The sequence below is a fragment of the Polyodon spathula genome, chromosome 12 (assembly GCF_017654505.1).
Source record: "Polyodon spathula isolate WHYD16114869_AA chromosome 12, ASM1765450v1, whole genome shotgun sequence".
Lineage (NCBI taxonomy): Eukaryota > Metazoa > Chordata > Actinopteri > Acipenseriformes > Polyodontidae > Polyodon > Polyodon spathula.
The window spans coordinates 21,460,208-21,918,146 of record NC_054545.1 but is presented as its reverse complement, the minus strand read 5'-3'; the positions used below and the strand labels follow the sequence as shown (position 1 = coordinate 21,918,146).

Genomic DNA, 457,939 nt, shown 5'->3' with positions numbered 1-457,939 from the left:
TTGTGGGAGGATCTCATCCGGCCCAGGGCTTTGTTTATTTTAAGAGCTCCTAGTCCCTTTAACACTTCTGCCTCAGTTATGCTAAAGTTATTTAAAACTGGATAGGAACTGGATGATCTGTGGGGCATGTTGTCAGTATCTTCCTTTGTTTTTTTTTAATTGATCTATTAAACCATTTTGGCAATTTAGTTTTTACATTTAGATTTGTCTACTTTAGGGATGTAATTGTTTTGCACCTCTAGTACTACATTTTTGAAGAACAACCATCCTTCTTCTGTGTGTGTTTTTTCTCTATTTTACTCCAATCTACTTCTGTTAGTCTCTGTTTCATACCTTCATAGTTTGCTTTTCTAAAATTGTAAACCTTATTTAGTCATTACTTTTGGGGTTTTAAAGAACACTTCAAATGAGACCATGTTGTGGTCTGAGTTTGTCAGTGGTTCTCTGACCTCTGTTTTAGTTATTCTATCTTCGTTATTTGAAAAGACTAAATCAAGGCATGCCTCCCCTCTAGTGGGTGCCTTCACAAATTGTGTTAGGAAGCAGTCATTTGTCATTTCCACCATTTCTATTTCATCCTTCGCGCTACCCACCGGGTTTTCCCATTTTATTTGGGGGAAGTTGAAATCCCCCATTAGTATGGCTTCTCCTTTGCTACACGCATTTCTAATGTCATTGTATAACAGATTATTTTGCTCACCGTCTGAATCTGGCAGTCTATAGCATGCTCCTATTATTATGCCTTTTGAATTTTTGTCCGTTATTCTGACCCATATTGATTCGGTTTTATTTTCTTTGTCCAGGTTTAACACCTGGGCTTCAAGACTGTTTCTTATGTATAGCGCTACCCCTCCTCCTCTTCTGTCCTGCCTGTCTTTCCTATACAGTGTATACCCACAAATATTATATTCGTCCCCATCACTCTCAGACAGCCAAGTTTCTGTAACACCTATCACATCATAGTTACTTGTTAGTGCAGTAGCTTCAAGTTCTAGAATTTTGTTTCTGATACTTCTAGCATTTAGATAAATACATTTAATGGTTGTCTTACCTGAGTTGTTGTTCTTGTTTTGATGCGGTCTCCCTTCTGTTATTTTGTTGATTTCTCCCCCCTTCCTTTCTAGTTTAAATGCTTCCGAACCTGCTCGAGGATCTTTTCTCCAAGTAGACTGGTTCCCTTGTTATTTAAATGCAGTCCATCCCGTCTATACAGATAGTCCTCGTTGTAGAATGTGGTCCAATGATCAAGATAGGTGAAGCCTTCCCGTGTGCACCACGTCTTCAGCCATGCGTTTTGATTAATTATTTCCAGCTGTCCATATGGTCCTTTGCAAGGTGCGGGTAGTATACCAGAAAATACCACAGTTTTGGTTTTCTCTTTTAATTTCCTTCCTAGCTCTCTGAATTTGTTTTGCAGGGATTTTGGTCTGTCTCTTCCAATGTTGTTTGTACCGATGTGGACGACTACTACCGGGTCGTCTCCTGTTCGTTCTAGGAGCCTGTCCACGTTCTCAGTGATGTGCTTGACCGAGGCTCCCGGAAGGCAGCACACTGTTGTAGTAAGGGGGTCCAAACTGCGAATTGAACTTGCTGTGTTTCTCAATATGGAGTCCCCAACAATCATGACCTCCCTTCTTTTTGCTGTCTGGTCACCACTGTCAATAGGGTCCTGGATGTTGTTCCTTTCATTCTCTTGTTGTTGGTTCTGCTCATCAAAATTCTGAAGTGACTCAAATCTGTTGGTTGTTTTGATTTCTGGTGGTTGTGTTTGACGAAGTTTCTTTTTTTCCCTGCTTCTGCCTACCTGAACCCAGCTGTTCTGACCTTCTATCTCCCTGGTGGCTTTCAGTCTGTTAGGGGTGATGCAGACTTCCATGAATTGTGGGTGTGCCAGTTCCTCAAGATCCTGTTGCTGTCTCACTTCTTCCAGCTCCATTTCTAGCATACTTACTAGTTTATGCAAATCCTGGATCGCGCGGCACTTTACGCACACTTGGTTTAGCTCCGCTGGGTTTTCTCGGATTTCCCACATCAAGCAGGTGTCACAGATTACTGGCTTGAAGACCATGTTGAGGGTTTTTTTTTTTTTTTTTTTGAAGTTTAGTTTCTTCTGCAGCCGTCAACCTGCTTTCAAACTGCTTCTAAACTGCTCTGTACTTTTCCACGCCTGTACTTCTCCCACTCCTGTACTTCTCCACTCGCTGTCGCTGGGAAGACTGCCTCGTTTAACTGCGTTGTTGCGCTGTGCTGTCTGCTCCTCCCCTCGCCCGTGTCTCAAAACGGCGCTGAATTTGAATCAGCTGCTCCGAGTTTCAGCTTGTTTGTTATCAGAAAACACACGCGGCTGTTTGACTTTGAGCTGCTGCTGTGTTTCCCCAATGTCCTCTGTTTTCTGATTAAAGCAATTCAAGATGCAATTTCTCCTTTCTGCTTCTAAACTGCTCTGTACTTTTCCACGCTTGTACTTCTCCCACTCAATTATTGTTCAGCAAAGTTGTACTTGTGAATAGTTGTGTCCCAATTTACTGGCAAAAGCCCGTGCAGCCCCCTGGCAGCTCGTACCACTGTTTCCACATCAGACAGCCAATGGGAAGGCTCCCTGTCTGCTTGCAAGAATCACAGGCTTTCCTATTGGCTGAATGCACAGGATTTGAGGGCACCAGTAAACTATTCACCATCTGCAGGAATACAAAATATAAAAATCTAGGATAATATATAAAAACATATATACTATCCTTGATCTAAGGGAGGCTTTCGGATTTGCCTCAGCCCACATCACCATGGAATGTACTTCTTGACCATCTTGCTATTAGTGTTTCCGGCTTGCTAATCATTATTGTGGCACCTATAGTGACACTGTACAGTGAATAGCTAACTGGCTTTTTTTACCTATTTCCCGACCAGCTAGAACCACAAAACTTTGCATGTGAGATGTACTTGACGTTACCTACATTTCAGTACCATTCATATTGCGGTGCCACCTGTAGGGGCACTGTGGAAAATAGCTAACCAAATAGGTAACTGGAGCTGTGGTCACCTCCCCCTGAAAAGACGAGGCTGACACACCATGAATGAATAATAATAAATAATAATTAACGCACTCCACAGTGGAGCCCTGCCACCTATCCTGCAATGATATTTTAATGAAAATAAGCAGTTGAGATACGGCCCGTCCCCCAGAGCGCGACTGCGCTGTGGGGGAGAGCCCAGCATCTCCAACCAGACTACGCACCCCATAGAACTAAATTCGAACCGCTCAGCACTCAGATAAGGAAAGAAACCCTACTCAAATATTTTTTATTTTTTAGGGGAAACCTCAGGGAATCCATGGCTCTGGGCAGCCCTTCCTTCAGGCTCTAAGTGGCCAACTCCTATTTTGGCCTCCCAGCGCTTGACTGAGCAGCCGAAACAAAAAGAAGCGACATGAAAAAATAACACAGAGCTTTTATGCACTAGTAGATGACGTATTGGTTAGGGGCGGATTCTCCATTGCAAAAAAGCAACCAAGTTTACAAATCTTATCTTTTGAAAAAACACATTCATAATATGTGCAAATATTATCCATTAAATTTGGTAATACTAGTTTTTATATTGTAAAATGTTGGTAATTCGACATTTTGCAGAACACTAATGTATGGATTGTCCCCGGAGTCCTGTATAAAAAAGATTTTTAATGGGAAGAGAAATAGACTGGATTCATACTGAACTGTTCTTAATGAAGAGAAAGAAACTGGATTCATACTTAACCATTCTTAATAGAAAGAGAAAGAGACTGGGTTCATACTGAACTGTTCTTAATAAAAAGAGAAATAGACTGGATTCATACTGAACTGTTCTCAATGGAAAGAGGCTAACATAGACTAGATTCATGCTGAACTGTTCTTAATGGAAAGAGAAAGAAACTGGATTCATTCTTAATGGAAAGAGAAAGAGACTGGATTCACACTAAACTGTTCTTAATGGAAAGAGACTGGATTCATACTTAACCATTCTTAATGGAAAGAGAAAGAGACTGGATTCATACTAAACTGTTCTTAATGGAAAGAGAAAGAGACTGGATTCATACTAAACTGTTCTTAATGGAAAGAGAAAGAGACTGGATTCATAATGGAAAGAGAAAGAGACTGGAACTGTTCTTAATGGAAAGAGAAAGAGACTGGATTCATACTGAACTGTTCTTAATGGAAAGAGGCTAACATAGACTGGATTCATACTGAACTGTTCTGAATGGAAAGAGGCTAACAGAGACTGGATTCATACTGTTCTATTACATCTTAAAAAATGCCCTCGTTTTATATCTTTTAATGCGTCACATCTTATTTAATGGCCCAAGTCCTGTTATTTCAGTTAGAATCAATGCAGCTTATGGGACATGAGCAATATATATATTAATATACATATATATACTCTCTTCTGCTCTGACAATGTTCCCCAACTCTGAGGACTGGTTTTTCCAGCAGGACAATGCTCCATGCCACACAGCCAGGTCAATCAAGGTGAGGATGGAGGACCACAGAGCAAGACCCTGTCATGGCCAGCCCAATCTCCAGACCTGAACCCCATTGAAAACCTTTGGAATGTGATCAAGAGGAAGATGGATGGTCACAAGCCATCAAACAAAGCCGAGCTGCTTGAATTTTTGTGCCAGGAGTGGCATAGTCACCCCACATCAATGTGAATGGTGGAGAGCATGCCAAGACGCATGAAAGCTGTGATTGAAAATCAAGGTTATTCCACCAAATATTGATTTCTGAACTCTTCCTTAAAAACATTAGTATTGTGTTGTTTACAAATGAATATGAAATTATTTTCTTTGCATTATCCAAGGTCTGACACCACGGCATCTTTTTTTTGTTATTTTGACCAGTTGTCATTTTATGCAAATAAATGCTCTAAATGACAATATTTTAATTTGGAATTTGGGAGAAATGTTGTCAGTAGTTTATAGAATAAAACAAAAATGTTCATTTTACCCAAACACATACCTATAAATAGTAAAACCAGAGAAACTGATAATTTTGCAGTGGTCTCTTAATTTTTTCCAGAGCGCTCTCTCTCTCTCTCTCTCTCTCTCTCTCTCTCTCTCTCTCTCTCTCTCTCTCTCTCTCTCTATATATATATATATATATATATATATATATATATATATATATATATATAGATTTCAGAGAGAGAGAGAGAGAGAGAGAGAGAGAGAGAGAGAGAGAGAGATACTATAATTACTGTGTATTTTCTATTAATAGCCATAGCAGTAAAATTATAAAATTATTAATTTTGGAAATTATCCTCTTCACACTTGACTGTATATTAATTCCGTCATTTCTTGCTGATCAGGCTAAAACAGGAGCAGGCCTGAAGGCAATGAAAGGTTTACAGTTGTGTGGATTTCCAGGGAGTGAAATAGCTTCCTATCTTAGCATTACTCTACGCTTTACTAGACACTATATTTTCCACACACTTTCACAATATTGATTTGAATTGTATAACGTGAATAGAAAGTGAATGCTTTAAAGCTACATAAATGGCTATATTTATAAAGCAAGCCTTAGCACACCAGTACATCTCTTTAATTATTGGTAGTTTCCTATCCTCACCTAGATTTAAACGTTATAGCTGAAGATAGATGAAGTATATTGTTGTGTGTGTATATTGATTATGTCCAGTTGATTTGTGAGCACACACTGCTGTTTAAATGTGCATACTGTATATTAAAGGGTACATAAGGACATTTTTATTGTTTTGTTACATTTTCCCATGTCTTACTACAACTGTTTACATAAGGTCTGTGTATTGTTATATTTTTTTTTTCCATTTTGACCTCTTTTTTTAAACTTTTTTGTCACCTTGCCTCAAGAAGATTCCCTCTCAGAACTACATTTCCCACCATCCTCACGACTAAACTGCTTTATATGAACTGCTCCTAATATCCTATGTTGCATTGCGACTCCATTGTCTGTTTAGTGTATTGTATAGCTAAAGACCTCAAAGTTCATAATGACAAAAATCTTTGTTACTTTTTGTGAGTTTATTGGGGGGGGGATGATGTCAAGATTACAAGATGAATTTGAAATGTTAAGATCCTGAGATAGTGTATGTTATGATCTCAACACTGGACATTTGTACTTATTTCTTGCTTAATGAGCCACCGTAGATATTGTTGGAACATAACAGGTTAATAGGATTCGGCGTATTACTGGAGGTGGCTGGCCTAGTCTTTCAGAAAGATAAGGAGTGTAGACTTTTATACTTTATGTTTTAAACTTATTTTTAGTTGTACTGAATCTACAAAATTGTAATAAGAGGTACAAGGGAGTGAGCCTAGCTCAGCAGCCATAGCTACACCGATAAGTGAGGCCCACAGGCTCAACCAAGTTTAACTCCATAGAACTGCCAGGTGTTGTGGCTAATTCAATATAGTTATTGTGAGCAATGACAGATATTGTAAGTTTGGAAATCCTCACGGGCAACCAAGAGACTGTCTGTGTTAGAGTGAGCTTGTATAGTCAGTCAGGGAAAGGAAAGGGTAGAGGTAACATATTGAATGGCAACCCTGCTTTCAACTTCAAGCAAGCAAAGTCAGAAAAAAGGAGCTTGCATATAATATTTTCAACCAACAGCCCTAAACATGAATGAATAAGTCGAGAAAAGGGTGACTGCTTTAAATAACTTGATTGCAAGCTCTGAGAAACATCTAGAAAACACCCAATAATTAATGAAATTGAAGAAAACTCAAAGATTGTTTAAAGGACATTAGCATACAACTACCTGGGACTGAACTGACCTACCAGGAACGGTCACGTTTACTGGAAGAATGTTTGTTTTGTTAAAAAAAAGACTAGCAAAAGCCATGCACGTGTAAACAATGCATTGTTTATATGTATAGTTTAAATAAAATATTGAATGCCAGTGTGTACTAGATATGGTGGGTTTTTGCAGTTGTAAATAAAGTTGAAAAGTTTTTAATTTAAATTTGGCAGGGATGGGGTTAAATTCAACTCTGCCCAATCCATGTGCGGAATGTGGCTGGGGCTTAATTGACTAATTGATGATAAACTAAGCCCAGACACATGGTATAAAAAAAGGGGCTGAAAAGCCCGTTCTTTTGGTCTAGTTTCAGCAAGGCTTAGGGTCATCACTACTGTGAGTGAGTGACGGAGGATTCATTTAGAGGATTCTGATCCCACAACAGTTTATTTTAGTGTGTCACAGAGTAGGTTCCGGAGAGTGACCTCCCTTTTAGTGGGAGCAGCGCTAAGCCAGTGTTTGGCAAATTTTAGTTTTTATTTTTGTTTTGCATTTTTTGAGTTATTTTGATTACACTCTGTCTGTGTATGTCCTCATGCACTAGGGTATGGGTGGCCATCCGGCGTGTCCTGAGCCACATGCGGCTCTTTTGTGGTCAAAATGTGGCTCTTCGAATTTCCCATATATTTCATTACACAATGAATAAGTTCCTTATTTATTATCATTCTTTTTTATATGTGTATTATTTTTACAATAAGTCTCTTTTTTTTTTTTCTCCATCACAAGCTGATCCATTTTTGACCATAGCCAATCAGCAGTGTGGCAGCAACACTTTATTGTTGCATCGCAACTAACTAGCAAATCATATCCACCCTTACTTTACTGTGCATTCAGGACTCGAGTTACAGAAGCTTGGAAACCGTTAACTTTACTTTGAACAGGACCGGCTTTTGTTTTGTTCATAATGGCAGAAAAAAATAGCAAAAAAGAACATAGGAACATAAGAAAGTTTACAAAAGAGAGGAGGCCATTCAGCCCATCTTGCTCGTTTGGTTGTTAGTAGCTTATTGATCCCAGAATCTCATCAAGCAGCTTCTTGAAGGATCCCAGAGTGCCTCCTATTTTCTGTTCTGAATGCCCCTTTGTCTAATCTTCATTTGTGACCCCTAGTCCTCGTTTCTTTTTTCAGGTCGAAAAAGTCCCTTGGGTCGACATTGTCAATACCTTTTTAGAATTTTGCATGTTTGAATTAGGTCACTGCATAGTCTTCTTTGTTCAAGACTGAATAAATTCAGTTCTTGTAGCCTGTCTGCATATGACATGCCTTTTAAACCTGGAATAATTCTGGTTGCTCTTCTTTGCACTCTTTCTAGAGCAGCAATATCCTTTTAATACTGAGGTGACCAGAACTGTGAACAATATTCAAGATGAAGGCTTACTAATGCATTGTACAGTTTTAACATTACTTGCCTTGATTTAAATTCAACACTTTTCACAATATATCCAAGCATCTTGTTGGCCTTTTTTATAGCTTCCCCACATTGTCCAGATGAAGACATTTCTGAGTCAATAAAAACTCCTAGATCTTTTTCATAGATTCCTTCTTCAATTTCAGTATCTCCAATGTAATATTTATAATGCACATTTTTATTCACTGCATCCAGTACCTTACACTTTTCCCTATTAAATGTCATTTGCCATGTGTCTGCCCAGTTCTGAATCTTGTCTAGATCATTTTGAATGACCTTTGCTGCTGCAAAAATGTTTGCCACTCCTATTTTTGTGTCGTCTGCAAATTTAACAAGTTTGCTTACTATACCAGAATCTAAATCATTAATGTAGATCAGGAATAGCAGAGGACCTAATATTGATCCCTGTGGTACCCCACTGGTTACCACACTCCATTCTGAGGTTTCTCCTCTAATCAGTATTTTCTGTTTTCTACTTGTTAGCCATGTACATGTGTTTCCTTTTTGAATGTTCTCTTGCTGTTGTAATATTGGAAAAACATTTTGGAAGTGGTTTTAGACCCCTTAGCAATGTTCATTTCTATTTCTCTCTTGGCCTTTCTAACTTCCTTTATGACTTGCGTTTGCAGTTCTGTGTACTCTTTCTGTGTACTTTGTTTTTGGTCTCTTTTTAATGCTCTGTAAAGTGCCTTTCAAAATAAGCTGATCCCTGGAGCCAGCATTACACTTCAGCCATCAACACCAGACAGAAGTATATCTACATCATCAGATGGAAAGCAACGCAAATGGATGGAGATGCAGATGGATCACATTAGTTTACTGTAAAGCTACATCTTAGTTGGTGTTTATCTTGGCGAGAGCCAAGTTCAAATCAACATTTTAACATCTACTCTCATGCAATGGAAATCTGCATGCATGTTGATATAATTATATTTACTGACTTAAGAATATAATTAGACTTACATAATAGACAATGAATGTATTGCTTTCACTTATTAACATTTCCACTGAGATTGTTCCCAACCAGTAACCCTGAGATTATTGTGCTGATTTATAATATTTAGATTTTAACCTTCTTTCTTGTTTTTGTACTGCATTGCATTTAAAAACTTTTGATAAAAGTGTATAAAACATATAACAGTGTTGCATCTTTTATTGTGCTCCTCCTAATCTTGAGCTCATTTGGGAGATATTTGTAAATAAGAGTGCTAAATTAATTAATTACACATTAATCTATCTAAATAGTGAAATCAGTGAAACAAATGTAACATTTTCAGGAAAACCAGTAATTTGGTACAGCCAAAAAGCAAACATCTTACCAGCCCCTCAGGGAGGGAGCAGCCTTATAACTGTACAATTCTGGAGAGGAGCTAGCAGTTTATAGTGCAGTTACCTGAAAGAGTTAAGACACTAGTGTTAAATCAAGGCAAGGATCTGCTTACGCTGCATTACAGTGACCCGAGTGATGCAGAGCACTGCCTCCCAATCTACGAACAGCCAGCAAATATCTGCTGCCTCATTTTAATTTAGATTAATGGCTCTGTTGGTTATATGTGCCTGTGGAGATTTATACTGTCTGTGTGCTGGTTGTTATAATTCATTGTTGACTATATATCTAACTTGAAATATACAAACTTTCAATAAACGTTGGAGAAGGATTAAGGGGGTATACAACTTACCGAAACCCAGGGGAAGATGAAAAACCAGCACAATAAATACTGTACATGAGCTGAAATGACCCATAAAAAAGAAGTGCTCAGAGATCCTGTCAGCCCAGAACAGAACAGGATCAATACAGAGAGAGATTTAGTATAAAAAACTAGATCAAGGGCTCCCGAGTAGCGCATCCAGCAAAGGTGCTCCACGCAGATGTGCCCTATAGCCTGGGGATCACAGGTTCGAGTCCAGGCTAAGTCACAGCCGACCATGACAGGGAGCTCCCATGGTGTGGCGCACAATTGGTCAAGTACTGTCCGGGTAGGGAGAGCTTAGGTTGGCTGGGGAATCCACGGCTCACCGTGCATCAGCAACCCCTGTGGCCAATAGGGCGCCTGTGGTTCTGCAGGGGAACCTCCAGATCTGTATTGTCCTCCAACACTATAGGTCTGGGGGCCTCGCTGTAGATCTACTGTTCAAAAAATGATGGATTGGCAGGAGCATGTTTCAGAGGACTCATGCTCCAGGCTCCATTCCCAGACCTAGAGTCAGTGAGGGGGGGGGTTGCTAGCTGTAGGTCGAGGATACAGATAACAATTGGGCACACTAAATATGGGAGAAAACAGGGGTAAAAAAAATTGGAGATGACTACATTTATTTTAAAAAAATTTAAAAAAAACTAGATCACATCTGTCCTCAACCGGCTCTCCTGGTGTTTGAACCAAGGAGTAACTACAATGGCCGAGACCTCACTGACAGTCCAATTTGATTACCCAACAGTAGTTTTATGAGGCTGGGCAAAGTTGGCCCGTCAACCCTAGAGTCAATATTTTGAAGCAAACACAAAGGCAGATTTTCTGAGAGGAACATGATTACTAGAATAGCGTAAAGCTAGCAATTACAGGATAAACGTGAAGTTAGTGTTCAGTGCCGTTTGTACCTATTCTTATACTGTTCGAATGGATCAGATGGCTCTGGGACTGATCCCCTGTCACACATATCTGTGCACAGGCTTGCGGTGGCAAGTCTGTGCTGCAGGCATATATAGGTGGTTCCCCTGCATGCAAACAGATCAGCTTGAGCTTTGCAGGTACGGGTTGTATAGTGAGTACTGATAACATTTCTGTGTTTTTTCAGATTTTTAATTCGGAGCCCTGAAATAAGCAATTTGGACAGTTTTCAAAAATGTTATGCCTTATTTTTATTGTTATTATGAAAAACTGAAATATATTATTTCAACAGAACTTAAATAACAAAATAATAATTTGTTTTCAATGGCAGCATTATATAAGTATAAATAACATATTTTCATTTTTTATTGCTGCAATGTAATTCCCCGCGCTCACATTTTACCTGCACATGAAGTGTGTGGAATCCTTGTGCCTAAATACAAATACACATTTTAAACACTTGTTATAGTTATATATTTATATCCTGTGTATTTTATACATAAACACCAACATTAACACACTACATAAAACATAAATACAGTGGCTTGCGAAAGTACTGACCCCCACTTGGCATTTTTCCTATTTTGTTGCCTTACAAGCTGGAATTAAAATGGATTTTTGGGGGGTTTGTATCATTTGATTTACATAACAGAACCCAACGACGGCGGCAACCAATCGTTAGCTGGGTAGCAAAAAGAATTGCCCCTTCCGAAGAGATGGTGACAGTGGGTGTTATAGCATGACTTTGAATGGGTCTGCTTTGGATAAACAAGATCCCTGGTCAAATTATTTAATGGAATGAATAGCATCAGAAATTATGATATAGTGCAGAGAGAACTGGTCTGAAGGAATGAGCAAATGAATACTGCTGATTGACACAGGGGATTGGAAATGTCGATGATAAAGTGCTTGCCTGAAATTTTTCTTGTGGCAACACCGATAAGGTTGATTCGGAATTGAGGGAGCAGGGAAGGGGCCCTCCATGAAGCCTTCTGCTATTTCTGAAGCTATGAGGGAGTCACTGATGTCTGTTTACTTTTGTGCAGATTGTAAATTTTTACAGTGAAAGGAGGATAATGGAATGTATTTAGTTTGGTAGAGAAGCCATTGGAAAGTCCGGAGATGAGGTAGGAATAAGTGGGTCATTTTGATCCATACATTTCATTATGAAAATAAAAGACATATTATCACATACAACTCAAACATTTTATTCATGAACGTCATATCTAACATTTGCATTGCAGAAACACTGTATTTAAATGGAAAATTAAACATAAAAGGCTTTATTTTCAAAATGAGTGCATATACAGCACGACTACAAACAGTGGAAAAATCTAATAAAATATACATTTCAAAAGAAATGGGTATGTACTGTAACAAACAATCAGTGAAATGCCAAGAAAAGATATCAGGAAGGTGGAAGACTGATACCCTGCCTTAGAGTATACAATAAAAACTGATACATTCGTCATTGTTCCCATTTACACAATGGGTTCAGAAAGTCAGATAACCAGGGTTGTGCAGGAATTAGGTGATATAAAACAGCTATCCATCTTTTGTTATAAAAAATTTTAATAGGAAAATAAAAATTTAAAATAAAATTTATAATAAAGAAATAAATATAATAAAATAAAATTAAAAAAATATTTTAAATTTAAATATAAATATAAAAAAATAATTTTAATTAAATACAAATTTTAATATGTTTATTTTTAAAATATTATTAAAATATTTATATAAATGATTTTGTTTATTTATGCAGCTTTATTTTTTTTTATATTTTATAAAAAAAATTAATAACTCTTAAACAATATAACACCACATTTATTTTTAATTTATAACATGCTCAATAATTTTTTTTAACCCGTCTCCCCCCGTTCAGGCTAGTTCGAGATAGTCACCTTCAACTCCCTCACACCCCAATATCAAATTTCTTTAAAAACAATTTCACCATTTTTAACCTTGTGTCCGACCACTCCACCCTTCCCCCCCTGCTAATGACACTCCATCCTCTTTTAAATTTGCTCCCCCCACCCCCCGTGAGGTCACAATACCCCCAATCGGCACGCGTGACGGCCCTCCGCGTGTGCACCTTCCCTCTCTCGCATTAGCTGTGCGCAGACGGGACCTCAGGCGCCGCCGCCCGGTGGGAGAGAAGGTTCTGCGCCGGGGGGGGCTTGTTTTTTTTGTGTGGCCCAGGGCTCAGCGACTAGAGGCGCGCGTGTGTGTATGTGTCGCCTGCGCCCCGGCCACCTCCTTTTTGTTCCGCCCCCGAGTGGTTGCAGTTGCTGGCGCCTGTGTGCTCCCTGCACCGGACCCTTTTTCCTCGTCGTCGCCGTGTAGCTAAGCTCACACGAGGGGGAGCGAGAACTCTATTTTTTTTTAATAAATAATAATTTTAAAAAAATAAAAAATTTATTAAAAAACTGATTACATTAGCATTGTTCCCAGATTTACAAATGGGTTAGAAAGTCAGATAACCAGGGGTGTTGTGCAGGAATTAGGTGATATAAAACCGCTATCCATCTGTGGATAACGCTGCTGATGCACCTCTTGGCTCCAATTATCCACAATCCACTAGCTCGGATAGCACCTTCTGTAAAATGCCTGCCCTGGTGTTTCACTTCTTCGTGGTAATAGCGTACAAGCAAGATAGTGACGTGATTGTGGCTTGGGATAATAAGGGGGTTTGTTTCAGTCCTTTCCAGACCTGACTGTACTATGCGTCCTCCTACACGTAGCAGGCCATCGCTGTCGATGATGGGATGAAGCTTCAGGAGTGGACTCTGTGTGGGAAGATCGCGCTGAGCGGCAATACATTTTAATTCTTTAAGGTAGACTTCACACTGGACGTTCTGAATAATAATGTTCTTAGCCTTTGAAAGCTCAACCTCTGACAGACCTTTCTTGCTGATGTGCCAACCAACACAGCTGCTGTCAGGTGATGGGTGAGTAAAGCGGTGAGCAATATGATGAAGTCTGGTGATTGCTTGTGTGAGAGATTTCCAGTTGGAGAAACGCTCAAAGCGTTTTGACCTCAGCTGATTCTCATAAACTTCAGTGGCAAGGGCTCTCATAAACTTCAGTGGCAAGGGCTCACCTGAGAGCGGATCTCGGTGTCAGGGTCGATGAGGTCAAAAGAAGCTTCTTCAGAGACCTGTCTTGATGAATCATACAGGAATGCTGGTCCTGTTAGCCATGTGGTGCTGGTGAGCTGGCCTGCAGGAACAGACCGTGAGCCGTGGTCAGCAGGATTAAGTTCCGTGGGAACCTAGCTCCATTGTCCTGGCTGGGTGGACTGCCTGATGCGTTGGATTCTATTACTCACATATACGTAAAATCGTCTAGTTTGATTGTAGATATAGCCAAGCACTACTTTGCTGTCAGTATAAAATCTGATGGCATCTGGTTTCAGGTCTATTCAACAATTAGTTTGGCAATCTCAACAGCTAACACAGCGGCGCAGAGCTCCAATCTGGGTACAGTCAGCTCAGGCTATGGAGCTATTTTAGCCTTTCCAAGGACGAAACCAACCTCATGCTTTCCATTTCGATCTGTGACTTTAAGGTAAGCTACCGCAGCAATAGCTTCCACGGAAGCATCTGAGAAGACGTAGAGTTCTACCTGGTGGGCCTTGGAAGGAGAGGTAGTGGTGTAAGTGCGTGGGATGTGCAGGTGCCTTAAATCCTGTAGGGAATCGGGCCACCTCTTCCAATTTTCACGTCTGTTCTCAGAGAGTGGAATGTCCCATTCACTTGCTTCTAAAGAGAGTTCTTGGGGGAGTAATCTTCCTCGTATGGTTACTGGGGCTAGAAACCCGAGGGGGTCGAACAAGCTATTCACCATTGAAAGCACACCTCGGCGTGTGAAAGGCTTTTAGCCGTCTGGGACTTCGAATATAAATGTGTCAAGCATGAGGTTCCACTTCACTCCAAGGCTCCGCTGAGCGGGCAGGTCGTCCGCAGAGAGATCCAGGTCTTGGATGTCTTTGGCCCGGTCCTCTGCAGGAAATGCTTCCACTACTTCTGTTTTGTTCGAAGCTATCTTGTGGAGCCGGAGATTTGATACCTCCAGCATCTCTTGTGCTCATCTTAGAATGTTGATGGCCTCTGCCTCAGAAGGGAAGGATTTCAGTGTGTCGTCCACGTAAAAATCTCTTTCTACGAAACGTCACATGTCAGAGCTGTATTCTTTTTCTTCATCTCTGGCTGCCCTTCTTAGACCATAGATGGCCACTGCTGGAGAAACGTCAAATCATCTGGAGAAACGTCAAATCATCCATAGATGGCGCATTATTGTTGTCATCTTTGGTTTGACAAAAGACTGATTGTCCCAGGTTTTCGTCGCTAGTGGTCGCAGATGAGCTTTGCATGGGAGTTTGTGAGAAGCTTTGTGCTGACCATAGAGACTGAAATTCTCTTTCACTTTGATGTGGTTCTCACACAGGCTAAAAAGACTAGGCGTCCGTTCTCCAAGATACAGGTTTTCATAGTGCTCACCTCCGTAGGTCTGTGGGCACTGCCAAGGCATATGTCACCTATGATCACCCACCCTAAGTCCAGTTTCTGGGCATATGGGGCATTATGAGGGCCATTGAACTGCCTTCTGACTTTGTGCACCCTCAGAATCTCTATTCCTAGTAGCAGAAGAATGTTTGCATCTGGGTCCAAAGGTGGTATCTCATCAGCTATGGCTTTCAAATGACGATGGTGATAGGCAGCCTCAGGAGTGGGAATCTCTGCTCTGTTGTTTGAGACTTGATTGAACTCTATTAGGGTAGGGAGTGAAAGGCTGATCTTCCTATCGGCAGACTCTACTGTGTAACCAATAGCTCTTCTGCCAGCTGTTTCGGCTACCCCAGCACACATTTTCAGGGTGTATGGTACAGTGGTTCCCTTGATGTCGAACATGTTGAAAAACTGTGACCGTGCTAAAGACTTGTTACTGTGATCATCCAGGACAGCATACATTTTCCTGGTTTCCTGGTGGAGGCCATTAGGATAGACATTGACCAGACATATCTTGGTGCATGACCTTGCACTAAAGCCTTCTCCACATATCTCTGTGCATTTGGATGTAACAGCTGGAGGGAACAGATCTTCTTCCTCCCCGCCATGCTCTGAGGGAGGAAGAGGAGGTTTTGAAACCCATGGAGCTGCTCCAGGATGTAGAGCTGCAAGGTGCCTGTCGCTGTTGCACTCAGAGCACGTGACAGTTACTTTGCAGTTTCTTGCTTGGTGTTTGGTTGAACCACAGCAGCGGTAGCAGATAGATCTCTCTTTCAGGAATTGCTTGCGATCTCCTTTTGTTTTTTCTCCATTGTCTGTGTTCTGAGGTGTACATGGAGAAGACACATCGGTTTTGTGGACGGACACAGGCGTGTGCGCATTGCTGTGACTTCTGGGTAACTGCTCTCTCTTACCAGGGGGGGTAGGGGGTGAGGAGAAGTCGAAGCTGGGGTCATTTCGTGCTCTAGCCTCGCTGCTCACAAAACTTGAGAAGAAGGAGAAGGGTGGGAAGGCGACGAGGTGTTCCTGCTTATACCTTGACCCTTGTGTCCTCCACTTTTCCTGTAGGCTATAAGGCAACTTCTCCACAATGGGATTCACTCCTCTGGCTGTGTCCAGATACGTTAGGCCGGGTAGGTACCCATCCTGCTTCATCGCCTCTAGCTCCAGCAACATGTCTCTGAGCTCGCGAAGCTTCTGGTGGTCTTTATTGGATATCTTAGGGAAGTTTTCTATCTTTGTGAACAGGACTTTCTCGATAGCTTCTGGTGAACCGTAAGATTCCTCTAATCTCTCCCAAATCAGCTTCAATCCAGAAGGTGGATATCTAACTTTGACCGATTTAATCCTTCGTGCATGTTCTGACGACTCCTTTCCGAGCCACTTGATGAGCAAGTCGAGCTCTTCTCCCGCAGTCAGCTCCAAACCTTCAATGGCGTTGAGAAAGGATGACTTCCAAGCTTGGCAGTTCTCTGGCTGATCGTCAAATTTGGTAAGCCCTGAAGACACAAGCTGGCACCGAGCTCGATATTTGGCGAGCTCAGATGTGGCTGCATTGTCCCTTAAATGAGCCTGATCGGTAGCTCTGTATGGAGATTGGTCGTTAGGGTAGGGAGAGCTACGCTGCAATTCTGGCTTCACTCTCCAACTGTGCCACGTGGCATCATTTTCTGGATGCGGTGATGATGACGTGGCCTTTCCTAGACTGTCTGGTACATGAGGGAATGTGTTTACCTGTGAGGTGTTGCTTGGATCCCCGTCTCTCTCCTGAGGTGCCTGATTGCTGGTACTAACATCAGGGTGATGCCTAACGTACTCACAGGTGCGCTGTTTTGGGCTCTGTGATGGAAGCTTGAAGACGACTTTATTTTCCTTTCTGCCATTTCAAATTTTGCGGCTGCTGCCTCCATCACCATTGCTTCGACTTGTGCGGCTTCAGCTTCTTTCTCTTGCTGCAATGCTTCCAGAGTTGCTTCAAGGCGAGCCTTCTCTACTTTCATTTCGATCTCTCTTCTAGAATAAGCGGGTCTTGCTCGAGCTGCTGCAGCCTTAGCGTGTGTCATAATTACTTCTGCGCTGGTCCTTGACACAGCTGATGACAGGGATGACTTGGGGGAAACAGAACTAGTTTCTATCTCCTGTTGTGCTTCCGTTTCAGCTGCTTTGTTAACGCCTTCCATCTTAATGGCTAAACTTGACCGGAGGAGCGTGTAGTATTGTCTGTCTGGCATGCTTATCTGAGGATGACGTTATTGGCCTTGGTGTCATAAATGACGTTGCAGCCAGAATCCAACATCTGTTTTGATAGCTCTTGCTCAGAATCTATCTTCTCACTGTACTGGCCTCACTGAATGTAACTCGTATCCAACTATCCAGTCAGCTAAACACTCATTCAAATGATTCTCCAAGAGACAGGGTGTATCTTTAGAGGCTTTACTTAAATAAAAGTGTGAAACTGCAAATACAAATCACAAATGCGTACTCATGTAAATATACATTCTCACAACAATGTAAGTAATATTCACATGACGCTGCCTAAGTGCAGTAAAATAACAGCATGAAAACTACACATAAAACAGATTAGCGTAAGGTAAGTATTGCAGTAGCTACGAATAACTAGTACTAAATAGCTAGCTAGCTAACTAGCTGCTTATCCGATGCAGCTTACATGCTAAATAACATCAATGAAAAGCATCTTAAAAACATGTCAAAAATAATGACTTAATTCAGTAATAATATGTTAATATCAATGATATCTGTGTAAATAATGAACTACAGATATTGCTCTCTTAAGAACTATGCAGGGAGGATGACATAGGATTGTTGCCAAGCATTGCACAACACTAGCCTCATGTATAAACTGTAAGTGTCCAAACCGCTAGGTTCTCACTTCCTATAACCTAACATAACACAGGAAATAGTTTCTTTAATGAAGAATAATGAGAATTACCACTAGGTGGCACTAAACGTAAAGCGAGTCCAGAACAGCTTTCATAATAAAGATCGCCCATTTATTTTTATTAAATCAGTTAAAAAAAAAACTTTACTCCGAAGTGATCGGCAGTTTAAAATGCGAGGATCTAAGTTTCATGCAAAGAATCAGTCCTCCTAAAAACAGGGCACCTCCCTGTCTGACATGTGGGTTGTTGTCATCGTGTAGGCGTGGCACTGATGCAGCCGCAGAGCCTCGTTAGTTGTGCACTAAGTCCGCCCAGCAAATATGTAAATGAGCCATTTTTAAAGCAAAGACTGAATAAAAACCACCCGCTGCCAGTGAAAACATCTGTGAATCACTTAATCCAACCCCTCTATCTCCAAGGCCACAAAAGGTTGGTTAATAATTAAAAAACATATGTTTACATGACACCTAGACCTACCAATCGAGTAATTTTTGTGTTGTCTGTAGGAGGGTATGGTGTTAAAAAAGCACCCCAAATATTTAAATTGAGTTTTTTTTTTATGTTTTCTTGAGGGATTTCTTCTGGACAAAGAGGATTAAAAGGTCAAAGGGTACTATGTACTTTTAAAAAAGTTTTGAGTGTGTACTTGTGGCAAAGTGATGAATACGTGCAGGTGAGTGCAGTGCAGAGTGGATAAATGACACAGACGATGATATACAGGTACAAGGGTGTTTATTAAATGAATTCAATGTCCAGAGCCTTATAGCAAACCTGCAAATAATAATAATGTTGGAAGTGGTACAGCGGTGTGTATCACTTCTGATTATAATCCCACAGGTTTGACCCGTAACCCAAAGCCCAGTTCTTCACCCACACAAAACACAAAACACAGACACAATTCCGACAGTGCGTGATTTTAGTGCTCGTGGTGCAAAGGACAGTTCCTGTAGTGTAAGAGGTGAGTGGTGATATCCGGGTTTTACGCTGACCTGCGGCTGCAGCTTCAGATCGTGCTCAGTATTCTTGGTGAAAACGACGGTGACAGGATTGAAAGGAGTCCCTGTCGTAATTTACCCTCCCGACCACCGGCAGCGCTGTGTAGGGTTGACCGTGATTGGATCAGGAGGCTGAATTCTGACCATGCAGGAAGTTCCGGGTCAGGCGGCCATCTTGGCCCAAGGTAGAACCATGCGGCCGTCGGGTCCCATCATTGCAATCAGCTGTGCTGTTCTTGTTGATTGGCTGACATGGGGCAGCGTGCTGATTGCAGGGGGTGGCACTTGACAGTATTTAAGCAGTATGGTTTTGCCATTCAGTCTCCCTGGGCTGAACTGAAAACACATGCTGTGCTTGTTGTGTTGCTTTTATTCACTGCTGTTATTCACAGAAGCTTGAAAACTCTGGACACTGTGTTAGAACATAAGAACATAAGAAAGTTTACAAACGAGAGGAGGCCATTCGGCCCATCTTGCTCGTTTGGTTGTTAGTAGCTTATTGATCCCAAAATCTCATCAAGCAGCTTCTTGAAGGATCCCAGGGTGTCAGCTTCAACAACATTACTGGGGAGTTGATTCCAGACCCTCACAATTCTCTGTGTAAAAAAGTGTCTCCTATTTTCTGTTCTGAATGCCCCTTTTTCTAAACTCCATTTGTGACCCCTGGTCCTTGTTTCTTTTTTCAGGCTGAAAAAGTCCCTTGCGTTGAAACTGTCAATACCTTTTAGAATTTTGAATGCTTGAATTAGGTCGCCACGTAGTCTTCTTTGTTCAAGACTGAACAGATTCAATTCTTTTAGCCTGTCTGCATATGACATGCCTTTTAAGCCCGGAATAATTCTGGTCGCTCTTCTTTGCACTCTTTCTAGAGCAGCAATATCTTTTTTATAGTGAGGTGACCAGAACTGCACACAATATTCAAGATGAGGTCTTACAAGTGCATTGTACAGTTTTAACATTACTTCCCTTGATTTAAATTCAACACTTTTCACAATGTATCCGAGCATCTTGTTAGCCTTTTTTATAGCTTCCCCACATTGCCTAGATGAAGACATTTCTGAGTCAACAAAAACTCCTAGGTCTTTTTCATAGATTCCTTCTCCAATTTCAATATCTCCCATATGATATTTATAATGTACATTTTTATTTCCTGCGTGCAGTACCTTACACTTTTCTCTATTAAATGTCATTTGCCATGTGTCTGCCCAGTTTTGAATCTTGTCTAGATCATTTTGAATGACCTTTGCTGCTGCAACAGTGTTTGCCACTCCTCCTACTTTTGTGTCGTCTGCAAATTTAACAAGTTTGCTTACTATACCAGAATCTAAATCATTAATGTAGATTAGGAATAGCAGAGGACCTAATACTGATCCCTGTGGTACACCGCTGGTTACCACACTCCATTCTGAGGTTTTTCCTCTAATCAGTACTTTCTGTTTTCTACATGTTAACCACTCCCTAATCCATGTACATGTGTTTCCTTGAATCCCAACTGCGTTCAGTTTGAGAATTAATCTTTTGTGCGGGACTTTGTCAAAAGCTTTCTGGAAATCTAAATAAACCATGTCATATGCTTTGCAATTATCCATTATCGATGTTGCATCCTCAAAAAAATCAAGCAAGTTAGTTAGGCACGATCTCCCTTTCCTAAAACCATGTTGACTGTCTCCCAGGACCCTGTTACCATATAGGTAATTTTCCATTTTGGATCTTATTATAGTTTCCATAAGTTTGCATATAATAGAAGTCAGGCTTACTGGTCTGTAGTTACCTGGTTCAGTTTTGTTTCCCTTTTTGTGGATCGGTATTACGTTTGCAATTTTCCAGTCTGTCGGTACCACCCCTGTGTCAAGAGACTGCTGCATGATCTTGGTTAGCGGTTTGTAAATTACTTCTTTCATTTCTTTGAGTACTACTGGGAGGATCTCATCCGGCCCAGGGGATTTGTTTATTTTAAGAGCTCCTAGTCCCTTTAACACTTCTGCCTCAGTTATGCTAAAGTTATTTAAAACTGGATAGGAACTGGATGACATGTGGGGCATGTTGTCAGTATCTTCCTTTGTAAAAACTTGTGAAAAGTAATCATTTAACATATTTGCTATTTTTTTTTCTTCCTCTATGATTTTGCCATTTGTATCTCTTAAACATTTAATCTCCTCTTTGAATGTTCTCTTGCTGTTGTAATATTGGAAAAACATTTTGGAATTGGTTTTAGCTCCCTTAGCAATGTTCATTTCTATTTCTCTCTTGGCCTTTCTAACTTCCTTTTTGACTTGCATTTGCAGTTCTGTGTACTCTTTCTGTGTACTTTCTTTTTGGTCCTTTTTTAATGCTCTGTAAAGTGCCTTTTTTCGCTGAATATTTTTTTTAATTGATCTATTAAACCATTTTGGCAATTTAGTTTTACATTTAGATTTGTCTACTTTAGGGATGTAATTGTTTTGCGCCTCTAGTACTACATTTTTGAAGAACAACCATCCTTCTTCTGTGGGTGTTTTCTCTATTTTACTCCAATCTACTTCTGTTAGTCTCTGTTTCATGCCTTCATAGTTTGCTTTTCTAAAATTGTAAACCTTAGCTTTAGTCTTTACTTTTGAGGATTTAAAAAAACACTTCAAATGAGACCATGTTGTGGTCTGAGTTTGCCAGTGGTTCTCTGACCTCTGTTTTAGTTATTCTATCTTCGTTATTTGAAAAGACTAAATCAAGGCATGCCTCCCCTCTAGTGGGTGCCTTCACAAATTGTGTTAGGAAGCAGTCATTTGTCATTTCCACCATTTCTATTTCATCCTTCGTGCTACCCACCGGGTTTTCCCATTTTATTTGGGGGAAGTTGAAATCCCCCATTAGTATGGCTTCTCCTTTGCTACACACATTTCTAATGTCATTGTATAACAGATTATTGTGCTCACCGTCTGAATCTGGCGGTCTATAGCATGCTCCTATTATTATGCCTTTTGAATTTTTGTCTGTTATTCTGACCCATATTGATTCGGTTTTATTTTCTTTGTCCAGGTTTAACACCTGGGCTTCAAGACTGTTTCTTATGTATAGCGCTACCCCTCCTCCTCTTCTGTCCTGCCTGTCTTTCCTATACAGTGTATACCCACAAATATTATATTCGTCCCCATCACTCTCAGATAACCACGTTTCTGTAACACCTATCACATCATAGTTACCTGTTAGTGCAGTAGCTTCAAGTTCTAGAATTTTGTTTCTGATACTTCTAGCATTTAGATAAATACATTTAATGGTTGTCTTACCTGAGTTGTTGTTCTTGTTTTGATGCGGTCTCCCTTCTGTTTTTTTGTTGATTTCTCCCCCCTTCCTTTCTAGTTTAAATGCTTCCGAACCTGCTCGAGGATCTTTTCTCCGAGTAGACTGGTTCCCTTGTTATTTAAATGCAGTCCATCCCGTCTATACAGATAGTCCTCGTTGTAGAAAGTGGTCCAATGATCAAGATAGGTGAAGCCTTCCCGTGTGCACCACGTCTTCAGCCATGCGTTTTGATTAATTATTTCCAGCTGTCCATATGGTCCTTTGCAAGGTGCGGGTAGTATACCAGAAAATACCACAGTTTTGGTTTTCTCTTTTAATTTCCTTCCTAGCTCTCTGAATTTGTTTTGCAGGGATTTTGGTCTGTCTCTTCCAATGTTGTTTGTACCGATGTGGACGACTACTACCGGGTCGTCTCCTGTTCGTTCTAGGAGCCTGTCCACGTTTTCAGTGATGTGCTTGACCGAGGCTCCCGGAAGGCAGCACACTGTTGTAGTAAGGGGGTCCAAACTGCGAAACTGAACTTGCTGTGTTTCTCAATATGGAGTCCCCAACAATCATGACCTCCCTTCTTTTTACTGTCTTGTCACCACTGTCAATAGGGTCCTGGATGTTGTTCCTTTCATTCTCTTGTTGTTGGTTCTGCTCATCAAAATTCTGAAGTGACTCAAATCTGTTGGTTGTTTTGATTTCTGGTGGTTGTGTTTGACGAAGTTTCTTTTTTTCCCTGCTTCTGCCTACCTGAACCCAGCTGTTCTGACCTTCTATCTCCCTGGTGGCTTTCAGTCTGTTAGGGGTGATGCAGACTTCCATGAATTGTGGGTGTGCCAGTTCCTCAAGATCCTGTTGCTGTCTCACTTCTTCCAGCTCCATTTCTAGCATGCTTACTAGTTTATGCAAATCCTGGATCGCGCGGCACTTTACACACACTTGGTTTAGCTCCGCTGGGTTTTCTCGGATTTCCCACATCAAGCAGGTGTCACAGATTACTGGCTTGAAGACCATGTTGAGGGTTTTTTTTTTTTTAAGTTTAGTTTCTTCTGCAGCCGTCAACCTGCTTTCAAACTGCTTCGAAACTGCTCTGTACTTTTCCACGCTGTACTTCTCCCACTCGCTGTCGCTTCCACTCGCTGTCGCTGGGAAGACTGCCTCGTTTAACTGCGTTGTTCTGCTGTGCTGTCGGCTCCTCCCCTCGCCCGTGTCTCAAAACGGCGCTGAATTTGAATCAGCTGCTCCGAGTTTCAGCTTGTTTGTTATCAGAAAAACACACGCGGCTGTTTGACTTTGAGCTGCTGCTATGTTTCCCCGATGCCCTCTGATTAAAGCAATTCAAGATGCAATTTCTCCTTTCTGCTTCGAAACTGCTCTGTACTTTTCCACGCCTGTACTTCTCCCACTCGCTGTCGCTTCCACTCGCTGTCGCTGGGAAGACTGCCTCGTTTAACTGCGTTGTTCTGCTGCGCTGTCGGCTCCTCCCCTCGGATTACCGGAGTGAGGAACCGAGGACTGGCCATTAATCTGTGAAAGGGAGCTAAGAAGCGGTGAGAGGAAACCCACTGCAGCACCACAAAGAAACCCAGTGCTTCCTTTGTTGTTATTTATTTTGTAACCATGACATTTTTTTGTTTACTCTTTTTATTTCAAACCTGAGTTTACCATTGCTGGTATTCCAGGTTGTTTTCTTGTTTATTTTTTTGCAATACTGGACTGTTCTATTTTTATTATTTTTGCAAAATAAAACCCTGCCCTGATAACACTGATGGTACAGGGATCTAAGGACTAAACTCCATTTCCGGCTCCTGTGTGCTGTCATTTCTGGTCCTTCCCCAAAAGCTCCACCCACTACCCTCCCACAACGACACACAAGACAAACAGTGTTAATACACAGACAAGCAGAACACTCACGGTTTTTCGTATACATGAGACGGGTTCCTTCTTGGTTATTTGGCTTAACCATATGCAAAGGAACAGATCACAAAGCCACGCCCCCCTATTTATACCCTCGCCCATGACCCCTAGGTTAACGAGTGCATCCGCTCCTCCAATCCTCAGATGCCACGACATTTACCGTCTGGGTCAGTGAGCTTGGGTGCCGTAGCTCTACCCCTTTCCTAAATGGCCGACTTCCACCTACCCTTCGGAATAAATTGTCTTGCCATTTGTTTAAGGTTACTCTGTTCCTTCTTTCTAATGCCCTCACCGGTCGGGAAGGAGATCTAACACCAAGCGTCATTCGAGCTCTGTCACAGTACTATATTGTTCCTTTTGTGGCCAGACCTAAATAAAGAGCGTACCCCCCACCACCCCCCCCCCCCCCCCCCCCATACGCTCATCTTAAAAAAATCACCTGTTATATAATAATAAAATCAACTGCGTTTTTATGGGTGTTTGTGTGCAGTTTGTAATCAAGACTAATGTTAAAATAAAAAAATATATATATCTGTAAATATTTGGATACACGCTATGTATACTTTGAATATGAATATATAGTTATATATTTTGATTCATGATAACTCTGAGGCTATTGAGGAAACAGCAGCGCGGTTGCAGCAGGCAACGGCCCAAGCAGAAACGCAGTGAGAGAACTAAAAGAAACAGAGTTGAATTATAATTACAAGGATGGTGGCATCCCATTATTATTCCGCAGTACCTGTGTGGATTGACTTGAACATGACAAGTGGGGCAGTGTTCTAATTTGACCGAAGGAATCCCGGTGTGTTCACCTATGCTCGTAATTACAACAGAGAAGGAAGTGCAAGCAGTGGTCTTGAGTACTAACGTACCTGAATTTATGTATGTGACACGGTTTTAAGAAGACCATTCTACTTGGGTGAATGTTTTGCTTTACGGATGTAAAGACACCACTGCTTAAATACACCCACTGTTTGTTCTCTGGACTGTTTTAAATACTGCACAGGATATTTTTAATAAAAAATATTTTGTGTTACTGAAACTGCTTATTGGTTTGGAACGAAGTAACCCAGACCTGTTCCTAATGGACTGTGTATTTTAAATAAGGAACAACATCAAAGCAGTAAATAAAGACCCGACACTGATTGTTTTAGTGTTTTATTTTTTAGCCAGGATTAATTTTCAAGTTCACCAGGACACTGCAGCCAAGGCTGGGCTGTAGTTATGTCCCTTCACCAGCAGGGGTCTCTAATATTATTGCCAAGCGAATTAAAAGCAACTTATTCAAGTAAAGGATTGTGTAGCAAGAATTAACCCTGAACTTACCTGTTGATCATGTTTGGACCAGAGGGGCTCCAACATCTCTTATGAAGACAGATCCAAAACCTGGAGATACTTGCATTTCTGAAACGAACAAAACTGCAGTTACTACACAGACAACTGTGGATTACAAAAATATAGGTTATTGCAATACTTACCTTGGGTGGACCTGTACCTGGAGATCTCAGAAGGGTGACCACAGTGGACCAGTGGAAAAGGGGAAAACCTGGAATGGACTCAAACAAGTTCTGTTTAACATTTGTGTTTTCTTGTACTGAGATCAGCTCATGCAAGGCCAAACACAGGGCCCAAATGGGCAGGTTTTCTTTAATTTCTTTTCTTTTTTAAATGACGTAGCACTGTGTGTTTATGTCACAAATATAATAAAAGTGCCCACTTTAATTTGTTTTCTGTCTGACGCCTCCTCCTCTTTCATACTGTCAGTTCAGTGTCCCCTACCAACAAATACACAGATCTTTCACAGTACACATAATACAGATGCTCATGACCCCTTGGTTAACGAGCGTATTCACTTCTCCAATTCGCGGATGCCACGTCTTTTCCCATTTGGGACACTGAGTTCGGGTACCATAGCTCAGTCCCTTTTCTAGCCACCCGACTTCCACCTACCCACAGGAAAAAAAAAGTCATGCCTTTTAGTCCAAGGTACTTTGCTCCCTTTATCTAGTACTCTCTCAGGTCAGGAGGGAGATCTAACCCCAAGCGTCATTCGATCTCTGTCACATATCCCACTGGCTAAATCTACCTTTCCCATTACTTCCCCCTCCCGGGAAAAATAATCTACATTTTGGTGGTCTTTCCCTGCACGGTGTACCATATGGTACATGAAGGGCTGAAATGCAAGATACCACCGAATTATCCAGGTATTGCTATCCTACATTGTGCTTAACCACTTGAGTAGGGTGTGGTCAGTGACACGATCAAATGAGTGCCCCAGCAGGTAGTATCGTAAAGAGTGAGTAGCCTATTTGAATGCCAAACACTCTTTTTCGATGAGTAGTTGCGCTCCTGAGAGAGCATTTGTTTACTTATGTACAAGATGGGATATTCTACTTTGTTTACCATTTGGGACAAGACTGCACTCAAGCTGACATCCGACGCATCGGTGTGGAGGATTAATCTCTTGGTAAAGTCTGGAGTGATGATAGTGGGGGGCCTGGCAAAGTCTCTGCTTAACAATATTAGTTAATGGGAATAAACCTTGCTGTCCCCAGATTTAGATCCTCATCGACCCGAGGCATGGGGTATACATCAAAATTGTCAATAGCATTTACCTTGTGATGGTGCCGTACTTTTTGGCCACTATCACAACTGGACTGCACCACTTGCTCCTGGAAGGCTCAATCACCTCAAGTTCGAGCATGTCCCATACCGCTTTGCGAACGCCACCTTGTCGACTTTCTGGGATCGGATAAGATCTCTCTTGCACCATGATGAGCATGTCCTCAATTAACATACGCAGCTCATGTTGCTGATCAGGAAGTAACTGTTCCCCCATCGAAATGTACTTTGTGCTAGAGGTCTTTAGCTCGGGGCCCAAATCATCCTCTACATTGCCTGGGGCTATAAATAAGGCCTCCCTTGTCTGCCAGGGCTTTAATAAATTTACGTGGAAAATGTATTTTTCAATGCCGCGATCAGGCTGTCTAATTTCGTAATTCACCTTTCCTATAGCCCGAGTCACTTCATATGGCCCCTGCCACTTAGCATATAGTTTGGATTCTGAGGAGGGAAGCAGCAGCGTTACCTTGTCTCCAGGTCTAAAGGTTCGAATCAATGCATTTTTATTATAATGCTGCTGTTGTCGGTGCTGAGCCGATTTAAGATTGTCCTGGGCCAAACGACCAACCAAATTTAGGTGATCTCTAAGTAGGAGCACATGCTGCACTACATTTTTGGATGAGCCTTTGTGCTCCTCCCACACCTCTCTCTCAACAGATCCAGGATGCTGTGAGGCCGTCGGTTGTACAAGAGCTCAAAGGGGTAGAACCCTGTCGAACTGCCTCGTTTAACCCTGTTAAACGAGGCAGTCTTCCCAGCGACAGCGAGTGGAAGCGACAGCGAGTGGGAGAAGTACAGGCGTGGAAAAGTACAGAGCAGTTTCGAAGCAGTTTGAAAGCAGGTTGACAGTTGCAGAAGAAACTAAACTTAAAAAAAAAAAAAAACCTCAACATGGTCTTCAAGCCTGTAATCTGTGACACCTGCTTGATGTGGGAAATCCGAGAAAACCCAGCGGAGCTAAACCAAGTGTGCGTAAAGTGCCGCGCGATCCAGGATTTGCATAAACTAGTAAGTATGCTAGAAATGGAGCTGGAGGAAGTGAGACAGCAACAGGATCTTGAGGAACTGGCACACCCACAATTCATGGAAGTCTGCATCACCCCTAACAGACTGAAAGCCACCAGGGAGATAGAAGGTCAGAACAGCTGGGTTCAGGTAGGCAGAAGCAGGGAAAAAAAGAAACTTCGTCAAACACAACCACCAGAAATCAAAACAACCAACAGATTTGAGTCACTTCAGAATTGTGATGAGCAGAACCAACAACAAGAGAATGAAAGGAACAACATCCAGGACCCCATTGACAGTGGTGACCAGACAGCAAAAAGAAGGGAGGTCATGATTGTTGGGGACTCCATATTGAGAAACACAGCAAGTTCAGTTCGCAGTTTGGACCCCCTTACTACAACAGTGTGCTGCCTTCCGGGAGCCTCGGTCAAGCACATCACTGATAACGTGGACAGGCTCCTGGAACGAACAGGAGACGACCCGGTAGTAGTCGTCCACATCGGTACAAACAACATTGGAAGAGACAGACCAAAATCCCTGCAAAACAAATTCAGAGAGCTAGGAAGGAAATTAAAAGAGAAAACCAAAACTGTGGTATTTTCTGGTATACTACCCGCACCTTGCAAAGGACCATATGGACAGCTGGAAATAATTAATCAAAACGCATGGCTGAAGACGTGGTGCACACGGGAAGGCTTCACCTATCTTGATCATTGGACCACATTCTACAACGAGGACTATCTGTATAGACGGGATGGACTGCATTTAAATAACAAGGGAACTAGTCTACTCGGAGAAAAGATCCTCGAGCAGGTTCAGAAGCATTTAAACTAGAAAGGAAGGGGGGAGAAATCAACAAAAAAACAGAAGGGAGACCGCATCAAAACAAGAACAACAACTCAGGTAAGACAACCATTAAATGTATTTATCTAAATGCTAGAAGTATCAGAAACAAAATTTTAGAACTTGAAGCTACTGCACTAACAGGTAACTATGATGTGATAGGTGTTACAGAAACGTGGTTATCTGAGAGTGATGGGGACGAATATAATATTTGTGGGTATACACTGTATAGGAAAGACAGGCAGGACAGAAGAGGAGGAGGGGTAGCGCTATACATAAGAAACAGTCTTGAAGCCCAGGTGTTAAACCTGGACAAAGAAAATAAAACCGAATCAATATGGGTCAGAATAACAGACAAAAATTCAAAGGGCATAATAATAGGAGCATGCTATAGACCGCCAGATTCAGACGGTGAGCAAAATAATCTGTTATACAATGACATTAGAAATGTGTGTAGCAAAGGAGAAGCCATACTAATGGGGGATTTCAACTTCCCCCAAATAAAATGGGAAAACCCGGTGGGTAGCGCGAAGGATGAAATAGAAATGGTGGAAATGACAAATGACTGCTTCCTAACACAATTTGTGAAGGCACCCACTAGAGGGGAGGCATGCCTTGATTTAGTCTTTTCAAATAACGAAGATAGAATAACTAAAACAGAGGTCAGAGAACCACTGGCAAACTCAGACCATAACATGGTCTCATTTGAAGTGTTTTTTAAATCCCCAAAAGTAAAGACTAAAGTTAAGGTTTACAATTTTAGAAAAGCAAACTATGAAGGTATGAAACAAAGACTAACAGAAGTAGATTGGAGTAACATAGAGAAAACACCCACAGAAGAAGGATGGTTGTTCTTCAAAAATGTAGTACTAGAGGCGCAAAACAATTACATCCCTAAAGTAGACAAATCTAAATGTAAAACTAAATTGCCAAAATGGTTTAATAGATCAATTAAAAAAAATATTCAGCGAAAAAAGGCACTTTACAGAGCATTAAAAAAGGACCAAAAAGAAAGTACGCAGAAAGAGTACACAGAACTGCAAACGCAAGTCAAAAAGGAAGTTAGAAAGGCCAAGAGAGAAATAGAAATGAACATTGCTAAGGGAGCTAAAACCAATTCCAAAATGTTTTTCCAATATTACAACAGCAAGAGAACATTCAAAGAGGAGATTAAATGTTTAAGAGATACAAATGGCAAAATCGTAGGTGGAAGAAAAAAAAATAGCAAATATGTTAAATGATTACTTTTCACAAGTTTTTACAAAGGAAGATACTGACAACATGCCCCACATGTCATCCAGTTCCTATCCAGTTTTAAATAACTTTAGCATAACTGAGGCAGAAGTGTTAAAGGGACTAGGAGCTCTTAAAATAAACAAATCCCCTGGGCCGGACGAGATCCTCCCAGTAGTACTCAAAGAAATGAAAGAAGTAATTTACAAACCGCTAACCAAGATCATGCAGCAGTCTCTTGACACAGGGGTGGTACCGACAGACTGGAAAATTGCAAACGTAATACCGATCCACAAAAAGGGAAACAAAACTGAACCAGGTAACTACAGACCAGTAAGCCTGACTTCTATTATATGCAAACTTATGGAAACTATAATAAGATCCAAAATGGAAAATTACCTATATGGTAACAGGGTACTGGGAGACAGTCAACATGGTTTTAGGAAAGGGAGATCGTGCCTAACTAACTTGCTTGATTTTTTTGAGGATGCAACATCGATAATGGATAATTGCAAAGCATATGACATGGTTTATTTAGATTTCCAGAAAGCTTTTGACAAAGTCCCGCACAAAAGATTAATTCTCAAACTGAACGCAGTTGGGATTCAAGGAAACACATGTACATGGATTAGGGAGTGGTTAACATGTAGAAAACAGAAAGTACTGATTAGAGGAAAAACCTCAGAATGGAGTGTGGTAACCAGCGGTGTACCACAGGGATCAGTATTAGGTCCTCTGCTATTCCTAATCTACATTAATGATTTAGATTCTGGTATAGTAAGCAAACTTGTTAAATTTGCAGACGACACAAAAGTAGGAGGAGTGGCAAACACTGTTGCAGCAGCAAAGGTCATTCAAAATGATCTAGACAAGATTCAGAACTGGGCAGACACATGGCAAATGACATTTAATAGAGAAAAGTGTAAGGTACTGCACGCAGGAAATAAAAATGTACATTATAAATATCATATGGGAGATATTGAAATTGGAGAAGGAATCTATGAAAAAGACCTAGGAGTTTTTGTTGACTCAGAAATGTCTTCATCTAGGCAATGTGGGGAAGCTATAAAAAAGGCTAACAAGATGCTCGGATACATTGTGAAAAGTGTTGAATTTAAATCAGGGGAAGTAATGTTAAAACTGTACAATGCACTTGTAAGACCGCATCTTGAATATTGTGTGCAGTTCTGGTCACCTCGCTATAAAAAAGATATTGCTGCTCTAGAAAGAGTGCAAAGAAGAGCGACCAGAATTATTCCGGGCTTAAAAGGCATGTCATATGCAGACAGGGTAAAAGAATTGAATCTGTTCAGTCTTGAACAAAGAAGACTACGTGGCGACCTAATTCAAGCATTCAAAATTCTAAAAGGTATTGACAGTGTCGACCCAAGGGACTTTTTCAGCCTGAAAAAAGAAACAAGGACCAGGGGTCACAAATGGAGTTTAGAAAAAGGGGCATTCAGAACAGAAAATAGGAGACACTTTTTTACACAGAGAATTGTGAGGGTCTGGAATCAACTCCCCAGTAATGTTGTTGAAGCTGACACCCTGGGATCCTTCAAGAAGCTGCTTGATGAGATTTTGGGATCAATAAGCTAGTAACAACCAAACGAGCAAGATGGGCCGAATGGCCTCCTCTCGTTTGTAAACTTTCTTATGTTCTTATGTTCTTATGAACTCTGCGGTACCTTTCTCACTGCAAAAAGGAGGTAGGGAAGAAATGATGCCCAATGTTTTTGCTCTTGAGTTACAAACTGTCTCAGCATCGATCAAGGTCTGATTAAAGCATTCCACCAAACCATCCACCTGTGGATGATAAACAGATGTCCTGATGGGAAGTATTTTTTGTATTTTGTATACTTGCTGTAACGTATTAGACAAAAAGTTAGTTCCATGATCGGTCAATATGTCCTTGAGGATCCCTACTCTAGCCATAATCTACACTAGTTCATAGCTATTATATGCTAGTGGTACAATTTACAGTTCTCCGTGAAATGCTGGGGTGAAAGTGATGTCCAGGTTAATGCTGGCTTTAGTTACAGCTCCAGATCATGTTATGGTACTCTATAGAGATAAACAACAGTTACAGCCGACATTAACAAACACAAGACAAACACTCACGGTTTTCATATTACACGATATGCCTTCAAGGTCAAATCCAACCATTTGAAAAGGAACAGATTACTTTGCTATGCCCCTATTTTATTCTCTTGCTCATGACCCCTTGGTTAATGAACACAATTGCTTCTCCAATCTGCGGATGCCACGCCGTTTCCCGTTTGGGTCATTGAGTTCGGGTACAGTCAATTTTCTAGCCGGCCAACTTCCACTTATAGTGCTGTGCCCTATATTACCTGGTTGTATAAATCCTTACTGTTGCTTTAAGTATTTGCGATCCCATAGTCCTCTGAAAAACTACAAGGAATTCATGTAGTTGGTGGATTTCCGAGTGCAGAGGTCAAAAGCGGAGTATGGGGCTTGATTGGAAAAAAACGAACTGTAGAGAGAAAAGAACTGTAGGGAGGGGAGATGTGATGACCTGTAACCGCGAGTTGTCGATTAAGTAGTTGCTTTGTCCCATTGTTTTTTTTGTTTTAGTAGTTTTTTTGCCTATAAAGATTGCCGTAGGTTTTGTTCTCTCAAAGAGGAAATGTGAACTGATGATTCGAGTAACTGGAATGCTGTTGCTGTTGCGTTGGTGTCAGAGTTTGAGGGCATCCAGGTGAACCAGACCGGCAAGCATCAAGAGGGTTTGATTCTGAAAAACTACTATTACTATTGCTGGATTTTTTGTTTGGGAAACTTACCATGTAGTTAATCCTGGAATGTGTGCTGCTATCTTGGACGGTGTGGAGATTTATCTGGAAGGCTACTGTGGGGGCCCGGGTTGCAGGAGTTTGGTTTTGTTTTGGCCGAAATAAAGACAGATTCTGGTATAGTTTGGGACGTTTTTTTGTTTTATTTGGCAGAAGAAATAATTAAACGTACTCCTCGCCGCTTGGCAAAGGCTCTTTATTTGTTTATTCTCTCTCTTTTTTTCTGTTATCTGATATTGGGGAAGATAGCTCAAGGAATGCTAACTCGACTTGAAACCATAGATATTTGTCTTTTTAGTATTTTTAAAAAAAAACTGCAATGCATTGCAACTTCCTATGTGCTATATGTTTTTTTTATACATGTATGTATATATATATACATACTTAGTTAAGGGGCCCTTGACCCGTTAGTTGTTCCAATGTGGGATAACTTAGGTAGCTGTAGATAGGTACACTTTAAACAAATTATAAACCGTTGTGAACAGGATGGCTTTGCAGGGGTGACGTCAGACCAGAAATACACTCCACAACAAGGACCGGCGGATAAAAACTGAGACACAATGACTGCACTCAGTGTTTTATTAAATAATAATAATAAACAAAATATTTAAACAAAAACAGCACACAAAAACAGGACAAGGCACTTGCGGCCAAAATAAAAAGGTAAACAAAACGGACAGTACTAAACAAGACAGCTTAGCCATCACGCTGCAGCAATTGCTTATATTTTTAAACTAACTCTCCTCTCTCTCAACCGTTCTCCACTTCCCAAACACACAACCCTGAGTGAGTGAAAACATGCTGCTTTTATGCAGCTGTACCGAGACTCAATTCTAGCCAATCATTCAGTTGGAGTCTCGGTACAACTGCATGTGAAGTAACAAAAGTGCAATTCCCCGTGCTCACATATCACTACATTTTACCTGCGCGTGAAGTGCTGTGCAATCCTCGTGCTAAAATACAAACATACATTTTAAACACTCGTGCCCGTAACCCATATTTATGTCATATTATAAACATAAACACCAACATTAACACAGTACATACAACATAAAACATAAATAAACATAAAGGGGTGGGGCACTTCGCCACACCATATATCATAATGGATTTGCTTTTTTTTCCTTTTTAAGGGTTTGCTAATATGCATTTCAAAGTGTGCAATATTTATTTACTTATGTGCAAATTGATTAACAAATGTGCTTATTAATTGAAGGTGCTGCTATTAATCCTGTGCAATATGCATTCCAAAGTGTGCAATATTTATTTAAATGTTTGCCAATTGAATATTTGATGTGCTTTTAACTGAGTGCAAGATTTATTGGAAAGTGTGCTTATTAATGGAAGGTGCTGCTATTGATCATGTGCAATATATATTTAAATGTGTGCAAATTGAATATTTGAGCTTATGAACTGAATGTCATACTTGTTTAAATGGGTGCAAGTTAATTGAAGGTGCTGCAATATATATTTAACTACTACCTCTGAACAAGTCTAAAGTTGCCTGAATGTGCAATCTTTTTTAAGGGTGTGCAATAACTAGCACTCTTACTAATGGTGTGAAATGTCTATTTAAATACTAAGCAATTATGGAATGGGCTCTTGTTCATTTGTATAATGCTGTCCTTTATTGCTGTTTAAACCCCTGAGCTATTTTTCCCAATATAAAAGCAAATAAATGCTCGGAGTTAGTTCCTCTGTGTTTTCTATTATCTTTTGTTTCCTCTGTTTTTGGTTCTCTTTTCTTTAGTTAATATAATTAACTCAATTTATTTTTCCCTGGATCTATAGTGTAATGGAATTTTCCAGTATGTCTTAGTAGCCAGTTGTAGGTTTACCTGGCACCCCAGAACGTCAGGTGTTATTCACTTACCCACAGGAATAAAGTGTCATGCCTTTTAGTCCAAGGTACTCTGCTCCCTTTATCTAGTACCCTTTTAGGTTGGGAGGGAGATCTAACACCAAGCCTTATTTGAGCTCTGTCACAGGCAGCCATGGATATCTTTGATAGCGGAAGTAGCTGCAGGGGCTGATGAGTGGATAGGGAATGCGGAGGAGAAGCGGTTCTTGAAGCGGTGAGGTGTCTTGGAGCTTGCAATAGCAAATTTGGATGATGAGAAGGCATTGACTTTGGGCAGAGAGATGAAGAGTGGGCGCTGGAAGCACATATACTACAGGTGTCTATGAGAGCATTGTCCAGTGATAGGCGGGATGCTGCTTTGGCTGAGGATGCTTTGTGAAATTAATAAAAAAAGGGATCCTCCGTATCTGACTGACAAGTCAACAATATAGAACATGTATGAGTTCAGTTCTTGCCGGCGGTGGGGGTAAACTTCACATAAAACATCTCTAAATAGAAAAAAAAAAAAAAACTATTACAAATGCACCCAGAGTTAGATTTTTTAGGAGCCGAGGATTCCTGGATAACTGGTAACAGATGGATCACCACAGTCAATGACTTGATGATCTAGAAATTCTGATGTTGCTTTGAGAATTGAAACTAAGTTAACATCTTTACCATCTATAATATTGCGTCTGAGCTGGGGAGAGAGTGTGTGTCGATAAATCAAGGAAACAGAGGAGGGTCCAGGTGTAGCAGCTTAAGCGAGTGTGAAGATTGGCAGATGGACTTCAGGGTAGTGGCGCTGCCAGGGTGACAGGCATGGCTGTCATAGCGGATATGTGGAAGGGCACAGCTGCTGGTTCCAATCAAAAAATCCCGGTTTCAAACATGTTCAGCCATTCTGAGTCTGAAGAAATGTCAGAGTTGAGAGACTAAATGAGTTGCTTGATATCATTCGATATTTGTAGACAAGGAGCCAAGAGTTCTGGTAGAACAGCAGGCGGTGAAAGAGGAGTAGCTTGGGCTGGCTCTGCATAGCTTACAGCAGGGACAGAGCGATCGCTGAAGATCCTGGCTGTGAGCTACCTCTGGATTGCTTACAGCTGGGGTGGAGAGACTGCTGAAGATCCTGGCTGTGAGCTACCTCTGGATTGCTTACAGCAGGGGTGGAGAGACTGCTGAAGATCCTGGCTGTGAGCTACCTCTGGATTGCTTACAGCTGGGGTGGAGAGACTGCTGAAGATCCTGGCTGTGAGCTACCTCTGGATTGCTTACAGCAGGGGTGGAGAGACTGCTGAAGATCCTGGCTGTGAGCTAGCTCTGGATAGCTTACAGTAGGGACAGAGAGACCACTGAAGATCCTTGATCTCTCAGCTGCCGTGTGGGGAGGAAATACAGGCTCTGCTGACATCAATTGGCAGTACAAAGAAAATAGAGAATTTCGATCGCTCCTTGCCAGAAGGCTTGTATAAAACCTCACCACAGAGTGTAGATGCTGTGTGATTTTATTAACCACGAGAGCAGTTGTAGACCAGTGCTGTCCAATAGAAATAGCTGACTAGCCACAGGTGTGGCACTTCAGTAGAGAACATCTTACATACACTTACACAATACAGATAAATGTACTGTACGTCAACACTGTAACACAGTGGTGACAAATATAACACAAACCTGGTGTTCAACCAAGGACAACACAAGTTAGTGGTAAAATTAACAAACAAGTATATGTTTACATGTAAATTTACTGAACAAACATCTGCTGCCATTCAGTGTGAAACTTTGCAGCCTTTCTCTTTCAGCAAAGTTTGGAATTCTGGCATGAATGTATCAGACACAACACATCTTAGTGCAGATTTTAGGTTTGTGTCCAGAAGTTGCGAGCGATACTTTGACTTTGTCAGGGTGATTGCTGAAAATGTTGAGCTGAACATGGAGGCACAGCTTTATGGCTGTAATTATCAAAGCCAGATTTCCACCTCAGTAATGGAATTGTGCTTCATTCTCAGATATCCACCTCAGTAATGGCATTGTGCTTCATTCTCAGATATCCACCTCAGTAATGGCATTGTGCTGCATTCTCAGATATCACCTCAGAAGTGGCATTGTGTTCTCAGATATCCAACTCAGACATAGCATTGTGCTTTATTCTCAGTCACTCAGTCATGTTTCCAGCTCCAAGGTGTTTTCACCTCTATTAAGATGAAGTATTTACACACACGACTTGAGTGAGATGAGCGACATGTAAAGCAAATTGCCTCATGTATTTCAACAATATCTCTTTGCAGCAGTGTCGACACTCATATTGAAATACATGGTCTTGCAGATGCAGTGGTTGTGTAAATCCACCTTTATATGGCATTTCAGCAGATATCCAATAAGCAGTAACCAAGGAAATAAAGAACACACAACAATCAAAACACATTTTAACAAGCTGCTTTTCATCTTACCATCTTACCAACAATGCATAAAAAGGTAAAAATATAAATGCATAAGTTGTACGAATGTAAATAATTTTTTATTTACTATTCAAAAATGCAATTGCCCACATCTAGATTCTCAATTAACCACATGCAGCTAGTGTCTAACGTATTGAACAACCCTGCAGTAGAGAAAAGCTTTACAGACAACAGAGCTCAATTATCTACGAGCGCATGTATGCAAGTCCACAAACCGCTTCTTAGTGCCCGAACTCCAGGGTCTAGTGGGGCTGGTCACCCAGAAAGCCAGCCACGTAGTGCGATTTTTATAATATACAATCTGTAAACTGCAAGTGCAGTGTTCTTTAGGAGGAATTCATTGTAATTGGGATGCATTTTATCAGTCATTGATTAATGCGCAGGGATTATTTTCCTCTTCAGGAAAGGCGCTACTTGGATGATATTAGGAGCCACAGTGCTTGTTTATTTAGAGGCTGCATTAACTGATAAGTGCTTGTGTGTGTGAGGATGGATAGATGCAGTACAAACAACTGTGTGTACTGAAGAATTCTGTACAAAGTGTAAAGTGTTTGAAAATGTAAATTTGTACATAAAAGAGGATTTCAGTGAAACAAAGAAGGATTAATAAATTAGCATTAATAATCTAAATTCTAAATTACAATGAAGGGACTGTGTTCTTTTTAGAGGCCTGCGTATACTGCCATTGCAGTGCAGGAATTCACTAACACTCATCAACAGTAAAATACGTCACTACTTTGACTAACCAGCAGGTGTAGTGCTTGGTCAAGTGTAACTGCACTTTCTCTGGAGAGAGACAAATCTTAATGATTGCAACTACTGTGGCTCAAAAAAAAAGAGGGCACTTCAATTCTAAAGAAGGAAATAAAACTTACCTGGGAAAACCTCTGCATGAAGAAAGCAAATACTGGTCTTGCTCAGCCATACAAAGTACAAACTGAGAACATATATAAAATGGACATTAAAAAAGGGACATATATAAAAGGAACATTAAAAGTGTGTTTTGTTTAAACTGTGAAAAATAAGCACCACCCTCTACTGGCTAACTGGAAAAAAGTTCAGTTCTTTTCAGTTCAGTTATATAACGGCTGTGTTTTATATAAGGGGTGTTAAATGAAAGTGTTCAGTGATGTTTACAATGCACAAGGGGGCTATATAATCTGAAAAGGACGGTGTCTAGCTATTTTTTTTTTTAAATCAATCTATCTAATGTATGTGCAGTGTGGATTGGCAGCTCAATCCAATCCCTCATTGTCCTGCCATGAATTCTCCGGCCATATTTAGTAGATTCTCCCTGCCCCTCCTAGCACTCCCTGAGCAGCAGTTGTGAGCACACCGCCTCCCTGCCAGCCATGCTGACTCCCTCGCTCCTCTCCCTGCCTCTCCCAGCACTTCCTGAGAGGCGGCTGTGAGCAGACCGACTCCCTGCCAGCCGTGCTGCCTCCCTCGCTCCTCTCCCTGCCTCTCCCAGCACTCCCTGAGAGGCGGCTGTGAGCAGAACGCTCCCCTGCCAGCCGTGCTCTGGTACAGGTCACAGTCCTACTTCCGGAGCATTTTCTGGCTCATATAATGAAATAACATGTAATCCAGTAACATATATCCATCCCCTGTCACAGCAGTAAATTCCAAATTAGAGCTATCACTATGATGAAAAAGTTGATGACCATAATATATAACTGTCTGGACAATATAGTATATGATGTGTGTGTTTTTTTTTTTTTTTTTTTTTTAAGGTGGACAGATTTCGTTTTGAGGTTTATTAGACATTTTGTAGAATATATTGTGTCTCTGGAGGGCTCCCGAGTGGCACATCCAGTAAAGGTGCTCTGCACAGAGCACAGGATGTGCCCCATAGCCTGGAGATTACAGGTTCAAATCCAAGCTATGTCACAACTGACCATGACCAGAGGTTCCAAGGGGGCAGCACACAATTGGACCAGCATCACCCAGGTAATAGGGGGCCTGTGGTTCTGCAGTGGAGCCACCAGATCTGTGTTGTCCTCCATAGATATGATGGCCTCGTTGTGGATCCACAGTGCAAAAAAAGTTGAGAGTAAATTTATATAAAAAGAAATGTGTTTCATACAATAAACATTTGTTGTTTTTTGGTTGTGAAAAGTGTCTTAACTTTTTATTTAAAAACAATACCATAAACAACGGTATTGAAACACAGTTATATGATCAAGTAAGTAATGCAGAAGCAATACTGTCCTCAGAATGATTGCAATTCAACATTAAAATAGTATATCTCGTACAATGCATATTTTATTTGCCATTATTAGCTTAGCTCCAGCACTGTTACAGTGTTTTACTGCTTTGCATCTACTTGTTATTCATAGAATCAAGGCAAAGCTTTTAAATGTCATTAATACAAAAGGATCTGTCAGTTACTGGACGATTGTGTTTAACTAAAATCATTGACTTTGGAAAAAGTGTCCCCACAATTCACCTGCCAAATCAGTCTGCACTTTCACAAAACCACACACTCCTGTTTTTAAGGTATATAATATAAAATAGTAATTATTGGGAAGACTGAATCAAGTATGATTTTACAAGGAAAGGAAGCATTTCCATTTGCTATGGGCAATTATTAGATATATAAACTGTACCGATACGGTAGTTGTTGCTATTATTCTTGAGCTTGTGAAAATGGTACATATTTAAAGCTGACCTGCCTTTTCCTTCATCTGTTTTAATATTTTTTAATGTAGATTTTACCTCCAATTTTCTCTTGAATTTAGAATGCCCAATTCCATTCTCTCAGCTCAGCAATTCCCCACTCAGGTCAGGAGAACTGAAGGTCATTGCTATGCGGGACTACCTTTCTTATTATCTATTGGAAATTCTCAGCGTTGTTGTAAGACACTTTGTAGGTGGTCCTCTCTTACTGTACATTTTTAGTGAGAAGGTAAGTGCCTGAGCTGCTATCAGTGATAGTAAGAGATGACTTTTGCTGAGAAAAAATATCTGAAATTTCAAGCAGCCTTCTATAATACAAACTATATCTATCCCTATATGCTGTATTTACCCTATATTTAGTGGTCTAAAAATCTAGCATTTTTTTTTAAGTTTTGCAAATATTTTAGCATATTGTATGCAATCCACTCACAGTCCTTACTTTAGCTTTAGTGAATCTGAAATTTGCCGCAGCATGACTGTGATCTTGTGGTTTGCGATGATCAGGTGTACAGGTGATGCAGGTGCTCCAACAATGACAGACACAAAGTTCATGGTTCAAAACAGTTCTTTATTTTCTTTATTAAATAATAATGCTGGCTGTACACAATGATGTGTATTGCCAGCGTATAAACCACGGGGTTCAGTCCCGAAATAGTAATCCAGAGAACAACACACAACACAGACACGATCACTTCTCCTGACAGTGAGTGCTCTGAGTGCAGGTGCAGTGCAAGGTAATTACAGTGACAGTCGTGCAGTGTAGTCCAGGCTTGATGCTGACTTGTAACGACAGCTCCTGGTTCGTGTTAGCCGCCTAACAGTAACAAACATGGACAGTTACACAAACAAACAAAACACTTAACACTCATGATACGCTTTTGACAGTCCGTTTCCCTTCTCAGCCATTCTCATAACTGCATCAAAGGAACAGATTACATCATCACATCCCCAATTATATCCTTAGTCACGCCCCCTGCAATCGCTAATTCAGCCACCTCTGACTGACACATCGCGTAGCACTTTAAGGCACTGACTTTGGGCATTGTGACTCCGCCCCCTTTCTGGATGGCTGGCTCCCGACTGACCCTGGAATGAATTGCCGGACCACAGTACCTATGAGCTTTTTATGGTAGCAATGTTGCTGTGTTTGGTAGCATACTTTCCAAGCAAAGATGGGAAGTCAAATGGGTTCTGCTTGATATTTTGCTGTGTTCATCATATCTTGGTTCAGGCAGACCAGGTCTTACTGTCAGTAGCCATTTTGCAAGACATCATTGTGTGCAGTAGGATGCCTTCTTTGCACTGGAGTCCATTCAAAGCATGGCACCGGATTTAAATATATTGTTGTGTTTATCTTTGTTTTGTGCACGTTTCATCTTTTCATGGATGTAATGTGTAGTCTCTTACTTGCCGTTTGAACATTAAAAGCATGATATGTCTCTCTTGCATCCAAACACCCCAGTTTTATTTACTATCCTTAACAAACTTTACAGGAAACTGCCGTATTTTCTTCTGACATAATTGGTGCACCAAAAAAGGTCCCCTGGTGAAACTATGTTCTGTCCAGACCAGAGTGACGTGCGCAGCTCTGCAAGAACACATCCTGTCTGACAACAAATACAAGCACTAATATATCACTATTGGAGAACAATGTGTTTCAAGTTTTATTTTAAATAGCACTTTGATGTAGTCATTGTTCTGTGTATATGGTGTAATTTTAACCCTTTGCCGAGAAAACCTTTCAATGGCTGAGTGAGACCGATAGGAGCCGAATGAAGCCGATTAAAAAGGGTGTATCTGAGCAACTACACCCCAGAGATAACACGGACACAAACAAATTAGATAGCTGCTTCCACATCCAGCGCTCAAAGAATATCACAGACATTTGCAGAGCTTTTTGAGATGTTATAGTAATACAATAATGACTTGCATTATTGGGGGGTTTGGTGATAAAACGAGTGATCAGGAGAGGATTTATCAGTATACATGACTATAAAGAGGTATGTGAAAAATAACAGCGCAAGGGGTGGGGCTTGGCTGGAGATGCAGTACTGATGTCCTTTTGCTATGCAGGACCTTTTAAACCTGTTTTACTCTGAAAAAAAAAAAGTTAAACAGCATGTGTAAAATAAACAGCATGTATGAAAATAAATTGGATGTGATGCTCATGACAAGCTCTGAATAAACGGTAAAGGTCATTATTGTGGAGATTTTACTTTTTGTTCCTCACTTATATTGTGGAGTGTGACTTTATGTAGTCTAGAACTTATCCTATTTCTTCAAGTGGTTTACTGTGTGAATATTTTCTTTTTAAATAAATTACTATTTGTGAACACCATTTTTTTTTTTTTTTTTTTGAACAAAAGCTACCAACAGAAGATATGGAGTGCCCAATATATGCACAACCTTCCCATGTAATTTCAGATCAGATAATCAAACCACTAATGTAATTAACTGTCCTCCAGACAAAGGTACTATACTAAAACCTGACCTGAATGAGTAAATGAACATATGCTGCTCTGGTCTTAGCAAGTACACTCTGGATATTCACAGATGATGGGTCTGCTCTCGGATACAGAGTGTTATAAAAGGTGTTCCCCAGGACGCATAACAGACCCTGAGGAACACTTATTTCCAACCAAAACATTATTTTTTTTTCAACAATTTTTTTTTTCTCTTAATATAGCTCCTCCATGTGGCTGATGAGTTAATAATACTGACATCAGCATAAGACCCGTAATGACCTCTTGACTACAGAGCTTGCTCTTCAGTTGAATGATAAGACATTTGTCTTTCAAACACAAGGTTACTGGTGTATGTCCCTTGTCCTTTGTTTCTGCCACTATGCAGTACATTACTGGAATTTATATTTTATTGACTGTGTTTTAAGTTTTCATAACTGGGATAACTATTTAGGCCTGTGTATTTTAATGTTGTAATGTAAATGTTTTTTTGTTTATATATATATATATATATATATATATTGTACTTTGGTCTATGCAATGTTTTATAACAGTAGTTTTGTGTTCTTTATATTTAGACACAAAAAGTGCTTTGCAAGTTGAAGTGTTGTTATTGTTTCACTTCCTGTTGTAGTGTCCGATTGGGTCATAATATTATTCTGTGTATGAAATTAACAGAAAATCGAATATACAGAGGGGGTCCTAAGCCATTCTCTGTGTCTACTTGATTTCTTGTTACTTACCCACTGATAGAGAATGCTTTTAAACAGAGTCATAAACTAACCACTCCACAAAGGGTTTATCTTTACCATCGTTGAATAAATCCAGTGAAGCCAGCAAGATCGTCAAATAGGTAAAACCAGACAATTTTGAATGCTTTGACACCCAAGGACAGAGAACAGGCCACCTCATACATCCAGCCGATAGAGGCAAAACAGCGGACCAATTGAGAACACTGGGACGTCTCGAAACGAGAACAACCAATAGGAAACACCCCACGTGGACTTAGGCACAGCCCAAATATACAATTACAGGGGTGAAGAGAGAATTACAAAAGCACAGGCGCAACTTTCAAACAGGGCTACCCACCCAAGAAACAAGGCTCCTGACACGAAACCCAAGTTTCTTGGCACACAAATAAGTCTGAACTTTGACAATCTGAAGACCCAGCCTGTGACCGGTTGAATAGAGATACCGTTTTCAGAAACACTGATACTAGATAACTACTCAAGTGTTTGCCTTGTTGTGGGAGTCTGCCGCGTAAGACGTCTAAAATCCTAAAAGTACTTGTAATCAAATCTCTTAGCTAGGGTTAGATTAGGGTTAGGGTTAGGGTTAGGCTTGGCTCTGATTTGATCAGAGAGAGTTGGATGAACCTTTGAAGTCGACAGAGATTGAAATATATTCAGTCTTGTTTTAGCTAGCAGTGCTCAAATCTGCAGTGGAATATCCCAGATATACCCGGGCAAAGAGTGCACATTTTGTGGAGGATTTGCTGTTTCAGTGAAATGCCTAAATAGTTAATGACTCTTGTTTTTGCAAAGACATTTCTTTGGTCCCTGGTAAGGAGACACAAAAGCAAAGAAAACAGACCCCGAAACTTGGACTTTCTCTGACAATAGGAAAGCTTTTGAGCACCCGTTTTGTTGAAGACGCTGAAGGAGGAGCGAGTCTGTTAAGTATTCAACACGTAGTGTTTTATCCTATTATGAACTCGAGAATAAGCCAACCTTAAAGTGAAATTAATGTTTTGTTTGAGGTAAAATGTAAGAAAAGTATTATTGCTTTCAATTCATGCTTTGAGTTAATATATAACAATTGTTTGTTGTATTTGATTTATACAAATTTTACAAGGCATTTATCATTCTGCGTTTAAAGCTATAATCCAAATTTAGCTGTCTTGATAGATAATTCTCGTTAGGTTGTCCTGTCGCAAAGAGCATCTTTATCTCGCAAGGGTGAGAATTGCCTTCTGAACCAAAACATATACAGTATATGAGATTGATTTAACAATGCTTTGATTATCAAATATCAATGAAAGTAAATACTTATGTTACTAATGATACCCCTGTTAAGACTAACCTTTGTCTAAATAAATGTCAGGGATGTGGTTGTAACCCTTAAAATGCGATTGCAGCCTGATGTAACTCATTAAAAACTAAAACTGAATTAGAACAGGTTACTAGAAGAAAACTAAAATAAATCTTAGTAAAAATATTTAACTAATGTTTTGACTACCTTCAGTAATAAGTCCATCCATATATCAGGCAACAATTTGTTGGTTCCTGGACTTGCCTCAATAGGGCGTCTTTACTGTATTTCACTGCATGTGAGGAAGGTTTTCACTGGGTGTGAGGAAGGTTTTCACTGGGTGTGAGGAAGGTTTTCACTGGGTGTGAGGAAGGTTTTCACTGGGTGTGAGGAAGGTTTTCACTGCGTGTGAGGAAGGTTTTCACTGGGTGTGAGGAAGGTTTTCACTACTTGTGAGGAAGGTTTTCACTGTGTGAAACTCCCTTTCCTGCCACCTTAATACTGGAGGTCCAATATAACTACAAAGGTGTGGGCCACACTTTAACCTTAAACAATGGGGCCAGGTGGGGTCTTATTACCAGTACCACATTGTAGTATGCAAGGTATATTTGTATTTGGACTAGTTTAAGTTGTAATCATATAGTACCTTATTTCAAATAAAAATCATGTAGAACCCACTGATCTTGAAATAATCAGACTGGACACCGCTTCTAGTGAATATAAAGGACATTTTAGGTAGAAATAAAACTAAATAAATGAAAACAATCTATGGGAGAGTCCCTTAAGAGTAATGTAGTCTTTTGATAGGTTTGGTAGTTAACAGCATGGCTGTCTTATTAGAAAGGTAATTTAACAGTGGTGTGCTGCGTTTGGGACTGCTGATAACAACCTCAAAACTGAATACAGAGGCAGGCTTAATATTGTACAGAATATTGCTGTCATAAGAACATAAGAACATAAGAAAGTTTACAAAAGAGAGGAGGCCATTCGGCCCATCTTGCTCGTTTGGTTGTTAGTAGCTTATTGATCCCAAAAATCTCATCAAGCAGCTTCTTGAAGGATCCCAGGATGTCAGCTTTAACAACATTACTGGGGAGTTGATTCCAGACCCTCACAATTCTCTGTGTAAAAAAGTGCCTCCTATTTTCTGTTCTGAATGCCCCTTTGTCTAATCTCCATTTGTAACCCCTGGTCCTTGTTTCTTTTTTCAGGCTAAAAAAGTCCCTTGGGTCGACACTGTCAATACCTTTTAGAATTTTGAATGCTTGAATTAGGTCGCCACGTAGTCTTCTTTGTCGAAGACTGAACAGATTCAATTCTTTTAGCCTGTCTGCATATGACATGCCTTTTAAGCCCGGAATAATTCTGGTCACTCTTCTTTGCACTCTTTCTAGAGCAGCAATATCTTTTTTATAGTGAGGTGACCAGAACTGCACACAATATTCAAGATGAGGTCTTACAAGTGCATTGTACAGTTTTAACATTACTTCCCTTGATTTAAATTCAACACTTTTCACAATGTATCCGAGCATCTTGTTAGCCTTTTTTATAGCTTCCCCACATTGCCTAGATGAAGACATTTCTGAGTCAACAAAAACTCCTAGGTCTTTTTCATAGATTCCTTCTCCAATTTCAATATCTCCCATATGATATTTATAATGTACATTTTTATTTCCTGCGTGCAGTACCTTACACTTTTCTCTATTAAATGTCATTTGCCATGTGTCTGCCCAGTTCTGAATCTTGTCTAGATCATTTTGAATGACCTTTGCTGCTGCAACAGTGTTTGCCACTCCTCCTACTTTTGTGTCTTCTGCAAATTTAACAAGTTTGCTTACTATACCAGAATCTAAATCATTAATGTAGATTAGGAATAGCAGAGGACCTAATACTGATCCCTGTGGTACACCGCTGGTTACCACACTCCATTCTGAGGTTTTTCCTCTAATCAGTACTTTCTGCTTTCTACATGTTAACCACTCCCTAATCCATGTACATGTGTTTCCTTGAATCCCAACTGCGTTCAGTTTGAGAATTAATCTTTTGTGCGGGACTTTGTCAAAAGCTTTCTGGAAATCTAAATAAACCATGTCATATGCTTTGCAATTATCCATTATCGATGTTGCATCCTCAAAAAAATCAAGCAAGTTAGTTAGACACGATCTCCCTTTCCTAAAACCATGTTGACTGTCTCCCAGGACCCTGTTACCATATAGGTAATTTTCCATTTTGGATCTTATTATAGTTTCCATAAGTTTGCATATAATAGAAGTCAGGTTTACTGGTCTGTAGTTACCTGGTTCAGTTTTGTTTCCCTTTTTGTGGATCGGTATTACATTTGCAATTTTCCAGTCTGTCGGTACCACCCCTGTGTCAAGAGACTGCTGCATGATCTTGGTTAGCGGTTTGTAAATAACTTCTTTCATTTCTTTGAGTACTACTGGGAGGATCTCATCCGGCCCAGGGGATTTGTTTATTTTAAGAGCTCCTAGTCCCTTTAACACTTCTGCCTCAGTTATGCTAAAGTTATTTAAAACTGGATAGGAACTGGATGACATGTGGGGCATGTTGTCCGTATCTTCCTTTGTAAAAACTTGTGAAAAGTAATCATTTAACATATTTGCTATTTTTTTTTCTTCATCTATGATTTTGCTATTTGTATCTCTTAAACATTTAATCTCCTCTTTGAATGTTCGCTTGCTGTTGTAATATTGGAAAAACTTTTTGGAATTGGTTTTAGCTCCCTTAGCAATGTTCATTTCTATTTCTCTCTTGGCCTTTCTAACTTCCTTTTTGACTTGCGTTTGCAGTTCTGTGTACTCTTTCTGCATACTTTCTTTTTGGTCCTTTTTTAATGCTCTGTAAAGTATTGATTCTGTTTTATTTTCTTTGTCCAGGTTAAACACCTGGGCTTCAAGACTGTTTCTTATGTATAGCGCTACCCCTCCTCCTCTTCTGTCCTGCCTGTCTTTCCTATAAAGTGTATTGTGGCAGAGCACAGCTCTGCTCTTTAGAAATTGGCAGGGATGGGGTTAAATTCCCCTACCTGCCTTGGTTCATTGTGTTCAGGTGGCTGGGGTTGATTAGATGATTAGTTTAATTAACAATCAATCAGCACCCAGCCACCTGACATAAAAGGAGGCCTCTGCTTTTCATTTGGGAGGAGAGAGCTGAGGAAGCAGGTTGGTGTTTTGGTGTTTGTGAATGTTTTGAATCCAGTGAAGGCATTGCCCAGCCTGGAAACCTTTATTTTCATGAGTGTATTTTTGCTTTATTTTGTTTATTTTGTGTTTAAATTGCTTTGTTTTGGCCCTTGTGCCCTTTCATTTTTGTGTTTATAATAAAATAGTTATTTTTTTGAACTCCAGACTGTCTCTGGGCCTCTATCCACTCACCAGCCTGCCACATGTTTATATTCGTCCCCATCACTCTCAGACAACCACGTTTCTGTAACACCTATCACATCATAGTTACCTATTAGTGCAGTAGCTTCAAGTTCTAGAATTTTGTTTCTGATACTTCTAGCATTTAGATAAATACATCTAATAGTTGCCTTACCTGAGTTGTTGTTCTTGTTTTGATGCGGTCTCCCTTCTGTTTTTTTATTGATTTCTCTCCCCTTCCTTTCTAGTTTAAATGCTTCTGAGCCTGCTTGAGGATCTTTTCTCAGAGTAGACTGGTTCCCTTGTTATTTAAATGCAGTCCATCCCGTCTATACAGATAGTCCTCGTTGTAGAATGTGGTCCAATGATCAAGATAGGTGAAGCCTTCCCGTGTGCACCACGTCTTCAGCCATGCGTTTTGATTAATTATTTCCAGCTGTCCATATGGTCCTTTGCAAGGTGCCGGTAGTATACAGGTATGTCCACAGGTATGAATCAGAAATCTAAAACGGTGATACTAACTATGAGGTGGCCTTTATACTGAGGCCACCTTCAAGCAGTGTGCTACCCGAGCTCTTTCTTGAGATGCATAAATTATCTTATGTACTGTATTGTGTGCAATTTCACTATCAGATATCTGCTTCATTGTTAACTTATTTCACAAAAAATAAATAATAGTAATAATAATAATAATAATAATAATAATAATAATAATAATAATAATAATAATAATAATAATAATAATCTGTATAACAAAGCAAACATAAAATGTGTATTATGTATTATGCCACCTAGCTCTGCATTATCCATGTGGCTATATTGCCATGGGGACAAAAGTAACTGAAGTGACATCTAGTGGTTCAACTTGAGAACTACACTTTTATAAACAATACACAAAATGCAACAACCATGCAGTGGTGCCAGGAAACGTTCCAAAGAAATTAAATCCATTTCATTTTGTAATACATGTTAAGACCAAGGTAAATTGCATTTCTTTAATTTATAAAGTAAAACATTATATATATATTATAATTATAATATAGATATATATATATATATATATAATATTCCATAGATATATATATATATCCTTATTATATATATTATAGATTATATATATGATTATATATATATAAATTAATAGGAATGAATTAATAAAAATAAGTTCTTATTTACATTCTTTAGATTACTAGCCCCCAAATACTAGTTAACCTTATTTAAATTGACAATGCTGTCAAAGAGTAATTCTTACTGTAGTAAGATTTTAAATGCATAATAAAATAGAACTTGCCCAATTGCCCCTCCTCTGTGTGTCTAATACAAAATGAGAATAGTGTTTTCTGTGCTTTCATGGATTGTAACAGTTAATCCAATATCAATAGTCTGTGAAGCTTTCTGAAAGCGAACATGATTCTTGTGTTTCATGGGCCCACACTGTGTAATCCAGGGACCTTGTAATTGTGTAAATCACATGTTGTTAATTTGTTGGATAGTATAATGGGTTAGATTGTTTGATTGATGTGTTTAATCCTCAAGCCTGAAGCAGGTGACTCCCCCTGGTTAGAGGACTAATCACCCCTTTTATAAAGATTAGGAATCCAGAGGGTAATTTGCAATATGTGAAGGGAAGACACACACACACAGTAATTCTACCAGACTTATTGCAGGTGTTCTCTCTCTATCAAGATTGATAGCATTTGTAGACAGTTTTATTTTCTATTCATAAAGATTGTACAAATGATACACCATGCTAGCAAGCTACCTGGGGCCAATTTGTCCAAAATAACATCAGGTCTAACAGGAGAAACCTGGCACAAGGGTGGTTTGATTTTTATTTTCCAATCCCCTGCAAAGGGGGTGTAGTGGAGGTGTCTGTATGTACATGTGTCACACTTCATATTGTTACTTATATCTGGAGAACCACTTCTCAAATTGTGATAAAACGTGGAATCAGCATTTAGCAGAAGTTATGGAGAGGATACAATTCTGGGAATACATGTCTGCAGTATAGTAGGGTTACAGTCAATTGCAACTCAAAGTCTAAGGAGACAAGGATTCTGTGATAAAAGTGGGGAAGATCTGAGCAAAATCAATTTCCTAGTGTAAAAGTGCTATTGGGATTGAGTGAACTGAAATCAGATTTATCAGCTTCCAGCAGAAGCACATCGAGATCAAATTGATTGACACTGGGACTGTCTGTCAGCCCCAGTTAGGATTGCAGAGGCAGATCAAATCTATTGACATTGGAACTGACTGTCAGGCCCAGTTAGGATTGCAGAGGCAGATCAAATCGATTGACATTGGGACTGACTGTCAGGCCCAGTTAGGATTGCAGAGGCAGATCAAATCGATTGACATTGGGACTGACTGTCAGGCCCAGTTAGGACTGCAGAGGCAGATCAAATCGATTGACATTGGGACTCTGTCTGTCAACCCCAGCCTGGCAGAAAGAGAGAGGCATGTTTTAAACAGTTGTCTGGAGAAACAAACACATAGGCTGAACTTGAAGGCAGTGGATATACAGTGCCTACAGAAAGTCTACACCACCTTGAACTTTTTTCATATTTTGTTGTGTCAGTGCCTCAGAGTTTCATGCATTTAAATGAGGATTTTTTTTTCCACTTAGCTACACACCATACTTCACACTGTTGAGGGGGAAAGGTTTTATTGAGAAAAAAATTATATATTAAAAATACAAAGCTGAAAGATCATAATTGGATAAGTTCCCACCCCCCTGAGTTAATACTTGGTGGAAACACCTTTGGCAGCAATTACAGCTGTGAGTCTGTTGGGATAGGTCTCTACCAATTTGCACACCTAAATTTGACAATATTTGACCATTCTTCTTTACAAAACTGTTCAAACTGTTCTGTACCTTTTTGTTCCTTAGCCACTCCGGTGTAGCTTTGGCTGTGTGCTTTGGGTGGTTGTCATACTGAAAGGTGAACTTCCGTCCCAATTTCAGCTTTCTTGCAGAGGGCAGCAGGTTTTCCTCAAGGACTTCTATGTACTTTGTTCCATTCATTTTCCCTTCTATTCTGACAAGTGGCCCAGTCCCTGCCGATGAGAAACATCCCCATAACATGATGCTGCCACCACCATGCTTCACAGTAGGGATGGTGTTCTCTGGGTGATGCGCTGTGTTGGGTTTGCGCCAAACATATCGCTTTGCATTTAGGCCAAAAAGTTCAATTTTCGTTTTGTTAAATCACAAAACCTTTTGCCACGTGGCTATAGATTCTCCTGAGTGTTTTTTTTTTTTTTTTTTGCATACTTCAAACGGGATTCAAGAAGGCCTTTCTTGAGTAATGACTTCTTTTTTGCCACCCTACCATAAAGGTCAGATTTGTGGAGTGCTTGGGATATTGTTGTCACATGCACACTTTGACCAGTCTTGGCCATAAAAGCCTGTAGCTTTGCAAAGTTGCCATTGGCCTCTTTGGTAGCTTCTCTGATCAGTCTCCTTCTTGCTCGGTCATCCAGTTTGGAGGGATGGCCTGATCTAGGCAGGGTCTTGGTTGTGCCATACACCTTCCACTTCTTAATACTCGTCTTGACCATGCTCCAATGGATATTCAAGGCCTTTGATATTTTTTTATACCAATCCCCTGATCTGTGCCTTTCAACAACTTTGTCCCGGAGTTCCTTTAAAATGCTTTGGTGCTCATGGTTGTGTCTTTGCTTTGAAATGCACTACTCAGCAGAGGGAACCTACAGGAACTGCTAAATTTATCCTGAAAGCATGTGAATCACTACAATTTAACACAAGTGGAGACCACTTAACTTGGTGTGTGATTTTTGAAGGCAATTGGTTACACCTGAGCTAATTTAGGATTACTATTACAAGGGGGTGGACACTTCAACCAAGCTTTTTCAGTTTTTATTTTTAATTAATTTTCTACAAATTTTTTGAATATTTTTTTCACTCGGAAGTTGTTGGGTAGGATGTATAGATAAATGAAAAAAAAACAACTATTTTAATTCCACACTATAAGACAACAAAAGGTGAACAATTGAAAGGGGATGTAGACTTTCTATAGGCACTGTTGTATATTGTCAGGGAAGTGTTTTTCGATCTTATGTTTCGTTTTTGTGTTTTTGGTAAACATGTCAAACTTAATCTCTGTGCTTTCATCTTGTCCTGGTACAGAATGATGATGTGGTAAGGTGCTGGGAAGAACAGGAAGTACCTCCATTTTTAAAAGCATGCTTTTGATAAAAGACTCTTAAAATAGTAAATTCTTGAAGGGGAATGTGGTAGAATTAAAACTGAAAATGTGACACATAAAATTAACGACAAACTCTAATAATGCAAGTAGTTGATGTATTTATGTTTATAAAATGTTTAGGCATGTGATGTGATGTGATGGCTAGCAGGACATGGCCCCTTTAAGAATAAAGGGTCACAGTCATGATACTGCTGCCTAGGTTCTAGAACAGAGCTGCTCAGCTCTGGTCCTGGAGGGCCACTGTCCCTCCTGGTTTTTGCTCCAACTGTACCGTAAATGATTTAATTGGACCAATTAAGTGCTTATTAGAAGCTTAATTTACCAAATTAGTCCATTTAGTGTATAGTTATAACAAAAACCAGGAGGGACAATGGCCCTCCAGGACCAGGGTTGAGTAGACCTGTTCTAGAAGATTCTTTGAGCACTAGTGGTCAGTTCTTGTTAGAGCAGAGCATAGAGAAACTGGGAAAAGCTGATACTGTTCTATCTGCATATTGTGTGCATAGTATGAACACTACGCCTGTACTACTTTGAATAGAAATCTGCATTCCGAAATATTGAGGTGGTCTGGACTGCATTATTTTTCTGCTGGAAACCCTGTCCATGTTACAGCCCTGCTACCTCCTGTATGCACACAAAGCTCCCAGCACATTATTGCAGTGAAAACAGACACGTATTGTCCAGTGTTGAAGGTTTCTGTGATTCAGGCCACCGTAGCACAATACGGTCGTCTGTCGGTTACATTTTTTCATGACAGCAGCATCAGCTGAGCACAAGATTACTAACAACGGTGGCACTCATTGGCTTGTGATAATAAGGCACAGTCTGGATCCAGCAGTGGTAACACATATTGGCATGTGATAAGCCACAGTCTGGATCCAGCAGTGGTAACACATATCGGCTTGTGATAATTCTGCACAGTCTGGAACTAATATGGTACAACTACAATGGATTGCGTTGGCCCTTACAAAGGAACCACTGCTTTGAATATAGCTGAGTGATAAACCAACCCAAGTGGACAGAGGATGTTGGACCCTGTGGGATTGTTTATTAAGCATTTGTGGAAGTGTAAAGAATACATGTTACAGTTTCTGTATAGTGGACAAGACTTTAACTCAGAGTCAACACAGTCAGATAGTTGAAATGCATGGTTTACTTTCAAGTCATGTACCCTTTCTCTATGCCTATGCATTTACATGTTTAATGCTTTCAAAATGAGCACATTTACATGTAATCTTTATGCCTAGGATACAATTATCAATAAATATAAAGTGACCCTAATTTATTTAAAAAAAAAATATATATATATATCACAGATGACTTAAGACTCCAGCAAAATTGATCTTTACAAATGCCATTAAAATAAAAACCAAACAATAAATAATACAATAAATTACAACTAACAGAAAAAAGCATAATAAAGTGCAATTGATACAAAAGACAAATAGCCTTCTTGAAGGAATAATGGAATATAACAAACAAACAAATGCTGTATTCTCATATAAACAGCAAACTACCTAAAGCACTGGATTATATATGGTTGCACATCTGTAATAACAAGAAGGGTCTTCTCAGAATGGAAAGCTGATGATTTACAGTAATAACATGTTATGATTCTTGAATTAGGCTCTGAAGTTCAAAAGCGGCATTCAATAAAACAGAAGCAACTGTAGTGAACTGAAAGACATTTCCCACCAATCATATCCGTCAAGACCTCAAATGCATCAACGGCTTCAAAAAACACCAACATAATCACACCCTAGTTTTTTCTTCATTTTTAAAAATAAACAACTCAGTGAGAGACTCATCAGTAACAGACTCTCTGAATTACCAGGAGTAGTAACAGGACTCCCCCTCCACCCCCCACGTGTGGCTGTAATATATCAAATAAATCAAGGCTATTCCAGGACTCCCCCTTCCTTGTGTGGCTTACTAGTTTGTAGAATTACTTTCAAACTCTGCATCTGCTTAGCAATGCAGTATCATTTTGCACATTGCAATTTACAGGTCATAATGTAGATTCCAAAACGAGATTCAGTAAAAAGAAAAAAAAAAGTACATATTATCAGCTCCACAAATCATCAATCTCTGCAAAATAATAATAATAATAATAATAATAATAATAATAATAATAATAATAATAATAATAATAATAATAATAATAATAAAAAAAATACAATATAAAATAAACAGAACCTTTAGTGGCTGGGAAGGATGGGTTGAGATGAAGAGCTGGGTTAAAAGATACCTTTTAAAAAGAAACTACCTCGTAGGCTTTCTCAGTCATTCATATCCCATGTACTGTGAGCATCAGAGTTCCCTACAAACTCTCTTGTTATAATTGTAACCCAGACTTACTGTAACCCAGGTTGGGAGTTCTCTACAAGCTCTCTGTATTGTAACCCAGGTTGGGAGTTCTCTACAAGCACTCTGTATTGTAACCCAGGTTGGGAGTTCTCTACAAGCACTCTGTATTGTAACCCAGGTTGGGAGTTCTCTACAAGCACTCTGTATTGTAACCCAGGTTGGGAGTTCTCTACAAGCACTCTGTATTGTAACCCAGGTTGGGAGTTCTCTACAAGCACTCTGTATTGTAACCCAGGTTGGGAGTTCTCTACATGCTCTCTGTATTGTAACCCAGGCTGGGAGTTCTCTACAAGCTCTCTGTATTGTAACCCAGGTTGGGAGTTCTCTACAAACTCTCTGTATTGCAACCCAGGTTGGGAGTTCTCTACAAGCTCTCTTGTTATAATTGTGAAGACGGACTCTATTGTACCCCAGGTTGGGTTAAGCTCCAACAACTTGTTAGATTCCTGACATCGTAAACTGTTGGCCTCAACCCTTAGCGGTCCATTTATTCAGCGCTTGTCAGGCGCGTCAGGTCCAATTTATTTTCACATGTGCTGTTTATTTTACACACGCTGTCAATTTTTTTTTTTCCCCAGAGTAAAACAGGTTTAAAAGGCACTGCATAGCAAAATGACACTCAATACTGCATCTCCAGCCAAGCCCCACCCCTTGTTTGCTGTATTTTTCACATACCTCTTCACAGCATACTGATAAATCCTCTCCTGATCACTCGTTTTATCACCAAATTCCTCAATAATGCGATCCAAGTCATTATTTTATTACTATAAACATCTCAAAAATCTCTGCAAATGTCCATGATATTCTTTGAGTGCTGGATGCGGAAGCAGCTATCTTCTTTGTTTGTGTCCGTGTTATCTCTGTGGTGCAGGGGCTATGTTTATTGCTCAGCCATTCAAACGTTTTCTCGGCTTTTTCCAAAGAAAAAACGACTACAGACCTGTGCTTGACGTCTTTTTGATGATGTCGGACAGGGTCTGGAAAGGATACATTGTAATGTCAGACCTGGTCCTACGTAGGAACGCAAAGGGTTAAAGGCCATTACGAGCAGACGTACAGTATGTTTGGGTTAGGGTTAGGGGTTGGGGTTTAAGGGTTATGGTTTAAGAGTTAGGGTTTAAGAGTTATCTGAATACAAGTGTGAGCTTCCCTATCAGCACACCCCTCCCAATCTGAATGCATGTGTGAGCTTCCCTGTGATGACAAACACAATCCATCTCATTAGCAGAAGCAATTAACTTAGCTAGCCCATCTCAATTGTCAGCAAAGGTGCTTGCACAGGTGCAATAAACACATTTGTCTCACTCTTATCTTTTTTCTCACAAAGGTCCTGTGGGAAACCAACAAGAAGCATTTTATAATATTGCAATGAACCATGCTGAATTGGAAATCAAATACCATGAACGACACACACATGAGAAAATGTAGAGGATCTGATCAACCTTAATACCAAATAATGGGTAGCACACACACAACTATCAGCTTTATTCTAAAATAAATACTATTTGAATAAAAAATAATAATAATAATAATTTTAGGTTTTCAACTGCTTTTACGCAAGACAGTTCCAGATCAGAGGTTTGTTTGGTAGGCCTGACTGTTTATCCTGTAATTATATATTTACTCAGTGCTGTTAACACTTTCTTTCTTCACCATGTTGCTACATGGTTAAAAACAAATACATGGATTTAGCCCCATTGCTTTGCAATAATTGTCAAATATAAATCAGTAAATTGTTAATCTTAGTTTGCTGACAACATTCTTGGTGCAGTTAGTGGTGCTTTTCTGTTTCAACTGGTTTTTGTTATTGTTAAAACATCGGTAGCTGTGACACTGCAGTCCTGCTGCTAGCTGATGTGCTGGAAGCAACACAGTATTTTCAGAAAAGAAATAAAGAGAAACAAAAAAGGAATTGTGTCTCTGTGCTGCCAGAAGCCATGCACTGGAAGTAATTACCGTAAATCAAGCACGAATAGAATCAGCTGCAACAGCAAGGAGCAGCCTGGCTGGAAATGTGCATGTGTCCTTGAGCACACAAAGTAACAGTCAATGTGCTTGTATAACACAGACTGGAATGAGTGGAAAGTCATTTATATAAGCACTAAAAAAGAGCCATTTTCCCACATAATACAAAGAGAAGATACATACTGTTTGCAGCTAGGTAACTGTTACACAGTCACCCAGCTGGGGTCTCGTGTCATAGTTCATTGTGCTCATTGTGAACTGAAGCAGGTTTGATGTCAGCGCGGTCTGTGTTCTTTCTAACACTTCTGCTCCACAATCTCATTTTCAGCTTTCCCGTTTATAGAAAGGTGTCCTTGGTTTAGCGAAGGACTTGACTGTGTCTTCCTTAAGTAACTTTCATCATTCTCGTTGCTGAAAAGACTTGCTTCAATTTTGTCCAGATCATCAGTTTGTACCTTCAGTTTAGCCTTCAGGAGGTTAATGTATGTGTCATATCGGCTTTTCTGTGAAGGTAAATTAAAAGAGAGATCACTTAGTTCTATTGGGGGAACAAAGATGCACAAGGTGCAAATTCCCTTGTAATACAGCCTGTGGACAATCACTCACAGGGAACAGAGAGAAACAATAAAAAATAACACAGGAAAGCTGTTCAAATGTACTGGCTAGCAGGGCTGGATTCAGTTTAATGGGGGCCCGGGATGTTCTTGTTTTGGGGGCCCCTCTTTGCATATTCATTTGCTTCCCTTTACTGTTTTACTACTACCACACTCGATTAACATTAATGTCAAATTATTCAGTCTTAGCTGATCCAGATTTACCTGATTCAATGTTTGCATTTGCTCCAGTTTTGAAAATGTGCATTGGCTACAGCATTAGTTACTGGCAGTTTCAAATACCAAATGTGAAATGCAAAGTGCAGACTCTTTTGTCGTAATAGCAAGTTATCTGGAAATGTGTTGTTCTTATCTCTTATGAATATGTACATGTATAATAGGTTTATAATAAATATATATGCAGGCAAAAAAATGTTTAGCAAATAATGCAAGGATAGTACACAGCGCTTTCTTATGTAATGTTTTTTTTTTTTTTATTATTATTATTATTTGTGTCAGCAGAATCAGTAGAGCTGCACACACTGGAACAATGTACTTTTTGTATTTTTTTGGGGTCCAAATGAGGCAGGCTGTGTTTCAAGACATTTCTAAAACCCGGTTTAAGAAAGCTGTACGATAACTCGGGCGCAAACACAGCCTCCGGTATTATAATATGAATTGGTTTATTTGCATTTGGAACGAGAATTTCTCAGTCTAAAAGAAAACTACATGGAAACAGACACAACCCGAATCTACCATCAAAATAGGCTGAGAAAAAGGTAAGACTTATTTAAATTTTTCCATGCAGATTGCCCCACTGTAATCTAGGGTGACCTGTTCACTTCTCTCCAATGCATTTTCTGAAGTACTGGTACCTTTACACACATTTGTTGGTATTGTATGAAAATAGCGTGTAAGCGTTGGTGTTTTTTTTAAAAACATATCTTTCTTGCTTTGACATTTGTGTCAGCTTTTCAGCTTCGCTCTCATACTTCCTCGGTGCTGCTTTGTCAGACATTTACAGGTTCTGATCTGCATCACCTTGAGCCGCAGCACTCCTGATAAAAGTGGCATGTGACTTGATCGCAGGTCCAGTCATATGATCAGGCAGTCCCTGCTCGTCCAAAAGACATGTTGTTCCAATCCATACAGTCACTCGCTACTTATTCAGTTTTTAGATATTGTATTATAAATTATATATATATATTGGGGCCCCTCCGAATCTGAGGCTCTGGGCTGCAGCCCCTAAAGCCTCTGCGTTAATCCGGCCCTGCTGGCTAGTCGGGATTTTAAAGGTCATCTAAAAAGAAATACATACTCTTTTTCTGAATCTGAATTCATAACATCAGCTGCTAATATCCAACCTGTTCAATCAGAAACATTTAACTGGTTCGTGTCTCCTCTCCCAGTCAAGCATTTTGGTTGGTTTACATGTCCTACCTGCTTGCTCTGGCAGGTTCAGACGGGAAGGAACAGGTTTATGAATATGCAGATATGCAGGACGAGCCCATTTAATCCCAACATCCTTTTTACAGACCCCAGCCCGCTTAAATGTGGGTATATGGAGGGCTGTCAGATTGACTCTGTGTCATCTTGAAAAACACTTGTCCAATTGTGTTGAAACTTGACAGACCTTCAGCATTTACTCAGTTCATCATAATCTGAGGGTGTATGGAGACATCTGTATATCTGCTTGTGTATGAAACTGATTAGGTAACTGGACAGTACAATGTGGTTGGGTGCGAGTGACATGGGAACAGCTCTGGAGAATTGAAGCTCAGTGGCCGTCCTCTGATCCCACGACCAAGCCAATTGCCTCTTTACACCCCGTAAAGTCCCAGGTTTTGACTCCTGAATGTAAATAGTGTACACACATCCAAGTAACCTGCAAATCAGCTCCCTGAGTAATGAACTGCATCCCCATTATTCTCATGTTTATACAACAGCAATAACTAAGGCTGTGTAATACAACATGATCTCACCTCAAATGTCAGGTAGTGTTCTCGGAGCCGGTATTCCTCGGTCTCTTTGGATTTGAGGTTTCTATCTGGAGGGTGCAGGCTGTGCTCCTCCACTTCTTCAACGACCTGCTTCAATTTGTTTTCGTGGGATCTCAGCTGTTCCTCCTGAGGAATACAATACTGTCAGAAGCACAAGTGTGCAGAAGTCTACACTACATATAATACTTTTAAATAACCCAGGGAAGTAATTATAGGTGTTGTGAGAGAAAAAACAATGTATATTATATTGTAATATATTAATCCTTCCAAACTAGACTTCTATAAAGTTTAAATCCTTTGACAACCAGAATGCTTATTGCAAAGTCTGCTGTTTACCAAGCGTGTTTACAACCCCCTTATCTGAAGCCACAAATCCTACTTCAAAGCATTCCAAAGAAAACAAACAAAAACTTTACCACTGGCAGACATGATGGCTCTCTGTTTACAGACATACTGGAGACCTGACCAGAGCCATTCATTAAAGGCTTCGTCATAGACGCTTCTGGCACGCCCCTTTTGTGCTATAAGTCATTAGATCCTTTTGCATGGAAGTCCTCTACTGCAAGGGTGTGCGGTTCTTTGATGGACCCAGATTCAGTTCAAATGTGTTTGCCCACTGATGATGGGAATGAAAATGAAGAGATGGGAGCCAGGCTAACAAGAGGCAGAAGTGTTAAAGGGACTAGGAGCTCTTAAAATAAAAATCCCCTGGGCCGGATGAGATCCTCCCAGTAGTACTCAAAGAAATGAAAGAAGTAATTTACAAACCGCTAACCAAGATCATGCAGCAGTCTCTTGACACAGGGGTGGTACCGACAGACTGGAAAATTGCAAACGTAATACCGATCCACAAAAAGGGAAACAAAACTGAACCAGGTAACTACAGACCAGTAAGCCTGACTTCTATTATATGCAAACTTATGGAAACTATAATAAGATCCAAAATGGAAAATTACCTATATGGTAACAGAGTACTGGGAGACAGTCAACATGGTTTTAGGAAAGGGAGATCGTGCCTAACTAACTTGCTTGATTTTTTTGAGGATGCAACATCGATAATGGATAATTGCAAAGCATATGATATGGTTTATTTAGATTTCCAGAAAGCTTTTGACAAAGTCCCGCACAAAAGATTAATTCTCAAACTGAACGCAGTTGGGATTCAAGGAAACGCATGTACATGGATTAGGGAGTGGTTAACATGTAGAAAACAGAAAGTACTGATTAGAGGAAAAACCTCAGAATGGAGTGTGGTAACCAGCGGTGTACCACAGGGATCAGTATTAGGTCCTCTGCTATTCCTAATCTACATTAATGATTTAGATTCTGGTATAGTAAGCAAACTTGTTAAATTTGCAGACGACACAAAAGTAGGAGGAGTGGCAAACACTGTTGCAGCAGCAAAGGTCATTCAAAATGATCTAGACAAGATTCAGAACTGGGCAGACACATGGCAAATGACATTTAATAGAGAAAAGTGTAAGGTACTGCACGCAGGAAATAAAAATGTACATTATAAATATCATATGGGAGATATTGAAATTGGAGAAGGAATCTATGAAAAAGACCTAGGAGTTTTTGTTGACTCAGAAATGTCTTCATCTAGGCAATGTGGGGAAGCTATAAAAAAGGCTAACAAGATACTCGGATACATTGTGAAAAGTGTTGAATTTAAATCAAGGGAAGTAATGTTAAAACTGTACAATGCACTTGTAAGACCTCATCTTGAATATTGTGTTCAGTTCTGGTCACCTCGCTATAAAAAGAATATTGCTGCTCTAGAAAGAGTGCAAAGAAGAGCGACCAGAATTATTCCGGGCTTAAAAGGCATGTCATATGCAGACAGGCTAAAAGAATTGAATCTGTTCAGTCTTGAACAAAGAAGACTACGTGGCGACCTAATTCAAGCATTCAAAATTCTAAAAGGTATTGACAGTGTGGACGCAAGGGACTTTTTCAGCCTGAAAAAAGAAACAAGGACCAGGGGTCACAAATGGAGTTTAGAAAAAGGGGCATTCAGAACAGAAAATAGGAGACACTTTTTTACACAGAGAATTGTGAGGGTCTGGAATCAACTCCCCAGTAATGTTGTTGAAGCTGACATCCTGGGATCCTTCAAGAAGCTGCTTGATGAGATTTTGGGATCAATAAGCTACTAACAACCAAACGAGCAAGATGGGCCGAATGGCCTCCTCTCGTTTGTAAACTTTCTTATGTTCTTATGTTCTAATTGAAGTTTTTTGTAGGTAAGGCTGTTAAAGACTGTCACCCACACCTGTGTTGAACCAAGACTGTCACCTCTGCTGGAAGCAGGCTGATCTTTGGGATACACTGGTAAATCCACCTTACTTACATATGTGAGCAGGAGGATTATGTCCAAATCCTAATTATGAATTACGTCTAAATCCTAAAATTCTAGGTGATGCAAAACTTTTGGTCATAGCTGTATACTGAAAAATACATATTCATCTCAAACAGGATTAAGTTAGTTCAAGAAGTTGTATTTTAGTAACTACAAATAAATTGCAAGAAATATGTAGTGTTTTCTAATCCAATTTCACTATGAAACTGAGTAGTATTGTGTGAAAGGCAGGATTTTTCTATCTAGCTGTATTTATTTAGTTTAGTTTACAATAAGCTTTGTGTATGGTAATTTCTACTGTATGATAAACAGATTTGAGATGTATTATTACATACACCGTGTAACAATCTTTTTTTTTTTTTTGTTCAGGGGTAGTAAGTGTTATTTCCTAATTGCTTATGCCTCAAAAGTATAGAAAATGGCTATTATTCCCCACAAACTTTACTTTTGTGACCAAGACAGTGATATTTTGAAATTTACCTATTTTCAATGAGAAAACGGGCGAATGTGTCTTTTCGTTCACATAAAGTCAGAAAAAAACAACATATGAATCCAAATTAACATGTATTTATACTAAAGTAATACAAAAATGACTACAAAAGATTTAGAAGCGAGTAGTTTTTCGAGATTTCTAGAAATCTAGAATTCAAGACGCAGCTGTTCACTTTTGAGCTCTTCTCCAATCCCTTTGCAGTGGACGTGGACAGTGCCCCAGTGGATATCCAAATGAAATTAATCGAGGTACAATGCAACAGTGCACTCAAGGCCAAGTTCAACTCAGTCGACACTGCCCAGTTTTACCCTTTCGTCCCACATACGCTAGCACAGCTCCGCCTTCAGGCTGCCCGTGTCCTCTCCATGGTTGGAAGCACATACCTATGTGAACAGCTGTTCTCCCTGATGAAGATAAACAAATTCCCTCACAGAACACATCTGAAGGACATGCATCTTCAAACAGTTACCTTCAAACAGCGCAGGATTTTGCCCCCAAGATTGACCAACTTGACTTAAAGGTGCCAGGTGTCAGGTTCCACAAGTAGCAGCAAATAGGCCTAGGTAGGACAGTTTAAATGTCTGGACAGATGTTTTTTATTTATGTTTAAATGCCTGGACATATATTTTTATTTATGTTTTGCAGGGCAAAATATTTACATTTGGCCTGCCAGTTCAATTTGATTTCTCAAAGTGGAATTGAATTTGACAGCCCTGGTTTAGATAATTGTTACTATTAAGGTGTAGTAATATTAATAGATCAGGTAATCACAGCACTTAATTTATCCAAGCCATTTTATAATGAATATTATACCAGTCTTGCAGTCACCACTCAGGAAAATTGTTTTTTGGGTAAACTAGAGAACAAATGCTCCACTCAGTCATTCAGAATTGTCAGCAAATGAATCATATTTAGGGTCCTGTGAGGGTTATGCCCTCACTGTAATACTGAACTGCCTGTTATTGTGATTACTGTTGTGATTGTTATTCTACTGACGATACAGCCGTGGTTTATTATGTATTGTGCATGCTGTTGATCAAGTGTGTTTGATATATGACGGTGTATTGCTGTATTTAGATTAGGGTGCTTCCCTTAATGAAGTTGCTGTAGCTATACATGTGGAACAAGGGTTTTGTTATAGCCATATGTTCGGTAATCTTCCAAGAGAAGGGGTAATGCTGATGTTCAGTCTTTACTGGTAGTAGTTAAGGACTAAAGAACAATAATGACAATGATTATAATAACAAGTAAAGAATATAATATAACAACTGTGTTTGTAAACAAAGATGGTATTCATGCAGGTTAAACAAATACGTATAGATGAGAAGGAACAGGTGTCATGTAAAACATATGAATGTTTTATTGTAAAATTATGACTTAAATAAGAGTTTATTTGTGTATAAAATCATTCCAGGTGTAAGTGTTTATTGAATAATTCATCCTGTTAGGAGTAGGCAGGGCTGGGGATTATAAAATGCCACGTCTTTCTTTACGAGAAGATATTATTAGGTCAGTCGTGATCTTGTTAGTCAGTTGTAATTTGTATGCAAAATAAATATTTATACCTGTGAACACTACCAAGTGACTGTTTCATGCATTGTAAACAGCTCTGTGTTCTTGAGAAAATAATGTGATTGTGTGTGGAGTTAAGCACGGACCATCACCCCGCTACAGTCCCACTGAACTTGAGATGGATTGATCAATAACATCCTTGGCATATTTTTAAAGAGGAGACAATTGTCTACTTAGGAATATGAAGGTATTTACTGAGAAAGTAGTCTGAGTGAAGTTACCAAGCAACAAACTAGCCCCTGATACATATATCTATGGCAAGCAACAAAAACTGAAATGGAAGTCCTTTAACACAGACTTATATAAAAAAAAAAAAAAAAAAAAAAAACACATCTGCTTAAGTGCAATGAGAACCACACAGAATCATAAACAAACATCAGAAAAAGGTAAGGGAGTAGTACATAAATAAACTAAGAAAATACACTTGAAGATTTAAAAATGTATTTTATTTTGTCTCTAAATTATAAAAGCAGGCCCTCTGGCCCTGTATTGATCCAGACGCACTTAGGTTCTGTATTGCCATGGCAACCGAAGCGAAGCCTAGAACCACGATGCAATCACCTCACTGTTCAGAACAAACAGCACCTGCGCCCCAGTGAAACAACCTCTTAATGTTTATCTTTGCCAAGGTCAGATTGTGATGTTTAAAACAAATTGTTTCAAAACAAGTATCTTTTCCAAACTGTTGTAATCTGCTTCAGATTCCAGAGTTCCTGTTTAAATGTGAAAAAAAGCCCTCATATAATTCCTGTTTATATCTGGTGGATATAAAAATGTATCTATAATGCAATGTGTGGCACAGAGCAAACTGGGCAAGTGAAATAAATGTTTTCTCCCCCAAAAAACATTATTTCCAGTATGGAACTTACAAATACAAATGTAAAGGTAAACATTGGCACACCTCTTTATATGTTGCTTCAAAGCTTTGAAAATGAAACTCTTTAAAATCCACTTTTTTGGCATTAGCAAGATTATCAACCCTACCTCTTGTTTTGTTTTTCTTTATTGCAAATAATTTTCACTGCTTCCTGGTTCTTAATCATTTCCTGGGCTGAATGTCACACACACTCTTATGATCTAACTGCAATCAGACCAAAGGATCTGTAACAGTACATAAGAACATAAGAACATAAGAAAGTTTACAAACGAGAGGAGGCCATTCGGCCCATCTTGCTCGTTTGGTTGTTAGTAGCTTATTGATCCTAAAATCTCATCAAGCAGCTTCTTGAAGGATCCCAGGGTGTCAGCTTCAACAACATTACTGGGGAGTTGATTCCAGACCCTCATAATTCTCTCTGTAAAAAAGTGCCTCCTATTTTCTGTTCTGAATGCCCCTTTGTCTAAACTCCATTTGTGACCCCTGGTCCTTGTTTCTTTTTTCAAGTCGAAAAAGTCCCTTGGGTCGACACTGTCAATACCTTTTAGAATTTTGAATGTTTGAATTAGGTCGCCACGTAGTCTTCTTTGTTCAAGACTGAACAGATTCAATTCTTTTAGCCTGACTGCATATGACATGCCTTTTAAGCCCGGAATAATTCTGGTTGCTCTTCTTTGCACTCTTTCTAGAGCAGCAATATCTTTTTTATAGCGAGGTGACCAGAACTGAACACAATATTCAAGATGAGGTCTTACTAGTGCATTGTACAGTTTTAACATTACTTCCCTTGATTTAAATTCAACACTTTTCACAATGTATCCGAGCATCTTGTTGGCCTTTTTTATAGCTTCCCCACATTGTCTAGATGAAGACATTTCTGAGTCAACAAAAACTCCTAGGTCTTTTTCATAGATTCCTTCTCCAATTTCAGTATCTCCCATATGATATTTATAATGTACATTTTTATTTCCTGCGTGCAGTACCTTACACTTTTCTCTATTAAATGTCATTTGCCATGTGTCTGCCCAGTTCTGAATCTTGTCTAGATCATTTTGATTGACCTTTGCTGCTGCAACAGGTCTCTTGCCACAGGGATGGTACCGACAGACTGGAAAATTGCAAATGTTTCCCTTTTTGTGGATTGGTATTACAAATCTGAACCAGGTAACTACAGACCAGTAAGCTTGACTTCTATTATATGCAAACTTATGGAGACTATAATAAGATCCAAAATGGAAAATTACCTTTATGGTAATAGGGTCCTGGGAGACAGTCAACATGGTTTTAGAAAAGGGAGATCGTGTCTAACTAACTTGCTTGATTTTTCTGAGGATGCAACATCGATAATGGATAATTGCAAAGCATATGACATGGTTTATTTAGATTTCCAGAAAGCTTTTGACAAAGTCCCGCACAAAAGATTAATTCTCAAACTGAACGCAGTAGGGATTCAAGGAAACACATGTACATCGATTAAGGAGTGGATAACAGGAAGTACTGATTAGAGGAGAAACCTCAATATGGAGTGTGTTAACCAGTGGAGTACCACAGGGATCAGTATTAGGTCCTCTGCTATTCCTAATCTACATTAATGATTTAGATTCTGGTATAGTAAGCAAACTTTGTTAAATTTGCAGACGACACAAAAGTAGGAGGAGTGGCAAACACTGTTGCAGCAGCAAAGGTCATTCAAAATGATCTAGACAAGATTCAGAACTGGGCAGACACATGGCAAATGACATTTAATAGAGAAAAGTGTAAGGTACTGCATGCAGGAAATAAAAATGTGCACTATAAAATGTGCACTTTTTTTTTTTTTTTACACAGAGAATTGTGAGGGTCCGGAATCAACTCCCCAGTAATGTTGTTGAAGCTGACACTCTGGGATCCTTCAAGAAGCTGCTTGATGAGACTCTGGGATCAATAAGCTACTAACAACCAAACGAGCAAGATGGGCCGAATGGCCTCCTCTCATTTGTAACCTTTCTATGTTTTTATGTTCTTAAGGAAAAAAAAAAAAAATACAGCTTGTGGAATAAAGAGAACTAGTAGTTAAAGTCCTTTAGAAAAATAATTGTGGATGAAACAGACAAAACAAATAAACAAATGATATCCCAGAAGGTCCAAATCAATAAAGTTAAGTTTCCTTTTTCCTAGGAAACTTTTCTTGCTTTAGGTGAAAAGCTCAAATCATCTGCTACATCTCTCTCACTTTCTTGTCTGTGGGAATGGCGACCAGTATTATAGGAGCCCTGGTGCCTCCCATATCCCTCTTAACACTAGAATGACTGTTTATAGGCAGACCTGGAACAACCGTGACCCGTCAATTTGACCGGCGTATTAAAAACATACAGCTTATAATGAAAAGACAAACAACTGAATAGAAGTCGTAGTTTTATTCAGGAATGTCATATAAAGCATCTACACAACTGAAACATTTTAAATAAATTAACATTTCAACAGAAATGTGTTCATATGCAGACATATTACATAAAGCACAACCCCAAAAAACAGTAAAAAATGAAAAACAAATATTTGAAAATAAATGTGTATATACAGGTTTCTCATGTACATACAAAACTGTACAACTGGAACGATATAAAATAAGCATACTTTTTTTTTTTTTTTTTACATCAGTGTTTGTATTGCCTACATAATATATCCAACCGAAGCTATGCGTTTATACACAGACATTACTAAAATCGAAATTACATGAATAAACATTTGAATAGAATGGACTTCATTCACAATTGTTTACAAAGTCGATGTGCTGGCACAAATCACAGATACTAGCTTTTTAAAATACAGTGCACTTATAATAATATCTTTATTTTTATATAGCTCCTTTCATAGTGGACCACCATCACAAAGCACTTTACAGAAGTAGGCTGTGAACTGTGCAGTCATTTACAATAGGACTGATTTACATCTCATCCGCTGGATGGAGCACAAGGAGGTTAAGTGACTTGCTGAGGGTCACAAAGTCTGTCAGTGGCAGAGGTGGGATTTGAATCGCAGATCTTCTGGTTACAAGCCCTGGACCACACTGCCTCCTTACCGCAGACTGTCTTTGTGCATTTGGCACTGCTATCAACAGTAACCCAGGCTTCTGCACCAAATGCTCCACAGGCATCTACTAGTGCAATGAAAGCCTCTAATTCCTCCAAGCGCATTGACCAGGATCATCTTGTAGCTGTTGGTGGGCATCTGCTTCAGTGCAGCGTTGCATGTGGTGAAGCATATGCATGTTAATCAATAGGTGAAAAGCACTCAATTCGCTCTCATCAATGTTGCGTTTTGCATATGCCGTGGGCCCTGGAACTTCCCTCAAAATATCATGTTCACCCATTCTACCTGCATCTTCAACACCAGGATTTAGTGTTCCAAACAGTGTCATCATTACCAGCCTCAAGTGCCAGGTGGTGCTGGCGCTACTGCTGGAGAAGCAGCTGCCTCAGGTGAAGTAGCGGCTGGATCAGGTGCAGGGGCTGCCTCAGGTGACGTGACTGCCATCCTTGCAGGGCGTGTGATCTCCTGCACTTGGTCCTGGCACTTCACTGGCATCCTCCTCATCGTCACTGCTGCTGAAAGATTCATCTACGCAAACCCAGTCTGCTTCAGAGCAAGATTCGTCATTGTCCGTCTCGGCTGCATGAGAATCGTTTGGTAAACTTTGCAGTAATTCCAAAACACTGCTTTGCTGTGCTGCATCTTCAGTGAGCAATTTTCAATGTGTATTGGGGTAACAGTTAATTTCCTAGATAAACAAGTGACTTGTATAGTAACCCAAGTGCAGACAGACAGCCGGAACCGTGAGCTATCAAGGTTGATTGATGGGCTATCAGGAGGCTCATTGAAAAAAAAAAAAGTCAGAAGACCACTCACTGATATAATCAAACTTCAATACATAGTGGCAAGTCCTGACTGATAAATTCAAATAATACCGCAACATATCATTGTTTCAATGTTTATATTTTTCAGTCAATTTGACCGCTCCGGGTTGAAATAGATTGGACATTATTTTATCTCCCTACTTTTTGCGGCTACACGATTCTTTCTTTGTCAGAGTAATTCGTACATATATATTAGGAAAAGTCAGGAAAGCACAGCTCCATATCTTCAACACACGCACAGCAATTTCAATTTAAATTCCAAAAACGGTCAAAATAACCACCTTGGACGTTCTAGTGTTAACCAATAATGATTAATTACATTCACAAACATTTACTTTTCAAAATACATAAAATAAATGATATTTATGTAATATACTCATTATAGAAACACAAGTAGTCCTAGCAGACTAACAGTATGCGCTATGTTTGTGCACCTATGCTATGTGCCTGGTCTGAGATGGAAAGAGGCGAGATGCATTAACATGGCTGCTCCACATCTCTCTGCACAAACCAAATCAAAGAAATGTTTGTTAAGGTAAGTTTTCAGTATTTTAAAATAGACAGATAATAGGTAAGTGGGTATGTTTGCATGGCATGACAAATGCTAATTATGTTTTCCATTCTTTTAAAATATGAGCACGCTTCATATAATCGGAATGTGCACCTTCTGATTCAAGCCAGCAGTTGCATATCCAATGTGATTATACTTGTTGTGAATGGAGAGTAACAAAGTAGTTTAGCTGTGTTATGTTAAACAGGGTGTAGGCAAATGTATTTTGACCCTGTTTTTATTTTATATTCTTGTTATTTCTTTAAATTATGATTCTTAGAAAAATTAGCATAGTGTGCTTGCTGGCTTGTTGTAAACAGGGCCAATTACACCCACCCCCCACCCCCCCCCCTGGATGAAGGCAGGAGTTACCTGAGAAAGTTTTGTTGTGGATGAAGGTAGGAGCGGTCGACAGAATTTTTTCTTGGAGCCAATGGCAGCTGGAAAAGCCGGGGCTGAGAAGAGTGCAGCGACCAGATTGATCCGCAGTATCCAGGACAGCATCTCTTCCTCACTCCTGCAGGGGCGACAGAGAGGACAAGCTCATAACCATCAACTGCACCAGGATCACATGAAAACTCACCTGCAAAGGGCAGCAGGGGACAGATTGACATAGCCTTTGGTTCAAAGTGTGCTTTGCTCTTGTTCTTGCTTTTCTTGCTTTTAGTTCTCATGAAAGTTCAGGGACAATCTCCTCACAGCTCTGATGCAAACTCAATCCTGACCTGAACAGCTCCTGCCTTCCAGTTACTGGCCTCTTCCAAGATGACTGCAAGTTGTTTTAACACGGGTGGTTTTGTACTGTTCTGTCTGCTGCGGGCCAAGCTGAGACCACTAAACTCACCTGTTACCTGAACCAGATTAAAAAATATCACTACTCCTCTTAATATTTTATTAGCAGTAAAGAAAGTACCCCAATATCTATTTCCACTGCAGGTGCATGTAAGACAATGTTGAAGATTTCTCGATTAAATGTGTTCAAATATAATCAAAGGACTACTGCAGTAACTTTCAAATCAAATGAACTGATTTACAGTGGTTTCGGTGAAATATTTTCTGTACACGAAGTATTGTACTTCTAATGAGCGACTGATTCCGTGTGGCTACCATGTTACAGAAAATAGGAGTTCATATTTAGTGAGGGTCTGTGACAAAGTGCCCGCCCCTGTGTATATTATCTGTTATGTGTTGCGTGTGGTGTGTTTAAATGTTGGTGTATAGACATTGGTACACGGGATATAAACAGGTCTGTGTAACACAAGTGTTTAAAAAATGTATATGTGTATTTAGGCACGAGGATTGCACAGCACTTCACGTGCAAGTAAAATGTAGTAACATGTGAGCACGGGGAATTGCACTTTATTAATTCACGTGCTGGGATTCAAGTGAATAATTAATTGGTAATTGAATCCCAGCACAACAGTATATATAGATGCACGTTGTCACATATTCGGGGTTGGGTGTTCGGTGAGTGGAGAACGGGACAGAGGGTAGGAGAAGTACAATTGCTATTGCGTGCTGGTGAGACGGTAAGTTTAGTCTGTTTTTGTTTGTCTTTTTATTTTGGCGTAGAGTGCCGTGTCCTGTGTTTTCATGTTTGTTTAAAACTTTATTTTGTAATAAACCGGCGCCAACAGGCGTCTTCATCATTTCATTTCATCCTGTCTGTTGTGTATTTCATTCCTCTTCCTGGTTCTGATGCCGCCCACTTCGGCCGTCTCTGTGACAGGGTCTTAACAAACCTGTAAATCTGTAAGTCGGCAATCAATGGTCAGTTGTCCGTTGTGAATTTGTGGGTCTTCTGAACTTGTTTGTTTACATCAAATGGGCTCTCAGGGATGGTTGTACATAGAGTACAAACAAACAACCTTAGATGAAATTTGTATTATCAGTAAGGCTGTATTTTGTTCACCGTATTTGCAGATTACATGATTTCTATGAAATGTTGCTATAGCCGTGTAATATGTAGTTCTCCACGAAAATTTCCAGTTCTGAAAGCATACTGCATTTATTTGTAACGATCACTCTGCACAACTGAGAAGCAGTTGTATTGTCTGCCCTAAGATACTACTGGCCCAATATCTACAACTAACACACACACACACACACACACACACACACACACACACACACACACACAACACCGACAGGTAAAAAAGACAAAGGTGAATGAATAATTATAAAGGGAAACCAATTACAAAGACAGTCTTGATGGCAATGGGTGATAAATGAAATTTAGGCCTAACAAGTTCAGTGAAGCAATGCACATGTAATCCAAAGTAACAAAAGAACAAAACCAAAATTAGAGGAACCAAAGTATCAAAGTAAAGTAGAAAAAAAAACAGCAAACAGAAAAGGGATAATCTCACCAACAAATAATGAAGTCCCGAATAGATTCATGTACTGATGATGATGATGATGATGGATGAAGGTTGATGAAAAAATAGCGACCGTAGAAAATGGTGAATCTGTCGAGTAGTACCGGGTTGAATGGTGAACAGCCATTTGGAAAATATCAGGAGGATCAGGAACAAAATGGAGACTGAACACACTAACAAAAACAAACCCTAAACTTACCTTGAACAGCAACTAAATTCAAACAAGTAACAGTGTAAACAAAAAAGAAAAGTTTAGACAAAGTACAAGATTTTTAACAAAAGAGTAAATGAATGCACCTGTATTTATCTAAAATAAAGTTACACTGTAATTAAATAATATGCTTTTGTAACGGGTTCCTCAAGAGAAAAGGGAGTGCTCTCTTGGCCTAGCCAGCCAGCTTTAATATCGATACTGGCTTCCAAGGAGCTCTGAGATTGGAGGAGTGGATATCTCAATGAGACAATGGGGGGAGAGGATGAACAGAGGGTGATAGCAAGGAACTATGGGAAATTGAGTTTTAACCTGGCCAAACTAATGACCCTAATAAAAGGGACAGGTGGGTGAAAATTACACCCACTTTATGGAGCAAGTGATTTGCTACATATTTGTGATCAATTAAAAATAAATACAGCAATCAGTGGCCTTATTGATGCACTACCTGTTACACTGCGTTTAGGAACCTGTCAACCAGTTTAGTTTGCTCCCAGTAAATCACTGAACACATTGCATAAAGATGCACCGTTTCTTTAAAATGTCTTCAACAAAAAAGACACCAGCTTCATCAAAGAAATATTTATTCTGTCCACTACAAGCAGGGGACATTTCACACGTCTGTAGTTTTTATTTTTATTTTTGTTTTTATTTTGTTTGATAATTCACTGACGATAAAAATAGAATGTCTTTAAAAGGTGGAAATATTCTAAAATGTGGTATTTACTGTTTTTCAGATAAGCATTTACATATTTAGGAATGCTAGAGAAAAGGATCAATTGTCAATGTGATGTCAAATATTACGTTTAATCGTGAAGTATCCTGAATACCTTTTTTTCAGACTGTGAAATTAACATTTTTTTACAGTATAAAAAGCCCACCCTTTTTTATCAGAAAATTCATGTTATCAGGAGTCTAAGCCAGATGAATGTTGTCAGTTTGTATTGAAGTTACAGTAACACTGAAATCACTGTTCAATTGCAGAACAATGAACATATTATAAATACATGTACTGTATTGTGCATTTCATTGAAAATACAGTTGTATGTGAACTTTTAAAAAGTACACAGTGCAAATGATCTTCACTTGAAACCTGCAGGTCCCATTCCGATCACAGGCATTTGTAAAGCACAAAAGAAAAGGGTCCTCAACATCAGGGTATTGAGCAAATCAGAAACATAGACGACCTGCACCCACAGGGTGCTGTTCACAGGCCTGTATTACTGTATCCTGGCTTTTCAGAATGGCTGACAAAGTGTTTGTGGGAATGTTCAACGTCTTTCTTTTACTTGTCAGCAGTGCATTATCCACTGCTTTCAACATCTCTAAGGCTAGTGCACCTTTTTGTGCTGCTTCATGTAAATGGCACTGATGTGTTAACACTATGGCAAAGCAAAAACTGTATCTATGGCATCTCAAAATGCATCATAAGATCAGTAGTCCCAAAACAGCACTACAATACAGACAGTAAGAACTTTAAGACTGCTCCGTCTCCTCAAGACCCCCCTGTTTATACTGCTCTTGTAGATCTCTTGATCTACCCATTCTATTGTGCACTGGGCTTGCCTGACCTCAGCACCACTTTACTGAATCCTTTTAACCCTTTGTTGTCCATTTATTCAGCGCCTGTCAGGCACGTCAGGCCCAATTTATTTTCACACATGCTGTTTATTTTACACATGCTGTTTAAAAGTAATTTATTCAAAGTAAAACAGGTTTAAAAGGCACTGCATATCAACAGGACACTCAGTACTGCATCTTCAGCCCCGCCCCACCCCTTGTTCACTATATTTACCTCTTCATAGTAATGCATACTGATAAATCATCTTCTGATCACTCGTTTTAACACCAAACTCCTCAATAATGCGATCCAAGTCATTATTTTATTACTATAACATCTCAAAAATCTCTGGAAATGTCTGTGATAGTCTTTGAGCGCTGGCTGTTGAAGCAGCTACCTTGTTTGTTTTTTTTGTGTCCGTGTTATGTCTGTGGTGCAGGGCCTCTGTGCATTGCTCAGATCCACCCTTTTTTTTCGGCTTCTCTCGGCCCCTATCGGTCTCAATAAGACCGGAAAGGGAAAATTGTAATGTCTGACCTGGTCCCACATAGGACCGCAAAGGTTTAACACCTGTGAGTCATCATATAAAGGTGACGGCCAAATAAATAGATAAATAAAAAATCTAATAAAATCAGTCCTACAGTGAGATAGGTGGCACCAAAAACCTGAAACTCTTAGATTGTGATGACCTTTGACAGTAGATTTCTATATAGAGCATTTTAATAAAATAATAATAATAATAATAATAATAATAATAATAATAATAATAATAATAATAATAATAATAATAATATATAATACTCACGGTGCTTGAAAGAGAAACACTCTCCAGTCAGCTGTCTTGAGTTTCAGCACATTTGGCCGCTTGCTGTAATCTGTGGCTTTTGTAGCTAAGGCATGGTGTATGCGAATGGCATTTTTCAGATCTACTTCCGAAAGGTCTTTGTCAGGCTTGTATTCATCCTATCAAACAAACAAAACAAACAAAACTAAACACGTCTTCTTGGTAAAATATACAGTAAATATACTTCAAATCTGTGCGAGGGTGTGAGCATTGTTGTGTATTTTACCACAGACCACATTTACAAACCTCTTCATAAAATAATCCCCTACTCAAAACAAGGCAAACAATTTTATCGACCTAAATTCTAAATGTAATAGTGCCTGTAAATTTTACTTCTGCAACTTTGCGGTGATCTTCTCATTTTGTCTTGTTCGTCGTGATTTTTTTTTTCTTTTTAGAGAAATTGATTGTCTGTTTCCAGTTTAAGTTTGCAAAAATAAAAAGTATAAACAATGGTAAATGTACCTCTGTTAGACAATAGGTAAACACCCATCAGATATACCAAAATACCAAAATTTGACAACGTACCACTTTCTGACATTACATGGGTCAAGTTTTGGTCTGTGTACTATATTCTGATAATGCACCACTTTCTAACACTAGATGGGTGCTCAGATTGAGATGAGAGACGTGTTGTGTTGCAGTGCTGCAGGAAGAAGCTTGATCTGCACACACTGTGGTCCTGAAATTCTCTTTCTCCAGACGAACGGTCCTGAGTAAATGTTGAGAAATATATTGCCCAGTGGATTTGTCAAAAGAGTCAGCTATATGCTTAAAAATATAACGCTGCAGTATGGACAACACAGGACACAGCAAAAGTTACGTAATGCTTTTGTTGTAAACACTGCAGATTTAGGTGTTTTACCAGAGGCACAACAAGTATGTGCTTTAAATCAAGGGCTTAAAAGTAAGGCGCCGTGTTCCGAAAAATATTGCGTTACACGTCCCCACGTGCTGCTACAGCTTTTTTCAAAATGTCCTATTGTCGGTGCACTGATAGTTTAAGTTATTGCTGTTCCTGCAGTGATTTACAGCATAGATCTCAAACCCCAGTGCACTACAGTGGACATTTTGAAAATAACTTTGAAACATGCTTCAAAGTTATACTTATAAGTGTACAAAGTTGTCAGGATGTTAACAATGAAAAGAAAAAATTAAAGTATAACACTATATTTTTTTGGAAACCCACCACTTACTCTTTAATGCTAACACAAGAGTTGGACCCTTTTGCTAATGGGAACATGGTTCATAAAAGGCTGTGTTTTTTCTTGCCTATCTTCAGAATATTACGGTGAAGACACTCATTTTATAACGTTAAACATTTTTCATGTGGAATGTAGTGCTTGTTCTGGATGTACCGGATCAGAACAAGCACAGCGATTGGAGGCGACAGCGTGGGAGAAGTACAGGCATGGAAAAGTGCAGAGCAGTTTAGAAGCAGTAAGGAGAAATGACATCTTTAATTGCTTTAATCAGTAAACACAGGACATTGGGGAAACACTGCAGCTCAAAGTCAAACAGCCGCGTGTGTTTTTCGGATAACAAACAAGCTGAAACTCGGAGCAGCTGATTCAAATTCAGCGCCGTTCTGAGACACGGGCGAGGGGAGGAGCCAAGAGGCACAGAAGAACAACGCAGCTATAAACAAGGCAGTCTTCCCAGCGACAGCGATTGGAAGCGACAGCGTGGGAGAAGTACAGGCGTGGAAAAGTGCAGAGCAGTTTAGAAGCAGTAAGGAAAAATTACATCTTTAATTGCTTTAATCAGAAAACACAGGACATCAGGGAAACACTGCAGCTTAAAGTCAAACAGCCGCGTGTGTTTTTCTGATAACAAACAAGCTGAAACTCGGAGCAGCTGATTCAAATTCAGCGCCGTTCTGAGACACGGGTGAGGGGAGGAGCCAACAGCACAGCAGAACAACGCAGCTATAAACGAGGCAGTCTTCCCAGCGACAGCGAGTGGAAGCGATAGCGAGTGGGAGAAGTACAGGCGTGGAAAAGTGCAGAGCAGTTTAGAAGCAGTTTGAAAGCAGGTTGACAGCTGCAGAAGAAATAAAACTTAAAAAAAAACTATCAACATGGTCTTCAAGCCTGCATGATGTGGGAAATCCGAGAAAACCCAGCAGAGCTAAACCAAGTGTGCGTAAAGTGCAGCGCGATCCAGGACTTGCATAAACTTGTAACTATGCTAGAAATGAAGCTGGAAGAAATGAGACAGAAACAGAATCTTGAAGAGCTGGCACACCCACAATTCATGGAAGTATGCACCACCCCTAACAGACTGAAAGCCACCAGGGAGCTAGAAGGTCAGAACAGCTGGGTTCAGGTAGGCAGAAGCAGGGAAAAAAAGAAACTTCGTCAAACACAACCACCAGAAATCAAAACAACCAACAAATTTGAGTCATTTTAAAATTTTGATGAGCAAAACCAACAACAAGAGAACAAAAGGAACAACATCCAGGACCCTACTAACAGTGGTGACCAGAGAGCAAAAACAAGGGAGGTCGTGATTGTTGGGGACTCCATATTGAGAAACACAGCAAGTTCAATTCGCAGTTTGGACCCCCTTACTACAACAGTGTGCTGCCTTCCGGGAGCCTCTGTCAAGCACATCACTGAGAACGTGGACAGGCTCCTAGAACGAACAGGAGACGACCCGGTAGTAGTCATCCACATCGGTACAAACAACATTGGAAGAGATAGACCAAAAACAAATTCAGAGAACTAGGAAGGAAATTAAAAGACAAGACCAAGACTGTGGTATTTTCTGGTATAGTCTGGCACCTTCCAAAGGACCATATGGACAGCTGGAAATAATTAATCTTTACGCATGGCTGAAGACGTGGTGCACATGGGAAGGCTTCACCTGTCATGATCATTGGACCACACTCTACAACGAGGACTATCTGTATAGACGGGATGGACTGCACTTAAATAAAAAGGGAACCAGTCTACTTGGAGAAAAGATCCTCGAGCAGGTTCAGAAGTATTTAAACTAGAAAGGAAGGGGGGAGTGTGGCAGAGCAAAGCTCTGCCCTTTAAATTGGCAGGGATGGGGTTAACTTCCCCTACCTGCCTGGGTTTATTATGTTCAGGTGGCTGGGGTTGATTAGTTGATTAGGTTGATTAACGATCAATCAGCGCCCAGCCACCTGATATAAAAGGAGGCCTCTGCTTCTCATTTGGGGAGAAGGGAGCTGAGGAAGCAGGTTGGTGTTTGTTTTGTGGTTTTTTGAATTTTCTAAATCCAGTGAAGGCATTGCCCAGCCTGGAAACTTTATTTTTGTGAGTTTTGTTTTTGCTTTATTTGTGTTTGAGTATCTGTTATTTTGCCCTTGTGCACTTTATTTTTGTTTATTTATAATAAAATAGTTATTTTTTTGAACTGCAGTCTGTCTCTAGGCCTCTATCCACTCGCCAGCCTGCCACAGGGAGAAATCAACAAAAAGACAGAAGGGAGACCGCATCAAAACAGGGACAACTCAGGTAAGACAATAATTAAATGTATTTATCTAAATGCTAGAAGTATCAGAAACAAAATTCTAGAACTTGAAGCTACTGCACTAACAAGTAACTATGATGTGATAGGTGTTACAGAAACTTGGTTGTCTGAGAGTGATGGGGACAAATATAATATTTGTGGGTATACACTGTATAGGAAAGACAGGCAGGACAGAAGAGGTGGAGGGGTAGTGCTATACATAAGAAACAGTCTTGAAGCCTAGGTGTTAAATCTGGATGAAGAAAACAAAGCCGAATCAATATGGGTCAGAATAACAGACAAAAATTCAAAGGGCATAATAATAGGAGCATGCCATAGACCGCCAGATTCAGATGGTGAGCAAAATAATCTGTTATACAATGACATTAGAAATACGTGTAGCAAAAGAGAAGCCATACTAATGGGGGATTTCAACTTCCCCCATATAAAATGGGAAAACCCGGTGGGTAGCACGAAGGAAGAAATAGAAATGGTGGAAATGACAAATGACTGCTTCCTAACACAATTTGTCAAGGCACCGACTAGAGGGTAGGCATGCCTTGATTTAGTCTTTTCAAATAACGAAGACAGAATAACTGAAACAGAGGTCAGAGAACCACTAGCAAACTCAGACCACAACATGGTCTCATTTGAAGTGTTTTTTAAAACCCCAAAAGTAAAGACTAAAGCTAAGGTTTACAATTTTAGAAAAGCAAACTATGAAGGTATGAAACAGAGACTAACAGAAGTAGATTGGAGTAAAATAGAGAAAACACCCACAGAAAAAGGTTGGTTGTTCTTCAAAAATGTGGTACTAGAGGCGCAAAACAATTACATCCCTAAAGTAGACACATCTAAATGTAAAACTAAATGGCCAAAATGGTTTAATACATCAATTAAAAAAAATATTCACTAGTAAGACATCATCTTGAAGATTGTGTTCAGTGCTGGTCACCTCGCTATAAAAAAGATATTGCTGCTCTAGAAAGAGTGCAAAGAAGAGCGACCAGAATTATTCCGGGTTTAAAAGGCATGTCATATGCAGACAGGCTAAAAGAATTGAATCTGTTCAGTCTTGAAAGACAGGCAGGACAGAAGAGGAGGAGGGGTAGCGCTATACATAAGAAACAGTCTTGAAGCCCAGGTGTTAAACCTGGACAAAGAAAATAAAACCGAATCAATATGGGTCAGAATAACAGACAAAAATTCAAAAGGCATAATAATAGGAGCATGCTATAGACCGCCAGATTCAGACGGTGAGCACAATAATCTGTTATACAATGACATTAGAAATGTGTGTAGCAAAGGAGAAGCCATACTAATGGGGGATTTCAACTTCCCCCAAATAAAATGGGAAAACCCGGTGGGTAGCGCGAAGGATGAAATAGAAATGGTGGAAATGACAAATGACTGCTTCCTAACACAATTTGTGAAGGCACCCACTAGAGGGGAGGCATGCCTTGATTTAGTCTTTTCAAATAACGAAGATAGAATAACTAAAACAGAGGTCAGAGAACCACTGGCAAACTCAGACCACAACATGGTCTCATTTGAAGTGTTTTTTAAATCCCCAAAAGTAAAGACTAAAGCTAAGGTTTACAATTTTAGAAAAGCAAACTATGAAGGTATGAAACAGAGACTAACAGAAGTAGATTGGAGTAAAATAGAGAAAACACCCACAGAAGAAGGATGGTTGTTCTTCAAAAATGTAGTACTAGAGGCGCAAAACAATTATATCCCTAAAGTAGACAAATCTAAATGTAAAACTAAATTGCCAAAATGGTTTAATAGATCAATTAAAAAAAATATTCAGCGAAAAAAGGCACTTTACAGAGCATTAAAAAAGGACCAAAAAGAAAGTACGCAGAAAGAGTACACAGAACTGCAAACGCAAGTCAAAAAGGAAGTTAGAAAGGCCAAGAGAGAAATAGAAATAAACATTGCTAAGGGAGCTAAAACCAATTCCAAAATGTTTTTCCAATATTACAACAGCAAGAGAACATTCAAAGAGGAGATTAAATGTTTAAGAGATACAAATGGCAAAATCGTAGAGGAAGAAAAAAAAATAGCAAATATGTTAAATGATTACTTTTCACAAGTTTTTACAAAGGAAGATACTGACAACATGCCCCACATGTCATCCAGTTCCTATCCAGTTTTAAATAACTTTAGCATAACTGAGGCAGAAGTGTTAAAGGGACTAGGAGCTCTTAAAATAAACAAATCCCCTGGGCCGGATGAGATCCTCCCAGTAGTACTCAAAGAAATGAAAGAAGTAATTTACAAACCGCTAACCAAGATCATGCAGCAGTCTCTTGACACAGGGGTGGTACCGACAGACTGGAAAATTGCAAACGTAATACCGATCCACAAAAAGGGAAACAAAACTGAACCAGGTAACTACAGACCAGTAAGCCTGACTTCTATTATATGCAAACTTATGGAAACTATAATAAGATCCAAAATGGAAAATTACCTATATGGTAACAGGGTACTGGGAGACAGTCAACATGGTTTTAGGAAAGGGAGATCGTGTCTAACTAACTTGCTTGATTTTTTTGAGGATGCAACATCCATAATGGATAATTGCAAAGCATATGACATGGTTTATTTAGATTTCCAGAAAGCTTTTGACAAAGTCCCGCACAAAAGATTAATTCTCAAACTGAACGCAGTTGGGATTCAAGGAAACACATGTACATGGATTAGGGAGTGGTTAACATGTAGAAAACAGAAAGTACTGATTAGAGGAAAAAAAACCTCAGAATGGAGTGTGGTAACCAGCGGTGTACCACAGGGATCAGTATTAGGTCCTCTGCTATTCCTAATCTACATTAATGATTTAGATTCTGGTATAGTAAGCAAACTTGTTAAATTTGCAGACGACACAAAAGTAGGAGGAGTGGCAAACACTGTTGCAGCAGCAAAGGTCATTCAAAATGATCTAGACAAGATTCAGAACTGGGCAGACACATGGCAAATGACATTTAATAGAGAAAAGTGTAAGGTACTGCACGCAGGAAATAAAAATGTGCATTATAAATATCATATGGGAGATATTGAAATTGGAGAAGGAATCTATGAAAAAGACCTAGGAGTTTTTGTTGACTGAAATGTCTTCATCTAGACAATGTGGGGAAGCTATAAAAAAGGCTAACAAGATGCTCGGATACATTGTGAAAAGTGTTGAATTTAAATCAAGGGAAGTAATGTTAAAACTGTACAATGCACTAGTAAGACCTCATCTTGAATATTGTGTGCAGTTCTGGTCACCTCGCTATAAAAAAGATATTGCTGCTCTAGAAAGAGTGCAAAGAAGAGCGACCAGAATTATTCCGGGCTTAAAAGGCATGTCATATGCAGACAGGCTAAAAGAATTGAATCTGTTCAGTCTTGAACAAAGAAGACTACGTGGCGACCTAATTCAAGCATTCAAAATTCTAAAAGGTATTGACAGTGTCGACCCAAGGGACTTTTTCAGCCTGAAAAAAGAAACAAGGACCAGGGGTCACAAATGGAGTTTAGAAAAAGGGGCATTCAGAACAGAAAATAGGAGGCACTTTTTTACACAGAGAATCGTGACGGTCTGGAATCAACTCCCCAGTAATGTTGTTGAAGCTGACACCCTGGGATTCTTCAAGAAGCTGCTTAATGAGATTCTGGGATCAATAAGCTACTAACAACCAAACGAGCAAGATGGGCTGAATTGCCTCCTCTCGTTTGTAAACTTTCTTATGTTCTATGTTGTTATGATTAATTCTGTTTCATTTGGAACGCTGTGCTTGTTCTGGATGGCTCGGATCAGGGATGATTAATTCTGTTTCATGTGGAACGCTGTGCTTGTGCTGGATGGCCCAGATCAGGGATGATTAATTCTGTTTCATTTGGAACGCTGTGCTTGATCTGGAAGTACTGGATCAGAGATGATTAATTCTGTTTCATTTGGAACGCTGTGCTTGTTCTGGACAGCTCAGATCAGGGATGATTAATTCTGTTTCATTTGGAACGCTGTGCTTGTTCTGGATGGCCCGGATCAGGGATGATTAATTGTGTTTCATTTGGAACGCTGTGCTTGTTCTGGATGGCTTGGATCAGGGATGATTAATTCTGTTTCATTTGGAACACTGTGCTTGTTCTGGACAGCTCAGATCAGGGATGATTAATTCTGTTTGATTTGGAACGCTGTGTTTGTTCTGGACAGCTCGGATCAGGGATGATTAATTCTGTTTCATTTGGAACGCTGTGCTTGTTCTGGACAGCTCGGATCAGGGATGATTAATTCTGTTTCATTTGGAACGCTGTGCTTGTTCCGGAAGGCCTGGATCAGGGATGATTAATTCTGTTTCATTTGGAACGCTGTGCTTGTTCTGGATGGCTCGGATCAGGGATGACTAATTCTGTTTCATTTGGAACGATGTGCTTGTTCCGGGAGGCCTGGATCGGGGATGATTAATTCTGTTTCATTTGGAACGCTGTGCTTGTTCTGGATGGCCCGGATCAGGGATGATTAATTCTGTTTCATTTGGAACGCTGTGCTTGTTCTGGATGGCTCGGATCAGGGATAATTAATTCTGTTTCATTTGGAACGCTGTGCTTGTTCTGGATGGCCTGGATCAGGGATGATTAATTCTGTTAAATTTCCGAAATGTTTAAACTTTCGGATTAAACATTTCAAACGTTAATACATTTGGAATTTTTTTAATCAATCAAAAAAGTTATTATGAGTCATCCATTTGAGTAATTTTTTATGATGCCTGGCAACATTATAACTTCATGGGCATAACATTTATTTGTACTTGGAAACGACTAACTAAATATTGTTTAAATAACCTTACCTGCACAAACCAAACTAAAACATCATGGTTGTTTTAATGTATGTTTACACAATACAACCTGTCTTATCCATCTCATCAACACTGGCATTGCGTACAATGTGGCATAATGTCCTGACGAAATTCCTATTGAAATTAATGTTGTGACAGCACTGTAACCCGGAACCTGTCTTCTCTGGAATTTGACATAATTTCTAAGTCTTGTCTGTTAAAATCGAAATCAACATAAGACTGTATGTTGCGTAAATACATCCTGCAAATCCTTGCTTACAGAACAGAGAAAGTCAGATTAAAATGAATGAGTGCCTCTATTTGTTTAGTTACAGTATTAAATTTGACAGTACCTGTGAAAGCAGCACACTGTATAATCCAGCACAATGCTTGGGTCCCAAGCGATGCCAGATTAGACAGGTTCAGCTTTCCATTTTAATGTAATTTTCTCTCTTTCCTTCCTCCCTTCATGTCTGATTTCCTCCTGTTCCAAACTGTTAGCTTGGAGGACTCTGACTCACCTCAGTCTCTGATCTGATCAGTCTCTCCAGGGAACTCTCTTTCCTTTCCTTCGACTTTCACCAATATCAAAGTGCAAGACATTCCAAATTCAGAAACACTGATAAAAAGCTCCTTAATCAAGGCATTTTAAACAAAGCCAGTATAAGCAGTAAGCCATGACACCTGTGCTTCATAGAAGTTGCCTTGACCAATTACTCCAATGCTATTATTATTATATTGTCATGATGTACTAATAAATCATTATTGTTTAAACAAACTGAAGAGTTGCTTTTGCAAGCTTGCTTATATGTCAACCTCAGGCCAGAACTAAATCAGGGGTCAATTAATAGCCTACAGTGTGTTATAGCATATAAATCTGATGTGATTTTCAGAGGATACATCACAAAGGATTTATATACTTTAATGAATTCACATTGTTAAAGTCCTTAATAAATTTAAATATACATCCAGCCATCTACCTTGGTGTGTGCATCAAAAACACTAATTATTAAACTACATTTATTTAGTTTACAACCACAACAAACCTAATATTAATGTTTAAAGCTCTACTCACAGCACCTGTGTTTCTCATTTGAATCGTGGGGATGCAATGTTGCAGAGCTGCGTTAAGCTGTGAGTCTGGGTCTTAGCGAGCTGTGTCGGGATGAGTCATATATTTTCTATATTTTAATCCATGTATTGAAATATGGGCTGCAAAACTAAGGGAGAATAGACCCATCTTGTGGTTTATCATATCACAAAACCACTCGATGGAATTATTCTCTTGTAATCCCAGCAACCTATCTATTGTTCTATGTGCTGTATAAATGCCAACATAATACAGTCAAACCAGTGCTAACATTGGTAGATTCTGCAGACACCATCACTCTGGTTGTTTGCAGTATTACCTTTTGCAGATACAGTATCGTCCCTTTCAAAACAGCGTAGAATTTCTTCCACCCTCTCCTGCCTCGGGGAGCTGAAAAAGCACAATGGAAGGTATTACATGGTATTAAAGATGAGAAACAGAATGCATCTCTCAAGAAAACACCTCTCGGAGCAATAGATGTTTCCACTTAGTATTGATGACATGAATATATGTATAATTTACAAAAAACAGACCCCGTTCTCCTATTGTTTTCCATACAGGCCAGCCATGAGTTAGAACTGCTGTTGAAAAACTTCACATGGACTACAATGATTATTTCAGACAAACTAAGGTAAATAAACAAATACCTTTAAAGTTGTATAATAGTGCTAATGGCATTGCTGTGTTCCTTCATAATAATGGAACTCAAGATAAACACTTAACCATTGTTTGCTACATAACAATGGCATCTCCATGTGATACACTAATAAGTCCAAGGCTACAAACATCAATTTTGAAGTGCAAAGACAAAGTCATTTACTCATTTAAAACTGACCCAGGCAGCCAGATTTAGCTTGTACACATTTTAGATTTAGCCAAATGTTCTACTAAATGCTCTGTCTTTATTCTCCTGTAACTTGTTGTAATACTAAAACAAACACAAACAATTCCTTGATGAACGTTTCAACTATGAGTCTTCAACCCAAACTGCTGTTATGAGTTCTGTGTCAAATTCTTTAACTATGGGGTTTGGCGTGGACGCCACCCTCAAATGTACTGGACATTCATGTAGTAGACATCAGCCTGGGGTTGGTTATTTTCTCTCTGCACATAAAAGATGCATTCATTTAGGCCAGATTACAGTATATATGAGTTTAAAAGTGCCTTTTAATCTTACCTGCTCCCTGTATTTAACAGAATGAAGGAATTACTGAAGGATTGACTTTTTTTACCCGTACTGGTGTTCAGAGATTATGACCCCCATGGAATTCACTTAAAACAGAAAACAGTGCCATGTCCAGCATGACTGCAAGTGAATGTGGCTAAGAAACAATCCCTTAATTTCATCTGTTCTGCACTTCCATTAGCTACATATATCTCAAATGTTTTGAAAGAAACGCATGTTAAAGCAAACATGGATTTTCCATTTCTACCATAGAATCTGCTGCTCCATGTTTCTGTGCCTTACTCTCATGATATCAGCAGTGTCTTTGGGGTCAAAGCATGTTTCTGGCCATTGAAGGGGTGGGAAAATGTTCATGGAAAGCAAACAAGTGCAACACTTACTGAAAGCATGGTTTGCAAAAAGATTTCTTTCACCAAGTGTAGTGCCAGATATCAGGTCTTAAAATATCATTACATGTTTACTATAGTTTCCTTCACAACCCAGATGTACAGCTTCCAGAATAATTAGCTACAATAGGTTCGATATCTTGATGGCAGCTTTTTTATATAAAATCTTGTTAACAAACACTTGTTTTAGCACTATGCTGTTACCACAATCTGTTATACTGCTATTAAATCCAATCCAGGCATAAGAGGACATGTCTAAAGCACACCACTGGACTGGAAAAAGGGCCAAACCCTTGATTTAACATGTAAGGCCTAAATTGCTTCAAGATGAAAAGGGATTGAATGTCATCATACACTAAACAACACAGGTGCAGATTTGTGTGTATTTATTTATTTAATAAGAACATAAGAACATAAGAAAGTTTACAAACGAGAGGAGGCCATTCGGCCCATCTTGCTCGTTTGGTTGTTAGTAGCTTATTGATCCCAAAATCTCATCAAGCAGCTTCTTGAAGGATCCCAGGGTGTCAGCTTCAACAACATTACTGGGGAGTTGATTCCAGACCCTCACAATTCTCTGTGTAAAAAAGTGTCTCCTATTTTCTGTTCTGAATGCCCCTTTTTCTAAACTCCATTTGTGACCCCTGGTCCTTGTTTCTTTTTTCAGGCTGAAAAAGTCCCTTGCGTCGACACTGTCAATACCTTTTAGAATTTTGAATGCTTGAATTAGGTCGCCACGTAGTCTTCTTTGTTCAAGACTGAACAGATTCAATTCTTTTAGCCTGTCTGCATATGACATGCCTTTTAAGCCCGGAATAATTCTGGTCGCTCTTCTTTGCACTCTTTCTAGAGCAGCAATATCTTTTTTATAGCGAGGTGACCAGAACTGCACACAATATTCAAGATGAGGTCTTACAAGTGCATTGTACAGTTTTAACATTACTTCCCTTGATTTAAATTCAACACTTTTCACAATGTATCCGAGTATCTTGTTAGCCTTTTTTATAGCTTCCCCACATTGCCTAGATGAAGACATTTCTGAGTCAACAAAAACTCCTAGGTCTTTTTCATAGATTCCTTCTCCAATTTCAATATCTCCCATATGATATTTATAATGTACATTTTTATTTCCTGCGTGCAGTACCTTACACTTTTCTCTATTAAATGTCATTTGCCATGTGTCTGCCCAGTTCTGAATCTTGTCTAGATCATTTTGAATGACCTTTGCTGCTGCAACAGTGTTTGCCACTCCTCCTACTTTTGTGTCGTCTGCAAATTTAACAAGTTTGCTTACTATACCAGAATCTAAATCATTAATGTAGATTAGGAACAGCAGAGGACCTAATACTGATCCCTGTGGTACACCGCTGGTTACCACACTCCATTCTGAGGTTTTTCCTCTAATCAGTACTTTCTGTTTTCTACATGTTAATAAATTCATGCCAGCTAGCTTTAGTAGTACAACACAGCCTTATTATAGCAGTTGTATAATGCCTGATGATGATTGTCTTGCAGTTCCTTTGCAGTTAAAATAAAGTAGCAGTTTTTTATCTGATCTTTGGCACCGGCTATTAATGAAGCAGGTTAAACGGGAGACTTGCTCCATTACTGCAACCCTCACTTCTATGCAGACCCCTTTTTCTCCCACAGTAAATCCATTAGTTACCATTGTATTTAGTACTGCTCAGAAAGGCTACTTTTGCTAAAGTAAGCAATCTGTGGAATCATTTTCATTTAAATATGTTGTGCACCTTTGGCTACAGTAAATTAGTAACATGTATTACCAGTGCGGTGAATTGTAACGCAATGGCAATTGCTTTTCTCATAAGGAGAGCTCTTGGAAATCAACTGTCATGTTGTTTTATATTCATGAAATTCTACAGTATTTAATTAGCCATCTGTAACAGGCTAATTACAAGCTGTCTCTCTGTCTCTTCCAGTGTCAAACGGACACTGGAATTGTTTCTCCTCCTAGCTATACACCAGACCGTGCTGGCCACCTCCCCAACACCCACTCTGCATCTCCAGGGTGGAACAAGGCCTTTGGCTTGGTCGTACGACCGGAGGAGGCCCACCAAACTCCAGTTCTATGGATTCTTATGGATAACTGCTGTATGACAAGAGTATAATTGGACATATTTTAACCTCTCTTTTAGTAAAGTAAAATTTTCTTCATAAGTATCCCCGGGCCGTACATGTTACACCTCCACTGTGTGTGGGTGGGTGTGTGTGTGTGTGTGTGTGTGTGTGTGTGTGTGTGTGTGTGTGGGGTGGGGGGGTGTGGGGGAGAGTCAGTACGTCAGGAGCTGGCTGGTATGAATCCTGGTTGTGCCAAGTTGCTGATTTGGGCTGGGGACCACAGTAAATTTGTATGATAGTTTTGTGCTTTACTTTTACCATAGTTTACCGTGGTTTGAAACGAAATATATTGTACCATAACTCTCTGAGATTTACAATGCTTATCTATGCTTATTACACTTTGCTATGATTTTACTGAGTGGACTCACAGGGAGTTTGTGTTCCTGCTGCTTTAGGACGAGATCGTCGGTCACAGTACACCTGGTTTCTCTTCAGCGCCCCCCAGTGGGGCAGAGGGGACTCACTGGTAGTGATCAGCTCTCTGAACGTTAAGTGGATTGCAACGGGGGTAAAATCTCTAATGAGTATCAGTGCTCTTAGCGCTCTCTAAAACAAGAGTATATTTATTGAATTATTCAAATCTAACCAGCCTCCTCTCATTGTATATACTAATTGTAAAGTAGGGCTGTTCATTCTCATCTGCATTTTCATTCACTTTTATATTTGACACCACCTGCTGGTAATGTTTAAGGCAATAACTGAATAAAACTGATGACATAAAATAAAACTTGTTCCCTTTTCATGAATACAAATTAAAGTTGCATATTGATAAACACTGCATTTGTACAAGGTGATAACATTTTCTCACATTTACCATAAAAAAATAATATATATATATATATATATATATATATATATATATATATATATATATATATATATATATATATATATATATATATATATATATCTTTTTTGTGTCTTTAAATATTGTTTAAATAAACGTGCACAAAATACGATTAGATATTTTGTGTTTCAAGATTTTGCATTTAAAAAGTATAAAGAACTATGAACCTGTCATACAGTGTTCACTTAGTCAGTGATAGAGAATGCATATGAACCTGTCATACAGTTCAAAGCAGTGGATTTTGTTCCCACACCACAGTACGTACTTCGTTTGCCGTCCATGTCTGCATGGCTCTTGCGCGTCAGGACCCCATGCTTGTAGGTAGCTGCGTTGGACGCCAGTGGAATGTGGAGGAAGGGGTTGCTGCTGTACACGATCCTCGTCACCTTCTTCACTCCGCTGTCGGATTTGTCATCGACCAGCTCGGACAGGGACTTCCCCAGCTCCTCCTCATCCCTTCCTCAGGAAACAGAGAGAGCACACACGTATTAGAACACAGAGACACTCAATACTACCCACAGTATCAGAGCACACACGTATTAGAACATAGAGACACTCAATACTGCCCACAGTATCAGAGCACACACGTATTAGAACACAGAGACACTCAATACTGCCCACAGTATCAGAGCACACACGTATTAGAACACAGAGACACTCAATACTGCCCACAGTATCAGAGCACACACGTATTAGAACACAGAGACACTCAATACTGCCTACAGTATCAGAGCACACACGTATTAGAACACAGAGACACTCAATACTTCCTACAGTATCAGAGCACACACGTATTAGAACACAGAGACACTCAATACTGCCTACAGTATCAGAGCACACACGTATTAGAACACAGAGACACTCAATACTTCCCACAGTATCAGAGCACACACGTATTAGAACACAAAGACACTCAATACTGCCTACAGTATCAGAGCACACATGTATTAGAACACAGAGACACTCAATACTTCCTACAGTATCAGAGCACACATGTATTAGAACACAGAGACACTCAATACTTCCTACAGTATCAGAGCACACACGTATTAGAACACAAAGACACTCAATACTTCCTACAGTATCAGAGCACACACGTATTAGAACACAGAGACACTCAATACTGCCCACAGTATCAGAGCACACACGTATTAGAACACAGAGACACTCAATACTGCCTACAACATGATCTTCAGAGTCATTGTAGCTGACAAAATAGTATAATTTTTCTCCACTATGCCCTGCCATTGACTATAGGTCTCAAATGTGCAGTTTTGAAAGAAACACATTGTTTTAGCAAACACCATTTTAGTCTCACTCTTCTCTTTCACTCTCACATTTTTGATGTAAAAGGCAATACTGGAGAACTGCTAGAAGTATTCTGAAGATAATATATTGCTATGAACCATGTTGAGTTCATACTTTTTAAAATAAGTTTCAAGGATATAATGAGAAGCAGAAACAAAACATGAATTAGAAACCAAATACCACGAGTGACACAAATGTATGTACGAAATTGTTATTTTGTTAAATCTTAGTATGTCTCTTTAGGGGGTAAAAACAGGTACTTACATTGCCCATTCTAGCTTTTCATTCTTTATTGAATTGTAGAGAATCTGAAAGAAAGGAAGATGATTTCATTTCAAGCTATTTTTGTTTTATCCAGAATTAAAATTGTGGTATATTTCTGAAGACACTGAGAAAAACTTCTAGTGAAAACATTATGAATTTGAACATTTCTTTAGTATTGCTACTTCACGGGACAGGAGCAAGAGCTTTTAGGAGCACTAAGAGCCTCCTGGGTTTAGACTGCTTGGGACCTGGGAGAGAATGACCAATCTCCCAGAATCTTTTCTAGCGTAAGGCTACAGGAGCCTATTATAGACAACATGGAGCAAATCCAGCTGCTAATATACTGGTATTGTCCCTGTAAGCAATACTTTAAAAAAAACAAAACAAAACAAAAATGTTTTTTTCACTTTAAATAGCCAAAGACATAAGAACAAATAGAAAATCTACAACATTTCCTTGACTTGAAAGAATCGAGAAGATTAGGAGGCTCTCCCCCTGGCTTTCTGTGAACCGTCCTTGTGGAAGTGAGGCTGACTGGGAAACGAGCTTCACTTCCTCCAGGGGGGAGAATAGAACGGATGAAAAGAGAGAGAAAGCACAGGAAAGGAATTGAGAAACGGGTCTATGAAACAACCAATCAATCTTTATTTTATATATCGCCTTTCACAGTGGAATAATGTTACATTAGCATATTGAATTACATACCGCTTTGTAGTTTGCCATATTCTTAACGAAAAGCCAACAGAAATTGAACAATGTGACATTCTGAAATCTAACATAAAATACTGTACAACTATTATGGCTTCCGGTCGACTTTTTGCGATATAATTTTGCAGTTTTGCAGTTTGATTACTGATGTTAAATAAAAGATCTAAATTATGTTAATGGTGTTTGGAATAGCTTGTTGTAATAAAGGTCCACACAAAGTTATATTAAATTTGGACAATCGGTTCGGAAGATATAGGTTACAGTGTAAGTGTGATATAAATATAAGTTCTATTTGTAACTGAAGTTCTAGTTCTATATTGTGTTTCATTTCCCCATAACTGTCAACACATAATTAACCTTGTGATTAACCTGCAAGCACAGCTGCTGAGCACAGCTGGTAACTGCATTAGGAAGGCAATGGAATCTTTGTGTGCTGCATTTCCTCCATTCATAATTCAGGAAATATCAACAGCATTTAGATACAGACACGCCTCAAAGTGAAGAAGCACACAATCTGCACAAACATAGTCCTTTATAAACTTTTACCACATTGAATTTGCTTGCTCATTTTGCAATTTTCCCACGGCTATACAATGTATTTACTATAATTTGCCATGTTTTAAGCATGCTTTTCAATACCTCCCTGGCCTTTGCAATGCTTATCTATGCTTTCAATATGCTATTCTACAATTTGGTTTGGTTTGGGGAATGTTTATAAGGATGTCTCCTGACTTCTACTGTAAATGTAACTGATGTAAACATCTTTATACTGCCTCTCTTTAACTCTACATGGATCCCTATGGTGTCTTACCCTAGTGTTGTATTAATAGGATTGTTACTATTTTAGCAGAAACTGCTTCTACAAAGACTTCCCAAGGCTAAATGAGCATATCAGTGTCGCACAGTCTTAAGTGCACATTACTTCATCTGTAGCTTCAGCCCACTGAGCAACGCTAACATGCTTCCACACTCAACTCAGGAAATCAGGAGGTCTTTTAAGAAGCATGCCCATACTGATCTAAGCAGAAACAGCAATGGATAAAAACAAACTTCAGCTTCAAGAGAAATGAGTTAGACCAGACCTACTTGAAACTTGGTTAGCAAATTGTATTGACTCAGCAAAGCACACAGATGTGTCTGTATGTGAAATAGGAGCTGGATTCTCAGAGCTAGTTACTCCAAACCATCATTAGCATAATTTTACCAGAGAGGAGAAACACACCCAGTAAAGTTACCAAACCAGAGATAAACTACCCAGACATTTCATCTAGGGGGTTCTGAGAAGTCTAAAGTTGTTTGTCTCTAAAAACAAATGCACAAGATATATAAGGCTGGAATCCATTCACATCTTCTGACGATTGCTCTTGTAGTTTATCACGTTACCAGACACCCATGATGGATGATGTTCCTCTATGCAAGTTACACATTTTAAAATGTGTACAGTTTTTAAGTAAATGAAAGCACACTGGCAGTTGAAATTTAAGAAGAGTAAACCCTGGAGATCTCACTCATATTTCCTGTGTTCAAATGAAAAATTTACACTGAGTACTAATGAACTGATTCGGTCCTCTGTACGGTGTCCATTTTAGGACATCCTCAGATCTCACCCCTCCTCAAGTCAATCGTCACCCCTCCTCGAGTCAATCATCACCCACCCTCGAGTCAATCGTCAGACATCAGATCTCACCCCTCCTTGAGTCAATCCTCACTCCTGTTCGAGTCAATCCTCAACCCTCCTTGAGTCAATCGTCATCCCTCCTCAAGTCAATCCTTAACCTTCCTCGAGTCAGTCGTCAGGCATCAGGCATCAGTCCTCAAGTTTCAGGGATAGCGAGGGGTTGGACAGAGTCATCTGAATCACCCATCAAACAAGAGCAAAAAAACTTTCGGTGCTTCCATTGGATGAAACAGATGTCAGTGTAGCTGCTGATTAGTGCATGCTTTTTACCTTTATTTGGCATTTAATATGTATACTGTAAGCGTTTAAAAAATACTTTGAAAGTTACGATGTGCAATGTCATTATTTGAATTTGTTTGGATTTAAACTGTAAGACAAATCTTCTCAGCACACAGCATCAGACATAACTTTTTTTTTTGTTTGTTATTTTTAAACAGTTTCAATGTATTTTTTATTTAATTTAATATTGTTATGTAATCCCACTTTCAGGAATTATTCCCCAAGGACAAATCTACTATAGTTTCATAATAATAGGGGACACTTCATAAGGGGAAATTCTTTTGGGGATTTGATTTTATGTGCTGGGGCAAAAGCCTTGGAACCATTCAGTAATGCAATAGACCTGGTTTATATGTGTACTTCTGTTACATTTTGATGTGTAAAACATGTTTCTTTTAATCCTTCATAATATAAAAAAAGCCCCTACAGAAACACACACTTTATTAAATCAAAAAATGATTAATGACGGGTTTATCAATCAATCAATTTATTTTTATATAGCGCTTTTCACATAAACAAAGCTCTTCACATACAAAATTGAATTAAATAAAAAAAATACATCAAAACTGTTTAAAAAACAAAACAGCTGCCCCGAAAAAAAAAAAAAAATCCTCAAGGACTGATGCCTGATGCCTGACGACTGAATTGAGGAGGGCTGAGGCTTGACTCGAGGAGGGGTGAGGCTCGACTCGAGGAGGGGTGAGGATTGACTCAAGGAGAGGTGAGGACTGACTCGAGGAAGGGTGAGGACTGCCTCGAGGAACAGTGACGATTTATTCGAGGAGTTCTGAGGATTTCCTAAAATGGACACCGTACCTCTGGTGGATTATCAAGCTAATAAATAAAGGGCATAAAGTTGTAGTTTACAGCAGTGGCACAAGAAGTCTCCCCCCTGTATTAACAAGGCTCACTGGAATCCAGATGCATTCATATGCATGTGATGGTCAGTGTGTTGACTAATCAGCAATTATCACTACAGCTTTAATAAGCTTTTTCTGGCATTTGCTTCCTACAAATATTAAACTAATCTAATTTGTGTAGCATTTTCATTTTAAAAGGATTTCAACTTCACCTGGCTAAACCCTGTTTTTTATTAATAAGCAATAAACCCTCCATGCTTAATTCAGGTCTAACGATCCTTTGAGTTTTTTTTATAGTGCTTCCTTGTAAATGATATCAATGAGATGGAATGTCCAGGGACCAGATAGATTGCTTGTATCACATGGCATTAGGCATGTCACAGTACAGATAACAATTAAAGATGAAGGGGAGAATGCCACAATATATATTAAAAAAAAAAAAAAAAAAAAAAAAAAAAAAACAGGAAAGGCCAAATTGGAAGGACGACTGACATGTTAAGTTTTGAAGTTTTGCTTACAGTGGTTGAAGCTAACAAGATAATTCCATAAATCTGATCTGTTATGCACTTTTATTCACTATATGGGTCTCAAATGTGCAGTTTTGAAAGAAACGCATGACATAGCAAAAATGCACAGTATATCCATTTAAAGCATCTGGTACTGCACAACCTTAAAGAAAGCTCTCAGTGTGCTTGCCTTGTCTTCCAGGAAGTCTGTTACTGCTTTACTTCCTAGGTCATTTTCCCTCAACAATATCTTTTGGGTCAAAGCATCGTATTGGCTGCAAAGCATATCAGTTATTAGGGGAAGCAACTGGTTGGCTACTATCACGCAGGAGGACAACTTCACTCGCCAGTTGAAATGACACAGGAAGTACAAGACAAATGGACACGTAAGCACTTCGGAAAAAAATAAAATAAAAATAAAAATCTTTTGTAAAGTTTGATACCTTTCTTAATTTTGAGTGTCCAATTATTTTACCCCCTATTTTTTTCCCTCACTGCAGGAACTCCCCACAACAGCTCAGAAGAACTGAAGGTAAGTGGGTCAAACACCGCTTTACACCCATAAGCTAAGCAGTGGATGCTGGCTAGTTACTGCTGGTTTTTAAGTTCATTGGCATACTTGCAATTTATATCTGTGCTTTCTGTATTTTTATTTATTTTTCTTTGAATATATTTCGCCAGGAATGTTTTACCCAGTCATCATCAGTCAGGCTGTACACTTTTTTCAGACAGCACATTCACAAACAAATTAGGTTAGTGGGAGTTAAATCTTCTTAAAGTTTAGCAATCATTGCGCGGCTGTAAGATTGTATGCGCAGTCCACAGAATGCAAAGTAAATCAGAGCAGTCAGGAAGTAAAATGATGTCTGCAATTAGCAAAAAAGTGTGACTGTCAGGACATCACGCCCTGTCGCATCCCCTGAGCACAGCGCAAGCGGGACTAGCAGCACATCACGCCCTGTCGCATCTTCTGAGCACCACGCAAGCAGGACTAGCAGTACATCACGCCCTGTCGCATCTCCTGAGCACCACGCAAGCGGGACTAGCAGTACATCACGCCCTATCGCATCTCCTGAGCACCGCGCAAGCGGGACTGGCAGCACATCACGCACTGTCGCATCTCCTGAGAACCGCGCAAGCGGGACTGGCAGCACATCACTCCCTGTCGCATCTCCTGAGCACCGCACTCAGCTAGGAATACATTTGTAGAATTAGATTTGATGAGATTTCAGATAGCACATCAATGCACAGGAGCAGAATGAAATGGGAGCAAAGTTTTTTGGAGGAAGCTATTCCCCTTTCATCATCATTGAGAGCTCATAGAACTTAAAGGATTATATTAAGGAATGTATATTTATGTCTGTCTCTCTAATCGTCTGTATGTCACAATCAGTTTGTAGGTGTATATACCCCATTTGAAGGTACTTTACGTTTATCCACTTCTTTTCACAAGGCAGTCCTGTGAAGGTCAAAAAAAGTGGTCAAAATGTAAAAAAATATATATAATTAAAACAATACACACACCTTATGTAAACAGTTGTAACAACACATGGGAACATGTACCACAATAAAATAAAAAGGTTGTTATGTGCCCTTTAAATACTGTTTAAGGTGAGTTATATCATTTTAATTTCTGAAATCGTATTAGCACGATTATTTAATAACGAAATAGGTATAACAACCTCTTGAAAATGCCCAAATTAATGCTGCATACCAATTTGTTGATTAACACTGGAGTTAATCGTTACGACCTTTTGAAAATCCTGCCCAGTGTATCACAGTTTGGCACCCAGATAGAGGACTAAACGGCACGGGGTGTTCAGGTCAGGATTGAGGTTTGCATGCTTTCAGAGCTGTGACGGGTATGTGGTATATATGCTAGGTACAGTTTCTCCTATACCTTGGGCAACACTGTGCACTTGTTAAGGTTGTGACAATAAAGAAAAGCAGCGTGGTCTTCAAAGTGTAACGCTCACTCATTTACATAATTTAGAGGATGATGAAGAGGGGCAGCAAAAACAGTGTGTGCCATCTGCAGAAGCGTGTAATACAACAAACTCATTACAGGTGTGTTGAATTCCCCAACATTTCAGTACATAAAAGAAGCATATTTTTAAAATTACCTTTAACAAATCCTTTGGGAAATCATTTCCCTCGTTCAGACTATCCAGGTTGGTTATAAACTGTTGGCAGGACATTTTCTTCCCTATATTCTGGAATAATAATAAAAAAAAAACAGTGTTACTGTATGTTTTAATGTTTTAAAAAAAAAGAAAAAACATTACAAAGATTTGAATAAAAAAGTCTTAAGTATGTTTGCTTAAACTGCCTGACGTCACTTGAACAGTTTCAGGTGTAGAAATGAAACATACAAGGTACAGTAGCAGCAGGATGTGGAAGAGGATTGTGTGAAGGTAACGACCTTTCAAATGCAAATAAGTCCTAGCGTTGTCATTCACAAACCTGCAAGTACTGTGGATTTGCTGTGCAGTTCCACTGTGGGTAATTATGGTGTCCCAATGATGGGAGCCATTGTGTGTTCCGGTCAGGACAGATGTGCGATTGACTGATCCAGTACCATAAAAACCTTGGGCTTATTGATATTATTGACTTATCAGGGTATAGACAATTTTTAACAAAATGGCCTGTGAGGTTTTTACGTCTTTGTACAGTATGTCAATTATATGTTCAACACAACCCTTTTTTTTATTTGTGATCAATAATATTATTATAAAACACTATTTATAGTTTAAGTTAAATAATGTTCATACCAAGTTTAATGACAACTAGATAAGCGGTTCTCTCGATAGCCTGCACTATAACTCCTTTACTGAGGAGTGATAAATACACTGATTCACAAAAGGATATCTACATCAACAGATGGAAAGAAACGCAAATGGATGGAAATGCAGATGGATCACATTAGTTTACTGTAAAGCTACATCTTAGTTGGTGCTTATCTTGGCGAGAGCCGAGTTTAAATCAGCATGAAGTTTTAATATCTACTCTCACGTAATGGAAATCAGTCAACCCTTTACATGCATTTCTCTATTTGAAGTATTATGGATTTTCTTGTATGCGCCTCTTGCAAAGTGCTTTCTGAATGTGTTTCACTATGAAAGGTGCTATATATTGATTGATTACTTGAAAACATTATAATTCATTACAACACAGAGTTAATATAAATATAGTATACATATGACATTGATTGTTGTGAGTTTTAAATGATTTGCCAAGTTTCAATGTACGTTTTTTGGAAGACCAAAAAAAATCAGAAAACTATTTATTTATTGTTTTAAAATATGAAGGGGGCATGAAAAGAGGGATCATAGCCAGTGCATAATCCAACTGATTTTAACTGTTTCAACCTTTCCCAAAAAGCAGAGTAGTAGTTCATTCCATTTAATTTAATAGATTTAAATTGTACCTGCAAATTCATGAATTACAATCCCGAAATATTTAATACCTTCAGAAGGCCATTTAAGGGTTGATTAGAATAAGCAGTTGGAACAGTTTTGTATAAGGAACAGCTTCAGATTTTGACCAATTGACTCTATAGCCATAAATGTTTCCATATTCTGTAATAATGTTTAGGAGATTGGGCAGAGAGTATTGAGGATTGCTATAAGAGTTTAATCCAAGTGATAAAGTTATTCCCAAACCTCATATAATAAAGAAAATCTCTCTTTTATAAAATATTTTTGATCATTATGAATACACTTATCAATTACATTCTGTAATCTAAAAGTTAGAATTGTACTTAGTATTTTGCAATCAGGTTGAATAAACGAGACGATTGCGATAATCACAGTAATCTAAGAGGTGCTGGTTAGGTTTGAGAATCAGTGTTATTAGTGCTTGCTGTATAGATGGGGGTAAGATATTTCTATTAAAGGTAAAATCTAATTGTGGCAGAGCAAAGCTCTGCCCTTTTTAAATTGGCAGGGATGGGGTTAATTTCCCCTACCTGCCTGGGTTTATTATGTTCAGGTGGCTGGGGTTGATTAGTTGATTAAATGATTAACTTAATTAACGATCAATCAGCGCCCAGCCACCTGACATAAAAGGAGGCCTCTGCTTCTCATTTGGGAGGAGAGAGCTGAGGAAGCACGTTGGTGTTTGTGGTTTTTGTGATTTGTGTGATTTTTGTGATTTGTGAATCCAGTGAAGGCATTGCCCAGCCTGGAAATTGTTGTTTTGTTTTTTTTATTTTTGTTTAAATCCCTTTATTTTGCCCTTGTGCACTTTATTTTTGTGTTTGTTTATAATAAAATCGTTTTTTTTTTTTTTAACTGCAGTCTGTCTCTGGGCCTCTATCCACTCGCCAGCCTGTCACACTAATACTTTCAAAATAAGTGTCAGAGAATCAATAGTAATTTAATAGAACTCTGATGGAAAGCCTCCAGGGGTCTTGCCAGTTGGTAATGAATTGACTTTTTTCTTTATTTCATCTCTTGCAATAGGTTTAATTAGTGTAACTTTATCATCTGTGCTTACATGGTTTACAAGAAGGTCTTTAAAAAAACACATCAGAAAAGCAAAAAAAAAACATGTCATTAATATTAGCAGGGTCTGTGACAACAACTCTAGAATCTCTTTTAATTGCTGGAATTACTTTAGTTTGTTCAAGTCTTCTTAGGTTATGAGCTAACAATTTACCTGAACAGTCTCCTTGTTCGTGATATTTTCTTTTTAATCAACTAGCTACGAATACCTCTTTTTCTAGAAGTAATTATTTAATGCAAATTTTGTTTTAGTTAAGTTCTTGTAATACATTGAAGAAGGATCTTGTCTAAATGTAACTTCTAGTTGTTTAATTCGGTCTTGTAATTTATTAATTTCTTCTGTTCATTATATATTATTATATTCTTGAGTGATTCTGAGCCACCCATGTAGAGAGAGAGAGAGAGAGAGAGAGAGAGAGAGAGAGAGAGAGAGATTATTAATATATACATCTGTCTCTTAGGGAAGCTTTCATTGTTTCCCACAGAGTTTCAGGGGGTACTGAAGGGTTATTATTAAATGTCAGAAATTATTTAATTTGTTTATCAAGAGAGTCTTTAAATTTCATATTAAATTGGATTATACAGTTAAACTTCCAAAGTGTGGTGCTTAAATGTTCCATTCTTGTGCAGTGCAGGGTCTGGTAGTGGAGTGCGTAGCTTCTTCCACTGTTCTGAAGTGTAGGGTCTGGTCGTGAAAATTAACTTTTAGAGTTGCTCGGTATACCAATCCATGACGTAATCCTTGACTTTTCAAAAACCGACGGAATGGTGTGTAGAGTCTCCTTTTCTGTTGAAGTTCGATTGTAAAGTCTGGGTAGATGTTGTTTCTGTTCCTCCTCCTGGCCTGACGTCACAGCAACGCCATTTCCTGCCACAGGCCCGTTTTGTTTAATTCTTTAAGATGAATGGTGGTATTTAAAAAGATTAAATATAACATTTAAATAAAATTGACGGGCGCTCCACAGACTTACGTCATCCTCTCAAACTGCTTCACGTTATTTTATATTTGAACACTTTAACAGTGTGTGTGAGTGTGTATGGATGTACTGTGTTTGTGTGTGCGTGCGTGTGTGTATCTCTGTGGTGTAAAATGCCACGTTTGGTTCTCATTGCATATTTAAAAGCTGATGGTATTTAGATGCTCAACTATTTATTTAGATCAATCGAATTGACCTCAGTCCTCTAGTGTGTGATGTCATACAGTTGGTGCACACTTGAGGTCAAGATTACTTTAGATAAAATACCAATTCTATTACTATTCTAGTAATAATTATATAATTATGAATTATATAACTATAATTCTAAATAATTTTCTTATTACAGAAGAACATAAAGTTTACAAACGAGAGGAAGCCATTCGGCCCATCTTGCTCGTTTGGTTTTTAGTAGCTTATTGATCCCAGAATCTCATCAAGCAGCTTCTTGAAGGATCCCAGGGTGTCAGCTTTCATTAAGATCCTTTCCATATCAATGTCAGAACTTCTTATAGTGTTCTGCATCAGATATGTTCTGTGTCAGTGTTCTAATACTGATTTATTGAAACAATACCTAAACCATTGCATTATTAATATTATTAGCTACATGCACATCATTACTTGTAACTATGTTTTTAGTGTCAGAGTCCTAAATTCCAGCTCTTTATACCCATGGCACAGACAGCTCTGTGGAACAGGTTTGTCCAATAGATTTAGAGCATATTTGTGACCCCGCTCAGTTAATGTATTAGCAAAAAGAAATGGGTAATTAGACAACGCAATACAGAACATTCCTCAGGAAAAGCCCCTGAACAGTATATGCACTACAGATCACTACCCAGGTAGGGCACTGTAGACACATGGTTAGCTCATCTGAATCGGTTGCTGATTATCACATTTCCCCTCCCTTTTCATTAGCACTACATATTTAAACACGTATGTCAGTACCATACACCCCCCATCACGGCTGTGAATTCAAAATCAGAGTCATCAGTCTGACAAAAAAAAGGTCATAACCATTAACAGGAATCTCAACAATATGTACAGAATACTGCAAAATAAGAATTAGCAATGAAATATGTTATCACAAATATATGAACATTGTAAGCATGACACACAGACACTTCTACAACTTCTACTAAACATTAATACAGTGCTCACTCGCTATAAGGTTCTTGGTTATAACGCGTCTTGGATATAATGCTCTGACAGCATGTCCCTCAATTATACTAGTGATTTATGCAATATTTCTGAAGTAAATACAGCACTGATGTTGTTCAAACTTTAAACAACTTCTCAGTCTAACTTCCATTGCTGTCTCTGCCTTTTGATACAGGATCTGAACTGAAGAAAAGCTGCGCTGGCACTTTATAACCTCTTACCTCTTATCCTCTCCTGACCTGCTCTCCTTCTCGCACTTTGTTTGCTTGTCTGTCACTTCAAACTGAACTCCCAGCCTCTGTTTAGCCAGGCTATTTATAGTTTAAAAACTGCTCATTAAAATGATCCATGAGTGGGAATGTTACCTTTTTTTTGTAAAAAATATAGCGTTGATTACATGGTGCTTTATGTATGAATGGGAGTTTGTTTCCCAGGGGCATGCTGTTAACAAAATGGTATGTCTGATCAAATAGTTTGGAAACCTGAAGCACTGATACATCCACAGGTTAAATAAAACAACAACATGGCAGTCAAGTGGTCATTTGCTACTGGACACCTCCTGTAATGAAAATGTACTGAGAGAATCACAGAAGACAAATAGGCACCAACTGTATAGACACTGTCTGAGAGTGGGTGGCATGTATCATTGATATGGTCAGAGAGAATCATCAAATACAGCTGTTTTAACTACTGCATAAAGATGTCTATTCAATTGATCTAATACTGTACCACTGTCATTGAGATGATCAAAATATGAACCATTATATTTATATTGATCTAATATAATATATAATAATTATCTTTATTATATTACTGAACTTGACCGAGAGAATCACCATGTGCCGAGTGTGAAGGAAATATCCCTAAGCAGGAGGTGATTCTCACCTGGAATATTATGACAGCCACCTTAGGTCACAGGTCAAGGTTTTACCAGAAAAATTTCCAAAACAGCGACCATATGAAGAATTTCCAAAACAACGACAATATGAAGAATTTCCAAAACAATGACAATATGAAGAATCGGCAAAACAATGACAATATGAAGTCGGCATCGGTGGTGGGTGGTGGGATTAAAAAAAAAAAAAAAAGGTAATACTGTACATGAAGTGCCTCTAATTACTGTGTAGCTACTTAGTTAAATCATGTGTACTTACACATTATTATAATGTTATGCATGGTTACAATGTATTTGATGTGTAAATCTTTTTACACAAGAAATGCAAGCGCACAATTGTATCAGAAGAGTCAGGGTTAGGGTTAGGTTTACACGTCCCCACATGTTGCTACAGCTGCTTAAATAACGCACCTGTCATTTTTCTTTTCATTGTTAACATCCAAACAACTTTTTACACAGAACTTTAAAGTGTTTCAAAGCTATTTTCAAAATGTCGGCTCTAGTGCACTATTAGTGTACTGATTATTGCCCATATTGTCAAACAGGTAACACAGCAATAACGATCTGTGATGTGGTACGGAACAGAACATGTTTTTTTTTTTGTTTTTTTTTTATTGCTCTTCCTGCAGTGGTTTACAGGACAGATCTCAAACCACAGTGCACTAGAGCGGCAATTTTGAAAAGAGCTTTGAAACAGTCTTGTAAGTGTAAAAAGTCATCAGGATGTTAACAATGAAAAGAAAATGTACAGGTACGTTATTTAAACACATGTAAACAGGCAAAATTTTCCGGAACCCCGCTACTTACTCTTTGAGTACATTGTAACTATGTATAATAATATTGAAAGTATGTGTAAGCATGCACGTATTAACTAAGTAACTACTATGTAACTACACAGTAGTTAGAGACACAATGTCAAGTGATACCAAATAATATTACACAGAAATTATGATGGTTGCTTTTTCTTGACATCATCTGACGCAGATCAACGATCTAAACACAGTAAATGGGTGAGATGGAATGCATTGCTTTTGTAGCGACAAAAGGACACATATTAACACACACCAATTAGAAGAGATACATAGGAGACATAGCTGCACTTACCACCTGAAAGTGGTTAAAAAGAGTAAGGATCCAGGAGCAGGTAGAGATAAAGAGAAGGACAGAAAGTGTTAGTGGCAAGTGCTCACAGCGTCGGCCTGCTTTTCAAAGCTTGTTAAGTGGAGACAATTTCTAAGTCATGGTTTTGTTTTGTTTTTCCAGTACCTAATTATTTAACTAAAATAATAATGATTTTCTCCACAATTAAGAAATTACTTTCCTTCACCACAGCAATGCCCCACACAGCTCAGCGATCTCACACCCAGGAACTCGAGAGCGGATGACCTCCGGAGGACAAAGGCTAGCCCTGCAGGTGTCCGCTTGAGTCCGTTGCATCAGCTCCTGGTCTTATGAACCCACTGGAGCGCTAGAGCCAATGTGATGCTCAATCTGGACAGACAGGACGCAAACATGCACTTCCCTGACTGTATGACTCACCCTGCACTCCACACAGACATTCTTTTACAAGGTGAGCCACTTGGAGACCCCAGAAAAGCTATGTTATGTTGTTTCCGAAAATATGCAAAATTGTGAATTGCATGTGAGTTATCTCAGATTTACCCTAGTTACCAAGCTTTGAAAATCAGACTACTCATTAACCTAAGGATTATTAGTTTGGAATAGTGGACGGGTTAGTACTGCCCCAGGCATTAATGCTGCTCTGCCTGCTACCTACAAAATGCAAAGGAGTGTTTAGAGTGCCATACAGTATACAAACGAGACTACTTTACTTACATGTCCATGAAGATCCGTGTTGAGCAGCATGAGAGCACATGTCAGTGTGTGGACCCCATCTGAAACAACAGAATCAAACAGCTCAGAAAACAAGCTCTGCACTGGGCACAAGTTCTACACTTTCAATTAGCTTGCTACAATACTTACCATTACAACGAACAAAAACAAGGCATGCCCAGGGGCTTAATCAAAGGGGAACATCAGATCAAATGGTTTCAAAAAATTACGTAAAATGGATTTGTGAAAAAAATTAACAATTGTAACAGCTGGTACTTTACAATTTTAGTACTTGTAATATACTTTTAATAATCATTTAACTGACCTAACTGTAGAGATAGTTCAATACATGTAATGGTTGCTAGGAATGGATGAAAGTGCTATGCAATAGGAGTCTTATTTCCATCCTTTGTGTGTGTGGGCATCACGGTTCTTGTGTGTGTCTGTTTGCCTATGTCTCTTCCCTCTTGCTCTTCCTTTCTATATCTTCCCTCTTCTTTCTCTCCGTCTCTCGCTGTCTCCATCTCTCTCTCTCCTTCCCTATCACCTCTCAATCTCTGTCTGTCTCTCTCCCCACCTCCTCTGATCTGCATGTCTGAGGAATATGCAAGCAGCTGGTAAGGGTTGGAGAATGTATCTATTGTGGGATGGGTTTTTGGGTAACATGTGCTTTACAATGTTAAACTCAGGACAGTTAGAAATGCAGGGAAGGGGCTGACACGCACTAACTGTCCAGAGCTAACAGTAAGTATTTTACTTTGTCTGTTACTCTATCAGGGCTAACTCATAAACTCTAGAAGTAGTGCATTTCTCTGTATAATTGTACCTGTATGTTAATAATAAAGCCTGATTACTGTGATTTGAAATTGTTGTCGTGTCTGGTAATTTTTACTCTCCGGTCTCAATAGATATTGAGAAAATATTAGGCCTTGTTTTCTTACGCAACATGGCAGTGAAATGGTTAATATCTCTTCGACACCACCTGTATTGGAACTGTGTTGCGATAACAACAGAACACAAGGGTTCATATAACCCTGAGAATATGAAGTCACTGCTGTAACAGGGTCAACAGTACCACCGTTATCTCTCCCATGTTTGTTTGTCACTTAGATTTTTTTTAGGTTTTATTTGTATAATTGTACACATTGGTTTGATTAGTGCACATTTTACTTTGTTGTCTAACACGTTGTAACTGATTTGTATCACTTTCTAGTAGCTTCTTTACACAGTCCCCTTGATATGCCCTATTGGGTACCAACTAATTGAATTATTGATAGTTGTATGCACCTAAATATAAATAGCCACATCTCTTACTAACGGGATGGCCATCCTGGGGGTTTGTGTCTGTCTGTTCTTTGTCTGTGGTTTTGTTTGTGCAGGAGTGGGAACACAGTTTTGGTGTTTGGAAATGACAGTAACAGAGGAAAGTGAAACGGGCCTGTGAATGGACTTTCCTCATGATAAGTATTCAGCTGACATACAGTAGTATACAGTGGCTTGTGAAAGTATTGACCCCCCTTGGCATTTTTCCTATTTTGTTGCCTTACAACCTGGAATTTAAATTGATTTTTTGGGGGTTTGTATCATTTGATTTACACAACATGCCTACCACTTTGAAGATGCAAAATATTTTTTTTATTGTGAAACAAACAAGAAATAAGACAATTCAAGTTGGATGGGTTCCGCTGGTGTACAGCAATCTTTAAGTCATACCACAGATTCTCAATTGGATTGAGGTCTGGGCTTTGACTAGGCCATTCCAAGACATTTAAATGTTTCCCCTTAAACCACTCGAGTGTTGCTTTAGCAGTATGCTTAGGGTCATTGTTCTGCTGGAAGGTGAACCTCCGTCCCAGTCTCAAATCTCTGGAAGACTGAAACAGGTTTCCCTCAAGAATTTCCCTGTATTTAGCGCCATCCATCATTCCTTCAATTCTGACCAGTTTCCCAGTCCCTGTCGATGAAAAACATCCCCACAGCATGATGCTGCCACCACCATGCTTCACTGTGGGGATCGTGTTCTCGGGGTGATGAGAGGTGTTGGGTTTGTGCCAGACATAGCGTTTTCCTTGATGGCCAAAAAGCTCAATTTTAGTCTCATCTGACCAGAGTACCTTCTTCCATATGTTTGGGGAGTCTCCCATATGCTTTTTGGCGAACACCAAACGTGTTTGCTTATTTTTTTCTTTAAGCAATGGCTTTTTTCTGGCCATTCTTCCGTAAAGCCCAGCTCTGTGGAGTGTACGGCTTAAAGTGGTCCTATGGACATATAATCCAATCTCCGCTGTGGAGCTTTGCAGCTCCTTCAGGGTTATCTTTGGTCTCTTTGTTGCCTCTCTGATTAATGCCCTCCTTGCCTGGTCCGTGAGTTTTGGTGGGCGGCCCTCTATTGCCAGGTTTGTTGTGGTGCCATATTCTTTCCATTTTTTAATAATGGCTTTAATGGTGCTCCGTGGGATGTTCAAAGTTTCGGATATTTTTTTATAACCCAACCCTGATCTGTACTTCTCCACAACTTTGTCCCTGACCTGTTTGGAGAGCTCTTTGTTCTCCATGGTGCCGCTTGCTTGGTGGTGCCCCTTGCTTAGCGGTGTTGCAGACTCTGGGGCCTTTCAGAACAGGTGTATATATACTGAGATCATGTGACAGATCATGTGACACTTAGATTGCGCACAGGTGGACTTTATTTAACTAATTATGTGACTTCTGAAGGTAATTGGTTGCACCAGATCTTATTTAGAAGCGTAATAGCAAAGGGGGTGAATACATATGCATGCACCACTTTTCCGTTATTTATTTTTTAGAATTTTTTGAAACAGGTTATGTTTTTCATTTCACTTCACCAATTTGGACTATTTTGTGTATGTCCATTACATGAAATCCAAATAAAAATCAATTTTAATTCCAGGTTGTAAGGCAACAAAATAGGAAAAATGCCAAGGGGGGGTCAATACTTTCGCAAGCCACTGTACTGGTGTGAAGTCAGTTCAAAGTTTTTAGCCTGTTGGTAGCTCACCTATGGTACGGAAACTAAAGTAAGATGTTGTGATATTGATTTTTCTCTCACTCTGATGTTCCCTACTCTGCACAGACAAAGATTTTACACTGGTGTTTTTACTTTGTGTTATTATTATTATTATTATTATTATTATTATTATTATTATTATTATTATTATTATCTCCTCCATTGCTCTTGCGTTCTTGTTAAGATAAAGAACATTATACCCTTACTAGATGCACTAAGCACTAAGTACTGACTACTTGCTGGTGAATGGAATAGTTATGGTCCTCTATAAGTATCTTGAACAATGTGTTGCTGCTCCTTTTAAACATGCTGTCAAATAAATACATTCCCACTGATTTTGTAAGTATATTATCTATGTGTTGTTCTTGGTGACACTGTTCCCTGTATTTTAGATCTCAACCCGATACATTATTATCTAATATTGTGATATGTGCTTTATCACACTGAAATGTCGTGGTCTGGCTACATATTAAAAAGAACACACCTGTTTCAAAGCTTAGTTTATTTCACCTATTGCAGTAAGCCCTCTGTCTGAGGGGGTTTACACTGGCAGCAGCAAGTTTCTAAAGTAACTAAAGTTTCTAAGAATCATAAATTACAGATGTGTACCCAGTAAGAGGCCACTATTAGGAGCATTAGGAGCTTTAAGATCTGGAAACCAGAAAGTTATATCACTCCAATATGACGGCCAGGTCACAAAGTGAAGGGTACTGTTAGATTTTGCACAAATAGTTTACAAAACACTTAAAGTACAAAACTGGTGGCTGAAATCATGTCTAAGATGCATGCATTTCAATACACAATTGTGTAAAAGGTGAACTGTTCTATGATCCTCAGAGAACAGGAATCCTCCGATCCTTGAAACTATAACCTTATCAGTGCTCGTATCCAGTCATTTCAGCTTGATTCAATTGAATTGAAAAATACATTTTTCCTGCTTGTTTAAACAGGAAATGTGGTCTTTTGGCCCAATACTGTATCTGTCTTTGTACCAGTGCATCATGTTTCAACTTGAACAACTCCTGTCAAAGAGGTTAAGGAAAGACCATCACAGCAGAGCCACAGCAATCAGCAATGTGAATGATAGATAACAGGAGCAATCACGCTGCAAATGGCAGCCTGAGGCTTTCACACAGCTATTACATTAACCTCCTGTTATTACTGGGTTAATTCCCTACATCTAAAATGAGGCCATGCCAGTCAGGTTGAACTTCTCTTCATCAAACACCCTTTTGGCACTCACTGTAAAAACAGTTAAACTGTTCATTTTTCATAAAGGAAAGATGTCTTGAAGCTAGTTATGATAATAAATATTTTTTACACAATCCACAGCCTGACTTGCGATATTATCTTAGATGCTGTCGCACCAATCAAAACTTGGAGAGTGTCTTTTAAAAAAAAATAAGATGAAATATGAGGGTCGTAAAATAAAGTGGAGATGGCGGGAATCTAAACTGCATGTTCACTACACTGCATGGAAGGACCTCCTGGTTAAATATAGGAAGGGTCTGGCATTGCCTAGATCATCACATTATTCTTATTTAATTGAAACAACTACAAATAACCCCATATTTATTTTTACTACCCTAGATAAATTAATTAATCCTTCCCCTAATAGTCGACATTGGCTCCTCTCGCTGCTTCAATGACTTCTTACCTTTTTTTAAAAATAGAATACTAGACATCAGAAATTAGACTCCACAGACAGCTTCTATTAAGGAGGACTCCAGCACAGTTTTACCAACTGCACCTATTAAGGCTACTTTGGGTTTTTTTTCTTTGGTTACCTTGCAGGAACTGACAGAGCTAGTTCAACATATGAGAGCTACTACACGCTCTCTTGACCCTATTCCTACAACACTATTAAAAGATGCTCTTGGTGTTATTAATACCCACATTTTAAAATTATAAATGGTTCACTTTCCTCTGGTATAGCTCCCTCAGCACTTGAGGCAGCTGTGGCAAAGCCTATGCTTAATAAACACAATTTGGACCCTAAAGTCCTTGATAACTTTAGGCCAATCTCCTACCTACCATTCTTAGATAAAGTTCTAGAGAGAGTTGCTGCAATTCAATTACAAATTCTATCAGTATTAATACTTCTTGATCTAAGTGCTGCCTTTGATACTGTAGATCAAAACATCCTAATGAATTGTCTTGAAAGAACAGTGCGACTGTCTGGCCTTGTCCTATCCTGATTCAAATCTTATCTGTCTGATAAGTTTCAGTTCATTTCTATTGGGGAGTAAAATCAGCATTATTGGAAGTTGTCTGTGGTGTCCCACGGGGCTCTATTCTAGGTCCCTTGCTGTTTTCACTATATATGCTACCGTTAGGCGACATTATTCACAGACACGGAGTGAACTTCCATCGCTATGCTGATGATACACAGCTATATTTGTCCCTAAAGCCAGGAATTTCTTCTGCCTGGATGTTATTAGCTACCAGTACTTGACTTATAGACATCAAGCACTGCATGTCACAGAACTTTCTAATGTTGAATTCACATAAACCTTTGATATTGATCTATCATTAGACACTCATATTAGGGAAATTACTAAAGTATCTTTTTACCAGTTGAGAAATATAGCCAAACTTAGAACAATTATTACCGTATTTGATGCTGAGAGACTAATGCATACCTTTGTTTCATCTAGAAGTGATTTTTCTGGTGTCCCAAAAATGTGGTATCCCACTTGCAGCTTGTTCAGAATACCACTGCTAGAATTCTAACTAAAACCAGGAAAAGTGAACATATTACCCTGTTTTGGCCTATTTGCACTGGCTCCCTGTGCAGTATAGAATTGATTTTAAGATTTTGCTGTTAACTTACAAAGCCCTGAATGGATCAGCACCAGCAGTTACTTGAAGGACTTACTGACCCTGTATCTTCCAAACCGCAATCTGAGATCACAGGATGCAGGGTTGCTGGTTATTCCTCGGGTCAACAAAAGCAACAAAGGAGGTAGGGCTTTTTCTTGTAGAGCTCCTAAATTACACCGTGTAACAATTTTTTGGGGTTCCTGGGTAGTAAGTGTTATTTCCTAATTGCTTATGCCTCAAAAGTATAGAAAATGGCTATTATTCCCAACAAACTTTGCTTTTGTGACCAGGACAGTGACATTTTGAAATTTACCTATTTTCCAGAACATTCCAGATAGAGTAAACTTGGAGTAACTTCTAGAACTTTCTAGAACTTTCCAGTAATATAACAACAAATAGTAGTATAAATACAGGGGCCTTAAGCCCACCAGTTCAGTTTAGTTCCAGCTGCCTAAGTGGATACATATCTGCATTTTTCTGAGATGGCATCAAGAGGCTGCAAGCATCCGGCAGACGCATTTTGCTATGTCTGCGGCCAATTTATCAAGACAAGAGCGAAAAAGTACTCCGTGGAAGCATCTGCTTGTAAAAGTTTTTAACTTTAAAATGTTTTATAATTTTCAATGTTATTGAAAAAATGTATCATATATGAAAAATGTTGCGAGAATCTCTTACACATTAGTCATGGGTGAAATAAATGTATTTTTGTAGGATGGTACAGAGGGGAAAAGAGAGCCATGAAGTTCGCTATCCCAAGAATTTGGCGGGAACCCACTGACCACTCAAGCAACTGCTACTTCTGCATGGTGGACCCTTCCAAACGTCGGACTGGCAAGAATGCACCTGCTATCACATATCCGGACCTTCCTTCATCCATCGCCCCGGTACCACACTGCCATGAGCTCCCCGTACCCACTCCTCCGGAGAGAGAGCTGCCGTCTTTAGAAGAGAACAGCAAGTCAGAGAGCGAGGAAGACGTTGTAGATCCAGATGACAATTTCAGAGGTGGAGATGAGGAGAGAAACCCATACTACCCCAACCAAAAAGACCTCAACGACTTGATTAGAGATCTTGGTCTCACCAAGTCCAATGCCAAGCTTTTGACATCTAGGCTCAAGCAGTGGAACTTGTTGGATGAAAGTGTGCAAGTCGCAGATCAGAGGAAGCGTCACCAATCGTTTTCCAGCTTCTTCACCCGTCAAGATGGGCTCTGCTTCTGCCACAATGTGACCAGTCTGTTCGAGGCAATCGGAATCGCCTGTAACCAGAATGAGTGGCGCCTCTCCATTGACAGCTCATCCAGGAGCCTCAAAGCCGTGCTGCTCCATAATGGTAACAAGTACCCGTCTCTTCCCCTGGCTCACTCGGTGCACCTCAAAGAGGATTACAACAGCATCAAGACCTTGCTGGACGCCTTGAAGTATGATGAGTACGGCTGGGAAGTCATAGGAGACTTCAAAATGGTGGCATTCCTGATGGGTCTCCAAGGCGGTTTTACCAAGTTTCCCTGCTATCTTTGCCTTTGGGACAGCAGGGACACCAAGGCACACTACCACAGGCGGGACTGGCCACAGCAGACCTAGTTCTCTGTGGGGAAGAACAACGTCAAGTGGGAGCCACTGGTGGACCCCCGGAAGGTGCTGATGCCACCACTGCACATCAAATTGGGCCTTATGAAACAATTTGTCAGAGCTCTAGATAAGGAGTCGGCAGCATTCAAGTACCTTCAAGACTTCTTCCCTAAGCTGTCTGAGGCAAAGGTCAAAGCAGGTGTCTTCGTCAGACCACAGATAAAGCAATGAATTCCCCAAGAAGCTCACTAGTAAGGCGAAAGTGGCTTGGAACAGCTTGGAATCGCAGTGGTTCGGGGCTTCCTGGGCAATCACAAGGCCAAAAACTATGTGGAGCTGGTTGAGACTCTGGTGAAGAACTACGGCACAATGGGCCGTAGGATGTCCCTCAAAGTCCATATCCTTGATGCTCATCTTGATAAGGAGAACATGGGAGTGTACTCGGAGGAGCAAGGCGAGCGCTTCCACCAGGATATACTGGACTTTGAACGCCGCTACCAAGGACAGTATAACGAGAACATGATGGGAGACTACATTTGGGGGCTGATTCGTGAAAATGTGTTTGCCCACCGATGATGGGAATGAGAATGAAGAGATGGGAGCCACTCTAACAAGACTGAAGTTTTTTGTAGGTAAGGCTATTAAAGACTGTCACCCACACCTGTGGTGGCTTTGACAGACTCACTGAGAGCAGAAACTGAACCAAGACTGTCACCGCTGCTGGAAGCAGGCTGATCTTTGGGATACACTGGTAAATCCATGTTAGTTACATATGTGAGCAGGAGGATTCTAGGTGATGCAAAACTTTTGGTCATAGCTGTATACTGAAAAATACATATTCATCTCAAACAGGATCAAGTTAGTTCAAGAAGTTGTATTTTAGTAACTACAAATAAATTGCAAGAAATATGTAGTGTTTTCTAATCCAATTTCACTATGAAACTGAGTAGTATTGTGTGAAAGGCAGGATTTTTCTATCTAGCTGTATTTATTTAGTTTAGTTTACAATAAGATTTGTGAATGGTAATTTGTACTGTATGATAAACAGATTTGAGATGTATTATCACATACACCGTGCAACAAATTTTTTATTTATTTTTTTGTTCCTGGGTAGTAAGTGTTATTTCCTAATTGCTTATGCCTCAAAAGTATAGAAAATGGCTATTATTCCCCACAAACTTTGCTTTTGTGACCAGGACAGGTAAATTTCAAAATATCACTATTTCCAATGATTGGTACAACCCGAAGGGAGTTGAAAACGCCGTCCTCTCTCTAGATTCCGGAGTCAGGGGTATCTGCCAGTACCCCTTCGTTAAATCCAGTGTCATCATAAAATGAGCTGTGCCTAGATGCTCCAGCAACTCATCTACCCGGGGCATCGGATAAGCGTCAAATTTTGATTTCTCATTGATTCGTCTGAAATCAATGCAAAATCGAGTTGACCCGTCTGGCTTATCGACTAAAATGATCGGACTGTTCCAGTCACTTTGGGACTCTTCTATTACCCCCAGTCTCAGCATTTCATCAATTTCTGCTTTTATTCCCTGTCTTTTACGCTCAGGTATACGGTACAGCCTCTGGCGAACTACCGCCCCCGGCTCAATATCAATGTGATGATGGGCTACTCGAGTCTGCCCCGGGATGGAAGAGAAATCGTCAGGAAACTCCGTCACCAGACCACAAGCCTGACATTTCTGCATTGGTGTCAGATTCTCAGCAATCTGTACCGATCCTTTTCTTGCCAACATAGAAAGATCAGGTCCCAGGTCCGTGACATCATCTGCATGCGCCACTAACAACGCCTCTTGTTGCAACCAAGGCTTTAAGAGGTTGATATGATAAACATGTTTCTCTCTCCGTCGCTCCGGCTGGCAGATCTCATAGTCCATCTTCCCAACCCGGCGCGTAACCTCAAAGGGTCCTTGCCACTTAGCCAAGAGTTTGGACTCAGAACTGGGTAATAAGAGAAGTACCTTATCCCCCAGCTGAAATGTGCGCAACCGGGCTCCTCGGTTATATTGTGTCTCCTGTCTGTGCTGTGCCTGCTGCAAATTGTCATGCGCCCATTTCCCAACAGACTCAAGACGCTTGCGCAGGTCCAACACATACCGGACAGTATTGGTCGAATTGTCCTGCTGCTCCTCCCACATCTCTCTGACCAGATCGAGCACACCTCGGGGTCTCCACCCATACAACAGCTCGAATGGTGAAAACCCCGTAGAAGCATTGGGTACCTCTCTGATCGCAAAGAGAAGGGGAGGAATCAGCTGGTCCCAGTAATGCACATCACTCTGAATAAACCTGCGCAACATGCTCTTAAGGGTCTTATTAAAGCGTTCCACCAGACCGTCGGTCTGAGGATGAAACACCGAGGTCCGAGGTTTAAATTGACGTGTTCCAAATATCGAGGATTTACTATGAACACACATTCACGTGCAGATACAAGGAACAGTTAATCAATTGTAGTATTTTATTAAGTACACAAATAATAAATAGAAATCAGAAAAGTTAGAAAGTAAATCTCTTAGTCTCTAAGCACAAAGACCATTACAAAGGTCCACTGCCCTCACGCTTGACTAGCTGGCAACTGAAATATGACACCGCCTGTCTCCTCATACACCAGCAGCAGCTTCAACAGCAAGCAAGCAAGCAGGCTGTGACGTAGTAGCTTACTATCACACACACACACACACACACACACACACACACACACACACACACACACACACACAATTGAGAGGATGCACACAATCTTACAATATATCACATTAAGCTTATTAATGGTATATAGATTAAGTATATGGCAAGTTTACTTTTAAAGAAATTCATACAACAATATGAGGTAGAGTACTTATAGTTACAAGTTTCACTAAAAGTTATTTCACATGCAAAGTGTGCAAACTAAATAATTTCAATTCCATGTGAATGTGTTACAATAAATTAATTCAGTTCCATGAAAGGAAAATGCAACTGGAATTATAATCAACAGTTCCTTGAAGCTTAGACTTCTGGTCCGCTGGTTTGAAAACTCAATCTGTTGAAGTGTCCAGTACAAAACTCTCCTCTCCACAACAAAGTCTTCAATCCACTTTGGATCAAACTTGGCAACAAAGCTTTCAATTCTCGATAGAATCAACAAATAACTGCAACAAAGTCTTCAGTCCTCGGTCTAGGATTCACAACAGCGCCCGTCCGCTCTGTCCTCTTCGCTGAATCTTTAGCTATGCAGGTAGCAGGGCACAGTTTCTTTTGGATACTGTGGTTTTAGGTGTACAGCAGACCCAGACTGGTTTGTCTGATAAGTTTTATGACAGTCTTCTAGCCGGGCCTCAGTCTCGTTGCTTGTGGTTGTTGACTCACTTGAAGCTTGCTTCTTCATCATGGGTCCGTTTCAGGTCCTGTCTTGATTCTGTTTTTAGGCAGAGTCTGGGAGTTGCAGCTTTGCTTAGCAGAGTGACAGCACCTTAGAACATAAGAACATAAGAACATAAGAAAGTTTACAAACGAGAGGAGGCCATTCGGCCCATCTTGCTCGTTTGGTTGTTAGTAGCTTATTGATCCCAAAATCTCATCAAGCAGCTTCTTGAAGGATCCCAGGGTGTCAGCTTCAACAACATTACTGGGGAGTTGATTCCAGACCCTCACAATTCTCTGTGTAAAAAAGTGTCTCCTATTTTCTGTTCTGAATGCCCCTTTTTCTAAACTCCATTTGTGACCCCTGGTCCTTGTTTCTTTTTTCAGGCTGAAAAAGTCCCTTGCGTCGACACTGTCAATACCTTTTAGAATTTTGAATGCTTGAATTAGGTCGCCACGTAGTCTTCTTTGTTCAAGACTGAACAGATTCAATTCTTTTAGCCTGTCTGCATATGACATGCCTTTTAAGCCCGGAATAATTCTGGTCGCTCTTCTTTGCACTCTTTCTAGAGCAGCAATATCTTTTTTATAGCGAGGTGACCAGAACTGCACACAATATTCAAGATGAGGTCTTACAAGTGCATTGTACAGTTTTAACATTACTTCCCTTGATTTAAATTCAACACTTTTCACAATGTATCCGAGTATCTTGTTAGCCTTTTTTATAGCTTCCCCACATTGCCTAGATGAAGACATTTCTGAGTCAACAAAAACTCCTAGTTTAGCATTCAATGTGGAGCGCCAAATGTTCAATTTCGCTTTGTTTTTTATAGTCTTTTTCACTGTGCTGATCAGCTACTTTCATGGGGTCATTTGTGTATCTTGCCTCTAACTCCAAGTCCTTTGATGTTTTAATGTCCTTTTCCACCGAGACATCGCTAGTTTATGTCTTCCTTACAACAAAAAGATTGCTGTTGCACGTGTGAATTATCTGTATATAATTCAACTGTCCGCTCAGCCTAATCCAGTTCAGGTGCTGGTCCTGTAATCAGTAGGTCACATAGTTCAGTATGAAAGCAAACCAGAGGCCCCCTTCTCAAGACACAGCAGTTTGCCCTTTTCCTCTAGACACACAGTTTCATTAATGAATCCAGTTACGTTTCTAATATACATTCATATATTATCATATTCAGGGAATATGTCCTACAGTGTGGTTACAACCGCCACCAATAAACATATAAATATCACAGTTTCAATGCACTATCAGCAAAGTGTTATTAAACAGTATGCTCACAAACAGAGGCCCCAACATGATCCAATACATGTTTTACTACTGTTACCTCAACTCTCCAGTTCTGTCAGATTGATAGTCCTTCTAGCCTATAACTACATGGGTCACATGGCTGATTGACTGCCAGTACTGACATGTACCACCCTGCTGCAATGCAGTTTCACTTATGAGTGGAGGGCAGGTGCTTGGTTCACTCACTCAATCTTTATTTCTTATACAGCAACTACCTTGTTATTTATTTCTCATTGATATGAGAAGCATACTTTGACACCCACTGTCTGCATTCCATGCTATTGACTATGCCATACAGATGTGGTAGGACCAGGGGGTGTGGTGAGTGGGGGGCAGTTGGAAGGGGTTTGCAGCAGAAGTATGAGTAAGGGATACGCATGTACAGGCTGCACCCACAGGCAGCGTTCTTGGCCATGCTGAGATTCCCGTCTTCTGGGCTTCCGAATAGTGTTTTCAGCAATGTGGGTTTGTTTTATAATCCTTCTGTAAATATGTTTATGTATAATGTAAGGAGTACGGGTCGGAACTACTCAGAACTACTCAGTCTCCTTCATGTTGACACTTATCCAGTTAGCAAGCCGCTACAATATATATATTTTTTAATTTAAGTTATATATTGAATGGCCTATACTATCCTGTTGTCCATTGTTTAATTTCACCATTTAGTAGCTTGTTTATATATTTCTGGGGTGGGCATGTAAATTCGGGGGTGCCAATGCTAACGATTTGCGTTGAGCTTTGATTCTGCATTCCATGTGCAGGTTACATTTGAGTGTAGACTTGTCTGAGGGATATTGGTATGTACTGTACACCTATGATAACTGCCTGGCAGGGTATTGTTAACAGTCCATTGTCGTGTGGTATTCCAATTCTGCGCATTCACGTGTAGCTCTTGTGCATTTCTGCTATATTGGTAATGAATGTGCAGATGGTTTTGCGAGTACAAACACATTTGCAAATTGAGCAAAAAACTGCTATTTTCCAACTGCTTTGTGTCATGCGAGGCACAAATTTTGCAAGGGGATTGCGCATCGCTTTGAATATCTGGGCCTAGTGCAAGGATAGCGCATTAGTTGAGGATCCATTAACATGGTGCGTAGATCAGGGAAGTTAAACACTGTTTATCCACTAGCCAGCAGAGAAAGGAAAACAGTAGCTCATCATAGCATATTTTAATATACTTAACTGTTCCACACTGCCAGCGCAAGTTTAAAAATGCATTGTACACAACACTGACATATCATTTCGATTTCAAGACCACGTCACGAACATACTTTCCATAAAATATTTTCTAAACAAAGTTGTTAAGGTGGGAGAAAGGCAGACAGAAATCAAGCACATCCTATATAGAGTTAATTTCCTAAACTTAAATAAATGACCAACAAAATAATGATATACCGTACCGGCGAAAAGAAAGTGAAAGAGTTTACCTGCGCTGGGGAATATGGCTTTAAATCTCATGAGCAAAAACAACCCTTAGTTTCTAATTGTAATCTCGTTTACAATCCTCCCTGTCTGTAGAGTCTCCAATAGAAATGTAGGAATTTGCTGCCACTCAGTAGTTGGGGTTGGGTTTAAAGTATTCAGAACTAATTAATGCTAGATATAAGTCAGGAAGCGTCTGCACTGGGAAAGGAGTGAAGTCAACGTCCATTAAGTACCCATGTCCAGTGTTTTTCCGGGCTTTATTGGATACACTGATTTCATTATTTTGGTTTCAGGAGTGTTTTATCAGTGTTTATGAGTTAAAACAGAAAAAACACAATATCTGGATCAAAACTGGGTTCAGCCCCCAAGCTTTTCTTTTAGGTATTATGAATTCCAAACAGCCTATTGCAGATAGTTCAAAAACATGCAGCATTGTAAGAGTGCAGGTAAAGCTGCATCGATACGGCTGTATGGACTGTGTGAAGGAACATCTACCTTCTGAGGTCACACCCTCCGCATTGCACTGGCAGTATCTCTGAGAGAAGTGGATGAGAACACGCTCTCTTTCTTGAGTCTCGCCCATTAAAGGAAAGGCTTTCAGAAACATTCTGGAAGTACAAAAGGGAGAAACGGGTTAAAGAAGAGCTATTCCACCAATACAACAAACAGAATAGTAAGAATACAAACGACTACAATTCTATAGATGTGGCATTCCCTTCTGCAGTTGTTTGTGTTTGTGCAGGGTCTGCCAAGGAAAATTAGCTCACAGCTAAATCTGGGTGCAATGCATCTTATGACATGTCATAAATGTTAAAAACTGTACGTCCCTGTCAAATAAATACATTAATAATAATAATAATAATAATAATAATAGCCATGTAACAATATCTACAAAAAAGGGTTATGTACTCAAAGATCTAGTAAATCTAACATGAATGGTAATCATTTGTAGATCTCACATTTTCCTATATCAAAGACGAAGACATTACAGCATTTTTTCAATGGAATTTTTTTCCTTAAGCTATCAGCTTCATGAGCACACTTCAATACTGCATTACCAGTTCACCATATTCTTCGTCATGTGGACAGACAAATGTAAATTACAAACTGTACTTTAAACACAGCCTGGAATTATGATGGACTATACTGTATAACAGAAATGTTTATGTATTATAGCTTACTACTTAGGTTATCTGTAATATTAGCAAATATATCATTTATTTTTATAGCTACTGAATAGAAAATACCACTAAAAATTAGATGCACGTTTCATCTAAATGTCAAAAGAACAGAATAATAACAATACATATTAGGTACAGGAATTGTTTGGTTAGCTCTATGTACTTTAAACAAGACACAATTGGGATTAACTATTTTCAGATATGTGCTGACACCCCAGCTGGTGATTCGGATCCAGTCTGTCTGCATGCTGTGAACTCACCTGAGTGCTCTGTCCAGACTCAGGCCCGTGAAGTCAAAGAAACCCACGTATTCTTCAGCCACCAGCTTGCTAAACTCATTACTATGCACAAAAACATGAGTCATTAGGGGGTGGGTGGATCTCAAACATGCAGAGATAACCAGACCTGTTGTTTTCATGCAGGCAAGAAGATGAGTAATCTCTTCATACATCAGTTCACAATGCTATCTGATAACTGACATTCTGCTGCTTCAACACAGACACTCTGTGGCTAAAGGGAGCTAATAAGGGTAAGGATACCTCTCAACACAATCTTTGCTTCCTTCCATTGCCTAATGAAGGCTGAGGTAATATTATAGGGCTGGCTTCAGGGTCCGTATGTAGGCTACTCACTCCTGATTTATAGCTACTGACTATACCAAAGAAGGGTATAATGTAGTACTTAAACAACAATACATTACTAAATTACTTAAAGACATCAAAAAAGACATCTCGTTGAAACGTTTACGCTTATTTACCAAGTTTCTTTTCAGTACAACAATAGTTGGATCCAGTCAAAAAATACACCACTGCTTTGTGGCCTGCATATTTACCTGCTCTATGGCGCTATTCAATCAAATTATAATAGTGTCAACAATGTATGTAAACATTCCACAGCATATATATGCTGCCCTTCATGACATTTAGATTAATTGGCTCCATAGAATGCAAAATAAGTGAAATCTGGTATTTTTTGATTGAATACCATATTACAGGATCTTTAACGTTATGGATAATGATATAAAAGTTTACAACGGTAAATTTGAAAGCTCTTTTTGCATGGTTATACTTTGCAGTTTTCCATGGTTTGCCATGTTTCATATGTACTGTATATGCTTATCCATTGCCAGGTGAGGTAAAGTAATCTCAGTCTCAGAGGTCAAGCTTACTTCTTGCCAAGGTGGCGTGCAACATCACAGCGCTTGAATCCCTGCAGGTGATAGAGGCGCTTGGCGAGTCTGCGGGCAGCGTCAGTGTCAGCCTTACAGCCGTTTGCCAGTGTGTCCGTGCTGCCCTGCTCCAGATGCTCCACACTGCCCTGCTCCAGCTGCTCCACACTGCCCTGCTCCAGCTGCTCCACACTGCCCATCTCTGAGTCTGAGTCCGATAAGACATCCTTCAAGTTTGCATCGCTGCAATACAACCACAAGAAGAGGAAAAATGAGTCACGGCTGCACTCAGTCATTCTTTTGCCTTTTCGGGAGAAATTGCAAACAGAAAGGCATTGTTTTCAATTACCTGGGAATGCAAGAATATTAAAACCAAATGCACTGCCAGACACTACATGGTGCTGGCTCCTACTAATCTGGATTACATTACATGTGTCTAAAGCTACTTTCACACACAAATGCCGATACTGAGCCGTCTCCGAGACCTTTATATTTAAAATACCCATTCACACAGTCATAACACTTCACACAGCCAAAGGGATCATGTGAGTACAACTTTCAAACCTGTCAGTCAACAGATCGTTTTCATGGCAACGGCGATTCGCCCATAAATTACAGCAACTCTTCTATTAATGATTCACCTCCTCATCAGCCCATAAAATTAACAATTCCTTAACTTATTTAAGACTCTAATTACTACCTGGTTCTTGAACAGCCACTGTATTTGAAAAAAATGAAAGCGTGTAACAAAAAATATCCAACATGTTCGGTATACAGTCACGTGGGATACTGACATTCAATCCACGCCTGCGCTTCAGTGCCGTCATAGCCTTTCATACAGGAGTTAAAGACAGTTCAGTGCCATCTCTGAACCTCCTAGCGAGGTAGTTCACAGATGGCATTAAAATATCACCATGACCTGCATTCACAGTATCTACATAAAACATATTGGGATTTTTTGTAACCAATTAAAAAAAAGCCTTTGAGAAGTCTGCATTAGAGTACTTGATAAACTACAGCATCGATGTGTAAATGGAACAATATTGAATAAATACAGTAACCTTACACTGCACACCTCCTACTGTACAAAGTGTGCAGCTGTTTGACAAGCAAATACTTGACAATGGTTTAGGAAGAATTCTTAGCTCTTTAAAATTCCAACTTTACTCTCAGTAACAACACTCCAAATATAGTGTTTGTTTTTATCAGTCAGCCCCACAAATTTCCTTTTCAGGAAAGTGCAGGGCACATGGAGAAGCCAAGAGCGGTATTGCAATGCTAGATATGTATCAGTGCACAGAGCTGTCTGTTTGATACAAGCACAGAGAGGTACTGCAATGATAGGTATGCATCAGTGGACAGAGCTCCTTGTAACATTAAAATGTTTTTTTTTCATTTGTCCATCTCCATTGCTAGCCTAGAGCTTTAAAAAACGATACTTCTCTATGAAGTGCTCAATCTTCATCTCCAGCTACCCTAGTGTGTCGAGTTTACTTTCTTCACCAATCGCTGCAGGAAAGCAGACAGTCCCTGTGACGTTACTGTAGAGACTTGGCTCAGGATGTGATTTGTACGAATCCACAGCACTCTCCATACATCATAAACCCTGTGCTTACAGATCAGGTTTTAATAAACAAGTACGTCAGTAAAGTACATTTCCCCCACCATGACAGTACAAACTGTAACATTTATCACCATCAACTTCCCCAGAATGTAGGACAGATTGGCTTTTGGAAATGAATTAAGTGCAAACTACGTAAAACCTCTTCAAAACTCTTTTACACACACTGTCACATTGTACTTATTCTCATATGCATTAAGGTAATTCATATAGAAAATAATTACAGTCTAAACAATAATAAACTAATATAAAATTGTACTGCAGCTGTAATACTGTATATTGCTAGAAAGATAGTCTGCTGTTTGGCAGTTACACCATAGTTGTACACCAATTCACCATTTGGTTTCAAATATCGAACTGTTTGCTAATTATAAAATGTTGCAGAGAGTTTCAGTAATAATAAGCAAGACAGAAAGGATAAGGAGAGCTGAAAGGTTGGCAGGTGCTTCCGTATCCTGGAACATCAAGTTAGTGTTTCTGTGATGTGTTTTAGGCTCTGTATAACCCCTGTGGAACAACTCAAGAGTTCAAGCTTCAAAGAGTTTTTCTTATATTTTAATAATGACAGTGCCAAATTTCATACACATACATTTTTAGAGCTTATGAGTAGCAAAGGGGAGGCTATGGAGATGTTGGGTTTCACAATTTCAATCAAATGAAGGAAAACTATTGAAATTAGGCTTTTCCCATAGCCCCCTTTCACAGCTTTCCTTGTTAATCATGGTGAAATGCAGTCTAAAGTCCTGAAACATACCGTAAAACAATACAAAAGCATTGGAAACTGTGGTAAATGCTAGAATAGCCATGGGAAAAACAGGAGAAAACTGCACCATTAACAGCAGTAAACCAGGAAGCTGTTGCCAGCAATGCTATAAAGTTCCTTGATTCAACTTAACATAGACTGATGTTTTCTTTTTTAAAGATTAAATAGATGCGAGGGGCAGCTCTCATGGTGCCGGCCTGCCTGTAAACAGGAGACAGGAGACAGCTTGCCTGTGTGAATCACACTTTGTGCAGGCTCCGTCATACACAGAGGAGTGGCTCCTTATTGTACATGTTGCAACAGTGCTTTAGTCTATGAATGCTGCAGGACCTGTATTCAGTAATAAGTGCACCACTGAAGACAACTTTAGGAATTAAAAGTTTAAAAGAACTCCTATGATATTGACCTATTTAATGTGTGGAACGTAACGACATCCTCCTGAGAATACTCACTGTATTTGCAACAGGTTACAGTCTAAATATATGAACCCCTGGGTGTCTCACACTAAAGCTGTTAATACAACAGGGTGTGTGATGTCATAGAACACTTGCCGCCTTTAGGGCATGATTTTTTTTTTTACTTATAGTCAAAGCTAGGGATAATGGCACAGGCTAATCAAATACAGTCACTGTGAGAGCTTCCTGTCACAACCAGGGTTTGTTGAGTTATGATTTTTTAATTTTAGTTATAGTTATTAGTTTAATTGTAGTTAAGAGTTATTAATACAGTTAACTAAATATAATTGTGGTTATTATTTAGTTATTATTACAGTTAACAGAGTGATAACCTTGAAATCTGTCGAGGTAAAAAATAACCTGGGTAATGCCAGACACTACAGCTCTTCAGTACACTCCTTAGGATATAGTCAACCACAAACATGTATTGAACAGAGATTAGAATTTACTTGCCAAGTCCTGCAGTACAGCCATCCACACTCTTTAATAGATTATGTGTGTTGGAAACAAGCAGTAAAAAGCAGGCTGTTTATTTCAGCTTGATTTTTATTTAACAATTTACAAAAGCTATATTTATTTTATTATTTTTTTTACATTAAACTAACTTGAGGAAAAATAATTAAACCATTTGATTTGCAGTTGTAAATGTTTACGTGGCACCTCAATGCCTGATGAAAACAAGGCATACAGAAGGGTTAAATATATAAGCAACTTGCCTGAATTAATGATACCCATGAAAAAAAAAACAGTGAAAACCATGAAAGAAAATACAAAATAAAATAAAACATTTGCCATTTTCTGTACAATACAAAATGTCCCTGACTCATAGGCTTTCTAAGAGATCTGGAAAAAACATACTGTAGGGCCATATTTATCATTTAACTTTTTTTCCTCAATGGAAACACAAATAAGTTGTAGTGTCAGGTAAGTCTTTCATGCACTTATCTAACAGTCCCCATAGGCAGTTAAAATGCTTACTTCTGATTTTGGGTGAAAATGCTTTATGAATATGGACCGTACTGAAGCAAAAACACATTAAAATGTACATTTTCTACAGGCTTACATTACCATTCCATATTCAGACAACAACTTTGTCGCGAGATACATTTTCAGTCCATACATGTAATATAGCACTCTTTTTGATTAATTTTGAGTAAAGAATTTTCTGGATTTTTTCGATCTTTATTTTTCCACTAAAGCAGAGAATGGGTGAAATCAGCTTTAAAAAAACATATGGTTCCAGACTTTTTATGCCATTGAGAAACATCTCATTTAGTGAAACCCCTTTATCGTATTCAACATGCAACAAAACCATGGTTACAAACATTGAAATAATGTTTGGTCACAGCAGAGTTATATATTAGATAAAGTTCCTATACACATTTAAAAATGGTCTCATATAAACCGCAGAACCCTCAGCATATTAAAGTGTATTATGCAGATTTTTATAGCATAATTTTACAAGTACAAATAATATGCACAGAACAAAACTAGAGATCGTTGAACAGAACAGAACAGAAATTGCACTTACTATTCGTTGTCTGAAGTTCGCCCCTCTCCTGCTTCAGCACAGCTGGACTCAGAGTCACTGGACGGCAAGGCCCTAACCCTAACCCTAACCCTAACCCTAACCCTAACCCCCCCCTGCATATCTTGTTAATGAAGCCTGGACTCTATTAATGCAAACTGTAAAGCAATATAAGTCGCTAATTTTTACCCAGTGACCCACCTTGGATGATGTTTGAAATTTCATGACACATATTTTTTAAACAAATCTCCCAGCAAAAACAACACCAACCTAAAATAACTCCTGTGACTGTTGCTGCTATTACTAGAACTAGTAAGACTGGTGCTGACACTGCTGGAACTGACAATAAATACTATTGCTGCTACTGCTGGAACTGGTAAGACTGGTGCTGACACTGCTGGGACTGGTAAGACTGGTGCTGACACTCTTGGAACTTGTAAGACTGGTGCTGACACTGCTAGGACTGGTAAAACTGGTGCTGCTATTGCTGGGACTGGTAAGACTGGTGCTGCTACAGCTGGGACTGGTAAGACTGGTGCTGACACTGCTGGAACTTGTAAGACTGGTGTTGCTACTGCTAGAACTATTAAGACTGGTGCTGACACTGCTGGACTGGTAAGACTGGTGCTGACACTGCTGGACTGGTAAGACTGGTGCTGACACTGCAGGAACTGGTAGGACTGGCCCTACCACTGCTGGTAAGATTGCTGATACTAGTACTAAGACTGATCGGACTGCTGAGACTGTATGATGCCATGATTAAAAACCCTGATTTAGGCTTTACTTTAAATAGAGATTGCCAATCCTCTGATAACCTCTGATAACCTGATCTATGGAAACGCTGCAACACTTCCTCCTGGGACATGTCTCTGTGGACATATAGCAGGGCAAGGCCATTCAGTCTATTTTCACACAAACTGCTGCGTGAGCAATCAAACATATCGAAGCGATGCACTCAGTTAAACACTCCCTACGTCACGAACAGGGACCCAAGGAATCTGTTTGCTGTGGAAAACACGGATTGTCTCTGTGCTGTCGGAGAGCTGTTAGTTTTACACTTGGAGTGGGGCAAAAACATTTTGCTTTTTTTGTTTGTTTGATAACCAAACCAATACACTTATCCTATATAATAATTAACACAGACAATGTTTCTTTAAATTTACGTAAATATACTTTAAACTGCTTCTGGTGTACAGAGGTCAAGGTTGAACGAGCCGCGCTGCCAGTCATGCTAGAACGTAGCTGCAGTTTACTTCAGTATCCAGTGCGTTTTTACCACTGATCAAGCTGTTTAATGAAATATCAGTTTAGTGGTAAACTGCTTTTCATTACCAATCATTGCACTGTACACTAGCTACTGTTTGCATATCCATCACCCTGGTAATAAGCTTTAGATATAAATCCATTTTGACATGTAGAGAATATAACACATTTCATTCCACAGAAACACATGCAATGGTTAAAATTGCATTATCTAATGCCATATATATATACACTTGCAAAAGTATTCAGACCCCTGACCAATTCTCTCATACTACCGAATTACAAATGGTACATTGAAATTTCGTTCTGTTTGATATTTTATTTTTAAACACTGAAACTCAGAGTCAATTATTGTAAGGTGACATTGGTTTTATGTTGGGAAATATTTTTAAGAAAAATAAAAAACTGAAATATCTTGCTTGCATAAGTATTCAACCCCTGTGCTGTGGAAGCTCCCAGTTTGCACCGATGAAAGAAATTGCCCTAACAAGGACACAATTACCTTACCATTGGCCTCCACCTGTGAACCATTAAAGTTGCTGTCACATTTTCTGGATAAAAACCCCACTGTTGAAGGATCATTAGTAAGGCTGTGAATCTGAAGGAAAATGAAGACCAAAGAGCATTCTACATAAGTTAGAGATAAAGTAATACAAATGCAAATGCGCATAGATTAGGGAAAGGGTACAAAATAATATCCAAGTGTTTGGATATCCCAGTGAGCACAGTTGGATCAATAATCAGGAAGTGGAAGCTGCATCACACCACCCAGGCACTGCCAAGAAAAGGCTGTTCCCGCAAAACTCAGCGCTCAAACAAGAAGACGACTTGTGAGAGAGGCCAACAATCACTTTGAAGGAGCTACAGAGTTCAGTGGCTGGGAGTGCAGTAATGGTGCACCAGTCAACCATATCAAGAGCTCTGCATAACACTGGCCTGTATGGGAGGGCGGCAAGAAAGAGGCTGTTACTCAAAACGTACCATCTGAAAGCACATCTGGAGTTTGCCAGAAAGCATGAAAGTGACTGCGATGTGGGAAAAGGTTTTGTGGTCAGATGAGACCAAGACAGAGCTTTTTGGCCAAAACACAAAGCGCTATGTGTGGTGCAAACCTAACACTCCCCATGCCTCAAGACACACCATCCCTAGAGTGAAGTATGGTGGTGGCAGCATCATGCTGTGAGGATGCTTTTCATCAGCAGGGACTGGGCATCTTGTTACAATTGAAGGAAGAATGGATGGAGCAAAATACAGGAAAATACTGCAAGAGAATCTGCTTCAGTCTGCTAAAAAACTGAAGTTTGGGAGGAAATTCACCTTTTAGCAGGACAATGATCCGAAGCACAAGGCCAAAGCAACACTGAAGTGGCTCAAGAACAAAAAGGTGAATGTCCTACAGGGACCCAGTCAAAGTCCTGATCTAAATCCCACTGAGAATATGTGGCACTATTTGAAAATTGCGGTCCACAAGAGTAGTCCAACCAACCTGAACAACCTGGAGCAAATCTGCCAAGAAGAATGGACCAAAATCACTCCAACAATGTGTGCAAAGCTGGTACATACTTACCCTAAAACACTTAAAGCTGTTATTGCAGCGAAAGGTGGCTCTACCAAATATTAATGTGTAGGGACTGAATACTTATGCAAGCAAGATATTTCAGTTTTTTATTTTTCTTAAAAATATTTCCCAACATAAAACCAATGTCACCTTACAATAATTGATTTTGAGTTTCAGTATTTTAAAATAAAATATCGAACAGAACGAAATTTCAATGTACCATTTGTAATTCAATAATATGAGAGAATTGGTCAGGGGTCTGAATACTTTTGCAAGCCACTGTGTGTGTGTGTGTGTGTGTGTGTGTGTGTGTGTGTGTGTGTGTGTGTGTATATATATATATATATATATATATATATATATTATATATATATATATATATATATATATATATATATATACATAATTTAATGGTAAATTTAATAATAACCAATGTTTTTTTATTTATTTTTTTTTTTTTTTTAAAGATGACCACAAGGGACTCAAACCCTCAGTCTTTTGATTAAAAGTCATGCAGTCTTTCACACTTACAATGTGATACTTAACTCTACATTGAGCGTGTCCTGTTCAATATCTGAATTTCAACTACATATTTACAGATTAATGTGTGCAGTTTTTTTGTTCTATTAATTTGTGGAGGATATTTTACGCTAACATGAAAAATATATCAATAAATAAACACCTACATTATTTACATACATAACCAGATTCAATTAATAAACACATAAATGAATAATTACCCTTCAATGGAGGGCTCCATTATCATATGTTAGTAACCCCACTTGATACAGGTGTTCAATATTGTCAATATTGAAGGCGTTGCCATTGTGCAAGAAAACGTTAACCATTACCGAATGGTAGGAGCCCTCTCTGACCGACAATCACTGAGCATATATAAAAAAGCTGCTCTATCAGGGCCCTGCTGTGAGGAGGAAGTCCCTCACACCTCCTGCTGAAGAGGGAAGTCCTCACAGTAGCATATCGCCATTTTCTTTCGAAAGCGGAGATCAGCTGGGGACATGACCTCAAAGGGTAATGGTTGTCATTCCTTTCAGGGAACCAGGATTATGGTAATAACTTAACATTCCCTTTCAAGTGGAATGACAACCATTACTGAATGGGAAGATGTACCAAAGCTGTCATGGCTCCAGATTACCGAGAGTACAGCCTCACGGCAATAGCCACAGAGCCCTCATGACTACTAAGGGCATGCCGCATGCAACACCCTAGAGTCCAGAGAGGGCCTCGCTCGGTTTGCAACATCGAGGCGGTAAAAACACGCAAATGTCTGACTACCTGTCCATGTAGCAGCATTGCAAAGCTCATCCAAGGAGAGCCCACAAAGTCGCTTGGCCCCTGGTAGAATGGGCCGTAATGTCCCCTGGCAAGGGGAAGTCCATCTGTTCATATGCCAAGTGAAGAGCATTTGCCATCCAGTGAACTAGACATGCTTTCATAGGGCCTGACCTCTAGAGCAGGAGCCATAGCAGACAAACAGCTGGTTGGACTGTCTCCAGGATGCTGTCCTATCCTGGTAACAGCGCAGAGCCCGGAAAGGCAAGTCACAGGATCGTGACAGTCAGCAATGCACCAGTCTTAGAAAACTTTCCATTTATATGAGTACTGCACTCTAGTGCTCGGTGCCCTAGCAGACTGTAGTGTCTCTACAACTACATCTGGCAAACCTCGTCTGGATAGACGGCTCCGTTCAACAGCCAGACCCAGAGTTGGAGCTGGGCTGGGTCGGGTGCCATAATAACCCCTCCACTTGGCTCAGGAGGTCCTTACATAGCGGGAGCTGCCACAGTTGACCCAACATGTTTTAAAACATGTTCTTTAAGAAATGATTTTGAAGAGTGTTTGTAAATATACTTTCAGTTTGTACCGTTCTTTGAAAACTGAGACTAAGCATGTGCATCAAGTGTGGCTACCTGAATCACTTTGGAAAACCCTCCCATAGCCATGTTTTAATTATTACACATGTACTGTACTTGTACAACATGGACGTGTTTATGAAGCATTTTTATATTCAAATGCAGTTTTGATGTCAAAAAAAGCAAAGCTCCCTCAGACAAACAGAGTGGAATGGCTAATGCAATTGTTTGTAAAAAATCTGTCTAATTATAGTAATCCCGAAAGAACCCAAGCAGTACTAAACAGAAACACATTGTTCTGCTATGCTTCTTAGGAGGAGTGTTCAATGCTATGGATGAATGTAGAATGTTAATCTAGTTACCACCAATTTCCATCTGTTTACATTCCATTGACAGCTGATGTCATTTGTTTTGCTAGTGGGGGGGGGGGGGGGGGGGGGGGGGTCGACTCAGGTATTTTAATTCTGAAATATGCTTTGTTTTTTCTTGCACATCCCCTGGAGAACTGCATACCCAATTGTGATATAAAGTATTGATAGGATCAGAATCTAGAGCTGCCTGTCCCTCAGTCTTATATGTTACACATACTTTTACATACAGTATGTATGTAGAGAACTTGTTACCTAATGGGGATGCGACTTGGTTAGGGCATGCTTTAGCACAAGTTGCAGAATCTCTCTGTGCTCATGTTTTATGAACAAAGCTGTAGTTCATACTTTTTCATCATTCATTGATTTAACGTTTTACTTCAGGGTGGCGGAGGCTGTAGGTCACTAACTCAGCCGATTCCAATTTAAAAAATATTCAAATATTCGTCTGCATCCTTAAACTGCATCCTTAGCAAGATGTTGATGCATTTTTATTTTGTCAAGTTCCGTTTCATTTCCTAAACATTTACATGTTTAAACTTTAACATACAATTAATGTATGTAACTCATCAGAAACTCTAGGAAGCCACCCATCACTAATTTACAAATGATTGAGTATAAGAATGTATGTGTACAGCATTAAATTGCATATAGAAAAGACAAAGAAGAAATATTAAATATGAAATAAAATCTCCAGACTTACTTACTATTTAAACACTATGACTAACCTCTATTGTAGACCTACATATTATATATATATATATATATATATATATATATATATATATATATATATATATAAATATGAACTAGAGAGGAGGTCTATAGTGAAAAACTATAGACCTAAGGGAAGACCATTGTTACCGAGGGGGCTATAACGCCCGAAGCTGCAGGCTAAGAGTATTGCACCCTGGAGATAACAATAGTCTTCCTGAGGGGCATTTCATTTTCCACTATGAGCCGAGTCTGCAGTACATACTTAATACATGAGTCAGTCAAAATAATAAGAGAAGCAAGGTTGGATAGCAAACATGACTATATACTGTAAAGCCATAAATATTTGCAAGCCTTTTATTATGCGTTTTTTGCGTATGAAAAAAAAGAATATCTTAATGCTGTACGTTTTATGAAGTAATATACTACTACCAGTGCAACAGGTCGAAAACATTTCTGGTTCAAAATAGGTTTATGCGTGTGATTCGCCAAATATTTTGGTCGCAAATATAATACAGTATTTTGTTTAAAAACAACTGATACAGTATAAGTAAATAAGTAAATAACATAAATAAATAACAGAAGATGTTTTTGAAGTTCACACCGTGAGTTTTTTTCTTTCTTTTGTAGTATGTTTTGTAATTAATTTTCTTTTAAGTCACAGAATCACAATTCAGCAATTTTTGGTGAGCAGTGGTGGTGGAAGGCAGTCCTTTGAAAAGGGGCAGACTGACAGTGATGTGAACCAATCGCAAGACAGACGGACTATTGCCCAGAGGTGTAAGGATGCGAGGGCAATAGTCCAATTTATTTTTGCTCCTATGATGAGGATTTAGTTAATCACAGGCCAAGTACTGATTCATACACTATATGGGCAGCTGGCTCTTATATATATATATATATATATATATATATATATATATATATATATATACACACACACACAGTGCCATGAAAAAGTATTTGCCCCCTGTCTGATTTTCTGCATTTTTGCACATTTTTCACATTTAATTTATTCAGATCTTTTTGTGGGTTGTAGTAGTATATAGAGGGAGTCTGACAGAAAAAAATAACACCAAAGTTTGGTGCTTCTTTCATTTGTTTGGTGTGCAAGGTAATCAAACATGCAATCTCAGGTGTGAAAAAGTTATTGCCATCCTAGTTAACTCAACCCAATTAAAGGGATAATTAGGGTAAGCTGTTTGCATACTCTGGTTAACAATAAGGCCTGATTTGGGCCTGCCCTACCCAATATAAATTTGACTAACTTTGGCCCTTACCATCAGAACTAAGCTGTCAGCACACAGGTTCTAGAGGCACATCACGCCACGATCAAAAGAAATTCCTGAAGACCTCCAGAAAAAAGCTGTTGATGCCTATCAGTCTGGAAAGGGTTACAAAGCCATGTCTAAGGCTCTGGGGCTCCACCAAACCACAGTCAGAGCCATATTGTCCAAATGGAGAAAGTTTGGGACAGTAGTGAATCTTCCCAGGAGTGGCTGTTCTGCCAAAATCTCTCTAAGAGCAAGGCGTAAGATCGTCCAGGAAGTCACAAACAGAACAACATCCAGGGATCTGCAGACCTGTCTTGCCTCGGCTAAGGTCAGTGTGACTTCACCATCAGAAATGAGCAAAAATGAGATTCATGGCAGAGTGGCAAGACGGAAACCACTGCTTACTAAGAAGAACATGAATGCTCGTCTCAAGTTTGCCAAAAAGCACCTGGATGATCCTCAAGAGTTCTGGAACAATGTTCTATGGACATTTGAGTCAAAAGTAGAACTTTTTGGCCAACATGGGCCCCGTTATGTTTACAAACACTGCATTCCACAGTAAGAACCTCATACCAACAGTCAAACATGGTGATAGTAGTGTCATGACGGGGATGCTTTGCTGCATCAGGACCTGGACGACGTGCCATCATTGAAGGAACCATGAATTCGGCTCTGTATCAGAGAATTCTACAGTAGAATGTCAGGCCATCCGTCCGTGAGCTGAAGCTGAAGCACAGCTGGGTCATGCAGCAAGACAATGATCCGAAACACACAAGCAAGTCTACATCAGAATGGTTGAAAAACAAGAAATTTTAAGTTTTGGAATGGCCTAGTCAAAGTCCAGACCTAAACTCCATTGAGATGTTGTGGCAGGACCTGAAACGAGCAGTTTATGCTCGAAAACCCACAAATGTCACTGAGTTGAAGCAGTTCTGCATGAAGAAATGGGGCAAAATTCCTCCACTGCGCTGTGAGAGACTGATCAATAACTACTGGAAGCTTTCGTTGCAGTTATTGCTGCTAAATGTGGCGTAACCAGTTATTAGGTCTAAGGGGGCGATTGCTTTTTCACACGCATTGGGTGTTGCATAACTTTTTTTAATAAATAAATGAAATAAGTATCAAGATTTTGTGTTATTTGTTCACTCAGAGTCCCTTTTATCTAATATTAGATTTTGGTTGAAGATCTGATAACATTTAATGTCAAAAATATGCAAAAATGCAGAAAATCAGACAGGGGGCAAATACTTTTTCACAGTACTGTGCATTACATATATATATATATATATAATTATATCCTTATATATAATTGTATCCTTTTGGCTGACAGCGTTTTGGGGATGCTGTTTGTGCACTGGGAAGATTTTGTTTAGACAAAGAGTTCTAATGAGTAGCTAGATGATATGTAATAAACTATAACATTAATATTATGGGTCAAATATATAAACACATCTCACTATACAGTACAGACCATCGTAAATCAAGGCTGTGTTTATTGTATTTTGCCAGTATTGCAGTACAGTTGTAATGTATCTATTAGAATACAGTGCATTAGCAGTACAGCTATGGCTAAACGTTTTGCATCTCTATAGAATTAAATCATTTTACTTCACACAGTCGAATGAAGCCTGTGGAATAATGCTACGTTAACATACTGAATTACATACCGTTGTGTAGTTTTCCATACAAAAAACTGACATTTAAAAATGTGACATTTCGAAATCGAACATGCCTTAAATATGGCAGCCAAATTATCATTTAGAGATATCTCAAATTACATTTTAAGATATCTTGAAATATTTAGAGATATTGTAGAGATATAATATTATAATATTATAATATAATTATTAAAAAAAAAAAATATAACGAAACATTGAGAGGTCTATAGAACTGAATTCCAGATATCTTTAACTGCTGCAGTTTTTAAGATATCTAAAATTAATTTAAATCTATCTGTAAATCAATCTGAGATATCTAAAAATGAAATAAAGATACCTCAAACTGATTTACAGATATCTTTAAATACTATGTCAACCATATGGATTGTGCTAGCATGGCAATCCAAACAGTCATTTAGAGATATCTTAAAATTAGGGTTTTAAAGATATCTCTAAATTTAAATCTACAAATAACTTCCTGTTCATAAGTAAAATATAAGATAGTAGTTCATTTTCAATTTGCACTGTGTTTGTTGTACGTATTCGGCATTAGGAGACTCAGCTATCACTTGCTTTCTCCTTCAGAATATCTAAATCAGATTGGCTTGATATAGTGGCTCTCAAAAGTTTTATTGTGTTGCAACATTGAATCAGAATTGATTTAATTAGGAGTTTTTGCCACTGATCAACACAAAAAAGTCCATAATGTCAAAGTGAAAAATAAAATCTACAAATTGTTCTAAATTAATTAAAAATACAAAACAGAAAATAATTGATTGCATAAGTATTCACCCCTTTGCTATGACAAACCTAAATAAGTCTTTAGAAGTCTCCAATTGTCTTTAGAAGTCACAATTAGGTGAATGGAGTGCACCTGTGTGCAATTAAGGTGTTTCACATGATTTCAGTTTAAATACACCTGTCTCTTGGAGTCCCACAGTTGGTTAGTACCTTTCTAACAACAACTACATCATGAAAACAAAGCAACATTCAAAGCAAATCCGGAATAAGGTTCTTCAAAAGCACTAAACAGGGGTAGGATATAAGAACATTTCCAAGGCATTGAATATCCCCCGCAGCACAGTAAAGTCCATTATTAAGAAATGAAGAAAATATGACACAACTGTGAATCTGTCTAGAAAAGGCAGTCCTCAAAAACTGAGTATCCGGGCGAGAAGGGCACTAGTCAGGGAGGCCACCAAGAGGCTTATGGCAACTCTAAAGGAATTACAGTCTTCCAATGCTGAGCTGGGAGGCACTGTGCATAAGGCAACAATAGCCTGGGTGCTTCACAAAACTGGCCTTTATGGGAGAATGGCAAAAAGAAAGCCATTGTTGAAAAAAACACATCAAATCTCAGCTAGAATTTGTCAGAAGGCATGTGGGAGACTCGGAGACCAAGTGGAAGAAGATTCTATGGTATGATGAGACCAAAATAGAGCTTTTTGGCTCGTGAAGATACAGGGCAAAATGGATTCAGCAATGTACAGAGAAATCCTGGAGGAAAACCTGCTGAAGTCTGCAAGAGACCCCAAACTTGGGAGAAGATCCATCTTCCAGCAGGACAATGACTCCAAACATACTGCCAAAGCCACAATGGAGTGGTTTAAAAACAAAAAAAGTGGAAAGAGTTGAAAATTGCTGTTCACCAAAGGTTCCCATCCAACTTGACGGAGCTTGAGCAATTTTGCAAAGAAGAATGGGCAAAAACTGCAGTGTCCAGGTGTGCAAAGCTGGAAGAGACTTATCCAAATAGACGCATGGCTGTAATTGCTGCCAAAGGTGCCTCTACCAAATATTGACTCAAGGGAGTAAATACTTATGCAATCAATTATTTTCTGTTTTGAATTTTGTAATTCATTTAGAATAATTAGTAGATTTTATTTTTCATTTTGACATTATGGACTTTTTTTGTGTTGATCAGTGGCAAAAACTCCTAATTAAATCCATTCTGATTCCGTGTTGTAACACAATAAAATGTGGAAAAGTCCAAGGGGGTGTAATTGAGGAAATGTGCTTTGTGGGAGGTACTGCAGCCCCGGGTCCTTTAATTTCTCCAGTTGTGCACATAGAGACAAGTAGCATCCCTGTTCCATGAAGTATGGAACTTTCAAAATTTTCTTGGAGCCATAGATGGGAAGCATGTTGTTATGCATGCCCCTGCTAATGCTGGTTCCACCTATTTTAATTACAAAGCAACCCACAGCATTGTGTTGTATTCAGCCAGGCAGAATAGCAGAGGGAAATGAGCTAGACCGCAATATTATGTCGGACAATGATTAAATACAGGTGGTAACTACAGTTAACAAACAGGACAGATCTAGAATACACAGTCACGGCATGCCGTTTGCACGGCCCGTTAATTAAAAAAATAAATGAAATACAAGATTTCAATTTAACTAAAGGGCAATGTAGCGCAATACGATAGCAGACAGCATATAATATCATGAATGAATTTGTAAATTAGGCATCATTTATGCATGAATCCAAAGCCAAATCAATATGGGTCAGAATAACAGACACAAATTCAAAGGGCATAATAATAGGAGCATGTTATTGACCGCCAGATTCAGATGGTGAGCAAAATAATCTGTTATACAATGACACTAGAAATGCATGTAGCAAAGGAGAAACCATACTAATGGGGGATTTCAACTTCCCCCATATAAAATGGGAAAACCCAGTTGGTAGCACAAAGGATGAAATAGAAATGGTGGAAATGACAAATGACTGCTTCCTAACACAATTTGTGAAGGCACCCACTAGAGGGGAGGCATGCCTTGATTTAATCTTTTCAAATAACGAAGACAGAATAACTAAAACAGAGGTCAGAGAACCACTGGCAAACTCAGACCACAACATGGTCTCATTTGAAGTGTTTTTTAAAACCCTAAAAGTAAAGACTAAAGCTAAGGTTTACAATTTTAGAAAAGCAAACTATGAAGGTATGAAACAGAGACTAACAGAAGTAGACTGAAGTAAAATAGAGAAAACACCCACAGAAGAAGGATGGTTGTTCTTCAAAAATGTAGTACTAGAGGCGCAAAAAAAAGGCACTTTACAGAGCATTAAAAAAGGACCAAAAAGAAAGTACACAGAAAGAGTACATGGAACTGCAAGCGCAAGTCAAAAAGGAAGTTAGAAAGGCCAAGAGAGAAATAGAAATGAACATTGCTAAGGGGGCTAAAACCAATTCCAAAATGTTTTTCCAATATTACAACAGCATGAGAACATTCAAAGAGGAGATTAAATGTTTAAGAGATACAAATGGCAAAATCGTAGATGAAGAAAAAAAATAGCAAATATATTAAATGATTACTTTTCACAAGATTTTACAAAGGAAGATACTGACAACATGCCCCACATGTCATCCAGTTCCTATCCTGTTTTAAATAACTTTAGCATAACTGAGGCAGAAGTGTTAAAGGGACTAGGAGCTCTTAAAATAAACAAATCCTCTGGGCCGGATGAGATCCTCCCAATAGTACTCAAAGAAATGAAAGAAGTAATTTACAAACTGCTAACCAAGATCATGCAGCAGTCTCTTGACACAGGGGTGGTACCGACAGACTGGAAAATTGCAAACGTAATACCGATCCACAAAAAGGGAAACAAAACTGAACCAGGTAACTACAGACCAGTAAGCCTGACTTCTATTATATGCAAACTTATGGAAACTATAATAAGATCTAAAATGGAAAATTACCTATATGGTAACAGGGTCCTGGGAGACAGTCAACATGGTTTTAGGAAAGGGAGATCGTGTCTAACTAACTTGCTTGATTTTTTTGAGGATGCAACATCGATAATGGATAATTGCAAAGCATATGACATGGTTTATTTAGATTTCCAGAAAGCTTTTGACAAAGTCCCACACAAAAGATTAATTCTCAAACTGAATGCAGTTGGGATTCAAGGAAACACATGTACATGGATTAGGGAGTGGTTAACATGTACAAAACAGAAAGTACTGATTAGAGAAAAAACCTCAGAATGGAGTGTGGCAACCAGCGGTGTACCACAGGGATCAGTATTAGGTCCTCTGCTATTCCTAATCTACATTAATGATTTAGATTCTGGTATAGTAAGCAAACATGTTAAATTTGCAGATGACACAAAAATAGGAGGAGTGGCAAACACTGTTGTAGCAGCAAAGGTCATTCAAAATGATCTAGACAAGATTCAAAACTGGGCAGACACATGGCAAATTACATTTAATAGAGAAAAGTGTAAGGTACTGCACACAGGAAATAAAAATGTACATTATAAATACCACATGGGATACTGAAATTGGAGAAGGAATCTATGAAAAAGACCTACGAGTTTTTGTTGACTCAGAAATGTCTTAATCTAGACAATGTGGGGAAGCTACAAAAAAAGGCTAACAAGATGCTCGGATACATTGTGAAAAGTATTGAATTTAAATCAAGGGAAGTAATGTTAAAACTGTACAATGCACTAGTAAGACCTCATCTTGAATATTGTGTGCAGTTCTGGTCACCTCGCTATAAAAAAAGATATTGCTGCTCTAGAAAGAGTGCAAAGAAGAGCGACCAGAATTATTCCGGGCTTAAAGGGCATATCATATGCAGACAGGCTAAAAGAATTGAATCTGTTCAGTCTTGAACAAAGAAGACTACGCGGTGACCTAATTCAAGCATTCAAAATTCTAAAATGTATTGACAATGTCGACCCAAGGGACTTTTTTGACCTGAAAAATGAAACAAGGACCAGGGGTCACAAATGGAGATTATACAAAGGGAGATTCAGAACAGAAAATAGGAGGCACTTTTTTACACAGAGAATTGTGAGGGTCTGGAATCAACTCCCCAGTAATGCTGTTGAAGCTAACACCCTGGGATCCTTCAAGAAGCTGCTTGATCAGATTCTGGGATCAATAAGCTACTAACAACCAAACGAGCAAGATGGGCCGAATGGCTTCCTCTCGTTTGTAAACTTTCTTATGTTCTTATGTAAAGTAAAGAAAGCCTTGACTGGCTGTTGCGTGACTCACTATCAAATTCAATTCCCCATGAAATATGGTTTCCCTTGTTTTCTTAATATAAGTGTCACATTATGGGCAAAGCAGTGTTTATAGGTGATTTTTATTTAGAAAACATAGATATTACATTTCAACATATATATGGGTTGTTTAATTTCGCCGAATCATTAAAAGTGTATGGAGTTTGCGAGCGCTTAACATGAATGACAAGCTTTGCGTGTATCAGCGGAAGATTAAAAATTGCCGGGAACCAGCTTTGATTAAATGAGCAGGGCATGTATTGTGACAAGCAATACGTTGTTTAGCGCACAACAAACAGGGGGAACTGAATCTCATGGGGAACTGAATTTGATACTACACCAGCCTTAACCGTGTACTCATTTGAAACAGTGGTGGCGGCAGAATTTAATTCCTGGCTGGGCCCAAAATTTTCAAGGACGGGCCATTTATGACTTAATGATGTAAACGTAATGATGTAATTATCAACATGCGTACTGAGGACACTATACTTTCATATTCTCCAAGAAAGCACACTCTACTAAAACAGTTGACAGTTGGACATCTGATTTACCACCAACAAATTCCATAACGGTAGCGAGCTGCTAGTCACTACCACATAGAGAAAATGACAAAAGAAAATGTTTCTGATAAAAACTCTCAAATGTATATTCGACTCCCAAAGTGAGCTTAATTTTAAAAATCTCTCATGCAGTGACTAAAAGTGAATGTCAATACTTCCCTTTGAGCTTTAGAAAAGTGTCAGTTATATGGAAACAAAAACAAAACAAGAACAGAGGCATGAGTTGAGCATAACATACACCTCAGCTGCATCAGTCAACTGAATTCAAATTGATAAAATTAAATGTAGGTACTCACATTACTGGTGCATTTGTTGATCATCAGTTTGTTTTCTTTTTACAAAATTTGGACATAGCTAAGCGTAAGACACAAATATAGCTCCGGTTTACGGCAAAGTTGGCCAAAGGTTCTGTATTATTATATTTCGTAGCAGACACCCTTATCCAGGGAAACTTACAATTGTTACAAGATATCACATTATTTGTACATACAATTACCCATTATACAGTACAAATAACTAAACAGCTGCTGCACAAGCTGACTGCTTGCGTGCCTTGCAATGAAAGAAAAGTTCTTGTAGGTCTGCTGCTAACGCGCTTAATTTCGATACTTTTCTATCGAAGACGCAAAATCTCACATCTCAGCCGTCCAATCACCAATCTCTTTTTCATAACCATGACAACGGTACTGGGGTGGGTGGGACAGATATATTTTTTGAACCAGGAGGATGAGCTAGACTCGCCGCAGCGGATTACAGCCTGATACGGTTTGGCATAAAATGTTTTTAATTGTCAATTGCTCCATAACTGGGTAGGCCCAGGCCCCTCAGACCCAATGGTGGCGCCTCCCCTTAAATAGACGAGAGTTGATTTAATTAAATGTTACTGACAGTGGTATTATTGATCTGCCACAAATGTACAGTGTAAATTAACGCTGTAGCACTTGTTAAGTAAATAAAAATAATGTTATTTTCATATTTTTTTTATGATGGACTTGTTGAATTTGAGTTACACAGGAACTTAAATATTCATCGATTTGGTCATACACAATTCCATTTTAAAAGTTGAAAAGTGTTATAAAGCAAGACAAGTGAAATTGCAAACAGCCCAGTTGCATCACATCCAGGTTTTTCTTTTGCTATTTTTTTTTTTTTTTTTTTTAATTTCTTTTTTTTTTTTTAAGTTTGGTTGTTTTGAAAATAACTCTAAGAAATAACAATTGCAACATACATGCCTGGACAAAACACAAAATATGTTGTGCTAAAAATACACTTTTGTACAAACTTAAACTTAAACCATTACGATCTGTATTCACACCTGTTACTATTGTTGGAAAATTAAACAAAAAACCTTTATAAAATATATTCATAACAAAAACGCGATTCCATGCAGGTGCCGTAGTCTACTATTTAAACGCATTGCAAAAAAAGGGTTAACAATAAAACGGAAAAATGCTGAATCGTCCCCCCTTCCCCCCTTGTTCTTTTTTTTTAATGATTAACCTCTTGTCTATAACTTGTTAATATCAAATGAATGTCCATGCAGTGTCATCATAATCGCCATGCCGGTAAAGGTCAAAGAACGGTTGCTCAGAACTACTTTTATGTACGTTACAAAACATAAAAATGCGTTTTCACCTTTAAATCGGAATAATCGACTACAGCCCGAAATTTTAATTTCACAAGAAAGATAAAAAATAAATTACAAGTCTGACGTCTGCATATTAAGCATCAATTTACAGTAGTCTATACACTTAATATAATTACAGTAATGCAACACTGATACTACTACGACGACTACTACGACTACTACTACTAATAATAATAATAATAATAATAATAATAATAATAATAATAATAATAATAATATAATAATAAATACACTTACAGGAGCTCAAGAAGAACGTTAAAATGGATGTCATATTCATCTTTCCACATTGTGACAAGAGGGTTATGGTATCTTCCCTTCCCAAGAAGAAAGTAATAAACTGTGAGCTACTTTCCCGAAAGTTTGACAGCACCATTTTCCCCGGCAATTGCCACTAAGGTCCGGCTATAGCCCGTCATCGTCGGTTTTAAAATATCCAAAATCCAGCGTAACAAATATGTCTTTAGTGCGTAACAGTTGCAATGAAAACGCTGGAGTTTGCCAGCAACAGGCTAAGCAAACACTGATATGTAGTGATGCGTGCAGTCATGCTAAACCAGGAATGAAAAGGAAAGGGGCGGAGTGCCTGGCAATAGTTACATAAACTCAGACCTTGGATTCAAACTTCGCTTTTCACTTAATTGTACGTGTATGTTACCGGTAATTAAAAAGTCAAGCTTGCTTATATATTTCAAAAGAGATCTATAAACTGTATATAACGTCCTTCAATCAGTTTATGTACACTTTAAACTTTACTTATCTCTTTTTTTTTTTTTTTTAATTATTATTATACAATTCCTTTGCAACTGTATGTACAAAGGCATTTACCACATGCACATGCTCTCTCTCTCTCTCTCTCTCTCTCTCTCTCTCTCTCTCTCTCTCTCTCTCTCTCTCTCTCAGGCCATATTGATGTAAAGAATATATTTCTCAAACATATATTTAATAAGTGGCAGGCCAACCTTATATATTCAAATTATATCTAAAATGTAATGAAAATTATTTTCATAGTACTACACATCTATTCATCTATTCAAGTTTGTATCATATTGTGTGGTACAAGGCTTTTCTGAAAAGGCTAGGAATGTTTTAACTCAGACCTGATGTCTTTGGTTTTCCAGTACATATGCTTTCAATTTGCTGGCAAGAAAGACAAGGCCCCATTTCAGATAGCAGGATCTGGCAGTTTCAGTGTACTGAATAAAGAAGGTTATACCTCAAGTTCTAACATGTGTGTAACATACTCCAGTCACATAGCCACCACCACACACCACAGTGTCGTTTCCACAGTACAGCAACTGGCAAGCATAGCTACTACTGGTAGCTGGAACTACAGGTACAACTGGAACATGAATAAACATTAGGAGGAGTACCTTATTGATGATATTCAGGGATCCCCAGATATAATACAATATAATGGCACAGTACATTAAATGAGTCACCTACTGACTGAATGTATGCTCTGTTATACAATATAATGGTGCTTTATATAATATGATGAATGCATTCTGTTACTTTACAAGCCATCTTCACCTTTCCCTATATTTCATTTAGCAAAGAAGGGGTAGAAAGCAGACAAAAAAAGTCAGTCACTGGAGGAGACACACAGAGGAGAATGATGCCCTAGCGCTGCATGTGTTCACACTGTGACACACAGAGGAGAATGATGCCCTAGAGCTGCATGTATTCACACTGGATGAGACACACAGAGGAGAATGATGTCCTAGCGCTGCATGTGTTCACACTGGAGGAGACACACAGAGGAGAATGATGCCCTAGCACAGCATGTATTCACACTGGATGAGGCACACAGAGGAGAATGATGTCCTAGCGCTGCATGTGTTCACACTGGAGGAGACACACAGAGGAGAATGATGCCCTAGCACAGCATGTATTCACACTGGATGAGGCACACAGAGGAGAATGATGTCCTAGCGCTGCATGTGTTCACACTGGAGGAGACACACAGAGGAGAATGATGCCCTAGCACAGCATGTATTCACACTGAATGAGACACACAGAGGAGAATGATGTCCTAGCACTGCATGTGTTCATACTGGAGGAGACACACAGAGGAGAATGATGTCCTAGCACTGCATGTGTTCACACTGGGACACATGTTCTGACAGCAGCAGCAATAGGAAAGGCCAGCATCAATATCTCTTCCTCATTCTACTGCTATTACTAGAGTCAGAATCTCTACAGCACAGTAATGCACCCTGAGAGTTCTACAGCCACATCTGAACACATTAACTGGTTTCCAGCACTCTTTTGATCACTATTTCTCAATAAAACTATTTTCACGTAATATATTTTATATTACCACCATTACCTACGGCTGTTTGCTGCTCAGTGTATGACAAACAGAAATGGCACTCAGACAGGAGAGACAGAGGAGATAAAGAAAGTATGAGCAACTAAAGGCTCAGAATCTGATATTACACGCCTGGGAGGTACATCAGCACCTGTAAAGAGTACACACCTTAGTTAAGTTCAGTAACCATTAGAGAGTAAGTATATTTAAATTGGCTTTGTTTTTTCTTTTTTATATTCCATACCCAGTGCTTAATTTGTAAAGAAAAAGGTACCGGGATGCAGGCATATATTTGAATGGGTATTGTATGTACTAGTGTTAAATTTTACATTGGCTTGCGAAAGTATTGACCCTCTTTGGCATTTTTCCTATTTTGTTGCCTTACAACCTGGAATTAAAATTGATTTTTATTTGGATTTCATGTAATGGACATATACAAATTAGTCCAAATTGGTGAAGTGAAATGAAAAAATAACTTGTTTAAAAAAATTATAAAAATTAAATAATGGAAAAGTGGTGCGTGCATATGTATTCACCCCCTTTGCTATTAAGCCTCTAAATAAGATCTGGTGCAACCAATTATCTTCAGAAGTCACATAGTTAAATAAAGTCCACCTGTGTGCAATCTAAGTGTCACATGATCTGTCACATGATCTCAGTATATATACACCTGTTCTGAAAGGCCCCAGAGTCTGTAACACCACTAAGCAAGGGGCACCACCAAGCAAGTGGCACCATGAAGACCAAGGAGCTCTCCAAACAGGTCAGGGACAAAGTTGTGGAGAAGTACAGATCAGGGTTGGGTTATAAAAAAATATCCGAAACTTTGAACATCCCACGGAGCACCATTAAAGCCATTATTAAAAAATGGAAAGAATATGGCACCACAACAAACCTGGCAAGAGAGGGCCGCCCACCAAAACTCACGGACCAGGCAAGGAGGGCATTAATCAGAGAGGCAACAAAGAGACCAAAGATAACCCTGAAGGAGCTGCAAAGCTCCACAGCAGAGATTGGAGTATCTGTCCATAGGACCACTTTAAGCCGTACACTCCACAGAGCTGGGCTTTACGGAAGAGTGGCCAGAAAAAAGCCACTGCTTAAAGAAAAAAATAAACAAACACGTTTGGTGTTCGCCAAAAGGCATATGGGAGACTCCCCAAACATATGGAAGAAGGTACTCTGGTCAGATGAGACTAAAATTGAGCTTTTTGGCCATCAAGGAAAACGCTATGTCTGGCGCAAACCCAACACCTCTCATCACCCCGAGAACACCATCCCCACAGTGAAGCATGGTGGTGGCAGCATCATGCTGTGGGGATGTTTTTCATCGGCAGGGACTGGGAAACTGGTCAGAATTGAAGGAATGATGGATGGCGCTAAATACAGGGAAATTCTTGAGGGAAACCTGTTTCAGTCTTCCAGAGATTTGAGACTGGGACGGAAGTTCACCTTCCAGCAGAACAATTGCCCTAAGCATACTGCTAAAGCAACAATCGAGTGGTTTAAGGGGAAACATTTAAATGTCTTGGAATGGCCTAGTCAAAGCCCAGACCTCAATTCAATTGAGAATCTGTAATATGACATAAAGATTGCTGTACACCAGCGGAACCCATCCAACTTGAAGGAGCTGGAGCAGTTTTGCCTTGAAAAATGGGCAAAAATCCCAGTAGCTTAGATGTGCCAAGCTTATAGATACATACCCCAAGAGACTTGCGGCTGTAATTGCTGCAAAAGGTGGCTCTACAAAGTATTGACTTTGGGGGGGGGGGGGGGGGGGGTGAATACTTATGCACGCTCAAGTTTTCAGTTTTTTTGTCTTATTTCTTGTTTGTTTCACAATAAAAACTATTTTGCATCTTCAAAGTGGTAGGCATGTTGTGTAAATCAAATGATACAAACCCCAAAAAAATCCATTTTAATTCCAGGTTGTAAGTCAACAAAATAGGAAAAATGCCAAGGGGGGTCAATACTTTCGCAAGCCACTATATAATCATGTATTCTACAACATATACAAAGTAGCAGTATGTGCAGAAAAATAAATTAAAGACAACAGCAGTACCAAATAAAATAAAATAAATCAATATTCCTGTATATACAGGCACGTAACCCATGGGGCAGGGGGGCATGTGCCACCTGCTCTTTGACTACAGAGAGGAGGACTGGGGGAACGCCGACGAGGTATTTTACCCGTCCACTTTTTTTGCTCTGTGTATATGCACTATTATTCTATCTTTTGTTATGGTTTGGCATTTAAATGGTTTAAAATTAAATAAAAATTGGAAAGCCATTCAAATGACTCCAGAAGGCCGACACTGATTTAAAAAAAACAAACAAAAAATGATACACCGCACCCTACACAAACATGGGTTAGACCCATGGTCTAGTACTATACGGTAGTACTATCTAGCTATATCTAAATCTATACAGCGCTGTGAATTCAACAGAACCTGCAGTGTGTGGAGATAGCAAAAAAAGAAAAAAAAATCAATTTAGGCTAGATAGTTGTTGGCTTGGTTTGTTTTTATTCTCTATTAATTAAATTCACGACACTAGGTATGGGATATTCCTGCCCTTCGGGTAGGTATTGCTGAGCTCTCTATACCAGAGCTGCCGTTAGGCCCCTTCCTGGGATGATGCACTCGGTCCCGACCACCAAAGGAATAAAACCATTACCCAAAGGAAGCCATTTCTCTTTTTCCATCGAACCCATGAGGGCGACCAGGGAACTAGGGTTGTGGTAAGTAACCTAATGTTCCATTTCAATTCAAAGACGACCAGCACAACATTAGGTATGGAATAATGTATACCAGAGCCGTTGCGAGGGAGAAGGAACGGCAGCATATGAAGGACGCACAACATTGTCTAACCCAGAGGTAGCCATATGAACTTATACCCTCAAGGACCCTTGTTCCTACAGAAGGCAAGGCAGGGTCTACCACATTAATACAGTAGAACCTGGAGAACGTATGCGGCATAGCTCAGCTAGCCACAGTACAAATATCAGACATCGAGGCACCTTTGAAAAGGGCCCAAGATGTAGCCAACCTTCTAGTGGAGTGTGCAGCTACCCTACCAGGTGGGGGCATTATACGCAGTCAAGAATGTATCCACAAGCCAGTGAGACAGATACTGCTTAGAGAGGAGCTGTCCTAGGGTTTGTGTCCCGTGACAGACAAAGAGCTGGTCAGATTGACGCAGCGTTCTTGTCCTATGTACGTAATGCCCGCACTGGGCAGAGGAAATTCAATCTCTCATCCTCTGTTGAAGCAAATGGAGGTGGATGGAAGGACTCCAGTTCCACAGATTGGTTAATGTGGAAGGCTGTAATCAGGGTTGGTGCGCAGCAGGGTTGGTATAATCGCCACGCGCCTTTAAGAAAACGGGTAGCCAAAAAATGCACACACAGAGACATAGAATCTACGGGAGCATGGCAAGCAGAGATAGCAGCTAAATACACCTTCAAGATGGAAGGTGACCTTCCAGCATCAAGCAGTTCTTGCAGAAACTACAAGATGACTGACATAGGGCAAGATATTGGGTCATAGCCAGACACCAAGCCTGAAAATACTTCCGCTTACAGGTATATAAGGATCTAGTGGAGTCTGCCCTAGCACACTGCATCATACCCACAATCGCATCCGATAGTCCTAGGGCTAGCCAGCTGTCAGCAGTGGCCAGACCCATAGCTGGAACCTGCCCGGTTCCGGGAACCAAAGAGAGCCTTTCGTCTGACTATGGAGATCCAAGCAAAGTGGAATCTCCCAGGTCTGCCATGCAACAGCAGTTGCCACTTTGGGGCTACTAGGAGAACTGACGCTTTCTCTAACCAGACTTTTTCGAGAGAAGCCGGGAGCAGCAGTGTAGGTGGGTAAGCTTACAAAAACGCTTTGGGCCATTCGTGCGCTAGGGCATCTACGCCGAGTGGACCACCTAAGCAGTGGAGGGAGTACCACAGCGGGCAAAGCGTTGTCTCGTCCGCGGCAAAGGGATCGACTTGCACGTTCCCAAACTGTTTTGAAATGTGCTCCACTACCTGCAGGTGGAGTCGCCACTCTAATGGATGCGGGCTGCTCCTGGAGAGGAGGTCCGCTACCCAGTTCACCGCTCCATGAATGTGCATTGCCTGTAGGGACAGCAAGTTCCTCTGAGCCCATATCAACAGCTTGAAAGCCAGGCGATGCAACCCCGGGGACCATAGGACCCGCTGGTGGTTGACATATGCCACCAATTTTGTGTTGTCTGTCCGGATCAACACATGCATACCGCTCAGCACTGGGAGGAAGTGGTGGAGAGCAAGGGATACCGCTGCAACTCCAGCATATTTATGTGCAGGGATGTTCAACGGTCTGGCCAGGATCCGTGTACTCCTCTGCCTTCCGTGACTGCTCTCCAGCCAAGGTTGGACGCGTCTGTCGTCACCACTTGGCGGTTTAGCACGACTCCCATTCGCACACCTTTGTGCAGGTGAGAGGTAATCCTCCACCAGCACAGGGCTGCATAGCACACGTAAGACACAGTCAGCTGACAGTGTCTGTTGTGTTTGGCATTGAGGTGGAACGCACTGAGCTATGCTGATAGCGGGTGCATGCAAAGCAGACCCAGCTGAATGGCCGCTATAGCTGCGGCCAAAAGACCCAATAGTTTCTGGCACAATCTGAGGGTGACCTGTGACCCCTGTTGAAACAGGGAGAGGCATCCCTGGATAGCTACAAGTCTGTCGTCCGACAGGTATGTGCGCATTGTAGTGGAATCCAGCCATAACCCCAGGAATGTGGTGCACTGCACTAGTGTAAGCTGACTGTTTGCATTACTTATGGTGATGCCCAGCCTGACCAGATGCTATGTCACAACCACTGTGTGGGCCAGTGCTGCCTCTCGCGACTGGGAACAGATCAACCAGTCGTCTAGATTATTACTCTGATCCCTTGCAGCTGCACAGGAGCCAGGATAGCATCCATGCCCTTTGAAAACGTATGTGGAGCTAGGGAGAAGCTGAATGGCAACACAGCAAAAGAGAAGCGGAGATACTCTCTGTGCTCTGGCCAAATGGGAACATAAAAGTACGCATCCCTTAAGTCCATGGTAGTGAACCAGTAGCCCGGCCGGACGGACTGGATGATGTGACAATGTGTCAGCATCTGGAACCTCCTTTTTTTAAAGAACCCATTGAGAAGCCTCAGGTCTAAAATGGGGCGAAAGCCAAAATCTTTTTTGGGTACCAGAAAATACCTTGAGTAGTACAACTCTACGTGGGAGATGGGGTCTACGAGATGAATGGCTCATTTGCACAGCAAAGGGGCCACTTCTTTCTGATGTACCAAGGCTTGTAGAGGATCTGTCATGAAAGTATTCGTGATGCCTCAAAAGGGAGGAGGTCCCAAGAGGAACTGAAGTGCATTGCCATTTTGCACGGTGGTGAGCACCCAGAAGTCTGAGGTGCAAGTGCACCAGTATTGCAGCTGTTGTTCCGAAAAGGGGGTCTAAGGCTGCCATCATTTAGGGGCACTGATCAAACTGCTGAGGCTGGGGCTGGGCAGTTTGGGGTGAGTGTTTAGGGCGCTGGCCCTGAAAACGCCTCCTGTGACACTGTTGTGTGGACTGGCCACATCCTTCATTCCCTCTGCCTGCCGGTTGCGCCTGGTTAACTGCTGCTGTGCCCTGTAGGCGATGTCTTAGGTCACCCAGCAGAGCCGTGGGGACTGGAACTGTTCTGGTGACAGTCCGTGTCTGAGGAGCTCACCAACGGCTTGACCTGCCCGATGTGGAGGCACAAGGAGGGAGCAATGCGGCCACCTGACAGGACACCTTGCATTCCTGGTGGGATTTCTGTAATATCTCCCCCACAGTTGGCCCAAAAGTGTGTCCTGGGGATATGGGTGCATCAAGCAGCGTGGCCTTATCTGCATCAGAGACCCTGGCTTGTGTCAGCCACAGCTGTGTATAAGCCACAACCAAGCTGGCTCTGGCCAAGGGCTCGCCCTTGGAGACTGGAGATCTGCAGCAGTGTGCTGGACAGGAGATGCAACTCCGTGGCCACCTGCTCGGGCAGCAGAGCCTTGCACAGTACACCATCCAAATATGTGGTAAGCACACTTGCTGTATTAGCCAAACTGCTGCATAAGCTTGTTTTAAATGCGTCTCCATCACCCTACATTAAGGTTTCGTGCACGCCAGGTCTCTAGCCAAACCACCCACCGGTGAGGCCTTAACCAGTGCCGTGATGGTGGAGTCTACTGGGGGGATCCCCTCCAGGCCAAGCTTATCCACACCTTCTAAGGAGGCAAAAAGTGCAGCCTGTTTTAGTACGTTAAGACCCGAGGCAGGGCGATCCCAGGAGGAGCGTACTTCCTCCATGAAGTCTGGGAAAGCAGGGAACCTCTGAGGGTGAGGAGCCATCACCTGTGTCTGGGAAACGGACCGGCGTGATTCTGCTGCTGGCATCCAGGGGACCTTCAGGAAAGCTGTAGCATGTCCCATGAGTGCCGAGACCGAGCTGGACAATGGAGGGGTACTGGGTTCCACAGCAACGGTCTCATCCACCTACATTTCCGAGTAGAAGGAGGCCCCGTTCCCAGAGCGTGTCCTCCTGTGCCAGCTGAGAAGCCTCATCTTATCTGCCCTGAACTTCCCTGGGGGAGAGGGGATATGGCAATTGGGGCTGCAACGGGGCCTGGACAGAAGCCTGGGCCGTTGGCACTTGTTTAGCAACAGCTCCAGGTCCTGGGCCATCTGGGCCTTTAGGTCCATAATGTCTCGTCTTGCTTTTGGCATTGCAGGCCGTGCAGGGATGGAAACCTAACTTGCCTGACATGGGCCTGGTGTTGTGCATGCACTCAAGAACTAGCGCTGTAGCAAAGGGTACCTAACAGTGTGCACCATGTGCACCGCGTACCGTGCAGCACTGTATGCCCAGCTCAGCAATAAACGATCACCCCACGGATACTGTAATATTACCAGCACTGGAATTAAGAAAACAATCACTCCACTCATTCTGTAATTTACCAGCACTGGAATTAAGAAAACGATCACCCCACTGATACTGTAATATTACCAGCACTGGAATTAAGTACATGCAGCATTTAAACGGCTTCCTACAACATGGTTTAGCTATCTGCTTTACCACATGCAAGCCGTGACATTCCAGTTCCCATGACAACCATTTCATTGCTACCCAGATCAGACTGCCCACAATACAGCAGCTGATCACGAAGCAGAAAATCTGAATGAATCCAGCCACTGTGTAGCTTTAGAATCAAGTCTGAGTGATTTACTGAGTCACGTAATATAATAAATCACAGTGCATTACCCTGCTACAGGTAATAGCATTACCAGCAATGGAAATACAATGGGTTTACACTCATAATACGATATTGATGTGGAACAGTACTGGGGTACTGCAATGTATTGTCATCAGGGTGTGCTGGTTCATATCATTGGAAAAATGTTACAACTCTGGTACTGTTCTATCAACAACAGCCTTAGAACTGTTCTTTCAGCAGCAGCAGGGGATCCAAGAAACATGTTTATGTCTTGCTAGATTTGTTTGCTAGCCCATTTGGCAACTGATTCACAAAAGATGAAACTAAGTGTGTGTTATACAGGGGTGGGTGTTATACAGGGTGTGTGTGCATTATACAAGGGGTGTGTGTTATATAAGTTGTGTGTGTTATACAGGGTGTGTGTGTTATATAAGGGATGTGTGTTATACAAAGTATAAAAACATGTATATTAACAGGTCAGTTAAACATTTAAAAGGCCATTAAAATGTGCTTTATTGTGGTCATTCTGGTATTTTGACAAAAAGCCCCACAGTGAGCTTCAGGATGACACAACATGATGCAGTTTTGTGGTAGAGCTTGAATGAGACACTGGTTACACAGCCAGGGCATTGAAATGCAGACAGCATGCTCTGTCTGCTAAGTATTGACTATTCACTATGGGAACTGTTATACAGTGGCTCGCAAAAGTTTTCACCCCCCTTGGACTTTTCCACATTTTATTGTGCTACAACATGGAATCAAAATTGATTTAATTAGGGTTTTTTGCCACTGATCAACACAAAAAAATTCCATAATGTCCAAGTGAAAAATAAAATCTACAAATTGTTCTAAATTAATTACAAATATAAAACAGAAAATAATTGATTGCATAGATATTCACCCCCTTTGCTATGACACACCTAAATAAGCTCTGGTGCAACTAATTGTCTTTAGAAGTCACATAATTAGTTGAATGGAGTCCATCTGTGTGCAATTAAGGTGTTTGACATGATTTCAAATTAAATACACCTGTCTCTGGGAGGTCCCACAGTTGGTTAGTACATTTCTTAACAAAAACTACATCATGAAGACGAAGGAACATTCAAAGCAAATCCGGAATAAGGTTCTTCAAAAGCACCAATCAGGGGTAGGATATAAGAACATTTCCAAGGCATTGAATATCCCCCGGAGCACAGTAAAGTTAAGAAATGGAGAGAATATGGCACAACTGTGAAAAAAAATAAAATCCACAAATTGTTCTAAATTAATTACAAATACACAACAGAAAATAATTTATTGCATAAGTATTCACCCCCTTGAGTCAATATTTGGTAGAGGCACCTTTGGCAGCAATTACAGCCATGAGTCTATTTGGATAAGTCTCTACCAGCTTTTCACATCTGGACACTGCAATTTGTGCCCATTCTTCTTTGCAAAATTGCTCAAGCTCCATCAAGTTGTAAACTCTTTTCACATATTCTCAATTGGATTGAGGTCTGGGCTTTGACTGGACCACTCGAGGACTTTGACCTTTTTGTTTTTAAACTACTCCAGTGTGGCTTTGGCTGTATGTTTGGGGTCATTGTCCTGCTGGAAGATGAATCTTCTCCCAAGTTCAAGGTCTCATGTAGACTTCAGCAGGTTATCCTCCAGGATTTCTCTGTACTTTTCTGCATCCATTTTGCCCTCTATCTTCACAAGCTTTCCAGGCCCTGATGCAGAGAAGCATCCCCATAGCATGACGCTGCCACCACCATGCTTCACAGTAGGGATGATGTTCTCAAGATGATATGCGGTGTTAGGCTTGCGCCAAACATAGTGCTTAGCGTTGAGGCCAAAAACTTCTATTTTGGTCTCATCAGACCATAGAATCTTCTTTCACTTGGTCTCAGAGTCTCCCACATGCCTTCTGATGTGGGTTTTTTTCAACAATGGCTTTCTTTTTGCCACTCTCCCATAAAGGCCAGTTTTGTGTAGTACCTGGGCTATTGTTGCTATATGCACAGTGTCTCCCAGCTCAGCCATGGAAGACTGTAACTCCTTTAGAGTTGTCCACAGGCCTCTTGGTGGCCTCCCTGACTAGTGCCCTTCTTGCCCGGATACTCAGTTTTTGAGGACGGCCTGATCTAGACAGATTCACAGTTGTGCCATATTCTCTCCATTTCTTAACTTTACTGTGCTCCGGGGGATATTCAATGCCTTGGAAATGTTCTTATATCCTACCCCTGATTGGTGCTTTTGAAGAACGTTATTCTGGATTTGCTTTGAATGTTCCTTCGTCTTCATGATGTAGTTTTCGTTGGGAAATGTACTAACCAACTGTGGGAACTCCCAGAGACAGGTGTATTTAATTTGAAATCATGTCAAACAGCTTAATTGCACACAGAGGTCCTCTTTGTCTGTGCTGTCACATGTAAGAGGTCCTCTTTGTCTGAGCTGTTATGTGTAAGAGGTTCTCTTTGTCTGAGCTGTTATGTGTAAGAGGTTTTCTTTGTCTGAGCTGTCACATGTAAGAGATTCTCTTTCTCCAAGCTTTAATGTGTAAGAGGTTCTCTTTGTCTGAGCTATCATGTGTAAGAGGTCTTGTTTGTCTGAGCTGTCATGTGTAAGAGGTTGTCTTTGTCTTAGATGTCACGTGTAAGAGGTCCTCTTTGTCTGAGCTGTCATGTATAAGAGGTCCTCTTTGTCTGAGCTGTCATGTGTAAGAGGTCCTCTTTGTCTGAACTTTTGTCGGGCACTTTTTAATTTCTTTTTTGTACCTGGCTGGGAACATTAGTCAGTAATATTCTCTAGGTGATATGTGCTGCAATTTTCTGCAGCATATTTTTTTTAAATTGCTAAATCACACTGTACTGAAGACACTGGCTATTCATGTTCGAACGTCTATAATGTGCACGCTATTTGAGGAATTCATTTTTCTGGATCTGTTTTTGTGCTGTCTCTTTGTTTACATCCCACACTGCTCTGTATGTTTTCTTAATTACTTCACTAATTGGGCTGTGGTATCTCTATCTGTAACAGTTTAAGGACAATTTTGTTCTTTATCATACCATAACAATAACCAAAGGATTTCCATCATAATGAAAGGGTGATGCGGTTGTTTACATTCATTTTAATAACTGGATTTGAATTTCCTTGGTTATCACTCCTTTAAGATCTAATACCTCACACATCTATAAATCCAAGCTGTAGTGAAAATGATCCCCTTCAATTATACATGGAATCATCAATATTCTGTTATCTCTGAACAGATAATCCTAAAATGTATAACCCCAAATGATACGATTCAAAGATGAATGACTTACCATTCAATTAAAGATTTATAGTCAAGGGGTAAGTATGTGTCTTTTGCCAATGTTAGTATTATCAAGCTGCTGGGGGTAGATGATTACAAGTTGGTAAGAAGGTACTCTTACACAGCTCAGATTAGTATGAACAGAAAGTTAGACAGGTGGGTGTTAAACAGGCTTCCCGAGACCTTCTGAAAATGAAGGCTCGGTATCTTGAAAGATTGTTGTAGAAGGAGCAAGGCTGGGAGAAGGGAGAATGATTCTGAAGGATTGTTGGAGAAAGAGGCAGGCTGGGAGAAGGGAGAATGATTCTGAAGGATTGTTGGAGAAGGAGTCAGGCTGGGAGAAGGGAGAATGATTCTGAAGGATTGTTGGAGAAGGAGTCAGGCTGGGAGAAGGGAGAATGATTCTGAAGAATTGTTGGAGAAGAAGCCAGGCTGGGAGAAGGGAGAATGATTCAGAAGGATTGTTGGAGAAGGAGTCAGGCTGGGAGAAGGGAGAATGATTCTAAAGGATTGTTGGAGAAGAAGCCAGGCTGGGAGAAGGGAGAATGATTCAGAAGGATTGTTGGAGAAGGAGTCAGGCTGGGAGAAGGGAGAATGATTCTAAAGGATTGTTGGAGAAGGAGCCAGGCTGGGAGAAGGGAGAATGATTCTGAAGGATTGTTGGAGAAGGAGTCAAGCTGAGAGAAGGGAGAATGATTCTGAAGGATTGTTGGAGAAGCATGTCTCACTGGTGGCTGGTATCAGGAATTTATAATTATTGTTTTATATTGTTTTGAATACTCTTTTTGCTGTTGTTTTATTGAAAAAACAATTCAATAAATTATCATAATTTTAAATCAATAAGTTTGGACTTGAATATTATGTATCCTGAAAGAGATAGCTCTGACCATTTTCAAAATGCAAATAATTTTTCATGAACAAGTAAAGGTAATTGGCTAAGATTTGATAGGTAGGTAAATGGTTAAGATCTGGGGAGGGGGGCACTGCAACTGTCTTATTAAAACATTTTTTTAAGAAGGGATGTGTTTTTATACAGGTATATCAAGATATTTATTTGTCAAGGGTTCTGAGTCAGGTAAAACACAACAAACTAGCAAACTGAACATGTGATAACATTATCAGCTGACACGGTCACCTGTTTGCACTTTCTTTAGTTGCCTGTTGCGTCTGAACAAAAATGTTTTCAACTCTGCTTTTGAATACAGAGAACCAAATTTACAAAAGATTAATCACGGTTGAATACAGCTTAAAGGAAAATGAGAAGGGCAAGTCATAATTTTGGAAAACATTTCGATTACATGCTGATGAAAATGGACACACTGTGGCTGGATACGTCACCTGTGTATCTTGCAAGGAGCCTGTGCTTTCAGTAGCCATAAAACAGGTACAGTATATCAAACCACAGCTAGGCTATCCAAATGTGCATTACTTTTTTTTTTTGCATACATGCGCAGGCAAACTGGCCACACACTCATAAAAGAGAGAGTGAGAACAAAGTGACAGACCCAATCATCAGCGGTTGCTCCGTGACAGCTGAACAGACCTCACACACAAACACACTTACACGCTCCCAATATTCCCCTCAATCCCAACACCTGCAGGCTAAATAGATGGAATACTGAGTTTGTGATTCTTCTTTTTCTAAATGTTATGACTATCCACACACACACACATACAGAGACACACCTCCTGAGAAGCACACTGATAAGGGCAGTGGCTGCTGCTGCTGCTGACAGCAGACATGGGATAGCTTAATCCTTTTCATGGTCATTGTTCCTCATTCAAACATATTTTTGCAATTTGTGTATTTTTTCGGATGCAGATGCTTATATCAGGAGGAGTGCGGATCGCCGACTAGATAAATTTACAGTCTCTAGGAAGCGGATACAAATTTTTGAACATGCATGTTCCTCTGTCACTTCACGAGAATACTGTGCACTGACACCTGCATGTTCCTCTGTCACTTCCCTAGAATACTGTGCACCCACACCTGCATGTTCCTCTGTCACTTCCCTAGAATACTGTGCACCCACACCTGCATGTTCCTCTGTCACTTCCCTAGAATACTGTGCACCCACACCTGCATGTTCCTCTGTCACTTCCCTAGAATACTGTGCACCCACACCTGCATGTTCCTCTGTCACTTCCCTAGAATACTGTGCACCCACACCTGCATGTTCCTCTGTCACTTCCCTAGAATACTGTACACCCTCACCTGCATGTTCCTTGCCAGTTCCTTAGAATACTGTGCACCCTCACCTGCATGTTCCTTTGTCACTTCCTGTGGCAAAGTGCCCACCCCCTCTATATATAGTGTATGTGTGCCATTATCATTTATTGTATTATTATTGTTGCACCACCACCATTATGTTTTATTGTTTGTGTGTTTTTAGAACCTTGTGAAGATGCGTGACTGTTTAGCTATTTAGTATTTAATTAGCTGACAGTCGCGTACCATTATTAAACTCTTGCAGACTCTGAGGAACCCCCAGCTCTCTGTTTTAAGCCATTTGCATTTTCTAAACTTTGAAATTCCATTGTTTTCGTTTTTACAGAAATCTTAGTAAATGCTCCTACAGATCAATCAATCAATCACCTGTTTACACCACACTACTGAGCGATTACTGACAGTGACTAGCAACACTCTGACAGCATCAGACAGGATGACAGAGAAAAAGTTCTCTCAGCTGTGTCACCTTGCCAACCATGAAGCGCTGCATAAAAGTGACATCGATGACACAAATAAAAGGTTTATTTTATTGTTCATTACATATGTTGCTATTTACAAAAATGCTGGCTGGTTTGTTGAGTTGGGGGTTACAGCCTGTGAGTGAATTTTAATAACTATGAATTACTACCTAGAATAATGAATGTCCTCAAGTACACACACGGACTTCACTGAAGTCCCAATTTAAAAACAGTACGTAGATAACTACATAGATTTTTTAATTTAAATTAGAAGTGGGAGAAAACCACTTCAGCAAGTACTGTAGAATCTGCCAGAACTGACAGACGCTGACTCTATTAGGTTGGATAGTAATGAGAGCACAAAAAAATGCATAATCATGCATTACCATACACATCACATATTCATTCTGATTCAAAGTGTGCCACAATAAAAATCAGTGTGCACCATAATATGCCCACTGTTTTGCACTATAATGAATACAATTGCAGTAGTAAATACAGAAATAATGAACGTGCACACGAATTGCAATTATGGTGCACTGTAATGGTTCCTGCCATTTTGTATATGAGGCCCTTTATCCCTGAACGCTAGCGCTAGTGTGGCATAATGCAGATTTAAGTCCCGATCACACCTAGAATGATAATAACGACATTGATAATGATAACCATAAATCGATTATGGAGCAGTCAAACCAGAGCGAAAAAGGGCTCTGATATGTTGTACTGCAAATGCCAATCAACTGTTTAGTACACACCCACTTATTTCCAGCAAGATGAGAAACAGTGATGAGAAAAATTAAGAAATACTCATGTTGTATTAGATCTAGGAGACAAAGAAGATAAGTGGGTACACAGAATACTACAGAGTAAAACATAAAATAAGAGCATGGTATTTATTGTTGATTACACCTTATTAAACAATAGATGATAAGCCATAAATTATGTATATATTTATACCAATGATGATGATGATTATTCTAATTTATAACACATAATTTAAAAAAATATAAATTCCTTGATGTATACTAGAACTACTTTTCAAATGCGATGTTCTGTGGTGGAACAGTGGAGGGCAGTCTTCTCTGTAATAAATCATTGCAATGCCTGTGTTTAATGTTTATTGTTTATATAAAATAACACCAGGTAGGTGATGATGTCACATTTAATACAGCCCTGACTGGCCAGAAACATTAATCGTATTGTTGTAGCAGGAAAAAAAATCGCTCTGAAAACGATCGAAATGATAGCTGTTGTTATTGTTTACAATGATAGTTATCCATTCGTTTGAACTGGAATGATTTTTAAAAGTCTTTATTGTTATCGTTCCAGGTGTGACCGGGGCTTTAAGGGAGACTTGCCCAAGAATTGCCCTTAAAATGTATTTCTGGAAACGCTGGTGTTTCTCCACAATTTAAACACCGGTATGTAAGATAAATACAGTTGTGCTATTAAAATGCTACTCTAGTACTGTATTGGTATATGAAAAGGGTGTTTTAAAAAAGTCATTGCAGCTTCAAATCAATTCAGATATGCTGACGATAATGTAAACAACAACACCAAGCTTCAGACAGCAAGTCCCAAACTTTAAGCTTGTTACTGTTGTTTATAGGTAAGAACTCAACTTTATTATTAATACATTGTTATTCTGTTTAAGCAACATATTATGATAATGTTCATTATGGCAATTGTTTGTTTATTATGTTTAAAACGTTTAGTAAAATGTGATCTATTTTTTTTTTAACTTGCGTTAGTGCAGCAGGCCCCCTTTGCTAGTGACATCTTCGGTCATTTTTTTCTTTTGTGGTGGGGGGGTCGCAGCCCAGTATAAATCTCCACATTTATATAAAATGACTTTACACTTACTTCAAAGATGCAATGCATATCAGTAAAATCAAATGCCCATTAAACATCCCGCGCAGAGGTAGAACACAAATGCACAACGCCATTAAGTGGGTTTGGCATTGCAGGGGAGATGAAGGGAGGTTTTTCCGAGTTTTGAGTGTCTGTTTTGTAAGCACTTATTCATCACTGCTACATCCCATTAGAAAATGTACTTTTCCTGCATTGTTTTAACGCAAGAACCTAAGAGAATATCTGTACATGTGTTTTATGCATTACATTTCCTCTTCTTTTTTTGGCTTAGCAATGTTTTTTGAAAATGTAACCTTTTTTTCCAGCAAATTGCGCTACTTATTTAAAAATAAGCAATATCAAATATGTGGTAGAACCCGGTTTGTTTAATTTAGTTAGTTACAGTTCAGGGTTGAGTATGTGCTTTACAGAGAGCATGTATCATATCAATGAAGGCTGCAGGAATAGGTTATTAATATGCAGGTTTATGATTGACCTGGTCATACCTTAGCAGCAGGGTAAGGTTACATGCTTTACACTGACCTCTGTGAAGAATTTTGGAATGTTATGCACAGCTCTGTTTGTCCAGCATTGTGGCCCGCCCTCTAGTGTTTTATTCTTGACGGCACCTCTGGCACACAATGTTTAGTTGCGGTTACACTCTGCATTTTACTTTGTGAGATGTTTCTTCCTCATAACAATATTGTCATTTATTGCTGAAAACAGTTGCAACCCTCACCCCCCTTGGTCCCCCTTTTAGAAAGGCTCTGGCACTATTGCTACCATGTGAACATGACGTGTTTCTGTATTGAATCTCCCTGTTTCACACTGCTGATAAGTGAAGCTCTGTCACATCCAAACAAGCTGAAAATGGCAATCAAGCTGAGAGGAATTTTTAAATGCTTTCCTGAAACCGCAAGCAGGGCAGTTGTAGACTTGATATAAGTGCCTGTGCCCGTGGGCTTTCTGTAAATTAGAGAAGCTGACGAATCCACAAGGGACAGACCAGAGTTTCCATACATTATGGAAGGAATGCTTCTTATACATGCCTACACCAGCCAGCAAAGATATCTGTGACAGTGATTATACATGTTTTATCAAGCAGCTACAGCTATGGCCAAATGTTTAGCATCAACCTACATGTATCTAATTTTGCTTCATAAAGTCGAATGAAGCCTGCTGAATAATGTCACATTAACATATTAAATGACATACCGTTTTCCATATACTTAATGAAAAACTGACAAAAATTTTTAAAAAGTGACACTTCGAAATCTAACATGAAAACACGAGTTCCAAAATACATCACAAATCTTTACACATGTTACTCTATTAGAAGTAATCAAAAGGTGACATTTAGAAGTAATAATGAGTAGATTTAAGCTATATAAGCATGCTTTTTACATAGATATTGTACCTTCAGAGCAAGCCATTGGGACAAGCCATATCTCCTTGAAAGCACGCTCAGCCATCATTGCACTTCATAAGGAAGGTTTTTGCAGTCATCAGATAGTCAACAGAGGTCATGCCAGTCAAAGCATTGTATCTAGGATCACCCACAAAGACTGGAAGCTGTAAAGCTGCCCCCTGGTCTGGACACCCAAAGTCAGCACTTAGGATTGTTACTTTTAGAGATATGACCATTCATGGTAACAGACAGTTGTGTGAAACTGAATGAGATGAGATGAGATTAAAAGCTCTATAGGAACGACTGTAGACGAGCCTGGCCCTGCACAGAGGTTAGGACGCTTGCTTGTGTGCATGGTCCTTGGTTAGTGCCCAGCCTCCGTCCTGTTACACTTGTGCTATTGTGCCCCCGGGCTTGAGAACTAAATTCACAAAGTGACTAGTAATCTTATTAATTTGTATTTTAAGAAATACTTTAAACTGAGCATAAAGTACCATGCACATCACATGTTAAAACCAATAGAAGTCTACAACAATTTCATGAATGTGAAACATTAATTCAGCAATCTATTAGAATCCAGGGGCCTGTTACACAAAGTGATTAAAGAGTTATCTGGATAACTACAAGGTTTAACTATGAAAGTCAGGCTTACTCTATTGCACAAAACAAGATAATAACAACTCAGGTTTAAATCCCTGGTAATTTATTGCGATTAAACTAACCTCCTTAGAGCAGGTTAACAAAGATTAATCCTGACTCTTAAAACTGAAAAAAAGGGAGAGGGTGTTCAGTGATCGCCAGGATCCGATTAATAATCCAGATTCCACCCTGTACAAGTGATACCACTTCTCTAGAGATGGTATCTTGTATCTGACGTATCTCATAAGACCCTCCTAAGAGGAACCAACCTGACAGAGCAGAGCCCTTATTCATATACAGGTACTCTGAATAGGACTTAAGATTTATGGCCTGTGGAACATTTTTGTATACAGTCGGCAATGCCGAAAATCTTAACAAGGCAATGATATGCAGAGCTATAAGGAAAGTGTACCTTGCACTGAAGAAGTTGCTGCCAATCTTCATGAAATTTCCCAGACATGGTCCAGTGAAGCGGAACAAGGAGACGTTCTATGCTATTGCAGGTAATTATTATAATATATATTTAATATATATTTTTGTTCATATAAAAAAAAAATTTCAGTATTATTATTTTTTCATTATTATTAATACACTTTTTAGTTATATGGGGTTTCACAATGTGATTGGTGCGATGGATTGAAATAAAAACACTACTGTCTTTATATTCTTTAGGATGTTATGTCTATAAATTATGACCACACCTAATTTTCTGTTAATCAAAATACAGCGGGCTATAAATATAAATATATACTATAAATAATAAAGTCAGGGGATTTGTGCTTGTGTACTCGGGATGTGACTGTATACTTGCGTGTTAAGCATCAGCTACGGTTTGCCAGGCTGCCACCCTGGCTTTCTTGGCAGTAGCTGCGTTTTTTTTTGTTTGTTTTTTTAAATTATTTAACATTATCATAAGTTGAAACTTAAATGTGTTCCTCAGAAGCAGTAAAAAAGTCACCCTTTCCTTCTTGATTTTCTCAGATGACCATTAATAAAGATTATCTTGACAACAAACTCAAACAGGTCTTTCCACTCGCATGGATAGAAACATTATCTCGGCTTGAGCTATCTAGATTAATTTAGACTCAGTCTACGTTCTTGCAAGAGTTAGCCTGCTAAATTATATCCTGTTAACTCAAACCAGATAACCTAAACGAAACCTGGCTTTGTAAAACCACTTTTGTGCAATAGGCCCCTGGTGGTTAGTCTAAGCCAAGCAGGTTGTGATTTGAGCTATCTTCATACCACCTGTCCTCTAAAGCTAACAGGAAACTCAATAAAAACGTCAACTTAATTTTCAACCAGCCTAGCAATCCAGAGCAAGAAATAACCTAACAAATTCCATAACACAAAAGCATTAATATCCTGTACAGGCCAGAACTGTAAATACTTTACTAAGTGGTTCGTCCTTCAGCATGACATGTTTAACAGTGATTGTAGTAAATGATCTAGCAGGAAATGACAATTGCATTAGTCACTGCTGCAGCTGATAGCAGGATCATGCCTGTTGTTTTCACAATTACATTGCTACATACAGTGCAGTGAAAAAGTATTTGCCCCCTGTCTGATTTTCTGCATTTGTGCACTTTTTTCACATTGAATTTGTTCAGATCTTTTTTGTGGGTTGTAATAGTATATAGAGGGAGTCTGAGAGAAAAAATAACACCAAGGTTTGGTGCTTTTTTCATTTGCTTGGTGTGCAAGGTAATCAAACATGCAATCTTCGGGTGTGAAAAAGTTATTGCCCCCCTAGTTAAGCTCAACCCAATTAAAGGGATAATTAGGGTCAGCTGTTTGAATACTTTTGTTAATCAGGCCTGATTTGGGCCTGCCCTGCCCAATATAAATCTGACTAACTTTGGCCCTTACCATCAGAGTGAAGTTGTCAGCACACAGAATCTACAGGCACATCATGCCATGAGCAAAAGAAATTCCTGAAGACCTACGGAAAAAAAGTTGTTGATGTCTATCAGTCTGGAAAGGCTTACAAAGCCATTTGTAAGGTTCTGGGGCTCCACCAAACCACAGAGGCATATTGTCCAAATGGAGAAAGTTTGAGACAGTAGTGAATCTTCCCAGGAGTGGCCGTCTTGCCAAAATGTCTCCAAGAGCAAGTGTGATGAGTCAAAGGGGTTTCGGTCTGCAATTCAGCCTCCCAACAGTAGAAGGCATCAAACCAACTCGGGATTTCCCTTACCAAGGTCTTGTGACCATGACAAAAGTCATCTTTTTGAGGGGCGGCACCTTGGTGAGGGGCGGAAGTACGAGTATGTAAATTCCAGCCACTGGAGTCAAGTGAAATTAAGGATACCTGTCAGTTTGGGATTGGTGATCCACTGACTACCGGGGCGGGGTTTGCATACTAAAGGGAACGTACTACTGTGTTTGGGGTTGGTCCTAAGGAATAGAGGCGGGGAAAAAAAAAGGCTGGAAGGAAGTACTTGGGAGTTTGGACTGTGTCACGAACGGAGGCCTTACTAACTTGGTTCTTTTCTGTTTTTATTCCTTTTTGTTTTATTTCTGGATTTAAGCAGAACGCGAAGAGGACTAAGAGGCTTCCGTTCCTTTATTTTTGATTACTCCCGCACTCCCTCCCTCACATCCTTCTTTATTATTTTTCTTTTTTTTTTTCGTGTAATATTAAATAAAATTTTAATTGTTACACGTAAATCACTGTCTGGAAAATCCATTTGTACTCACACGCCTCACACGTGGTGTCATTGTGGGAGATGGATCCAGCTACAGTTTTGGCGATGTTTAGGGAGCAGGAGGAGAAGCGAGAGGAGAGGGAAGCACGGCACCAGGAACAACTCGCCCAGTTCTTTGGTCAGCTGGTAGAGAAAATCTCGACACCAGCGGCGGAAACAACGGTTGCCCGGATGTTTTCTTCACAACCAAAGCTACAGAAGATGACTCCGGAAGATGATCCTGAGGCGTTCTTGGTCACCTTTGAGAGAGTGGCAGAAGCAGCAGGGTGGCCCAAGGAACACTGGGCCATGAAATTGGCACCCTGTTTGACAGGACAAGCGCAAGCAGCGTATAGAGCCTTGATGGCCTCGGAGGCCGTGGATTATATAAAAGTAAAAGAAGCCATTCTCCCACGCCTCGGGATCATGGAAGAAACATACCAGCGCCGTTTCCGGGAATACCAGCTGTCCAAGGGGGTGCGGCCCCGGGTTGCGGGACAGTATGTCCTGGATCAGTGCACCCGGTGGCTGCAATCGGAAGAACACACACCCCAAGAACTGGTGCAGAAGATCGCTATAGAGCAGTTCACCTCCATACTACTGCCAGGAAATCGGGAGTGGGTTAAAAGGAATCATCCTGGCAGAGGTTTATGAGGATGCGAAGGAAGGTGCTGCCTCTGACCCCACTCCTGCGCCTAAACTAACCAGGACCAACCCATCAGTGAAGCCCAGAGGAGGTAACCAGACCTTCATACCATGGAGGTCGAGGTTAGCCCCATCTTGGGCGAGAGAAAACCCCCCTAACCTGTCGGTCACCGACTCACAGGACAAGCAAACCCCGTTGGTGCCTTCTACCCCAGTTTCTTACCGATGCAATGAGCCCGGACATATAGCCAGGGATTGTCCAATGATGGAGGTAGACCTGGCAAGAAGATCCTGGTCGGCAGTAACAGGTAAGAACACTGGGGAATGTTGGGAGGGCCCTTATCAATTAAGAGTACAGGTCGGGGATAAGAGTACTAATGCATTTGCAGACTCTGGGTGTGCACAAACATTGATTCGACAAGCTCTTTTGGAGGGGGTAACCTGGGAGCCACAGGGTAAAGTGGCTATCTCATGTATCCACGGAGAAACTCGGGTTTATCCCACCACTAAAGTTAGACTTACTGTTGATGGTGACTCAGCTTACGTTAAAGTGGCTGTAGCGCAATGTTTACCATACCCTGTTCTCCTGGGAAGAGACTGGCCATTTTTTGATCGTATTTTAGGTCGGGAAATGGTCTTAGTTTCTACCAGGGGACAATCTAAGCAACGGGAGAAAACAATTGGCGAGATTTTCCCGTCCTGTTTAACCCTAAAATCCGCCCGAGAAAAACAAAGAGAGAGCGCAGGGTGGAAAAATATGAGGGAACTCTGAGACGACAAGGGGAGGGGTCTGACTCAAAGGTAAACCAATCTTGTAAACGGCAGGGTAAAGGAGTAGGTGTTCAGTGTGACCGGGGCTGCGAGGTTGCTGATGTGGAAGGTCACATAATAAAAGACACTCCTCTCAGCGTACCTAATCATTGGGACCGAGATATTGACCTGGGCTATGAACAACAAAATGATCCCACATTACAGTATGCTTGGAAACAGGTTAGATATGTTGAGGGGAAGGATATGCAGGAAGGACAACCAGTGGTATTTCCGCATTTTTCTGTATCTGGGCACTTATTATATAGAATAACCCGGGCTCCCGGGACGGGACAGCTCGTAAAACAGTTATTGGTTCCTAGGCCTTTTCAGTCAGAAGTCATGAGATTGGCGCATGACATTCCATTTGCAGGTCATTTAGGAACTGAAAAGACTCAGGAACGAATTCTGGCCCGGTTTTTTTGGCCAGGGGTTTATGGTCTTGTGCGGAAGTATGTATCTGAGTGTCCGGAATGTCAATTAGCTGCCCCTAAGTTAGTTCGCCCCGCACCTCTGGTCTCACTGCCAATTATTGGAGTACCGTTTAAGAGGATTGGTGTAGATTTAGTAGGCCCTCTGGAGGGAGCAGAGTCAGGATATCGGTATATTTTGGTAGTAGTGGACTACGCAACACGATATCCAGAAGCTGTTCCCTTACGCTCTATGAGTGCAGAAGTAGTAGCAAATGAATTGGTTAAAATATTTTCTAGGGTGGGAATCCCGAAAGAAATTCTCACTGATCAGGGCACTAATTTTATGTCTGGCTGTATTCAGCAATTATACAAATTATTGAAAATCCGTTCAATTCGAACCTCAGTTTTTCATCCTCAAACGGATGGGCTTGTTGAACGATTTAATCAGACTTTAAAAAGTATGTTGCGCCGCTTTGTAGATCAGGAGAAACGTAATTGGGCTAAACTGCTTCCCTACTTGCTCTTTGCAGTTCGTGAGGTACCACAATCCTCAACGGGGTTCTCTCCGTTTGAGCTCTTGTACGGTCGGCAGCCGCGGGGTATCTTGGATCTCATAAGAGAAGGCTGGGAAGAACAGTCAAAAGACTCTAAAAATATAGTGAAATATGTATTACAGCTACGCGATCGCTTAGAATTAGTCGGTCGATTGGCACATGACAATCTCAAAGTGGCACAGCAGAAGCAGCAGCAAAGCTACAATAAAAATGCAAGAATTAGGAACTTTCGACCTGGAGACAAAGTGTTGTTGTTGCTTCCCTCATCAGAATCTAAGTTGTTTGCTAAATGGCAGGGTCCCTTTGAGGTCATTCGAGCAATTGGAAAAGTTAATTATGAGATCCGACAGCCTGGGCGTCGGAAGGAAAATCAAATTTATCATGTTAATCTCCTCAAACCGTGGAAAGAACGGGAGGTCCATTTTATATCTCCCGAACAGGAGGGAGAGGACTATGGACCCTCAATTGAGCCAGTATCAGCAGCTGGGGTTCCGATGGGGGAACAATTAACTCCTGATCAACGCAAAGAGGTAAGCAATTTAATCAAAATGTTTGGTGATGTGTTTTCTAACGTGCCCGGAAGAACGCATTTGATTGAACATGCTATTATCACTCCGCCAGGTCTGAGAGTTAGACAGAGACCGTATCGCATTCCAGAAAGTCGGAGAGATTCTGTCCGGAGGGAGGTGGAGTGTATGTTGAAACTTGGGATAATTGAACCTTCCCGAAGTGAGTGGTGTAGCCCAATTGTACCAATAGACAAACCAGATGGGTCACTACGGTTATGTATAGACTTTAGGAGGGTGAATGCTATCTCTAAGTTTGATGCATATCCCATGCCTCGGGTAGATGAACTCTTAGACAGGCTGGGGCGAGCTCGGTTTATTTCAACTTTGGATCTGACGAAAGGATACTGGCAAATTCCATTAGCAAAAGCCTCTCGTGAGAAAACGGCATTCTCAACCCCAGATGGTCTTTTTCAATTTTGTACTATGCCGTTCGGACTTCATGGAGCTCCCGCAACTTTCCAGAGACTGATGGACAGGGTATTACAACCTCATCGAGAGTATGCAGCTGCATATATCGATGATGTAGTCATATACAGTTCTTCCTGGAAAGAACATTTGAGTAGATTAAAAGCCGTCCTACAGTCTCTGAGGAAGGCGGGACTCACAGCGAACATGGCAAAGTGCGCTATTGGAAAAGAAGAAACAAAATATTTAGGTTTCATAATGGGTAAGGGTAGAGTGAAACCGTTGGTTTCAAAAGTCCAGGCTTTGTTGGATTCACCGGTACCTACCACGAAAACCCAGGTGAGATCACTGTTAGGGTTGGCTGGTTATTACCGCCGCTTTATTCCACACTTTTCCACTATAGCCGCCCCTCTCACTGATCTCACTAAAAAGAACGCTCCAAATAAAATTAAGTGGAGTGCAGAGTGTCAGACAGCCTTTGAATCTATTAAAACTAATTTGAGTCAGGCCCCAGCATTAGTAAGCCCGGATTTCAGCCGAGAGTTCATCCTTCAGACCGATGCATCACAGACTGGTCTGGGGGCGGTTCTGTCCCAGGAAAAAAATGGTATAGAACACCCGATATTATATATTAGTCGGAAGTTACTGCCGAGAGAACAAAGGTACTCTGTGGTAGAGAAAGAATGCCTGGCAGTAAAATGGGCGGTGGAGTCCTTAAAATACTATCTTCTGGGACGACCCTTTGTACTCATCACAGATCACGCCCCTTTAAAGTGGTTAGACACAATGAAGGATTCAAACGCTAGGATTACGCGGTGGTACCTGGCGCTCCAACCCTTCGCCTTTCAAATAAGGCATCGTGCAGGTAAGTTACATCAAAACGCTGATTTTTTTTCCCGGGAGGGAGGGGAAAAGGAGGGGTTAGAGGTTTCCGAGTGTTCCTTCGGCTCCACTCTGAGGGGTGGGATATGTGATGAGTCAAAAGGGTTTCGGTCTGCAATTCAGCCTCCCAACAGTAGAAGGCATCAAACCAACTCGGGATTTCCCTTACCAAGGTCTTGTGACCATGACAAAAGTCATCTTTTTGAGGGGCGGCACCTTGGTGAGGGGCGGAAGTACGAGTATGTAAATTCCAGCCACTGGAGTCAAGTGAAATTAAGGATACCTGTCAGTTTGGGATTGGTGATCCACTGACTACCAGGGCGGGGTTTGCATACTAAAGGGAACGTGCTACTGTGTTTGGGGTTGGTCCTAAGGAATAGAGGCGGGGAAAAAAAAGGCTGGAGGGAAGTACTTGGGAGTTTGGACTGTGTCACGAACGGAGGCCTTACTAACTTGGTTCTTTTCTGTTTTTATTCCTTTTTGTTTCATTTCTGGATTTAAGCAGAACGCGAAGAGGACTAAGAGGCTTCCGTTCCTTTATTTTTGATTACTCCCGCACTCCCTCCCTCACATCCTTCTTTATTATTTTTCTTTTTTTTTTTCGTGTAATATTAAATAAAATTTTAATTGTTACACGTAAATCACTGTCTGGAAAATCCATTTGTACTCAGACGCCTCACAGCAAGGCATAAAATCGTACAGGAAGTCACAAAGAACCCCAAAACAACATCCAGGGATCTGCAGGCCACTCTCACCTTGGCTAAGGTCAGTGTTCATGACTCCACCATCAGAAAGACGCTGGTCAAAAATGGGATTCATGGCAGACTAGCAAGGCGGAAACCACTGCTCACTAACCTTATACCAACGGTCAAGCAAAGTGGTGGTAGTGTCATGATCTGGGGATACTTTGATGTATCAGGACCTGGACTTGCCATCATTGAAGGAACCATGAATTCTGCTCTGTATCAGAGAATTCTTCAGAAGAATGTCAGGCCACCCGTCCATGAGCTGAAGCAAAAGCACAGCTGGGTCATGCAGCAAGACAATGATCCGAAAAACACAAGCAAGTCTACATCAGAATGGTTGAAGAACAAGAAATGTAATTAGTTTTGGAAATGCCTAGTCAAAGTCCAGTCCTAAAACCCACTGAGATGTTGTGGTAGGATCTGAAATGAGCAGTTTATGCTCGAAAACCCACAAATGTCACTGAGTTGAAACAGTTCTGCATGAAGGAGTGGGCCAAAATTCCTCCACGGCACTGTGAGAGACTGACCAATAACTAAAAGAAGCGTTTGGTTGCAGTTATTGCTGCTAAAGGTGGCGTAACCAGTTATTGAGTGTGAGGGGGCGTTTACTTTTTCACACAGGGCATTGCGTGTTGTATAACTTTCTTCAATAAATAAATGAAATAAGTATCAAAATTGTGTGCTATTTGTTCATTCAGAGACCCTTTTATCTAATATTAGATTCTGGTTGAAGATGTGATAACATTCAGTGTCAAAAATATGCAAAAATGCAGAAAAAAATCAGACAGGGAGCAAATACTTTTTCAAGGCACTGTATATCTGGAGAAGAGCTGGTTCAATAGGGGTGAACCCCAGGTAAGACATGCTTTAACACATGTTATCGATGGTATCCTAATCTGGGAGTATATATGGCTGTGTAAACTATTACAGTATATACAAGAACATGAGAACATATGTGTGGAAGGGTGGTGGGTAATTCACTGACACAGGAGACAGACAGGTATACTTGGAAACACCACACAGGTGCCCAGTTTTATTCACAGGGAGCTTTTTACTTGTTAGCCTGCAGAGGGCGCTGTTGACCGTGGTCTGCCTACCAGTGATGGTAAAAACAGAACCACAGAAATATCACAGGCGATACAGGTCAAGTACGGACGCACTTACAAGTGCTCAAAACAATAATCTAAAAACCAAAGGCGAAAGAAAAAAGGAAAAGAAATCACAGTAATCAAAACTACAAACAAAAGAAGAATGGGCAAAAATTGCAGCGTCCAGATGTGCAAAGCTGGTAGAGACTTATCCAAATAGACTCATGGCTATAATTGCTGCTAAATGCACCTCTACCAAATATTGACTTGAGTGAATACTTATGCAATCAATTATTTTCTGTTGTGTATTTGTAAATAATTTAGAACTCTTTTTGTAATAGGGGGGAGATCTGTGCTGACTCTGCTGGCATGTTCATAGTGCTACAGGAAGAGGACAGCAGTCAGCCAATACCCGCCTGTGGGTCATGGCAGTGATACGGACAGGAGGGAGAGAGGGTGTGTGGCTTTCCCTCTCTCTGAGTGGCTGAGAGGCAGGCCTTGGGGGATTGCTGGACCTATAAAGTTTACTCTCTGTGTTCCCTCGGGCTGCCCCCTCTAAGATGAAATGAGCCAGCTGGTGGAAGCTGGGCTGCCGGACCGAGCACGGCCGGTGAAACAAAAACAAGAGACATCAGGGAATCCTTGGGCAGACCCCGAAACGTGTATAGGTGAAGGGAACACCGTAGTGTAGTACGGAGAACTGGGCAGTGCGGATAGCGACGGTTGGGGTGACGCTGCTGAGTGCAGCATCGTTATTTTATAGAGTTATTACTGTGTTTTATTTTTACTTTTTCTCTCGCTTTTTTGTTTTCATTATTAAGAACATAAGAACATAAGAAAGTTTACAAACGAGAGGAGGCCATTCGGCCCATCTTGCTCGTTTGGTTGTTAGTAGCTTATTGATCCCAAAATCTCATCAAGCAGCTTCTTGAAGGATCCCAGGGTGTCAGCTTCAACAACATTACTGGGGAGTTGATTCCAGACCCTCACAATTCTCTGTGTAAAAAAGTGTCTCTTATTTTCTGTTCTGAATGCCCCTTTTTCTAAACTCCATTTGTGACCCCTGGTCCTTGTTTCTTTTTTCAGGCTGAAAAAGACCCTCGGGTCGACACTGTCAATACCTTTTAGAATTTTGAATGCTTGAATTAGGTCGCCACGTAGTCTTCTTTGTTCAAGACTGAACAGATTCAATTCTTTTAGCCTGTTTGCACATCACATGCCTTTTAAGCCCGGAATAATTCTGGTCGCTCTTCTTTGCACTCTTTCTAGAGCAGCAATATCTTTTTTATAGCGAGGTGACCAGAACTGCACACAATATTCAAGATGAGGTCTTACTCGTGCATTGTACAGTTTTAACATTACTTCCCTTGATTTAAATTCAACACTTTTCACAATGTATCCGAGCATCTTGTTAGCCTTTTTTATAGCTTCCCCACATTGTCTAGATGAAGACATTTCTGAGTCAACAAAAACTCCTAGGTCTTTTTCATAGATTCCTTCTCCAATTTCAATATCTCCCATATGATATTTATAATGTACATTTTTATTTCCTGCATGCAGTACCTTACACTTTTCTCTATTAAATGTCATTTGCCATGTGTCTGCCCAGTTCTGAATCTTGTCTAGATCATTTTGAATGACCTTTGCTGCTGCAACAGTGTTTGCCACTCCTCCTACTTTTGTGTCATCTGCAAATTTAACAAGTTTGCTTACTATACCAGAATCTAAATCATTAATGTAGATTAGGAATAGCAGAGGACCTAATACTGATCCCTGTGGTACACCGCTGGTTACCACACTCCATTCTGAGGTTTTTCCTCTAATCAGTACTTTCTGTTTTCTACATGTTAACCACTCCCTAATCCATGTACATGTGTTTCCTTGAATCCCAACTGCGTTCAGTTTGAGAATTAATCTTTTGTGCGGGACTTTGTCAAAAGCTTTCTGGAAATCTAAATAAACCATGTCATATGCTTTGCAATTATCCATTATCGATGTTGCATCCTCAAAAAAATCAAGCAAGTTAGTTAGGCACGATCTCCCTTTCCTAAAACCATGTTGACTGTCTCCCAGTACCCTGTTACCATATAGGTAATTTTCCATTTTGGATCTTATTATAGTTTCCATAAGTTTGCATATAATAGAAGTCAGGCTTACTGGTCTGTAGTTACCTGGTTCAGTTTTGTTTCCCTTTTTGTGGATCGGTATTACGTTTGCAATTTTCCAGTCTGTCGGTACCACCCCTGTGTCAAGAGACTGCTGCATGATCTTGGTTAGCGGTTTGTAAATTACTTCTTTCATTTCTTTGAGTACTACTGGGAGGATCTCATCCGGCCCAGGGGATTTGTTTATTTTAAGAGCTCCTAGTCCCTTTAACACTTCTGCCTCAGTTATGCTAAAGTTATTTAAAACTGGACAGGAACTGGATGACATGTGGGGCATGTTGTCAGTATCTTCCTTTGTAAAAACTTGTGAAAAGTAATCATTTAACATATTTGCTATTTTTTTTTCTTCCTCTACGATTTTGCCATTTGTATCTCTTAAACATTTAATCTCCTCTTTGAATGTTCTCTTGCTGTTGTAATATTGGAAAAACATTTTGGAATTGGTTTTAGCTCCCTTAGCAATGTTTATTTCTATTTCTCTCTTGGCCTTTCTAACTTCCTTTTTGACTTGCGTTTGCAGTTCTGTGTACTCTTTCTGCGTACTTTCTTTTTGGTCCTTTTTTAATGCTCTGTAAAGTGCCTTTTTTCGCTGAATATTTTTTTTAATTGATCTATTAAACCATTTTGGCAATTTAGTTTTACATTTAGATTTGTCTACTTTAGGGATGTAATTGTTTTGCGCCTCTAGTACTACATTTTTGAAGAACAACCATCCTTCTTCTGTGGGTGTTTTCTCTATTTTACTCCAATCTACTTCTGTTAGTCTCTGTTTCATGCCTTCATAGTTTGCTTTTCTAAAATTGTAAACCTTAGCTTTAGTCTTTACTTTTGGGGATTTAAAAAACACTTCAAATGAGACCATGTTGTGGTCTGAGTTTGCCAGTGGTTCTCTGACCTCTGTTTTAGTTATTCTATCTTCGTTATTTGAAAAGACTAAATCAAGGCATGCCTCCCCTCTAGTGGGTGCCTTCACAAATTGTGTTAGGAAGCAGTCATTTGTCATTTCCACCATTTCTATTTCATCCTTCGCGCTACCCACCGGGTTTTCCCATTTTATTTGGGGGAAGTTGAAATCCCCCATTAGTATGGCTTCTCCTTTGCTACACACATTTCTAATGTCATTGTATAACAGATTATTGTGCTCACCGTCTGAATCTGGCGGTCTATAGCATGCTCCTATTATTATGCCTTTTGAATTTTTGTCTGTTATTCTGACCCATATTGATTCGGTTTTATTTTCTTTGTCCAGGTTTAACACCTGGGCTTCAAGACTGTTTCTTATGTATAGCGCTACCCCTCCTCCTCTTCTGTCCTGCCTGTCTTTCCTATACAGTGTATACCCACAAATATTATATTCGTCCCCATCACTCTCAGATAACCACGTTTCTGTAACACCTATCACATCATAGTTACCTGTTAGTGCAGTAGCTTCAAGTTCTAGAATTTTGTTTCTGATACTTCTAGCATTTAGATAAATACATTTAATGGTTGTCTTACCTGAGTTGTTGTTCTTGTTTTGATGCGGTCTCCCTTCTGTTTTTTTGTTGATTTCTCCCCCCTTCCTTTCTAGTTTAAATGCTTCCGAACCTGCTCGAGGATCTTTTCTCCGAGTAGACTAGTTCCCTTGTTATTTAAATGCAGTCCATCCCGTCTATACAGATAGTCCTCGTTGTAGAATGTGGTCCAATGATCAAGATAGGTGAAGCCTTCCCGTGTGCACCACGTCTTCAGCCATGCGTTTTGATTAATTATTTCCAGCTGTCCATATGGTCCTTTGCAAGGTGCGGGTAGTATATTTCTAGCACTTGCATGTGCACTGGACCCTATACCAGAACTGGTAAATCCGTGTTCCTGTTTACTGTTGGCAGTATTCAGGCCACAGACAACAGCACCCTCTGCGGGTTGGAATAAATTAGTGCGTCTGAGCGGCGTTACAAATAAAGTTCTGTCTCTGTATCAGTGAATTGCCCACCATCCTTCCACATGGTTTGTATCTCAAAATCTAGAGGTACCTGTATATGGAGGCTACCTGTCTGTCTGCCCCTCTCACTGTCACACGTAGGTGTTCCCATCTATCTGTAGAAGTGCTCACTCAGTAGTGATGGAACATGGTTAGGGCATTCTTAGGCACAAGTGATTAAGAGAATTATGATCTGAGAGTACATCTGGCTTACATTTCATGTGCATACAGTGTCTCTACAGGAAATCGTGGTGATTTACTTTTCATGATAGTGATAGCTCTAACAGCCGTGGCAGGGGGTGTATGCCACTAACATCCTGTGTTAGTTATTTTAAAGTTCACTTTACAGTAATTACATTAACTGCAGTTTAAAGGCAAGAACAAAGTCTTGTTCCTGTGAAGCACGTCTTATCTCTCATAAGAATGTTTCCTTATCCACTGTCCATTGATCTGAAAGCCACACCAACTGGTTCAATTGTGAATACATTAGCTACAGACCTTCTTTAACCCAAGTGTATGGAAGCTGTTTGTCTGACTGTAGAGCTAGCATTTACTGGGGTTGGACCAAGAAATACTTTCGTTTAAATGTGATGTCTTTCCCATGAATGGTAAAGCTGTTGTTTTTGTCTGAATATTTGGTGACACCTGGTGGAATAATATTGCAACAAGGCATACATACATATTTTAAAATCAATTTCTGAAAAAATAAATATCAAGTTTGGATTTTAATATCACTAGCTTTTCTTCTACACCTCTGCGGCAGAGCAGGAGCTGTGCACCTGAAGAGGGGGTTGTGTAAATGTATTGTAAATAGCTTGTTTTTACTGTAATTACTGTAAATGATTAGTGAAGTACCTTACACTCCTGGGGGAGCCTGCCTGCTTTGTGTGATTGCCAGCTGTGGATAATAGGTAGGTAGGTGTGTTCTAGCAGGGCGTAAAGGTATAAAGAGATCCAGTTTATTCACCTCAGGGCTGCTGCAACACCAAGGACAACAAGCTGAATATCGTCCACACTACCCGAAAATGGAGACTTGGCTATGTAATCCTCTGACCATCGTGAGCGTGGCTCGGGATCAGAAGATGCCCTTTAATATTAATTAGTCATTTAGCAGATGCTTTTATCCAAAGTGACTTTCAGAGACTAAGGGGTGAACTATGCATTAACAAATGCTGCTGCAGAGTCACTTATAATAGGACCTCGGTTTTGAGTCTCATCCGAAGGACAATAGTACTTTTTGCAGTCAGATAAAAAAAAAAAACCCTGACAACGGCTGACGGAAAAACCTCAAAAGCATTAAAGGTATAGTCTGGTTTTGCTGAAACCCAGTTATGGGGGGGGGGGGGGCTGTGATAATCTGTTGAGTAAAATAGTAATTACCCACAGACCCAATTGACAGCAAATCTGCCAATCAGAACATGAAAAAAAGGGTTCATCGTTTATAAAAAAATAAATATGGTATGATATTGAAGTTACTATCCAGATACGTGGATGCCATTGCTAGATATATGGAAGCTCTTGTGGCACAACTGCCATTGCCCGTTACAACAATGTCAGCCCCCGATGGCAGTCTCTCATTCTTCCTCTTCATTCCTTAGAGACCAATTTTCTCATTAGCATATTATTCGTCTGATTCATAAATCTGTATTGTGGCATTAATTGACCCATACCGGCATCATAACGGTATTTCCAAGAATCATTTCTGCATTTAAGAACATGTATTTAAGTCAATAGTAATAATAAAATAATTGTTTAATTATCCAATAGAGGTAATTTAAGTATTTATTTGAAATGCATACATTAAATTGCATTATTAACTCATCTGAACAGGATAGGCTGCTTACTGGTTGGAAAACATAAAAAATCAGGTTTGTATCATTGTCTAAGTGAAGAAAATGGCAGGCTTCGGTGTGCTTGTGTGGGCTGTACATCAAGATACGTTGGAAGACGATTCCCCCAGGATGACCCCACAGATTCGAGCTGCAAGCCTTGGCGTTGTACACTGCGGTCATTCAATCTCAGCCTAAAGCTTGCCCTTGATGTGCGAGTCTGTTGTTCACTGCAGATGGAACCAGAAGTAGGCAGCCCCAGTTTGTCTCTGAATGAGAGGAGATTGTGTTTTACAGACACAATAGTTTCTTGGTGCAGGTGGAAGATGTGTCTGTTGTTGCCTATTATTTTTATATGGCTGCAATACTTACAGTCAACCCAATTCTCAGTCAGGTTCCTTTAGCAACTGTTGCTGCCCTGCATCAATATTAGCTGCATGTTCTGATGACAGGATAACCCTTGCCAGGGCTTACAGCTGAAAGACTTACACCTGGCTCAAAAGATCAAGGTGAAAAACAATTGCTCTTATGAAATTATACCAGAAAGATGGGTCAAATGATTTCATGTACTGTTCCCTTACCAAATGATCATCAACAATAGAATCTCTACAATGGCAATTACAGGTCATGTCATCTTTATAATGTATTGGTGGCAACTATACATTTGCAGAGAGTATAGATCTGGCACTTGGAATGGCAACGGCAAAATATTTTAAGTATTTAAAACACAACACATTCTATATAAACAAATTCTATAGGTTAATGTCACCTTTGTTCACAGGCCTGATACCACCAAGAAATTTACACTCAACACAATTGGAGGTACTGTAGCCACCTAACACTAAGAAATACAAATGCCATGGGTTTGTGCTGGCACCACAGTGGGAGCATACAGTACATTGATACCAATGGTGAACCAATGAACACTATTGGTCAATCGCAGTACCATCTAACATGACCAGGTCCCATGCTCCAGAGTATCATGACCACTGTATAATCTGTGCTCCAAACCCAAATTGTGTTGCCATTATCTGCTGTTGTCTGCTAATGGTTCTGCTAGGGTTCCTTCAGGGTAATACATTGGTACAGTAGTCTGTCACATATCTGACTGCAGTGGGACCAGAGTAAGGGCGGATACAGTGCCAAGAAAAAGTTTGTGAAGCCCAATGATAATTGTGGAAATTCCATAGTTTTACCATGATAGCCTTCTTAAATATCCAATAGGGTTTATATTAACCAATTTCATGTCTTTTGAAACAAAATGATGTATGAATTAGACAAACAATGAGTAATTAAGATTCAGGGTATGTAAAAAAGTGAACCCCTGGTTTTATCAGCTCAATTAAAGGGATAATTAGAATCAGGTGTTTAAATATAATACCCTATATAAAGATCTGAAACTTTGTGAGTTTGGTCTTCACCATACAGGTCGTGCCACAATCAAAATAAATCTGAGGGCCTCAGAAAACAGTTATTGATGCTCATCAGTTTAGAAAGGGTTACAAAACCATTTCTAAGGATTTGGGGCTCAACCAATCCACTGTCACAGTTCAAGTTCAAGACCACAGTCACTCTACCCAGGAGCAGTCGTCCTACCAAAATCTCTCTAAGAACAAATCAGAAAGTCATCAAGGAAGTCACAGAACCTCAGAGTAACATCCAAGGATCTGCAGGCCACTCACACCTTGGCTAATGTGAGTGTTCACGACTCAACTGTCAGAAAAAGACTGAACAAGAATGGTGTTCATAGAAAGATAGCCAGGAGAAAACCACAGCTCTCTAAAAAGAACACTGCTGCCGACTGAAGTTCACCAAATAGCACATAGATGATCCACAAAGACTTCTGGAATAATGTTCTCTGGACATACGAGTCAAAGGTAGAACTGTTTGGCCTCAATGAGAAACATTATGTTTGATGAAAACCAAACACTGCATTTGAACAGAGGAACCTCATCCCAACCGTCAAGCATGGTAGTGGGAGTGTGATGGTTTGGGGCTGCTTTGCTGCCTCAGGACCTGGACAGCTTGCCATCATTGACCCAACCATGAATTCTGCATTGTATCAGAAGATTCTAGAGGAGAATGTCAGGCCATCCGTCCGTGAGCTGAAGCTGAACCGAAAGTGGGTCATGCAGCAGGACAGTGATCCTAAACATACAAGCAGCTCTACAAAAGAATGGCTACAGATGAAATTCCACATTTTAGAATGACCTAGTCAAAGTCTGGATCTGAACCCCATTGAAATGTTGTGGCAAGACCTGAAGCGAGCTGTCCATGCAAGGAAGCCCTCAAATGTCATGAGTTGAAGCAGTTCTGTAGTAGGAATGGGCCAAAATTCCTCAAAACCAACGTGAGAGACTAACCAACAGTTACAGGAAACGCTTAGTTGAAGTCATTGCTACTCAAGGGGCCACCAGTTACTGAATCTAAAGGTTCACATACTTTTTTCACACATGGATATTGAATGTTGAATCATATGATGTTGAAAAAGTATCATGTTTACTGTTTTAAATAATATTATACATAGCTATAACAATTACTATAGTCACACAATTATTGTTTTGAGATTCAGATTTTATGAGGAAACTCCCCTAAATCCCTTGTTGTCGTTTTCCTCTGGAACGATGCTCTCCTCAATGTAAACAAACCACACTTTTGCTCAGTGCCCATCTGTGTAGCAATGCAATCTCTTCGAGCTGCGTGCAGGCTGCCCGGGCACACCCCCTAGCCAATCAGGACCTCCAGATCCAATTGGTTGCCTAGCAACACGTCTCCTGTTACGCGTCCCAGCTGCTTTCACAAAGGCACACATTCTGCAAGATCCTCCTTGTCACCCATGCTGTATACACGTACATTAGTGTAGGCTAATTTACAGAGCAAAAACATGCAAAGGTTTACACATATTTATTTACTTTTCAATTATAAGCACAACTCGCTTTCCGGTAGCCAATTTGCATTGCTGAAGAGCTTGATCATGGCGAATAAATGGTTAGGGCAGATATGCGATGTGTTACTGTATTAGAATGACCTCCTAATAGACACAGGTGTCTAAGGAAAAACTAAGACAGTTGAAAGGACAAAATAAATAATTCATACTCATGGATGCTGTTACTGTTAACTCTGTAGCCAGATCCTAATTCCCTACCCTTTCCATGGATCATGTGACGTGGTGTGGGCAAGTCCAGCACAACATCCCGCTATTGCAGCAAACAAGCTAACTCTTCATCTTTGTATCAACCTTAAAGCCCCTGAAAATTTAACGTGAGAACAAAAATAAATGTACAGTCTAAATTTAGCAAGGGTTTCTCCCAAATGACTGACAATGAGATGGCATATTCCTCTGACCCACTCCCTCTCGCCAACCAGACTGAGAAACTAGAGCACTGTTGGAAACTAGTTAAGGGGTCAATGAGTAAACACAAGTTAGGTTTTCATATGTTTTCCTTTAACCTTCTTGTGACAGGGTAACGTTGCAGGCCCAGGTGGTATTGGCAGACAAGGAGACTCAGAGGCAAGGAAGCTGCAGTTTAAGCATGGCTGTGTATTTTAATAAACAAAAAAATAAAAGGTTAAACAAAAACAGGTCTTGCACACTGTAAACAAAAACAAAACAACCGGCTCAAGGGCCAAAACAAAGGTCTAAACAAAAAACAAAACTCTTCAGGCTAGGCAGAGCCTCACTGAACTTTATCAACCAAAAATACAGACACTGTCACGCACCAACTCTCTCCACCAAATGAAGGATTTTTTCTCCCCTTGTTATACCATGTGGCTGGAGCCTAATTATCATCAATTATTCAATTAGCTCCAGCCACATTCTCACATGTATTTTAGCAGAGATAGTAAATTAACCCCATCCCTACCAACCACCACCAAAACACCATAAACCAATATTATTCATATGCAGGCCCCTGCCCTGTCACACTTTTCATTGAGTGTTTGCTATATAGAGTGTGGTGCCATGGTAAAGGCACAAGTCTTAAAGCATAGGGGAAGCATGGTAAAATATAGGTAAGCCTTGGAAAGCACAGAGAGGTATTATTATTATTATTATTATTATTATTATTATTATTATTATTATTAGTAGTAGTAGTAGTAGTAGTATTATTATGATTATTATTAGTGTATTATTTATTATTATTATTATTATTATTTCCCTTACCCGGGGTAACTTACAGTTGTATACAAAAATACATATCAAGAATTATGGTACACTTAAGAGCAAGATACAAAATACAATTACTTTAGACCTAATAAGAGCAAATACAAAACACAGTATGATTTGATATCGGGGCAGTTCAAGAGCAGATAACAGTGCTGATAGTTACATCAGTGTTAGATACGAGTGCAGGTGAAATACAAAATACTACAGATTGGGTTAAGTGCAGGATTAAATACAGTAAAATAGGGAGCAGATAAGTGCAAGTTAAAGTGCATTAAAGGCAGAGTGCTATATAGTCCAGAAGGGAAGAGTTTTACAGGTGTTGTCGGAAGGGGTCTGCAAAACATACACAAGCCTTGTAAACCACAGAGAGATATGGTAAATCTTATTTAAAATAACATGGCAAACCATGGAAAACTATGGTAACTGCACAGTACAATCATTAGAAAAGCATGGGAAAATGACCTTTTAGAATAGCCATTCATTTTAGCTGCACCCTGGCTTATTACAGTTTTTTAATACAATTCCTGTTAGTTTAAATATACACTGCTGCAGTGCAGTACAGAGTATGATTGCTCTGCGTGTGTGTGCAGTACAGTAGCTGTACGATTGCTGTGTGTGTGTGTGTGTGAGTGCAGTACAGTAGCTGTGCAATTGCTGTGTGTGCGTGAGTTCAATACAGTGTACGATTGCAATGTGTGTGAGTGCAGTACAATAGCTGTCCAATTGCTGTGTTTGTGTGAGTGCAGTACAGTGTAGTGATGAGATTTTGGGATCAATAAGCTACTAACAACCAAACGAGCAAGATGGGCCGAATGGCCTCCTCTCGTTTGTAAACTTTCTTATGTTCTTATGTTCTTATGTACAATTGCTCTGTGTGTGTGTGTGTGAGTGCAGTACAGTGCACGATTGCTCTGTGTGTGTGTGTGAGTGCAGTACAGTGTACAATTGCTCTGTTTGTGTGTGTGTGTATTTGTGTGAGTGCAGTACAGTAGCTGTACTATTGCTCTGTGTGCGTGTGTGAGTGCATTACAGTGTACGATTGCTTTGTGTGTTTGTGAGTGCAGTACAGTAGCTATTCGATTGGTCTGTGTGTATGAGTGCAGTACAGTAGCTGTATGATTGTTCTGTGTGTGTGAGTGCAGTAGTGTAAGTTTGATCTGTGTGTGTATGTGTGTGAGTGCAGTACGGTAGCTGTACGATTGCTGTGTGCGTGTGTGTGTGAGTGCTGTACAGTGTATGATTTCTCTGTGTGTGTGTGTGTGTGAGTGCTGTACAGTGTATGATTGCTCTGTGTGTGTGTGTCCGAGTGCAGTACAGTAACTACGATTGCTCTGTGTATGTGTGTGAGTGAAGTACAGTAGCTTTACTATTGCTCTTTGTGTTTGTGTGTGAGTGAGTGCAGTACAGTAACTGAACGATTGCTCTGTGTGTGTCTGTGTGAGTGATTGAAGTACAGTAGCTGTACGATTGCTCTGTGTGTGTGAGTGCAGTACAGTAGCTGCACGATTGCTTTGTGTGTGTGTGAGTGCAGTACAGTGTACGATTGCTCTGTGTGTGTGTGTGTGTGTGTGCGCAGTACAGTGTACGATTGCTTTGTGTGTGTGTGAGTGTAGTAAAGTCGATGTATGATTGCTATGTGTGTGTGCGTGAGTGCAGTACAGTAGTTGTACGATTGCTCTGTGTGTGTGTGTGTGTGTGTGCGTGAGTGCAGTACAGTACAGTGACTCTACGATTGCTGTATGTGTGAGTGCTGTACAGTGCATGATTGCGGTGTGTGTGTGTGTGTAAGAGTGCAGTACAGTGTACGATTGCTTTGTGTGTGTGTGAGTGCATTACAGTAGCTGTATGATTGCTCTGTGTGTGTGTGTGTGTGTGTGTGTGTGTGTGAGTGCAGTACAGTGTATGACTGCTCTGTGTGTGGGTGTCTGTGAGTGCAGTACAGTAACTACGATTTCTCTGTGTGTGTGTGTGTGTGTGTGTGTGTGTGTGTGTGTGTGTGTGTGTGTGTGTGTGTGTGTGAGTGCTGTACAGTGTATGACTTGTGTGTGTGTGTGTGTGTGTGTGAGTGCAGTACAGTAGCTGTACGATTGATCTGTGTGTGTGTTTGTGTATGAGTGCTGTACAGTGTATGATTGCTCTGTGTGTGTGTGTATTTGTGTCAGTGCAGTACAGTAGCTACGATTGCTCTGTGTGTGTGTGAGTGGATTGGATTAGTGTGTAGGATTGCTCTGTGTGTGTGTGAGTGCAGTACTGTAGCTCTACGACTGCTCTGTGTGTGTGAGTGCAGTACAGTAGCTGTAGGATTGCTCTGTGTGCGTGTGTGAGGGCATTACAGTGTACGATTGCTTTGTGTGTTTGTGAGTGCAGTACAGTAGCTATTCGATTGGTCTGTGTGTATGAGTGCAGTACAGTAGCTGTACGATTGTTCTGTGTGTGTGAGTGCGGTAGTGTAAGTTTGATCTGTGTGTGTATGTGTGTGAGTGCAGTACGGTAACTGTACGATTGCTGTGTGCGTGTGTGTGTGAGTGCTGTACAGTGTACGACTGCTCTGTGTGTGTGTGTGAGTGAAGTACAGTAGCTTTACTATTGCTCTGTGTGTACGTGCAGTACAGTAGATGTATGATTGCTCTGTGTGTGTGTGTTTGAGTGCAGTACAGTAGCTGCGATTGCTCTGTGTGTGTGCGTGATTGAAGTACAGTAGCTTTACTATTGCTCTGTGTGTTTGTGTGTGTGTGAGTGCAGTACAGTAACTGAACGATTGCTCTGTGTGTGTCTGTGTGTGTGACTGCAGTACTGTAGCTGTACGATTGCTGTGTGTGTGTGAGTGCAGTACAGTGTGTATGATTGCTCTGTGTGTGTGCACGAGTGCAGTACAGTGTGTATGATTGCTGTGTGTGTGAGTGCAGTACAGTAGTACGATTGCTTTGTGTGTGTGTGAGTGTAGTACAGTAGATGTATGATTGCTCTGTGTGTGTGCGTGAGTGCAGTACAGTAGTTGTACGATTGCTCTGTGTGTGTGTGCAGTACAGTGTGCGATTGCTCTGTGTGTGAGTGCAGTACAGTGTATGATTGCTCTGTGTGTGCGTGTGTGAGTGCAGTACAGTGTACGATTGCTTTGTGTGTGTGTGTGTGTGAGTGCAGTACAGTAGCTGTTCGATTGGTCTGTTTGTGAGTGCAGTATAGTAGCTGTATGATTGCTCTGTATGTGTGAGTGTGGTAGTGTAAGTTTGATCTATGTGTGTATGTGTGTGAGTGCAGTACAGTACCTGTACGATTGCTGTGTGCGTGTGTGTGCGAGTGCTGTACAGTGTATGACTGCTCTGTGTGTGTGTGTGAGTGCAGTGCAGTAGAGGACTGCTCTGTGTGTGACTCCACGTTACAGTGACAATATCAAGGATCTGAGTTGTGTGTGTGTGAGTGTGCAGTGTATGATGTGTGTGTGTGTGAGTGCAGTACAGTAGCTGTACGATTGCTCTGTGTGTGTGTGAGTGCAGTACAGTAGCTGTACGATTGCTCTGTGTGTGTGTGTGTGTGAGTGTTGTACAGTGCTGTGTATGATTGCTCTGGGTGTGTGTGTAAGAGTTCAGTACAGTGTACAATTGCTTTGTGTGCGTGTGAGTGCAGTACAGTAGCTGTACGTTTGATCTGTGTGTGTATGAGTGCTGTACAGTGTATGATTGCTCTGTGTGTGTGTGCGAGTGCAGTACAGTAGTTGTATGATTTCTCTGTGTGTGTGTGAGTGCAGTACATTAGCTGTACGATTGCTCTGTGTGTGTGTGTGAGTGCAGTACAGTAGCTGTACGAGTGCAGTACAGTGTGTGTGTGTGTATGAGTGCTGTACAGTGTATGATTGCTCTGTGTGTGTGTGTATTTGCGTCAGTGCAGTAAAGTAGCTGTACGATTACTCTGTGTGTGTGAGCGTGTGAGTGCAGTATAGTAGCTGTACGATTGCTGTGTGCATGTGTGTGTGAGTACTCTACAGTGTATGATTGCTGTGTGTGTGTGTGTGTGTGTGTGTGTGTGTGTGTGTGTGTGTGTGAGTGCGTGCAGTATGTGTGTGGTTGTTCTGTGTGTGTCTGTATGTGTGAGTGCAGTACAGTAGCTGTATATTTGCTCTGTGTGTGTGTGTGAGTGCAGTATAGTAGTTGCAGTACAGTAACTGAACGGTTGCTCTGTGTGTGTCTGTGTGTGTGAGTGCAGTCCATTAGGTGTACGATTGCTCTGTGTGTGTGTATGAGTGCTTGTGGCAGAGCAAAGCTCTGCCCTTTAAATTGGCAGGGATGGGGTTAACTTCCCCTACCTGCCTGGGTTTATTATGTTCAGGTGGCTGGGGTTGATTAGTTGATTAGGTTGATTAACGATCAATCAGCGCCCAGCCACCTGATATAAAAGGAGGCCTCTGCTTCTCATTTGGAGAGGAGGGAGCTGAGGAAGCAGGTTGGTTTTTTTTTTTGGTGTTTGGAAAGTTTGAATCCAGTGAAGGCATTGCCCAGCCTGGAAATTGTTATTTTTTGTAAGTTTTGCTTTTTGTCTTTCTTTGTGTTTAAATTGCTTTGTTTGGGCCCTTGTGCCCTTTCATTTTTGTGTTTATTTATAATAAAATAGTTATTTTTTTGAACTGCAGTCTGTCTCTGGGCCTCTTTCCACTCGCCAGCCTGTCACAGTGCTGTACAGTGTATAATTGCTCTGTGTGTGAGTGCAGTACAGTAGCTGTACGATTGTTCTGTGTGCGTGTGTGAGTGCAGTACAGTGTACGATTGCTTTGTGTGTGAGTGCAGTACAGTAGCTGTCCGATTGCTCTGTGTGTATGAGTGCAGTATAGTAGCTGTATGATTGCTGTGTGTGTGAGTGCTGTGCAGTGTATGATTGCTCTGTGTGTGTGTGTGTGTGTGTGTGTGTGTGAGTGCAGTACAGTAGCTGTACAACTGCTCTGTGAGTGCTGCAGTGTACGATCTGTGTGTGTGTCTGTGAATGCAGTACAGCAGCTGTACGATTGCTCTGTGTGTGTGAGTGTACAGTACAGTGTGCGATTGCTCTGTGTGCGAGTGCAGTACAGTGTATGATTGTTCTGTGTGAGTGCAGTACAGTGTACGATAGCTTTGTGTGTGTGAGTGCAGTACAGTAGATGTATAATTGCTCTGTGTGTGTGTGTGTGTGAGTGCAGTACACTAGCTGTAGGACTGATCTGTTTGTGTGTGTATGAGTGCTGCACAGTGTATGATTGCTCTGTGTGTGTGTGAGTGAGTCCAGTACAGTAGCTGTACGATTGTGCTGTGTGTGAGTGCAGTACAGTGTACGATTGCTTTGTGTGTCTGAGTGCAGTACAGTAGCTGTCCGATTGCTCTGTGTGTATGAGTGCAGTATAGTAGCTGTATGATTGCTGTGTGTGTGAGTGCTGTGCAGTGTATGATTGCTTTGTGTGAGTGTGTGTTTGAGTGCAGTACAGTATCTGTACAACTGCTCTGTGTGTGTGATTGCTGCAGTGTACAATTGATCTGTGTGTGTGTGTGTGTTTGTCTGTGAGTGCAGTTCAGTAACTGTACGATTTCTCTGTGTGTTTGTCTTTGAGTGCATTACGGTAGCTGTACGATTTCTGTGTGTGTGAGTGCAATACAGTAGCTGTACAACTGCTCTGTGTGTGTGAGTGCTGCAGTGTACGATTGATCTGTGTGTGTGTGTGTGTGTATCTGTGAGTGCAGTTCAGTAGTTGTACGATTTCTGTGTGTGTGTGTATCTGTGAGTGCAGTTCAGTAGTTGTACGATTTCTGTGTGTGTGTCTGTGAGTGCAGTACAGCAGCTGTACGCTTGCTGTGTGTGTGAATGCAGTACAGTAGCTGTGCGATTGCTCTGTGTGTGTGAGTGCAGAACATTGTACGATTGCTCTGTGTGCGAGTGCAGTACAGTGTACGATTGCTCTGTGTGTGCGTGAGTGCAGTACAGTGTACGATTGCTTTGTGTGTGTGTGAGTGCAGTACAGTAGCTGTATGATTGCTCTGTGTGTGTGTGAGTGCAATACAGTAGTTGTACGATTGCTCTGAGTGTGTGCGAGTGCAGTACAGTGTACGATAGCTTTGTGTGTGTGTGAGTGCAGTACAGTAGATGTATGATTGCTCTGTGTGTGTGTGTGTGAGTGCAGTACACTAGCTGTAGGACTGATCTGTTTGTGTGTGTATGAGTGCTGCACAGTGTATGATTGCTCTGTGTGTGTCTGTGTGTGTGAGTGCAGTACAGTAGTTGTACGATTGCTCTGTGTGTGTGTCTGTGAGTGCAGTACAGTAGATGTACGATTGCGTTGTGCGTGTGTGCAGTACAGTAGCTTTACAATTGCCGTTTGTGTGTGTGTGTGTGTGTGTGTGTGTGCGTGTGCCTGAGTGCAGTACAGCAGCTGTGCGATTGCTCTGTGTGTGTGTGTGTGTGTGTGTGTGCAGTACATTGTACGATTGCTCTGTGTGTGAGTGCAGTAGCTGTGCGATTGCTGTGTGTGTGTGTGTGTGCAGTACAGTGTGCGATTGCTCAGCGTGAGTGCAGTACAGTGTACGATTGCTCTGTGTGTGTGTGAGTGCAGTACAGTAGCTGTACGATTGCTCTGTGTGTGTGTGCATGAGAGCAGTACAGTAGCTGTTTGATTGCTCTGTGTGTGTGTGTGTGTGTATGAGTGCTTGTGACGGAAAGATGAGTTCTGGTGATGAATCTTCCTCCCGACCTGTGAGGGCGCCAAAGAACGAGAGGAGAAGTATCTGGAAGGGCTGGCCTGACAGTTCATTTCCGGGTCAGGGAAGTGGGTCAGCCTGGAAAGAAGCACGACTTTGTTGTAAGACCGTATTGATTTGAAAGGTAAACGAGAGGCAGCTGCAAGTAATAAGGCAGCTGCAAACGTTTACCTAGATATCATGCGGGATTACATATAGGGGCCAGGGTAACGCTGATCTTTTCCTTCGTTTGGGTTAAACAGTGGGAGAGAGAAGGATTGAGAGAGGAGCTCTCAGTGGAAAGGATTTACGTGTTGTGTGTTTATTTTTGTCTGTGAGTCATTGTCTGTCTTTTTGTCACACTATTAGACAGTTAACGCACACCTCCGGAGCTGTCGAAAGAATATCTACTATCCCGGAGCACCACTGCACAGAGAACAAACCTGAGCCTACACCGAGCACCTGCACGTCTGCACGCACCCAGGACTGGTGACCGCGTCTTGTGTTTTGTTCGGGACTGTGCCCACTTTTGGTTATCTCCGCGCTATACACATTGGTGTGTATAGCCGGGGAGTTATTATTTATCGGTCACCAGACCTGGATTACGAATTAAAACACCTTGTTCACTGAATCACTGTTGTCTGTTCATCACTCCTGCACCGCATCACCGCTACACCTGTTCCCCTTACCAACCACTTTGCCACAGTGCTGTACAGTGTATGATTGCTCTGAATGTGTGTGTGTGTGTGTGTGAGTACAGTACAGTAGCTGTACGATTGCTCTGTGTGTGTGTGTGTGTTTGAGTGCAGTACAGTAGCTGTACGATTGCTCTGTGTGTGTGAGTGCAGTACAGTAGCTGTACGATTGCTCTGTGTGTGTGTGTGTGTGTGTATGAGTGCTGTACAGTGTATGATTGCTCTGTGTGTGTGTGTGAGTGCAGTACAGTAGCTGTACAATTGATCTGTGTGTATGAGTGCAGTACAGTAGCTGTATGATTGCTCTGTGTGTGTGACTGCGGTAGTGTAAGATTGATCTGTGTGTGTACGTGTGTGAGAGCAGTTCAGTAGCTGTACGATTGCTGTGTGTGTGTGTGCGAGTGCTGTACAGTGTATGACTGCTCTGTGTGTGTCTGAGTGCAGTACAGTAACTACAATTTCTCTGTGTGTGTGCAAGTGCATTACAGTAGCTGTACGATTGTGTATGTGAGTGAGTGCAGTACAGTGTATAATTGCGCTGTGTGTGTGTAAGAGTGCAGTACAGTGTACGATTGCTTTGTGTGCGTGTGAGTGCAGTACAGTAGCTGTATGATTGCTCTCTGTGTGTGTGCGTGCAGTACAGTAGTTGTACGTTTGATCTGTGTGTGTGTATGAGTGCTGTACAGTGTATGATTGCTCTGTTTGTGTGTGTATTTGCGTCAGTGCAGTACAGTAGCTGTAAGATTGCTCTGTGTGTGTGAGTGCTCTACAGTGTATTATTGCTTTGTGTGTGTGTGTGTGTGTGTGAGTGCAGTACAGTAGCTGTACAACTGCTCTGTGTGTGTGTGTGTGTGAGTGCTGTACAGTGTTTGATTGCTGTGTGTGTGTGTGTGTGTGTGTGTGTGCGTGTCTGTGAGTGCAGTAACTACGATTTCTCTGTGTGTGTATGTGTGAGTGCATTACAGTAGATGTACAATTGCTCTCTGTGTGTGTGTGAGTGCAGTCCAGTAGCGGTACTATTGCTCCGTGTGTGTGTGTGAGTGCAGTACAGTAACTGAACGATTGTTTTGTGTGTGTCTGTATATGTGAGTTCAGTACAGTAGCTGTACGATTGCTCTGTGTGTGTGAGTGCAGTACAGTAGCTGTACGATTGCTCTGTGTGTGTGTCTGTGTGTGTGTGTGTGTGTGTGTGTGTGTGTGTGTGTGTGTGTGAGTGAGTGCAGTACAGTAGCTGCACGATTGCTCTCTGTGTGTGTCTGTGTGTGTGTGTGAGTGCAGTACAGTGTACGATTGCTCTGTGTGTGCGTGAGTGTTGTGCAGTGCATGATTGCTCTGTGTGTGTGTAAGAGTGCAGTACAATGTACGATTGCTTTGTGTGTGTGTGTGTGAGTGCAGTAGAGTAGCTGTATGATTGCACTGTGTGTGTGTGAGAGTGCAGTACAGCAGCTGTACGATTGCTGTGTGTGAGTGCAGTACAGTAGCTTTGCGATTGCTATGTTTATTTTTGAGTGAGTGCAGTACAGTAGCTGTACGATTGTGTTGTGTGTGTGTGCAGTACAGTAGCTGTACGACTGCTGTGTGTGTGTGTGTGTGTGCAGTACAGTAGCTGTACGATTGCTTTGTGTGTGTGTTTGTGTGTGTGTGTGTGTGTGTGCAGTACAGTAGCTTTACAACTGCTCTCTGTGTGTGTATCATTGTACATTACAGTAGTGTACGATTGTGTGTGTGTGTGTGTGTGCAGTACAGTGTACGATTGCTTTGTGTGTGTGTGAGTGCAGTACAGTAGCTGTATGATTGCTCTGTGTGTGTGTGCAGTACAGTGTTCGATTCCTCTGTGTGTGTGTGGATGTGCAGTACAGTGCTGCTATAGTAGCTGTCATGTACACATACTGAAGCAACACACACACACTGGTGGATGTCATGTACAGTTGCTAACAGAGCTTGTGTGTGTGTGTGTGCAGTACAGTGTACGATTGCTGTGTGTGTGTGTGTACGATTGCTCTGTGTGTGTGTTGTACAGTGTGTGTGTGTGTGTGTGTGAGTGCAGTACAGTAGCTGTGCGATTGCTGTGTGTGTGTGAGTGCAGTACAGTGTTCGATTGCTCTGTTGTTGTGTGAGTGCAGTACAGTGCTGTACGATTGCTCTGTGTGTGTGTGTGCAGTGCAGTACAGTGTATGATTGCTCTGTGTGTGTGTGAGTGCAGTACAGTAGCTGTACGATTGCTCTGTGTGTGTGTGTGTGTGTGTGTGTGTATGTGTTGTGTGTGTGTGTGTGTGAGTGCATTACAGTAGTGTACGATTGCTCTGTTTGTGAGTGCAATACAGTGTACGACTGCTCTGTGTGTGTGTGAGTGTGTGTAGTGTGATTGTCTGTGTGTGTGTGTGTGTAGTGTGAGTGCTGTACACATACTAACGAGACTCCATGTGTGTGAGTGTGTGATGTCACACCCTAACATTGCTCACACGTGAGACACACGATGTCACACTCATGTGATGCAGCACAGTAGCTGTGTGACACGTGTAGGTATACACACTACACGTGTGTCACATTGCTGTGCAGTGTACGTGCAACGTCATACAGATGAGTGCTAACTGTATGATTTCATACACTCAACGTCATGTCATTGTGTCATGAGACAGTACGCTATCACGATTGCTCTGTGTGAGACACACAACACCTGTCGTGTGTGGACTGTGAGTGCAGTACAGTAGCTGTACGATTGTTCTGTGTGTGTGTGCGTGATAAGGAGTACCTGTACACTACTGACGATGTGTGTGTGTGTGTGGTGTGCAGTGCAGTACAGTAGGTGTAAATTTGTGTGGAGCGTGTGACGTTCAGACAGTAGCTGGAATATTGGTCTGTTGTGTGTGTGAGTGCACAGACAGTAGCTGTAGGACTGCTTTTGTGTGTGTGAGTGCATGTGGTGTAGCTGGTAATTACTGGTGTGCGTAGCATTGTCGATGCTATGGTGTGTGAGTGCACTGTGTGTGAGTGCAGTACAGTAGCTGTAGGATTGCTTTGTGTGTGTGTGTGAGTGTGTGAGTGCAGTACAGTAGCTGGAGGATTGGTCTGTATGCGTGTGTGAGTGCAGTACAGTGTACGATTGGTTTGTGTATGTGTGAGTGCAGTACAGTAGCTGTTCGATTGCTCTGTGTGTATGAGTGCAGTACAGTAGGTGTACAACTGCTCTGTGTGTGCGCATGCTGTGCAGTGTATGATTGCTCTGTGTGTGTGTCTGAGTGCAGTACAGTAACTGTATGATTTCTCTGTGTGTGTGAGAGCATTGCAGTAGATGTACGATTGCTCTGTGTGTGTGTGTGAGTGCAGTACAGTAGCTGTACGATTGCTCTGTGTGTGTGTGTGTGTGTGTGTGTAGTGTGTGATTGCTTGTGTGTGTGTGTGAGTGCAGTACAGTAACTGAATGATTGGTCTGTGTGTGTGAGTGCAGTACAGTAGCTGAAGGATTGCTCTGTGTGTGTGTGAGTGCAGTACAGTAGCTGTATGATTACTCTGTGTGTGTGTGAGTGCAGTACAGTAACTGAATGATTGGTCTGTGTGTGTGAGTGCAGTACAGTAGCTGTGGGATTGCTCTGTGTGTGTGTGAGTGCAGTACAGTAGCTGTACGATTGCTCTGTGTGTGTGTGTGTGTGTGTGTGTGTGTGTGTGTGATTGCTCTGTGTGTGTGTGTGTGAGTGCAGTGTGTGTGTGTCGAGTGCTGTACAGTGTATGATTGCTCTGTGTGTGTGTGTGAGTGCAGTACAGTAGATGTACGATTGCTCTGTGTGTGTGATTGCGGTAGTGTAAGATTGATCTCTGTGTGTATGTGTGTGAGTGCATTTCAGTAGCTGTGTGATTGCTCTGTGTGTGAATGCTGTACATTGTACGATTGCTATGTGTGTGAGTGCAGTACAGTAGCTGTGCGATTGCTGTGTGTGCAGTACAGTGTTCAATTCCTCTTTTTGTGAGTGCAGTACAGTGTACGATTGCTCTGTGTGTGTGGGTGTGTGTGTGTGTGTGAGTGCAGTACAGTAGTTGTACGATTACTCTGTGTGTGTGATTGCAGTACAGTAACTGAATCATTGGTCTGTGTGTGAGAGCAGTACAGTAGCTGAAGGATTGCTCTGTGTGTGTGTGTGTGTGAGTGCAGTACAGTGTATGAACGATTGCTCTGTGCTCTGTGTGTGTGTGTGAGTGCAGTACAGTAGATGTACGATTGCTCTGTGTGTGTGATTGCGGTAGTGTAAGATTGATCTCTGTGTGTATGTGTGTGAGTGCATTTCAGTAGCTGTGTGATTGCTCTGTGTGTGAATGCTGTACATTGTACGATTGCTATGTGTGTGAGTGCAGTAGTTGCTGTGTGTGTGTGTGTGCAGTACAGTAGCTGTACGATTGCTCTCTGTGTGTGTGTGTGTGAGTACAGTGTACGATTTGCTCTGTGTGTGTGTGTGTGTGTGTGTGTGTGTGTGAGTGTGATTACTCTGTGTGTGTGTGTGAGTGCATGTAACTGCTCACGTGTGTGTGTATGTGGGACACACACACCACTACCAGCGTTTGTCATCGCATACTAACGAGACACACACAAACTCACGTACATGAATGATGTCTGACTTATCTAACGCAGTACAGTACATACACTGTATCATGTCACGCTCGTGTGTTTGCGAGAGACAAACACTCACGCATACAGTGAGCATAGGAAGGACACATGTGTGTGTGTGTGAGTGCTGTACAGTGTATGATTGCTCTGTGTGTGTGTGTGTGTGCAGTACAGTAGCTGTACGATTACTCTGTGTGTGTGTGTGAGTGCATTACAACTGAATGAAACCCAGACACTAAAGACTCACGTGTCGGCGTTCTCTGTTGGTGAGTGCAGTACGGTAATGATTGATCGACTGTCTGCTGTGTGTGTGTGAGTGCAGTACAGTAGCTGAAGATTGCTCTGTGTGTGTGTGAGTGCAGTACAGTAGCTGTATGATTTCTCTGTGTGTGTGAGTGCGGTAGTGTACGATTGATCTGTGTGTGTATGTGTGTGAGTGCATGTGACGAAGTGCCCGCCCCTGTGTATATTTCTGTTATTATTGTGGTTTGTTAAATGTTGGTGTATAGTCATTGGTACACAGGATATAAATGGGTCTGTGTAACACTAGTGTTTAAAAAAGTATATTTGTATTTAGGCACGAGGATTGCACAGCACTTCACGTGCAAGTAAAAAGAATAATAATATGTGAGCAAGGGGAATTGCACTTTATTAATTCACGTGCAGTTGTACCGAGACTCCAATTGAATGCTTGATTACACCGTGTAACAATTTTTTTTTTTTTTGGTTCCTGGGTAGTAAGTGTTATTTCCTAATTGCTTATGCCTCAAAAGTATAGAAAATGGCTATTATTCCCCACAAACTTTGCTTTTGTGACCAGGACAGTGATATTTTGAAATTTACATATTTCCCAGAACATTCCAGATAGATTCAGTGCTGAGTAAACTTGGAGTAACTTCTAGAACTTTCTAGAACTTTCCAGTAATATAAATAGTAGTATAAATACAGGGGCCTTAAGCCCACCAGTTCAGTTTAGTTCCAGCTGCCTAAGTGGATACATATCTGCATTTTTCTGAGATGGCATCAAGAGGCTGCAAGCATCCGGCAGACGCATTTTGCTATGTCTGCGGCCTATTTATCAAGAAAAGAGTGAAAAAGTGCTCCGTGGAAGCATCTGCTAAGATGTGTGAGGCCTACGAGGCATATTTCGGCATGCGTGTCGGGGATCAAGACAAACCCTGGGCACTTCATTTCACCTACGAGCACTGCAAAAATCTCTGGAAGGTAAGATGGACAATTGTTGCTCGGAATTTTATGTTATAAAATTTGTTAATTTTTAAAATTGTAAAAGTTTTTAATTTTAAAATGTTTTACAATTTTCAATGTTATTGAAAAAAATATATCATATATGAAAAATGTTGCGAGAATCTCTTACACATTAGTCATGGGTGAAATAAATGTATTTTTGTAGGATGGTACAGAGGGGAAAAGAGAGCCATGAAGCTCACTATCCCAAGAATTTGGCAGAAACCCACTGACCACTCAAGCAACTTCTACTTCTGCATGGTGGACCCTTCCAAACGTCGGACTGGCAAGAATGCACCTGCTATCACGTATCCGGACCTTCCTTCATCCATCGCCCCGGTGCCACACTACCATGAGCTCCCCGTACCCACTCCTCCGGAGAGAGAGCAGCCGTCTTTAGAAGAGAGCAGCAAGTCAGAGAGCGAGGAAGACGTTGTAGATCCAGATGACAATTTCAGAGGTGGAGCTGAGGAGAGAAACCCATACTACCCCAACCAAAAAGACCTCAACGACTTGATTAGAGATCCTGGTCTCACCAAGTCCAATGCCGAGCTTTTGATGTCTAGGCTCAAACAGTGGAACTTGCTGGATGAAAGTGTGCAAGTCGCAGATCAGAGGAAGTGTCACCAAACTTTTTCCAGCTTCTTCACCCATCAAGATGGGCTCTGCTTCTGCCACAATGTGACCAGTCTGTTCGAGGCAATCGGAATCGCCTGTAACCAGAATGAGTGGTGCCTCTTCATTGACAGCTCATCCAGGAGCCTCAAAGCCGTGCTGCTCCATAATGGTAACAAGTACCCGTCTCTTCCCCTGGCTCATTCGGTGCACCTCAGAGAGGATTACAACAGCATCAAGACCTTGTTGGACACCTTGAAGTATGATGAGTACAGCTGGGAGGTCATAGGAGACTTCAAAATGGTGGCATTCCTGATGGGTCTCCAAGGCGGTTTTACCAAGTTTCCCTGCTATCTTTGCCTTTGGGACAGAAGGGACACCAAGGCGCACTACCACAGGCGGGACTGGCCACAGCGGACCGAGTTCTCTGTGGGGAGGAACAACGTCAAGTGGGAGCCACTGGTGGACCCCCGGAAGGTGCTGATGCCACCACTGCACATCAAATTGGGCCTTATGAAACAGTTTGTCAGAGCTCTAGATAAGGAGTCGGCAGCATTCAAGTACCTTCAAGACTTCTTCCCTAAGCTGACTGAGGCAAAGGTCAAAGCCGGTGTCTTCGTCGGACCACAGATAAAGAAGATCCTGGAGTGCAATGAATTCCCCAAGAAGCTCACTAGTAAGGAGAATGCGGCTTGGAACAGCTTTTTTGCAGTGGTTCGGGGCTTCCTGGGCAATCACAAGGCCGAAAACTATGTGGAGCTGGTTGAGACTCTGGTGAAGAACTACGGCACAATGGGCTGTAGGATGTCCCTCAAAGTCCATATCCTTGATGCTCATATTGATAAATTCAAGGAAAACATAGGAGCATACTCAGAGGAGCAAGGCAAGCGCTTCCACCAGGATATACAGGACTTTGAACGCCACTACCATAAGAACATAAGAACATAAGAAAGTTTACAAACGAGAGGAGGCCATTCGGCCCATCTTGCTCGTTTGGTTGTTAGTAGCTTATTGATCCCAAAATCTCATCAAGCAGCTTCTTGAAGGATCCCAGGGTGTCAGCTTCAACAACATTTCTGGGGAGTTGATTCCAGACCCTCACAATTCTCTGTGTAAAAAAAAGTGTCTCCTATTTTCTGTTCTGAATGCCCCTTTGTCTAAACTCCACTTGTGACCCCTGGTCCTTGTTTCTTTTTTCAGGCTGAAAAAGTCCCTTGGGACGACACTGTCAATACCTTTTAGAATTTTGAATGCTTGAATTAGGTCGCCACGTAGTCTTCTTTGTTCAAGACTGAACAGATTCAATTCTTTTAGCCTGTCTGCATATGACATGCCTTTTAAGCCCGGAATAATTCTGGTCGCTCTTCTTTGCACTCTTTCTAGAGCAGCAATATCTTTTTTATAGCGAGGTGACCAGAACTGCACACAATATTCAAGATGAGGTCTTACAAGTGCATTGTACAGTTTTAACATTACTTCCCTTGATTTAAATTCAACACTTTTCACAATGTATCCGAGCATCTTGTTAGCCTTTTTTATAGCTTCCCCACATTGTCTTGATGAAGACATTTCTGAGTCAACAAAAACTCCTAGGTCTTTTCCATAGATTCCTTCTCCAATTTCAATATCTCCCATATGATATTTATAATGTACATTTTTATTTCCTGCGTGCAGTACCTTACACTTTTCTCTATTAAATGTCATTTGCCATGTGTCTGCCCAGTTCTGAATCTTGTCTAGATCATTTTGAATGACCTTTGCTGCTGCAACAGTGTTTGCCACTCCTCCTACTTTTGTGTCGTCTGCAAATTTAACAAGTTTGCTTACTATACCAGAATCTAAATCATTAATGTAGATTAGGAATAGCAGAGGACCTAATACTGATCCCTGTGGTACACCACTGGTTACCACACTCCATTCTGAGGTTTTCCTCTAATCAGTACTTTCTGTTTTCTACATGTTAACCACTCCCTAATCCATGTACATGTGTTTCCTTGAATCCCAACTGCGTTCAGTTTGAGAATTAATCTTTTGTGCGGGACTTTGTCAAAAGCTTTCTGGAAATCTAAATAAACCATATCATATGCTTTGCAATTATCCATTATCGATGTTGCATCCTCAAAAAAATCAAGCAAGTTAGTTAGGCACGATCTCCCTTTCCTAAAACCATGTTGACTGTCTCCCAGTACCCTGTTACCATATAGGTAATTTTCCATTTTGGATCTTATTATAGTTTCCATAAGTTTGCATATAATAGAAGTCAGGCTTACTGGTCTGTAGTTACCTGGTTCAGTTTTGTTTCCCTTTTTGTGGATCGGTATTACGTTTGCAATTTTCCAGTCTGTCGGTACCACCTGTCGGTGTCAAGAGACTGCTGCATGATCTTGGTTAGCGGTTTGTAAATTACTTCTTTCATTTCTTTGAGTACTATTGGGAGGATCTCATCCGGCCCAGGGGATTTGTTTATTTTAAGAGCTCCTAGTCCCTTTAACACTTCTGCCTCAGTTATGCTAAAGTTATTTAAAACTGGACAGGAACTGGATGACATGTGGGGCATGTTGTCAGTATCTTCCTTTGTAAAAACTTGTGAAAAGTAATCATTTAACATATTTGCTATTTTTTTTTCTTCCTCTACGATTTTGCCATTTGTATCTCTTAAACATTTAATCTCCTCTTTGAATGTTCTCTTGCTGTTGTAATATTGGAAAAACATTTTGGAATTGGTTTTAGCCCCCTTAGCAATGTTCTATTCTCTCTTGGCCTTTCTAACTTCCTTTTTGACTTGCGTTTCCAGTTCCGTGTACTCTTTCTGTACATTCTTTTTGGTCCCTTTTTAATGCTCTGTAAAGTGCCTTTTTTCGCTGAATATTTTTTTTAATTGATCTATTAAACCATTTTGGCAATTTAGTTTTACATTTAGATTTGTCTACTTTAGGGATATAAAATTGTTTTGCGCCTCTAGTACTACAATTTTGAAGAACAACCATCCTTCTTCTGTGGGTGTTTTCTCTATTTTACTCCAATCTACTTCTGTTAGTCTCTGTTTCATACCTTCATAGTTTGCTTTTCTAAAATTGTAAACCTTAGCTTTAGTCATTACTTTTGGGGTTTTAAAAAACACTTCAAATGAGACCATGTTGTGGTCTGAGTTTGCCAGTGGTTCTCTGACCTCTGTTTTAGTTATTCTATCTTCGTTATTTGAAAAGACTAAATCAAGGCATGCCTCCCCTCTAGTGGGTGCCTTCACAAATTGTGTTAGGAAGCAGTCATTTGTCATTTCCAGCATTTCTATTTCATCCTTCGCGCTACCCACCGGGTTTTCCCATTTTATATGGGGGAAGTTGAAATCCCCCATTAGTATGGCTTCTCCTTTGCTACACACATTTCTAATGTCATTGGATAACAGATTATTGTGCTCACCGTCTGAATCTGGCGGTCTATAGCATGCTCCTATTATTATGCCTTTTGAATTTTTGTCTGTTATTCTGACCCATATTGATTCGGTTTTATTTTCTTTGTCCAGGTTTAACACCTGGGCTTCAAGACTGTTTCTTATGTATAGCGCTACCCCTCCTCCTCTTCTGTCCTGCCTGTCTTTCCTATACAGTGTATACCCACAAATATTATATTCGTCCCCATCACTCTCAGATAACCACGTTTCTGTAACACCTATCACATCATAGTTACCTGTTAGTGCAGTAGCTTCAAGTTCTAGAATTTTGTTTCTGATACTTCTAGCATTTAGATAAATACATTTAATGGTTGTCTTACCTGAGTTGTTGTTCTTGTTTTGATGCGGTCTCCCTTCTGTTTTTTTGTTGATTTCTCCCCCCTTCCTTTCTAGTTTAAATGCTTCCGAACCAAGGACAGTATAACGAGAACATGATGGGAGACTACATTTGGGGGCTGATTCGTGAAAGTGATTTAAAGTATAATCGTAAATCTCGAAAAACTACTCACTTCTAAATCTTTTGTAGTCATTTTTGTATTACTTTAGTATAAACACATTTTAATTCGGATTCATATGCTGTTTTTTTCTGACTTTGTGAACGAAGACACAAATTCGCCAGTTTTCTCATTGGAAATAGGTACATTTCAAAATATCATTGTCCTGGTCACAAAAGCAAAGTTTGTAGGGAATAATAGCCATTTTCTATACTTTTGAGGCATAAGCAATTAGGAAATAACACTTACTACCCAGGAACAAAAATTGTGTTACATAGTGTTAGCAGTCGAGTCTTGGTACAGCTGCATAAAAACAACGTTTTCACCCACTTGCGGTTGGGTGTTCAGCGAGTGGAGAACAAGAGAGTAGGAGAGTTTGAATTTTAATTGCTATTGCGTGCTGGTGGGACCAGCACGATACTTGTTTATTTAACTCACCGTGTTTGTTTGTCAATCTGCTCATCTTATTTTTGTTTAGTATTAGTCCGTTTTTGTTTTTCTGTTTAGTTTGGCTACCAGTGCCGTGTCCTGTTGTTTCTGTTTGTTCAACGGTTTTATTTTACAATAAACCAGCGCAAGCAAGCGCCACCATCATTTCAACTCATCCGTCCTGTCTGGTGTATTCCTTTTCCTGGTTCTGACGTCGCCCACTTCGGTCGTCTCTGTGACAGTGCAGTACAGTAGCTGTATGATTGCTGTGTGTGTGTGTGTGTCTGTGAGTGCAGTACAGTAACTGAACAATTGCTCTGTGTGTGTCTGTGTGTGTGAGTGCAGTACAGTAGCTGTACGATTGCTCTGTGTGTGTGTGAGTGCAGTCCAGTAGCTGTACGATTGCTCTGTGTGTGTGTGTGTATGAGTGCTGTACAGTGTATGATTGCTCTGTGTGTGTGCGAGTGCAGTACAGTAGCTGTACAATTGCTCTGTGTGTATGACTGCAGTACAATAGCTGTATGATTGCTCTGTGTGTGTGTGCTGTAGTGTACGATTGATCTGTGTGTGTGTGTATATGTGTGAGTGCAGTACAGTAGCTGTACGATTGCTGTGTGTGTGTGTGTGTGTGTGTGTGTGTGCGACTGCTATACAGTGTATGATTGCTCTGTGTGTGTGTGTCTGAGTGCAGTACAGTAGCTGTACGATTTCTCTGTGTGTGTGAGCGTATTACAGTAGCTGTACGATTGCTGTGTGTGTGTGAGTGCAGTACAGTAGCTGTACTTTTGCTCTGTGTGTGTGTGTGTGAGTGAGTGCAGTACAGTAGCTGTACGATTGCTGTGTGTGTGAGTGCAGTACAGTAGCTTTGCGATTGCTATGTTTATTTGTGTGTGAGTGCAGTACAGTAGCTGTACAATTGCTTTGTGTGTGTGTGTGTGTGAGTGCAGTACAGTAGCTGTGCGATTGCTCTGTGTGTGAGTGCAGTACAGTGTACGATTGCTCTGTGTGCGAGTGCAGTACAGTGTACGACTGCTTTGTGTGTGTGAGTGCAGTACAGTAGCTGTGCGATTGCTCTGTGTGTGTGAGTGCAGTACAGTGTACGATTGCTCTGTGTGTGAGTGCACTACCGTAGCTGTGCGATTGCTGTGTGTGTGTGTGTGTGTGTGTGCAGTACAGTGTTCGATTCCTCTTTTTGTGAGTGCAGTACAGTGTACAATTGCTCTGTGTGTGTGAGTGCAGTACAGTGTACAACTGCTTTGTGTGTGTGAGTGCTGTACAGTAGCTGTGCGATTGCTCTGTGTGTTTGCGAGAGCAGTACAGTAGCTGTACAATTGCTCCATGTGTGTGACTGAACACCGTCGCTGGGTGTGAGCATCAGCCAAGTACCTGGCAGCATGTTGCCTTCCATCAGCAGAGATGCAGTGAACACATTGTCATACTGTAGCCGAGTTCACATTGAATTAACTAGGCTATTGATTTAGCATAGCAGAAGATTTTTGTTTTATTTGTTTGAAGCAGCTAAGTAACAGGTGATATTGTGTGTCACTTGGATTGCTGGGTAATGAAACAGTATGTGCTGTACAGACCTTGGAAATCAATCCACTCTTGTGGTCTGATGGTTTCCTCCCCTGTTCCTGAATCCTTATCAGCCTTTATTACATTTATTTTGCTAGACATACTTTAAAGTCCTGTGAACTTGTATTTGCCTGTCTGATATTTGTAATACTTTAACACCACTCATAAACCTATTTATCATTCTGTCAGTTTCACTCTAACAGATGCATTAACAAGAACAAATCCTGAAAACCCATTTATAAGTTGACATTGACATTAATAAAGGTTGCCAAATTAGAACTGTATCCCTGTTACTAACCTGGCAAGTACAAGTCAAAAAGGAGACTAACCTGGGAAGAACAAGTCAAATACCAGACTAACCAGGGAAGAACAAGTCAAACACCAGACTAACCTGGGAAGTACCTGTCAGATACCAGTGGAATAGAACAGTGACAGCCAACCTCAGAAACCGGTAGTCGACTAATCGCAATCATCATTTGATTGTGAAGTCATTGTGAAACGCACAGTTTCAGAAGGATAGAAGTACAGTTGAGGTTGCAACCATTAACATATAAATAGGACTTTAACTTTTTGCTTTTAACTGATAATAACCCAAATAACACCCTGTAGCAGGGCGGTAGGAAAGCCCTGCTGTTGTTTAATCGTATTGTTTGTTTATTTTTAGAATGGGGACTCTCCCTCCACCCCTGTGCTATTTTGTATTTGTTTATTGTTTTATATTTGTTTATAGATGTCGGCAAATGCCATGTGTTATTGTTTTGTAGCGTGGATGGGAAGCCCCATCCACATTAAAAACCTCAAGTTAATGTGTGGCTGTTGGCTAGTGCCTTGTTAAACAAGCCGGCAGTCACAAATTAATGAACTGGTGCAGATTGTGGCCGAGGGGTGATAAAATAATTACAAACTAGTTAAACCCCTCGGCCACGGTATTTAAGCCTGCAGCTCTCCCTGCTCGTGGTGGGGTGTTCAGAGGCGGAACGAGCGAGGAGAGAAATCTAAAAGATAGTATAATACAGGATCAGTGACAGTAATCTGCCCAGCCTGACCTGTATGTGTAATTTATTTTGTGTTTGTGATTTGTTCTGTTTATTTGTTTTATTTCTGCTTTTATTTTTTTTTATTTTTGTTTGCTTTAAATAAAACGGCACATGCGCCACTGCACCGTACCTTTGTTTTTATTGTTCCTCCTTCTGGTCTGGGTCACCACAACGCCATTTCCTGCCACACTCCCCCAAAGACCTATTTAGAATTTTCTTTTAAACCAATAAACCCTTTTGTTTTGACAATATATTTTAAATAATATTGCTCATGCACTATTCTCTATCTACATAAAGAAAACAGCTTTCGTAAGGCGGGCAGTGTGCAAAGGAATAGATTTAATAGAATTTAATCTAATTTTTGTCTAAAAAAACCCTGCATATCCTGTATATGTTACGAAGGTGAAAGTTATCGTCTTATAAAGCCTGGAGACTTTACAAACTGCAAAGCAATATATGTCACTAACTCTTTAGCCAGTGACCCACCTTGAATGATGTTTGAAATTTCATGACCCATATTTTTTAAAACAAACTGGCTCCCAGCAAACCACACCAACCTAAAATGACCCTATTCCCACTGTCAGAAATATGTTATATTTAAAGAACAAGAGACAGATACTTATAAATACGAATAAATAGATGGGTTTATACCTTCATTGAAATATCCATTTGGTTTAATACTACTGAAGTTAATGCTGACACTGCTGACACTGGTAAGACTGGTGCTGCTACTGCTGGGACTGGTAAGACTGGTGCTGACACTGCTGGACTGGTAAGACTGGTGCTGACACTGCTGGGACTGACACTGATGGGACTGGTAAGACGTGCTGACACTGCTGGGACTGGTAAGATGTGCTGACACTGCTGGGACTGGTAAGACTGGTGCTGACACTGCTGGGGCTGGTGAGACTGGTGCTGCTACTGCTGGGACTGACACTGATGGAACTGGTAAGACTGGTGCTGACACTACTGGGACTGACACTGATGGGACTGGTAAGACATGATGAGACTGCTGGGACTGGCACTGCTGGGACTGGTAAGACTGGTGCTGACACTGCTGGGACTGGTAAGTGACATTGTAATGACACCACGCGGGGACTACCTGACTGGGACATTCACTGACCGACTGACTGCACGACACTGACCATGGGACGACACTGACTGGACTGGTAAGACTGCTGACGTGACTGACACCTGCTGGGACTGGTGGGACCGACTACTTGTTGCAGACTGACTGACTGGGACTGTTAAGACATGCCCTGACGATTCTGCGACCTGATGACCTGCTGGGACTGGTGATGGGGCAGCTACTGATGACTGACCTGCGGGGCTGACAAATGCCGCTTACTGAACTGTGACAATGGACCTGGACTGGTAAGACTGGTGCTGACACTGCTGGGACTGGTAAGACTGGTGCTGACACTGCTGGACTGGTAAGACTGGTGCTGACACTGCTGGACTGGTAAGACTGGTGCTGACACTGCTGGGACTGGTAAGACTGGTGCTGACACTACTGGGACTGGTGCTGCTACTGCTGGGATTGACACTGATGGCACTGGTAAGACGTGCTGACACTGATGGGACTGGTGAGACTGGTGCTGACACTGCTGGGACTGACACTGATGTAACTGATAAGACTGGTGCTGACACTGCTGGACTGGTAAGACTGGTGCTGAGACTGCTGGACTGGTAAGACTGGTGCTGACACTGCTGACCCTGCTACTGCTACTGATGGGACTGGTACTGCTACTGCTGGGACTGACACTGACGTAACTGGTAAGACTGGTGCTGACAACTGCTGGACTGGTAAGACTGGTACTGACACTGCTGGACTGGTAAAACTGGTGCTGAGACTACTGGACTGGTAAGACTGGTGCTGACTCTGCTGGGGCTGGTCAGACTGGTGCTGACACTGCTGGACTTGTTTTCAGCTCTTAAACAGTTGCATAGTTCAAGATACTTATAAAATGACTGGGGGTTGGGAATCACAGCACTGCATTATTAGATACACTGGTTGAAATGTACTCTTATAATTACTGTTTTAAAATGTTACATTGCTTAAATAAGCATTTATATGGAAAGAAATTAAGGCAATGCTATACATGAAAATCAATGGATTTATTTTTCTAACATTTTACTGTATGCAAATCTTGGTATTAGTTTGGCAAGATGAAAGCGAAACGCTAACCCCTTTTATTATAGTTTACTCGTGATTATCCGAGTAAACATGTTATTTAAAACGTTGCTACATATTTCTTCTTTCCAGTCACAGGGATGTGGTGCTTATTTAGCAGTTTAGTGTCTATTATAAGATCGTGTCAATTTATTTTAAGTAACCTAAAGGCAGAAAAACAGATAATTCACAGCACTTCAGCTCAGCCTGAAGGTAAATGAGGTAGCACATTATGTGACCTAATGACGTGTAAGACGCCCTGTGTCAAAAGAGGTGGCTGTTATCCTGCATTGAGTCAAGATGGTTATTAAAGTTGCGATGAAGTTCGAGAACGTACATGACAATAAACTTGACATTCAGCCATATCAATATGAGCGGCTCGAAAGTACTGCAGAAGATTTACAAATGAAGAGAACTCGTTGCTGTTGCAGCCTGGTTCCAACCAGGTCCGCTCTTTGCCGCCTGTGTGCAACCTGTGTGCTGAGAGAGTGACAGCAGCAAGAGCTAAAACCATTTGCAAGCTTTAACAACGGCACTTATAAGTGCCAATCTAATTCTGCAGTAAACAGCCTTTCTAGCGCCAAAGAAATGTTTTGTTGCAGTGTCTCTTTCTCCTGCTGAACCCATGGCAAGCCGCCGCCACCACAATATTGTAACAGCCAGCTATCAAGCGGGTTCAGCGGGATAAAAAAACATTAAAACTGCTATATGTGTTTTTTTTTTCTTCAATTAATACAATGTCCTACTGATCTTATTTATTTATTTATTTATTTATTTATTTATGATGGTGGTCCCTATGAAAGGTGCTACATAAAATAAACATTGATTTATTTGCTTGAAAGATGCCTTTATCCAGGGCGACAGTGGTAACAAGTTATTACAATACCTTATGGTCTGAAGTGTTTAGACCGAGCTTTTTGAAGTAAGTTTCTACAGAAATGATGCTGCATACATTTATAATTTAAATATCAGAAACTGTAAGGGAGTTAGGCTGATATCGCGAGAGAGGGTTGTGCGGATGCAACAGTTGCATTAGAACATAAGAAAGTTTACAAACGAGAGGAAGCCAATCAATTGTAATCAATTGGTTTATCTGGTTTATCATCAAATACGTTTTTTAGATTTATGAACTCTTTGAATTCACATTGAATCATTGGCAAAAAGCAAAGTAATAAGAACATAAGAACATAAGAAAGTTTACAAACGAGAGGAGGCCATTCGGCCCATCTTGCTCGTTTGGTTGTTAGTAGCTTATTGATCCCAAAATCTCATCAAGCAGCTTCTTGAAGGATCCCAGGGTGTCAGCTTCAACAACATTACTGGGGAGTTGATTCCAGACCCTCACAATTCTCTGTGTAAAAAAGTGTCTCCTATTTTCTGTTCTGAATGCCCCTTTTTCTAAACTCCATTTGTGACCCCTGGTCCTTGTTTCTTTTTTCAGGCTGAAAAAGTCCCTTGGGTCAACACTGTCAATACCTTTTAGAATTTTGAATGCTTGAATTAGGTCGCCACGTAGTCTTCTTTGTTCAAGACTGAACAGATTCAATTCTTTTAGCCTGTCTGCATATGACATGCCTTTTAAGCCCGGAATAATTCTGGTCGCTCTTCTTTGCACTCTTTCTAGAGCAGCAATATCTTTTTTAAAGCGAGGTGACCAGAACTGAACACAATATTCAAGATGAGGTCTTACTAGTGCATTGTATAGTTTTAACATTACTTCCCTTGATTTAAATTCAACACTTTTCACAATGATCCGAGCATCTTGTTAGCCTTTTTTTATAGCTTCCCCACATTGTCTAGATGAAGACATTTCTGAGTAAACAAAAACTCCTAGGTATTTTTCAAAGATTCCTTCTCCAATTTCAGTATCTCCCATATGATATTTATAATGTACATTTTTATTTCCTGCACGCAGTACCTTACACTTTTCTCTATTAAATGTCATTTGCCATGTGTCTGCCCAGTTCTGAATCTTGTCTAGATCATTTTGAATGACCTTTGCTGCTGCAACAGTGTTTGCCACTCCTCCTATTTTTGTGTCGTCTGCAAATTTAACAAGTTTGCTTACTATACCAGAATCTAAATCATTAATGTAGATTAGGAATAGCAGAGGACCTAATACTGATCCCTGTGGTACACCACTGGTTACCACACTCCATTCTGAGGTTTTTCCTCTAATCAGTACTTTCTGTTTTCTACATGTTAACCACTCCCTAATCCATGTACATGCATTTCCTTGAATCCCAACTGCATTCAGTTTGAGAATTAATCTTTTGTGTGGGACTTTGTCAAAAGCTTTCTGGAAATCTAAATAAACCATGTCATATGCTTTGCAATTATCCATTATCGATGTTGCATCCTCAAAAAAATCAAGCAAGTTAGTTAGATACGATCTCCCGTTCCTAAAACCACGTTGACTGTCTCCCAGGACCCTGTTACCATATAGGTAATTTTCCATTTTGGATCTTATTATAGTTTCCATAAGTTTGCATATAATAGAAGTCAGGCTTACTGGTCTGTAGTTACCTGGTTCAGTTTTGTTTCCCTTTTTGTGGATCGGTATTACGTTTGCAATTTTCCAGTCTGTCGGTACCACCCCTGTGTCAAGAGACTGCTGCATGATCTTGGTTAGCGGTTTGTAAATTACTTCTTTCATTTCTTTGAGTACTATTGGGAGGATCTCATCTGGCCCAGGGGATTTGTTTATTTTAAGAGCTCCTAGTCCCTTTAACACTTCTGCCTCGGTTATGCTAAAGTTATTTAAAACTGGATAGGAACTGGATGACATGTGGAACATGTTGTCCGTATCTTCCTTTGTAAAAACTTGTGAAAAGTAATCATTTAATATATTTGCTATTTTTTTTCTTCATCTACAATTTTGCCATTTGTATCTCTTAAACATTTAACCTCCTCTTTGAATGTTCGCTTGCTGTTGTAATATTGGAAAAACATTTTGGAATTGGTTTTAGCTCCCTTAGCAATGTTCATTTCTAATTCTCTCTTGGCCTTTCTAACTTCCTTTTTGACTTGCGTTTGCAGTTCTGTGTACTCTTTCTGTGTACTTTCTTTTTGGTCTTTTTTTAATGCTCTGTAAAGTGTCTTTTTTCGCTGAATATTTTTATTTAATTGATCTACTAAACCATTTTGGCCATTTAGTTTTACATTTAGATTTGTCTACTTTAGGGATGTAATTGTTTTGCGCCTCTAGTACTACATTTTTGAAGAACAACCAACCTTTTTCTGTGGGTGTTTTCTCTATTTTACTCCAATCTACTTCTGTTAGTCTCTGTTTCATACCTTCATAGTTTACTTTTCTAAAATTGTAAACCTTAACTTTAGTCTTTACTTTGGGGGTTTTAAAAAACACTTCAAATGAGACCATGTTGTGGTCTGAGTTTGCCAGTGGTTCTCTGACCTCTGTTTTAGTTATTCATACACCCACTCATACAGACAGCCACAGTGCTCACACAGACACGCACAGCTCAGGTTGAGATTAAAGATAAATAATTAAAATGCACTATCATTAAACAAATATTTGTACGTTTAATTTTATGACCGGAAAAGCATGTACTCACCTCACGGTTTCAACTTTTTACATAAGCCTTTTGCGGCCTTTTGTTCTGCCGACGAGCTGTCATGGGTGACCCCTCCGACACTGATGTGTTTTCAACTTATTTATTTTATTTTGATATGCCAGAAGCGCAGAATATTGTTAATATGGCATCCGGTTTTAAATTATCGTATCCTCTGTGGTAGCCAATTCTAGCCAGATCGTCAGCATGCCTTTCGTAGTAATCATGTTCAAAGTGGTCGGAACATACTCTTCTGTAGTTGCTTGGAGTGAACTTTGTCCGTTTAATTGTTTGGGTCCTAAAAAAAACTAATCCCTGAATCACTTTTGCTTCTATTATCATCCATAAACCACACAACACAACATCATGCCACTGACTTCTCATAATGTAATAAACACTGTGCAGACTCCTCACACTTAAGTCAATGGTAATTGCGACAGGTAGCTTGTGTAGGACTTCTTAAACGTCACACGCCGATGATTCTAAAAAATATGCATATTTGAAGTGCGGCAAAATATCGACAGGTATGCCCAATTTTTCGTCTTTAGGTTACTTTTTTGACACGATGTTATACCAGACCCTAAACTTTACATTTCTCAAAAATGTATCTCTTTTAAATGTATCAAACTTAACTTGAGGTGTAAGTATGTATCAAATTTGGTGAGATGCATTAGAATGGAATCTCTAAAATAGTTAAACTGCGTTCTTACCTGTCTCTTTTTGTAAAACACATACATAACAATGTTTTTTCAATGATCTGAGAGTAGTCTGTCCCTACCTAGCTGCTACTCTAAAAAGACTTAAAAAAAAAAAAAAAACGTATGCTGTACCCGCTATTTGTTTAATCTGGCAGTAGAGTGTAACTGTGGCATGTTCATTTAACCAGGATCGCAAACGATGGCAACAGAGCAATTCAGGTAGAGTTAAAGCCTTTACCCACTGAAAACACAAAAATTTCAGTGAAAACGATGACCGTAATGTTATACCTTTATTACTATAAAATAAGACTGTGGAACGACAATGTCAAGTTTGTTATAAACTAGTGGCGTGCTTTAAAAATAATTGCATTGCACATTTTGTATAATTTATTTTAAGAATAAGAATGCTCGTTGTAAACTGATTCAATTACTGCACGTTTTTCCTCATCCATGGTGCTATTTGGGAGAGAGAATGTTCAATGCTGACAAAGTTCCCTTTCAATTCGAATATGGCCACCAAACATTGTTATGGGATACACTCCTGCCTATTGGTAGATGTCACTGAGCTCCGATAGATGCTGCCGATAGGCTCCCTCCACCCAGTGACCTCCTCGGTTCCGCCTTCCGAGGGTACTTAACTGTCACGCAGGAGGAGGAACATCCTATTTCGATTCTCATGTTGGTAAGACCTCTGTGTTGCATTGAGCCCACTTTTCTTCTATAAAGTGCCGCATAAACTATTGTTCCCCTGCACTTTGTGCTGAAAGCTGGCACTGCCGCTTTTCCCGGAATCAGTAGTTAAAAAATTCGTAGCCTTTTTATTCTATTTCTGACTATCAGCACCTGTGTGCTCCATGTGTCAGGTCGCTTCTTTCTGTCTGTCTGTCTTACTACGGTAAGTATTATTGTTAAGAATTGTATGTGTTTTTCACCCTTTCTTACTTCGGAGAGTACTATTACTCCATGGGACCGGGCTTGCCTTGTCACGTTGTCAAGTTCGCCCACCAGCGGGCTGCGGTTGTGCCTTGTTTTGATTGTAGCTATGCGTTCTCGTACTTGCGTAGAGCGCTAGCCGCTCCGCGGCTGCTTTCATCGAGCCAGCCATATACTCCTCACCGAGGCTTCCCTCGTTGTTGGGTTGAGACGTAAACGGGCTGGTGTAGGTCGCTCAATCTACAGACAAAGAGCTCTCACCCATCTGTCCTGTAATATTGAACTGTTTTTTGTATTTAAAAAACTGTTTTTAATACTGTGTTTGTAAGTCAATCGCCAGCTGCGGCTTCAGCCCTGTCCTCATGTCGTACGGTATGTGCTGCTCAGACGTGTGACCTCGCGGTCAGGGTAGGTACCGTGCACAGCTGCCCCAGTGTTTTTTAATACCGCGGTGCATGAGACTTTGCCCATGATACTTCGGTACCACGGTGCACACGGTGCCCATTGTCGCTTTACCGAAATAGGCTAGCACGCCGGCGCAGCACGGTACTCGGTGCATCTGTGCACGCAGTACTCGGTGAATGTGATGCCGGTGCACGTGGTGCATATTATACCAGTGCTGCACAGTACACACGGTACTCGGTGCACGTGGTGCCTGGAGCAAGCGGTGCGCATGGCGTGCACCAATATTCCACAGGAGGACAGGCACAGCATGTGTGCGCGGTACCTAGGCCCCAACCATGCTGCCTCAGCCCTAAAAGGCGCCTGCAACATCTTCCTGGAAAGAGTCGCCCACATCGGGTCCCTCCCACTCACGCCTCCCGACGCCATCACAGAGCCACTCGGGGGAGATCCCCTGTGCTCAGGCGTTTTGATGCACAGCCGCTCTCTGTCGCCTCTGGCTAGACGGGTGAAGAAGTCCTGGCAGGCGCGGGATACTATGGACATGAAAGCTCAGATCGGTGCAGGATCACAGAGACACACGTCCGTAGAGACTATGTGGCGGGAGCCCAGAATACCCGCCTAGCGAACACGTCCAGCATGCTCACTGCATACCTGGACAGAAGTTTGCGTAATGCCCCGCTACCAGAGCCGGTGGCCACGGAACATTGCTCCAGATCTCCGGCCTGCAGGGTCAGACTGTTGGCCAGAGCCTGCCAGGTCTAGTGGTCGTGCACAGACAGCTGTGGCTGTTGCAGACGCAGGCACTTGACGCTGATAAGGTTGCGCTTTTGAATGCACCCATATCTCCAGGCCACACCTTTGGCCCAGCAGTGGAGGAGATCTTTCAACAGAGCCTTCGGGAATGCAAGGCATCGAGGCAGGTAGCCGCGTTGCTCCCTCCCCTCGCTCCGGCGCGGGTCAGGTCGAGTTGTTGGACTCGGCGCAGCCATGTATGGTCACCCAGACGGTGCCGGTTCCCACAGCACCATCAGGTGACCTTAAGCATCGTCTACAGGCCTCATCTCAGGAAAGAGGCAGGACCCTCCCTCAGCATGGTGGATGTGGCCATAGCCCGCCAATGCAGCAACAACTACAAAGGCAGTTCCAGGGTTTCCGTCCTAGACACCCGTCCATGCTAGCCCCGCCCCAACAGGGCCCCTGAAGACTGGCGGCCTCAGACCCAATTCACGGCACAACAGTTGCACTACTGGCACGCTTGCACCTCCAACGTGTGGGTGATCGCAATCATACAATACGGTTACGTGCTTCAGGGTCTTTTGGGACCCCCTCCTTTTCACGGCATCACAACTACGTTCATGATGGACCTGCTTTAGGCCTCGGTGCTCCAGACCGAAGTAGCAGCCTTGCTGGGCAAGCGCGCCATTTGTCTTGTAGATCCTACCTCTCTCGGAGAGGGGTTCTACTCAAGATACTTTCTGTTACCGAAGCGGGAAGGTGGCTTTCGCCCCATCCTGGACTTGCGGTTTCTAAACTGGTTTCTAAAGCAGAAGGGGTCAACATGCTGACTCATCGTTACATACTCCAGTCTGCCCGGCCTGGCGACTGGTTCACCATGGTGGACTACAAGACGTGTATTTTCACGTTCCCATTCGTCCACAGTAGAGGAAATACCTCTGCTTCGCCTTTCAGGGCAACACGTACAAGTTTTCCGTGCTGCCATTCTGCCTCTCCTAGCTCCTCGTACATTTTCAAAGTGTGTAGACGCTATCCTCGCGTCAGAATGATGAATTACCTCGACAACTGGTTGATCTGTTCTCAGTTGAGGGAGGGAGCGGTGGCCCACACGACGCTAGAGATGGAGCATCTAGTGAGGCTGGGCCTCATCATCAATGATGCCAAGAGTCAGCTGACGCCAGCGCAGTGCATAACGTATGTGGCGCACCGGCTTGACTAAACCACGATGCACTCATACCTGTCGGATGACAGGGTAGCAGCTTTACAACACCACCTCTCCCTGTTTCGGCAGGGATCGAAGGTGTCCCTTGTTTTGTACCAACAACTTCTGGGTCTGATGGCAGCAGCGTTATCAGCCATCGAGCTGGGTTTATTATGCATGCGCCCGCTACAGGCATGGCTCAATGCGTTCAAGCATCCCAAACGCGACAGGCACCGTCGGCTGACAGTGTGTCTCATGTGTATGGCGGCCCTGCGCTGGTGGAGGATTCCCTCTCACCTGTGTCAAGCAGTCCGAATGGGGGCGATTTACACCTGCAGTGTAGTGAGGTAACTCGGGTTGGGGCGCGGTCTGCGAAGGCAGTTACCATACCGTCAAAATTTTATACAGTCACATGTAAGGTGGCAATTTATACCACTGTTTACCGTAAAACCAGTATACCATGACATCCCTACCCTTACATCCCTAATACAGCCTAAGATCACAGTAATGTTACGAAGAAATGGCAAATAAAAATAATAATATAAAAACATGTAGTATGCCACTCTTGAAAATGAAAGTGGGCACGTTATTAAAAATAAATCTTTACATATACAGTAGATGCTGCTTAATAACATTAACCAAAAGTTTCCAATAAGTGAAAAGCCCCCGTTTTCAAGCATATTTATATGGAACAACATAGTAGTTGTAGTTGTAGAAATATGGCACTGAAATACATGTGTTTTAAATGTTACAGTGTTAAAAAATGAACATGAGAAACACGAAATATACAAACATAGAACTGTTTACTTCACGCGTGTGTAAAACAAACAAAAGGAGTAGGCTTAAATAGTGCTACACAACGATGTGCTACAATTGTCCTTACAATGAGTAAAGCAAACATAAAGAATATGTGTTGTACTTACAATCAATTCTAAAGAACACACTTTTAAAATAAGAAACTGTCCAACGTTGTCTGCTTTTACAATGTACCACTTCCAGCTGTAAATCCATCTCAATTTTGCATGCTGCTTCGTAGCCAGTTCAAAGCCAAAATTCCCCCACAAATACAGTTGCGAGGTCAGTGTGTTATAAAAGCTGCAAAGTTTGTACATAAATCATGCAAGTGCCCTCTGTAGCCCAGGCAACTAGTAATAAAGTTGTCAATAAGCGGCGTGTAGTTGCTAATATCAGAATTCCATTAACATTAAAGTCTATGGGATGGGATTGGTTCCTGGGAAAATGCTGTTAATAACCAAAAGTTGTCTTTATCAGGGTTGCTAATAATCGGCATCTACTGTATATTTTTCCTTTTTTTTCTTTTCAATAATGTACCTTACTGATTTTTACCGAGGTGCCCACCACGGCTGCCTCAATGTACGTTACGCCTCTGAGTGAGTTGTGACTGGGGTGGACTGAAAAAACAACAACTCTGCAGTGTGATAGATATGAAAAAAAACACAATCTGTTACTTCTCACAATTCTCGGATACAAACTGCGTCCAGAGTTCTACATTGCAAGAACCCTAAATGTAGACACTTCAATGCAGTAAGTTAACTTTTGTACAGCTATGGCCAAAAGTTTTGCATCACCCTATAGAATTAACTAATTTTGCTTCATAATGTCGAATGAAACCTGCTGAATAATGTTACATTAACATATTGAATTACATACTTTTAGTTTTCCATATACTTAACAAAAAAAAAAAAAAAAAAAATTAAAAATGTGACATTTAGAAATCTAACATGAAATGCTGTACTACTATTATGGCTTCCAGTAGACTTTTGCGATATCATTTAGTAGTTTCTTTGATTACATGATGTTAAATAAAAGATCTAAATGATGTCCTGTAATAATGTATAAGAAAACCCTCACAGAGAGCTGTGATTCCGTTCAACAGTACCGTTATTGTACATGCCAGAACAGTTACTAACCAGAACAAAGTCAAACCCTCACGGAGAGCTGTGATTCCATTCAACAATCCCATTTATGCTCACAGAACTGGACCTCACCTCTGCCTCTCAAGAACAGGACATTCACAAACATTCACAAGAAACAAAGATGCACGACACTACTGTAATAAGAATAAGCAGTTTGTCCCTCATTGTTTTAAGCAAGCAAAGATGAATAGAACCATGTATTTTATGACTCGTACTCCAGGGACAGTTAACAGCTGTTAATTTCTTGAGTGTACATTTCAAAAAGGTGAAATATAATATGACAGCTCTTGCTACCAGTCTCTTTGGGTGGAGGATAATGTTATAATAGCACATAATCAATAACAGTGTAATACATCTGTCAGCACTAATTGAAGAGAGTCAAGAGTAGTTCATTTTTTAATTAGTCTCTGTTTGATAGTCCAGGATACATATTGGACTCTTTTTTTTTTTTTTAATGGTTTATCATTTAAAATTGATAGAAGTCAAGTAAAAATCTAAGAAAATTAGCATTATCTAAAGAAACATAAGTAAAAAACTGGGGAAAAAACATTATGAAAAACAACAATTTTATGAATACATCAATTATACAGTAGAGTTGGGACGATTTACAATAATGTATCAAACAGAAGTCACGATAAAAAAAAAAAAAATTGCATTATTAAAATAATTACACTGTTATCGGAAATGTACGATATTGTATTTATTCTGATGATTGTTAATGACTGAATTTGTTATGCTGTTTTTCATTGAGTTATTCCACAAGCTATTCCAGTATCTGTTCAAGTAATATTGAATTAGTACGTCTTGTAGCTTATTGGAGCAGCCGCCACTTTTGCTCTAACGATGACCCAGTGGCTGAGAGGCTTATGTGAGATTTTGTTGAGAAGAGGGGGTGAGTGAAAGCAGCAGTGAGCACGCTTTCAAAACAGCTTCACAAAAAAGAACAATGCTACAAGTTCAGTACCTATTTGGCTGTTCTTGGAGAAAATGGAGGTACTTCCAAATTCTACAGTAATGTGTACAGAGAAGGCATGATTTATTTTGTGTGTTACTGTTATTATTTACAGTGGCCTATAGGCTGAAGTAAAAAAAAAAAAAAACTGCACTGGGTATTCATTTGATTTTATTGTTTGTATACTGTACAGTCATTCTTAATGTAACGTGTACAAAGAACACAACACTGAAATGGTATTTTAGCGAAAAGCGAAATACATTTTTTAAAAAAGGAGCAGTATAAATGTGCATGCATTTATTTTATTTTTTTCTGGACACTTAATTATCCCAGGTAGCATGTCCTCAGTTTTTTATCCTGCAATTATCATTTCAGAGATTTTCAATATTGTCCCAAGCTTGTTCTACAGTATATCAAAGTGATGCCTCTGCAACAAAGTAAAACATGTACTGGTAACTTGAACATGCTCAAGACATTTCAAATATAAGAATACGGTATATGTGTCAAATTTGATTTAACAATATGGGCCCTGGTCTGGGATTTGTTTGCAAAACTATAACCATTGTAAGGTTCAAGGGGTGCAAATTCACGCCAGTACAGTGTATATGTTTAAAATGACATGGCAGGTCACAAGATACCCTTACTTGTGATTAAACTATAATTGCTTACCTTAAACGGGAGTAATCCGTCTTCAAAGTGCACATCGTACATTGAGTGTGGTGCATTTGCACCCCTTTTCAGCTTCCAATGGTGGCAAACAATATGCATTTTTCACATACCACTATCACAGCTCCTGGTTACTGGCAGAATTGTTGAGATTGTTGAGAGTTGCGGGAGAGCTGGGGGAGATGTAGAAACAGTGTATCGTTTCGAAAATGAATGATTTATACTAAATATGTATTATTTTAGGCAATAGTAACTTTCATCAAACTATGTGTCTGTGTGTATAATCCATTCATTCCAGCAGTGCGACTTCATATTGAAGCACAGGTAGGTGTTGTTTTTACTTGAGTTTACAAATATAATATTGAAAACTTTTTTTTTTTTTGTAATTAATTCATTTTAGTTTAGTGAGCCCAGTTATTTTACCCCCTTCCACCCCCAACCCCCAAATTTAGAATGTCCCATTCCCTCAGTAATTCTCCCCAACAGCTAAGGAGAGCTAAAGGCCAGTGGGTGTCCTCCGATCCCACAACTGTTTCTTTACCCCAAGGATGTCGATGAACTACAGGCCAGCCCTGCGGCTGCTTGAGCCCCGTAAGTGCCTGGCCAAGCCTGGCCAGAACAGTTCTAGTTTTGCCACCCTAACACAAGGAGTGCCAGAACTAATGCGACGCTCCCTGTGGACTCCAACATTCGCTCCTCTGACAGTATGACTCACCCTGCACACTCCCTTGTACCTTATTGGTTGAGCTTTACTCAGATCAGGTCAGAATTTGGTCCATGCCTATTGGTCAACTGTGCTGTCACTCTCACAGCTTTAATAGAGTCAATTGGTTTATCTGGTTTATCATCAAATACGTTTTTTAGATTTATGAACTCTTTGAATTCACATTGAATCATTGGCAAAAAGCAAAGTAATAAGAACATAAGAACATAAGAAAGTTTACAAACGAGAGGAGGCCATTCGGCCCATCTTGCTCGTTTGGTTGTTAGTAGCTTATTGATCCCAAAATCTCATCAAGCAGCTTCTTGAAGGATCCCAGGGTGTCAGCTTCAACAACATTACTGGGGAGTTGATTCCAGACCCTCACAATTCTCTGTGTAAAAAAGTGTCTCCTATTTTCTGTTCTGAATGCCCCTTTTTCTAAACTCCATTTGTGACCCCTGGTCCTTGTTTCTTTTTTCAGGCTGAAAAAGTCCCTTGGGTCGACACTGTCAATACCTTTTAGAATTTTGAATGCTTGAATTAGGTCGCCACGTAGTCTTCTTTGTTCAAGACTGAACAGATTCAATTCTTTTAGCCTGTCTGCATATGACATGCCTTTTAAGCCCGGAATAATTCTGGTCGCTCTTCTTTGCACTCTTTCTAGAGCAGCAATATCTTTTTTATAGCGAGGTGACCAGAACTGCACACAATATTCAAGATGAGGTCTTACAAGTGCATTGTACAGTTTTAACATTACTTCCCTTGATTTAAATTCAACACTTTTCACAATGTATCCGAGTATCTTGTTAGCCTTTTTTATAGCTTCCCCACATTGCCTAGATGAAGACATTTCTGAGTCAACAAAAACTCCTAGGTATTTTTCAAAGATTCCTTCTCCAATTTCAATATCTCCCATATGATATTTATAATGTACATTTTTATTTCCTGCGTGCAGTACCTTACACTTTTCTCTATTAAATGTCATTTGCCATGTATCTGCCCAGTTCTGAATCTTGTCTAGATCATTTTCAATGACCTTTGCTGCTGCAACAGTGTTTGCCACTCCTCCTACTTTTGTGTCGTCTGCAAATTTAACAAGTTTGCTTACTATACCAGAATCTAAATCATTAATGTAGATTAGGAATAGCAGAGGACCTAATACTGATCCCTGTGGTACACCGCTGGTTACCACACTCCATTCTGAGGTTTTTCCTCTAATCAGTACTTTCTGTTTTCTACATGTTAATGGTCATGAATACCTTGTTAAACTGCCTGCTATTAGGAAACGTAGTTTGCCAGTAATTCAGATGATTTCTGCTAGCTACATTTTTACACTAAGAAAAGGTATAACATAAAATTGCAGCAATCGCTGACATTTGTAGCTTGGGAATCACTGATCTACAGTACTGTGCAAAAGTTTTAGGCAGGTTTGAAAAAATGCTGTAAAGTAAGAATGCTTTCAAAAATAGACATGTTAATAGTTTATATTTATCAATTAACAAAATGCAAAGTGAGTGAACAGAAGAAAAATCCACATCAAATCAATATTTGGTGTAACCACCCTTTGACTTCAAAACAGCATCAATTCTTCTAGGTACACTTGCACACAGTTTTTGAAGGAACTCAGCAGGTAGGTTGATGGTAGACTCGATGATGTTGAGATCAGGGCTCTGTGGGGGCCATACCATCACTTCCAGGACTCCTTGTTCTTCTTTACACTGAAGATAGTTCTTAATGAATTTAGCTGTATGTTTGGGGTTATTGTCATGCTGCAGAATAAATTTGGGGCCAATCAGATGCCTCCCTGATGGTATTGCATGATGGATAAGTATCTGCCTGTACTTCTCAGCATTGAGGAGACCATTAATTCTGACCAAATCCCCAACTCCATTTGCAGAAATGCAGCCCCAAACTTGCAAGGAACCTCCACCATGCTTCACTGTTGCCTGCAGACACTCACTCGTGTACCGCTCTCCAGCCCTTCAGGGAGCAAACTGCCTTCTGCTACAGCCAAATATTTCAAATTTTGACTCATCAGTCCAGAGCACCAGCTGCCATTTTCCTGCACCCCAGTTCCTGTGTTTTCGTGCATAGTTGAGTCGCTTGGCCTTGTTTCCACGTCGGAGGTATGGCTTTGTGGCCGCAAGTCTTCCATGAAGGCCACTTTTGACCAGACTTCTCCGGACAGTAGATGGGTGTACCAGGGTCCCACTGTTTTCTGCCAATTCTGAGCTGATGGCATTGCTGGACATCTTTAGATTGTGAAGGGAAGTAAGCATGATGTGTCTTTCATCTGCTGCAGTAAGTTTCCTTGGCCGACCACTGTGTCTACGGTCCTCAACGTTGCCCATTTCTTTGTGCTTCTTCAAAAGAGCTTGGACAGCACATCTGGAAACCCCTGTCTGCCTTGAAATTTCTGCCTGGGAGAGACCTTGCTGATGCAGTATAACTACCTTGTGTCTTGTTGCTGTGCTCAGTCTTGCCATGGTGTATGACTTTTGACAGTAAACTGTCTTCAGCAACCTCACCGTGTTGCCTGAGTTTGGCTGTTCCTCACCCAGTTTTATTTCTCCTACACAGCTGTTTCTGTTTCAGTTAATGATTGTGTTTCAACCTGCATATTGAATTGATGATCATTAGCACCTGTTTGGTATAATTGTTTAATCATACACCTGACTATATGCCTACAAAATCCCTGACTTTGTGCAAGTGTACCTAGAAGAATTGATGCTGTTTTGAAGGCAAAGGGTGGTCACACCAAATATGGATTTGATGTAGATTTTTCTTCTGTTCACTCACTTTGCATTTTGTTAATTGATAAATATAAACTATTAACATGTCTATTTTTGTATATTAACATTCTTACTTTACAGCATTTTTTCACACCTGCCTAAAACAGTACTGTATATAAGAACATAAGAAAGTTTACAAACGAGAGGAGGCCATTCGGCCCATCTTGCTCGTTTGGTTGTTAGTAGCTTATTGATCCCAAAATCTCATCAAGCAGCTTCTTGAAGGATCCCAGGGTGTCAGCTTCAACAACATTACTGGGGAGTTGATTCCAGACCCTCACAATTCTCTGTGTAAAAAAGTGCCTCCTATTTTCTGTTCTGAATGCCCCTTTTTCTAAACTCCATTTGTGACCCCTGGTCCTTGTTTCTTTTTTCAGGATGAAAAAGTCCCTTGGGTCGACACTGTCAATACCTTTTAGAATTTTGAATGCTTGAATTAGGTCGCCACGTAGTCTTCTTTGTTCAAGACTGAACAGATTCAATTCTTTTAGCCTGTCTGCATATGACATGCCTTTTAAGCCCGGAATAATTCTGGTCGCTCTTCTTTGCACTCTTTCTAGAGCAGCAATATCTTTTTTATAGCGAGGTGACCAGAACTGCACACAATATTCAAGATGAGGTCTTACTAGTGCATTGTACAGTTTTAACATTACTTCCCTTGATTTAAATTCAACACTTTTCACAATGTATCCGAGCATCTTGTTAGCCTTTTTTATAGCTTCCCCACATTGCCTAGATGAAGACATTTCTGAGTCAACAAAAACTCCTAGGTCTTTTTCATAGATTCCTTCTCCAATTTCAATATCTCCCATATGATATTTATAATGTACATTTTTATTTCCTGCGTGCAGTACCTTACACTTTTCTCTATTAAATGTCATTTGCCATGTGTCTGCCCAGTTCTGAATCTTGTCTAGATCATTTTGAATGACCTTTGCTGCTGCAACAGTGTTTGCCACTCCTCCTACTTTTGTGTCGTCTGCAAATTTAACAAGTTTGCTTACTATACCAGAATCTAAATCATTAATGTAGATTAGGAATAGCAGAGGACCTAATACTGATCCCTGTGGTACACCGCTGGTTACCACACTCCATTCTGAGGTTTTATTGTTTAACTAATATGAATCTCTGAGGTGTTTACCCAAAGTGCATATTTAATCCACGGTACCTGCTGGAGTTTGCAATCTCGTCGGTATCGATGTGAAACCCGTTGGGGATGGTCTTGAGGGAGGACCTGCTCAGAACGTTCTCAGACCTGCTGCTGGTGATGGTGGAGTGGCGCAGGGGACTCCCGTAGCTCCCCTCGGCACAGTGACTGGTGCCCGGTTCCTGCTCATGCCCCAGGACCTCATGCTGCTTCTCCAGGATCCCATGATGCTGCTCCAGGAGCTCTGGCCCCTCCTTGATCCTCTGCTGGATGAGCGGGGTGAGGGGCGCCTCGAAGCTGACGCAGCTGTCCGTCTCATCGGTCAGGGACAGCACGTCCAGAGAGTCCATGCTGCTGTAGTAGGTGTCTTTCATCAGATGAGACTCCACAATCCTCTCGAATGTGGAGCTGAAGCCATCACGGTTGTCACGTAACTGAACCATCTCTTTCTCAGGGTTCACTTCGGCATGTGCCATCTCTCCCATTGCGTTTCTGAAAAAAACAATGCTGTCAATATGTAGAACCGCACTGGTTACTTTTTACTGGCAAACGATTGAAGACCTAAATTACTGATTGATAGTATAATATAATGGCCTAAAACTTGGAGCAAAATTTAACTGAAACCTCTTCTCCTTTGGATCACTAGACACTCTCCTGACACTGCGGTCGCAAGAATGAATCAGCCTTTACTCTCTCCATACACAGCTGATTTATACAGCTTACCATTTTAATAAGGGGTCTGCTCTCTCTCTCTCGGATATTGGGATTGTGGGTGGGGCTTGAAGAGTTGTAGGGAAGGAGTGGAAGTAGTGTTTTTCTAAGTGTTTGTATTTTGTTTGTGCGTGTGTGTGTTCGTGTTGAAATTTTCAAGGGTGAGCCCCAGCGATGGGGTCTCATTCACCGGGGTTTGGGGGGGATGGGCGTTGGGGTGCGTTGTATGCTGGGTGGTAGCGTGTCCATGGAGGAGTGTGTGTTAGTAGAGGGAAAAGTTGTAGGATGTAATATTTTTTTTTAACCAAGTAGCTCAAGCTGACCAGCTAGTGGAGCAAGGGATTAATGTTCGAGGTTTGTTTTTGGAAGTGTCTCCCTTGGTTTCACTAGTCACTAAGGTGATACTGTCCAACGTTCCCCCATTTTTGAGTAATGGTCCGCTGGAGAATGAATTTTCGAGATACAGGAAGCTCGTATCTGCTATTAAACCCATTCCCCTGGGTTGTAAAGATTCAAATCTTAAACACGTCTTATAGGAGACAGGCATTTATTATTTTGGAAAATCCAGGCGATATAATAAGTTGTAGAATTTTAGTGTAGATGGAGTGAACTGTGTTGTTTTTGTTTCATCAGACACAATGAGGTGTTTTAATTTTGGAAAGCACGGGCATCAGAGAAAAGATTGCCCTGGTAAGAAAGACAAGACTGAGGCAAGACAGGAGAAGGGAGATGCTGGTGGGGGGGTGGCTGAGGATGTCGGAGAGCAGGGGGAGAATGGGCTCCCCGTCCCAGACCCAAGAGCCTTCATAGAATGATGCAGAGCCTGCACCCCAACCTGCTTTTCAAGCTGTGAAGCAAGCTAGTGATTGTACTATTAATGAAGGCCAGTTCACTAAAGTGAACTAAAAAAAGGAATAAAAGTGTGGCTGTGCTGTCAGATATTGTGCTGGAGTGGAGCTCAAGGGCAGGGAGTCGGGAGGTCGCTGAGTCAGATACGGCCACCAGCTCAAAGGTTGTGGAGCGCGGAGGTGTACAGGCATCGTTCGCCGATGGGCCAGAGTCCGGTCCAGCGGCTGTACTGACATGCCTGGAGGAGAAGGGGAAGTCCAGCCTGACAGCGGAAATCCCCATGCCTGACTCGGCAGAGGGGTTTGGAGCAGCTTGTATCAGCGGAAAGGAACGGCGAGGAGCTGAAACAAATTAGGGTGAGTGAAGTTGAAGAAAATGAAGAGATGCACGAGATGGAAGACGGGGAGCTCTCTGATTCCTCTATTTCTTCTGATATCTTTGGCAGCCAACCTGCCAGCAAAAAAAATATATACTCAATAGAGAAAATAGTTTTTTAGATCTTACAAAAAACAAGAAAGGCATAGAAGTTAAACATTATTTCCAAGATTTGAAATTGTTTTTATACTCTGTACAGATAGCTTTTAAAATAGCAATGTTAGATGAATTAAGTCAGCAAAAAAGATTTAGATTAAAGAAAATGGTGCAGAATATGAAGAAAATTGTTGGAAACTGGTTAAAGAAAACTATTTAAAATGGCTGTTTTTTATAGAAATGTATTTGTTATTGTTGTCTTGTTGCTTTTTAACTTTTTAGCTGTAATGGAGAAAACAAATTTTATCTCTTAATGTTAACGGATGTAGACAGGCTTTTAAAAGAGTGCAGCTTTATGATTTTTAAAAATGAAGCGGGCAGGTGTGGCGTTTCTGCAAGAGACCCACTCTGACACAAAGAATGAAGCAGCCTGGCATGCAGAGTGGCAGGGGCAGAATGTGCTGAGTCACGGCTCTAATGCTAGCGCTGGGGTCACTGTGCTTTTTAGCTCTAGGTTAAGTTTAAGCATTTTAGATGTGGTGCAGATAGTTAAAGGGCGTCTTTTAAAGGTGAGTGTTGAAATTGGGGAGATTATTTATGTTTTTATTAATGTATATGCTTCAAATGTAGGAAAGGAAAGAATTTTTTTTTTTTTTTTTATAAACTTAAGGATACTCTTTTAAAATTTAACAGCAATGAGGTTTTCATGGTTGGGGGGGATTTTAATTGCACCGAGGATTTTAATAGAGATAGGAATGGTGAGGAGCTACATCCCCAGTCTGCTAGAGTTTTAATTGAGTTTGGTGACCTGGTTGATGTTTGGAGGTGTCTGCATCCACGCACAGGTCAATATACTTGGTCACAGCACCATAGAACTTGTGTATATAGAGCGCGTTTAGACCAGGTGTTTATTTTAAGAAATCATTTAAACATTATTACAGCAGGATTGATTGTTCCTAATAGTATTTCAGATCACCAGTGCTTGGTAGTTATAGCTGTCTTCCTAAGGGAACCTAGCAGACCTTCATATTGGTGTTTTAATTTAAAATTGTTAGAATATGGTACTTTTAATAATACTTTTAAATATTTTTGGTGTGTGTGGAAGAAGCAAAAATCTAAATACAGAGATTTAAGGGAGTGGTGGGATATTGGGAAGGCACAGATTAAATACTTCTGTCAACAGTACACTTTGGACACAACCAGGTCCCTAAACAATGCAGTTAGAGAGTTGGAGAGAGATATCTTACAGTTGTAAAATGATGAAAACAATACATTTAATGAGCAAACATTCATAAGATTTAAAAGAGAAGAAAGGACTATTGGGCGACCTGCTGAAGGAGAGAGTGAGGGGGCAATGGTGCGATCCCGATTTGTGGAGTGCAGAGATATGGATGCACCCACCAGTTTCTTCTCAGTTTGGAGAAGAGGAGAGCAGAGAAGAACCGGCAGCTGAGGTACGTGCGTATGCCTGATGGCAAGGAGCTGTACAGCCAATAGGAGATCTGTGACACAGCAGTGCAGTTCTATAAGGAATTGTTCTCTAAAGAGCATTGTGACCCAGAGGACACTGAATGGTTGCTTCATGGCCTGCCCAGACTAGGAGAGGAGGAGCAGAAGGACCTGGATACTGCACTGAAGTTTACAGAACTAACTGATTCTGTCTCTCAGTTTTCTAGTGGGAAAGCCCCCGGGGTTGACTGCTTCCCTGTGGAGTTCTACAAACACTTCTGGACTCTGATAGGGGAGTACTTCTTCCAGGTGTTGCAAGTGAGCTTGGAACTTGGTGAACTGCCCCTCAGCTGCCGTAGGGCAGTAATGTAATTAATGTAAAAAGGGAGACCTATGGTTTTTAAAGAACTGGAGACCTGTGGCACTTTTATGTTCCCATTAGAAATTAATTTCAAGATCTTTATCAAATAGACTTAAGAAATGTATTGGACTTATAGTGTACACATATCAAACATACATTTTGGATTATTTATTTTTGATTCTTGATTTTATGTCTTTAAATGAGTTTAGGATTTTAATGAATTTAAATATGGGGTTGGTTTCCCTAGATGAAGAGAAGGCCTTTGACAGGGTTGACCACAACTACCTTTTTAAGGCCTTAGGAGCTTTTGATTTGGGCCTGTTTTTATTAATTTTATAAAACTTTTAAATACAAATACTTTTAGAATTTTAAAGGTTAATAATAGCCTGAGTTGGCCTTTTCCGGTGTGCAGGGGCATTAGACAAGGCTGCTCTCTGTCTGGTATATTGTATTCACTTTCCACAGAGCTGCTGTTGCACCTTCTGAGGGGTAGACTGCTTGGCTGGGAGGTGTCCACTTCACCCTCCCCTGTTACTGTTAAACTGTCAGCCTATGCTGATGACATGAACGTTTTTCTTCGCAGTGATGGGGATGTCCAGGCCCTGAAGGAAACTTTAGAAATGTTCCAGAGAGCATCGTCTACAAGGGTAAACTGGGCAAAATGTGACATCTTCCTGTCGGGCAGCTGGCAGGAGGGGGGTCCCCCAGTGTTGCCTAAGTCTTTGTAGTGGAACAGAGCTGGGATCAAGGTGCTGGGAGTATACTTGGGGTCCCGGCTGTTTATGGAGAAAAATTGTGAGGGCCTGCTGGAAAGGGTGAAGGGGTGACTGCAAAGCTGGCAGGGTTTGCTGGGGCAGCTGTCTTTCAGAGAGAGGGTCCTGGTCATTAATAACTTGGTGGCCTCCATGCTATGGCACAGATTGGTGTGCCTGGATCCTCCCAAGGGCATGGTACAGGAGATCCAGAGGGTGCTCTTGGATTTTTTCTGGAGTGGGAGACACTGGCTGAGTCCAGCAGTGCTGTATCTCCCCACTGATGAAGGGGGGCAAGGCCTGGTGAGTATTGCCAGCAGGGTGGCAGCTTTTAGACTTCAAGCAGTGCAGATGCTGGAGAAGAGGCTCATTGGAGCAGGCTAGCCTGTTTCTTTCTGAACACTGTAGGAGGGCTTGGTCTTGGTAAATCATTTTTTTTAATAGCTACCTCCCAGTTTGATGGAGTGGGTCTCCCCTCATTTTATCAGACCGTGTTGGAGGTGTGGAAGACAGTGAGGGTAGAGAGAGGCGGGGTCACTAACAGGCCAGGCTCTGTTACAGGAGCCTCTCTTCTTCAATACTTTTTTCGAGTTTGTTTCTTTCAGTCTAAGTCGTTGTGTGCTGCTTTTTGCAGAGCAGGTCTGACCCGCCTAGCTCATCTGTTTGAGCCTGGCTCTTCTTGCTGGATAAGTGCAGCTCAGCTAGCTAGGAGGTTAGGCTGGAGTTCAGAAAGGTTGGCTGGGAGGATTTTGAGTGGGCTGAGGGACTCTCTCTCCCTGGTGTTCAAAGAGTCTCTGAGAGAGGGGATGACCAGGAGAGCAGAGCAGGAAAGGGAGCCCATCTTCCCTTCAATACTCATCTCTCCAATTGGAACAATAGAGCCAGAAAACAGCAGCTGTGGTCTGCTGAGTATTGAAAGGGAGAAAGATCAGACTCTCCACAGTATTGAGAGCAAAAAGCTTTATCGCCTCCATGTCAAGACAGTCCATTTCAGGCAGCTGCATGGGCTGACTGACACTAAGTGGAGGGTTCATCTCTCTGTTGATGGAGACTTAAGGCCTATCTGGAGAGTGTTACATAAGTTACCACTGTCTAAGAGAGGTGGGGATCTACAGTGGAGGCTTCTCCACTGTATAGTGAGTACGGGAAGGTTTCTTCACAGAGTTGACCCCAGTATCAGTAGCAAGTGCTGTTTCTGTGGGCAGGAGGAGACAATCTTTCACGCCTACAGTGATTGTGGAAAGGTTGGAGTACATTTACCCATCTGCTGCAGGATCTCCTGCAGTCTCTAGGGGTGGCATTCAGCAAATAGTTGTTTATTTTCGGCATCCCCTACAGTGTCAGAACAAGAGGCAGGAGCCTTTTAATGAATGTTATTGTTGGACAGGCCAAACTGTCCATTTTGAAAACAAGGAAAAATCAAGTAGTAGAGTCAGTAGGGTCCTGGTTGATTTTAACTATTTTAAAATGGTCAGGAATCCGGCAGGTTTCCAAGAGTGATGGTGTGTGGGAGACTCTGTGTGCTCAGTGACTCCAGGGGGGGAGCACATACATCTAGAAAGGGTTACAAAATCATTTCTAAGGATTTCGGGCTTCACCAATCCACTGTCAGGATCTAGAGGCACATTATGCCATGATCAAAAGAAATTCCTGAAGAAAAAAAAGTTGTTGATGCCTATCAGTCTGGAAAAGGTTACAAAGCCATTTTTAAGGCTCTGGGGCTCCACCAAACCACAGTCAGAGCCTGTGGCAAACTGCCCACCCCTGCGTGTATTTTTTGTTATTTATTGTGTGTTAATGTTGGTGTATAGTCATTGGTACAAAGGATATAAACGGGTCTATGTAACACAAGTGTTTAAAATGTATATTTGTATTTAGGCATGAGGATTAGACAGCACTTCACGTGCAAGTAAAAAGTAATAATATGTGAGCACGGGGAATTGCACTTTATTAATTCACGTGCAGTTGTACCACGACTCCAATTGAATGGTTGATTAGCAATCGAGTCACGGTACAGCTGCATAAATGCAGCATGTTTTCACCCACTTGGGGTTGTGTGTTTGGTGAGTGGAGAACGGGATTGGAGACGGAGGTAAAGATAAAAAGAATAGTTAATGTTAAAGTATCAGCTCACCGTGTTTGTCTGTATAGTCCGTTTTGTTTGTCTCTTTTGTTTTGATGAATGTGCCGTGTCCTGTGTTTTTCTTTGTTACGACCTTTTTATTTATTGTTCTGTTAATTCATTAAATGCTGAGCGAGACCATGCGCTCAGCTCCACCAAACTCCACCTCTCTTTCAATTTATTTCCTGGTTCCTGTTTCTGGTCTGACATCCCCCACTCTGGCCGTCTTTGTGACAGAGCCATATTGTCCAAATGGAGAAAGTTTGGGACAGTATTGAACCTTCCCAAGAGTGACTGTCCTGCCAAAATCTCTCCAAGAGCAAGGCGAAAAATCGCCAAGGAAGTTAAAAAGAACCCTAGAACAACATCCAGGGATCTGCAGGCCTCTTTTACCTTGGCTAAGGTCAGTGTTCATGACTTCATCATCAGAAAGACACTGGGCAAAAACGGGATTCATGGCAGATTAGCAAGGCGGAAACCACTGCTCACTAAGAAGAACATGAATGCTCATCTCAAGTTTGCCAAAAAGCACCAGGATGATCCTCAAGAGTTCTGGAACAATGTTCTATGGACAGTGGAACTTAATGGCCAACATGGGCCCCATTATGTCTGGCGAAAACCAAACACTGCATTCCACAGTAAGAACCTCATACGAACGGTCAAGCAGGGTGGTGGTAGTGTCATGACTTGGGTATGCTTTGCTGCATCAGGGCCTGGATGACTTGCCGTCATTGAAGGAACCAGGAATTCTGCTCTGTATCAGAGAATTCTACAGGAGAATTTCAGGCCATCCGTCCGTCAGCTGAAGCTAATGCGCAGCTTGTTCATGCAGCAAGACGGTGATCCAAAACACACAAGCAAGTCTACATCAGAATGGTTGAAGAACAAGAAATTTAAAGTTTTGGAATGGCCTAGTCAAAGTCCAGACCTAAACCCCATTGAGATGTTGTGGCTGGACCTGAAACGAGCAGTTTATGCTCAAAAACCCACAAATGTCACCGAGTTGAAGCAGTTTGCATGAAGGAGTGGGCCAAAATTCTTCCACGGTGCTGTCAGAGACTGATCAATAACTACAGGAAGCGTTTGGTTGCAGTTATTGCTGCTACAGGTGGATTAACCAGTTATTGAGTCTAAGGGAGCGATTACTTTTTCACATGGGTAGCGTTGTTCACTCAGGGTCCCTTTTATCGAATGTTAGATTTTAGTTGACGATCTCATAACATTCAGTGTCAAAAATATTCAAAAATGCAGAAAATCAGACGGGGCAAATACCTTTTCACTGTATGTGCGTGCGTGCAGGCGTGTGTGTGTATATGAGAGGATTAGCCTGGATTAAGATGATGGGTATGTCTCATTACAGAAGAACAACCTACAGTAGTTTTTTATTATAGCCTAATCCCAAATACATTCATTAATGTCAGCTAGGGACAGCACCTGTGATGTTTCTCAGAAAACTGCATGTAAAGAGTGTGCAGTATCAGTATCAGTATCCAGGATAATAAAGCTCCTGGTTTCTGATACAGTGGCTACCACTGAAATGAAATCAAGCAGTCCACATGCCAGCCTGCCTCTTTAGACTCACCAATAAAGCCCTGGTAATTTAAAAGAAAGTCCTCATTAGTAAAGATGTAGCACACTAGAAAATATTATTTGTATTATTTGTAACTGTTCATTGATGCGCTGAAATGTTAATGATATTTAAAATGATATAATGTAAAATAATAATGTGTTACCCTTGCCTTATTATCAGTTTTTGTCTGTGCTTGATTGATCCACAGAATCTTTTAAAGGCAAGTACAATGTTTCCTGCTGTTAAAAGTTCTTAATAATCACAGACATTTGGTCGTATCTGCTGTGACATGGTCTGTCCAGTTCTGCAGTTTCTTGTACCAAGAATGTGGTGATATGGTTACCCATGGCTGTCACTTAATACACTAAGATCCTTTTCTTTTGGAAACTAGACATATTACAGGATCACTAATTGCATTTTATAAATTCAGTTTTGCTGGTGCATTAGGATTAGGAGGTATATTTTGCATTTTTAAAGTAATTGCAGCTAACAAAATGTCATTAATCTTACTCACTTTGCACTTACATTAGCTACATGGCTCTCAAAGGCTCTATTGTTAAGAACCCTCTCCTACCACCCGGACCCTCCAAGAGAAGATTTCCTTGTACATGGGTTGCCGACAGTTCTGAGAAAGTACAGTAAGCAATGTAGAACAACTGCTTAGGTATCAACAGTAGAACAAATGGAAGATAAAGGGATGGCTAGTACTTTGTGGCATAGCATAATTGGCAGCTGACATAACAGCTGACAAAAGAGCCTGCCCATCATTCATCATGCTGCCACTATGAAATGCTTGCAATTCCTGTGGATTTATTGAGTTCTGTTGTGGGTAATGTGTCATACTAAGGATGAACTTTATTGTGGAAACAGATGGCCATCACATTTAAATACATCCATGACAGACAGCGTCCAGTGGTCTGCTATCAGGGAATTGGTCAAAGGAATTTTGCCTTATTTGTTTGTTTTTTTTACATTATCACTGGACCCCATTTCATTGTGCTGCAATTTTTTTGTTTTTCTTCATTTTACTTCAATTGTTGATTCTTTGCTAACTGCTTTTTTTTTTTTTTTTTTTTGCTGTATGCAGGAAACCAGAGATCTTGAGCACAAGAAAAATAGGGAGCAGGGATAATGTTATCCTAGTTCTTATGAGAAGCAGATGGATTAGGCTACCTTATAACTTTTTAAAAGATTTTTAACTTTCATGGTGAAGAATTGGCATCATACTATCACCTGTCTTTCAGATACATTGTATAACAGGAGCCCGGAGCAGGAAGTGTGAGACCAAGGAGAGTCATCTGTGTCATTGCTATCAGCCTGATCTTAATGGGTTTCAGTTATCAACACAAGAGTCAGAGGCAGACAATGAGGATAGATGTGTACTGGAGAGGGATATATAGAGGATCCATCCTGAGCATTCACAGGGTCCTGTAGTTATTCCACAACGAGGATAGCTGTGTACTGGAGAGGGATATATAGAGGATCCATCCTGAGCATTCACAGGGTTCTGTAGTTATTCCACAACGAGGATAGCTGTGTACTGGACAGGGATATATAGAGGATCCACCCTGAGCATTCACAGTCCTGTAGTTATTCCACATTGAGGATAGCTGTGTACTGGACAGGGATATATAGATGATCCACCCTGAGCATTCACAGGGTCATGTAGTTATGCCACAATGAGGATAGCTGTGTACTGGAGAGGGATAACATAGAGGATCCACCCTGAGCATTCATAGAGTTCTGTAGTTATGCCACAATGAGGATACCTGTGTCCGGTACCTGTGATTCAGTGGGTGAATAAAATGTATGTATGCTTTTATTCAGTGTGTAATCACACTGAACTGCTGAGGTCAATCTTAAAATGAAGCTAAACTTTTCTATACAATGTTTACAGCCCTGTATAAACAGTTAACAGTGTGTGCAATCCTACATACACAAGCACTCTATATCACCCTTCTGTCACCCTTTCAATCCTCTCCATGTACAGCAGGTAGTAAGACTTATCTGTCTCTCCTGACAGTAGAAAGCCACTGCTAATGAATGCTTCAAGGAGGAAGGATGCATGTCAGTCTGCAGCTAAAACTACCTTAGGTGACGGAAATGACTGGCAAACCAACAATGTCTGCTGAAGCACACAGAAGGCTAAGTGTGGCAAAGTGGTGAGTGAATACAGGTGAGTGCAGTGCAGAGCAGATCAATCATGCAGACAATTGCTTTCAGGTGAAAGGGTGTTTATTTAATGAATGATAATGTCCAGAGCCCAAAGGCAAACACCAGTAAATAATAAATATTGGAGTAATTGTAATGCCAGGTTTGACCCATAAGAAAAAGTCCAGTTTTTACACACACCAACACAAAACGGTTGTGAAATGCTGGGGAGAAAGTGTTCGGGTTGATGCTGGCTTGCGCTACAGCTCCAGATCGTTTACTGGTAGGCTAGTAGGAAAACAACAGTTACAGCCGACATTAACAAAAACAAAACACTGATGGTTTTTAGTATACACAATATTTTCTTCAAGGTCAAATCCAACCATTTGCAAAGGAACAGATTATTTTGCTACGCTCTTATTTTATACCATCCCTCATGACCCCTTGGTTAACGAGCACATCCTCTTCTCCAATTCACGGATGCCACGCCGTTTCCCATCTGGGTCACTGAGTTTGGGTACCATAGCACCGCCCCTTTTCTAGCCAGCTGACTTCCACCTACCCATGGGAATAAAGTGTCATGCCTTTTAGTCCAGGGTATTCTGTTCCCTTTACTATGTGTCCTCACAGATCAGGAGGGAGATCTAACAACAAGCGTCATTCGATCTCTGTCACATATCCCACCACTCAGAGTGGAGCCGAAGGAACACTCGGCTAAATCTACCTTTCTCATTACTCCTCCCTTCTGGGAAAAATAATCTGTATGTTGGTGGTTTTTCCCCACACGGTGAAGGGCTGCAATGCCAGATACCACCGAGTTATTCGGGCATTGCGGTCCTTCATTGTGCTTAACCACTTCAGTGGGGCATGGTCAGTGACGAGATCAAAAGAGTGCCCCAGCAGGTAGTTTCTCAAAGAGTGAGAAGCCCATTTGATGGCCAAGCACTCTTCCGATGAAGGAGTAGTTGCGCTCCCGAGGGAACATTTTTTTTACTAATGTACAAGATGGGTTGTTCTACTCCATTTACCATTTGGGACAAGACTGCACTCAAGCCAACATCCGACGCATCGGTGTGGAGGAGAATCTCTGGGTCATGAGAGTGGGGGCCTGGCAAAGTATCTGCTTAACAATGTCAAAAAAACCCTGAAATTCCTCTGCCATTCCCCATTATAAATCTCAAATATTGTCTATTTCTTGGCAAACGCACATTTTCTCAAGTTATCTGTCAGCCTGGCTGCCCTTAGAGACTGAAGGACTGCTGTGATCCTAGCCAAATCAATATACGCTGCCACATATTCATGATGTGGATGTAAAACCTGGTCTCTGAAAGGCAGCGGGCGCACCATGTAGCTCAAATGGCATGTTTGTGAAATGAAACAGACCCTCTGGTGTTGAAAACGCGGGTTTCTCTCTAGAACTACGAGGTAACAGGATCTGTCAGTATCCCTTCGTCAGATCCAAAGTGGACATAAACCTTGCCGTTCCCAGTCTATCTAGAAGCTCATCGACCCGAGGCATGGGATAAGAATAAAACTTGGCAATAGCGTTACCTTGCGAAAATCAACGCAGAAGCGGTTGGTGCCGTCCTTTTTGGCCACTATCACAATTGGACTGCACCATTCGCTCCTGGAAGGCTCAATCACCCCAAGTTCAAGCATGTCCCATACCTCTTTATGAACACCACCTCATCGACTTTCTGGGATCCAATAAGAGCTCTCTCGCACTGTGACACCTGGGGGAGAGTCAATGGCATATTCAACAAGATTAGTTCTACTGAGCACGTCAGAAAAAAAACATTGTTGAGTTCCTCGATTAAAATACTAAGCTCATGTTGCTGATCAGAAAATAACTGTTCCCCCATCGAAATGTCCTTTGTGCTAGAGGTCTCTAGCTTGGGGCCCAAATCATATTTTGCATTGCCTGGGGCTATAAATAAGGCCTCCCTTGCCTGCCAGGGCTTTAATAAATTTATGTGATAAATTTCATGCTCATTACGGCGATTGGGCTGTCTAATTTCGTAATTCACTTTTCCTATAGCCCGAATCACTTCATATGGCCCCGGCCACTTAGCATATAGTTTGGATTCTGAGGAGGGAAGCAGAAGCATTACCTTGTCTCCAGGTCAAAAGGTTCGAATTAATGCATTTTTATTGTAATGCTGCTGTTTTCAGTGCTGAGAGATTCCCCTGGGTCTAACGACGACCAAATCTACCGATCTCTAAGTAGGAGCACATGCTGCACTACATTTTTGGATGAGCCTTTGTGCTCCTCCCACCCCTCTCTCAACAGATCGAGGATGCCGCGAGGCTGTCAGCCGTACAAGAGCTCAAAGGGGGAGAGCCCTTTCGAACTCTGTGGCTCCGCTCTCATTGCAAAAAGGAGGTAGGGAAGAAGCGATGCCCAAGTATGCCTCTGGGTCATCCTCCACTGTCATTTTGTGCGTCCTCACTTTCGGGGCCACCATGATGATGGGGTCCGCTGATGCTGTGGGCGGTATCACCAGCCCAACCCTCTCGATCAGTGCACTGTACCTCTTTGTTCCGTCCCTCCTCAGCCTCCCATCTGCTGTCCAGCTGCTCCAGCAGCACCGACAGTGCTGCGTAGTCCATCCCTCTTCTGACAACCATGTGTGGCAAAGTATTGAGTGGATACAGGTGAGTGCAGTGCAGAGCAGATTAATCACCCAGACAACTGCTTTCAGAAGCAAGGGTGTTTTACTTAGTGAATAACAATGTCCAGAGCCTGAAGGCAAACACCAGTAAATAATAAATGTTTCCCCGGGTTTGACCCGCAACCAAAAGTCCAGATTTTACACACACCAACACTAAACACAAAACACATAACAGTGAAGTGATATTACGTGCTAGTAGTACAATTTACAGTTCTCCATGAAATGCTGGGGTGACAGTGATGTCCAGGTTGATGCTGGCTTGGGCTACAGCTCCGGATCGTGTTACTGGTAGTCTAGTGAGGCAAACAAGAGTTACAGCCGACGTTAACAAACACAAAACAAACACCGTTTTTAGTATACACGGTATTTCCTTCAAGGTCAAATGCAACCATTTACAAAGGAACGGATTACTGCTATGCCCCTATTTTATACTCTTGCTCATGACCCCTTGGTTAATGAGCACATCTGCTTCTCCAATTCGCAGATGCCAAGCCGTTTCCTGTCCTGGTCATTGAGTTCGGGTACCGTCTTCCACCTACCCATGGGAATAAAGTGTCATGCTTTTTAGTCCAGGGTACTCTGTTCCCTTTACCTAGTGCCCTCACAAATGGGAAGAGAGATAAAACACCAAGTCTCATTCGATCTCTGTCACACTAAGCTATTGAAGAAATTATTTTCTGTTTTGTATTTGCAATTAATTTAGAACAATTTGTAAATTTGATTTTTCACTTTGACATTATGGACTTTTTTTGTGTTGATCAGTGGCAAAAACTCCTAATTAAATCCATTCTGATTCCATGTTGTAACACAATAAAATTTGAAAAAGTCCAAGGGGGGTGAAAACTTTTGACAGCCACTGTACATGCAGCATTTAAACGGCTTCCTACAGCATGGTTCAGCTGTCTGCTTTACCACATGCAAGCTGTGATATTCCAGTTCCCATGACAACCATTTCATTGCTACCCAGATCAGATTGCCCACAATACAGCCGCTGATCACAAAAGCAAAAAAATCTGAATGAATCCAGCCACTGTATAGCTTTAGAATCAAGTCTGAGTGATTTACTGAATTATGTAATATAATAAATCACAGCGCATTACCCTGCAACAGGTCATAGCATTACCAGCAATGGCAATACAATGGGTTTACACTCCTAATACGATATTTATATGGAACAACGCTGTGGTACTTCAATGGATTATCAGCAGCGTGTGCTGGTTCATATCATTGGAAAAATGTTACAACTCTGGTGCTGTTTTATCAACAACAGCCTTAGAACTGTTCTTTCAGCAGCAGCAGGTGACCCAAGAAACATGTTTATGCCTTGCTAGATTTGTTTGCTAGCCTATTTGGCAACGGATTCACAAAAGATGAAACTAAGTGTGTGTTATACAGGGGTGTGTGTTATACAAGGGGTGTGTGTTACACAGAGAGAGTGTGTTATACAGGCTGTGTGTGTGTGTTATACAGGGTGTGTTTGTTATACAAGGGGTGTGTGTTATACGGGGGGAGGGCTATACGGGGGTGTGTGTTATACAGGTGTGTGTGTTATACAAGGGGTGTGTGTTATAAAAGGAGTGTGTTATACATGGTGTGTTGTTATATAAGGGATGTGTTTTATACAGGGTGTGTGTATGCTATCTAAGGGGTGTGTGTTATACAGGGTGTAGTGTTATACAAAGTATAAAAACATGTATATTAATAGGTCAATTAAACCTGTAAAGGGCCATTAAAATGTGCTTTATTGTGGTCATTCTGGTAGCTCCACAAGGAGTTTCAGGATGACATAACATGATGCGGTTTTGTGGCAGATCTTGAGTGAGACATTGGTTACACAGGCAGGGCATTGAAATGCAGACAGCATGTTCTGTCTGCTAAATATTGACTATTCACTGTGGGAAATGTTATACAAGCTTGCTCAGTGGTATATTCCAGTCTGCTATTATTCTCCAGAATATGTATCTGCAGTATTCTACAGTTTTATAGCTGTTTTGCACATATGAACAACTTCATTCTTGGAGTCAGAAACACCACAATTGTCATACAGTGAAATGACCCAGGAAATCCCCGAAATCATGTTTTAAAAAGGAAATTTGAGACGTATGTAATGAAAGGATGTGCATGGCGGAGAATGTTTATGGAAATACTTTGATAGCTGCAATTACTTTTACAACTCTGAATGTACAACAACACAGTGCAGCCCCCTCCTCCATGCTGGCAGAGCCCCTCCACTGTTCACTATGCAGGACAGGGTGTCCCTGTCAGACACTGTTCACTGTGCAGGACAGGGTGTCCCTGTCAGACACTGTTCACTGTGCAGGACAGGGTGTCCCTGTCAGACACTGTTCACTGTGCAGGACAGGGTCTCCCTGTCAGACACTGTTCACTGTGCAGGACAGGGTGTCTCTATCAGACACTGTTCACTGTGCAGAACAGAGAAAATAGTGACCTGTGTGTCCTTCATTTGCTTGTTCCACAGCTTCAGTACAGAAGCAGGATGGCACAATGTGTTTGTGTAAATTGCTTTCTAATTGACCTGGGTAACGTTTCTAAACTACCCATTTACCATTAGTCCTTACCACCATGTGATTAACACTGTAGGTGCACAATACAGTATATCAGGCTTTATTAACACAGTTTAAACACATTAAATAAATTCATAACTCTCACCACTACCATTCCCTATGTGGGGCTCAAATGTGCAGTTTGGTATGAAACATACTAGGATAAAGAAAACTTCCAAGTGGTCATTCTTCCCACCCCTTCAACATCTGTCATTACCAATCAATTGCTTCCCCACAATGACTGCCATGCTTTCACCCCCTGAGACACAGCTTAGTTAAACCAACACAGGAAGTGCATGTGCAACGGACAACCTGAAATAACGTGTAGCATTTTCTTACATTTTTACAATGTGCTTCTTTCAAAATGGAATATATAGAGGCTTGCATGGCAACATACATGAGAGAAATGTACATTTGCTAGAGCCCCTTTCACTGCTTAAAAGTTATATTTAGAAATCACACAAAAATAAAGACTACAAATGTGGCTCATAAGATTAAAAGGAGCAATACTTAATGTCATTGTAGCAGGGAGAGATCTGTGCTGACTCTGCTGGCGTGTTCACAGTACTGCAGGAAGAGGGCGGCAGTCTTCCAACAACCGCCTGTGAGTCATGGCAGTGACACGGGGAGGTGGGAAGGTAGGTGTGTGGACTTTCCCCCTCTCTGAATGGCTGAGAAGCGAGTCTTGGCAGATTGCTATCCCTATAAAGAAATGCTCTGCTGTTTCCTCAGGTCTGTCCACTTAGACGCAACAAGAGTGCGGAAGCTCTGATCCAGGACCGGGAATCAAGCGAAACAAAGAGTTTCACAGCGAGACAGAGAGAGCGGGGAACCCTTGGGCAGACCCTGGCGTATTGTAAAAGAGCAGGCTAGTTAGCCTACAGAGTAGGATGGTGATCCGGGTCATGCGGGTAGCAGCGACCGGGATAACACTGCCGAGTGCAGCACCTTTTATTTGTAGTTTTATTACTGTTTTATTTTCCATTGTTCTTTTCGCCTTCTGTTTTCATTATTATTTCTTTTGAGCACCTGCGAGTGCACTTGCTGTTCGCGTACCAGCTGTGGTATTTCCGTGGTGCTGTCTATCATGGTTGATAGGCAACCACGGTCAACAGTGCCCCCTGCAGGAAAAAGCAAGAACTGTTCTCAAATAAAACTGGGCACCTGGGTGGTGTTTTCAATTACACCTGTCTGTCTCCTAAGCAGTGAATTACCCACACCCCTTCCACAGTCATATTTCCAGACAAATCATTATTTTAGTTCCCCCTTGACAGCTACAAGTTGTGAGATTAATCTATTCTTCTTTCAGCAGAAAAGCCCATATATCTGATATGAATGCCATCACAAACAACACTCATTCTGAAGGGGATTACCTTTGCTCTCCATTTCATATCTAACCCATCTCATTCCTTTAACATTACCTTGTGGATTCATCTTCTGTCGACTGCTTGCTCGAACCTGCAGCCCTTTCCTTTAGCAGATGTGGAGGGTGTTTGTCCTCCTTGGCTAAGTTAGTAGTCATGCTTTTATTCTCTTTCAACTGGCCATTGATTCCATTGGCATGAGCAGACGTTACACTTCTCTTGCCCTCCATGCTGCCTTGCTGTCCTGACTCTGTTAGCAGGCCATTTGATGTGTTTCTGAAGCTGGAGTTCCCAAAGGATGCACTGCATTCTCTATCTGGCTGCTCCTGCATTCTCCCCACACTCTGCACTTCATTCCTTAATGCTGCTGGCTCTGCTGTTGTTCCCAGATGCTCAGTCCCATTGCTGTTTTGCTGACTCCCGAAGCCCTGGCCCTCATCAATAGCTTTGGGCAGGTCAGCACTTTTCCATGAATTAGCTTCTTTCCTGAGAGCCCCAGCATTGTTGCCATTCAAAGATAGATCCACTGCTTTGAGCCCTGGAGAAGTAGGATTGTCTGTGCTGTCAGTGTAGGAGGCGGAGGGAAAAGGAGAGCTGCTTGTTTCGTTCATGTCAACTCTTTCAGCAGATGAGAGTCTACGTAGTTTCCTTTAGTTAGGGAAAGAGGAGGCCTGGATGCAAGGTCTGGGAAAGATATTATCTGCAGAAGGAAACAGAAATAGCACTTAACCGGCTGTGTTCAAAGTGCTGTACTGTACACAGAGTAGGACAATGAACCAGAAGGGTGTGTTCATGCATTGTGTTAAGGAAACAAATAGTCTAGCACGTTTAATGAAAGCCTTGTATGGGAATATAAGATCTGTACGCTAATTATCTGCTGCAGGCACTTTTGAGCTCAGAAAAGACACCCTCCCAGATTCCTGGAGCGTGTAAAATATGCAATCAAATTAAATGAATCAGACCAGTTTAGTCCTGTCCAGTCTATGTATTTATAATCAGTGTGTGAGATTCCCTTACGGAAAAAAAAGAAATACAGAATTCTATTGGACAATACAATGTAAACTACTGCATGATTCAATTATAATTTATATTGCTATATACTGTGGCGTAGCTTCCCAGGGTGTCTGCCCTGCCACAGTACCTGTACATGTATTGCATGAAGCATGCACAGTATATAATTATCCCATATATTTCACTACTGTATATATTTCACAATAGAGTAAATGAAAAGATTGTGATACAATATAACTATTATAATATATTGTTTTAGTTGTGCAGCTATGATGGTATTAGTAAAATTAACTGAAAAAAGAAAACACCTAAATATATTGTGTGCCTATTATGTACTCGGCTTTCAGATACATAGCTCTAATTGCCAGTAACTTCAAACACGTTGTCTGTTTTCAAAAAGTACTTATTATGTACCTGCACCAATGGATTACATTATCATACACATTTATCTAGGCTCTCATTAGGTGTCAGCATCAAGCACCACTGCTCCCTCTAGCTCCCTCATTCTGTACCTATAATTCTGTAAATTACTTTGTCTGTTGTCCACTTGAATATAGCAGTTTTATAAGCACAATATATTTCTAAGATAGTAAGCATACAATTATTAATTATACTTTAGTGGTTGTGGGCTACTGCAGCTTTAATTCCTTCTCACCATCAAAATTCTCATGTACCAATTACAATTACCAGGTACAATTATGAGTGATTTGTCTCTCTCTGATCACGCTTGTCATAAACTGACATCTGAAAAAAGTAGCAAATAAAGGTGCCCATTAGAGAGTCACATTAGGATGGGATTCCTGCGGACCTTGTGGGATTATTATTTACACAGATATTTTTGATATTAACATATTATTTCTGAATGAAGTCATTATTTTTGACATGTTTATCGTTATTATTTAGCATGTAAGCTGCATCAGTTAAGCAGCTAGTTAGCTAGCTAGCTGTTTAGTACTAGCTACTGTAATACTTACCTTACACTCATTTGTTTTATGTGTAGTTTCATGCTGTTATTTTACTGCACTTAGGCAGCGTCATGTGAATATTACTTACATTGTTGTGAATATGTATTCTTATTTGAGTACGCATTTGTGATTTGTATTTGGAGTTTCACACTTTTACCCAAGTAAAGCCTCTAAAGATACACCTTATCTCTTGGAGAATCATTTGGACGAGTGTTTAGCTGACTGATAGCTGGATAGGAGTTACACTCAGCGAGGCAAGTTTTTTTTTTTTTCTGTTTCTAACAGGTTATGTATAATAAAACAGTTGAAGCGGGTTTGTGTGGTTTGTATTATTCTTGTAATAGGTAATAGGTAATATGGCAGAGTGAATTACATTTGAAAAATTCAACTGGGAACAGGATGATGAGAATGAAAAATACAAGAAAAAAAGGGTAACCCAAAAAATAGCCTGCCTGAAAGGTATGTCATACAGAGAGAGGCTAAAGAAAGCAGTCTTTTCTCTTTCTTAAATATTACGGGACAGGATGGGACAGGGCATTTTTTTACAAGACGGGATGGGACAGGAAAAAAAAAAATATATATATATATATATATATATATATATATATATATATATATATATATATATATATATATACGGAACAGTGGTCACCTTTTTACCTTTTAAGACCAAGCTGTCATACCCTTGTTTGTATGGAATGTTTTTAAAACCTTTTCTTTTCACAGGATGGGATGGGACAGGAACATTTATGATGGGACAATATGGGATGAAACTCAAGTTTCATTCCCATGTCACTCAGTAGTGCTCATCAAGTGGATGCATACTGAGAACACAATGCTCCTTGCAGATATTTTGTATTTCCACTCAACTTCCTAAGGTCACATGATTTAATCAAGTCATCATTGAAAACATGTCAGTCATAGGAAAACCAGTGATTAGTATTCAAATGCGAGGCAATGTATCTAGCTGCTGGGAATTTGAGTTATTTAAAAGAAAAAAGGCAAACATTTAGAATGTTCATTTTTTTAAGTGTTCTTTTTCTGGAGAAATATATATTTAGAAAAATTGCGCTCAGGAAGGGTGATTGTCTAAAAATTCATATGCACCTAAACATTAGTTTAGTTATCTGATATAAACAATCTATAAACATGTGTGACCCTGTGTGTATTTGTATTTTTGTAGTATTAGTATTATCTAAATGCTTTATTGTGTTTGTTTAAAAAAAATGATGTTTTGTTATTATTGTTTTGCAGCACGGATGGGGTTAAAATCCCCCCTCCAGCTAAACTCGTGTGAAACATGCCCATCTCCCTGTTGATTACCAATTTGGAAATGGCCATGTATATAGAAGTGTATGAGTCACTGTGACAAAGTGCCCGCCCCTGTGTATATTATCTGTTATATGTTGCGTGTGGTGTGTTAAATGTTGGCGTATAGTTATTGGTACACGGGATATAAACGGGTCTGTGTAACACAAGTGTTTAAAATGTATATTTGTATTTAGGCACGAGGATGGCACAGCACTTCACGTGCAAGTAAAAAGTAATAATATGTGAGCACGGGAATTGCACTTTATTAATTTACGTGCAGTTGTACCGAGACTCCAATTGAATGATTGATTAGCAATCAAGTCTCGGTACAGCTGCATAAAAGCAGCATGTTTTGACCCACTTGCGGTTGTGTGTTCGGTGAGTGGAGAATGGGATAGGAGACGGAGGTAATCATTGTGATCATAAATAATTTAAGTAAAATATCTGCTCACTGTGTTTTGTTAGTCCGTTTTGTTCGTCTGTTTATTTTGGCGAATGTGCTGTGTCCTTGTGTTTTTGTTTGTTACCACCGTTTATTTTCTGTTCTGTTTATTTATTCAATGCTGAGCGAGACCATTAGCTGAGCTCCACCAAACTCCACCTCTCTCGTTGTTTATTTTCTTGTTTTCTGGTCTGACACCACCCACTCTGGCCGTCTTTGTGACAGTCACTCATAGTGGAGAAGAGCAGAAAAAACAATTTGGACCAAAGAAACAATTTGCAGCAGCACCGTGTTTCAATGCCTGTGCCTGCCTTTCAGGTACGTATTGATTCATTGCATCCTGAAACCAACGCCAGCACAAGCAGATCTTTTTCGATTACCGCGCACGTTGTTTTCATACTCTTAAGTTTGGCTTGAATTATGTAATGTTTATTTACCTTTTAACGGTTTGCCTTTAAGTCTTAAGCTGCTACATTGTAATTATGTGAACAATCTATTAAACTATTTGGAAGGAACAACACAACGAAGCTACCTAGTTCCCAGGCAAGTGCGAGAACGAAATGCAAGTTAAAGTAGCATCTGTGGGTAGCGATTAATGTCATTGCTTGCTCTTGTGTTCGAATAATGAAGGTGAAACTGAATCAGCAAGTCAATCAGGACAAAGGTAAAAAGAAGCGACTTTGTTTAGTAATTAAGTGTAATTAAGATATTGAATCGGCTGAAAACACGGTAAAGTGAACAAAAAATAAACCTAAAACTTCAAGTCCTAGTTCTTTCCGTTTCAAAATGCTATCTGCCTCTTTCTAGTGCCACATTTTTCAACAGTTTTTCTGGTATTTACTGGCTTTACAAGTTTAACTTTAATTCTGTCAGCTCGGGAGGACCTTTTGTTTCTCCATGTGTTCTCTCTTTTTACAAAAGAGCCCAGTTTTACGGATAAAAGGCCACTAAAATGGTTGCCGTATTCCTTTGAATTTAGGACGTATCATTTAAAACCATATTTTTTCTATAACAATAGCCCTGTGTAAGGGTGCTTAATACAGGTTTGAATGCGTTGCTGGGTAAGAGAATTGTGGTCGCTGGTCGCGTTAGACAGGTGGTCGCTTAATACAGTTAAAGAAAAGCACAATTATCATTGGGAGGAATTTAAAATGGTCGCTAAATAAGGGTGGTCGCATGAGCAGGTATACAATTAGGGGCGCCGCCACCAGGGGGGGCGAGTATACAGTTTGGTCCCCTTTTACTCTGAAAAAAAATAAAGCTGTCATTTTATTATTTTTGTCGTCAGTGTACCGACGTGGGGACGTTGTGTATTAACGTATTTGTTTAAATTACAACTCTTTTTCTATGGGAAAGGAAAACAAACGGGAACACGTGACAGGGTAGCCGTGTGGTGACGTCAGGGCAGATGCAGGACGAAAAGCAAAGGGAAAATATTGCGTGTAGAAGGACGCGTCGTGCGCTGTTTTTATTTCTAAATACAAAGAAATGAAATATTAACAAAAAACCCAGTGCTTGCAGAGCAAAATAAATATTAAACACAAACAAACACAGGTCAGGCTGGGCAATCGCTTTCACCAACCCCTATATTTAGTTGGGATTTTATACCGCTACCACTCGGGAAGGCTTCACCTATCTTGATCATTGGACCACTTTCTACAACGAGGACTATCTGTATAGACGGGATGGACTGCATTTAAATAACAAGGGAACTAGTCTACTTGGAGAAAAGATCCTCGAGCAGGTTCGGAAGCATTTAAACTAGAAAGGAAGGGGGGAGAAATCAACAAAAAAACAGAAGGGAGACCGCATCAAAACAAGAACAACAACTCAGGTAAGACAACCATTAAATGTGTTTATCTAAATGCTAGAAGTATCAGAAACAAAATTCTAGAACTTGAAGCTACTGCACTAACAGGTAACTATGATGTGATAGGTGTTACAGAAACGTGGTTATCTGAGAGTGATGGGGACGAATATAATATTTGTGGGTATACACTGTATAGGAAAGACAGGCAGGACAGACGAGGAGGAGGGGTAGCGCTATACATAAGAAACAGTCTTGAAGCCCAGGTGTTAAACCTGGACAAAGAAAATAAAACCGAATCAATATGGGTCAGAATAACAGACAAAAATTCCAAAGGCATAATAATAGGAGCATGCTATAGACCGCCAGATTCAGACGGTGAGCACAATAATCTGTTATACAATGACATTAGAAATGTGTGTAGCAAAGGAGAAGCCACACTAATGGGGGATTTCAACTTCCCCCAAATAAAATGGGAAAACCCGGTGGGTAGCGCGAAGGACGAAATAGAAATGGTGGAAATGACAAATGACTGCTTCCTAACACAATTTGTCAAGGCACCGACTAGAGGGGAGGCATGCCTTGATTTAGTCTTTTCAAATAACGAAGATAGAATAACTAAAACAGAGGTCAGAGAACCACTGGCAAACTCAGACCACAACATGGTCTCATTTGAAGTGTTTTTTAAATCCTCAAAAGTAAAGACTAAAGCTAAGGTTTACAATTTTAGAAAAGCAAACTATGAAGGCATGAAACAGAGACTAACAGAAGTAGATTGGAGTAAAATAGAGAAAACACCCACAGAAGAAGGATGGTTGTTCTTCAAAAATGTAGTACTAGAGGCGCAAAACAATTACATCCCTAAAGTAGACAAATCTAAATGTAAAACTAAATTGCCAAAATGGTTTAATAGATCAATTAAAAAAAATATTCAGCGAAAAAAGGCACTTTACAGAGCATTAAAAAAGGACCAAAAAGAAAGTACACAGAAAGAGTACACAGAACTGCAAATGCAAGTCAAAAAGGAAGTTAGAAAGGCCAAGAGAGAAATAGAAATGAACATTGCTAAGGGAGCTAAAACCAATTCCAAAATGTTTTTCCAATATTACAACAGCAAGAGAACATTCAAAGAGGAGATTAAATGTTTAAGAGATACAAATGGCAAAATCGTAGAGGAAGAAAAAAAAATAGCAAATATGTTAAATGATTACTTTTCACAAGTTTTTACAAAGGAAGATACTGACAACATGCCCCACATGTCATCCAGTTCCTATCCAGTTTTAAATAACTTTAGCATAACTGAGGCAGAAGTGTTAAAGGGACTAGGAGCTCTTAAAATAAACAAATCCCCTGGGCCGGATGAGATCCTCCCAGTAGTACTCAAAGAAATGAAAGAAGTAATTTACAAACCGCTAACCAAGATCATGCAGCAGTCTCTTGACACAGGGGTGGTACCGACAGACTGGAAAATTGCAAACGTAATACCGATCCACAAAAAGGGAAACAAAACTGAACCAGGTAACTACAGACCAGTAAGCCTGACTTCTATTATATGCAAACTTATGGAAACTATAATAAGATCCAAAATGGAAAATTACCTATATGGTAACAGAGTACTGGGAGACAGTCAACATGGTTTTAGGAAAGGGAGATCGTGCCTAACTAACTTGCTTGATTTTTTTGAGGATGCAACATCGATAATGGATAATTGCAAAGCATATGATATGGTTTATTTAGATTTCCAGAAAGCTTTTGACAAAGTCCCGCACAAAAGATTAATTCTCAAACTGAACGCAGTTGGGATTCAAGGAAACACATGTACATGGATTAGGGAGTGGTTAACATGTAGAAAACAGAAAGTACTGATTAGAGGAAAAAACCTCAGAATGGAGTGTGGTAACCAGCGGTGTACCACAGGGATCAGTATTAGGTCCTCTGCTATTCCTAATCTACATTAATGATTTAGATTCTGGTATAGTAAGCAAACTTGTTAAATTTGCAGACGACACAAAAGTAGGAGGAGTGGCAAACACTGTTGCAGCAGCAAAGGTCATTCAAAATGATCTAGACAAGATTCAGAACTGGGCAGACACATGGCAAATGACATTTAATAGAGAAAAGTGTAAGGTACTGCACGCAGGAAATAAAAATGTACATTATAAATATCATATGGGAGATATTGAAATTGGAGAAGGAATCTATGAAAAAGACCTAGGAGTTTTTGTTGACTCAGAAATGTCTTCATCTAGGCAATGTGGGGAAGCTATAAAAAAGGCTAACAAGATACTCGGATACATTGTGAAAAGTGTTGAATTTAAATCAAGGGAAGTAATGTTAAAACTGTACAATGCACTTGTAAGACCTCATCTTGAATATTGTGTGCAGTTCTGGTCACCTCGCTATAAAAAAGATATTGCTGCTCTAGAAAGAGTGCAAAGAAGAGCGACCAGAATTATTCCGGGCTTAAAAGGCATGTCATATGCAGACAGGCTAAAAGAATTGAATCTGTTCAGTCTTGAACAAAGAAGACTACGTGGCGACCTAATTCAAGCATTCAAAATTCTAAAAGGTATTGACAGTGTGGACGCAAGGGACTTTTTCAGCCTGAAAAAAGAAACAAGGACCAGGGGTCACAAATGGAGTTTAGAAAAAGGGGCATTCAGAACAGAAAATAGGAGACACTTTTTTACACAGAGAATTGTGAGGGTCTGGAATCAACTCCCCAGTAATGTTGTTGAAGCTGACACCCTGGGATCCTTCAAGAAGCTGCTTGATGAGATTTTGGGATCAATAAGCTACTAACAACCAAACGAGCAAGATGGGCCGAATGGCCTCCTCTCGTTTGTAAACTTTCTTATGTTCTTATGTTCTTATTCTCGTTTGAACACCCACCCAGAGCAGCGAGAACTGCAGGCTTGTATATTTGTGACCGAGGCAGTAACTAGCTGCCAATTATCTGATAATCCATCAGTCACATTCTGCACGGGTTTTTAATGTGGGTGGGGCTTCCTATCCACGCTGCGAAACAATACAAGTCACGGCTCTTCACCGTCACATTTAATAAAACAATAAAACGACCCTGTTCTAAAATAAATGTGGCTGTTAACAGTCCAGTCTTTGGCTTAAATCAACCGAAATATTAACTAAGACCGTACTCGCTACCTCAAACGTATGGAATGTTCTGCCTAAAAAAAATCAAAGTCCTGTTAGAACATAAGTGTGTTAGCTGGATGTGGTCAGATTGAATCGGCAGTACCGATCTGCGTGACAAAGTGGATACACACCACTTTATTTAATCCGTTTTTTTTCTGTAGACCTTACAGTTCTATAATTAAAATAATTTATATCATTGTGAGAAGCAAATACTAATCGATTCAGATTTAAACAGCGAGAGAAAGTAGCATGTAAGGGTTTGCATGACCACGTTTTTTTTACTGTTAAACAAGCATGTGGTAATCTGTTTATTTAGATACGTGCATGCAGTTTAGTATAAAATGAACCGTTGCACATTTTTTTTCAAAATGACCTACTTTAAGCTATATAAAGTTTGACGTTTTTCTGTTCTCTATTTCCTTTGAAGCAGTAATTAGCATGGTTAAACAATCTCTTATTTCTTAATTACATCAAACATCTGGCAAACGAGCTGGAATTTATCCCTAGCTATACATTAAAAACAAAAATGGTTTACTGTGTTTGCAGAGTATTGATTGGAAATTAAATTGTTTATCAATAGATATGAAATAATCCTGTTTTTTGTATTACTTGGGGGGGGATCACATAGCAACTGACAGTAAAATACACGCGCACATTGTAGCATTCATTGGAAGACGCAGAACAAAAGGGCAGTATTTACGTGTGTGTGTTTCTCCTTACTGTTTTAGTGTTTGAAATATGACAACACAAACTTTGAGTTCAGATATTTTAAGTGTGCAACACATCACTTGCTGGAGTAAAAAAGTCATTAAGTCAATCTGGCTGTTAATCGGTTTAAGTCGGCACAAATGCCATTTAAGGCAGGTCGTTTGGGTAGGAATATACGTCGGTACATATTCCTGCAGATATTATTACAGTTTAAATGAAGAGCATTCCCAGTATAGAATATTTTAAATACAACTTCTTACAGATCCTGTCAAGCTTGACCAGCAGCAGAACAGCAATAGAAAACATGCACTGATCCTACTGAGTGCTTTTAACCCTTTGTTTCTCAGCCAGGTGGTTGAGAAAATGATGCCAGGGTTTAATTGTTTTATTTGGCAAAACATATATTTCTTGCCAAGTTTGGTTTTGTGAATTATCAGCAAGTTGAATAGTTATTTTGTTTCTCAGATGCCTACTTTTGATAAGTGATAGCTATAGGGTTGATGTTTATGGGCATGTTAGTACAGTGGAAGGATATGCAGATTTGTGATTTTACCCTCCTGTATGTCATACCTCAGCTGCAGTAATAGAAGCTTGGGATAAAGTCAGGTGCTTTACATTGACCTCTTTATAGAATGTTACTAGCAGTAAGAGCTGCCCTTGTGTTTGCAACACAAAAAATTAAGGGTTTTTATGCACCGGTCTATTGGTCCAACATTAGTCTGGTGGTCCCACCACTTCTTTTTTAATCTGTGACGGCGCATATAGATATAATACTATACACTACTATACAAATTGCCATTTTTTTTTGGTATTGTTTATAATCACAAGGGATACCTAAACTAAAGTGTTGTGTAGAGTTGTTTTTCCAACCCAAACTCCTAGAAGTATACCATTGAAAATCAAATACACGTTTGGCATAATGTGTGTCTCTTTCATAAAGGAAAATGTAAGCTGTACAAATATTAAATATATATTAAAGTTACTTAAGAATTTAAGATTTGTTAGCTATGTGCACTTTAATTATCCAAGTGAAACCCAGTGTGATTTCCCAGTATTGTATCCAGCTGTGGCTCATACTAACGGTGCACATGTGACCAAATCCACACCTAAGTGTTAATGGTACAGTTTAGCTCACCAAACGTACAACCCCCATTGCCACGACTGCAAACTTGGAAGTACAGCTATAAGCTAACATAGCTTAACCCTAACCACAATCACCCAGTGCTGGAGTGACTGATACGCCCAAGATAGCATAGTTTAACCCTAACCAAAATCACCTGGTGCTGGAGGGACAGATAAGCCCAAGATAGCATTTTTTAACCCTAACCCTGAACATAATTACCCAGTGCTGGAGGAACCAATACTCCCAAGTAGCATAGTTTATCACTAACCATACTCACCCAGTGCTAGAGGGACCGATATACCCAAGATAGCATAGTTTAGGCATGGTGTGAGAACACAAGAACAAAGGAATTCACCAAGATAGCATAGTTTAGTCCGGTAGAATTCATCAGTACATTTTCATTTGTTTCCTGTGCATGGAGACGAGAAGAAATGAACCAACACCAGCAGGCAGTTGGAGGCTGCGTTGGGCGCTGTTCCAGTTGTTTGACTGGAATCAGTACTCGCTGGCCCAAAGGCTCAGTGTTTGGGACAAAAGTGAAAAGCTAGTACGGAGTCCATAAGAAGAAATAGACTGTAATTCTGCCAGCCTGAGCCATCAGCCCTTGATTTATCCATTTCTAAAAATGAGTTGTCAAATGAGATCAAGGTTTTAAATCTCAAGCTGGAAGATATAGCCCCGAGTCAAAGTTTTGGTCTCCAAAGGCTTGCAGGCTCCGACAAGTCCATCTGATCGTACACGCGGTTAGTATTATTCACTTAATGGAAGCAAAAACTATTTTGTCTTAACTCAGAGTTTATGTTTATCAGAGTCTTGATCAAGTATGTTTATATGCACACATTTGTGTACTGGCCGTTAGCTATTTAATTCGTACCATGCAAATATTTACAAATGCTCACAGTTTTTTTTTTTTAATCATGTTGTGAAACTGTACAATTTTACATTCATTGCTATTCTTATACACCAAACAGTTTTGCAAGCTACAAGAACTGGAAGTCTGAGCTTTCCACCCTAGTATTAAACTGTGCGGCTTATTCTTCTTTAAGATTTAAAACAGTGAGCCATTATCCTGATTTCTGCTCTCACCTTGTTTTTGTTTGACACTAACAGAAAAAAGGAATTCGATGAGTTTGGAGAGAGCTTTTATAATAATAATAACCTTTTTTATATAGTGCAGTTTATGTAGCACAGGGGTGTCGAACTCTGTTCCTGGACGGCCACAGTGTCTTCTGTTTTCGTTGCACCCGAGTTCTCGATTACTTTAATTGGTCTAATATTTGATTAAGTGGACACATTTAACACTTCAGGCCTCAATGATTCATAGGCAGTGTACCTTGAATCAAGTGCGTTTTTAAAACCATCAACTGTAAAAGACCTTGAAACATTAAATGTCAAATTCAACAAATAATTAGATCAATTATGTTAATTGCGAGCTTATTTTGCAATGAAAACCATAAGACCCTGGTTAGTCTCAGCATTTAGGATTTATCGATTCTTCTTTAGACAAGCTCAAAGAAGCTGCAAGCCAGGTAAAGGCAGATTTAAAGATTGGTTACCCAATATTGGAACAAAGCAACAGAACCCAGAACCACTCAATGATTGCAAATACCACAGTAAAGTAGCCAATAAACTGACATTGGAAGTGAGTTATCTTTAAGAAAGCTCAAATATGCAATTCACACACCTTCAAACCTTCATTCACCTACACTAGGCAGCTAAGACATCAACTTCCTTCAACATCATAGGCAGTGCAAAGAGACTGCAAGATCTAACTTGAAGACAATTTCCCACTGCCTCCTGAAACAGTGTAGCTTCCAACTGCTGACTTCCCATTTCTCTAAATGCGGTTGAAAGATGTTGATTTTTCACAGAATTGCCTTCCGAGACACTATTTTGACAACTTGCATCTCATCAGTAACTGATGAGCAACATTGGACCTGTCCATGGCAGCACATGCCCTTGAGCCTAATGCCCTGTCCACCTGTTCTTCAGAGGGAGCAGCTACCTGGATTGCTGCAACGTGAAGAGAAGGTACTGAAGTGGGCTATTTCACTATCCTTTCATGGAAGTCTGGTTTGAAACTGTATAGGACATAGTTAGATCAACTGCTATGCATACAATTCATGACTTGCACTTCTGCATGTTCATATAATATACAGGGTGATTCATAATTCGATATGCAAGGGAAACATGTCCATGACAGAAACGCTCCGAGACACACTGTTTGGCCACCAGAGGGCTGTTTAATAAGGTCATCTTTTAAGCAGAATGGAAGACAATGCAAAACAACACTGCATGAATTCTAATTCATCCTGTACACCCTGACCATAAAACTATTGCTCATTTCGCATTCTTTCTGAATGTAAAGTACATTGGTAGTAATGCTCCAATTGATTAACGCAGGATATGTGAATTAAAATGGCTGTTAGGAAAAAGGCAGTTAGATGCACACAGAACACATAGAGGAGTGCTATAGAAGTCACATGGGCACGAGTATCAGGTCCCACAGTATCTTTTTGGTCTGACAGTGAGAAGTTGTGTATCATCAATGTAACAGGGTTGAGGCTGGGTGAGAACCGGCCACCATGCACACTGCTGCGTGCATCCTTCCTGCTATGCACATGTCAGGCTTGAAATATCATCAGCAGGGCTGAGATCTGTAATGGCAGTGCATCCCACACCACTGTCCATCACTGCCCGTTACACCTGCATGTCCCTTCAGTGCTGGTTCACAACTCCAGCTACATATTTCACCCATCAAGATATCTCCTTTTGTTCTAATACACAAGACTTCTGTTACTTTACAAACCTGGTCAGTTTCTGAGTTCTGACCCGGGCTTGTTTTTTGTGCTGAGAGCTGCTAGGCTGTAGAACCTGTTTCTACACTCTCTCACTTTTATATGTCTCGGACCTATTTGTTTGATTTAGATTTTAATAACTAAATTGAATTACAGTGAAATGATTGTCTGTAAAAGACAGGGCCATGAACGTTAATAAAACAATAATGCAATACAAGAGTGTCCAGTTTACTGAACTCTTGGGGTAGTTTACAGTGAGGATGGATGTCAAATGGCATCTGATAATGCTTGCCAAGACTAGAGGCTAGGAATGAAAAGCACTGTAATTGATTCACTGAAGAAGAGCACGCCTTATAAAGGTTTACCACAACATATTTGCTCTGTAATTTTGCAGTTTTCTCAGGCTCTTCCCATTGCTGTGTTTTATTACACTTTGCAGTGCTTTTACTATGGGGAACTTCTATAACAGAATAAGCACCTCAAAATATGAGACTGACAAATTTAGTTTTAAACTGAATCACATCTGCCATTCCTGTACTATACAATATACCCCTCAAATAGGGATGTTAGGCATGGATACATTATCTACACCAACAGGGATCTAGAGGAACACAGAATTGAGAACCCAAAAATAAAACAAATAACGCTGGGTTATATTAGTGTGAAATGAAGCCAATTGTATGTCGGTCTAGATAGGAAATAACACAGGCACATAGGTGGTCCAACCCACTAGAAGATAGCACTGTGACACTACACTGATAATCATATGAGAAGATAAAATATAATTTGATACAGTGTTATTTAGAGGAAAGAATCCAACGAAGTACTGTTACTGATGTTCTAGAAAATGTGTAAACCGGGCAGTTGAGTTGAACTAAAGACCCTGCTGGGGTGAAATGACCAGGGAAGTTAAGCAGTTTCCTGGAAGGCAAACCAAGCAAGCCAATAACTTTCTTTATCCTAGTGTAGCATTAGATGTCATGTTTTAAAATGAAAATGCTTGGTTGCTATAATGTGTGTATTTCTACACTAAACTTATGAGACCTATACAGTAAATGGAAGTGCATGACAGGAAGGATTTATGAATTGACTTTGTTAGATACAATCAAGTTGAGACCATGAAAGGTTAGCCTGCTATGAAGCCCAAAACCCTAACATTTGTAATTAGGTTGAGGTTGAAAGAAACTAAGCCACATTGCACCCCAAAAAGAAAAACATGACGTAATCCCAGATGTTACTTCAGTTTAAGTCTGATTTTAGCATCAGTAGTTCCTAATTAACACAGCCTTCAAACCCCCGACTGTATTAATTAGCACCTCAATCCCAGTCCCAATCACAAGATGCAGAGGATTTAAAGTGGCAAGCTTAGCATGGCAGTGTACCCCCAGGAGTCATGCTGGGGTCAGACATTGACACAAGCAATTTGTACAAGGCTTATGGTCAGAACAATTACTGTGTACTTCCCTATGTCTGCACAGGACTGGGTGGGTGTTCTTTTCAATTGAATTGCAGGACATAAGTAAGCTGCATAGAAAATTCATCAGCAGTATTTTTTTTTAAATAGCAAATACAAAGTATCTGATATGAGGTTTTAACTAAATTGCTTTTTTTCTTGTTTGATACCTAAGGGCGACCTAGAGAATCAAAGAATACAGCTGTGTACTGAACAGGAAGCCAATATTTTAAAGAGTTCATGTCATAAGAATACCGAAATGTGACATGACCACAACATGGAAGCCATATTATGTCATAGGTCTAAATGAACAAATCCGAAATACCTGACATGGCAATGGCAACAGCTATGTAAAATACATTTGCGGTCTTCATTTTTCATGTTTGATGATCAAACCTGACCATCACAGAGTTATGTCTTTGTTAACTGGAAACCAAAGAATCAAATTAGCACAGTATGGGAGCATATCATAAGTCAGAATGAAATGCGCCATTAGATTTTGCCAGAGAGGTTTCTGTGCTATTGAAAATATGAAGTCTCGCATGGTTGAGATATGAGCAGTTGAAGATGCGGGGGTGTCATACATACAAAACACAAACTCCCCTCACAGATGCCTAATGCGACAGTTAATCGGGCAAATGGAGATAGTATTTCTTGCTTGTGTATTTTGAAGTGACTATGAGGTCACTGGTTCAATTCCAGACGCTCTCTGAGGGGATCGATCTGGACCCTGTGTAACAGTAGTATTGTGGTTTCACTGGATTATCAATAGGCTTGCTGCCACTTTAAAAGTCAGACAGTTGTTTCGGCGCAAGCCTTCAGAAAATAGTGGACTGTACCATTGTACTAGTAATGGGTAATACAAATATTGTGAATTGCATCACACAGTGTATTAATCATTTCTACGGAAATAAATGTTTTCTAGCTGGAGTTTAATTATTATAGAGCTGTACGAGTAGTCCGTTTGATTAAAAAGAAAACGGCGGAACAAGGACATTGAGTTATTTTGGTATAGTCCAAATGTAATATAGTACTGAAACACCATTTTTTTTTTCCTGTCTTATGAAGCCTTGGAGGAAAATGGTTGCAGATGTAGTAACCCAGACTGAAATGCAATTTTCAATGAAGAATAAAAACAAAGGCAATACTGAAAATTCATGTCTTTGTGTCATTGTCTTTTAAAAGAAAACACAACACAGAGTACAACAATTAACAGGGTGAACAAAGTAGTCCTGTTAAACCTGCTCTGTTACTGTTATTAGATTGGGGTCAGCAGGCCAGCCAAGCCACTGCTCAAGTTCAGGGGCTTCATCTATCCACTGGTCAGGTCACGGGTCTTCCAAGTCCTTTCGTGCCTGCCCTTGTCCACTGGATCAACATATAGAGTGTTGTTGCTTTGGCAGTGCCTCTGGATCAACAGTGCCCACTAGAATGGAACGTTGAAGGCTGAACTACATCGAAAATTATGGGAAAAGCACAATAATATATAGTAAAGCTTAGTAAAAGCAAAGCGCATCCAAGCATGGTGAATCACAGATCATCACAAACCAGACCTGTTTGGCTGTCCAGTTTAGTTGCATTCGGTAATTTCAGCAGTATGCTACCTTGTTTAAAAAGTCAAATTAAGCTAATTGTAAGTTCAATTAAGGGTTCGATTAAGAATTGAGAGCTTGGTTGGAACAAAAACTAGCAGGGCAAGGGCCCCTCTGGACCAGGATTGTGAACCACTGCTGTAGGTGACTATTTCTGATCTATCTTATGTGTTTCCCCAAACCCCTCGTTATTCTCACAAGATTACTTAAGATGTCACTGATGTTCAAACTATTCCTTGTAAGGCAGCCATGTACATGCACTCAAATAGAGGTCTGCTCGGGCCTAAATTTAAAACCTGATCCGAACCTGACCCGACCAGAGAAAGACCCAACCCGACCTGTCCATCTCCACGTATATTCCTAATATATGCTATTGAAAATAAGTACCTTCAGTGTAGAGTATTTCTGGTTTCCAGTTAAAACATAAAGAAAAAATCACCTTCATTTAATAATATCTCATTCACTTCCTTTCTTAATATCCAACACTGCATGATTTAAAAGAAAATCTTCAAAACTTTGTTACCATAAATAGCCACACAGAAGATGCTCTTGCAAATTCTCATTCTCATCAAATTGCTAAATTAACGTTTAACAACAATTACACCACAGCTATGCTTTTAAAACGGCTACAGAATGAATACATCCCTTTCCAGTGTGCCGCTGCAGAGATGAATTTCCCATCTTTTTGCTGTAATATGTTGAAAGAATTGCATTGTATAATGCCACATAGACTTGTATTATCGCTCAATACAACAATGTCGTAATTTTTCCAAACAGTGGATTTAGACGTACCCTTTCCAGCACCGGAAGGCTCCACTGTTACACATTCTCCTGTTGATAGTTTTTTTTATATCATGATTCAGTGCAGGCATAATTTGTGATATAAAGTGGGTTTCACGTCTGCCTATGACAGCACAAAAAGAGAAAGAAAACTAATGGTGAATTACAGAGCTTTAATACTGTCCATTTAGTCATTCTTTACATTGAAACAAATGCATATAGTTTACTACAGGACAAATACATTTTGTATCATTATCTGGAACGAAACAGTTTGTGTCATTATCTAAAAAGGCATGAATTGTCAACTGAGAGCTATCAATTAGGCATGATGTGTGTGTGTGTGTGTATATGTGTATATATATATATATATATATATATATATATATATATATATATATATATATATATATATATATATACACATTATATATATATATATTTTTTTCTTTTTAAAAAAAAAAAAAATTTTTGAAATTGATAATTCATGACCAACAACAAAAACATGATTTTACATAGAGTAATTCTGGTGGGGTTCGACGTCAAGTGGTCCGAAGTGTGGTTACTTATTCACCACAACACCCTAGATATTAGAGGTCATTTCTCAAGGAACCTATGGTGCATGGCAAGTGGTTTTTAAAAAATCGTGAAGCAGGAATTGAGTTTTAGGAAGCAATTGCACACAAAGTACAAAATACTCATTTGAAATTAAAAACGCCATAGTCCACTCACTGATAACACTAACACGAGCCCGAACCATAATGTACAGGCTACACAGACCCGACCCGAACCCGACACTTATTGTCAGGTCCCATTGGGCTCTGATCGGGTAGCAAGGCTCTACACTCAAGTATGTGTGTGTATGTATGTCTCCCTGATTGTGTAGCAGTATATTATAAATCTTGTGTATATGTCTCATTGTGTAGCAGTATATTTTAAACCTTGTGTATATGTCTCCCTGATGGTGTTGCAGTGCATTAAAAACCTTGTGTATGTCTCCCCAGTGTTTCACTGTCAGCACTTGCATATCCAACTTCAGTGATGGTTAAATGAGTGTCTATTTCATTTTGGCCCATTCCAACCCTTAACTGTTTTTTCAGGGAACACAAAAGAGATACAATATCAAATACATAGCTGAAAAGGCTGTTTTAAAATGAGTAGGCTCCCATTTGATGTACTGTAGTTGGTTTTGCTGGTGCAGTACTGTATTTTCCACAGAAGTATTTTAATTCAGAACAATATAATTCTGAAAAAGACAATGTGGACACATGGACTGTAATAGAGTACATACTTTTAAATCCGGAATGTATTGTAACGACCCAACAGCAAAATGAAATCAAAATGTCACCCATGCACAGAACTGGGTAAAATGTAAATAAAATGCAATTTAGCAAAAGATTAAAAAAACTGCAGTTTCCAGAATTAACAGTATCCAAAGTCAGTCTTTAAAATTGCAGAATATAGTACTTGATAAGACCCTAATGTAACAGTTCACTTGTAAACGAAAATGCACAAAAGCAACTAAAGATCAGATTAAAAAAAAAAAAAAACTTGCATCACAGTATCTAAAACTGTTTAATGATTAACTTACATTACTGTAGCTTGAATCGTTCGCTTTGTTTTTGCTGCATTTTCATCATGTGAAATTGGAGAAAGCATTGTGTAACTGTACAATAGACAGGCTGATTTGGCATGTGAGAAAAAAAGAAAACAAACGCGGGCTGTGATGGATAAACAAGTACATTGTAACAATGAAGAGATGGGCTTTGTATCAGAAAACTAGTGAAGGAGTCGGAAATCATGTGTGATGGGTAAGTGCACTAATTTGTTACATATATATATATATATATATATATATACACAAACACAAATGGGGATTCTTAATAGGGTGGTAAAACATGACTGACATGTGTCCGGGTAACGGATAGCCGAATGCTGACTGTATGTACCTTGTGTATATGTCTCCCTGATTGTGTAGCAGTATATTATAAACCTTGTGTATATGTCTCCCTGATGGTGTATTGTATTATAAACCGCCACAAGCACCTCACAACAACCCCACACCAATCCTGAACTCAAGCAGAACTTCAAGAACACAGAGGTTTGGATAAATGTTGCAGGTTGCAAACATTGTTCTGAAGCTCATAAAATGGCTTTTAGGAAGGTGCCTCTAGACTTAACACAGGATTGATCCCAGCAGCAATAAACTCTGCTGGAGTTGGCAGGTTTGTAATTGATTGCCTGCTGAAAGAGATGCAGAGAAGCGGTTTACTGTAACCGTCTCAGAACAGATTGCTCAGTTTGATAACACCAGAGGATTTTAATAACACATCTCAATAAAACTTCAATACACCTGTGACCTATATACAAACTCCTCCTGCCTGTATTGGGTGTAAAATAAAAACTGCCTGTTGCACATTTAACCACCCAGACCCCTTACTCACTTAGTATGTCTGAATGGATAACCATCTCAAATTCTGGTAAAAGACTTTAATGAGCAAACTGTCATACAAGTGTGCCCCCAAATCATATTCATTTACTACCAATGCAGAATTACTGGTTCCTAATTTTACTAGGTTGTGTAAGGTGACTCATGCAAGATTCTGTGTTTATTCATATGTCCTAACCACCTCGAAGGACAGTGTGTAACACATTTTACAAGATGTTTCTATACACACATCATTAGAACAATGTTCCCTAGCAGAACTCTGCTTATATTTGCGAGAAGCAGAATTATCAATGTAGGTCATGTTAAAATCACTGCAGCCAGAAAGCATCCCACAGGTTTGTCTCCTCCTTCATGCTGATGTTTCATACCTGATAAGAAGCTGACTGCAACGGCTGGTTTGTGCGTGTACAGATGTTACAGGCTATACATTAGCACTGTCAGCATTGATAATCTTATTTGGAGAGATTTTGAAGTCTGCACAGGTTTTTTTATATCATCAATCCTTCAGGGCCAGGCAACCTTGACTTTTCTAATATTTTAATTTTATTAAAAATGTTGCTCACCAGGATTGAGATTTTTTTTTTTTTTTTAAGCCAGACACAATCCAAATCCATCTCTCATACTAAACATTACAAACACATTCACAGTATAAAAGCAGCATACATTTACATTTCACTGTTACAAACACAGTCAGTTTGTAATGGGTGCAGTAAAGTGCTTTTGAGTTGTTTTATCCTCATTTCTTATAACCACTTATAGCTTCTGGTAGACCATTCCACTCATTAGGCACTCCATATGCCAATGCCAGCCTCTCACATCCCTGTCTTACTTTATGTACACTTGAGTTATATTAGATCTCTCAAGTGGAAACTAGAGATAAAGAAAGTTTTACTCTTCCATTAGCTCCATAGATCTGAAATGCAGATTTTTTTTTTTTTTTTTTTTTTTTAAAGAAACACATGCTATAGCACATGCATTTTCATTTTAAAGCATGGTGTTACTGTCATTGTCTATGCCTTTGTTTCTCAGGAAATAAGGCATACAGTACTTGCACTTTCTGGGTCATTTCAACACAGCAACTCAGTTCTCTGGGTCTTAGCATATTACTGGCTGAAAGCATGTCAGTCAATTGGGGAATTAGCTAGTTTGTTAATGACAGGAAAAAAACAATTAAAACAATTAAAGGGCTAATTTTCCCCTCTCGATAAAATAATCAAGCAAGTGTAACGTTATAAGAACATAGTTTACAAACAAGAGGAGGCCATTCGGCCCATCTTGCTCGTTTGGTTGTTAGTAGCTTATTGATCCCAAAATCTCATCAAGCAGCTTCTTGAAGGATCCCAGGGTGTCAGCTTCAACAACATTACTGGGGAGTTGATTCCAGACCCTCACAATTCTCTGTGTAAAAAAGTGTTCCTATTTTCTGTTCTGAATGCCCCTTTTTCTAAACTCCATTTGTGACCCCTGGTCCTTGTTTCTTTTTTCAGGCTGAAAAAGTCCCTCGGGTCGACACTGTCAATACCTTTTAGAATTTTGAATGCTTGAATTAGGTCGCCACGTAGTCTTCTTTGTTCAAGACTGAACAGATTCAATTCTTTTAGCCTGTCTGCATATGACATGCCTTTTAAGCCCGGAATAATTCTGGTCGCTCTTCTTTGCACTCTTTCTAGAGCAGCAATATCTTTTTTATAGCGAGGTGACCAGAACTGCACACAATATTCAAGATGAGGTCTTACTAGTGCATTGTACAGTTTTAACATTACTTCCCTTGATTTAAATTCAACACTTTTCACAATGTATCCGACCAGTTATCTGAAAGCATAGCTTGCAAAAAGTGATCTTTTTAACCATGTGTAGTGCATCATGTTTTAAAATAACAAATGCAATAGTGTTTCTTTAATAATTTGACATTTGAGACATAGATAATTAATAGAGGTGCACAGTAGGAAAGATGCATGGAATTATTTTGTTAGCTACAATCGCTTTATGATAAAAAGCTAGCTGTGTATCTTATATAGATAGACAACTGATCCTATTATTAAGCCTGTTGCTAAATCGTGCCTGAATGCAGTTTCTTTCATTGGGAAAGCATGTCTTTGGTCTGGCATTATAACACATGACTAAGAGCTTAGGTTCCAGTTAATGCAGCTTGATGGCTAATATATTTTAGATACATAAAAATAATTGATTTTCAAAGCTTCTCATGGTTGTGTAATGCAAATGCAATTTTATTCAATAAAACTCCTTCTCTGTCTAAAGGCTACTCTCACATGTCTCAATCAGACTGCTCTAAACCGCATGCCTGGGAGACTGACAGAAAGACAGATTCCATACAGTTTGGATAAAATGACTTGCTTGAAAAGGACATGGCACTGTTAGAGGGTGCCTGGCAAAATAGCATGACCCAGCCTTGGGTCTAACCACTGTACAAAAGGACCCCCTTTCATAACCATGCATGGCTCGATAGTTAACAAAACAGCAGTGTAACTCACTTCCCCTTGCACAGGGGCTGGAGAGAAGATTAGAAACACCCGCCATTGTGAGTAGGGGCAGCCAGGACAGCACTGACTCCACTTCCCAATCTGCAGGAAAGCTGTTTCTCTAGAACAGGCCATAGAATCACCATGTTTATGATTGCATACCATTCTAACCAAGGCAAAACAAGTCATTGGCTTCTGTCTGAAACTCCTTAATTGTACATACCAGTGTACAAAGTAGTCCAGTTAAGAATATAGCAGTAAAAAACAGACAAATGTTCAACTGCATAGAGGCAAACAAAAGAATGCACTAAGCAGTTATTCCATCACCATGCAGGGTACATTCCAAGGACATGAGCTCTCTTGGGAACTGGCCAGGACCTTCCCTTGCAATGTTTCCAGCACACTGAACTTGTGTAGATGAGGACCCATTTTTCAAACTCTGCACTGTCAAATGCTTCCTCTTGGTACATTAATGTAATACATATAGTATGCTTTGTTAGTAACAGCATGCATCTTGGTCCTCACCTACGTGCAGGGCATATACACAGTCGAAGAGCGATTTAAGGGTGTTCTGAAGTGACACTACTTGGATTTGGTCAAATAATTACATTCTCTGTTTTCCGGGTTAATACTGCATTCATAACTATAATACTCTCAATAGGGCTACATTTAGAAATGCTAAAATAAATGTATTAATGTTAAAAGAGAAATGTTAAAATTCCTGTTATCTTTGTGTGATTATTAGGGAATTAACCCAAATCCTCTTTCCCCTTACAGCCAGCCCAGTCCTCTTGCAGAAACCCGACCTTATTATTTATTTTCTATATACTTCTTTTTTTAAAATATTCAACAAGAAGCAGACATACAAGATACGACAAATAACAAATACACCATTCCACTCACCCCCCATGGATGTATACATAAACTAAACCCAAGTATATAGCTTCAGTATGTTTGCATGTATTAGTCTAATCAGCTCATTAAATTGCTTAGGTTAATGCTGCATAGCTAGAAATATAATTGAATTGTTGTTACATGGTTTTCCTGTTTAAGCTTGTGGTGCAGACAGGTCCCCAGTCTAATCCAAAATGAGGTGACATTAATGATCCAAATGTCTGTCAACTGCAATCTCATTGTCTCAGTAGGCAGTCCACCTCTACCAGCTGCATATCCAAGCACCTTTCAACTACTGCAGGATACAACTCTGCACACTGCTGCAGACAAACACTAGGGGCCTCCCTGCAGAACCACACAAGATTCAAGGTATGCGCAATTGATAATATTCAGGTAGCCTTCAGCCAATCCTCTACTTTGATATCTGGATAATTCAAGGAAAGCACTTCATACAGGGATAGCTGTGTACATTCAGAATATGGTAAAAGACGGCTCATCTTTTAAAAATAAATCTTAGAATTTGCTCAGAGAAGACAGAATACATTAAGATGACAGTTAGGGGCTGTGACATAGCGTCCTGAACAAAGCTGGTCGACACCCTTTTAATTGTTAGACCCAGACACAGAGGTGTAGGTTTACTAAAGTGTTGTGCCTGTCACAATAGTCCCAAGCCAGTTTCAAACGAGTCGGAAGTCTTGGGTGAAATGTGCTAAACAAGCGCAATGCTGTTAGTGACTTTTTAGGGACTGCTTTGCGGCAGCAGTGTTTCTTTGCAGTTCAACCTGAATACGTAGATCCGGGTTCTCAAATACTATAATGAGATGTACGAAAGCTGCAGGCAATTGCGACACGTAAAATTGCATCAATTTTTTAAGAACTTTTGAAAGCGTGTTTTAAACAGTCGCAATTGTTGCTGGCATTTCCCAGTCTGCCTTTTCTCGTGCATTACAAGTTGTGCTCAATGCATTTTTGAGATCAACGGTGAAATAACTATTTTTCCCTAAACAGAGGGATCAATAGACTGCACTTCATCTTACTTCTTCTAAACTGCTCTGTACACAAGTACAGAGCAGTTTAGAAGAAGTAAGAAGAAATTGCAACTTGAATTGCTTTAATCAGAAAACAGAGGACATTGGGGAAACACAGCAGCAGCTCAAAGTCAAACAGCCGCGTGTGTTTTTCTGATAACAAACAAGCTGAAACTCGGAGCAGCTGATTCAAATTCAGCGCCGTTCTGAAACACGGGCGAGGGGAGGAGCCAACAGCACAGCAGAACAACGCAGTTAAACGAGGCAGTCTTCCCAGCTACAGCGAGTGGAAGCGACAGCGAGTGGGAGAAGTACAGGCGTGGATAAGTACGGAGCAGTTTCGAAGCAGTTTGAAAGCAGGTTGACGGCTGCAGAAGAAACTAAACTTCAAAAAAAAAAAAAAAAAAAAAAACCTCAACATGGTCTTCAAGCCAGTAATCTGTGACACCTGCTTGATGTGGGAAATCCGAGAAAACCCAGCGGAGCTAAACAAAGTGTGCGTAAAGTGCCGCACGATCCAGGATTTGCATAAACTAGTAGGTATGCTAGAAATGGAGCTGGAAGAAGTGAGACAGCAACAGGATCTTGAGGAACTGGCACACCCACAATTCATGGAAGTCTGCATCACCCCTAACAGACTGAAAGCCACCAGGGAGATAGAAGGTCAGAACAGCTGGGTTCAGGTAGGCAGAAGCAGGGAAAAAAAGAAACTTCGTCAAACACAACCACCAGAAATCAAAACAACCAACAGATTTGAGTCACTTCAGAATTTTGATGAGCAGAACCAACAACAAGAGAATGAAAGGAACAACATCCAGGACCCTATTGACAGTGGTGACCAGACAGCAAAAAGAAGGGAGGTCATGATTGTTGGGGACTCCATATTGAGAAACACAGCAAGTTCAATTTGCAGTTTGGACCCCCTTACTACAACAGTGTGCTGCCTTCCGGGAGCCTCGGTCAAGCACATCACTGAGAACGTGGACAGGCTCCTGGAACGAACAGGAGACGACCCGGTAGTAGTCGTCCACATCGGTACAAACAACATTGGAAGAGACAGACCAAAATCCCTGCAAAACAAATTCAGAGAGCTAGGAAGGAAATTAAAAGAGAAAACCAAAACTGTGGTATTTTCTGGTATACTACCGGCACCTTGCAAAGGACCATATGGACAGCTGGAAATAATTAATCAAACCGCATGGCTGAAGACGTGGTGCACACGGGAAGGCTTCACCTATCTTGATCATTGGACCACATTCTACAACGAGGACTATCTGTATAGACGGGATGGACTGCATTTAAATAACAAGGGAACTAGTCTACTCGGAGAAAAGATCCTCGAGCAGGTTCAGAAGCATTTAAACTAGAAAGGAAGGGGGGAGAAATCAACAAAAAAACAGAAGGGAGACCGCATCAAAACAAGAACAACAACTCAGGTAAGACAACCATTAAATGTATTTATCTAAATGCTAGAAGTATCAGAAACAAAATTCTAGAACTTGAAGCTACTGCACTAACAGGTAACTATGATGTGATAGGTGTTACAGAAACTTGGTTGTCTGAGAGTGATGGGGACGAATATAATATTTGTGGGTATACACTGTATAGGAAAGACAGGCAGGACAGAAGAGGAGGAGGGGTAGCGCTATACATAAGAAACAGTCTTGAAGCCCAGGTGTTAAACCTGGACAAAGAAAATAAAACCGAATCAATATGGGTCAGAATAACAGACAAAAATTCAAAAGGCATAATAATAGGAGCATGCTATAGACCGCCAGAATCAGACGGTGAGCACAATAATCTGTTATACAATGACATTAGAAATGCGTGTAGTAAAGGAGAAGCCATACTAATGGGGGATTTCAACTTCCCCCAAATAAAATGGGAAAACCCGGTGGGTAGCATGAAGGATGAAATAGAAATGGTGGAAATGACAAATGACTGCTTCCTAACACAATTTGTCAAGGCACCAACTAGAGGGGAGGCATGCCTTGATTTAGTCTTTTCAAATAACGAAGATAGAATAACTAAAACAGAGGTCAGAGAACCACTAGCAAACTCAGACCACAACATGGTCTCATTTGAAGTGTTTTTTAAATCCCCAAAAGTAAAGACTAAAGCTAAGGTTTACAATTTTAGAAAAGCAAACTATGAAGGTATGAAACAGAGACTAACAGAAGTAGATTGGAGTAAAATAGAGAAAACACCCACAGAAAAAGGATGGTTGTTCTTCAAAAATGTAGTACTAGAGGCGCAAAACAATTATATCCCTAAAGTAGACAAATCTAAATGTAAAACTAAATTGCCAAAATGGTTTAATAGATCAATTAAAAAAAAATATTCAGCGAAAAAAGGCACTTTACAGAGCATTAAAAAAGGACCAAAAAGAAAGTACGCAGAAAGAGTACACAGAACTGCAAACGCAAGTCAAAAAGGAAGTTAGAAAGGCCAAGAGAAATAGAAATAAACATTGCTAAGGGAGCTAAAACCAATTCCAAAATGTTTTTCCAATATTACAACAGCAAGAGAACATTCAAAGAGGAGATTAAATGTTTAAGAGATACAAATGGCAAAATCGTAGATGAAGAAAAAAAAATAGCAAATATATTAAATGATTACTTTTCACAAGTTTTTACAAAGGAAGATACTGACAACATGCCCCACATGTCATCCAGTTCCTATCCAGTTTTAAATAACTTTAGCATAACTGAGGCAGAAGTGTTAAAGGGACTAGGAGCTCTTAAAATAAACAAATCCCCTGGGCCGGATGAGATCCTCCCAGTAGTACTCAAAGAAATGAAAGAAGTAATTTACAAACCGCTAACCAAGATCATGCAGCAGTCTCTTGACACAGGGGTGGTACCGACAGACTGGAAAATTGCAAACGTAATACCGATCCACAAAAAGGGAAACAAAACTGAACCAGGTAACTACAGACCAGTAAGCCTGACTTCTATTATATGCAAACTTATGGAAACTATAATAAGATCCAAAATGGAAAATTACCTATATGGTAACAGGGTACTGGGAGACAGTCAACATGGTTTTAGGAAAGGGAGATCGTGTCTAACTAACTTGCTTGATTTTTTTGAGGATGCAACATCGATAATGGATAATTGCAAAGCATATGACATGGTTTATTTAGATTTCCAGAAAGCTTTTGACAAAGTCCCGCACAAAAGATTAATTCTCAAACTGAACGCAGTTGGGATTCAAGGAAACACATGTACATGGATTAGGGAGTGGTTAACATGTAGAAAACAGAAAGTACTGATTAGAGGAAAAACCTCAGAATGGAGTGTGGTAACCAGCGGTGTACCACAGGGATCAGTATTAGGTCCTCTGCTATTCCTAATCTACATTAATGATTTAGATTCTGGTATAGTAAGCAAACTTGTTAAATTTGCAGACGACACAAAAGTAGGAGGAGTGGCAAACACTGTTGCAGCAGCAAAGGTCATTCAAAATGATCTAGACAAGATTCAGAACTGGGCAGATACATGGCAAATGACATTTAATAGAGAAAAGTGTAAGGTACTGCACGCAGGAAATAAAAATGTACATTATAAATATCATATGGGAGATAATGAAATTGGAGAAGGAATCTATGAAAAAGACCTATGAGTTTTTGTTGACTCAGAAATGTCTTCATCTAGACGATGTGGGGAAGCTATAAAAAAGGCTAACAAGATGCTCGGATACATTGTGAAAAGTGTTGAATTTAAATCAAGGGAAGTAATGTTAAAACTGTACAATGCACTAGTAAGACCTCATCTTGAATATTGTGTGCAGTTCTGGTCACCTCGCTATAAAAAAGATATTGCTGCTCTAGAAAGAGTGCAAAGAAGAGCGACCAGAATTATTCCGGGCTTAAAAGGCATGTCATATGCAGACAGGCTAAAAGAATTGAATCTGTTCAGTCTTGAACAAAGAAGACTACGTGGCGACCTAATTCAAGCATTCAAAATTCTAAAATGTATTGACAGTGTCGACCCAAGGGACTTTTTCTGCCTGAAAAAAGAAACAAGGACTAGGGGTCACAAATGGAGTTTAGAAAAAGGGGCATTCAGAACAGAAAATAGGAGGCACTTTTTTACACAGAGAATTGTGAGGGTCTGGAATCAACTCCCCAGTAATGTTGTTGAAGCTGACACCCTGGGATCCTTCAAGAAGCTGCTTGATGAGATTTTGGGATCAATAAGCTACTAACAACCAAACGAGCAAGATGGGCCGAATGGCCTCCTCTCGTTTGTAAACTTTCTTATGTTCTCATGATTCAGATTCAGTATTAAAACAGGTAAAATGAAGATGGAACAGAATGCATTGTAAAGATGACATGACATTTACTTTTAACAAAAACAATGTTATTTTGATTCTTGCATGTATAGATGTTATCCTTCAGGCACCACAACTCCCACTATTTATTTGAACAATGTTGCACGACTCATGTATAATGTTAGAGATCTTGCTAAGAAGATGCAACTAATATTGAGTATACTGCGGCAAATCTTCATTAACATATTAGTACATATGACAAAATGTTCTGTTTGTGAATTGTCACAACGAAAATCCAAATTATGGTGCTGTGACTGGCCCACCTTAGTACACCTACCCCAGAAACTTGCATCTTAGCACTTTCTGTGTACTTTTAATAATAACATCACAAAACACACAAACAAATCAAAGGTTTGAGCAAAACACTAGAACACACACACACAAAAAAAAAACTCTTCAAAGTACATAAAAAACCCAACACCCAAGCAAATATCAATGTGCTTTTCTTACTTTCCTATATGGAACAAATATATTCAAATCATACAAGCTTCTTCTGTGTATAATATATTTAACATATATGTGGTGAATGTAACAAACAAGTGTAAACATTGTCACATACAAGGACAAATTCAACATGTAAGGCAGACACATTGGATGTTATATGTTGACTCATATATGACTGCTTAATGTTAGTGTATTAGCACTGCATTCAATAGAACAAAACAATGTAGTTTAACAAAAAAAGGGAATAACTTTTTTGTCCTTTGCTTCTTTTTGGGTTGTCTTTTGTAGCGAAAGAAACAAACACTATGGATTAAATCATTCTTGCCAGCTGCACGCATCCACATTTGATTTTCCTTCAGCCTCCTGCATTGTATAGGTTTACCTTGACCCGCCTTTTTTTCCTAAAATTCCAACCCCCAAATGAAAAAGGAACATTTCTAAAATGTAGAAGCATATTGTGCACATTTGAGACAGGACAGGTTTTTAAATTGGCCCTGAAACTGAAATAAATCAATACGTAAATTGAGCCTGATTCATACATTTCTTCCTTCCAGACTGATGCCTCTGACGTAGTAGGACTGGGACGGATCTCTCCCAGCAGGTAAAGGGTGTGGGACATTTGGTATTATACAGTAGCAGGAAGCTGCTTGCATGAGAGACTCAGAGACCAGGTATACTGTAATCGCGCGTTATCAAAGAATACAATTAACCAAAAGCAAGCTTCTGTGCCCCTCTCTTCCTGTGTGTAGAACCGTCCGCATGCATGCAGTTTTTGTAAAATGTCTCAAACAAACAGTGACTTTTCAGGGGCCCCCCAATTCGGCTGGGGACTCAACACTATAGTGTAATTTGTATATAGGTTAATCCGACCCTCTATATAGTTCTTAAATATCTGATTTCTTAAAATATTATTACCCAAAAAAGACCCTGGATATCCAGGTATTTTTCTACCCGTGTCGAAAGCTAGTTTTAACACATCCCGGACAGTAAACTCCACGTATTTTCATTTCATTCTAATGGAAACACCCACCCCAATTTAATACAAAACAAGGTAAGGTGTCAGGTGACAGGGGTAATGCAAATATCTGAAATCCCATTCTGTTCTGGGAAAGGGGTCCCCCTTACAGTGTCAGTATAATATCTGACACCCCATTCTGTGCTGGGAAAGAGGTCCCTTCCTTACAGTGTCAATATAATATCTGAAACCCCATTCTGTGCTGGTAAAGGGGTCCCCTCCTTACAGTGTCAATATAATATCTGACACCCAATTCTGTGCTGGGAAAGGGGTCCCCTCTTTACAGTGTTACTATTGTAGGCTGGCTTCAATTGTACATGTTGGAAATGAGTGTGTGTCATGTGTGTTTAATAACACATCTCTGAATCCCTTAATTGGAGCAGTGTACTTGAAACAAGGCAAGGGCAACATAGGTTTTGTTCTATGGGAAAAACAATACAGCTTTTGTAGAATAAATTACGGATGATATTTCATGTAGCAGTGTCTGATCTAAACCACATGACAGGGCGAGGGTATCCACAACCATACCCTAACCCCCCTCTTCCGCAAGCATGTCTTATACTGTGTGTGTGGGTGTCCAAAAGTATATTTATTTTTCCTATTTCCATGCAAAGTGATATCACAAGAGCTGATTCGCCAAGTTCTCAAGTCAGAGCTCCCTAATCCGTGGAAAAAAAAAATTGCTTCATTAAATTATAACGGGTAAATGGTAAATTAGGCACGGTATAAACAAAAAAACACAATGGTTCTCTGTGGGTAACTCAAACAATCAATTTGTGAGTAAAGACATAAACAACTCGAGACTATCACCCCCATTATCTTCCCTCACTCATTAATTATTAATGCATTACCCTCTGAGAACCATCCTCTCCGAGTCCCACCGACAGTCTGGCGCAAGTTCTTAGAGCCTGTATTCCAAGCAGCAGTCGCCACGCTAGCATGAATATCAATTACTCAACAGCACAGTTTAATCTCCTTCCAGGGAGCGAGCCGACTGACTGATAACAGAAAGCATTGTGGAAGGCTGATGTATTCAAGCTGATTGAGGAGGGCTTGCAGAGGTTTCAATGAATCTGCTATTAAAGGTGAAGCACTTGGAGCATGTTTCAGACAGAGCCAGGCAGAGGCCGAGAGGACATGTTAAATCCAGATCTGTTTCCCCTTCCCATTAGCTACCCACATGGACTACATGTTTGTGCCGTGGAGGCAGTGAGTTGGGGCATCACTAATAAACCCTAGTGGCTCCATTTCGGCAGCTGTGGCCTGCTTTTGTTTGTTCCTCTTGACTTTGCAAGCGTGGTAATTTACAAGGCATTAACCCCACACATTCGTGAACACAGCACAACTCCGGGGCTAATTAGGTAAGATGAAGCCGATACATCTGTGAATAGCCTCCTTATTGATCTCATGTTTCCAGCCGTATGCATGAAATAATGAAGCATTTGATATTGGTTATAAAGAATTTGTTGATGTTGCTATACTCTACGTATGTCTACTAAACTGATCTAAACAATGGTGGATGTAAATACAGAAACACATTGAATGTACTGTTAGATATCTGATTTTCTTTGGTACACAATCATACTCACAAAGATGGTAAGGAAACAAAAACAAAGACTAAGTATTGTTTTGTCCAGAATATATGCATGGTTGATTAGATACCTGCATGAGTGATTGATTGACCAATAGATAGATAGATTATAAAAAACCTGAAGCGCAAATAGCTTGGACCTTCAAGTATTGTACACATTTGTTTGGTTCTAGTTTTGTCAAAAAAATAAAATGGTTAGTTGTAAATAAATGTTATTTGTTTCAGTATTCTTCCATTGATCTTGATAGAATAGCCTGCCCATCTTCCAGTGCAGAAACACTCACACTCATGAAGCTGTGTCTCTCCACACTGAGGTGTGATGCACTGCTAAATCAGGTCACACTCACACTCATGAAGCTGTGTCTCTCCACACTGAGGTGTGATGCACTGCTAAATCAGGTCACACTCACACTCATGAAGCTGTGTCTCTCCACACTCACTGCTAAATCAGGTCACACTCACACTCATGAAGCTGTGTCTCTCCACACTGAGGTGTGATGCACTACTAAATCAGGTCACACTCTCACTCATGAAGCTGTGTCTCTCCACACTGAGGTGTGATGCACTGCTAAATCAGGTCACGCTCACAAGCTTGTTTGAACTCAACAGATGTTTTACAGAAGCAAATATGTGTATACAATATATTAACCCTTTCCAGTCTAATGTCAGACCCTGTCCAACATCATCAAAGAAGCACTAAAGCACAGGTCTCAAGTCGTTTTTTCTCCAGAAAAAAATGAGAAAACCTTTCAATGGCCGAATGAGACCGAAAAAAGGGCGTATCTCATAGCCCCATCCACCACAGAGATAACACACTGTTGCAGCAGCAAAGGTCATTCAAAATGATCTAGACAAGATTCAGAACTGGGCAGATACATGGCAAATGACATTTAATAGAGAAAAGTGTAAGGTACTGCACGCAGGAAATAAAAATGTACATTATAAATATCATATGGGAGATACTGAAATTGGAGAAGGAATCTATGAAAAAGACCTAGGAGTTTTTGTTGATTCAGAAATGTCTTAATCTAGACAATGTGGAGAAACTATAACAAGGGTCAACAAGATGCTCGGATACATTGTGAAAAGTGTTAAATTTAAATCAAGGGAAGTAATGTTAAAACTGTACAGTGCACTAGTAAGACCTCATCTTGAATATTGTGTGCAGTTCTGGTCACCTCGCTATAAAAAAGATTTTGCTGCTCTAGAAAGAGTGCAAAGAAGAGCGACCAGAATTATTCCAGGCTTAAAACGCATGTCATATGCAGACAGGCTAAAAGAATTGAATCTGTTCAGTCTTGAACAAAGAAGACTTAAATATGGTGTGGCGACCTAATTCAAGCATTCAAAATTCTAAAAGGTATTGACAGTGTCGACCCAAGGGACTTTTTCAGCCTGAAAAAAGAAACAAGGACCAGGGGTCACAAATGGAGATTAGACAAAGGGGCATTCAGAACAGAAAATAGGAGGCACTTTTTTACACAGAGAATTGTGGGGGTCTGGAATCAACTCCCCAGTAATGTTGTTGAAGCTGACACCCTGGGATCCTTCAAGAAGCTGCTTGATGAGATTCTGGGACCAATAAGCTACTAACAACCAAACGAGCAAGATGGGCCGAATGGCCTCCTCTCGTTTGTAAACTTTCTTATGTTCTTTCTTATGGCTTAATGGCCTCCTCTCATTTGTAAACTTTCTTATGTTCTTATGTGCAGAGCTTTTTGGAGATGTTATAGTAATAAAATAATGACTTGGATCGCATTATTGAGGAGTTTGGTAATAAAACGAGTGATCAGGAGAGGATTTATCAGTATGCACGTCTATAAAAGAGGTATGTGAAAAATACAGTGAACAAGGACTGGGGCTTGGCTGTAGATACAGTACTGAGTGTTCTTTTGCGACTCAATGCATTTTAATCATGTTTTACTCTGAAAAAATACTTTAAACAGCACGTGTAAAATAAACAGCGCATTAGAAAATAAATTGGACCTGACGCACCTGACAAACGCTGAATAAATGGACCGCTAAGGGTTAATTGTGTTTTTTGTGTTTGACAGACAAATGGATAGACCTTGTATGCTGGTGCAAATTAAAAAAAAAACCTCAACATATTAATAATAAGATATAACATATTGCGATATTTTAATTAAAAATCACTTTTGGCCAATGTGATGAGTCAAGGGGGTTTGGTCTGTAATTCAGCCACCCGACAGGTAGAGGGCACTGAGCTAATTTAAGGATTATTTTACTAAGATCACGTGACCATGATGCAAGTCATTGCGGTGGGGGGGGGGGCCATCTTGGCAAAAGAGGGCAATGCGAGTACGGCAGCCTGGTGACTCAAGTCAAGTGCTTTAAGAATACTTGTAAAACCATGATTGGTATTCCACTGACTACAGCGGCGTGGTTTGCTGTGCAAAAGGGAGCGTGCTACTCTACTCCTGGTTGGTTCTTGAAACAAAAGGAGAGCTGCGGGAGGGAGAGACAAGCTTGTGAGTTTTAACTTGTGCGATTTTTTTCAGATTAAGAGGAACGAAAGGAAAAGGAAACTAAAGACCACGGACAGCTTTATTCACTGGAAAACCCAGCTCGCAGATTGATGCTGAACACTCCTGTTTGCAGCTATGGTTCATTATTTTCACTGTACACAAAAATAATAAACCATTTTTTTTTGTTTATTTCATTGTTGGATTGTGTTATTTTTACAATTTACATCCCCAATTGCCTTACCCTGGCACAGCCAACTTGTAGCAGTGGGATGTCACAGTAGCGGCTTCACCAAATGCAACGACAATCCATAAAACAAAAATAAATAAAGCAATTAAATCAAAAGTAAAGAGTTAATTACAGGTGGTTCAATAGAAAACACAATGGGCAGAATTTTCAAAAGTTTGTAAATGATAACTCCAGTGCTAATCAACAAATTGTTACGTATCATTCATTTTGGCATTTTCAAGAGATTGTTATGCCTATCTCGTTATTTTAATAACTCAATTTAATTTTAATTATTTAAAATAATCATTCTAATCATGCGATTTTGGAAAGGATGTTGATTTATGAAATAATGTATCTTAACGAGCAGTGCTTCTTGCAACTATTTCTTTTGTGTGCGTGGGAATTTAAAAGTAAATCCATGCTAATTGCCATAATTTATCAGGAGTTAATTTGCACTTGAAAAAGGAGGGTTATAATTAACAAAAGACTATAACTCACCTTGAAGCAGACCGCGGCTGTGATGCTGACGATACAGAGACTACCTTGATAATTCAATATCTGTAGTTATGGAAATATTTTAGACTTTTATATACTTGTGGTTATGAATGAGATTTCTTCACTTGTTTTAACAATTTGTAACCTTAAGCCTGGAAAACACTGCCCGATGACATCACAGGAAGGGATGCATGGATACATAAAGTACTGTACAGTGGCAATGGGATAATCAATAGGCGAAAAGAGAAGGCTATGACAGTGTGGCAAAATGGTTGATAGTGTGCAGGTGATTAAAGAACAGACAGACAATTGCAATCTAGGTGAAAAGGTTTGTTTTATTTATTTTTAAGTCCACTGCCTGACGCCAAAACCAATAGTAAATAATAATGGAGGTAAGTAATACAGCGATGTGTATTACTTAATTTATAATCCTTGTGTCACTCCGCAAATAATAATCCTGTTTTTATTATACACCTACACAAAACACATAAACAAGTCCATTAGTGTGTGAATTAGTGCTAGTGGTGCAAATCCAGTTTTATTTGTGATAGAGGTGTAGTGCTGTTCTAGGTTTGTGCTGGCCTTTGGTGACAGCTCCGGTACATGTTAGCTGTCTAGTGATAACACGTAACAAATAGACAGAACAAAACAAACACTCGATTTTTCAACAACAATACAGGTCCTTCCGGGTTACTTAACACCAACCAAAGCGAAGAAACAGATTACGATTCTCTGTCACACATGACCCATTGGTAAACGAGTGCAACTGCCTCTCCAATCTGTGGCTGCCACCTCATTTCCCTTCCGGGTCAATGTGTTCTTGCAACGGAGTCTTGCCTTCTTCCAGACTGTCTGACTTCCCAACCCTACGAAAAAAATGTCAGACTAGCCCGTCAGAAGAACTCTGTTTTCACTGCGTAGCACCCTCACGGGTCGGGCGGGAGATTTACAATCAAGAATGATTTTATTTCTGTCACAGGCTATGGCAGAGCAGAGCTCTGCCCTTTAGAAATTGACAATTATGGGGTTAAATTCCCCTACCTGCCTGAATTTATTATGTTCAGGTGGCTGGGGTTGATTAGTTGATTAGCATAATTAATGATCAATCAGCACCCAGCCACCTGACATAAAAGGAGGCCTCTGCTTCCCATTGAGAGGAGAGAGCTGATGAAGCAAGTTGGTGTTGGTGTTGGTGTTGGTGTTGGTGTTGGTGTTGGTGTTGGTGTTGGTGTTGTGAATTTTCTCATCCAGTGAAGGCATCGCCCAGCCTGGAAACCTTTATTTTTGTAAGTTTTGCTTTTTGTGTCTTTCTATTTGTGTTTAAATCCCTTTGTTTTAGCCCTTGTGCCCTTTTATTTTGTGTTTTTGTAATAAAAATATAATTTTTTTGAACTGCAGTCTGTCTCTGGGCCTCTATCCACTCGCCAGCCTGTCACACAGGCATTAATAAATATCTATAATTTTGGCTAGAACTTAAGGCAATGTGATTGTGAAAACCACATATGACTGGAGACATGCATGTATTCTCACTCTCTATTAAATACACACACATACACACAGTATTCCATTGGTTTGTATATAATGTCTGTGCTGATTTTTTTTTAAAACAGGACCTCACAGCCCCACAACTTCTTTTGTTTTATTTAGTAGTCGCCAATTAGCTTTTTGTTGTTTTCTCACCAATTTAGTGGTGTCCAACTATTTTGTTTAGCTCAGCTCACCGCTACCACCACTGCACTGACTCGGGAGGGGCGAAGACGAACAAACGCTGTCCTCCGAAGCTTGTGCTGTTAGCCACTCACTTTTTTCCACACTGCAGACTCACCATGCAGCCACCCAGAACTAAAGTGTTGGAGGACAACGCACCCCTGGGCAGCTTACAGGCAAGCCCGCAGGCGCCCGGATAGATCACAGGGGTCGCTGGTGTGCGGTGAGCCGAGGACACTGACTTAACCCTCCTTCACCCCTGGGTGGCACTCAGCCAATTGAGCACTGCCCCATGGGAACTCCCGTCCTTGGTCAGCAAATGAATAGTCTGGACTCGAACTGGCGACGTCCAGACTATAGGGAGTATCCTGCACTCAATGCAAGTGCTTTTACTGGATGTGCCACTCAGGAGCCCCCTACATTGTACTTGTTAACTATTAGGTGAAATATTTACAGAATACTTAAAAACTGCTCCTATAATGATGATTCATTTATTATTAATATCGTTATCTTTAAATTATACCAAAACACGTTTTTTATTGAAGGTAACCTATACTGTGTTGCCCAAATGCTTATAAAGTCAGCAAAAACATGTTTTCCCTTTGTTGTAAATAAAAACGTGATTTGGTAGTTTAATTGTAATGCTATCAATAATAGATAAATCATCCAGCATGTTCCTAATAGCAGTTGTTAAGTATTCTGTAAACATTTTGCCTAACAGTTAAAAAGTGCAATATGGGACCTGCTTTCAAAAGATATCGCCATGGACCTGAATGGAATACCTCATGTGATCAAGATTTGTGATATTGTCAAACTCCCCCCACACTGTAAGTACAGTGTACACTCTCACATTCACATGTCTGTATGCACATATTATAACATCTTCTTATAATACTGTAAGTGTTCGGTGGCTACTTCTAATCATGTTGAGTACATTTATCACGGAGGCGAGCAGAATACCAGAGAAAATGCATGACTGAAGGAATTCACTGAACAATTAACTATAAGCAAACTGTGTGTTGGGTTGGAGAGTCCTATCATAATTTAAAAGCTTAATAATAAACTAACAACTACAAACACAAATGACACTCCAAACATGTTTATTTATAGCCTACAACTGCACATGCTAAAATAAAGACACAAGCCAACATAAGAAAATAAATTCCAACCAATATAGATATCCCCTGCCCCATCCAAAAAATAAATACGTTTTTTTGTTTGTTTTTTTTAAATCTGTGCTGTCCGATTTTTACCCTCCAGATAACCGTAAATCAGCATTGTATATGTGAAGTTATCTAAATACATGTACATTCTGCATGACAAAATGCACAATTTTAAATCAAGTTTACAAATTATACACAAAATAGATATTCCCATTATTTTTTATTTCATTTCCATTTGGCTGCTGCTCATATGTGAGAGAGCCGTCTTGCTGTATTCTAGTAGTTTCCATAACATCAAATTAAGCTTTAATTCATCTCGTTAACATGCATTTTGATTAACGAGTTCCCCTTATTTAGTCTGTAGCAGGGCGGTAAGAGAGCCCTACTGTAAAATGCAGTTGTTTTGTAATGTTAGCTTGTGTAGTTCAGGGGGCGTGCAGCAGGGGGCTTCCAATTTCCTGTCAATTAGTACCTATTTTCTATTTAAAACCTGATCACTTGCACCTTCGATGTCTAGCGTTTCATTTTTGTAGCAAACGCTCAGATGCTGTCTTTTTGTGCTTCACTGCTAATTTACACTTCGTTGCCTTTCACTGGAGGTCAATTTTCTGCGCCGTGCTCCCAAGATATTATCAAATATTTTCCTACCTGCTTTTGTGCTGCTTCTCATCATTCAGCTTCTCCATTTAGCTGCAGCAGCTCCAGCGTTAGTCTTTCCTGCTCTTTCCAGCCTCCAACCCAGCAACAGCACCGTCCAAACCGCAGCTTCATTTCTCAACTCGTCCGCGCCTTTATTAGACAGACTGGCCCTCCACTAAAACCTCTAAAGCTCCTTCAACAAGACATCGACATTCCCGTCGTCAGCGTTTGCCTTGCCATAATTTCTTTTTTTAATCCACCATAAAGATCTGTCAGCTGAACATTCCTTTACTCTTCGCTTGCAATCAAGCGCCCCTCCTCCACTCCCAGAGCCAGCACAATTTACCTTTCCTTCATAAGATACTGCCCTGGATTTCTATTAGCTATGTTCAACATTTTAAAGACCTATCCATTCAATTTCATTCTCCATTTCAACGTGTGGTGGCTTGTGCTTTCGACTGGTCACAACATGCTTCAACAACACTGCCGTACTGCAACTTTTCCACTGGCGCCTCTCAGTCTGTGGCTACCACGGCAATGCCCTCATTGAGCGACTGCGGGGAGTGGTAAGTCGCCATGATGACCAGGCAGCTTCATCCGCCACTGCGGGCTCCGTGCTCCAGTGCTGCAGTCTTCTGGCTTACTGCTGCTGCGCTTTCACAATCTGTGAGGGCTCGTTCAACTCGCCAAATTGTGACATCTAAATATTGTGTTAACGTATTTATATACAGTACTGTGCAAAAGGTTTATGCAGGAGTGAAAAAATGCTGTAAAATAAGAATGCTTTCAAAAATAGACATGTTAATAGTTTATATTTATCAATTAACAAAATGCAAAGTGAGTGAACAGAAGAAAAATCTACATCAAATCAATATTTGGTGTGACCACTCTTTGCCTTCAAAACAGCATCAATTCTTCTAGGTACACTTGCACACAGTTTTTGAAGGAACTCAGGAGGTAGGTTGGCCCAAACATCTTGGAGAACTGACCACAGTTCTTCTGTGGATTTAGGCAGCCTCAGTTGCTTCTCTCTCTTCATGTAATCCCAGACAGACTCAATGATGTTGAGATCAGGGCTCTGTGGGGACCATACCATCACTTCCAGGACTCCTTGTTCTTCTTTACACTGAAGATAGTTCTTAATGACTTTCGCTGTACGTTTGGGATCGTTGTCATGCTGCAGAATAAATTTGGGGCCAACCAGATGCCTCCCTGATGGTATTGCATGGTGGATAAGTATCTGACTGTACTTCTCAGCATTGAGGAGACCATTAATTCTGACCAAATCTCCAACTCCATTTGCAGAAATGCAGCCCCAAACTTGCAAGGAACCTCCACCATCCTTCACTGTTGCCTGCAGACACTCATTCATGTACCACTCTCCAGCCCTTCGGCGAACAAACTGCCTTCTGCTACAGCGAAATATTTCAAATTTTGACTCATCAGTCTAGAGCACCTGCTGCCATTTTTCTGCACCCCAGTTCCTGTGTTTTCATGCATAGTTGAGTTGCTTGGCCTTGTTTCCACGTCGGAGGTATGGCTTTTTGGCCGCAAGTCTTCCATGAAGGCTACTTCTGACCAGACTTCTCCGGACAGTAGATGGGTGTACCAGGGTCCCACTGTTTTCTGCCAATTCTGAGCTGATGGCATTGCTGGACACAGGGAAGTAAGCATGATGTGTCTTTCATCTGCTGCAGTAAGTTTCCTTGGCTGAACACTGCGTCTATGGTCCTCAACATGGCCCGTTTCTTTATGCTTCTTCAAAAGAGCTTGGACAGCACATCTGGAAACCCCTGTCTGCCCTGAAATTTCTACCTGGGAGAGACCTTGCTGATGCAGTATAACTACCTTGTGCCTTGTTGCTGTGCTAAGTCTTGCTATGGTGTATGACTTTTGACAGTAAACTGCCTTCAGCAACCTCACCTTGTTAGCTGAGTTTGGCTGTTCCTCATCCAGTTTTATTCTTCCTACACAGCTGTTTCTGTTTTAGTTAATTATTGTGTTTTAACCTACTTATTGAATTGATGGTCGTTAGCACCTGTTTGGTGTAATTGTTTAATCATACACCTGACTATATGCCTACAAAATCCCTGACTTTGTGTTAGCGTACCTAGAAGAATTTATGCTGTTTTGAAGGCAAAGGGTGGTCACGCCAAATATGGATTTGATTTAGATTTTTCTTCTGTTCACTCACTTTGCATTTAGTTAATTGATAAATATAATCAATTAACATGTCTATTTTTGAAAGCATTCCTACTTTACAGCATTTTTTCACACCTACCTAAAACTTTTGCACAGTACTGTACATGACTAACTGTCCTAAAACATGCAACGAATATATTCAAATCTAAAAGAATACGCAATTGTTGTTCTACACTGACAAGGATTTTAATCACAATAACAAAATATATTCTACCCGGCTTCACTAAAGCCAATGGTTAATTCTAATCATAACTGCTAGATGGCAGTATAACACCACAAATTTTATACAGTCTCTAGCTGGTTTGCTATCACTGTGAAGCACGCACGCTCCAGCTTTTCTATACATTCCTGCAGTTAGTTGTCACTCCGAGGGATTCGCAGGAGTCCCCCTCCTCCTCAACCTTTTGTAGCAACTGACGTTCTCCAATTTCAACTCTTCCCCTCTTCAAGGACCTGGTCATGAAGCAACCTTACTCAGCTGTTTTTGAGATGCTCAGTATCTACCATCATAGTAACGTCCTGCTTCCCTGCATCACGCATCCATTCCTATGACTTATTCCTGTTCTCAGATTTGTGTTTCCTCATCTGGCGCTGCTCCTCCAATCCGACCCTGTCCTACAATTTATCAACGTTCCAGTCAATGTCCTCCTACCCCCAATAGACAATAAACTGCTCCCGACCAATCAATAGGTTTTGCAGACGCCTCGGAGCAACACGTTCTCTGACCTCGTTCGAGACCTCTCTGGTTCTGCAGCGGTCTCAGATCTTTGCAATCTTCATCTCATCACAAAAGCATCCCCATCTCTGGCTCCATCTAAATCGGCCTTAACACTGAAAGACCAATATCTACTGCATTCAGCAGATCCCTACTCTCTGCAGCAGACCACCGCACTCTACCGATGGTAGTCCTCCATTCTCTATTGCAGATCTCTGCTCTCACAGCTGGGCCTCTGCACACTACTGACGGTGCTCCATTGTTTTCTTCCTCAGACCTCTGCTCTGTTCAGCAGATTCCGCCCTCTACTGTTAATCGCTCATCACTACAGCTGATCTCCACTCCCTCTTCAGATCAATGATTTACCCATGGAGATCAGCTGCTTCTCGGCCACCTTCCATGCTTACTCCATCACTTGGCTGCATACCTCAAGACGGATCAAATCAGCATGGTCGGTCCAATCACCCGTCAAGGATCAAGTCCCCTATCTCCCTTTTCAAGGTATCTCCACAGCAGGAACCCCCCCCCCCACCCCTCCTCAGACCATCTGTTCATTGATGCCTCTCACTCCTATCATCACTCGCCTCACCTTCGAGCAGACTTCTCTCCATTCCTCCACCCTCTCCAGAGCAGGCCTCCCTCCTCGCCTCCTCGCATGGCTTCCTCCTCTCCACCCTCGCCTCCAGAACAGGCCTCCCTCCCCGCCTCCTCGCATGGCTCCCTCCTCTCCACCCTCGCCTCCAGCAGGCCTCCCTTCTCGACACCACCCTCGCCTCCGAGCAGGCCTCCCTCCTCTCCACCCTCGCCTCCGAGCAGGCCTCCCTCCTCTCCACCCTCGCCTCCAGAGCAGGCCTCCCTCCTCGACTCTCAAACCTCCCCCCCACCCCTCCTCCCCTTCCCCCCAGCCTGATCACGAATGTGGGGGAGCTGTTCCTCTTCCGCAGTGGATTCCTACATTCATTCATCCTTCCCTGATATAGTTGCTGCTCCTTCTAAAAATGCTAGCATGCCCGGAGTGGGGGCTACCTATCTACCGGGGCCACTAGAGGTTTTCCCCTAATCAGCCTCAAAGGGTTTTTTCCTCTCCACTGAGCAGCAGGTATACACATAGTCATATCCCACTAAATTACTAACCATCCTTCTGTTTGTCCCGTTTGTCCTTCTAGTCTTTTGTTTGTTATGCGCTGGCATGTGCTGTCTTTTGTTTGTCTCACGGTGTGGGAGATTTGGTGAGGAGGCGGGGGTCCATCCTTCTGGGGGGCAAGTGATCTCACTTCCCTGACCTCAGGGCAGGTTTCAGCCTCCCTTGACCCTCAGGGGGGTTCTCACCATGTGAGTCAGAGCGAACCCCCGGCCACACTCTCACTTTCGCAGCTCCTGCGCTTATCTTGCCTCACTGAAGGCTCTGTTCTGTACTCTGTCTCAGTTCGGGATGTGGCTACTCATGTTCGAGTCCCATACTAACCTCTATGCCTTGTTCTTATCTCAGGTCCCAGGCAGCATGAAGTCTCGGCCAATTGGGGGTCTAACGAACGCCCCTTTACAGAAGTCTCAAACACTGGGTACCTCTCCCTCTCTATCTCCTTTCGTGTCCCGGTCTTCTGGGACCGTCTTCCTCTGAGGGGCGGCTCCCCGAGTCATAACCCTCAAATGTGTTCTCGGTCGCTAGGTCCTTTGGCCCTGGGTTGTGTCGGTATCGCCGCCCTCAGTCAGTGACCACTTTCTGTATCCTGTCTTTGGTTGCTGGGTCCTTCGCCCCTGGGCTCGTGTCGGCATTGCTGCCCTCAGTCACTGACCATCCTTCTATCCGGTTTCAGTTGCTGGGTCCTTCGCCCCTGGGTTGTGTCAGCATCGCCGCCCTCAGTCAGTGACCACCTTCTATCCTAGATTCCATGTCCAGCTTTGCTGGTCTGCTACTAGAGTGGGCCTCACTTGCTCTTCTATCCTAGGTCTGGTCCTTTCTAGCCGGCACTCTGTCCTACTTACCGCTCCCTTCTGCTTCTTCTGCCCTATCCCTACCCCCAGCTCACGCCCCGTGAAATATGATTTAAAAATGGGATCTCCTCCTCCTCCTCCTCCTCCTCCTCCTCCTCCGACCCTGTCTAATTTTGTATTTGTTTATTATGACTTATTTCTTTTTTTCTATTTATGACAGTGAAAGCTGTGGTTATTGTTTTTCTATTTAGTGTATTTAAATATAATGGCCTAGCCGCGTTTTGTTTTTATTTAGAAGTGTTTTGGCAGAGTCGAGGTAGTAGGAGATTCTGGGATCAATAATCTACTAACAACCAAACGAGCAAGATGGGCCAAATGGCCTCCTCTCGTTTGTAAACTTTCTTATGTTCTTTTGTTCTTTTATGCAGCTGTGTCAAAATTCAATTGCTAATAATCATTCACTTGAATCTCAGCACAGTCTGCACGTGGACTAATTGTGCACTTCCCGTGCCCCCATACAAACACCCATATTAATCTGCATGTGAAGTGATTGTGCAATCCCTGTGTCTAAATACAATTATACATTTTACATCACCTGTGCTGCATAAGCCCACTCTCTGCGCCACTACAATAACACATATAACACATTATACATAAATAATTCTATTTATAAATCACTTGCTACTAAAGCTCTCGTTACTATACAACAGCTTCATACAATAACACCGGTTTTTGAAAATCCTGCCCAATGGTTCTTCGTGGGTGACTCAAAAATAATCAGGACATCTCTATCGTGCCTCAGTGTTTACATCTTCTCTCACTCATTGATTACATTACCAGCTTAGAATCACCTTGTATCCACTTCTTATCAATCCTTATGGTACTGTGTATATATTCTATACACCATAATAGGAGCATTAGAAATGTGTGTAGCAAAGGAGAAGCCATACTAATGGGGGATTTCAACTTCCCCCAAATAAAATGGGAAAACCCGGTGGGTAGCGCGAAGGATGAAATAGAAATGGTGGAAATGACAAATGACTGCTTCCTAACACAATTTGTGAAGGCACCCACTAGAGGGGAGGCATGCCTTGATTTAGTCTTTTCAAATAACGAAGATAGAATAACTAAAACAGAGGTCAGAGAACCACTGGCAAACTCAGACCACAACATGGTCTCATTTGAAGTGTTTTTTAAATCCTCAAAAGTAAAGACTAAAGCTAAGGTTTACAATTTTAGAAAAGCAAACTATGAAGGCATGAAACAGAGACTAACAGAAGTAGATTGGAGTAAAATAGAGAAAACACCCACAGAAGAAGGATGGTTGTTCTTCAAAAACGTAGTAGTAGAGGCGCAAAACAATTACATCCCTAAAGTAGACAAATCTAAATGTAAAACTAAATTGCCAAAATGGTTTAATAGATCAATTAAAAAAAAATTTCAGCGAAAAAAGGCACTTTACAGAGCATTAAAAAAGGACCAAAAAGAAAGTACGCAGAAAGAGTACACATAACTGCAAATGCAAGTCAAAAAGGAAGTTAGAAAGGCCAAGAGAGAAATAGAAATGAACATTGCTAAGGGAGCTAAAACCAATTCCAAAATGTTTTTCCAATATTACAACAGCAAGAGAACATTCAAAGAGGAGATTAAATGTTTAAGAGATACAAATGGCAAAATCGTAGAGGAAGAAAAAAATAGCAAATATGTTAAATTATTACTTTTCACAAGTTTTTACAAAGGAAGATACTGACAACATGCCCCACATGTCATCCAGTTCCTATCCAGTTTTAAATAACTTTAGCATAACTGAGGCAGAAGTGTTAAAGGGACTAGGAGCTCTTAAAATAAACAAATCCCCTGGGCCGGATGAGATCCTCCCAGTAGTACTCAAAGAAATGAAAGAAGTAATTTACAAACCGCTAACCAAGATCATGCAGCAGTCTCTTGACACAGGGGTGGTACCGACAGACTGGAAAATTGCAAACGTAATACCGATCCACAAAAAGGGAAACAAAACTGAACCAGGTAACTACAGACCAGTAAGCCTGACTTCTATTATATGCAAACTTATGGAAACTATAATAAGATCCAAAATGGAAAATTACCTATATGGTAACAGGGTACTGGGAGACAGTCAACATGGTTTTAGGAAAGGGAGATCGTGCCTAACTAACTTGCTTGATTTTTTTGAGGATGCAACATCGATAATGGATAATTGCAAAGCATATGACATGGTTTATTTAGATTTCCAGAAAGCTTTTGACAAAGTCCCACACAAAAGATTAATTCTCAAACTGAACGCAGTTGGGATTCAAGGAAACACATGTACATGGATTAGGGAGTGGTTAACATGTAGAAAACAGAAAGTACTGATTAGAGGAAAAACCTCAGAATGGAGTGTGGTAACCAGCGGTGTACCACAGGGATCAGTATTAGGTCCTCTGCTATTCCTAATCTACATTAATGATTTAGATTCTGGTATAGTAAGCAAACTTGTTAAATTTGCAGACGACACAAAAATAGGAGGAGTGGCAAACACTGTTGCAGCAGCAAAGGTCATTCAAAATGATCTAGACAAGATTCAGAACTGGGCAGACACATGGCAAATGACATTTAATAGAGAAAAGTGTAAGGTACTGCACGCAGGAAATAAAAATGTACATTATAAATATCATATGGGAGATATTGAAATTGGAGAAGGAATCTATGAAAAAGACCTAGGAGTTTTTGTTGACTCAGAAATGTCTTCATCTAGGCAATGTGGGGAAGCTATAAAAAAGGCTAACAAGATACTCGGATACATTGTGAAAAGTGTTGAATTTAAATCAAGGGAAGTAATGTTAAAACTGTACAAAGCACTTGTAAGACCTCATCTTGAATATTGTGTGCAGTTCTGGTCACCTCGCTATAAAAAAGATATTGCTGCTCTAGAAAGAGTGCAAAGAAGAGCGACCAGAATTATTCCGGGCTTAAAAGGCATGTCATATGCAGACAGGCTAAAAGAATTGAATCTGTTCAGTCTTGAACAAAGAAGACTACGTGGCGACCTAATTCAAGCATTCAAAATTCTAAAAGGTATTGACAGTGTCGACCCAAGGGACTTTTTCAGCCTTAAAAAAGAAACAAGGACCAGGGGTCACAAATGGAGTTTAGAAAAAGGGGCATTCAGAACAGAAAATAGGAGACACTTTTTTACACAGAGAATTGTGAGGGTCTGGAATCAACTCCCCAGTAATGTTGTTGAAGCTGACACCCTGGGATCCTTCAAGAAGCTGCTTGATGAGATTTTGGGATCAATAAGCTACTAACAACCAAACGAGCAAGATGGGCCGAATGGCCTCCTCTCGTTTGTAAACTTTCTTATGTTCTTATGTTCTTATGTTCTTATGATAGTGCAGCTATAGTTGAACTTTTAGTTGAATGTTTCCAGTTAAACTCTGTTTTCACATCTTGGCAATGGCAGGGGGTAGAGTGATGTCCTCTGGAACATAAACACTTTGTGACATTGTCTCTTTAAATCTTTATAGGACAATAATAAATTCAAACTGCAGAATAAAAAATAACCTTAAAGTATAGGAATCACTATAGTACACACCCTGTTCTGGGTTATTGCTTACATAAAAAATACCATAAGAACATAAAAACATAAGAAAGTTTACAAACGAGAGGAAGCCATTTGGCCCATCTTGCTCGTTTGATTGTTAGTGGCTTATTGATCCCAAAATCTCATCAAGCAGCTTCTTGAAGGATCCCAGGGTGTCAGCTTCAACAACATTACTGGGGAGTTGATTCCAGACCCTCACAATTCTCTGTGTAAAAAAGTGTCTCCTATTTTCTGTTCTGAATGCCCCTTTTTCTAAACTCCATTTGTGACCCCTGGTCCTTGTTTCTTTTTTAAGGCTGAAAAAGTCCCTTGGGTCGACACTGTCAATACCTTTTAGAATTTTGAATGCTTGAATTAGGTTGCCACGTAGTCGTCTTTGTCGAAGACTGAACAGATTCAATTCTTTTAGCCTGTCTGCATATGACATGCCTTTTAAACCCGGAATAATTCTGGTCGCTCTTCTTTGCACTCTTTCTAGAGCAGCAATATCTATTTTATAGCGAGGTGACAAGAACTGAACACAATATTCAAGATGAGGTCTTACTAGTGCATTGTACAATTTTAACAATACTTCCCTTGATTTAAATTCAACACTTTTCACAATGTATCTGAGCATCTTGTTAGCCTTTTTTATATCTTCCCCACATTGACTAGATGAAGACATTTCTGAGTCAACAAAAACTCTTAGGTCGTTTTCATAGATTCCTTCTCCAATTTCAGTATCTCTATCTCTATTTATAATGTACATTTTTATTTCCTGCGTGCAGTACCTTACACTTTTCTTTATTAAATGTCATTTGCCATGTGTCTGCCCAGTTCTGAATCTTGTCTAGATCATTTTGAATTTTGAAAATTTTGAAAATTTGAAATTCTGCAAATTTAACAAGTTTGCTTACTATACCAGAATCTAAATCATTAATGTAGATTAGGAATAGCAGAGGACCTAATACTGATCCCTGTGGTACACCACTGGTTACCAAACTCCATTCTGAGGTTTTTCCTCTAATCAGTACTTTCTGCTTTCTACATGTTAAACACTCCCTAATCCATGTACATGCGTTTCCTTGAATCCCAACTGCGTTCAGTTTGAGAATTAATCTTTTGTGCGAGACTTTGTCAAAAGCTTTCTGGAAATCTAAATAAACCATGTCATATGCTTTGCAATTATCCATTATCGATGTTGCATCCTCAAAAAAAATCAAGCAAGTTAGTTAGACACGATCTCTCTTTCCTAAAACCATGTTGACTGTCTCCCAGGACCCTGTTACCATATAGGTAATTTTCCATTTTGGATCTTATTATAGTTTCCATAAGTTTGCATATAATAGAAGTCAGGCTTACTGGTCTGTAGTTACCTGGTTCAGTTTTGTTTCCCTTTTTGTAGATTGGTATTACGTTTGCAATTTTCCAGTCTGTCGGTACCACCCATGTGTCAAAAGACTGTTGCATGATCTTGGTTAGCGGTTTGTAAATTACTTCTTTCATTTCTTTGAGTACTATTGGGAGGATCTCATCCGGCCTAGGGGATTTGTTTATTTTAAGAGCTCCTAGTCCCTTTAACACTTCAGCCTCGGTTATGCTAAAGTTATTTAAAACTGGATAGGAACTGGATGACATGTGGGGCATGTTGTCCGTATCTTCCTTTGTAAAAACTTGTGAAAAGTAATCATTTAATATATTTGTTTTTTTTTTTTTTCTTCATCTACGATTTAGCTATTTGTATCTCTTAAACATTTAACCTCCTCTTTGAATGTTCTCTTGCTGTTGTAATATTGGAAAAACATTTTGGAATTGGTTTTAGCCCCTGTGGCAGGCTGGTGAGTGGATAGAGGTCCAGAGACAGTCTGGAGTTCAAAAAGATAACTATTTTATTATAAACACAAAAATGAAAGGGCACAAGGGCCAAAACAAAACAATTTAAACACAAAATAAACAAAATAAAGCAAAAATACACTCACAAAAGTAAAGGTTTCCAGGCTGGGCAATGCCTTCACTGGATTCAAAACATTCAAAAATCACAAACACCAAAACACCAACCTGCTTCCTCAGCTCCCTCCTCTCCAAATGAAAAGCAGAGGCCTCCTTTTATGTCAGGTGGCTGGGCGCTGATTGATCGTTAATTAAACTAATCATCTAATCAACCCCAGCCACCTGAACACAATGAACCAAGGCAGGTAGGGGAATTTAACCCCATCCCTTGGTTTTAGCTCCCTTAGCAATGTTCATTTCTATTTCTCTCTTGGCCTTTCTAACTTCCTTTTTGACTTGCGTTTGCAGTTCCGTGTACTCTTTCTGCGTACTTTCTTTTTGGTCCTTTTTTAATGCTCTGTAAAGTGCCTTTTTTCGCTGAATATTTTTTTTAATTGATCTATTAAACCATTTTGGCAATTTAGTTTTACATTTAGATTTGTCTACTTTAGGGATGTAATTGTTTTGCGCCTCTAGTACTACATTTTTGAAGAACAACCATCCTTCTTCTGTGGGTGTTTTCTCTATTTTACTCCAGTCTACTTCTGTTAGTCTCTGTTTCATACCTTCATAGTTTGCTTTTCTAAAATTGTAAACCTTAGCTTTAGCATTACTTTTGGGGTTTTAAAAAACACTTCAAATGAGACCATGTTGTGGTCTGAGTTTGCCAGTGGTTCTCTGACCTCTGTTTTAGTTATTCTGTCTTCGTTATTTGAAAAGACTAAATCAAGGCATGCCTCCCCTCTAGTCGGTGCCTTGACAGATTGTGTTAGGAAGCAGTCATTTGTCATTTCCACCATTTCTATTTCATCCTTCATGCTAACCACCGGGTTTTCCCATTTTATATGGGGGAAGTTGAAATCCCCCATTAGTATGGCTTCTCCTTTGCTACATGCATTTCTAATGTCATTGTATAACAGATTATTGTGCTCACCGTCTGAATCTGGCGGTCTATAGCATGCTCCTATTATTATGCCCTTTGAATTTTTGTCCGTTATTCTGACCCATATTGATTCGGCTTTATTTTCTTTGTCCAGGTTTAACCCCTGGGCTTCAAGACTGTTTCTTATGTATAGCGCTACCCCTCCTCCTCTTCTGTCCTGCCTGTCTTTCCTATACAGTGTATACCCACAAATATTATATTCATCCCCATCACTCTCAGACAACCAAGTTTCAGTAACACCTATCACATCATAGTTACCTGTTAGTGCAGTAGCTTCAAGTTCTAGAATTTTGTTTCTGATACTTCTAGCATTTAGATAAATACATTTAATGGTTGTCTTACCTGAGTTGTTGTCCTTGTTTTGATGCGGTCTCCCTTCTGTTTTTTTGTTGATTTCTCCCCCCTTCCTTTCTAGTTTAAATGCTTCTGAACCTGCTCGAGGATCTTTTCTCCAAGTAGACTGGTTCCCTTGTTATTTAATTGCAGTCCGTCCCGTCTATACAGATAGTCCTCGTTGTAGAAAGTGGTCCAATAATCAAGATAGGTGAAGCCTTCCCGTGTGCACCACGTCTTCAGCCATGCGTTTTGATTAATTATTTCCAGCTGTCCACATGGTCCTTTGCAAGGTGCCGGTAGTATACCAGAAAATACCACAGTTTTGGTTTTCTCGTTTAATTTCCTTCCTAGCTCTCTGAATTTGTTTTGCAGGGATTTTGGTCTATCTCTTCCAATGTTGTTTGTACCGATGTGGATGACTACTTCGGGATCATCTCCTATTCGTTATAGGAGCTTGTCCACATTCTCAGTGATGTGCTTGACAGAGGCTCCCGGAAGGCAGCACACTGTTGTAGTAAGGGGGTCCAAACTGCGAATTGAACTTGCTGTGTTTCTCAATATGGAGTCCCCAACAATCATGACCTCCCTTCTTTTTGCTGTCTGGTCACCACTGTCAACAGGGTCCTGGATGTTGTTCCTTTCGTTCTCTTGTATTACTACCGTTTACAAAAGTAAATGAATTAATTACAAGAAATAGTTATGGTTTAAGTTTGAAGCCTCAAGTCAAGGAATTCCTCACAAAAAAAATGACAAATAAATGAACTTCAATGAAGCAGTTTGATTCCACAAGAGTATATGCCAGACCACCCAGAACTCAGCTGCATCCAGGTTAGGTCTTTAGTAGAGCCACTGAGATGTGATGGGCAGGGTATCATTCAATGATAAAGGGAGCAGTGACAATGGAAGAGGTATGAAAATACATTTTAAACCTAGCAATATTAACAATGAAAAGTTCCACTAAACAATGATATGGAGAGAAGTGACAATGTAGTTTCTTTGATTACACAATGTTAAATAAAAGATCTGAATTTTGTTCATATAGGTTTGTTTTTTAAACAAAGTCTCAGTCCTAAAATTGTAGGTGATGCAAAACTTTGTGCATAGCTGTAGTTGAGCATGCAGAATATCACATTCTGGTGACAGCCCACATCTCAAGACCTTTAGCGGTAAAACTTAACATTTACCAGATTCTGACTTTTGAAGTACAATATCCTTCAACACCATTGAGAATTGCACATTTACTAGAATGCTGGATCACGCTATTGTTCAGTACCATGTTGAACTAGTTTAAATTGCTCATTTGTGCATTGCTGCAAGATCAGTATTGATTATTTAGTTAATGGAAAATGTGTATGCAGGAATAAATACATTCTTCGACAACATACCCGTGTTTACCAATAACTGTTAAATGTATGAAAAGCAATCTATTTCTTCATAATTTCAGACATTTACCACCTTGTTTGTTAAATGTTGACATTTACCGATACAAATTAAGATTGCCCTACAAAATTACAAGTATTCTGTGCAGAGGTCTTTGCAATCTGATACAAACCGCTTCAGTGATTTTAGCTGATGGAAGCAGTAGCAGGGAGAATGGCTGATGGATTTACTGTGGAACTGTCATCATTTGGAGAAGGCACAGCACAATAGCTACCTTTCACACTCAGCCTGTGAGAAAAGCAGTAAAATCATGCAAAACACCTTAATAAGCTGCAAGACCCCTGTGACTTTCTAGAATAGCGGCAGTCTCTTCAATAATTTTAATATCCCAGAATAGCACTCAGAATATTAAGATGGAAAGTGTTCTCATAGCTATTTCCAAAATGTTAAGCGGACGAATATTGACGCAAGCCCAGGTTGATTTTCTGAATATTGAATTGTGTTTAATGAAAAGTTCAATTTGTAAATCATAATCCAATTTTAGAAATCGCAGCTAACAAAGTAACTGTACAAATCTGACCTGTTTTGCACTTCCATTCAATATTAATGTCTCAAATGTCCAGTTTTTAAAGAAAGACATTCTATAGCACACATGTACTGATTTTAAAGAAACACATTCTATAGCACGCATGTACTGATTTTAAAGAAACACATTTTATAGCACACATTTACAGATTTTTCTTTTCAAAACAGATCTGGTACTACACTAAGTTTTCAGTTTCTAGCCTTCAAGGAAGTCTGACACTGCTTTACTTCCTTAGTCATTCCAGCAGTGTCTTCTGGGTCAAAGCGTGTTATTGGCTGTAAGCTTGTACAGTAAGTAAATAGGGGGAGAAGCTGATTGGTTATTTACAGGGGGTCCACATCACTCAGTGTTATAAGAATGAAAACCAGAACAAATTTCAACATTGAGAAAGACATCAGACAACAACAACACAGGATATAAGGTGATGGTTTCCTCTGCAAATTTAGGAAAGGTTTCTAATATGAAGCAGAGTGCTACTCATGTGGATTTTGTTGATACTGTTTTTCTGGTTTCCCAAGGAAAACCTTGTGGTTCTTTTGAACCTAATAGATTCATGTCTGACTTTGCATGTAGCCAGGATGCTGATAAAAAGATGGTAAGGGGTTCAGACTTTCAGAGGTCTACATTCCATTTCCATTTCTCTCTTCCTGTAACCTGAGTGAAACTTAATGATCTGCCATAGCAGGAACCACTCCTGCGGGATATGGGGGGGGGGGGGGGGGGGGGAAGTGCGAGACCTGGAAGACTTGAATATCCTGAAACAAAAAGTAAGCTTGAATCCCCTGTAAGAAGCTCTACCCAGTCTAGGGTACCAGATTTGTCCCTGAGTTCTGAAACCCCTCAGCACTTATTGAATATTGCATCTTATCTAGGACAGGTTACTGAGTGCCTTAAAAATAAACTGGAGAACAATCAAGAACCACTTCACACTCCTCCAATTTGCATACACCTCCCAGGAGAGGGGGGGGTGGATGTAATTGACAGAAGTGAAAAAGAGTTGAAGCTTAAAGATTTGCTAGCTAATATTGGTGGAAAGTTTGATCCAAATAAGGTGTCTAGAGCTATCGAAACGCACACTGATCTGGTTTGTGAGTATTTGAAGTTGCATCAGGTTACAAATGAAAAACAGAAAGTTAAACTTTTCCGAATGACTCTTGTTAATGATGCTTTCACTTGGAGTGCTAATTTAACTCAGGAAGATTTGGAAAACTTAGACACTTTCCATAAAGAATTGCGTAGAAAATATGAGCAGTACCTTAATCCACAGGAAGCTGAGTGAGCTGCTTATCAGATAAAGTGTAATAAGCAGGAGAATCCAATGGATTTCTTACCTCAGTTAAAAAAGGCATATTTCCATGGACAAGCTAACCCTGACATTGATGATGAACATTTTCAAAGTTTGTATATAGCTGCTTTGCATAATTCTATGAGCCGTTGTGGGACGGAATGTATTGTCAAAAAGACTGAGAGTATTTGGGAAAAATGTAACTCTAAAAAGGGGTATAGCAAGGATCAGGCCCCAGAAGTATATACTATAAACAGTTCTTCTACAGACAACCAAGCTAAAGCAACTGGAAAAGTCAAATCTCCCACTATGTACAATCATGTTTCTCCTCCTTCCCAACCCAACCACCTCTGAACCAAGGACTGGTAATGGAAAGTATAGGAGGGAGTGGTGTCAAAATACACAGGGGGTTCCAAATAGAGCCAGACAAAACAATGGACCTCCTTGAATATCTAAAAAGCAGATGTATCAGCAAAATCAGGCTATGCATGAGAAAATGGGTGAGATACTCAAGGTGTTAAAGGAAGCCCCCCCCCCCCCCAAACTTTGTGCCTAGTGCTCTTCCCCTGTTGTAGAAAATCTGGTGGGAAATAACCAAAGTGGTTCTAATCAAATCAAGACTGACTTCCTGAAGCAGAGGATACTCCAGGTGTAAATGGTAAAGACCTTTTTGCAATGATTAATGACAATGATAGTTCGGAAATAATTGAAATATCAGAAATAGTGGAGAATTCTGATACAATTGGTGACTGTTCTGAGAAAACTGGTTTTTATGCTGATGAAAGCACTGATATGCCTAGTAAGTTATTTAAAAATAAACCTTACCTAGGACCACTCTTACCAACAGGTAGCGCTGATAGAATGTATTTTAAAGTTAAACTACAGGAAAGCTTGAGTGGACTATTGTTAATTGATTCAGGAGCTGAACTTAGTTATTACCAAAAGTTTGTTTAACAGTTGCTATTGTCTCTAGCACCAGGAAAAAGAATAACCGTCAGTAAAAGTGACACAACTTGCACTGGTTATAATGAAAGTGTACAAGCTTTTCAAGGTAAATGCTGACTGAGAATTCAGTTTGGACCCATGTGTGTAACGCATTCAATTTACATTTTTCCAAAGAGGAGGACAAACTTCTCATTGATAATGACTTATTGATAAGGTTAAAACCAATCATAGATTATCATCATCAAATCAATTCCTTATGGGAAAACTTTTGCACCTGCTTCCATAGAATTACCCACAATTAACAAGAGGGTTCAATTCTGAGATTAAATTTCACACACTCGGTTGTGCCTTCCATATTCGTAATCGGAAATGAAAGAGATCTTCAACAATGGCAGGGAAAAGCTAGTATAGTGTGTATTGATACAATGACAGGAACATTCCAAAGTATAACCACCAAAGCAACCAGAGAACATATCCATCCATTGTTTTCTGTTCAAATCCTATTGTGTGCTGCTGTTTGGGATCTGGGCCCCGCCATCTAGTCAGAAGAAGAGGGAGATGTGGGGGGGGGGGGGGGGGGGGGGGGGGTGCAACTGTGTGTGACTGAATACCGCTATTGCAAAGGAGTGAGCTGGCCTGTACGATTCCTTGCTCCCCCTTCCAGCCTTGATAAGCACCTCAGGGGAAGAGGGAAGGCTCCAGTTGGCTGGTTAGGAAGCAGCAACTGGCGTCAAAGTACAGTTTAGCAAAGCTAGTGAGAGAGCACTTGAAAGAAAGTGGAAATACAGCGAATAGAGTGAAAAACATTGGAAAGTTACAAGTACTAATAAAATGGCAACCAAAAAATGTAAAATAGTGGACAAAAATAGAATATTTAATCCTAAATGGGAGCTGGATTACATATGTACTGAAGTAAACAGAAAACCGATGTGTTTGCTGTGTCAAAGAACCGTGTCTGTGCTGAAGAAAATAAACTTACAACGTCACCACGAAACATGTCACTAAGAGTTTAATCATTCTCATCCACCTGGCAGTAATCTAAGGACAGACAAGGTATGTAACCTCGTTGCAAGTTTTCATGGGCAGCAAAGTCTGTTTCGATCGCAATTAAAAGACAGCGATGTAGTTACTGAAGGTCCATTTAAAATTGCATGGCACCTTGCAAAAAGCAAAAGGCCTTTCACAGAAGGGGAACTGATGAAGCAGTGCTTCCTGGATTCACTCTTCTCAGAATTAAAAAAAACAAGAACGACATAATAAAACAGATCTCAAAACTGCAAGTGTCAGATTCCACAATAGCAAGGCGCGTGGAAAATATTTCTGATGATTTGTTTTCTCAACTCTTCAATGACCTGGAAAATGCTGACTATTTCAATCTGACACTATATGAGTCTACTGATTGCTCTGACACAGCACCGCTTGTATTTTGTGTGCATTTTCACAACAGAGAACAATTTGTGGAGGAAATGCTCACACTACTTTCTCTTATAGGTCAAATGTGTAGAGACGATATCTATCAACAGATGATGATGTTTTTTGAAGGACCTGGTAAAAATATTGACTAAAAGAAACTCGTTTTAGTAACTACAGAGGAGCACCCTCCATGGGGGGAAAAGAAAAGGGGCTGGTGGCGCTGATTAGAAAAAACGCACGCATTCCGGATCTCATATCACTGCAAACTGCACCAGGAACAAACTAAAGAAATGATATCTCGAAACTACAATGGAAAGTGTTGTGAAGATTGTGAACTTTATCACTGGACATGCATTCAAGCACAGGCAATTTCGCTCTTTCATGAAGGAGTATGAGACGCAACACAAGGATTTGTTGATGCATGCAGAAGTTAGATGGCTGAGCCGTGGTCAGATTTTGGCATGTTTCATGGATTTTCTTCCTGCTGTGCGAGATTTCTTGGAAGAAAAAAGATGCTTTGATTTTCTGTCGTTCATTAATGATGAAACATTCCTGATGCTAGTGGCTTTTCTGACTGATATAATACAACATTTGAACATGCTTAACCTCAAGCTTCAAGGAAAGTATACAATCCTACCTACACTGTTGAGTAATGTGTCAGCATTTGAAGCTGAATTGGCTCTTTTTTCAGATCAACTTCTTGAAAAAGACTTAACACACTTCCCAGTCCTGAATTCAGAGGTAACACAATTACACGACCCAGCTGTCTTCTTGTCAGAACCCTACAAAGAATACCTTTCTGAGCTGTCCAGAGAATTCTCTTCTTGTTTTTCTGACATGAAACCCCTAACATCGATACTTTCAGTAGTTGAAAACCCCTTTTATGTTGACATAAAAACTGCTTCAGTTACAGCAGAAAAGTTTACTGTAGAAAAGTCTACTTTTCAAGAAGAATTTATAGAATTGCAGTCCAATAATGTTCTGAAAGCTAAGCATCAAGAAGTAAACTCTGAAGCATTCTGGATGTGCTACGTACTGAAAGAGACATATTCTGCAATTGTTACACGGGCAAGAAAGTCTTAACTTGCTTTGGATCAACCTATGCATGCAAGAGTGCATTTTCAACAATGGGCACGATCAAAAAGAAACATTGCACATGTCTCAGTGATAGACATTTAAATGACTGTCTCCGTGCAGCTACAACAAGGTATCAACCCCACGTAAAGAAGATGGTGAAAGGAATGCAGGCACAATCATCACATTAAGTAAGTACATGTTTTTAATTTTACTTGTTTTTATTTTTTGCACAAATGTGATAATGGTTTGCACAGAGATACTGACAATTTATGGATGTAAGTTGGTTCGTCATTGAATTGAGATATTAGCTTGGTTAATTTTCAGCTTTACAAAAACATGGAAATAACATAAGAAAGATTATAAACGAGAGGAGGTCGTTCAGCCCATCTTGTTCGTTTGGTTGTCAGTAGCTTATTGATCCCAGAATTTCATCAAGCAGCTTCTTGAAGGATCCCAGGGTGTCAGCTTCAACAACGTTACTGGGGAGTTGGTTCCAGATTCCCACAGTTCTTCTGTTTTTTCTTTTCTGAATGTCCCTTTATCTAATCTCCACTTGTGACCCCTGATCCTTGTTTCTTTTTTTAGGTTCAGGTGTGTGTGTGTGTGTGTGTGTGTGTGTGTGTGTGTGTGTGTGTGTGTGTGTGTGTGCTTGTACAATATATCAAGGGCCAAAGTATTTGGGCACTGTTATAAAAAATGTATTGCAACTCCTTTGAAAGCAGTAACACAAGTAGAAATATTATTATCAACAAAAAAGGCAAATATAACTAGATTTGTATTTGCCTTATATTACATGGACATTATGAGGTATTTTTGAAAGTGAAATTGTGTTGCAACCCCCAGCTTCAATGTCACCTTTTCAGGTGGCCCACAGGGCCTTCAAATTTGAGTGCCCTGGCTATAGATTATAAAAATAATTGTTCTTCAGAAGATACAAACATAAGCCTCTCTGAGGGGCTAGAACAGAGCCTGCTCATTGTACAGGATTGCTGATGCTTGCATTGATTAATGGCATAGCATTTCTGAAAGCAGTGTGCTCTTTTTTAAGAGACCAGGGAAAATGATTTTCCTATGTTAACTGCATTGTATAATTTCCTTATATTTTTAACACTAAATATAAAATGGCTTAAATACCTGTATAAAAGTTTACCATAGTAAAACAATAGCAAAGTTTAATAAAGCATAGTGAAAGCATGGTGTAAGCATTGTAACAGCTAGAGAGATATGGTAATGCATACACACATTTTTAAAACCATGGCAGACAATAGTAAACTAGGGTAAATGCGTAGTGTAATCATGTGAAAGCCATGGAGGAACACTGTAAAATTACCATGCAAATGTACTGTGCTAGACTTTCATAAGGGCACGAAGTAACGTGGAAAACGAACCTGAAACTGCTGTTTACAAACTATCAGGCAAGTCTTTCCTGTTATTGTAATTAACAAGAAAGAGACACTCATTCAAAACAGCTGCAGAAGGTTCTGGCAGGAAGTAGAACAGTACTACCTTATTTATAGTAAGTTACAAAATCCAGAACCTTTTACTGCTATTCAGCGTTAGAAAACTTTTGAATTTGTATGTCATTTGCAGTATGTAATATTTTGGCCAGTGATTGCTATAGGAAGGTTCTGGGATGAAGTAGAACTCTGTAAAGCAGCTTAACAGTACAACAAGGGTCCTGTAACCTCATAGAAATGCCAGCGTGTTCTACTCTACAGCAGTGCAAGTGTCCAGTCTGTGTAATGGACAGGAACAGTGAAATAGATCAGTACAGGGCAGCAGAAAGGGAACACGGCTGATTGATTGAAACTCCATTGGTTTGTATTTTAAACACATACTGTAGGTACACTTATTTCTTTTGTATATTCTCGCCTGAGTAACTTCAATTCCTTACAAACCCTAAAAACTAAATCTAAATCTAACAAACAAAAACAATAACACATACTCTTTGTCCTTATTTCTCTTACAGACTTGAAGACAAAGATTATAAGTGCACATGAAGGATGACCTGACTCTGGATCACGAGCACAGCACACAGCTCCCTGACACTAATCAAACTAGGATGTGCAATAAAAAGTTTATTTTTGTTTTTGCTGATAAAACAAAAACAAAAACAAAAAAACCTTGTTAGTCCAGTGGTTAAAGAAAAGGGCTTGATACCAGGAGGTTCCCATTTCAAATCCTGGCTCAGCCACTGCCTCACTGTGTATGACCCTAAGAAAATCATGCAGCATCCTTCAGATGTAAAACTGAAGTCCTATTGTAAGTGACTCTGGAGCAGCAGTTGCTGATGCACAGCTCACCCCCTAGTCGCGTTGGATAAAAGCGTCTGCTAAATTATTCAATAATAATAATATATTTTCTAAATTCCATTAAAGCCACAACTAGGTGCAAATGGAAACAATAACGCTGTATTAATTGTATTATTATTCTCTATTGCAACAGTTTTGGCCCCGAGGTGACAGTAAGATCACCAGCTCACAGATTTCAATATGACAATAGACTTGTACATCTTAACAAGAAAGCTACCAATTCCGCAAGCCCCAAACTGCCACACCAAGGAAGCCGAATCAATATTACAGAAATGCAACAATCTAAAACAAACAAAAAAAACAAACTGTTTAATGATATTCAATTATATAAACAGAGGAACGAAATAGCAAGTATTGATATGTCAGTGAGTTTCTGCTACTAATGCGTTTTGTAAGAACAGCACAGAATAACTGGCTAAATAAGTTACAGTGCTGTTTATAAAGGTATACTGTAGGGTATGGGCATGATATTCATGTGCCCATTTGGGAATAATTTGTCTCAATGGCTTTGGAAAATAAGTTTATCAATCACTGTGTCCCGGGCTAACATCCTGCCAACGTAGGACACTTGGAACTGTACAGTAAGGGGCAAACCCTTACAGTAGTACTGGCTGACACTTTAGCTTGGTAAAGCAATGCATGACAAGGATATAGTTCTGAAATCCTGTTGTAACCTGTAGAAAAGTGGTGAGTGAATACAGGTGAGTGCAGTGCAGAGCAGATTAATCACGCAGACAATTGCTTTCAGGTGCAAGGGTGTTTACTGAAATAATTACAATGTCCAGAGCCTTAAGGCAAACACCTGTAAATAATAAATAATGGAGTGATACAGCGGTGTGTATTGAGACAAACAACAGTTACAGACGATATTAACAAACACAAAAAAACACTCACGGTTTTCAGCAATATGTTTTACTCCTTCAATGTCAAATCCAACCATTTACAAAGGAGCAGATTACTTTGCTACACCCCTATTTTATACCATCCCTCATGACCCCTTGGTTAACGAGCGCATCCACTCCTCCAATTCGCGGATGCCACGCTGTTTCCTGTTTGGGTCATTGAGTTCAGGTACCGTAGCGCATTCCCTTTTCTAGCAGGCCAACCTCCATCTACCCACGGGAATAAAGTGTTATGCCTTTTGGTCCAGGGTATTCTGTTCCCTTTACTTAATGCCCTCTCAGGTCGGGAGGGAGATCTACCACCAAGCTTCACCCGATCTTGTTACATATCCCACCGCTCAGAGTGGAGTGAAAGGAATACTCAGCTAAATCTACTTTTCCCATTACTCCCCCCTCGCAGGAAAAATAATCTGCATTTTGGTGGTCTTTCCCTGCACGGTGTACCATGTGGTACATGAAGGGCTGCAATGCCAGATACCACTGAGTTATTTGGGCATTGCTGTCTTTCATTGTGCTTAACCACTTGAGTTGGGCATGGTCAGTGATGAGATCAAATGAGTGCCCCAGCAGGTAGAAAATCAAAGAGTGAGTAGTCCATTTGATGGCCAAGCACTTTTTTCCGACGACTGAGTAGTTGCACTCCCGAGAGAGCATTTTTTTACTAATGTACAAGATGGGATATTCTGTTCTGTTTACCATTTTGGATAAGACTGCAGCCAAGCTGACATCCGACACATCGGTGTGGAGGATGAATCACTTGGTGAAGTCTGGAGTGATGAGAGTGGGAGCCTGGCAAAGTCTGCTTAACAATACCAATATCATCTTCTGAACTTGGTGCGCTCTTTCTGGTGAGGTCAACTAAGGGATTAACCACTGTGGCATACTCAGGGATAAAGCAGCGGTAATAACCGACTAACCCAGTAGAGACCTCATCTGAGCCTTCGTTTTGGGGATTGCCGCATCCACCAAGGCTTGGACCTTGGTGACAATGGGTTTCACCCTGCCATTCCCCATTATAAATCCCAAAGTATTGTGTCTCTTTCTTGGCAAATGCACATTTTCGCAAGTTAACTGTCAGCCTGGCTGAAGGACAGCTGTGATCCTAGTCAAATGTGCCCGCCAGGTGGAGCTGTAAATAACCACATTGTCGATATACCCTGCTGCATATTCATTATGTGGATGTAAAACCTGGTCCATCAGTCTCTGAAAGACAGCGGGCGCACCATGTAGCCCAAACGGCATGTTTGTGAAATGAAACAGCCCCTCTGGCGTTGAAAATGCGTTTTTCGCTCTAGAACTACAAGTTAACAGGATCTGCCCTTGCCATCCCCAGTCTATCTAGAAGCTTGTCGACCCGAGGCATGGGATATGGGACATATCAAACTTGACAATAGGCTTAATCACGCCAAGTTCGAACATGTCCCATACCTCTTTGCGAACACCACCTTGTTGACTTTCTGATAAGGTCTCTCTTGCACTGTAACACCTGGGGGTGAGATAATAGCATATTCAACATGGTTTGTTCTAACGGGCACGTCAGAAAAAACGTTCAATTTCTCAATTAACATACGCAGCTCATGCTGCTGATCAGGAAGTAAATGTTCCCCCATCGAAATGTACTTTGTGCTAGAGGTCTTTAGTTCGGGGCCCAAATCATCCTCTACATTGCATGGGGCTATAAATAAGGCCTCCCTTGCCTGCCAGGGCTTTAATAAATTTACGTAATTGGGCTGTCTAATTTTGTAATTCACTATAGCCCAAATCACTTCATATGGCCCCTGCCATTTTGCATGTGGTTTGAATTCTGAGGTTTCAGATTTTGGCCCCACACTGTGTCTGCACTTGAGTGCTACAGGTCCGGTATAATGAGAGGGGCAGGAGTAACACCTACTCTTGATGGCCCAGTAACCTCACCCTCTCGGTCACACTGCGTTCCGACCCCATTTGACTGGCGTTTGTTACTATTATAGCACGCTCCCACCAGCCCCCAGCATTGTCTCATTAATGCTCCCTACCATTTCCGCATCCTTCTCTCTTTATTTGTTTATCTTGGGCAGAACAGAGGACAAAATTTCCGTTTGAAAGGGAAAAACATTACCAATCATTTCCCTTTCGTTTTTCTCTGCCACGTTTACATGTGCATTCGAGACTACTATTAATTTCAACAATTCTTTATAATTTGGCCAGTCTCGACCCAGAATAAATGGGTGTGGTAGCCTTTCTGCCACCACAACTAACAGGTGACGTTTTATCGGACCGACCGATAAGTACACTTTGACTATGGGGTATGATGCCATGTCTCCATGGATACAGGAGATAGCCATCCGACCATTTTCCCCTCATTTACCCGCTTCTGATGTCAGCCACATCACACTCCATCGCAGATGGGCACGACTTGGCCTAATGACCGGACTGGCGGCACCTAAAACAGCTAGGGGGAAAGGAGGGCGGAACAGGGGTTAGAAATCTGTCCTGCTGCTGGTAAGGCAACCTAACAGTGGCAGCACCTCTTCCCCAGCTGGGGGACAACCTTGATTTTCAATGGGGGGAGGTATGGTTGCCCATTGGGGCAGGCGATCTAGTAGGTCGTTGACCCGGTCCCGGTGGGGTGGGTGGCAGAGCAAAGAGAGGAGGTGGTGCTTGGATGCTCCACTGTGCAGGAGCAGTGAAAAGCCTGGACTGGGCTGATACCAGGCAGTCCTCGAAGTCCTCAGCGAGTTTCATTGTCTGGTCCAGGGTGTTGGGGTAGTGGCATAGTATCCACGATTGGGTCTGGGCGCTGACCACATGGCAAAACTGCTCAATTACGATGGCTTCACCTATCTGCGAACTTGTTTTTAGAGCAGGGTTGAGCCAGTGTACCACAGATAAAGAGAATCACACAATGTCAGTATGTGTTTGTTGTCCACGCTTGATTGTTTGGAAATCTACAAGGATGCATGTGTCACCCAATAGACAGGAACAAAAGCAAAACACATGCTAGAAACACATTTCAAAGCTGGTATGTTTATTTGGTCCATAGCATGAAAAGTATTCTTTTCATTGTGTGCACTGATGAAGGCACTAGCCAACATGTTTGTCTACTTCACTTTGCTACAAGCGCTACATTATATTTTGACTGAGCCGTTTGAAGTTATGGTTTCTATATTCACAAAGCTTTAAGAACAAAAATAAGTTAGATAATTATGAAACTGTTCTATTAAAGAAGACTACAACAGTTTTGTGAATATAATTTTTATACATAAAAACAGACTTTGAAAAAACATTAGTTACAAACATCTAAGGTAAAGTTAAAGCTTGGTGAATATAACCTAGTGTAAAGAACAGGCTTCCCTTTTTTAAATAAAAGATTATTTATAATAGCTACAGTTCCTTATAAAAGTTTACCACTGAATCATTTTGACAGTACATTTGCAGTGTTCCCATGCGTTTCCCATGGTTACACTGTGCAATTACATTAATTTACTATGTTGCCATGTCAACCTATGCTTTGTCACACTTTGCTGTGATTTTACTGCGGTCAACTTTTCTAAGGGTTTTACGTTATGCATGTAAGTCCATCTTATTTCTTGCAATTTGAGTTTAGACAAGTTTTAAGCCCTATAACATTAGCTATTAATCATTTTCCATCCATTTCACATCAAAACCTTTTTAGAAGCAATGTTAAGCAATTGATCTTTACTGATGAGTATGTGATTATATTGTCTACGGAATCAGTCAAATCCAGAATACTTCCTAAGCTTGTAGGAAGCTGTGCCAAAACATTTGTCTCTCTAATTTTCCCATTAAAATGTAATCACCCTTTTGACAAGGCAAAGCCTTGCTTGTGTAAATAGTGTGTGTGAGAATGTAAGGTTGGTAGGGATGGGGTTCCTGCCAACAATCGCAGGTGTGGGTATTCTGCAATTAGGTTATTGGGTGCTAATTGGAATGGCCACCTGTATAAAAAGGAAGCCAAATCATTTGCGTTTGTTGTGTTGTTGAGTTTTGTGTGTGTGTGGGGGGGGGGTTGTTGTACGGGCCCCCACGTGTCCTCACATCCCACACACACCCCACGTGACTCACATCCTCACATGTCCACACGGACTCACCTCCCCACACGTCCATAGCCCACGCGCCCACACGGGTGTGGGGTCCACACACCACCCCAAACGTATCCCACCCCACACCCCACACGCCCACGGGTGCCCACATGGAGTGCAGGGGTATGGGGGGTTTGCCCAGGGTGTGGGGTGCGCGGGTGTGTCCCCAGTGCAGGGGTGTGTGGGGGGTGTGGGGTGCACACGGCCTGCACGTCCCCAGTGCAGGGGTGTGTGGGGGTTGCACACCCCCACACCCCCACGTGTCCACAAGGTGTGCACGGCTCACGGGTGTGGGGTGCCGGGCGTCGCCCCACCGCGCCCACACGGCGTCACGTGCAGGTGTGCCGCAGTGCAGGGGTGTGTGGGGGTTGCACAGGGTGTGGGGGTGTGGGGGTGTGCTGGAGTGCAGGGGTGTGTGGGGTTTGTGCAGGGTGTGGGGGTGTGCAGGTGTGCCGGAGTGCTCAGGTGTGCCATAGTGCAGGGTGTGGGGGTGTGTGGGTGTGCCGGAGTGCGGAGGTTATGGGGTGTACTGGTGTGTGGGGATGCGTGGGTGTGCCGGAGTGTGGGGGTATGGGGTGTGCCAGTGTGTGGGGATGCGTGGGTTGTCGGTATTCGGGGAATGCCAGAGCACGTGGGTGTGCTGGATGCGGGGGTGTATGGGTGTGTGAGGGTGCCGGAGTGCAGGGGTGTGTGGGTGTGTGCAGGGTATGCTGTTTTACAATGTGTTCGTGAAGGCTAATGACCAGCCTACAAGTGTGTTGTTCTTTTGCTTGAACCTTTTACTTTGGATTTGTGCTATGCTCTGCGTGTTTTGTTTAATAAAGTACACAACATCGCTTTAAAACTGCAGCTTTGTGTCTCTGGGTCGTTCCTACCGGTAACCAGCCTGGGCTGGGATGCTACCCTGTCACATTGCTGATCGTCAAATGATTGTTTAGCATGACCTCCTTGCGTCCCTCTTAAAAACTTTTAGAATATTGTGAAAGATAATGTATAACAGAAGATAGGAACATTCAGTACTGCTAGTTGGAGTAAACTAGGGGTGTAACAATTCAGTGCACCAATGAGCCGTGATACTTTCTTTCAAATATACTGTATTGTAATAGAGGTATGATACAATAATAGAGGTATGTAATAGAGGTATTATGATACTTAATGCAACAGATGTATGTATCATTCCTATTGTAATGGAAGACCAAAATAGCACAACCATAGCTCATTGTAATTCACCAAATAGTTCTTGAATGTATTGAGTTTTTTGTATTTTAGCCAAGCATCATTATATGATCTTTTGCATCAGGAACCATCCCATGTATTGTTATATATATATTGTATTGCAATCTGCATATCAGTGAAATTGGTGTATTGTTACATCCTCAGAGCAAGACTAGAGAACAGCACAAACAGGCCGGTGTGGACTCATAAGAACATAAGAACATAAGAAAGTTTACAAACAACAGGAGGCCATTCGGCCCATCTTGCTCGTTTGGTTGTTAGTAGCTTATTGATCCCAAAATCTCATCAAGCAGCTTCTTGAAGGATCCTAGGGTGTCAGCTTCAACAACATTACTGGGGAGTTGATTCCAGACCCTCACAATTCTCTGTGTAAAAAAGTGCCTCCTATTTTCTGTTCTGAATGCCCCTTTGTCTAATCTCCATTTGTGACCCCTGGTCCTTGTTTCTTTTTTCAGGCTGAAAAAGTCCCTTGGGTTGACACTGTCAATACCTTTTAGAATTTTGAATGCTTGAATTAGGTCGCCACGTAGTCTTCTATGTTCAAGACTGAACAGATTCAATTCTTTTAGCCTATCTGCATATGACATGCCTTTTAAGCCTGGAATAATTCTGGTCGCTCTTCTTTGCACTCTTTCTAGAGCAGCAATATCTTTTTTATAGCGAGGTGACCAGAACTGCACACAGTATTCAAGATGAGGTCTTACTAGTGCATTGTACAGTTTTAACATTACTTCCCTTGATTTAAATTCAACACTTTTCACAATGTATCCGAGCATCTTGTTAGCCTTTTTTATAGCTTCCCCACATTGTCTAGATGAAGACATTTCTGAGACAACAAAAACTCCTAGGTCTTTTTCATAGATTCCTTCTCCAATTTCAGTATCTCCCATATGATATTTATAATGTACATTTTTATTTCCTGCGTGCAGTACGTTACACTTTTCTCTGTTAAATGTCATTTGTCATGTGTCTGCCCAGTTCTGAATCTTGTCTAGATCATTTTGAATGACCTTTGCTGCTGCAACAGTGTTTGCCACTCCTCCTATTTTTGTGTCGTCTGCAAATTTAACAAGTTTGCTTATTTAACCTTGGCTTCTTTGGCTTTGGCTGAATTAAATTTAAAAAAAAATGCAGAGCCTGCTATGAATATTTAAATAATTTACACTACAGAGTTGGGTCTCTACGCATTTAATTGAAGGTTGTATACATGCTCAAGAATCATCTCATGACTGGCTCATAAGTAACGACAGTCCATTTCAATAATGTCCAATTCAGTGAACGTACTGTACAGGCCACTAACTGGAGACATGGCAAGGCCTCAGGATTGGTATTATGGAAGCACAATGGAGTTCTGCCTCAATCGCTCATCACATGTAACCCACTTACCCTTCAGGACATTTACTGAAACTCAAATACAAAGATGCTATGTGGCTAACTCTGCATTAACTCACCTCTTCTTTTTACAGCATCTTTAGGGTGGTTGTGGAACACTCCCACTAACTAGATAGTGGCATCATCTGGAGAGTCTCTCCTGGGGATTTGTAGAAAGCAAGAACACCATAATTCCGCACAGATACTCACAAGGGAATCACCTATATATTATTCTTTTTTTTAGTTCAATTTTTTTTTTTTATTTACAAGTGTAAAAGATTTTACTTATTTTCAGGTTTTCACAGACCCCGATACAAGAATTTGAAGTTTTGAAAGCACTTGCAGGCACATGTATTATGTACAGAAATAATAAGACAATAATCAAAACACAACCAAACTAAATTTTTGGAGCGCTGATTACACTTTTTCTCAGTCCCTAACCAAAACCACACAGGTCTCTTCCCTGTGCCAGCTTCTCTCCTCACATGGACTGGAGACTGCCCCAATCAAACATTGCATCATGTTTAAATACTTGCCTGCTAAATTGCAGGCAGCTGATACTAATGAAACTAAAACAAATGAACAGGTATCAATTCAATTAAATAAACTAATTACACCTGTGGCTGTGTTTGCACAGAAAGACATACAGTGGCACTGGAACAATTTTTAAAGTGGGGGTGCTGAAAGCCATTGAACAAAACGTAACCCCTGTATATAATGGAAGCCATGCAAAGCCAGGGGTTGCTGTCACACCCCCCAGCACCCCTAGATCTAGCACCCTTGCACACACGCCACTCTGCCACATAAGACAAAACATGCCTTTTGGATTTACAACCAGAGATGTATATCTTTACAGACATGCATTAACAGTTTAAAGAAAGAGGCATATTAGATAACCCCAGCTACACACATTACAGACTGTTTCAAATAGGCTACAAGCATCATTCATAAATCAGCATCACAGGTTGTAAAAGGAACCTAAAGCAGCAATAAAACAACACACAGCTGCTTGTTATATCGAACGTCCTCCCAGGCTCGGTCTTCTTTTTTTCGGAATAAAATTGGATTTTTGAATACATAAACAATACATAAATCCCTACAACAAATTTGAATTGTCTACCTTAAAACTCTAAATAAACTGCAATGTCTTTACAATACAATTGAAAATTTAAATAATACCAATATCTATAGCATCTATGACAAGTTATACAGTACATATTGCATTTCAATAAAATCGAAATAAAAAATAAAATAAAATAATACATAAATAAATAAATAAATCCATAGCCTCTTGTGTATTGCATATCAGTATCTGTTAAGTATTTAATTGCATCTGACCAAAGTATTGTATGTTTTCTTTTAATTCCCTCCAAACTGTTGTGTGCTTTTGCTATGAATGACATCCAGTGTTATGGTTTTCCACATTGTAAGTGGTGGTGGTGGTTCCTTTTTTTCTATCATTATACCTCTTTAGCAGTGAGTAACATGCTTAACACTGTTTGGGTTTGAATTATATTTAGCTTGAGGTTTTCTGTAAGACCTAAAAAAGCCAACGTGGGGAGTTTAGTTAAAGAACTACCTAAAATGGTGGATATATATTTGAATATATTTTCCCATATGGAGAAGTGATCCATTCTCTTAATTGTAATGCCAACAACAAATGTATGGATTATTCCATAACCCTGAAGACCCATATAACACTTGACATGAGTTTGTTAAACTTGCTCTCCTTTTAAACCCATGTGAGATTGAGATAATATAGGATGGGATCTATGGAGGTTGGGTGGACATGCATTGCTACATTTAGACGATCCATGAGCTCAATTACATTTTGCTCTTGACAAATCACACCAGAATCTTTGGCATAAGCCGGTGAAAAATAATGCTTTATAACCCTACTTTGACAGGAAAGATGGTACCAATACGTATTTGGTATGTCCACGCCATTGTTTGCGTTGCTATAAAAGAGTTTCTCTAGCTTTCTTTCCAATTCCATAGAAAATGATCAAATAAAGTGTTAATTTGTTTGAAATCGATTTGGGAAGTTTGTAAAGGTATAACTGAACGTGTGTATGCTATACTGGCATTACTGCCATTTTAAGAGGTAATTTATTCCATGTTTACAGTTTTGCTTTTCATTTATTTATCACAGATATAATGTTTAGTTTTGCTGTTTCTGTTTTCCGTTTTTATGAATAACTATGCCTAAATATTTATTTCCATTACTGGGCCAAATAAAGGTATATTGTTTTAATTGTGAAGGAAAACAGGATTTAGATACTGGGACAGCTTTTGATTGTAACCAATTTATAGAATATCCTGACAAATTCCCATATTGTGATATCTTATCGAATATTACTGGTAATTAATCTGACAGACTGTTGATTGTTAACTAGATGTCATTTGCATAAAGCTTTTTTTTTTTTTTTTACAAGAATTAAGGGGCCTATTCCTTGAATTCTCTCTTTTTGCCTAATGCTAGCTGGTAAAGGTTCTTAGCCAATTATAAATAGCAGTGGAGATCAAGGATATCCTTGACAACTAAAATAATTGGATCTCATGTGTCTCCACCAGTAGCAATTCTAGCAAGAGGGTTGTTGTATAATATGTGGATCCATTTCTGAAAACTTGTCACAGAACCAATTTTTCCTAAAGTAGAAATTAAGTAATTCCATTTTAAGTTATCAAAGGCTTCCTCAGCATCTAAAGAAACAGCCATCATAGGAATATTTGATTAAGTTAAAGTTAACAAATTCTGGATATGTTTTGTCAAAAATCTATTTCTCAAAAAATCTACTTGATCTGGATGTATAATATTGTCCATTACATTTTAAGTCAATTTGCTAAGACATTATATTAATTGCACAAAGTCAAATGTTTTTTTTTTTTGTTGTTGCAGAAAACAAATACCATTTGAAAATATTTAAATATACATAAGTTCACAAATAGTTAATGAATAATCAAAAACTAAAACCTAATTATTACCCTAAATGTATAATTATGTACCAAGTCTTGCAATTACCACATGGTGGTTGAGAAGGATTTCTAAAGAAGAAGATGCTAAACATGTTCAATTCAGTAACTTTAAAACAGGCCATTAAACCAGAGGTAAAAGCTATTCCATTGTTTTCAAACATTTACCCACTGAAATGAAATATCAAATATTTCAATTAATTGATTAAATTAAATCAAATTGAAATACAACAGTTTTCAAAAGACAGTTGAGTGGTTAACAAGGACAAGGCTCAACCTGCATAGAATGCAGGATACTAATTAGGCAGCTGTATGTCACAGTTACATATTTATGAAGAGTTTAACGTATTTCAATATATTTCAACTACTTTACTCACATTTAAATAATTGCTTTTCACCACCACATTTAAATATTTTCAAATCATAATTACTTTCTGCAATCTGTATTTACTTATTTTCAAATAATAGTTACTTTCTGCAATCTGTATTTACTTATTTTCAAATAATAGTTACTTTCTGCAATTTGTATTTAATTATTTTCAAATAATAGTTACTTTCTGCAATCTGTATTTAATTATTTTCAAATAATGGTTACTTTTCACAAATCACATTTATAACAATATTTATCCCAGGTCTGCTAGACAGACATACATCTTCCTACCCAGAGACGCTAACCTGTATACTATAACTCACCATTCAACATTGTTCTTATTCAAGAATACAACTGAGAGTGATAGCAAATCTGATTCCTGCATTTTGAGTCTCTCTTTTTCTGTCTGGGGTTTGGGCTAAGGCTGAAACAAAGTGTTGAACATTCCGGGGTTGTCATGGTTGTAAATCACAAAGAACCAATCCCTGACTTTACCAAGGAAGCAAATTACCTGTCCCCGGTGTATGGGACAGCTGAATGATACCAGTTTTGCTTTGCAAGGGGAAATGACTTTGTACGAAGCAGCGCTGAGATCCTAATTGATTCTGTTTGTTTTAATGCAGTTGTTAAAAGCAGTGTGATCAAGGGATGATAATCTTATACCCTGCTGATATGTCCAGCTTTGATTCAGTTAAGAATAATGAACAATCCTGGTGGATTTGATTCATTTTCAAGTCAATGGTTGCAGTCTGTCCTGGGTCCTTCAGTGTCATTGTTCCAAGGGCCACACTTTCAAAGCATTTCCTCCATTCTTTAATTACATTTAAGAAAACACAATGTTAACATTTCCAAATGATAAACATAACACCCTGAGAGTCCCTTAGATAACATGGAATAGATAACTTAGTTGTTTGGTTATACTTTTTTAAAATTAACCTATTTTACCTCTTTCAAAAATGGGAGTTAATTCCAAACTGGAGCAAACTCTTTGAACATGTGTGTTTTAGTTACTTTTCAAAATTAGGTTTTTAATCATTTTAAAGCTAATATTAGAATTTCAGACTGTAAATATCTGAAAACAGCTAAACAAATGGCCTTCAATGGCAATGCAATTGTTTTGTCCAAAGGAACAGTGGTAGCACAAAGCCAGAATGCTACCTTAGAAGTAACATCTTCATATTTTGACATTTGTATCACAATGTTATAAACCAAACACACTGCTGTTAATCAATTTCACTAGCATGGAAACACACTCCATTTCACTAGCATGGAAACACTGCCGGTAATCCATTTCACTACCATGGTGTCATACCTGCACCAGTGTGCTACTGTATCCGGTACCACAATGCTAGTTTTGTTCCAATTTCATTATATTGCCAGTCTGCTGTAGTCTCTTAGATGTAGTCTCATCAAAATATACATGACTTTGACAACACTTTCTGTTACAGGGGAAGAACTGTTAACTACAGTGTACTACATTATGTTTGGTATGTAAGCCCTTAATATTGAATTCTGCTCCAAATGTATTACCGGTAGTTAAGTACTATTTTTTTGCTGTGGGGTACCTGTAGGTATTGTAATTTGCTGCCTGCTCATTAAGAAGAACTATGTTCCGTGATGATACCCTTAAAGCTCACCAGAGACACTGCCACCACACTGAGCTGTGTAATGCACACACACACTCACGCATGCACGTACACGGAGGTACGCATGCACACACTCGCGCGCATGCGAACAGAAGGAACAGCCTACAGGGACCTTGTTAGAAGAATGAAAACTACAGCACCTGCAAAGAGATACCTTCCCACTTCTCATCATTCTCATCTATTTAATAGGCCAAGCAACTACATCAGAGGCAGATGTAGCCAAGAGCTATAATAGCTTCCCCGTTAAATATCATTTAAGTGCATGATGATGCTCTCTTTGTTTCTCTGCAGATCACTGTGGAATGATGTTTTTCTTTACTAAACAATTTTCAAATGAAAAGCAGGTGATGCATAATGAGGATTCTAATGAAGTCTGGCTTAATGCATTTGACTTTGTAAATCCTTAAAAAAAAGTCCTAAAAATCCTAAAAAAAGGTTTGTACACAATGAAGTTTACATGTTTTCCAATGCTACAAGATTATCTCTGGAATACGTTTAATATACAGTTTATGCCTATCTAAAATTACAAGATTGAAACACATTTGTTTATAAATATGATTTGCATAACTCATTGTTGCCTGTAGCAATGTCTTTGTCACTGAAACAACACATTTTGTTGCACCATGGTAATTTTGTAGACTTTTTGTTCCAATTCCATTATATTGCCAGTTTTCCAATGCTCTCCCATGCTCTACTGTTTACCATTGCTTGCCTTGTTTTTTTTTAGGAAAAGACACTGACCTCTTAACTTTTTTGATAAGGTTGTGTTATAATGCTTTCACCTGACTTCATGAGCTGCTCTTAAGTTCTATTTGCTTGCCATAGCAGGGGTGGAAATAAGGGTGGTTCATACTTCTGGCATAGATGAATGTGATACGTCAGGTGCAGACAGCTATAAAAGCTGTGCAGCTTCACTCCGACCATGCAGCAAATGTTGACATTTTTCAACATTGTCCAACCCAATATGATTTCAGGTCGCAGACACGAGAAAAGGCTGTAAGACTTTCCAAAAAAGATGCACATCGGATGACGTCATTCCTACCTGTCGCACATGGTCGGAGATCCTCGACTCTGACCAGAAATGATGTCGGAGTCTAGTATTCACCAACCTTAAGACTCCCATTGCATAGCAGTTTGATTCATTCCTGGTTTTACTATGTGTTTAATAAGATACAACTGACCTTGCCACCACTACACTCTGGCTAATCAAACTCTTTGTAAAATCTGGAATGGATGAAACTGCTATGCATTAGGGGTGTTATTTGCATCCCACATATATATATATATATATATATATATATATATATATATATATATATATATATATATAGACAAGATCAAACAAAGATCAAACTCAGCGACGTCTAGTGATGTGAAACTTTGGATCAGTTTTCCTTTTGTTTTGCTGCTAATTCACTGATGTGCGCCAGATGGTGCTCTCGCGTACCAATATAAATACACTCTATATAATGTAATCTAAATTTCTCTACATGACAAATCTCTACGGCAGATAACTAAAACGAAGAGCAGTTTCAAATTAAGTGTCCATTAGTCTTTTTCCTGCCTTGACACAACCACCTGCTCACCCTATTGACTGACATGCCTTCAGGCAGTAACATGCAGTAACATGCTTTGACCCAGAAGACCCTGTGAGGTGAAACCAAAGAATTTCAAGTGTAATAGATGATTTGAAAACAAGGCATAGAAACTGAGAATTTCTGTCAAAATAAAGCAATCCTAACTGGGATCCTTTAGGACAAACTTTTGATATCAACTGGGTACTAGAAACAGGATGGGCACTGATGGGCTGAACTGCCTCCATTCATTTGTAACTTTTTCTATGCTTCTAATTTGATGTAAAATCCTACCTGTCTAGATTAACCATTCACTATGTAGTACTCACAAAGACAAAAATGCTATAGCAAACAGGGATCTTCTTAAAAAAAAATCTGGTACACTAGCTTGTCTGGTTCCTAGTAGCTGATTGATCTCACCTTTTTACCTATCCCGAACATTTTCTACAGTTGACTTGTTCGGCATGAGCTTCAGGTAATAGCCTTCTTAAATATGCATAGGCTGTTTCTAAACCCTTATGGGACACTGAAATAAGAAGGCAAGCCAGGTCTGCCAGGAGCAATGTGCAAGATAAGCAGTAACCCTCGTGCTGTCAGGCAGTGCTGTCTCTCTGTGCTGGAGAGCAGTTTACAGCCTCCAGACCAGCACATCGTGCACTAAGCTCATCTTTGTCCTCAGGAGTATTATTGAAGTGTCTGGCATTCCGACAGAAGCTAAGTAAATAATAAATGTTGCACTGAACCAGAAGTCTGTATGCATTTTAAGGACTCAAATTGAATGCGGCCATGTGGCAACTGCCGTGGGTGCCCTTCTCAATTGCCTTGGGTGCCCTCCTCAACTGCCGTGGGTGCCCTTCTCAATTGTCGTGGGTGCTCTTCTCAACTGCCGTGGGTGCCCTCCTCAATTGCCTTGGGTGCCCTTCTTAATTGCCTTGGGTGCCCTCCTCAACTGCCGTGGGTGCCCTTCTCAATTGCCGTGGGTGTCCTTCTCAATTGCCATGGGTGTCCTCCTCAACTGCCGTGGGTGCCCTTCTCAATTGCCATGGGTGTCCTCCTCAACTGCCATGGGTGCCCTTCTCAATTGCCGTGGGTGCCCTCCTCAATTGCCTTGGGTGCCCTTCTCAACTGCCGTGGGTGGCCTCCTCAATTGCTGTGGTTGCCGTGGTTGCCCTTCCCAATTGCCCCTCAAAATGTATGTCTATTCACGGCCATTATGACCACAGTGCCCTTTCAGCTACAGCAACTAGAGAGGCGTCTGCATTAGTGTTTGGATCCAAACAATAACATGATTACGTGATTTACGTGGTTAAGTCGCATCAGCAGGAAAAAACAACAACAAACATGTCCCCTTCAAGCACATGGACTTCTACCATGCTTAAAATGCCATCTAAAAAAAAAGACCAGAAAAAACATGGTCATTTTTTTCAAGTCTAGTTTAGAAATGTTTCCGATACTTACAAGTGGGTTTCTTTCAGGTTTTAAAAAATATTTACTGTAAATAACTTCAATATGTTTCAATTGCCATTATCCCCTTATTTTATCTTTACCACAACAAAACCAAAAATGGTATGACATACTATTCTACACTGTATCACAGTGTTTTATTGTCATTACTGGTCCATCTTATAGACACTTTTTTGTTTTCCAGTTCATCCATAAATGTAACACAACAACTATGCAATTTGTATGTTACACACGAGAACAAGATTAGTGAGTTTACTTGATGTTATTATTATTATTATTATTATTATTATTATTATTATTATTATTATTATTATTATTATTAAATTGCATATGAGTGAAACAGTACAACTTAAATAAAATATGAAAAGTTGAAAATTTGGAGGATGCATTAATATATATTCCTTCTTGGTCCATTTTCAGTCCAGCAACAAGTTATAGAGCCAGGTTGGTTATTCGCTAGAATTTAAACAGTAGTCTAGAGAGTAAATACAAAAAAATACACCACATATTTCATTTGACAGTTTACTCTAACTTTCAACCGTTAGCTGGTAGAATGAAAAAAAGTATTAACTTTTAATAATTGTATTACAATTGACATAATTATGACAAGGAGATACACAGGTTGTATGACTAATGACTGATTAATTGCTCCCCTAGATTCTTAGCCAAATGCAAATCTAGGAGAATCTTAAAAGACATTACCCAGTCTTAAATTGCTGGACAAAATGTGACAATAAGAATTAACAATCGATTGAAATGTCTTACAATGATCTTTAGCTGACATTCAGAATTAATTTCAGCAGTGCAGATCCTTTTCATTCTTGATAATTGGCTATAAAATGCTGCTTTAAAGTTGGTATGATAACTTGTACAATAGAGTAAATTATCTGTAACTGCTTTCTTTCTATACACAAATGTATTTAAACTTTTCATGTTTTAATAAAATGTACATCTGGAAAATATAGTGAATTGAGATGATTAGCCAAACGGAATTAAATAGAAGGCACTCCATTACTGATGTATACCCCACATTCTTTCAGTTCTAATGAATTACATGTCCAAATAAAAACACACATTGTCTGTGTATCTGAACTAAATTTTCATATTTACATTATATTATATACATAATCTACTCAATGCAAATCTACTCATCGCAAATCCATCAGTTTTTTAAATGTATAAATATACCTCCTCGAATTAATAACTATTTATGAATACTGCTTCCGCTAATTCTATTAGATATTGAGTTGGTGGAGTTAATCCCTCCCTCCTTTCCAGTGAGTATTGCATAATCTCTGACTCATCACTATAAGGAATACGAGTATACAAGCTCGTAACAGCCATTGAGCATAATGTTACAACCTTTTTATTTACTGTTCTGTTAATTCATTAAATGCTGAGCGAGACCATTCGTTCAGCTCCACCAAACTCCACCTCTCTTTGTTTATTTTCTGGTTCCTGTTTCTGGTCTGACATCCCCCACTGCAGCCATCTTTGTGATAGTGATAGATTATCAATAGTCATGGTTTGGTTCAGAAAATCCATCGTATCCTGAAAGAGGAGGGCAATGATTGTACTAAATCATTAATGTGATAATCAGCCTACTGAAATTCATTTTGTCAACTAATTCCTGCCACTATTGGATGCCCTGGTGGATTTAATAAATCTCCATGTATCTTGGGTAATGTATAGACTGCTGGACATATAGAATTACTTTGTAACAAACCATCAAACTCATCTTTATGTATCCACTTATTCTTCAAACCTTGTCACTATGTAGTGTATGAGATTTCACTGTGTAGTGTATGAGATTTCACTGTGTAGTGTATGAGATTTCACTTTGTAGTGTATGAGATTTCACTGTGTATCGCATGCAGTTTCAGTGTGTAGTATATGAGATTTCATTGTGTACCGCATACAGTTTCAGTGTGTCATGTATAAGTGTCAATTTGAATTAAGTCCCTAATGGCACCTCATGTATAAACACTATCTGTAGTGCAGTGAGAAGTGTGGTGGGATTCCGTGCAAGCATCAGCATGAAGCCGTTCATTATAGATGGCTTGGATAAATGAAACGCCGTGATTGGCTAAACAAGATGATCGTACAGTAAAACTAGGGGAGAATCACCTCTGAAGATCAATCAATTTTGTGGATTAATTTTCTTTAAAATCTCAATATCTCTGTGTCTTTGTCCTCAGTGATGATTCCTATAAAGTCCAGGACTGCAGAATCTAAAACCAGGGTTGAGATTGGTTGCGTTGGATCTTAACAACGAAGGGAAAGCATATAACAAAAACAAAAAAACAGGTTCATATTTTGAAGAAAATACTATAAAAAGTTAAAGAGTTAAATACATTACAGTAGGGGTTCTCAAACTTGGTCCTGGGGACCCCCTGTGGCTGCTGGTTTTCATTCCAACTGAGCTCTCAGTTTCTTAACTAGGCCCTTAATTGAACTGATAATTCACTTAATTAGACCTCTTTACTTGTTTTCAGCTCTTAAACAGTTGCAGATTTCAAGTTAGCGATAACATTTTATAAGTAACTTTGTAATTTAATTAAAATCTAATTAAGCAAATTATTAGTCCAATTAAGGGTTTAGTTAAGTGATTGAGAGCTCAGTTGGAATGAAAACAAGTCACAGGGTGTCCCCAGGAGCAGGGTTGAGAACCCCTGCATTACAGTAATTGCAGACAGCAGTGTGCAGTATAATGCAGTGAGCAGTTTTGTTCAGGTTGACTCATATCAGTGGCATTCTGCATGACTGCCTCCCTGACAGTTTGAGAGGTTACTCAGCAGTAATACATTTTTCCAGCAAATTTGTAGCTTCTAAAGATCTACAGGACCTATTTTGCACTGGCTGAATGATACGTTACATAAAGCTTAATTTAAAGTTGAAATGCTATTGTTCTTATTTATTAATACCCATTAACGCTATTTTTCATTGAAAAGTCATAGCTGCAGAAAATATATTTTTTTCTTGTTCTTATTTTGGGAAATTTTACTGCAGATTTATGTGGGTCCCGTAGATTAGCGATAGAAGCCAATGCCTGGCTTCAGCGCAGGGAGCTGTGTCCTCGCAGGATAAAATCTAAGCTGCTGGTGACAAAAAAAAAGCATTTTCTGAATAAATAAATAGTTATTTAGTTAAACTGTGTTGTTTCTTTATATGGCCAATAATTGGCGTTATATATGAACCCTAAGCAAAATACATGACATCTTATACATTGGCCTTGACTGCTTACTGGCCTTGGTGCCCTCTGCAAATTTACTCAGCTAAAGGCCATTTTGGCTTTGCCCTTTTTGTTGCCAATTTGGAGTCCTGCATTTTTTATCCTGTGTTAAAACTGCCTAGGTGGTGCATCAGCTGAATTCTACCCTTTCACTCTTGCAGGTTTCAATTCAATTACTTGGCTATCTCCATGCCAAGCTGTCCATTCATTATATATCTAGTGTGTACACGTTCAAGATCTGTACAGTGAAAGGAAATGCAGGCAGGTAAGTGTTATTAAAGTTTTTTTTACAAAAAACTATAATCACTCTAACCCTATTAGTGTCAGTGCCAGGAGCCCTATAAAATGATGGTCAGCTCCACATGTCCTCTAGCTTTAGCTATTATGTGACTTTGGGCTTTCCTTTTATAGGGTCCTGGATTTTAATTAGAAACTTAGCTATGTGCTGCTTCCATTGAATCTTTGTGACTATCCCAGTGAAAGAGAAAAAGTCCATTGGTAATTAGTTGTAAAATGCTTCAACAAAGTTTAATAAAATTATGAAAAGCAAAACCAGGCAGAGATCCAGCAGTTTTCAACTGAATAATCTTCACCTTTATCTTTGCTTTAAGAAGCACCAAACAAACCAATACTGTGAGAAAACAAATGTTTTGGGGAAATTTGGACAGTTTTTTAAATAGATACAAGTATCAGGTATATTCCCAGCAATGTGTATAGAATGCTGATCTTACTTGAGTCAATGGATTGAGTGACAGACAGCCAGCAGATAAGAGCAGACTTGGAATGGAACAGGGCAGAGGACAGCACCTATCTGCAGATGGATGTCCTCCATCAGTCACTGAGCACAATGCCCTGCAACTAACACAAGAAGTGCCCAGACCAAGGGGACTGGAAATGGCTATTGATGCCAGTTTGAAACATAGCAGACAAGAGTAATATTCAGAGTGGATTTAAGGTATAAATGGATATTGACCAGTTCTATGGTGCAATTCAACCAAACTCACATGAACACAATAATCATTCTAAGCATTTGACGTGCCCTTAATTAAATACAGATATGTTCCAGCTTTCCAAAAAATGAATGGAAAATATCAGCAGTAGCAGAATCACACTAAATCAAGTAAAACACTTGCGCAGCCCAAATTTCCCACCTTCAACTAGGTGGTGCAGGCTTAAGCAGCTGCAGCTCCTCTCCCTCTGGTGGTGGAGGTAGCTCCAACACCTGTGGTAGTGGAGGTGGGAGCAGCAGGTAGTATCCTATCTCTGGAGACTGATGCTGCTCTCCCTCGGTCACTGGAGACTGGTGCTGCACTCCCTTGGTCACTGGAGACTGGTGCCGCTCTCCCTCTCATGCTGGAGACAGCAGGGCTTCTCCCTCTCAGGCTGGAGATAGCGGGGCTTCCCACTCGTGCCGGGAACTGGTGCTCCTTCCCTTCCTCTTCTTGGAGAATGGGGCAGTTGACCACAAAGTGACCCCACTTCCCGTAGGCAGGGCACATGTTCAAGGCCTCGAGAGCACTGAGCAACGCATCCTAGCTGCCTCTCAGGGGCTTCTGTTTCTTGGTCTCTGGACTCTCGGGCTCCACCCTCTTAGGTGCCGGACGCTCAGGCTCCACCCTCCTGGGAGCTGGATGCTCGGGCTTCTCCCACTTGGGCACTGAACAGAACAGGACTGGGCTCATCCCCCTCCTCATCTGTGTCCCAGTCGACCTCCAGGCAGCCTTCCTCCTCATGCCCATAGTGACAGCAGTAGGAGCACCACTCCTCATCCTCCTCCTCTGCAGTCAAGTACTCTCTTTGTACCAACTGGATGGGGTCCCACAGCTGGATTATAGGGTTCATCTCCACACACACAAAAAAAATTTAAAAAATTAAAAATGTGTACCCGCAGTACCGTCTCACTCCAGGTCTGTGACAATGGCGCTGTATCCCTGGCCTGAGTCTCTGTGGAGGCACTGTTTATCCCAACCAGGACACCACCATGTCACGGATAGCTTGGGTGGTGATGTCAGGCCAGGAAGAGAGACATAGATAGCTCTGGGGTATGAGAGCGCCGCTTGCGCGTTTTAATTATAAATAAAAAGTTTAAACACAACAGAACACTTATACAAAACAAAACGGCAAGTGGGCCAAAACAAACAGACAAAACACAAAATAAAGCAAACACTAAACCAGCACTAACTGTCTCACTTTCTCATTCCACCTCTGAACAATCAACCCCATTCAGCCAAAGGTGCAGGTATTTTTTATTGCGGCCGAGGGGTCAACTGGCTATCAGTTACATAATTTACCCCTCAATCAGAATCGGCACAGGTTTTATCATATGCATGGTTAACAGACAGCTTATCAGTAAGCACTCACTGTTGCCACACATGCTTACGATTTTATCTGAATGGGGCATTCTAACTCTATCCACGCTGTCAAACAATAACAAAACTGTGTGTTTTAAATACAATACGTTTTTAATAATAATATAACAAATAATATGACGCACACAGGGGCGGGGTGTACCCTGTCACACCACTCTATAAAGAATGCTCTGACAGCTTGTATCGTACAAAACACTATAATGTGTGAGACTGGGTTCATAATCCCAGGCTGTATTTGTTTATTGTTTTTAATGAACGTATGATTTGTTGCAGCAACAGTGAACAAGTGCTTCATAGTGAATTAGTTTGCATCGTAGAAACTCGTAAATGCAAATTGTTTAATAAAGACAGAAACGGTAAACTTCAAATTCTAATACAAGGCCAAAACTGGCTCAGGGATGCACATATTTAAAAATAAATCAGAATGAACAAATGTTAATAATAATGTCTTTATTTTTATATAGCGTCTTTCATAGTGGACCAGTCTCACAAAGCACTTTACAGAGGTAGAGTGTGAACTGTGCATTATATGCAGAGTCACTTAAAATAGGACATTGATTTAACATCTCAAGGAGGTTAAGTGACTTGCTCAGGGTCACACAGTGAATAAGTGAGTGGCAGTGTGGGATTTGAACCAGTAACCTGCTGGTTAGAAGCCCTAGACCACTATGCGATGTTGAAAGCACCACCGCCCCCCCAACTCTGTTTCAATAATGTCCCTTCTTTCCAATGCCAATCAGTTGGCCATTAAGCAATTATCTCTGATATGCAGAGATTGCAGAGCTCAATGAGTCTGAGCCAATGGTTTTTTGTCAAGCAAGTCTGTATTTACCTGAAAAGTAATTGCTTATTACTGTAGAACCTTACCTCCCCCACTTTCCCCCAAATCTGCACCCTGAACCTGGGCTGTAATATTCAAAATCTTATCTTGTTCCAATATCAAACTTCTTGCAGCCTACTATGATTCCACCCACTGTTTTATTGAGCTAGTACATTTTGGTGAGGTAGTACACTGGAAGTGAATGTATAGTGTTATCAACCATTGTAAAAATTCACTGCAATCTGCAGTGTAGTAAAAGCATAGTGAACACAGGCTAAAGCATGCAAATTCCAAATAAGTGAGGTGAAGCAAAACAAACCATTGTCAAGTATAAGCATGGGAAAAGTGTTATAAACTACACATTTGAGAGCAAATGCACTGGTGCTATGGAATATTTATAAGAGCAAGAGCAATGTTAAAGTGTGGAAACACTGCGAGATATTTGAAGACTTATGAATGAAAGGCTGGTCCTAACAGAAGGGTCCTTGGGTCTATAGTCAAAAGTGTACCAATCAAAAAAGGTTATGATGAGTTTGTGCAACTCACTAGTAAGATGGCACTTACAATACAGGGTTCAGTTCTGGTCACCCCAATACCAAAGGGACATTGTGGCCTTGGAGACCAATGAAGAGCAACCAGACTAATCTCACAGTTTACAAGACTGAGCTATAAAGATTTAGTGGCACATATTGTTAGTTTGCACTTCCCTCAGAGTATAAATTTGCAATATTCAAATCAGCCAACAATGCTGGTGCTACCATCAGCATATCTGTGTCTTTAGCTGCCCCATGGCTTATTATCTCACTAATCACAGAGAGCAAGAGGTCAAGTCATGTTCAATATAAAGTGATCCATTCAAAATATGTTCATTAAAAGTCATGTTCTACTAAATATTGGAGTGTTTGGCCAGATCTCCTGAATGACTGTGACAGCAAAACTTGAAAATTACAGTTAAACGAGGCAGTCTTCCCAGCGACAGCGAGTGGGAGAAGTACAGGCGTGGAAAAGTACAGAGCAGTTTCGAAGCAGAAAGGAGAAATTGCATCTTGAATTGCTTTAATCAGAAAACAGAGGACATTGGGGAAACACAGCAGCAGCTCAAAGTCAAACAGCCGTGTGTGTTTTTCTGATAACAAACAAGCTGAAACTCGGAGCAGCTGATTCAAATTCAGCGCCGTTTTGAGACACGGGCGAGGGGAGGAGCCAACAGCACAGCAGAACAACGCAGTTAAACGAGGCAGTCTTCCCAGCGACAGCGAGTGGAAGCGACAGCGAGTGGGAGAAGTACAGGCGTGGAAAAGTACAGAGCAGTTTCGAAGCAGAAAGGAGAAATTGCATCTTGAATTGCTTTAATCAGAAAACAGAGGACATTGGGGAAACACAGCAGCAGCTCAAAGTCAAACAGCCGCGTGTGTTTTTCTGATAACAAACAAGCTGAAACTCGGAGCAGCTGATTCAAATTCAGCGCCGTTTTGAGACACGGGCGAGGGGAGGAGCCAACAGCACAGCAGAACAACGCAGTTAAACGAGGCAGTCTTCCCAGCGACAGCGAGTGGAAGCGACAGCGAGTGGGAGAAGTACAGGCGTGGAAAAGTACAGAGCAGTTTCGAAGCAGTTTGAAAGCAGGTTGACGGCTGCAGAAGAAACTAAACTTCAAAAAAAAAACCTCAACATGGTCTTCAAGCCAGTAATCTGTGACACCTGCTTGATGTGGGAAATCCGAGAAAACCCAGCGGAGCTAAACCAAGTGTGCGTAAAGTGCCGCGCGATCCAGGATTTGCATAAACTAGTAAGTATGCTAGAAATGGAGCTGGAAGAAGTTAAATAACTTTAGCATAACTGAGGCAGAAGTGTTAAAGGGACTAGGAGCTCTTAAAATAAACAAATCCCCTGGGCCGGACGAGATCCTCCCAGTAGTACTCAAAGAAATGAAAGAAGTAATTTACAAACCGCTAACCAAGATCATGCAGCAGTCTCTTGACACAGGGGTGGTACCGACAGACTGGAAAATTGCAAACGTAATACCGATCCACAAAAAGGGAAACAAAACTGAACCAGGTAACTACAGACCAGTAAGCCTGACTTCTATTATATGCAAACTTATGGAAACTATAATAAGATCCAAAATGGAAAATTACCTATATGGTAACAGGGTACTGGGAGACAGTCAACATGGTTTTAGGAAAGGGAGATCGTGCCTAACTAACTTGCTTGATTTTTTTGAGGATGCAACATCCATAATGGATAATTGCAAAGCATATGACATGGTTTATTTAGATTTCCAGAAAGCTTTTGACAAAGTCCCGCACAAAAGATTAATTCTCAAACTGAACGCAGTTGGGATTCAAGGAAACACATGTACATGGATTAGGGAGTGGTTAACATGTAGAAAACAGAAAGTACTGATTAGAGGAAAAACCTCAGAATGGAGTGTGGTAACCAGCGGTGTACCACAGGGATCAGTATTAGGTCCTCTGCTATTCCTAATCTACATTAATGATTTAGATTCTGGTATAGTAAGCAAACTTGTTAAATTTGCAGACGACACAAAAGTAGGAGGAGTGGCAAACACTGTTGCAGCAGCAAAGGTCATTCAAAATGATCTAGACAAGATTCAGAACTGGGCAGACACATGGCAAATGACATTTAATAGAGAAAAGTGTAAGGTACTGCACGCAGGAAATAAAAATGTACATTATAAATATCATATGGGAGATATTGAAATTGGAGAAGGAATCTATGAAAAAGACCTAGGAGTTTTTGTTGACTCAGAAATGTCTTCATCTAGGCAATGTGGGGAAGCTATAAAAAAGGCTAACAAGATGCTCGGATACATTGTGAAAAGTGTTGAATTTAAATCAAGGGAAGTAATGTTAAAACTGTACAATGCACTTGTAAGACCTCATCTTGAATATTGTGTGCAGTTCTGGTCACCTCGCTATAAAAAAGATATTGCTGCTCTAGAAAGAGTGCAAAGAAGAGCGACCAGAATTATTCCGGGCTTAAAAGGCATGTCATATGCAGACAGGCTAAAAGAATTGAATCTGTTCAGTCTTGAACAAAGAAGACTACGTGGCGACCTAATTCAAGCATTCAAAATTCTAAAAGGTATTGACAGTGTCGACCCAAGGGACTTTTTCAGCCTGAAAAAAGAAACAAGGACCAGGGGTCACAAATGGAGATTAGACAAAGGGGCATTCAGAACAGAAAATAGGAGACACTTTTTTACACAGAGAATTGTGAGGGTCTGGAATCAACTCCCCAGTAATGTTGTTGAAGCTGACACCCTGGGATCCTTCAAGAAGCTGCTTGATGAGATTTTGGGATCAATAAGCTACTAACAACCAAACGAGCAAGATGGGCCGAATGGCCTCCTCTCGTTTGTAAACTTTCTTATGTTCTTATGTTCTTATGAGACAGCAACAGGATCTTGAGGAACTGGCACACCCACAATTCATGGAAGTCTGCATCACCCCTAACAGACTGAAAGCCACCAGGGAGATAGAAGGTCAGAACAGCTGGGTTCAGGTAGGCAGAAGCAGGGAAAAAAAGAAACTTCGTCAAACACCACCACCAGAAATCAAAACAACCAACAGATTTGAGTCACTTCAGAATTGTGATGAGCAGAACCAACAACAAGAGAATGAAAGGAACAACATCCAGGACCCTATTGACAGTGGTGACCAGACAGCAAAAAGAAGGGAGGTCATGATTGTTGGGGACTCCATATTGAGAAACACAGCAAGTTCAGTTCGCAGTTTGGACCCCCTTACTACAACAGTGTGCTGCCTTCCGGGAGCCTCGGTCAAGCACATCACTGAGAACGTGGACAGGCTCCTAGAACGAACAGGAGACGACCCGGTAGTAGTCGTCCACATCGGTACAAACAACATTGGAAGAGACAGACCAAAATCCCTGCAAAATAAATTCAGAGAGCTAGGAAGGAAATTAAAAGAGAAAACCAAAACTGTGGTATTTTCTGGTATACTACCCGCACCTTGCAAAGGACCATATGGACAGCTGGAAATAATTAATCAAAACGCATGGCTGAAGACGTGGTGCACACGGGAAGGCTTCACCTATCTTGATCATTGGACCACATTCTACAACGAGGACTATCTGTATAGACGGGATGGACTGCATTTAAATAACAAGGGAACCAGTCTACTCGGAGAAAAGATCCTCAAGCAGGTTCAGAAGCATTTAAACTAGAAAGGAAGGGGGGAGAAATCAACAAAAAAACAGAAGGGAGACCGCATCAAAACAAGAACAACAACTCAGGTAAGACAACCATTAAATGTATTTATCTAAATGCTAGAAGTATCAGAAACAAAATTCTAGAACTTGAAGCTACTGCACTAACAGGTAACTATGATGTGATAGGTGTTACAGAAACTTGGTTGTCTGAGAGTGATGGGGACGAATATAATATTTGTGGGTATACACTGTATAGGAAAGACAGGCAGGACAGAAGAGGAGGAGGGGTAGCGCTATACATAAGAAACAGTCTTGAAGCCCAGGTGTTAAACCTGGACAAAGAAAATAAAACCGAATCAATATGGGTCAGAATAACAGACAAAAATTCAAAGGGCATAATAATAGGAGCATGCTATAGACCGCCAGATTCAGACGGTGAGCAAAATAATCTGTTATACAATGACATTAGAAATGTGTGTAGCAAAGGAGAAGCCATACTAATGGGGGATTTCAACTTCCCCCAAATAAAATGGGAAAACCCGGTGGGTAGCGCGAAGGATGAAATAGAAATGGTGGAAATGACAAATGACTGCTTCCTAACACAATTTGTGAAGGCACCCACTAGAGGGGAGGCATGCCTTGATTTAGTCTTTTCAAATAACGAAGATAGAATAACTAAAACAGAGGTCAGAGAACCACTGGCAAACTCAGACCACAACATGGTCTCATTTGAAGTGTTTTTTAAATCCTCAAAAGTAAAGACTAAAGCTAAGGTTTACAATTTTAGAAAAGCAAACTATGAAGGCATGAAACAGAGACTAACAGAAGTAGATTGGAGTAAAATAGAGAAAACACCCACAGAAGAAGGATGGTTGTTCTTCAAAAATGTAGTACTAGAGGCGCAAAACAATTACATCCCTAAAGTAGACAAATCTAAATGTAAAACTAAATTGCCAAAATGGTTTAATAGATCAATTAAAAAAAATATTCAGCGAAAAAAGGCACTTTACAGAGCATTAAAAAAGGACCAAAAAGAAAGTACGCAGAAAGAGTACACGGAACTGCAAACGCAAGTCAAAAAGGAAGTTAGAAAGGCCAAGAGAGAAATAGAAATGAACATTGCTAAGGGAGCTAAAACCAATTCCAAAATGTTTTTCCAATATTACAACAGCAAGAGAACATTCAAAGAGGAGATTAAATGTTTAAGAGATACAAATGGCAAAATCGTAGAGGAAGAAAAAAAAATAGCAAATATGTTAAATGATTACTTTTCACAAGTTTTTACAAAGGAAGATACTGACAACATGCCCCACATGTCATCCAGTTCCTATCCAGTTTTAAATAACTTTAGCATAACTGAGGCAGAAGTGTTAAAGGGACTAGGAGCTCTTAAAATAAACAAATCCCCTGGGCCGGATGAGATCCTCCCAGTAGTACTCAAAGAAATGAAAGAAGTAATTTACAAACCGCTAACCAAGATCATGCAGCAGTCTCTTGACACAGGGGTGGTACCGACAGACTGGAAAATTGCAAACGTAATACCGATCCACAAAAAGGGAAACAAAACTGAACCAGGTAACTACAGACCAGTAAGCCTGACTTCTATTATATGCAAACTTATGGAAACTATAATAAGATCCAAAATGGAAAATTACCTATATGGTAACAGGGTCCTGGGAGACAGTCAGCATGGTTTTAGGAAAGGGAGATCGTGTCTAACTAACTTGCTTGATTTTTTTGAGGATGCAACATCGATAATGGATAATTGCAAAGCATATGACATGGTTTATTTAGATTTCCAGAAAGCTTTTGACAAAGTCCCGCACAAAAGATTAATTCTCAAACTGAACGCAGTTGGGATTCAAGGAAACACATGTACATGGATTAGGGAGTGGTTAACATGTAGAAAACAGAAAGTACTGATTAGAGGAAAAACCTCAAAATGGAGTGTGGTAACCAGTGGTGTACCACAGGGATCAGTATTAGGTCCTCTGCTATTCCTAATCTACATTAATGATTTAGATTCTGGTATAGTAAGCAAACTTGTTAAATTTGCAGACGACACAAAAGTAGGAGGAGTGGCAAACACTGTTGCAGCAGCAAAGGTCATTCAAAATGATCTAGACAAGATTCAGAACTGGGCAGACACATGGCAAATGACATTTAATAGAGAAAAGTGTAAGGTACTGCACGCAGGAAATAAAAATGTACATTATAAATATCATATGGGAGATATTGAAATTGGAGAAGGAATCTATGAAAAAGACCTAGGAGTTTTTGTTGACTCAGAAATGTCTTCATCTAGGCAATGTGGGGAAGCTATAAAAAAGGCTAACAAGATGCTCGGATACATTGTGAAAAGTGTTGAATTTAAATCAAGGGAAGTAATGTTAAAACTGTACAATGCACTTGTAAGACCTCATCTTGAATATTGTGTGCAGTTCTGGTCACCTCGCTATAAAAAAGATATTGCTGCTCTAGAAAGAGTGCAAAGAAGAGCGACCAGAATTATTCCGGGCTTAAAAGGCATGTCATATGCAGACAGGCTAAAAGAATTGAATCTGTTCAGTCTTGAACAAAGAAGACTACGTGGCGACCTAATTCAAGCATTCAAAATTCTAAAAGGTATTGACAGTGTCGACCCAAGGGACTTTTTCAGCCTGAAAAAAGAAACAAGGACCAGGGGTCACAAATGGAGTTTAGAAAAAGGGGCATTCAGAACAGAAAATAGGAGACACTTTTTTACACAGAGAATTGTGAGGGTCTGGAATCAACTCCCCAGTAATGTTGTTGAAGCTGACACCCTGGGATCCTTCAAGAAGCTGCTTGATGAGATTTTGGGATCAATAAGCTACTAACAACCAAACGAGCAAGATGGGCCGAATGGCCTCCTCTCGTTTGTAAACTTTCTTATGTTCTTATGTTCTAAAATAATACTGTGTGGAACCATTCTACCAATGGTAGCCTCATTGCCTCATGGTACTACCATTGCAGCTACCAATGTGTTAGCACTGCCACTGTAATGGCATTGCATTGTGGCTCAGATACAGTATAGGTAAGCATCAGAATGTTAATTGACTTTGCTCTATGGCTTGTAATGTATCCATATATTTTGAATATAATTACATATTTATCATGCTATAATAAATCAATCACTACTAAAAGATTGTCATGTGGCACTTTATTCAACTCCAATGGCAAATCTTTACATTAACTATATGTTTTTTGGTTCAAAATGCCTACAATTTTTTTTACTCGTTGTTCAAGTTCATTTGGTACACTGATTCCGTGCCATGATGTCTGTAATTTCCTTCACCCCACCCCTATCCCCAAGCTTTACTTATCCTTGTTAATGACAAAATAACAACTGTGTTTAAGATTTAAGGTTGTCTAGTCTTTAAATTATTCATCTCCATATGGTGCATTATTTAGGGCAAACACTGCACATTTCAAGTTGTTCAATACTGCAAGCATGATTGAATAAGGCTACAGAGCCAGTATTTAAATACATAAGAACATAAGAAAGTTTACAAATGAGAGGAGGCCATTCGGCCCATCTTGCTCGTTTGGTTGTTAGTAGCTTATTGATCCCAGAATCTCATCAAGCAGCTTCTTGAAGGATCCAAGACAACATTACTAGGGAGTTGATTCCAGACCCTCACGATTCTCTGTGTAAAAAAGTGCCTCCTATTTTCTGTTCTGAATGTCCCTTTGTCTAATCTCCTATCAGTATCCTGCTCTACACTTAAGAAGAAAGACGGAAGAAAATCCACAACGTTGAAACATTTTTTTCACACTGCACAGGCACAAATAGAGTGTCCATTTGGTGCACTTTACCGCACTTTACAGAAAGAAGGTCCAGCTAGTTTACACTCCCTGCTTTATTATAGCTAAGGAAGTAGAACAGAAACTAAAAAGGATGGTCTTTTTCTGAATTTTATCACAGAGGAAACACTTATTGAAGTGATATTTCAAAACTGTAAGGAGCCCTTCCATGCCGTTTAACTGTATTTAAAATGCTTGCATGAGGTCAACTAAATTTGCACAGTGATTTTGCAGCTTTCACTGGTTATACTATGTATTTTCCACAGTTTGGTATGTTATTAATATGCTTCGCTATACCTCTCTGGGATTTACAATGCTTCCCTGTGTCACATTATAGCCAAATGCAATCTGAAATGTATTTAGGAGGCTAGGACTATATGATAAATTGGTACAAAATAAAGAGATATGTTTACCATGTAGATTGTGACAGCAGACACAAAGGATCTCCAAAAAAGAAAAACGGCATTTTTTTATTTTTTTTTATTTTAAAACAAGTAAACATACTGTAAATATACAACATTAGAGCAATAAGCACCACAACCTACCTAGATGTACAAATGCAATTGTGACACAAGTAGATGAAGAACGGCCAACAGGAATCTCCTTATACTTCCAGGCTATCTCATTGTAAACAAGTTTTATTACATTTTGCATCTCTCTAGATCTGTAATACAGTACACCCTCGCTTTAATGAACCTGGTTGGGTCCAAGCCTTTTATTCGTTATGTCGAGGGGATTGTTATAGCAAAAGGACAAACAAAATGAAGATTAAACGGTTAGAGTAAGTTAATGCGATGAGATTGTCAATACACCCACCCTTCGTTATGTCACACTTCGCTATACTGCGGATTCGGATATATCGCGGTCCTGGAGTTAGCTCCGAATTTTTACTAACTGCATATGCCTTAGCTGCAATATACATAGACACTTAGAATTACTGTTCGTTTTATTTCGTACTGCACATCACAAACAACAATATACAAAACAATTAACAACAAAGCATTACTATCGTGCTGTTATTATATACACAAGTATTGCACAATAACACAAAGCAAATTAAATATCTGCTTACTGAAGCATTTTTTATTTTAGCCAACAAGGCGTTCAAGTGTGACAGCAATATACTAGCAGGTCACAAAGCAGTGACGTCAGCTCCCTAGCAACAAGCCTCCCACGATATAGCGGGTTTGTGCATTTGAGAAAGGAGAGGAAGATTCATGAAATTAATTGGAGGCAGAAGTTGATGACGTTAAAAACTAACTGACTTTTTTAAGGAATCTGCGGGTGGAACTATCCTCTCTGTTTATTCGCTTCTCTCTCCTTTTCACAATAACAACACTCCCCCTGTCATTGGTCATTAACCCCTGTTAGTCCCGCCTCCTTCCACTCCACAGCCAGTCACCAGCAAGTCCTGTGGTCCATTCTTGTCGCCCATAGACTGTTCGACCGATGTGAAACACAGCCGCTCCTACTCCAAGCGTTCCTGCACTTCACACTTTGGATGGGCGATACCACTGATTTTCTTTTGAATCCGATACCAAGTAATACCAAGGCTAGTATCCCAATACCAGTACTGATAACGATACTTTTAAAAGTCTTCTTTTGTACATAAAAAGGGGAAGTCTTTGTGATTTCTACAGTGAAAATTGGTAAATGCAGACATCAAAAATTATTTGAAAGCCTTTGCATTAGTATTAAATAAACTACCAATGATCAGACTTCTCTTTTTGTTTTCTGTTTAATAACAACAATTATAAAACACGTTCAATAACGTTCAACAAATGTTCAATTACATTATTACCCTTTTCAGGTGTTATTCTTCACATCACTTTAACTGAAAATTTGGGCTAATCAGATACCCTGAAGTGAAATCAACAACATAAAATAAAAATCTCTTAAGAAGAAAAGAAGAATAAATGCTGCTACATAAATTTAGCTTTATCACATAAATTTAGCTTTATCACATAAATTTAGCTTTATCTTTTAATTTAGCTTTTAATTTTTAACACATAAACTTCTTACAGCACCAGGCAGGATGCACTTGAGGTCAACACTTGAAATGTAGGCTACATAAAGTAATTGTCAACCTCTACCTTGATTCATTCCCCATTTATAGGTTTTTGTTTAGAAACAACAGTATGTTGACATTTTCCCCCTTCAGTCTGTTTCTTCTTTGGCTCACTAACTCTCCTGCCTTTGAAAAAATTATTTTTGAGGGTATGGATGAAGCAATGAATCCCAGGTAATTTGCTGCAAGTCTGCTTAGGGATGGGAATGTTTGCTCATGCTCTTGACACCAATGTAATGGATCCTGGTCCGGGGGAATTAACTTTTCCTCTAAGTAACGGCGCATTTCAATGAGTGCATCAGTACCTAGAGAAAACACCCACAGAAGAAGGATGGTTGTTCTTCAAAAATGTAGTACTAGAGGCGCAAAACAATTACATCCCTAAAGTAGACAAATCTAAATGTAAAACTAAATTGCCAAAATGGTTTAATAGGTCAATTAAAAACAATATTCAGCGAAAAAAGGCACTGTAGTGATGTGAACGTTTATGTATATAATGCAGTTCAAGTTATGCCACTAGAGGTCAGTAGCGCCCTACATACTTACCCTCTACCTAGGATACCGCGGGGTCGAGGAAGTCCTTAGAAAACACTACTGTGTAGGTTTCAACAGAGATTGTTCTAATAAAGACACTGTGATTAAAGTTATACTCTTGCATCTTGGATCTCGGGTTATTACATATGGTGACGAGGAAATCGGGCGACTTGTCTTAGGTCGTTGAAAACGGAGACAACGAAGGAGAAGAGACAAGTGTAGCTGCATAGCTTCGGCCAAACCTGCTAACGTTAGCGGGAGCGCTCACATACAACAGAACATGGCTGCCACGGTAGGAACAACCGCGCGGTTTGATAGTCTACAACAGACGTGGGAGGAATATTGTGAAGTGCTGTTGCATTTTTTTGAAGCAAATGAGATTGACAACGGCAATAAAAAGAGGGCGATTCTCTTAAGTTCGGTAGGAAGCCAAACATATAGTCTGATGAGCCCAATAAGCCAGGGGACAAATCGTTTGACGATTTAGTTGAACTGTTGAAAACGCACTACAACCCAAAGCCCAGCGAAATAGTTCAACGCTTTAAATTTAACTCGAGAAACAAACAGGCAAATGAGAGTGTGACTGAATATGTGGCAGTGCTAAGAGAACTGGCTCAACATTGCAACTATGGAGACAGGCTAAAGGAAATGTTACGGGACAGGCTAGTCTGTGATATAGACGATGATCGTATGCAGCGCAGGCTGTTAGCAGAAACCGAGTTAACATTTGAAAAAGCACTGAAACTTGCTCAGGCATTGGAGACAGCGAACAAAGACGTTCAGGATTTACAATGGCAAAGCAAAGGAAGCAATGGTGCTAACTGGAAACATGCTAGCCAGGCTACAGTGCAAAAGCTAAAAACGTGGAGGGAACCACGAACTGGCGGAACTATGAGGGCATGTTATAGATGCGGTGGTGAGCACATGGCGAATGACTGTCGTTTTCCTAAGGAAATGTGTCACAGATGCGGAAAAAAGGGGCACATCAGGAAAGCGTGCAGGGCGAACTCATCTGTGGAGAAAACCAAACCTAGAGGGGGAGGAAAACAAAAGCAGGGAAAAGTGGAAAAAAAACATGTGGCTCATCACATTAGCGAAAATCCTGAAACAGATGCAAGTGACGGTGAAGACGTGTTCATTATGAATAACGTAACAGAGACAAGCATTCCCAAGGTAGCGCCTATCACATTACAGTTAAAAGTGAACAAGTCGGATGTGCAATTTGAGGTTGACACGGGGTCCAGTGTTACAATTATGAATGAAACAGAGTACTCCAAACTAAGGAATGGGGCAAAAGTACCTGAGCTAAAGACATGTTCCCTGCATCTCAGAACCTATACAGGCGAAAGAGTGAAAACATTGGGTACTGCAAACTTAACTGTACAGTACAGAGAGACTGTTAAACAGCTGCCAGTAGTAGTAGTGTCTGGCAAAGGACCAAACCTACTGGGCCGCGGTTGGATTAAGGAGTTGGAATTAAACTGGGGCACTATAAACCAGATAGGTAGAGACAAAACAACACTCCAGGATGTGTTGAAGAAACATGAGAATGTATTCAAAGAGGAATTGGGGACATTGTGAGGCCCACCGGCTAAAATATATGTTGACAAAGAGGCAACACCAAGGTTGTTTAAGCCAAGACCTGTGCCTTATGCTATGAAACTGAAGGTGGAGGCTGAGCTTAAGGCTTACTTAGGACTGTTGAACTATTACAACAGGTTTTTACCTAACCTGTCAACACTGTTGGCTCCACTGCACAAATTGTTGAGAAAAGACACAAAATGGCAATGGAAAAAAGAGCAGGAAGCTGCTTTTGAGAAATCTAAAAAGCTCAGGCAATCCACAGATATACTTGTGCATTACGACAGTGAGAAAGAGCTGATTTTGTCCTGTGACGCCTCCCCCTACGGGATAGGTGCAGTACTTTCACAACTCATGCCGGATGGGTGGGAGAGACCCATAGGTTTTATGTCAAGAACACTCACATCAGCTGAACGAAACTACTCTCAGCTTGATAAAGAGGGACTAGCTGATTTTCGGGGTGTAACGGTTTCACAAGTATCTCTATGGTAGAAAGTTCATCATATGCACAGATCATAAACCGCTTCTTTCACTCTTCAACGAAACGAAGGCTGTTCCACAGATGGTGTCACTGAGGATCCAGAGGTGGGCTGTGACACTGCGGGCGTATGAGTACGTGATACAAGGCGGGTAAGGACCACAGCAACGCAGAAGCCTTGAGTCGTGTGCCACTGCCGGACACTTCCCAATCCACAGGTCTGGAAGGCAGGGTGCTGATGATGGAAGACATAGCGATGGTGACCGCAGAGGAGGTGAGAGTGTGGACAGGTAAAGATTCCATACTGTCTAGGGTGAGAGAGTACGTTTTAAGGGGGTGGCCACAGCAGGGGGAAGGAACAGATTTTACACCTTATTCTGCTAGGAAGACAGAATTGAGTGTGCAAGATGGTTGTGTCTTGTGGGGGGCATGTGTCATCATCCCACAGCGAGGACGACAGGCTGTGTTGGAACAGCTGCATCAGTGCCATCCAGGGGTTTCGCGCATGAAGGCTCTGGCCAGAAGTTATTTCTGGTGGCCCAAACTAGATGAGGAGATAGAGACACGGGTAAAGGCATGTAGCAAGTGTCAGGAACACCGGAAAGCACCAGCCACAGCCCCGCTACATCCCTGGGAGTGGCCAGACAGACCCTGGAAGCGATTACACCTAGATTATGCAGGACCATTTATGGGGCAGATGTTTTTGATACTCATAGATGCTCATTCCAAATGGATGGATCTTTACCCGGTAACTTCAGCAACATCAGCTGTTACAATTGACTGTTTGCGAAAAAGTTTTAGCAATCAGGGATTACCAGAAATGGTAGTTTCTGATAACGGCACCTGTTTTGTCAGCTCAGAGTTCAAGGAATTCATGAACAAAAATGGCATTGTCCATGTTACATCAGCCCCGTTTCATGCGTCTTCCAACGGTCTCGCAGAATGAGCCGTTCAAATATTCAAGACGATGATGAAGAAAGCGGGAGAAGGAAGTATGTCAACTAAAGTGTCAAGGGTACTATTCAGCTATAGGTTAACACCTCAAACTACCACAGGACTCTCCCCAGCAGAGATGTTACTAGGGAGGAAACTTCGATCTACGCTTGATTTAGTGCTTCCCAATTTAAAGAGAAAAGTGGAACTTAAGCAGAATAAACAAAAGGAACACCACGACAAGCACACAAAGGGGAGCAGTTTTGGAGACGGAGACTCTGTGATGACAAGAAACTTCAGTTACGGTCCCAAGTGGATACCAGGAGTCACTGCAACAGTGACTGGTCCTGTATCTTTCAAGGTAATGCTGGGAGATGGCAGGATAGTACGCAGACACATAGATCAGATCCTGTCTAGACAATATGACAACACCATTGGGTCAGAGGATATTGTGCAGGACACACCTGCAGAGGTTCTACAACCACCAGCTGGAGTAACCATGCCAGATGAACTTGTTCCAAACAATGCGGACAATGTCTCAGAGCAGCTTGCTATGAAACCAGAGGAACAAACTGGGAGTTCCCCAAAGGTGGGCAGCGACAATCAAAGCATGGCACAAGCTGTGCATCGTTCCCAAAGAACTGTCAAAAAGCCTGGTTACCTGAAGGACTTTGACTTGTAAAATTTTTTTTAAAAAAAGTTTGAAATTGAATGTTTACAGTTGAGGATGGACTATTTTGTGTAGTTGTTGTTACAGCAATAGTTCAGAGACATCTAGTGTATTAGTGTTACATTTTGGTTATAACTGTGTTTAAACTGTTTCCAAATTTTAGAGAAGCTGAAATCTTAAAGGGGGGGGAGAATGTAGTAATGTGAGTGTTTATGTATATAATGCAGTTCAAGTTATGCCACTAGAGGTCAGTAGTGCCCTACATACTTACCCTCTACCTAGGATACCGTGGGGTCGAGGAAGTCCTTAGAAAACACTAATGTGTAGGTTTCAACAGAGATTGTTGTAATAAATTTGGATCTTGGGTTATTACAGGCACTTTACAGAGCATCAAAAAAGGACCAAAAAGAAAGTACGCAGAAAGAGTACACAGAACTGCAAACGCAAGTCAAAAAGGAAGTTAGAAAGGCCAAGAGAGAAATAGAAATGAACATCGCTAAGGGAGCTAAAACCAATTTCAAAATGTTTTTCCAATATTACAACAGCAAGCGAACATCCAAAGAGGAGATTAAATGTTTAAGAGATAAAATGGCAAAATCGTAGATGAAGAAAAAAAATAGCAAATATATTAAATGATTACTTTTCACAAGTTTTTACAAAGGAAGATACTGACAACATGCCCCACATGTCATCCAGTTCCTATCCAGTTTTAAATAACTTTAGCATAACTGAGGCAGAAGTGTTAAAGGGTCTAGGAGCTCTTAAAATAAACAAATCCCCTGGGCCGGGTGAGATCCTCCCAGTAGTACTCAAAGAAATGAAAGAAGTAATTTACAAACAGCTAAGATCATGCAGCAGTCTCTTGACACAGAGGTGGTACCGACAGACTGGAAAATTGCAAACGTAATACCGATCCACAAAAAGGGAAACAAAACTGAACCAGGTAACTACAGACCAGTAAGCCTGACTTCTATTATATGCAAACTTATGGAAACTATAATAAGATCCAAAATGGAAAATTACCTATATGGTAAAAGGGTCCTGGGAGACAGTCAACATGGTTTTAGGAAAGGGAGATCGTGTCTAACTAACTTGCTTGATTTTTTTTCAGGATGCAACATCGATAATGGATAATTGCAAAGCATATGACATGGTTTATTTAGATTTCCAGAAAGCTTTTGACAAAGTCCCGCACAAAAGATTAATTCTCAAACTGAACGCAGTTGAGATTCAAGGAAACACATGTACATGGATTAGGGAGTGGTTAATATGTAGAAAACAGAAAGTACTTATTAGAGGAAAAACCTCAGAATGGAGTGGGATCAGTATTAGGTCCTCTGCTATTCCTAATCTACAGTAATGATTTAGATTCTGATATAGTAAGCAAACTTGTTAAATTTGCAGGCGACACAAAAGAAGGAGGAGTGGCAAACACTGTTGCAGCAGCAAAGGTCATTCAAAATGATCTAGACAAGATTCAGAACTGGGCAGACACATGGCAAATGACATTTAATAGAGAAAAGTGTAAGGTACTGCACGCAGGAAATAAAAATGTACATTATAAATATCATATGGGAGATACTGAAATTGGAGAAGGAATCTATGAAAAAGACCTAGGAGTTTTTGTTGACTCAGAAATGTCTTCATCTAGACAATGTGGGAAAGCTATAAAAAAGGCTAACAAGATGCTCGGATACATTGTGAAAAGTGTTGAATTTAAATCAAGGGAAGTAATGTTAAAATTGTACAATGCACTAGTAAGACCTCATCTTGAATATTGTGTGCAGTTCTGGTCACCTCGCTATAAAAAAAGATATTGCTGCTCTAGAAAGAGTGCAAAGAAGAGCGACCAGAATTATTCCGGGCTTAAAAGGCATGTCATATGCAGACAGGCTAAAAGAATTGAATTTGTTCAGTCTTGAACAAAGAAGACTACGTGGCGACCTAATTCAAGCATTCAAAATTCTAAAAGGTATTGACAGTGTTAACCCAAGGGACTTTTTCAGCCTGAAAAAAGAAACAAGGACCAGGGGTCACAAATGGAGATTAGACAAAGGGGCATTCAGAACAGAAAATAGGAGGCACTTTTTTACACAGAGAATTGTGAGGGTCTGGAATCAACTCCCCAATAATGTTGTTGAAGTTGACACCCTGGATCCTTCAAGAAGCTGCTTGATGAGATTCTGGGATCAATAAGCTAGTACAACCAAACGAGCAAGATGGGCCGAATGGCCTCCTCTCGTAAACTTTCTTATGTTCTTATGTTCTTATATCAGATAAAGGTGTTTACATTACTTTTTACATAGCCGGATATTAACCTTAGTCGAGGTATCGGAGTATTAGTGTATATGCACGTGCACACATTGTAATATTATGCTCCTCAAGAAATAAAAAGTATTAACTGATTTCTGTTCAAATGATTAAAATAACCTAATATTATCACTTACATACCTGGATAATGCCTGCCTCTCTGAAAGGCCTGTCACTATCACTAGACGTGGCGGTATTTGTCTGTGTTCTCTCCCCCTCCTCTAATCGCCTCCGCTGCAATTCGTCATGCTCTCATGTGTGACCGATTTTAATGTGTTTTAGAAGGTTTGTGGTATTGCCACAATATCTTACACACTTTTGAAATATGTCACATTTTGCTTCATTGCTGTTTATTGGAGTGAAATGACTCCAAACGATGCTTCGTTTTCTTTCGGACATGAAAGCAGAGCAGCACTGGTAACCGTGTTCACTCTCGTTTATATGAGGAGCGGAGGGAGAGGGCGGAAGGAGAAGTAATTCCTATCCTAAACAACAATGTGCTACATTTAATTTTATTTTATTTTCACTTTTCAATATCTGATACACATTTAGTTTCATAAAAAAAAAAATTAAAAAATCACTGGCTAAAGAAAGCACCTGGTATTGATATTTTTATGTGAGGATCAATCCTCAAAAATGAAACATCAGGATCGGAAGTATCGATACTTTGGATCGATCCGCCCATCCCTACTTCACACAGCTCACATACATTACCATATTATCTTGTTTAGTTTTTATTTTTATTTATATAGGAGTTCATGTTTAATATTTCACACTTTTTTTTTGTTTTCATAACACACATAAAGCTAGTGAAAGATATTCATGTTTTAGAGATATCTAGCCTTTCGCCTCTGGCGCCTGTTTCTAAATAAAGAAAAAAAAAATATTATCACTAGTGCTTCACAGACAGAAAGGCTAACTAAAATCTGTACAGCCTTTCTTTGTAAAGATAAACCAAAACCTCAGTGTTGTATTTTTCCTTGATCTCAGAGCACTGCACAGTATGACAGTCCCATAAAAAATACATAACTCCCATAAAAAAAAAATAATATTTAGACCATCAGTGCACCGTATAGAAAAAAACTGGAAAATGTCAGTCTGTCCAACTACATGGTGGAAACTGCCTTGCTTTTGCACCAGGCTTCACCAAACATTTATCATACACTCGTATACATTTTAGGAGCTCTTTACACTGGTGTCCAATACATTTATCATACACTCCTACACATTTTAGGAGCTCCTTACAGTGGTGTCCAATACATCTATTATACTCTCCTACACATTTTAGGAGCTCCTTACAGTGGTGTCCAATACATTTATCATACACTCCTACACATTTTAGGAGCTCCTTACAGTGGTGTCCAATACATAAGGGCCCGTGCAGGTTACAATTTGCAAAAATGACATTTCATAATTATTTTGCAGTATGTTTCTTCACTGTGTGATTTGAAACTGTGAATGGCTGCGCAGGGGTGTATGTATGTAAATAACTGACTGAGTTGAGTAAAATAAGGATGTCTACCGCTCCACTATTGCAGCCTGGCTCTTGCAAGATCTGCAAGTTCTCATATTAATGGACTGTTCAGCAGGCGTGCCTCAGCTTTGTTTTGTCAACATAGTTCCAGCAGTACGAGAAATATTTTTTTACCAGCTGTGCAGAATGAATGCATTTGAATCATTTAATCTATTACAGGAATCAAAATACAAGATGCAAGTTACGAAAGTTCAAAATTCATGTCGCATTGACCTAAACTATTTCAAAACCTTTCCACCATCACCTCACAATAAAATGTTAAGCTATTCTACAAAGTATGCCCCTAATACTATATATTTTGTGAACTATTTTAGATTGACAGAGACAGACTTGTGGCACAACAAGATGAACAGGATTTTATATAAATGAGTCATTTTGAGGTCTGAGAGTATGTTACAATTCTGTGCCTTAGAAACAGTTCTTTTTAACTACTGATGATAGATAAATGACCCATGTATATATGCAGTGAAGTGGGAGTTCACTGTCTTAACAACCAGACAAAGGTAGATGTGTTGTGGATGCTCTAACTTGTAACCACACATTATTAGTTTTTTTTTTTTTTTTCATTTCAAGAAAACACAAAGTAAACATCAGTAATTTGTCATCAAATAAATTATAATGGATAATGTGTGCCAATATTAATTGTTCTATTCCATACATCAAAGCACTCCCCAGTAAGACTTATACTGCTGCAGTGCAGCCAAAAACAAAGGACAAAACACTCAGCATGCCACCTTGTGCATTTACATGGAAAGAGGCATCGCTCATTGTGTTTTGATATTTCTATTCATATAGAACCATCTAGGTCAATAATGATTTATTTTTTAATAGGACCCTAATTGGGAAAATCTCCTGAATATGTAACAAGAGAGAAAGAAAGAAAGGAGATAAACAGGAAAAGAGAAAGAAAGACAGAAGGAAAGTAAGAAATATGTCACATTGTATTTTTATGTCACATGGGTATACTATGGATATAGTTCATTGTGATCTACCTTTTTATGATGATGATAGCTTTCCTTTTTTATTTCCATCCCAGTGAGGGATGAATGTTACTACATACTGGTTTACTTTCATTCTACATGTGACCATGCATGAATGTGCGATACTGCAGTACCTCAATGTGACTATCAACGGTGTAGTCTCTAGTACCTCTCTAGTCTGTACAGTCTCTACAGTACCTCTCCAGTCTTTACAGTCTCTACAGTACCTCTCCAGTCTGCACAGTCTCTACAGTACTTCTCCAGTCTGTACAGTCTCTACAGTACCTCTCCAGTCTGTACAGTCTCTACAGTACCTCGAGTCTGCAGTCTCTACAGTACCTCTCATCTGCACAGTCTCTACAGTACCTCTCAAGTCTGCAATCTTTGCAGTACCTCTCCAGTCTGCACAGTCTCTACAGTACCTCTCAAGTCTGCACAGTTTTTGCAGTACCTCTCGAGTCTGAACAGTCTCTACAGTACCTCTCAAGTCTGCAATCTTTGCAGTACCTCTCCAGTCTGCACAGTCTCTACAGTACCTCTCAAGTCTGCACAGTTTTTGCAGTACCTCTCATCTGCACAGTCTCTACAGTACCTCTCAAGTCTGCAATCTTTGCAGTACCTCTCCAGTCTGCACAGTCTCTACAGTACCTCTCAAGTCTGTACAGTTTTTGCAGTACCTCTCATCTGCACAGTCTCTACAGTACCTCTCAAGTCTGCAATCTTTGCAGTACCTCTCCAGTCTGCACAGTCTCTACAGTACCTCGAGTCTCTACAGTACCTCTCGAGTCTGCAGTCTCTACAGTACCTCTCGTCTGCACAGTCTCTACAGTACCTCGAGTCTCTACAGTACCTAGCAAGTCTGCAATCTCTACAGTACCTCTCAAGTCTGCACCGTCTTTGCAGTACCTCTCGTCTGCACATTCTCTACAGTACCTCTCAAGTCTGCAGTCTCTACAGTACCTCTCCAGTCTGCACAGTCTCTACAGTACCTTCGCTGGAGGTGGTTCACTGCATGTGCATGGTTCCTTTCCTGCTTTGCTTTCTTATCTTCCATACTGAACTGTTTGTATGGCAAATCAAGGAACGATCCCCATAGTTACCACATCTCTAATCAATAATTCTGTAGACCACCTCACCTCTCTGTCTGTGCATTTAACCACTGCCACTGTCTTAAAAACCATGCCTAGCAGTTAAAAGCCATATCATTAATCATTTCACTGAGTCACATTTATTTCTTCAAGGTCAAACTTTCTAACAGCTTGTGCAATTAAACATTATTGGATTATAAGCACTAGCTGTCATTATATTTAAATATCTCCTTATTCTTCTGTTACGATAAACATAATCACCAACATTACAGTTTACTTGCAAAAAAAAAAAAAAAAAAAGAACATCTGGTAGACCAAGAGTGAACATTTTCTGGTCTGCTGGATTTTTAAAATTGCCTTAATCCCTAAGCAGGGCTGTCTAGCTGTCTGGCAACAATATTAGCAATTTCCGTTACTGTTTCAGACGTTCGCTATTGTATGATTTGTAGGCATGTATTTGAAATAGCTGGCAGACTAACGTCATTGTATGTTCATTGACAGCCCCTGCCTTGATGAGTATCCCACGGAAATAAGCTAGACATTTAAATATTATAATTAAGAAACTAGGAGGGCTGAACAGCTTTTTGTTACGGCGTAACATGCTGCCTCTGCACCTGTTCCAAGAAGTAGTCCAGTCATATATAATGCCCAAAACAGGAGAAACAACACTGATCAACTGTTCCCTTCCACAGGCGGAACGCAGCCGTATTTCAACCGCATAGTGTTGTCACCATGACGACGGTATGATTGGGAGACAGACTGCCAGAGCTGAATTGACCTGCTAATACAGCTGTTGTATTAAGCAGCAGAAACACATTATAAACCCATATTAGGTCACCTATATTATTGTTTTATAAAAGTCCCCTAATAAGAAAAGAACTAATTTAGTTGCCATTTATATTTAATCCCAAAGTAGTAACAAGGTGCATTTGATGCATAAATATATGAATACACATAAACAAACAATAAAGGTCGCATTGCAAACAAAATGCACAAAACCTCCTCATGTACAGCTTCTTCAATAATGCATGTGCATCATTTCGGAGAGATGCTAAACTAAAGTGCTTCTTGCTTTCACCATAAAATACTAATAATGTGTAATACTACAAAACACTATATAGCGAGAGGCAGCGTATAGCTAATATACAGCATATTTCAAAATACATTTTATACAGATAACCTCGAAAATATTTTATCCTGAATATCATTTTATAACCCAGACACCACACCCGTATTTGATTTAATATCGGTACTCACCAAAAAAGAAGCAGAGCTGGATTTTAGTGCAGCAGCTCTCTTTTCTCCTTAACCATCCATGCAATATAATCAGCGTCTGAGTCCACACTTATCCCATCCCCCAATAAACTGGCTGCACCAAGCTCCTCGTTTGGTATAGTGCTGCTTCCCAATTAGAACCGCGCTCCTGTTCCTCGCCTTGTCACCCTAGTGTTGCTACAATACGAAGGACCCTGGATCCGGGATGTTGGTAAGACGGTTGAACGTAAGAGTAATGCAGTTAGTTAAGTGGCTAGGGCAGTAAATATCTTTTGATCACATCAGCGTAGCAGCAAACAGAGCATTATACCACGGGATGTAACCTACCACAAGATCGAAATGGGAGATACAGAGATGTGACTTACTGCTCCCGGGACTTGCTGTCCATGAAAAAAAAATATGTATTGGATTTACAACCTACATCAATTATAAATATATGGATGTAGATATATATATTATATATATATATATATATATATATATATATATATATATATATATATATATATATATATATATATATAATACAGATGTTTCAGACAAAAGCCCTTCTTCAGCTGTGTAGATAAAGTAAACGTAAAAGTTTGTTTCTGGTGCGTAGTATGACCATAGAAAACGAGCTGTAGAACATGTTTGCTATTTAAAATTAGCTACAGTTTATGAAAAAAAAAATCACGTGGTGGCAGCACCCCTGGTAGGAGACATTAACCTTGGACTATCTTTAGCTAAACCCCTCTGGACGTGTGCAGGAGATGGCCATTATAGCGACTGTCTTAATTGCAGTAAAAATATAACCCTAAAGAAATTAGCCTCAGGTAAGCCATCAACACTACTGTGGAATGCAGAGGATTGAGCCCACCAGATCACAGGGGTCTTAGGTGACCCTGTTATTACCTGTCTGTAGGTGACCCTGTTATTACCTGTCTGTAGATAGATAGATAAAAGGAGCGATACCCTGTTGCAATTTCAACCAACACTGGCAACCTGGGGATTGGAACAACTGGATCATTACCCAGCTGGGGTATACAATTCCATCACAGGGTTAAAGGTGTAGGCATGACTGTAGCTAGCACTCACTTAAAGTGATTGTAGCAAACACAGCAATTCGTCTGATTTGTTGTTCATTTCCATTTGTTACACGTATCTGTCTTGGCTGTTACAGGAAACAGTAGTACAGTATTTCATGTTGGATTTCATAATGTCATATTTTTTATTTTTTGGCAGTTTCTTGTTAAGTATATTGAAAACTACAAAGTGGTGTGTAATTCAATATGTTAATGTAACATTATTCTGCAGGTTTCATACGACTTTATGAAGCAAATTGTTGTTAATTGTAAAGGGTAATGCAAAACATTTGGCCATGGCTGTAGTTCTAGTTTCCATCTGCTTTCATCTCAGCTGTACCCTGGCGCTAGAAGCAGCAACGTTCACATGACCACACAATGCACGAGAAGCAGCAACGTTCACATGACCACGCAGTGCGTTAGAAGCAGCAACGTTCACATCACCATGCAGTGCGCCAGAAGCAGCAACGTTCACATGACCACGCAATGCGCCAGAAGCAGCAACGTTCACATGACCATGCAATGTGCAAGAAGCAGCAACATTCACATGACCATCCTTTCATCGGTTCAGGCCCAAATGTTGATCAGAGCAAATGTTCCTTCATCCCTGCTGAAATCTGGCTCATGGTGTGTTTCAATCAGAAATAACAAACAGAATAAACAGAAATGTTCCTTGCAGAAGTGAAATCTTCATGCAGGAGTAGCTGTTTGTTACTTTGTCCGCTTACAAACACCCATCATGCAGTTTGTCTCATTTAACCAGGTTCAAAGTGTGTCGATCCACATCCTGAGGTATGATCCGGGTACGTTGGAAGGAGCTCCAGTGTGAAAGGGGCTATAGAAAACACTCTTCAATACATTCTGTGCAGTCCTTTTCATCATCCTCAACATTATGTAAATTCGTAATGTACGGTATAATGGTGGCAGTCATATGTATATTTCTCCATATAGTGTTCCATATATCTGGAACCCGCTAATCCAATTGTGATTAGACTTGGTATTAGCATTATTTAGCATTAGATTCTGGTGATATTTGGAGGCGTGACATAGACACATGTACAAACAAAGGAATCTCTGGACCTTCGTCTGTATGTCACACTTACATTGTACATGTATCTTGAGAACACAAGAAGTTATTCCGAACATTGTATATGAGTAATTTTATATATGTTACCTCATTTGGTATTTAATGATATTCATGTCCTAAATATTACTGTGGCAGGGCAGTAGGAACGTCCTGCACATAAGGGAGCAGAGCAAAGCCCTGCTAATTTAGAGGTATTGTGTTTATTAGTATTTAAGAGAAAAGTATTGTGTATGTTTATTGAGAACGGATGATTTAATGTATTGTTTTGTGTGTGTATTTAAAGGTAATGGTTTATTGTATTATTATGCCGTTCTGATTGTATGTTTATTGTTTGACAGCAGGGATGGGGAAGCCCCATTCCACAAAATCTTGTTAAGAAGGTGATCATCTCTTGATGTAATGAATTGAGTAATTTGTTGCTAATCAGGAGATGGTCACCAGTATAAAACCCTGCAGCTCTCCCTGTTTTGAGGTGGGTGTTCTGGAGGAGAGAACGGGAGCGAAAGAGGAGAACGAAATGAAACTAAAATACAAAACTATAGGATCAGTGAAGGCTATTGCCCAGCCTGACCGAGGTATTTGTGATTTTTGTTTTTGTTTAAATATTTATTTTTGCTCTGTGAGCAGTTATTTTGTGTTTAAATACTTTATTATTTTTTGTCTTGTTTAATAAAAACAGCGCTGCAGTGCTCTTTACACCCGAGCTCCTGCTTGTGTGTGTGTGTGTGTGTGAGTGTAGTGTCTGTTTCTGGCCTGATTCTGATTTCCTGTTGTATAATAGTCATGGTCATCAACTTGTCATACTAATAGCTTTAATTTAGAATGTGCAGTCGTAGTCACGTTCTCGTTTGTATAGATTTAATTTGTATTATTGAAATGTCAGGAATAATAATAATAAAACACCAATGAATCTAGGAGGGCTGTGTTTAACTGGTCTTCATGTCTTATCCAGTAGACGGGAGCCCTGTTTCTGCTTACTTGTGGTATGGTTCATTGAGCAGTCAGTTTGGAAGAGTGATATCCATTCTACTGTTTTAAAAACAAAAACAAATAGGGATTAAAAATTTGCACTGCAAAAGTAAACAAGGGCTCTATCCCCAAATTTTATTTAGAACAGAAGAACGTGTACGAATGACAGTCCATTTGGCCAATCAACCCTTGTCTGGTTCACACTATCTCTGTATCTAACCACTTAGAGAACAGCACCATGTTCCCTTGGAGGAGTCTCAATGTGCCCCATTTCATCTAAACCATGTAGAGCCCTCACCTGCTGAAATGGAATTGCTTTGCACGCCTCTCAACTCACAGACAGTGGTGTCTGTCTCTGGGGTCTAAACAGCAAGCCCCCACAGTCCTTAGCATTCCATCATCTCTGAGCTGCATCTAATTTAGTCTTCAGTCTGCAGCTGCTCGCTACGAACCACTGCATTTGGAAACAGCGAACGCTGGCATGCTTGAGTGGTCATACCACTGGAGACAGATGGCCTGATCCTGATGTTTCAATGCCTGTGCACTCAAAACACCCTCCAACCCCTGGGTAACAGGAACACTCTGAAATAATAAAATCAAGGGTCCCTGGGGGACTTACCTGGGTCAATTCCACTCAGAAACACCCTGCAACAGTAAAGTCAAGGGCTCTCGGGTAACAGGAACACCCTGGAAGAGTAAAGCCATGGGTTGCTGGGTGGCTCACCTGGTGAAGGCTTGACCACGTAGTGTTCACATTGAGTGTACAGCCATGGAATCATAGGTGAATGTCCTGGCTGTGCATAGTCACCAGTCTGCTGGGCGTGGTTTCAGAGGATGACCACTGACCGTGAGTTCTCCTGAGCTGTTGTGGGGAATTTCTGTATTAAGAGACTGTAATTGGCTATTCTAAATTGGGAAATTCACTCTAAATAAAAAAAGAGAATAACATTGTCTAAAGTTTATAAACTAATTTACTGTTATCATGCTTAAATACCAGAAGGTCTGATGAGTGTATCCTGTGGGCAAAATGAGATCAGCCTCAAAGGAGGTTCACAGAATTTTTTTGAGTTGGTGAGTGTTTTTTTTTTTTTTTAAATCAATTTTCAGTTTTTGTTATACTGTAACGGCGGGTGCAGGTGGACCGGGTTTGTCTGTGGCTGTATAGCACGCTGGAACTGTTTCTGCTGTGTGATTGGACTATGCCAAACTTGCGGGGTTTAATTGCTTGCACAATGCATCAAGGTGTTGAGACTTGACGCTGGATCAGAGAGTCTACATGGGGTCACCAGTTGCTGTTCACGTGAACCCTATGTGGCTGTACAGGACTCTTATAAAGGTCAGTGGTCAGTGATTGGCCAAGCCTCTGGTAACTTGTAACTTTGTGTCTGTGTGTGAGGGGGGATAAAAGAAGGTGTACGACGGTGTGTGGAGTCAGAGGGTGGAGAATCATGTGCTGTGAGCTGTGTTACTCTCTGTGAACCTGCTGCTGCACATCAAGAGCGTGCTGGCTATTGAACCGTGCTATGTTGTCAAGCCTGCCTTCTTTTTTCCCCCTCCCGATAGCAATTTCATGCTGTGCTACAATACATTGTATATACGTCTTACTAATACCTATACAAACGTTAAATTACTGTGTTGAAGTGAGAATGTCCACATTAGAATCACTCTGGATGCATTTCATTTTATGCTCCATTATCCCCCGCATGTCTATTACTGTAATGTTGGGGTTTGGATATGGTTTGAATTCCAGTCTTCCAGTTATATGACTGCAGCTCACATGTTGTACACGTTGTCCAACCTGTCAACCCAACTCACTGCCTAGTTTGTCAATAAAGCTTATTGAATAAAGACCCTTCAATAACTTTATACAAACAATTAAACACCAATACTGCAAAGCAATACTGCAACACAAGCTTAAAGTTAGGAGAGTTAAGCCCTTGTTACACAAGTTAATTTACTAGCAACTCTTATCGCCTGCAACCAGATCCTATGAGGATTGCCCCATGTAACAGCCCTGACAAAGTATTGTCAACCTTCTGGCAACTGCCTGGCAACGCAATTGCTTAAGTGGACAGCAATCCTACTCCAGGCAACAGGTTCCAGGCAATATCCAATCAGAGCACTGATGTGTGTCACGTGATTACGACTGCTACAGTGAAAACTGTTAAATGGACAGGAAAGCCGCAATTACCTGGACTCAGAACAAATAAATGCTTCTCATAGAGATTTATGAAGGTTAGGCAACACATCTTTAATTTGGTAGTATTTTGATAAACAATGCTGGATGAGTTACTTTTAACAAGTTTTTAAAACTACTTAAAATCTTTGGTCCAACTGTCATTAACTATAGGGGAATACAAATGTAGCTGCTGCTCTGCTAAACCGATGTCCATATTTTGTTATTTTGTTACCTTGTTACCTGTTACTCTGCAGCATTGTGATAATATAACAACGAAAGACCATTTTTTATTATGACTGACAAAAAAACTAATCTCTTTCTTCAGTACATCCCTGTGTAATGTGTATACACATAGCATGTCATAAAAAAATTAATATATATACACACACACACATATATATATTGGATTCATGCCAAAGCTGCCCGACTCCAGCCTTGCTGAAGCACCCCCAGATCATCACCGATCCTCCACCACATTTCACAGTGGGTGCGAGAAACACTGTGGCTTGTAGGCCTCTCCAGGTCTCCGTCTAACCATTAGATGACCAGGTGTTGAGCAAAGCTGAAAATTTGACTCATCTGGAGGTGCTTCAGCAAGGCTGGAATCGGGCAGATTTGTCTTTGTGAAGGACGCATGAATCAAGCCAAGTACAAGGTTGTCCTGGAAGAAAACTTGCTTCCTTCTGCTCTGACAATGTTCCCCAACTCTGAGGATTGGTTTTTCCAGCAGGACAATGCTCCATGCCACACAGCCAGGTCAATCAAGGTGTGGATGGAGGAGCACCAGATCAAGACCCTGTCATGTCCAGCCCAATCTCTAGACCTGAACCCCATTGAAAACCTCTGGAATGTGATCAAGAGGAAGATGGATAGTCACAAGCCATCAAACAAAGCCGAGCTGCTTGAATTTTTGAGCCAGGAAAGGCATAAAGTCACCAAACATCAATGTGAAAGACTGGTGGAGAGCATGCCAAGACGCATGAAAGATGTGCTTGAAAATCAGGGTTATTCCACCAAATATTGATTTCTGAACTCTTCCTAAGTTAAAACATTAGTATTGTGTTGTTTAAAAATGAATATGAACTTATTTTCTTTGCATTATTTGAGGTCTGACAACACTGCATCTTTTTTGTTACTTTGACCAGTTGTCATTTTCTGCAAATAAATGCTCTAAATGACAATATTTTTATTTGGAATTTGGGAGAATGTTGTCAGTAGTTTATAGAATAAAACAGAAATGTTCATTTTACCCAAACACATACCTATAAATAGTAAAACCAGAGAAACTAATAATTTTGCAGTGGTCTCTTAATTTTTTCCAAAGCTGTGTGTGTGTGTGTGTATATATATATATATATATATATATATATATATATATATATATATATATTATATATATATATATATATACACACACACACACGCACACACGCACATATATATATATATATATATATATATATATATATATATATATATATATATATATATATATATATATATATATATATAGTTATGCAATTAGCCCCCTTTTGGTAATGTGGCGAGGCTGCTATCCTCACGCAGTTATGTCATTCCCGGTGATTTTCGAGTTGTAGGCAGAGTACTGACACGTAACATGCAGTAAATAATCATTTTATTTATTCAATCCAAAACACGACAATAGGGCGACTGGCCCTTTAAATGCAACTAAGGAAAAAAACAACATGTACAAAATTCAAACAAAAGAAAAACCTAGCTCTCTCTGAGCTCTACCTTGACTTTGGGGATTTCCCTCGTTTAGTCCCTATCTATAAAGGAGGGGGTTAATTCCTGCTCCCCTTCTTAACCAAAAGGTTATAGATTTATATTTTAGTTTTACCTTTCTTGCCAGTTAAGCTACCAAAACCCCTTGTTTCCTTCAGCAGTGTTTATAACCATACCTCATGCTAACACCACCCAGGGCTGTTTGCACTGGTCTTTTATACCAGCCCTTATTATTTAATTGTAACCAGCTTTCTATTTAACTAACTTGTTATACCCAAATATATGGATAAATGGTGCCTGCCAATAAATAAATAAAATATATCGTATTATTGTATATTGTACTTGTTGTCAACTGTATTGTGCTTCACTGTAATCCGATATTTTGTAACATCAGTTAGTTACAAATAATTAGCCTTACCTGTAACTGGTTGTATCGTCGCTTTGAAGCTGTGAAAGTAAACTGTGAAAGCAGCTTTTTCCTGTCGCTGTGTAAAGCCTGTTCTTAACCCAAATGCTCTCGCTGGCTTTTGTGTTTTTCTTCATCTTCTAACAAATTAATTAACAGAAGTGCACTTATGGCACTTTTTTGTTTAATGGCTGCCATTTCAAACTGTTAATTTACTGTTAATTCTAGAATCACGTGATGTTTTTCTTAAATATGATTGGATATTGCTTGGATTAAAGGCAATTTGTATCAAATGTGAGTTGCCTGTTCGTTGTATTGTGTAACAGGTCAAATCCCCTGCGGTGATGTCACTGGCAACACGTTGCTACAATTATGTTGCAAGTCCTTTTGGACAGTTTAACCAATTGACTTATTCATTCGCCTTCCAACATGAAATATTTGTATTTGTTATTTTTCTTCTTTTTTTAATTGTAATACTGATAGAGTTTTGTTAATGTTTAATATTATGCACACATTATTAATTTTGTAAATCTAAATGTTAACCTAACTTTAAAATAATTGCTGGCCCTGGTTTTATTGGTCCTAAACAATAACAAAACTAGACTTACCTCACTATAGAGTTCTTGGTTTTTATCAGCTATCCCAGTCACAAGTCACTCTAGTGTATTCTGTTACAAAGAAGGTCCACAAAAATTATAGACGGTCAGTAGCAATGTCTGCACACTGCCAGCCTTCTGAAAGACATTTTCTGTATGTGAATAAATTACATTATTAAAAATATATTACCGAAACCCAGGTTTATTCATTCAAAAAATGAAAAACTAATTTTCTAAATAGTTCTTCAGGGGTGGTTTTTTTTTGGTCATTATCGGTTATAACCGAAAACTTCAAACCCCACACATACACAAACAAATCACAGTATATCAGAGCTCTCCAACCTTACTCACTCATCAGAGAAATCTATACCTGCTGTACTGTAGATTGTGCTGTATACAAGTGCTGCTGTATATGAGTGCATGAGCTATACCTGCTGTACTGTAGATCGTGCTGTATACAAGTGCTGCTGTATATGAGTGCATGAGCTATCCCTGCTGTACTGTAGATCGTGCTGTATATATGAGTGCATGGGCTATCCCTGCTGTACTGTAAATTGTGCTTTATACAAGTGCATGAGCTATACCTGCTGTACTGTAGATCATGCTGTATAAAAGTGCACGGGCTATCCCTGCTGTACTGTAGATTGTGCTCTATACGAGTGAATGGGCTATCCCTGCTGTACTGTAGATCGTGCTGTATAAAAGTGCGTGGGCTATCCCTGCTGTACTGTAGATTGTGCTGTATATGAGGGCATGAGCTATACCTGCTGTACTGTAGATCGTGCTGTATATATGAGTGCATGGGCTATCCCTGCTGTACTGTACATCGTGCTGTATACGAGTGCATGAGCTATACCTGCTGTACTGTAGATCGTGCTGTATACGAGTGAATGGGCTATCCCTGCTGTACTGTAGATCATGCTGTATGTATACGAGTGCGTGAACTATCCCTGCTGTATAAAAGTGCACGGGCTATCCCTGCTGTACTGTAGATTGTGCTCTATACGAGTGAATGGGCTATCCCTGCTGTACTGTAGATCGTGCTGTATACGAGAGCATGAGCTATACCTGCTGTACTGTAGATTGTGCTTTATACAAGTGCGTGAGCTATCCCTGCTGTACTGTAGATCATGCTGTATAAAAGTGCACAGGCTATCCCTGCTGTACTGTAGATCGTGCTCTATATGAGTGAATGGGCTAACCCTACTGGTCAATTGCCAATGCAGCAATATGGCCAATTCAGTATCCCTGTGGGACCCTGGCATTGTTTAATGGTCTAATTATAATTAGAAGATTGACTCAAAATATCCTTTTTTTTCTGGCAAACATTAAAAAGCAGATTACTACTTTATTTGACATGGTATCATATACTGTATTTGCTACCGGTTACACAAGAGGTACTCGTTATACAAAAGATGCACCCAAGACAACTCATTCTTGCAAGTAATACATATGCATATTATATTCTACAATATACTGTACAAAAAATCATTTAAGAATAATTTAAAACAGACGTGAGACAGAGTCATCATTCAAATAGTGTTGATGTTCTGTAGATTATCTGTTCAGGGAAACCAAGACATTTAGTCCACAGGGGTCTGAGTGGAATAAAATAGATAATGATAGACCCCCAGTCATTTTGCATTTATTCAGCCATCCCAATACGCAGAGTGTAGTGTGGCAAACATTTATAACTATATATATATATTATATTTATATATAATAGATATATATATATATATATATATATATATATAATATATATATATATATCTATATATATATATATATATATATATATATAACATATATATATATATATATATATATATATATATATATATATATATATATATCATGGATATCTACAGGCAGGTCTGAAGCTGAAGGACTCACACAATTCCATTCAGGTTTGATGGAGCCTTTCACGGATGTTGCTTCATATTCAATATCTTCCACCTGCTGTGTCTCTACCCTTCTGTCTGTTTCAGGATTTAAATTTGCTTTGACCTCTTCTGAATCTGACAGGATGACTCTCAATGCGAAGGTGAAGAACATTTCCTTTTTCATTATTTATGAGCAATGTGAGAACCTGCAAATGCATAATCATAGCACGTCAAGAGGGCCAGCTGTAGTTTCATTACCTTTGGCGGTGGGTTGCTGTGGCAAAGTGGTTGGTAGGGGGAACGGGTGTAGCGGTGATGCGGTGCAGGAGTGACAGACAGACACCGATAATCCAGTGAAAAGTGCTTTATTGCTTTTCCAGGTCTGGTGACCGACAAAGAAAACAATCCCTGGCAATACACAATGATGTGTAAAGCTCGGGGATAACAGAAACAGGGCACAGTCCCGAACAAAGATAAACAGACGGTCACCAGTCCTGGGTGAGTGCAGTCATGAGGGTGGGTGGTGAAAACACGGATACGGTGGTGTGCAGGGGTGTTCCGGACAGTGCTGACCCTTTGCGATAGCTCTAGAATAGTGCTTTAACTGTCTACAGTGAAACAAACACAGATGGTTAATAAACAAACACAACACGTATCAAAACACTGCTAGTTCCATTTTCGCTCCTTCTTTCTCTAAGCGTTTTACCCAAACGAAGGAAAAGATCAGCGTTACCCTGGCCCCTATATGTAATCCCGCATTATAGCTAGGTAAACGATTGCAGCTGCCTTATTACTTGCAGCTGCCCCTCATTTACCTTTCAAGTCAATACGGTCTTACAACAGAGTCTCGCTTCTTTCCAGGCTGACCCACTTCCCGGTCCCGGAAACGAACTGTCAGGCCAGCCCTTCCAGATACTTCTCCTCTCATTCTTTAGCGCCCTCATAGGTTGGGAGGGAGACTTATCACCAGAACTCATATTTCTGTCACAGTTGCCTATGAGACTTAAATGGACTGCAGGTTATTTTTTTATTTTTTTTCTCACAGCACTTTAAGTCTGGTTGTATTGCTGTTATGTTGCAGAGTCCTCTTGCAATGTAACACTAAGAATCCTTCATAAGCAAAATTAAATCACATATAATATGTAGCAAAAATGCTGCTTTGAAAATAAATAACTAAAATATTTCTCCCTGTAGCAGGACGAGGAGCCCTGTACATGTATTTGTTTATTTTTAGAACAGGGTCTCCCCCTGTGCCTCATTTGTGTTATTTTGTATTTGTCTTTTATGATTTATTTGAAAAATTATTTATTTATTTATTTATTTTAGAACAGGGTACAACTCTGCCCCTGTGTTTAGTGTGTATTATTTTGTATCGTTTTTGTAGTTAGTTAAAAATATATATGACGCGTAGCCATATATTTGTTATTGTTTTGCAGCGTGGATGGGAAGACCCGTCCACATTAGAGTTTTTCTCCATTGCTTAAACGCAATTTTTGAAACAGTGTTCGCATTTTCAAAGCAGTTAACACAAACCTCAAAACTCCATTTCATTTACAAAACAACACATTTCAACTGCAAATGCCCTTAGGCACTCAAAATATTTAACGCATGTTTCAAAATCAAATAAGCCCACCACACAGCACAACTCTTTCATATACTGGAAAGCTCTCTTTATCAGTGTTTAAACAAACACAAAAAATACCAGTACAAGCATCAATATGATACAGTCAGCCCTGACTGCATGTTCCTCTCCTTACTCTCTAATTGACACGGGTGATCACTGAAACTGCAATTACTGTATAAATAGTGCTGCTGTAAGTAAGGATGTTGCCACACACAAAAGAACAAAACAAAAACATGTTTATTCAGGAGCAAGGTTCCCATTAGTTTTCATTCAGTAAAATGAAATAGATGCAAGTAAGTAAAGCAAAACAATGTTATATTGTAAACAGTAGTGTTACAGTTTATAAATCCAATAAGTCGACAAAGGCAGGTGGTCCAAACTATAGAAGTGTAAAAGAAAACACACTAAGGATCAGTTGTAACATCTCACTGTCCATCCAGTCTCTCCTCTCAGTTAGGCCACAGATTTTCATCCACATCATACCTAATGTTGTCCCTTGCAATGCAACAAGGGAAAAACCTTCTTACATGCTGCAGCCACCCCCTGCAATCTTCTGCCACGATGTCCTCACTACCAGCAACCAGCATCCTTATAATTGATGCAACAGAGGATTGGCTGAAATTAGGCTGCACCCTCTGCCCAGCATCTGTCATTGTCAGGCCATGAATTATGACATGGTCTACAATCGTGGCCCTTATTTCAATCGAAATATTTTGACCCCTTCCTCCAGCTCTTCCAATATGCATACCCCTTATATATATATAGTATATCTATATATATATATTTATAATATATATATATATATATATATATATGTGTTTAAGTATTGATTGTTTATTGAACAATTTAACAGTTACAATTTGCACCTGTGAGATAAGGTTGAAAACATGTGTGATTGGTTGCTTTCAACTGTGAACAAATGAATTCATTTAGTGTAACAAGACTTACTTGATTAATTTTTGTGTCAATTGCAGAGATTTGTATCCATTGATCTGCAAAAATGTACTTGACATTTGCATTTTGTGTGAAAGCAATCATAAATGATAGTGTTTTACAAAACACGCTACTATTGTGGGGTTTGCATTAATTGTTTTGCACATGTAGATAACGTTTCAAGAATTGCGTTGAAGCAATTGAGAAAAACCTTGTGCACAAGGTGGCCATCTCCTGAATTAATTAAGTGATTAATTTGGTCATCTGCGTAAAAACCTTGCAGCTCTCTACACTCCAGGTGGGTGTTGGAAAGGAGGAACAAGAGTAAGCGAGGTGGTTAAAAACTAAACTAATATATATATAGTGGCAAAATGGTGAATACATGCAGGTGAGTGCAGTGCAGAGTGGATAAATGACACAGACAATGATATACAGGTGCAAGGGTGTTTATTAAATGAATTCAATGTCCACAGCAATAGCAAACCTGCAAATAATAATAATGTTGGAAGTGGTACAGCGGCGTGTATCACTTCTAATTTATAATCCCACGGGTTTGACCCGTAACCCAAAGTCCAGTTCTTTCACCCACACAAAACACAAAATACAGACACAGTTCTGACAGTGCGTGATTTTAGTGCTCGTGGTGCAAAGAGGCGGTTCCTGTAGTGGAAAGGTGAGTGGTGATATCTGAGTTTTACGCTGGCCTGCGGCTGCAGCTCTGGATCGTGCTCAGTAGTCTTAGTGAAAAATACAAACAGTGTTAAAACACAAACAAGCAGGACACTCACGCTTTCGGTATACAAACGAGCTCCTTCTGGGTTATTTAGCGTAACCATCTGCAAAGGAACAGATCACAAAGCCACGCACCCCTATTTATACCCTCGCCCATGACCCCTAGGTTAAAGAGTGGATCCGCTCCTCCAATCCTCAGATGCCACGCCGTTTACCGTCCAGGTCAGTGAGCTTGGGTGCTGTAGCTCCTCCGCTTTCCTAAATGGCCGACTTCCACCTACCCTTCGGAATAAATTGTCTTGCCATTTGTTTAAGGTTACTCTGTTCCTTCTTTCTAGTGCCCTCACCGGTCGGGAAGGAAATCTAACACCAAGCGTCATATATATATCACTATATAATATATATATATATATATATATATATATATATATATATATATATATATATATATATATATATACAGTGCCTTGCAAAAGTATTCAGACCCCTGACCAATTCTCTCATATTACTGAATTACAAATGGTACATTGAAATTTCGTTCTGTTCGATATTTTATTTTAAAACACTTAAACTCAAAATCAATTATTGTAAGGTGACATTGGTTTTATGTTGGGAAATATTTTTAAGAAAAATAAAAAACTGAAATATCTTGCTTGTATAAGTATTCAACCCCCACACATTAATATTTGGTAAAGCCACCTTTCGCTGCAATAACAGCTTTAAGTCTTTTGGGGTAAGTATGTACCAGCTTTGCACACAGTGTCGGAGTGATTTTGGCCCATTCTTCTTGGCAGATTTGTTCCAGGTTGTTCAGGTTGGTTGGATGACGGTTGTGGACCGCAATTTTCAAATAGTGCCACAGATTCTCAATGGGAATGAGATCAAAACTTTGACTGGGACACTGTAGGACATTCACTTTTTTGTTCTTGAGCCACTCCAATGTTGCTTTGGCCTTGTGCTTGGGATCATTGTCCTACTGAAAGGTGAATTTCCTTCTAAGCTTCAGTTTTTTAGCGGAATGAAGCAGATTCTCTTGCAGTATTTTCCTGTATTTTGCTCCATCCATTCTTCCTTCAATTGTAACAAATGCCCAGTCCCAGCTGATGAGAAGCATCCTCACAGCATGATGCTGCCACCTCCATACTTCACTACAGGGATGGTGTGTCTTGAGGCATGGGGAGTGTTAGGTTTGCACCACACATAGTGCTTTGTGTTTTAGCCAAAAAGCTCTATCTTGGTCTCAACTGACCACAAAACCTTTTCCCACATCGCAGCTGGGTCACTCTAATGCATTCTGGCAAACTACAGACGTGCTTTCAGATGGTAATTTTTGAGTAACGGCTTCTTTCTTGCCACCCTCCCATACAGGCCAGTGTTATGCAGAGCTCTTGATATGGTTGACTGGTGCACCATTACTTCACTCCCAGCCATTGAACTCTGTAGCTCCTTGTCACAAAGATGGCCGGAGTGGGTGCTGTCAGACCAGAGCCAGGAAATAAGAAACAGAGAGATGGAGTTTGGTGGAGCTGAGCGAATGCTTTCTCTCAGCATTTAATAAATAAACAAACAGACAGAAAATACACAGTTGTAACAATACAAAAACAGGACACGCACATTCTCCAAAATAAATAGACAAACAAAACGGACTAAACAAAACACGGTGAGCTTCTCTTACTTTACGTTATTATTAGTGTTATTCTCTTTACCTCCGTCTCCAATCCCGTTCTCCACTCACCGAACACACAACCCAGAGTGGGTGAAAACATGTTGCTTTTATGTAGCTGTACCATGACTCGACTGCTACTCAATCATTCAGTTGGAGTCGCGTACAACTGTATGTGAATTAATAAAGTGCAATTCCCCTTGCTAACATATTACATTTTACTGGCACGTGAGGTGCTGTGCAATCCTTGTTCTTAAATACAAATATACATTTTAAACACTTGTGCTACACAGACCCGTTTATGTCCCGTGACTATATACCAACATTTAACACACCACACGCAACACATAACAGAAAATAAACACAGGGGCGGGAACTTTGTCACATATACCCCCCCCTGTGCAAAGCACACATGGCCTTATATATATAATATATATATATATATATATATATATATATATATATATATATATATATATAAAAATAACACAGGGCCCCTCTGGGCCCGGGACGAACTAATATTGTTGTGTGGTGTTTTGGTGGTGGTTGGCAGGGATGGGGTTAATTTCCTATCCCTGCCAAAATACATGTGGTAGGATAGCCGGGAGGACAGAGACTTGGAGACAACAAAGTGCAGTGAAAGCGCTACTGCGCTGTATTAATCCACAAAAATGTCAAACAAAACACAAATGTCACACACAATACACTTACAAAATAACTGGCACAAGGGCAAAAACAAAAGTTTAAACAAAACTGTTCAGGCTGGGCAGAACCTTCATTGAACTTCGTAACAAACAAACACAGTAACACTCACCCCAAAACACCTCCACCAAACAAAGTAATTTCCCCCTTTTTATAGCATGTGGGCTGGAGCTAATTAATCAATTATTCAATTAGCTCCAGCCACATTCTCACATGTATTTTGGCAGGGATAGGAAATTAACCCCATCCCTGCCAACCACTACCAAAACACCACACAACAATATTTACAAGCAGGGCCCTGCCATGCCACAGTAATCCAATTTTTTTTTTCCTCAAAAAATGCAGTTCCTGCTCCGGTCTGACGCTTGGAGGCACTGTTATCCCACATCTAACACCACATGTCACAACTTCTGCACAACCAGTCTCACACACCACAGTCTGGTCTCGGTCATTTATCGTTGTCTCTCCACCTCAAACACTCGACTCACCTCGATTCTCGCTTATAGGAGCGAAAAGAACATAAGAACATAAGAAAGTTTACAAATGAGAGGAGGCTATTCGGCCCATCTTGCTCGTTTGGTTGTTAGTAGTTTATTGCTCCCAAAATCTCGTCAAGCATCTTCTTGAAGGATCCCTGGGTGTCAGCTTCAACAACATTACTGGGGAGTTGATTCCAGACCCTCACAATTCTCTGTGTAAAAAGTGCCTCCTATTTTCTGTTCTGAATGCCCCTTTGTCTAAACTCCATTTGTGACCCCTGGTCCTTGTTCCTTTTTTCAGGCTGAAAAAGTCCCTTGGGTCGACACTGTCAATACCTTTTAGAATTTTGAATGCTTGAATTAGGTCGCCACGTAGTCTTCTTTGTTCAAGACTGAACGGATTCAATTCTTTTAGCCTGTCTGCATATGACATGCCTTTTAAGCCTGGAATAATTCTGGTCGCTCTTCTTTGCACTCTTTCTAGAGTAGCAATATCTTTTTTATAGCGAGGTGACCAGAACTGCACACAATATTCAAGATGAGGTCTTACTAATGCATTGTACAGTTTTAACATATACTTCCCTTGATTTAAATTCAACACTTTTCACAATGTATCTGAGCATCTTGTTGGCCTTTTTTTATAGCTTCCCCACATTGTCTAGATTGAAGACATTTCTGAGTCAACAAAAACTCCTAGTTCTTTTTCATAGATTCCTTCTCCAATGTCAGTATCTCCCATATGATATTTATAATGCACATACATTTTTATTTCCTGCGTGCAGTACCTTACACTTTTCTCTATTAAATGTCATTTGCCTTGTGTCTGCCCAGTTCTGAATCTTTTTTAGATCATTTTGAATGACCTTTGCTTTTTTCTGCAACAGTGTTTGGCCACTCCTCCTACTTTTGTGTTTTGTCTGGTTTGTGACACGTTACCCTTTAACCCCCTAAAACTTTTGGGTGAGGAGGAAGTCATACCAGAAGAAAAAAAAATCATTAATGTAGATTAGGAATAGCAACAAGAAAAAAAACTGAAAACGTCCTTCCGACCCTGACACCTCTCTACCGACGGTCCTTGCCTGGAGGACTTCCTCTGGTGGTCTGGAGGACAAGGGCTGGTGTCTTGCCTGAGGGGAGTTTGGGCATCCGGTGGTGCGCTGTCCCTCAACATCCTAGGGGTAAAACAGATGGAATGGGTCAATGTTTCCCGGTCACAATTTTGCATCAACAAACGATATTGATATCATAAACGAGTTCCCTACTCGACAAAGGTTTGTATCGTCAAAGATACGTGTTCTTCTCGGTACGGGTTCAGGGACGTTCAGAACCTCTCGGCGTGACCAAAAAACATCGAAAACTAGATGTCTTTAGAGGAGTGGCGAGGGACTGTAGGGGTCCCACCAGTCCTTGATGAATAGGCGCGGATGGAAACCCGTCTGACCTCACGATTCTCTGTGTAAAAGAGTGTCTCCTGTTTTCTGTTCTGAATGCCCATTTGTCTAATATCCATTTGTGACCCTGGTCCTTGTTTCTTTTTTTGGGTCAAAAGAGTCCCTCTGCCTCGCCACCTCCACCAGCAGTACGTCGTACTCACGAGGCTTAGGCTAGTGTGGAGGTGGACGTACCCCTTCGTCGTCCTCGCCGGAACGGAAAAAGTGGAGGTAAACACGCCCTATACTGTAGAAAATTCGACCTTTTATTAAGCTAGGCCGGTGGAACGTTGAGGCCGTTATCTCGTCGTTATTCCTGACGCTACACTGGTCTTGATTTGTGGTGCAAGGATCTGAAGTCCAGTATGAAGTCGGCCTCGACGGAGAAGGTTATATCATTAGGTGGAGGAAACCGCAGGGGGAGAGCAGCAGGAGCTGCCTCTGCCTCCAACACCTCCACCAGCAGAGGGTGAATGCCAGGAGCTGTCTATCGCTCCGCCAACTCCACCGGCAGGGGGAGAGCAGCAGGAGCTGCCTCTGCCTCCGCCACCTCCACCGGCAGGGGGGAGAGCAGCAGGAGCTGCCTCTGCCTTGTACACCACCAGAGCAGCAGGAGCTGCCTCTGCCTCCGCCACCTCCACCGGCAGGGGGAGAGCAGCAGGAGTTGCCTCTGCCTCCGCCACCTCCACAGGCAGGAGCAGAGCAGGCAGGAGCTGCCTCTGCCTCCCAGCCACCTATATGGATGCACCGGCAGGTTGTTGATTGTTGCAGGAGCTGCCTCTGCCTCAGCCACCTCCACTGGCAGGGGCAGAGCAGCAGGAGCTAGCCTCTGCCTCCGCCACCTCCACCAGCAGGGTGTGAATGCCTGCGAGCTATCACCGCCTCCCCCAAGCAGAGGGTGAATGCCTGCCGGGTCCCTGTCCATTGCGCAGAGGGCCGATGCCTGCTGGTATCGTGTTCCCCCAACATCAGTGTGAATGCCTGCTGGGTCCCGTAGTCCACCAGCAGAGGATGAATGCCTGCTGGGTCCCTGTCCACCAGCAGAGGGTGAATGCCTGCTGGTATCCCTGTCCACCAGCAGAGGGTGAATGCCTGCTGGTATCACTTCCCCCACCAGCATGGGGTGAATGCCTGCTGGGTCCCTTCAAAACCAGCAGAGGGTGAATGCCTGCTGGTATCACTTCCCCCACCATCACGAGGGAGGAGTTGCTTGGTAGCCACTTCCCCCACCAGCCGAGGTGACTGCATGTGGTAGCAACGTCCACCAGCAGAGGTTGAATGCCTGCTGGTATCACTTCCCCCACCATCACGAGGAGAGGAGCTGGAGCTTCCTCTGCCTCCACCTCCATCAGGGGGAGAGGAGCAGGAGCTGCCTCTCCCTGCACCACAAGGGCCAGGACTAGATGCTGGCGGTCCTCAGCAGCCCTTGTATAGGCTGCTGAGGGAAGCACGGGGAAGAACCGCCCGGCCGCAGTGGCCGAAAAGAGGGCCAACACCCGCACCCCAGCTTGTCCTGACTGCCAGCCTCGCTTCGCCCAGGGATGCCAGCCTCGCTTCGCCCAGGGATGCCAGCCTCGCTTCGCCCAGGGATGCCAGCCTCGATTCGGATGCCCAGCCTCGCTTCGCCCAGGGATGCCAGCCTCGCTTCGCCCAGGGATGCCAGCCTCGCTTCGCCCAAGGATGCCAGCCTCGCTTCGCCCAAGGATGCCTCTGCATCGCCTGGGGTTGCCCGCCGCTCTGCATCGCCTGGGGTTGCCCGCCGCTCTGCATCGCCTGGGGTTGCCCGCCGCTCTGCATCGCCTGGGGTTGCCCGCCGCTCTGCATCGCCTGGGGTTGCCCGCCGCTCTGCATCGCCTGGGGTTGCCCGCCGCTCTGCATCGCCTGGGGTTGCCCGCCGCTCCGCATCACAGCCGGAAGTACTGTGGCCGGAACCCCACGAAGGGGAGCTGCTGGCCACGAAGAAGGGGGAGGAGATCTGGAGACCACCAACCCCAGCAGCAGTTTCGCTGCCAGGAGAAGGGGGAGGAGGTCTGGAGACCGCCAACCCCAGCAGCAGTAAGTCGCTGCCAGAGGGAGGGGGAGGAGGTCTGGAGACCGCCAACCCCAGCAGCAGTTTCTCCGCCGGAGATCGTGGGGGAGGTCCGGAGACCTGCTCCCTCTGCAGTTTCTTCCCTGCAGGAAGAACGGTGGTTGAAGCCCCACCAAGGGGAGCTGCCAGCGCCGAAGGAGGGGGAAGGTCAGGAGACCACACCCCAAGCAGCCTTTCCGCTGCTAGGACTACCCTGGCAGGAGAATGCTACCCTGCTGACAGCATTACGACCTGTGGACCCCTGGAAGCCTCTGGTCCTGGCCAAGGACTTTGGGCGGGACTTTTGGGCTTTTAAGGGGGGAGGTGGCCATTGAGGCCATGTGTGCTTTGCACAGGGGGGGTATATGTAACAAAGTGCCCGCCCCTGTGTATATTATCTGTTATGTGTTGCGTGTGGTGTGTTAAATGTTGGTGTATAGACATTGGTACACGGGATATAAACGGGTCTGTAACACGAGTGTTTAAAATGTATATGTGTATTTAGGCACGAGGATTGCACAGCACTTCACGTGCAAGTAAAATGTAGTAATATGTGAGCACGGGGAATTGCACTTTATTAATTCACGTGCTGGGATTCAAGTGAATAATTAAATGCAGTAATTGAATCCCAGCACAACAGTATATATAGATGCACGTTTTCACATACTCGTGGTTGGGTGTTCGGTGAGCGGAGAACGGGATTGGAGACGGAGGAAATAAGCAGCAGCAGCAGTAGTAGTAATGATAAGAGGCTCCGTTGAAAGTATCCGCTCCCCGTGTTTTTGTCTTGTCGTGTCTGTGCCCGTGCACCGTTTTGTTAAGGTTAGTCTGTTTTCGTGTTTGTCCTATTTATTTTGGCCGTAAAGTGGCGCCAACAGGCGTCTTCATGTGTCAGTTTCATCCGTCTGGAGACTGTGTTTTGTGTATTTGGGGGAGGTCCTTACCTTTCCTGTGTTTAGGCCGCGGTTCGTCGCAGAAGTAGTTGAAGTAAAGTAGGCAAGACACAAAAACTCTTTAACGATGGAAGGACAAACTACGTTCTGAAGCCGGCAGGCGACCTGTCTCCCATATGGTATTTATAATCTAGATCATTTTGAATGACCTTCGCTGCAAGTGTTTGCCACTCCTCCTATTTTTGTGTTGTCTGCAAATTTAACAAGTTTGCTTACTATACCAGAATCTAAGTCATTAATGTAGATAAGGAATAGCAGAGGACCTAATACCCCTGTGATCCCTGTGGTACTCCACTGGTTACCTTGCTCCATTTTGAGGTTTCTCCTCTAATCAGTACTTTCTTTTTTCTACATATTAACCACTCCCTAATCCATGTGCATGCATTTCCTTGAATCCCGACTGCATTCAGTTTGAGAATTAATCTTTTATGCAAGACTTTGTCAATTTAAATAAACCATGTCATGTGCTTTGCAACTATCCATTGTCAATGTTGCATCCTCAAAAAAATCAAGCAGGTTAGTTAGACATGATCTCCCTTCCCTAAAACCATGCTGACTGTCTCCCAGTATACCTTTACCATATAGGCAATTTTCCATATTTGATCTTATTATAGTTTCCATAAGTTTACATATAATAGAAGTCAGGCTTATTGGTCTGTAGTTATCTGGTTCGGTTTTGTCTCCCATTTTGTGGATCAGTATAACGTTTGTAATTCTCCAGTTTGTCGTTAAAACCCTTGTGTCAAGAGACTGTTGCATGATCTTGGTTAGTGGTTTGTAAATAACTTCTTTTTATCTCATCCGGTCCAGGGGATTTGTTTATTTTAAGAGCTCCTAGTCCCTTTAACATGTCTGCCTCGGTTATGAAAGTTATGTATAACTGGATAGGAACTTGTCAACATGTGGGGCATGTTGTCCATATCCTCCGTTGTAAAAACTTGTGAAAAGTAATCATTTAATTTATTTGCTATTTTTCCCTTCATCTATGATTTTGCCATTTGTATCTCTTAGATATTTGACATCAATCTTGAATGTTCTTATGCTGTTATAATATTGGAAAAATCTTTTTGGAATTGGTTTTAGCCATGCTCATTTCTGTCTCTCTTGGCTTTTTTAACTTTCTTTTTGACTTGTGTTTGCAGTTTTAATTACTCTTTCTGTGTACTTTGTTCTTGGTCCCTTTTAAATGCTCTGTAAAGTGCCCTTTTTCTCTGAATATTTTTTAAATTAACCTATTAAACCATTTTAGCCATTTTGTTTTAATTGTTTTTGATTTGTCTACTTTTGGGATGTAATTGTTTGTGCCTCCAATTTAAAAAAAAACAAAACAAAAACAGCCATCCTTTCTCTGTGGATGTTTTCTCTATTTTACTCCAATCTACTTCTTTTAGTCTCTGTTTCACACCTTCATAGTTTGCCTTTCTAAAATTGTAAACCTTAGCTTTAGTCATTACATTTTGGGTTTTAAAAAGCACTTAAAGTGAGACCATGTTGTGGTCTTAGTATGCCAGTAGTTCTCTGACCTCTGTTTTAGTTATTCTGTCTTTATTATTTGAAAAGACTAAATCAAGGCATGCCTCCCCTTAGTCGGTGCCTTGACAAATTGTGTTAGGAAGCAGTCATTTGTCATTTCCACCATTTTAATTTCGTCTGTCGTGCTCCCTACTGGGTTTTCCCATTTTATATGGGGGAAGTTGAAATACCCCATTAGTATGGCTTCTCCTTTGCTACATGCATTTCTAATGTCATTGTATAACAGATTATTTTGCTCAGTCTATAGCATACCCCTATTATTATGGCCTTTGAATTTTTGTCCATTATTCTGACCCATATTTCTGCATTGTTTTTTTCTTCCAGATTTAGCACCTGGGCTTCAAAACTATTTTTAATGTATAGCACTACCCCTCCGCCTCTTCTGTCCTGCCTGTCTTTCCTATACAGTGTATACCCACTAATATTATATTTGTCTTCACTACTCTCGGATAACCAAGTTTCTGTAACACCTATCACATCGTAGTTACTTGTTAGTTCATTAGCTTTGAGTTCTAACACTTTGTTTTTGAGACTTCTAGCATTTAAATAAATACCTTTAATGGCTATCTTACCTGAGATGTTGCCCTTGTTTTGATATGTCTCCCTTCTGTTTTTTTGTTGATTTCTCCTACCTTCTTTTGTGCTGTTAAGGTGGGTCATCTCGTAAACCAGGGGTGTAGTTGATGATATATGCAGATAAACAGCACTTACCCACTTTTAATTTGGGCAACATAGTGTTTACCCACTTCTCATATAACGGTTACAGAGTTTATTCACTTCTACTCTCCCGTGATGTGTAAATTCTGAGTTAAAGACAACGGTAAGCGTCTGTGTTGTGTTGCCTCATGCAAGACTCAGAGATCTCAGTCAAAACTGTGGCACGAGCAGTGGGGTGTGGCCACTGAACTGCATGTTCTATGTGTGCGTGTGTATATCTGAGTGTTCAGTTTATGTTCTGTTAACGTTCTGTTGTTAGGCACACTGGACCTGCAGGGCAGTGCTAGTAGCCTTCATCCTAGTCTGTATAAGGATGCTCAGTGAAGCACACCGGTGTAGATATATTATACTAAATGTTTTATTAGAGCACTGCTTTTGAGATTATAAAAACCTGACATGCGTTTGTTGGTCAGTGTGTCCAATTACTCTGACAAATGAGCATTGTGTCAGTCTCAGTGCAAAACAGTTGTTGTTGATTTGCTGAATGCACTGCCATTATGCAGTGGATACTTACAACATGGATTTTATGGATTATCATAATCTGAAAAAGAGTTTAGAACACTTTAGTGTTTATTTTTAAAAGATGGCTTGGTATGATGCACATTTTCACATTACAAAAGGCTTGTTTAGCGTGTGTTGTTAATAAACCATGCCAGTTTGATCATAAATCCTCCAGAAACAGGGCCGGTATACTGAAATAAATCCACCTTAGTAAGAAAACCTGGACGTCTAAGTGGCATTTTCAATTGCATCCCTCTGCCTCTGGTCATTCAGCAGACACCCACAATTGTCATAGCAGGTAGCAACATCCCCTGTACAGTGCTGAATCACAACTATTGGGATGGGGGGCATTGGTTTATTCATTTTTTTGGGAGAGGGCTTCAACTATTTTTTTTAAACAAGGTTTTCCAGAGTTCTGACATTTATATTGTGTGTATTTTGTTTGCATTTTGTGACAGAAATACAATGAACCTTGGTTGTAAATCTCCCTCCAGACCTGTGAGGGCGCTAAGTAAGGACAGTTTTTTGGACGGGCTGGCTTGACAGTTCTTTCTCTGGGTAGGGAAGTTGGTCAATCTGGAAGAAGGTGAGGCTCCATTGCAAGGATGTATTGACCTGGAAGGGAAACGATGCAGCAGCCGCAGATTGTAAAGACAGCTGCACTTGTTTACCAAGGGGTCATGCGTGACAGCATATAAGGGGGTAGAGAATCGTAATCTTTTCCTTCGTTTGTTATTAATAAGTGACATGGAAGGACCTGTATTGGTGTGGTGAATAATCGTGAGTGTTTGTTTTGTTCTGTCTATTGTTGTTTGTAATCACTAGACGGCTAACACGTTCCGGAGCTGTCGTCCGAGTCCAGCACAAACCCGGGACAGCACTTCACTTGTATCACTGTAAACTGTATTGTACCACAATCGCTAATTCATGCACTAAACAGACTTGTGTATGTGTTTTGTGTTTAATGTGAGGATACAATAACAGGACTATTATTTTAGGACCAGCCCAGGGATTATAAATGTAAGTAATACACGCCTCTGTATTACTTACCAGCATTATTATTTGCTGTTTGTTTCATCATCAGGCACTGGACATAAGGAAATAAAATAAACAAACCTTTTTCATCCTGATTACAATTGTCTGTCTGTTCATTGATCACCTGCACCTACACAGTATTAACCACTTTGTCACAGCCTTGTAGACTCTTCTTTAATTTGTGCTGTTTACAAAACCAAAATCATTCTTCAAACAGTGTTGTCACTGTCCCTGTGGAACTGAGTGCCAGAAATGCATTTTAATGGCTTTCATTTTTGCCCCTGTGGTAGAGTCTCCCGCCCCTTTATGTTTATCAGTGTTTTATGTTGGACTACTGTGTTAATGTTGGTGTTTATGCATGGGATATAAAGATGGGTTACGAGCACAAGTGTTTAAAATATACATTTGTATTTAGGCACAAGGATTGCACACATAAAACACTGATAAACATAAAGGGGCGGGACACTCCGCCACAGCCCCCCAAACCCATTTGAAAAAAAAAAAAAGAAAAATGGAAACAATGGTCAACCTAAGTGGGAGTTTACCCACTTTCTTATTTACCACTACACCACTGCTCCTAACATATGATTAACGCATCCCACAGTGAGACTGAGTCTGGGTGGAGTTAGACCCCATTACAGCAGTAAGCGCACAGGTAAGAAGGTGAAACAATGATGAGCAGGTTTATAACCCGACCGTGTTCAACATTTACAGTGTGGCAGACAGACGGGCACTATCGGTGCATTTTTTGAACAATGACCCTAAAAATATATGGTAACACTTTATATTGTGTCTTTTAATTGTTATATATTTATAGAGTTGTTACTTAGTAAATATATGTGTACTGACAAAGTTATTATTCATAGTTTCAATGTATTTAATGTGTACATTTTATGTATGATATAACCCTAAGCCTAACTCTAAACCTAATTCTAAACCTAAAAGTAATCCCTTCCTAACCCTACCTACAGTGTTTCTCAAAAAGTATTCACCCCCCCTTGGACTTTTCCACATTTTATTGTGTTACAACATGGCATCAAAATGGATTTAATTAGGAGATTTTGCCACTGATCAACACAAAAAAAGTCAAAGTGAAAAATAAAATCTTCAAATTGTTTTAAATTAATTACAAATACAAAACAGATTGATTGCATAAGTATTCACCCCTTTGAGTCAATATTTGGTAGAGGCACTTTTGGCAGCAATTACAGCCATGAGTCTATTTGAATAAGTCTCTACCAGCTTTGCACATCTGGACACTACAATTTTTGTCCATTCTTCTTTGTAAAATTGCTCAAGCTCAGTCAAGTTGGATGGGGACCTTTGGTGAACAGCAATTTTCAACTCTTTCCACATATTTTCAATTGGATTGAGGTCAGGTCTTTGACTGGGCCACTCCAGGACATTTACCTTTTTGTTTTTAAGCCACTCTACTTTGGCTATATGTTTGGGGTCATTGTCCTGCTGGAAGATTAATCTTATCCCAAGTACCAGGTCTCTTGCAGACTTCAGCAGGTTTTCCTCCAGATTTCTCTGTACTTTGCTGCATCCATTTTGTATACCTACACAAGCTTTCCAGGCCCTGATGCAGAGAAGCATCCCCATAGCATGATGATGCCGTAACCATGCTTCACGATAGAGATGGTGTTCTCAGGATAATGTGCAGTGTTAGCGCAAACATAGCGCTTAGCGTTGAGGCCAAAAAGCTCTATTTTGGTCTCATCAGACCATATAATTTCTTCCATTTAGAACATAAGAACATAAGAAAGTTTACAAACGAGAGGAGGCCATTTGGCCCATCTTGCTCGTTTGGTTGTTAGTAGCTTATTGATCCCAAAATCTCATCAAGCAGCTTCTTGAAGGATCCCAGGGCGTCAGCTTCAACAACATTACTGGGGAGTTGATTCCAGACCCTCACAATTCTCTGTGTAAAAAAGTGTCTCCTATTTTCTGTTCTGAATGCCCCTTTTTCTAAACTCCATTTGTGACCCCTGGTCCTTGTTTCTTTTTTCAGGCTGAAAAAGTCCCTTGGGTCGACACTGTCAATACCTTTTAGAATTTTGAATGCTTGAATTAGGTCGCCACGTAGTCTTCTTTGTTCAAGACTGAACAGATTCAATTCTTTTAGCCTGTCTGCGTATGACATGCCTTTTAAGCCCGGAATAATTCTGGTCGCTCTTCTTTGCACTCTTTCTAGAGCAGCAATATCTTTTTTATAGCAAGGTGACCAGAACTGAACACAATATTCAAGATGAGGTCTTACTAGTGCATTGTACAGTTTTAACATTACTTCCCTTGATTTAAATTCAACACTTTTCACAATGTATCCGAGCATCTTGTTAGCCTTTTTTATAGCTTCCCCACATTGTCTAGATGAAGACAACAAAAACTCCTAGGTCTTTTTCATAGATTCCTTCTCCAATTTCAATATCTCCCATATGATATTTATAATGTACATTTTTATTTCCTGCGTGCAGTACCTTACACTTTTCTCTATTAAATGTCATTTGCCATGTGTCTGCCCAGTTTTGAATCTTGTCTAGATCATTTTGAATGACCTTTGCTGCTGCAACAGTGTTTGCCACTCCTCCTACTTTTGTGTCGTCTGCAAATTTAACAAGTTTGCTTACTATACCAGAATCTAAATCATTAATGTAGATTAGGAATAGCAGAGGACCTAATACTGATCCCTGTGGTACACCGCTGGTTACCACACTCCATTCTGAGGTTTTTCCTCTAATCAGTACTTTCTGTTTTCTACATGTTAACCACTCCCTAATCCATGTACATGTGTTTCCTTGAATCCCAACTGCGTTCAGTTTGAGAATTAATCTTTTGTGCGGGACTTTGTCAAAAGCTTTCTGGAAATCTAAATAAACCATGTCATATGCTTTGCAATTATCCATTATCGATGTTGCATCCTCAAAAAAATCAAGCAAGTTAGTTAGACACGATCTCCCTTTCCTAAAACCATGTTGACTGTCTCCCAGGACCCTGTTACCATATAGGTAATTTTCCATTTTGGATCTTATTATAGTTTCCATAAGTTTGCATATAATAGAAGTCAGGCTTACTGGTCTGTAGTTACCTGGTTCAGTTTTGTTTCCCTTTTTGTGGATCGGTATTACGTTTGCAATTTTCCAGTCTGTCGGTACAACCCCTGTGTCAAGAGACTGCTGCATGATCTTGGTTAGCGGTTTGTAAATTACTTCTTTCATTTCTTTGAGTACTACTGGGAGGATCTCATCCGGCCCAGGGGATTTGTTTATTTTAAGAGCTCCTAGTCCCTTTAACACTTCTGCCTCAGTTATGCTAAAGTTATTTAAAACTGGATAGGAACTGGATGACATGTGGGGCATGTTGTCAGTATCTTCCTTTGTAAAAACTTGTGAAAAGTAATCATTTAATATATTTGCTATTTTTTTTTCTTCCTCTACGATTTTGCCATTTGTATCTCTTAAACATTTAATCTCCTCTTTGAATGTTCTCTTGCTGTTGTAATATTGGAAAAACATTTTGGAATTGGTTTTAGCTCCCTTAGCAATGTTCATTTCTATTTCTCTCTTGGCCTTTCTAACTTCCTTTTTGACTTGCGTTTGCAGTTCTGTGTACTCTTTCTGCGTACTTTCTTTTTGGTCCTTTTTTAATGCTCTGTAAAGTGCCTTTTTTCGCTGAATATTTTTTTTTAATTGATCTATTAAACCATTTTGGCAATTTAGTTTTACATTTAGATTTGTCTACTTTAGGGATGTAATTGTTTTGCGCCTCTAGTACTACATTTTTGAAGAACAACCATCCTTCTTCTGTGGGTGTTTTCTCTATTTTACTCCAATCTACTTCTGTTAGTCTCTGTTTCATACCTTCATAGTTTGCTTTTCTAAAATTGTAAACCTTAGCTTTAGTCTTTACTTTTGGGGATTTAAAAAACACTTCAAATGAGACCATGTTGTGGTCTGAGTTTGCCAGTGGTTCTCTGACCTCTGTTTTAGTTATTCTATCTTCGTTATTTGAAAAGACTAAATCAAGGCATGCCTCCCCTCTAGTGGGTGCCTTCACAAATTGTGTTAGGAAGCAGTCATTTGTCATTTCCACCATTTCTATTTCATCCTTCGCGCTACCCACCGGGTTTTCCCATTTTATTTGGGGGAAGTTGAAATCCCCCATTAGTATGGCTTCTCCTTTGCTACACACATTTCTAATGTCATTGTATAACAGATTATTGTGCTCACCGTCTGAATCTGGCGGTCTATAGCATGCTCCTATTATTATGCCTTTTGAATTTTTGTCTGTTATTCTGACCCATATTGATTCGGTTTTATTTTCTTTGTCCAGGTTTAACACCTGGGCTTCAAGACTGTTTCTTATGTATAGCGCTACCCCTCCTCCTCTTCTGTCCTGCCTGTCTTTCCTATACAGTGTATACCCACAAATATTATATTCGTCCCCATCACTCTCAGACAACCACGTTTCTGTAACACCTATCACATCATAGTTACCTGTTAGTGCAGTAGCTTCAAGTTCTAGAATTTTGTTTCTGATACTTCTAGCATTTAGATAAATACATTTAATGGTTGTCTTACCTGAGTTGTTGTTCTTGTTTTGATGCGGTCTCCCTTCTGTTTTTTTGTTGATTTCTCCCCCCTTCCTTTCTAGTTTAAATGCTTCTGAACCTGCTCGAGGATCTTTTCTCCAAGTAGACTAGTTCCCTTGTTATTTAAATGCAGTCCATCCCGTCTATACAGATAGTCCTCGTTGTAGAATGTGGTCCAATGATCAAGATAGGTGAAGCCTTCCCGTGTGCACCACGTCTTCAGCCATTCGTTTTGATTAATTATTTCCAGCTGTCCATATGGTCCTTTGCAAGGTGCGGGTAGTATACCAGAAAATACCACAGTTTTGGTTTTCTCTTTTAATTTCCTTCCTAGCTCTCTGAATTTGTTTTGCAGGGATTTTGGTCTGTCTCTTCCAATGTTGTTTGTACCGATGTGGACGACTACTACCGGGTCGTCTCCTGTTCGTTCTAGGAGCCTGTCCACGTTCTCAGTGATGTGCTTGACCGAGGCTCCCGGAAGGCAGCACACTGTTGTAGTAAGGGGGTCCAAACTGCGAATTGAACTTGCTGTGTTTCTCAATATGGAGTCCCCAACAATCATGACCTCCCTTCTTTTTGCTGTCTGGTCACCACTGTCAATAGGGTCCTGGATGTTGTTCCTTTCATTCTCTTGTTGTTGGTTCTGCTCATCAAAATTCTGAAGTGACTCAAATCTGTTGGTTGTTTTGATTTCTGGTGGTTGTGTTTGACGAAGTTTCTTTTTTTCCCTGCTTCTGCCTACCTGAACCCAGCTGTTCTGACCTTCTATCTCCCTGGTGGCTTTCAGTCTGTTAGGGGTGATGCAGACTTCCATGAATTGTGGGTGTGCCAGTTCCTCAAGATCCTGTTGCTGTCTTTCTTCCAGCTCCATTTCTAGCATACTTACTAGTTTATGCAAATCCTGGATCGCTCGGCACTTTACGCACACTTGGTTTAGCTCCGCTGGGTTTTCTCGGATTTCCCACATCAAGCAGGTGTCACAGATTACTGGCTTGAAGACCATGTTGAGGTTTTTTTTTTTTTTTGAAGTTTAGTTTCTTCTGCAGCCGTCAACCTGCTTTCAAACTGCTTCTAAACTGCTCTGTACTTTTCCACGCCTGTACTTCTCCCACTCGCTGTCGCTTCCACTCGCTGTAGCTGGGAAGACTGCCTCATTTAACTGCGTTGTTCTGCTTTCTGCTTCGAAACTGCTCTGTACTTTTCCACGCCTGTACTTCTCCCACTCGCTGTCGCTGGGAAGACTGCCTCGTTTAACTGCCTACTGCCTACTGCCATTTGGTCTCAGACTCTCCCATATGCCTTCTGGAAAACTCTAGCCGAGATTTTGTGTGAGTTTTTTTCAACAATGGCTTTCTTTTTGCCACTCTCCCATAAAGGCCAGTTTTGTAAAGCACCCGGGCTATTGTTGCTATATGCACAGTGTCTCCCAGCTCAGCCATGGAAGACTGTAACTCCTTTAGAGTTTTTCCACAGGCCTCTTGGTGGCCTCCCTGACTAGTGCTCTTCTTGCCTGAATGAATACTCAGTTTCTGAGGACGGCCTGTTCTAGACAGATTCACAATTGTGCCATATTCTCTCCATTTTTTAATAACGTACTTTACTGTGCTCTGGGGGATATTCAATACCTTGTAAATGTTCTTATATCCTACCCCTGATTGGTGCTTTTGAAGAACCTTATTTTGGATTTGCTTTGATTGTTCCTTCGTCTTCATGGTGTAGTTTTTGTTAGGAAATGTACTAGCCAACTGGGGGACCTCCCAGAGACTGGTGTATTTAACCTGAAATCATGTGAAACACCTTAAATGCACATAGGTGGACTCCATTCAACTATTTATCTGACTTCTAAAGACAATTGTTTGCACCAGAGCTTATTTAGGTGTGTCATAGCAAAGGGTGTGAATACTTATGCAATCAATTATTTTCTGTTTTACATTTGTAATTAATTTAGAACAATTTGTAGATTTTATTTTTCACTTTGACATTGTACTTTTTTGTGTTGATCAGTGGCAAAAACTCCTAATTAAATCAATTTTGATTCCATGTTGTAAGACAATAAAATGTGAAAAAGTCCAAGGGGGGTGAATACTTTTGAGAGCCACTGTAACTCTAAACCTAATTCTAAACCTAACCGTAATCCCCTCTTAACCCTAACTCTAAACCTAATTCTAACCCTTAACCCTTTTCTGATACAATTGTATACTAACATATATGGTGCAAGAAGATTTACACATGAAGTGCATTGTAACTATGCATTATAACACTGTAATTATGTAGAAATACACATGTCTTTTCTAAGTAACTACTATGTAAATACATCGTAATTAGAGACACAATGTAAAGTGTCACCAAATATACACAGAAATCCAAATCAACTGTGAGTCTACCTTTGATTCTGCATTACTATCGAACATTAGTAAAAAACAGGCAATTCCATTTGTCAGTGTTTGGCTTCGCTTGTACAGTACAAATCAATCGAAATTATGTCTTGAAATGTATTTATTTATTTTTTGCTCACATGGTTTTATGGGAGCATTCATCAAGGCCAGTTTAAGATGTGATCACAGTCTGGAGAGTACAAAGTGGTCAATGGGCTTTTCCACTGGCAAGATAATGCTTTATATGTTTTAATAGTGCCAGCTCAACTCACTTAATCCTTTTTTTTTTGCAACACAGTCATGCTCTTTATAAAGAACCCAAACCCATACACATGCTTTAGTTGTTTAGAGGGAACAAAAATAGTGTTTACAGATGTCATTCATCTTAATTTAATTTTTCTTCAGACACTTTTTTAAAGTAAAAAAAAAAACTACTTAAATGAAATAACTTCAAAACATAACACATCTTGTTTGGTGGCATTAGGGAAACATTGAACAAATAATTACGTAAAAAAATTCTGAGAGAGAAAAAAGAAAGATTTCAGATAGAATACTCTAATGACACTCCTGTTTGGAACTTTTTTTAAAGCATGCACATTCTGCAGGATCACATGACACTTAAACTGAGTGGAAGTGAAAGAGACAAGCTCTGCATAACCTGAAAGTATTTTGCTACCATTTGACCCCCTCCTGTTCTACTTCACCAGTAACAAATACTAAACATTCAGTAACAAAGTCCCTGGATGAATATTGGGCGAATTCCACTGAAACAACCACAAAATCAACAAAGAAAAATCCCAAAACTAGGAGCACTACTCAACACGAAGAGGGACAAGATGGCGACCACTGTTGTGTACCTGAAGACTTTATCTCGCAGATAGTTCAAGATGTCTCTACACGAATCAAAAGTATACTGGATACAAAGCTTGAACGAATTATCAGTTCAGTCAACGCACTAAAGACAGGGGGGGGGGAGTAAAATTGTAAGATTCATTAGTCTGCCTGAGGGCACGCAGGGTAAATTACTGATACACTTTTTTGAAAAATGGATACCTGAACAACTGGACATTACAGCCAAGCATGCAATGCTCAAAATAGAGAGGGCTCACTGCTCTCTCGCACCCAAGCCTGGAACAGAAAAAAGACCGCAAACCATTATCGTGAGATTCCAAAACTGGAGGGATAGACAAGTCGTATTCCAGGCTGCAAGAAAGAAGGGCGATCTGAGAGTCAACAGGAGGAAAATAATGCTCTACCAGATTTTTTCGTTTGCAGTTCAAAAGAACCGCCAAGAGTTTGATTCAGTATGCAAGCAACTGCGAGATGACAACATTCGATTTCCTTTGCTATACCCTGCCACACTCCGAATATTTCAGGATGGAAACCCAAGATTCTTTAAAACTCCACAATCAGCTCAGGTCTTCCTGGATGAACTGCATGTCTCTGTGGGCCTGTCAAGTGAGACTTTAAACACTGGAATAAGGTAATACATGCCAGTTGAGCTGCATCGCTTTGGTTATGGACTTCACTTTGTTATACAATAGCATTCTCAGGGCAATGTTTTCTTTATTCTTAATAATGTATATTTTTTCTTACGGTGTACTACACTTAGACATTGACAAATACAGTTTTTTTTTTTTTTTCTGTGTATATCGACAGACTGATCTAGAATTAAGAAAAATATATTTATATTTTACATACTGTTAGTAAGTGGCTGGACAATCTGGGAGCATTACATTCCCTAGATGTGCAGAGTATGGATGCCTTCATGTGTTTTACTGTCGGCCTGTTTGCTTTGTCACATACTCTGTTGAACTGCAGCCGTGAGATTGCGTTGTCTTAGAGACTTTACTGTGCTCCGGGGGAGAAGTTTAAACTACTTCTGTTTTTTTTATTTTTTTGTTGTATGACTGGTTGCAACCCCCCCTTTTTGTTTTTCAGAAGATATTGTTGATAGTTCATGTTGTTTATGGCTGTTTACACGTTTTGTTGGTTCTTGTTATAAGAAATTTACAATTTACCATGGTTACGTGTGGCAAATATGTAAAGAGTAGTTTAGGAGAGGGAGATGTTACTGGCTCAGGGCATGTCAGGAACATATGCACTACTGATTTAATGTCTGATATATTATTCGTAATACAAGCTACGCTAACTAACAATGGCCGATATTAAGGGAATTACAATGTGTTCCTGAAATGTGAGGGGGATCAGTCATCCCATCAAAAGGAAAATGATTTTAAATTTTCTTAAGAAGTAACATGTCCACATTGCTTTCCTTCAGAAAGCCATTTAAATGACATTGAACATGAGAAATTTAAAAGGGAATAGATAGGGCAAATCTACTACTCCTCATATACATCTAAAAGTAGAGGAGTGATCATTTTAATGCATAAAAATCTGCTGTTTATCACTGAAGAGTGTAATAGACACACAGGGTAGACACATGTTATATTTGGGGGAGATATTAAACAAGATAGAGCCCATGTAACAGTGAGCCATAGAGGCCCTAGCATAAAAGAGATCTGTAAAGAATTTGAAATAAATAAGTACTAGGGCATCTATAGGAAACATAATATCAGACCATGCACCTATCATACAAACCCTCTAATTATGAGAGCAATGTGTTCTCATGGCGTATCAATTCCCATTTAGTTAAAGACCCTTTGTTTATTTCTTAAATGGAAGATAAAATGAAAATATTTTTAGAGACCAACGACTTGCCTGATACAGACCCATTGTTGCTTTGGGAAACTTTTAAGGCCTGTGCTAAGGGGTTGATAATATCATACTCTTTCTGTAAGGAAAAACAACGGAAAATACAAGAGACAGATTTAGAAAAAATAATAGCTGATTTAGAAAAGAAAATGATAGCGTCTCCTAATAAAAAGATTGCTAGGGAATTAACTGCTGCCCACGCTTCACTGGATTCTTTGCTCACGCAAGAAGCAGGCTCCATGTTATTATATGCAAGACAGCACTTCTATAAATATGGCAATAGACAAGGAAGATATCTTGCCAAATTCTTGCAGGGACATAGAGAGAGTAACTTCACATCATCTATTAAAGATATGTATAAACATAGAAAAATGTTTAAAAAAATATATCAATAATATTTTAAGACGTATTATGCGAGCCTATATAAATCTGATTGTGGAAATTCCACCCATGACATGAGTACATTCCTAGATGAAATCAATATAGCACAGATTTCAGACAGTGAGAGATGTAGCCTGGAGGAGCTCCTATCCAAAACTGAGCTTACAGAAACTATACAATGTTTAAATAATAACAAATCCCTAGGCCCTGATGGATTTGGAAGAGAATTCTATAAAACTTTCTTTCCTCTCCGTAATCAGCCTTTGCTTAATAAGTTTAATGATGCATCTCAGAAAGGTACTCTGCCTCCCTCTCTCAAATCAGCCAATATAGCCTTTATTTTAAAAAAAGGGAAAAGATCCCAAAGACACTTCATCACATAGGCCCATATCCTTATTGACCACAGATGTAAAGGTCCTTGCTAAGGTGCTAGCCCGATGACTTGAGCGCATTTTACCTAATATTATTAACCCAGATCAGACAGGATTCATACAAAACAGACAATCTAAAACAACATGAAATGACTGTTGAATGTAATACAGCACTCACAAAACACCAAAACAGAAAGTGGCCATACTTGTTTGAAGTATTGCAACGTATAGGCCTGGTAGAGAAGTATATTAAACACATTAGAGTTCTGTACCAGAATCCAATGGCTTCTGTAATCACAAATGGTCTGAACAGTTTTCTCTTTGCAGGGGTACAAGACAGGGGTGTCCACTCTTGTTTGCTTTAGTAATTGAACCATTGGCTGAGGCCATAAGGTACAATCCCAATATTCATGGTGTTCAGATTGGTGGAACACAACACCATCTATCTTTGTATGCAGACGATATCATACTTTTTTTGACCAAACCTCATGCTTCAATATCTAGACTTGTGGAGGTGATCGAACCTTTTGGAGCCTTTTCGGGTTACAAGATTAATTTTAGTAAATCAATGATTATGCCAACAAACTTCTCTCTGGCTAACCCCCTGCCTCTGGCGCCTTTTTGGTGGTCTCCAAGAGGCATGACATATTTGGGAATATGGGTATCTCCGTCCTTGGGAAATTTATGTAGGGATAATGTTTCCCAAATAATTAAAGTTCAAAAAGACTTGGAAAGATGGACTTGTCTACCTCTGTCCCTTATGGGTAGAGCCGGAATAATTAAAATAGATGTGCTGCCCAGAATCTTATATGCCCTTCAAATGATATATACCACTTCTGAGCAAGGATTTAAAAAATATACATCGGGCAGTGAGAACATTTCTATGGGCGGGGAAGAAACCAAGATACCAACTCAAAAAATTACAACTACCAATAAAGATGGGTGATCTGGCAATTTCTAATTTTAAATTTTATAATTGGGCTGTACGTTCGAAATTCATCAGAGAATGGTTTGCACACAGTGCAGATTGTACATGGCTGGATATAGAGTCTGACGTAGTAAAACCTGTTAATCTAACATGCTTACTAACAATGAAAGAAAAACAATGGAAAAAGCTGGTCGGGGGAAATGTAGTTCTGAGCAACACATTAAGGGTTTGGCAAGAAATTAAAAGGTATCATAATAAGCAAGGGTTTGGTCAATTATTGGCTGCAATAGTGGGGAACCCAAGTTTTAAACCAGGTCTATCAGATGCTGACTTTAAGCTTTGAGATAAAAGTGGTATAAAGTATATGTGTGACCTTTGGAGGAATAACTGTCTGAAATCCTTTGCCCAGCTGGGAGAGCAATTTAAAATCCCTTTGCAGCATTTTTTTAAGGTATTTGCAAATCAGACACTATGTCACTTCTAATCTAATGAGGAATGCCTTTACCTACATTCTTGCAACTATAGAAAAATTGTTAACTACTGACAAGGTAACTAAACAGTTTATATCAGGATGTTATGATGCTTTGTATTCAGTAACTATACTGGATTGTGGGGTGAGTAGGTTAGGATGGGAACAGGACCTAAACATAACAAGAGATAATGAAACTTAGGAAGAGATCCTCAACCGGATACATTCAAACTTGACAAGTAACCAAAAAACAGAAAGACAATTTAAAATATCCATAGATTGCATTTCACTCCTTATAAATTACATAAATTTAACCCACAAAAGTCAAAAGTATGCACCAGGTGTAAAAAGGCACCTGGGACATGCATACACTGTATTTGGTCCTGTTCTCATCTAAAGCAATTTTGGGATAGAATATGTAGGGAAGTCAAGAATATTTGGCATGCAATTGGAGAATGACCCACTAGTGCTCATTTTAGGAGCTCCCCTGAACGTACATTGTGAAATGGACAAACTCATAGAGGGGACTTCTTGTAATGGCTAGAAAATGCATTATGACAAATTGGATTTCACATTGTTCACCTACAATCCTGCAGTGGTATAAGGCCATCTACAGTATGTTGGTATATGAAAGGTTATGCTTTGTCGAGGCTAACAAGCTAGAACAATTCCATAGAATGTGGGATCCCTTTTTGAAATATATTGGACCTGCTCTCTCACACTTAATATTGAAGGGATGTCTGTGATATTGAATGCAAAATACTGTATAAGGCTGCCTTGATCACAATTACTGTTGTTTTTTTTTTGTTTATTTGTTTTTAACCTATTGTTTTTTCTGCATTTTTTTTTTTTATATAATTTGTATCATTGTATTACAAATAATGTAATTGTATTAAGAAATAATGCTAAAACTGTACAATGCACTAGTAAGACCTCATCTAGAATATTGTGTGCAGTTCTGGTCACCTCGCTACAAAAAGGATTTTGCTGCTCTAGAAAGAGTGCAAAGAAGAGTGACCAGAATTATTCTGGGTTTAAAAGGCATGTCATATGCAGACAGGCTAAAAGAATTGAATCTATTCAGTCTTGAACAAAGAAGACTATGCTGCAATCTGATTCAAGCATTCAAAATCCTAAAAGGTATTGACAATGTCGACCCAAGGGACTTTTTCGACCCAAAAAAAGAAACAAGGACCAGGAGTCACAAATGGAGATTAGACAGAGGGGTATTCAGAACAGAAAATAGGAGGCACTTTTTTACACAAAGAATCGTGGGAGTCTGAAACCAGCTCCCCAGTAATGTTGTTGAAGCTGACACCCTGGGATCCTTCAAGAAGCTGCTTGATGAGATTCTGGGATCAATAAGCTACTAACAACCAAATGAGCAAGATGGGCCAAATGGCCTCCTCTCGTTTGTTCTTATGTTCTTATGTTCTTATACTGTTTGCCACATTGTGAATATGTAAAAACAAAAATAAATACTTAAAAATAAAAAGCAATGCACATTCTCATTGCTATCCAAAATATCAGCATAACTCCTCCTTAATTAGTAAATATTGATGCAGCACTTTGAAGATTGTGGTAGTAGAGGCTCAATTGGATCTTGTTTCAGGAATAACGAAAGTGATATTATAGCGTTCTGCCTCTATTAACATTATAAACATAATATGTGTTTTCCTGGTTTGTTAGCAGTACCAGCACCCACCTGCTTTCAGGAGACTTTTCTTACTGTCCTTTCATTTTGTGATTTTTTTTCCATTTTGTCTTGCCCTAATTTTGTCATTCAAAAACACAGAAGTTGCTGTGGTATGTAGTTAGAATGGAACAACAAGCTGAATTACTGAGTGAAAATGTAGCCACTTGCTTGTGTCTTTTATAATTATACTATTTTTTCACATGGTTGTATATTTACAATGCAATCACACATGCAATTACATTGTTATCAAAGTTACAGATACCTAGTGTAAAGTGTTGGTTTAACAGCTGTGAATGTCCCCAATACAAATATTTATGACACTTGACATTTTTGTTAAAGGCTGGTGAAGGTTTACCTGGTAATTCTATTTGTTGCTCAGTCCTGATCCCAGATGCAGGTTGACATCGCTAGGCACTTTGTCCTCTTACAGTCAAGTAGTAACCACCCGATACAGCTGCATGTTTTCTCTTATCATTTCCAGGCAGTACTTGAGTGAGTTCTCAGTGGTATCCCAGCAGGAAGTACCTGCTTGTGAAGTCTCCAGCTGCACTGGCTCCCATGTCTCTCCTCAGCAGTGGCTGCTTGTCTCTGGCTGCATGGCTCCCATGTCTCTCCTCAGCAGTGGCTGCGTGTCTCTGGCTGCATGGCTCCCATGACTCTCCTCAGCGGTGGCTGCTTGTCTCTGGCTGCATGGCTTCCATGACTCTCCTCAGCGGTGGCTGCTTGTCGTTTTGGAGGTGTTCTCCCCAATGTATGTTCCTATCTTTTGTCACAAAACAAGGGTTAAAGAGAATAAGTAATAATGAGAGACTGACTTGAATGAATCAAAAAGCACTTCTTTTAAGACAAATATATCTGATTTCAACAACTACATTTCAAGTTACAAAAAAGTGACTCTCCAAACTGACTCATATACAAATACCAGACGTTTGCATTGCTGAAACAGTTGAGTGCTTCTAGAGTTCTTAAACAGTCTCCAGTTGACAACTCTCAGGTGTAACACTTTCAAAGAAAAATTCAAAGATGCTGCTTCACTACTGATGGAATGCTTTCAGTCCTTCTTAAACTTTAAGCTCCAAATCCTTATGTTATAACAAACATTAAAATACATTACACAGTAAATATAATATCCTTATATTCTAAGAAAGATTAAAATACTACACAGTAAATACAGTAAATACCGTTAATTGTAAACCAGTTTCCCTTCATCTGTATTTATTTCTCATATCTCATTTTAGTCAAAAGTCATCTTAACAAATACAAATTGATAACACTTAAGATCAATTGTACTTAACTACTGTATATTTTCATAGTAGTTACTTAGTAAATGCAACTGTACTTACACATAATTACAATGTTATTATACAGTTACAATTTACTTAATGTGTAAAAGAATGTGCACGGCATAACCACCCTAACCTTTTCTGATATGATTGTGTACTTGCATATATCGTGCAAAAAGATCTACACATTAATTACATTGTAACTATGCATATTAACACTGTAAGTGTAAGTACACCTGTATTTACTAAGTAACTGCTATGTAGATATACATTAATTAGAGGCACTTCATGTAAAGTGTTACCTAAAAATATAAACAAACAAATAATTTGGTAACACTTTAACTAAACTTAAGTATCTTTAACACTGTACTAGCATATGTGGATACATATTAATTACACTATAAGTACACAACCACTCATGCAAACACATACTAATTTCAATATACGCGAACAACTACCCACATTTAATCATGTTTTTCATTGTAACTACACAACAATGACCAATGTGCTATTAGAGTGTAATGTGGAAAGTGTTACCATTCATTTTAGAAAAACTAAATTGAATGGTAAAATGAATTGTGCAAGGAATACATAATTATGATATAGAATATTTAAATTTACCCCATTGGTATCAACACAAAGGAGATTCAGAAACCCTGAAACCGTGGCTAGCTGTCCTGTGACCTGGTACTACAATGTGAAGCAAACAACTTAAGGCTCAACACTATGAAAAATGTATCTATTTAAATATGTATGGTCATTCATAAAGATGGTCTGTGGTTCTGTAACCTTGTATAATTGGATTGTTGCTGAGATGAAGGTGATTTTATAACCTGTCTGTGCAATGTGGTGGCAACTGTAGCAAAAAGTGTAACATTTTATTCCGACATTTACCTTGAGTTTCGAAATCATAATCCTGAAATGTTCTTGTAAGAGCTCTTACATAAATGTCCCATAGCAAAAGCATAGCAAAGTGCAATAAAGCATAGTGAAATAGTGTTAGTGCACTGGTAAGCACTGCAAAACCCTGTAAAACATATAATATGTGCTTAATATAAAAAAGGGAAAAGTATGGGAAAACTGCTGAAAAAATAGCTGAGCGAATGTAATGTTGTAAAATATTATTCAAATTATCTTGGCTTGTGTTTTTGATTCAAGTTCTATCCGTTTTTATTGTGCCTGAAAAACACAAGTTAGTAGAAACAATTGGGGCAACCTTGAAATGGCTAGGCACTTTTGATAACTTAGTGTTTTTTTCACATTTTCAATTTGTTTTTGTTTCAAATATCACTATTTTTTAACTTAATAGAAAACAGCACACACATTATGTGAATAGCTAAATTGTTCAACCTATATTGAAGCAATGTATTGCCCTTTGGATAGGGTACAGTGCCTTGCAAAAGTATTCAGACTCTTCCTATGGTGTCTCATTTTGTGAAATTACAAAATGACACATACACATTTTTTAAACTTAATATTTTATTCAAAACTTGAATGCTCAAACTGAAGACTTCTAAGGGTAAGATAAGTTACAGTAAATGTCAGTGTCTTCCCAAAGCATGCTTGTCTGTGCCTGTGATGACACCTCTCCCATTCCCTGTTTGTCTTTCTCTCTGTAGTACTGATTGTAAGGATAACCAAGAACACTTCGGTCTGTGTGGAGCACTTTCCTTGGCACATGTGTCTTAGTATTTTTCTTTTGGTTACAACCCAGCTGACAAGCGAATGAGCATTTCAATGTAAAGTGGAGCGACCAAAAAAAGAAGCCAACAATTGTGTGAATGTTGGGCCCCAGCACCTTTCCAATTGTGTCTATTTGCTTGATGCTGACAAGGTTGCCCCAATTGCTTCTCCTAACAGGCTTTTGTGTTTGATATATATATTTCTCTCTCAATTTGAAAAAGCCATCAACTAATGGGTATCTCCGTCAGGTGATAGGATTATGCTGAGCTTAATATAAAAACTGCCTTTGGGCCTCCATAGCTCTGACATCAGCGCCCCGCCCTTCGGGTGATGTATAACTATACAGAGCGTAGGAAGCCCAGCCTCTTTTGCTTTCAGCTGCTGATTGGGATTGAGCGTAATCTATTGGTTGTCTACAACACTCTGATTATTAAAAAATAAAAAATAAAATTCAGTGTTTGTACCCTTCGTTGCCTTAATTGTGCACGGGAAGCTGGCGGCTGCCCCTTCCCCGGGTTTATCTGAAAACCTAGTTACGTTCGTTGATCGCGGGCCGCAATTTACTGGGCACTGCCCCTTAAGCACTCGTTGAGTCGCTTATTCAAGTGTTCTTCTCTTTTCAGCTTGCTGACTCTTTTGGTCTGTCTCGCTTAATATTATTATTTATTACTTTGAGAGCTTATTGTTATTACCTGTATATTTTAATACTTGTACTAACATTTGTTTTTCTTTCTTTCAGAGAGAAACACAAGGTGTGTGTGTGTGTTGGCCCTGGGCCAGATGAAACACAACAGAAGCAATCTTTTTAGATCATAGCCTGCTAGACAACAGCTGCACACATAGTTTTTTCCCTGTGTGTTGGCTTAGAACTTCCCATCTAAATTTTGATCGTGTTTTCTGAGGGATTATTCGCCAAGTGTGTCTCACCACACCCTTGTTGCGACACGCGCACATGTGCACCTGTACACTCCCGTGCCTCGTGCACATCCATGCACAGTTCCCGTGTACACCCATGCCCATGAACCCCGTGCACACCCATGCCCGTGCACACCCATGCACCGTGCCCCATGCACACCCGTGTCCATGCACCCTGTGCATACAAAGCACATCCGTGCCGTGCACTCCGTGCACACCTCTGCTCCGCGCACAGCCGTGCCTGTGCACTCAGTGCCCTGGGCCAGACGGAACACTACAGCAGAGGTCTTTTTAGATCATAGCCTGCTAGACACTCAGCTGCGGTCTTTATTAAACCATAGCGTGCGCCAGACACCAGCCACACAAAGAGATTTTTTTCCCTGTGGGTTGGCTTAGATCAAAATTTAGATTGGGTTTTCTGAGGGATTATTCACCAAGTGTGTCTCACCACACCCTCGTTGCGACACGCGCACATGCACTCCCGTGCCCCGTGCACATCCGTGTATATCCATGCCTGTGAACACCTGTGCACCGTGCCTCGTGTACACCCATGCCCCCCGTGCACACTTGTGCCTGTGCACATCTGTGCACCGTGCCCCTTGCACACCCGTTCCCATGCACATCAGTGCCTGTGCACCCCATGCACACCCATTTTATGGAGGTTGTGATGGGACAACAGTCACTCATGATATTTATGTTGTTGGCCCCTGGCACCACGGCTGCTCCGGTACACCGGCCACCCGTTCCAAGTGTTGAGCATGAGCCTGAGCTTGCGCCTGAGGCCATCTCAGACTACGTCTGGTGACGATGAGCTTGTGCAGGAGGGACCTTCTTGCACCTCGGTAGACGAGCTGCAACAGGAACCGGAGGTATCTCCAGGGCCAGCATTTGAAGCTTTGGTTGTGCGAGCGGCTCAACATCTACGGGTGGAATGGCCCAAAGACAAGGAGCCCCAAGGCTCCTGGTTCCCCTCAGTTAAGCCAGTACAGGACAGGACACTGCCCCCTTTCCCCGACTTTGTCAGGGAGGTCTGGTCATCCTGGTCCAACCCAGGTCAGCACCTAGCATGGTGGCTGGAGCAGGACAAATCCTCTCTCCTGGATGCCCATATCACTCCTGGCCATATGTTTGGCCCCGCAGTACAGGAGATGCTTCAGAGGACTCTGAAGACCAGGGAGGCATCAAGGCAGTATGCTCAGCTGCTTCCACGGAAGCCTGCCTTGCCTGCTAGGGATTCCCCCCAGTGGGGGTGACAGCCTCTGCCCAGGCCAGCTCGTGCTCCTACGGCATGCCTGGCAGCACCAGCCCCGCAGCGTGGTCAGCCTGCAAAGAGCGACCCAAGGGTCCTGTGACTGCACCCCCCGTGCAGCCTAAGGCTCAGCATCCCTGAAGGGCCGCCGCAGCAGCCTTCAACCCCTGTCTACCAGTTACTATACGGGCAAACCAGCACCAATGACAGTTGGGTGCTCAAGACTATGCGGGCTGGTTACAGCTTTCAGTTCCAGTTCAAACCACCCCCCGAAAGGGGGGTGGTAGTAACTGCAGTGAAGGACCCGCTCCAACATGCGTCTCTCAACACAGAAATCCTGGCGCTTCTCTTGAAGCGAGCCATTCGCGAAGTAGATCCCTCCTCTTGCAGGGAGGAGTTCTATTCAAAGTACATCCTAGTGCCCAAGAAGGACGACGGGTTCCGCCCTATCTTGGATCTGAGATCTGAGGTGCTATATTTATATTGACTGTACAAGGGGTGTCAGACACACTGAACAGTTGTTTGTGTGCTATGGTTCTAGGACGCTGAGTCAGGCATTGTCTAAACAGCCTGTCCTATTGGATAGTGGACACCATTGCTCTAGCTTATGAATCTGCTGGCCTTTCCCCTCCGGGGCAATTGAAGGTGTATTCTACCAGTATTTTGGAGCTTCGCTTTTGGCCTCTATTACACCAGTGGAAGAGACCATTTAGTGTTAGTCTGGATTAGACTGCTGTACTCTTTGAGTACGCTCTCCAGCGTTACCCATGTGGTAAGAATATCCCGGTACAATATCGTGCTGTTAGACCCTCTATTCATAGAACAGTGTTAGGACATGTCTTTCGAACCCCACTCTGAGGCGCTGTTCAGTGTATATTTTTTACATGTAGACCGATCCTGTCCTACTGCTGTATGATCTCCCTCATCACTGCTTTTGTACACAGTACCCATTAGTTGATGGCTATTTTCAAATTGAAAGAGAACATAAGGATGCGGATGCAACCCCGGTTCTCTGAAAGAGAAAATAGCCATCAAGCAGCGAGGTCGCTTCAGCAGCCCCTGGGGCCTGAAGCAAAAGAGGCTGAGCTTCCTATGCTCTGCATAGTCATGCAGCATCCAAGGGGCGGGGTGCTGACATCAAAGCTACAGAGGCCTAAAGGCAGCTTTTATATTAAGCTCAGCATAATCCTATCACCTGATGGCGATATTAGTTGATGGCTATATTCTCTTTCACACAACCGGGGTTGCATCTACGATAGAGATCTATCTTATATATATATATATATATATATATATATATATATATAGTAACTGATCCTGCAACTCTCACGGTTCATTGCCCCCTTAAAAACAGGACCCAGGACACGAAAATTGAATTTTATAGAGCTTGCATGCACTTTTAATAAACACAAACAGAAAATAAACAAACACAAAATAACACCTAGCTCTGTTTTGGAGCTCTGACTATACAATAACAAGTCCATGACTACTACACAGGACAGCTAAGCCATTTACCTGTCATAACACAGCACTTACTTTTTGACGGTTGCACACACTCACAACCGGGCTCTTCACACTACAGCCTCGAACACTCTGGCTGCTTTCTTTAAATACCATGCACCTGGCTCTAATTTACAATTAAGGGGGATAACTAATAATGAAACAATTAAACCATTAACAAACAATTAAACACCCAAATGTGCATTCCCACATGTCTTTTGGCAGGGAAAACTTAACCTCTTCCTTGCTGTATTACATATACTCCCCTTGTCTTTTTAAAACAACGGCCATTTAACGGCCACCTCCCACCACCTTTAAAAGACCACCCACCCTCAAGTCCACAAATGTTAATTTTCACCCTCTTCCACGGGTGGGCTTGAGGGTGAGCTGGTCCCTCCACTGCTTCCCGGGAGGGACCGCGAACAGGTGACACGGGACCCCACCAGGATGACTGGAGCAACGGCAGCAACGACCGGGGCACAGGCGGCTGCAGCAGCGGGCAGTGGTCCGCCACTGGGGACTGGTGCCGCAAACTCCAATCACCCAGGGGAAGCGAAGCAGTGACCAGGGGGAGCACAAGCGACGTCTGGGAGAAGCTCAGTGACGTCTTGGTGCTTGGGGAGAGCAGAGATGAGGACCAGAGAAGGAACTGTGGCCAGTGATGCATACTCCTGGCTCCAGGTCTAGTCCAGGGAGGTTCAGGCATACCGGCAGGGTGTCCAGGAGCAAGGGGCAAGGGACCGTCCCTGGCAGTGCTAGACTGGATCACTGGTTGGGGCTGTGGTGGAGGTGGGCTCCTCACCTCTTCCCCCTTACTTGTTGTTTCTCCCTCAGGACACTGGAGACAGCGTGGCTTCTCCCTCAGGACGCTGGAGACAGCGGGGCTTCTCCCTCAGGACGCTGGAGACAGCGGGGCTTCTCCCTCAGGACGCTGAAGACAGCGGGGCTTCTCCCTCAGGACGCTGAAGACAGCGGGGCTTCTCCCTCAAGACGCTGGAGACAGCAGGGCTTCTCCCTCAAGACGCTGGAGACAGCAGGGCTTCTCCCTCAAGACGCTGGAGACAGCGGGGCTTCTCCCTCAGGATGCTGGAGACAGCGGGGCTTCTCCCTCAGGACGCTGGAGACAGCGGGGCTCCTCGTGCCTGCTCCCATTTCTGGAGCAGCAGCTCCAGTACAGTTGGCTCCCGCTCCGGTAGCCCTAGCTCCAATCTCCACTTCTTATTTTGCTCTAACTGAGCAGCGGTGTTCCGGTTGATCCTATCGATTAATGCTTTTAGAGCTTCCATTTCTGGGTCTTTAGGGGCGCCCACACTTTCTGACACCAAATATAAACAGCTGCAACTCACACAGTTCGTTGCCCCCTTAAAATAGGACCCAGGACACAGAAATGTAATTTTATAAACATAAATTTTAACAATTTTATGGAAATAAACAAACACAAAATAACACCTAACACATTATATATATATATATATATATATATATATATACACACACACACACAGTATATATAATTTTTCTAATTAGTTTTTTTTTACATTGACAATGATTTTGTTTTATATATTGTGATGGATTGCCCTCCAATCACACGTTTTCCTTCTTCAAATAAATGCTTTAAACACAGGATGCCAAGAAATGCTGTAGCGTGTGTTTATTGTTTACAATATTAAAAGAAAAATAAAGAAAACAAAACCTAACCCGTTCTCAGGCCCTAACTAAACAGTTCTTTCTCTATTTAAAAACGAGGCAGGCTAAGCCTTTTTCCTCATCATCAAAACCAATTCACAATACAAATCGTAATCCCAAATATCTTTTCCAATAGTTCGTTTTTCCAGTATCACTATAATCTGCTTGCTCTCCAACTCTCTAAAACAAACTCCTACTATCACCCTCACCAAACACACATACACTCACGCACTTTTAAACATTAATTAATCTGCTAATTAGTCAATTAAATAAACCTAGTTGATCCTGACTCCTGTAACCACTACCAGGTCCTAATGCCCCCCTATGTATGGTCTCTACACAATAAGTATTTTAAACCAGATTTAACTACTTTTAATCACCCTTATTTTATACACCTTCATCATTTACCAGGGTATTCATTAACCCACTTTTAGTTTTTAACCCCAAACACTTTATATTAATTACTTTGTTTACCAACCAGTTTGTTTACATTCTTTTAAGTTTTTTTAACTGACTAATCCCTTACTATATATATATATATATATATATATATATATATATATATATATATATATACAGCTGTGCAAAATGTTGCATTTTCCCACTCTGAAGCATTATAGGCATCAACAATTTACTCAAAACCTCCACTAGTGTTTTCTACTATTATAATAACCTTGACTTGCATAAGAAGGAAAGACATTCAGTGAAATACCTTGCATCACTCAATTTTCAACATGTGGTATCCAAAGCATAATCATCAAGTACAGAGAAACATCACCTGTGGACAAAACCAGGACTGGAAGTCTTAAAAAGGCTGTCTAACTAATGATGAGTAATACTTGAAGATAATATCCTTAAGGAATAGAAAGACAACAAGTGTTGAATTTACAAAAGAATTGGCAGAAGTCCATCCATCAACAGTCCAAAGCACCTTTGACAATTGTTCCATGGTCCAATGTCTGTGTCCTTGTGCATATTTTGCCCTTTTAGGGCCTCATGCACTAAACAGTGGTAACGTGTTTTGCATGCAGAAAGCCCCTTTACTGTGTGCTTTGTGCACCTGCTGTATTCACTAACCAGTGGCAGGCAACCTAACGCACAGAAAAAAAGCATGTCGGAAAAAGTACTGTGTTCGAGTCATTTAAATATAATAAATAATATTAATGTGAGTAAATGTATGTAAATCACACCATAAAATACCACAAGGAAGGTATTTGATATGCAAACCATATTCACTTAGGGCATTAACTTTGCTAGGTGCCTCAGCGTGTGTTAAAAGTACCGCTTATTGAAACCAGGTGGTGTCACAGAACCAGCAGAAGAGCTGCACAGGAGTGAGAAGAAGAGTCAGGGAGAGAGTATTTCGGACCAGGCAGACATTACTTGGGCTGTGAGGAGGAGGTAATAACTAAATACAAACTAAGCACAGATCATACTTACTAGCCTCATACTTAGGGCCCTGGAAAATTCACAAATATCACAAAAAATATGCCTACCTACCAAGAACAATATGCATTGTATTTTCCTTACAGTATTTTACATAACTCTTCACCTCCACTGTTCATGTCATATTTTTATCAAGTAGAAGCGATGCTACAGTAGCTGTCTGGCATCAGTGCCGTGAATTTGGTTACTACGCCAATGGGGTCAAACAAATTCCTCATACTGTACAATTTAACATGCAAATTTAACATGTAGAAAACAGAAAGTACTGATTAGAGGAGAAACCTCAAAATGGAGTGAGGTAACCAGTGGTGTACCACAGGGATCAGTATTAGGTCCTCTGCTATTCCAAATCTACATTAATGATTTAGATTCTGATATAGTAAGTAAACTTGTTAAATTCGCAGACGACAAAAAAATAGGAGGAGTGGCAAACACTGTTGCAGCAGCAAAGGTCATTCAAAATGATCTAGACAAGATTCAGAACTGGGCAGACACATGGAAAATGACATTTATTAGAGAAAAGTGTAAGGTACTGCACGCATGAAATAAAAATGTGCATTATAAATATCATATGGAGATACTGAAATTAGAGAAGGAATCTACGAAAAAGACCTAGGAGTTTTCGTTGATTCAGAAATGTCTTAATCTAGACAATGTGGAGAAGCTATAAAAAAGGTCAACAAGATGCTACTATACATTGTGAAAAGTGTTGAATTTAAATCAAGGGAAGCAATGTTAAAACTGTACAATGCATTAGTAAGACCTCATCTTGAATGTTGTGTTCAGTTGTGGTCTTCTCGTAACAAAAAGGATATTGCTGCACTAGAAAGAGTGCAAAGAAGAGCGACCAGTATTACTCTGGGTTTAAAAGGCACTTGATTCAAGCATTTAAAATTTTAAAAGGCATTGACAATGTTGACCCAAGGGACTTTTTCGACCTGAAAAAAGGAACAAGGACCAGGGGTCACAAATGGAGATTAGACAAAGGGGCATTCAGAACAGAAAATAGGAGGCAGTTTTTTACACAGAGAATCGTGAGGGTCTGGGATCAACTCCCCAGTAATGTTGTTGAAGCTGACAGCCTGGGATCCTTCAAGAAGCTGCTTTATGAGATTCTGGGATCAATAAGCTACTAACAACCAAACAAGCAAGAAGGGCCAAATTGCTTCCTCTCATTTGTAAACTTTCTTACGTTCTTATGTTCTTATGAGTCAGAGACAGGAAGTTTAAAATGGTTGTTTAAAAAGTGCTGATTTATTAACTAAATAAGCTAAATTAATTTCAACAGAAGGTTGTGTTCAGAGCTATGAAATGGGGATGCTGCTTGCAGATGGTGGGGTTCTGTTCTGCTCTACTTGTAATGTGTGTCTTTGGACCATCTAAAAAAATGTACTATTGACAAGCATCTTGACAGCGCAGTACACAGAACAACAAGAAAATCAAACTTTCAGTTCAGGCTAAACAATTACTGAACAAGCCAGTCACAATCACAGGAGAAACACATAATGCCAACACATTTAGTGGAAGACTTTGTGACACACTCAGATGAGAATATCTCTCTAATGTGTTTTTTATAAAGAAAAACACAAAAGCTTTGGTTTTGTCATTTCAGCTTTGTAGGTAACGTTGCTCCCGTGTTTAATATTTTGGGATTCAGCAACAAAATAGTCAATGAGAATTGAACAGTCATTATAATTAATGTGTCAACATATGTTTTAAAGGTTTAGAAAACTTGAAAATGTTGCTGAATACGTAATTCAAGGTTATTTTAAAAAATCTATTTTGTCTGCTTGTTAGCTTACTTTTTTTCTTTTTTTGCAGCCAACACAGATCATTATAAACTACTGTTTCCAGCAAAAGTTTGTTTCATTTTTAAAGATGTTTCAATAGCAACTCGAGTTCCGATGTTACAATGTACTCGTACATCCTCAGACAGTCCGGGATTGTGACAAAGTGCCCGCCCCTGTGTATATTTTCTGTTATATGTTGCGTGTTGTCTGTTAATGTTGGTGTATAGTCATTAGTACACGAGATATAAACGGGTCTGTGTAACACGAGTGTTTAAAATGTATATTTGTATTTAGGCACGAGGATTGCACAGCACTTCACATGCAAGTAAAAACTAATAATATGTGAGCACGGGAATTGCACTTTATTAATTCACGTGCAGTTGTACCGAGACTCCAATTGAATGATTGATTAGCAATCGAGTCTCGGTACAGCTGCATAAAAACAGAAATAATAACAAAAGAAATCGTTAAATAGAAGCTCACCGTGTTTGTCTGTCTAGTCCGTTTTGTTTGTCTTTTTTGTTTTGGCGACGTGTCCTGTGTTTTGTGTTTGTTTGTACAACCTTTTTATTTTCTGTTCTGTTTATTAAATGCTGAGCGAAAACATTCGCTCAGCTCCACCAAACCACACCTCTCTGTTGCTTATTTCCTGGCTCTGGTCTGACTCTGCCCACTCTAGCTGTCTTTGTGACAGGGATATATGAAGATTACGAGGAAGGTGTATATGCAACACTTTTGGGTATGTTAATGTTACAAGTCCTCAGTTTCGCAGATTAATTTTTCTGAATATATCAGTTAAGAAAGACAGAGTCAGTGTTGCTGCTTTCACCTCAGTGGTTGGTGACGTTCTGTTTAATTTCGCAATTTAAAATAAAATACGTAACTACAGAAAGAAAACATTGTGTTGCATTAGTACATATTTCGGACAAACATTTAGCTTTCAGTTTTGGTAACAATGTATGCAATATTATTTGTGTTATTTCTATCTACGTTGCACATTAAACACATGGTCATGTAGTCTTGAGAGAGATATATACTCACGGTTACACAGCATTCAATACCTATTTTTATAAGCTTCTTAAGGCACAATTAGACAATAAGATGTTTTGCTTTATAAAAAATATAATAAACATTTCATATACTAACCTGAATATATCAGTTAAAGACAGAGTCGGTGTTTCTGCTTTCACCTCCGTAGTCAGTGACGTTCTGAAGAGCGAGTAACAACACAGATTTATATCTGTCTCTCTCAACCACCAACAGACTGCTTCCTAAACTATAGGACTTTAGTTTACACACACACACACACAAAAAAGCATTTTCCAGATATTACACAGGATTAAACAGGCAAGTATTTTTACTTAAATCTTTTGGGTGCTACATTAATATATTTATATAGTTGCCATGTACTTGTGATAGGCTATTTAAGTAGGCTATGCTTAAACTAGCTTTAAAATACACACAATAAACTGTAAATGACCAATAAATCAATGTACACGGAGTGCGGGTTGATGTGCAGTCATAAATAAAATAAAAAAACGATGTTTCACCAAACACCTTTTGAAATGTAAATAAAAATACTTTTAATTGACTGAACGATTGCTTTTCTGATTTTTGATGTATGTTTGGGGTTATTGTCATGCTGCAGAATAAATTTGGGGCCAATCAGATGCCTCACTGACGGTATTGCATAATGGAAAAATATCGGCCTGTACTTCTCAGCATTGAGGAGACCATTAATTCTGACCAAATCCCCAACTCCATTTACAGAAATGCAGCCCCAAACTTGCAAGGACCCTCCACCATGCTTCACTGTTTCCTGTAGACATTCAATCGTGTACCGCTTTCCAGCCCTTCAGCGAACAAACTGCCTTCTGCTACAGCCAAATATTTAAAATTTTGACATCAGTCCAGAGCACCTCCTGCCATTTTTCTGCACCCCAGTTCCTGTGTTTTCATGCATAGTTGAGTCGTTTGGCCTCGTTTCCATGTCAGAGTTATGGCTTTTTGGTCGCAAGTCTTTCATGAAGGTTACTTCTGACCAGACTTCTCCAGACAGTAGATGGGTGTACCAGGGTCCCACTGTTTTCTGCCAATTCTGAGCTGATGAACATTAAAGTTTAAAAATTCCAAAATGAGAGGAGGCATATCTTGCCAGTTTGGTTGTTAGTAGCTTATTGATCCCAAAATCTCATCAAGCAGCTTCTTGAAGGATCCCAGGGTGTCAGCAACAACATTACTGGGGAGTTGATTCCAGACCCTCACAATTCTCTGTGTAAAAAAGTGTCTCCTATTTTCTGTTCTGAATGCCCCTTTGTCTAAACTCCATTTGTGACCCCTGGTCCTTGTTTCTTTTTTCAGGCTGAAAAAGTCCCTTGGGTCGACACTGTCAATACCTTTTAGAATTTTGAATGCTTGAATTAGGTCGCCACGTAGTCTTCTTTGTTCAAGACTGAACAGATTCAATTCTTTTAGCCTGTCTGCATATGACATGCCTTTTAAGCCCGGAATAATTCTGGTCGCTCTTCTTTGCACTCTTTCTAGAGCAGCAATATCTTTTTTATAGCGAGGTGACCAGAACTGCACACAATATTCAAGATGAGGTCTTACAAGTGCATTGTACAGTTTTAACATTACTTCCCTTGATTTAAATTCAACACTTTTCACAATGTATCAGAGCATCTTGTTAGCCTTTTTTATAGCTTCCCCACATTGTCTAGATGAAGACATTTCTGAGTCAACAAAAACTCCTAGGTCTTTTTCATAGATTCCTTCTCCAATTTCAATATCTCCCATATGATATTTATAATGTACATTTTTATTTCCTGCGTGCAGTACCTTACATTTTTCTCTATTAAATGTCATTTGCCATGTGTCTGTCCAGTTCTGAATCTTGTCTAGATCATTTTGAATGACCTTTGCTGCTGCAACAGTGTTTGCCACTCCTCCTACTTTTGTGTCGTCTGCAAATTTAACAATTTTGCTTACTATACCAGAATCTAAATCATTAATGTAGATTAGGAATAGCAGAGGACCTAATACTGATCCCTGTGGTACACCGCTGGTTACCACACTCCATTCTGAGGTTTTTCCTCTAATCAGTACTTTCTGTTTTCTACATGTTAACCACTCCCTAATCCATGTACATGCGTTTCCTTGAATCCCAACTGCGTTCAGTTTGAGAATTAATCTTTTGTGCGGGACTTTGTCAAAAGCTTTCTGGAAATCTAAATAAACCATGTCATATGCTTTGCAATTATCCATTATCGATGTTGCATCCTCAAAAAAATCAAGCAAGTTAGTTAGGCACGATCTCCCTTTCCTAAAACCATGTTGACTGTCTCCCAGTACCCTGTTACCATATAGGTAATTTTCCATTTTGGCTCTTATTATAGTTTCCATAAGTTTGCATATAATAGAAGTCAGGCTTACTGGTCTGTAGTTACCTGGTTCAGTTTTGTTTCCCTTTTTGTGGATCGGTATTACGTTTGCAATTTTCCAGTCTGTCGGTACCATTGTAAATTACTTCTTTCATTTCTTTGAGTACTACTGGGAGGATCTCGTCCGGCCCAGGGGATTTGTTTATTTTAAGAGCTCCTAGTCCCTTTAACACTTCTGCCTCAGTTATGCTAAAGTTATTTAAAACTGGATAGGAACTGGATGACATGTGGGGCATGTTGTCAGTATCTTCCTTTGTAAAAACTTGTGAAAAGTAATCATTTAACATATTTGCTATTTTTTTTTCTTCCTCTACAATTTTGCCATTTGTATCTCTTAAACATTTAATCTCCTCTTTGAATGTTCTCTTGCTGTTGTAATATTGGAAAAACATTTTGGAATTGGTTTTAGCTCCCTTAGCAATGTTTATTTCTATTTCTCTCTTGGCCTTTCTAACTTCCTTTTTGACTTGCGTTTGCAGTTCTGTGTACTCTTTCTGCGTACTTTCTTTTTGGTCCTTTTTTAATGCTCTGTAAAGTGCCTTTTTTCGCTGAATATTTTTTTTTAATTGATCTATTAAACCATTTTGGCAATTTAGTTTTACATTTAGATTTGTCTACTTTAGGGATATAATTGTTTTGCGCCTCTAGTACTACATTTTTGAAGAACAACCATCCTTCTTCTGTGGGTGTTTTCTCTATTTTACTCCAATCTACTTCTGTTAGTCTCTGTTTCATGCCTTCATAGTTTGCTTTTCTAAAATTGTAAACCTTAGCTTTAGTCTTTACTTTTGGGGATTTAAAAAACACTTCAAATGAGACCATGTTGTGGTCTGAGTTTGCCAGTGGTTCTCTGACCTCTGTTTTAGTTATTCTATCTTCGTTATTTGAAAAGACTAAATCAAGGCATGCCTCCCCTCTAGTGGGTGCCTTCACAAATTGTGTTAGGAAGCAGTCATTTGTCATTTCCACCATTTCTATTTCATCCTTCGCGCTACCCACCGGGTTTTCCCATTTTATTTGGGGGAAGTTGAAATCCCCCATTAGTATGGCTTCTCCTTTGCTACACATATTTCTAATGTCATTGTATAACAGATTATTGTGCTCACCGTCTGAATCTGGCGGTCTATAGCATGCTCCTATTATTATGCACTTTGAATTTTTGTCTGTTATTCTGACCCATATTGATTCGGTTTTATTTTCTTTGTCCAGGTTTAACACCTGGGCATCAAGACTGTATCTTATGTATAGCACTACCCCTCCTCCTCTTCTGTCCTGCCTGTCTTTCCTATACAGTGTATACCCACAAATATTATATTCGTCCCCATCACTCTCAGATAACCACGTTTCTGTAACACCTATCACATCATAGTTACCTGTTAGTGCAGTAGCTTCAAGTTCTAGAATTATGTTTCTGATACTTCTAGCATTTAGATAAATACATTTAATGGTTGTCTTACCTGAGTTGTTGTTCTTGTTTTGATGCGTTCTCCCTTCTGTTTTTTTGTTGATTTCTCCCCCCTTCCTTTCTAGTTTAAATGCTTCCGAACCTGCTCGAGGATCTTTTCTCCGAGTAGACTAGTTCCCTTGTTATTTAAATGCAGTCCATCCCGTCTATACGGGACATCTTCCGATTGGGAAGGGAAGCAAGCATGATGTGTCTTTCATCTGCTGCAGTAAGTTTCCTTTGCCGACCAGTGCGTCTACGGTCCTCAACGTTGCCCGTTTCTTTGTGCTTCTTCAAACGAGCTTGGACAGCACATCTGGAAACCGCTGTCTGATTTGAAATTTCAGCCTTGGAGAGACCTTGCTGATGCAGTATAATTACCTTGTGTCTTGTTGCTGTGCTCAGTCTTGCCATGGTGTATGACTTTTGACAGTAAACTGTCTTCAGCAACCTCACCTTGTTAGCTGAGTTTGGCTGTTCCTCACCTAGTTTAATTCCTCCTACACAGCTGTTTCTGTTTCAGTTAATGATTGTGTTTCAACCTACATATTGAATTGATGATGATTAGCACCTGTTTGGTATAATTGTTTAATCATACACCTGACTATATGCCTACAAAATCCCTGACTTTGTGCAAGTGTACCGAAAAGAATTGATGCTGTTTTGAAGGCAAAGGGTTGTCACACTAAATATTGATTTGATGAAGATTTTTCTTCTGTTCACTCACTTTGCATTTAGTTAATTGATAAATCTAATCTACTGACATGTCTATTTTTGAAAGCAATCTTACTTTACAGCATTTTTTCAGACCTGCCTAAAACTTTTGCACAGTACTGTGTATATGTATGTGTGTGTGTATGTATGTACACTGTATACTATATATATAGTATACACAGTGTGTGTGTGTGTGTGTGTGTATGTGTATATATATATATATATATATATGTATATATATATATTATATATATATAATATATATATATATATATATATATATATGTATATATATATATATATATATATATATATATACATATATATATATATATATATATATATATATATATATATATGTATATTATATATATGTATAAATATATATATACAATATATATATATATATATATATATATATATATATATATATAAATATATATATATATATCTATATATATATATATATATAATATATATGTATATTAAATATAGTATATATATATCTATATAATTATATATATATATACTATATATATATATATAAGGGGAAAAATGATGGGAGCTCTGCTTCCCCCATATAAAATGGGAAAACCCAGTGGGGAGCACGACAGATGAAATTGAAATGGTGGAAATGACAAATGACTGCTTCCTAACACAATTTGTCAAGGCACCGACTATGAGCGGAGGCATGCCTTGATTTAGTCTTTTCAAATAACAAAGACATAATAACTAAAACAGAGGCCAGAGAACCACTAGCAAACTCAGACCACAACATGGTCTCATTTGAAGTGCTTTTTAAAACCCCAAAAGTAATGTCTAAAGCTAAGGTTTACAATTTTAGAAAAGCAAACTATGAAGGTATGAAACAGAGACTAACAGAAGTAGATTGGAGTAAAATAGAGAAAACACCCACAGAAAAAGGATGGCTGTTCTCAAAAATGTAATACTAGAGGTGCAAAACAATTACATCCCTAAAGTAGACAAATCTAAATGTAAAAATAAATTGTCAAAATGGTTTAATAGATAAATTTAAAAAAAAATATTCAGCGAAAAAAGACACTTTATAGAGTGTTAAAAATGGACCAAAAAGAAAGTACACAGAAAGAGTACATCGAACTGCAAATGCAAGTCAAAAAGGAAGTTAGAAAGGCCAAGAGAGAAATAGAAATGAACATTGCTAAGGGGGCTAAAACCAATTCCAAAATGTTTTTTCCAATATTACAACAGCAAGAGAACATTCAAAGAGGAGGTTAAATGTCTAAGAGATACAAATGGCAAAATCGTAGAAGAAGAAAAAAAATAGCAAATATATTAAATGATTACTTTTCACAAGTTTTTACAAAGGAAGATACTGACAACATGCCCCACATGTCATCCAGTTCCTGTCCAGTTTTAAATAACTTTAGCATAACCGAGGCTGAAGTGTTAAAGGGACTAGGAGCTCTTAAAATAAACAAATCCCCTGGGCCAGATGAGATCTTCCCAGTAGTACTCAAAGAAATGAAAGAAGTTATTTACAAACTGCTAACCAAGATCATGCAGCAGTTTCTTGACACAGGGGTGGTACCAACAGACTGGAAAATTGCAAACATAATACCGATCCACAAAAAGGGAAACAAAACTGAACCAGGTAACTACAGACCAGTAAGCCTGACTTCTATTATATGCAAAATAATGGAAACTATAATAAGATCCAAAATGGAAAAGTACCTATATGGTGACAGGGTGCTGGGAGACAGTCAACATGATTTTAGGAAAGGGAGATCGTGTCTAACTAACTTGCTTGATTTTTTTGAGGATGCAACTTTGGTAATGGATATGGCAAAGTATATGACATGATTTATTTAGATTTCCAGAAAGCTTTTGACAAAGTCCCACACAAAAGATTAATTCTTAAACTGAACGCAGTAGGGATTCAAGGAAACACAGGTACATGGATTAGGGAGTGGTTAACATGTAGAAAACAGAAAGTACTGATTAGAGGAGAAACCTCAGAATGGAGTGTGGTAACCAGTGGAGTACCACAGGGATCAGTATTAGGTCCTCTGCTATTCCTAATCTACATTAATGATTTAGATTCTGGTATAGTAAGCAAACTTGTTAAATTTGCAGACGACACAAAAGTAGGAGGAGTGGCAAACACTGTTGCAGCAGCAAAGGTCATTCAAAATGATCTAGACAAGATTCAGAACTGGGCAGACACATGGCAAATGACATTTAATAGAGAAGTGTAAGGTACTGCATGCAGGAAATTAAAATGTGCATTATAAATATCATATGGGAGATACTGAAATTGGAGAAGGAATCTATGAAAAAGACCTAGGAGTTTTTGTTGACTCAGAAATGTCTTCATCTAGACAATGTGGGGAAGCCATAAAAAAGGCCAACAAGATGCTCGGCTACATTATGAAAAGTGTTGAATTTAAATCAAGGGAAGTAATGTTAAAACTGTACAATGAACTAGTAAGACCTCATCTTGAATATTGTGTTCAATTCTGGTCACCTCGCTATAAAAAAGGATATTGCTACTCTAGAAAGAGTGCAAAGAAGAGCGACCAGAATTATTTCGGGCTTAAAAGGCATGTCATATGCAGACAGGCTAAAATAATTGAATCTGTTCAGTCTTGAACAAAGAAGACTATGCGGCGACCTAATTCAAGCATTCAAAATACTAAAAGGTATTGACAATGTTGACCCAAGGGACTTTTTCGACCTGAAGAAAGAAACAAGGACCAGGGGTCACAAATGGAGACTAATCAAAGGGGTATTCAGAACAGAAAATAGGAGGCACTTTTTTACCCAGAGAATCGTGAGGGTCTGGAATCAACTCCCCAGTAATGTTGTTGAAGCTGACACCCTGGGATCCTTCAAGAAGCTGCTTGATAAGATTTTGCGATCAATAAGCTACTAACAACCAAACGAGCAAGATGGGCCGAATGGCCTCCTCTTGTTTATAAACTTTCTTATGTTCTTATATATACGTTTCATATTAGGCACATAAGTTGTTATCTACCTGTCATTTTGGTGCAGCCTGCCGTATTCCAATCAAAATGACTACTTTCAAGATAAAATAATTCCTTGAGATATATTCCTATTTGCATTTGTGGAACAAAATGAAGGATTGCTGTCTCCCAGGTACAATGAAAAAAATAAGCAACTAGGCTTTCTCTGAGTTGGCATCTTGACAAGTCCACTATCATAGCAATCTTTGTTTTGTATTGAGTCTGCAAACAAAGGCTTGGGAAAATAAATAAATAAATAAACACACACTAGGAGGAGGGGGCGTGTCTCGTTTGCTGCATTTGCAAAAATAATAGAATATCTTTAAAAAAAGATGTGTATTGAAATGCATGGGTCACATTGACCCGCATGTCGGTTCTAGGTAGAACTGTTTATAACTTTATCATTTTTGCAATTCTGGCTATGAAATGCTGTCAAGATATTTAATTCATACATTTAGGAAAAGTAAAAACCGGACATTCACAACGATTTACAACAGAAGAGTAATTAACATTTTATGTGCAAAATGGTTCAAAATTATTCTAGTATTAACAGAGGTATTCTTACTGCAACACATCCTTTAAGTCCTGATTTCAAGAGTGACCTTCGTACTGTTGATTTGATGAACAACAACACCTGTGCCTAATATTGCTCAATCTTGTTAGACAGCTTTTTCGGTCTTCCAGTCCTGGGCTATGTCAAGGGGAGCAACAGGTGTAGGAACCTGCTCCACGAGGCATCGACTGCAGCAGAGCCAGTAGGGTGCAGGACCCTCCATGCAGAAGCTATCACAGGCTTTGGTGATCCCGATGTTGGCATGCCTCCAGTTCTGATTGATTGCAAATAATTATTTTCTACACACTTTCTGTAAAGAATATAAGGAAGAGGTATTATTAAAGTTATTATTAATATTGTGTCTGAGTCCTTTAACCAAAACACTTACGGGGGTTGCAGTTGTCAAAATACAATACATTATACAAGGAAAACATTGGTATGTGGTATGACCTGACAATGTATTGTAACTTTTGCTGAAAGAATAGGTTGAGAGTAGTAAATATTTCCCTGTGGCAAAGTGGTTAACAGGGTGCAAGTGCAGATGATCAATAATCAGACAGACAACGGTAACCCAGATGCAGTGGTCTTTAATTGGTTGTTATGAAATTGCTTGATGACATAACAGCAGTAAATAATAAACAATGTTAACAGCAATACAGCGGCGTGTATTGCTCTATTTAAATCCACGGTTGGTTCCCAAATAATAAACAGTCCCGTTCTTACTCACCCACACGTAACACAGACACAAACACAAGTCCACAGTGCGTGCTCTAGTGTTCTTAGTGAATATACAGTCCTTGGCGAAACAAAGTGCAGTGATGTTGATCCGGGTTGGTGCTGGCCTTTGGCGACGGCTTCGGATCGTGTTAGCTGTCTAAATAACAATAAACAGTATTTAACAATGACAAAACAAAACACTCACAACACTCACACACTACGTCACCTTTTAATACTGTCAACCATGACTCCTTGGTTAACGAACACACCCGCTCCTCCAATCCACAGATGCCAAACCGTTAACCTTCTGGGTCAATGTCCCCTTTCTAGATGTCTGATTTCCACCGAATGCTGGGAATGAACTGTCATGCCATCTAGTCCATGGTACTCTGTTCTTTTTACTAACACCAAGAACCATTTGATCACTGACACATTCCCTTTAGGGAATTGAAATCTAATTAATGAGGCAAAAGCCAACCGGATATTTGATTACAAACGTAACTTTTATTACAGCATGTATAACACATCTGCAAGATTCACTCCAATTCATATGTGATATTATTATTTATTAATTTGGCTGACACCTTTATTCACAGCGACTTACAAGGTTTATAAGAATCAAATACAATGCATTACATAATATTACACAAATATACAGTGTAATAACTTACATAGTACAGTAAACAATTATAAAAAACAGTAAACTAAGTGCAAAACTCAAATGCACAAATAATGATCTGCATTTATGGGGGTCTCAATGAGCACATTGGTCTAGTTAGCGGCCGCACTTGCAGAGTTAGGAGTACATAGAGCATTAGGTGCTGTATGACATTTATGGAGCACAAGAATACAAACCAAAATAAAATGTCAGAGGAAGTGCAGCAAAGTATGAAAAAGAAAAGTCTTTCTGAAAAGGTGCTGATTGTCCTTATGGCTGAGGTCACTCAGCATGAAAGAAAGTTGTTTGGAAAAGCCTCAGCCAACAAATTCTCAGGAATGTATATGTATTGCCCTGCCCTTTTTAACAGCTGCCTAGCACTCTGGAAAAGGTGGGTTGGGCTATCCCTCCAGACATTCCAACTGCGGTATGAAAGGAACCAGAGGCAAAGTATTACGGAGAACACAGGACTCACATGTGCAGGGATGATCTGTGGAGTGAGATGATAACGCTTTAGAACTGCATCCTCTGGCATCACAAACAAGGTGACCCTGGGAATGAATATGTAGAGACTTATTTGTCTTGCCCATCTCTTCCGAAGTGTCCCTGTCTCTCCTTAACAAGATCCAAGTGTCGCCACATCAAGAAGTGTACCACAGCAGCCACCCTGAAGCCAATGACAGGTGCTTTTATTATACAGCTCATAATTACTAGCTTCTGCAATGGCTTGCACCTTGTAATAAGAGGTGTAAAGTTTTTGGAGGGTCAGCAATTGCCAAAGAGCGAGGCAAAATCCTTACATCACATTATAAGGTTTGCACCAGCTTAGAATCCAGATCCTGCCCAATGTCATGCTCTTTTCTTTATTTGAATGCATTTCAATATAATTTATAATATAATTGTTTATTTATTTATTTATTTTTTAAAACACTAATTTGATTATTAGTCTTATCTGTGTGAGTTTTCTTATTTTCCATGCCTTCCAGCCACCAGTGATTTTCACTTTTGTCTGAGAAAAAAGATGCTCTAATTTTAGTACACGTTTCCTTTGACAAAACCAGGAGGAGAGTTTTAAATTGATTTGTATGACACTTTACATGGACATGAGGGAGACTCACACAGAGTACGTGAGACTTAACACATCTACAAATAGCAGTATAACATTTTCAAAAAAGATGATGGAATCTCAGACAATACACACGTTATCATACAAAAAAGCTTATACAAAAACAAAAACAGCGTACCGCATCTAGCCCACTTAATGTGTCTGACTAGATGATTAAGCAGGTTAGTCCCCTTGATTGGACTACCATTCAGACAGTTGCTAATGCCAGAAGTGAATCATCACAGGTGGATCCTCTGCTAAATCAGACTAAACAAGATCCTGATTGCAGCATTGTACCAAATCCTGTTCAAGTGGATTAACTTAGCACTGTGAAGGATAAGACTAACTTATTTCACTTGCTCATCCTAAGCAGTAGAATGCAAAATAAAAATAAAATAAAATTAAATAGGATAGCTGGAAACTAAAAAAAGTGGGGACTCCATCATCCCTTCCCATTATAAGAAATGTTTTACAACTGCTTTCAATGAAATTTAAAATAGACGAGTCCCAAAAAGAAATCAAAACTCCCACAATGAAACAAACAAGAAATTATGGAATGATGTATGCAAACTTTAATGTTCCACTCTAACCTGTACTTTCACTACAAAAATACATATTGAGGAAGTCAGGAAGGGGCGGGTTCTGGGATATAAAAGCACCATTTAAAACCATATTTTTCCTATAACATTAGCCCTGTGTAAGGGTGCTTAATAGAGGTTTGAGTGCGTTGCTGGGTAAGAGAATTGTGGTCGCTGGTCTTGTTTGACAGGTGGTCTCTTAATACAGTAACGTAAAAGCACAAATCCGACTGCCACACATGAGGTTTTATATTTATATAAAAACAAAACTAAACACACGGCACTTCACTGTCATACATAAATGCAATAAATCATAACAATAATAATAACAATAACAACACAACAAAACAAATACACTTTATAGGAGCAGGGCTTCCAGCCCTGTTACAAGCATTTTGAAATGGAAAATACTAGGGCTTGAAGTTTTTAGGTTTTTATTTTTGTTCACATGACTGTGTTTTGAGCAGATTCAATATCTTAATTACATTTATCTGGTGGTAGTGACCCAGGCTGTTTTTTAAGCATTAATAAGTATTTATGCCCACAGAGCCTGTCAGACTTCCTTTGACAGCGAGTGGAAGCGACAGCGAGTGGGAGAAGTACAAGCGTGGAAAAGTACAGAGCAGTTTAGAAGCAGAAAGGAGAAATTGCATCTTGAATTGCTTTAATCAGAAAAAAGAGGACATTGGGGGAAACACAGCAGCAGCTCAAAGTCAAACAGCCGCGTGTGTTTTTCTGATAACAAACAAGCTGAAACTCGGAGCAGCTGATTCAAATTCAGCGCCGTTCTGAGACACGGGTGAGGGGAGGAGCCAACAGCACAGCAGAACAGCGCAGTTAAACGAGGCAGTCTTCCCAGCGACAGCGAGTGGGAGAAGTACAGGCGTGGAAAAGTACAGAGCAGTTTAGAAGCAGTTTGAAAGCAGGTTGACAGCTTCAGATAAAAAAACCCTCAACATGGTCTTCAAGCCAATAATCTGTGACACCTGCTTGATGTGGGAAATCCGAGACGACCCAGCGGAGCTAAACCAAGTGTGCGTAAAGTTCCGCATGATCCAGGATTTGCATAGACTAGTAAGTATGCTAGAAATGGAGCTGGAAGAAGTGAGACAGCAACAGTATCTTGAGGAACTGGCACACCCACAATTCATGGAAGTCTGCATCACCCCTAACAGACTGAAAGCCACCAGGGAGATAGAAGGCCAGAACAGCTGGGTTCAGGGAGGCAGAAGCAGGGAAAAAAAGAAACTTCGTCAAACACAACCACCAGAAATCAAAACAACAAGATTTGAGTCACTTCAGAATTCTGATGAGCAGAACCAACAACAAGAGAATGAAAGGAACAACATCCAGGACCCTATTGACAGTGGTGACCAGACAGCAAAAAGAAGGGAGGTCATGATTGTTGGGGACTCCATATTGAGAAACACAGCAAGTTCAATTCGCAGTTTGGACCCCCTTACTACAACAGTGTGCTGCCTTCCGGGAGCCTCGGTCAAGCACATCACTGAGAACGTGGACAGCCTCATAGAACGAAGAGGAGAGGACCCGGTAGTAGTCGTCCACATCGGTACAAACAACATTGGAAGAGACAGACCAAAATCCATGCAAAACAAATTCAGAGAGCTAGGAAGGAAATTAAAAGAGAAAACCAAAACTGTGGTATTTTCTGGTATACTACCCGCACCTTGCAAAGGACCATATGGACAGCTGGAAATAATTAATCAAAACGCATGGCTGAAGACGTGGTGCACACAGGAAGGCTCACCTATCTTGATCATTGGTCCACATTCTACAACGAGGACTATCTGTATAGACGGGATGGACTGCATTTAAATAACAAGGGAACCACTCTACTCTGAGAAAAGATCCTTGAGCAGGTTCAGAAACATTTAAACTAGAAAGGAAGGGGGGAGAAATCAACAAAAAAACAGAAGGGAGACTGCATCAAAACAAGGACAACAACTCAGGTAAGACAACCATTAAATGTATTTATCTAAATGCTGGAAGTATCAGAAACAAAATTCTAGAATTTGAAGCTACTGCACTAACAGGTAACGATGATGTGATAGGGGTTACAGAAACGTGGTTGTCTGAGAGTGATGGGGACGAATATAATATTTGTGGGTATACACTGTATAGGAAAGACAGGCAGGACAGAAGAGGAGGAGGGGTAGCGCTATACATAAGAAACAGTCTTGAAGCCCAGGGGTTAAACCTGGACAAAGAAAATAAAACCGAATCCATATGGGTCAGAATAACAGACAAAAATTCAAAGGGCATAATAATATGAGCATGTTATAGACCGCCAGATTCAGACGGTGAGCACAAAAATCTGTTATACAGAGACATTAGAAATGCGTGTAGCAACGGAGAAGCCATACTAATGGGGGATTTCAACTTCCCCCAAATAAAATGGGAAAACCCGGTGGGTAGCGCGAAGGATGAAATAGAAATGGTGGAAATGACAAATGACTGCTTCCTAACACAATTTGTCAAGGCACCAACTAGAGGGGAGGCATGCCTTGATTTAGTCTTTTCAAATAACGAAGATAGAATAACTAAAACAGAGGTCAGAGAACCACTGGCAAACTCGGACCACAAGATGGTTTCATTTGAAGTGTTTTTTAAATCCCCAAAAGTAATGACTAAAGCTAAGGTTTACAATTTTAGAAAAGCAAACTATGAAGTTATGAAACAGAGACTAACAGAAGTAGATTGGAGTAAAATAGAGAAAACACCCAAAGAAGAAGGATGGTTGTTCTTCAGAAATGTAGTACTAGAGGCGCAAAACAATTATACCCCTAAAGTAGACAAATCTAAATGTAAAACTAAATTGCCAAAATGGTTTAATAGATCAATTAAAAAAAATATTCAGCGAAAAAAGGCACTTTACAGAGCATTAAAAAAGGACCAAAAAGAAAGTACGCAGAAAGAGTACACAGAACTCCAAACGCAAGTCAAAAAGGAAGTTAGAAAGGCCAAGAGAGAAATAGAAATGAACATTGCTAAGGGAGCTAAAACCAATTCCAAAATGTTTTTGCAATATTACAGCAGCAAACGAACATTCAAAGAGGAGATTAAATGTTTAAGAGATACAATGGCAAAATCATAGATGAAGAAAAAAAAATAGCAAATATATTAAATGATTACTTTTCACAAGTTTTTACAAAGGAAGATATGGACAACATGCCCCACATGTCATCCAGTTCCTATCCGGTTTTAAATAACTTTAGCATAACTGAGGCAGAAGTGTTAAAGGGACTAGGAGCTCTTAAAATAAACAAATCCCCTGGGCCGGATGAGATCCTCCCAGTAGTACTCAAAGAAATGAAAGAAGTAATTTACAAACCGCTAACCAAGATCGCGCAGCAGTCTCTTGACACAGGGGTGGTACCGACAGACTGGAAAATTGCAAACATAATACTGATCCACAAAAAGGGAAACAAAACTGAACCAGGTAACTACAGACCAGTAAGCTTGATTTCTATTATATGCAAACTTATGGAAACTATAATAAGATCCAAAATGGAAAATTACCTATATGGTAACAGGGTCCTGGGAGACAGTCAACATGGTTTTAGGAAAGGAGATCGTGTCTAACTAACTTGCTTGATTTTTTTGAGGATGCAACATCGATAATGGATAATTGCAAAGCATATGACATGGTTTATTTAGATTTCCAGAAAGCTTTTGACAAAGTCCCGCACAAAAGATTAATTCTCAAACTGAACGCAGTTGGGATTCAAGGAAACACATGTACATGGATTAGGGAGTGGTTAACATGTAGAAAACAGAAAGTACTGATTAGAGGAAAAACCTCAGAATGGAGTGTGGTAACCAGCGGTGTACCACAGGGATCAGTATTAGGTCCTCTGCTATTCCTAATCTACATTAATGATTTAGATTCTGGTATAGTAAGCAAACTTGTTAAATTTGCAGACGACACAAAAGTAGGAGGAGTGGCAAACACTGTTGCAGCAGCAAAGGTCATTCAAAATGATCTAGACAAGATTCAGAACTGGGCAGACACATGGCAAATGACATTTAATAGAGAAAAGTGTAAGGTACTGCATGCAGGAAATAAAAATGTACATTATAAATATCATATGGGAGATACTGAAATTGGAGAAGGAATCTATGAAAAAGACCTAGGAGTTTTTGTTGACTCAGAAATGTCTTAATCTAGACAATGTGGGGAAGCTACAAAAAAAGGCTAACAAGATGCTCGGATACATTGTGAAAAGTGTTGAATTTAAATCAAGGGAAGTAATGTTAAAACTGTACAATGCACTTGTAAGACCTCATCTTGAATATTGTGTTCAGTTCTGGTCACCTCGCTATAAAAAAGATATTGCTGCTCTAGAAAGAGTGCAAAGAAGAGCGACCAGAATTATTCCGGGCTTAAAAGGCATGTCATATGCAGACAGGCTAAAAGAATTGAATCTGTTCAGTCTTGAACAAAGAAGACTACGTGGCGACCTAATTCAAGCATTCAAAATTCTAAAAGGTATTGACAGTGTCAACCCAAGGGACTTTTTCAGCCTGAAAAAAGAAACAAGGACCAGGGGTCACAAATGGAGTTTAGACAAAGGGGCATTCAGAACAGAAAATAGGAGACACTTTTTTACACAGAGAATTGTGAGGGTCTGGAATCAACTCCCCAGTAATGTTGTTGAAGCTGACACCCTGGGATCCTTCAAGAAGCTGCTTGATGAGATTTTGGGATCAATAAGCTACTAACAACCAAACGAGCAAGATGGGCCGAATGGCCTCCTCTCGTTTGTAAACTTTCTTATGTTCTTATGTTCTTATGTTCTTATGTTTAGAGAAATTAGAAGACAGTATGTCACAAAGACGGCCAAGTGGGCGGCGTCAGAACCAGGAAGGAATGAAATATACAAATGACGATGATGTGAAATGAAATGATGAAGACGCCTGTTGGCGCCGGTTTATTACAAAATAAAAGGTTTAAACAAACACGAAAACACAGGACACAGCACTCTACGCCAAAATAAATAGACAAACAAAAACAGACTAAACTTAACAAAACGGTGCACGGACAGACACACTAACAAACACGGTGAGTTTTAAATAAACAAGTATCGTGCTGGTCCCACCAGCACGCAATAGCAATTGATATATTTAAGTTACTCCTTCTCTCGCTCCCGTTCTCCACTCCCGAACACCCAACCCAAACGAAGGAGAAGATCAGCGTTACCCTGGCCCCTATATGTAATCCCGCATGATATCGAGATAAACGGTTGCAGCTGCCTTATTACTTGCAGCTGCCTCTCGTTTACCTTTCAAATCAATACGGTCTTACAACAGAGTCGCTCTTCCCTCCAGGCTGACCCACTTCCCTGACCCGGAAACGAACTGTCAGGCCAGCCCTTCCAGATACTTCTCCTCCCATTCTTTAGCGCCCTCACAGGTCGGGAGGAAGATTCATCACCAGAACTCATCTTTCCGTCACATTTCCCACTGCTCAGAGTGGAGCCGAAGGAACACTCGGCTAAATCTACCTTCCCCATTACTCCCCCCTCCCGGGAAAAATAATCCGCATTTTGGTGGTCTTTTCCCGCACGGTGTACCATGTGGTACATGAAGGGCTGCAAGCCAGATACCACCAAGTTATTCGAGCATTGCTGTCCTTCATTGTGCTTAACCACTTGAGTGGGGCGTGGTCTGTGACCAGATCAAATGAGTGTCCCAGCAGGTAGTATCGTAAAGAGTGAGTAGCCCATTTAATGGCCAAACACTCTTTTTCGACTACGGAGTAGTTGCGTTCCCGAGGTAACATTTTTTTACTGAGGTGTAATATCGGGTGTTCTACTCCAGCTACTTTTTGGGACAAGACTGCACCCAAACCTACATCCGATGCGTCGGTGTGGAGGATGAATCTCTTGGTGAAATCCGGTGTGATAAGAGTGGGGGCCTGGCAAAGTGTACGCTTAATAGTATCAAACGCTCCCTGACACTCAGCTGACCATTTAATTAAATTTGGAGCACTCTTTTTGGTGAGGTCGACTAACGGGTTAACCACTGTGGCGTACTCGGGGATGAAGCGGCGGTAATAACCGGCTAAGCCCAGTAGTGACCTCACCTGAGTCTTGGTTTTGGGGATCGCTGCATCAACCAAAGCCTGGATTTTGGTGACTACAGGTCTCACCCTTCCATTCCCCATTAAAAATCCCAAATATTGAGTCTCTGTTTTGGCAAACGCACATTTCCTCAAGTTAGCTGTCAGCCGGGCTGCCCTTAGAGACTGAAGAATGGCTGCAACCCTAGCCAAATGCTCTCGCCAGGTGGAGCTGTATATCACCATGTCATCAATATACGCTGCTGCATATTCATGATGTGGGTGTAAAACCTGGTCCATCAGTCTCTGAAAGGCAGCGGGCGCACCATGTAGCCCAAACGGCATGGTTTTAAAGTGGAACAGCCCTTCTGGTGTTGAAAATGCGGTTTTCTCTCTGGAGCTGCGGGTTAAAGGGATTTGCCAGTATCCCTTCATCAGGTCCAGAGTGGAAATAAACCTCGCTTTTCCCAGTCTGTCTAAAAGTTCGTCGACCCGAGGCATGGGATATGCATCGAACTTAGCAATAGCGTTCACCTTTCTGAAATCCACACAGAAGCGGTTGGTGCCGTCTTTCTTAGCCACTATGACAATCGGACTGCACCACTCACTCCTGGAAGGCTCAATCACCCCAAGCTCGAGCATATCCCATACCTCTTTGCGAACGCCACTTCGTCGACTTTCCGGGATCCGGTACGGTCTCTCTCGCACTGTGACATCTGGTGGAGAGATAATGTCATATTCAACTAAGTTTGTTCTGCCGGGCACGTCAGAAAAAACATAGCTGAACTCCTCAATAAGCTTACGCAGCTCTCTTTGCTGATCCGGAACCAATTGTTCCCCCATAGAAATCGCTCTTGTGCTCGGGGTCTCTGGACAGGGACCTAAATCATCCTCCATATTGCCTGGGGCTATAAATAAGACCTCCCTTGCCTGCCAGGGCTTTAACAAATTGACATGATAAATTTCACGTTCATTTCGGCGATCGGGCTGTCTAATTTCATAATTTACTTTCCCTATAGCCCGAATCACCTCATACGGCCCCTGCCATTTAGCACACAGTTTCGATTCAGATGAGGGAAGTAGCAGCATTACCTTGTCCCCTGGTCGAAAGGTTCGAATCCGTGCATTTTTGTTGTAATGCTGCTGTTGTCGGTGCTGAGCCGATCTGAGGTTGTCTTGGGCCAAACGACCGACCAAATCCAGCCGATCTCGTAGTAGGAGCACATACTTCACTACATTTTTAGACGAGCCTTTGTGCTCCTCCCACCCCTCTCTCAGCAGGTCGAGAATGCCGCGAGGCTGCCGGCCGTACAGGAGCTCAAAGGGGGAGAACCCCGTTGAACTCTGCGGCACTTCTCTCACCGCAAAAAGGAGGTAGGGAAGAAGCGATGCCCAATGTTTCTGCTCCTGTGTTACAAATCGCCTCAGCATCGACTTTAAGGTCTGATTAAAACGTTCAACCAAACCGTCCGATTGTGGATGATAAACGGACGTCCTGATGGGACGTATTTTTAATATTTTGTACACCTGCTGTAACGTATTGGACAAAAAATTGGTTCCGTGATCAGTCAAAATCTCCTTGGGGATCCCTACTCTAGCCATAATCTGCGCTAACTCGGTGGCTATTGCAGCTGCACTAGTGGACCTCAATGGAACTGCCTCTGGGTATCGCGTTGCATAATCCACCACTACTAATATATGCGTATACCCAGAGTCAGAAGGTAGCAACGGGCCCATTATGTCCATTGCAATGCGCTCGAACGGAGTGGAAATAATCGGCAGTGGGATCAAAGGAGCGGGGCGCACTCGACCTGGCGCTACTCGCTGGCAGTCTGGGCATGTGGCTACATATTTCGACACATCAGTATGAAGACCGAGCCAATAGAATCGAGCCAATATTCGCTCCCTCGTCTTCTCGGCTCCGAGGTGCCCCGCAAAAGGGATATCATGCGCCAGCCTCATGACCTCGGTCCGACAAGACGGGGGAACCAATAATTGTGTTACAGGCTGTCCTGTGCCTGCGGCTAGGTTTACCCTATATAGTAATTGCCCCTTTATACTGAAATGTGGATATACTAGCGGCCCAGCGCCATCAACATCCTTACCTTCAATGGACCGGACCTGCCCCCAAGCGTGCACCAGTGACGGGTCGTTCTTTTGGCCCCACACTAGGTCCGCGCTTGAGTACCACGGGTCCGGTATATTGAGAGGGGCTGGAATAACCTCTGCCCTAGTCGGCCCAGTAACCTCGCTCTCTCGGTCACACTGCGTTCCCACTCCCTTCGACTGGCGTTTGTTACCATTACAGCACTCTCCCACCAGACCCCAGCCTTGTCTCAAAGATGCTCCCTCCCATTTCGCGGTCCGTCTCTCCTTATTTGTTTTTCTAGGATGGAATAGAGGGGAAAACATTTCAGTATGAAAAGGAAACACATCACCAATCCGTTCCTTTTTCCCTTTTTCTGCCACGTTTACATGTGTGGCTGAGACTGCCATTATTTGCACCAATTCTTTGAATTTTGGCCAGTCTCGGCCCAGAATAACTGGGTGCGGCAACCTTTCCGCCACCCCGACTACAAGGTGACGTTTTATCGGTCCTACCGATAAATATACTTTTAGGGTGGGGTATGCCGCCGCGTCTCCATGGATACAGGAGATGGCCATCTGACCTTGTGGCCGCCACGACATACCGCCCAAGAGAGCTGTCCTGATCAAGGTTTGCTCACACCCTGTGTCCACTAACGCGTGGGTTTTCACACTCCCTAAAACCACGTCAATCAGACAGGGCCCCTCCCAACCGTTTTCCCCCTGCTTACCCGTTCCAGGTGTCCAGTTGCATGCAGCCACGTCACACTCCATAGCAGCGGGGCATGACCTGGCCCTATGTCCTGGCTGGTTACACCTAAAACAGAGTGGAGGGACAGAGGGGGCATAGGTTAAATATCTGTCCCGCTGCTGGTAGGGCAACGGGGCAGGGGCAACACCTCTACCCCAGTTGGGGGCCATCCTCGGTCTCCATGGGGGGGAGGCAAGGGGGCCCAACGGGGTCGGCGGTCTGGGAGGTCTGGGTGCCAGGACCGAGGGTGATGGTGGTGGTGTTGGAGGAGAGGGAGGGAGAGGTTGGTTCCTGAGCAGGGCAGGGGCTGACAGGATCCCGACCCGGGCTGACGTCAAAGAGTCTTCAAAATCTTCGGCCAATTTGACCGCCTCCTCCAGGGTGTCAGGGTTGTGGCGCCGTACCCACGCCTGAGTTTCGGCGCCGACCACATGGCAGAATTGTTCCACCACAATGGCTTCCCCCATTTGTTGAGTGATCTTCTTCTCTGGGGTCAGCCAATGGACCATGTGGTCGCACAACCGCTGTGCCACCACCCTGGGGCGTGTCTCCGGGGCTCTCCGGTACTCGCGGAACCGCGTCCGGTGGGTCTCCGCGGTGATGTTGAGACGACGGAGGATAGCCTGCTTGACTAGGTCATAGTCAGTGGCGTACTGGTCGCTCAGGGCTTGGTAAGCTGCCTGCGCTTCCCCGACCAGGCAAGGTCTTAGCTGGCTTGTCCAGAACTCCCGAGGCCATCCCGCCGCGGTTGCCAGCCGCTCGAACGCCACCAAAAATGCCTCCGGATCATCCTCCGCCGTCATTTTCATGGCCCGTGCCTTCGGGGGCGACATCAATGATGTTCCGGTAGGGGTCGCTCCTGCAGCAACGATCAGCCCTACCCGTTCAATGGGCGTCGTTTAGCGCTCCTCCCTCCGTCTCTCCTCTGCATCCCGTCTGGTCTCCAGCGCCTGCAGCAGCTCCGCCAGCGCGTTGCGGTCCATAGTCCCGTGTTCTGACACCACGTGTGGCAAAGACGGCCAAGTGGGCGGCGTCAGAACCAGGAAGGAATGAAATATACAAAGACGATGATGTGAAATGAAATGATGAAGACGCCTGTTGGCGCCGGTTTATTACAAAATAAAAGGTTTAAACAAACACGAAAACACAGGACACGGCACTCTACGCCAAAATAAATAGACAAACAATAACAGACTAAACTTAACAAAACGGTGCACGGACATACACACTGACAAACACAGTGAGTTTTAAATAAACAAGTATCGTGCTGGTCCCACCAGCACGCAATAGCAATTGATATATTTAAGTTACTCCTTCTCTCGCTCCCGTTCTCCACTCCCGAACACCCAACCCAAACGAAGGAGAAGATCAGCGTTACCCTGGCCCCTATATGTAATCCCGCATGATATCAAGATAAACGGTTGCAGCTGCCTTATTACTTGCAGCTGCCTCTCGTTTACCTTTCAAATCAATACGTTCTTACAACAGAGTCGCGCTTCCCTCCAGGCTGACCCACTTCCCTGACCCGGAAACGAACTGTCAGGCCAGCCCTTCCAGATACTTCTCCTCCCATTCTTTAGCGCCCTCAAAGGTCGGGAGGAAGATTCATCACCAGAACTCATTTTTCCGTCACACAGTAGCATTATTATTTCTGAAAAAAATAATATCTTAATAATAAAATCTTCTTTTATCATGAATTGGGTTTACAACAAACTTCAAGTGCCATGCAATGAGTATCCTTTCAAGAGTATTAAGATTAGTTATGTGTAGTCCCTTACAATTTGGGGGACTTGTAAATGCTTCTGTTTTGAAAATGTTTAATAAGTGCATTTAGTTTTTATATTGTTGCTAAACTACAAAACGGCCCTAGACTGTAATGCAGCCTATTACAAAAAGAAGTACAATTCTGCTTATGCTGCTATGCTGAAATGTATGCTGGGAGAAAGAAAGGGAGAAGGAGAGGGACGTTTGAGAGAGTGAGATGGAATCGAGGGTGTTGGTTATAAAGCTGCACAGAGGACGTCCGTTAGCATTCCAGAATCAAGACCAACGTAAATAGCTCAATATAATTAAATAAATAAAAAAGTTCAATGAAGAGCTAGAGACTGTGTTTTGGTTTGATAAAAAACCAACAGCCTGCAATAGAAACAATGTTTCATCTGTGTATCTCCACTGTTACTTGACAACCAACATCAGATGAGTGCTGGCGGAGATTGTTTACTGTTCAAAAGCTGTGAGTAAAAGGGATTTGTTTTATTTTACTGCACCCATTTTGTTGTGTATACAAACTTAAATAATAATATAAAGATTTGTCCACTTGAGGGTGCTAGTAATGAATGACATACGAGAATGTTAAAATTGCTGTGTGAAGAGGATGTGTGCCAAGATGGCGGATGAATAAAAGTTCTTTGTGTTTCATACTCTCGTCTCGTTCTTAATTATTACTTGCTCAGTCCTTACAAATTGGCGACGAGGATGGCTATGGCTGCTGTTCCACTACCTGCTTTATTTCTTCCTTGTGGTGGTGAGCCTGCAGTTCCATTCCCAACATGGATGATGATGTTTGATAACTACCTACTTCTTATCAATGCTAAACAAACCTAAACATCGAGACAAGTTCTTTCATCATAAATCAAATACAAGCGGTGACTCTGCTTTAAAGCAAACTCAGCAATTAAGTGCTTGTTTTTGCTGCTGCTCTGCAAACTACCTGGCGAATGCGCCTGGGTGCCCTGCTGTGAATGCTAAATGTAAGAATTGTGGTAAAACGGGACATTTCGCTCGAGTGTGCCATACTGCCCAGAACCTCCCAGTGCCTGAAGTGGAAGTTCCAGAGCTTAGAGTTCTGTGCTTACATGACACAGCACAGAGGAAATATAAAATAGTGTGCACTGTTATTATTCAAACGTTGGAGCAATTGCCCACCATATTGACCTTGTTGTTGACACTGGCGCTTCTGTATCAGTCCTGCCTGAAAGCCTTTATCTGCGTTACTTCAGTGACTCTCCTCTGACACCACCTACAGTGAAACTTGTTACCTATACAAAAACTGATTTACCTGTTGTGAGGTGTGTGAGTAAAAATGGATTTTCCAGACAGTGATTTACGTGTAAAAATTAAAATTTTATTTAATATTACACAGAAAAAAAAAGAAAAATAATAAAGAAGGATGTGAGGGAGGGAGTGCTGGAGTAATCAAAAATAAAGGAACGGAAGCCTCTTAGTCCTCTTCGCGCTTTGCTTAAATCCAAAAATAAAACAAAAAGGAATAAAAACAGAAAAGAGCCAAGTTAGTAAGGCCTCCGTTCGTGACACAGTCCAAACTCCCACGTACTTCCCTCCAGCCTTTTTTCCCCCGCCTCTATTCCTTAGGACCAACCCCGAACACAGTAACACGTTCCCTTTATGCAAACCCTGCCTTGGTAGTCAGTGGATCACCAATCCCAAACTGACAGGTATCCTTAATTTCACTTGACTCCAGTGGCTGGAATTTACATACTCGTACTTCCGCCCCTCACCAAGGTGCCGCCCCTCAAAAAGATGACTTTTGTCATGGTCACAAGACCTTGGTAAGGGAAGTCCCGAGTTGGTTTGATGCCTTCTACTGTTGGGAGGCTGAATTGCAGACCGAAACCCCTTTGACTCGTCACATCTGTGCTCGGTTGTCTTTCCGCCCAAGTACTGTATGATGATGTAACCACTTCAGCAACTTTTGTAACCACTTCAGCAAAGTTAGGTACTCCTTTACTAGGCATGGACTTGGTAACCACTTTACACTTACAAATTTCAGGAAATACAATTCAGTCTTCCAAAGATACTTTGCTTCCACCAGTGTTAAAGTTGTCTGCTGCCAGCAAATCTAAGACAGTGGGATGCGCGAAGGGTTTAGTGCACCGTGTTAAGATTTGTACTACCGTAACTCCTGTGCAACAAAAGTTACGCTGCCTGCCGCTGTCTGTCAAAAGCAGAGTCTCGGCAGACATAAAATGATTGCTGGATGCTTACATCCTAGAACGTATTGATGCAGCTGCCTGGGTTTCATCTATTGTGATTACTCAAAAGAAATCTGGGGACATTCGGTTGTGTGTGGCCTTACTTGAACCGAACAAGATAGTTATCATCGATAGCTGTCAGCTTCCACACATTGAAGAGCTGTTTTATGAACTCCGAGGTGTCACAATCTTTCCTACTATTGATTTAGCGAGTGCTAACCATCAGGTTCTTTTGCATGAAGAAAGACGTGACTTAACTACGTTTATTACGCATGAAGGACTGTTCAGGTACTGCCATGTGCCCTACGGGTTAGCATCTGCACCAGCTGCCTTTCAGAAAATGATGTCGTCAATCCTGCGAGGACTTCCTGGAGTGCAAAACTACTTAGATGATATTATAAAATATGGGGCATCTTCACTTGATCACAACCGTAACCTGCGGGCTGTTTTACAATGACTGAAAGAGTCAGGATTACAACTCAATGCTGAGAACAGTACTTTTCACCAGGACAGTCTCTGCTTTCTCAGTCATGCCTGACACTGAACATGTGGCTGCTATCCTTAATGCAGCTGCCCCAACTGATGCATCTAAATTGTCTTCTTTTCTGACACTTACCTCATGCTACTCAAAATTCATGCTGAATTCTGCCACTGTGGTTGAAGCAATGAGTGCTCGTCTCAGAAAGGAGATGAAATTCGTATGGACTGATGATGCACATCGTAGCTTTGAGCAAATTAAACACCTGATTGTGCGCAGCTCTGCACTTGCTATTTTCGACCCTGCTTTCTCAATGTTAGTTTCTACCAATGCTTCCGACTACAGCTTGTGTGCAGTCTTAACTCAGATACACCCGGATATAACTGAATGTACAGTAGCGTTTGCTTCACGTACCGTCCAGGTTCTTAGAATTCAGCTGCTATCTGCCTCTCCACACTACTTTTACTATTGCTAATGATTTGGAACCGGACATGGAACATGAGTTTGTTGTCTTACTCTCCACTGTGCGTAGTTCGCTCTCAGTCTCTGATTTTGCTTCAGCTTCTGCAGTTTGCCCTGAACTGAGTGCTTTACGTAACCAGATTGCAAACGGATGGCCAAAATCACTTAAGACTGTTACACCAGAATTGGCACCATACTTTCCAATCAGACACGAACTGGCTGTAAAAGACCAGTACATTTTTAAAGGCTCAAATCGCCTTATTGTACCAACAGTGCTGAGTTTGGCCTTTGTTGCTTTGGCTCACGAAAGCCAACAGGGGGTCATACGTACTAAACAGCGCCTACGTGATCTCTACTGGTGGCCGAAGATGGATGCCCTAGTTCAAATTATAATTGCGCCCTGTCCACCCCATCAGCTGAATGACACAACTGCTAAAACACACGTTGCACTTCTGCAACCAGTACAATTACCTGAGGGACCAATGTCACAAACCTGCAATTTACATTGTGGTCCTTTCGAATCTGGATCTTAGGGCTGTCGTTATGCCATTACACTACTTGACTATTATAACAAGTGGCCTGAAGTTGCCTTCGCATCTCATGTTACTACAGATGTCATTGGTTCCTTTCTGACTTCTGTTTTTAGTCACAAAGGGAACCCGTACCAACTGGTCAGTGACAATGGACCGCAGTTTACGTCCGCTGCATTCACTGCTTTTCTTAAGGAGAGGGACATGACCACATAAGGTCTTCTGTATATTATTCACAGACAAATGGTGCAATCGAACATTTCAATCGTGTCCTAAAGGAGTGCATACAGACTGCAGACCAGGAAGCAGTGCCTACCAACTTTTGTGCCTGAATTTCTTGATAACTACAGGGCCACACCACATGCAGCTACTGGCATATTGCTTTTGAATTACTCCATGGGCAGAAAATGCACACTAAGCTTAATGTACTGCCAGTTACTACTTTTGGTTCACCTACTGATCAGCAGGCTTGCCAGAGCAAAGCAAGAGAAAACAAAATGCAAGAGAAAACAAACTTACACAGACAAGAAAAGAGGGGCTAAAATTCCTGTCTTCATGTAAAAGGGTACTTCTAAATTCAGTAAGCCAGCTGAGGTGATAAAGAAGAAGGGACTAAGTACTTAGTGATGGAAAGATGTGGAACGCGTCTCACCTTACCTTGTACTCAGAACTGTCACTTACACCAACTTTAGCTGCAATTCAAATACAGAACCAGCTTGGAATACCTTCAGATGTAACAGCAAGATCCCAACAGATAAGACATAATCCAGCCTGGCTTAAAGACTATGTTCAATAGTTAAATGTAATATTGACAGAAACGGAAAAGAGAAAAACACTAATACAGTATGTAATCGGAAAAAAATATATTTGTAAGTTGAATAATTTTCCTTATAGTGAAATACATGCCTTACTTGGTTCTTATTACTTTATATTACATAATATTATTATTTTGTGTTTCATACTGTGACTGTTACTGTTTAGATACCATGGTAATTCTACAAACGGGGGAAATGTTGTGTCTACAAACTTTAATAACATTTAGATTTGTCCACTTGAGGGCGCCCGTAGTGAATGACATACGGGAATGTTACAATTGCTGTGTGAAGAAAATGTGTGCCAAGATGGCGGAGGAGTAAACGTTCTTTGTGATTCGTACTCCAGTGTTGTACTTACTTATTACTTGCTTGGTCACTACACATTTAAATAATAATTCCTTTACAAACATTAAACTAAAATAAACTACCCATGTGGTGAATATTCGGGACTTTGTATATTTTAGTTAAGGGATTGTTTAATTTGAATTGTTCAATTTGCCCATCAACCAACTGTTTTTGGATATTGTTTTTTTTGTCTCTGCTCAAATACGATCTGGTCGCTCCCACAATGCAGCAAGTGCGCCATCTTAGAATCACATAACTGGAACAACAAAGAGATTTCCTTTTTGAATAAAGTATATTAGCGAGTGCACTCAAAATAAAATAATAGCTGTAAAGTCGTTAAGTTTCTTTTTCATTGTTTATTTGTGTGATATACTGTTATACTTTTGTACTAAAATATTAATGATTTAATTTACTCACTGCTATATGCTGTGTGAAGGTGTGAGTGATTGTATTTTTATTTGGCAGACTTTATTTTTGGATACATCGTTATATGTATATATTCCTGTTCTATGCATTCAAATACGTTTTTTTATTATTATTATTATTTCCAAGTCAAATGTGTATCTACAATCTAATTGAACATAATATTTTTTTGTTTTGTTTTAACTGAGTGAGATAGTTGCCCCGTGTGTGCGTGTTATGGAGCCACCTAGTGGTAGGCATTTGAGTAGTGCAGGCTGCGCATATGGTTTAAAATACATTTTTTTTCTTTCAAAGTATGCTTAGTTTATACATGTGACTCCATTCTGAATTATCATTCCTATTTCACTGCTGGATTTCACAAAATTAGTTTCCTGGAGAGCATCCCTGGGCATCCTGGTAGATGTGTGCAGTCTTTCCAGGTGGAGGCATCACGCTATCATGAACCATTGAAGATCAAACCAAATAGGAGAAATAACATGGTGGACCATAAAAGCTGCTACCACTAACTCAGGAAACATCTTCTGGTATCCCCGGTATATTCAGTGTTTGTGCTGAAGATAGGTACATATTCAGTTGGATAGCTTGGGTGAGGGTTACATTTAATGCATTATTTTGATTGAATTAAACATGTATTGCTTTAATAAGATATTGAAATTGGAGAAGGAATCTATGAAAAAGACCTAGGAGTTTTTTGGGTTTACAACACAAATAGATAATACAGAAATGTATTGGTTTTACTTGCATAATCTTGGCCACCTGGGTTTACAACACATTCTAGTTGCCATCCTCTCCAAGAATGGACAGCAGGAGGAGACCCTCGGGAGGAGACGGCAGCAGCAGCGGACACTCGGGAGGAGAACTTGGGAGGGGAGCCCCTGGCCATAGAGGCAACAGCGGGAGCCACTTCTCCCTCGTACCCTGTAACCATTAGCTCCCCAGGCGATGCGGAGCACCAGGCAACCCTAGGCGATGCGGAACAGCAGGCAACCCCAGGTGATGAGGAGCAGCAAGCAACCCCAGGTGATGAGGAGCAGCAGGCAACCCCAGGCGATGCGGAGCAGCAGGCAACCCTAGGCGATGCAGAGATGGCTCCTCTCCAACCAGTAGCGGGGCCCCTCCCACCTCCGCAGCCAGTTAGTTGAGCACCATGGCTGCGATGTCTGGGAGGGATGCTGGGTGGTATTGCTGTTCCCAGGCCTCCCAGCGCTCCCTAACTCAGTCCCACAGGAGGTTGATCACAGTAGGGAGGGCCTCCTCGATATCCCTCTCAGGCTCTGTCAGCCAGTCCCAAATACCCTCAGAGGAGAGTGGACTAGTCTGCCTCGAAGAACATAGAGACAGCTCCTGCTCCTCTCCTTCGGATGATGGTGGTGGAGGTGAAACCAGCAGGCATTCTCCCTCTGCTGGTGGAGGTGGGAACAGCTCTCTCTCGGGCTTTGGATGCACAGGCTCCCCCCTTCTGGGCACTGGATGTACAGGCTCCCCCTTTCTGGGCGCTGGATGCACAGGCTTCTCCCACTTAGCCATAGGGCATTCGGGCTCCTCTGTCTCTGGCAATGGAGGGGGTTGGTCAGTGCTATGTGCCCAACCTCGCCAACGGCAAAGCACCATTCTTCACCTTTCAGGCAGGCGAAGCAGATGTCCAGCGTGGTAGAGTCAGCGCAGGACCTGCAACCGGCCTGCGCCACTGCTGCTGATGCTGTTGCTGCTGCTTCCTCCGCCGCTTTTTTCCCCCCAAAAAGGACATTTAATACAAAAAACAAAAAAAACCCACTGCCCTTCCCTGGTGTGACCTGTGGAGGCTGGGTTTATCCCTCTTCAGACACCATATGTGACCAGGATGACTGTAGTGAGACCCAGAAGAACAACACACAGACAGAGACATGGAGTTTTGGTGAAGCTGAGCACTTGCTTGCACTCAGCATTTAATAAATGAACAAACAGAAAATAAAGATGCTGAACAAAACAGAACATGGCACTTGAGCCAAAATAAACAGATAAACAAAACATACTAACACTAAACAGACAGACAAATGACTGGATGAACACTAAACAAACAAATACCGGCTGGCACTTCCAGCATGCTGTAGCAATTGCTATATTTTTAAATCAACTCTCCTCTCTCTCACCCGTTCTCCACTTCCCAGAACACACAACCTCAAGTGGGTGAAAACATGCTGTTTTTATGCAGCTGTACCTAGACTCGATTGCTAATCAGTCATTCAATTGGAGTCTCGGTAGAACTGCATGATAACTAACGAAGTGCAATTTCCCATGCTCACATATTACATTTTGCATGCACGTGAAGTGCTGTGCAGTCCTCATCCCTAAATGCAAATATACATTTAAAACACTTGTGCTCCTAACCCATATTTATATCCTGTATGTTTTATACATAAATACCAACATTAATACACTATATACAACATAAAACACTAATAAAGAAAGGGGCGGGACACTCCACCACACCAACCTTCATTCATCTTGTTTCTTTTCCAAACCTCCCGCTACCACCCACCTGCTTTCATTCAGAGCTTTGCTGTTCCTCCCTCCGCTTTGCTAAACAAATAAAATCTTTTGAATGGAACTTTAACTTTATGTGTTTTCTTTCCAAGGTGGCAGCTGCAGGGTTCCCAGCCCAGCTGTGAGTCATGCTCTATAGCAGCAGACTCTCTTCACCCAGCTCTCAGAGCCTGCCAACAAAGCAGCTTGTTAGTGTTAACTGCTCTGTGCACACAGAGCACAGTATCTGAATGCCAATTGCACACTATCAAATAGCAAATGGGTAGGGCAGTACAGTACATTTGAGGACTGCTATTTGGGTATTTGGACTCCTTTCTTTTAGGGAGAGAAATTCTCTTTCCAAATTCAAATGACCTAATTAATATTAGGGTATATTTAAATGTTTCTGTCAGTGTTCCAATTTGGTCTTGTGCAACTAGTGATATTGTACAGCTTTCTTAAACTGGGTTTACAAGTTTTTAGGTTGCTTTGAAGAACAGCAAGTGCAGCCAACAACAGCCCAATAACAGTTAAATGATGAAAACAAATGGTCAGCAGCTCTTTGCTGGTTGATTTTTTTTCCCCCGCCTGAAATCAGAGCCAAGTGGCACTTCAGAAAGGGCGGCCCCGCCTCGAGTAATTGAGCAGTGCTAACTGCAGCAATTATTATCTGAATGCTTCTGTTCAACTATGGCTGCTTTATGTTGTTGTGCAGCACTAGGGTCAGGAGGAAGCAGCCAAAAAGTTAAACGAGGCAGTCTTCCCAGCGACAACGAGTGGGAGAAGTACAGGCGTGGAAAAGTACAGAGCAGTTTAGAAGCAGTAAGGAGAATTTGCATCTTGAATTGCTTTAATCAGAAAACAGAGGACATTGGGGAAACACAGCAGCAGCTCAAAGTCAAAACAGCCGTGTGTGTTTTTCTGATAAGAAACAAGCTGAAACTCGGAGCAGCTGATTCAAATTTAGCGCCGTTCTGAGACACGGGCGAGGGGAGGAGCCAGCAGCACAGCAGAACAACGCAGTTAAACGAGGCAGTCGTCCCAGCGACAGCGAGTGGAAGCGACAACGAGTGGGAGGAGCCAGCAGCACAGCCGAACAACGCAGTTAAACGAGGCAGTCTTCCCAGCGACAACGAGTGGAAGCGACAGCGAGTGGGAGGAGCCAGCAGCACAGCAGAACAACGCAGTTAAACGAGGCAGTCTTCCCAGCGACAACGAGTGGAAGCGACAGCGAGTGGGAGAAGTACAGGCATGGAAAAGTACAGAGCAGTTTAGAAGCAGTAAGGAGAAATTGCATCTTGAATTGCTTTAATCAGAAAACAGAGGACATTGGGGAAACACAGCAGCAGCTCAAAGTCAAAACAGCCGCGTGTGTTTTTCTGATAACAAACAAGATGAAACTCGGAGCAGCTGATTCAAATTCAGCGCCGTTCTGAGACACGGGCGAGGGGAGGAGCCAACAGCAAAACGAGGGATTTAGGGGTTAAACGAGGCAGTCTTCCCAGCGACAACGAGTGGGAGAAGTACAGGCGTGGAAAAGTACAGAGCAGTTTGAAAGCAGGCTGATGGCTGCAGAAGAAATTAAACTTCAAAAAAAAAAAAAAAAAAAAAAAACCCTCAACATGGTCTTCAAGCCAGTAATCTGTGACACCTGCTTGATGTGGGAAATCCGAGAAAACCCAGCGGAGCTAAACCAAGTGTGTGTAAAGTGCCGCACGATCCAGGATTTGCATAAACTAGTAGGTATGCTAGAAATGGAGCTGGAAGAAGCGAGACAGCAACAGGATCTTGAGGAACTGGCACACCCACAATTCATGGAAGTCTGCATCACCCCTAACAGACTGAAAGCCACCAGGGAGATAGAAGGTCAGAACAGCTGGGTTCAGGTAGGCAGAAGCAGGGAAAAAAAGAAACTTCGTCAAACACAACCACCAGAAATCAAAACAACCAACAAATTTGAGTCACTTCAGAATTTTGATGAGCAGAACCAACAACAAGAGAATGAAAGGAACAACATCCAGGACCCCATTGACAGTGGTGACCAGACAGCAAAAATTCGGGAGGTCATGATTGTTGGGGACTCCATATTGAGAAACACAGCAAGTTCAATTCGTAGTTTGGACCCCCTTACTACAACTGTGCTGCCTTCCGGGAGCCTCGGTCAAGCACAGCACTGAGAAAGTGGACAGGCTCCTAGAACGAACAGGAGACGACCCGGTAGTAGTCGTCCACGTCGGTACAAACAACATTGGAAGAGACAGACCAAAATCCCTGCAAAACAAATTCAGAGAGCTAGTAAGGAAATTAAAAGAGAAAACCAAAACTGTGGTATTTTCTGGTATACTACCGGCACCTTGCAAAGGACCATATGGACAGCTGGAAATAATTAATCAAAACGCATGGCTGAAGACGTGGTCCACACGGGAAGGCTTCACCTATCTTGATCATTGGACCATATTCTACAACGAGGACTATCTGTATAGACGGGACGGACTGCATTTAAATAACAAGGGAACCAGTCTACTTGGAGAAAAGATCCTCAAGCAGGTTCAGAAGCATTTAAACTAGAAAGGAAGGGGAGAGAAATCAACAAAAAAACAGAAGGGAGACCGCATCAAAACAAGAACAACAACTCAGGTAAGACAACCATTAAATGTATTTATCTAAATGCTAGAAGTATCAGAAACAAAATTCTAGAACTTGAAGCTACTGCACTAACAGGTAACTATCATGTGATAGGTGTTACAGAAACGTGGTTGTCTGAGAGTGATGGGGACGAATATAATATTTGTGGGTATACACTGTATAGGAAAGACAGGCAGGACAGAAGAGGAGGAGGGGTAGCGCTATACATAAGAAACAATCTTGAAGACCAGGGGTTAAACCTGGACAAAGAAAATAAAACAGAATCAATATGGGTCAGAATAACAGACAAAAATTCAAAAGGGCATAATAATAGGAGCATGCTATAGACCACCAGATTCAGACGGTGAGCAAAATAATCTGTTATACAATGACATTAGAAATGCGTGTAGCAAAGGAGAAGCCATACTAATGGGGGATTTCAACTTCCCCCAAATAAAATGGGAAAACCCGGTGGGTAGCACGAAGGATGAAATAGAAATGGTGGAAATGACAAATGACTGCTTCCTAACACAATTTGTCAAGGCACCGACTAGAGGGGAGGCATGCCTTGATTTAGTCTTTTCAAATAACGAAGATAGAATAACTAAAACAGAGGTCAGAGAACCACTGGCAAACTCAGACCACAACATGGTCTCATTTGAAGTGTTTTTTAAATCCCCAAAAGTAATGACTAAAGCTAAGGTTTACAATTTTAGAAAAGCAAACTATGAAGGTATGAAACAGAGACTAACAGAAGTAGATTGGAGTAAAATAGAGAAAACACCCACAGAAGAAGGATGGTTGTTCTTCAAAAATGTAGTACTAGAGGCGCAAAACAATTATATCCCTAAAGTAGACAAATCTAAATGTAAAACTAAATTGCCAAAATGGTTTAATAGATCAATTAAAAAAAAATATTCAGCGAAAAAAGGCACTTTACAGAGCATTAAAAAAGGACCAAAAAGAAAGTACACAGAAAGAGTACACAGAACTGCAAACGCAAGTCAAAAAGGAAGTTAGAAAGGCCAAGAGAGAAATAGAAATGAACATTGCTAAGGGAGCTAAAACCAATTCCAAAATGTTTTTCCAATATTACAACAGCAAGAGAACATTCAAAGAGGAGATTAAATGTTTAAGAGATACAAATGGCAAAATCGTAGATGAAGAAAAAAATAGCAAATATATTAAATGATTACTTTTCACAAGTTTTTACAAAGGAAGATACTGACAACATGCCCCACATGTCATCCAGTTCCTATCCAGTTTTAAATAACTTTAGCATAACTGAGGCAGAAGTGTTAAAGGGACTAGGAGCTCTTAAAATAAACAAATCCCCTGGGCCGGATGAGATCCTCCCAGTAGTACTCAAAGAAATGAAAGAAGTAATTTACAAACCGCTAACCAAGATCATGCAGCAGTCTCTTGACACAGGGGTGGTACCGACAGACTGGAAAATTGCAAACGTAATACCGATCCACAAAAAGGGAAACAAAACTGAACCAGGTAACTACAGACCAGTAAGCCTGACTTCTATTATATGCAAACTTATGGAAACTATAATAAGATCCAAAATGGAAAATTACCTATATGGTAACAGGGTACTGGGAGACAGTCAACATGGTTTTAGGAAAGGGAGATCGTGCCTAACTAACTTGCTTGATTTTTTTGAGGATGCAACATCGATAATGGATAATTGCAAAGCATATGACATGGTTTATTTAGATTTCCAGAAAGCTTTTGACAAAGTCCTGCACAAAAGATTAATTCTCAAACTGAACGCAGTTGGGATTCAAGGAAACACATGTACATGGATTAGGGAGTGGTTAACATGTAGAAAACAGAAAGTACTGATTAGAGGAAAAACATCAGAATGGAGTGTGGTAACCAGTGGTGTACCACAGGGATCAGTATTAGGTCCTCTGCTATTCCTAATCTACATTAATGATTTAGAGTCTGGTATAGTAAGCAAACTTGTTAAATTTGCAGATGACACAAAAGAAGGGGGAGTGGCAAACACTGTTGTAGCAGCAAAGGTCATTCAAAATGATCTAGACAAGATTCAGAACTGGACAGACACATGGCAAATGACATTTAATAGAGAAAAGTGTAAGGTACTGCACGCAGGAAATAAAAATGTACATTATAAATATCATATGGGAGATACTGAAATTGGAGAAGGAATCTATGAAAAAGACTTAGGAGTTTTTGTTGACTCAGAAATGTCTTCATCTAGGCAATGTGGGGAAGCTATAAAAAAGGCCAACAAGATGCTCGGCTACATTGTGAAAAGTGTTGAATTTAAATCAAGGGAAGTAATGTTAAAACTGTACAATGCACTAGTAAGACCTAATCTTGAATATTGTGTGCAGTTCTGGTCACCTCGCTATAAAAAAGATATTGCTGCTCTAGAAAGAGTGCAAAGAAGAGCGACCAGAATTATTCCGGGCTTAAAAGGCTTGTCGTATGCAGACAGGCTAAAATAATTGAATCTGTTCAGTCTTGAACAAAGAAGACTACGTGGCGACCTAATTCAAGCATTCAAAATTCTAAAAGGTATTGACAGTGTCGACCCAAGGGACTTTTTCAGTCTGAAAAAAGAAACAAGGACCAGGGGTCACAAATGGAGATTAGACAAAGGGGCATTCAGAACACAAAATAGGAGGCACTTTTTTACACAGAGAATTGTGAGGGTCTGTGTTGTGTGAAATTTAATTACTTTAAATTTAAAAGGAAGTTGATGTGGAAGTAAATAAGACAATTACTTCACAGAGTAATTTTAAAAGGTCCTTTATTATTTCACACTCACACACACACACGCAGTTACATACACAGATGCTATACTGCGAATAACGATATCCCTAATGGGACACAACCCAACAAGGTTACATACAAAGATTATATTAATCACAGATCAATACAATCCATGAGACGCAACTGAACTAATTCTTACCCTTCCAAGCGGATCGTGAGAGCCCTTCGACCCTGGTAAGAGAAAGCAGCTGTCTCCAAGAAATTACCGAGCAGGACTGCGCGCTAATCCTCACGGCTGACTCTCATCAGAGCAGGGGAGAACCCCGTCCTTTATAACTTATCAATCAATGCGAGAGAGTAATTGGCCAGATCACTCCCTCGAGGCTCGGCCCTCTGAATAAACCATTCCTTTCCCTAGAACATTCTAACAAAAACAAGTTATATAAACGTGACAAAAACAAGTTATATAAGATACAGGGTTATTATAGGTCAAGGGCACAGATGAACTCGAACGCATTTCTAGAACTTTCTAGAACACACTTTTTTTATTACAGTCTGGAATCAACTCCCCAGTAATGTTGTTGAAGCTGACACCCTGGGATCCTTCAAGAAGCTGCTTGATGAGATTTTGGGATCAATAAGCTACTAACAACCAAACGGGCAAGATGGGCCGAATGACCTCCTCTCGTTTGTAAACTTTCTTATGTTCTAAAAACAGTAATTGTGGTCAGCTATGGATGTGTCAGCAGGATCTCCTGTACTGTTCGTACTTCACACTCCGACAAAATTTTAAATTGTCGGAGTCGGGGAACCTAAAAAACCCTGAATGACATTATCCAAGCGAAAACATATTTACTGTTATGTACAGTACATCATTCAGATGATGTTTGATGCTCTTGAAGAACCTCGAGCAGGTTCGGAAGCATTTAAACTAGAAAGGAAGGGGGGAGAAATCAACAAAAAAACAGAAGGGAGACCGCAACAAAACAAGAACAAAAACTCAGGTAAGACAACCATTAAATGTATTTATCTAAATGCTAGAAGTATCAGAAACAAAATTCTACAACTTGAAGCTACTGCACTAACAGGTAACTATGATGTGATAGGTGTTACAGAAACGTGGTTATCTGAGAGTGATGGGGACGAATATAATATTTGTGGGTATACACTCTATAGGAAAGACAGGCAGGACAGAAGAGGAGGAGGGGTAGCGCTATACATAAGAAACAGTCTTGAAGCCCAGGTGTTAAACCTGGACAAAGAAAATAAAACCGAATCAATATGGGTCAGAATAACAGACAAAAATTCAAATGGCATAATAATAGGAGCATGCTATAGACCGCCAGATTCAGACGGTGAGCACAATAATCTGTTATACAATGACATTAGAAATGTGTGCAGCAAAGGAGAAGCCATACTAATGGGGGTTTTCAACTTCCCCCAAATAAAATGGGAAAACCCGGTGGGTAGCGCGAAGGATGAAATAGAAATGGTGGAAATGACAAATGACTGCTTCCTAACACAATTTGTGAAGGCACCCACTAGAGGGGAGGCATGCCTTGATTTAGTCTTTTCAAATAACGAAGATAGAATAACTAAAACAGAGGTCAGAGAACCACTGGCAAACTCAGACCACAACATGGTCTCATTTGAAGTGTTTTTTAAAACCCCAAAAATAAAGACTAAAGTTAAGGTTTACAATTTTAGAAAAGCAAACTATGAAGGCATGAAACAGAGACTAACAGAAGTAGATTGGAGTAAAATAGAGAAAACACCCACAGAAGAAGGATGGTTGTTCTTCAAAAATGTAGTACTAGAGGCGCAAAACAATTACATCCCTAAAGTAGACAAATCTAAATGTAAAACTAAATTGCCAAAATGGTTTAATAGATCAATTAAAAAAAATATTCAGCGAAAAAAGGCACTTTACAGAGCATTAAAAAAGGACCGAAAAGAAAGTACGCAGAAAGAGTACACGGAACTGCAAACGCAAGTCAAAAAGGAAGTTAGAAAGGCCAAGAGAGAAATAGAAATGAACATTGCTAAGGGAGCTAAAACCAATTCCAAAATGTTTTTCCAATATTACAACAGCAAGAGAACATTCAAAGAGGAGATTAAATGTTTAAGAGATACAATGTGGGGAAGCTATAAAAAAGGCTAACAAGATGCTCGGATACATTGTGAAAAGTGTTGAATTTAAATCAAGGGAAGTAATGTTAAAACTGTACAATGCACTTGTAAGACCTCATCTTGAATATTGTGTTTTGCAGTTCTGGTCACCTCGCTATAAAAAAGATATTGCTGCTCTAGAAAGAGTGCAAAGAAGAGCGACCAGAATTATTCCGGGCTTAAGAGGCATGTCATATGCAGACAGGCTAAAAGAATTGAATCTGTTCAGTCTTGAACAAAGAAGACTACGTGGCGACCTAATTCAAGCATTCAAAATTCTAAAAGGTATTGACAGTGTTAACCCAAGGGACTTTTTCAGCCTGAAAAAAGAAACAAGGACCAGGGGTCACAAATGGAGTTTAGAAAAAGGGGCATTCAGAACAGAAAATAGGAGACACTTTTTTACACAGAGAATTGTGAGGGTCTGGAATCAACTCCCCAGTAATGTTGTTGAAGCTGACACCCTGGGATCCTTCAAGAAGCTGCTTGATGAGATTTTGGGATCAATAAGCTACTAACAACCAAACGAGCAAGATGGGCCGAATGGCCTCCTCTCGTTTGTAAACTTTCTTATGTTCTTATGTTCTAAATGGCAAAATCGTAGAGGAAAAAAAAAAAAAAGCAAATATGTTAAATGATTACTTTTCACAAGTTTTTACAAAGGAAGATACTGACAACATGCCCCACATGTCATCCAGTTCCTATCCAGTTTTAAATAACTTTAGCATAACTGAGGCAGAAGTGTTAAAGGGACTAGGAGCTCTTAAAATAAACAAATCCCCTGGGCCGGACGAGATCCTCCCAGTAGTACTCAAAGAAATGAAAGAAGTAATTTACAAACCGCTAACCAAGATCATGCAGCAGTCTCTTGACACAGGGGTGGTACCGACAGACTGGAAAATTGCAAACGTAATACCGATCCACAAAAAGGGAAACAAAACTGAACCAGGTAACTACAGACCAGTAAGCCTGACTTCTATTATATGCAAACTTATGGAAACTATAATAAGATCCAAAATGGAAAATTACCTATATGGTAACAGGGTACTGGGAGACAGTCAGCATGGTTTTAGGAAAGGGAGATCGTGCCTAACTAACTTGCTTGCTTGATTTTTTTGAGGATGCAACATCGATAATGGATAATTGCAAAGCATATGACATGGTTTATTTAGATTTCCAGAAAGCTTTTTGACAAAGTCCTGCATAAAAGATTAATTCTCAAACTGAACGCAGTTGGAATTCAAGGAAACACATGTACATGGATTAGGGAGTGGTTAACATGTAGAAAACAGAAAGTACTGATTAGAGGAAAAACCTCAGAATGGAGTGTGGTAACCAGCGGTGTACCACAGGGATCAGTATTAGGTCCTCTGCTATTCCTAATCTACATTAATGATTTAGATTCTGGTATAGTAAGCAAAATTGTTAAATTTGCAGACGACACAAAAGTAGGAGGAGTGGCAAACACTGTTGCAGCAGCAAAGGTCATTCAAAATGATCTAGACAAGATTCAGAACTGGGCAGACACATGGCAAATGACATTTAATAGAGAAAAGTGTAAGGTACTGCACGCAGGAAATAAAAATGTACATTATAAATATCATATGGGAGATACTGAAATTGGAGAAGGAATCTATGAAAAAGACCTAGGAGTTTTTGTTGACTCAGAAATGTCTTCATCTAGACAATGTGGGGAAGCTATAAAAAAGGCTAACAAGATGCTCGGATACATTGTGAAAAGTGTTGAATTTAAATCAAGGGAAGTAATGTTAAAACTGTACAATGCACTTGTAAGACCTCATCTTGAATATTGTGTTCAGTTCTGGTCACCTCGCTATAAAAAGATATTGCTGCTCTAGAAAGAGTGCAAAGAAGAGCGACCAGAATTATTCCAGGCTTAAAAGGCATGTCATATGCAGACAGGCTAAAAGAATTGAATCTGTTCAGTCTTGAACAAAGAAGACTACGTGGCGACCTAATTCAAGCATTCAAAATTCTAAAAGGTATTGACAGTGTCGACCCAAGGGACTTTTTCAGCCTGAAAAAAGAAACAAGGACCAGGGGTCACAAATGGAGTTTAGAAAAAGGGGCATTCAGAACAGAAAATAGGAGACACTTTTTTACACAGAGAATTATGAGGGTCTGGAATCAACTCCCCAGTAATGTTGTTGAAGCTGACACCCTGGGATCCTTCAAGAAGCTGCTTGATGAGATTTTGGGATCAATAAGCTACTAACAACCAAACGAGCAAGATGGGCCGAATGGCCTCCTCTCGTTTGTAAACTTTCTTATGTTCTTATGTTCTTATGTTCTTTTTTTATGTAATCTTGATACTATAGGGGAAAAGCAGGTGTCAAACTACGATGAAAAAAAAATAGCCTATCCATATATTTTTGCAACTGCAAACTAAAAAACTAACAATATAGCCAAAGTTACCGACGCAGCCAAATGAGCAACATTTTTATATGTATTGCATGGTTATGGTTTATTTTAAAGTAGTTTAGTATTAAAATTCTCAAACATGAGGGAACGTGATTCATGCATTTCACTGTAGTGTAGCAATACTGCAATATTAAAACTTTGGTTTGTTGGTATGTGCTCAATAAAAACTTAATTACAAAAAAAAGGAATGTAAATATTGTTTATAACGTTTTACATCCCCTTAATCATTGGCACCTTTGGCACTTAGTTATAATGTATACCTTTGGCACTGATATATATTGTAATGCATGTAGCAGGACTGGGGGGCCTGCAATATAAATATGTTTTGTTTATGGCAGGGACAGAGTTAAATCCTTCCTACCTGCCAGGGTAATTGTTTTGTTTAATTATTAATTATCATCTGCACCTGACAATTATTGAAAATTAGAGCCAGGTGCAGGGTATAAAAGGGAAGCAGTCAGGCTGCTCGAGGCTGCTACTATTGAATGAAGAGCCTGACGGAAAGTCGAAAAGGTCTGTTTAAAAATGTTTGGTTGCATTAAAATTGATATTAAAGTATTTTGTTTTGGTGTTATATGTCACGTAAACAGCTTAGCTATCCTGCATGTTAGACAGGGACCTGAATGTGTGTAGTGAGTGCTCAATGAGAGCTGGGTTTTTGTTTGTTTGTTTGGTGTTTGAATAAAAATGTGCAGAAGCTCTTAAAATCCAAGTTTCATCTCTGGGTCACGTTTCACAAACCAAAAGTTAAGGCCAGCAAACCACTACTATAGATCTATATATATATATATATATATATATATATATATATATATATATTTATATATATATATATTTATAGTGACTTGCAAAAGTATTCAGACCCCTGACCAATTCTCTCATATTACCGAATTACAAATGGTGCATTGAAATTTCGTTCTGTTTGATATTTAATTTATAAACACTGAAACTCAGAATTAATTATTGTAAGGTGACATTGGTTTTATGTTGGGAAATATTTTTAAGAAAAATAAAAAACTGAAATATCTTGCTTGCATAAGTATTCAACCCCTCTGCTGTGGAAGCTCCCAGTTTGCACCTATGAAAGAAATTGCCCTAACGAGGACACAATTACCTTACCATTGGCCTCCACCTGTGAACAATTATAGTTGCTGTCACATTTTCTGGATAAAAACCCCACTGTTGAAGGATCATTGGTAAGGCTGTGAATCTGAAGGAAAATGAAGACCAAAGAGCATTCTACAGAAGTTAGAGATAAAATAATACAAATGCATAGATTAGGGAAAAGGTACAAAATAATATCCAAGTGAGCACGGATGGATCAATAATCAAGAAGTGGAAGCTGCATCACACCATCCAGGAACTGCCAAGAAAAGGTCGTCGCTCAAACAAGAAGGAGAGTTGTGAGAGAATCCACAGATAGGCCAACAATAACTGAAGGAGCTACAGAGTTCAGTGGCTGGGAGTGGAGTAATGGTGCACCAGTCAACCATATCAAGAGTTCTGCATAATACTGGCCTGTATGGGAGGGTGGCAAGATGGAAGCCATTACTCAAAAAGTACCATCTGAAAGCACGTCTGGAGTTTGCCAAAAAGCATGAGAGTGACCCAGCTGCTGGTCAGGTGAGACCAAGATAGAGCTTTTTGGCCAAAACTCAAAGCGCTATGTGTGGTGCAAACCTAACACTGCCCATGCCTCAAGACACACCATCCCTACAGTGAAGTATGGTGGTGGCAGCATCATGCTATGGGGATGCTTCTCGTCAGCAGGGACTGGGCATCTTGTTACAACTGAAGGAATAATGGATGGAGCAAAATACAGGAAAATACTGCAAGAGAATCTGCTTCAGTCCACTAAAAACTGAAGCTTGGGAGGAAATTCACCTTTCAGCAGGACAATGATCCTAAGCACAAGGCCAAAGCAACACTGGAGTGGCTCAAGAACAAAAAGGTAAATGTCCTACAGTGGCCCAGTCAAAGTCCTGATCTCAATCCCATTGAGAATCTGTGGCACTATTTGAAAATTGCGGTCCACAAGCGTCGTCCAACCAACCTGGACAACCTCGAGCAAATCTGCCAAGAAGAATGGGTCAAAATCACTCCGACACTGTGCAAAGCTGGTACATACCCAAAAGACTTAAAGCTGTTATTACGAAAGGTGACTCTACCAAATATTAATGTGTGGGGGTTGAATATTTATGCAAGCAAGATATTTCAGTTTTTTATTTTTCTTAAAAATATTTCCCAACATAAAACCAACGTCACCTTACAATAATTGATTTAGAGTTTCAGTGTTTATAAATTAAATATCAAACAGAACGAAATTTCAATGCACCATTTGTAATTCGGTAATATGAGAGAATTGGTCAGGGGTATGAATACTTTTGCAAGGCACTGTGTGTATATATATATATATATATATATATATATATATATATATATACAATATATATATAGATAGATAGATAGATAGATAGATAGATTTAGATTATATATATATATATATATATATATATATATATATATATATATATATATATATATATATATGACTTTGGGCACTCCAACTGAAAAAGGTTTGCCATCCCTGACATAGTATTTTGATTCCCAACCAGTGACTGTTTTGATTTTTAAAATAACCAAACAACAAACACAATGAAACCCCCAATGAAGAAGAAGAAGAAAAATATGTTTTTGAGGTCCCTCTTATTTAGCTGCGGAGGATGCATTTAGTAGTTTAGAAGAGCGACAGGAATCTACAAGCATTTTCAATACAGGATTTTACATTATTAACATTTGATCTTAGAATTGTTTAACAAATTGTGTTTTATTTATGGATAAAGGTTGTGACTAAAATTTCAATTCCTGATTTGAGATTTCAATGTATATTAGTATAGATGTGTGTAAAATAGTAGTGCCCCTGATAAACATACTTGGTGTGTAGCTCAAAGTAACAGCAGATTTCCACTGGTAGAATTTAAGGCGGCTACTTTTTACTTGTGATACTTGAGTACTTTTACTCAAGAAGTTTTCTAGAAGGATACTTTGACTTTTACTTAGTTATATTTTTTTCCAAGTAACAGTGTGTGGAAGGGTGGTGGGTAATTCACTTGACACACGGGGGACAGAAAGGTGTATTTGGAAACACCTGTGTCCGGTTTTATTTTCTGTTTGCAACAATTTCTTTTAACCTGCAGAGGGTGCTGCTATCCGTGGCATAAATACTGCCAACAGTAAACAGGACCACCCTCCACCTATATACACTCGGGGTCTGCCCATGTATTCCCCGATCTCTACAATCTTTCTCTTTTGTTTTTTTTCTTCCTCTTTTTAATTAATGATTTGTTTTGTTTTATTTCTTTCATCTGGCCGTGCTTGATCCGACGGCAGAGCTTCCTCCTGCTGGCTGGCTCATTTTGTTTCCGAGGGGGCAGACCCGAGGGAACCCCAGAGCGTCATTTTATTGGTGCAGCAACCCCCAAAGCCCGCCCCTCAGCCACTCGGAGAGGGAGAAAACCCACACACAATCTTTCCCACCTCTCCATGTCAATGCCGTGACTGACATGCGGATATTGAAGGTCTGCTGCCCTCTTCCCGCAGCACTATGAGTTCGCCCAGGGAGTCAGCGCAGGTCTCCCCTGTTACACAATTCCTTTACCCAAGTAACATGTTTGAATACTTTTTCCATACCTGGTAAAAAATACATTTATTTGTAAACAGTAGTGCAGTGCTGTCCAGGTTGGCGCTTGCCTTTAGTGACAGTACCTGTTAGCCATCTAACAAGAACAAATGTTTACAATTAGTACAATACAAACAACAGTAAACACTCCCGGTATATCAAAGTCCTTCAGCAGTTTGTCCACAACCATAACAAAGGAGCAGTTCACTTGGCCACGTCACCGTTTGTACCATCAGCCACGCCCCCTTGGTTAGCGAGTGCAATCGCTTTCGTGGTTGCCACATCGCTTCCTATCTGGGCCTATGACTTGGTGTACTATGGCTCTGCCCCCTTTTCAGATGGTCGAGTTCCACCTTTCCCTGGAATGAATTATCAGACCATCCAGTCCATGGCACACTGTTCCTTTTCCACAGCGCCCTCATAGGTTGAGAGGGAGATTTATAACCAAGTTTCATTCTCACTCTGTCACAGTTATAAAAAACCAAAAAAAGCCTTGCATGTTTCTTTGCAAATGTAAAACTAAAAATGCCCTGACAGCATAGAAAATATGTATTTTTCCACTTTACAAACAGATTCCTAGGATCCCTGCTTATTACTTACTAAAATAAGTAGCGTGTTACATCTTTCTCTTGTCTTGTCCTGTGAAACAGTTGTTATTATTTATTATTTAACTGCTTGTCTGGTAATTCATGTATAAATTTGTCAAACAGGGTTTTAAAATGTTTGTAGTATAACAAACAAACAACTCAATAATTGACTGGATATAGCAAGGGGCGATGTGTAATTTTTTTACCATCGATATATTGTTTTCAAAAACACAAACGCATTTATAATTAGGAAAGTGTAAAAAAAAAAAGAAATATTATCGCAGTAATAAATGTGGAGCTGTGGATTACTGTGCAACATTGCTAGTAAAGGTTTAAAAACTATTATACTGATTCAATTACATCAGCTTTACATATAGTAATGCAAATAATAAAAAAAATATTTTTTTTTTTTACCTTATCGTGCTTATTTGCGCCAGTTGGGGGTAAAAGCGAAATCCATTAATAATATTTTTTTAAAAAAAGCTGTTTAAATCCATAACAAGCGGTTTAACAGCCAACCCAGAGAACAACATAACTAATTTACAAAATTCAATATTGTCCACAGCAGTTCAATAACAGCATTGTCCATGGATTAGATTATGTTTTTATTAAGGAACACGATACCATCCACATTTTTTGCTTTTTTTTGTTTGCTTCCACTCAGCCCAGGCTTACTGAATACACACTCACTAGGGAGTGATGTTGTCGGGATGCTTAAGATGCTTTAGGCCAAGCATTCAACTTTTGGAAAGCGATCTTGATTGTTTTTCCACCACAGAAGCAGTTCTTCGTTTGTACAGATTAATAAATGGTGATCTCCCGTGTGATGTCAGATTCCTTAGTGCTGCTGGGCTCCTGTGAGGTGTGCTTGCACCCAGGACACAACCACGCAAAAAACATCTCTGTATTTGACTTCTTTAAATGGCAAATACTCATTGCTTTTGCATGTGCTACCTCCACTTTTTTCACCAGCAAGGTGGTCGTACGTGTTTAATTTGTTTGGAGTTTTGTAGGGTGCCATCTCATGAATTAGTAAGACCTCATCTAGAATATTGTGTTCAGTTCTGGTCATCTCGCTACAAAAAAGGATCTTGCTGCTCCAGAAAGACTGCAAAGAAGAGCGACCAGAATTATTCCGGGCTTAAAAGGCATGTCATGTGCAGACAGGCTAAAATAATTGAATCTATTCAGTCTTGAACAAAGAAGACTACGCGGCGACCTGATTCAAGCATTCACAATCATAAAAGGTATTGACAACATAAATCCAAGGGACTTTTTCAACATGAAAAAAAAGGACCAGGGGTCTTAAATGGAGATTAGATAAATGGGCATTCAGAAGAGAAAATAAGAGGCACTTTTTTTTTAAACAGAGAATTGTGGGAGTCTTGAAACAACTTCCCAGTCATGTTGTTGAAGCTGACACCCTGGGATCTTTCAAGAAGCTGCTTGATGAGATTCTGGTATCAATAACCTAATAACAACCAAACAAGCAAGATGGGCTGAATGGCCTCCTCTTGTTTGTAAACATTCTTATGTTCTAAATGGTCACACAAATGAGTTGCACTTTCTAGCTGTCTTCTATTTTAAAAAGAATTGCCAAACGTCAGAAGGCATTATATCACAGTCGATATATAATGTTAACTTGCTGTGGAGCTTACTCTGAGGAATATTTCTTTATTAAACTCTGTACTCATCCAGGTAATCCTGATTGTGCACACACACGCAATGAAAGCCGTGTTCAGGATCTCTGTTATTTCTTTATTAAACTCTGTACTCATCCAGGTAATCCTGATTGTGCGCACACACGCAATGAAAGCCGTGTTCAGGATCTCTGTTATTTCTTTATTAAACTCTGTACTCATCCAGGTAATCCTGGCACACATGCAATGAAAGCTGTGTTCAGGATCTCTGTTACTTCTTTATTAAACTCTGTACTCATCCAGGTAATCCTGATTGTGCGCACACACGCAAAGAAAGCCGTGTTCAGGATCTCTGTTATTTCTTTATTAAACTCTGTACTCATCCAGGTAATCCTGATTGTGCGCACACACGCAATGAAAGCCGTGTTCAGGATCTCTGTTATTTCTTTATTAAACTCTGTACTCATCCAGGTAATCCTGATTGTGCGCACACACGCAAAGAAAGCCGTGTTCAGGATCTCTGTTATTTCTTTATTAAACTCTGTACTCATCCAGGTAATCCTGGCACACACGCAAAGAAAGCCGTGTTCAGGATCTCTGTTATTTCTTTATTAAACTCTGTACTCATCCAGGTAATCCTGATTGTGCACACACACGCAATGAAAGCCGTGTTCAGGATCTCTGTTATTTCTTTATTAAACTCTGTACTCATCCAGGTAATCCTGATTGTGCACACACACGCAATGAAAGCAGTGTTCAGGATCTCTGCTATTTCTTTATTAAACTCTGTACTCATCCAGGTAATCCTGATTGTGCACACATGCAATGAAAGCCGTGTTCAGGATCTCTGTTATTTCTTCATTAAACTCTGTACTCATCCAGGTAATCCTGGCACACATGCAATGAAAGCTGTGTTCAGGATCTCTGTTATTTCTTTATTAAACTCTGTACTCATCCAGGTAATCCTGGCACACATGCAAAGAAAGCCGTGTTCAGGATCTCTGTTATTTCTTTATTAAACTCTGTACTCATCCAGGTAATCCTGATTGTGCGCACACACGCAAAGAAAGCCGTGTTCAGGATCTCTGTTATTTCTTTATTAAACTCTGTACTCATCCAGGTAATCCTGATTGTGCACACACGCAAAGAAAGCCGTGTTCAGGATCTCTGTTATTTCTTTATTAAACTCTGTACTCATCCAGGTAATCCTGATTGTGCGCACACACGCAAAGAAAGCCGTGTTCAGGATCTCTGTTATTTCTTTATTAAACTCTGTACTCATCCAGGTAATCCTGATTGTGCGCACACACGCAAAGAAAGCCGTGTTCAGGATCTCTGTTATTTCTTTATTAAACTCTGTACTCATCCAGGTAATCCTGATTGTGCACACACACGCAATGAAAGCCGTGTTCAGGATCTCTGTTATTTCTTTATTAAACTCTGTACTCATCCAGGTAATCCTGGCACACACGCAATGAAAGCCGTGATACTCATCCAGGTAATCCTGGCACACACGCAATGAAAGCCGTGTTCAGGATCTCTGTTATTTCTTTATTAAACTCTGTACTCATCCAGGTAATCCTGATTGCACACATGCAATGAAAGCCGTGTTCAGGATCTCTGTTATTTCTTTATTAAACTCTGTACTCATCCAGGTAATCCTGATTGCACACACGCAATGAAAGCCGTGTTCAGGATCTCTGTTATTTCTTTATTAAACTCTGTACTCATCCAGGTAATCCTGATTGCACACACGCAATGAAAGCCGTGTTCAGGATCTCTGTTATTTCTTTATTAAACTCTGTACTCATCCAGGTAATCCTGGCACACACACGCAATGAAAGCCGTGTTCAGGATCTCTGTTATTTCTTTATTAAACTCTGTACTCATCCAGGTAATCCTGATTGTGCGCACACACGCAATGAAAGCCGTGTTCAGGATCTCTGTTATTTCTTTATTAAACTCTGTACTCATCCAGGTAATCCTGATTGCACACACACACGCAAAGAAAGCCGTGTTCAGGATCTCTGTTATTTCTTCATTAAACTCTGTACTCATCCAGGTAATCCTGATTGTGCACACACACGCAATGAAAGCAGTGTTCAGGATCTCTGTTATTTCTTTATTAAACTCTGTACTCATCCAGGTAATCCTGGCACACACACGCAATGAAAGCCGTGTTCAGGATCTCTGTTATTTCTTTATTAAACTCTGTACTCATCCAGGTAATCCTGGCACACATGCAATGAAAGCCGTGTTCAGGATCTCTGTTATTTCTTCATTAAACTCTGTACTCATCCAGGTAATCCTGATGGCACACACACGCAATGAAAGCAGTGTTCAGGATCTCTGCTATTTCTTTATTAAACTCTGTACTCATCCAGGTAATCCTGATTGTGCACACATACAATGAAAGCCGTGTTCAGGATCTCTGTTATTTCTTTATTAAACTCTGTACTCATCCAGGTAATCCTGATTGTGCACACACGCAATGAAAGCCGTGTTCAGGATCTCTGTTATTTCTTTATTAAACTCTGTACTCATCCAGGTAATCCTGATTGCACACACACAAAAGAAAGCCGTGTTCAGGATCTCTGTTATTTCTTTATTAAACTCTGTACTCATCCAGGTAATCCTGAATGCACGCACACATGCAATGAAAGCCGTGTTCAGGATCTCTGTTATTTCTTTATTAAACTCTGTACTCATCCAGGTAATCCGTGGCACACATGCAATGAAAGCTGTGTTCAGGATCTCTGTTATTTCTTCATTAAACTCTGTACTCATCCAGGTAATCCTGGCACACATGCAATGAAAGCTGTGTTCAGGATCTCTGTTATTTCTTTATTAAACTCTGTACTCATCCAGGTAATCCTGGCACACATGCAATGAAAGCCGTGTTCAGGATCTCTGTTATTTCTTTATTAAACTCTGTACTCATCCAGGTAATCCTGGCACACACAATGAAAGCAATGAAAGCTCATCCAGTGTTCAGGATCTCTGTTATTTCTTCATTAAACTCTGTACTCATCCAGGTAATCCTGATTGTGCACACACACGCAATGAAAGCCGTGTTCAGGATCTCTGTTATTTCTTTATTAAACTCTGTACTCATCCAGGTAATCCTGACTGTGCGCACACACGCAATGAAAGCCGTGTTCAGGATCTCTGTTATTTCTTTATTAACTCTGTACTCATCCAGGTAATCCTGATTGCACACACGCAATGAAAGCCGTGTTCAGGATCTCTGTTATTTCTTTATTAAACTCTGTACTCATCCAGGTAATCCTGGTGCACACACACGCAAAGAAAGCCGTGTTCAGGATCTCTGTTATTTCTTTATTAAACTCTGTACTCATCCAGGTAATCCTGATTGCACACACACACGCAATGAAAGCCGTGTTCAGGATCTCTGTTATTTCTTTATTAAACTCTGTACTCATCCAGGTAATCCTGATTGCACACACGCAATGAAAGCCGTGTTCAGGATCTCTGTTATTTCTTTATTAAACTCTGTACTCATCCAGGTAATCTTTATTAAACTCTGTACTGATTGTGCGCACACACGCAATGAAAGCCGTGTTCAGGATCTCTGTTATTTCTTTATTAAACTCTGTACTCATCCAGGTAATCCTGGCACACACACGCAATGAAAGCCGTGTTCAGGATCTCTGTTATTTCTTTATTAAACTCTGTACTCATCCAGGTAATCCTGGATGTTATTTCTTTATTAAACTCTGCTCATCCAGGTAATCCTGGCACACGCAATGAAAGCCGTGTTCAGGATCTCTGTTATTTCTTTATTAAACTCTGTACTCATCCAGGTAATCCTGGCACACATGCAATGAAAGCCGTGTTCAGGATCTCTGTTATTTCTTTATTAAACTCTGTACTCATCCAGGTAATCCTGGCACACATGCAATGAAAGCCGTGTTCAGGATCTCTGTTATTTCTTTATTAAACTCTGTACTCATTCAGTTAATCCTGAATGCACGCACACACGCAATGAAAGCCGTGTTCAGGATCTCTGTTATTTCTTCATTAAACTCTGTACTCATCCAGGTAATCCTGAATGCACACACACGCAATGAAAGCCGTGTTCAGGATCTCTGTTATTTCTTCATTAAACTCTGTACTCATCCAGGTAATCCTGGCACACATGCAATGAAAGCCGTGTTCAGGATCTCTGTTATTTCTTTATTAAACTCTGTACTCATCCAGGTAATCCTGGCACACATGCAATGAAAGCCGTGTTCAGGATCTCTGTTATTTCTTTATTAAACTCTGTACTCATCCAGGTAATCCTGATTGTGCACACACACAATGAAAGCCGTGTTCAGGATCTCTGTTATTTCTTTATTAAACTCTGTACTCATCCAGGTAATCCTGATTGCACACACACGCAATGAAAGCCGTGTTCAGGATCTCTGTTATTTCTTTATTAAACTCTGTACTCATCCAGGTAATCCTGATTGTGCGCACACACGCAAAGAAAGCCGTGTTCAGGATCTCTGTTATTTCTTTATTAAACTCTGTACTCATTCAGTTAATCCTGATTGCAGTCACACACGCAATGAAAGCCGTGTTCAGGATCTCTGTTATTTCTTCATTAAACTCTGTACTCATCCAGGTAATCCTGGCACACATGCAATGAAAGCTGTGTTCAGGATCTCTGTTATTTCTTTATTAAACTCTGTACTCATCCAGGTAATCCTGGCACACATGCAATGAAAGCCGTGTTCAGGATCTCTGTTATTTCTTCATTAAACTCTGTACTCATCCAGGTAATCCTGATTGTGCACACACACGCAATGAAAGCAGTGTTCAGGATCTCTGTTATTTCTTTATTAAACTCTGTACTCATCCAGGTAATCCTGATTGTGCACACACACGCAAAGAAAGCCGTGTTCAGGATCTCTGTTATTTCTTTATTAAACTCTGTACTCATCCAGGTAATCCTGATTGCACGCACACATGCAATGAAAGCCGTGTTCAGGATCTCTGTTATTTCTTCATTAAACTCTGTACTCATCCAGGTAATCCTGATTGCACACACACGCAATGAAAGCCGTGTTCAGGATCTCTGTTATTTCTTTATTAAACTCTGTACTCATCCAGGTAATCCTGGCACACATGCAATGAAAGCCGTGTTCAGGATCTCTGTTATTTCTTCATTAAACTCTGTACTCATCCAGGTAATCCTGGCACACATGCAATGAAAGCCGTGTTCAGGATCTCTGTTATTTCTTTATTAAACTCTGTACTCATCCAGGTAATCCTGGCACACATGCAATGAAAGCCGTGTTCAGGATCTCTGTTATTTCTTTATTAAACTCTGTACTCATTCAGTTAATCCTGAATGCACACACACGCAATGAAAGCCGTGTTCAGGATCTCTGTTATTTCTTTATTAAACTCTGTACTCATCCAGGTAATCCTGGCACACATGCAATGAAAGCCGTGTTCAGGATCTCTGTTATTTCTTTATTAAACTCTGTACTCATCCAGGTAATCCTGGCACACATGCAAAGAGTTAATCCTGATCTCTGTTATTTCTTTATTAAACTCTGTACATCAGGTAATCACACACGAAAAGCAATGAAAGCCGTGTTCAGGATCTCTGTTATTTCTTTATTAAACTCTGTACTCATCCAGGTAATCCTGGCACACACACATGCAATGAAAGCCGTGTTCAGGATCTCTGTTATTTCTTTATTAAACTCTGTACTCATCCAGGTAATCCTGGCACACACGCAATGAAAGCCGTGTTCAGGATCTCTGTTATTTCTTTATTAAACTCTGTACTCATCCAGGTAATCCTGGCACACATGCAATGAAAGCTGTGTTCAGGATCTCTGTTATTTCTTTATTAAACTCTGTACTCATCCAGTTAATCCTGAATGCACGCACACACGCAATGAAAGCCGTGTTCAGGATCTCTGTTATTTCTTCATTAAACTCTGTACTCATCCAGGTAATCCTGGCACACATGCAATGAAAGCTGTGTTCAGGATCTCTGTTATTTCTTTATTAAACTCTGTACTCATTCAGTTAATCCTGAATGCACACACACGCAAAGAAAGCCGTGCAATCTCTGAAAGCCGTGTTCAGGATCTCTGTTATTTCTTTATTAAACTCTGTACTCATCCAGTTAATCCTGAATGCACACACACGCAATGAAAGCAGTGTTCAGGATCTCTGTTATTTCTTTATTAAACTCTGTACTCATCCAGGTAATCCTGATTGTGCACACACACGCAATGAAAGCCGTGTTCAGGATCTCTGTTATTTCTTTATTAAACTCTGTACTCATCCAGGTAATCCTGATTGTGCGCACACACGCAATGAAAGCAGTGTTCAGGATCTCTGTTATTTCTTTATTAAACTCTGTACTCATTATTTCTTTATTAAACTCTGTACTCATCCAGGTAATCCTGGCACAAGCAATGAAAGCGTTCAGGATCTCTGTTATTTCTTTATTAAACTCTGTACTCATCCAGGTAATCCTGGCACACACACAAAAGAAAGCCGCGTTCAGGATCTCTGTTATTTCTTTATTAAACTCTGTACTCATCCAGGTAATCCTGATTGCAGTCACACACGCAATGAAAGCCGTGTTCAGGATCTCTGTTATTTCTTTATTAAACTCTGTAGTCATCCAGGTAATCCTGGCACACATGCAATGAAAGCTGTGTTCAGGATCTCTGTTATTTCTTTATTAAACTCTGTACTCATCCAGGTAATCCTGGCACACATGCAATGAAAGCTGTGTTCAGGATCTCTGTTATTTCTTTATTAAACTCTGTACTCATCCAGGTAATCCTGGCACACACACGCAATGAAAGCAGTGTTCAGGATCTCTGTTATTTCTTTATTAAACTCTGTACTCATCCAGGTAATCCTGATTGTGCACACACACGCAAAGAAAGCCATATTCAGGATCTCTGTTATTTCTTTATTAAACTCTGTACTCATTCAGTTAATCCTGAATGCACCCACACATGCAATGAAAGCCGTGTTCAGGATCTCTGTTATTTCTTCATTAAACTCTGTACTCATCCAGGTAATCCTGGCACACATGCAATGAAAGCTGTGTTCAGGATCTCTGTTATTTCTTTATTAAACTCTGTACTCATTCAGTTAATCCTGAATGCACACACACGCAATGAAAGCCGTGTTCAGGATCTCTGTTATTTCTTCTTTAAACTCTGTACTCATCCAGGTAATCCTGATTGTGCACACACACGCAATGAAAGCAGTGTTCAGGATCTCTGTTATTTCTTTATTAAACTCTGTACTCATCCAGGTAATCCTGATTGTGCGCACACACGCAAAGAAAGCCGTGTTCAGGATCTCTGTTATTTCTTTATTAAACTCTGTACTCATCCAGGTAATCCTGATTGCACACACACGCAATGAAAGCCGTGTTCAGGATCTCTGTTATTTCTTTATTAAACTCTGTACTCATCCAGGTAATCCTGGCACACATGCAAAGAAAGCCATATTCAGGATCTCTGTTATTTCTTTATTAAACTCTGTACTCATTCAGGTAATCCTGAATGCACGCACACACGCAATGAAAGCCGTGTTCAGGATCTCTGTTATTTCTTTATTAAACTCTGTACTCATCCATTAATCCTGGCACTCTGTACTCAAAGCCAGTTCAATCTCTGGCACACATGCAATGAAAGCTGTGTTCAGGATCTCTGTTATTTCTTCATTAAACTCTGTACTCATCCAGTTAATCCTGGCAAACATGCACTCATGAAAGCCTGTGTTCAGGATCTCTGTTATTTCTTTATTAAACTCTGTACTCATCCAGGTAATCTTGATTGCACACACGCAATGAAAGCCGTGTTCAGGATCTCTGTTATTTCTTTATTAAACTCTGTACTCATCCAGGTAATCCTGGCACACATGCAATGAAAGCTGTGTTCAGGATCTCTGTTATTTCTTCATTAAACTCTGTACTCATCCAGGTAATCCTGAATGAAAGCCGTGTGCTCTGCACACACGCAAAGAAAGCCGTGTTCAGGATCTCTGTTATTTCTTTATTAAACTCTGTACTCATCCAGGTAATCCTGGGATCTCTGTTATTTCTTCATTAAACTCTGTACACACATGCAAAGAAAGCCGTGTTCAGGATCTCTGTTATTTCTTTATTAAACTCTGTACTCATTCAGTTAATCCTGAATGCACGCACACACGCAATGAAAGCCGTGTTCAGGATCTCTGTTATTTCTTTATTAAACTCTGTACTCATCCAGGTAATCTTGATTGTGCACACACATGCAATGAAAGCAGTGTTCAGGATCTCTGTTATTTCTTTATTAAACTCTGTACTCATCCAGGTAATCCTGATTGTGCGCACACACGCAAAGAAAGCCGTGTTCAGGATCTCTGTTATTTCTTTATTAAACTCTGTACTCATCCAGGTAATCCTGATTGTGCGCACACACGCAAAGAAAGCCGTGTTCAGGATCTCTGTTATTTCTTTAATAAACTCTGTACTTATCCAGGTAATCCTGGCACACACACGCAATGAAAGCCGTGTTCAGGATCTCTGTTATTTCTTTATTAAACTCTGTACTCATCCAGTTAATCCTGACACACTCAATGCTGGCACACATGCAATGAAAGCTGTGTTCAGGATCTCTGTTATTTCTTTATTAAACTCTGTACTCATTCAGTTAATCCTGATTGTGCGCACACACGCAATGAAAGCCGTGTTCAGGATCTCTGTTATTTCTTCTTTAAACTCTGTACTCATCCAGGTAATCCTGATTGTGCACACACACGCAATGAAAGCAGTGTTCAGGATCTCTGTTATTTCTTTATTAAACTCTGTACTCATCCAGGTAATCCTGATTGCACACACACGCAATGAAAGCCGTGTTCAGGATCTCTGTTATTTCTTTATTAAACTCTGTACTCATCCAGGTAATCCTGAAGCACGCACACATGCAATGAAAGCTGTGTTCAGGATCTCTGTTATTTCTTTATTAAACTCTGTACTCATCCAGGTAATCCTGGCACACATGCAATGAAAGCCGTGTTCAGGATCTCTGTTATTTCTTTATTAAACTCTGTACTCATCCAGGTAATCCTGGCACACACGCAATGAAAGCCGTGTTCAGGATCTCTGTTATTTCTTTATTAAACTCTGTACTCATCCAGGTAATCCTGATTGTGCGCACACATGCAATGAAAGCCGTGTTCAGGATCTCTGTTATTTCTTTATTAAACTCTGTACTCATCCAGGTAATCCTGATTGTGCACACACACGCAATGAAAGCCGTGTTCAGGATCTCTGTTATTTCTTTATTAAACTCTGTACTCATCCAGGTAATCCTGAATGCACACACACGCAATGAAAGCCGTGTTCAGGATCTCTGTTATTTCTTCTATTAAACTCTGTACTCATCCAGGTAATCCTGATTGTGCACACACACGCAAAGAAAGCCATGTTCAGGATCTCCCAATGAAAGGACAATCAATTGGAAAAACCCCCATGCTTTGTCTTTGTTTAAGGGATCTAACTCATTAAAATCTGTACTATTCCAGGTAACTGAGTTGTGCACCACACAATGCAAGAGAAAGTCGTGTGCCGGATCTGTTCTTCAGGGATAAACCGTAGGTCTTCCAGGTCTCTCGTGGGGTACCTTGCACAGATGCAAAGAAAGTTCAGGATCTCTGTTATTTCTTTATTAAACTCTGTACTCATTCAGTTAATCCTGAATGCACGCACACACGCAATGAAAGCCGTGTTCAGGATCTCTGTTATTTCTTTATTAAACTCTGTACTCATCCAGGTAATCCTGACACATGCAAAGAAAGCCGTGTTCACTCTGTTATTTCTTTATTACGCATCCAGGTAATCCTGAAAGCAATGAAAGCTGTGTTCAGGATCTCTGTTATTTCTTTATTAAACTCTGTACTCATTCAGGTAATCCTGAATGCACGCACACACGCAATGAAAGCCGTGTTCAGGATCTCTGTTATTTCTTTATTAAACTCTGTACTCATCCAGGTAATCCTGATTGTGCACACACGCAATGAAAGCCGTGTTCAGGATCTCTGTTATTTCTTTATTAAACTCTGTACTCATCCAGGTAATCCTGATTGCACGCACACACGCAATGAAAGCCGTGTTCAGCTCATCCAGTGTTCAGGATCTCTGTTATTTCTTTATTAAACTCTGTACTCATCCAGGTAATCCTGATTGCACACACGCAAAGAAAGCCGTGTTCAGGATCTCTGTTATTTCTTTATTAAACTCTGTACTCATCCAGGTAATCCTGATTGTGCACACAAAGCCGTGTTCATGATCTCTGTTATTTCTTCATTAAACTCTTTACTCATCCAGGTAATCGGACCGTGACTGTGTTCGAACGCTCAGTACTTACGAGACACAATAAAGAATAGAACAAAATTGAGCACATGAGTTACCGTTCAATTAGGACGTACGTGCAGTGTGTGCGTTACATGTGTTTGTATTCAGTAAACTCTTGAGACAAATCAAGTGTGATAGTTGAACACCTGCAGTGAGGTCTGGTTTCAGGATCTAACACGTGGTATATTTCTTTATACCACTCTGTACATAAGAAATCAAATTGCACGCACACACGCAAGAACGCCGTGTCAGGATCTAGTATTTCTCTTGTAACCGTTATCTTTCAGGTAATCATTGCATGTGCACACACACGGCAATGAAAGCAGTGGGTCAGGATCTCCTGTTCTTTCTTTATTAAACTCGACTCATCCAGTAAAATGAAAGCCGTGCAAAGAAAGCCGTGAAAGCCGTTTCAGGATCTCTGTTATTTCTTTATTAAACTCTGTACTCATCCAGGTAATCCTGATTGTGTGCACACACGCAATGAAAGCCGTGTTCAGGATCTCTGTTATTTCTTTATTAAACTCTGTACTCATCCAGGTAATCCTGATTGCACGCACACACGCAATGAAAGCCTTGTTCAGGATCTCTGTTATTTCTTTATTAAACTCTGTACTCATCCAGGTAATCCTGCAATGAAAGCTGTTGTTCAGGATCTCTGTTACACACGCAAAGAAAGCCGTGTTCAGGATCTCTGTTATTTCTTTATTAAACTCTGTAGTTATCCAGGTAATCCTGGCACACACGCAAAGAAAGCCGTGTTCAGGATCTCTGTTATTTCTTTATTAAACTCTGTACTCATCCAGGTAATCCTGATTGTGCGCACACACGCAAAGAAAGCCGTGTTCAGGATCTCTGTTATTTCTTTATTAAACTCTGTACTCATCCAGGTAATCCTGATTGTGCACACACACGCAATGAAAGCCGTGTTCAGGATCTCTGTTATTTCTTTATTAAACTCTGTACTCATCCAGGTAATCCTGATTGCGCACACACGCAAAGAAAGCCGTGTTCAGGATCTCTGTTATTTCTTTATTAAACTCTGTACTCATCCAGGTAATCCTGGCACACATGCAATGAAAGCTGTGTTCAGGATCTCTGTTATTTCTTTATTAAACTCTGTACTCATTCAGTTAATCCTGATTGTGCACACACACGCAATGAAAGCCGTGTTCAGGATCTCTGTTATTTCTTTATTAAACTCTGTACTCATCCAGGTAATCCTGATAGTGCACGCACACACGCAAAGAAAGCCGTGTTCAGGATCTCTGTTATTTCTTCTATTAAACTCTGTACTCATCCAGGTAATCCTGATTGTGCGCACACACGCAAAGAAAGCCGTGTTCAGGATCTCTGTTATTTCTTTATTAAACTCTGTACTCATCCAGGTAATCCTGATTGTGCACACACACGCAAAGAAAGCCGTGTTCAGGATCTCTGTTATTTCTTTATTAAACTCTGTACTCATCCAGGTAATCCTGATTGTGCGCACACATGCAATGAAAGCTGTGTTCAGGATCTCTGTTATTTCTTTATTAAACTCTGTACTCATCCAGGTAATCCTGATTGTGCGCACACACGCAAAGAAAGCCGTGTTCAGGATCTCTGTTATTTCTTTATTAAACTCTGTACTCATCCAGGTAATCCTGATTGGGTGCACACACGCAAAGAAAGCCGCGTTCAAGATCTCTGTTATTTCTTTATTAAACTCTGTACTCATTCAGTTAATCCTGAATGCACGCACACACGCAATGAAAGCCGTGTTCAGGATCTCTGTTATTTCTTTATTAAACTCTGTACTCATCCAGGTAATCCTGGCACACATGCAAAGAAAGCCATATTCAGGATCTCTGTTATTTCTTTATTAAACTCTGTAGTCATCCAGGTAATCTTGGCACACATGCAATGAAAGCTGTCTTCAGGATCTCTGTTATTTCTTTATTAAACTCTGTACTCATCCAGGTAATCCTGATTGTGCACACACGCAAAGAAAGCCGTGTTCAGGATCTCTGTTATTTCTTTATTAAACTCTGTACTCATCCAGGTAATCCTGGCACACATGCAATGAAAGCTGTGTTCAGGATCTCTGTTATTTCTTTATTAAACTCTGTACTCATTCAGTTAATCCTGAATGCACGCACACACGCAATGAAAGCCGTGTTCAGGATCTCTGTTATTTCTTCTTTAAACTCTGTACTCATCCAGGTAATCCTGGCACACACGCAATGAAAGCCGTGTTCAGGATCTCTGTTATTTCTTTATTAAACTCTGTACTCATCCAGGTAATCCTGATTGTGCGCACACACGCAAAGAAAGCCGTGTTCAGGATCTCTGTTATTTCTTTATTAAACTCTGTACTCATCCAGGTAATCCTGATTGTGCGCACACACGCAATGAAAGCTGTGTTCAGGATCTCTGTTATTTCTTTATTAAACTCTGTACTCATCCAGGTAATCCTGGCACACATGCAATGAAAGCCGTGTTCAGGATCTCTGTTATTTCTTTATTAAACTCTGTACTCATCCAGGTAATCCTGGCACACATGCAATGAAAGCTGTGTTCAGGATCTCTGTTATTTCTTTATTAAACTCTGTACTCATCCAGGTAATCCTGATTGTGCGCACACACGCAATGAAAGCCGTGTTCAGGATCTCTGTTATTTCTTTATTAAACTCTGTACTCATCCAGGTAATCCTGATTGTGCGCACACACGCAAAGAAAGCCGTGTTCAGGATCTCTGTTATTTCTTTATTAAACTCTGTACTCATCCAGGTAATCCTGATTGTGCGCACACACGCAATGAAAGCCGTGTTCAGGATCTCTGTTATTTCTTTATTAAACTCTGTACTCATCCAGGTAATCCTGATTGTGCGCACACACGCAATGAAAGCCGTGTTCAGGATCTCTGTTATTTCTTTATTAAACTCTGTACTCATCCAGGTAATCCTGGCACACATGCAATGAAAGCTGTGTTCAGGATCTCTGTTATTTCTTTATTAAACTCTGTACTCATTCAGTTAATCCTGAATGCACGCACACACGCAATGAAAGCCGTGTTCAGGATCTCTGTTATTTCTTTATTAAACTCTGTACTCATCCAGGTAATGTTATTTCTTCATTAAACTCTGTACTCATCCAGGTAATCCTGGCACACATGCAATGAAAGCTGTGTTCAGGATCTCTGTTATTTCTTTATTAAACTCTGTACTCATCCAGGTAATCCTGGCACACATGCAATGAAAGCTGTGTTCAGGATCTCTGTTATTTCTTTATTAAACTCTGTACTCATTCAGTTAATCCTGAATGCACGCACACACGCAATGAAAGCCGTGTTCAGGATCTCTGTTATTTCTTTATTAAACTCTGTACTCATGTAATCCTGATTGCACGCACACACGCAATGAAAGCCGTGTTCAGGATCTCTGTTATTTCTTTATTAAACTCTGTACTCATCCAGGTAATCCTGATTGTGGCACACACGCAAAGAAAGCCGTGTTCAGGATCTCTGTTATTTCTTTATTAAACTCTGTACTCATCCAGGTAATCCTGATTGTGCGCACACACGCAAAGAAAGCCGTGTTCAGGATCTCTGTTATTTCTTTATTAAACTCTGTACTCATCCAGGTAATGGCACACACGCAATGAAAGCCGTGTTCAGGATCTCTGTTATTTCTTTATTAAACTCTGTACTCATCCAGGTAATCCTGGCACACATGCAATGAAAGCCGTGTTCAGGATCTCTGTTATTTCTTTATTAAACTCTGTACTCATCCAGGTAATCCTGCACGCACACACGCAATGAAAGCCGTGTTCAGGATCTCTGTTATTTCTTTATTAAACTCTGTACTCATCCAGGTAATCCTGGCACACATGCAATGAAAGCCGTGTTCAGGATCTCTGTTATTTCTTTATTAAACTCTGTACTCATCCAGGTAATCCTGATTGTGCGCACACACGCAATGAAAGCCGTGTTCAGGATCTCTGTTATTTCTTTATTAAACTCTGTACTCATCCAGGTAATCCTGGCACACATGCAATGAAAGCTGTGTTCAGGATCTCTGTTATTTCTTTTTTAAACTCTGTACTCATCCAGGTAATCCTGGCACACAGCAATGAAAGCCGTGTTCAGGATCTCTGTTATTTCTTTATTAAACTCTGTACTCATCCAGGTAATCCTGATTGTGCGCACACACGCAATGAAAGCCGTGTTCAGGATCTCTGTTATTTCTTTATTAAACTCTGTACTCATCCAGGTAATCCTGATTGTGCGCACACACGCAATGAAAGCCGTGTTCAGGATCTCTGTTATTTCTTTATTAAACTCTGTACTCATCCAGGTAATCCTGATTGTGCACACACGCAAAGAAAGCCGTGTTCAGGATCTCTGTTATTTCTTTATTAAACTCTGTACTCATCCAGGTAATCCTGAATGCACGCACACACGCAATGAAAGCCGTGTTCAGGATCTCTGTTATTTCTTTATTAAACTCTGTACTCATCCAGGTAATCCTGGCACACATGCAATGAAAGCTGTGTTCAGGATCTCTGTTATTTCTTTATTAAACTCTGTACTCATCCAGGTAATCCTGATTGTGCGCACACACGCAATGAAAGCCGTGTTCAGGATCTCTGTTATTTCTTTATTAAACTCTGTACTCATCCAGGTAATCCTGATTGTGGCACACACGCAATGAAAGCCGTGTTCAGGATCTCTGTTATTTCTTTATTAAACTCTGTACTCATCCAGGTAATCCTGATTGTGGCACACATGCAATGAAAGCCGTGTTCAGGATCTCTGTTATTTCTTTATTAAACTCTGTACTCATCCAGGTAATCCTGATGTGGCACACACGCAATGAAAGCCGTGTTCAGGATCTCTGTTATTTCTTTATTAAACTCTGTACTCATCCAGGTAATCCTGATTGTGCGCACACACGCAATGAAAGCCGTGTTCAGGATCTCTGTTATTTCTTTATTAAACTCTGTACTCATCCAGGTCAATGAAAGCCGTGTTCAGGAATCCTGATCATGCGCACACACGCAATGAAAGCCGTGTTCAGGATCTCTGTTATTTCTTTATTAAACTCTGTACTCATCCAGGTAATCCTGGCACACATGCAAAGAAAGCCGTATTCAGGATCTCTGTTATTTCTTTATTAAACTCTGTACTCATCCAGGTAATCCTGATTGTGCGCACACACGCAATGAAAGCCGTGTTCAGGATCTCTGTTATTTCTTTATTAAACTCTGTACTCATCCAGGTAATCCTGATTGTGGCACACACGCAATGAAAGCCGTGTTCAGGATCTCTGTTATTTCTTTATTAAACTCTGTACTCATCCAGGTAATCCTGGCACACATGCAATGAAAGCCGTGTTCAGGATCTCTGTTATTTCTTTATTAAACTCTGTACTCATCCAGGTAATCCTGATTGCACGCACACACGCAATGAAAGCCGTGTTCAGGATCTCTGTTATTTCTTTATTAAACTCTGTACTCATCCAGGTAATCCTAATTGTAAACTCTGTACTCATCCAGGTAATCCTGGCACACACGCAATGAAAGCCGTGTTCAGGATCTCTGTTATTTCTTTATTAAACTCTGTACTCATCCAGGTAATCCTGATTGTGCGCACACACGCAATGAAAGCCGTGTTCAGGATCTCTGTTATTTCTTTATTAAACTCTGTACTCTGTACTCATTCAGTTAATCCTGTACTCATCCAGGTAATCCTGGCACACACGCAATGAAAGCCGTGTTCAGGATCTCTGTTATTTCTTTATTAAACTCTGTACTCATCCAGGTAATCCTGGCACACATGCAATGAAAGCCGTGTTCAGGATCTCTGTTATTTCTTTATTAAACTCTGTACTCATCCAGGTAATCCTGGCACACATGCAATGAAAGCCGTGTTCAGGATCTCTGTTATTTCTTTATTAAACTCTGTACTCATTCAGTTAATCCTGAATGCACACACGCAATGAAAGCCGTGTTCAGGATCTCTGTTATTTCTTTATTAAACTCTGTACTCATCCAGGTAATCACACGCAATGAAAGCTGTGTTCAGGATCTCTGTTATTTCTTTATTAAACTCTGTACTCATCCAGGTAATCCTGATTGTGCGCACACACGCAATGAAAGCCGTGTTCAGGATCTCTGTTATTTCTTTATTAAACTCTGTACTCATCCAGGTAATCCTGACACACATGCAATGAAAGCCGTGTTCAGGATCTCTGTTATTTCTTTTTTAAACTCTGTACTCATCCAGGTAATCCTGATTGCACGCACACACGCAATGAAAGCTGTGTTCAGGATCTCTGTTATTTCTTTATTAAACTCTGTACTCATCCAGGTAATCCTGAGCCGTGTTGGCACACACGCAATGAAAGCCGTGTTCAGGATCTCTGTTATTTCTTTATTAAACTCTGTACTCATCCAGGTAATCCTGGCACACACGCAATGAAAGCCGTGTTCAGGATCTCTGTTATTTCTTTATTAAACTCTGTACTCATCCAGGTAATCCTGATTGTGCACACACGCAATGAAAGCCGTGTTCAGGATCTCTGTTATTTCTTTATTAAACTCTGTACTCATCCAGGTAATCCTGATTGTGCACACACACGCAATGAAAGCCGTGTTCAGGATCTCTGTTATTTCTTTATTAAACTCTGTACTCATCCAGGTAATCCTGCGCACACACGCAATGAAAGCCGTGTTCAGGATCTCTGTTATTTCTTTATTAAACTCTGTACTCATCCAGGTAATACTCATGATCCTGGCACACATGCAATGAAAGCCGTGTTCAGGATCTCTGTTATTTCTTTATTAAACTCTGTACTCATCCAGGTAATCCTGAATGCACGCACACACGCAATGAAAGCCGTGTTCAGGATTTCTGTTATTTCTTTATTAAACTCTGTACTCATCCAGGTAATCCTGGCACACATGCAAAGAAAGCCATATTCAGGATCTCTGTTATTTCTTTATTAAACTCTGTACTCATCCAGGTAATCCTGATTGTGCGCACACACGCAAAGAAAGCCGTGTTCAGGATCTCTGTTATTTCTTTATTAAACTCTGTACTCATCCAGGTAATCCTGATTGTGTGCACACACGCAATGAAAGCCGTGTTCAGGATCTCTGTTATTTCTTTATTAAACTCTGTACTCATCCAGGTAATCCTGGCACACATGCAATGAAAGCCGTGTTCAGGATCTCTGTTATTTCTTTATTAAACTCTGTACTCATCCAGGTAATCCTGGCACACACGCAATGAAAGCCGTGTTCAGGATCTCTGTTATTTCTTTATTAAACTCTGTACTCATCCAGGTAATCCTGATTGTGCACACACAAGCAAAGAAAGCCGTGTTCCGGATCTCTGTTATTTCTTTATTAAACTCTGTACTCATCCAGGTAATCCTGCGCACACATGCAATGAAAGCCGTGTTCAGGATCTCTGTTATTTCTTTATTAAACTCTGTACTCATCCAGGTAATCCTGATTGTGCGCACACACGCAATGAAAGCCGTGTTCAGGATCTCTGTTATTTCTTTATTAAACTCTGTAGTCATCCAGGTAATCCTGGCACACATGCAATGAAAGCCGTGTTCAGGATCTCTGTTATTTCTTTATTAAACTCTGTACTCATTCAGTTAATCCTGAATGCACCCACACACGCAATGAAAGCCGTGTTCAGGATCTCTGTTATTTCTTTATTAAACTCTGTACTCATCCAGGTAATCCTGGCACACATGCAAAGAAAGCCGTGTTCAGGATCTCTGTTATTTCTTTTTTAAACTCTGTACTCATCCAGGTAATCCTGATTGCACACACGCAATGAAAGCCGTGTTCAGGATCTCTGTTATTTCTTTATTAAACTCTGTACTCATCCAGGTTAATCTCTGGCACACACGCAATGAAAGCCGTGTTCAGGATCTCTGTTATTTCTTTATTAAACTCTGTACTCATCCAGGTAATCCTGATTGTGCGCACACACGCAATGAAAGCCGTGTTCAGGATCTCTGTTATTTCTTTATTAAACTCTGTACTCATCCAGGTAATCCTGATTGTGCGCACACACGCAATGAAAGCCGTGTTCAGGATCTCTGTTATTTCTTTATTAAACTCTGTACTTATCCAGGTAATCCTGATTTTGTGCACACACGCAATGAAAGCCGTGTTCAGGATCTCTGTTAAACTCTGTACTCATCCAGGTTGGCACACATTGAAAGCTGTGTTCAGGATCTCTGTTATTTCTTTATTACTCTGTACTCATCCAGGTAATCCTGATTGTGGCACACACGCAATGAAAGCCGTGTTCAGGATCTCTGTTATTTCTTTATTAAACTCTGTACTCATCCAGGTAATCCTGATTGTGCGCACACACGCAATGAAAGCCGTGTTCAGGATCTCTGTTATTTCTTTATTAAACTCTGTACTCATCCAGGTAATCCTGGCACACATGCAATGAAAGCTGTGTTCAGGATCTCTGTTATTTCTTTATTAAACTCTGTACTCATCCAGGTAATCCTGGCACACACGCAATGAAAGCTGTGTTCAGGATCTCTGTTATTTCTTTATTAAACTCTGTACTCATCCAGGTAATCCTGATTGTGCGCACACACGCAAAGAAAGCCGTGTTCAGGATCTCTGTTATTTCTTTATTAAACTCTGTACTCATCCAGGTAATCCTGATTGTGGCACACACGCAATGAAAGCCGTGTTCAGGATCTCTGTTATTTCTTTATTAAACTCTGTACTCATCCAGGTAATCCTTGGCACACACGCAATGAAAGCCGTGTTCAGGATCTCTGTTATTTCTTTATTAAACTCTGTACTCATCCAGGTAATCCTGATTGTGCGCACACACGCAATGAAAGCCGTGTTCAGGATCTCTGTTATTTCTTTATTAAACTCTGTACTCATCCAGGTAATCCTGATTGTGCGCACACACGCAATGAAAGCCGTGTTCAGGATCTCTGTTATTTCTTTATTAAACTCTGTACTCATCCAGGTAATCCTGATTGTGCGCACACATGCAATGAAAGCCGTGTTCAGGATCTCTGTTATTTCTTTATTAAACTCTGTACTCATCCAGGTAATCCTGATTGGCACACACGCAATGAAAGCCGTGTTCAGGATCTCTGTTATTTCTTTATTAAACTCTGTACTCATCCAGGTAATCCTGAATGCACACACACATCTCTGCAATGAAAGCACGTGAAAGCCGTGTTCAGGATCTCTGTTATTTCTTTATTAAACTCTGTACTCATCCAGGTAATCCTGATTGTGCGCACACACGCAATGAAAGCCGTGTTCAGGATCTCTGTTATTTCTTTATTAAACTCTGTACTCATCAGGTAATCCTGAATGCACGCACACACGCAATGAAAGCCGTGTTCAGGATCTCTGTTATTTCTTTATTAAACTCTGTACTCATCCAGGTAATCCTGGCACACATGTAAGGTAATCCTGAATGCACGCACACACATGCAATGAAAGCTGTGTTCAGGATCTCTGTTATTTCTTTATTAAACTCTGTACTCATCCAGGTAATCCTGGCACACATGCAATGAAAGCTGTGTTCAGGATCTCTGTTATTTCTTTATTAAACTCTGTACTCATCCAGGTAATCCTGATTGTGCACACACGCAATGAAAGCCGTGTTCAGGATCTCTGTTATTTCTTTATTAAACTCTGTACTCATCCAGGTAATCCTGATTGGCACACACGCAATGAAAGCCGTGTTCAGGATCTCTGTTATTTCTTTATTAAACTCTGTACTCATCCAGGTAATCCTGATTGTGCGCACACACGCAAAGAAAGCCGTGTTCAGGATCTCTGTTATTTCTTTATTAAACTCTGTACTCATCCAGGTAATCCTGATTGCACGCACACACGCAATGAAAGCCTGTGTTCAGGATCTCTGTTATTTCTTTATTAAACTCTGTACTCATCCAGGTAATCCTGACATGCAATGAAAGCCAAAGCTGTGTTCAGGATCTCTGTTATTTCTTTATTAAACTCTGTACTCATCCAGGTAATCCTGGCACACACGCAATGAAAGCCGTGTTCAGGATCTCTGTTATTTCTTTATTAAACTCTGTACTCATCCAGCACACACGCAATGAAAGCCGTGTTCAGGATCTCTGTTATTTCTTTATTAAACTCTGTACTTATCCAGGTAATCCTGGCACACATGCAATGAAAGCCGTGTTCAGGATCTCTGTTATTTCTTTATTAAACTCTGTACTCATCGCAGTTAATCTCTGTTATTTCTTTATTAAACTCTGTACTCATCCAGGTAATCCGCACACACGCAATGAAAGCCGTGTTCAGGATCTCTGTTATTTCTTTATTAAACTCTGTACTTATCCAGGTAATCCTGGCACACATGCAATTAAAGCTGTGTTCAGGATCTCTGTTATTTCTTTTTTAAACTCTGTACTCATCCAGGTAATCCTGATAGTGTGCACACACGCAAAGAAAGCCGTGTTCAGGATCTCTGTTATTTCTTTATTAAACTCTGTACTCATCCAGGTAATCCTGTAATCTCTGGCACACACGCAATGAAAGCCGTGTTCAGGATCTCTGTTATTTCTTTATTAAACTCTGTACTCATCCAGGTAATCCTGGCACACACGCAATGAAAGCAGTGTTCAGGATCTCTGTTATTTCTTTATTAAACTCTGTACTCATCCAGGTAATCCTGATTGTGCGCACACACGCAAAGAAAGCCGTGTTCAGGATCTCTGTTATTTCTTTATTAAACTCTGTACTCATCCAGGTAATCCTGATTGTGCGCACACACGCAAAGAAAGCCGTGTTCAGGATCTCTGTTATTTCTTTATTAAACTCTGTACTCATCAGGTAATCCTGGCACACACGCAATGAAAGTTCAGGATCTCTGTTATTTCTTTATTAAACTCTGTACTCATCCAGGTAATCCTGGCACACACGCAATGAAAGCCGTGTTCAGGATCTCTGTTATTTCTTTTTTAAACTCTGTACTCATCCAGGTAATCCTGATTGTGCGCACACACGCAATGAAAGCCGTGTTCAGGATCTCTGTTATTTCTTTATTAAACTCTGTACTCATCCAGGTAATCCTGATTGTGCACACACGCAATGAAAGCCGTGTTCAGGATCTCTGTTATTTCTTTATTAAACTCTGTACTCATCCAGGTAATCCTGATTGTGCGCACACACGCAATGAAAGCCGTGTTCAGGATCTCTGTTATTTCTTTATTAAACTCTGTACTCATCCAGGTAATCCTGATCTGTGCACACACGCAATGAAAGCCGTGTTCAGGATCTCTGTTATTTCTTTATTAAACTCTGTACTCATCCAGGTAATCCTGATTGTGCGCACACACGCAAAGAAAGCCGTGTTCAGGATCTCTGTTATTTCTTTATTAAACTCTGTACTCATCCAGGTAATCCTTATTGTACACACAAACGCAATGAAATCCATGTTCAGGATCCCTGTTATTTCTTTATTAAACTCTGTACTCATCCAGGTAATCCTGTTCATCCTGGATCTCTGCACACATGCAATGAAAGCCGTGTTCAGGATCTCTGTTATTTCTTTATTAAACTCTGTACTCATCCAGGTAATCCTGATTGTGCACGCACACACGCAATGAAAGCCGTGTTCAGGATCTCTGTTATTTCTTTATTAAACTCTGTACTCATCCAGGTAATCCTGGCACACACGCAATGAAAGCCGTGTTCAGGATCTCTGTTATTTCTTTATTAAACTCTGTACTCATCCAGGTAATCCTGATTGTGCGCACACACGCAAAGAAAGCCGTGTTCAGGATCTCTGTTATTTCTTTATTAAACTCTGTACTCATCCAGGTAATCCTGATTGTGCGCACACACGCAATGAAAGCCGTGTTCAGGATCTCTGTTATTTCTTTTGTAAACTCTGTACTCATCCAGGTAATCCTGATTGTGCGCACACACGCAAAGAAAGCCGTGTTCAGGATCTCTGTTATTTCTTTATTAAACTCTGTACTCATCCAGGTAATCCTGATTGTGCGCACACACGCAATGAAAGCCGTGTTCAGGATCTCTGTTATTTCTTTATTAAACTCTGTACTCATCCAGGTAATCCTGCGCACACACGCAATGAAAGTGTTCAGGATCTCTGTTATTTCTTTATTAAACTCTGTACTCATCCAGGTAATCCTGGCACACATGCAATGAAAGCCGTGTTCAGGATCTCTGTTATTTCTTTATTAAACTCTGTACTCATTCAGGTAATCCTGAATGCACCCACACACACAATGAAAGCCGTGTTCAGGATCTCTGTTATTTCTTTATTAAACTCTGTACTCATCCAGGTAATCCTGGCACACATGCAATGAAAGCTGTGTTCAGGATCTCTGTTATTTCTTTATTAAACTCTGTACTCATCCAGGTAATCCTGATTGTGCGCACACACGCAAAGAAAGCCGTGTTCAGGATCTCTGTTATTTCTTTATTAAACTCTGTACTCATCCAGGTAATCCTGATTGTGCGCACACACGCAATGAAAGCCGTGTTCAGGATCTCTGTTATTTCTTTATTAAACTCTGTACTCATCCAGGTAATCTCTGTTAGCCGTGTTCAGGATCTCTGTTATTTCTTTAAACTCTGTACTCATCCAGGTAATCCTGCGCACACATGCAATGAAAGCCGTGTTCAGGATCTCTGTTATTTCTTTATTAAACTCTGTACTCATCCAGGTAATCCTGATCTGTACTCATGTAATCCTGATTGTGCGCACACACGCAATGAAAGCCGTGTTCAGGATCTCTGTTATTTCTTTATTAAACTCTGTACTCATCCAGGTAATCCTGATTGTGCGCACACACGCAATGAAAGCCGTGTTCAGGATCTCTGTTATTTCTTTATTAAACTCTGTACTCATCCAGGTAATCCTGTGCAGGTAATCCTGCACACATGCAATGAAAGCCGTGTTCAGGATCTCTGTTATTTCTTTATTAAACTCTGTACTCATCCAGGTAATCCTGATTGCACGCACACACGCAATGAAAGCCGTGTTCAGGATCTCTGTTATTTCTTTATTAAACTCTGTACTCATCCAGGTAATCCTGGCACACACGCAATGAAAGCCGTGTTCAGGATCTCTGTTATTTCTTTATTAAACTCTGTACTCATCAGGTAATCCTGAATCCTGGCACACACGCAATGAAAGCCGTGTTCAGGATCTCTGTTATTTCTTTATTAAACTCTGTACTCATCCAGGTAATCCTGATTGCACGCACACACGCAATGAAAGCCGTGTTCAGGATCTCTGTTATTTCTTTATTAAACTCTGTACTCATCCAGGTAATCCTGATTGTGCGCACACACGCAATGAAAGCCGTGTTCAGGATCTCTGTTATTTCTTTATTAAACTCTGTACTCATCCAGGTAATCCTGAATGCACACACGCAATGAAAGCCGTGTTCAGGATCTCTGTTATTTCTTTATTAAACTCTGTACTCATCCAGGTAATCCTGATTGTGCGCACACACGCAATGAAAGCCGTGTTCAGGATCTCTGTTATTTCTTTATTAAACTCTGTACTCATCCAGGTAATCCTGATTGTGGCACAAACGCAATGAAAGCCGTGTTCAGGATCTCTGTTATTTCTTTATTAAACTCTGTACTCATCCAGGTAATCCTGGCACACATGCAATGAAAGCCGTGTTCAGGATCTCTGTTATTTCTTTATTAAACTCTGTACTCATCCAGGTAATCCTGGCACACATGCAATGAAAGCCGTGTTCAGGATCTCTGTTATTTCTTTATTAAACTCTGTACTCATCCAGGTAATCCTGATTGTGCGCACACACGCAAAGAAAGCCGTGTTCAGGATCTCTGTTATTTCTTTATTAAACTCTGTACTCATCCAGGTAATCCTGAATGGCACACACGCAATGAATCCTGGCACACACGCAATGAAAGCTGTGTTCAGGATCTCTGTTATTTCTTTATTAAACTCTGTACTCATCCAGGTAATCCTGATTGTGCGCACACACGCAATGAAAGCCGTGTTCAGGATCTCTGTTATTTCTTTATTAAACTCTGTACTCATTCAGGAAATCCTGATTGTACGCACACACGCAAAGAAAGCTGTGTTCAGGATCTCTGTTATTTCTTTATTAAACTCTGTACTCATCCAGGTAATCCTGATTGTGCGCACACACGCAATGAAAGCCGTGTTCAGGATCTCTGTTATTTCTTTATTAAACTCTGTACTCATCCAGGTAATCCTGATTGTGGCACACACGCAATGAAAGCCGTGTTCAGGATCTCTGTTATTTCTTTATTAAACTCTGTACTCATCCAGGTAATCCTGTTATTTCTTTATTAAACTCTGTACTCATCCAGGTAATCCTGCGCACACACGCAAAGAAAGTGTGTTCAGGATCTCTGTTATTTCTTTATTAAACTCTGCAGTTAATCCTGAATGCACGCACACACGCAATGAAAGCCGTGTTCAGGATCTCTGTTATTTCTTCATTAAACTCTGTACTCATCCAGGTAATCCTGAATGCACGCACACACGCAATGAAAGCCGTGTTCAGGATCTCTGTTATTTCTTTATTAAACTCTGTACTCATCCAGGTAATCCTGATTGTGCGCACACACGCAATGAAAGCCGTGTTCAGGATCTCTGTTATTTCTTTATTAAACTCTGTACTCATCCAGGTAATCCTGATTGTGTGCACACACGCAATGAAAGCCGTGTTCAGGATCTCTGTTATTTCTTTATTAAACTCTGTACTCATCCAGGTAATCCTGACATGCAATGAAAGCGCACACACTGCAATGAAAGCCGTGTTCAGGATCTCTGTTATTTCTTGATTAAACTCTTCAGGATCTCTGTTATTTCTTTATTAAACTCTGTACTCATCCAGGTAATCCTGATTGCACACACGCAATGAAAGCCGTGTTCAGGATCTCTGTTATTTCTTTATTAAACTCTGTACTCATCCAGGTAATCCTGATTGCACACACGCAATGAAAGCCGTGTTCAGGATCTCTGTTATTTCTTTATTAAACTCTATACTCATTCAGGTAATCCTGATTGTGCGCACACACGCAAAGAAAGCCGTGTTCAGGGTCTCTCTTATTTCTTTATTAAACTCTGTACTCATCCAGGTAATCCTGATTGGCACACACGCAATGAAAGCCGTGTTCAGGATCTCTGTTATTTCTTTATTAAACTCTGTACTCATCCAGGTAATCCTGATTGTGCGCACACACGCAATGAAAGCCGTGTTCAGGATCTCTGTTATTTCTTTATTAAACTCTGTACTCATCCAGGTAATCCTGATTGTGCGCACACACGCAATGAAAGCCATGTTCAGGATCTCTGTTATTTCTTTATTAAACTCTGTACTCATCCAGGTAATCCTGATTGTGCGCACACACGCAATGAAAGCCGTGTTCAGGATCTCTGTTATTTCTTTATTAAACTCTGTACTCATCCAGGTAATCCTGTGCACACACGCAATGAAAGCCGTGTTCAGGATCTCTGTTATTTCTTTATTAAACTCTGTACTCATCCAGGTAATCCTGATTGTGCACACACACGCAATGAAAGCCGTGTTCAGGATCTCTGTTATTTCTTTATTAAACTCTGTACTCATCCAGGTAATCCTGGCACACATGCAATGAAAGCCGTGTTCAGGATCTCTGTTATTTCTTTATTAAACTCTGTACTCATCCAGGTAATCCTGATTGTGCGCACACACGCAAAGAAAGCCGTGTTCAGGATCTCTGTTATTTCTTTATTAAACTCTGTACTCATCCAGGTAATCCTGATTGTGCGCACACACGCAAAGAAAGCCGTGTTCAGGATCTCTGTTATTTCTTTATTAAACTCTGTACTCATCCAGGTAATCCTGGCACACATGCAATGAAAGCCGTGTTCAGGATCTCTGTTATTTCTTTATTAAACTCTGTACTCATCCAGGTAATCCTGATTGCACGCACACACGCAATGAAAGCCGTGTTCAGGATCTCTGTTATTTCTTTATTAAACTCTGTACTCATCCAGGTAATCCTGATTGTGCGCACACACGCAATGAAAGCCGTGTTCAGGATCTCTGTTATTTCTTTATTAAACTCTGTACTCATCCAGGTAATCCTGATTGTGCGCACACACGCAATGAAAGCCGTGTTCAGGATCTCTGTTATTTCTTTATTAAACTCTGTACTCATCCAGGTAATCCTGATTGTGCGCACACACGCAAAGAAAGCCGTGTTCAGGATCTCTGTTATTTCTTTATTAAACTCTGTACTCATCCAGGTAATCCTGATTGTGCGCACACACGCAAAGAAAGCCGTGTTCAGGATCTCTGTTATTTCTTTATTAAAC

At 40.4% G+C, this 457,939-nt stretch overlaps 1 protein-coding gene across 3 annotated transcripts; it reads right to left on the bottom strand.

Moving 5' to 3' along the window:
* Positions 1 to 55,184: 55,184 nt before the first annotated feature.
* LOC121324321 (PH and SEC7 domain-containing protein 2-like) lies at positions 55,185 to 335,533 on the bottom strand. Of its 3 annotated transcripts, XM_041266042.1 has the most exons (15): positions 335,195 to 335,358; positions 232,965 to 233,607; positions 215,893 to 216,363; positions 118,456 to 118,698; positions 117,548 to 117,628; positions 116,602 to 116,714; positions 102,606 to 102,664; positions 95,358 to 95,447; positions 89,204 to 89,247; positions 87,897 to 88,087; positions 83,393 to 83,463; positions 73,639 to 73,796; positions 69,056 to 69,200; positions 58,919 to 59,062; positions 55,185 to 56,846 (listed from the first exon to the last, which is right to left on the bottom strand). In XM_041266042.1, the coding sequence occupies exons 2-15, from the start codon at positions 233,516 to 233,518 to the stop codon at positions 56,640 to 56,642; spliced, it is 2,571 nt and encodes an 856-aa protein (XP_041121976.1). In that variant the 5' UTR covers positions 233,519 to 233,607; positions 335,195 to 335,358; the 3' UTR covers positions 55,185 to 56,639. The 3 variants fall into 3 exon arrangements, with proteins under 3 accessions (XP_041121976.1, XP_041121979.1, XP_041121977.1); XM_041266043.1 differs by lacking the exons at positions 55,185 to 56,846; positions 58,919 to 59,062 and adding an exon at positions 67,295 to 67,888 and having other exon boundaries at positions 335,195 to 335,533; XM_041266045.1 differs by lacking the exons at positions 215,893 to 216,363; positions 232,965 to 233,607; positions 335,195 to 335,358 and adding an exon at positions 138,999 to 139,313.
* Positions 335,534 to 457,939: the final 122,406 nt, after the last annotated feature.

Excerpts from the sequence above, each read along its gene's own strand:
- LOC121324321 (XM_041266042.1), bottom strand. The coding sequence starts at position 233,518 with ATGAACGAAACAAGCAGCTCTCCTTTTCCCTCCGCCTCCTACACTGAC. Across the intron at positions 88,088-89,203 it reads GAAAAGCTAGAATGGGCAAT|GGATGAGGAGGAGCTGGGGA; the intron begins GTAAGTACCTGT and ends TTCCTGAGGAAG. Across the intron at positions 69,201-73,638 it reads GTGTTTCTCTTTCAAGCACC|GAGTGAGGAAGAGATGCTGT; the intron begins GTGAGTATTATA and ends TCGCCCCTGCAG.